This window comes from Homo sapiens, chromosome 2 (assembly GCF_000001405.40).
Source record: "Homo sapiens chromosome 2, GRCh38.p14 Primary Assembly".
Taxonomy (NCBI): domain Eukaryota; kingdom Metazoa; phylum Chordata; class Mammalia; order Primates; family Hominidae; genus Homo; species Homo sapiens.
In genome coordinates, this window is record NC_000002.12 from 155,922,659 (window position 1) to 156,390,634 (window position 467,976).

Here is a 467,976-nt window from a genome sequence, read left to right on the forward strand (position 1 = left end):
CCTTCCCCTATGACTATAGAAATGACATTCATGATATACTGCAACATTTTCTATATTGATAAAATTAAACAAAAAGCAACATGCACATGTATGTTTACTGCAGCACTATTCATAATAGCAGAGACATGGAATCAACCTAAATGTTCATCAATGATATACTGGATTTAAAAATGTAGTACATATACGCCACGGAATATTATGCAGCCATAAAAAAGATCATATCCTTTGCAGGGACATGGAAGGAGCTGGAAGCCATTATCTTAGCAAACTAACACAAGAACAGAAAACCAAATACATGTTCTCACATATAAGCGGGAGCTAAATGATGAGAACACATGGACACATAGAGGGGAACAACACACACTGAGGCCTTTTAGAGGTTGGAATTGCAAAGTATTGTCACCTAGTTGATATTGTAATTATGACTTCAAAAGGCCATCCCACCATTCTATCAACCCAGCTTCTTCAAGATGATGGGGAACATGGTTTAAGACCAGTGAATTCCATGAGCATGAGCCCACTGCTGCACTTCTTTAAGCATTGTGTGCAGGATAGGCAAACCCATATCTGGAGTAAGTATATATTTCAGTGAAGACAAACCTCTGCCCTTTCCACGATGGAAGAAGTCCAATATAATCAAACTGCCATCAGGTAGCTGGCTGATCACTCCAAGGAATGGTGCCATATTGAGCTCTCAGTGTTAGTCTCTGCTGCTGGCAAATTGGTCACTCAGCAGTGGCCATAGCCAGGTCAGCCTTGATGAGTGCAAGTCCATGTTGCTGAGCCCATGCATAACCTCTATGCTTGCCACCATGGCCACTTTGTTTATGCGCCCACTGGGAGATGACAGGGATGCCTGGGGAGAGAGGCTGAATGGTGTCCACAGAATGGGTCATCCTATTCACTTGATTATTAAACCCCTCCTCTGCTCAGGTCACCCATTGGTGGACACTCACATGGGATACAAATATCTTCATGTTTTTTGACCACTCAGAGGACTATCCACATACCTCTTCCCAAAATTTCTTTGTCACCAATTTTCCAATCATGCTTCTTTCAAGTCCCTGACCATCCAGCCAAACCACTGGCTACAGCCCATGAATCAGTATGTAACCTCACATCTGGCCATTTCTCCTTCCATGCAAAGTGCACAACCAGGTGCACTACTTGAAGCTCTGCACACTGGGAAGATTTCTCTTCATTGCTGTCCTTCAGGGATGTCCTAGTAAGGGGCTGTAATGCTGCAGCTGTCCACTTTCGGGTGGTGCCTGCATATCGTGCAGAACCATCCATGAACAAGGCTATAGTCTTCTCTTCCTCTATCAACTGATCATAGGGAACTCCCCATGAGGCCATCAGTGCAGGCTGGGGGAGAGAAGGCAGGGTGGCAGGAGTAGAGACCATGGACATTTGAGCCACTTCCTTATGTAACTTACTTGTGCTCTCAGGACCTGCTCAAGCCTGATCACATATATATCACTTCCATTTGATGACAGAATGCTGCTGTGCATGACCCATTGTATGTCTGGATGGGTCAGAAAGCACCCAGTTCATGATAGGCAGTTCAGGTCGCATGATGACTGGATGATCCATAGTCAAACGTTCAGTTTCCACCAAAGCCCAGTAACAGGCCATGAGCTGTCTCTCTAAAGGAGAGCAGTTATCTGCAGAAGATGGGAGTGTCTTGCTCCCAAATCCTAGAGGCCTCCACTGTGGTTCACCTATGGAGGCCTGCCAAAGGATCCAAACAGCATCCTTATCTGCCAATGACACCTCAAGTGCCATTGTGTCTGCTGGGTCATATGGCCCAAGTGACAGAGCAGCTTGCACAGAAGCCTGGAACTGTTGCAGAGCCTTCTCCTCTTCTGGACCCCACTCAAAACTGGCAGCCTTTTGGGTCACTCGGTAAATGGGCCAGTGTAACACACCCAAAAAAGGAATGTACTGCCTCCAAAATCCAAATTCAGGTCACTCTATAAATGGGCCAGAGTAACACACCCAAATGAGGAATGTATTGCCTCCAAAATCCAAATAGGCGCACTAAGCGTTGTGCCTCTTTCTTGATTGTAGGAGGGGCCAGATGTAGCAACTTGTCCTTCACCTTAAAAGGAATATCTTGACAGGCCCCGCACCATTGGACCCCTAGAAATTTTACTGAGGTAGAAAGTCCCTGAAGTTCAGTCAGATTTATTTCCCATCTTCTGGCTTGCAAATGTCTCACCATTAAGTCCAGTGTGTTTGCTACTTCTTGCTCACTGGATCCAATCAGCATAATGTCATCAATGTAATGGACCAGTGTGATATCTTGTGGAAGCAAAGAGATTAAGGTCTGTCCAAATGAGATTATGACTCAAAGTTGGAGAGTTGATATAACCCTGTGGTAGGACAGTAAAGGTGTATTGCTGGCCTTGCCAGCTGAAGGCAAATTTCTTCTGGTGGACCTTATGGACTGGAATGGACATAAATGTATTTTCCAAGTCAATGGCTGCATATCAGGTACCAGATGTGTTAATTTGCTCAAGCAATGAAACCATATCTGGTACAGCAGCTGCAATTGGAGTAACCACTTGGTTAAGCTGATGATAATCCACTGTCATTCTCTGAGATCCATCTGTCTTCTGCACAGGACAAATGGGAGAGTTGAATGGGGATGTGGTGGGAATCACCACCACTGCATCCTTCAAGTCCTTGCTGGTGGCACTAATCTCCACAATAAGGGATGTGATATTGTTTTTGATTTACTATTTTTCTGGGTAGAGGCAATTCTAATGGCTTCCATATGCCCTTTCCCACCATAACAGCCATCACCCTACCAGTCAGGGAGCAAATATGAGGGTTCTGCCAGCTGCTAAGTATGTCTATGTCAATTATGCATTCTGGCACTGAGGAAATGATCACAGGATGAGTCCAGGGACCCACTGGATCCACTGTAAGTCAGACCTGAGCTACAACTTCATTAATAACCTGACCTCCAGAAGCCCCTACTTTAACTGGAGGACCACATGATGTTTTGAGTTCTCTGGAATTAATGTCAGCTCAGAGTTAGTGTCCAGTAGTCTGCAAAATGTCTGATCATTTACCTTTTCCCAATGCACAGTTACCCTGGTAAAAGGCTGGGGGTCCCCTTGGGAAAGGATGGGAGAAAGATTCTCTGCATAAATTATTGGTAGTGTAGTGGGATCCTTCCTCAAGGCGACCCAGCCTCCCCTTCATTCAAGGAGTTCTGGGTCTGTAAACTGCCTCAATTCTGGAAATTGATTGAGGGGTCATGACTCTGCCTTTGTAATTCAAATTAGTCTTTTGTCCATTCAACCTAGAAGTTTCCTGCTTGTATAAAGTAAGTAGGAATGCAGTAGGCTTTCTATTAATTTCACTGCTGAGATCACCATGATTAATTAGCCAATGCCAGAGCTCTACATGACTCAGACTATTCTGATTGTCGCTTTGCCTCTACTGTCCATTACAGTAGCTACACCCACCTTGCCTTTGGTGGTTGAGTGCCACCACTTGGCCCCTGCCACCTCGGGATCCAGTTATTCCCATTGTATTTAAATTTTGTAATTTAAATTTTGCAGTTGAGTGACTGCTGTTCCCACTGTTAGATCTGGCATAGAGAGAAGATCAATTACAGGCCTCTTCAAAGATGCAGGTGCTGCCCTCACAAATCTATTTCACAAGGATATATATTCTGGACCCTCCCAACTGGGATAAGTAGGTCTAAAGTGACTAATCCACTCCACCATCCCAATCTCCCTAACCCTTTAGATCCCTTCCTCTACATTAAACCAAGGAAGATCAGCCATTTCCAGCTTGCTCACAGTGGGCCATCTTTTAATGCATATTTCAGCTAACCAAGCAAATAAACTATTAGAACCTTTTTTTAACTCCTGAGCTGCAACATTAAATATAGAGCCTCTATTTAGTGACCCTAAATCAATAAATTCAGGCCGATCCAATTCTATGTTTCTTCCACCATTATCCCACACCCTTAATATCCATTCCCATGCCTGTTCTCCAGATTTCTGTTACATAAATTAGAAAACTCAAGCAGTTCTTTTCAAGTTAACACACATCCTCATGGGTCACACTCTCAACCTCACCGCTTTAGCCTAGGGACTGAAGTCTAGTTATAGGTCTAGAAGCAAACAGGGGTGTTGGGGGTGGCTCCTGAGGAGAATCAACATTATCTTGTATGGCAGCTGCCTCAGGGGAAGCCATCACTGTTGCCTCAGGCAGCACAGGATTTATCTCCTCAGACAAAGGTGGAAAGGCTGATGGCAGCATGGGTCGGGAGGGGATGTTGCCACAACTGGGGATGAGGAAGCTGTTTCTTCTAGCACAAAAGGTTCATCAGAGTTTACAAAATCAGTGCCCCTGGCTTCATCAGGGTCCTCCCACACATCCCCATTCCAAGATTCAAGGTCCAATTCTTTTCCAATCAATGCCCTCACATTAACAGTAGACACCTGGCAAGGCTGTGCATGCACCTTTCATTGCAGGTCAGCCGCTCACGTGATAAGAGCTTGTGTCTGTTTTTCCACAATTTCAGCTCCTTCTCTACAGGAGATAAGACTCTCTCTCAGGGTAATCTTAGCAGACTTGAGGCTTAGTATCTACTTTTGAAGCCAGGAGATGGAATCCCTGAGTTCATCATTTTCTTTCGTCTCTTTGTCCACTGAACTTAAGAGCAACCAGCCAGCTTCATTATGCTCCTAGGTTCTCCACATATGGTCAAAGGTATTATGTATAGTCACTAAACTCCTTGCCTCTCATGAGCAGTGAATCAGGAGTGTCAAATGCATTTATTTTGCATAACTCTCTAAACATTTACACCAAGGACTATCAGTGTTCATCATACTATTAGAAGTAGAGTCCTTAGCATTTTTGGGTCTAATCATATTAAGAAACCCACTCCAGAAACCCCAAAACCAATTAAAGAACTCCATCTTAATATTTTGTTTCTCTAGAACCCCTCCTGGTACCAAAATCTGCACTAATCAGGGTTCTCTAGAGGGACAGAGCTAATAGGATATATGTGTGTGTGTGTGTGTGTGTGTGTGTGTATGTATATATATATATATATAGGGGAGTTTATTAAGCATTAACTCACATGATCACAAAGTCCCACAGTAGGCCGTCTGCAGGCTGAGGAGCAAGAAAAGCCAGTCCGAGTCTCAAAACTGAAGAACATGGAGTCAGATGTTTGAGGGAAGGAAGAGTCCAGCATGGGAGAAAGATGCATGCCAGGACGCTAGGCCAGTCAAGCCTTTTTTTTGGTATTCTCCGTGTTGTCTATTTGCACAAGCAAACTTTGTCACCCCAGGTCTTAAATAATTTATGTTCTAAAGGGGTCTACTCTTTCTTGGTATTTCCACTTCTAGAGACTTCCCTTTAAGTTTCCACATGATTTTCAAACCTGAATGCTAATTTCTGGCATATTTTATTAATAAAGCTGTGGTTTTCCTACTGCAATGTCTGATTCCTCAATGCTGTTTCCTTCTGCTATAAGTCAGGGATTAGGCAGCTCACGAGCCAGAAAGCTGCAAAATCTCTTCCAGTTCTGTCATTGGACACTTTCTTGTGTGCTTAAATTTACATTTTTCTCCACTTTTTATAATTTTTTACATATTAAAAGTTCATGGGACCATTTGACACCATTTGTTGAACAATAGCTGAATCTCTGATGCAATTATTGTTTAGCGTTCATGGGCTAGATATAGAATTTCTAGTGGTCTTCTCTGTGCTTACAAAGTTTTATTTGGAAACCAGTGGTGTTCCACAGGTAGTGTTAATATTTTTTCTGATATGAACTAAATAAGGACATATTTGTGATTTTTAAAAATTAGATACACATCTTTGATCATTTTTATAAAGCCTCTTAATTTTGATATGTTTGTTATTGTGCTAATCAGAGTTGTCAGGTGAATGAAACCCTGCAAGAATCAAGAAACTTAAGTCAACTTTCGATTTAGTCACTAACCTATCTGCTCATGCATCGACATTTTAAAAGAATTTATTTTCTGTTAGAATACCTGTAGAACCAAAAACAGAAGGCAATGGAAAATTCAACATTTTGAGAAAAAGCTTCACCACTTATTTTGTGGGATTTTTATATTACAATTCAACATAAAATTTGTTGAAGGAGAACAGTATAACATAATAAGGAACACTGCTATTTTTCTTGCCAGGGAAATGAGACTTACCCTGGAGCACCAATAAGTGGATTGGTTCCTATTTTCCTAATACTTAACCCAATTCCTGTACAATGTAACATGAGTTCCACTGGCAAGATAGAAAGGTCACGTTTAAGGAGCATGTGTAGTTCTATATTATGGAGTTCAGTGTAAAATTTAAAATATATAAATTAGATCTACATTTTAAGTTCAGATGAAAATAATATAAAATGATTTTTGATGCATAAAGAAAAAATGAAAAAGATTTACTTTTTAATCTTCTACGAGAATGAAAAAAATGTTTTAAAACCTTTAAAATATTTTTTCCTAGGTGTCATACTCAGCCAAATTTCTTAAATCTTGGTTATTTACTTCTATAGTCATGAGTAGCAAGTGACCTATTTTTTCAACTGTCGATTTGTTCTCCAGAAGTTTGTTTTACATTCAACACTTCTGATATTTTCACACCATTGTAGCTCCAACTTGGCATACATAGTGATGCTCTCACACCATTCTATCTTAGAACTAGAATTTCACAAAGAAAAAATAAGTAGAAACTTCCTGTTTCTCTAAAGAAGTAAGAAAGAATTGGTGGTGTGGTAAGCAGATGGTAAAACTATGGATAGGGAGAAAAAATATATTCATGGATTTAATAATCCATCAATTTAGGCAAGTTATTAACTTCTCCCTGAGTATGATAATCTCAATTTAGTTCTGTAATGAAGTCCAATGTATCAAGAGGGCAGAGGACTTTGGCAGAGTAGATTTGTAGAATAACAAAATGGCATCACTGTTGGCAAACTAAACCACACATCAGGGTATTTCTTCTGGTCTAGGAAGAGTCTCAGAGTCAGGGAAGAAAAATCACTGTGATTGTAATCAGAGTAATAACAAAATTTGTTATCTAAACCTGGACATTTTTAAGAGAGAAACTCTGTTAAAAATTAGAGTAGGCAATAAATATAGTTTGACTCTACTGTGCAGGGCCCACTTTATGTATAGTCTTCTTAGCAACAGGCAATCAGAGAGAGGAAAAGATGAATGCCAATGCAGAAGAATCAGAAATGCAATTTGCCGATTTAGAGTACTAAAGAAAAGCTCCTAATAGCAATAAACAGTGTTCCTTGAAAGACAATGCTCTATGTTGGTAGCTGACTGAAATCTAAAATATTCTGCAACTCATTCTTGCAAGTTAAATAAGAGCCTGGACAAAATGTGGCATGGTATATCGTGAGGAGCTAGATATATCAAAATTATTTGTAAATAATCAAAATGATTTATGTTTCTAGATCTAAATAAAGAATCGCATATTCTAAGCCAGTTTTTCTCAAAGTAACACTAGAACTGGGAGATATAAAATGTTACTATAGATAAAAATGATTCCATCTTTAAATAAATTTGGAAAAGTATGATTTAAACAAATTAATACTTATGACTACAGACCATCACAGTCTTTAATATGCAAACTTCACTAACTCCAAGAGTGAGTAGTAATAAGCAATATATATTTATCTTAAGTCTGATTCCCCATTAGCAGAGCTGGAGACAGGCATTCTAGTGCAAATGATTTATTGAGGCAATGTTCCCGGAGCAAAATACTGTATCAACTGGAGACTACTTTCAGTTAGCTCCCCTCAGAGAGCACAAATTCCACCACAAAGTTAGTTCTGCTTTGTGGCAAGGTGGCTAGCCTCTACATGACCCTTTGTCAGTCAATCATTGGTTAGGTGTTGCCTGGATTGGGAGTGTAGGACATTCTACCTCCTATGTCAGACAGCTCCTGTTTAAAAAAAGAGGGTAATTCTCCAGGAAAAAAAAAAAAAAAAAGAGAGAGTGGGGAGGGGGAGGGGGATAGTGGTGAACTCTTAGTAACCCACCTTCATAGTAGCTGAAAAATGACTCTATCTGACAGTAAAAGGGACCTAGTCAGGGCAGTCTTCATCTGAGCAGGTAATTGTAGTTTCTTTTGCAACATATTAATAAGAGAAGTATTATTTTAACACACTTGAAAGAACACTGCTCTGAGGACATCATGCATTATACAAAGTTTTTGTATCTACTTTGCACTCTGTTACGCTAAAGTCTAGCATTCTGGCAGGGAAATCCCAAACTCTTCATTGTCAGATAGTTTCCAAGCAAATAAAACCACAAGCTCCTGGGGCAGAAATCTTGACATCTGGGATACTGACAGAAAATTAATATAAAACTAAACTTCAATTCATAAAGTTGAATTTTCAGATAATATAGAATCATCATGGTTGAAATTTTTTATTTTCTTGTTGAAAGGGGCTATGGAAGTCTTAAAAATTCCAGTGCAGTTTTTGGGTTGAAAGCTTCAGGAAGACATAGTATTAAATATAAGTAATTAGAAGTACTGTTTGCAATAAACAAATAAATAAATAATTATCAAAGTGAATTATATGTTGATGACCTACTGAGAGATATTTTTCATTTTAACTTAACCAAAAACCTAATAGTGTTTTTACCACCTGAAATATTCAAAATAGTATTCCAGTTTTTTTTCATTGCATTGAGATTACTTAAAATTTAAAGATCAATATTAAATAATCCAAAATTTCTAGAAAATACAAATGATTAATTGAACCAAAGAATTTTAAAATTTTCAAATGTAATTTGGAATAATATTGTTATCAAGTCAGTTATATAAACAATAATAAAATAATATTCAATATAGACATAATTTTATAATTTTAAAAAATATTATATTTCCCTATACTCACAACCAAATAAATTAACTTGAGAATATCAAAACTTAAGGTTATCAAAGATACTGAATATTTTCTTTGCATACAAAACAGAAAACAATAACTGCAATGTCCTTTGCCTTTTATAAAGTAAGTGGTTAAAAGTAGTGTGCTCCCAATTCATTTAAAAAATCAATAAATTGGGCTTCATCAGAATTAAGTACTTCTGAGTTCCAAAATGGTGCTAAAATCATAAAACAATAAGACACAAACTGAAAGAAAATAAATGGAGAAAAGATTTTAACAGGACCTTTTCAAAGAAGAAATACGTAGAGCAAATAAGCACATGAAAGAAGCTCATCACAGTCAGTCCTTAGGGAAATGGCATTCCAAACTTTTATAATGGCTAAAATTTAAACAATAATAATAAGAATACAAAAATGTCATCAGAATGTGGAGTTGGTGAGAATGTGGAGCAACTGGAACACTCACGCATTGCTGGTGGAAATGCAAAATGGTTCATCACCTTTGGGAAACGAGTAATTCCTTAAGTTATACATTTACTTATCATGTAACTTTGCCATCCCACTCCTAGCAACCCAGGGAAATAAAAACATGTTCACACAAAAACACGAATGCAAATATTTAAAATGATTTTCCTTATAATTATCAAAAACTAGAAAGAAAAACAACTCAAATGGGTACTGAATAAATAATATACAATGGAATATTAGTCAGCAGTGACAAGGTAAAAACTACTGTTACAGCAACAACATCATGGATAAACCTCAAATGTATTATGCTAAGTGAGAAAAGCCAGAATTGAAAGGTCTAGCACTATGATTTCATCTGCATGATATTCTGGAACTGTCCAAACACTCAGGGATAGAAAACATATCAGTGGTTGCCAGGGGCTGGGTTGAGAAAAAAAGTTGACTAAAAGAGACATGTAAGAAGTTTGCAAGATGATTAAACTTTTCTATTTCTTGATATTACAAAACGATATATGATTATCAAAACCCACACAACTGTACACTGAAAGTGGCAAATGTTACTGTATGTAAATTATATCTTTATTTTAAAGATGGGAAAAGGTAATATGTATTTACTTAATAAAGTGGTTTTTCTTATGAGAATATTGTGGCAGTCTAATTAATCTTCTTTTGATGCTTGAGCTTGAAGAAAAACCACATGCTACTTGCCATAGTATCCCATTTGTGAGAAAGCTCTTCACCTCCTTAAGACGAATCAATGAGAAATCTTCCAAACCAATCTTGGTTTAGTTGACCAGTTAGTGAGACTTTAGAAGTTCAGTCAACTATTATGAATGTACTTCAATCTAAATTTTTCTAGTTATATGTAATTTTTTAAAGTGTGATCCAATTGATTCTAATATCTGAAAATCATTGTCACATTAAAATGACTTTCCACTGAAATGGTCCCTTTTAATTAAAAAAATAAGTATTGTTCTTTATGAGACAAATCTGTCTACATTAGAAGACTTCAAAAATTAGTATTTATTCCAAGTATTCCTATACAAATTAGCACTAAATTTTGATAAATAGAAATTATACTTAAAGCCTGAATCTGGTTAATAATGACATTTTCACAGTTTCACAGGTTTCATGGAGCTCATCAAAATTAACTATTTGGACAAAAAAAAAAAAAGATGAGTAAAGGATCCAAGAGGATTACTTATGTAATATTCAGCTTGAACATTCTCCAATTCTTTTTCAATTGGACTCTATGTAAAAGGAAAAATCTGGAAGTGTCCCTGGAGTGTGGCTTGTGGCCCTCTAATAATCTGTCCAGGTTTTATAAATGAGAAATCTTGTCATCTTATCATAGAGTTCCAAAACATTGTAGCAAACTTTATCTGCTAAGTGAACCTAAATAATCCCAACTTTAACTTCAAGGAAATTACCCTTGGAAACATTTCACAGTTCTGCACATTGTTGAGGATATAAAAGTTTTTCCCCTTTCCAAGAGTTATTAACCCTCACAACAGATTCTCTGAAATCTTAACAGTAGCAGTTCAGAAACATTCAATTATAATAATCACATTTTTTATTTCTCTTCTAAAACTGTTTCCTCCAGATTTTACATAGAAAAACAAACTCAGGTCAAAAAGCATTAACAATTTATTCAGTTTGCAGCTGCCTAGTTCTTTATGTGAAATTGCTACTTTATTGACACTGTGGCGTACACATCAACCCTCAGGAAATGTTTTACAAGGCATACTTCAGATTTAAAGAAGTATGATTCTAAAAATATTCTTGGGATACCATATCAAATTCATATAGAAATAATAGAAATAATAGAAGAAATGCCTAACCAAAAGGTTAGCACTGTTCTTTAAAAACAGCTTCCCAAGGTTGGAAGGTTATGTTTTTAAATTTTAAGTTTGAACTTTCGGGAGGCTATTCTGGGAACCTATATACTAAAGAGAAGCAACAGTCAATCTCCACATATACTCCATATAACTTGGAAAGACTATAGTAAATTATCTAGTTTTAGAAAATGCAAGATATCCTCATCTAATATCCACAAGCATAATAAAATCTGGACTGTCACACTGATATCAATTGCACAATTCCAATCTTTGTTTCAATGAATTATTTCCACCCTGTAATTCAGACAACTGAAAAATTTCTCTTTCACACATCTTGATTTATCATCTCTGTGCCTTTGCTCAAATAGTTCATTGACCTTGAATGTCCTTCTTCCCTATCTCACTGTGCCCAAATCCCATTTTTTCTAAAAAGATCATGTGAAATGTACATTCCCCTATGAAGCCTTCCTTGACCACCCAACATTTGAGTAATTAATCAGATTCCTTCTTTGCTAGAATTTCTATAGAACTATATTATACCTAATGACAATTTTTTATGTTATAATAGAACTGCTTATATGCATGTGTTATATCCATTACTTGATTATAATATATTTAAGGAGACAAAATATTCTGATTTAGTTTTAATCCTCTCCCTCCATCAGGCCATACCATGCTTAGCACATGTTGAACTCTCAATAAATATTTGACAAATAGAGAAGGGAAGATGACAGTTCTCAGTTCAAGTAAAAATGAGCTGGAACAGTATGTATGTTCTGCACAATCATTAAAATGAAACAAGTCTCTTTGTTGCAGTTTCAATGAAAAGTTATTGCTGTTCAAGACAACAGAGACACTTAACTGAAAAGGTAGAAAAAAGAAACTATCTTTTCTGGTAATACTGACTCTTTATATTGATACTCATAAACACTTTTATTTATTCTTAATCACTGTAATGCAAAAACTTTATCGTGCCATGCACTGTAGACAAAATATTAAGAACGTAGTTTCTGTTCTCAAGACATGAAAAAATATAGGTTTGTTTAAACCTGGGTGTCAGAAAGGTAAAAATAAAACCTAATTTAATGAGAACTATGCTAAACATAAGTACAGGGTGTTTTGAAAATGCACAGCAAGGCATTACAGCTTTGGGTGACAAGGAAACTCCCTAATGAAGAGGAATTAAGGTATGTCCTCAAAAGTAAGAACAAATTTCCCAAGCAAAAAATAAGAGGGAAGTTGAGGGTGCACAGGGTACAAACACCTGGAAGTAAGATGGAGTATGATTCCTTCAGTCTGCAAGTATTCCTTCCTGGAGTGAGGGGCTAAAGAGAAACTATCCAAAACAGCCTAGCCCAATATGAAACGTGAGAGATCCATGGAGATGATGGAGACAGCTGGCCTGTGAGGCCTTCTCTAACTGCCCTCCCCGTCCAGCGTTTAAGGAGCATTTGTGGGTCATTCTCTGTAGATACTATCCAACAAATGATCTGACACTTGCTTTATGGCCTAGCATGTGGCCTATTTTGGTGAAAATTCTACATGCCCATATATTTTGTAGTGGTTGCACATAATGTTCTATACAAATGTTAATTAGTTCAGTTTTATTAATATTATTCAGATGTTCTATAAACTTCCATAATTGTCCACTTGTTCTAAAAATTACTGAGAGATATGTCTTCAACTATTATTAGGAATTTGTCTACATCTTTTTTGTCTATTTTCCCAATTTGCCTTCATAGACTTTGAAGTTAGGATGTTAATTGCATATACATTTAGAATACTTGGGACTCCATGAATGAATTGACCCATTTGCCACTTTGAAATGTCTTCTGTTATCTTTCATAATTCTCTTTGACTTAAAGTTTACTTGATCCAATATTAACATAGGGCAATATAGGTTTTGCCATGCTTTTACTTTGGAATTATAATACATGTATATTATATTTGGGTTTTATTTTATACTGCGTGACAATTTTTTAAACTGAAACTTTTATTAAAACTTTATGTTGTAATTTGTACAGTTAGGTTTAAATATGTTCTATTTGTTTTCACGTTTGCACACGTTTCACGTGGCTTCTTTATTCTCTCTTTTCTTGTTTTTTTAAGTTAATAAAGAACTTTTTTACAATTCCATTTTAAATCCTCTACTGGCTTTTTAGCTTCAACTTTTTGTATTTTTAATTAGCTACTCTAGAGATTACAATATACATTTTTAACTAATTAGAGTCTACATAAAGAAGTGTTTTACTCCTTTATAAATAAGGTAAGAACATACCAATAGCATACTTCTATTTATTCTCTTCTCTTATAATCTGTGCTGTTGGATGCTATATTTTACCTCTATGTATGTTATATGTCCTAAAATCCATCATCTTTTTTGTTGCATTAAAGAGTAAATTTCTTTAAAAAGGTTTTAAGCATCTTTAATATTTACCCAAATATTTACCGTACTCCTGCAGTCCCATGCTCTTATCTAGAACATTTTTTTTAACCTGAAAATTTTCCTGTAGTATTTCCTATAATATGAGTCTTCTGGCAATGAATTTTCCTAATCTTTCTAAAAATATCTTTATTTGATTCCATTTTTCAGTGGTTTTCAATGAATATAGAATTCTAATCTGACAATTATTTGCCTTACAACTTTAGAGTTAGTATTCCATTATAATTTTGGCTTCCATTGTTTGTATTTAGAAATAAGTCTTTAATCATTGTTGCTCCCCTGTAAATATTATATCTTTTTCCTCTGGCTGCTTGTAAGGTTTTCTCTTTAACTTCTGTTTTTAGCAATTACACTATGATGTACCTAGGTATGAATTTCTTTGGATTGATCTTACTTGGGGTTTGCTAAACTTCTTGAATATGGAGATTGGATTCTTTGTATCAGTTTTAAAGAAATTTTTGGTAATAATTTTATCAAAATTACTTCTGTTCTTTCTCTTCTTTCCTTTTGGGTCTTCAATTATACATGTTAGATGACATGGCAAAGTCTCACATCTCTGACATTCTTTTCTGCTGCTTTTTCTTTCTTTGTTTTCTCTCTCTACTACAGACTAAATCTCTTTCTTTGAGTTAACTGGGCATTTCTTCTGCCGCATTCAGTTGTTGTAAGCTTATCCAATTAACTCATTTCAGGTATTTTATTTTTGTTTCTAGAATGTCCTCAAGTTCTTTTTCCTTCAAGATTCCAATATGCTGTTGAATTTTTTTATCATTCTTTCATTTTCCATTTTTTTCTTTATTTTCTATTACAAATCTATGGTAGCTATTTTGAGTTACGTGTCTGGGATTACAGTGTTTGTATCATTTGTGTTTCTGCTTCTATAAAATAATTTTTCTCTGCATTATATGGTTCACATGATCTCGCATCTTTCCATATATTTCATAGTTTTGATTACATGCCACAGATTCTGTATTTTGAAAATGGTAGGTAATTTGATATATATTTTTCCCCAGGCAAGGCGTGTCCTGTTCTCATAAGGCAGGTAGGGTAAGAGGCTGATCGCCTGGATGTATTTGAGAACTGAGCTGTGTTGAGGCTGGTTTGCAGTATTATTTAGTATCATTTACCTCACGTTAAAATGTTTTGAGGGCATGAACATTCTTGTGTTTTATTGCTGGTCCCCTTTACAAGAAGAACTGTCTCCTAACCATCATTAGTCTGTGGGAGTTTTTTTCTCTGCCTTTCCAGGCTAGCTCCTTAGTCTTTCACACCCAACAAAATCTTTAAGGGAAAACTGATGGTGATGAGTGGGGGCACGATCAGTGAGTTAAGGGGTCCTGAGATTCCAGTGGTCACACTGGTCAGCGTGCTCACTAAAATGTCACTGATTTCTTCTCACATACAATCCCTCAGCCAAAGGGAGCTCCACATTCTGCTCACTTATGTCACTGATGCCCAAAGTGACTAATGCAACCAGCAAAAAACAGTGGCTACTAATATATATTTATCCATCTATCTTCCTCTATGGAATTGAGGTCTTTTAGATTTCTTATAACCACAGTTTTCTATGCCTTTTAACTTACATGATAGTATAGTTTCCTAGTTTTGAAAGTACAGATTTGCTGTAACTTTTCTGTATTCCAACCAGAAACGGATCTAGTTTTACTTGTAATCAAAATATAATGTTAGTAATTCAGAATGAGTTAACATATGAATATGTATAAATGCATGTGTGTATATATATATATACATACACACACACACGCACATATATATACACATATATAATTTCCCCATATATAATTATATTCACATATATAATTTCCCCAAATCTGCCCATACATCTCAGGTATTCCTAAAAGATTAATGTTTCTTAGGAAATAGAAAGAAAAATAGGCACCACCTGCATGGCTATTGCAAAGAAAAGTTTATTCACAAAGTCCTAGATACATTCTTAAAATTGGTAAATATAAATTTAAGAAAGCATTTCTTTACTTGGTTTTAAGAGCTCACTACTTCTGCCTTTTCTGCCCCCGTAAATAATACAAAAAAAAATAAGTGACAAACTCTTAATGAGCTCTAAAAAATAAGAGAGTTTCAAAAAGAGTAACTTTTGAAGTTGTGACCATGAACAATCATGCCCTTCCACACATGGTTACTTGCTACAGTGGTCAGAGCCAAGACACTGGGCTAAACCCCAGCTTGGAATCTGACTGTAACAAGGCAATGCTCCTTTTCCATCTTACGGTACAAATAGTATTTTTATGTCTCTGGGTACATTTTTGGAAAACGGAAATGATCATATTTGCCTCTGGATGATGCTTGCAAAGAAAATAGCTTATCTTAGAGACAGCATTTTTATAAGTACAAAAAAAGACCTCTTTAAAAGTGTTTTTTTTTAAAAAAGCAAACAATAGCAACTGTACAACTTCAACTCAAAGTTTACCAATTTTTTTTGTTAGGTCATTCCAAGTCAAGAGTAATCAGATGCACAAAAGGATAAAGAGAAATAGCTGAATTTACTCCAGTAAGGGAGACTTGAACAGCTATTGATTTACGGATACTGACAGACTAAACTTCAGAATTTTTACGACGTATAACCATGCTTTTCTTTGAAAACTAGAAAAATAGTATTGTATTTACAAATCTTAGAAGTAAGTTTTCTCTAGATGATAGTTGCAGATTAAAATTAAAAGACAAATTTGCCTTCTTTTCTAAGATGTATGTGTGTGTACATAGGTACATATTTTAAAGACAACTTCATTTCTTTAAATAAGTTATTGATAAATTATCACTTTCATTATAGTGCTTCCATGGTATTTCTTTTTTTTTAACTTTTATTTTAGGTTTGGGGGTACACGTGAAGGTTTGTTACACAGGTAAACATGTGTCATAGGGGTATGTGGTACATATTATTTCATCACACAAGTATTAAGACCAGTACCCAATAGTTATCTTTTCTGCTACACTCCCTTCTCCCATGCCCTACCACCCAAAATGAGACTTAGTTTCTGTTGTTTCCTTTTTTGTTTTCATAAGTTCTTAACGTTTAGTTCCCAGTTGAAAGTGAGAACATGCAGTATTTGGTTTTCTGTTCTGTGTTGGTTTGCTCAGAATAATAGCCTCCAGCTCCATCCATGCTCCTACAAAAGATATCATGTCATTCTTTTTTATGGCTGCATAGTATTCCATGGTATATGTGTATCATTTTCTTTATCCAATCTGTCAGATAAATAAATGGGCATTTAGGTTGATTCCATGTATTTGCTCTTGTGAATAATATTGCAATGAAAATTGTGTCTTTATGGTAGATGATTTATATTCATCTGGGTATACACCCAGTAATGGGATTTCAGGGTCAAGTGGAAGTTCTGCTGGGTCAAATCATCATACTGCTTTCCACAATGGTTGAACTAATTTACACTCCCGACAACAGCTTATAAGTGTTTTCTTTTCTCTGCAACCTCACCACTATCTGTGATTTCCTTTATTTTTACTAATAAACATTCTGACTGGTGTGAGATGGTATCACATTGTGGTTTTGATTTACATTTCACTAATGATCAATGATATTGAGCTTTTTTTTCATATGCTTGTTGGCTGCATGATTGTTGTCTTTTGAGAAGTGTCTGTTCATGTCCTTTGCCCACTTTTTAAGAGATTTGTTTTTCTCTTGTAAATTTACTTAAGTTCCTTATAGATGCTGGATATTAGACTTTTTGTCAGATACATAGTTTGCAAATATTTTCTCCCATTCTGTAGGTTTGTCTGTTTACTCAATTGAGTTTCTTTTGCAATGCAGAAGCTCTTAAGCTTAATTAGGTCCCACTTGTCAATTTTTGCTTTTGTTGTGATTGATTGCTTTTGATGTTTTTGTCCAGAAATCTTTGCCTGTTCCTATGTCCAGGATGGTATTTCCTAGGTTGTCTATCAGGATTTTTATATCCAGTTGTGGGTTTTACACTGAAGTATTTAATCAATCCTGAGTTGATTTTTTATATGATGTAAGGAAGTAATCCAGCTTCAATCACCTGCATATGGCTAGCCATTTATCCCAGCACCATTTTACTGACTAGAGAGTCTTTTCTGCATTGCTTGTTCTATCAGCTTTGTCAAAGATAAGATAAAAAAAGACGAAGAAGGACATTACATAATAGTAAAGAGTTCAATTCAACAAGAAGACCTAACTGTCTTAAATATATATGCACTCAACACAGGGGCACCCAGATTCATAAAGCAAGGTCTAGAGAGATCTACAAGCAGACATAGACTCCCACACAATAAAATGGGAGATTTCAACACTCCACTGACAGTGTTAAATAGATAATCGAGACAGAAAATTAACAAGGGTATTCAGGACCTAAACTCAGCACTGGACCAAATGGATCTGATAGACCTTTACATAACTCTCCACACCCCGCCCCCCCAAAAAAACACAACAGAATATACATTCTTCTCATCACCATATGGCACATACTCTAAAACTGACATCATAGTTGGACATAAACCAATTATCAACAATTGTAAAAGAACTGAAATTATACTAAACACACTCTTGGACCACAGCACAATAAAAAAAAAAGTCAAGACTATGAAAATCACTCAAAACCAAGGCACTAAAAATCACTCAAGACTATGAAAACCATGCAATTGCATGGAAATTAAGCAACATGCTCCTGAATGACTTTGGGGTAGATAACAAAATTAAAGGAGAAATAAAGAACCTTTTTGAAAATAATGAGAACAAAAATAAAACATACCAGAATCTCTGGAACCCAGCTATGTCAGTGTTAAGAGGAAATTCATAGTATGAAATGCACACATCAAAAAGTTAGAAGGATCTCAAATGAATGACCTAACTTCACAACTGAAAGAATTGGAGAAGCAAGAACAAATCAACCCCAAAGCTAGCAGAAGCTAAGAAACAACAAAAATCAGAGTGCAACTGAAGAAAATCAAGATGTGAAAAAAAATTCAAAAAATAAAGAATCCAGGAGCTGTTTTTTAAAAAAAAAAATTAATAAAATAGACTAATAAAGACAAAAGAGAGAAGATTCTAATAAATGCAATCAAAAGCGACAAGAGGGATATTAGTTCATTCTCACACTGCTATAAAGAGCTACATGAGACTGGGTAATGTATGAAGAAAAGAGGTTTAATTCACTCACAGTTCTGTAGGCTGTACAGAAAGCATAGCTGGGAAACTTACAATCATGGTAGAAGGTGAAGGGGAAGCAAGCACATCTTACCATGGCGGAGCAGGAGAGAGAGAGAGGGCTAGGGGGGAAGTGCTACACAATTTCAAAAAACAAGATCTCATGAGAACTCACTCACAAGAACAACAAGGGGGAAATCCATTTCCATGATCCAATTGTCTCACACCAGGTCCCTCCCCCAACACTAGGAATTACAATTAGACATAAGATTTGGGTGGGAACACAGAGCCAAACCATGTTAGCAGATATTACCACTGACCTCACAGAAAAACAAAAAACCATCAGAGAATACCATGAACACCTCTACACACACAAACTAGAAAACCTAGAAGAAAAGGAAAAATTCCTGGACACATACACCCTCCCAAAACTGAGCCAAGAAGAAACTGATTCCCTGAACAGACTGATAATGAGCTGCTAAATTAAATCAGTAATAAATAGCCTACCAACCAAAGAAAGCCCAGGACCTGATGGATTCACAGCCAAATTCTACCAGACATACAAGGAAGAGCTGGTAGCATTCCTACAGAAACTATTCCAAAAAATTAAGGAGGGAGGACTCCTCCACAACTCATTGTATAAGGCCAACATCATCTTGATACCAAATCCTCACAGAGGCACAACAACAAAAAGAACTTTAGGCCAATATCCTTGATGAACATTGATGCAAATATCCTCAACAAAATGCAAACCTAATCCAGCAGCACATCAAAAAGCTAATCCACCATGATCAGGTAGGCTTCTTCCCAGGGATGCAAGGTTGGTTCAACATATGGAAATCAATAAATGTGATTCATTGCATAAATAGAACTAAAGACAAAAACCACATGATTATCGCAATAGATGCAGAAAAGGCCTTTGATAAAATTAAACACCCTTCCAGGTTAAAAAACTCTCAATAAACTAGGCATTAAAGGAACATACCTCAAAATAATAAGAGCCATCTATGACAAACCCACAGCCAACATCATTCTAAAGGGGCAAAAGCTGAAAGTCCTAGCCAGAGCAATCAGGCAAAAGAAAGAAATAAAAGACATCCAAAGAGGAAGAGAGGAAGTCAAACTATCCCTGTTTATAGACAACATGATTCTTTATCTAAAAAAACCCATAGTTGTGGCCCCACAGTTCCCCTAGACAATAAATAACTTCAGCAATGTTGCAGGATACAAAATCAATGTACAAAAATCACTAGCATTCCTATACAACAGCAACACCAAATCAAGAGCCAAATCAGAAAGGCAGTGTAATTCACAACTGTCACAAAAGTAATAAAATATCTAAGAATACAGCTAACCAGGGAGGTGAAATATCTCTACAATGAAAATTTTAAAACACTCTTCAAAGAGCTCAGAGAAGACACAAACAAATAAAAAAGCATCCCATGGTCATGGATAGGAAGAATAAATATCATCAAAATGGCCATACTGCCCAAAACAATTTACAGATTCAATGCCATTCCTATCAAGCTACTAATGACATATTTCACAGAATTAGAAAAAAACTATTTTAAAATTCATATAGAACTGAAAAAGAGCCCAATTAGCCAAGGCAATTCTCAGCAAAAAGAACAAAGCTGGAAGCATCATGTTACCTGACTTCAAACTATACTACAAAGCTACACTAACCAAAACAGCATTGTACTGGTACAAAAACAGGCACATATACCAATGGAACAGGATACAGAGCCAATCTACAACCATCTGCTGTTCGACAAAGCTGGCAGGGCACTTGTTTTCTAAGCACAGGATTATAAAATTTCATTCTCCCTCTTCTATACCAAAGAACAAAATAGTTTTCCACATGTCTGTGACAGAGTTTATCCTTTTAATCTTATTTTTAAAGTAAGCTTTTCCTTTGAATTGTCATTGTTAGATTCGGTTTCTAGAAAAGCAGAGACAAAGTTGCAGTCTAAGATTCCCTTTCTTTTCAGAGAATTATAGATTATAAATTGCCTTTTTCATTCACTTTTTAAATAGCCATTTTTACTAAAGTTTTAAAAACTCCTCAGTTTGTATAGAAAATCTGTATAAAATATAGTACAAAAATAACTCACTTCTAAATATGCATATGAAGATATGGCTAGGAAAAAAAGAGATTATTTTATTTAGTTTAATATTCCGAGGAACTGAAAAAACAGATACTTGATTCAAATAACTCTTCTAAACAATATACTTTAAGCTCTCCCTATCCCGCACGAATCATTTTGGGGAATACAAATATTAACTTAGTATTGGAAAGATGGTAAGCAATAATGATTGGTTGCCGAAAACTATTTAAGATAGGTGTGATAAAAGACAATGAAGAGATGGTTGAAAATTTGATCTATCCTCTTTAAACTATATTAAAAATAATATTAAATAATTGCATGCAGAATGTTTACTCTTTGCATTATATTTTTAAGATCAACTATTTAAATTGATTCTATGAAAATTAACAAAAATGTTGACTAATTTACTTAAACAAACAGTACATTCCACTTCTGCTTCTTAATCCAAAGGCTTAAGATTACATTGCAAAAGAAATCTCAAGATATTGCACACTTGCAAAGCCTAAAATATGATTCTCAAAATCTAACTGTAGTCATTTAATGATGATAATATCCACTAAGTAGATACTTTAACTTGGAATTTTAAAGGTAATCTCAGTGATAAATTATTATGTTTCTTTTCCTCATAACTCCTGAAGAAACTTGTCTTTATTATTTAATCCTTCAAAATGTTAACTATATGGTGTAGTTAATGAATATTTTCTCATATCAAGTAATCAAAGTAGCATAAGAATCCAAGAATATTCCACTGGTCAATGCATGCAAAGCATTTGTCTCTGGGAGAGAGATTCAAGGAAATTCTTGTCATAATATCTAACTACTTCCTATGATGTTAGTCATACTTGTTTAAATAAATCCTGAAACTGTGTTGTCCATTATGCATATATAATTTTATGCATGATTTTATCTCTGATCTTCTGGACTATACAGTTTAATTCTGTACTACTTCTCAGCATTAAGAGCCTATAACCACTCTGTGAAAACATGGTAGAGTAGAAATTACACTAACTACAGTAACTAGCGCATAATTAGATGTGCCATTTAATTTCTTAATGTGTTTTTCATTATCTGTAAATTAGAGGGCTTGTTAGACTGAAAAGTATAGATGAGAATGGGTTCCTATAGGAATTTGTGTGTCATCCTGCTGTGGCTGGGAGTTAAATAAAACAATTTATTATTTTGGTTTCAACTCCCAGTTCCATAGATTCTCTCTATTTTAGAATTCCCATATCTGCATAAACTGTTATACCTTTCCTGAAGATAAGCCTTTCACTGATTTCCACCCCAAGATCTTCTCACACCAATCATATGGTGATATTAGAAGGTTTTACTGACCTTGAGAGGAAGGGGAATGGCTCAATCATCAGCAGATCCTCTTTCTATCACATTTTTCTACTATCTCCCTCTCCAAAGAAATAAACACATTTTTCTCCCTCTCCACCTACCCTCAATCTTCAAGTCCAATATCACACTAAATGTTTTTCCACTGATCTGGAGCCCTCTTTGTTTTACTTTCCATTCCAAGGTCTTTGAACAGGTTTCAAAGTATGAAAGCATTCATTTCCATAAAGAATGCAGCTCACTTTCCAGGAGGAGTTATAGTAACACTTTTTTTTTCTATTTTACTATCATTCGATTTGACATAAAACATCCTTGCAAAACGGCCAAGTTTTACTTTTCAGAGATTGTGTAAAAACATAATCTTCTTTGCACTCATGATTTTGTTAAAATTTGATTATGTTCCCCTCAAATTTTACCTTTTCAGCCTCTATTTATATATATGCTATGTATATATATCAGCTTCTCTATATATATATATGTATTTATATATGTATGTGATATACATATTAAGTATATACACACACACATATATGCTTAAGGAAATTCTTTAATTCCTTTTTTCAGTGTTAAAATTTCATTAAATCATTCTGACCTGCTGCCTTGAAAATCTCTTGGTCATTATGGTTCCAGTCGCTTTGAAAAAAATAAACTCCCATGCCCTTCTTTAATAAGATTAATACCAATAAATTAAAACAGGATGTTATCGTCTATCTTAATCAGGACTTGGAAAAAATATGGCCTCATAACCAGTACCTTTGTAAGACATGATTATGAAGCCAATATACTAAAGTATTAAAATCAGGTCACTAATAGTTCAAGATTTGTAAACTTAAACAATTGAAAGATTTTGCAGCCTATTTAACGTACTTTATTTTTGCAAAAGATTTGGAACACCTGTACACTCGTTAGGAAAAATTATTTTATAAAATTAATATTTCAAAATAAAACATGCTATAAACTCTACTTTCAACAGAATATAATCTATAGTGTATACTGAAATAAAAGCCATTGGAAGAGTTTAAAACAACCATAATTTATTGTTTTAGGCAAATATGGGTTAAGATTTGCAACGTACAGCTTCCATGTTACCATATAAATACAAAGGCTTTTTTTGCTCAGAAACAAACCGGTAGAAGTTCACAATATAAAGATTGCATAGGCATCTATAAGAGCTTTTAAACTATCCCTACAAAGCTGCTCTACCAGATATAGATTGAAAGAATCCATTATTAAAAGAGGGATCAAAACAGGCTGCAATTATGCCCAGTTAATCCCCTCAAAACAGTGTGGTATTTCTTCACCAGAGTAATTATTTGCACAGGAGAGAAAATAACAACCATATAGAACAAATTAAAACTTTACCTTCAGATGCTACCTCAATTGTTATGCAGATTTCACTCTGTACATTCAGTGACAAGCAGGGGCATCAAAAAATAAGATTTTTCTTCTCTAATAAAAATATTTTAATATTTATTCCCTACATAGTTGAAAATGTTATAACATTTCACATATTTTCTCTTTTATACTACCATATACATTTTAGCACACTCAAAGAATGTCTTTAAATACCCATGTATTAAAAGGGTGAGCAAATACATCAAGCATCCTCAGAATTTCTGTAGTCTGCACCTGAATGCATGTGCAAACACACATCAAATGACCACTGCCATGTACAAACTGCTTGTTTAGGCTTTTTTAAATACGACGATCACATGTTTAAATGTCATGCTGGGATTTAGTTAACTAAGGTGGCAGGTTCTTAAGATGGAGAATTTATTATGTTGAAATTTTCCAAATGTAAGACTGAAAAGGAAAAAAATATGTCAACTTTTATTTATTTCCCATATAAACACAGGCAATTTAGTTCTTCCCCAAAATACAGGCGGATTAGATGAGTTAGACAGTAGTCAATTCATTTTGCATAGGAATGGCTCATTAAAAAAAAAGGGCCCTGCATTTGTATTAAGCTCTGATTGGACAGAGCACAAAATGAATTTACAGTGTCACTCAGAGATGTAGCAGGACTAATGAGGGAGGAATGGTGCAGCGTAGGGTGGGTAAAGCTGTAGTGTGTTCATTCATTCCTTCAGCTGGTATCGCTTATGAAACTGAGGTGTCCCTCATTATGCATGTGTCCCAGGGGCATTCTTTAATATTTTAATAAATAACAACATCAGCCCAACAAGAAATTAATGAATAGTATCATTAATAATGAGCTGGAGTCTTGTAGTGATAGGACAGATATTAAATTGAACCACTGTGGTGCTATCTCTAGAGACTTGGGATATTTCCAGTGGCAAACAAGGCATCTGAATGAAGCAACCAGCTCTCTGTGCCAACAGCTTTTACAACAGGTTGGGAGTAATAAAAGAGGATTTTCTGCACGATAAAGTTAAGCCCTAGAAAATCTGCTGGTGTAGATCGGTGTGAAAAGTACTGCCAAACGTGATCCTTAATTAAACTTTAATTAAGATAAAGCTTTTATTTTTTTCTCTTCCAAGAAAAGTAGCAGCCAAATGGGCCTTGGCTATTTTCTACCAAAATCTAACCTAAAATCATTTTGTATTATACCATAAAAATTATTCTAGAATGATATTAAGGTGCTGACTTAAATCCGCCAAATGAGAATATTATTAGGAATAGCTGAAATGGCATAATTTCTCACCACAACAGTATGAACGTGTGTGCGTACGTGAAGTTGTATGAACAATGAAGGGGTTCTCTGTCTTAATTTCTCACTTTCTAGTATCCTCATTTTGAAATCACTTTAAAATATTTCAATTTTGCTTTGTAATATCAAGAATTTTTTTTCTTGAAAACAAAGATATGGGTTATACAACTTTTCAATTAATTTTGGGCCTCTGATTATATTCAGATTATATTAAATTGCTTACAACTTGAATAACTTATCATTTTTATAAAACTACTTCAGATGCTGAAAAAATCTTTAGCTTTTCTTCTAATTACATGACATGCTATTGTTAGTTTTATTTAGGTTAATACTTTTCTTTCTGTATTTTTGTAAACTAAGGTGGTATAATTTAGTTCCTGCTTTTCTGTTAAACTGTAAATTATGCAGAGATGTGTTATGCTGATTAATAGATACAAGACTCAAAAGAATTACTAATAACTATTTTATTCACATAGTTTACACAGAGTATTAAATATTATTATTGTGGAGTTTTCACTTTCTACCTACCTAATATTTGCTATATTGAAAAACACTAAAAGATGTTATTTCAAAATTAATTTTAAGAAAATGTGAACATTCCTTTTTAACACAGAAATCTACATTTGATTGTTTTAATGAAATCTATCTCTTTCAAATTTCTCATTCATATCCTGAATTGTTTTTCTAATTTCTTTGTATTGTTTTTCTGCATTCTCTTGTATCTCATGAGATTCTTTAGTATCATTATCTTAAATTCTTTTTGGAGGGATTTCATGCTTTTTCTTTTCATTGGAATCTGTTGCTGGAGAATTATTTGCTCCCTTGGAGGTGTTATATTTCCTTGCTTTTTCATGTTTCTTGTGTCCTTACTTTGATATCTGTGCATCTGGTGTAACAGTTGCTTCTTCCAATTTTTTGGATTTGCTTTCATAGGGGAGTACTTTTTCCTGAAGTTGTATCTGTGGTGTTGGTCGGGTAGGGTACTTTGGCTTTGATTCCAGGTGTGTGTAGTAGTGTAGTCTCTGTATGATTTCTTCAGCCTTTCCCTGCATTAGGGAGCCCCTCCTGGTTCCCAGTTGATCCCAGCAGAGCAGGCTGCCTCCTTCCCTTTCCTTCCTTGCTGTAGGTGTTTGCTGGCACTTCTTTGTTAAACTCCAGTGTTCTCCCTTAGATCATCTATTAGAAGTGTGATTAATATCTACTCATTATTTTGGTTCTTCTTTGTGGAGGAGGTGAGTACCAGGTGCCTCTAGTCAGCCATCTTGAAGCTCTTCTCTCCCTTTCATATTTTAATAGAATAAAAGATGGTTTTAAGGTCTATACATGGCTGCAATGCTCTATGGTTTTTATTCATGTTCAATGCTCTGTGTTTTTTATTCATTTTCAATTACATGCTTTATTACATAGTGTCAAATTTTAAACAGTTTGCTCCTCAATGACAATTTTCAGACATAAGAATTCTGATAATAAATTATTTGAGTATAATCTGTGCAATTTTATTATGTCTTTGTAGTTTGTCACTAATTTTTTACATAATATAAAATTAATGGCTGTCACTTATTTTAGAAATGGTTTTTGTAAGCTTTCAGGCCTCCTTCTGTTAACCAAGAATGAACACTGTCAATAGAAAGTATACAGGATTTTATCCACCATATGGCCTTTGAACAACGGAGGCATGGAGCAATGCAGAACTAATGCTAACCTAAGAAAACAGCATCTTCATTTTCTCCTTCTTCATATAGTTTCCACACCAACTCTAGGACAGTTTAGGAAATAAACATCTCTTCAACTTCTAAATAGCGGCAATTGGATAGGGTGGACTCATCTATAAGGATATATAGATAGAGCTCATCTATAAGGAGAGCTATTATAAATGTTTGTTTTATTGTAAGTACTATGTCATTAAAAAATAGTCAAAAAAAATGATAGAGTAGTTCTTGTCAACTTCTGGCTTAGATAAAGAACAATGGCTAGAAGGCTCAAGGTGTGAAGAAGGAAGTAGAGAACCTTGTTAGTTTTCCCCAATCTGCTTGTAAATAGTGACAAGGTGCTCCTGGGAGGAAGCTGAGTCAATGAGATGAGATCAAGAACAGGACTCTCAAATTTAGCGAAAAGAAAGTTATTCACTGCCCTATGTATCTCATTTTATTTGATCTGAATCAAGTTAATTATGCCTCCTTTTTACAACATGCATACACAGATCTCAAGTCAAATAAACTTTTAAATTAGTTCTACTCTAGAGAGCTTTGAGCCATTTCCAGCTCACAGATTATATTCATTCACACAAGGAAGGTTAGTTTTTCAAATTGAGTTTCATCAAATGTGTGTCAGTAAGATCCTTTTTGACTGCATAACTGAATTAATCTATTGTTTATTGAAAGAAAAAAATTATAGTGCATTATGTTACATGTCTTTATGATCACAATAGCATAGTGTCTCTAGAATAACATAGTGTCAATAGAGTAACAGTTAACAAAGCATATTCTTATTGTGCAGCTGAGGCAAAATAACTCATACAACATTCTCATAATCTTAGCATTTATGTATTATTTGTAATCTCCATCTTGATGCCAGTAATTCATATGGATGATGATTGGACCCTCCCACATGTGAAACACTAAGTACAAAGATGTTCAACACACAATTATTTATAACAGGAAAAATTTAGAACTACCCACAAATTACAACAGTGAGCTGATTAAGTAAAATATGCTGTATTAAATCAATAAATTACTCAGTAACAATTTAATTATAAAAATTACTATTTTAGGACAGGCACAGTGGCTGATGCCTGTAATCCCAACACTTTGGGAGGCTGAGATGGGTAGATCACTGAGGTCAGTAGTTCAAGGCCAGCCTGGCCAACATGGAGAAACCCCACCTCTACTAAAAATATAAAATTAGCCTGGCATGGTGGCGGCACCTGTGGTCCCAACTACTCAGGAGGCTGAGGCACAAGAATTGCTTGAACCTGGGAGGCAGAGGTTGCAGTGAGCCAAGTCTGCGCCACTGCACTCCAGCCTGGGTGACAGAGTCAGACTCTGTCTCTAAAAAAAAAAAAAAATTACTATTTTAAAATTCAGTAAGATCATAAATACTTGTGTTATAAAGTTTCAATATTAAATTCAAAATTATGACAAATAAAGAAAAGACATGTATAAGAATGTTCATGCCCGGCACAGTGGATCACGCTTGTAATCCAAGCACTTTGGGAGGCCAAGACGGATGGATCACGAGTTCAGGAGATCGAGACCATCCTGGCTAACATGGTGAAACCCCGTCTCTAATAAAAATACAAAAAAAAAATTAGCCGGGCATGGTGGTGGGTGCCTGTAGTCCCAGCTACTTGGGAGGCTGAGGCAGGAGAATGGCGTGAACCTGGGAGCAGAGGTTGCAGTGAGCCGAGACTGTGCCAATGCACTCCAACCTGGCGGACAGAGCGAGACTCCATCTTAAAAAAAAAAAAAATGTTCATAGAATTGTTCACAGGAGTAAAATTTGAAAAGGTTCAAATGTTTATCAGAAAAGAATAGATACATAAACTTGTATATACTCATACTGGAATATTACAGAGTAGTCAAAATGATTTTACAGTGACATAGAACAATGTGGTTGAATCTGAACACCTATTAAATAAGAAAAGAAAGTCTAAAATAATTAGTTCAGCATGACACCTTTTGTACAACTTTCTTTGAGACATGGTCTCACTCTCCTCCAGGCTGCAATGCAGTGGCGCTATCATAGCTCACTGTAACCCCAAACTCCTTTGTTCAAGTGATCCTGCCAATTCAGCCTCCCAAGTAGCTGAGACTATAGATGCACGCCACCATACCCAGTTAATTTTCTTATTTTTGGTAGATATGGGGTCTTACCATATTGCCCAGGCTTATCTAGAACTCCTAGTCCCAAGCTATCTTCCTGCCTTGGCCTCCCAAAATTCTGGGATTACAGGCATGAGCCACCATGCCCAGTCCCTTTGTACAATGTTACAAATTGCACACACACACACACACACACACATATCACATAAATGCAACAACAATGTATAAAAATGAAAGCTAAATAATCATAAATATGGCTTCAGGGTGATACAATGTGGGAAAGCTTATAAATAAGGGTTTCAGTTAAATTCCAAGCTGTGTGGTATATTCACAGGTTTTTATTAAATAATGCAGATAAATTGATGATGATGTGATGATGATAAAGATAGGCAGATGATAAAGATAGATATAGATAGATAATAGAGATAGGAAAAAAGATAGGTGATAGACAGATAGATAGATAAGAAAATAGGAGGGCTAATGATCAGGGTAACATCACTGAAGATTATGATTAATCCATTTCTATGTACCTAAATCCTGAGATAGAATATGAAAGTGAAAAGGGCAGTACGTTATATTGGTTAGGAGCATAAAATTTTCAAGCAGGGTGACAGGTTTGAGTCCCAATTTGAGTACATAATAGTTTTTGAATAGAAGAATAATTATTTAAACTCTTCAAGCCTCAGGCTCCTCATATGTAAATGGAAAAATTATCAGTATCCTTCTCACTGTTGTAAAGCATATTATATATAAAGGACTTACAAAAATGCCTAGCATATAATATCTCCTCAAAATAAATGTTAGGGTCATTAACCGTATGCCAAAATAATATTTAAATAAAACAAGCATAGAGAAAGACTAGAATAAAATATTTCAAAATGTCGACATTGGCTATTTTTAAACAGGAAAGTGGTTTTGTTTTCCTTTTCATTATATGCTAATGTTTCTCTAATGAATATTCATTAGATAACCCTAATAACAGAGGCCTTATCCCTGAGAGACTGAGCTTAAGACATGACAATCGAATAGGACATTCCAAGCTAGGTATGCCAAGAACCAAATGAGTGAGGGGAAACAGTCACACTATAGACTCCAGAAGGATGCTCAAACAACCCTGACAGGAGCAGCTTGGAATGTTCACAAAGAAGATGGGTCTTGGAGAAAGAGTATATAATCTAACTAAAACAGAGAAGCAGGCTTAGATTTCAGGCAGACAAAGTGATGTGAAGAAATGGCCTAAAGCCTACCTATTGTACTTTTAAAACAATGAGTAAACCATTTAGTTATAAAAATAGTTTTGTAGTGGATATAGGAAGTGATAGATTGTAGTGAATCTTAATTCCTGAAGCAGAGAGTTTACATTTTGTCTTGTGGCATGGGAGCCATGGAAGATTGTTGAGCTAACTGATAAAGAAGTTTAGAAAGGTGAAACTGCTGTATGGTGTTTTCTTAGATTGACCTTCTCTAAAAGCAAATGTTGAGACTACAGCTTGAGTTTATTTGGTGGAAATCTCAGGACAGAATCGATAGAGAGAGGAAGTGGGACAGGAAGGGAGAAAGGCATGAAAGGTGCATTAGTGAGTGAGCTATCATTGTGAGCAACTTGGGCTCAGCATCACTGGGTAGCCTGTGAGAAACCATGAACACATCTCATAATTATATTACAAATGCTCCAGCCTATCCATGCCCAGGATGATCAGGCTGGGTACTTTTCCATCCACTTCTACCCCTTATTGATTGGAGGTTGGCCCTGAGAGTGTTAACTTCCTGGTATTTTTACATTGCCCTGTTTATGGTCAAACAAGTTCCTGGATGGTACAGAAAGCCCTTAGGCAGAGATGGAGAGAACCACAGGCGCTTGAGCACACCTAGAACGGTCTACCACATGTAAAGGTGAATTTAAGAAGACCAAGAAGAAATGAAACAAGACACCACCAATTAATTGGGAAAGAATGAAATTGGTACAAGAGAACACATTTAACAGGACATTAAGCACTGGGAAATCTGCATCAAAACCCCCTTTAAAATAACTGTGTTCCGTGCCTTATAAGAATGAAACTGTGTTCTGTGCCTTATAAGAATGAAACAAGACACCACCATTCATTGGAAAAGAATGAAATTGGTAGAAGAGAACACATTTAATAGGGCATTAAGCACTGGGAAATCTATATCAAAACCCCCTTTAAAATATCTGTGTTCTGTGCCTTATAATTTCATTTTTAACATCTAGTCTAAGAAAATAAAATATATATAAGGATTGTGCAAAGATATGCTTGTCAAAGAACTATTTATACTGTTGAATTTGGAGGCAATTTCTAACCAAAGAGTTTGGTGAGGATGATGATGATGATGTTGATGATAGTGGTGGTAGATGATGATGATGATAATGGTAGGGAGGGTGGTTGGCAATGGCGATAATATAAAATAATAATACAAATAGTTAACATTTGTTGAATACTAAGAGGACGCCTGGCATGACTCTATGTGTTCCATGACTATTATCTCATTTGTTTTTCATAATAATCCTATGGTATTAGTTTCCCTATTTTATGAGTGAAGAAACTGTGATAGAAAGAATAAGTACCTTCTCCAAAATATTGCATCTTTTGTAATAGTTGAAAGAGGCAGAGCCAAGAATCAAACTCAGACATCCCGGCTCTAAAATACAGAATATTGTAAATCAATGGAAAATGAGATTTACAAAGAATTTGTGGTCATAGGAGAAGTGCTTATAATGCCACATTAAGTTAGACTAAAGCATATAAAATTGCATATACATAGATATGAATTTAGGCTGAATTTAGAATACTAGCAATATTTTGAGCTGAGCCTATATAGATTTCTCTCTAACTACAAGTACATAAGTACATAGAAATGCTAGCTAATAGACAACACTTAGAAGTTAGTAGAAAGAGAAATTCCTGAGTGCCAGAAGAGAAAATCAAGTTTAGAGCAGATTGCTACTATTACAAGTCAATGCTGCAGAAGCCCAGGTGAAATTGCTTCAAGATTTAGGACCTATAAACGAGAGAATGCAGCTTTAATACTCCATAAGGAATTTTTTAAAAATCTACTAGGTCAAGAAAGATTTACGCCTTATCTAGGTAGAAAAATAAAAAGCTATCTATGAGGAGAAATCAAAAGCACAAGCCTGTAATAAACATGGATGTGAATTCAAAATTTTACCAACATTCATCCATTCAACAGACATTTGTAATGTAAAATAAAACAATTATAACAACCGTAACTTGAATTTTCTGTCATTAAAGTTAGGTGAACCTAAAATATGAAACAATAGTATCATGGAAATGAAACTGTAAGGAAGAAATTTCAGTTAAAGTATGCTGACAGTATGGCATGGAGAGGATAGCTATGCTGATGGACTTATTAGGTAAATTATGCATGCTAAAAATTCAAGGGTAACTGCTAAAAGAAAGAAAGAAAGAGAGAGAGAAAATGCTGGTGGGGGGGTAAAAAGTCAATAAACTTAATAAAGGGCAACAGAGGAGAAATAAGAAAGAATATTGTAATCAAAACTCACAAAACAAGATGATAGAACCACCATCTAAATATTATTAGTTATCCTAACAAATGTAAAACAATAACATTTTTAATTTTCTCAGGTTAGATTATAAAAATCTGTCCATATGCTCTTCGTAAGAGACACACCTAAAACCAGGGAAATAATAATCAAAATGAACTGGTATGAAAATATTAGTATCAGACAAATTAGTCTTTAAGTCATATGCAATTTAGGGGGAAAGAAGGTCATTAAATTACACAAAAAGAACAATTAGGAAGGTATAATATTACTAAAACTACATGAACTTAGAAAGATAGTCTCAACATACATAAGAAAAAAACTATTATTAAGAATTTGAAACATACAATCATACTGGGAGATTTTAACTTACCACTTTCAGAAACCAAAGTGAGCAGAAAAAAATTTTTTTAAAGTTTACATATTTGAATGACTAATTTATCATTAAAGAAGATACTGGTAAGATCAACAAAAATTCTGGAAATATCATACATTTCTTGACAAGGAATCATATAGCTCAATCGTTTGTCAGAAAAAAGAATCAATTGCAGTACATTTTATGTAATCACTACTTTCTTATGTTTTCTGAACATATTTGGTAGTCCTAAGCTTAGCTAATGGTTCATGGTATAGTGGTCAGATAACTCTCTATAGACTGGAAGTGCCTCAAGGGGATATTTCATTAATTTTGGTGCAATATATTAAAGATAAGGACAAAGTAATAAAATTTTGTGAATTAATCTAATGCTATCAGATGTATTATTAAAATTCCTTTAAAGCAAGGAAAAAATAGCATTATAGATTACTATTTTGCTGAATACGTGTGTGTATGTATGTACACATTTTAAAAACTACACTTTTTTTTTTTTTTTTTTTTGAGACAGACTCTCACTCTGTCGCCCAGGCTGGAGTGCAGTAGCGTGATCTTGGCTCACTGCAACCTCCGCCTCCTCGGCTCAAATGATTCTCCTGCCTCAGCTTCCCAAGTAGCTGAGATTACAGGCATGCACCACCACACCCGGCTAATTTTTGTATTTTTAGTAGAGATGGGGTTTCACCATGTTGGCCAGTCTGGTCTCGAACTCCTGACCTTAAGTGATCCACCTGCCTCGGCTTCCCAAGGTGCTGGGATTACAGGCATGAGCCACCGCACCTGGCCAAAATACACATATTTTTTAAAGTATGCTGATGTATATAGCAGTAAATCTGATAGTAATTATATGCATTTATACATGTACCAATTATCTCTAGATGAATATACAAAATGTTGGCAGGAGTGATTGCTTCTCAGGAGGGATACTTAGTGGCTGGGAAACAGGCAAGAGGAAAGTTAAGTGTGCACGGCATACTTTCTGTTCATTTGGAACCACATACATGTTTAACTCACTCAAATAATTAAAATGTACAATCAAAATGCACTTATTAGATGAAATTTTAGTGACGGTAAATAATTTGTACAGCTTAATATTTTTGTCTGAAAAATTAATAATAATAGCAATAATGCTATTGCATATACAAATAGGATGCCAATGATGTAAAAATTATGCATAGAAAAAACAAATTTATGCAAATATACTAACAGTAGAACACTCTGGGTGATAAAATATGGAATTTTGTTACTTTTGTATTTTTTCTGAATCTGTATGTGTTTTACATTGAATATGTAATTTATTAAAAATCAAGGAAAAATACTCTTTAAAGGGAATACTATTATAACCATGAGCTTAGATATTAATAATAGAATTGGAAAAGACATTATAAAAAGGTTTTTTCAACTGTTTGGATATTGACAGACAAATTTTAAAAAGGATAATTCTGAAGTTTGGCTTGACCAAATAGCAGTAATTAACAGGAACAGGGAAATTAAGAGGAAAGGAAAAGACATTTGAGTTTAAAGTAATGACAAGACATAAAGTAGAAATGTCCAGCAATTTTTCAGGAGTTTTAAGAATAAATTTTTAAACAGAATCACCAAGAGAGTTAATGAGCTGTTGTTTGGATTTTAAGGCCTTTTATTAACTGGCCCTACTTTACTACTACAAGCTTAAATCCAGGACAGCAATAATAAATCAACAGTAAAAATTCTGAAATACATGATTGGCAAGTTACAAACTGATTTATTACATATTATCTCATTCACACTATGAAGAAGAAAAAACTGTTACATGATCTATTTTACCAATGAAGAAATCGAGGTTCAATGAAGTCATTGAGTACTTTGCCTTAGGGCCTAGAATTCAGGTCTCCAACTCTCTGTAGAGAATTTTGAGTGAAGTTTGTATTAACTCCAGCCAAGTGTATGCAAATAAAATAAGATATTTTCTAAATAATATCTAGATGTGAGTATATTTTAAATCTGAACCTCTGTAAATAATTATTTTTATCCTTAGATTAGTTTTCTATTTCAGCAATTTCATCATTGATTTCTCTCTTTCCTATTTCAAAATATAAATTTAAATGTTACATAATTTCTTATTCTGTTAGCTAATTTGGTTATTCTGAAAATGGTTTACAAACTGTAGAACAACACTATGGGGCATTTTGAAGGGAATAACCTCATAATTTTTATGCTTTATTATCTCATATATTATTGCCATGAGCATAGTGTCAACATTCTTGAAATAGAATTATTAACTTTCATTGGAGCCTATTTCACAATATCATAACTGAATCAATGTGGAATGGTAAGTAAATAATTTTGCACAACCTCTGCCTCCCAGGTTCAAGCAATTCTCCTGCCTTAGCCTCCCAAGTAGCTGGGATTACAGGTGCCCACTACCAGACCTGGCTAAATTTTTTTTTGTCTTTTTAGTAGAGACGGGATTTTGCCATGTTGACCAGGCTGGTCTCGAACTCCTGACCTCAGGTGATCCGCCTGCCACAGCCCCCCAGAGTGCTGGGATTACAGGTGTGAGCCACTGCATGGGCTTTTTCATTCATTTCTGATCTTAGTATTGAAGAATCCTGGTTCCTGTTTATAATACTGCAGAATGCAAACAAAACGAATGCCAATCACCATTATTTCCAGAAAAAAATAAAGATAAAAGTTCATTTTATAAATGGCGACACAGTCTCTCAGCATGTCAATGAACAGGATATCTTGTTATCAGCTCTTCTTATATAAACAGATCAGTTAAGGTGGCAACGTTTGAAATCATCTGATGATTTTGATCACAGTATTGCCATAGTGGTTTCTGAAGATTCCTTGATTATAGATTATGAAAAGGCATCTAAGTACATAAAATAAACACCCATTTGTGGAGCCCATTGACAGATATGACTTCTTTCAATTTTAAATAATAATCCTCTACCTCTCTTTAAAGGGAAGCAGCATTTGGTCTGCGTTCTCTAATTAATTCTTGCAACTAGAAATGAACATTTGTGATTCTTGAACTCACAGACTAGCTAAGGAAGAATTTGTTGACACTGACAGCTAGATTTTGAAAAGAGGTTTCTACTAGGCCTCTAACCAAGGATATAGAAACTGTGAGCACTTATATAGGCATAATTCCTTTTATTGTTTTATTTTGCTTGGCAGATAATGCATTTTTTACAACTTAAAGATATGACAACCTTACATGGAGCAAGTCTATTGAGACCATTTCAACAACATGTACTCATTTTGTGTCTTTGTGTCACATTTTGGCAATTCTCCCAGTATTTCAAACTTTTTCATATCATATCTGTTATGGTGATCTGTGATCAGTGATCTTTGGTGTTACTATCGTAATTGTTTTGGGGTGCCATGAACCACATCCATATAAGACAGCAAACTTAATAAAAGTTGTGTGTGTTCTGATGGCTTCACCAATGGCCAATCTCCGGTCTCTCCCGCCTCAGGCCTCTCTAATTCCCTGAGACACAACAATATTGAAATTAAGCAAATTAGTAACCCTACAATGACCTCTAAGTGTTCAAGTGAAAGGAAGTGTCCTATGTCTCTCACTTTAAATCAAAAGCTAGAAATGATTGAGCTTAGTAAAGAAGGCATGTCAAAAGCCAAGGCAGTCTGAAAGCTAAGCCTCTTACACTGAACAGTTAGACAAGTTGTGAGTGCAAAGAGAAAGCTCTTGAAAGAAATTAAAAGTGCTACTCCAGTGAATTCGTGAATGTTAAGCATGCAGAACAGCTTACTGCTGACATGGAGAAAGTTTGAGTGGTCTGGATAGAAGATCAAACGAGCCACAGCATTTCCTTAAGCCAAAGTTTAATCCAGAGAAAAGCTTTAACTCTCTCCAATTCCATGAAGGCTTTAAGAAGTTAGGAAGCTGCAGAGGAAAAGTTTGAAGCTAGCAGAGATTGGTTCATAAGGTTAAAAAATATAAGCCATCTTTATAACATAAAAGTACAAGGTGAAGCAGCAAGTGTTGTTGTAGAAGCTTCAGCAAGTTATCCAGAAGATCTCGTAAAATTTCAGTGTAAACAAAACAGCTTTATATTGGAAGATGCCATCTAGGACTTTCATAGCTAGAGAGGAGAAGTCAGGTCCTGGCTTCAAAGCTCCAAAGAACAGTCTGATTCTCTTGTTGCAAGCTAATGTACCTAGTGACCTTAAATGGAAACTAATGCTCATTTACTATTCTGAAAATCCTAGACCCTAAGGATTTATGCTGAATTTGTTCTAAAGCTACTCTGTCTGTGCTCTATAAATGAAATAACAAAGCTTAGAATTGGATGACAACACGTGTTTGCAACATGTTTTAGTGAACATTTGAAGCCCCCTGTTGAGACCAACTGCAAAGGAAAAAAAAAAGATTCTGTTAATATTACTGCTCACTGACAATGCACTTGGTCACCCAAGAGCTCTATTTAAAATATACAAGGAGATTAATGTTGTTTTCATGCCTGCTAACACAATGTCCATTCTGTAGCCATGGATCAAGTAATGTCAAATTTTAAGTCTTATTATGTAAGAAATACACTTTGTAAAGCTACCTATCAGACCCCTGATAGGTCTGAACAAAATGAATTGAAAACCTGCTGGAAAGGATTTGCCATTCTAGATATCATTAAGGATATTCATGATTCATGGGAGGAGGTCAAAATATTAACATGAGCAGGAGTTTGGAAGATGTTAGTTCCAACCCTCATGGATAACTCTGTGGGGTTCAAGAATGCAGTGGGGAAAGTAACTGCAGATGTGGTGCAACTAACAAGATAAATCGATTAGAAGTGAAACCTGAAGATGCGACTGAATTGCTGCACTCTCATGATAAAACTTGAGCAGATGAGGAGTTAATTCTTATGGATGAGCAAAGAACGTGGTTTCTTTAGATGATGGAATCTACTGTTAGTGAAGAGGCTATGAACATTGTTGAAATGACAAGAAAGGATTATATTATATAAACCTTGTTGATAAAGCAGCATCAGGGTTTGAGAAGATCAACCCCCATTTTGAAAGAAGTTCTATTGTGAGTAAAATGCTGTCAAGCAGCATCACTTGCACAGAGAAATCTTCCTTGAAAGGAAGTGTCAATGAATGCAGCAAACTTCATTGTCTCATTTTAACAAATTGTCATAGTCACCCTAACCTTCAGCAACCACCACCACGATCAGTTAGTTGCCATCAACATGGAGGCAAGACCCTCTACCAAAAAAAAAACATGACAACTTGCTGAAGGTTCAGAAGATCATTAGCATTTTTAGCAATAAAGTATTTTTATAATTAAGGTCTGTACATTGTTTTTTCCATTAATTGCACACTTAATAGACTGCAGTATAGTGTAAACATAACTTTTATATGCACTGGAAAACAAAAAAAGATTGTGTGTGGCTTACTTGACTGCAATATTTGCATTATTAGGATGGTCTGGAAAAAAATCCATAATGCCTGTACTTCGAAAATGGGGTCAGATGGCTAATGGGGCTGGCGAATGGTAATCTGCTGACATAAATACCTAACTCCAGCACAGTTATTTGTATTTGTGATTTGAGGTCCAAAATAATGAGGCCACAACAGGGACTGAGGAAGTGGGATACTCTTTCTAGATTTGACTCCATACCTCTTCTTCTGTCAATTAAACAGTCCTCCAGACAGGATGCTTATTTTATTCCGGCAATAAGTATTGGGCAAGATGTTCAACATGCTGATAAATTATGTAGTAAATAAATTAATTTTATTGAAGTGTATTATTAATTAAGGCATAATGAAATAGTTAGGTGGCCTTTTCATTTGACAGCTAGGAGTTAAAATTTGAGAGAGCTGTTTATTATATAGCACAAATAGCATCAAGATCCCAAAGTAGAGTACGGGAAAGGTATATGTCTATATGCACTAAATGCTCATATTTCTGTTGACTCTCATGCAATTACAATGCACTAGCTACCAAGTCATTTTTGATAGCATTCTCTTAGCTTTTAATTTCTCGTGTGGGGAAAAGATAATAGAAAATCCTCCATTGCTCCAACTACACTACAGTGTAGTCTGTACAGAGTCTGTCTACACTAGAGTGATATAATAAAACCATAGCAGTGATATATGTAGAAGTCACACTTTGTTTAAATGATAATTGTTTCTTTTATGCTGCCATCCAAAGAAATTGTCTAAAAATGGCGATTGATTCACATACTCTCAAATTATTTTATGAACATATTAAGAGACAGTACATGCCATGATTGTGTCTATACCTATATCCATGTGCATGTAACTTCTATATCTATATCCATTTAAAAATGTGTGTATCAGTGATTCTGTGTGTATATACACAATGGAGAATGCTGTTTAGATCTCTAAATGATTTTTCCCTGCCCTTAATCTGTATTTAATCAGGAAACCATTCTGTAATGAGAAAACTGTTCATTTTAGTCTTTTATGTTTGCGATCCCAAGGTTCCTCCTTAGTGATTACATTTAGTAACTCCCTTTCGCTGTCTGAAAGCACAGGCAGTTTTTCCATAATAAAAACTGGATTAGCACGTATCAGGAAGAGACACCACCAGCTGTCACTTTGAAATCAGACCACTCGGCCCTATTTGAGATGACAATGGATAAACTGATAAATGACAGGCAGTTTTCCTATATTTATCTAGTAAGTGGTTAATATGGGCTAACACTGTCTGTAATAAAGCTATAAACAGGGTCAAAGAAGAAAAAAGCTTCATTTGAATAGGATATACATTATTAAGAGAAAAATCCACTATAGCACACTGTATTATTTATTTCATTCAGTTGCGCTATTACAATTGTCACTAATAGTTCCACTTCTCTTTCCTTATTTCTTTTGCTGTCTTCCCATTTGATAATATTACAGTTATGTTACTTCTGCTGTACAAATTCTGAATACATATGTTTAAGGACAAAATCCAAAATGATTAAAACTTTTTTCTTCTAAGAATTTCTGCAAATCATAGCATTTCAGAGAATTCTCTGTAACTGAAATTAGTGAAATAATTTTATTTCTCACTATATTTAGCAAGTCGTATGCTTCAGGCAGACCTCAAATACTGCCACATTGTTAAACTAATCCAAACTACAGTTGAACTAAAATAAACGATGTATGAGCAATATGTATCAATAATGGTTTAGGGAACACTTATATTGATAGTGGGCTATCAGTAATCATTAGGAAATTAAGGGATTGTGATACTCTGATATTTGTCACTTATAGTAATGGCCTTGGGGGTTTAAATGATGACTGCCGGACTTAGGGCCTTTTAGTTAAATAATTTGTTTTTAAGTTTTTCTTCATTCATTAACTAAATTATAAAAATAATAATTATCTTTTCAAGGGTTGAAAATATATACATCAAGAAAAAGTTAATAGTCCTCTCCATTCCCCCCTTTATTTTTGAGCTAATCAATATTATCAGATTGGTATCTGCCTTTACCTGACTTCCTTCATGTTATACCCATGTTAGAGATGATGAAACCAGCAGAGATAGATTAAGTAACTTGCAAAAGATATGGACCTACCAAGTAACATAGCCGGGATTTAAACAAAGGCAGTCCACTTCCAAAACCTACATCAAAACCATTATACTAAAAGGCTGCTTCTGTTAGATTTTATGACCGAATAAGTGAATGAATGATTTAGGTGACATAAAAGTTACATTGACCCCTATGTTTCATTTTGGGTGAGTATAATCATTAATAGATATTGGGTATGAAGGGGATGGAGATTTGGAGTAGGAGTTACATAAATTCATTTTAATTACTTGAGTTGTATTTTAAAGGACATTTGTGCTTTAAATGCTTATAAAACTTCCAAATTGCATATGTCAAGCTGGCACAATAGCAAACCAGAAATGTCTGGATTGGATATACAGAATTGAGAGCAGCAGCATACAAATAGTGCTTAAAGCCATGTATGATAAAGGAAGAGAGACCAAGTCACTTGATGATGCCACGTAAGATGCAAAGTGGAGAAAACTAGAAAGAAAAGACTGAAAAGAAGTAGCCAGAATGCTGAGGCCAAACAAGAAAAAGAGAAGTCACAGAAGCCAAGGATGTTGAGAGTTCTTAAAAGAGTAGTCAAAAATGTCCATCACTTCAGAGAGGCAAATTAAAGGAAAGCTAAAAGGAGAATATTGGATGTGGCAGTTAGAAAATCATTCTACATTTTTTTTTTTGCCAGAACAATTAGTGAAGAGGTAAATAGAAATCATGAAGGTAGAAGGCGTTTTCATAAGTTAGCTAATAAAGGACAGAGATTGATAGGCCAAGGGATTTCAGGGTCACTGTCATTTTATTTGTATTATTTTTCATGGTTTTGTTTTACTTTAAGTAGGAAAAGTAGTTGAGTATATTTAAAAACTGCAGAAAAAGAATCAAGGTGAGGGTAGAAAGATTTCAGGGGATAAAATCTGACCGTTAACCATTGTATATACCCATAGCATCTTCCACGGAATCTGATATCAAGTGGATGTTTGACCTCCTGAACTCTGATCTGAAGAATAATAATACACAAGTTATTCTAAGAAGGAGAAATTCACTTTCTGGAATTTTTGTTTAATGGTGGATACGTTTTCCTCTGGAAAAAAAAATATTTATATATATACCTGGGAATTTGAGAAAGGATTAGACAGTCACTAACCACACATGTCCTGGTTACTCTCGTCACCTCTTACCTTCCGTTTTCTTATAATAGAATGTCTGGTTCCTACAATTTAAGCCCAGTCCTAAAGGCTCCCTTCAGGGCCCTTGGGCACTGTCATGCCATTTGGACGCAGAAACCCAGGCTTCAACACGCCCCTTTCTTCACCTTGCGGTATATGTGTGATGTCTCCTCAGTTAAAAGATAGGTGATTCAGGGGTCTGTCAGCACACATGTTCCATTAGACAAACATTGCCCCCAAACTCACCCAGTCTCTGCCCTTTGCAGACACTGGGAAGGGCTGTTGAGGCTGTTATCTATCACTGTGCCCTAGCTACCTGTGACCGAATGTTCCTAGAGACTCCCTTAACCTCCAAATTCTCAGAAACTAAAGTACTAAAGTACTTTTACACTCCAGTTTATTTTTCCTAGTACCAGAGTTTATACCCTGCATGCTTGCTGGGGGTTGCAATGTAGTACACCCACATACAAACACAAACACACATACACACACACACACACACACACACACAATCATAATGTGTAGCTATACATAATATTATATATATTATATCAGATAATATGATTTTCTAAAATTACTATTATACAGAAATGTAAGGATTGGCCAGTTGAACACTAAATGACCTAATTTGTTAATAATGCTATTATACCCTTAACTTCCAAATTTAAAGTTTTAACCTTTAAATCTCGAGAGTTATACTAAAGGTTTTTGGACATAAGCTATTTTTAGAAGGGAGGGGGTTCAATGATTAAAATCACATATACCAAAATTACTGTGCTTTTTTAGTAAGAAAATAACTGAAAGAACTGTCTAAACTCTCACTTCTATGCTTATCGTGAATTTACGTTTTTAATTAAGCACTTAATTAAATACTTAATTGTAGGTGTTTTTGGAATCTCAACCCCTTTCACATATGAATGTCTATTTTAAGAGATCAATGAACAATTTTCCAACATTATGCTTTGTTATTTCATATTCTATTCACATGTGTTAGTTGGCCAGTTTCTTTTTGGTTACCTTAATGTCTTTCTTTTTTTAAGATTACAGATATAATCTTAGTCATTTTTGCCATTATTTATAAAACCCAAAAATAACATGCATAAGGTCTTTTCCCTTTGCCATTGTTTTACTCAAATAAGATTAAACTTAAGTTTCTAAATGTGGGAAACCTTAACTAGAATAGCGTCTCAAAGAGAAACAAAGGTTCTTTTTTTCCCCTTAAAATCTGTGTATAATTTTCATAGTTCTGTACTTGATTTGGTGTTTCATTAACTCATCTATTAAGATTTGATTTAGACTATTATGACTGATGTGGATAATATACCAGACCCCTGTCCCATAACAGTAACTCAAGTTCAAAATAACATTTTTTTATTATTCTGTTGCCAGGTAATTAAAAGCATATAAAAGCACCCATAAAATTATCAGATACCTGAAAAACTCTCTCTTTGATTACTCATTGGTCATTCACCTCTATTGTTCTTTGTGCAAAGAACCTGATTTTGTATGGGTATGGGACAGTCATATGCTTAAGATGAGATGGGACACTCTCCACTCTCATCTCATGAAGTTTGCTAGGACCAGTGGCTGAGTTTTGATTAGTGTGAGTCAGTCATCAGGAATCTTGTCTCCTTGACCATGGTTGTTCAAGAACAGGCATGCAATGGAATTCTGACTGACAGGCTGTAGAAAAAGACAGTACTTGATAAATCTCTTATAAAGAGACATCAGAAGAAACATTTTCCCATCTAGTTCTTGAAACTGTATTGTGAGAGAACATGATACTTGGAGCTTTTGTAGCCATTTTATGACTATAACAAAATAAATTCGAGGTCAAAGCCAGCATAATGAGGATGTCAGAACTGAGTTATGAAACATACCTTGGCGGGGAGGAGCCAAGATGGCCGAGTAGGAACAGCTCCGGTCTACAGCTCCCAGCTTGAGCGACGCAGAAGACGGGTGATTTCTGCATTTCCATCTGAGGTACCGGGTTCATCTCACTAGGGAGTGCCAGACAGTGGGCGCAGGTCAGTGAGTGCGTGCACCGTGCGCGAGCCGAAGCAGGGCGAGGCACTGCCTCACTTGGGAAGGGCAAGGGGTCAGGGAGTTCCCTTTCCCAGTCAAAGAAAGGGGTGACGGACAGCACCTGGAAATCGGGTCACTCCAACCGGAATACTGCGCTTTTCCGACGGGCTTAAAAAACGGCGCACCACGAGATTATAACCCCCACCTGGCTCGGAGGGTCCTATGCCCAGGGAGTCTCACTGATTGCTAGCACAGCAGTCAGAGATCAAACTGCAAGGCGGCAGCGAGGCTGGGGGAGGGGCGCCCGCCATTGCCCAGGCTTGCTTAGGTAAACAAAGCAGCCGGGAAGCTCGAACTGGGTGGAGCCCACCACAGCTCACGGAGGCTTGCCTGCCTCTGTAGGCTCCACCTCTGGGGGCAGGGCACAGACAACAAAAAGACAACAGTAACTTCTGCAGACTTAAATGTCCCTGTCTGACAGCTTTGAAGAGAGCAGTGGTTCTCCCAGCACGCAGCTGGAGATCTGAGAACGGGCAGACTGCCTCCTCAAGTGGGTCCCTGACCCCTGACCCCCGAGCAGCCTAACTGGGAGGCAACCCCCAGCAGGGGCACACTGACACCTCACACGGCAGGGTATTCCAACAGACCTGCAGCTGAGGGTCCTGTCTGTTAGAAGGAAAACTAACAAACAGAAAGGACATCCACACCAAAAACCCATCTGTACATCACCATCATCAAAGACCAAAAGTAGATAAAACCACAAAGATGGGGAAAAAACAGAACAGAAAAACTGGAAACTCTAAAACGCAGAGCGCCTCTCCTCCTCCAAAGGAACGCAGTTCCTCACCAGCAACGGAACAAAGCTGGATGCAGAATGACTTTGACGAGCTGAGAGAAGAAGGCTTCAGACGATCAAATTACTCTGAGCTATGGGAGGACATTCAAACCAAAGGCAAAGAAGTTGAAAACTTTGAAAAAAATTTAGAAGAATGTATAACTAGAATAACCAATACAGAGAAGTGCTTAAAGGAGCTGATAGAGCTGAAAACCAAGGCTCGAGAACTACGTGAAGAATGCAGAAGCCTCAGGAGCCAATGCGATCAACTGGAAGAAAGGGTATCAGCAATGGAAGAGGAAATGAATGAAATGAAGCGAGAAGGGAAGTTTAGAGAAAAAAGAATAAAAAGAAATGAACAAAGCCTCCAAGAAATATGGGACTATGTGAAAAGACCAAATTTATGTCTGATTGCTGTACCTGAAAGTGATGGGGAGAATGGAACCAAGTTGGAGAACACACTGCAGGATATTATCCAGGAGAACTTCCCCAATCTAGCAAGGCAGGCCAACGTTCAGATTCAGGAAATACAGAGAATGCCACAAAGATACTCCTCGAGAAGAGCAACTCCAAGACACATAATTGTCAGATTCACCAAAGTTGAAATGAAGGAAAAAATGTTAAGGGCAGCCAGAGAGAAAGGTCGGGTTACCCACAAAGGGAAGCCCATCAGACTAACAGCGGATCTCTCGGCAGAAACCCTACAAGCCAGAAGAGAGTGGGGGCCAATATTCAACATTCTTAAAGAAAAGAATTTTCAACCCAGAATTTCATATCCAGCCAAACTAAGCTTCATAAGCGAAGGAGAAATAAAATACAGACAAGCAAATGCTGAGAGATTTTGTCACCACCAGACCTGCCCTAAAAGAGCTCCTGAAGGAAGCGCTAAATATGGAAAGGAACAACCGGTACCAGCCGCTGCAAAATCATGCCAAAATGTAAAGACCATCGAGACTAGGAAGAAACTGCATCAACTAATGAGCAAAATAACCAGCTAACATCATCATGACAGGATCAAATTCACACATAACAATATTAACTTTAAATGCAAATGGACTAAATGCTCCAATTAAAAGACACAGACTGGCAAATTGGATAAAGAGTCAAGACCCATCAGTGTGCTGTATTCAGGAAACCCATCTCACGGGCAGAGACACACACAGGCTCAAAATAAAAGGATGGAGGAAGATCTACCAAGCAAATGGAAAACAATAAAAGGCAGGGGTTGCAATCCTAGTCTCTGATAAAACAGACTTTAAACCAACAAAGATCAAAAGAGACAAAGAAGGCCACTATATAATGGTAAAAGGATCAATTCTACAAGAGGAGCTAACTATCCTAAATATATATGCACCCAATACAGGAGCACCCAGATTCATAAAGCAAGTCCTGAGTAACCTACAAAGAGACTTAGACTCCCACTCATTAATAATGGGAGACTTTAACACCCCACTGTCAACATTAGACAGATCAACGAGACAGAAAGTCAACAAGGATACCCAGGAATTGAACTCAGCTCTGCACCAAGCGGACCTAATAGACATCTACAGAACTCTCCACCCCAAATCAACAGAATATACATTTTTTTCAGCACCACACCACACCTATTCCAAAATTGACCACATACTGGGAAGTAAAGCTCTCCTCAGCAAATGTAAAAGAACAGAAATTATAACAAACTATGTCTCAGACCACAGTGCAATCAAACTAGAACTCAGGATTAAGAATCTCACTCAAAACTGCTCAACTACATGGAAACTGAACAACCTGCTCCTGAATGACTACTGGGTACATAACGAAATGAAGGCAGAAATAAAGATGTTCTTTGAAACCAATGAGAACAAAGACACAACATACCAGAATCTCTGGGACGCATTCAAAGCAGTGTGTAGAGGGAAATTTATAGCACTAAATGCCCACAAGAGAAAGCAGGAAAGATCCAAAATTGACACCCTAACATCACAATTAAAAGAACTAGAAAAGCAAGAGCAAACACATTCAAAAGCTAGCAGAAGGCAAGAAATAACTAAAATCAGAGCAGAACTGAAGGAAATAGAGACACAAAAAACCCTTCAAAAAATTAATGAATCCAGGAGCTGCTTTTTTGAAAGGATCAACAAAATTGATAGACCACTAGCAAGACTAATAAAGAAAAAAAGAGAGAAGAATCAAATAGACGCAATAAAAAATGATAAAGGGGATATCACCACCAATCCCACAGAAATACAAACTACCATCAGAGAATACTACAAACACCTCTATGCAAATAAACTAGAAAATCTAGAAGAAATGGATAAATTCCTCGACACATACACTCTCCCAAGACTAAACCAGGAAGAAGTTGAATCTCTGAATAGACCAATAACAGGATCTGAAATTGTGGCAATAATCAATAGGTTACCAACCAAAAAGAGTCCAGGACCAGATGGATTCACAGCTGAATTCTACCAGAGGTACAAGGAGGAACTGGTACCGTTCCTTCTGAAACTATTCCAATCAATAGAAAAAGAGGGAATCCTCCCTAACTCATTTTATGAGGCCAGCATCATTCTGATTCCAAAGCCTGCCAGAGACACAACAAAAAAAGAGAATTTTAGACCAATATCCTTGATGAACATTGATGCAAAAATCCTCAATAAAATACTGGCAAAACAAATCCAGCAGCACATCAAAAAGCTTATCCACCATGATCAAGTGGGCTTCATCCCTGGGATGCAAGGCTGGTTCAATATACGCAAATCAATAAATGTAATCCAGCATATAAACAGAGCCAAAGACAAAAACCACAGGATTATCTCAATAGATGCAGAAAAGGCCTTTGACAAAATTCAACAACCTTCATGCTAAAAACCCTCAATAAATTAGGTATTGATGGGACGTATTTCAAAATAATAAGAGCTATCTATGACAAACCGACAGCCAATATCATACTGAATGTGCAAAAACTGGAAGCATTCCCTTTGAAAACTGGCACAAGACAGGGATGCCGTCTCTCACCACTCCTATTCAACATAGTGTTGGAAGTTCTGGCCAGGGCAATTAGGCAGGAGAAGGAAATAAAGGGTATTCATTTAGGAAAAGAGGAAGTCAAATTGTCCCTGTTTGCAGACGACATGATTGTATATCTAGAAAACCCCATTGTCTCAGCCCAAAATCTCCTTAAGCTGATAAGCAACTTCAGCAAAGTCTCAGGATACAAAATCAATGTACAAAAATCACAAGCATTCTTATACACCAAGAACAGACAAACAGAGAGCCAAATCATGAGTGAACTCCCATTCACAATTGCTTCAAAGAGAATAAAATACCTAGGAATCCAACTTACAAGGGACATGAAGGACCTCTTCAAGGAGAACTACAAACCACTGCTCAAGGAAATAAAAGAGGATACAAACAAATGGAAGAACATTCCATGCTCATGGGTAGGAGGAATCAATATCGTGAAAATGGCCATACTGCCCAAGGTAATTTACAGATTCAATGCCATCCCCACCAAGCTACCAATGCCTTTCTTCACAGAATTGGAAAAAACTACTTTAAAGTTCATATGGCACCAAAAAAGAGCCCGCATTGCCAAGTCAATCCTAAGCCAAAAGAACAAAGCTGGAGGCATCACACTACCTGACTTCAAACTATACTACAAGGCTACAGTAACCAAAACAGCATGGTACTGGTACCAAAACAGAGATATAGATCAATGGAACAGAACAGAGCCCTCAGAAATAACGCCGCATATCTACAACTACCTGATCTTTGACAAACCTGAGAAAAACAAGCAATGGGGAAAGGATTCCCTATTTAATAAATGGTGCTGGGAAAACTGGCTAGCCATATGTAGAAAGCTGAAACTGGATCCCTTCCTTAACACCTTACACAAAAATCAATTCAAGATGGATTAAAGACTTAAACGTTAGACCTAAAACCATAAAAACCCTAGAAGAAAACCTAGGCATTACCATTCAGGACATAGGCATGGGCAAGGACTTCATGTCTAAAACACCAAAGCAATGGCAACAAAAGCCAAAATTGACAAATGGGATCTAATTAAACTAAAGAGCTTCTGCACAGCAAAAGAAACTACCATCAGAGTGAACAGGCAACCTACAAAATGGGAGAAAATTTTCGCAACCTACTCATCTGACAAAGGGCTAATATCCAGAATCTACAATGAACTCCAACAAATTTACAAGAAAAAAAACAAACGACCCCATCAAAAAGTGGGCGAAGGACATGAACAGACACTTCTCAAAAGAAGACATTTATGCAGCCAAAAAACACATGAAAAAATGCTCATCATCACTGGCCATCAGAGAAATGCAAATGAAAACCACAATGAGATACCATCTCACAGCAGTTAGAATGGCAATCATTAAAAAGTCAGGAAACAACAGGTGCTGGAGAGGATGTGGAGAAATAGGAACACTTTTACACTGTTGGTGGGACTGTAAACTAGTTCAACCATTGTGGAAGTCAGTGTGGTGATTCCTCAGGGATCTAGAACTGGAAATACCATTTGACCCAGCCATCCCATTACTGGGTATATACCCAAAGGACTATAAATCATGCTGCTATAAAGACACAGGCACACGTATGTTTACTGCAGCATTATTCACAATAGCAAAGACTTGGAACCAACCCAAATGTCCAACAATGATAGACTGGATTAAGAAAATGTGGCGCATATACACCATGGAATACTATGCAGCCATAAAAAATGATGAGTTCATGTCCTTTGTAGGGACATGGATGAAATTGGAAATCATCATTCTCAGTAAACTATCGCAAGAACAAAAAACCAAACACCGCATATTCTCACTCATAGGTGGGAATTGAACAATGAGATCACATGGACACAGGAAGAGGAATATCACACTCTGGGGACTGTTGTGGGGTGGGGTGAGGGGGGAGGGATAGCATCGGGAGATATACCTAATGCTAGATGACGAGTTAGTGGGTGCAGCGCACCAGCATGGCACATGTATACATATGTAACTAACCTGCACAATGTGCACATGTACCCTAAAACTTAAAGTATAATAATTTAAAAAAAAAGAAAAAGAAAAAAGAAAAGCAATGTTCAACTCTGTGAGATGAATGCACACATCACAAAGAAAAAAAAATACCTTGATCCTTGATCATAGCACATAATACTAAATTAATGAATCTTCAAATATTCCTACATCTCTGTTCCTTTTTCACTAAATAAAGTCAGTTTAAGAAGGTCATATAATACAAGGTCAATACAAACAATTAGGAGTATTCCTGTATAATGGCAACATAAAATTGGATTTCTTTAGTGTCACTGGATAAAACATTCAGGATAAAATTAATAAGTTATGTGCAATATTTATACCCTGAAAACTAAAAAAAACTGCTCAAAGAAATGAAAGAGGACCTAGAAAAACTGATTTATAGATTCAATGTAGCTTCAATCAAAATCCAAATAGGCCTTTTGTAGATATTGCAAGATGATTCTAAAATGTATGTGAAATGCAGTGACCTGTGTAATAACCAAAATAATCTTTAAAATGAAGAACAAATCTGGAGAACTTACACTGTCCTATTTCAAGAATTACAACAAAGCTACAGTAATCAAGACATTGTGATACTGACAAAGAATAGACATTCAAATCAACGGAATGGAAATAATTCAGAAATAAAAGTAATACATGTGTCATAAACTGATTTTTGACAAAGGTGTCAGGGTAATTCAACAGAGTAAAATAGTCTTTTCAACAATGGTTCTGGAACAGCTGGATATGTTTATACAAGAAAAAAAATAAACCTTGACCCTTACTACACATCATTTGCAAAAATTAACTCAAAATCAGCCATAGAGCTAAATGTAGCAGTTAAACCTATAAAACTTCTAGAAAAAAAAAAAAAAGAAAAACAGGAGAAATTCTTTGTGACTTTATGATAGTTAAAGTTTTTTTGATATTATTCCAAAACCTAGATTCATATAAGAAAAAAATAAAGGTACATTGTACTTCTCCCAAAATGAAAAACTTTTACTCTGTTAAAAAAAAAAAAAAAGAAAAACTTTGAGAATATGTGACGGATCATCTTCTTACAACTCAATAATTGGAAAACAATCAATCTCATTTAAAAGTTGAGCAAAAATGGGCTAAAGACTTGAGTAAATAGTTTCCTGATGAATTGCAAACAAGCACATTAAAAAAATGTCAACACCATTGTTTATCAGGAAAATGCAAATTCAGATAACAATGAGATACTACTACATGCTCATTTATCTTAGTCATTCCAAGATGCTAAAACAAAATGCCATAAACTGGGTGGTTTAAACAATACGTATTTATTCCTCACAGTTCTAGAGGCTGAGAAGTCCCAGATTAAGATAACAGCAGTTTGTTTCTTGGTGAGGGTCCACTTCCTGGCTTGCAAGCAGCCTCCTCACTGTACCCTCATAAGACAGAGAAAGAAAGCTCTGGAGTCTATTCCTCTTCTTGTAAGAGATATTAATACATCATGGAGCCCCTACCCTCATGATGACATCTAAACCTTATTACCCCACTAAGGCCCTACCAGCCATTTCCATCATATTGGTCATTAGGGCTTCAACAAATGAATTTTGGGGAGGAAGAAACATTCAGTTCATAGTACCACTTGAATGACTAAAATTAAAAAGACTGACCATACCAAGTGTTATTGAGAATGTGATGCCGTTGGAATTCTAATACATTGATTGTGAAAATGCAATGCAAAATTATAACAGCCACTTTAGGAAAGAATTTGTCAACATCTTATACAGTTAAACATAAATTTACTCTAAGGCCCAGCGATATCACTTCTAGGTATTTCCCTAATAGAAATGAAAGTATATTTTCTCACAGAAGCATGAACTCCAATATTTATAAGGCTTTATTAACAACAGACAAAAACTGGAGTACTTATCAATTGGTGAATAAATAATTTGTTGAATATAATGAATATTAAGTCAGCAACGAAACAACTACTGATACACATAACAACATAGAAACATTTCAAAAGTGTTATGTTAAATAAAAACAAGCCAGAAACAAAGACTACATACCTTATGATTCTATTTTTATGAAATTCTGAGAAAGGCAAAGATGGAAATCAGGTCAATTGTTTCCAAGGGCTGATGGGGGAAATAGGGAGGAATTTACTACAAGGAGCACAGGGGACATTTTGGGGTGATGGAAATATTCTACATTATGATTGTGGTTTAAATTTTCAGATACATATATTTTCAAAACTTATTGAATTGTGATTTTATTTTATGTGAATTATATCAATAAACCTGATAAAACTTAAATGTATTTTGCTTGTTACTGCACCCCTTCACTCCTTTCTTTATCCTCTTCAACCAAGAAAAAGAACACCTAGACTATGATCCTTTGATGCTGTGACAATTTTGAGGAATGTAAACACTTTGCAAAATGTTTCCATTTTTTTTCACTAATTCTGACTCTCTGAAAAATAGTATATGTTCCAGGAATTACATTTTTTTAGGATAAAAGCACTGACATTGCAAGTACTATTTTGTTTCTTGAGGCAACAAATGCCAAACGTTGTGGGAATTCAGACCAAAGAATTAGACAAGAGAGAATAATATATGGTCAGTATCATCTTATGCCCCCTGTTATTACCTAAACTAGAGTGCAAAATGTTGAACTAGCAATGATCTTGATCTTTCACATCACTTTCAATCTTTGAATAGATTAGAAAAGGTTACTAACAGTTTTTGAGTCTGTTTTCTCTCTCTCTCTCTAACAAACCACACAGTTTTTCATATATAAATTCCATTTTTACTTCTTACAATTAAGAAAGTTTGCAGTGTTTAAAAGTGAATTAACTACAATCTTATTCTAAAATTCAAATTAAAATGCTTTTGAGATGTGGATATATTTAGTTAACTCTTTATTGCCACTTTTTTGGCAGACTATGAAAAAACAGTATTTGTACAGCATTTATAATTTTACTACAGCCAAGAAAAGTGAACAAATTTCTGACAAGAACTCCATCCTTATGCCTCAACAAAAGAGACTTAAATAAATCTCAGATCTTAATCTGAAATCTGAGATGATTAAACCAACAAAATCACATTTGGTATATTAACTCTTTCTAGCTTTCTTCTACTCTTTCCACTGTTGTTGTGTATTGTAATCATTTTCTTCACAAAATTTTCTTTTCATTTTTTAAATTATTCTTACCATGGGAAACTAAGTGTTCAGGAACAACAGAAAGGTTTGAGAGACACAGGTTATATTTCCATTCTCTTCATACCTCAGGCACTAACTTAAACAATTCTCTATTTTACTTGTTAATTTTCTTAAATATAAAAATATTAAAAATAGCCATAGCAGCTAATGTTCACATGGTAAGGACACGCCTTTTAAACATGATAATCATCAACAGTGTATTTAAAAATACAACAATATTCTCTAAATTTGGGTGCATGTAAGAGCATTTAGGCAATTTTTTATGTATGTTTTCAATTTCTTTGTTTTCTTGGCATACCTTATTTTTACAATAAACCAATCAATATTATCTGTTGTTTTAGAAGAAAAGAGGGCAAAATCCTCTCTTCTGACTGCTGACATTTTTTATTTGTGCATATCAACATCGTTTTTGGAAACTCTACAAGTATCTCCAAAGTATTTTAATTTATTTAATTTAAAAGTAAAAATAAGTAAACTTTAGGAAAGTAATAAGTAGAAACCAAAATACTGGGAGTTACTATATCTTCTCAGATGCATATAATTCTGTGTTGTAATTTCCAATATGCTTTTGAAATGAAAATATACCAAAAATTTAAAGAAAAAGCAAAAATCTAGGAGAAAGTTTGTAGTTTATTTTCTTAAAAACTGGCAACTTTAAGCCTGTTTTTCTTTTTTTTTTCTGTGCTCATGAGAAAAGAAATTCCATATTTTCTGGAACTGTTTTAAGATCATTTAGTAATAAGCTGCAAACACTTTTAGCTGTTAGTAATAAGCTGCAAACACTTTTAGCTGGTGGAAAAGTTGGTCTCATAGTGCAAACAATACTTCTTGGTTTCAGAAGAGGGGGAGCTAAAGGCCAAAGGGTAAATTCCACTTGTAACAGGCTGCATATTTTTGTGGGCAGAATCAATGCCAGAATGGTCAACAGCCTTTACACCACCAAGCTGGCTTGTTGCTAATGGGATCCACTTCCTTTAGATATGATAGAAAACTCATGTTGAAAAACTAAATGTATTGATAAGTTGTGGCAAATTGACCCCTGCCTTATTTTCTTAAATTTATGATTTATGTATTTTCCTCTTGAAGATCTGCTTTGTGAGGTTTTGTCTTTGTTTTATTCAGAGTGTAGGAAGAGAAGGAGGGTGTGATGAAGAAAAAGCCTGTGAAAGAGTTTGTTTATAACATTTGTTCTTATTGTTTAGAAGAATTTTTAAACCATTATGGAAAAGGCCAAAAATAAGGAGAAGGGATAATTATGAAGACAATATTTTTAAGAGTCTTTTTGAGAATAGGGGTAAAAAAAAAAAGCCAGTTATAAAGCATGTCTCCCCAAATCCAAGTTTCCTGTCTAATTAGGTTCTGGCAGAAGTTACATTCTAAAGCACTCTTCAAAACATTTGGGAATTTTAAAAATTCTCTCTACAGGGGACTATATTGGCAAGCACAGGCCCAACAGTGAAGAAAATGAGGGAATCAATAAGACAGCCCAAGTCCAAAGAGTATGCATTCTTGTACTGTACCTGCCCAAGGGAAACGTATTATGCATATTAATTTAAAGAAATAAAACTTTAAGAGAAAGCTTATATTGTACCAAGTGTGGTAATATATATCTTGTTTTGATTCATAGCAATTTTCATACCAATTTTTAATTATTCTACTCAATAGATATTGATGACATTACCTGTGAAGATATAATATTTAGGGGTAGTAATTAAATGCATGCCTTTACTGTGAAACTGTGAACTCAAAGGACATTGGTGGAGATTATTTATGTTCTTTTATTTCTGCATGATTCCAGGCAATAACTGTTACAAATGAAAAAAAAAAAGTTTTTAAAAACTAGCCAATATTTAATAATACCTTGGAAACACAAACCCACCACCCACAAATGTTCATCTAAACTTTGGCTTGGAAGTCATTAGCTACCCATCAGAAATATTGAGCATTCCTAGTGGAAATTTTATGAGTTAAGATAATTTGGGTTCAAGTGCCATCCTTGTTACTATTTTGGTTTCATGAATAAGAACTTTGTAACTCTGGAGTTTAGCTTTCCCATCAGTAAAATAAAGTCTTTCTGATTTGCAAGGTCTTCTCAAATTGTAGGAATAAGTAACTAGTAAGCACCAGTTGTAGGCCACCACTAATTTTCGTTATCTATTCTACATTAATTCTTCTCAGTTCCATTTAATTACAGTTAATCTGAGTAGCAAAATTAACATTCAAGGATTAAAGAACAATAAAAACTAATTTTTACTTCGTTCCATCTTTTAGATAACACTTTTTAAAAAATCCAGAAGCATTAAAGTCACAGAATGTTGAGAAATTTCAGGCAACTTAGCTGGTCCAAGAGGGAAAGTCATGTTGGCAATTCATTATTTTGCTTCTAAAATCTGTCTACACTACTCCCCTTTCCCACCCAGGTTTTTGTATCTTATATGATCATGTCTTAGCTCAGGCTGCCATTTTAAAAATACTATAGACTGCGTAGTTTAAATAACAGAAATTCATTTTCTCATAGTTTTGAGGGCTAGAAATGCACGATCAAGGTTCCTGTAAATTAGGTTTCTGGTGAGAACTCTTTCTGGCTTGCAAACTTCCACCTTCTCACTGTATCCTCACATGGCAAGAGAGAGAGAGTTCTTCTGTCTCTTCTTATAAACACATGAATCCTATCAGATCAGGACCTCATTCTTATGACCTCATTTAACCTTAATTACCTCAAAGACCCTATCTCCAAATACAATTGGAGATTGAGGTTTCAGCATATAAATTTTTGGGGGGACACAAACATTCTGTCCATAACAGATTAACAACTACTCTCTCAACCAGGTTAGAAACTGTCTGACTCCTTCCTTGCCTTACTAGTAGTTAAGTCCAACTCGATTCCTCCTTCCAATGCGTTTTCAATTCTACTTTTTCTTCCCTCCTTTTCAATGCTTCTCATTTCTTGGATTTTTCCAAACAGATACAGTGAACTTCATAAAACAATAATGAATTTCTAGTGACCCAGGTAGTGGTACTCTGTGTGTGTGTGTGTGTGTGTGTGTGTGTGTGTGTGTGTGTGTGGTGGATAAGGAGGTGTGGCTGGGGAGTGGGGGTAGTAATTAGTCAAATTAAAATCACAAGAAAAGCTTTTGTAAAACATATTTTTTCCAAGAAGTTCTCTTGTCTACCTATAAGCTTTCATTTATTTAAAAAAAAAATAGTACTGGTAATCAACCCGCATTCTCCTCTTTTGCCCAACTGCAGTGTCACCCCATGTTCTAAATTACTGAAGTTCAGAATAAGTTTCACAGTCTTTATTCTGATATTTATTCCAGAAAGTAACCATGATGTACCCTTTTAGGCTAAGTATGCTTTACAACAGGGGTCCCTAACCAGTACCAGTTCATGGCCTGTTAGGAAGCAGGGCACACAGCAGTAGGTGAGCAGTGGGCGAGCAAGTGAAGTTTCATCTGTATTTATAGTCACTCCCTATAACTCGCATTACCACCTGAGCTCCACCTCCTGTCAGATCAGTAGTGGGATCAGATTGTGAACTGCTCATGTGAGGGATCTAGGTTGCATGCTTCTTATGAGAATCTAATGCCTGGTGATCTGTTACTGTCTGCCATCACTCACAGATGGGATCGTCTAGTTGCAGGAAAACAAACTCAGGGATCCCACCAATTCTACATTATGGTTAGTTGTATAATTATTTCATTATATACTACAATGTAATACTAATAGAAATAAAGTGCACAATAAATGTAATGCACTTGAATCATCCTGAAACCATCCCCCCTCCCTGGTCCATGGAAAAATTGTCTTCCACAAAAATGGTCCCTGGTGCCAAAAAGCTTGGGGACAGCTGCATTACAACAAACATGTACACACACTCTACTTAACTACTCTAAACTAGTCACAAATACTAAACGTCATCCTAAATCAGTGATTCTTAAACTTTTTGGTATCAGGACTGCTTTATACTTTTAACTAGCATTAAAGAATCCAAAGAATTTTTGTTTGTATGGATTATGCCTATTAATGGATACCATATTGGAAATTAAACCCATAAACTTCTTAAAACACAAGTCTATACAGCATACATTCTGTTAGTGTTCAGAGTGATTATGTAATTGTAAGTCAAATAGCTTCTGGAAAACTGCATGACACTCAAGAGAGAATGAAAGTAAGAAAGCAACTAACATCCTGGAATCATTCATTATAAAAGTTTGAACTTTTGTCTCAAAGAACTCCATGAGTCCCATAAACTATATGTTGTGCATCTGTACTGTAGACTCTTCATAATTACTAAGTATCAGTCTTGAAATTTTTGATCCTAAAATCACTTCATCCCCAATTGTATTTTTTTCTAGAGGCCTAGTTCTCATGTCAAGTTCTCTATGAAGCATTTGTTGACCTAGTTATTACATAATGATGGAGGTGATGACAAAAAAATCAATAAAATCTATATTAAAGTAACTAGATTAAACAAAATATATTTATAATAAAGTAAGTGATAATATATTTATACTAAAATTATATTAAGATAATATTTTATGTAAAGTGGAAACACTTGCTAATGGGTTATAAAAGAAATAGAGAAGAGTTATCAGCAAGGTGGTAGAATATGAGGCAAGCTTCTCATACCATCCCCAACAAAAATAAGAATTCTGCACCTATCCACAAAGTCTCGCTGTGAGATCCTCGAAATTTAGGTAGGAGATTATGAAATCCTGGTGAAGTACAAACCTAGAAAGAGTGTTTTGAGAGTGCAGACCAGCATCCAAGTTGCAGACCCTCTGATTGTGTTCCCAGATTCAAACCTGGCAACAGTGTAATTCCCCAAAGGGCATGGCTACAATGCCATTCAGACTTGAACCTGCAACCAAAACCATTTATCAAGGGACCTGGAAGGAATCATGCACACTAGTCTCTCAGCATAAAGGCTCACCTGCCCACTAACATTGATCTTGGGAGTGGATCTGAAAGTTACCCTGTAAATCACCTCTAGCCACCCTCACCTCTCAGCTTATTACAGCTCACACAATAACCCCGAGGGAAACTAACTTACATCTCAGAGCCTGGGAATTTGCCTGAACCTTTGTAATGGGCCCATTGTCCTACAGCAGTTCCTGAGGGGGCCCAGCTCAGTTCTGGGCCTTCTTGCTAGAACTGGGGAACTCCTCTGTTAGTGCAGGAAACCGCTGGGAAGCACACATGTCTGGGCCACTGAGATGGGCTCACCAGCATCTTTTCACATCAGATTCAGAGGAAGTCCAGAGTCAGTTCCAGCACCCTTGCAGCAGTCATGGCATTGTCCCACCTATACAGGAATCTTCTGGGAGACACACATCCATCTTGGCCACCAGGAATGACTTCTAGACTTAAGTTTCTGGTGAGCTTTTCCATATAGCCTGGGTAACCCCCTTAGGTTTTCCCCAGATCCATATGGACAGAGGTGCCAAGCCAATCTTGGAGCCCTCACTGTGAACCAGGGATTAGGGCAATTGCTAGTGCTGAAATGGTTGCCGTGATCACAGTCTCTGACAACAGTCTGCTTAGACGACTGGATAGGCCCACTGAAGAAAGACAGGCACACACAAAGCCAGAATTAAAAGACTGGAGTGAATACCTAACTTGTTAATGTGCAGACATTAGCATATGTCCACAAGCATCAAGAACAATTAGGGAATTATGACCTCACCTTATAGACAAAACAAGTCACCAGTGATGGATTCTAAAGAGATGAAGATGTGTGATCTGTTAGAAAAGAAATTGGAAATAGCTTGGTTAAAAATGCTCAGTGAACATCAAGAAAACACAAAGAAACAATTCAGAAATTTATCAGAGAAATTTTAAAGAAATATTAAAATAATTTTTTTAAAAAATAATATAATTATCATATTACATAATATAATAATCCACCTTGCTCAGGAGGCATGAAAGATTTGAAGTGAGGAGAGAAGGTGGCAATAGTCATCTAGAAGGGTGAGTGAGTGAAAGGGTTATCGAAATGTAGAATTCTTGGGTGGAACTAAAGGTCTCCTAGGATATAGTAGTCATAGAATTGAAAGTGAAAATAGTGTGATAACAAGAACTGGCAGAGATCTTAACTTGAGATCTGTATTAGTCTGTTCTCACACTGCTACCAAGAATGACCTGAGACTGGGTAATTTATGGAGAAAAGAGGTTTAATAGACTCAAAGTTTCACATGGCTGGGGAGGCCTCAGAAAACTTACAATCATGACAGAAGGCAAAGGGGAAGCAAGGCATGTCTTCACATGGCTGAAGAAGGAGGAAGAGAGCAAAGGGGGAAGTGCTGCACACTTTTAAATAAACAGATCTTGTGAGAACTCACTCACTATCATGAGAACAGCAAGGGAAAAATCCCCCCCCATGATCCAATCACCTCCCACCAGATCCCTCCCCCAACACTCGGAACTACAATTCAACATTAGACTTGAGTGAGACTTGAGTGGGAACACAAACCTAAACCGTATTAGGATTTATCCCCAAGGGATCTGTGGCTGAAAAATATTTCAATATAACTGATTTTGTAAATACTCCTTTGTAGTATGATCATATGTATTCGTGTATATTTGTGTGCATTTAAAAACATTTTACTGAAACGGGTACAAAGAATTTACCAGACTGACAAAGCAGTTCATGCCACAGATAAAGGTAAAAATTTTTGGACTTTAGGGAGTATCTATAAAAGTCACAACTGGAGGTCAGATGAAGGACAAAAACATTGGGGAAAAATCCACTACTTGATGTTTGCTGATAGAGGCAAGCCATTCTGTGAAGGGACTTTCTTACTCTGAACAAGAATCAATCAATATATGTTGAATAAATGAGTATACTCACCCAATAACCTGGGCCATCCACTTTCAGAGGTAGATCCTGAAATACATTTTGATTTTCATTTCTACAAATATTGGTCTTTACAAGCTTTTTAAATCTTACTTCTTGAGTGAATTTTTAATTTGATATTCATCTGTCCATATGCTACATTATCTAGTTCATCCAGACTATGAAATCCATGGCTTGTAAAATTGGGTATTTTTTCCCATAATTATTTCAAACTCTACCTCATTTCTGAAATTTTACCCCTTTCTATTCTTAATGTTTACTTTTGCATTTTATTTATTTTTCTGTGCTATCAGACTTGCTATGGGTTTGGTTTCTTTACTTGATCCTTTCAAAGAACAATCTTTAGAGTGTAATGATGCAATCTAGGCTTTTTGGTGTGTTTTGTGTTTGGTTTGTTTTGTTTTGTCCTGCCTTGTCAATCCTGGGTTTTAATCAATGCCAACTTCATCAGTGTGCTAGCAGGGTGATCTTAGGCAACTTACTTAAGCTTCTTGTGCATCAGTTCCTTATCTATAACGTAGGGATAATATTTTCCTACCTCATACAGTTGTTTTGAAGTCTCAATGAATTTATGATTAGAGTTAGAAGTGTGGCCAGCTCATAGTATGCTGTCAAGAAATATTTTGTTTACGATCACTATTTTCTGTTTTCTCATATATAAAACACACAAGACATTTTCTACTTTTCTTGTTTTCTAATAAATAAATGATGGCTATACATTGCATTTTCTAACTTTGTCTTTAATTCACAAGTGTTGATATATATAAATACTCTGTCATTCATTTCAAAATTTCTTGTCATCACAGTTGTATTTTTCTCTTTATATGCAAGACTTAGAAAGGCTTTAAAATGTTCCACTAGATGGATTATTAGGATCATGGGACATTCTTTTGTGGTTCACTTCAAATTTTACCATCAAATAAATATCTTCTCTTATTTTGGTGTATTAGAATTTTCTAGAGATTTTCTTGTAAGTTGTTCATGGTTTTTATTCAACAATTTCTATGAATGATTCATTGAAATTAGAGGATAATTACTTTCTCTATTTAGTGCAAAACTATATTTGTGTATGCATACATATTTATGTGTGTATGTATATTATAAACAATTCTGCTAAATCTCTTTCATTGTTATTTACTTTTGTTGTTGCCTATTTCTGTGAAAACTAGGAATAATCTGCCAATTGCTGAATGTCCATGTCTTCTTTTATTTACATCATAAATTGCTTTATATCTCGATGCTGTCATGTTGTTGATTGAATAAAGGCACATAATTCTACATCTTCTTGGTAGAGGTATGCAATTTGCCTCAGTAGCATTTAATGCTTTTTGGTTTATTTTTGTCAGAAATTAGTTTATATTGTGTAGATAATAGCCTATGAACATGTTTCCTTCTTCCATTTTCAATTTTCTGCATAATTTTGTTTTCTGGAGGATTCTTACAGATACCATGATTTCTAAAAAGATTTAAAAAAACAAGTAAGCAGTCTCTGTGTTTAAAAGGATTGTTTAATCCATGTTTAATATTGATCACGATTTACTGGTCTATGTGAGACTATTCCTGCTATATATTTTTTAGCTGTTCTGCTTGATATTCTTTTCTATTGTTGTATTTTCTTCCCTTTCCTGCCATTTGGAAAATTATTCAAGTTTTCTTCCTCTATTTTTCCTTTATTTATCTGGGGTTTTGGAATTTATACATCTATTTCTATCCTCCTGCTAAATTGTTAAACAATGTATTTAAACTTAAGATATTTCCAAGAGTTAATCTATATCATATTGTTCTCTTTGATTAGACAAATATAAATAAATAATCAGGCTTTCCATATCCTTTCTCCCCAGCTCTCATATTTTTGGTCGCACAAGAGCAAGTTTTTTTTACATTTCAGACTCATTCTTTTGACTTTCACCATCTTTGAGCTTTAACTTGGATAGGGCATTTAGTATTTGTGCTTCAATTCTCTGTGCAATAGAATTTACAATTAAATAGAGGCATACTGTGTACCATCAGCATTATAATTAACATAGAATAAAGCTATACAAATTCTTAGTGTGAATTTGTTGAAGAAATATACACATAAATCAGTGAAATAGAATAAAGAGTCCAGGGAGATAAATGCCTATGTCAGCACTTAAAAATTTGAATCATTTAGAAAAAATTGACTATTTTATAAACGGCCATATAATAATTGACTATTTGGAAAATATGAAGTTCAATTCCATATATGCATGCAACATACCTAAAAGTATATTTCAGAGAGGTATAAAGACAAATGTAAAAAATTTAAAGATACAACACATTAGAGAAAAAATTGAAATATTTTAATAGTCTTGAAATTAAAAAGCCTTTTTAAATAAATTGCAATCTGAAATCCATAAAGAAAACATTTGACAGATTTGGCTAATTTTTATACTTTGGTATTTTCAAAGATCTTATGGCCAAAGATAAAAAACAAGGCACAAACTAGAAAAAATATTTTCAACATATGTAATAGTAAAAATTTTTATAATCAAAATATATATCTACCTCCTACAAAGCAAAAAGAATAAACAATGTAACAGAAAATGAGAAAAGAATAAGAGAAAGCAACTCAGAGAAGAAATATGATTAGCCAATAAATACACAGAAATGTCATCAACCTCACTAAGATCAGACAAAGATAATCTAAAAATAAGATTTCAATGTTTTGTTTTGTTTTGTTTTCTTTGAGGCAGGTTCTAGGTCTGTCACCCAGGCTGGAGTTCAGTGGTGCGTTCTCAGCTGACTGCAGCCTCTGCCTCTCAGGTTCAAGCGATTCTTGTGTCCCAGCCTCCCGAGTAGCTGGAACTACAGACATGCCACCACACCTGGCTAATTTTTGTATTTTTAGTAGAGAAGGGGTTTCACCATGTTGGTCAGGTTAGTCCTGAACTTCTGACTTCAAGAAATCTGCCCTCCTCGGCCTCCCAAAGTGCTGGGATTACAGGTGTGAGTCACCATGCCCAGCCAGATACCAATGTTTTGTCAAAAAAAGGAGAAATAATTCTTTTAAAAAATATTAATATCTAGTTTGGGTAAAGGTGGAAAAAATGAGCAAATTTCTATATTTTTGGTTAAGCCTTTTCAGAGAGAATTTTTTTAAATGACAAAGTTATTCCACATCTAGAAATGTATTTTAGAGAAATGCAAGCACATGTGAGCAAAAAAGACTATGCAAAAGTATTCATTACAGCAATGATTACTTACCTAAGAAAAAAAAAATTTAAGTCATCTTGATGTCTCTCACTAGAGAATGATTAAATAAATTATGATTCATTCATACAATATCTTACAACTGTTTTAGAAGTATAAGGTAGAACAAAATATACTGACATGTAATGATTTCTATAACATTGGGGGCACAAAGTTATCTGCATATATACAAATATATATTTATATTCCTTTTGTGTAAGATAGTGACAGAGAAAGAGAGAGACACATAAAAAAAAGACAGAGAAGTGAGGGGCAAAAGGAGGAAAGAAGAGGAAAATGAAACATAGTCATGTATTCATACAGGAAATATTTATTGAACATCTGGATATACCAGTCTTTGTTCCATGATCAAGACAGACAGGGTCACTGCTCTTAAAGAGCTCTTCTTCTAGAAGCTGACAATGAAATGTAAGCAAGAACATGAACAAATAAATAACTATGTAAGGAAGTCATCCACACAGTAATTATTCACACATTAAGAAGTATTATAAAGAAAATAATATGGAGGATGCCATAGAGAATAAAGAATGGCTGTGGCAAATAATAGATCAGTCCTCAGAGAAGCCTCATTTGAACTGAAACCTGAATGATGGGAAGGAGCTAACCAGAGAAGGGAAAAGAGAGTTTCCGGCACAGAGCATGGCATCTGCAGTCTCTGAAGCAGAAATGAGTTTAGAGTGCTTAATTTAGGAAAAAAGAGACAACCAATATGACTGGTGAATATCAGTACAGACAGAATTGTGAGAGCCAAGGCCAGAGAGGTAGGCAAGGACCAGGTCACATGGGGTCTTGAGGGTCATAGCAAAAGGTCTGGATTTTATTCATAGTGAATGATTATTGGAGGGTTTCCATCAAGTAACAAAACTTGATTTGTGTTTATATGTATTCACTTTCACCACTACATATAGAATGAATTGCAGGGGCAACAGTTGAACAGAGGGACCATTTAAGAATGTGTTACAGTGGCATAGATGACAGAGTATGATGGTGTGCATTGTCAGTAAAAATGGAGAAAGTTAAATGAGTTTAGCATACACTGAGGAGGGAAAGCAGCAGGGCCTACTAACGTGGAGAACATGAGAAAGAAATCAAAGAAGACTCCAAGGTTTTGGAATTCAGGAATTAGGGTAGATGGTGTAACAACTTATTAAACAGAAAGACAAGGGGAGGAGCAGATGTTGAACTTGCAGGAATCAAAAACTCAGTTTTGGTCATCATAGGCTTGAGTTACTATTAATAATAAAGCTAACTCTACTGTAATACTGTGTATGTTTTAAGCACTTGTTATATATTACCTCACTTAATCTTTATAAAGCCCTATGGCATAATACTTCTATAGAGTTTAAAACTTTTTAATGTTTTGTTTCTTTAAAAAAATTGGTACTCTATAGATAAGATACTCATAAAAATTCTACATTAACTTAAATACATTTGTTTCTTATTTTGTCACTCTAGGTGTGCACTTTTTAAAAACATGAATGTCAACAGTTGCAGATAAAATTTAGAAAATTTTGCGAGAAAGTTGAACATTTTGGTTTATTAAACCTAAAAGAAATGGATTTTAAACATCCCTCATAAATCTGATCCCTGATTCTGAGAGTTCAGGCTCGTTGGAGGGGGGAAAGGAGAAGAGATTACATCACAGTTTTTCCTCAGGTTTCTTTATCGGCTAAGGCAGTGTGACTATTTGTACATCTCATCCTCTGACACTCCATTCCTAACATGAAGACTAGTGAAAAGTTAAACAAATTACTATTTTAACTGAGTTTGAAGAAGTTTATAGCTGTAAACTTAACTGGATAAAAATCTTGACATTCTATGGGTTTCCAGTTTTATTCAGCTCCTAAAAGAGAACTCTTGTCATCCTGTTTCTATATATATTTTAATTGCACTTTGTTCTAAAGAACTACATTCATCCTACAGCAAATTGGAATGGGATGCATATGTTTGCTCATAAAACCTATAACAGCCCTTAAAATGTAATCAATTTTCTCTAAAAAGACTGAATATTCATTCACAGTCCATCAAGCCACTCCCAGGAAAAGCAGTCTAATTTATCTTCTCCTAAGACCTTCATAACAACTACTTTTTTTCTGAACAGAAAGGAGGAAAAACATTTCTTCATTTCCCTAGTGACGTCTGGGACAATGCTTTGTCCAAAGCACCTGACTGCAACTTTCTTCTTCTTCAATCCATTGACAAGTGGTTTGTAAAAGTATTATTCTGTAAAATCACTAGACAATGGACGAATGATGCCCTTCCAAACAACACTTCTTGAAATTTCTAATCAAAATGTTCTATCTGAAGTAGCTTGGGTCTGACAGCAAGCCCCACCATGAAATGCCAATGTTTATTCATTCAGCGCTCCTCTGCCTTTCGAAGACGACTCCGGCTTTGTCCTCCTGCAGGGAAGAGCATGCTCTTACGTTTGCAGACAGCATTTGACAAAGTTCCACATCAGAGATCAAGGTCTTGGTAGAGAGATTGAGGTCTAAAAAAGGAGGAAAACAGAATGGACATAAATGTACATAAAATGGATTGAATGCTGGCTAAAGGGCAGAAGAGGGTATGGTCATAAATAAAAACTTTTCATGGTGACAAAAGGTAACTGGAGATATATTATTGGATCACTGTGAGGATCCCACTTATTTATTAACTGTTAAGGTGAATTTGGCAATCGAACTGAAAGGAAAATATCTTGTCTTTTAAATATAGTCATGTCAGAGAAATGGAGAATAACATTGAAATTCTATTTTCTGCAGGAAAAAGCAACATTAAATTATGGGATATATATTTTATAAATTGATTCAAGCTAATAGGCCTTCAGTTTGAAATGTTAATCTACATTTTTTGATATCTTTTACCTCCACACTATTATTAAAAAGGGCAAGTAAGCAAATTGTAAAGAGAAGGGAAAGAATTGAAAGTAGAGTGTCCATTAAATGAAATTGAAAAGAAGAATCTTTTTTCAAGAGAACAAGAAAATTATGAACTCAGCATGTAGCTATCATTGCTGGGGACCCCTTTGCCCTCTGACTCATCACCCAGAGTGTGTCAGATAAAATACAGGATTCCTAGTTAGACTTGAATGTCAAATAAACAAATAATAAATATTTAGTATAAGTATGTTCCATGCAATATTTATGGGATAGACTGGGCACGGTGGCTCACGCCTGTAATCGCAGTGCTTTGGAAGACAGACGGGGGAGGATCACTTGAGCCCAGGAGTTCCAGGCTCCAGGGAGCTATGATCGTGCTACTGCACTCCAGCCTGGGCGACCCTTCCTCAAAAAATAATAATAATAATAAACAAAAAATAGAAATAAAATTTTTTTAAAAAAATCATGAGATCTAGTCATACTAAAAATTATATGTTGTTTATCTAAATCTAACTTTATTGAGTTCCCTGTTTTTTGCTGCCGCCTATTGTTGTTTTTTAAAGTCTTGCAACCCTAACGCAGGCATAAACTGCCAGCCAACAGTTCTGAACATTTAAAAACTCTCAGCGAAAAAAATGGGATACTTGGGACCATGGTGTGGAAGGAGCACCTTGCCTGTGATTAAAGTGAAATCAAACAGAACTAATTATCATTATTAAATTAGATTTAGAGGGAAATGTCTTTGATTTTATTCTCTTTAACATAATCTTCCTCCCACTTTACTTTTCCTGTTCTCTTCATTAGGAATAAGATAGTTTGTAATAAGTTACATTTTACTGTGCTTAATGCTATAATGCATTTTTTGAGTCTTAAGGACATTTTTGTGTCTTGGTTTCTTTTAATAGAAAAAAATTGTTTTAGATTACATTAAACATATCAAAGTAATTTTAGACAGTTTGAACCTAAAATTAAATTCCTCAAAGCTCCTATCAATACAGGGTAATTTTTAAAAGCGACATGAGAGTGTCAGGAGGGACAGGAAATGTAGTTTGTCTCTTCCACTAAGTCGTATTGTATCTTTGAATAACTCTGTGGCTTCTTTTGGTCTCTGTTTATTCATATATGAAAAAAAACAAAGTTTAAAAATATCACAAGATTATATTAAAATCATCTCCTGTCTCAACACCTTAAAATTGCAAACATTGGAATTAAATAGTTATATTAAACATTGAAACTTTTATAAAAATGTACCTGTTTTTAATTGATGCAATTCTTCTTTTTTTTAATCTATAGTTACAGGGCCTATGCAACTTGAAATTTCTAGAATAGTCCCACTTTAAAATTCATTCCAGGACTTGCATTTCCAGCAATATGACTGGCTATTATGAAAACTCCCTTGCTATGAAAACTGCATAAATATAGCATAAAGCCTTTGATGTGCATAGCTGAGCTCATGAGGCAGTAAAGAGCTATCCCCATGGAAAGAAAATGGAGGAAAATTAAACACCAGAGAAGGAAGCGGACACTGACACTTTATTGTAGCTGTCCTGCTTCTGAGTGTGACTACAGGGGTAGCCTGAAGTTGCTGCTAGCCTCGGCAACCAAGAGTTTGGCCTTTCCTTTTTGTTTCTTTTCCTGAACTTTCATTTTAGGTTTATGGGGTGCATATGCAAGTTTGTTACACTGGTAAATTGTGTATTGCTGGGGTTGGTGTACAAATGATTTGCCACCCAGCTAGCGAGCATACTATCTGATAGGTAGTATTTCAAACCTTCCTCCCCATCCTTTCTCCCCCTCTGTAGTCCCCAGTGTCTATTGTTCTCATCTTTATGTCTATGTGTACCCAATGATTAGCTCCCACTTAAAAGTGAGAACATACAATATTTGGTTTTCTAAACCTGTGTTAATTTGCTTATGATAATGGTCTACAACTGCATCCATGTTGCTGCAAATAACATGATTTTGTTTTTTTAATGGCTGCATAGTATTCCATGGTGTATATGTACCACATTTTCTCTATCCTATCTATCATTGGTGGACATCCAGATTGATTCCATATCTTTGCTGAGATGAACATACACATACGTGTATCTCTTTGACAGAACAATTGATGTTCCTTTGAGTGGGCATCCTTGTCTTATTAGAATTCCTTTGGATATATATATATATATATATATATATATATATATACACAGTAATGGGATTGTTGGGTTGAATGGTAGTTCTGTTTTTAGTTCTTTGAGAAATCTCCAAACTCATTCCACAGTTGCTGAACTAATTTGCATTCCCACCAACAGTGTATAAGCATTTCCTTTTCCCTGCAGTTTTGCCAACATTTGTTTTTATTTTGGACTTTTTAACAATAGCCATTCTGACTTGTGTGAGATGATACTTCAGTGTGGTTTTTATTTGCATTTCTGTAATGATTAGGAATGTTGAGCATTTTTTCATGTTTGTTGGCCACCTGTATATGTTCTTTTGAGAAGTGCCTGTTCAGGTCCTTTGCCTACTTTTAATGGGGTCAGTTGGTTTTTATTGATTTGTTTAAATTCCTTATAGATTCTGAATATTAGACCTTTGTTGGATGCATAGTTTGCAAATATTGACTCCCATTCTGTAGGTTGTCTGCTTACTCTGTTGATAGTTTCTTTTGCTTGGCAGAAGCTGCTTAGTTTAATAGATCCCACTTGTCAATTTTTATTTTTGTTGCAATTGCTTTTGGAGACTCCATCATGAAATTTTTGCCAAGGCAGATATTCAGAAGAGTATTTCCTAGGTTTTCTTCTAGGAATTTTATAGCTTTAGGTCTTACATGTAAGTCTTCAATCCATTTTAAGTAGGTTTTTGTATATGGTGAAAGTAAGGGGTCCAGTTTCAATGTTCTGTATATGGCAAGCCTGATATCCCAGCACCATTTATTGAATAATGAGTCCTTTCCCCATTTTTTTGTTATTGTCAACTTTGTTGACAACTTTGTTATTGTTCAACTTTGTTGAAGATTAGATGGTTTTAGGTGTGTAGCTTTATTTCTGAGTTCTCTAACTTGTTCCATTGGTCTATGTGTCTATTTTTGTACCAGTACCATTCTGTTTTGGTTACTGTAACCTTGTGACATAGTTTGAAGTCCAGTAGTGTATGCCTCTGGCTTTGTTTTTTCTGCTTAGGAATACTTTGACTATTCAGGCTCTTTTTTTGGTTCTGTATAAATTTAAGAATGTGTTTTTCTAATTCTGTGAAAAATAATGTTGGTAGTTTAATAGGAATAGCTTCAAATCTGTAAATTGCTTTGGGCAGTATGACCAGTTTAATAATACTAATTATTCCTATCCACTAACATGGAAAGTTTTTCCATTTGTTTATGTCATCTCTGAATTCTTTCAGCAGAGTTTTGTAATTTTCATTGTAGAGCTCTTTCACCTCCCTCTGTAGCTGTATTCCTAGGTATTTTATTTTTAGTGTGTCTGTTCTGAATTAAACTGTATTATTGACTTGGCTCTTAGCTTGGAAGTCATTGCCGTATAGAAATGCTACTGATTTTTGTACATTGGTTTTGAATCCTAAAACTTTACTGAAGTTGTCTATCAGTACTAGGAGCCTTTCAGCAGAGACTATGGGGTTTTATATGTATAGAATCATATCATCTGCAAAGAGAAATAGTGTGACTTTCTCTCTTCCTGTGTGGATGCCTTTTATTTCTCCTTCTTGCTTAATTTCTCTGGCGAGGACTTCCACTTCCGTATTGAATAGGAGTGGTAAGAGTGGGCATCCTTGTCTTGTTCCAATTCTCAATGGCAATGCTTCCAGTTTTTCCCCATTCAGTATGATGTTGGTTGTGGGAGTTTGTCATAGATGACTCTTGTTATTTTGAGGTATATTCTTTTGATACTTAGTTTGTCAAGGGCTTTTCTCTAAACTTTTGTGGTTACATAGTAAGTGTATATATTTATTGGGTACATGAGATGTTTTGATACAGCATGTAATGTGTAATAATCACATCATGGAAAGTGGGATATCTATCCCCTCAAGCACTGATCTTTTGTGTTACAAATAATCTAATTATACTTTTTAAGTTATTTTTAAATGTACAATTAAGTAATTGTTGCTATAGTCACCATGTTGTGCTATCAAATATTAGGTCTTATTCATTCATTCTACTTTTTTGTACCCATTAACTATTCCCACCACACCTCCACCTCCCTTCTTGACCGTTTTTAACATGAAGGGGTGTTTGAATTTTATCAGATATTTTTCTGCATCTATAGAGATGATCATGTGGTTTATGTTTTTAGCTTTATATGTTTAATCACATTTATTGATTTGTTTATATTAAACCAACCTGAATCCTGGGAATAAAGCCTACTCAATCTTGGTAGATTCACTTTTTGATGTGCTGCTAGATTCGATTTGCTAGTATTTTGTTGAAGAGTTTAGGGTCTGTGTTCATGAAGCACACTGGCCGGAAGTTTTCTTTTTTGTTCTATCTCTGCCAGGTTTTGGTAGTAGAATGATGCTGGCTTCATAGAATGAGTTTGGGAGGAGTCTCTTCCTCCTTGATTTTTTTGGAATAATTTTAGTAGGATTGGTACCAGCCCTTCTTTTATGTCTGGTAGAAGTAGACTGTGAATCCTTCTGGTCCTGGGCTTTTTCTGGTTGGTAGGTTTTTTATTAATTATTCAATTTCAGAACTCATTATTGGTCTGTTTAGAATTTCTATATATTCCTGGTTCAATTTGAAAGGTTCTATGTTTCTAGGAATTTATCTGCTTCTTATAGGCTTTCTAGTTTGTTTGCATAAACGTATTCCTAATAGCCTCTGAGGGTTGTTTGTATTTCTGTGGGTTTGGTGGTGATGTCACATTTGTTATTTCTGATTCTGTTTATTTGGATCTTTCTTTTCTTCTTTATTAATCTAGCTAGTGGCCTATCTTGTTTATTCTTTCAAAGCACCAACTTTTGGTTTCATTTATCATTTGTAGGAGTTTTGCATCTTTTGTTGTTGTTGTTGTTTGTTTGTTTGTTTGTTTTTGTTTTTTTTGAGACAGAGCCTCACTCAGTCTTCCAGGCTGGAGTGCAGTGGGGCAATCTCAGCCTACTGCAAGCTCCGCCTTCCGGGTTCACGCCATTCTCCTGCCTCAGCCTCCCGTGTAGCTGGGACTACAGGTGCCCTCCACCACTCCTGGCTAATTTTTTTGTATTTTTGGTAGAGACGGGGTTTCACCGTGTTAGCCAGGATGGTCTCAATCTCCTGACCTCTTGATCCACCCATCTCGGCTTCCCAAAGTTCTGGGATTACAGGTGTGGGGTTTTGCATCTTAATTTCATTCACATCTGCTCTGATTTTGGTTATTTCTTTTCTCCTACCTGCTTTGGAGTTGGTTACCTCCTATTTTTCTAGTTCCTCAAGGTGTGATGTTAGGTTGTTAACCTGAAATCTTTCTAACTTCTTAAGGTTTAGTGCTGTAAACTTTCCTTAGAAGACTGCTTTAGCTGTATCCCAGAGATTCTGGCACATTGAGTCTTTGTTTTCATTAGCTACAAACAAAAAATTTATGTCTATATTAATTTCATTGTTTACCCAAAAGTCATTCAGGAGCAGGCTGTTTAATTTCCATGTGATTGTATGGTTTTGGTATCAATTTTTATTGCAGTGTGGTCCAAGAGCATGCTTGGTATGATTTTGTTTTTTTTGAATTTGTTGAGAATTGCTTTATGGCTGAGCATGTATTCAATCTTAAAGTATGTGCCATGTACAGATGTGACTAATGTATATTCTGTTGTTTGATGGAGTGTTTTGTAGAAGTCTGTTAGGTCCATTCGGTCAAGTATCAACTTTAGGTCTCATATATCTTTGTTAGGGCTGGGTACAGTGACTCATGCCTATAATCCCTCCACTTTGGGAGGCTGAGGCAGGCAGATCACTTGAGCCCATGAGTTTCAGATCAGCCTGGCCAAAATGGCAAAGCCCCATCTCTATGAAAAAATACAAAAATTAGCCATACATGGTGGCATGTGACTGTAGTCCCAGCCACTCAGTAGGCTGAGGTGGGAGAGTTGCTTGAGCCTGACAGGTGGAGGTTTCAGTGAGCCAAGATCGTACCACTGCACTTCAGCTTGGGCAGCAGACAGAGACTCTGTATTAATGTATTTATATTATATACTATATATTATATATTATATATATATAATATATAATGTATTAGTTTTCTGCTTTGATGATCTGTCCAATACGGTCAGTGGGATATTGAAATTTTTCACTTATTGAAGTGGGATGCGGTTATCTAAGTCTCTTCAAAAGTCTCTAAGCACGTGTTTTATGAATCAACTACATTTTTGAGGGAATTGTATCACCAAAAAAATTCACCAGCCTGTACTTAAAAAGCCTCTTACTGATCATTAGAATAATGCCAAATTCTTCAATATGTACAGGCAGCTTGTAAACACTGTACAGCTCTGAGAAGTGCATATTGTGCAACACCCACCTTGGATATAGCCAAATTAAATAATGGACAGGGCAGAATTTACCAAAGAGTGGAGTCAAGGACCATAAACACCAGTGGGCAAGATTATTTCTCCCAGACAGTCAAATTAGGATAATCAAAGAATTTCCTCTACACCTAGGGAGGGAACCTTCATAATGACTGTCATAGTGATTTTGTAATTGCTATGGACCAGCAACTATTGTGTGTCTCTTGTCCTTTCCAAATGGGGTATTAATTATGATTTTTTAATCCCTGCTCCACAATTCTATATTGGATGGGTAGGGGAGAGGAAAAGTAGAAAACTTGTTGCCCATGAAAAACATCTAGACTTGATGAACAGAACTGTCCATTAGCTAGAGATCCTGGTTGGATTTAGAGTTGAGGAGGGGATGTGTGATCCATATTTGAAAGGAATTATTTAACGGATGTGATAAGAAGATAGACTCTGGCAAGAGTAGCCTATGTGCTCACTAAATAATTTTCCTTTTCCTTCTCATCACACAGTTTAACTGCATTTTCTAACATCATTCACAGTTAGTCATGGACATATCACAGCTTTGGCTATTGAAATTTGGTAGACATGGGTATATATTTCCAGCATCTAATATAGTTTTCAAGATAGTAGATGCTCAACAGAAAATAATGAACACTTTCCTCTCCTCTCACACTTCTTTTCAATTTAGTCATTGTATAAATACTAATTGAGTACTCTCATTCTTTGGCCTGCTAGGACTCTCATGTATAAGGCTGATCCAAGACTTCATAATAACTTACAATCTGCAATATTTCACATACCCTCACCACTATCAGAATTTACTTCTCTTTCCTCTATGCCTTCTAAATTTTCCAAAATGATATCAATTAAACTGTTAAGCCATTATTAAGGGCATTCTCACTTGTTTCTTTTTTACTTCAATGCCCTAACTTTAGAGACACACTTTCATGAAGGATCTCTCAGGATGTGAGTTAGGTTAGTGAGGATTTGCCCTTTCTGATGTAATCTTTCCACAAGGATTACCCTGCCTCCAGAAATTGATAATAAGCCCGTTAGGGAAAGTTTTATAAAAACATATCACTCTAAGTATAATTTCTGGGAATTGCATTACCAGGCTCTTGACATCATTGATAAAAATACAATTGCAGTGGCATGAGTCTCAAACACCTCTTTGGAAAACAAAAATATGCCTGATAGATCACAAAGCCAAATTTAAGTTTTTTAATCTAAGATATCTTCACAACTGCAGTACTATTTGTCTTTCTTTTGTGTGATCCAAAATTAACTGTGAGCAATCTAAAAGAAATTCTAAAATGGTAAATATATGTGTTCTTTGAAAATAAACAAACACTTTTTAGACATGACCAGTTGCTTAAACACACTATTGATCATTATAATGAAAGCCCGAGTCTTTTACTAACACACAAAGTATAATCATTCTGGCTTACGAATTGTCTGTGACAAGGCCCTTCCCTCTCTTTTTTTTATGGTCTTTAAACATCACCTTCCTACACTTTTCTGTATATAGACTAATTAAGAAAATAACATTACATTTGATTTTCCTATTTTTATCCGAAGTGATTATCTTTAACAAATTCTTTAAATTATTCTGCTTTTTCTATCAGTGATTAATGTATTGTGCCTGGTTCCTCTTGCCTGCTAATTGTTTTATACAAGTGGATGCTAATATAAGCAATAAGGTTTTATTAATGTCCCAATCAAATATATTGAAGCATATATGTGTTAAATACACGAGAGCTAAATAGGTGATCTTTCTTAAAAGAACATTAGGTTTTGAACATTGATCCATATGTATTAATTAATGTCTCTTTCATAGCCTTTCTGTAAGATGATTAAAATTGTTTATATTTTATTATGTAAAACAGTACATTTATTAACATACAGATTTATTCACAAAGTATGAGAAACCACACTACCTGAAGACACAAGCTTGAATATAGTTAGACTCATAATTCAAAATTATTTTATATTTATTTCAAAATATATATTTTATTAATAAATACCTTAAAGTTTTGCCCTGCCAATTTTTTAAAGTTCTATTGTTAAATAAAATAGAAACTGGGCCAGGCATGGTGGCTTATATCTATAATCCCAGCACTTTAGGAGACTGAGGTGAGTGGATCACTTGAGACCAGGAGTTGAAGACTAGTTTGGCCAATATAATGAAACCCCATCTCTACTAAAAATGCAAAACAAAATAAAACAAAACAAACCAACCAACAAACAAACAAAAAACTAGCCTGGTGTGGTGGCAGGTGCATGTAATCCCAGCTACTTGGGAGGCTGAGGCAGGAAGATCACTTGAACCCATGAGTTGGAAGTTGCAATGAGCCGAGATCATGACACTGCACTCGAGCCTGAGTGACAGAGCGAGAATCAGTCTAAATAAATAAATAAAACAGAATCTGCTCAAACCTAAAAAGAGAAAAATAATTGTTAAATATGATACTCTTTTACTTCAAAAGTGTAGTTTCCATTATTAATAAACATCTGAAATTAGACTTGGCCGAAGCTTTAGTTACAAAAGCACATAGATACTTCAGGAAAAAAAAAAAAAAGATTTAGCAGAAACAGAATAAAACATTGATGTCACTGTAAATGTGATCATATGAAACAAAATTTAACTCTTTTTTTTCTCAATTTTCTAAGAGTTGTTACCTTGGAACCTTACCATAATGTTTTACTTGCTTAACTTTCGAAATTGAGGTGCTGTCCATGAATAAATTAAATCTGGTCATAGACAGTCTCTGAAATTCAATTTCTTCATTAATTCTTACCTATTTTTTTTAATTTGAAATTTCCAATATCAAAAATAAGTCATGAAGACAGATATCCTATCTGTCTATCTGAAGCCTGGTCAGAACAATTTGTAATAATCATAAGATAGATGCAAATGGTTCACAGCCACAATAAGATAAGCAAGGAGTTAGTAAAATTCAATAGGAAAAAGACAAACCATCTGTGATAGTTTTAAAACGCATAGTTTAAACTCTCTATTCAAAAACACGTTTTACTTCTCTCAGTGAGAAATTAGGTCTATGTATGATCTCTAGGATCTGGGTGCAGCCCTGTGACTGTTTCAACCGATAGAGTATGGCAGAGTAATGCTGTGTGACTTCCAAGGATGCAAGACAGTGCAGCTTCACTAGAACACTCACACTTGGATCACTCAATCTCTGTGTAAAAAGTTCACCTATTCTGAAGAAACTCTGCTATGAGGAAGCCAAGCTACATAGAGAGACCTTAATAAGTGTTCTCCTCAGCAGTCTTGGTCTTTGAGTCATCCCAATCCAGGTGCCAGACATATGAGTAAATGAGTTTGTGTATGTATTAGTATTATGTGTGTGTATTAATACTGGTGTATATTAGTTTCTGCAGTGGACTGATTTGCTGGTCCCCTCCACCAACAATTCATATGGTGAAATCCTAATTCCACTGTGATGGTATTTGGAGGTGGGGCATATGGGAGGTAATTAGTTCATGGGTGTGAAGCTCTCATGAGTGGAATTAGTACCCTTAAAAGAATAGGCCAATACTGCCCAAATAAATCTATGGTTTCAAATCTGTTCCTATCAAACAACCAACATCATTTTTCACAGAATTAGAAAAAACTATTCCAAAATGCATATGGAACCAAAAAACGAGCCTGTATAGCCAAAGCAATCCTAAGCAAAATGAATAAATTCAGAGGCATCACACCACTTGACTTCAAACTATACTACAAGGCTACAGTAACCAAAATAGTGTGATACTGGTATAAAACACATAAACCAATCGAACAGAATAGAGAACCCAGAAATAAAGCTGCATACCTACAACCAACTGATCTTCAACAAAATTGACAAAAATAAGCAATGGGGAAAGGATTCCCTATTCAATAAATGGTGCTGTGGTACCTGGTTATCCATATGCAGAAGAATGATGCTGGACCCCTACTTGTCACCATATACAAAAATTAACCCAAGATGGATTAAATACTTAAATGTAAGACCTAAAACTATAAAATTCCTTAAAAAATAACTAGGAAATACCCTTCTCGACATTGGCCTTGGCAAAGAATTTATGACTAAGTTCTCAAAAGCAGCTGCAACAAAAACAAAGATAGATACGTAGGACCTGATTAAACTAAAGAGCTTCTGACCAGCAAAAGAAACTCTCAACAGAGTAAACAGATAACCTGTGGAATGGGAGAAAATATCCACAAACTATGCATCTGACAGAGATCTAATATTTAGACTCTAAAAGGAACTTAAACAAATCTGCAAGCAAAAAACAAATAACCTCACTGAAAAGTAAGCAAAGGACATGAACGGACACTTCAGAAAAAGAAGACATACAGATGGCCAGCAAACATGAAAAAATGCTCAATATCACAAATCGTTAGAGAAATGCTAATCAAAATCACAATGAAATACCATCTCACACCAGTCAGAATGGCTATTATTAAAGAGGAGAAAAAAATCAGATGTTGGTGAGGCTGCAGAGAAAAGGGAACACTTACACATTGTTGGTGGGAATGTAAATTAGTTCAGCCACTGTGGAAAGCAATTTGGAGATTTCTCAAGGAACTGAAAATATAACTATCATTCAACACAGCAATCCCATTACAGGATATATACCTAAAACAAAATAAAGTATTCTATCAAAAAGACACAGGCACTTGTATTTTCATTGCAGCACTATTCACAATAGCAAAGACATGGAATCAACTTAGGTGGCCATCAGTGGTGAATCGAATAAAGAAAAGGTGGTACAGATACACCATGGAATACTACACAACCATAAAAAAGAATCAAATCATGTCTTCTGCAGCAAAATGGATGCCACTGAAGGTCATTTTCCTAAGTGAATTAATTCAGACACAGAAAATCAAATACTGTATGTTCTCACTTATAAGTGGGAGCTAAACCTTGGGTAAACATGGACATAAACAGAGGAATGATAGACACTTGGGACTATGGTGGAAGGTAGGAAGAGAGCAATGGTTGAAAATTACCTATTGGGTGTCATCCTCACTACCTGTCTGACAGGATCAATCATACCTCAAACTTCAGCATCACACAATATACCCACATGACAAATGTGCACTTGTATACCCCCATGAATCTAAAATAAAAGTTGAAATTTTTAAAAACAGAACAGTCCAGAGATCGAGTTACCTCCTTTCTCACCTTGTAAGGATACAAGAGGTCAGCAATCTGCAGCCTAGAAGGAAGTCTTTACCAGAACTGCACCATGCTTACTTCTAGCCTCCAGACCTGTACATAATAAGTTTTCATTATTTAGAAGCCACCCAGTCTACGATACTTTCTTTTAGTATCCCGAGCTCCCAGTTTCCTGCTATAATAAATGCTGCTATAATAAGTTACTACAATTGGTGACTTGAAACAACACAAATATATTATCTTGGAATCTGGAGATTAGACTTCCAAAGTGGGTTTCTCTGGACTAAAATCAAGGGAATTGACTTGGCAGGATTGTGTTCCTTCTAGAAGCTCTATGGGAGAAAATTTTTTCTTGTTTCTCTGGATTCTAGAGGCTGCTTTCATTCCTTGGCTTGTAACTGCTTCATCTGCAAAACCAGTAATGGCGAATTGAGTCTTTCTCCCATCACATCACTCTGACACTCTCTCTCTCTTACCTTCCTCTTTCTCTTATAAAGACCCTTGTGATTACATTGGGCCCAGCTGGATAATCCAAAATAATATGCCTATCTCAAACTATTTGATTTAATCACACTTGCAAGTTTCCTTTTACATATGTACCACAGTCACATGTTCTGGGGTTTAAGATGTGGGTACTTTTGGGGCATCATTCTGCCTACCATAAGGTGATACAACCAGAACCGGCTTTTTAATTTGCAGAGTCCAGTGTAAAATGAAATGCAGGACTCCATATTAAACAATTGTTAAGAATCTCAAGATAGCCACAGCAGAGCATAAAACGAAACATGGGGCCCTTCTAAGTGCAGATCCACGTGTAGCTGTACAGGCTACACATTCACTCTTTGAACTGGTTCTGGAAACAGCCCAGAGGTACCACATCACTCCCAGGCTTCTGGTACCCCCTAGCTGAAATCCCAGACATCATAGAGTAGAGACACCCTGCTATGCCTTTCCACATTTTCTGACCCATAGAACGCAGTAACACAATAAAATTATTGTTTTAAGTTGCTATGTTTTAGTTAATTCACTGTATAATAATGGTAAATGGAACACTATCTAATAGAAATAATATTATATGATAAAACATATGATTTTAGCAACAGGACTGTCAATAGTCAATAAATATACAAAAAAGCATATCAACTTTATAATTAGTCAAATAAATGCAAATTAAACAGTAACATCAGTTGGACTCTTTCACGTTGTCAAAGGATTGAAAACGTTGTGGAATGAAGAAATCTTGATGTGTTCATAATTTGTGCCAACATATTAGAAGGGCAAATTTTTAATACCCAAAAATATTTAAAGTAAACACGTCTTTGACCCAATAATTCTACTTCTGCAAGTATTCTCAGAGATTTCCTTGAGGTGACTAGTATAAAGATGTTTACTGTAGCATGATTTGAAACTGAAAAAGAGAGACGACCTAAATATATAATGATGAGAAGATGATTGCATAAAATACAGTACAGTACTATGGAATATGAAAGTAAAGAAAGAGTTATCTCAGTAAGAATTAATGTGGAAGTATTTTATAATATAATGTTGAATTAAAAGAATAAAATTTGCACAATAGTTTCCACTTAATCCTGCTTTTGTAAAAATATGTACATGTATGTTTATATGGAAAAATACCTGGAAGTTTATACTACTAAAACTTAATTGTTAATTCTGAGGGATGAGATTATAAAATAGGAAAAGGAATAGGTGAGGTGATCATAAAATTGGTTCTGAGGGGCAGTTCTAATTCACCTGTGTTCCTGAAGTAATTAAGTAAGTTTTAATTACTTTTACTTTTATTCTCAAATATATTCCAATTTGGCTAAAATGATCACACTCTAGGAATAGGAGCTATCACTTTTTATTTTGCGAATTTCTGTGCTGTTTGAATTTTCTAAAATGCGTATTTATTATTTTGTCACACACACACAGATTTTTAAAGAAAAATTTGGCAATTGTTCCAAAATTTTTAAGTGTCTATCTTTTTTATTAAACTTTTTCCCTTCAAGAGAAGAGGAAGGTACAAAGATTTTCATTAAAGTATTTTATTTTTTGTAATAATAAAAAGCTAGAAACAAACTAAATGCTCACCAGCAGGAAAAAGATAAACTATACACAATTGAGTGGAATACTAAGCAACAGTTTTTAAAGAATAGGTAGGTTTACAGGTCAATATATAGAGACATGGGACAATTGAAAGAGAGAAAGACAGACCGGAAGAGGGAAAGATAAAGGAAAAGGGAGGGGGGGTGAAAGGGAAATGGAAGGAAAAGAGGGAAGAAAGAGGGAGAATTGTAATAGTTAAATAATTTTTTAATAAAATAAAATAAATGCACAACAAGAGGAATGATTAAGTATAATTTGATTCAATCCAATAACATAGAATACCATACAACCATTAGCTGTGATCATAGACATTATTTACTACATAGAAATCTATTTATAATAAATTCTTACTATATAATTTTTTTGTTTAATAATAAATGAAAACTAAATTGACATAGAAAAAATTATTAAAATAAATACCTATGGCAAAATTATGAATATTTAATTTCACCTTTGTATATGTGCATTTTATAATTTTTACTCAAATAATATATACTTTACATAAAGGTTTATTTTTACTCTTACAAACAATACAGAAATATTACAGACAATAACGGGTTATTTGCAAATCAATTTGCAGTATTTTAAGCTTTCTATAAGTCTCATAATACACAAACACTGAATGAATTCAAGTCATTTCTAAAAAGATAACATCTCTTTTTCTCTTTCAAATTTTTGATGTTCTTAATAAGATGAAATAAATTAAGTCTAATTTTTCATATAATAATTTATGTATATGTATATATATATAAAGTTTTTTCAAAGTAAAATACATTACACATTAAGATTCAGCAAACTATTTTTTCCAAAACCAAGATCACAGTTCTGTAGCTTAAAATGCCTATAAAATGACCACGACAATTTACAAACCCACTGCAGATTTTTCACCTATTTGTATTTATTCTGTTTACCATTTTCATAATTCAATTTGAGTCTTGTGAGTTTCCATAAAGTCTGGCTTAATGGATTAGTTTCCAGGAAATTGCCTATGGATTAAATTCCCAAACTTAGCATGGCATTCAAGGTTGTTGGCAATCTAGACCCTCCTGACTTTCAAGCCTTATCTCTTGTAAAAGTCAGGAGGCTCTAGATTGCCAGTAATTTTGAATGTCATGCTAAAATTTGGCAATTTAATCTATAGGCAATTTATGCAAATTTATATATGCACTAACCTTACCTAGGCATAAAATATATTTTTTGTCTCCATGCTTCTTTGTTTTCTTCACCTGGAAAGTTTTTCCTCATTCTAATAAACTTGTTTCACAGATTCTCAACAGAGACGGTAAGCTAGAAGCACCAAAGGAATTTTGTAGTTGTTTGGTTGGTTGGTTTTACTTTGTTTTAACATGAATGCCCAAGCTCCATCCAAGGGATCTACTTAATCAGAATCTCCAGAGTTTAGACAAGATAAAGCCATAATTTAAAAAAATATACATGTGATTTTAATAGAACTAAAAGCCACTGACCTGAAACAGAAAGTAATTTCACCATGACAATTGTGCCCTTTCTGCACATCTACCTGGGAGTTATATTCAACTATTTACTTGTATTACCTTAATCTTATGCCCATTTAAGCAATTACAAGGTCTTATTGGTATAATTGTTTCCTGGGATACAATTTTTTCCCTCATTATGTCTGAAGACTCTGCCCCTTTTCATGTTCATCGCCTTCATAATAAGGCCCAACACAACATATTTAGACTATTGCAATAATTATCTAGTTGCCTCTAGTCCTAACTGCCTTTAATCCAGACCTCACAAATCAGAGGGATATTTTTTAAGTGGTTATCTATTGTTACTTGTCTGCATCAACATTTTATTAACTCCCCATGATATAAATGTCCATACAGTAAGGACCAATTCCTTCAGAATCTCTATAGGACATGCCCACCTGACCCATTTTAACTCAGATTCTCACCCTTTTTCCTTGTTTGCCTAATTTATCATTCAGGTTTTGATTTAAATAATTTCCTTAAAAGCCTTCCTTAACACTCACCCACCCCCGATCATAGGCACACATGACCCTAAGTTAGGCCTTCTTGTTATCTATTATCAGAATCTTTGCTTCTTTTTTTTTTTTTTTTTTTTCCTGTCACCCAGGTTGGAGTGTAGTGGCGTGATCATGGCTCAGTGCAGCCTCACCCTCCCAGGCTCAAGTGATCTTCCCCTCTCAGCTTCCTGTGTAGCTATGACTGTAAGCATACACCACCATGCCCAGCTAATTTTTCTATTTTTTGTAGAGATGGGGTTTCCCCATGTTGCCCAAGCTGATCTCGAACTCAGGAGCTCAAGAGATCCACCCACCTCTGCCTCCCAGAGTGCTAGGATTACAGGCATGATCCACTGCACCCGGCCTGGTAATTCTTTCTGTAGCCCTCATCGCATCTCTAATTACTTGCTTTCCCAGGTATTACTGTAAACTTTAAAAGAGCATGCACTGCTTTCCTAGTACATGGAGAGAATTCCGTGTTTAATGAATACATAAATGAATAAATTTGAAAAAATGACTGCAAGCAATTGTTTCCACTTACCAGATGTTTTGTTTTGTTTAAACACAATTTTAAAAATTAGAGAATGCCAAGCTAAATATTTTGTTGATTTTGTCTTAAAAAAACAAAAACTCTTGTTTTCTCTCTACAGATGCATTGAAGCTTTAGATGAAGAAAATGTTAATTATTATAAAACATATATTTTCATACAGGAAGAAACATAGTCACACATATGTGGATAGTGTATTAGTCATGGAGTGAGCCAGAAACAGATGGCACATCACGGAGGAGAGTTCAATAAAGAGATCCTTACCATGGTGTGGTTGAGCGTAGGGCAACCTCCATGCAGTCCTGCGGCACTAGTTAATAGCAAGCCAGCCCTCACTCCTTTCTTTCTTCAGTCTCCTGCTGGGTTTCCATTGGTAAAATCCCACTGGAAGCCAAAAGGGAAGGAGTTTTGATGTATCCCAGGTCAATGTCTCGGGACTGAGAAGAGAGTGGAGAGGAGAATAGAGGAGAGTGTGTCTCCAGGGGCAAACGGAGAACATGCAGCTGAGGGAAGACAGGGCATAGCTATCTGCATAATCCAGGCTCCTTTATCCACCCTCGCCCTTAAGCAGGACTATTAACAAGAATCAGAACACTTTGGTAAACAGAGATCAATAATATTTTTTCTTTTCAGATAAGGCAATAGCAAACAAAAAAAAAAAATGTACAGGCTAAAGCAACTAGCAAGGATAGCAATTTTTCCCTTCATTAGGCAAACAGAAAAATGGAAACAGGCATATAGGTTAACAATAAGAATATGTTTTCATAGGGTAGTCTTAAAAGTAAGCCTGTTGTCCTGTCTTAATTAATAGCACCCCCTTTCACTCTCATGAGTTTCTTAGTTTGAATGTCAAATTATATGGTCATGTTATCAAAATATATGAAGCAAAAGTTTTAAAAATAAAAATAGAAATGAACAAGAACAAAATAGAAGTTTTTATCAGATCATGCTTAATTTTGATCAAGTTAGTGTACAATAGCTAAATTAAAATGTAGCATATAAATAATGTAAATTTTTTTAAAATCTTAATTTTAAGGAAATTGGTTCCTATAGAGTTTATTTCACTTATAAAGATAAAAAATAAATGTATATAAGCTGCACAAAAGAGAACCAATATATTTCAAAACATGATGAAAATTTTGAACATAGTCTTTTACCCATTGTAGGGGCAAAAAGATGTAATAATGCTATGGGATCTTTGGGGTGTCGCTTTTCTGGCTGGAAATTTGTGGCCAGTGGTGCCCTTGCCCCAAGTTTTGCTAGGGCCCACTGGGCTTGTTCCACCCACTCAGACTGGCAGGCTGCGCTCAGCTAGTGACCTGGATCCCACGCCTCCAAGGGAGACTGTCAGTCATACGTGGAGCAGCGAGGGGTGTGTGAGCAAGTGTGGGGCCTGGCCACTGAGCAGTCAGACACACCAGCTGCTGCTGTGGCACGGGCAGCTCCAGGTGCAGCATGGGCACCAGCTCTCTGCAAGGGTGTAGCTGGACCAGGTGCATCACAGCAGCTTCCCTGGCTATCACCAGGGAATGCATTGATGTCCAGGAGCTCGGAGACATCAGGAACCATAGGGCCCCAAAGAGGGAGTCACAGCTCTGGCTCAGGGAGTTCCCAGGTCTAGGCTCCTCAAAGGGCCACAGCTCCTCTCTCCTTCCCTTCACCCACAATGTGGCAAGCAAGGGGCATGTTTCAGCCCTGTTTGTGTTACTGTTCTTTTAGCCTTGCCATTCGGCAGGCCCCAAGTTCTTGTCCTGCAACTAGGAAGAATGAGATATGCAGACAAGTGAAGGGTGAGCAAGATGAAGAGAAGCTTTAGTGAGTCATAGAACAGCTCAGTATCCTGCAGGGGGCAGCTCCTTTCTGCAGCCAGGGTGTCCCATCATGTGTTCAGCTCCTAGCACAGAGAGTAGCTCCTCTCTGCAGCTGGTTGTCCCATGGTCTGTTCTGTTCTGGCTGATCCTGGGGCTTTTATGGGACTCAAAGGGAGGAAACATGTGCTGATTGGTCCATGGGCAGCCATGGGTAGGCCTGGAAAAGGCACCACAAGCTCCCACTTCAGTCAATGGGACTGGAAGCCCAGCCCTCAGCCTTCAGGCCCTCCCTGGCCTGAAGGTGGGGCCTCACCAGGGACCTGCCCCCTTCCACCCAGGATCCTGCAGCAGTCCGTGTAGCAGTCCATGGTACCCAGGCTGCTTGCACCAAGTGGCAACTGCAGGCCAGTGCCAGGCTGTCCTCAGCACCCTCTTTGGCTCCCTCTTGTGCTTCTTGGTGCCCAAAATCCAGAGGGGATCAAGGCGACAGGGGGCTGTTGTGTCAGTGCTGTCCCAAGCATGTGCACCTCTGGCCAGGCTGTGACAGCACCTGGGCTCTGCCCCACATTGCTCCAAGATAGGAGCAGGCACTAACAGTGAGGAGAAACCAGGCAGTGGGAGCAGGCACTTCTGAGCCTGCAGGCCCGGGGTGGGGGCCCTTCCCAGGTCCCAAAGAGTACAGAGATGCCTAGGTCCACAGCACTGACTTGGGCAGTTGCAGCTGTGCCTGGGGATGGGCAGGGCTCCTGCCCGCTCCCAACCCCCAAGAGCAGAGGGAGGCCTGGGTCCACAGCCCCAGCTTGGACTGCTGCCTGCTCCCAGCTCCTGCCGGCTCCATGGAGCATGCAACCCCGGCCGCACACCCTCGCAACCTGGGCCGAGGGCTCCAAGTCCTCGCTGGGCCCAGGCTGGCATCCAGGGCAGGGGCGACATCACTGTGATCTCCATCCTGGGGCTCACCCTCACCTGGCTCAAGGTCCTACCCATGGGGCACCTCCAGGAGTGGATCACGGGCCCCGGGCCCAGCCACTGGGAGTTTCAGGTTCAGCATTACCCTGATGCAGGGTGGAACTGGGGACCCAGCCATGAGTGACCACGTGCAGAGCCACCTCCAGAGGCATAGAAACCCAGAGCCCTCGTGGGGTGGGCACCATGGCTGTACTGCTGGCTGGTTCCCCCAGGTAGGTGCCATTCCCACTTCCCACTCCAGGCCCCCAAAAATGTAACCCTAGCTCCCATCCCAAGCTGAGTCTCCACCCTCCATGTGCAAGTGCAGCACTGTTCCAGGCCCAGCTCTGTCTCAGGGCCCTTCTCTGCCCGACCGCACTGCTGCCTCACCGGTGGGTGACCTGGAGCAGCCCCATCATGGCTGCCCCCAGAGCAGTAGGTTGCAGGGGGCTGTCCACCTCCTCTCCATTCCCTTCCCACAGTGGCAATGTGATGCCAGTGGCCACTCCGGATAGCCTGCCGCTGCCATCAATAAATTTCTTCACCCATCATAAGGGTCCTGACAGACACTCTTATGACAAAGGGCAGGTTAACAAAAGAAAAGCAGCCAAAAATTTACTTAATCAAAGTTTTATATTACACAAGAGCCTTCAGGAATGAAGACCCAAAGACCCAGGGAAAACCGTCTGTGTTTATTCTTAAGTTCAATAAAGAATAGACAGCCATGTAGAAATGTGACTGAGTAAAAGAGTATGAGCTAACACTAGCAGACTGAGGGGGAAAACCCTGTAGGCTTTGTCTGTTCAGATTCTTCATGGCCTCTGTGTGTGGCATTTTTTTCCCAAGGTATAAGGCAGGACACCTATCACATGAAGGTCTTCAAAACAAGGAAGAAGGTCGTAGGATGACCTTTCTAGGTTTTATGACTTGAATTGGGGAAGAATAATTCTGGTGTCTATGACTTGATTTGGGGGGAGACAAGAGGACAGTAGAAGGTGAGAAAAGCCTTACTTCTGAGACCCTTCCAATCTTCTTCAGTTCAAAATAGCACACAAACACAACATATTTTGGGGTGTTGCGTTCTGAACCCTGATACCACAGTACCATAAACTAGAAACAAGTAATAAAACTTAAAGTAATGGTAACAATTACATTCTCAAAACATTGGAAATAAAATTATAATTCTCCTAAATCATTATAGAGTCAAAGAAGAAATTCAAATTGCAGTTAATATACTGGTGTAGAAGGCAAAAATGAAAACCCACAAAACCAGGCCTATGAAATTAGCAAAAATGATGTTCAGCAGTAAATTTATTGTTATAATATTTTTATTTCTAAAGATAGAAATAAAAAAATAAATATGCAGCTCTAGAAGTTAGAAAAAGGGGCAACTTAGCCAAAAAAAAGTAAAGGAAAATAAAAAGTAAAGAGAAAAATCAATGAATTAGTAGAAACATAATTTAATTATTAAATATATTCGATTCCTTATTCTAGTAAAATAGATGTTATTGAAAATATATTTTAAATGCTTGATGTATTAAGTTTTCTCAAAAAAAACATACACCAATTGGAAAATAATTTTAAAAGTTATTTTAAAATTGCTAATGCTTTTATTTTTATTAAATCCATTAAAATATAAATCATATAAATATTAGTTTGAAGAGTTATGAGGAAATTATTTGTCATTGTTTTTGTAATTTTTTTCCTTGCGTTTTTTTCTTTGCACTTTTACTTTCAGCAAAATAACCTCATTTTACTGTGGTTTCTTTCAAATTTTTAAGAAACTGATTTTTACATTGCTCTGTCACACATAAGATGCACTTGCTTTTATTACAGTAGCAAATCTTTCATCTCAAGGCATCAAAAATTTGTTAAAAAAAGGAAAACTAAGCTGCTTTTACTTATAAACACAGACAAATACTGCTGAAAAAAATAATAAAATAATAACAATAAAATTTCAACAGCATTAAAAGAATTCACCACAACCACATAGCATTTTGTGTAATTATTATTCAATATTAAATTGATTAATATATGACATCAATTTATAACAACAAAGCAGATGATTGCTTCAATAAATATTAATAAGGAGCTTAATAAAAATGCAGTATCCCTGATTTAAAATATAAATAAAATCTAGGTAAACTGAGATCTCCACTATATGACAAACCTTTTATTAGTAAAAAGGAGATAACATTATTTGCAGATAGTATGATTATCTTCTTTTAAAACCCGAGATACTTTTTTGACAATAATTAACATGAATAACAGCACAGGCAAGTGGTCAGTTGCACCAGTAAATGCAATCACCCTCTGTGTGTATCTTTGCAAGTTTTTGGTTATATAAGCTATGGACTTAATGCTCAGTTTCACTATTCAAACACTACTTGTACAAGATCAAGTTAACTATTCCTAAACCATGAGGTTTACATCAATTTGAGGTCTGCTGTCATCTATTGTGCTGTATTAGTCCATTTTCACACTGCTGATAAAGACATACCTGAGACTGGGCAATTTACAAAAGAAACAGGTTTAAAAGTTCCATGTGGCGGGGGAGGCCTCACAATCATGGCAGAAGGTGAAAGGCACATCTCACATGGCAGCAGACAAGAGAAGAGAGCTTGTGCAGGGAAACTCCCGTTTATAAATCCATCAGATCTCGTGAGACTTATTCACTATCATGAGAACAGGACGGGAAAGACCCGCCCCTTGATTCAATTACTTCCCACTGGTCCCTCCCACAATGTGTGGGAATTTGGGGAGTTACAATTTAAGATGAGATTTGGATAGGGACACAGCCAAACTACATCATGTACTTACATCAAAATAGAGTTTTTCTCTTTCATAATATTTATCCTTCGTTAGAGTAAAAATGGCTTTCAAATTACCAATAAAATGACAGACACCAATATGTACTTGATTCTTTAAGAATTGTATATCTTGTATTAATTTAATCTAAATGTCAACTCTTTCCTCTTAAATTCCATAGAATTGACACAAACTCCGTCCTCATTCAGGGGGAAATCCAGTGTTCTCTCCAGGATGTCTGCAGATGCTAAGGTCATGATGTAATTTAGTCACGTCTGCCCACTCTGTGTTCCTTGGTCTTCTCTCTTTCCTCTTGCCACTATCTTATTTTTCCTCTTATTTGGCTTTCCCCAAGCCCAATTATCTGTTCATTTCTGATGTTAAAGCATTTGGCAACTCTCAAACAGTCTCTTTCTTCCCTCTTTAAATTTTTACAGCCAAAAAGCTTAACTCTGCTTCTCTAAACAAACAAGCAAACAAGTCCTTTCCCTAAGGAGAATTCCTGTGTCTCCTGCAGTCAGTTTACCCATTACAGTGTGTAATTAAATCTGCATATTATCAATATTACCAGCTTATAAAACAGTTTTGCATAGAGGTTAAAAACCCATTAAATGGCTTTGGGCCTGTCTAGAACTCCTCCCTCATCAGCTGTGCTGACCACTAAAGAGCTGAGTCTCCTCTTCAACCTTCAAGTTCCTCATCTATGAAAGATAAGCCATAGAAGAATCAATTTCATGGGTTATTGTGAAGCTTATGTGAGGTGTTTATTTAAAAATATTTACCAAAGTGCTTGGCTCATATTAGGCCTCAAATTAATTATTTTTATTAATAGTATTTTTGCCAGTTTGGTGCTTAAGCTTAATAGAAACATTACTGTTTTTATAATAATTATAATGCTTAATAGTGACAAGTATACATATAGGAATACATAAGTGTACTTTAAAAATCAATGTTTTTTCTTTATGAGATCAAAAAGCTATCATAAAATTAGAATAAAATACTATACTTGCACCCTTGCAATAACAAAAATATTAACTAAGATAATCCTAGCAACAAAAGTGTAGGGTACGTGAAGGAAGATTCAGGGAAAAAGCCAACTTGGGCTGTTTCTCAATCAGAAAACAACATTGCCTAGATAGCCAATCACCACCCACGATAGATTCATAGTTCTAAAGTAATTCTAATAAAATACCAATAGGTTTCTTTTTTCTTCCCCCTCCCCATGTAATTACTCAATGAGTTTACCTTGCCCACTGCCTAGACAAAGCCAATTTATCAAGACAGGGGAATTGCAATAGAGAAAGGCTAATTCACACAGCACCAGCCATGCAGGAGACCAGAGTTTTACTATTACTCAAATCAGTCTCCCCAGCCATCCAGAGATCAGAAATTTTAAGGATAATTTGGTGTATGTAAGACAGACAGCTGAGAAGGGCTCCAGCTGGCCTGTGCACTGGGAGAAATGCACACTGGGGTGGAGCTACAGAAGTCTGCACCATTTGCAGTGAGGAGGAGCCTGGCCCCTCTTCTTCCTGTATGGAACCTGGGATTCAATCTGTGAGGCAGGAAGCCCATGGGCATGAAGCATACTCTCTCGATTCTCTGAGTCTCTGTTTCCTCCTTTTTTTTCCTTTTCAACCAAGAAATCCCATTTTTTCTCACTCTTCAAATCGTCTGTGAGCCTAAATTTTCATGGCTGTGTGACAAGGACCGCATTTTTAGGTGAACTAAGGAAAAGTCCCACAACAGATGGGGGAAGGCCAGTGAGTCAAGAGTGCTGATCAGTTGGGTCGGAGATAAAATCATAGGGAGTTGAAGCTGTCCTCTTGCGCTGAGTCAGTTCCTGGGTTGGGTGCCACAAGATCAGATGAGCCAGTTTATCCATCTGGGTGGTGCCAGCTGATCCATCAAGTTCAGGGTCTGCACAATATCTCAAGCACTGATCTTAGGAGCAATTTAGGGAGGGTCAGAATCCTGTAGCCTCCAGCTGCATGATTCCTAAATCATACTTTCTCATCTTGAGGCTAATTTGTTAGTCCTACAAAGGCATTCTAGTCCCCAGGCAGGGAGGTTTGTTTTGGGAAAGGGCTGCTATCATCTTTGTTTTAAACTATAAACTAAGTTTCTCCCAAAGTTAGTTCAGCCTACACTCAGGAATGAACAAGGACAGCTTGGAGGTTAGAAGTAAGATGGAGTTAGTTGGTTAGGTCAGATACATTTCACTGTCTCAGTTATAATTTTGCAATGGCAGTTTCACCCACACCCTAGTCTCTCTTTTTTTTTAACTTCAGAAATTTATTCTCAATTTCATCTCAAAGGCTAAAGGTTAATATAACATAAAAACTCTTCAAAATATTGTCTTCTTCCTGAGAATGACTTGTTGACCTTTAGGAGGTATTAGTTTTTCTGTGATACATATTTAGGAAATAAAGATGCTCATAACTAATAACCTTACTTTCCTCTTGTCAGTGAATCCAGAATTTCTAAGTTTGTTGTTGTTTAAGACAGTGAAGAGAAACAAGATAGGATTCTATCAGAGTTCCTGGCACAATTTGTCTACCTAACTTTTTCCCTAAGAGTGTTTTCTTTTTCCTCTCTCACCCTCTTAATAAGAATGTTAAGATCCTGAAGTTTTATAAAAGACAACGTGTCTTAGTATTGGCATCCTTGTATGGTGGAATATCTCTAGGCTGGAGAAATGTATTCTATTCAAATTCCAGCCCTCTTTTATTTTGGCATCAAAAGGCATTTGTGTTTTCTGCAGCAAAAATGAAAAATGATAGGACCACCTTTTTACTGTTTTCTCCTACTAGGCAGAGGGTTCACTCTTGAGGGCACACATATTTTTTTTTTTCCTTCCAATAATGCCATTTTATTTTTTAATAAACACGAAGTGAATGTTTTCTGAGAGGAGAAAGACATGGCCTCAGAGAATTCTAATACTGACTAGGTTGTTTATCTTCTAACCGAAAATGTATTTATTGTTTGCTGCACCTTCACTCAACTTGCAGTCTAAGTTTGAGAGGGGGAGAGAGACAGAGAGAGAGAGAATTGATTAAGGAAGAAGATAGGAAACTACAGGAAGGAAAGTGTTTTAGGTCATCGGTTCTTAACAGCCATCTTTTCTGCCATATAGAAATCATAAAGGAAATAATTTAAAATTGGCAAACAATGTCAATCTTTCTAAAAGCTTATTATGTTATAAAGAAAGTCAACCTATATATGAATAAATGGAGTTAAAGAAGAAAACTCAACCTTAGTTTTCTTCCTCTGTCTTTATCCTCTTTATCATCTCCTAACATTGGACTACTTTAAACTTTCTTGAAAATTCCTTCTCTTTGATTCTCTGACCTAAGTAAAGTTACCTGGGGATGACCTCTGTTTATCCTGCCTTCTTGGAAATGTAGCCATCTCCTAAAGTTTTGTCCTTAAAACTCTTCTCTTCTCTTTCTGCACTCTTCTATTCAAAAAACACAATCATCCCTGTTGGCTCAATTATCACACTTAAGGAAATTTACTCCTAGATCTGTCTCTTCGTTCCTGATTACAATTCCCTAGTTGCAATAACACACTCAACATTTGTGTGTTATTTTATATCTAGACTGTTTTCCAGTTTCTTAATTCGAAAAGTCAGATTCATATTTTTTATCCTTTTTTACCCTCAATTTTATAACCAGTTCCCAAATCTCAATGCTTTTTGCATTGCACGTTCCTCTTCCCATTCTTATTGCCACCACCCGGTTTGAACCTTTTTTACTCCCTACCTTGATTGCCAGGATCACCGGTCATGTCTTGCCCTTCCCCACTAGTATTTATCCATCCTACACACTGTGGTCAGCTTAGTTTACTGAAAGCATTACTGAGATCCACTCCACCTAAAGAAATCACAATCTCCACTTTAAGATCCATTTGAAATTCCACTTCCTCCATGGCATTTTTCCTCTGTATACACACTATAATATCTTTATAATATCTTCCTTCTTTTACATCCCGTAATATTGAGTGTGTTTTATGTCAGTTGCCTTACCCCTATAGCTATTTTTGTGACAAAGCAGATAGAAAAAGAGAAATTCAGAACTTTTCAAAAAACCAGTATCACAAAAATGAATCTATGTCTCTCAATGTTATATTTTGCATCCTTTGCATATGTAAACTTTCAGAGTATTAATTTGATAACTGTTTTTCAGCATTCTTTGAATTCTTCATTCACTTGAATGTTACACATTAAGACTGAACTCTCTTAATTATTCAAAGACTATGATATAAAGTAAGATTGACACCTTCTGGGAAATGGTAATCTGGTACAAAACAAATGTAACTAGAAAGAGTGAGAGACGACATGGAATGCAACCTGTATGTACTATTATAGTTTTGTGAACTTTGAATTGGATTTCTGAAATAAAGCAGCTCACTTTTGCATTATCTGGAACCTGTCCAAAATGAAACCTCAACGACCTGTGATTCCTCAAGGCCACACAAAAGCCCAGCTCTAATGATGAACAATAACCTCCATTCTTCCTGTTTCTTAGCCTACTGTCACTGATGGCTTTTTAAATGGCTGCAAAAGTGACAATTACCCAACTCTCAGAGAAAAAAAAAATGTACTGCCAAATCAAGGGTGTAGCTAGCTCATTTATACAGATTAAAAATATCAATATTCTTTACCACTATTTTTCATCTTGCCCTATAGATATAGAATCACCCAAAAGCTAGCGGCCCAAAAAAAATTACATCATTTTTTAGTATTTTCATGGTACAAAATTGTTCTCATATGGCTGGTAATCTGAAAGATGGCTTATATTTAAAAAGAACTTCAACCAGAAATTAGCACATTTGGAGTCCACGTGACCATGGTCACAATGTTGAACAGCTCTCTTGACCTTATTCCCCACTTTTTGTTTTCCCTAAGGAGAAAGAAGTATGTTAACTTAGTTAAGTATTCAAATTAAATATCTTAAGTGAAAAATACTCAGGTCTGACTGGAAGAAAGAGGAGATTGAGTAGAAGGAAGAGATGACTTATAACTAAATTTTTGTATGCACAGTATGAAAAACAAAATGAAGTAATGTCAAACCCAGTGACTGCATGCTTCATAAAAACAGTGCTATCTCTCTTCACTTCAGTGAAAAGAAGCTTCCTCGAGTTACTTAAATGATTGGAGGCAAACATTTTATGGCAAAGAGAAGCTTTCAGCTGGAGGTTTAAATCCTTTAGATTTTTAGAACACATGAAAGTCTGAAGTAATCTAGAATAAACCAAAGCAGCATCTCTCAAATTCTTTTCTATAGTTTGTTTGTTAATAGGATCTCTTAAACTTTTGGAAATCCCAAATAACGCTGTCAAAAATTTGAATATTTAACTCACCCCACAGATTAATATTTTTGAAAATATTTATAATTAATAGAATGATCAGACTTTTGCTACATGATCCATAAGGTAACATCAGACTTAAGTCCTAGAACATTTACTTAAGTAATAAAGTTGAACTGAACTTCACTCCTAGTAGAATTCTTGCTTAAAAATAAGAAATAGCTCTCCTCCTTTTTGCTGTCTTCTAAAACCCACTCTTAAAGCCACTTTGGTTTGTTAACTTTCATATCATGTATTCTCACTACAGCCTTCAACACCTGAAAAATTAGTGGAAGAATTTGACTGATTATAGAGGCTGTTTTCCTTGTTCCACGGCTTGTTCTAAAAGGGATACTCAGCAGAACTTGCATTTTTTTCTTTCATTTTGTGCTGTCTGCATGAGTAATTACCTCCCTGATTTCTGAGATGCAATTGAGTAGCTTCCACATTAGAAAAATCCAAAGATTGATAGAGCCATCTCTCCTAAAGGATTAGACTGCTGCTGTAATTCCACGGAGTAGGTCATTCAAATAGCAACATGCTACAAAGTTTAATTTATCTGGTTTTTAAAAGCTAGATATTGTTACCAATTCAAGGGAAACTGGAAAGGTCTCATAGGTCTTTTATATAGGTGATGATCTTTTATATTCTCCTGCAGCATTGCTTCCTGTCCTCACGGAATGTGTCATCCCAGGAGATGACCAAGGTTCAGAGCTCACTATTTTGAAAATAAAGCATATGACAATTAATTTATTCATCTGTTAATTATAATTTCTGAATATCTGTGCTGATAACTTCAGAGCAAGCTGAAATCAACAGTGAAAACTTCTTTGCAGTATTTGAATTATGAAGAAGCTTTATAACCTGCTTCAATAATGAAGAATTACTTCTTTTAAACAGGTGTCATCGAGTCAGGTAGCCTGTCATGGCAAAATAGCATAGACTGGTGGCATAAAGAATAGAAATTTATTTCTCACAGTTCTGAGGGCTGGATATCTGAGATCAGGGTGCCAGCATAGTCAAATTCTGGTGAGGGTTCTCTTCCTGGGTTGCAGATGGCTGCCTTCTCACTGTGTCCTCACAAGGTAGGGGGAGAGAAAGCTATCTCTGGTGTGTCTTCCTCTTTTATAAAGACACCACTTCTAGCAAATCAGAGATCCCTGTCTTTATGACCTCATTTAATCTTAATCACTTCCTTAATGGTCTAATCTCCAATACAGTTATACAGGGGGTTAGAGCTTCAATATATGAATTTTGGAGGGACACAATTCAGTCCATAACATAGTTTGAAGAAAAATAAAGAGCCAGTGAGAATTCACACATTTATATGCATAAAATCTGTACAATTCCCAATTCATGTTATGTGTGAAATCTGGGCTTGGGCTCTGGTTCTTTTCTTTCTTTCTTTCTTTTCTTTCCTTTTTAAACTAATCAGTCTGGTGGTCCCCTGTATCAGGCAGGGTATCTGGCATGCATACTACAGAGATTGCAAAAACCATTACAAATAAAATTATTTGAGCTAGCCAAAGAAAACTGAATCAAATTTTGTTTATTCCCTCATAGTTTTCAAGTTAGCTTGTTTATTATGTTTACAAGCTTATGTAATTTGTTGCAGATGTTCAGTGGACAGTTGTGTAAGCATTCACTGTTAGAATACTTTTTCATAAAATCCATTTTCCAAATGTCTCAATAATGACAAAAGACCCCCTAACAGAATATTAAGCCAGGAAATTCATCTAAACATCATAACTGTAATCATAAGTGGTACAAGCTGTAGTTGCTGTCTGATTAATTTTGGCTCAGTGTAATGTTGCTGGAATGATTATTTTTGACTCAATTTTTTTCTCTTTAAATAAAAGTAAACACCAAAGTGAAGAGGATACAGGAAGAAATGGTGGCCTTTTAAACTAAATTATCAATAAAAGCAATGAGTTTAATTCTCAGGTAATCTTACAAAAATGTGCTATTTTCTAGCAGCAATATTGAAAATAGACTCATACTTTCTAGATAAAATGACTGTTTATTCATTTAAATATATTTTTACTCTATTGGCATAGTTGGGTACATTTGTTTAAAAAAGTTTTCTGTTATATCATTTATTCTTGGCTTTTAAAACTAGTTCTGCACCATAGTCAGTTTAACTGAGAAGCAAGATCTTTGTAAGTTCGCTGCACATTTAATTAATAGAAATCCAACCTCCCAAGACAAACCACAGATGCTGTACATATTTAGCAGGGTCTTCTAACCAGCTGCACTAATCTGGGCTGTAACACTACCCTGTAGCTAAACATCTGGACAGAGCTAGAAAACAGAATAATAAATAGTTTTAGATTTCTTTGAGACAGATGCCTACAGGTGACATCACAAAACATAAACATGGAAATAGAAACAGAAATATTTGTTGCCTGATACAGTATTACAACTGGAAAGACAGGTCATGCAAATTTCTCAATACTGCCCTCAACAAATTTGACTTAAAACAACACCATTTTCCATTTTATAACTAGCTGTCAGATTGCATAGTATAAAATCTTAGAGTTCAAACAGAGATGAGGTAGTACAGTTATAAAAATTGCACCACATTCTGAAAAAGCTAAAGCACTGGCTCTCTTATGATTTAGTACTTATGTTAGAAATAAATTTAACTTCCCTAGAGAGCATCATGTCAAAAAAAATGCTCTTATATCCTAACCCTTCCCATTTTATTAGGACACTATTGAATTCACCCTAAGACTGGTGAGAACTGGTTGGTTCTTTTAAAGCTTCTATCAGAGGGGTAGATTTTTCTAACTGTACAGAATTTAATAGGGTAGTTGACATTAATTTTTTTTCATTTTAACACAGTTGGAAGTTGAAAAGACTTCTATACCAGTTGCTTTGAGTATCATGCTTCCAGAGTAGCCAAACAACTTCTCCTTGTTTTCAGGGTAGATTTAAACTTCTTTTGATGATACAGAGAAATAATAAAGAATGTCTTATCCCTAATGGCAAATTTTCATTGTAATAGATAGAAATTCGAACTATAGTTATACAATAGACATATTCCTTCTAGAAAGGGATTAATTGTAAATATCTCTCCCTTTCTCAGATTAGAAATCAAGAGCTATCATACTCAAATAATTTAAGCCTAAAATAAACATAGCCAATGCATACACGATAGGTTATTTGAAAACTTTAGTTTGATTCTGCAGGAACACTATACATTTAGAAAATAGTTCTTATCTCCCTGGGAACTCATAGCTCATTAATTAAGGTCTCCATGTAATCCTAGATAAAATGTGATAAAGTTTTATTTTTTAATTCAGATTTGTCTTTCAGTAATTTGGAATAAACATTCACAGTTCAGAGTTCGTTTTTATCCTTTCAATGTTATTTCAAATATATCTAGAAAGTGAGCCTTAAAGGCTTTCTCAGGAATGCAAACTTAGATATCAACATTCATGGAGGACAATATTGTTCTCTTAGGTTCTTAGACCAAGGGTATTTTTTTTCCTATCATATCTTTTAGAAGATTTATTTGCCTCTATATTCTGATAAAATGGCTGTCTTCATATGAAAAAAAAAAATTTAGAGGTTTTTGAATGTTTATTATCCTTTCTATTGTAGGATAAAATAGTCAAATATATGCTGTTAAGAATTCACAACATCGCTATAGCTGAAAAAAACAGAAGTTTACCATTTGACGATGAGAGAGGAAAGAATACCCTGAAAACTGATAGTTTACTGAGCATCATTTTTACCATAATAAAAAGGTAATTAAGTTTCATAAAGTGTGTTTAGAATGGTATCAAATGAGGAAAAAGGATTTTCTCATTCTAATGTTCAGTATCCTGATTGAAAGACAGCCCAGGGCTTGGGGAATAGAAGAATCCTGGAGAAACTTCATTAGAGGATAAGGTCATATCTAGACAAAAACCAATAAATTAAAATATAATAGGATATAATTGTACAAAAATAGAAGGATAAATAAGCTGAACATAAAGACATGGATTAAGAAACTTGTATTTACTTCATTTATAAACACATTTATGTGTATTTGTATATAACTATATAGCTAGAAAGATGGGTAGATTAATAGTTATATAAATATATCTATCTATATTCACAAATCTATGCATATATTTTTTCCAGGAGCAAAAGTCTAATATTTGATAGAATATTTCCTCCAGATAGCAAGAAACAAATCCTACTTCTACAGTGTAACACCTTGTTATTATTTTACGTTTATTTCAAAATGCCTCATTGTAAGTATATTATGTAGCATACTCCCCAAATTTTTGCTAAGACAGCAATATGTAGGAAAAATTATCTTGTCAGTTTACTCTGTATAACATACTTGACTCAAATTATTATTTGGAAACTATTCAGCCCAGATAACAATGCGTATGGGGTATCCTCAATAATATATTTATATATTTTTAAAACAATTAATTGGAAAAGATTGATATCAAAATTGTGGGGTAAGGGCTATATATAGTACAATCAAAACATTACATATTATATATACACATATATACTATAGGTACATGTATATAATACACATATGTAATATATACACACAACACACATATGTGTACTTACACGTATAATTATGTAATATATATGCCTAAATAATATATTTTAAAATCATATATTGTCTATGTAAAATATAAGTATATATATTGACATGTAACAGGATGGATTAGGCAAACCCAAGAGATCATCAAATGTGGAGAAGTCAAAGGTGAGTATCCCCCACTGAGTTACCTCTCTGATTGCTCTGCTGCTCCGTGAACACATCAGGTATGTTGCCACCTTGAGCCACTGGATTTAGCTGCTCTCTCCCTGTGGAATGTTCTTTCCCCATACAGATGCACATATTTCTCCATTAACTCTTTCAAATCTCATTCAGGTTTCAACTTGTCAGCTTGCCATAAGAACTTCCAGGCCCCCTATTCAGAATTGCTCTTCTACACCCCTAGTGCTTGTACATCTTGTCCCCTTAGTTGCTCTAGGTTTGATTGTTGTGGTGGTGTGGTTGTTTTGTGACGGTGATTGTAAACTACTTATTACTTTTGTTATAAGTAGTTTAAATTAAATATAACAACAATCATTGTAGTAGTATAATAACTATTCATTGTTACTAATAGTTGTAGTTACAACTAATAGTTACTGGGATTCCCCCATGAAAAGAGGACACCTTCCTGGCCTGAGGCTGTGGGGATTTAAGACATAGAGATGGCATATACTACCTTATAAAATGTAAATTCACTGAATTTTTTGGATAAAAAAAACACCTCACATTTTGACAGCACTTTATTCCATTGGATCATCACAAGATGGAGTTAGGACAGATATCATCAGTCTTCATTTTTCAGATGAGGAAACGGGATTTAAACAAATTAAGCTTTTCAAGGTCAAATCTCTAGTAAGCGAAAGAACTAGGACTATAATATGTCTCTGGCTTTTAATCTAATGCTGTTTTTTCTAAATCATTCTGCTACCCTTACATCAAAGCCCAGGTCACAGCAACTCTGATTTACTGAGGGTACTGATACCAAATTGAGGGCAACCTGAAGCAACACTCATTCCAATTCATTTCCAGTTTGTACGATTCTTTTTCCCCCACTAGCTTTAAATTTCATCATTCTCTCCAATAACAGTAATAACCAAGATTTATTGGGGACCTACTCTCGACCATCATTATACTAGTTTTACATTGCACTGTTTCATTTATATCCCATAGTATAGGAACCCAAGAAGAAGAACTGACAGAGAGAAAAAGAAAGAGAATGAGATTGTGTTTACTCAGACTTCTTCCAGGAATTCTAATAAATCAATTGACTGACTAGGTTTCAATCATTCACATTTCTATTCTTTCTAAATGTATCCAAGATGCAAAGATATCTGCTATCTAATAGGAAAGTCGGAAATCATTCCCTCTATTTGCACTCAGAACAGAATTTCTTAAGCCTAACAGAAAAGAAAGTACATCATTTATGTCCCTTATTTCATAGGACCTCTTCAAGTCCCAGGAGAATGTTCTGTTCATTAAGCAGTAAGCCTGGGGTTATTGGCAAAATTTCACTAAATCCTTCCACATCACTTACTGCTGGCACGGATTTCTGTGCAAGAGAGCACATATTCTCCATCCTGGTGAAATGCCTTGTACTGGCTAAAGTGCAAACCAAATTTCCTGCATCTTAACTCCTGAGGGGAGTGCCTCTCCTCATCTTATCACCTATAACCCTACACTCAATTTCCTGGTCCAACCCTCTACTAGATCTGACTCATAAGGGATTAAGGAGAGGATTGAATAGAGGCATGCTGATCTCCAAAGGAACTGAATTTACTTCCTGCATACTAAAATCTTACTGTCATGCTTTATTTTCTGAAGGGATTTTTCCTCCAATAGCCTCAAATGAGATTGGGAACCCTTCTCCAGAAACTGAAAACTAGTTTTTAGCCTGTTAATTCACAAGTCACTGGAAAATCTGGTTACATTACCTGAAACAAGCCAAAGGCTATCACCAGCTTCATCTTAACTAGGTGGAATGATCACCAAAGATACCTGATCCAAGAGGCATTCCAATAATCTCTCCCCAGAGTGTGACACGTGGGAGGGGCAGTGCTTCTCAGAATCTTTGTGCTTATAAAAAGGAACTAGATAAAGAAAAGAAACTAATTAAACAAAGCAAAAACAAACAAGGCAGCAAGGGCAAACACACTGTAATAAAAGATAACAAACAAGTTTTTTTTTTAATGCATGGGTTCAAGGATTTTTAATGCACAGATTTAGAAATTAAGGATAATTGATTCTAAGACACACCTTTTTCAGTTTAACATCTCTAAAATCAGAATCATAGTGGTACAAAAAATAAGGTGCATCTTACAATGAAATAATTTATGTTGCTATGCTCTTATACCTAAGAAAAATAATAGTTATCAAATATCTTACCAAATTGTTTTGAGGTGACTTTCAGCATATAAAGAAAATTTCAAATATCTTACCTATCAGAAACTGCCTCAGAAAAATAAAAACAGAATCTGGTTTAGGAAAAATAGTTTTTATGCTAAAATTGTAATAAGTAAATTGAAGGCATTAGAACAGGAAGCAAAATGCTGGGGAGGTAATTAATGATTTAAAGTTTCTAGTCTGACTGGAAGCATTCATTCCACACACTGAAGCATAAAAATTATGTTTATGATTATGATATTATATCAGAAAATAATAAATGTATGAAAGTTATGTTTTATAAATATTTTAGATAAAATGTAAATATTACAATATAATTTTCCATAGAATTCTTATCTTAGGAAGTTGAATAGAGGTCAGCTTAAACCCCTTTGATGAAAAATCTTAGGGTAAACCAAAATACTTGTTCTATTAAAATGTCACCAATACCAATATTACTAGAGCTTCTACAATACTTACTGTATTATGTGTTCTGACCCAGGCATCCGTCATAAGGAACATGCTTGTGGGGACAATCTCCGCTAGATGCCAGCAAGACAATTTTAAGAGACTCCAACTTACTCTGGGGATGTGGTATATTTGTCAGTAGACTCAGGCTCAGGAATCTGCATAATGAATAAATATGTGGGATTTATTAGCATATTCATTTTTTAATAAAAGTACAGTCAATCCATGTAACAGTAAAGGACTAAAAGTAGAATTAGATGATAGAGGAAATGTGGAGAAGGTATAGCTGGTTGAATAGTGGTCTCCAAAAAAATATGCCCAAGTCCTAACACTGGCACTAAATGTGACCTTACTTGTAAGTCTTTGTAGATGTAATTAAAGATTCGCAAATGAGATCATCCTGGAATTAGGGTAGGCTCTCAACCCAATGCCTGGTTTCCTTAAAAAGAAGGGAGAGATTTAAGAGATAGACATATAAAGAAGTCCATGTGAAGACAGAGGTAGAAAGAGGTTGGAATGGTGCAGCTACAAGTCAAAGAATGCCAAAGATTGCCTGCTGCCACCAGAAGTTAGGAAAGAGGCATGGAACAGACTCTTCTGCGGAGCCTTTAGAAAAAAAAAAAATCTCTAACACTTTGATTTCAAACATCTCACTTCCAAAACTGTGGAAAAAAATTAATTTCTGTTGTGGTAAGACACCAAGTTTGTGGTAATAGGTTACAAAACCTCCAGGAAACAAACACAGGAATTGAGAGTAAAAATGCAGACAGAGGACAAAATAGGGAGTGAAACAAAGTATTGTGCAAATGAGATGAGCTGGTAGACTACGCCATTACTTACCCTAAAAATATTAGAAGTGCTAAAGGTAAGTAGGTAGCTTTAGCACTGGCTGCATTTTTTTATGATAAAATAAGACTTTGTCAGGTGCCATCATATGATCTGCTCTTCAGTTTCCATTTCCAAAACAATAGGAAGTATAGCAGAAAGATTAAGCATATGGATACTGAAGGCTAAACTGCCTAGTTTCACATCCTCCTCCATTGTACAGCTTGTGTTTCATATTTGTGTGTTTGTTTCATCTGTAAAATGGTGATGATCATAAGACATATCTCAGAGGTGTTGAAAGGATTAGATGAATTAATATATATAAAGTGCTTAAAAGAGTAAAAGTTCTATATATGTGTTTACTTTTATTATTCAAGGTATTGTTGCCATCAAAGTTTGTGAATTCTCTAATTTTAACTCAACAATGTTACAGATCTAATGCACAGATTTAATTTTTGAAGTGAGCAAATCATATTACATTACAAAGAGGATGAAAATGAGAGTAGGAACTCCAAAAAGGAGTTTAGGAGATAGTGAGAGAATACAGAATTGAATCGGGGCTCTGTTGAAGATGCTGACTTCTCTGCTCTGCTCTGCTCTACAAAACAAGATACCAGCTAAGGCAGCACTGAGAAGGGCTTCCAGAAGGAAGCTGGGGCAGTCTAGGGCCATATGGTCACTTCACGGGTCCATGGACCCCCTTCTACAAAAAACATTCTCTCCTCCTATACTTTGTCTCTCCGCATCTGTAGTTTGAGATTATATTTATTACTTTTTTCCTATTTAGTTTTCTTATTGCTCCCTTTGTTGAACTCTCATTTTGATCCAGTTTCTTTATCTTCTCATGACTTTTAATTTATTTTGTATTTTCCTTTGCTCATCATCAATATTATTTATATTGTATTCACTTAGAAACTGAATGGTGATTTTTATCCCTTATCCTCTTAAATTGTTTAGAAGTAAATCTTATGTATCACATACACACATCTTATACTCATGCCTTTGCTTGGACCTTATGATGAAAATCTTCCCCGATTTTTTGAAGTATCTTCTTCACTCTTCCCTGATTTTTCCAAGTATCTTCTTCCATCCCTGCATTATGTAAGAAGACCATTCTTATTCACTGAAACAAGAAATATTTTACCACATTTTAAAATATTGCATGGCTTGGTAAATATCCCAAAGGGAGTACCATTTTTCTAGCAGTTTAATTCTTTTGAAAGTATCAACTACAGTATACTGAAGTGTTAATGTTAAAAGAGGCCTTAAAAAAATCTTTTGAAAGCATTTTGAAAAAGTGTAATGGAGTCCAAGTTAATTTTTTTATTAAACATTCATAAAAAAGAAAATGTGGAAGAGCTCAACCTTTTTCATATGAAAATAAGATTTAAGTAATTCAAAGTGATGATTAAATATGGGTATTAAGTAGATTGTAATGTAGTAGCAAATTTTTAAGTAAATTCTAATTTTTTCTGTACCAGATATCCCCCACAATTTCCACCCATCATCTCTTAACTTATGATAATATATAGATAATACTATAATCATTTTCTTAAAAATATTGGGCCATGTTTACAGCTTTAAAGTTAGTCACATGAACTAACACGATCTCTAAGACTCTGATATTTTGTGATGATTTAAATTTTGCATTAAGGCTTTCTCCTTGGTTCAAAATCTAACTATAGGACCAATGCAGGTGTTTAGTAAATCATCATCCAGCTTTTTAATATACTCTAACTTTTCATAAATATCACAGAATATTTGGATTAGGGGAAAGAAGGTAAGAAAAGAATAGGAAGGGGAAAAAACAAAAACCAAGTTGCATTCATTTTTACTTTGTGATCTAGCACAGTAATTATTTTGCCTACCTGTTGGAGGTGGACAGAGCTGAAACAGTTTTTTTTTTTTTTAATTTTGTTGATATTTAAGAAAGTGTATAAATTTAACCTTAGAAGAGGAACTTCTGTATGAGGTCTGGAGGTATGTGCCACATCTGGGTCCCACGGCAAGGGAGCAAGACTACACCACAGTTCTGTTGTCCCTGGGTTTGGAAGAACAACAGCTGCTTCTGTGAACATTCAAACCTGCTGCCATTTTGAGTAGTCTTCTTCCACACCTCCCGGAATTTCAAGCTCCTTAGAAAATGGTGCTTGCCATCTATACCTATGCAACAAACCTGCACATTCTGCACATGTATCCCGGAACTTAAAGTTAAAAATAAAAAAGAAAAGAAAACTGAAAAAAAGAGAAAATGGTGTTTGCTTTATGAGGCATATCAGTTGTGTCTCTATGATCAAAATTCTGTTAAATCTCAAGGGGCAAAAAGCAGTGAGGCTCTGGGAAAGTTAATGTACCTCTTTCTCCTTGTAGAGACTCCTATTTCTTACCTTGCTGATAGGCAACCAGTTTTGTGTGTTCTTGCCTCAGGAATTTTGACTTTTGTAATGGAGTAAAAGACATGAAAGATAATGGCAAGTGTCCAAGAGTGTGAGCTTAGAGGGAGAAAGCTTCTGAAGTCAAGAAGAATCCCTAAGACAGGTAAGAGGACGTGTTTTTAACTTCTGTAATAACAGTAATCATTCAGATATGTGTAAAACATATCTGAAGATAAGTTCCTAGCCATTGAAGTTTCAAGGTTCATAGAATCCCTGTGCCTCAAGAGTAGCAAAGTAGTTGAAGAGCTTGCATATTTAAAAGGGAATCTCTAAAGTTACCAGTGCAAGGCAATGATTGGCTCTTCCCTATATCTCAGTTCTATGAGTGACTGTCATAACCCTTTTAGGGAGGGTCTTATTATTCAGATTAAGTTTCCAAACTGTCTTATAGGAGGAGAATCTCAGTGTTAGAACTGAGTTGATTTTTAAGAAAATAGAGGGAAGCACTGGCTCCTACACACTGAGTTTGTAAGCTAAAACCTGCTAAGCATTAAAGCGACCCTTATTGTGGGAGTTCTGAAGGAAAACGTATCCTGTGGCTGTTGGAATTTTAAGCAGAGATGGCAGGGGAAAAAAAATAGGCCACAGGAATAGAATGACAGACAATGTCCTTGGGTAAGAGAAAACCAAATGGCCAGAAATTGATGAAAGAATAAATTTTCTTGAGATAGAGTTCAGAAAAAGAGCATTGATTTGAGAATGGATGTTGTACACCTCGATTTTATACACAGATCTACCTACAGTTTTACATGTGTGAAATACGAAAAGTCTATTACATTACATGATTCTTTTCAACAAAGCTGCTCATGATAATTGTGATCACATACAGTGAGAAATATTCTGTATGTAATACAATATTAAGTTAGAAAAAGAGAGAGGTTACCTCTAAAATGAAATGTAGATATTTTTATACATAACTATGAAAACAAAGTATTCCTTAATCCTATGTAATCAGTTATCTATTGGGTCAGAATAGCAGGAATAAAAAAAGAGGGAGACTGTTCATAATAGCAAAGACTTGGAACCAACCCAAATGCCCATCAACGATAGGCTGGATAAAGAAAATGTGGCACATATACACCATGGAATACTATGTAGCCATAATAAAGGATGAGTTCATGTCCTTTACAGGGACACTGATGAAGCAGGAAACCATCATTCTCAGCAAACTAACACAAGAACAGAAAACCAAACACCACATGTTCTCACTCATAAGTGGGAGCTAAACAGTGAGAACACATGGACACAGGAAGGGGAACATCACAAACTAGGGCCTGTCGGGGAGTAGGGGGCTATGGGAGAGATAGCATTAGGAGAAATACCTAATGTAGATGATGGGTTGATGGGTGCAGTAAACCACCATGGCACGTGTATACCTATGTAACAAACCTGCACATTCTACACATGTATCCCAGAACTTAAAGTATAATAAACTTTTTTAAAAAAGAGGGAGATATGGTCTTGTCCTTGGAGATCTCACAAAGTGTCTAGAAAAAACAAATCTATGAATGAATAATTTGAAAAAAATATATTTATCCAAATGTTAGCATATTTGGCAGAGAGTATTAAACATCCAGAGAAAGAGAAGACTGACATGACAGGGAATTCTTCCCAAAGGATAGGGAAAGACTCGAGAAGAAATTCAGGCCATAGAAAGATCCTTCTAAACACATATTTTCTGTCAGATTTACTTTAACAATGGACAAGTACTGCCACCATATTCAAAATTAAAGTAAAAATAAAATAACTGAAATAAGAACAATTGATGGGGTCTGTGCATCGATATTTGAAAATTTATATAACATATATGTTTTATCACCAAATTTACATTATCACAGTAAACATGAAAGTCTAACTTTACTAGCGCCCATGGGGAGATAAAATAATCAACTCTCAGCATCCAAAATTTCTCCTCCATTTTACTCCAAATACATCTTATCATTCACTTAAATGTTGGAATTACTCCACATAATAAAACACATCCAAATTTACCCCAACACCAGAGATTCTTCCAAACTCTAAGTTTCAGCTGCGGAAAGGAGCAATTGAACAGACTTGATATTCAGACCATCACAAGTCTCCTAGGTCAGTTCTGAGGGTTTGGTAAAATGATAAAAATCTACTCCCCAGTGGGAAGTCTAGCTGACTACCATAGTTAGACATGGAATTCTAATCATTATTCAGCATGTCTTATAAAAAGGTCTAAAATCATGACAAAACTCTTTGTTTTTTTCTTACTTAAGTGGCACACAAGGAGGTGAAAACCTACAAAAGCCATTCAACATAGTTCTTATTAACCAACATTAACTGCCTGCCCTGGGAATTGAGTCCTGGTTCTCAAAAGCAAATAATAAAAAGTAAATTTCATCACACAGGGATTTTTTTTTTGGTTGAGTTTACAAGTGTAGTAAAGAGATTAAACAAAATGGCCTTAAAGGCCACAAATGTCCAACAGAGAAAGCTTGCTTCCTAGGATTCAAATCTATTGCAAAAATGACCTATTTTTATAAGACAGTTTTCTTTTGATCTCTATAAACTTGCTGAGCTCCCTTATACTCTCATTGCACACAAACCTTTTATGAAGCTCCAATTAATTTCATTGTTTATCTAAGTGAATAAAACTCTACAATTTCATTGCAGTTAAATCAGATAAAGCATTCATGTAATTCTGATAATTGGTGCATGTGATTTTTCAGTATTTATATGTATATGTTAAAGATATTTGGACAAGATTGTTAGTAGATACATTCTGATGGATTCCCTGTGGTGTTAATTCACCAATAAAATATCCATTTGGCATGTAATATAACAAATACAAGATTTAGTTGGCATTGTTAGACCTCAAAAATGGACCACCAGAATAATTATTTTTATTCTTGCTCCACAATTAGCTACTTAATTATTGTGAACGAGTTAATTATGTAAGTCAACTAAGTATTATGAAAGGATAATATATGAAGGCTAGCCCATAAATTCTTTTTTTTTCTTAGATGGAGTCTTGCTCCATTGCCCAGGCTGGAGTGCAGTGGCGTGATCTCAGCTGACTGCAACCTCCGCCTCCTAGACTCAAGCAATTCTCCTGCCTCAGCCTCCCGAGTAGCTGGGATTACACGTGCCTGCCACCACACCTGTAATTTTTTTTTTTTTTTTTGTATTTTTAGTAGAGACGGGGTTTTACCATGTTGACCAGGTTGGTCTTGAACTCCTGACCTCAGGTGATCCACGCACCTTGGCCTCCCAAACTGCTGGGATTACAGGCGTAAGCCACCACGCCCAGCCTAGCCCATATATTCTTAACTTGGTTGTGTGTTATAATTATGCTCAGGGAGTAAACATTTCTAGCCAAACTTTAGCATAATCTAGTTTAAGTATACAAATCAGGTTAATAAATGTATGCGTTGATCTACATTTGGTTTCCATCTTCCCCAGTACCTCCTGGTTTTATTTACCATCTAATTACCAAATCTGATCTTTAACAGAAATTAACTAATACTGTTTTAGAAATAAGTAATTATTAATTTATAAATTAGGGCCGGGTGCAGTGGCTCACGCCTGCAATCCCAGCACTTTTGGAAATCAAGGCGGGTGGATTACCTAGGCCAGGAGTTTGAGACCAGCCTGGCCAACATGATGAAACCCCGTCTCTACTAAAAACACACAAAAAATTAGCTGGGTGTGGTGGCAGGCACCTGTAATCCCAGCTACTCGGGAGGCTGAGGCAGGAGAATCACTTGAAGCCGGGAGGTGGAGGTTGCAGTGAGCTGAGATCATGCCACTGCACTCCAGCCTGGGTGACAGTGCAAGACAAAAAAGAAGAAAGGAAAAGAAAGAAAGAAAAGAAGGAAGGAAGGAAGGAAGGAAGGAAGGGAGGGAGGGAGGGAGGGAGGGAGGGAGGGAGGGAAAGAAAGGGAAAGGAAAGGAAAGGAAAGGAGGTGAAGGAGGGGAAGGAGAAAAAGTAAGGAAGGAAGGAAGGATGGAAGGAAGGGAAAGAAAGAAAGGGAGAAGGAGAGAAAGAAAGAAAGAAAGAAAGAAAGAAAGAAAGAAAGAAAGAAAGAAGGAAGGAAGGAAGGAGGAAGGAAGAAAAAAAAAGAAAGAAAGAAAGAAAGAAAGAAAGAGGGAGGAAGGAAATACAAATTAGAAGACAGACTAACTATCTTTGAGCCCCATTGCTTTCATCTTGTCCTTTCTAGAAAGGCCTCTAATAAGTTGTAGATGTCACTACAGGGAAATGCTTTGTCTTTTCAGAGAATCATCCAGTATTTGTGTTGATTTGAAATTAGTTTTTTTTAGTATGCTCATAAAAATTCAAATAAAGAAAGCTATCACTAATTTTGTCAGGGATTTTAAACCGAAATGTCTACTCAGGCCAGAAAGTTGATTCAAATGAGTAAGATTGCCCAAGCGTGGACTGTTACAAAATGGACAAACCAGACTTACCCATCTGAGGGATGCGGCACCACTCAGCAACAGCTTATCATTTTCAGAATAGCATAGAGCCTAGATCAGACAAATTTTCCAAGAGAACTAGAATTCTGGAATTTTATTTAAAAAAATCTCTTGATATTTAAATGCTAACATCAACTAAACATTTTTTTTAAACACAATGCAAGTCAAAATAAATATATCTGCTGTCTATATTAGGACAATTTGGACCTCAATTAAATAATAATGCACTGCAATCTGGATAAAACATTATATTTTATTCTTAAATGCCATTGTAGATTATGACTGTTCTTATCTCTTTTCCTTATGGAAGGTTATTTTAATTTTATATATCTCACATACCTTTGTATTTTATGTATATTTTTATCATTCAACTCAAAATTAACCATGAGTGAACTAAGGTTAAGGAGAAGGATAATGGTAGGGAATGTTTCTGTGTTCAAAAGCAAGGGTGGTTAAATGCCTTCTGCACATATTATTTTCTATTGCCTAAGTTTAGATTTTCCATCCTGACCCTAAAGTAAACCCACAAGGAAAGTGCAAACTCATACTGGCTCTTGTTAACTGAGCAGAATTAAAAATCAGTGTTCTGTTCCTATGGACTAGAAGGCAATTTAAAACACCCAGGACATCAGCTGGGAAACTTCTTAATTCTTAGCTTTATTCTCATTCAAGACCTATATATGGAAATTCTAATCAATGTGTTCATTAAACAAGACACCCAGATATTAATCAAGCTTCTTGCAAAGCCCTTTCTACTGTCTGACAGTTGGTAGCAAAAAGGAGGGTGCTTCAATAAATGCTCAGAATTATGATTACAAAGAATAAAGATATTTTCCTGATTCTCTCAATAAAGGGTAAGTGAAGCATCACAATGAAAGAATTTATAATTAAGTTGCTTGGGTTGTATTGCGATTTCTCCTTAACACATATGCCCAGACTGATTCACCGAAGGAAATGCTTTGAATGATTCATTTTGGTGGAAGGAATCATTGCTATTATCAAGAGCTAAGAGACACAAGAACTGAAATTATCCACCAGCCAAGAGACAGAATCGATTGTACTTCTGCCAGGTCATCACTCCTTATAATTAAGAGAGAACATACAACATTCTCTAATCAGACCTGGTAAGTGTAAGAACCTAATGAAGAATTGTTGATTTATAAAAAGCAAAAATTACAAACTAATATCCCTCATGAAGACGCAAAAATTCTTGAAAAATTTGTAACAAATTCAATTCAATAATCTATAAAAAGACTAATACATTATGACTAAATACATTTTGTATCAGGAATGTAAAGTTGAATGAATCAATGTCATTTATTATATTAAAAAAGGGATTAAGTAATAATATCTCCGTAGATACAGAAAAGCATTGGATAAAGTTCAGCACAACCTCATTAAGAATTCTCAGCATGCCAAGAAGAGAAGAGACCTTATTTAATTTGATAAAAGTCATCTATTACAATTTAATATTTATAACTAATGTTATAATTTAATACTATTGGGAAAAGCCTAAATGTTCATCCGTGGGGCACTGGTTGAATAAATTATGGTATATCCAACCAAGCAACTACTCTAATAGACATAAAAAGTAAAGAGGACAAAGAATATGATGTAGAGTGCTTTGCAAGATATACTGAAAAGTGGAAAAGCAAGGTGTTACACTCCCTGCAAGAAGTGGAGCTTAACCCTCCACCCCCTTTTTAGCATGAACTGTACATAGTGACTCAATCACTTCCAACGAATAGAATATGGAAAAAGAAAAACAATATTTTTTTAGTGGGAAACTCTAGCAAGTACTACCTTAACCAACTGAGCACAGTTAACATCACTAGTCGTTAAGTCATGTTGATAGCATGTCCCCATATGGCCTGATGAGAAAGGTACTTTATCTCTGTTGTATTCTTCCCCAAAGCCCATAATCCCAACCTCTTCACGAGAAAAACATCACCCCATTTGGTGGGTATTCTACAAAATATCCAACCAATACATCTCATGGCAAGGTCATGAGTAAATTAAAAGCTGACAAACTTTAACAAAGCAGAGAAGACTAAAGATACATGTGACAAAATCCACTGTGAGATCCTTCATGGGATACTGGAACAGAAAAAGAATATTAGTGGAAAAACTCGTAAAATCCAGTTAATAGTCATTTGTAAATGTTGATTTTGTTTGTTTGTTTCACAAATATTCCATAGGAAAACATAATTTTAACTGCAGGAGAAACCATGTGAGGGGCATATGAGAATTCTAATATCTTTGCAACTCTTCTGAAAGCCTAATGTTGTATTAAAAGAAAATTTATTTTAAGAAAAACAATATGGAAAAGAGTGTATGTAATGTCAAATATGTTGTGAGAAATAAAAAATAAGAAAATAAATATGTTTTTCCTATTTTTACAAAAGAAAACACAGGAAAGATAGACTAGAAACTGATGACAGAAGTTTCTTATAAGAAATAAGTAGGATTGGAGTAGATGGGGTACGTGTGAAAAGAAGACTTCCCTGATTATATCACATTCTATAGTTTTGATTTGTTAAATAAAATCTTTAATATTTTGATTGATAATATCTGGAGAGGATGACATCCAACTGGCACAAGGCAACATGATTGTGATGCAGTGAAGAAGGGGGAATCAACATTACATTTCCTTGAATCCCCACAGAAAACAAAGACCACCATAGTTATGACCAATTTACATGTGTGTAGATTATTGTCCCCTGTGACAAAGCTTCACACACTAAAAAGGCACATTGGGAATGAGCTTGAGTCATTGTAGTGCTCTCACAAAGATGCTAGACACACACTTTATGATAGGTAGTGTTAATGTCTAGGTTAAACAGAAGCTTTCCCCCGGCAGTGGAACTTCCTTTCCTTTTCTCATTCATTTTCTTTGGAGGACTCCTTTTTCTCAATCAATTAAACTTTATTATTTCTATTAAGCAATTTGAAAGGACTGGTGTAGCCTGCAGTGTAATAAACCTTTTTATTGAAAACTTTTCCTTCTTCCCTCAAAATGCTTAAATGCTTGCTAATGTCAAAAGTTGTTCTTTTTTTTTTGAGACGGAGTGTCCCTTTGTCGCCCAGGCTGGAGTGCAGTGGCTCCATCTCTGCTCATAGCAACCTCCGCCTCCTGGGTTCAAGCAGTTCTCCTGCCTCAGCCTCCTGATTAGCTGGGATTACAGGCATGCGCCACCACACCCGGCTAATATTTTTGTATTTTTAATAGAAACGGGGTTTCAGCATGTTGGTCAAGCTGGTCTCAAACTCCTGACCTCATGATCCGCCTGCCTTGGCCTCCCAAAGGGAAGTTGCTCTTGATTCTTTGGGGCACTAGAGTATCCACTGAATGAAACACAGCATATCGGCTGTGTCTTCAATAAAGTCATCTGACTCTGAAGGCCTGGGCAGATGGAATTGCTGTTCAGAGGAGATATACAGGGAAATGGTCTTGGTAGACTCACTAAAAGGACATGAACCAACCTTTGGTTGGTCCAGCTTGTGACTGGAGCTGTCACCATTATTTTCATCTCTTTCTCCTTTTGCCTTGAATGTAGATGTTCAGTTTTGTAAAGCCTGTCTGGATGGCTGAACCCCTGTTCATAGACTCAACAGAAGTGCTGACCCACTTAACTGTCCACACTGTCAGATCCCATGACTTCAGAGCTGGGGGCTTCCAACCTCTGGGGCCTTCCAGCCCAGTGTCCACAGCTTGAACCACCATGAAGGGCTGACACCTGGGCCCACCTGCCACCAGGCCAATCAAGCTGTGCCACCAGTTTTGATTTTTGAAGCATGTAAATATTCTACATGTTCAAAATATAAAATTATGCCAAAAATAAAAACATAGAATACAAACAGAAACAAATGAGCCTGAAAGTGTTCTTGCTGGATATTTTTGTACTAAACCCTAAATAAACAGAAGAATCTAGTATATGGGACATCCTTCAGGACAACTGACCTGGCCTATTTAAAGCATTCAAAGTCACAAAGGACAGAGTGAGCCTGCTGAGGGAAAGAGGAGCATTCTAAGGACACTACAGAGACATAACAATTACAATGTGTGAACCTCGGTTGGATCCTATGTGAAAAGGGGGAAAACTCATCTATATAAAACATTTTGGAAAAGCGGGGAAATTTGGTATATAGTATGGACTACATACTGTGTAGTATTACATAAGTAGTATTGATTTCTTAGATAGATGATAGCTCGGTGTTTGTTGGAAGATGTTCCTGTTTTTGCTAGATGCATACTGAAGTTTTCAGAGGTGAGGTTTCACCATGGTTGAAATATACTTTCAGATGATTTGACAAAAAAGAAATATGTGTCTATCTACAAAGAGAGATAAAGGAAACTTGGCAGTTTTTAACAGTAAATCTAGTTGTGGGATACACTGGTGTTCATTGTACTACTCTTTTAACTTTTCTATAGTTTTGAAAATTTTTCAAATAAGAAGAGATTTTAAAGTCAATTTATTCACTTTTCTAATCTTCCTTCTAATGAACATTCTCCATCAGGTTAGGCACTTTGTAGGATTCATTTTTGTCATGTATTTCACTCATTTTGTCTACAGTTACCAGCCTACTTATGTATTATATTTCTCTGATCAATTTTGCTGATTTTTCTTCTTAGATCATCCATGTCATCCATAGTTTCAAATTCTTTAGCACTCTACATATTAAAGAGTACATATATAAAGCATTGTTTAAGTTATGAACTTCCCACCCAAATAAGTTTCCACTTTCTTCCATATTTAAGTCATTTGATTTTTAATTTCTCATATGGAAGCATATAGGATAACTATAGAAACAGCCACAAGCAATATAGGCCAATATATTCAGCCCTTAGAGCCAGTTAACTTGCTAAATGCCCACTGGATTTGAAGGCACCAGTAGCAGATAGCTAGGGAAAAGTGCTGGTCATAGATAAATATGGGATTGATACTAGGAAAAGTGTGGTCCTTTATCATTAACCATTAAATATGCTAATGTATACTATCATTTTAACCTCTTTTGCTCCTACATGCCTTCCTCTGTCTTATTTTTGAAAAGACAAGATACAGTCACAGCCACACAAGTTGGTCCCAGTCCAGTGATGCTGCTGGGATGCCTGGCAGATGCAAAGGGCAGACTCACAGTGGGGCAAGATTTCCTCAAATGCAAGATATTTTCCTATGTACGGGATGGCATTTTGGAAGACTGTTTTCTGATTGTGTTTCTTCTCTCTAAGTGCTTTCTCCATAATGTAAATATCGAAGTCTTGCTATCTGAGTTACAAAGCAATTAAAGAAAATATTTCATACTTCCTAGTCTTAAAATATTAAAATCTAAAACCTGGAAATAACACAAGGAGAGAAATCCAAATACCGCATGTTCTTACTTGTAAGTGGGAGCTAAATTATGAGAACTTACGAACACAAAGGGGGAACAACAGACATTGGGGTCTACTTGAGGGTGGAGTGTGGGAGAGGGGAGAGAAGAAGAAAAGATACATGTTGGGTACCGGGCTTAATTCCTGGGTGATGAAATATGTACAACCAATCCCCATGACATGAGCTCACCTCTGTAACAAACTTTCACATGTACCCCTAAACCTAAAATAAAAGTTAAAAAATAAATAAATAAATAAATAAAACCTGGAAAAATACTAATATATATTTTGAGGACAGCTTATACCTCTGAAGAAAGAAATAAAATATTTCACCCCCAAAATATTCACCTAGAAGTTTAATAACCTAAATATGATTCTCTAAAAATCATATCAATATTATTCAAGAGTTTAGAAGTCTGTATTGTTATAAGAAGTAGATGTTTCTTCTATATTTTCCCTCTTTTTAAATTTTAATAGAAGAGGATGATAATTGAATGAGGTCTAAAAGTAAAATTTAGAAACTAAAATCTCATCCTGGGGTATGTGGGAAAGTGCATGGGCTTTCTGAGTTCAAATTCTAGCTCTGCAACTTCATAGCACATGGTACTGGGATAGTCACATTTCCTCACCTGTAGGTTAGGGTGAGCAAATACCTATCAAAATAAAAAGAAATAATAAAAATAAGTTGAAAGCTGGAAACATTGTTGAATAAATACAAAACAAATTAGTGCTAGATAAAATATAACAAACTTATTTAAAATTTACCTCTTAAGAAAAAAAAAGAAAATACCAGAAGATAGGAATAAAGGGGGAAATTAAGCCATAGCAATAATGCTAAGTCTGATTCTGCAATAGCTCTTGAGTGGGAAAATGGGACTATCAAAGTCAGTTAAGACTAAGAGTTCAGATTATGTTGCCCAAGCATGCAAATATTTTGAAGCCTTAGTACTAAAAATTGCATAAAATTAGAAGTGGCACGCCTTAATTACGAGATGCCTCAAAGGACTGGACTACCAGTAAAAGAAGATCTTGGGGGACGGGGTGGGGGGAGAATATGTTTTCCTACAGAGGAAAAATGAAGAAGTTTGTTTCTGTCTCAGCTGTAAATAAAAAAAGAAAAGAAAGAAAAAAGTCTTCCCTGAGAAATTGAAAACACAGACTGTGCCTCTCCTAGGTTTAGAATCTAACTATATACTATTAGCATAGTATGGTAAAATTCAAGTTGACTAGTTAAAATTAAAAGTTAGTGAGGCAAAATCTAGGAACATAAATTGATACAAAGTACTGACCGATGCTAGTTAGCCTTCAGCAGAGCAGATACAGGATCATAAAGGTGAATGATTGTATTAATCCAATAAGGAGCATGCAAAAAGACATGGAAGAGTAGGTATGAGGGTGTTTAAAAGAAGAAAAATCAGGGCTTAAGTTAAAGAAAATGGTAAGTGAAACTATTTGATGCTGAGAAATAGGTAATGGTAAGACACAAAAGTGCTGGAAATCACAATGATGTCAAAACAGGTGTAGTGAGAGAGAGAGAGATCTGAAAGGTCAGGTCTTCGTATTAAGAAATTAATATGCCACATTTAGTATGTTAAAATTTAAGATTGCTTTGATGGAGTAAGCTCAGTCAGAATTTCTAAACAGGAGAGAATTCCTGAACAGAAAAATTAATAAAGGTTTTTACTGTTAAAGAAGTTAATGTTAGAGTCAGGGTGCCGACCACCCTCTCCCAGAATTCTGGCTGATAGAATGTACACAGGCTGATAGGGCCTAAAATATCAGCTTATTAATAATAGCGCAATGCCCTTCAAATGCACAACTCTGTGACAAAGCTAAATATAATAATGTTGCTGGTATATGAGACCAAGCTGATGGCCTTCAAATACCTGCTCCAGTCTAATCTTAGTGACCCACCTGTTGGGAGTGTTAAGTCCACAAAACAGATTGAACCTTGGTTTAACTACCAAAGTGAGTCATGAGCAAAACAGGAGGTAGAAGAGAGAATGACAATCTTGTGACCTGGTTTGTACTTACACATAGGAAGAAGAAGTAAAGAAGAGCCCAATTCATTTCATGCCAGTTTTTGAGGCAGGTAAAAATGAGAAGGAAGGGAAGACATGAGGGAGGGGAAGGAAGTTTAGAAGGAACGAAAGAGAGAGAGAGGAAAACTGATAGACAGAGAAAGAAACCCATGTCCCATTTTTGAGGCTAAATAAAAGCATCAAAACAAAAAAGAAAAGAGATTTCCGGCCAAGATGGCCAGCTAGAAGCAGCTAGTGTGCATGGCTCTCATCATAGAGAGGAACAAAAGGGGCAAGTAAATACAGCACCTTCAACTGAAACATTCAGCTCCTTGCATTGAGACTGATCAAGGAAACAGCTCAACCCATGGACAATGTACAAAAGCAGGGCAGGACAATGGCCCACCCAGGAGTGGGAGTGAAACACAAAGCCAGGGGAACCTCTCCCCAGCCAGGGAAGTGGTGAGTCAATGTGTGATTCTGGGAAACCACATTTCTTCCACAGATCTTTGCAACCTCCAAGTCAGATGATTCCCTTGTGAACCCACTCCACCAGGGCCTTTGGTCTGACACACAGGGCTGCATGGAGTCTCAGCAGAGCAGCTGCTCAGGCACACACAGAGACATGGGAGCCTTACATGCTGTGGCTCTGCGCTCCCCAGCAAAGTGACTGCAACTCAGGCAAGGCAGGAGTTGGACCTCCATCCATACCCCTGGAAAGAGGGCTGAATCCAGGAGGCCTAGCAGTGACAGTCTGTAGGTCCCACTTCCATGGTGCCTCACAGGATTAGACCCACTGGTTTAGAATTCCAGCCAGCCACCAGCAACAACTGAGACAGATGGGTTTCCCAGGATGAGAGACAGGCCACCATCTTTGCTATTTGGGTGATTCAGCTGTTCCGGCCTGTGGGCTTTGGAGAGTCCAAACTGACTCGGGGTGGAAAGGATCCTGCAGCATAGCACAGCTGCTCTACCAAAATGTGACCAGACTGCTTCTTTAAGTGCGTCCCAGATCCATTCATCTTCACTGGGCAGAACCTCCCAACTGGGGCCTCCAGCCATTCCTGCTGATGTTCTCTTTTGAAAACTTCCTGGGACAGAGCTTCTAGAGGGAATGACAAGTTGCCATCTTTGCTGTTTCCATGACTTAGCTGTTTCAGCCTCCAAGCTTTGGAGCACCCAAGCCAACTGGGGGCAGAAGAAGTACCCCATCACAGCACAGTTGCTCTACAAAAGCATAGCTATATGGCATCTTTAAGCGAATCCCCGATCCTGTTGCTCCAGACTGAGTGAGACCTCCCAACAGGGGTCCCCAGCCAACTCCTGTAAGTGTATTCAGGCTGGCAACATGTTCATATCCCCCTGGGATGAGGAAAGGACAGGCTGCCCTCTTCACGGTTTCACAGCCTTCACTAGTGATACCTCCAAGTACTGGGAAATCTGAGGTGACTAGGGTCTGTAGTGGAGCCCCAGCAAACCACAGCAGCCCTATAGAAAATTGTCCAGACTGTTAAAAGAAAAAATACTAAAGGTAAAGAACCTCAAAGATTTAATGTATATAAGCCCAGAAAGGTGAGAAAGAATCAGCAGGAGAAGGCTGAAAACTCAAAAAGCCAGAGTGCCCTTTTTTCTCCAATGACTACATCACCTCTCCAGTAAGGGATCAGAACTGGGCTGAGGCTGAGATGGCTAAAATGACAGAAATAGAATTCAGAATGTGGATAGAAATGAACTTCACTGAGCTAAAGTAGCACATTGTAACCCAATACATGGAAGCTAAAAACCATGATAAAACATTGTGGGAGCTGACAGACAAAATATCTAGTACAAGGAAGAATGTAACCAATCTGATAAAGCTGAGAAACACACTATAAAAATTTCATAATGCAATCACAAGTATTAATAGCAGAATAGGCCAAGTGGAGAAAAGAATCTCAGAGCTTAAAGACTGTCCTTCTGAAATAAGACAGGCAGGCAAGAATAGAGAAAAAAGAAGGAAATGGAATGAACAAAACCTCATGTGAAGGTCTCTAAGAACTTGCCTTATCAATCTGGGTACTCCTGTGTTGGGTGCATATATATATTTAGGATAGTTAGCTCTTCTTGTTGAACTGAACCCTTTACCATTATGTAATGCCCTTCTTTGTCTTTTTTGATCTTTGTCAGTCTAAAGTCTGCTTTGTCAGAAACTAGGATTGCAAACCCTGCTTTTTTCTGCTATCCATTTAATTGATAAGTTTTCCTCAATCCCTTTATTTTGAGCCTATGTCTGTCATTGCATGTGAAAGGGATCTCTTGAAGACTGCATACCAATGGATCTTGGTTCTTTATCCAGCTTGCTATTCCATGTCTTTTAATCCAGGCAGTTAGCCATTTGCTTTTAAGGTTAGTATTGTTATGTGTCATCATGATGCTAGCTGATTATTTTGCATCCTGTCATCATGATGCTGGCTGATTATTTTGCAGACTTGTTTATGCAGTTGCTTCATAGTGCCATTGGTCTGTGTATTTCAGTGTGTTTTTGTAGTGGCTGGTAACAATTTTTCCTTTGCACATTTAGTGCTTCCTTCAGGAGCTCCTGCAAGGCAGGCATGGTGGTAACAAATTCCCTCAGCATTTGCTTGTCTGAAAAGGATCTTATTTCCCCTTCACTGATAAAGCTTAGTTTGGCTGGATACAAAATTTGGGGTTGTAAATTCTTTTCTTTAAGAATGTTGAATATTGGCCCTCAATCTCTTCTGGCTTATAGGGTTTCTGCTGAGAGGTCTGCTGTTAGTCTGTTGGGCTTCTCCTTGTAGGTGACCTGGTCTTTCTCTCTGGCTGCCCTTAACATTTTTTCATTCACTTTGACCTTGAAGAATGTGAAGATTATGTGTCTTAAAGATGACCTTCTCATAGAGCATCTTTCTGGGGTTCTCTGGATTTCCTGAATTTGAATGTTGGCCTGTCTAGCTAGATTGGGGAAGTTCTCATGGATGATATCCATGAGATCTCTTTCAGGTGCACCAGTCAGTCATAGATTCAGTCTCTTTACATAATCCACCTGAAATACCAAAAATCCAAATATGCCAAATAAAAGACAGAGATTGTCAGTGTGTATCAAAAAAAACAACATCCAACTATATGTTGTCTACAAGAAACCCACATTAAATACAAAGACACATATAGATTAAAAGTAAAGGGATGGAGAAAAATATGCCATGCTAACAAAAATCAAAAGAAAGGCATATTGGCTATATTAATTTCGAGTAGAGCAGACATCAGAGCAATGAAAGTTATCAGGGTTAAACAGAAGCATAACATAATGAAATATCAGTTAATTATCCAAAGAAACATAGCAATTCTTTTTTTTTTTTTTTTTTGAGACGGAGTCTCGCTCTGTCGCCCAGGCTGGAGTGCAGTGGCGGGATCTCGGCTCACTGCAAGCTCCGCCTCCCGGGTTCATGCCATTCTCCTGCCTCAGCCTCCCAAGTAGCTGGGACTACAGGCGCCCGCCACTACACCCGGCTAATTTTTTGTATTTTTAGTAGAGACGGGGTTTCACCGTTTTTTTTTAGCCGGGATGGTCTCGATCTCCTGACCTCGTGATCCGCCCGCCTCGGCCTCCCAAAGTGCTGGGATTACAGGCGTGAGCCACCGCGCCTGGCCGAAACATAGCAATTCTTAATGTGTGTGTGCCTAAAAACAGAATGTCAAAATACATGAGGCAAAAATTAATAGAACTGCAAGGAGAAATAGATTAATCCACTATTGCTCAGAGTCTTCACTACCTATTAGAAATGGGCAGGTTCAGTAAGCAGAAAGTAAGACATAGTTGAACTCAGCAGCAATCAACTAGATGCAATTGACATCTATAGACTACTTCACCCAAAAACAGATTAAACACTAATCTCACCTTACATGGAACATTCACCAAGAGAGACGACATTCTAGGTTATAAAACACAACTTGGCTGGGTGCGTTGGCCCACAACTGTAATCCCAGCACTTCGGGAGGCCGAGGTGGGCAGATCATGAGGTCAGGGGTTCAAGACCAGCCTGGCCAATATGGTGAAACCCCATCTCTACTAAAAATACAAAAATTATCTAGCCTGGTGGCACATGCCTGTAGTCCCAGCTACTTGGGAGGCTGAGGCAGAAGAATCGCTTGAACCTGGGAGGCAGAGGCTGCAGTCAGCCGAGATCATGCCACTGCACTCCAGCCTGGGTGACAGAGCGAGATTCTGTCAAAAAAAAAAACAAAAAAACAGCACAGAACTCAATTCAGTATGAATGATAGCTGAAAAATCTCAAAGTACTTGAACACTAAGCAACACACTTCTTAATAACACATGATCAAAGAAGAAATCTCGAAAGAAATTTTAAAAGATTATTCACTAAATATATATGCAATTTATTAAAATATGTGGGATACAGTAAAGGCAGTGTTTAAAGGGAAATTTATAGCCTTGAATGTGTATAGTAGAAAAGAAGAAAGATCTAAAGTCAACAAGCTAAGCTTCTACCTCAAAAAAACTAGAAAGAAAAAGAGCAAATAAAATCCAAAGTAAACATAAAAAAGAAATAATAAAAATTAGAGCAGAAATACATATAATTTAAAACAGGAAACCAGGAAGTCTTAGCCAGAGCAATTAGGCAAGAGAAAGAAATAAAAGATATCGAAATAGGAAAAAAAGAAGTCAAACTATCTCTCTTCGCTGATAATAGGATTCTATACCTAGAAAACCCTGAAAATTCCACCAAAAGGCTCCTGAGTTAATGAACAACTTCAGTAAAGTTTTGGGAAATAAAGTCAATGTATAAAAATCAATAGCACTTCTGTATAGCAATATCATTCAAGCTCAGAGCCAAATCAAGAATGCAGTTCCATTTACAATAGACACACACACACACACACACACACACACACACACACACACACATATCTAGGAATACATCTAATCAAGGAATTGAAAGCTCTCTACAAGCAGAGCTACAAAACACTCCTGAAAAAAATCATAGATAACTCGACCAAATCTAAAAACATTCCATGCTCATAGATTGTAAGAATCAATATTGTTAAAATAGCCATCCCGTCCAAAGCAATCTACAGATTCAACATTATTCCTATCAAACTACCAATGTCATTTTTCACAGAACTGGAGAAAACACATTCTAAAGTTCATATGGAACCAAAAAAGAGCCCAAAGAGCCAAAGCAATCCTCAGCAAAAAGAACAAAGCTGGAGGAATCACATTACTTGACTTCAAACTGTATTATAAGGCTACAGTAAACAAAACAGCATGATACTGGTTTGAAAAAAGCCCAGACACATAGACCAATGAAACAGGATAGAAAGCCCAGAAATAAAGCTGCACACCTACAACAATTTGAACTTTGGCAGAGTCAACAAAAATAAGCAATAGACAAAGAACTCCTTATTCAAAAAATGGTGCTGAAAAAAAAAAGCTTTAGGCATAATGTCACTTGAATTCATACTACACTACAGGGCTACAGTAACCAAAACAGCATGGTACTGGTACTAAAAAACAGACACATAGACCAGTGCAACAGAATAGAGAGCCCAGAAATAAGGCTGCACACCTACAACCATCTGATCTTTGACAAACCTGACAAAAACAAGCAATAGGGAAGGACTCTTTATTCAATAAATGATGCTCGGATAACTTGTTAGCCATATGCAGAAGATTGAAAGTGGACTCCTTCCTCATACCATGTACAAAAATCAACTCAACATGAATTAAAAACTTAAAAGTAAAACCCAAAACTATAAAAACCCTGGAAGATAACCTAGGCAATACCATCTTGGACATAGGAACTGGCAAAGATTTCATGGCAGGAAGCCAAAAGCCATCACAACTAAAACAAAATTTGACAAACGGGATATAATTAAATTAAAGAGCTTCTGCACAGGAAAAACAATAATCAATCAAGTAAACAGAAAACCTACAGTATAGGAGAAAATTTCTGCAAACTATGCATCTGACAAAGGTCTAATATCCAGCATCTATAAGAAACTGAAACAAATCTGCAAGAAAAGCAAACAAACCCATTAAAAGTGGACAAAAGGCATGAACAGACACTTTTCTTTTCTTTTCTTTTTGATGTGCTTTTTTCTAAAATTTTATTTTAAGTTTTCTGGGATACATGTGCAGGACGTCCAGGTTTGTTACATAGGTAAATGTGTGCCATGGTGGTATGTTGCACCTATCAACCCATCACCTAGGTTTTAAGCCCCACATGCATTAGCTATTTGTCCTGAAGCTTCTCATCCCCCTAGCCCCCCAACAGGCCCCATTGTGTATTGTTCCCCACTTCCCCCATGTCCATGTGTTCTCATTGTTCAGCTCCCACTTATGAGTGAGAACACATGGTGTATGGTTTTCTGTTCCTGTATTAGTTTGCTGAGGATAATGGCTTCCAGCTCTATCCATGTCCCTGCAAAGGACATGAACACATTCCTTTCTATGGCTGCATAGTATTCCATGGTGTATATGTACCACATTTTCTTTATCCAGTCTATCATTGATGGGCATCTGGGTTGATTCCATATCTTTGCCATTGTGAATAGTGCTGCAATAAATATATGTATGCACATATCTTTATAATAGAATGATTTGTATTCCTTTGGGTATATACTCAGTAATGGGATTGCTGGGTCAAATGATATTTCTGGTTCTAGATACTTGAGGAATCGCCACACTGTCTTCTACAATGGCTGAAATAATTTACACTCCCACCAACAATGTAAAAGCATTCCTATTTCTTCCCAGCCTCACCAACATCTGTTATTTCTTGACTTTCAAATAATTGCCATTCTAACTGGTGTGAGATGGTATCTCATTGTGTTTCTGATTTGCTGCTCTCTAATGATCAATGATGTTGAGCTTTTATTCATGTTTGTGGGTTGCATAAATGTCTTCTTTTGAGACATGTCTGTTTACATCCCCACTTTTTGATGGGGTGGTTTTTTTCTTGTAAATTTAAGTTCCTTGTAGATTCTAGATATTAGCTTTTTGTCAGATGGATAGATTGCAAAAATTTTCTCCCATTCCATAGGTTGTCTGTTCACTCTAATGAGAGTTTCTTTTGCTGTGTAGAAGCTCTTTAGGTTAATTATATCCCATTTGTCAATTTTTGCTTTTGTTGCAATTGCTTTTGATATTTTTGTCACAAAATCTTTGCCCATGCCTATGTCCTGAATGTTATTGCCTAGATTTTCTTCTAGGGTTTTTACAGTTTTGGGTTTTACATTTAAGTCTTTAATCCATCTTGAGTTAGTTGTTGTATAATGTGTAAGGAAGGGGTACAGTATCAATTTTCTGCATATGGCTAGCCAGTTTACCCAGAACCATTTATTAAATAGAGAATCTTTACCCAACTGCTTGTTTTCATCAGGTTTGTCGAAGATCAGATGGTTGAAGATGTGTGGTCTTATTTCTGAGATCTCTATTCTGTTCCATTGGTCTATGAAACAGACATTTTTCAAAAGAAGACATAATTGCAGCCAACAAGCATATGAAACAAATTCAATATCACTGATCATTAGAGAAATGCAAATCGAAACCACAATGAGATACCATCTCACACCAGTCAAAATGGCTATTTTTTAAACTTTTATGTTAAATTCAGGGGTACATGTGCAGGATTTGCAGGTTTGTTATATAGGTAAACTTGTGTCATGGGGGTGTGTTATACAGATTATTTCATCACCCAGGTATTAAACCTAGTATCCATTAGTTATTTTTCCTTATCCTCTCCATCCTTTGTTAGGCCCCAGTGTGTGTTTTTCCCTTCTGTATATCAATGTGTTCTCAACATTTAGCTTCCACTTTATATATAAGAACATGTGATATTTGCTTTTCTGTCCTTGCATTAGTTTGCTAAGGATAATGGCCTCCAGCCCTATACAGGTTCCTGCAAAGGATATGATCTCATTCTTTTTTATGGCTACATAGGGTTCCGTGGTGTATATGTATCACATTTTCTTTATCCAGTCTATCATTGATGGGTATTTGGGTTGATACTATGTCTTTGCTATTGTGAATAGTGCTGCAGTGAACATATGTGTGTGTGTGTGTGTCTTTATGATAGAATAATTTATATTCCTTTGGATATATACCCAGGAATGGGATTGCTGGATCGAATGGTATTTCTGTCTTTAGGTTTTTGAGGAATCACCACACTGTCTTCCACAGTGGTTGAACTAATTTACACTCCCACCAACAGTGTATAAATGTTCCTTTTTCTCTACAATCTCACCAGCATCTATTATTTACTTTTTAACAGCCAGAATGGCTATTACACACATGCATGCATATGTTCACTGCAACACTATTCACAATAGCAAAGACATGGAGTCAACCTAAATGCCCAACTATGGTAGACTGGATAAAGAAAATGTGGTACACATACACCATGGAATACTGTGCAGCCATGAAAAAGAACAAGATCATATCCTTTGCAGGAACATGGATGGAGCTGGAGGCCATTATCTTTAGTAAACTAATGCAGGAACAGAAAATGAAATACTGCATGTTCTTACTTATAAGTAGGAGCTAAATGATGAGAACACATGAACACATAGAGGGAAACAACAGATACTGAGGGTTACGTGAGGGTGGAGGGTGGAATGAGGAAGAGGATCAGGAAAAATAACTAAAGAGTACTAGGTTTAATACCTAGACCAAACAATCCATACAACTAACTCCCTTGACACAAGTTTATATAATAAACCTGCACAGATACTTAAAATAAACATTTTTAAAAATGGTGCTTGAACAGCTGGCTATTCATATGCACAAGAATGAAACTAAACCCCTACCTATCACCTTCTATAAAAATTAACTCAAGGTGCATTAAATATTTAAATGTAAGACCTCAAACTATAAAAATCCTAGAAGAAACTCTAAGGAACATCATTCTGGACTTTAGCCTGTGAAAGGAATTATGACTAAGTCCTCGGAAACAATAGCAACAAAAGCAAAAGTTAACAAGTGGGACCTATTACATTATGGAGCTTTTGCACAGTAAAAAAAACTATCAACAGAATAAACAGACAACCTACAGAACGGGAGAAAATATTCACAAACTACACATCCAACAAAGGTCTAACATCCAGATTCTATAAGGAAGTTCAATTCAATAAGGAAAAAAACCAATAATCCCATTAAAGAAAGGGCAAAAGACATGAACAGACACTTCTCAAAAGAAGACACGCAAATGGCTGACAAACATGTGAAATAAGCTCAACATCATTAATCATCAAAGTGCACATCAAAACCACAATGAGATAACATCTCACACCAGTCAGAATGGCTATTATAAAAGGCAAAAAACAACAGATGCTGGCAAGGCTGAGGAAAAAAGGGAATGCTTATGCATTGTTGTTGGGAATGTAAATGAGTTCAGCCACTGTGGAAAGCAGTTTGGTGGTTTCTCAAAGAAATTAAAACAGAACTACTGTTCGACCCAGCAATCCCATTACTGGGTAAATACCCAAAAGAAAATAAATCATTCTACCAAAAGACACATACAATCAAATGTTCATTGTGGTGGCATTATTCACAATTGCAAAGACGTAGAATCAACCTAGGTTCCCATTAATGGTAAAATCAAGAAAGGGAAGCAGAGCCAAGATAGCTGACTAAAAGCAGCAGTGATCGGGGACTCCCATGGAAAAAATCCAAAGCAGTATGTGAATCCTGCACTGGCAACCAAGATATACAGGTTCTGATATTAGGACTGACTAGGCAGCTGGCATAACCCACGGAGAGGAAGGAAGAGCAGAGTGGTGCGGCAGCCCACCTGAAAGCCACGCGGGGGCAGGGGAGCTCCCACCCCCAGCCAAGGGAGGTGGTGAGTGTGTGTGCTACCCAGCCCGGGAAACTGCTTTTTCCACAGAACGGTGCAACCAATGGATCGGAAGATCCCACTCATGAGCCCGTGCCACCAGGGCCTTGGGTCCCTACCATGAAGCCACACAGATTCTCACTCAACTAGAATCAGCCTAAGCCAGCTGGGTGCCCCGGGGGAGGGGCAGCCATCACCACTGCTCTGGTTGTGATGTCTAAGCCATTTGAGCTCCTTGGAGAAGGGCAGCAGCCAACATTGTGGCTGCAGGGCCTCTCTGCAGGATTTCCAACTCCAGCCAGGGGCTCAAGGACAGAACTCTGACCTCCCTGGGCCTGAGCCTCTACGGGGAGGGGTGGCTGTAGTCTCCACAGACCAGCAGACTTAGTCTTTCCTCTGCTAGCTCTGAAGAATCCAGGCATCCAAAACAAGTGGGTTTTCCCTCAGCACTGCGCACCCCCTACACCAAGAGACAGCCAAAGTGCTTCATTAAATGGGTCCTGCTTTCTGTGCCCTCGCCAACTTGGTAAGACTCACCAACAGGGGTTGTCAGACATCCTATACAGGAGTGTCCCTACTGGCATCAGGTCGGTGCCCCTCAAGGTCAGAGATCCCAGAGGAAGGAGCAGGCACCCGTCTTTGCTCTTCTCCAGCCTCCTCGGATGGTATCTCCAGACACAGGAGGGAACCGTATGAATAGGGTTTTAGGTGAGCCCCCAGCAAACCACAATAGCCATACGGAAGAGAGACCTGACTATTGAAAGAAAAACAAATAAACAGAAGGCAGCAACAGTATCAACAAAAAAAGTCCCCACAAAAACCTCATTTAAGGGTCAGCAGCCTCAAAGATTGAAATTAGACAAACTCACAAAGATGAGAAAGAATCAATGAAAACAATGCAAAGACCCAAAAGACCAGAGTGCTTCTTCTCCTCCAAATGATAGCAACACTTCTCTAGCAAGGGTGCAGAACAGGACAGAGGATGAGATGGACAAATTGATGGAAGTAGACTTCAGAAGGTGGGTAATAACAAAGGTCACTGAGGTAAAGGAGCATGTTCTAAACCAATGCAAAGAAGCTAAGAACCTTGTTAAAGTTTAGAGGAGCTGTGAACTAGAATAACCACTTTAGAGAGGAACATAAATGATCTGATGGAGCTGAAAAACACAGCACAAGAACATCATGAAGCATACACAATTGTCAATAGTCAAATTGATCAAGCAGAAGAAAGAATATTGGAGATGGAAGACTATCCTGCTGACATAAGGCAGGCAGAGAAGATTAGAGAAAACAGAATGAAAAGGAATGAAGAAAACCTCCGATAAATATGGGACTATGTAAAAAAGACTGCACCTACAACTGATTGGAGTACCTGAAAGAGACAGGGAGAATGGAACCAAGTTCGAAAACACACTTCAGAATATTAACCAGAAGAACTTCCCCAACCTAGCAAGACAGCCCAATATTCAAATTCAGGAAATACAGAGAACACCACTAAGATCCTCCACAAGAAGATCAACCCAAGACACATCATCATATTCACCAAGGTCAAAATAAAGGAAAAAATGTTAAGTGCAGCCAGAGAGAAAGGTGAGTCACCTACAAAGGGAAGCTCATCAGACTAACAGCAGATCTCTCAGCAGAAACACTAAAGCCAGAAGAGTGTGGGGGCCAATATTCAACATTCTTAAAGAAAAGAATTTTCAACCTAGAATTTCATATCCAGCCAAACTAAGCTTCATAAGCAAAGGAGAAATAAAATCCTTTACAGACAAGAAAATGCTGAGGAAATTCGTCACCACCATGCCTGCCTTGCAAGAGCTCCTGAAGAAAGCACTAAATATGAAAATGAAAAACTGGTACCAGACACTGCAAAACACTCAAAAATATAAAGACCAATGACACTATGAAGAAACAGCATCAACTACTGTGCAAAATAACCAGCTAGCGTCATGATGACAGGATTTAATTCAAACATAAATAACCTCAAATGTAAATGAGACTTAGACTCCCACACAATAATAGTGGGAGACTTTAACACCCCACTGTCAATATTAGACAGATCAATGAGACTGAAAATTAACAAGGATATTTAGGACTTGAACTCAGCTCTGGAACAAGTGGACCTAATAGATATCTACAGAACTCTCCACCCCAAAACAACAGAATATACATTCTTCTCGGTGCCACATGGCACTTTAAAATTGACCACATAAGTGGAAGTAAAACACTCCTTCGCAAATACAAAAGAACTAAAATCATAACAAACAGTCTGTCAGACCACAGTGCAATCAAATTAGAACTCAGGATTAAGAAACTCACTGAAAACCACACAACCACATGGAAATTGAACAACCTGCTCCTCAATGACTCCGGGGTAAATAATGAAATTAAGGCAGAAATCAAGAAATTCTTTAAAACCAATTAGAACAAAAAGACAATGCACCAGAATTTCTGGGACACAGCAAAAGCAGTGTTAAGAGGGAAATTTATAGCACTATGTGCCCACATCAGAAAGCTAGAGAGATCTCAAATCAACACCCTCACATCACAATAAAAAAAACTAGAGAAGCAAGAGCAAACAAATCCAAAAGCTAGCAGAAGACAAGAAATAACTAAGATAAGAGCAGAACTGAAGAAGATAGAGATAAAAAAAAAAATCCTTCAAAAATCAATGAATCCAGGAGCTTGGTTTTTTGAAAAAAATTAATAAAATAGATAGACTACTAGCTAGGCTAATAAATAGGAAAAGAGAGAAGAATCAAATAGACACAATAAAAGATGATAAAGGGGATATCACCACTGACCCTGAAGAAATACAAACTACCATCAGAGAATGCTATAAACACCTCTACACAAATAAACTAGAAAATCTAGAAGAAATTGATAAATTCCTAGATACATACACTCTCCCAAGACTAAACCAGAAAAAAGTTGAATCTCTGAATAGGTCAATGACAAGTTCTGAAATTGAGGCAGTGAAAAAGGGCCTACCAACCAAAGAAAAGCCCAGAAACAGACCAATTCACAGCTGAATTCTACCAGAGATACAAAGAGGAGCTGGTACCATTCCTTCTGAAACTATTCCAAACAATTGAAAGGATGGACTCCTCCCTAACTGATTTTATGAGGCCAGCATCATCTTGATACTAAAACCTGGCAGAGACACAACAAAAAAAGAAAACTTCAGGCCAATATCCCTGATGAACATCAATGAAAAATTCCTCAAGAAAATACTGGCAAACCAAATCCAGCAGCACATCAAAAAGCTTATCCACCACGATCAAGTCAGCCTCATCCCAGGGATGCAAGGCTGGTTCAACATACACAAATCAATAAATGTAATCCATCACATAAACAGAACTAGTGACAAAAACACATGATTATCTCAATAAATGCAGAAAAGGCCTTCAATATAATTCAACATCTTTTCATGTTAAAACTTCTCAATAAACTAGGTATTGATGAAAAATATCTCGAAAAATATCTCAAAATAATAAAAGCTATTTATGACAAACCCACAGCTAATATCATACTGAATAGGCAAAAGCTGGAAGCATTCACTTTGAAAACTGGCACAAGACAAGGGTGCCCCCTCTCACCGCTCCTAATCAACATAGTATTGGAAGTTCTGGGCAGGCCAATGAGGCAAGAGAAAGAAATAAATAGGAAGAGAGGAAGTTGTAATTAGTGTGTTTTCTTGCTTCTGATAAAGACATTCCTGATAAAGAAAAGAGGTTTAATTGGACTTACTGTTCCTCATGGCTGGGGAGGCCTCAGAATCATGGTGGGAGGTGAAAGTCACTTCTTACATGGCAGAGAAAAATGAAGAAGAAGCAAAAGCAGAAACCCCTGATAAGCCCATCAGATCTTGTGAGACTTATTCACTATCACAAGAATAGCATGAGAATGACCAGCCCCCATGATTCAATTACCTCTCCCTGGGTCCCTCCCACAATACGTGAGAACTCTGGGAAATACATTTCAAGTTGAGGTTTGGGTGGGGACACAGCCAAACCATATCAGAAGTTGAATTATCTCTGTTTGCAGATGACATGATTCTATACTTAGAAAACCCCACGTCTCAGCCCAAAAACTCCTTAAGCTGATAAGCAACTTCAGTAAAGTCTCAGGATACAAAATCAATGTGCAAACATCACAAGCATTCTTATACACCAATAACAGACAAACAGAGATCCAAATCATGAGTGAACTCCCATTCACAATTGCTTCAAAGAGAATAAATATTGACTTACTATAAAATAGAGTAATTAAGACAGTGTGGTATGGGTGAAAGAATACAGAAATCAATCAACAGAGCAGAATACAGAACCCAGAAACAGACCTATATGTAAACAAAGTCAACTGATCTTTGACAAAGGAACAAAGGCAATAAAATGGAGCAAAGACAGTTTTTCAGCAATAGTGTGGAAAAACCAACATCCACATGCAAAAAAGAAAAAAAGAATCTAGACACAGACCTTGGATCCTTTACAAAAAAATAATTATAAGTGAACATAGACTCATAGACCTAAATATAAAATGCAAAAACCATAGAAGACAATATTTTTTAAAGTCCTAAATTACCTGGTGTATTTTTTTATATTTTTAATGGACCTGACATTGCAAACATAGGCAAATCACTTTTTAGATACAACACCAAAGGCATGATCCATGAAAGAAAGAATTGATAAACTAGATTTCACTAAAATTAAAACCTCTACTCTGTGAAAGACAATGTTAACAGAATGAGAAAACAAGCCAGATTAGGAAAAAACATTTGCAAAAGAAATGTCTAATAACAGAATATTATTCAAAACATACAAAGAACTCTTAAAACTCAACAATAAGAAAATGGACAACCCAACTATAAAATAGGCCAAAGACCTTAACAGACTTCTCACCAAAGAAGATATACAGATGCCAATTAAACTTATGAAAAGATGTTCAACATCGTATGTCCTTAGGGATTTGCAAATTAAAACAATGAGAGACCACTACACAACTACTAGAATGGTGAAACTTCAGAACACTGGCCACACTAAATGCTGGCTAGGATACGGAGAGCATGAACTCCCATTCTTTACTAGTATATATGCAAAATGGTACAGCCATGTTCAACAAAGACAGTTTTGACAGCTTCCTACAAATCTAAACGTATCCTTACCGCACAATCCAGCAATCTCATTCCTTGTTATTACCCAAAGGAGCTGAAAACTTATGCCTACATGAAAACCCACCCACAATGTTTATAGAAACTTTAATTGTACTTGCCAAAACCTGGAAGCCACCAAGATGTCCTTCAGTAATTGAGTAGATAAATAAACTGATTTATCCAGACCAGAATATTATTCAGTACTAAAAAAGAAATGAATTATCAAGCCATGAAAAACATAGAGGAAACTTAAATGCATGTTACTAAGTGAAAGAAACCAATCCTGAAAAGGCTACATTTCATATATTCCAACTATATCACATTCTGGGAAAGACAAAATTATGGAAACAGTATAAAAATATTAGTGATTGGTAAAAAGATTAGGGAGAAAGAGATAAATAGGCTGAGCACAGAGGATTTTTATGACAGCAAAACTCTTCTGTATGATATTACAATGGTGAATACATGTCACTATACATTTGCCAAACTCCCCGAATGAACAACACCAAAAATAAACCCTAATATAAACTATAGACTTTGGGTAATAATGATGTGTCAATGTAAGTTAATTAATTGTGTATGCCACCCTGTTGAGGAATGCTGATAGGAGGTAGGTTGTACATGCATGGCAACAGGGAGTATGTGGGAACTCTGTATTTTTCCACTCAATTTTGCTGTGAACCTAAAACTGCTCTGGAAATAGAGTTTAATATTATTATTATTATTGTTATTATTATTATTATTATTACTATTTGAGATGGAGTCTTGCTTTGTCATCCAGGCTGGAATGCAGTGGTGTAATCTTGGCTCACTGTAACCTCTGCCTCCTAGGTTCAAGAAATTCTCCTGCCTCAGCCTCTCCAGTAGCTGAGATTACAGGTGTCCACCACCTTGCCTGGCTAATTTTTTTTTTTTTTTTTTGGATTTTTTGGATTTTTAGTAGAGATGGGATTTCACCATGTTGGCCAGGCTGGTTTCAAACTCCTGACCTCAAGTGATCCGCCCCCCTCAGCCTCCGAAAGTGCTGGGATTATAGGCATGCGCCACTGTACCTAGCCCAGTTTATTAATTTTTAAAGAATGCTTGCCCATTTGTACTAAGTCTCCATCTCAGTCTGCTACCTGGCATTTCTTGCACTTACACAAATTTGTCTTTCAACTCTCTGACCCATTTTTGTGGTCCCTATTCAGGCTATCACTTTTCATGAGCAAGCACTTACCTCTTCTATCTATTACCATGCTCTACCCTTCTCTTCCAAACCTGGTACACAGTTTAATGAACTACGATGTGTAGTGGTGGAGAGAGTTTGTATGGGCTTTGATTTAGAGTCAGACAAAACACATTTCACATCCTGGTTCTGCTTAGCCACTAGAAATATAATAATGTATAAACTACTTAGATATTCTGCACTTTAGTATCTTTTTCTATTCAATATGCTTAATAGTACTTGCATCATAGGTTTGTTGTATAGAATAAATGAGATAATGTATGCAAATATTAAAACATCAAACTGTGTCTGGCGTGTAGTAAGCACTCAATAAGTGCTAATTCACTTTTAACAAAATTTGGCTATCATTTTTGAAGCACTGACAATTACTGTCACCATGTCTGAAAATCTCTTAATGCTGGCCATGCCAGTTACTTGCTTTTTGGACCAAAAAAACATATTTCTTACATTTCCACAGCAAGCTACATTTCCCAGGCCACAGTGTCAGCTGGCTGACAGATAAGTCCAGCCATCAGGAGGCAATGGCAATAGATAGGAAGGCAGAAGGAAATGAGAGGCCAAGATATAGCTCATCTTCTCTCTCTTCCTCAGGCAGCCTCTTCCAGCAGCAACATCCGCAAGGGACAGGTTTTCGCTCCCTGGGCCCAGTTTCCCTGGAGATCCTCTGCCATTTAGCTACTTGGGATCAAGCAGGCCTAACTCTGAGGCTCCGGTAACACCACATCTTCCTTTGGTTCCCCAGTCCCATGTATGGTGGTGTTTTCTCCTGTAACAAAGGTCTTCACTTCCTCACCAACTTGTTTTTTTTGCTTTTCAGCTCTCCCAACCCTTGTAACTAGTTCCCAGTACTAATTCCCTCTATTTCAGTACATGCTATGTGCTGTGTTATCCTGAAGAAGCCAAGTCAGAGTTATCCAAATTAACAATGAACTTCTTCTTATATATTGGCCCAATGTGCATGTGATTATTTATGACACAGCCTTTTAATCAAGCTTTATTCCTATAAATCAAATGCCTATGTTTGCAAAGCTCATATTGTTAGCAGAGAGTAGAAAGAATTAAAGCAGTTTATAAGGCTTAGGGGCATTGCTGAGAAGCATGAGGTAATTTCTCTCTTTAACATAAACGAGTCTATTAGTCATGCATATCATCTCTTCTATGGGCAGCCAAAGACAACCATATTTTCAGGTGGCCATAATGAAGTACCCTATACTGAGTCACTTAAACAGCAGATAGTTATTGTCCCACAATTCTATAAGCTAGAAATCTGGGATTAAGATCTCAACAGGGTTGGTTCCTTCTGAGGGCTGTGAAATCATCAGTTCCATGCCTCTGGTGATTCAGTGGGGATTTTAGTGTTTCTTGACGTGTAGAAGCATCACCTAATCTCTGCCTTTACCTTCACATGACATTCTCCCTGTGCTTCTGTGTCCAAACTTTTCCTTTTTATGAGTATACCAGTGATATTGGATTGGGGCCCATCTTACTCCAGTATGACCTCATCTCATCTATTTGTATCTGCAATGACCCTATTTCTAAATAAGATCACTTTCTGAGGTACTAGTGGTTAGGACTTCAGCGCAATAATTTGTGAAGATGCAATTCAATCCACAACACAGGCCAAGGTGCTCATTAGGAGAATTTAATCTTTTAAAGGTTGCTGCAAAATCTAGATGCCTCTTTGAACATAATCTTTATTTTACTAAAATAGAAAATCTGCAAGTGTCTTTATTTTTTCTAGAGCATTTGGAAGAGAAAAGGGAGAAAACTCAAATGTAATCAATTCTTTCCCTCATTCATAACCCTAGGTACCAAGCGATTTATGAAGATATTAGTTTATGTTTCAAACTTGTATATGGTACTGAATGATGTAAATGTATGTAATTTATGGTGGCTCTTCCAATTAGTCCAGTTCCTTAAAAAGTCAGATCACCCAGAGACATTTGGGAGGCATATTAATTAGAATCAAATAAGACAGACTAGCATTATATGCCATCACTATAAAAGGCAAGGTAGAATCAGAAAGGGGTGATTTTCTATAAGCAATTACAGGAAGAGGAGATACTATACTGAAGGAAGGGAAGTGGAAAATAGGACCGAAATAAACTGAAATTGGTGCCCTGTATTCCAAGAAAGAAGGAGACCAAGATATTATTGCTTAAGACAGCCTAGAAAGTAGGAAAGAGATCAAATGTTAATATAGATATATAGCTTAAAGTCAAATAGGAATAAACTCAAATATACACCTCAAAAGCAAAGTTGCTATAACAAACTGTTTTTAACTTGTGTTTCTATTTTGATTAAATCAAGGAGAGCATGGGCATTATATATGGGAAGGGGAAAGTAGGTTGTCTACTACCCTCTCAAGGGTAAGCTCTTATTTATGGTATAGGTGCTTGGGAGAAATTATTTTATGGAGAAGATTGAGCAGAAAAAATATAAATTCCTTAAGTTTTAAGAAAATTTGCCCCAAAAGTCTTTGAATTTTAAAGAGATATGGAAAGTTAAAAATAACTTCACTTTTGAAGGCTCACAGTTGCTGTAGCTTTAAAAGAGTGAAAGGCTTGAATTCACCTTTAGGGTACTAACTTTCTTTGAGATTTAAAACCATCATCGTGAGTTTTTCTAATCATGAAAATGCAAAGCAAGTTCCTCTTCTGAAATTAAGAAGTTTGCTATGCTCTCTATGGTCATATGAGATAGTGGCTTTTTTGTGGTAAATAATGCATTTCTAGGTCCCTGTATCCTTTCAACAAATATTCGAAAAAATTATTTACATGGCAATGCCTCTGGAGATTATTGTTTATTGGAGGGGTGTGTGCCTGTCTGTGTGTGTATGTGTGCGTGTGTGTGTGTGTCCTTGTAGAAGCAATTAACATCTGGAGATTGGAATTGAGACCCTGAAGATTACAAGATCTCATATTCTCCTCAAGCTAGAGGACAACCTATAAAAAATAGATCTGCACTTAATAATGCTTAACTTAACCTTAAGTTTGTGTTTGTGGTCTAATGAATTTTTATGCCAAACAGGATATCTCAGATCTTGGACAATAAACTATGTCAGTCTATGCACCCTAATGTGAGTGCACTGTTGGAGACTAAAGACAAAGACGACTTACTATGGAGAGAGGATGGATAATCCTAAAATGGAAATGATTTGGGGATAGAAACTGAAGACTGAATCTTAGACTGGGGATGAGAAAGAGTTCTCCAACTTTAGATCTGTGCAGAAGGCTGACAATTCTCAAAGCACAGATTTCCTGAAGTCTTCCCAGAATGGTGGGAAAGAATGTTGGTATTTATGATGGACGTATAGCTAGTTTGAAGTTTCCCTGTATCGGGTACTCATGAGGATAATATTCTGTTATCCTCAAGTCTTAAAGAACAATTTGTTAAACATTACAATCTAATCTGTGCTTTGAGGAATTAGGAGCATGTCCATGTTTAGGACACAGTAGTATGGAAGACAGCACTTGTATTCTTCCACTTAAGATTGAATATTGACAACAGCATCTTCCCAATTTTTGATTAATTTTTGAGTGGGCAGCAAAGCAAGCTAGAGATCTGATTGTGTGGTTACCAGTGTAAAATCAGGCAGAGACAGAACATTATTAGAGACTAATGGAGGAAAAATTAAAATAAATAAATAAATAAATAAATAAAACTAAGGGAAAAATGGAGGATCTAATTTAAAACAATCCCAGTCTTCAAAAATGTTCTAGAAGGAAAATACATGTAAGGAGAGTGGGAGTTTTAGAATCAGGTTTCCATTATTACTCATATGGGAGTTACTAAGTGGACAACAGATACTTTCAGTTGTCTGTGTAACTTTTTCTGGTAAAGTTGCCAATTGTGAGGCTTAGAAGTTTCTATGCTTTGTGTCCTGTATTCTATATAGTATTAAGTGATTCACCTTTGGTAAATAAACTAATGTATGCTGTTCTTATGAAACCATTGTTTTTAAAAGTAAAGGCAACAGTACATTATTCATCTTTCCTTTGCACTTGCGATGATGAAGATCCCTGAGTAATAAAAAAATAATCTTATTTCAGCTAAAAATTTACTTTTCCTCTCTTCCCAACCCTCCTTACTCCCACACTTAAAACTTTTAACCAGTTCTGGGAAAAGGTAGAAAATGCTAAGTTCCACCTCCTCTCCCTGCTCATCCTTTGATAAGCCTGCTAATGAGTAGTGAAATAACCAAGAGGTGAGGAGAAGAAGAAAAAAGAAGAGAGGTTAAGGGGCCTGAATAATCAACACACTAATTAATCTCATCTGACTAATCCTTGATTCATAAAGGAACATGAAATATGTCCCCAAATATTAACATCACTCTGGCTAGATAGGCTATTGACATTCTCACAAGGCAAAGAGGGAAAAAAAAAAAAAAACACCTTTCCTGTAATTATCAAGTAAAAATGTTCAGGGAGTGTATTTCAGGCATGAAGGGGAGAAATAGTGTAAAGTTCTCTCAGCCATCTTCTGGTAGTAACCTAAATAGAAATAAATTGGATCTTATAAAGTTGATGAAAATAACAAATAACTATGTTTTTATATATTCCAAAAAAGAAAGAAATTTGGAAAGGGTAGATTGAGGGTCATGTAGCCCATCCTTCTGTCTCCTAACAGAACAACACTTGCATTTTCAGCCTCACAATTGGCAACTTTACCAGAAAAAAGTAGCTATTTTGCTTGGAAATACAGGTGGGTCCCACATTTTTCCCAATAAATATGTTCTGTGAAATATGCACAAATCAGATTTTTTAAAAATATACTCTATGAGATTCCTATCTCAAGACATCATGTAGTGGTTTTTGTTTGTAAATGTCATTTTAGGATTAAATAATTACTTTATGATTTTTTTAATTAAAGCATGTCTGTAGTCTAAAAAATAAGTTAATATATTTGTTCTACCCATGCCTCCCTAAAGAACAGAAACACTAATTAGAAATTGTATGGACTGATAAATTTGTGGTATTTACTAATAATATAGTTTACCCTCCTGGACAGAGAATTTCAGTCTTCCTCAAGCACTTCCTCAAGCTCTGTGCTTTACTGAAAGGAATGTTTTATTTGACTTCAGTGCTCCTCCTTGTCTAAGGTCACAATTAATTAGTGGCAGGGCCAGGTTGAGAACTTGCCCTTTGTTCTTTGTTTAATGTTCTTTCAATTGTACTACATCATTTGTCTTCAACACTGCCCTGTTTCGATCCTGTGTTCTGAGTACTCACTGGATCAAACATTGTCCTCAACTTGTCCATAGCTTCTTGTTCTACCTTCTACACTGGTTCTCTGCGTTTTCCCAACTTGTTATTGTCAATAATACAGCTTCATAATGCCCCTCTCCTAAAGGTAACCTTCAAGAGAATCAGTTTAAGGTTGTTCTAAAAAGAATACCAGTAACCAACTATAATTTCTCTTTTCTTGAGGAAACAATTATAATACCCTTTAAGACCAACCAGTTCAGTTGTTTAGGGGAGACAACACTGTGATTGGTCCCCAAGGTCAGCAATTACAGGAAGGAAAAATTTTTCCTTGAAAACTCAAAATTAACTCAAAAAATTGAGAGAACCAAAAAGAATTTTCTTCATTCTTCTACTTTTTTTGGTTTGTTTTTCATTTTCCTAGACTAAGTGAAGAAATTCAGATTAAATTACGTGCACTAACTAAGATTTGACCTGACTAATTTGTGTACTATAGAAAGAGACCACGTTCAAATGAGTTAAACACCTTCTGCGGCTAATTTGCTGCTCTCATAGGTGGGAGCAGGAGTGAAGAAAGAGAGGGGGAGAAGGCAGTGGGGAGGAGGAAGGAACAAGGAAACGAAGGAAGGAAGGGAGAAAGGCTGATAGATTATAATGAAGAGCTCTCAGAATTCATGGGGATTTTATTATTAAAAAGTGGGGGTTATATTTAGCCTTTATGATCCCCATTATTAGGCTTTCACTGCATTTTGATTTTCTTATGCCCTTAAATGCGTGAAAGAATAAAAAATATTCAGATAGCAGGATATGTTATGAGTACCTGGTCCAGGATAAAACAGATTCCACTTGACTAAACAGAACTAGATCCTCTGGTTCTTTTAGGGAAAATATATGCAACTCCCCCATACCAAGCAGGAAGCCAAATTATTTCTTTGTAAAGAGGAATGGAAGAGCAGAAAGGAATGAGAAAACATTTGTCATGCTAGCCTCACTCTAATGCTTTCTGGGACCTATTTATCTCTTGCTTATTATGTAGTCTATATAAAAGGTGCAGTCTCTAAAAGCTATCCTACAGCTCTGGAGAATAGTGAAAAGCCATATTCCATGGGCCTCACAGAGAGAACGGTTTCCCCCTTAGAATCAGGTGTGGCTCCCCATGGCTGCTCAACCTTAGAAACTTGTAGAGTGTCCACGGTCGAGGAACTACCAAGGTAATTTTGCTCTGGATAGAGCTCAGAGAGGAGCTGTTCTTCACATGCTATTGATCACAGATGGAAATATATCTTCCTTAACTGGGTATGCTGCCCTTTAAAGTCTCCCACTTCAATGTAATGGGACAGATTGAATATTTTTCCATGTTAGTGGGTGGAAGTTTTTCCGATGCCACCCAGTTGCTCTTTTCTTCCAGAAAGCAAAATACAGATTTCCTTTGGGTGCAACAGACATCAAGAAATAAAAAATAGCTGTCTCACATGCAATGCAAAATGACATCCAAAGAAATCACACATCAGAAATCACACATGGCAGAAATAAGCTTCCTTTTGAAATATTTTGGCACCTGACACAAGAGCAAAAGAATTGCACAGACCACCTGAAAAAAAAAAAGATTTCTGTTATAAAAATATTAATTAAATAATATATTTCTTACAGGCTGATCCTGAAAATATAGACTGAGGGCTGCCTATTGAAAAACAATACTTTGTGAAATATATTTTAATATTTAACAAACTAAGAAATAGCAGTTAGACCTGTAAGAACAAATTGAAGCTGGCTTGAGTGCCTACATAATATAGAATCTGTTTTCTTTGCTATAGCCTAAGCAAATCAGGTGCAATGGACTTGGCCCATTATGAACACTTTATGGTAGAGATAGTCAAATAGTCCCCAAGATTTTTTTAAGTCTCCTAAACAGGAAAAGAATCTCTTAAATTCTAATTCAAGTGAGTTCTAATTCATTTTATTAGATATAAATTCCAATATAGAATTTCAAAGGACTAATCATTTTTATTTTGAAAGTCATTGGTTCCTTTTGAAAATTTCTTCATGCTTCTTCTAGAGATAGTGAAATTCTCCCCCAAAATAAGTTAAAAGGTGATGCCCGGAGGCAGATTAAGGAAAAGTGTTTGCTTCATTCCTTGAAATGGCGCGTTTTTATATGTCTGCAAATACTAAAGACCAGAAAGCTTAAGAACTGAACTTCACATAGTACACCTGTGTGAAATATTAATGAGACAAGTTCCCAACCTGCATGTAACTCAATGAAAGAGTTACCTAGGCAGAGAATTGGCTCAGGAACATCTAATATATTGGTTGAAATGTTAGAGGTGATGTTTGAAGTTTGTAGCCTGTCAGAGCAAGTAAGAATATGAGCTAGTTCACTTGCTGCAATGCCTTACATCTTTTTTTTCTGGATTTTTCTTGATAGCTGGACAACTAAAATAATTTTAGCAGATAAAGTTCTCTAAATTATAGACCTGATGTCATTGCATGCTTCCTGGTCTTTCTCCTAAGGTGAGAGAACTCTTTGTTCTATGGATAATCTTACTGTAGGCAGAAAGCAAGTGATGAACAAAATGTTCAAAATGTTTTCCTCATTCTTTAATTTTATACTGATTGTAACATGGCCAGAGCCCTAGGTTTTCTTGTAACCCTTTGCTATGGATATCAATGTGAACTTAAATATTAAACCTAGGAAGAAATGACCTAATTTTGCAGGTCTCTGAAAAGAGGTATTTTGTCATATTTTGGGGGGTCAGGTATTTTGCCAATTTTTTATGTGATTTCATTAGATTTTTGTGCACATCAAGTACAAATGGCTTAACCCTAGAGGGAACACTAGGGACATAATGTCCCTCCAGTGTTCTCAATTTTTTATTCCAAAAACATTTATTGAGCTCTTACTATATGCCAGGAATGGGGTTAGGCTCCAGGGATACATAAAAAGGGCTGTGACAAAAATATAAACTAAATACCATGGCACAGAGGAGACAGCATAATTCTGCCCAAGAGAGACTGAAAACTTCACTAAAAAGATGACATTTGAGCTCTGAAATATGCACAGGAATTTTCCTGGTGGAAAAAAAGAAAAAATAGGAAAAGAACTTCAAATTTAAGGAATAGCATATGCAAAAGCAGGAGGTCCTAAGAGTCTAATGTAATCAAGAAGTGAGAAGCTCTTCCAACCAGGCATAGAATAGAATACATGATGGGAAATAAGTTGTAGCCAGCATAATTACAAGTGAATATGAATTTATTCTCTAAACAGCAGCATTATGAATTCCTAAATCCTCATTTTTAAGGTGATTCTATATATGGCTGGCTCTACCCTGCCTTACGACCTTACTCGGAATTGTAACAAGTACATGCTGTGGAAAACTGCCAGTTGATTTGACAGAGAAAATTGATAGAACATACTTTCTTGAGCAGAGGGACTGTGGGTACCTTAATTAGAATGGAATAGTAAGCAAAATCCTGGAAATGGTGTGTGAAAATAAAACAAATCCTATGTCTACAAAAAGAAAATTATAGAGAAAATTTAGATAAAGGAAGAAACATTATAACCTTGGATACATTGGATGAACTAAATTGAGACCATTAAGCTGTGCACAAAACAGGATGGACACAATAGCAAGTGTTTGAGAAAGGAGAGATAAAAACATAAATAAACATTTTTCTTCTGTACTTGTGCCTAAATATAAAAGCTATTGCAGCCGGGCACAGTGGCTCACGCCTGTAATCCCAGCACTTTGGGAGGCCGAGGCAGGCGGATCACCTGAGGTCGGGAGTTCAAGACCAACCTGACCAACATGGAGAAACCCAGTCTCTATTAAAAATATAAAATTAGCCGGGCATAGGGGTGCATGTCTGTAATTCCAGCTACTTGGGAGGCTGAGGCAGGAGAATCACTGGAACCCGGGAGGCAGAGGTTGTGGTGAGTCAAGATTGTGCTACTGCACTCCAGCCTGGGCTACAGAGCAAGACTCCATCTAAAAACAACAACAACAACAACAACAACAACAAAAGCTATGGGCAATGTTTTACTTCATTGTTTGGGGGGAATGTTATAAAACTATATGATACATATAATAGACTCCAAAGATTTATTCTAAGACTTCCTGATCCATTCACTTAGTATGGCCCAGTCACTGGGTCATTTCTCTACAGATGAGAAATTCCATAATAAATGGGAAAACATGGGAAGCTTTTAAACAGACAAAAAGGGAGTAGTATGAGCAGATTTGTTTCTTAAAAGATAAACACTGGTGACAATATAAAGAAAGGCCTAGAGTTTAGAGAACCACTAGATCCTATGATGCATAGTGAGTAAATGAAAACTGTCATGGCTTAGATGATGATTTGTACAGAGTATAATAATAAATGAAAACCTAATATCTGGTCATTGCTGCTGGTTTTCCAATGAGAAAGGCAAGATGAGCTTGCAACAGCCAATGTGAGCTACTGTATCAGTATGAACCACTCCTTTCCCCGTACCTGCTGGGATATGGCATGGCTTATGCGGTGTGAGAGGACCTAGAGGAAGTCTAGTTAGTCTGGTCAGAAGACAGAGATGTGATCATGCAATCTTGCAGGAAGCATTTGGAGGGAAAGCACAGCAAAGGGTTACTTTTCATAGAAAGCAAGATGGCTTTCAAATAGTCCCAGAAATGTTGGTAGCATTCTGGAATAAATAATTGTAGCCATAATAGAATGTCATTTTAGAAAATCATCATGTGAGTGAAAAACATGGAATGCTTATATATTCTTTCAAGAGTAGAGAACTTATTTGAGGAAACATCACCTTGGCTTGGCCATTAGACTTTCCAGTTTCTTCTGTGGCTGGTAATAATTAATCATTTTAACATAAATCAAGATCATTAAGAAATTCAGAAGTCATCTATTAAGATTTATGCCTTATATAATAGATGTGCTCCTTAGCTATTTCTTCAGCATCAACCATTTAAATCCAGTACTTTTAAATGTCCTAAAAGGAAAGTATTTATTTAAAGATTTCCTGTGATAAATGTTTGGTAAAGGAAGGATCCTTTGGTAACATGAATAATTCTTCCATATTTATAGTTTAGTCACTTTGAATTTTCATATACTGAATTATGCTTTCTTAAAGGGAATATATCCTGACTGGCAATGATTTTTATGTTACAAAGTGTATATCTTATACTTATTTCAATTTTCAGTGCAAAATGAATGCAAACATTATTCCAATCACCTTTTTACCATAAATATGCCAAAATATCTTAGCCAATGAAAAACTCTCCACTGCTAAATACATGTTTTCATGAAAAACAAATTAGATGCATTTTCCTAAGGAAAAGAATTTAAATGCATTCTTTGAATCATGCTCTACAATCTTTTTCCAAAGCAGCTTATGCTGTATCTTACAAAGTCAATGTTTACCAGTATATTTATATAATTTTCTTTCTTTTGTTTTCCCTCCATTTGGCAGAACACAGAGTACTATATAGGCATGTGTCTGAATATTTAGCCATGCTATGCCAGGAGTCCACACAATGCTTAGGACTGTTTAGTTTAACAAAGAATGTGTGGCTTTTGCATGTTCTGGCACGTATGAGTGTCTCCAAATCTCTGCTAATGGCAGAACATACTTGTCACTTGAAATTCACAAAAGTGCAATGAGTTTAAACAAACCACCACCAACCTTATACATACTTCTCTTTTAAAACTTGATGCAAAAAACTGATGAGTATTGGAAGCATAAAAAAGTACATCAAGACGTAGGGAAACAAACTCTAGGGCCACCTCTTTGTAGTTACCTTTTGAATTTGCCCACGTTCTGCTTCTAGCAAGGAGATAACATGAAGCTCAAAATATGATTTATAACCTTCATATAAATCATTTACAAATGCCGGAACAACCAAATATTTAGTAGTCAGCCAATCTGCCTATAGTTTATATCTAATTTGTGATCTTTGGGTTGGAATATTGTGCAGTTAAATTAGGTAAACATTACTTTAAAATTAGGGATTACTGGCTTTAAACATAATAAACTATTTTTCCTTACATAAAGGAGAGCTAATGGGAACCTAATTTTTTGTCTGTGGATTTTTATGGATAACAAGGAGAATTTATAATATCGAAGCAAGTGAAATGAACCATTCACTGGTGGAAGTAATGTTATAAATGCCAAACAAGCTATTTTACCTATACTGAGAAGAAGTTTGCTTTGTCATCTATCCCAGTGCTTCTCAAATTTTAATAAAATGTGTGGGATACTGTCAGAAATACAAATTCTGACTCAGTAGATATGGGTTGGTGGCCTGAGAACAAGTTCTCATGTGATAGTGTTGCTACATTCTACAGACTGTACCTTGAAAGCAAGAATATAGATGGTTTTTAAATTTTTAAGGATCTGTTCTGTATCCTCTCTTTATGATGAATCAGTTAGCTTTTCCTAACTTTATTTTTACCTAGTTTACTCAGTATTCTTTGCAGACTTGCAAGGATAGAGCATAAAGACTCGGTAGTAGTATGGAAATAACATAAAATATATTCCAAAGGCCTGTGTTCGAATTACAGTTCTTCTGTATCTAGATGTATAGCCTTTGCCTAGTTGCATCAACTGAGACATAATTTTCTCTTAAGTAATTTGAGAATATGTAGTTATCTAGTCAATGGAGATGTATAAAAACAAATGAGATTATACATGTGCAAACTTTAGATGAGCACTATAAATATTTTAGTTGTTGAAGTTACTATTATGTCACTGAGTTATTGGGCTACATTAATTATTATTCTGTGTTTTACACAGTGTTGTGATGTATCTTGTATTCTCCTGATCACCATTTGAACCTTCTATCTTTCTTTTGAGTATTATAACTCGCCAGTCTGGAGTTGCAAGGTCTCTAATGTATATTCAATGATTCCTCCCCCACCCACAGAGGGCGGTATTGTGAAGAGGGAAAAAAGAAGCATGAATTCTGAAAACATGCATGCGGAGGTTGAGAATCTGAAAATTTTGTTTCTTTAATGGTGTACATGACTGAGTACCTCCTGTAAATGCTTTATGTACCATCGGAGTACCCAAAGACTTCTGACCTGGATTACCTTTCTTCCTAAATTTATTTTTGCAGGTAATACCCACCCCACTTTCAAGACCCAAGTCCAAAAGTACACTTCCATGAAGTTTTCCTGATCCATGTTCCACCCACCCTTTCCACTACACAAACACACACAGCAGGATGTGACTTTCTGTCTTTTGAAAACTTATAGTAAGATTCTCTATGTAACATCCTTTTTTATAGGACTGGTCTATGATACAGACATGAATTTCATTTTTAAACTCCCCTTTAAATAGTTAACTACATATCTGCCTGCCTTAAAATTTGTGTCCCCTGAAATACTTAGCACATTGCTTTGTAAATGCTGGGTACTCATTTAATTATTAAATTGAACTATATTATAATTTCTTAGATTGGTTGTCTTTACATTTTTAATCATATACTCTCATTGATTGAAAATTTCAAGCTTCTATTCTCAACACATTTATTTATGTATAAATTTTACTTATACATATGCTTACTATATTATATGAATACAATATATGCATATAAAATATGCAAAAATTATAAGTTTAAGAGATATTTTGAAAGTTTTATTATGTAAAATAAAAAACAGAAATGCTAATTTTTCCCAAATCCACTCATCAAAGTTTAGAATTCTCTGTCTTATGAATATAATGAGATAATGACTTCTCTTCTACATTACTACATAACTAGTGTCTGAATAGTTCATTGAAATATTATTCTGTGTGCTTATTCTTCGATTTTACTACTGAGTTTAGAAAACAGAAAAAGGAAAAATAATTCTGAACCAGGAGCTCTTCCTGTTTTCTGTAAAATCTAAGTGCATTGAGAAGATGAAATTAGGTTCCATGGAGGAAGACAGGAGAGAGCAGGGGAGAGGAAAGGAGCAGGGAAAGGAGATGACAGGGAGAGAAAGAGAGAGTACATTGGTAGATCCCTGGTGTAGAAAGAGTGGGAAAGGCAGCTGGTCTCAGGATTACTAAAGAACTGAGTCCCATTCTCACTCTATCAGATAGATGAGTTAGCAGGCTGCGGAAAGGGTGACTGGATAGTGGAACCAGTGTTCCTAAACCTGGCAAAGTTCTTCCTAAAGCTCAGGTGACGTCAAAGCAGATAATTTTTGGAGTTCACGAGATCACCCAGGGTTGGACCTGGGTATATCAGTAGTCTGATAACAGTCTGCCAGTTCTGGACACTAAACAGTGCCCCCAGTTCCAAAGGCTTTGATAGGAAAAAGGAGCTCTAATAATGACTGAGATGAAATTTGATGCCAGCCAGGCTGGATGCAATTGCAAAATCAAAAGAAAGATGATTTAAAACAAGGATGTGATTATTCTTGCACGCCTGAGTATATGTACCCAGGTATTTATACCTGCCACATGTTCTATCTTGAATCTACTACTTCTTTGCATAGCTGTTTTGATATCTCTTTTGATGGTGCTTTTTGATTCTCTCATTTCTAATTGGTAACATTTAGAATAGTTCCTCGTATGTATTATGTTCTCAGTCAATATGTTTAAGAGATGAGTTCATTTATTAGAAACTGTTATTCATCTTATAAATTATAGGTGTTTATATCTGATTTTGTTTTTATAATTAAACTCTTACTTAATTCAGCAAATCACAATTACCAAACACCCAAAATCAAAGGTGTTGAAATTAAGAAGTGGCAACATTCCTAGCAAAAGTTAATTAGATGAAAATTTTAACATCAAAAATTAAAAATGATGGTGAAGGCCAACTCATGGTGACCATGAGTCGCAGGTGCTATCACACAAAGGCTAAATGCCAAGTGGTGAAAGTAATTACTATGTAGGTGATTACCAAGGAAATAGAATTCTTTTTCATTATTACAAGGTAAGCTTTTTTTTCTCGCTAGAGAGGTTTTGATATCCTATCCATGCTACCAAATGTCTTTGCCAATAAGACTAACTGTATTTTTCAGTTTATCACTATGTAAAATTGTCTTTCTAGGTGAGATTATCACTAAAAATAAAAAAACCCTACATTTTAATAAGAAGTGAGGATAGCTACACTATACTTTGAAAATATTTAAAATAAGTTGATTATTGAATAATTATCTTCTATGTGAAGTTTTGCTCATTCACACAAGTACCTCCAATCTAACTCAGTAATTAAATCTTTCACCACAACTTGGATCTGAATCTACTCATTGCGTGCTCTCAATGTATTGTATAATATGTCAGTTTGCTCCAGAGTACTTCACACAATTACATCTTCCCATCTAGAATCTGGTTCTTTTGCTTCAGGGGACAATAGGTTCTACTGAAACATCTTAAGGAGTCTGATACGTTATATCTCTGATGAAACACAATTACTAACTCCTGTTTCCACACACCCACAGTCCTTTAACCCTGCTTACATATTTAATGGAAGTGAAATGGTGCAAACCCCCACCTTGTCTACATCTATTAAATTCTATTGAGTTCTTGAACATCCTATAAGGTAGACCATCTTTTAGAAGTGTCTTATAGGAAAAATAAGTAGAAGGCATATATAAGGAAAAGATGGATACTAGTTATAAGAAAAAAATTAGTTAGAAAAGAATTATTGGATTACAGAGATTAGTAAAAATAATAGAAATGATAATCATCTCTTCCCTTTTCCTATCCTTCTGAAGGTAAGTTGCACTAGATTGGTGCGCTCCCTCTCCTGGCGTTTCCCGCATCTTGTTTACCACATCTTACATTATTAAGGGAAAAGAGAGAAGCATGGACGCGTTCTCTCTAAGAGATCTTTGTTGTTGGTCTCATACATGCTAAGAATATTTGAATTGGTACGAAGTACAATTAATTTTTTATAATTAAGGCAAAAGAAATTAACTAAGCTAAGTCACTCTTATAAGAAGCTTAATAACCCATAATCTTTTACTATGTCTTATAAGGAATGGGGTGATAATTTAATTTTATATTCTAATTTATTAGATTAGCACATCATTTCAAGCCATGAAGTCTCACTGAATAACAAAAACATTCATTTTTTGAGGCTTGGTTACAAACCCAATATATGAAGGGTCTGTTTATTACTAATGTTTTCTAAAGCCAGATATTGTTCAGCCAATTAAATTTTGTTGGAAAACAACTTCTCATGCCCTTAATAACTTTTTTTCTTCAGTGGAGCTCAGTATATTTTACCCAGTAATATATTAACACTATATGTCTATGAATTACAATGAAAAAATTCTAAAAAAGTTTAGAAAAATTGGTCATGTTAAGGTTATATTAGGTCAAAAATAAGCCCCCAGAAGAGCACTGGACTCAAGCGAATAAAAACATTCCATTCATGGACCACTTGAACATGTCCTGCAGAGGTCTATAGCTTAAAGAAAAAATTTAATTTCTTTGCCTTGAAGGAATATGTTAAAACTAGGTCTGTCCTGGTTAGTATGGGTATTGGGATTATGTTCTTGGCTAGATCATGGTTAGTGACGTTAACCGCCATGGTTAGTGGGGTTGTCATTGAGAAAGGCAACATATAAATCTGTTTCAAGGAGTTTAGTTATTTGAGCTTCACATTTGCAGGTTCACTGTGTTTGCAGATTCCTGGAGGAGTAGAACCTAACAGTCTACAACTAAGCTTGCATCAAATAATATGAACAAAATAATGTAAATGATATGAAGAATTAAATAGTTTTAGATGTTAATTTTAAACACTTGTATTACCTGAAATCTACCCCAAGAATTAATCTGAGACCCAACATTGTTAGCCATTTACAATGATTAAAACTACATTGCTCCCCTCCTTTATTACTTGGAACTCTTGTAAACAGCAACTATATCTCTTTTAGGATAGTATACACATCACATGTTTAAAAACATGATATTTTATTCTTATTAAACATTCTAAAGGCATTTTGAGGAATATACAGGACACAACTTCTAGGGACTGTGCGTTCTTGAAAGAATGCTTGCAATTTTCTAAGACTTCATATAGCAATAACACTTTTTATATAAAACAAATACAGCATTATCAGAGAAAATGGTCAGCATAATGTCTTGGTACCTGCCTAAATGAGCTTACAAAGGTAAATAATATTTTAAATGCATAACTCTGTGTAAAAAAGGGTAGATGGCAAAAACTACAAATGACTTTGGGATCCTGGGTAGGGAGGTAAAAGGGAACTGGTGCAGATAAATATTGAAGGAAGAGCAAAAATTTAACCTCAGCCAAGAATAACTGGATAGAATTGAAATGGGTAAAAAATAAAAAATGAAGAACACTCTCAATAAAGGGAAAGATATCTTCACAATTCTTATTTAGTGGCTAGAAGAAAGTAAGAGGCTGAACAAGAAGCCCTAAAGTGTTTAGGAGGGGGTGAAGAAATTACATTCCCTCTACTGAAAACTACAAATTATTTTCTTCCAGGGAGGATGCGTGTCTTTTTATACTCTGCTTAGCAAGAAGGGAAGCATAGATAAATTTCATTAAAAATAAATATAAAAAGATGTGTCTATAGCAAAGGCATAATCAAGCATGGATCCAAAACATATTTGCTCTCTTTGAAACAAATGTTGAACAATTTACTTGTATAGAAAGGTTAAAAATTCTAGTCAACAGGTATCATTATGTGTGTAAAACAGCAGAGAAAACAGCAATACAAAATAACTAATATTTTTAAATGCCAGCAAAGATTAAAGATCTTTAAAAGTTATTTTCTAATAGATCCTCTACTTTCGTCTACAAACAATTCATGTTTCATTAATGTTTATGTGGTTTGGATAAGACTTATGAAAGCCATCACTTAAAATTGGAATATAGATGTTTTTACATTTTTCTGACAAGTCATATATAGTGAATCAGTATCAGTTCTCTCTTTTAGTGTTTGGAGTAAATCCTTAAATAAAGCAAAGGACCTTTAATTTTTATTACTTAAATGCTTAATGCATAGTTTAATTTTTAATGTGGACTTTTAGATGATGCCAATTTTTATTAAGGTTAACACACCCCTACTAGAATTAGCACAAATTAATACAAAAATCAATGAATCCCTTCTCTCAAATTCCTAATGTGAATAAGATGCAGCATCCCCTCACATCAAGAAATGAACAAAAACCATTCAATGAGAATGAGATACAAATAAGCAGTATAGGCTGTTAAAACAGACAGTAGGGGTCTGAAGGTTACAATTTTGTTACATTTTTAGTATAATGTAACATCAAAGCTTGAAAATTTTATTTCTTTTTTTCTTTCTCTTTTTCCTTAGAGTCTTTTAAACCAACAGCATTAATGATAAATGGTATATGTCAAACTCTAATAACTAAAAAATCCCGCACCTTTCTGAAACAGTCTCCTATATCCAATGTCATTTGGGTATATGTGAGGTACATTGTACTCTTCGGATGGACTTTTAAAAAATACATATGCCACATTAAAAGAAAGAGACAAAATTGATGTGATATGTATGTGATAAAATCTGACCAGAAAGACCCTCTCATTGCATTTATAATGGATTGGCTTTAACTTGTATTTCTTTTCATGGTACATTTAAAGAAGTCTAAAGTCTATTCTCTCTCCCTGAGCAATAAGCATTACCTATTTTACTTTTTGTAAGTGAATTACTTTGAGGATTTCAGTTGAGTACTTTACCTAAACCCCACAGATAGATGCCATATAATTGTTGCCACATTCTTGATTATCATCAAGATACATTGCCATGATAACTTGAAATACTTGGCAAATTTACTGGACATTTTATATAGTGCATCTTGGTTTGAAAATGTCAAGCAAAAAAAGTCAGAGCAACACCGTCTTTATAAGCTCTCCACTGAATGTGAAGGGCTGCCTAAGACACACAGCTCTGACTGCCGGGTTCCTAATCACAAAGCTAAATGACTCGGGTGTTATCAAACTTATTTCTTCCAGGTACTCAAGTACCAAAATGACAAATCATAGGGGTGGCTGTTAGCCTGAAGACACTTCTGTTCTATTATTTAAAGTCTGTTTTTTTTTAATGTCTGAGATTTCTATGTGGAAAAAATAATGAACTTTAAGAAATGTCACTTTTACTAACAGAAATTATGGCTTGAACACCTGAATATGAATATTAAATACAAAAAAGTACATTTAAATAATGTTAAGGTTGTGACACAAACTGACAAAAGCAGCAAAATTCAAAGTTAAGGATGACACTCCACCTTAACTCACCCTGTTAAGAGGGGGAAAAGGGCAGCAGAGTGTACAGCTGGGAACGCTATGTTGGCCTTCATTCTCTGTCGCCTGATTGTGTCAGACGGTGTATTACCCTCCATAATATTTAATTGGTTTTTGGCATTTGATTCCCTCTCTTTTGCTTAAGAGAATTTTTGGTGCTCATTTATAAAATGTCATTTGGAAACCTATACATATTGATACTATACTTTTGGGGGTGACTCTTGAGAGGGATATCATTAGAGTTGTTGAGGTGTGTGTGTGTGTGTGTGTGTGTGTGTGTGTGTGTGTGTGTGTGAAGGGAGAGGGATATTTATCAAACAATGTGAGCATCTAAGAATAATAATAAAAACTAACAATTTTCAAGTGTTTGCTCTGTGCCAAGCATTATTTTATGTGTTTACAGGTATTAATTTCTTCAAACTTCATTTTTAAAAAATCTATAAGGAAGTTACCACTGTCATCATCATTATCATTATACTCATTTTACAGATGGGAAATTTAAGCCACAGTGACCTTGGCCAAGATCACAAAGTAAATAACTACCAAAGTCAAGATTCAAATCTGGACTCCAAACAAGTTCTTAACCATCATGGCCAACAAAAATAAAAGTGACCAGGAATGTCACCAAAATTGAGTCAACAGATTCTATTACAATAGCTAGTACATGGCTGTAGCCAATTAATATATTCTAGTATTAATCAAGCAGAAATTATACATTAAGCATCTATTATATGTAAAGCGTCAGAGTATGTGCTTTGGATAAATGGAAGGAAGCAAGAAGAACTAACATTTATAAGAAACCTGATACATGCCGAACACTTCGCTGAGTACCATGCATATATCTCACCTAATTGTTTCAAAATCACACCAATATTTGAATTACAATTATGGTTTTAAAAATGAATAAACTAAAGCTCAAAAAGATTCAATAACTTGACCAAGTCCCCACACAATTCCGGGTGTTGCCCTATATTATCTGTGCAAATTTTTTCAAGATACCTAGCTTCTCTGACCCTTTTTTTTTTTTCACTTAATATAGAGAGAGGAAAACAGACCTCCTAGGGTTATTGTGGTTCAATCAATCTTGATTTTTCCAAAAGAAATCTATTGCCAATCTATAAAACAACAAATATTTGCTTGAAGCCAACAATGTGCCAACTACCTTTTTTGGGGATTGAACCTTTTAAGAATAAATTAATGCTGGTCATAGTATATCATATAAACTGTTGGTAAAAAAAAAAAAAAAAAAAAGATGATTAGTGGAACTTAGCTCTATGTCACTTCCACTTCTATTAATGTCTATCAAACAAGATGGATGTGACATAAAAACATCCTATTATATTACTAAAAAGAATCCTGGAGTTTATCTCAACCAAACTTCTTTGTATTGGTGCATAAACTGAGTTTCTCCCACCATTATGTAGCCTGCCTGAACTAAACCACGGATTAATACAAAGGTCTCTGAAGCCCAGTTGAACACATTTCTATTTCACCATTCTTTACTTTGTCATCAGTTGTAGAAACTATCTTTACTTTAGAAATGCTACACTGTCTCTTGATCATTTTTATCTAAATTGATGATACAGTCATTGATAATTCAAAAGTCATTGATGATAATAATTTATTAGCTGGTAATTCTTTGCCACCACTCCAGATCCAGGTTCCAGCCTTTTCTGCCCTGTTTGGAGCAGTGGACTGACCCACGCAGACACAGGATGGGTGTGGAGGTCTCTATTTCTGTGCCTCTCCTTTAGCAGCACTTTCACCCTCCATGTTTTCTCTCCTACTGAGTACAAGCACAGCTCCTGGCTCTAGGTTGTCCTGGCCTCCAGGAACTTTATTTCCTCCCACGGCTTCTTCTGGCCTAAGAGTGATGGAGTCAATAGTATTATTTTTGACCCATACTCAGGGAACCTCATTGTAGATGAAACTCATATCCTGGCACATTAAACTTAGACACGGCTATGTGACCAATTTGGCCAATGAAGAGCAAAACAATTTGCGTAATTTCTCAAGAGAAATTTTAAAGCCAACCTTTACCATGTTCTTATTTTCTGCTGTCATAACTAGCAGTGTTCTTATAGAAGCTGCATCATCAGCCTGTGTCCTAAGGGAAGACAACAGGGAGCAGAACCACAGCTGACCCACAATAACATGTTCAAAATAGAGCATGAGTTGGAAATAAGTGTTTTTAATTCATTTATTTGGAGTTTTTATTACCATTGCATAACCTACCTCAGTGGTTTTTAATTTTTAGCATCTACCAGAATGAACTAGAATGCTCACTAGTCCCACATGCAGAGTTTCTGATTCAGTGGGTCCAACATAAGAACTGAGAATCTGCATTCCTGACAGATGATATTGATGCTGCTGGTCCAGGGGCCAGAGTCTGAGAATCACTGTCCTAGTTGCTCGTGACTGATACAGATGGGATGATTTCATGCTATTAGTCTCATGTAGACTCCACTGCCTGCTTTTGCTTCTTTAACACTGCCCACGCCTCTCTACAGAATGATTTTTATTAGATTCTCTTCAGTTGAAACCATCCAGGTGGAAATTCTCCTTCAGGCTAGGAACCCAACACCTTGAAATAAAGTTGTTCCTGACATTGTTCAAAAACTATGAACATATGTTATTTCTTATGATCCACACAACCACCTTGAAAGTTGATAGCACAGATATAACTTAGTAAATGAGGAAAAAGAGTTTCAGATAGACTGAGACTGGTCCCTCTGGGTGGCTAATTTGCTTCAAATCTTAGAGTGAATTTAGGTGGCTCCTACTTCATATTCTTTTTATAACACACTATAGACAGTGTTGTAATATAACCTATGAGTTTTTGTGTGTGTGTTTCCTCTTAATAGTGCATTTCTAATTGCATTTTACTTTTAAAATGATAGAGACTAGTTTCAATCCCCAGAGGGAGCAAAAACCATACTCTAAGCTTTCTTAGAAAGGAACAAAATAACATATGTTCTAGGGACAAACTTAACTTGACCAATAGTGAACTCAGCAAAGAATGGCAAGACACTTAGCCATAGGATTTAACAATACCTAAATTAGTTTTTGGTCCCTGATTACCACAAACTAGGCATCAGGAAAATGCAGAAGGGTGCTTGATATTGAATTAGAAATTTTAATTATTAGTACAATAATCCTGAAGTCTTTCCATCAGGACCATTATTCACATATATGAATACAATAAGTTATGCTCTTGAAAAAGAAATCTTGAAACAGTTCACATTTATGAGAAAAAATGTAAAGGTGGATAAGCTTACTGGATGTGCTTTATACTTTATTTTTATTCAAATTTCTTTTTATTCAAGTTTCAGTATCAAATACTAGGGCTTATTATTACAGAAGTGTAAACGTGTTTAAAAAGATTTCCATTGCAATGGAAGATAATCTAAATGTTAGTCAATAATAAATTATGATACTTCCATTTAATGGAATGCATATTATATATTTAAATGAAAGAGTATATTGCAAAACAGCATGTACTACATGAGTTCAGTTTTTCAAATGTGTATGTGTATATGGGTACATACACAATTATACAATAAATATTTGGAAAAAATTCTAGTATATTTAGCAAAAGGTAAATAATGGTCATCTTAGGATGAGTAGTATAGATGGAATTCATTTTCTATATTATAGTTACATATTTTCTGATTTTGCAAATTTCTGGAAAAAAGTAGGTAAATTTCTGAATTTATAAGTTTTCTAAATTTTGGCAATAAACAGACATTGCCTTTAGAATACCTGTATGACAGATGAAATATAATAGTGGTGTTCAAAAAAAAATAATGAAAGAAAGAGGCAGATGTTTTAAGGAGCTAAAAGTAGACACGCAAGAATATACGGTGGTTCACAAGTTTAGAGAGTAGTCTAGAATAATAAAAAATTAAAAATAACAACAAACAGCATAAATAATTTTATATTTATTAGGTTATTTTATGATAAAAATTCTTAACGAACTAGATATAGAAAGAATGTACCTCGACATAATAGAGACCATGCATGACAAACCCACAGTTAATAACATACTCAGTGGTGGAAAACCGAAAGCTTTTTCTCTAAAATCAAGAGAAAGCAAGCATGCCCACTCTCACCACTTCTTTTCAACATGTATTACTTTTTGAATATTTAGGAATTATTTTACAGTGTGGAGATTTTGTAAAATACAAAAAAAGTTAAGTAAAATTAAAATTAAATTACAACTAGGATTGTGTTTTGTGTTTAGGAGTATACTTTTAATTAATATTTATAAATGAATCTACCAGATTAAAAGACATAATTATAGAATTTAGGCATTTACAGTGGAACAAATGTTCTTTAACATGTTGGAAAAAAAGATGCTACCTGCATAATTGATAAACTATAATTAGAAGAAAAGATTAGAAGTATAGAGAATTACATCTCCAGAAAACCAGAGGAAGAGGTGACTTGGATATCTCTTGAACATTCCTCTTAGTTATTGACAAACTATCAGATTAAAAACAAAACAGTAAAATCAAAAGAATTTAGTCAATATGTAAAATCTGTCTTTTACTTAGAGTTTAGGTTTACTGCTTTACCTAATGAGAGCCAAAAGCTGCCATTGCTTAATCAGTGAAAGAGGTAGGAAGTATCAGTCAGGGAACAAAAAGCAAGGAGCAGAGAGCTTCTAAACAAGACTCTGAGCTTTCTATTTTTTGCTGTGTGGTTAAGTTCCCTTCCAGGGTGCTGAATGGAAGCAACCGGCTTGCTTGTGCAGAAGGATTATCAGTAGTAGACACAGCTGTTCAGGTCTGGCACACAGTGGTTTGGTTTGGTTTGGTTTTCTCAATTTGCCAGCTCTCTAACCTCCCTCACCCCACAGCTGTTGCTCAGAGTCCTCTAATCCTCCTCAGAGAACACAAGAACTAAGCCTGGAGCCTACCTCTACCACCCTTACCCCCAAAGGTAAGCTGCCATCACAGATAGTAAGGTTATTTTCTCTTTGCTGTTTTGAAACAATGTTTGGAAAAAATTTGAGAAAGTGTACATAGTAAGAAAAGTTTGATCTCCACTTATATGAAACCCATGTCTACTGCTGCCTTTTGAAATCTTGGCTTTCATTATGATTCATACAAGCAAATGCAATGTTGGAGGAAATATCTTCACCACACCTCAAGAAGGAAGAATGTTGGTTTCAGAGCCCTACAGCATTTATCTAGATGTCAGGTATTAAAAAGCCCAACTAAAAACAAACAATGAATACCAAAATAATTTTTAACTACACAAAGACTTAATTTGTGAAAAATTTCCTATCTCTAGGACTTGACTAAATAGAAAACAATAAAACACCGAGTTAAAGCTAGATTTTTCTAATTTGTAAACCACTCAATTTGTTCATCAATGATAATAATAAAAAATCTAGGTTGGTGAATATTTTTCATCAAATGAGTGGGAAATATTTTTCTTTGATTATCTTATCCACTCATTCATTTGGTTTACAAATATTTGTTAACTACCTGCTATGTGTCAGCAAGGTTCTAGGTACTCAAGACACAATAATAATCAGAAGTTACCAAAACCTAAACAAACAAACATACAAAAACCCTTGGCCTCACTGAATTTAAATTCCAGCATGGGAGGCATATCATAAACAATGGACATAATAAATAAATAAACTATCAGGATTTTAGAAAATGATACATGCTATGAACAAAAATAAAGTGAGATATAGATTAGAAGTTCTTGGGAGATTAGCAATTTGAATAGTTGGTGAAGGCAAGACTTATTGAGGAACTGATAATTTGATCAATGACTTTAAAGAGGTGAGGAAGTTAGCCATGTGCTGTTTTTTTCCATAAGTTATTGGGGTACAAGTGGTATTTGATTACATGAGTAAATTCTTTAGTGGTGATTTGTGAGATCCTGGTGCACCCATCACCCAAGCAGTAAACACTGCACAGTATTTGTTGTCTTTTATCCCTCACCCCTCTCCCACTCTTCCCTGCAAGTCCCCAAAGTCCATTGTATCATTCTTATGCCTTTGCTTCTTCATAGCTTAGCTCCCACATATCAGTGAGAACATATGATGTTTGGTTTTCCATTCCTGAGTTACTTCACTTCGAATAATAGTCTCCAATCTCATTCAGGTCATTGCAAATGCTGTTAATTCATTCTTTTTTATGGCTGAATAGTATTACATCATATATATATATATATATATATATATATATATATATATATATATATATATATATATACACACACACACACACACACACACACACACCACAGTTTCTTTATCCCCTCATGGATTGATGGGCATTTGGGTTGGTTCCATAATTTTGCAATTGCGAATTGTGCTGCTATAAACATATGTGTGCAAGTATCTTTTTTTGAATAATGTCTTCTTTTCCTCTGAGAAGATACCTAGTGGTGGGATTGCTAGATCAAAAGGTAGTTCTACTTTTAGTTCTATAAGGAATCTCCACACTGTTTTCCATAGTGGCTGTACTAGTTTACATTCCCACCAGCAGTGTAGAAGTGTTCCCTGATCACTGCATCCATGCCAACATCTACTGTTTTTTTATTCTTTATTGCCATTCTTGCAAGAGTAAGGTGGTATCACATTGTGATTTTTATTTGCATTTCCCTGATCTTTAGTGATGTTGAGCATTTTTTCATATGTTTGTTGGCCATTTGTATATCTTCTTTTGAGAACTGTCTATTCATGACCTATTTCTCTTTGTTTTTATTGCAATTGCATTTGGGTTTTTGGTCATGAAATCCTTGCCTAAGCCAATGTTTAGAAGGGTTTTTCCCATATTATCTTCTAGAATTTTATAATTTCAGGTTCTAGAGTTTTTTTAGTTTAGGTTTAAGTTCTTAATCTATCTTCAGTTGATTTTTGTATAAGGTGAGAGATGAGGATTCAGTTTCATTCTTCTAAATGTGGCTAGCCGACAGCACCATTTGTTGAAAAGGGTGTCCTTTTGCCACTTTATGTTTTTGTTGGCTTTGTTGAAGATCAGTAGGCTATAAGTATTTGGGTTTATTTCTGGGTTCTCTATTCTATTCCATTGCTCTATGTGCCTATTTTTATACCAGTACCATGCTGTTTGGGCAACGATGGCCTTGTAGTATAGTTTGAAATCAGTTACTGTGATGCCTCCAGTCTTGCACTTTTTGCTTAGTCTTGCTTTGGTTATAAGAGCTCTTTTTTGGTACCATATGAATTTTAGAATTGTTTTTTCTAACTCTGTGTATTTTGATGGGGATCATGTTGAATACATAGATTGCTTTTGGCAGTATGGTCATTTTCACCATATTGATTCTACTCATCCATGAGCATGGGATGTGGTTCCATTTGCTTGTATCATCTACGATTTCTTTCAGCAGGTTTTGTAGTTTTCCTTGTAGAGGTCTTTTGACTCCTTTGTTAGGTATATTCCTAAGTATTTTTTATTTCAGCTATTGTAAAAGGGGTTAAGTTCTTGATTCGATTCCCTGCTTGGTCACCATTGGTGTATAGAAGAGCTACTAATTTGTGTACATTAATCTTGTATCTGGAAACTTTGCTGAATTCTTTCATCAGTTCTAGGAACTTTCTGTAGGAATCCTTAAGGTTTTCAAGGTAAACAATGATGTCATCAGCAAACAGGGACAGTTTGACTTCCTCTTTACTGATTTGGATGCCCTTTATTTCTGTCTCTTGTCTGGTTGCTCTGGCTAGGATGTTCAGTACTATGTCGAAGAGAAGTGGTAAGAGTGGGCATCTTTTTCTCATCCCCATGCTCAGAGAGAATGTTTTCAACTTTTCCCTATTCAGTATAATGTTGGCTGTGGGTTTGTCATAGATGGCTTTTATTACATAAAGGTATGTCCCTTGTATGCCAATTTTGCTGACAGTTTTAATCATAAAGGGATGCTGGATTTTGTCAAATGTTTTTTCTGTATCTATTGAGTTGATCTTGCGATTTTTGTTTTTAATTATGTTTATGTGGTGTATCACATTTATTGACTCGCATATGTTAAACCATCCCTGCATCCCTGGTATGAAACCCATTTGATCATGGTGGATTATCTTTTTGATATGTTGTTTGATTTGGTTAGCTAGTATTTTTTTGAGGATTTTAGCATCTATGTTCATCAAGGATATTGGTCTGTAGTCTTCTTTCTTGGTTGTGTCTTTTCCTGGTTTTGTTACTCGGGTGATGCTGGCTTCATAGAACGAATTAGGGAGGGTTCCTTCCTTCTCTATCTTGTGGAATAGTGTTGAAAGGATTGATACCAATTCTTTGAATGTCTGGTAAAATTCTGCTGTGGATCCATCTAGTCCTGGACTTTTTTTTGTTGGTAATTTTTTAATTACCATTTCAATCTTGCTGCTTGTTATTAGTCTGTTCAGGGTACCTAATTCTTCCTGATTTAAGCTAGAAGGGTTGTATTTTTCCAGGAATTTATCTATCTTTCTAAGTTTTCTAGTTTATGTGCCTAAAGGTCTTCACAGTACCCTTGAATGATCTTTTATATTTCAGTGGTGTCAGTTGTAATAGCTCCTGTTTTATTTCTCAGTGAGGTTATTTGGATTTTTCTCTCTTCTAACTTCTTTCTAACTTCTTGCTAACGGTCTATCAATTTTATTTATCTTTTCAAAGAACCAGCTTGTTGTTTCATTTGTCTTTTGTATTTTTTGGCTTGTTTGTTTCCATTTTGTTTAGTTCTGCTCTGATCTTGGTTATTTCCTTTCTTCTGCTGGGTTTGGGTTTGGTTTGTTCTTGTTTCTCTAGTTCCTTGAGGTGTGACCTTAGACTGTCTGTTTGTGCTCTTTCAGACTTTTTAATGTAGATATTTAAGGCTATGAACTTTCCTCTTAGCACTGCCTTAGCTGTATCCCAGAGGTTTTTGATAGATTGTGTCATTATTATCAGTCAGTTTGAAGAATTTTTAATTTCCATCTTGATTTCGTTTTCGACCCAATGCTCATTCAGGAGCAGGTTATTTAATTTCCATGTATTTCCATGGTTTTGAAGGTTCCTTTTGGAGTTGATTTCCAGTTTTATTCCACTGTGGTCTGAGAAAGTGCTTGATATAATTTCAATTTTCTTAAATTTATTAAGGCATATTTTATGGCCTATTATATCTTGGAGAAAGTTCCATGTGCTGCTGAATAAAATGCGTATTCTGCCTTTGTTGAATGAAATGTTCTGTATATATCTGTTAAGTCCATTTGTTCCAGGGTATAGTTTAAATCCATTGTTTCTTTGTTGACTTTCTGTCTTGATGACCTGTCTAGTGCTATCAGTGGAGTACTGAAGTCACCCACTATTATTGTGTTGCTGTGTGTCTCATTTCTTAGGTCTATTAGTAATTGATTTATAAATTTGGGAGTTCCAGTGTTAAGTGCATATATGTTTAAGATTGTGATTTTTTCTTTTGGACAAGGCCTTTTACCATTATGTAATGACCCTCTTTATCTGTTTTAACTGCTGTTGCATTAAAGTTTGTTTTGCCTGATATAAAAATAGCTATCCCTGCTTGCTTTTGGTGTCCATTTGCATGAAATGCCTTTTTCCACCACTTTACTTTAAGTTTATGTGAGTCCTTATGTGTTAGGTAAGTCTCCTGAAGGCAGTAGATAGTAGGTTGGTGAGTTTTTATCCATTCTGTGATTCTGTATCTTTTAAGTGCCACATTTAGGCCATTTACATTCAATGTTAAAATGGAAATGTGAGGTACCATTGGATTCATTGTGCTTTTTGTTGACTGTGTACTTTGTTTTTGTTTTGTTTTTCTTTGCTTTTTAACATGTATTTTTGTTTTATAGGTCCTGTGATTTATGCTTTAAAGAGGTTCTGTTTTGATGTGTTTCCAGGATTTGTTTCAAGATTTAGAGCTCCTTTTAGCATTTCTTGTAGTGGTGGCTTGGTAATGCTAAATTCTTACAGCATTTGTTTTCTGAAAATGACTGTATCTTTCCTTCATATATGATGCTTAGTTTCTCTGGATACAAAATTCTTGGCTGATAATTGTTTTGTTTGAGGAGGATGAAGATAGGGCCCCAATCCCTTCTAGCTTGTAGGGTTTCTGCTGAGAAATCTTCTATTAATGCGATAGGTTTTCCTTTATAGGTTACCTGGTGCTTCTCTCTCACAGCTCTTAAGATTCTTTCCTTTGTCTTAACTTTGGATAGCCTGATGACACATACCTACATAAGGATCTTTTTTGCAATGAATTTTCCAGGTGTCCTTTGTGCTTCTTGTATTTGGATGTCTATGTCTCTAGCAAGGCTAGGGAAGTTTTCCTCAATTATTCCCTGGAATATGTTTTCCAAGCTTTTAGAATCCTCTTCTTCTTCAGGAACACTGATTATTCTTAGGGTTGGTCGTTTAACATAATCCTAGACTTCTTGGAGGCTTTGTTCATATTTTCTTATTCTTTTTTCTTTGTCTTTCTTGGATTGGGTTAATTTGAAGACCTTGTCTTTGGGCTCTCAATTTGTTTCTTCTACTTATTCTATTCCTGACACTTTTCCAGAGCATTTCACATTTCTAAAAGTGTGTCCAAAGTTTACTGAATTTTGGATTGTTTTTTCTTTAAGCTATTTATTTCTTAGAATATTTCTCCCTTCACTTCTTGTTTCATTTTTTGGATTTCCTTGCATTGGGCTTCTCCTTTATCTGGTCCCTCCCTGATTAGCTTAATAATTAACCTCCTGAATTCATTCTCAGGTAAATCAGGGATTTCTTCTTGGTTTGGATCAATTGGTGGTGAACTAGTGTAATTTTGGTGGGGAGTGTGGATGAGCCTTGTTTTGTCACATTACCAGCATTGGTTTTCTGGTTCCTTCTCATTTGGGTACGCTCTGTCAGAGGGAAGGTCTATGGCTAAAGGCTGTTGTTCAGATTTTTTTGTCTCACAGGGTGTTCCCTTGATGTAGTACTCTCCCCCTTTTCCTATGGATGTGGCTTCCTATGAGCCAAACTGCAGTGATTGTTTCTCTTCTGGGTCTAGCCACCCAGCAAATCTACCTGGCTCTGGGCTGTTACTGGGTGTTGTCTACACAGAGTCCTGTGATGTGAACCATCTATGGGTCTCTCAGCTGTGGATACCAGCGCCTGCTCCAGTGGAGGTGGTGGAGGGTGCGATGGACTCCGTGAAGGTTCTTAGCTTTGGTGGTTTAATGCTCTATTTTTGTGCTGGTTGGCCTTCTGCCAGGAGGTGGTGCTTTCCAGAAAGTATCAGCTGTAGTAGTATGAAGAGGAACCGGCAGTGAGCAGGGCCCTAGAACTCCCAAGATTATATGTCCTTTGTCTTCTGCTACCAGGGTAGGTAGGGAAGGACCATCAGGTGGGGGCAGGGCTAGGCGTGTCTGAGCTCAGACTCTCCTTGGGCAGGTCTTACTGGTACTGCTGAGGCGGATAAGGGTGAGATTCCCAGGTCACTGGAGTTGTTTACTTAGGAGGCTTCTGGCTGCCTCTGCTGAGTCATGCAGGTTGTAAGGGAAGTGGGGGAAAGCTGGCAGTCACAGGCCTCACCCAGCTCCCACACAAACTGAAGGGCCAGTCTCATTCCCACTGTGTCCCCCGCAACAGCCCCAAGTCTGTTTCCAGACAGAGGGCGAGTCAGGCTTGAAAACTTGCCCAAGGCTTTCCACCTCCCAGCTGTGAAAGAAAAGGGCTTTAGTTCTTCCCCCGCCTGTGAAGTCTGCAAGCCAGATTCACACCCTCCCCCAAGTTCTGCCCAGGAGGCTTCTCGCCCCGCTCAAATTGTTATAAAGTTCAGCTAGGGAAGATTTTCTTTCCGTGGAGTTATTCCCCCTGCTCCACTGGCCTCCCTCCTGATGGATCCCTATGGTGTCAGGCAGGAATGGGCTGCTTGAGGATTCAGCGAGATCCCAGGGCCTCCCTGCTGCCTCCTCCACCCCTGTATTTCGCTCGGCTCAGCTCTCTAACTTGACTCAGTTCCAAGTAAAGTTGGGAACTTCGCTGGCAAACAGACTTCAGCTTCTCTAGTCGGGGGGTGTGTTCAGAAGAGGAGGGTCTCCCTTTTCCACGTCCGTAGTTGGGGCACTCACAGTATTTGGAATGTCTACTGGGTACGGCAAGAGCAGTCCGCTTCCTTCAGAGGGTCTGTGGTCCTCTCAGAATTGCTGTTTTGTCCTTGCAGTCGATCTGGAGCTAAAATTCACAATGCAAGCCTCTGCATGCTGCTCTGTCTGGAGCTGCAATCTAGTCCTGCCTCCCATCCACCATGATCCTGAGATCACCTCCATGTGCTATTTTAGAAGACATTTTATTCAGAGATAATAGGAGGCAGGGAGGCCAGTGTCGATAAAGATGAGTAAGAGGAAGAGAGGTAGCAGATGAGAAGGAATGATGATCAGGCTATGTGAGCCTTTGTTGAATACATTGAGGACATGGCCTTTTTTTTCTGAAATGGGAGCAATGTGAAGGTTGTTTCATAAGTGTCCTTTAGCTGTAAAATTCCTTGTGGCATGGGAGTATCAGCAGAAACACGGAGACCAGTTATGAGGCTTTTGCAGTAATTTGGATGACATAATGGATACCCTACTACCAGGATAAAAGTAACTTAAAATATTTTTTGCTGAATGAAAAATTTTTGGTCAAATTTTTAAGTCAGCATTATAAAAAGATTATAATTATAAAATGATTGTCAATTAAAATTCCTACCATGGAAGTCCTCAGAAAAGGGCAAGTTGGAGATGTAGGCCAAGTTGTCAACTGCACATGCATCCTGGTATTGGGGTTCTGAAATGTTTTATCTTCCCCCAAGTGTCCCTCTAATAGTTTGTCATGGTGACATGGTGACCCTACACAGTCATTATAAATATGCTCAGTACCTGGGAGGGAAGATAGGAGCTTACTAACAATTTAGATCCTATGAGTACACTGGATAACATTTTAAATTGTGTAGTCAGGGCCTTCTAAATCAGAAACTGGAGAAAAAGTTATTGCAAACCTAACTATTTTGGTTACGAGGAGGCAATTATAATAAAAGGAAATCTCTACCTGGATCATTTGCTATGGCTGTCCATGTACAACACAGAGTTTCTGCCATGGCGAGCATCTGTAACTCGTACTAAACACAGGAAGTTAGGGTGGGAGAGAGGTCTGAATCAAGATAAAGAGGCTACTGCATTCCCACATTTCTCAGTCTGTTTCATAAAATAGAAATTGTTAGAGAAATAAACAGTCATTTCCAAAAAAAGAGTCCTGGGAAATGATGCCTTCAACAAATTTAAATAAGTTTATTTCCATCAAAGCTTGTCGGAGCCTTTAATATGGTAATTTTCATCACAAAAATTCAAGAGTTTAATATTAATATAATATGCTCAATTTCTCAATGTTATTTGACAGTGTTACTCTACAGTAAATTCTTTTCAATCTTCTTTGTATCTTTCACCATCCTAGCACCTCGCATCGTGCTTTGAGTAGGAAATAAGAGAGTAAATAAATCCATCTTCCTAATTCTACAATTAACTTGTTTTCTAATGAAGACTCCAAAAGTGTATGACTCAACTCTAATATCTAAAATATCACAGAAAAGCAGCATTTTCAAATTTAAAAAAAAAAGGGAAATAGATGTGGCTCTAATTATAATGCTTTCTCTTTCTGTAAAGATCTTGAATCGTGTAATTTACAAAATCATTTTCAGTAGTCTATAAATACTAAATAATAGTTAGATATCCATATATGTATATCTCTACATACATATACACATAGTCTTACAATTGTAACACAGCTTATACAAATGTGAGCTTAACTTCGAGGTATGGTTGCTTTAATATATCATTCTTCTAAATAATAAGTACTTGAAACAATCAGTATACTTGTCTTTTGTCATTTACTATGCAAGGTAAATTGAGTAAGAATTTAACCCAATGTGATCCTAAGTCAAAAATCAATGTTTTGTTTATCTACTCCTAACAAGTATAAAGACAGAATGTGAATTAACTAGATATTAATCTATTTTATAACACACTTGCAATAAGTAACCTGAAACTCTTATTTGTCTACATTCTCAGTCCATTAAGTAGCTTCATTTCAAATAACTAAATAACTATAGATATCATCAAAAGTCTTTGAACCAGTCATTTAGAAGCTTTTGTATGCCAGGAATTCTATTCTTCAAAAACATATATTTGGGATTGTAATGGTAACTAATCAGTTTACATCTGTGAGTGTTGTCTTTGTACACGCACATTCGCACACTATAAATGTAGGGTTTTCTTCCTGAATATCCTGTCTCCACTATGAATTGAAATGAATTGATAGTGAAATTTTATTTTTAAAATTGTAAAAAATTTCCTATGCATAAAATAACAGCAAACATTCTTTCATCTACTCTGTCAGGTTCATTCTATAATGAATAGTAAAACACCTTTTATTATGTAATTGGAAACAGGTTATTTTCAAAAAGAATTTTTAATTAAAAACATCTACCAAAAAATTTGCCTTCTAAAAAGAACAAGAACATTTAAAAGTTTTAGAAGCTCTAGCTAGCCCATCTGGCCAATATAATGGTCACAGGTGGACTCAAGAATGTGTATATAGCTATCCCCAGAAAGGTTCCTGGAAACCTCTCCTCTCAGAGCCTGTCCATCTCTCAGTGGGGCAGGGGCATCTTCCTCTAATACACAGAGGCAGTGCTATATTGCATCAATTGGTGTCTTAGTCTATTCAGTCTGCTATTAAAAAAATCTCATAAATTGGGTGTCTTATAAACAACAGATATTTATTTTTCAGAGTTCTAGAGTCTAGGGGGTCCAAAATCAAGGTGCCAGCAAATTCTGTGTCTGCCGAGGGCCTGTTTTCTGGTTCATAGACAGCACTTTCTTACTGTGTCCTTATATGGTATAAGAGGCCAGGGGTCTCCCTTGGGCATCCCTGTCTCCTAATACCATCACTTTGTGGGGAGGTAGGATTTTGACATCCGAATTTTGGGAGGACACAAACATTCAGACTGTAGCAATAGGAGAGGCACTCAATTAGATATGTTTGCACAAAGAAAAAGCAATGACTATTTTGATATTCATGATACTTATTAATATAGTTGATAGTATTTGGCATATTGTAGGTTTAGATATGGAATTTAATAACTTTATAAGTCACCTATAATCATAATTCCCCAAACTCTTTGAGGTAAAAAGAATTAATGGAAAAAAAGAAAATGAAAGGCTTTCTTTTTTTCTGATTTTGAACAGATGCACTTCAGAAAAATGGTGGTAGTGTCCTTTTGGTAAATCAGAATGTCAGCTGAGTATTTTTAAAAGTAAAAAAAAAAATAAAATCCTGGACTTTCTCCGAAAGGTTAAAATGGTTTAAGTAAATTTAGTCAAAGTAAATGACATCTAGTGAAGAATACAAGGAAACTATATTTATTTATAAATGCTTTCACTTAAATTCTAAACAAGCAATTTACTAAGCTATAATTTCAAGGAATTGTGATGTGATTCTGACAAAGAATATCAAGAATTTTAAATGGTAAAGAAGTGATGGGTGGACAAAGGAACACAGGTTGATAAAAAGATTAATCTACAGTCTCAGGCATCTTAATGTTACAATCTATGGTTATGAGTAATCATTTGGAAACAAAACTCCTCTAAGTGGCTCTTGTCCTTTTCCTGCCCTCACAGTACTTAACCAGCTGTAGCTGACATCAACGCAGGAAGTAGCCACATTTCTGCAAATCAGAGGCAGTTAAGAGAGACATATATTGTCAGCCATTAAACCAGCTTTTGATGTAGTATCAGGGTACAAGCTTTATCACTCAACATGTACATGAGGTTAGTTTAGTCATAGTGTGAAAGAATTATTTCATTTAGCAGATACTGACATTTCACCGAATAAAGTAAAAGTAAAATGAAATGCAATGAGTTAAAATAACAATATAAGTAGGTTATTAAGAATTAACACTGAATGCATCCAAACCTGTTTGTCTCCAAACATGTCTGACATCATGTTTACATGGTTATCAATGCCACAAACAGCAGAGGTCTGGCCTGGTGTGGGTCAAATACTGATAACTATTCAGCATTTGTTTTAAGGTAAGTTTGATTCCTTGGATATATTTCCATATTTATTTAATCCCTAGCAAAACATGCTTTGCCTTTTTATGTCATCTTAACAATAGTCAAGTTCAGATATTCAGGATACTTGGAAACTTCTGTGTACGGTAAAAGATGGATTGTTCTATCTCTCCTTTGTGTAGTCATTTACTAACACCAGAGTCACCCCCTTTCACTCCTTAATCACTTAGACAACAGGCTCATTGCCACTCTCCCTAGCATTACTCTGCTTGGTCTGAGTAACGTAACTGTCCACATCGACGGCTCTGTCAACACTCAGGTCCCTCATTCCTTTACTTCCACTCCTAGGCCTGTCTGCCATTCTCCTCTGCTGACTCAGATTCATGGGCATACCCTAGGGGTTGGCAAACTATCTCCATGGGCCAGCTACTTGTTTGTTTTGTTTGGTTTCGTTTTTTAATAGACATTATTTTTAGAGTAGTTTTAGATTCACAGCAAAATTGAGGGGAAGGTATAGAAATTTCCTACATACTCCCCCACCCCCATCTGTACATTTCTTACAATGATGAGCCTACATTGATACATCATTATCACCCAAATCATAGTTTACATTAAGGTTTATTCTTCCTATTGTAGATTTTATGGGATTGGAAAAATGTATAATGACATGTATTCACCATTATATTATCATACAGAGCAGTTTCATGTCCCTAAAATTGCTTTGTGCTCTGCCCATTCTTCCCTCCCTCCCCACTAACCCCTGGCAACCACTGATCTTTTTACTGTCTCCACAGTTTTGCCTTTCTCAGAATGTCATAGACTTGGAATTATACTGTAGGCAGCCTTTCCAGATTGATTTTTTTTTTTACTTAGTAATATGCAGTTAAGTTTCCTCCATGTCTTTTTAAGGCTTGATAGGTCATTTCTTTTTATTACTAAATAAAAACATTGGATGTATCACAGTTTATTTATCCACTCACCTACTGAACGATATCTTGATTACTTCTAACTTTTGGCAATTATGAATACAACTACGATAAACATCTGTGTGTAGGTTTTTGAATGGACATAAGTTTTTTACTCCTTTGGGTAAATACCAAGAAACGTTCTATGAACTGCATATTGGTGTTCCCCCAAAGCTTATATGATGAAACCGAAACCTCCAAAGTGATGGTTTGGAAGATGCAGCCTTTGGGAGGTGATTAGGTCATGAGGATGGAGCTGTCATGAATGGGATTGATGGCCTTATAAAAGACTCTTCAGAGAACTCCTTTGGCCCTTCTGCCATGTGAGGACATATCAAAAAGATAGTCACCTATGAACCAAGAAGCAGAACCTCACTGGACACAGAATCTGCTAGTGCCTTGATTTTGAGCTTCCCAGCCTCTCAAAGTATAGGAAATTAATTAAGCCACATTGTCCATGGTATTATTATTGTAGTAGCCTGAATGAACTAAGACAGAGTATGATTGCTAGATTGTGTGTTAAGAGTATGTTTAGTTTGGTAGGAAACTGCCAGCCTGTCTTCCAATGTAGCTGTACCATTTTACATTCACACCAGCAATAAAGGGAGTTCCTGTTGCTCTACATTCTTGCCAGCATTTGGTGGTGTTGGTGTTCTGGACTTCAACCATCCTAATAGTTGTGTACGCATATTTCATTGTCATTTTAATTTGCATTCCCATAATGACACATGATATTGAATATGTTCTCATATCTTTATTACTCATCGGTATATCTTCTTTTGTGACGTATCTATTAATGTCTTTGGTCTATTTTTTAACTTATTGTTGAGTTGTAAGGATTTTTATGTATATTTTGCACAACAGTCTTTTATCAGAAATGCCCTTTGAGGATATTTTGTCCCGGTCTGTGGTTTATCTTTTCATTCTCTTGACAGTGACTTTTCCAGAGCAGACATTTTTATTTATAATGAAGTCCAACTTATCAATTTTTTAATGAACCATGCATTTGATGTTGTATCTAAAAAGTCATTACCATGCCCAACGTCATTTAGTTGGTTTTCTATATTACCTTTTAAGAGTTTTGCATTTTCCATGTAGGTCTATGAGACATTTAGATTTATTTGGAGGAAAAGTAAGGTCGGTGTCTACATTTTTTTTTTTTGCATGTGACTGTCCAGTTGTTCCAGCACCATTTCCTGAAAAGACTATCTTCTCTCCATTGTGTCGCCTTTGCTGTTTTATCAAATGTCAATTAACTATATTTATGTGGGTCTATTTCTGGGCTCTCTATTCTGTTCCATTAATCAATCCGTTCTCTGACCAATACCACACTGTCATGATTAATGTCGCTTTATAGTAAGGTTTAAGGTTTGGTGGTGTTCGTCCTCTGACTTTCCTGTTTTCCTTCAATATTCTGTTGACTTTTCTGGGTCTTTTGCCTCTCCATATAAACTTTTGAGTCAGTTTATTGATACCACCATAACATGTTGCTTGGGTTTTGATTGGGATTGCATTGAAACTATAGATCAAGTTGGGAGGAATGGACTTCTTAGCAATGTTGAGTCTTCCTACCCATGAACATGGCATCTCTCTCCATTTGTTTAGTTTTTCTTTGATTTCTTTCATCAGAGTTTTGTAGTTTTTCTCATATAGATCTTATACATTTTTTAAAATTTCTACCTAGGTATTTTATTTGGGGGTGGTGCTAATGTAAATGGCATTGTGTTTTTAATTTCAAATTCCACTCATTCATTGCTGGTATATGGGAAAGTGAGTGCATTTTGTATATTAACCACGTATCTTGAAATCTTGCTTTAATTGCTTAGCTGCTTGTTTTTATAAATAAAATTATACTGGAACACAACCATGTGCACTAGTATTGTCTGTGGCTGCTTTCTAGCTACAACAGCAGAACTGAGTAAATGCAACAGAGCTTCTATGGCCTCCAAGCCTGAAATATTTATGTTACTGATAATAATTTTATTCTTTTTCCATCATCTTAATTGCATGCATCTCACTCTCCTGACTCTACCTTCTATCTTTCCAGCTTAGTCCCTCTAGACTCCTAATTCCAGCAATTTTATCACACCTTTGGGCTTTCAATACATCAATACAACATCCAGCTTCATTTTTAGTGACTTCTTTCTTCCATTTCTTACCCAGCTTCTACTCCATGATTCATCTTTGTAATCATTCCTTTTCATACATTCTCTTTCTTTTCATAATATTTACTTGGAAAAAATTTCAAGCATGGATAAATGTAATTCTCCATCTGCTTTGTGCCTAAAACTCTGCAGTTGACTATAACTGGAGAAAAACACAGAACCATGTTCACTGGTTTCTCTTTCACTTCGTGATAACAGAACTTAAATAAATTTTAAGTTTAAAAAGAAACTATTTTATTTCTCTAACAAATTCATTCTCCTCAATGCCTACTTCATACTTTCTGCATCCTCTTCAAAGTATCATACCTCCCCCCATGTCTCAACAAATGAGTGAAAATAGAAGTAATCAGAAAAGACATTCCACATCCTCCTACCATATCTACCCACTTACCAAAATCTGAGCTCTTATGCTGTTTTTTTTTTTTTTTTTTGCTCAACATATTAAACTGTCTATGCTCCTATGTGAAAACTTATCCACTCAATCCCTTTTCTTTCTAGACACCTCAAGTATGTCATTACAGAAATTGTCCTTTCTCCTTCCCCCACACTATTATTACTCCCTCTCTACTGGATGATCCCCATCAACAACCAAACATGCTGTAATGCTGTAATTCCTCTCATTTTAAAATAAAAACATTCTCTTGGCTACATATTACCTTTCCATTTTTCTGCTTCCCTCTATTAACACTCCCTAAGAGTAGTCTATAATCAATATCTCTACTTCATTGTTTTCTCTGCTTTCTTGAAGGCAATCTAATAAACTTTATCCCAAACACTCTACTGAAACCAGTCTTCTCAAGGCCACTGATGCTAATTCCAATAGTCAAATACAGCCCTCATGTTACTTAACTTTCAGGATAATTAGCTTGGGTTTTTTCCTATGCAGACCGTAAGACAAGAGTTCAAAGGCAGGTAGTTTACTTAGGAATCATAGGGAACACTAATAGGTGAGTGGGAAGTGGTACAGGAAAGAAAAGCCAGACAATGAAGAGTATATTATTAAAACAGCCATCACTGGAATTAAGTTCCATGAGGAAACACATAGAAAGGGTATGAACACTCATCTCAGCATTATTTCCACCTAAGGATCTAGAGAGCTGGGGTACTTATACAGTGGCTCCCTCAAGTCATTGGTTAAGGCCTTCTGAATGGCAGAGTTATATTAATTAACCAGCATTTCTGGCCTGGTTTATGCTTGGGCAGAGTGAATTTCCTTGGTTTTGGAAACAATCCTTAGGTACAAAGATGTGGAAATCCTTAGGTACAAAGAAGCTGAAAGTTGGCAGGAATGCTCTGAATAGCAAGGTCCAAGGATGTGAGTGAAGCACCTATGGCATCTGTTAAAACATGCTCATACTCCCTCTTGAAATATTTTCTTCAGGTGGCTAGAAAGAACACAGACTCCTGGTTTCCCTTTTACTTTTCTGGTCTCTTTTTTTTTCTCCTTTGTTTCTTTCTCCTCTTCTAGCCAACCACTGAATGTTCTCTCTGTTATCTACACACACTCCCAAGGTAATCATATCCAGTTTCTATATGTTGATGTCTTCAAAATGTACAACTTTAACCTAGATCTTTTCTTTATTTGACAAACTGTCTACCTGACATCTTCACTTGGTTGTCCAAGAGTTATCTCAAAGATACCATGTCTGGGACTTGGTCTCCCTATCATCTTCTTTATCTCAATGGCATTCCCATTTTTCAAATTCCTCAAGTCAAAAACCTTGGAAGCTAGATTAACTCATTTCTTTCCCTCATACTCACATGCAATGCATCCATAAATTCTATTAGATAAACATTCCAAATATAACTTAGAATCTAACCACTTCTCACCATCCCCAACATTAACAACCCAGTCCCATATTCTGTCAACTAAATAATTATAATAAGCTTTTAATGTGTTTTCCTCTTTTCATCTTCACTTCTCCCTCCCGACACACACGCACGTATGCACATACAAATACACAATCTATTTTCAATATGGCAGATAGAGTGTGATCTTTTTAAAGCATTAGTTAGATCAAGTAATTACTCTCTTCAAAACTCAATTTTTTTTATCTCATTGAGAGTAAACGTTTGTCTTTATACAATCCAGCTTCTACTACCTTAATGATCTCATCGGCCACCACATCCTTCTCCCTTACTTTGCTCTGGCAATTGTGTCCCTCACTATTACTGAAACACTAGTTACACTCATAAGTCAAGACCTATAAATTTGCTGGTCTCTTTGCTGGTCTCTTTCCCCCCAGTGTTGCCATGGCTCATGCCTCACCTCCTTCAGATTTCTGCACAAATGTTTCTGTAACAGTAACCATCCTATAAAAAACAAAACAAACAAACAAAAAACCCTACCCCCAGCAGTAGTCCCTCTCCTCTTTCCCTGCTTTAATTATTATCTGACATATTATAATGTATATTTTATTTGTTTACTTGTCTCTCCTCACCTGAACATAAGCTCCATAAAGACAAACATTTTTCTCTGTTATTCACCACTGTATCTTCAGACCCTAAAATAGTGCATGTCACAAGGTTGGCATTCAAATAACACTTGGTAAATATGTGAAGGAATGAATGAAGAATAATTGAAATTAGCAATTAGCATTATACAATGGAACATGCTCATATTATATAATTATAAACAAATTCAAATAAGAGGAGCCCTGTCTATAACAGGAAACTTATTCCCAGGGTGAAGAACTGAGAAGGGTCTAAGATTTTACCCTGCTAGAAAGACAAAAAGTTTTCTTGTCATTTTCCTCTATGCTGGGAGAAAGCACAAGGCTCTGGATTCAGAGACAAAGGACTTTATAACTCTCAGCATGGCAGGCAGCATAATCTTCATGTTTGTATTGGTTCCCCTTGGCCTCTAAATCACATGACAATGTTATAGAAGGGAGCCCAGGTAGATTCTGTGCACACAGTGTGTTTGTGTCATAGCTGAGGAATCCTGAGCATAGGAAACCCCATCTTACAAGGGAACTGTTAGCGAACCTGCCCAAAGCTCTGCCCAGAGGGAGACATTTTCTTTTTATTCTGGATAGAAAATCAATCTGCCCTCTGCTATGGTCAAAAACACTCTCTATTTTCCAAGTTTGTTCATTATGCAAACATCTTTGACAAGATATCCTGGAATAAAAATTATCACAGAATGTGCAGAAATGTAAGGGAATTGTCTTCTAAGCAGATGTTTTCATTGTTGTATTCTACCAAACATTTAAAAAAGAAATTATACCAATTCTACATAATTTCTCCAGAAAAATAGAAAAGGATGGATTAAAACCCAACATATTATAAGTGGCCAGAATAACACACAAAACTGACGAGTAGAGAACAAGACATAAAACTACTAGCCAATACCCATTATGAAATTCACCAACAAAAATTATTAACAAAATGTTAACTAATGAAAACCAGCAATAAATTTTAAAAATAACACATTATGACAAAGTGGGATTGACTCAGGAATGCAAGGTTAGTTCAATATTGAATGCCAATTTTGGTAATTTATCATATTAATTGGTACAGTTATTAATTGTACCAATTATTATGATTGCCTAGTTTTTCTTCTTTAGTCTGTTAACGTGATGGAGGTTGACAAAATTTAACATCCATTCAGGACAAAAACTCTTAGCAAATGAGGAATAGAATGAAACTTCCCTAACCAGATAAAGGAAATGTAAAAACAAAAATTTTTAAAAAACGCATACACAGCTAACATCATAAAATCAGTCACAAGGCAAGGATGTCCATCCTCACAGCCCCTATTCAATGTTTTATTGGAAGGCCTAGCCAGTGAAGTAAGAAAAAATTAAGTAAAATGCATACAGTTTAAAAATGAAGAGATAAAGCTATTCCTATACAAACCTGTACTTGACTATTTATAACAATTTTACTAACATCAGCCCGAAACTTAAAAACAAGGTGAATGTCCTTTAAAAAGTAAATGACATTCTTTGATACATACATGCAATAAAATAGTATTCAGCAATAGAAAGGAACAAGGTATAGTTTTACACAACAACATGGATGAATCTCAAAGGCAGTTTTCTGAATGAAAGAAGCCAATCTCAAAAGGTTATAAACAATATGATTCTATTTATATGTTATCTTGATGTGTATGCATATATAAACCCACAGTCTATTTTCAATATAGCAGATAGAGTGATCTTTTTAAAGCAGTAGTTAGATCAAGTAATTCCTCTCTTCAAAACTCTTCAATGGTTTTTTATCTCATCTTGACCCTGAGGATGAAGAACACATCAGTGGTTCCCAAAGGTTAGAAAAGGAGGAAGTGTTTGACTACAAATGGGCATCAAAAAGGAGTATTTCGGAGTAATAAAACCATTCTATATCCTGAATATTGTGTTAAAATTCATAAAACTGCACACCAAAAAATAAAAGTTAACTTACACACATAAATTTTCAAATGAGTTTTTAAAGATTAAGCATACATCTCACCTATGACCCATCAATTGCACTCTTAGCTATTTACCATGATAAGTGAAAATATTATGCCCACAAAAGGCTTGTACTTAATTGCCTTATTCGTAGTAACCAGAAACTGAAAACAGAATGGATAAACAAATTGTGATTTTTGTATAATGAAATACTACTAAGAAATAAAAAAGAACAACACAAATGAATCTTAAAATTCACTTAAAAATATTATTAAGTGAAAGAAGCCAGGCACAGAACATATGCATTTATAATTCATCTTATAAATCATTCTATTTATAAGAAATCCAAAATCAAACAAAACTTTATATACACGTAAAACTAGAAATCAGAACATTGATTGACTTTGTGCACATGAAAAAGGGGGAGGAGTCTGGAATTAATTTCAAAAAGGACATGAAGGAAATTTCAAGGTGATAGGTATGTTCTATATATTGCTTTGGGTAATGATAATGTGGGTATATATCATCAAAACTCATCACACTAAACATGTATACTTAGATATAAAATAAAATAAAGCTAGAGAAAAAAACCTACATAAATTTTGAAATTAAATGGGGGGCACTCTAATAGCTTTAACCTTGTATTGACCACAAACATAAAATTGAGCACATGTGAAGGGGTGGGGATCAAAAAGTCGGCATTCGTCATGAATGCCCTAACAAGTTATTCATTCTTTAAATGAAGTTTATTAAAATTACTCACCTTAATTAATTTCAACTTCTTGGGCTAATAAGAGCTGAATCTTGTTTTTGACATCTAATGGTGCCTTCTAAATTATATGTGAGACAAAGTCACTACATGCATATGCAGTGATTGCTTATAAAACACGTGCTATTTGTTTTGGCTATAAGAGGGAAATCCTGTATGGATTATTTGAAAAATATTTCCTTTTTTTCCTCTCTCTCTCTCCTTGATTTAAGGGTATAAAAATCTTATACCCATAGGCATGAGATTTTAATTTCCTTTATGTTAACTACAGCTTTTCAAGGTACTTCCAGTTCGTTGGGTCAAAAAGGAAATGAGAAGTATTTGGAAATAATTCATCCCTGTAATGCCGGGGCCTCCAGTGAATGGGGTACCTGCCCCAGAGCACCACCAGCCTAGCTTTCCTTGTCAGTGATGTTAAGTTGCCAACACCATTGTTATGTCAGTGGAGACAATACGGCTGCTGCCAACCCAAGTAGTCACACTCACTCAATACTACCTCCCTTTCCCAGCAGAAATTCCCCTTAACTGTGGAAAGTTCTGCTGAGATGAATGTGTGTCAAAGGGAAAATTAAGAGAAGAGCAAAGATAAGAATTATACAATACAAATTTAAACAAACAAAGATGACTTACATCCTTTTGAAAAAAACAAGTAGCTAAAAAATAGCAGCCCATGGGCCATGATTTCCCCCACCTGGACTTGAGGCAGTTATCGCTAAAATCTCATTTGTTCCTGCTATGCCTGGATAGAAACTCTGAATCATCCTCCTCTCACAATGTCGGGAAAACACTACCAACTGGTTAAAATTGGTACGCAAGGAAAAATTTATTTACCATCCTATGAGAGATTTATGCTAACTTTACAGCGAAAATTTCTGAAAGTTATTTGATACCAGTATTGTTTATTGAAATAAACTTTAGGAGGCATTTAAAGAATTGGTTCTCATATATTTGGGTTACATAACATATATCTCCTGCAAAGACCAGATCAGACCCATTTGAAACCTGAGAGTGCTGCCTTAAAAGGAATTCCCAAATTTCCATAAAATAATTAAACTACTCCCTATCTTCCACCCCCAACCACACCACAAAACTCAAACCCCACCCACCACAAACCTCACGCACACTTTTCCAAGATTTCTGTATTTATGTCAGCACACTAAGGTAATGTGAAATATAGTGTGGACTCTAAAGCTCGAAAAGTGTAATGAAACTGTTAATTTAACATCAAACTTCTGCTCATACAAATTGTTCCCGATTGCCTGTGGAGCTACTCCCATTGTCAGTAACGAAAGCTTTATATGTAATCGAAGAGCAATGCACAGCCTAAGAAATTTCAATCGCTTTAAGTGAGCATTTTAAATTATAAGACTCTTTTTCTAGTTCTGCAAACAAAACATCTACTATGGCTTATGTATTTAGGTTTCTCAGGAAAATTCAAATTGATATTATTTGTAAATGTTAAAATATTATAATTTGAAGAAATCATGTAAGGCATCAATTGGATACGATGTAAGAAAGCAAATGTTAGGTTCAATGAAAGATACACAAATTACAGTTTTAACTTCCAAGCTATTACAAATCTATCATGCAGCATTTTCGTCTCAGATATACTATGAAATTAAAGATTATTTTACTTGCTGCAATTACACAAAAGCACAGCCATTATGAAGGTATTGTTTTTCATGCATGTAGTCTAGTTTTAAAGATTTGTTTATTTTGTTTTGTATTTAAAGAAAAGGCATTATCTGCTCAATTGCCTAGCAAGAAGGTTTTACAAATTTCTTTCAAGTTCCCATAGAAATGCATTGATTAGAGAATAATTTCTGTTAATATTTTCTTCTGTTCCAGACTCCTCTGCTTGCTTAAACTAACAGGGCACCTGCCCCTTGCCATCGTTTTCATCTTTTGTTCGGCTCAGTAGGTTACCTAACTGGTGGATTTTATTGAGTTAAATCAAGCTGTCACTTCATCTGCCTGAAGGATGACTCAAATACTACACATAATAATAAAAGAAAAGTAGGATAAAATAATCTTGTCAAGCCAGAAAAACTGATTGCTTGAAGTTGTAGCCTTCAATCAATACACTAATTCCACAATTTATACCTTTTTCAATTGGAGGGGAAAGAAACCCTGATATGGTATTTCTTGGCTCACTGACCAACTTTGACCTTCTATCTATGTGAATGTAGGATTAACAAGGATTTTTGCTTAGTGAAATCACCTATGAAAATAAGAAAACAAACGTGCACATTTGTGGCTCCAAATAACTATTAATTTCAGAAATGCAAGAAATGCCCAGTGTTTATTTACTATGTCTACTAAAATGAAGATTTTCTTTAGCTCCAGGTGAATGGCCTTTACTATTTAAAAATAATTTAAAGCTAGAATCGGTGCAACAAAACACCTTAAAATTTGGCATGGTATAATCTCCTAAAGATTTTTTTTCATTTGATCTATTTATTAATAGCTTATGCAAAAGAATAGATAACTAAGCAATATACCACTCTTTCTTTCAAATTGTATACTTGTTTGGTTTCTTACAAAATCTGTCATCTATGGTAAAATAGTCATACCATTCTACTGAGCTATAGTTATGATTTCATATGGAGTATAATGAACTATTTTTTCACCTGTTATTATTGCTTAAAATAATCTATCATTTTCAAAAGCTTATGTTTGTTTGTAAATTGTAATTAATTTGCATACCTTTAAAATCAATAAAAACACTTCATTTCAAAATTCTGGACTCTCTTTAACTGTCAGGTTTCTGCTTTCCTTTCATAATTTCTCCCCTGCAGGCACCAACCAGGAAATAAAATTCTTTGTTTAGCAAGCCTTTTATATCTCACTAGGCCACCTGCTTACCTTGAATTGTGGCATGCAATCAAACAGGATCCCAAAAACTAGTACTTTTTCTTCTAGCCTACATCTTAAATGTATATGAGTGTGTACACCACAAAGCAACCTATAAGCTGAGCCATTAACATTTTGACCGAAAACATTTTTAATTCCAAAAACTGAGATGTGCTTGCCCAAATACTTTTGGTTTTAAATAAGTTACCTTTTTACATTATCAAGAAGTAATATTTTTATTAAAATGAGAGCAATGAATTATATACGTAGTCTATGTATATTGCATATGTACATATATCTTAAATACACGTATTTCTTGCTGAAATAAGCTCTTTTAAGCCCGGGCTGTTGTGGAAACACAAGACTATCTTTGTCCTTCCAATATGCTTAATCACATCTCACTGCCAGTTTCAGCTTCTTAAGCCCAGATTTGAACTTTTGAAAGAACTGTGTGAGACCGTTCTGTCATGTAAACCATATGAGCAGGATCGTCGAATGCAGTAGAACACAGCAGATCCCCAAATGCTGCTAGCCTTTAAGAGAATAAATCAGAGTTTGAGATGGGTGAACAAAGAGCTATTTTTTTCTTTACAGGAAACATAAAGATACTTGCCTGACCCAGAGCTTATCCCCTCAAACCAGACCATGTCCTCCTACTTCTGTGCCATTTAGATGTGTTAAAAGGGGGAAGAAGAGGAAAAAAGAAGACAAAGAAAAAGACTAGAAATCTGAAGTGCTTCTCCTCCCTGCAGTCACCTACACACACACACACACACACACACACACACACACACACACACACCACTATTTCTTACCTCCAGTGAAAAATAAGCCAAACCACCTCTTTGAAAAGCTTACATTTACACATACGGAAACATATGTTCATTTTCAAATGGTGAAGAAGTGCATTGAAACCAGTACCAAAATTATCTAGCAAGTAAATTCCAGGATGTAATTAAAGGTCACCAATGGCTTCCTGTTTCTGCAATCCAATGGACTTGACTAATTTTTCATTCTCTATGATATTTCAGTAAAATTTCATTCAGTTGGTTAATCTCTTCTTCATTAAAATATTAACTCTCCTGTATACACTTTCACCTCATATGTGTATTTTACTCTCTTTATATTCTCTTTGTTCTTTCCTCTACTTTCAGCATTCCACAAGATTCCACCCAGGAACCTGTACTTATATTAATATATATCCTTCTCCCTTCGATAATTCATTTAACTGTAAAGGGTTCCATATTCTGACTGAACTATGGACAGCGGTCAATCTAGAGTTCAGGCTTTGGTTCCTAAGAGTCACAAAAATGTCAATAATTAAACACAGAGTCAGGCCAAGGAGACAGTGTGGAACCAAGACAAGTACAGGAGTCAGCAGTCAAAGATCAATTGGAAGACCAGGCTGAGTAAAATAAAAAGGAAAGGAGCATGCCTCTGACAAATGTCAAGATAGTAGAGTGGGCTTCAAACCCAAACAAGTAGCAGAGACCAGAAACATGCATAGTCTTATATACCAAATACCTTAAAGAGGAAAATCCTGCTTCTAAGACCCTTCATACCAGGCAGAAACCAGTGACTGGTTTCCTAGAGATGGACACTAAGAATACAGGTGTCCCTACTGTTGCCTTTAAGTCATTCAAAACAATGAAAAGATCCCAAGAATTTTCTCTTCTGTGCAAATATCTACCAAAGCTCCATCTCTAATCAGACCTTTCTATGTTTTCAGATTTTCAAAAGCTAGCTCTCGCTAGAGGCTCTGTTGTCACTTCAATTTGACAGAAGCTAAACATCTCTTCACTTGAATTCTCTATTTCTGTCCATCATTCATTTATTTAACCAAATGTGTTAAGTGACCACAGTGTGATAGGCAGTATTCTGGGCAATAAATGAACAGCAGCAAAAAAGGTGACAGAAATATCTCCCCAGGTAGAGTTTGCATTTTAGGGTGTAAGAAAGACAGACAACAAACAAAATAAATAAGAAAAGTATATAATATGTTCAATTAGAATATAATACATATATAATAAAGTGTGGATATGGCATCAAGATAGACAAATAAATCAGTGAAATATAATAAAAAGTCTAGAAATAGATCTATATGTATATATAACGGCAACTGGTTTTTGACAAAAATGAGAATGCAATTTAGTAAAGAGAGAATTGTGTCTCCAATAGATGGAGCGGGAAGAGTTAAATATTCATATGCAAAAAAGAACTTTAATCCATACCTCACACCATGTATAAAAATTAGCTCAAAATAAACCATCTCAATAGGATTATATTAAGAAATTGAATTAATAATTAGTAACCTTCCCCCAAAAAAACAGCATGAGGCCCTTGTGGGTTCATTAACGAATTCCATGACACATTTAAGGAAGAAAATATACTAATCCTCTACAATCTCTTCCAGAAGAAGAGGCAATACTTCCTAACTCATTCTATGAAGCCAGCATTATCCTAATACCCACACCAGACAAAAGCATCACAAGAAAAGAAAACTACAGACCAAAATTCCCATCAACATAGATGTAAATATCCTCAACTAAAGATTAGAAAATAGAATTTAACGATGTATTTAAGGAGTTATGTACCATGACCAAATAGGATTTATCCCAGGTATGCAGGCTACTTTAATATCCAAAATCAATTAATATAATTTACCACAGTAACAGGTTAAAAAAGAAAAATCACATGATCGCATCAATAAATGCAAAAGAACATTTGACAAAATCCAACACTCACTCATGATAAAAATTCTCATTAAACTGGGAATAGAGAGAAAAGCCCTCAACTTGATAAGGAATTTCTGCAAAAACAAACAGCTAATATACTGAGTGGTGGGAAATTTAAAGTTTCCACTAAGATCAGGAATAAAGCAAGGATGTTCCTTCTCACCATCACTTTTCAACATCATAGTGGAAGTCCTAGTTAATGCTACAGGCGAAGAAAATAAAAAGTATAAATATTGGAGAGAAAAAATTAAAGTTTCTTTGTTACACATGAAATGACTGATGATTGTCTTCGTAGAAAATCTGAAAGAATTGGCACACACACAGAAACTCCTGTTACTAATAAGCTATTATGGCAAGTTTGCAGGATACAAGGTTAATACACAAAAGTCAATTGCTTTCTTATACACCAGCAGTGAACTAGTGTAATTTGAAACTAAAAACACAATAATATTTACATTAGTACCCTCTAAAAATGAAATACTTAGGTATAAATCCGGCAAAATATATACAAGATCTACATGAGGAAAAGTATAAAACTCTGATGAGAGTTTTTTTAACTAAATAAATGGAAAGGGATTTCATATTCATGGTTAGGAAGACTCCATATTGTCAAGGTGTTAGTTCTTCCCAACTTGATCTTCAGATTCAACATATTCCCAATCAAAACTACAGCAAGGCTGGGCACAGTGGCTCATGCTTGTAATCCCAGCACTTTGGGAGGCTGAGGCAAGAGGATGACTGGAGCTCAGGGATTCAAGATCAGCCTGGGCAGCATGGAAATACCCCATCTCTACAAAAATATAAAAATTAGCCAAGTGTGGTGGTGCATGCCTGTGTTCCCAACTACTCGGGAAGCTGAGATGGGAGGATCTCTTGAGCCCAGGAGGTTGAAGCTGAAGTGAGCCATGATCACACCACTGCACTCCAGCCTGGGTGACAGAGTGAGTCCCTGTCAAAAAAAAAAATCCAGAAAGTTATTTTGTGGATATTGTGATTCCACCAATTGTGATTCTAAAGTTCATATGGAAAAGCAAAAGACCCAGAATAGCCAATTCAATATTGAAGAAGAGCAAAGTCAAAGGACATTCCCTACCTGACTTCAAGACTCACTATAAAGTTGCAGTAATTGACATAGTATGGTATTGGCAAAAGAACAGATAAATCGATCAATGAAAGAGATAGAGAGCCCACATAAATAGACCCACATAAATTTGATCAATTGATCTTTAACAAAGGAGCAAAGGCAATATAATGAAGAAAAGATAATCCTTTCAATGAATGATGCTGGAACAACTAGATATCCAGAAGCAAAAAGATGAATCTAGACACAGACCTTATACCCTCAACAAAAATTAACTCAAAATGGATGTAAAATGACTAAATGTAAAATGCAAAACTATAAAATTCCCAGAAGAAAACATGGGAGATAATCTAAATGATCTTGAATTTGACAATGACTTTTTTTTTTTTAAGACTGGTTCTTTCTTGAGTGGCTTTTTTTTTTTATACTTTAAGTTTTAGGGTACATGTGCACAATGTGCAGGTTAGTTACATATGTATACATGTGCCATGCTGGTGTGCTGCACCCATTAACTCGTCATTTAGCATTAGGCATATCTCCTAATGCTAGCCCTCCCCCCTTCCCCCACCCCACAACAGTCCCCAAAGTGTGATGTTCCCCTTCCTGTGTCCATGTGTTCTCATTGTGACTTTTTAGATACAACATGAAGGCACAATTCATGAAAGAAAGAATTGATAAACTAGCTGGACCTCATTAAAACTAAACATGTTGCTGTGCAAAAGACATTACCAAGAGAATAAAAAGACAAGCCACTAACTGTGAAAGAAATATTTGCAAAAGACATATCTGGTTAAGGATTGTTATCCAAAATATACAAAGAGCTCTTAAAACTCAACTATAAGAAAACAAACACCTGATTTTAAAATAGGCAGAAGACATGAATAGACACCTCATCAAAATATACAGACGATAAGTAAGAAAATGAAAAGATGCTCCCCATCATATGTCATCAGGAAAGGACAAATTAATGGGTACAAAATTACAGTTAGACAGGAAGTATAAATTTTAGTGTTCTATTACACAGTAAGGTGACTATAGCAAATAATAATATCACATATATTTGAAGATAGCCAGAAGAGATTTTTAATGTTGTTATCACTAAGAAATGTATCCCAGAACTTTAAATTAAATTAAATTATTGATGTTTGCATTTATGCATAAAATTCTATGCATTTATGCACCTGCCTGTATTAGGTACTCAGCACATATTTTTTCAATGAATGTACGAATAAATAAAGAATATATAATGTTGAGAGAAAAAAATGATAAATGTTTAAAATAATATAAATTATAATTAATCCAATTTGATTATTACACTACAGATACATGTGTCAAAACATCACATTGTACCCCATAAATACGTATTAGGTTGGTGCAAAAATAATTGCAGTTTTTGCCATTGACAGTAATGGTAAAAACTGCAATTACTTTTGCACCTACCTTATACAATTATTACATGTCAATTATAAATTTAAAAATGAAATTTAAAAACTGAGATACCACCATACAGCTATTGGAATGACCAAAATCCCAAACACTGTCAACACCAAATACTGGCGAGGATTTGAAGCAACAAACACTCTCAAACATTGCTGGTGGGAATGTGAAATTGCATAGCTTCTTTGGAATATCGTCTGGTAGTTTGTCACAAAACAAAACATATTCTTTCATACCATATGATCCAAGAATTGTGCTCCTTGGTATTTACCTAAAAGAGTCAAAAATGTACTTCTGCACAAAAACCTAAACATAGATGTTTATAGCAGCTTTATTCATAAGTGCCAAAACTTAAAAGCAACCAAGATGCCTTTTGGTAGGTGAGTGGATAAATAAACTATGATACATCCAGGTAATGGAATATTATTCAGAGTTAAAAATAAATTAGCTATTAAGCCATTAAAAGACATGGAGGAAACTTAAATGCATGTTACTAAGTGAAGAAGGTCAATCTGAAAGATTACAAGCTATATGATTCCAACTCTATAACATCCTGGAAAAGCCAAAACTATAGAGACAGTACCATTGGTTGTGAGGGGATAGAGGGGAGGGAAAGATAGGGAGAGCACAGAGCATTTTTAGAGCAGTGAAACTACTCTGTAGGATAAAATAATTGTGAATATATATCATCATAAATATGTCCAAATCCATAGAATGTACATCAAGTGTAAACCCTAATGTAAACTATGGTTCCATTAATAATAACCTATCAATGTAGGCTTATCAATTGTAACAAATGTCCCACTCTGGTGCAAGTGGTTGACAGTCGAGGAGGCTGTGCATGTATAAAAGCAGATGGCATATGGGTAGTTTCTGTATCTTCCCTTCAATTTTGCTTTGAACCTAAATCTTCTCCAAAAAATAATCTATTAAAAGATTTAACTAATAAAGAAGCATAGACCAAAATATGTCTTCATACTGTAAAATTCTGGAAGAAAGTGTAAGAGAAAATTTTGCGATTAGGTTAGACAAATATTTCATAGATATAATACCTAAAGTAAAATTGCTAATTTCATAAATTTTATTTTATCCAAATTTAATACTTCTGCTTTTCAAAAGATGTTGTTAAAATAATGAAAATACAAGCCACAAACTGGCAGAAAACATTTGCAAATACTGTACCTGATAAATTACTTGTATTTCATATTCACTTGTTTAAAACCCTCAAAATTCATCAAGATGGACTAAAGACTTAAATGTTAGACCTAAAACCATAAAAACCCTAGAAGAAAACCTAGGCAATACCATTCAGGACATAGGCATGGTCAAGGACTTCATGTCTAAAACACCAAAACCAATGACAACAAAAGACAAAATTGACAAATGGGATCTAATTAAACTAAAGAGCTTCTGCACAGCAAAAGAAACTACCATCAGAGTGAACAGGCAACCTACAGAATGGGAGAAAATGTTTGCAATCTACTCATCTGACAAAAGGCTAATAGCCAGAATCTACAAAGAACTCAAACAAATTTACAAGAAAGAAACAACCCCATCAAAAATTGGGCAAAGGATATGAACAGACACTTCTCAAAAGAAGACATTTATGCAGCCAAAAGACACGAAAAAATGCTCATCATCACTGGCCATCAGAGAAATGCAAATCAAAACCACAATGAGATACTACCTCACACCAGTTAGAGTGGCAATCATTAAAGTCAGGAAACAACAGGTGCTGGAGAGGACGTGGAGAAATAGGAACACTTTTACACTGTTGGTGGAACTGTAAACTAGTTCAACCATTGTGGAAGTCAGTGTGGCAATTCCTCAGGGATCTAGAACTAGAAATACCATTTGACCCAGCCATCCCATTACAGGATTATAAATCATGCTGCTATAAAGACACATGCACACATATGTTTACTATGGCACTATTCACAATAGCAAAGACTTGGAACCAACCCAAATGTCCATCAATGATAGACTGGATTAAGAAAATGTGTCACATATACACCATGGAATACTATGCAGACATAAAAAAGGATGAGTTCATGTCCTTTGTAGGGACATGGATGAAGCTGGAAACCATCATTCTCAGCAAACTATTGCAAGGACAAAAAACCAAACACTGCATGTTCTCACTCATAGGTGGGAATTGAACAATGAGAACACTTGGACACAGGAAGGGGAATATCACACACAGGGGCCTGTCATGGGGTGGGAGGAGGAGGGAGGGATAGCATTAGGAGAGATACCTAATGTAAATGACAAGTTAATGGGTGCAGCACACCAACATGGTGCATGTATACATATGTAACAAACCTGTACGTTGTGCACGTGTGCCCTAGAACTTAAAGTATAGTTAAAAAAAAAAAAGAAAAAGAAAAAAAAATAAAACCCTCAAAACTCAACAATAAGAAAACTACCCAATGAGAAAATAAGCAAAAGATTTTAACAACACTTCAGCAACGAGGATACAGGCATGACCAACAAGCAGATAAAATGATATTTGACATCATTAGTAATTTAAGAAATGATTAATAAGTTAAATACGAATGGATTAAAACTACAATATTATATCACCTCAGATATATTAGGACAACTAAGGTTAAATGATCAGCCATACAAAATGTGGATGAGAATATGGAGAAAATGAAACTCTCAAATGCTGCTGGTAGGTATGCAAAGTGATAGAAACACTTTGGAAAACAGTTTGTCAGTTTTATAAAAAGTAAAATATTCAACTACCATATGAGCTAGCCATTCTATCCCTGGGTAATTACTTAAAAGATATGAAAGCCTATAGTCATAGATAGACTTGCACATGAATGTTCATAGCAGCTTTATTTATCATTACCCAAACCTGGAAACAACTCAAATGTCCATCAACAGGAGAATGGAAAAACAAAAACTGGTACATTCATTTAATGGAACAGTACTCAGCAGTAAAAAGAAATGGGCCACTGATGCATACAACAACATGGATGACTTTCAAAATAAGTATGCTGGAGAAAGAAGTAAGACCCAAAACAAATAAATAAATGAGAAAGAGTGCATATTCTGTTGCTCCTTTTATATAAAATTCTAGAAAATCCAAACAACCTATAGTCATAGAAAGCAGATGAGTGGTTGCCTGGGAAATGGGGATGGGTGAAGGAGGAACACGGGGAATGGAGTGCAAGGGACAGGAGGAAACCTTCGGGGTTATGGTTGTCTTCATTACATTGATTGTGGTGATTGTTCCATGGGTGTAGATATGTGTCAAAACTTATCAAATTGCATACTTTAAGTATGTACAGTTTGTTATATATCAATAAAGTTGTTAAAAATAAATATAAGAGAGATGGAGAACAATTAAAATTGATAGTAAGCATGTGAGCAAAAGAAGCCTGACATGATATGACTATTTTTGTCATTCTTTTGAAAACAAACTATGCAGAGATAAAGATAAAAGTAAAGATGTAATTTAAGTGGTTAATGCAATAAACTAGGCATAATATAATCGTTGCTTGTATCCAGATGATAAAAGTGTAGTGGACAGAAGTAATCAAATTCTGGACATATTTCAGAATAGCATCCACAAATTTTGCTCATGGATTAGATGTATAATGTGAGAGAAAAAGATGACTCAAAAATGACCCCAAGGTTTTTGGCCTTAACAATGGAAATAATTTAACTGATAAAACTATGAGAATAAATAAGAAATAAGTCCAAACACTGAATCCTAGGACATATCAACACAAACAGTTTGAAAAGAAGAGGAGAATCAACAAAAAAGACTGAGAAGGATTAGCAAATATGGTGCGAGAAAAAACAGTAGAGTATGGCATTCTGAAAGAAGAGTTGAGTTGAAAATGTGTTTCAAGAAAGGAATAATAAGAAAGGAGTGGCAAGTGATAAGAAGATTAAGAGAAATGAGGACTGAGAATTGACCAATCTAAATATGCAAGCAACTCAAATAGTTTTACCAGATAAATTGTATTTAGCACTTAGATGTCAGGCCTTGTGCTATGTCCTGGAGGATACAAAAAGCATATAACAGGAAAGGCCCCGGAAATTGGAGATTGGCGCTTTCAACAGGTAGAGAAAGGAAGATCAATACAGAGCTATCCTGGACCTCAAATTGTTCAAGAATGCTTAAAATAATAAAAAAGAAATAAGGAAAGACTCAAAGGCAGATAGGTGCAAACCCAAGACATAAATACACACAAAAAATAGCAAATTTAGTGACAGCAATTTATTTATTTATTTTTATTTTTATTTATTTATTTTTTTTGAGGTGGAGTCTCTCTTTGTCGCCCAGGCTCGAGTGCAGTGGCACGAGCTCACTGCAAGCTCCGCCTCCCGGGTTCACGCCATTCTCCTGCCTCAGCCTCCGGCGCAGCTGGGACTACAGCCACCCGCCACCACGCCCAGCTAATTTTTTGTATTTTTAATAGAAACGGGGTTTCACCGTGTTAGCCAGGATGGTCTCAATCTCCTGACCTCGTGATCCCCCTGCCTCGGCCTCCCAAAGTGCTGGGATTACAGGCGTGAGCCACCGCGCCCAGCCATGACAGCAATTTTCATAAAAACTTGAGAACATGGCAGGGATGCACAGAGAAGCAAAGTGGAATTTCATTCATTCATACCCTCAGAAAGCACTTATTAAGCACATAATAGATGCTGAAAACTAAAGATATAAATCTATGCCTGGGCTCTGGCATGTCATATTCACATACTTACCTTTCTTATATTTTCTTATTTTGTTCTTTAAATCAATTCACTTAAAAAAATTACCTTTTTAACTTCTTATATCATTGACAGAAACTAAAACCAGTTACCCTTGCCAGCATACAAAATACAAATTCTAGTAATGTATACCAGAAAATAAATTCCTTAATGGAACTACTTACGATTGATTGATAGTGACTGTTAACCAAAATGTCCCTTATTTGGGGATATGAGTCTATGTCAATAGGATTATTTACTTTTTTAGATTCACTGCTAATAAGTACGAAGAAACATCAAATACTGGGGGTATATGGGAGAAGAAAGTGTAAAAGATACTTGTCTTTCTTCTCTGAATAGTTGAATCCTGAGAATTAATTCCTAAACAAATGCTGTGGCATTGCTCAATAAATTTTGTGTCAAGAAACCATCTAAAGCAATCCCAGAATTGTTCTTCTTCTGAATATGTTAAATAATTTGGAACTATACAAAAAGTAGTGGGAAAGTGTTTCTTATTCATTCACAGCTATATAAAATTTCATTTGAAAAAATATTAAGATGGGTGTTTATCAAGTCTTTCAAGTGTCTTCATGGAATTTAAAATACTTTCAGTGAAGATTCTAGATGGCTATATAGCCAGGATGTTCAGATGACCAAACAGTTTTCAGCATTTGTTGGTTGTCTGAATGGAAAAATAAGGTTTGGGGCCTTATTTCCAGTGCCCTGGCTATGTGATGTCTGAACACAATAATAATAATGGCTATCATTTATTGACTATTAACTATGTATCAGGCACTATTAATGGTGCTTTACATATAACATCTTGTTTAATTCTCACAATAATAATATTATATGAATCTTACTATTAACCCAACTTTACAGTTAGAGCAAATTGCTTTCAGAGGAGTGAAGTGATTTTTCTGAGATCACACAGCTAGTATGTTGTAAAGCCATGACTTGGGCAAAAATCTGCTTCCAGACTCTCTCTTAAGCCCCAGAATGGCTGTCTGGGAATTGGAGGCTGCAGTTCTTCCTGTCTTCCTAGGGCATTTGGTTGCAGATTTTAAGCACCTGATCTTGGATGTGTATCTCACCATTCTCTTTAGGCATTTGGGTATTCTGGCCCTCAGGAACATCCTGAGGATTCTCCTGATCAGAAATCCCAAGTGCAGCCTAAGAGAAGAGAAGTATATAAGAAGAGAGTGATGGGAGAGGTTGCCATCGGCACTGATGGTCTGTAGCAAGAAAAAGAAAATCACCAACATAGTAGTCGCCTCACTCCATCACACACTTATCCCTCTCTCATTCATGTTCTTTCCCTTCCTCTTTCTCCAAAGGGCTCCCCATGTCACGTCTGCTTGTCTTTCTAGCCATGTCTACCTCTTCTCCAGATTTTGTACCAATTTAAGGAATCCTTAGTCCTGCCAGGCCTCAAGTAGTAAAAAAACTGATCATACTCACCTGGGCCCAGTGGAGGCGGCAGTGAGCTATGGTTTTACCATGGCAACTGTAGCCTGGATGACAGAATAAGACTGGTCTCAAAAAAAAAAAAAAAAAAAAAAAAAAAAGAGGAAGAAGAAAAATGACTAAATAAAAATCCCTCTGTAACTAAAAAAAAATAAAAAAAATAAAAAAACTGATCATACTTAGGCAATAATGTACCAAGAGAAGCTGTCTGTCAACATAAAAGAGTTCTATGTGTGGAGTTTAAAAATATGATAGCTGATTGTGGTGTTCATTTCACAATGTATACGTATATCAAAACATCAAGTTGTACACCTTAAATACATAAGTTTTCTATTTGTCAATTATACCTCAATCAAGGTGAAAAAATATATTAAGATATTTTAAATGATACACTTTTAATGAGAAGAATCTAAGAAGCCACATTTTTAAAAGTATTTTAATACTTATTAAAGAACATTTAATAATCCTTAATGATAGATTAACATAGAAGTCAAAGGAAAAGGAAAAAAAAGCCAAAAAGACCTGGCAGAAGTTTTCAGTTAAGTGTCCTGGGGACGGGAAGGTTTGGTGGTGGGTAGAGTTGATGCATTGATATGTGTGCTTTAACATGTTTTATAAAACAACATCATTATTTGTATTTTGAGATTTTATCCACAAAGTTCAGAAATTGCTTTATGTTTTATTTTGAAGGGGAAAAAAACCTCAAATTTGTTAAGATTTGATTTTTTTAGCTACTGATTTTGATTACTCTTGCCTTGTGACTTTATGATGTCTTTGCTTATATGTAAACAGCCAATCTGGGTTGCGTTTGAGCAAAACCTCCTACCTACAGCCTTCCCTGCTTAGCCCAACTCTGTTCTTACATATCTAACAAAACTTTCTTTGGGAAACTTTTTCTTGAAGTTTGAAAGTATGTATACTCTAACATGAATCTAACATAAAATACAAATATGAAAATTAACGCCGATAAGAATCTTTGTATCTACACAATACGCTTTAAGAGTCTGAAAGCATGTTGTCAATATTAGTCAAATTTTTTGGTAACAGTTGCATTGAGTTAAAGTTCATATACCATGCAATTTACACACATAAAGTATATAATTCAGTGGTTTTTAGTATATTCACATAGATTATCATACAATCAATTTTAGAACATTTTTGTCACCTCAAAAAGAAACTCTTGAAAAGATGCTTTTAGCTATCACCTTTCAATCTTCCTATCTACCACCAAGCCCCACCCCAGCCCTAAGCAACCACTAATCTACTTTCTATATTCATATATTTGCCTCTTCTGGACATTTTGTGTAAATGGAGTCATATAATATGAGGTCTTTTGTGTCTGGTTTCTTCAAATTAGTATAACGTTTTCAAGAATTATTCACACTGTAGCATGTATTACTACTTCATTCTTTTTCATGGCCCAATAAAATTCCATTGTATTGATATAACACATTTTGTTTTTTCATCATCAGATGATGTACATTTGGGTTGTTTCTCCCTTTAGGCTATTATGAATCATGCTGCTATGAATATTCATGTACAATTTTTTGCATGAATATATGCTTTCATTTTGCTTTGATATATACCTAGGAGTGGAATTATTGGGTAATATGACAACTCTGTTTAACTTTTTGAAAAACTCCCAGCCTGTTTCCCAAAGTGACTGCATCATTTTACATTTCCACCAGGAGCATATGACGGCTATTTTTCAACATCCTTGCCAACATTTGTTATTAGCAGACATTTTGATTATAGCCATTCTAGTGAATATGAAGTGCTATTTCATTGGGGTTTTGATTTCATGTATAATGCCTTAATTATTTAAGTCAGTAATAATATTATTAATAATAATTTAATTTATTAGTCTCTGATGAGTAATGATGTTACGTGTATCATTGCATATTGTGCATACTGGCCATTTGCATATCTTCTTTGGAGAAACGTCTATCTAAATCCTTTGCACACTTGCAATTGGGCTGTTGTATTTTCATTATTGAGTTGCAAAAGTTCTTTATATATTCTAGATAAAAGTCTCTTATCAGACATATGATTTGCCAACTTTTTTTCTCACTAAATTGGTTGTCTTTTCACTTTCATGATAGTGTCTTTTGATGCACAAAAATTTTTCACATTTTCTTTTTTTGCTTATATTTTCGTATTTTAGTTTTCTGTTGTCGCATGCATACATGTTATAATTGTTCTCTCTTCCTGATAGCTTGACCATTTAATCATTATTAAATGCCCCTCCTTATCATTAGTCACATTTTTAATTTTAAAGCGTATTTTGTCTGACATTTGTATAGCCACTCCAATTTCCCTTTTTTTTTTTTTTCTTTTTTGAGATGGAGTCTCTCTCTGTTGCCCATGCTGGAGTGCAGTGGCATAATCTTGGCTCACTGCAACCTTCACCTCCCCGATCCAAGCAATTCTCCTGCCTCAGCCTCCCAAGTAGCTGGGAATACAGGCATGCGCCACCACATCCAGCTAATTTTTGGTAGTTTAGTAGAGACGGCGTTTTACCATGTTGGCCAGACTGGTCTCGAACTCCTGACCTCAAATGATCTACCCACCTAGGCCTGCCAAAGTGCTGGGATTACAGACGTGACCCACCACGCCCGGCCCCAACTTTTTATTGTTCAGTTTTTGCTACTAAGAAAAGATTCACTTTGGATACTAAATACATTGAGTTTGGCTTACAAGCTTACTCATCATTTATTGTCTCCCTAAACAACAAAAGTTGACCTTTTATGAGATCTTTAATGCTTTTGTGGAACTTGTGAAATAAAAAATGCCGATTCTTTGGCCCACAGAACAATGAAGTTAGAATCTCAAATAATGGAGTTTAGGTACATGAATATCACCAAACTCTTCAAATGATTCTTATTTCTACTGATATTTGATGGCAATTGTGCTGAAGATTTAATTACACAAGTACAAGAGTCTTTATTATGGAAGTTTTGTTTGTGAGGGTTACACTTTGTAATTTTCTGTTTGGGATCAGTTAATTAATCCCCCTTCCAGATTATAAATTCCCTTCAGGAACAAACCTACATTTAGCAATTAAAGAATACGAATATTCTCTGCACACAAGTACTCAAGAGTGATGAACAAGAGGTAAACAGCATTCCAAGCAGAGGCCAATTAGAAATATGAAACAGCTAGCTTGATTGGAGCACTGTAATCAGTTAGATCATAAGAAGTGGGATATGGACAAAATATACTATTGTAGAGATATTTAGGGCCTGGTCACTTTGTAACAAGCAAAAGCATTTAGATGATATACTGTAAATAGTACCTTTTAGAAGGGGTACTTTACTGACGGATTGGAGGCCTAAGTTCCTAAATATTCCATAGAATATTAGACAAGGGTATGAATATAGACAGGACTGAAGTATAGAAAAGAAGATAGATCATAAGAACGTTAAGGCATAAAATTAAACTAATTACATTGAAGATAAAACAAGAGGGAGTTTACTACCATGAATCCAAAGTTTTTTAAAATGACTTGGATATTGACAGATTCATTAACTAAAATTTACAAAGAAAAGAGCTAAGGCACCCAAAGACTAAGCTTAACAATGTGTGTCGTTTCACATTTGGATTCCGAAATAAGGAACTGCAACTAATGTCTCTGATCCAGCTGCTGGCCCAAAATCAGACTGATTGATTTATTATTTTTATTTTTAAAAGTACTATGCAAATTTTGGCATTTTTCTTTTGTGTGTAATAGTTATCCATTGCTGTGAAACAAATTCCCCTAAAACTTGGTAGCTTAAGACAATAATAAATATTTTGAATCTCACGGAATTTCTCTGGGTTAGGAATTGAGAAGCAGCTGAGTTGAGTGGTTCTGCCTTAGAGACTCTAATGATGTTGAATTCAAAATGCTGCCTGGGGCTATAGGTTTTGGACTCGGGCTGGACAATCTTCTTCCAAAGTGGCTCATTCCCATGACCAAAAAGTTGATGCTGGTTGACGATGGGAGGATGTGATTACTTGCTATGTGAGTCTCTCCATAAGACTGCTTAATTGTCCTCACAGGATGTTTGCTGGACTCCTCTAGAATGTGTATGATCTGAGAGAGAGAACCAGGCAGAAGCTCTATCCTTCAATGGCCTAGACTCAGAAGTCACATGGAACCAAGTAATCCCCAGGTGTTGAGGGAAAGACCTGCTGGGCGGTGATTGAATCATGGGGGCAATTTCCCTCATGCTGTTCTCATGACAGCAAGTGAGTTCTCATGAGATCTGATGGTTTAAAAGTATGACACTTCCTTATCCCAGTCCCGCTCTCTCCTGCCACCATGTAAGACATGCCTTGTTTCCCCTCCGCCTTGTGCCATCATCATAAGTTTCCTGAGGTCACCCAGCCATTAGAAATTTTGAGTCAATTAAACCTCTTTCTTTATAAATTACCCAGTCTCAAGTATGTTTTTGTAGCAGCGTGAGAATGGACTAATACAACAGGCATACCTCCAAGACAGTGTGAGTTCAGTTCCAGACCACAACAATAAAGCAAATACTGCAATAATGTGAGTCACACAAATTTTTTTGGTTTCCCAGTGCATACAAAAGTTATGCTCTCGTACTGTAGTCTATTAAGAGGGGAATAGCATTATGACCAAGAAATCAACACACATACCTTAATCTAAAAATTTTCTTTAAAAAAGTCAACAAAGTGAAAAAGTGAGCCCATGCTGTTAGAAAACATGGCACTGGTAGACTTATTCCATGCAAGGTTGCCACAAACCTTCAATTTGTAAAAACTGCAATATCTGTGGAGTGCAATAAAACAAGGTATGCCTGTATATAACTCAGATGACTCTAAGAATACTTATTTGAATTATAGACAAAAAGAGATGGAAGATACATGTGAAGATGCATGTAGTAATCTAAACATAAGTGACCAGGATTTGCAGCTGATTTGGTGACAAAAAAATGAAGCAGAAAAAGATCTCTGCAAAATATTATACACAGAATCACCAAACCCTCACTCTTTTTTGAAGCCTTTCCATACTAACCTCAACTTTGTATGATTTCTTCAATGATTCCATCACATATCATGTCTTAAAGTTGAACTTTACACATTTATTTCATTGTGTATCTATTAGTTTTTGCTGCTGACTTAGTGACTTAAAACAAAAACAGATTTTTATTTCTTACATGTCTGTCGGTGATCTGGCAGTTCTGGTATGGAGTAACTTTGTCAAGGACTTGATGGTCTGGTTTGTACTCACTCTAATGCCTGAGGTTCTGGCCAGGATGGCTGAAGTGTTTCAGCCTGTCTTTACATGTGGAATTTCATCCTCTCGGGTGAAAGCTAGCTTTCAGCTTCCTGAAAGCTCTCACTTGGAGCTCTCAGGGTTCCCAGCAGTGAGAGAGCATGAGTCTCAATGTAAAAAGACTTTTCAAGGCTCTACTTGAGTTATGTTTGCTAATGTCCCATTGGCCAAAGCAAGGTGCATGGACAAGCCCAGAGTCAGTTGGGGTAGAAATAAAGTCCACTACAAGAGAACCAGCAAAGTCACATTGCAAAGAGATGTACATACAGGAATGGGGGGAGTTCTAACAGTCTACCACACCAGTGTTTCTTAATATTGTTTATTTGTGCACATTTTCTTGATGTTTGGCACTCTAGAGTTAAGGAAATGTCTGCAGCAATCAACAATGTGACAGAAACACCGTAGTCAGTGGGAATTCAAGAAATGTTCCTTGATTTGGTAACCCCCGCAAGTTTGCCTTGAGTTTTCTATTAAGATACAAATTTATTCTCTTCTGGCAGCACCCTTTAATATATGTCTCTTCTTCATCATACACCAAGCCAGCAAGAGAGATAATAATGGGCTTTCTTGGTTATTTTCCATCAAGTGATCCACACTTCTTGGATTCATTTACTACTTAAATTAATCAGTCCTCAAGTTTTCTCTCTTGTGGGTTTAATGCATAACATGTATGTCCATTTTTACTTTCTGATGGTATAATAATACTAGCAAGCACACACAGACACTAGTCATTTAAATGTTTTGTAGCTTATTAGTGAGATTGTACTTGGTTCCTTTAAGAATTTTCACTGTTACCTTTTTCCCTTTTGCTTCCAGCTTGTTTTGGCTAACAGAATTACCCACAGCTGCTTCAGGTTGGTCATTCTTTCTGGGAGAAAAACTATATGGAATGCTGACAAAAGGTGCTCATATTTGACCAGGTTTCTTAGGTTAAATGAATTTGACCTGCGGGCACCTGATGTTGGGGCACCAGCCTACAGATGTGTTTGCAAGAACTGGAAAACAGCCTCTCTAATAAGGACTAGTGGGCGATGATGGAAACTTTTACTTCCATATAAGAATCTTCTTGGTGGATGTGAAAGCACAGGTTAGTAAGCCTGGAAACTGCTAGTGTTTAAATTCTCACTTGAGTAGGGTGAAAGCAAGTCTAGGATCCATTAGCCCTCATATTATCACAACATTGGGCATGTTATTCTGTCAACCAATGAGCAAGGGATAGAACTGTTATTGTCCGGAAAGCCGCCAGTAATGAATTTTTGCACTTTTTAAAGAAGCACTTGGAGGAACTGAAGAATATCCAGAGAAAAGCAATTAGGGGGAAAAAAATGGATCCTGGGAGTTTGCAGAGGAGTTAAGGCTACTTAACCTAGAGGGGAAAATAAGTCTGAGAGGTTTCTACATTAATGAATTTAAATTATAAAGAAGGTGTTGAGCTGCCACTCTCCAACTCCATATATCACTGAACTAAAGAAAAAAAATAATCTTGACTGGCAACAAGAGACATATCAGTGAAATGTAACCCCAAAATTCTTGACTCTAAGGATTGCTAAACAGTGAATGGTAGCAAATCTACTTAGTAAGTAATAAAGAATAAAACCACTGGGCTTTTATACCATATAATTCAGCTTCAAGGGTGGTAGCTAGACTCTATTTCTTTATTTATTGGCCACAATTATTGAACCTCTACGATGTGTCACTGTGTGTGTCAGAAAAAAAGACGGCATGGGCCACTTCCTCAGGCTCCTCCCCAGGCCTAGGACATCTTCTGCACCCGTGATTTATTTTTTATTTTTTATTTTTATTTATTTATTTATTTTGAGATGGAGTCTTGCTCTGTCGCCCAGGCTGGAGTGCAGTGGCGCTCGGCTTGCTGCAAGCTCCGCCTCCTGGGTAAGCGCCATTCTCCTGCCTCAGCCTCCCGAGTAGCTGGGACTACAGGCGCCTGCCACCATGCCGGGCTAATTTTTTTGTATTTTTAGTAGAGACGGAGTTTCACCATGTTAGCCAGGATGGTCTCGATCTCCTGACCTCGTGATCTGCCCACCTTGGCCTCCCAAAGTGCTGGGATTATAGGCGTGAGCCACCGCACCCGGCCGCACCCATGATTTCTACTCACCTGTGTTAAACATTTCTCTGACTTCTTGGTTAGAATACAATATTAGGAACATATGCCTACATATTTTTTCTTTCTTTCTTTGTTTTGTGACGGAGTCTCACTCTGTCGCCCAGCTGGAGTGCAGTCGCACAAACTCGGCTCACTGCAACCCCTGCCTCCCGGGTTCTAGCGATTCTCCTGCCTTAGCCTCCCAAGTAGCTGGGACTACTAAGTAATCAAACAAAAACTTGCACATCAATGTTCACAACAGCACTATTGATGAACCAAAAGGTAGAAACAATCTACAGGTCTATCATCTGATGAATGGAAAAACAAAATATGTTATATCAGTACAATGGAATATTATTCATCCATAAAAAAGCAATAAAGTACTGAAACATGCTACAATATGGATGATTCTTGAAAACATTATAAGTGAAAGTAACCAAACACAAAGATCATATATTGTATAGCTCAATTTGTATGAAATATCCAGAATGGGCTATAAAATAGGTGACAGAATTTGACAATGGATAATACGTGCTGTGTCAGCAAAAGAGGAACAAAGAATGACTTCAATTTCTTTGGTCTGAACAACGGGAAAAATTGAGTTGCCATTTGTTAAGATGAGGAAGAGTGTAAGAAGAGTAGGTTTGGGGGAAGCTGAAGAACTCAGTCTTAGAGATGTTAAGTTTGAAAGACTAGCATGCACTCAAGGGCCTATGTAGAGTAGATAGCTGAATACACTAGTTTGATATTCAGGGGAGTGTTCCGTACTCATAGCACTGTTTAAAACTGTGAGACTTGAATGAGATCACCAGGGTGTGGTTAGAAATAAGAAAAACTTCTCTCTTTTTTTTTTTTTTGCATTATAGCCAGCCTAGTGGATATGAAGTAGTATCTCACTGTAATTTTTGATTTGCATTTTTTAATGATTTTGAGCATATTTTCATGTTTGTTGGTCATTTGTATGTCTTCTTTAGAAACATGTTTATTTAAGTCTTTGTTCATTTCTGAACTAGATTTAAGTATTTTGTTTTTGGAAAACAAAAACTTTTTTGAATAAAAAATTATAAGACTTTTTTATTACATTCTGCATACTAGACCCTAATCAGATATATAATTTGCAAATATTTTGTCCCATTCTCTAGATTGTCTTTTCACTTTCTTGATAATGTCCTTTGATTTATGAGATCTTCTAATTTTTATGAAATACAATTTACCTATTTTTATTTTATTGCTTGCATTTTTGGTGTTATATATAATAATTCATTGTCAAATCTAAGGTTATGAAGGTTTACTCCTAGATTTTCCTCCAAGAGTTTTATAGTTTCTCTGATTCCTTTTGGGCTAATTTTTATGTATAGCGTAAGGTAGGAACAAATATAATATATTTTATAAATAAGTAATTTGTGTTTCCCACTAGAATGTAAGCTTCACCAGGACAAAAATGCATTTTGTTCAATCCTCTTGCAAGCCTAACCAAAAGTGAATTGTGCATAATAAAGGCACATTATTTGTGAAATAATAATGAATAAATTAATCATCCAAAGAATGTTCCAAGAGGAAAAGCAGCTAACATGATCTTGGATTAATATATTACTATTTATATTACTATTCATCTCTAATGAACAAAGTTCAATGAATTTCATCATAGTGCTATAACGACATGCCATAAAAACAATAGCTCATTTTGGCTGGGCGCGGTGGCTCACAGCTGTAATCCCAACACTTTGGGAGGCCAAGGCAGGTGGATCATGAGGTCAGGAGATCGAGACCATCCTGGCTAACACGTTGAAACCCTGTCTCTACTAAAAGTACAAAAAAAAAAAAAATTAGCCGGGCATGGTGGTGGGTGCCTGTAGTCCCAGCTACTCGGGAGGCTGAGGCAGGAAAATGGTGTGAACCCAGGAGGCGGAGATTGCAGTGAGCCGAGATTGCGCCACTGCACTCCAGCCTGGGCAACAGAGAGAGACTCCGTCTCAAAAAAAAAAAAAAAAAGAAAAGAAAATAGCTCATTTCATTCTTACTCTATGATAAGTGATATGGTTTGGCTGTGTCCCCACTCAAATCTCATCTTGAATTGTAATTCCCATAATTCCTACATGTCATGAGAGGGACCCTGTGGGAGGTAACTGAATCATGGAGGCAGTTACCCCCATGGTGCTATTCTCATGATAGTGAGTTCTCATGAGAACTGATGGTTTCATAAGGGGCTTTTCCCCCTATTGCTTGGCATTTCTCCTTCCTGCCAGCATTTGAAGAAGAACATGTCTGCTTCCCCTTCTGCCATGATTGTAAGTTTACTGAGGCCTCCCAAGCCATGTGGAACTGTGAGTCAATTAAACCTTTTTCCTTTATAAATTATCCAGTCTTGGCCAGTGCTTTATAGCTGCATGAGAATGGACTAATACAATAAATTGGTACTGGGTAATGGGATGCTGCTGTAAAGATACCTGAAAATGTGGAAGTGACTTTGGAACTGAGTGACAGACAGAGGTTGGAACAATTTGGAGGGCTCAGAAGAAGACAGGAAGGTGTGGGAAAGTTTGGAACTTCCTAGAGACTTGTTTAATGGCTTTGACCAAAATGCTAATAGTGATATGGGCAATGAAGTCCAGGCTCAGGTGGTCTCTGATGGAGATGAGGAACTTGTTGGGAACTGGAATAAAAGTGACTCTTGCTGTGTTTTAGCAAAGATACTGGCAGCATTTTGCCACTGCCCTAGATATCTGTGGAACTTTGAACTTGAGAGAGATGATTTAGAGTACCTGGCAGAAGAAATTTCCAAGCAGCAAGGCATTCAAGACATGACCTGGATTATTCTGAAAGCATTCCATTTTATGTATTCACAAAGTTATGGTTTGGAATTCGAACTTATGTTTAAAAGGGAAGCAGAGCATTAAAGTTCAGAAAATTTGCAGCCTGACGATGTGATAGAAAAGAAAACCCATTTTCTGAAGAGAAATTCAAGCTGGCTGCAGAAATTTGCAAAAGTAACAAGGACCCAAATGTTAATCACCAAGACAATAGGGAAACTGCCTCCAGGGCATGTCAGAGGTCTTCATGGCAGCCCTTCCTATCACAGGCCCAGAGGCCTAGGATAAAAAAAAAATGGCTTCATAGGCTGGACCCAGAGTTGCTTATTGCTTTGTGCAGTCTTGGGACTTGGTGCCCTGTGTCCCAGTGGTGGCTCAAAGGGGCCAAGGTACAGCTCACACCATGGTTTCATGGCATGCTTGGGGTGCAAGCCCCAAGCCTTGGCATCCTCCACATAGTGTTGAGCCTGTGGGTGCACAGAAGTCAAGAATTGACATTTGGGAACCTCCACCTAGATTTCAGAGGATGTATGGAAATGCCCGGATGTCTAAGCAGAAGTTTTCTGCAGGAGTGGAGACTTCATAGAAAACCTCTGCTAGGGCAGTATAGAAAGGAAATGTGGGGTCAGAGCCCCCATACAGAGTCCCTACTGGGGCACTGCCTAGTGGAGCTGTGAGAAGAGGGCCACCATCCTCTGGGCTCCAGAATGGTAGTTCCACCAACAGCTTTCACCTTCCTCCTGGAAAAGCTGCAGACACTCAATGTCAGCCCATGAAGGAAGCTGGGAGGAGGGCTGTACCCTGCAAAGCCACAGGAGCAGAGATACCCAAGGCTGTGGGAGCCCACCTCTTGTATCACTGTGACCTGGATGTGAGACATGGAGTCAAAGGAGATAATTTTGGAGCTTTAAGATTTGACTGCCCCACTGGATTTCAGACTTGTATGAGGCCTGTAGCCCTTTCATTTGGGCCAATTTCTCCCATTTGGAATAGGTGTGTTTACCAATGCCTGCACCCCCATTGTATCTAGGAAGTAACTAACTTGCTTTTGATTGTACACGCTCATAGACAGAAGGGACTTGCCTTGTCTCAGATGAGACTTTGGACTTGAACTTTTGGTTAAAGCTGGAATGAGTTAAGACTTTGGGGGACTGTTGGGAATGCACGATTATGTTTTGAAATGTGAGGAGATGAGACTGGGGAGGGGTCAGGGGCAGAATGATGTGGTTTGGCTGTGTCCCCACCTAATTCTCATCTTGTAGTTTCCATAATCCCTACATGTCATGGGAAGGACCCAGTGGGAGGTAATTGAATCTTGGGGGTGGTTATCACTATGCTGCTGTCCTCAAGATTGTGAGTGAGTTCTCATGAGATCTGATGGTTTTATAAAGGACTTTCCCCTTTGCTCGGCACTCATTCTCTCTCCTGCCACCTTGTCAAGTGGTGCCTTCCACCATGATTGTAAGTTTCCTGAGGCCTCCTCAGCCATGTGGAACTGTGAGTCAATTAAGCCTCTTTCCTTTATAAATTACCCAGTCTTGGGCAGTCCTTTATAGCAGCATGAGAATGGACTAATACAGAAAGCTAAAACAGTTGAAGTTATTTCAAGTTTCTTTTTCTTTAGAATTTAAAGAAAATCTCATTTAACATTTGCAGTTTACTTTTTTTTATTTGTTTTGTTTTGTTTTTTTTGAGACAGAGTCTTGCTCTGTCACCCAGGCTGGAGTGCAGTGGCATGATCTCGGCTCACTGCAACCTCCACCTCCTGGGTTCATGCCATTCTCCTGCATCAGCCTCCCGAGTAGCTGGGACTACAGGCACCTGCCACCATGCCCGGCTAATTTTTTGTATTTTCAGTAGAGACAGGGTTTCTCCATGTTAGCAGAATGGTCTCAATCTCCTGACCTCGTAATCCGCCCACCTCAGACTCCCAAAGTGCTGGGATTACAAGCATGAGCCACTGCAGTTTACTTTTAAAGAGATTTATATCAAATTACATCTTGATTATCTTGAATTTTAAAGTTCCCTAGAAGGACCAAATGGCCAATAACTATAATTCAAATGGTTCAGAGCTATAAAGAACAAATAGGTAATTTTGAAATTTCACCCATTGTAACTTGGTCATTAACGGAGAATGTGTAAATGTGTAGCACAGATATTATGTGAGGTACTGGTGGTAAGGCGACATAATCCTCAAACTAATGGTTTATAGTAAGGAAGAGAGACACACACAAAATATGAAGCTATGCCATTAATATTAGAAAGAGTGAAAATGCACAGTCCATTCCACAAAACACTACTATTGGACAATCAAAAACACAGATTGTCCAAGAGATGGTGCAAGATAGTTATTTCTTCCAGCAGTTGCCCATCGTTCCCAGTGAGTCTGTTTCCTTTGGACATTGAGGAGCTTTTCTTTCTCTGATGTCACCTCTCCTTGTCCTCCTAAATCTCCCTACACTTTATTCCCTCTTTGTTCCACCAGGGTTCTGTGTCTTCCTCCACTACGTTTTGGCCCATGTAGTTTCTCCCGTAGCAAAATGAAGAATGGGGAGAAGACTTAAGGACTCTGGTGAAAGAGATGAAGGAAAAGTGTTCTTCCTAGTCCAGCATCCACTAAAAATAATCTATTTATAACACAAACCAAGCCCTTTACAGCTGAGATTGATTGTCTCTGTTGCATAATTCCTCTGTTATACTATCAAAATGTCTTTTCTCTGCCTTATCAAACTAAACAAAGAATAAATAAATGAAACAACTCTATTATTATCCTAGTTCTGTATAGCCCAAGACCTCAGAAATGGGGCAGATATGTGCACTTTCCTAGAAAAGTGAATTGGGGTATCAGAAAAATCTCATTTTCACAATAAAAGCAATTTTTAATACTGCTAGTGTAACTCCAATAAATGATGTCAAGCTAAAGTTATTTAGCCTAAACCAGGGCTGACAATCTGATGGCATAGGCTGACAGAGCCATATTGGTTGGTCAGCCCATGGTGGCCCTGATTCATTAGTGACGAGACACAGAAGCTGATACACATTTTTAAAATCCTATGTGACTAACCCCAGGAGCACAGTTGTTAGAGGAGATTTTTCTAGAGTCAACAAGAAACAAAAATTGAAACCAAAACCTTACCAGATGGAACTAACTTTTAAAATTATTGCTAAAACTTTAATTTGAGTTTAATGTAGTATACCTATAAAAGATCTCATTTACCTCATTTTCTGTGGAAAACCCCAAAGCAATTTTGTTAGCACTAGGTAACTAACTCACTGAGTCAGTGAAAAACCATCTAGGTCTCTGCTTTCTTTACACAGTGGAGAAATATAATACATTTGGAAAATAAAATGGATTCCAACTCAGAGCAATAAAACTAATCCTTCTTTAATTATTGAAAGCACTATGTATTCAAAATCCAAATGAACCTTGAAAGTAGATCAATAAAATGTAAAGAGCTCCAATTACACAAATTACTGAACTTCCATAGTGGGCAATCCTCTTTCAGAGTTAAGAAAACAAAAACAGCACACAGGTTTGAATAAAATCAGATCACTTTTAGCTAGCTATAAAGAATCTTATTACCACTTTATCTAAACCTCCTAGATAATTGTTTTATATTTAGGTTCATATAGTATATGGAAGTGACTGGTGCACACGCAAACACACACATACACAATTTTAAAACTACAAACTCAGAATTGAGGGGTGGGGGATAAGTATCTTTATTTTTAAAAAAATGGGGAAAAATTAATACCTCCCCCACCCCATCTTACCAAATAATAGCAACTTTGTCTCCTCTGGTTATAATCATCCATTTCCGGTAAATATGCAAACGATTCGAAGTTCAGCTCCCTTTCAAGGCACCTCTTTTCCTTCTCAAGTTGCGAGGAAAAGCTGGCCCCAGCTCATGTCATTGAGAAAGGGGCCTTTCGTCCCGGTGCCCCACTTCCCTTTCAGTTTCTCATCCTGCTAGCCTGTGGGGAGTAAGCAGCCTCTGTCCTCACTGGCTTCAGTGCTGAAGTGGCTGCAGTTTCACTCATGGTCTGATCTCTTTTTAGAGAAGGGAATTGTGATTTATCCCAGAAAGCTTGCTCGCCTCCTGGCTGTTCAGGACCCCTCTTCTTTTCTCATTGTCATTACAAATCTTCTTTGCTTTGCCTGGCTTCTGTTTAACTCAGCAATTAACATCTTCCTTCTGCATTCCCCTACTGAAGGTACGTGGGAAATTTTCAAATTCCTTCCATCATACATGGAAGGAGGGAGACTCATGATAGTTTTATTTGGCCCCTCTTTGCCTAAACATCTCATGCAGCCATTTCTGCTCTATGATGAGCAGATAGCCAAGGATACCACATTCGGACTTTCAGTTGAGCAATGTACAACACCAGGAGCACAGTTGAGATAGGTTAGAATTTAACTAATGCTCCCTAGAGTTGTGTTGTGCTCACAGTACACAGCAACCCATCATGATAGTTTTCCTCTCAGAGTTTCTAGGAGGAAAGGAGGCACAAAACCCCACCACTTTTAGCTTCCATCTCTGTATATTGTTTTCATCTCTTCCATCTTTCTACAACCACCTTCTCGGGCCATGGCCAAAGAGAGCAACTGATATAAGGATTTGCACCACCTTTTAATGTCTTTCTTTCAACTCAGTTCTTCAAGTTTTTTTCTTTAAACGCCATAACAAAAATACTTTTCCCCTGCTACTTGGATAAGAACCTCTCTTACATTAGGACTTATAATCTTTATACATTATAATGTATAATACAACACTAAGGCATCAGGTTTTGCTCCTGCTATATAAAGGCAAACTTTTGGAATTTAGAATGACATTTTCTTTCTCAACAAAGCTTATTTTTTAAAACTCTTATTATCTTACATGACAAAATCACTTTTGCAACTTAGGCCTGAATAATGACTTCTTTGCCTTCTCTGAGTGATCCATGTGCTCCAGGGATAATGGACTCACTGGGCAAAAAGACTGATGGGGTATGAAAAATAAGGTAAATATTTTTACTTTATATACATGCATTTTTAAAATATTCATTATATGGGATTTAAACTTCTTAAGGATAATGTCCATGACAAATTTATTTTGTTATTAGCCAAAATATATATAATAGGCCTTCAATGAACATTTGAGTAAACTTGTGAATTAAATAAAGTTTGGCTTGTTTGTTTTTTAATGAAATCCAGACTCTAACCTTAATAAAGACTGAGTACAGAAGTTGCTTCTTGGTTAAATGGTGTGACCCTTAATGTGTATGCCAATAAGAAATGTATTTGGATGAGAAAGGCTAGAGAAAGAAATTTCATGTGAAATCCAAAAGAAGAGAAGACACTCTGTGATGGTTAATTTTATGTGTCAACTTGATTGGGCTAAAAGATGCCCAGATAGCTGGTAAAACATGATTTCAAGGTGTGTCTGAGAGAGTGTTTCCAGAGAGACTGGCAATTGAATCAGTAGACAGAGTAAAGAAGATCTGCCCTCACCAATGTGAGTGAGTATCATCCAATACATTGAGGACCTAAATAGAACGAAAAAGTGAAGAAAGGACAAACTCTCTCTCTCTTTTCTTGACCGAAACATTCATCTTCTGTATTAATCCATTCTCACCCTGCTAATAAAGACATACCTGAGACTGGGTAATTTATAAAGGACAGAGGTTTAAAGGTTTCACGGTTCCACACAGCTGGAGAGGCCCCACAATCATGGTGGAAGGTAAAGGAGAAGGAAAGTCATGTCTTACGTGGCAGCAGGCAAAGTGCATATGCAGGGAATCTCCTCTTTATAAAACCATCAGATCTCATGAGACTTATTCATTATCATGAGAACAGCATGGGGAAGACTTGTCCCATGATTTAATTACCTCCCACCAGGTCCCTCCCACAATACATGGGAATTATGGGAGCTACAATTCAGGATGAGATTTGGGTGGGGACACAGCCAAACCATATCATCTTCTTTTACCCTTGTACATGGGAGCTCCTAGTTCTTAAACCTAACCAGGACTTATGCTAGCAGTCCCTCAGTTCTTAGGCCATTGACATTGGACTGGGAGTTATACTATTGGCTCTACTGGTTTTCAGGCCTTTGAACTCAGACTGAATTACACTGCCAGCTTTCCTGCTTATTCAGCTTGCAGAGGTTAATTATGGGTCTTCTTGATCTTCATAATCACAGGAGCCAATCCCATAATAAATCCCCTCTTATATGTCTATATCTATATCATCTATATCTAGATCTAGATCTAGATCCTGTTGGTTTTGCTTTTCTGGAGAACGCTGACAATACACACTGTTACATCTAAGACTTGTGATTCCAGAAAACAAGGAAAACTGAAAAACATAACTCAGAAAGACAACTACTTGTTCTTCCTCTAATCTTGATAGATCTCCAAGTGGACAAGGCTTTTGCAGAAGAAGGGCTATACTTACAACATGGCTAACAGGGCTTCCCTGTTCTTCTCATCAAACACATCACACTTCTTTCTGCTTTAGGAGGTTTGTATTATACTTGCAAGTTTTTGCATAGCTTGTTGCTATTTATACTACAGATCTTTCCTCAAATTTTACCTCCTCTCAAATTCTTTCCTGACCACCTGACATATTATAATCCTGTCCTCCTGTATCCTGACCCCATCACTCTGTCATATCACCCATTTTGGTTTTTTGTACATCTACTAGTTTTTCATGTACTACTTACTTTTTCACTGTGCTTCAACCCTCCCCAACTCCCATGTGACCTTGGCAATGTAATATGTCTACATCTTATTGTTTCATTCTGTAAAATGTGATAATAATATCTACCTCAGAGGGTTGTTTAGAAGGTTTAAGTGAGATTACGTATTACATAATTCATGTAATACAATTAGGACAACATTTGGCACATAGTAAACTCAAAAAACATTAGCTATCGGTACATGAAATAATAAACAGATAAAAAAGCAACCATTGGGCTACCTTCCAAAACTATATGTAGTAAATATTACATAAAGTCTTTGTATCTCAAGCCAATTTCTTTTTCATATCTCAGTTTAGAATCTAATCTACACAAAATGATTTTTTATAAAGGCAAAATTGCAGTTATTCCTTTTCTTGCAATTAAACAGGAATTTTCCTCTGCAAAGCACAGGGCGTGAGATTCAGTTCTTCACCCATCCATCCCCTCTCCAGCCCCCATATTTTTGCTGGCATCAAATGTTAATGGCTGTCAATGACTATATGTTATCCTCTTCACAGGGCTTTCTAAGAATAATAAGTTAAGACAAGGTGTCTTACTTTATGGGAATCACAGTGCTTGTTTCAAGAGACTATGTGATGAAGGAAGTTTTAGTAGGACCAGAGGACCTTTTGGCTGCCACTCGACTACAGCACTGAGATGCCTGCTTATAAAGTTGGTCCAGACTAAACTGCTTGGAAAATGTGAAAATAATTCATGATAAACTGAAATGTAATGCCTTATCTAAATCTCAACACAAGCCCTGTGCTATTATTTTAATTCAATATATAAAATGCTCCAGAAATGTATAGATTTTGACCTGAGATTATTTAGAAAATAATTAAAAACTGTAATAGGCTACCTGATTTGGCACAATTTAGTACATCCTGATGATGTGCTGAAGAGAAACATTGTATATTTGTAATGGTAGATAGAGAAGAAGTTATAGAGAATCATTTACAAAACAGATTTATAATCCTGAATCTGTTCAATTGAACCAAGATCACAGAGACTTCAATAATGTTTTGAAGTCTAGAATGTAGAAATTTTGGAACTTAGCTAGAAAAAAAACAGCACTTAAAACTGTGATGAAAGAATGTATTTTGCTGGAAACAATAGGGTATAAATATAAAGAATAATTTCTTCTTTTGGTCATAGCTGCCAAAGGACAGAACAAAGTTTAACAAAACAAAGGTTCTGAACTAAAGTATAAAGGATAAAACAAAGGGTTTTATTAACAAATTATGTTAAATTAATTTATTCTATAGTCCAAACTATCACACACTGTCTTTTACTTAACTTATTAAGTCATTTTAAAAGTCAAGACTAAAATTCTGCTTAACATTATTGATGAGACCTTACATCTGAATATTATTTTAGCTCATCTACTGAAATTCATTAAGGTGATGACTTTTCTCCTTTTTCCATTCTCATTCAGTAACGCAATTTTAATTCTCAACATTAAAAATAACGCCCTCTATGGGCAGTAGAACTCAGTGAAGTGTTAGCAATCAGCAAAGACCCCCAGCTGAATAGTACCCTAGATGGGGAAAATGAGCCATTTCCCCTCTTCCCCAGCTCATACTGTCAGTTGCCTTTCAAAACAAAGAGATTACATTAAAAACAGGAAAGTATATATATGCTTGTTTTTCCCCTAGCCTGACCAACACCAAAAATGCCCATATTGACTACATTTCTAAATTACAGAGTTGAATACATTCCAAAATATTTTGGTAGACCTGGGTCTTTAGTAATGCATTACAGTGTTTGATACAGTAGTTAGACATAGCTTATTTTTTGGAAAACTTCAGTTGTTCAGTAGCTATAATTTTGGAGCTTCTATAGGCTTTCCTCCTTTATAATCCTTTTACTGATACTTTCATTATTTCATTTACACTTCTTACAACATACATCTATTGTTTCTGTCTCTCCAAAATTCATTCATTCTCATTCTTCTGGAAATGTACTTGGATGTTTCCTAGAGAGCTATATTCCTTCATTCCCAGTTCTTGTGATTCAGTTCATAGTGACCCTCCTCCTGAATCCAAACATAGACACAATACCCACAACAGAGCACTACCTCCCAGTGCCAACACAAATTGATGTGGAAAACGACCTGTGATCCAGACATTTACAAACAGGCATATTCTGTCTGCTGGCCAGAACATTTGAGTCAAGGATGGACACAGGACTCAAGTAAGGCAATGAGGCTCAACTCCAGAACTTTTGGTGAGTACACTGGAATGGAGATTCATTTTCCATTTAGCCGAGATTTGTTTTGTTTTGTTTTATTTTGTTTTGTTTTGTTTTGTTTAAAAAAAAAAAAAAAAAGAAAGAAAGGCCGGGCACGGTGGTTCACACCTGTAATCCCAGCACTTTGGGAGGCCAAGACGGGCAGATCATGAGGTCAGAAGATCGAGACCATCCTGGCTAACACAGTGAAACCCCGTCTCTACTAAAAATACAAAAAATTAGCCGGGCATGATAGTGGGTGCCTGTGGTCTCAGCTACTCGGGAGGCTGAGGCAGGAGAATGGAGTGAGCCCGGGAGGCGGAGCTTGTAGTGAGCCGAGATTGTGCCATTGCACTCCAGCCTGGGCAACAGAGCAAGACCCTGCCTCAAAAAAAAAAAAAAAAAAAAAGACAAAGACAAAGAAAGAAAAGAAAAAGGCAGCCTTGATTTCCTGAGAGCCAGCTTAACCTTCTGTAGGAAGAACTGTCTAAGAAGCCAAAACAGAAAATCATAGGCAAGAGATAGTCTGAATTCTGATGACATTATTTGAGCACCTATATCTAGCTATGTCTCAATACATTCTGCCAAATTTTCAGTTACAGATATACACTAATATTTCTTTTTTATGCAGCATATTTCAATTGGGTTTTATAGCACCTGGAACTTAAATATTTCTCTCAATATATGGCTCCATTGCTTCTACAGAATGAACAAAGATCACTGAATTATTTCAATAGAGAGTAGATTGGAAATTTTGCTTGTTAATCAAGAGATCATTCGGGAAAAAAGTATGGCAACCTAGGGTGTGATGGCTCAGGAAGAAAGCTATTATAATTTTTCTGGGTAACGACATATTTTAATAGCATTAATATAAATAAATCAGTGGGCATATGTGATCAAGTCATGAACTGATTCTTCAAAAATAGGTTCCTTGTAAACAGAACCCAAACAATTCAGCAAGTTTCAATTGAGCATTGTGATAACTGCCAGATTTAAAAACTACACAGCTCAGTCAACTCATAACTTGGTTATATTTTCAAATCTCTGTTTATTCATTCATTCATTCATTTAAGAAATATTTATTAGGTACCAATTCTGGGCCAGTCATCTTGCTACTTGCTGAGGGCATAATATCTACATAGACTAATAAGGACTTATTTTGGCTCATGACCCCAATGGGTTATTTTAGTATTCATTGGTACTTATATTACAAGATAGATAAGAGGGGAAAAAAGGAGATGAAAATCTTTTCAGTTAAATGTCATCACTTGTAAATGATTTTACTGGTGGCTGAGTGGAAAAGTACTTTTAAATGAATGAACAATGTGAAATTTGGAGATTATTTTTCATTTCCATTTTCCTTTAATTTTCTTCTCATCTATTCTAATAAATCATTGATAATTGGCCATGTTCCAAGTGAACAGATTTGCCAGAAAACCCAGGTGATGATGTTCATTATAAGTATTTCAAAAATTGTCACCAGTCACATATTTTTGTCTACACAGGAATTGGAAAGTGGACAACTTATAAAATCATCTGCATAATTCAAGACAAGTGTCCTAATTACTTATGCAAAATAGGGTTTTTGATTATCATAACAAGTTTGACTTTGAGAAAGTCAATAAAATCAAGCAGATTTTTGAATATTATATTATTAAACCATGCTTCCAGGAACCCAAAATTTGAATCTTCATAACTTCACCCCCAACCATACGAAGGAGGAAGTTATTTAGTGCTAATGGTTGCAATCATTATGTTTTAAAGGCAAAGAGAAAATACTGTAAACAAAGCAGGAAAATATTTTGGTGTGTAGCATAAACATGCAAACAATTATCTTAAAATGTAATCTTCATGTGACTTATTAAAGTAGATTACATTTTAATGTGCATTGCAATTTGCACATTATAGAGAGCACTCTATATGCAGCGTTAACTGTGTGACCAGCCTGACAACCTGCACAACTGAAGATATAAAAAAAGAAAAAACCCTCTGCTATCTTTCTCTAAATGGATGTATTTGGTGTTGATAGTCAGATACAGTTTTCACCTTTATCCCAGCTTGTTTCTGACCCAGTGGGTTAGTGTTAATCACCACTGTAGGCACCAATAATTTCCCCATATGTGGAATTTGATAAGTTAGAGCACCCACTTCAATTCAAGAAGATTCCAGCTGACTATCCAGTTATCGCTATGGACAGCTTCAAGCACATCTATGGCTGGCCTTGTATTCTTAGCTTTATCAAGCGCTTTGCACTTTTTGTCTTTTATCTCTTAATTGAGACCTGACTGCAAAAAATGCCTATCTCTTCAACTGGGTTGCATTAAGTATTAACTTTAACTGCTTTGGGTACTTGAGGTACAGAAGAGAAAAAAAAAAAGCCTTAAGAAGCTGTGTAGAGTGGAAAATCTTTCCAAATCTGTATTTATTTATAAATTGTATAAATGCTACAGCATTTTTTTAAAAGTAAATAAATCTTTATCTCTTTTACAGATTAAAAACAGTGTTTTTATTACCGACTGGAAGAAAGTTTATGAACCCTCCATCATATTTGGCAGTAATAATAATCCCACAATTCTGGCCAAAATAGATAATATTTAGGAAGAGTAAATAATTCAAAAACAATAGATGAGAAGAAAAACTTTGTGTTTTATGTCTCTGGAATGTCTATGGACTGTCTCTTTTCTATAAGATATGCAAATCGGTTTTTATTTGAGCAAAGGGTGCATGAATCCAAGGATTCGGGAATGCTTGTACAGGTTCTGAGTCTTAAAATTTCCTTTTCTGAATATTTTCCATTTCTAAATATCATCGAATTTGTACTATTTTGTGAACTCATTGAGAGCTCTGTCTGAGCCTTTTTATCTTTCTATCTCAGCTTCCTGCATACAGTAGACATTCAACTAATGCTCCCTGAATGGAATGGCATTCACTCACTGAATGGAGTGGAATGGAATGGGGCCTTGCTGTGACTTCCTATGAAATCTTCCTGTGACTTCCTTATGAGTTCATCTGTGAGAAATGTCAAATTCTGCTGTCACCATGGCACCTATGACATGTTCTTCCATGACAATACAGAAGTAATAATTAGAGAATACATGTCATGAACAAAACAATAGCATTAGACAGTGGCACTGAAAAACCAAAACTCTAGAAAAAAAGTAATTTGCTACTGAGGGGCCTGAATGTCATAATTGAAACGGTGCCATTCAATTTTTATACTGACAGCTAAAAACTCAGAATAAATGTTAGGTATTACTGATTAGATGTCCCCTCAATCAAAATATGTTTAACTAAATCTAAGTCTAGACAAGAAACATCTCCCTAAGAATCAGATTAAAGAAATGGCACATGGACATCATGATAAGCAAAGCTCTAAAATAAATATAAGCCAAGAAGATTCAAGAAATCATAGAAAAACAAATAAGATTGTCATTACAAACAAATCAATATTACTAATATTACTAATATTTAAAGAGAAAGTACCTTTCCACCTATTGTGTGTAATTCCAGTTAAAAATTTAGTGGGGGACCATCAATTGAAGGGTGCATAATAAGAGGTGTCTATACTAGGCAGACTTTGTTTTGAGATTTTGATACGTAGTCATTAGTTCCCAAGTCCATGTCCCAACCAGAAGTATTGTCTGGATCCAGGTAAAGTTACTTGTTACCAAAGAGCTATCTAGACCTGAGAAGGGGATGAAAAGAAAAGCGAATCAAAATTCTAAAGATAAACAAAATGTTAATTCCAAATGAGAAGAAATTTTATCCCCAAACACCTCAGTTGGTACCACAGCACCGCAGGATGGAAAAACTTAATGTTTCACTCACTCATTCATTTCTCAAATTTCTGAGGTCCTTCTGTGTGGAGCAACAGGATAATAAAATGAACATGCTATTTCTGCTGTTCTCCAGGCTTAGTTGGCAGAGAACACTGCTTGTATTTAATATTGGGAATCATTAAAATCTGAACAAGGGAGTTTTATGAATAGTGTTAATTGATAGTGAATAACACAACCTATTCATCACCTATACCACCTACAATGGAATCAAGATTTTCCTCCAAGTTTCCTAATTTGCTCTTGGTCAGATGCATTTATCTTCCCTTGTGCCCACCCACACCAAACCCCAATCTCTACAAGAATTACAGTGCAGCATCACTAATATTCACTAGTAAAACCTACACTTATTATGAGCATCAATGATATTATTAACAAGGGCTTAAAACTTTTTCTGTAGACATGGAGAATATGTGAAAAGAAGTATATTTTTCTTTTTGCTTTTAACTGAAAATTCTAAAATTCCCCCTCCCCGCTTTAAAGGAAAGACCAAATACTCTCATTTTATTGTTTTCTTATAAGCTCATAAAATTTTAGCTTTGTGTTACTTTTTCAAAGACTCTATTAAACTTGATACATGAGACTAGCAGGCTGCCACAAACTCATAAAAATCTGTTCAAAGAATTGCTGCCTAGCGGTGGAAATTGAATGGCAATTTCTAAGAATCAAGCTAATGGCTTAAACTATAGAAAATGTGAAGCCTACTAATAGATAATTTAGGATTTCCCCTCTCCGCCCTCCACCCCCCACCACCACCACCACTGGAGAGAATGAACATGAGCTTGAATAAAATTGCACCAAGATCTTATTAATCTTCTGTCTGTAAAAGCTCAATTTTCCTAAGCAATGGGCTGTGGTACACATACCACATTAAAATCTATGCTTAAAATGTTCTCTATATTTTGGAGCTAAAAGTTCTACACCTTTTGACTATGTGAACACTTGTATTATTGTCAGTTTCAAGAGTTAAATATTCCAGCAGGAATTTGTTACTACACGGCGGTACGTAATGCCTGAAAACCTCCTGCACCAATATTGCTCTCAAATTGGCAGCAAGTGAACAAGGGACATGAAGGATGCTTCAGCACAGTAACCTATCCTTCCTTCTCTCCTGGGAGCCACTTGGCCAGCTTTCATCCTCATAATTATAATAAATTTGACATTTCATAGATAATATTGATTTCTGTATTTTAGCATTTCACCATAGGTGACAGTCTAGCGTCAAGAATGAAATTTCTATTGATCTCCTGCGCATTAATCTCTCATGTGTATGTGATCATTTTTATAAGACCTTTTACTGCACATAAATCAATATTTCATATTTCCAGCTATGCCAGAGGAGATGTCATATTTGTAAACTGTGAGTTGACACCTGCAATTCCTTCCTGTTCAGCTTCAACTATTCAGTAACAGTCGATTCAGGGTTGGAAAAGGATCAAGCTCAAGAAACAAGGTAGATGAAAGGCATAAATGTAGACTAGAGTAATTAGCTTAATGAACAAAGAAGACAAGTAAGTCAAATAAAGTGAAATAATGTTTCTCCTATAAAAATTGCTTCTGTGGACAAAAGCATCTGTAAAACAGCTTTTCATGCTTTCTAGGGAGCTGATACTGGATTTGAATGTCTGTGTTAATAAGGAACTCTAAAATGCTTTTAAATAATTGAGTAAAAAGACCTATTAAATCTTGTTGGATAAGAAACTCATGATAATTTCAAGAATTTTTAACATAAAAGTATATGATCTTCTTATCCACAACACCAATAGAGTACAAATGCAGATTAAACAGTTTTCAGAACTTTGATGTTTCCTAATTTAGCAAGCAATTTACAAAATAAGTAAATTTTCATATTTGATAATTTTTCCATTTAAACAAATAAGATCTTTGAATTTTATGTGACTATAGTGATTAATCAAAATAGAATCATATTATGAACAGAATGTGAGTTCTTCTTGAAATAAACTTTAATGCAGAGTGGGAACTAACAAGTATTTTTAAAGAGTAAATTATTCATTCTAAAGAGACACTACTCATAGGTATTTAAGGATCTACTAAAGTATTTATTTTGCCAATTTCAATGGCATGTAAAAATTATTGTGAACTTGCATATAATCTTGCTGGACTTGGCTATGCTTCATCATTTCCAAAGCTGTTTTCTACTTATTAAATAATTGGAGTTTATCCATTATGTATTTTAAGAGCTTTGGGGATGAATAAAATCACTGGACACAAGCTGATCTATGTGAATGTTTGTTTCCATCTATAAATTTTCCCTCACTATTCTTACTTTTTCTGATAAAGGTCATTAAATGCAAAAGTCAATTTGGACTAGTCTAATATAACTGGAAAGATATGGAGAATAGAATCCTATTTTGTACAGCATTAACATTTATTATTTACAAAATCGCTGTTCCACATATTTAGAGAAATTCAGAACTCCAAACCTTATGCTATAAACATTTTCAGAATCTGACAAAGATGCTTTTAATTCAATATAGTGTTTGCTGGCTTAAAAGGAACTACTTTTTCCCAGATAAAAGTGGACTTGGAAATGTCCACCTTCTAGCAATTTCCTATAGTCACTATTGACACTCTATTATTTCAAATTATATGTCGTTTCACTAGAAGGAAATTCTGCTCTTGCTTATTTTTTAAAGGCCAATCCTTTTTGCTGGTTTCTGAAACATGTTCATGGCCATAAAATATGTCAGCAAATGACTGTTTTAACGTGATGACAGACACATTATGGGAGTGTGACTGACTAGTGTACGAGTGACTATATTTCAAAAGTTGTGTCAGTTTTTGACTGAAGGAGCACAATTAAAAAAAACAACTAGGCTGAATAGTACGGTATTACTAAAGAAAAGTCAGCAAATGAAGTGCATCTTTACAAATACTTCAGTTTTCTCAGGTGTCACAAGAATTAGTAGTGAGCTTTAAGCATTGTACAATTTATTGTGTTTTAGAGCAAATTAACACTCAAAGAGCTGGGCTATGTGTACTCAAAACTTCAGAACTTTGATTATTAATATCTAAGTTGACTAGGACTGGTGCTCTCATTTTGACTTAATTAACTTTCATTCTATAATTTGGCACTTGTTTCTTTAAGGTGAAAATTTCTGAGCTCTGAAATCCCAAACCTGAAATGACCACCTATATTCCTTGCTAATATCTCATCTTTAAGCAAGTTAAATAAAGAACTAGAGATTAATTCTCTTAGGGAAAAAATATTCCCCCAATGATGTGAGCAGAAACTTTCAGCAGTGTTTAGATGAAGTAATGCTTTCAAAATTATGGAGGATATTTTTAAAATAGTGTTTTAATTTGTGCTTGATAATTTTGCTATTTCTTTTAGTCACTTTCTTGCCTCACACTTGTGAGTTGACTTCTATATTCCAGAACCCATAGAGATTTCTACCAGACACAAAACATCATTACATCTACTCTCATTCTTTCCCACTCTATTGCCTACATATAATATTTACTGCTTTTAGTAAGGCTGGTTTGTCATCCACTTGTTTCCCATGCCCTCCATGGACACATTTTGCCATTGCAATTAACTATACTATAATTTTAAGCATTTGTATTTCTTCCTTTTCCACAAATTGAGATATCTTTTTTTCTGTTAATATTCCCAAACACACAGTCTCTAAAACCATTAACCAAATAAGCAAATCTTTATGGAATGAATGAATAGATAACACGATTAGTGGCATATTTATAATACGATGTTTTAAATTAAGAGGGGTCATTAATTAAATGATGTGGATTATACAAAATAATCCATCATTTTATTTTAACAACTGTCAATTTAATCTCCTTAATATCATTTTTTTAAATCAAAAGATACTTGGCCTCTAGAAGGCGCTCAGTAAATCATCCAGACAGTATAGTACAAGAAAGTTTTTAGGTCTTGGTGCAAACAGGGGCAATATTTTTTAAAATTTATGTGTGCTGTATATGTTAGTAATTTTAAAACATACATGCTGTTAGTGTTTCAATATGGAAGAAATAAAGGTTCTGATTATTACATTCAGAGTATATTTCTAAAATCTTATAATTCTAGAATAACAATGTATTTTTTCCAGATAAGATATTAAAAATACATTTTTTCTTCATACTAACTTTCTAAATATAGATATTAACTGAACATTATATACTTTTAGAGAAAATTTGGCTTAATATTTCAAATAAACTTTCCTTTATCTAAAATTTTATAATACATAAGTCAAAATTCCAAGTTCTAACTAAAAAAATTGAGAGAAAAAATGTACAGAAATTATTTGAACTCAGGGAAAATCTTAAAGTGAAATTTAAAAATGTCAAGAAACATCGATCACAGAATTTTACAGCCAGAATCAGTTTGATTATTTAACACCAAATAGTGACCTCCGTATAAATTATATATTTAAATCAATTGGTATTAAACCAAAAGATCCAATTTTTAAAATAAATTTGATGTCCTAAAATTAAGAGACTGACATCAATTTTATCATGAAAAATTCCATTATAATCCCTACTACTTGAGAAATTAGCTGCTCAATATTGACATGGACACTGAGAAGAAAAATACATTTTGGCATAAAATTAGGAAGAATAAAATTATTATTATGGGAGGCTTCATATTCAAAAACAACTAAAGCATTTTAAAATATACCATTTACAATAACAAAAAGAGAGTTAACTGCTCGGATCCCATTGAAGTTCATGAAGTTGATATACTGTAGCAATCAAAATTCTCAAGATTAATATTTCATGACAGAATACCTGGATTTAGGGCCAGGCGAGGTGGCTCACGCCTGTAATCCCAGCACTTTGGGAAGCCAAGGCCGGCCAATCACCTAAGGTTAGGAGTTTGAGACCAGCCTGGCCAACATATAGTAGTAAAACCCTGTCTCTACTGAAAAATGCAAATATTAGCTGGGTGTGGTAGCGCACGCCTGTAGTCCCAGCTACTTGGGAAGCTGAGGCAGGAGAATCACTTGAACCCAGGAGGTGGAGGTTGCAGTGAGCCGAGATCATGCCACTGCACTCCAGCCTGGGCAACACGGCAAGACTCCATCTCTCAAAAAAAAAAAAAAAAGTAAAAAGAAGAGAAAGAATACCTGGAATTTCTTCATTCAAATAAGAAAAAGTATATTGAATAACAGGGACTGAAACGTATATATATATATACTATACAAGTATCTTTACTAAGGATTCTTATGGGGTATATTTATCCAAAAATATCTTCCATTGTTAAGTTATCAATGTCAACCACATGTATTAAGGAAAACATTAGATTCGAATTTCCATGGAATTTTTTTAAGTGTTTTAAAATTAAAATGATAAAGCATGTAAAGACGAAAAAAATTGATCAAGAGATAAATATATAAATTAAAGGGTTCAATGGATATGTTTTTATCGTCGTTTTATCAAGAATAATATGGAAATTTGTATAATGCCTAAAAATGGAGGAAAAGGAAATGATTCACTTGCGTCCGCTGGTTCTTCAGAGCTAAAATTGTAAGTAAAAGAAAGAAGATTGATTTTGATTACAATCAGAGCACAGTACAGAATATTTTGTTCATAGCTTACTCATAGAATCTTTTTAAAATGTTTTTACTTTGGTTCTGATCTCCCAAAATTTAAACGATAAAAAGAAAACTAAAGAACATGGAGAATTTACCCAAGTAAGGCTGAACTTAAAAAATAATTCTAGAGAAAACATGATAAAGTATGTATTACCAGATAAATCTATATGCCAAAATATGATTAAAAGTAGTAGTCAAACCTAAAGAACAGAAGACTATTGAAAAGAAGTATCATTCTTTTTAAGAATGATAAAGACTACTTTCTTCGCTTTAGCTTAGCTCCCTTCTATTCATTGCATTTTCTTAGGAACATGTCTATTCATTCTCCTAATAAAGTCCTCTCTGTGCAACCTTTGAAGAATTTTTTTCCAAACTTTTTTCTGAGATTCAGGGTTATATGTGCAGGTTTGTTACAAGGGTATATTGTGTGATACTGAGGTTTGGGGTACAATTGAACCCATCACCCAAGTAGTGAGCATAGTACCTGACAGATAGCTCTTCAATCCTTGCTCCCCTCTCTTCCTCCCCGTTTTTATAGCCCCCAGTGTCTATTGTGAAGAACATTTTCCATGATGAATTAGGAATATCTTTATTCCATTTTACAGTCCTGCTTAACAAAGTTTCTTATTGTAAGGCCAAAGTTATAACCAAGAAGGTTTTGTAAAAGAAGAACATTAAGAAAAAAAAAGTTAGAGAAATCAAATAAATCAGTAAAAAGAAGAACCTACAACCCAATACAAATGGATAATGGAAATTTACAGTAACAGGAAAATAACTAATAAACTTTTAAGGTGTTCAAACTCATTCACAGTTAAATAGTTAAAATAGGATACTAATTTTTGCCTAACCAATTGGCAATTGATGTTTATTGATAACCATGATGTAGAGAAATTAGACTCCTATACTCTACTGGTAAGCATATACATCAGTATTACTTTTTAGGAGTAATTTGGTAATATCTTTCAAAATGTACCGGTACCATGCTGTTTTGGTTACTGTAGCCTTGTAGTATAGTTTGAAGTCAGGTAGCATGATACCTCCAGCTTTGTTCTTTTGGCTTAGGATTGACTTGGCAATGCAGTCTCTTTTTTGGTTCCATATGAACTTTAAAGTAGTTTTTCCAATTCTGTGAGGAAAGTCATTGGTAGCTTGATGGGGATGGCATTGAATCTATAAACTACCTTGGGCAGTATGGCCATTTTCACAATACTGATTCGTCCTATCCATGAGCATGGAATGTTCTTCCATTTGTTTATGTCCTCTTTTATTTCATTGAGAAGTGATTTGTAGTTCTCCTTGAAAAGGTCCTTCATATCCCTTGTAAGTAGTATTCCTAGGTATTTTATTCTCTTTGAAGCAATTGTGAATGGGAGTTCACTCATGATTTGGCTCTCTGTTTGTCTGTTATTGGTGTACAAGAATGCTTGTGATTTTTGCACACTGATTTTGTATCCTGAGACTTTGCTGAAGTTGCTTATCAGCTTAAGGAGATTTTGGGCTGAGATGATGGGGTTTTCTAGATATAAAATCATGTCATCTGCAAACAGGGACAATTTGACTTCCTCTTTTCCTAACTGAATACCGTTTATTTCTTTCTCCTGCCTGATTGCCCTGGCCAGAACTTCCAACACTATGTTGAATAGGAGTGGTGAGAGAGGGCATCCCTGTCTTCTGCCAGTTTTCAAAGGGAATGCTTCCAGTTTTTGCCCATTCAGTATGATGTTGGCTATGGGTTTGTCATAAATAGCTCTTATTACTTTTAGATACATCCTATCAATACCTAATTCATTGAGAGTTTTTAGCATGAAGGGCTGTTGAATTTTGTTGAAGGCCTTTTCTGCATCTATTGAGATAATCATGTGGTTTTTGTCTTTGGTTCTGTTTATATGCTGGATTACATTTATTGATCAGAGATACAGATGAATGTAACAGAACAGAGCCCTCAGAAATAATACCATACATCTACAACTATCTGATCTTTGACAAACCTGACAAAAACAAGAAATGGGGAAAGGATTCCCTACTTAACAAATGGTGCTGGGAAAACTGGCTAGCCATATGTAGAAAGCTGAAACTGGATCCCTTCCTTACACCTTATACAAAAATTAATTCAAGATGGATTAAAGACTTAAATGTTAGACCTAAAACCATAAAAACCCTAGAAGAAAACCTAGGCATTACCATTCAGGACATAGGCATGGGCAAGGACTTCATGTCTAAAACACGAAAACCAATGGCAACAAAAGCCAAAATTGACAAATGGGATCTAATTAAACAGAAGAGCTTCTGCACAGCAAAAGAAACTACCATCAGAGTGAACAGGCAACCTACAGAATGGGAGAAAATTTTTGCAATCTACTCATCTGACAAAAGGCTAATAGCCAGAATCTACGAAGATCTCAAACAAATTTACAAGAAAAAATCAACCCCATCAACAAGTGGGCGAAGGATATGAACAGACACTTTTCAAAAGAAGACATTTATGCAGCCAAAAGACACATGAAAAAATGCTCATCATCACTGGCCATCAGAGAAATGCAAATCAAAACCACAATGAGATACCATCTCACACCAGTTAGAATGGTGATCATTAAAAAGTCAGGAAACAACAGGTGCTGGAGAGGATGTGGAGAAGTAGGAACACTTTTACACTGTTGGTGGGACTGTAAACTCATTCAACTATTGTGGAAGACAGTGTGGCGATTTCTTACAGATCTAGAACTAGAAATACCATTTGACCCAGCCATCCCATTACTGGGTATATACCCAAAGGAATATAAATCATGCTGCTATAAAGACACATGCACACGTATGTTTATTGTAGCACTATTCACAATAGCAAAGACTTGGAACCAACCCTAATGTCCATCAATGATAGAATGGATTAAGAAAATGTGGCACATATACACCATGGAATACTATGCAGCCATAAAAAATGATGAGTTCATGTCCTTTGTAGGGACATGGATGAAGCTGGAAACCATCACTCTCAGCAAACTATCGCAAGGACAAAAAACCAAACAGCACATGTTCTCACTCATAGGTGGGAATTGAATAATGAGAACACTTGGACACAGGAAGGGGAACATCACACACTGGGGCCTGTTGTGGGGTGGGGAGAGCGGGGAGGGATAGCATTAGGAGATATACCTAATGTAAATGACGAGTTAATGGGTGCAGCACACCAACATGGCACATGTATACATATGTAACAAACCTGCACAGTGTGCCATGTACCCTAGCACTTAAAGTATAATAAAAATATATATATATAAAATTAACTTGTGTATATTTAATATATCTAAAATGTTACCAATTTGGCATGTAATCAATAAAAAATAAAACATATTACACTTTAAAAAATATACCTTTCATAATGAAAAATGTATATACTATTAGACTGAGGAAATCTACAAGAATTTGCAACATGTTTGTACAAAAATGTACACCCACACACACAAAGGTATAGCAGCTAATTTTGTAAAATCAAAAACCAAAGACAACAAAATGTCAATCAATAATAGACTGGTTAACTAATACATGCTATATCCATAAAAACACATATTACGCATGGAAAACACAATTACATTCATGTAAATTTGTATATATTATAGTAATTACTTCCCAATAAATTATAAAATTCATTTGAAGAAAGTATATCTGGTTTACAAAAAATTGAAAATACTTAGTTTAATTCAATAAACATGTCTTCTTGAAGAAGTATAAGTTTGAGGTTTGTGGTGAGAAAGAGGATGTTTTTCAACTTTTAATTTTTCCTTTCTGTACTGTTTTAATTTTCTAAATATATTTGATTATTATTTTTGAATAATTTTGAATACAAAACAATTGATTTTCTAGACAGATTATATTTTTTTCGCCTTTCATTGCTAAAAATGTGTCTACGTATCCTTCGCCCACTTTTTGATGGGGTTGTTTGTTTTTTTCTTGTAAATTTGTTTGAGTTCTTTGTAGATTCTGGATATTAGCCCTTTGTCAGATGAGTAGATTGCAAAAATTTTCTCCCATTCTGTAGGTTGTCTGTTCACTCTGATCTAGTTTCTTTTGCTGTGCAGAAGCTCTTTAGTTTAATTAGATCCCATTTGTCAATTTTGGCTTTTGTTGCCATTGGTTTTCGTGTTTTAGACATGAAGTCCTTGCCCATGCCTATGTCCTGAATGGTATTGCCTAGGTTTTCTTCTAGGGTTTTTATGGTTTCAGGTCTAACATTTAAGTCTTTAATCAATCTTGAATTAATTTTTGTATAAGGTGTAAGGAAGGGATCCAGTTTCAGCTTTCTACATATGGCTAGCCAGTTTTCCCAGCACTATTTATTAAATAGGGAATCGTTTCCCCAGTGTGGCAATTCCTCAGGGATCTAGAACTAGAAATACCATTTGACCCAGCCATCCCATTACTGGGTATATACCCAAAGGATTATAAATCATGCTGCTATAAAGACACATGCACATGTATGTTTATTGCGGCACTATTCACAATAGCAAAGACTTGGAACCAACCCAAATGTCCAACAATGACAGACTGGATTAAGAAAATGTGGCACATATGCACCATGGAATACTATGCAGCCATAAAAAATGATGAGTTAATGTCCTTTGTAGGGACATGGATGAAGCTGGAAACCATCATTCTCAGCAAACTATCGGAAGGACAAAATAACGAACACCGCATGTTCTCACTCATAGGTGGGAATTGAACAATGAGAACACATGGACACAGGAAGGGGAACATCACACACTGGGGCCTATTGTGGGGTGAGGGCGGGGGGAGGGATGGCATTAGGAGATATACCTAATGTTAAATGACGAGTTAATGGGTGCAGCACATGAACATGGCACATGTATACATATGTAACTAACCTGCACGTTGTGCACATGTACCCTAAAACTTAAAGTATAATTAAAAAAAAGTGTCTACAAGCTTTTTGAAATTTAATATGTATTACATACACTTATATATTATATACACATAAAAAACAAAAAGATCATATATAGAGTCAAATATTTAATTAGATAAAATCATATAGACATATATGATTGTGTGTGTGAGTGTGTATCGACATCCCTGAAGAATGTGCTGAGAGATCACGAAATCATAAAATGATGTCATCGCGAAGTTATCTGATTTTCCTAAATGCCTGTAACTTACATGTCCCTCTTTATCCTGGGCCTCAAAATACGCTCATTTCTTTTTTAATATTTAAGTTAATATATTTCCAAGCCCCCATCTCTCACATTGGAGAGGCACCATAGCACAGTGAGTTAAGAATGCAGATTCTAGAGCCAGACTACGTGGGTTTAAATCGGACTTCTGCCCCTTACTAGGTAGAGGACTTTGGGCAAGTCACAAGTTTCTGTATTTTGGGTTCTCTTCTATAAAATGGAAAACATTCCCTACTCTTGTTTCTGGTATTCTAATGATAACACAAGTTAACATAAGTAAAGCCCTTAGAGGAGTAAATTGCTGCACAAACATTAACTAGGATTAGCATTCTCTCTCCAGATGTTCCCAAAAACTCCCATGGCTGCTTATTCAGTCCAGTTCAGACAGCTCTTGCTATTAGCTGTAGAAACTCTGATCAGTCATCCAAAGGAAACCATTTTCTCAGCTTTGCTGCTGTCACCTTACACAGTATCACCAAACAAATATGGGCAGCCTGGGCTATGGAAGAAAAATGCATTCATTGGATAAATATTTGCTGAGTGCCCTCTATGTGCCAAGCATTCTCCTAAGCAGTGAGAATATAATCGTGATCAAAGCCCCTACTCTCATGGAGCTTACATTTTATTGACCAAGGTCATATTCAAAACCCCAAATTTAGCAGTCTAACACTGAATTCCACCAAATAAGTTGATTTTTTCCAAACCACTCTTATTTTTAAATGCTGCTAGAATAAGAGGTGACAGAAAGAAGCCCTGAACGCTTTTCTGACAACTCTCCACGAAAAGAATGCTTCATTTTAACTTGGATTTATATGGAAAGTGCTTCTTGTTACAAAACTAAGAAAAGAATATTACATGTATGACTATGTGTGTATTTGTGTATGTATGCATGACAAAACTGTAGGGTCAGCAATATATGTTAAATTAAATTGCACCTGCAAGCAGCAAAACAAAAGAACTTGACTTTTATTTTATTTAGGATTTACATTTTTATTTTATTTAGGATTAAAATTTAAATCCTCAAACTCTATAATTTTCACTCAAGATGCACTCAGGTATCAATGGAAAACGTTAATAGAGGTAAATATTTTGCAGTCAACACCAAAGCCTTAAACCTGAGCTCAAATGTATACATATATAGGGTTTTCCACCCAGTAAATGTGAATACATTTTACTCTTTGTCCATGGCAGAGATCCTTGAAAAACTGATTCTACATGCCAGTGATGTAATTTCACAGAACTCAAGAAAGGAACAACACTGATCGGCAAAACCCCCGATACCACTCTAGCCCAGCCAAGTTGCTTCATAATTCCATCACCATAAAACAATGAAGAATACAAAACATCAATGCATAGCTCTCTCTAATCAAATTTGCATTCTTTGAAAAGTCCAGTTCCATAATGGAGAAAACCCCAAGTAATGAAATGAGGAATCTACCTACTTGCTAAATTGAAAATTCTTTATGAGCACAACCAAACTGAGATTATTTACATGCTTATAGACTCTCACAATGTTTTCCCAAGAGGGATTACATTTCCCATTCCAAAAGAGAGAAACACAGAACTGCATTTATCTGGAAAATAGTATGCTGTGATTCGGTAAAGCCTACTGTCTCAAATGGGAGTTACTTCAACATGCATTTTTTTTATTACACACATATCAAAACAAGCATTTTTCATACTCCATACCCATTAGTTTAGGATTTGTTCTCATGGTTAAAAAAAAAATAGCAGCTGGAAACTGAAATCATGCAAAAATACTGTTTTTAACCCTAAAGTTACATGTTTGTATAATATATATTCATTCATTCAAAATAATATTGATCATTTACCACATAGCAAACATGGTACTACATACAGCAGTATGTAAAATACATGGGAGTCTTACCCTCATGTAGCTTGAAGTATTATGGAGTAGAAAGTAAACACACTAATAAATACCTAATTACAAATACTGATGGATGCAACACAAATAATAAACAGCCATGAGGAAGAGGTTCGCTTCAGACTGTATGGTCAGGGAAAGTGTCTGGGGAAAGGGTTTCAAAATGAAATGAGAAAAGTATTATCTTCAAACAACATGGCATTTGGTGAACTTTTGGCAGCACTAAGACACTCAAAGCAAGTAACCATTAGAAACGTAGAAGCTTTTTCCAAACCAGTACTCCAGACAACCACACACTGTAGAGTTCAGAGAGTACAAAACAGCAGATTCTTCAGAGATTCTAGCTTCTCATGCATATCATGCAATAGGGAATACCAAATTTTTCAGTGACACCTTGTACAAAAAAGCAAATATCTTTGTGGAAATTGACCATAATTTAAATCAGCAAGGAGTGTTCTTTGGGTAATCATCACCACCCTAAAAACACTCAGCCCTAATAAACTGGCAACCACCTTTTATGAAAACCCTCAAGAGTCCAAATTTCCCCAGCAGGAACTCATATAACTGCTGTGATGGATTATATGTTGTTCTACATTTTCTCTCTTCAGAAAATCTTTGAAATCTTCTTCTCAGCACTTAGAGACAGCACATGATTTCAGAGGGAAGAAGTGGTGTAAATTAAAAGAGACTCATTCTTTGCTTATTTCTGGTGGAGAGAATGATGTCAGGAAAGTAAAGATGTTGTGAGAGCACAGTTAGATAAACAATGATACAGAGATGTATTGGAGTGCCAACTGCAGAAATGTTCTAGTGATGTAGGAAGGAATGGAATACCCAGCTAGATTCTGGGGAAGACAGCCCAGAAAGACCAGTGAATGGAAAAATGAAGAGTAAGTCTGGATGAAGCTGTGACATGTAGTTGAGCTACACACAGTGATTTGGATATCTACCAGGATGTATCCATTAAGAGAACTCTTACTTATAAAACCCAATTTAAACTGACTTAAGCAAAATAATTTATTGGTTCACATGACTGAAAGGTCCAAGGGAGTATACTGAGCTTCAGATATAACAAGAGTTCAGAAGTTCAAATGATGTCATTGAAACCAAAATAGGCAGCTCTGCCTTGACGTTTGCTGGCTTCAATTGCTAAGTACAATGTGTTGACTTCTGACAGTTTCAGGCTTTCTCTTGTGGTAGCAAGATGTCTATTTTTTTTTCTTTTTGAGACAGGGCCTCACTCTGTCACCCAGGCTGGAGTGTGGTGGCATGATTATATCTTACTGTGGTCTTGAGCTCCTGGGTATAAGCTATCCTCCCTCTTCAGCCTCTTGAGTAGCCAGGACTACAGGCACGTGCCACCACATCCTGCTAAATTTTTTTATATTTATATGTATTTTTGTAGAGACATGGTCTTGCTATGTTGACCAGGCTGGTTTCTAACTTCTGGCCTCAAACAATCCTCCTGTCTTGGCCTGCCCAAGTGCTAGGAATTGCAGGAATGAGTCACCACTCCCAGACAAGACGTTTAATTTTGAGTAAGAGACTTTTTCCCAGTATTTTCAGCAAGTGATTTATTTTGTCTCACTGGCTCTGATTGGGTGTCATGTTTAACCTAAAGCAATACTTGTGTCGAGAGTAGAGTGATGCTCAGGTTATAGGTCAGGGTGAAGCTCCACCAAACCAAATGAGCTGAAAATGGGGAGAGAGTGAGGACATCCAAGAAGATGTTCAAAGGGATGCCAGGAAGAATACCACACTGGGCTTCACTAAATATACAACAATTAAACTCTATACTTAGAATGTATACAGAAATAAGAAGGATTAGAAAAAAAGAAATTTGGGGAAAGTGCCCTTTTCCTGCAAAGTTCTGGAATGTCAATGCCCAATAAAACAAAATTGTATAGGTTTACGTCAATGTCAGGGCATCAGCTTTCCTCTTGTATGAGCCCTACAAACATTTTCACAAAAAGACATCCTAACAAGGAAGTATTCCTCTGCAGCTACAATCTGATATTTACTATACTATACCTTGTTCAACAGATTACTAGGCATCATGAGTTCTGAAACAAAACATAAACACTTTAAAAAGTTATATTGAATACCCTTTTAGAATGTTATATTTTCACCTTAAGAATATTGTGGTGGAACCAGAATAGTCTCAAAGACCAGTTAAAGCAGGGGACCCCAACCCCTGGGCAATAGACCAGTACTGGTCCGTGGCCTGTTAGGAACCAAGCTACACAGCAGGAGGTGAGCGGCAGGCAAGTGAGGGAAGCTTCAACTTTATTTACAGCTGCTCCCCAACCCTCGCATTGCCACTTGAGCTCCACTTCCTGTCAGATCAGCGGCAGCATTACATTCTCATAGGAGCATGAACCTATTATGAACTGTGCATGCGAGGGATCTAGGTTGTGCACACTTCATGAGAATCTAATGCCTGATGATCTGTCACTGTCTCCCATCACCCCCAGATGGGACTATCTAGTTGCAGGAAAACAAGCTTAGGGCTCCCACTGATTCTACATTATGGCGAGTTGTATAATTATTTCATTATATATTACAATGTAATAACAGAAATAAAAATGCACACTAAATGTAATGTGCTTGGATCATCCCAAAACCATTTACCCCCACCCCATCCATGCAAAAATTGTCTTCCACAAAACCAGTCCCTGGTGCTGAAAAGGTTGGGGACCACTGAGTTAAAGTACAGACTGAAGTGGGGGGCAAGAAATAAAACTAAAAGCATTATACATTTTTGTTTGGGTAAGTGTTGACTGAAAAAAATGTACCAAAGAAATTTATTAATTAATAAACAATATAAGAGAACAAATATAGATTTAATAGAAACCAGAGGTTTGTTGAAAAATAGTGTATATAGCATAAGAAGGGAGAAGTTAAGAACCACTAATTTTAAAGATTAGCCGATAGTAATGATCTTTGCACAATTCAGAATAAGGTAAAAGATATCCACTGAAATTGGAGCCCATTAAATTTAGAATAAAAAGAAATTTTACTTACCTCAGCTAATAATAAATGTAAGGAACTCATAAGCCTAATAGTGGTAAACCTGAAGACCTAAATAAAGCCCAAAACATATTTCCATTATGAATTACAGAATGATTAAGTGAAAGTGGCGTGCCTAGAACTTTAAGGATTCCATGGACGCTAACTGTGCCCTCTAATTTTGTGCCCATCGATGTCTTTGTCATTATTTCACAAGGCAGCATATAACAACTCTGTTGGTTAGAAAGTCCTTCTTAAATTTCAGCTAAAAACTGGTTACTTCCATCCTACCTTACAAACACACAGGAGAAAATCCGTTTAAAAAATTAAACCGGCCAGATGCAGTGGCTCATGCCTATAATCCCAATGTTGCGGGACTTTCCTTTAGTTCAGCTAAAAACAGGTCCTTGTCCGTCCCATGGCCAAGAAAATTTAGGCTTGCAGACAGTTTGAACGGTGAGTGAGGCAGGGTTTTATTGGGTGTAAAGGAAGAAAAGGGGGAAACAGGAACTCTCGCAAGGACTGAGTCCCTCCGCTAGAGCGCTTCCTACCGAGCAGTTCGAATCCCAGGTTCCACACAGGAAGAGGAGAGGCCAGCCTCCTCCCTGCTGCAAACGTTGTGAACTTCCCGAGGCTCCACCTCAGAGGGAAGGCTGGTTGGAGTTTCTCCAGGGACCTTCTCCCACCTGGCTGTCTCACCAGCATTTTGGGAGGCCAAGTTGGGCGGATTGCTTGAGCCCAGGAGTTGGAGAACAGCCTGGGTGACATAGTGAAACCCCATTTCTACAAAAACTACAAAAATTAGCCAGGCATGGTGGCACCCACCTGTAGTTTCAGTTGCTCAGGAGGCTGAAGTGTGAGGATCACTTGAGCTCAGGAGGCAGAGGTTGCAGTGAGCCAAGATCACGCCACTGCACTCCAGCCTAAACAACAGAACAAGATTCTGTCTCAAAAACAAACAAACAAACAAAAAACAATAATTAAGCCCACTGATCTTTATGTGATCCAACAAATAGAGACTCAAATAGTATGGACCCCTTTGTTCAGGACACATATCTTCTATTAGTGCCCAAAAATCAAAACCCATTAACTTTATTGACAACTTACTCTTACTGAATTCTGTGTTGGATATTAATTTTTATCACCAGCATTCATTTTCACTCCCTTGTATGCCCTCTACTATATTGCTAAGCCAAAATCCAAGAAGGCTTCAAGTTCCAGAATCTTTTTCAGTAGGGTTCGAAATTAGATTATCTCCCCTTGTGGTAGGCTAAATAATATTCATCACTTCCCCCTCCAAGATATCCAGCTCCTGACCCCTGAAACCAGTTAATGTTACCTTATATGACAATAGAGGCTTTCCAGATGTTATTAAGAATATTGAGATGCCAAGATTATTCTGGATTATCCAGGTTGACCCTAGATGTAATCATAAAGGTCCTTATGAAATGGAGTCAGAGGGAGATTTGAGATAGAAGAAGGCAGTGTGATGATGGGAACAGGAAAAGGAAGACGGTGATGTGGTGCAAGACTGTGAGCAAGGAATGGGGATATTTTCTAGAAACTGGAAAAGGTAAGGAAATGGATTTGCCTCTGGAATCTCTGAAGAAGGCATGGCCCTACCAAGACCTTGATTTTAGCCAAGTGAAACCCATTTCAGACTTCTGGCCTCCAGAACTGTGAGGGAATAATGTATATTGTTTGACTCCACCATGTTTGTAGTAGTTTGTTACAGCAGCCACAGGAAACTAATATACCCCCTCTATGTGAGGAGCTTTCACATGAAATTTGGAAGATGGAAGATAATCCAAGCCATTATTATTGTAGCAGTAAAGTGCAGGCACAGGGGACTTAACAGTAGCTTCCATGATTTCTCCCATGACTCAGCTCATTTCATAATGAAGGTAACTGAATGCGTTGGCAGTGGGTATATGTAATTTTTGAAAAATTCTAATTTCCTGAAATCTAGAGACAGCTTTCCATAACTTTTAACACACCTCCAGCTCTTCCAGCTGATTTTAAGCTTCTGAATTTAAACCACTCTTGTTTGAAACATCTAAAGTACTTTCTGTTTTCTGGACTAACCTTGACTAATAACATCCACAATCTAAAAAGCCAGTGGCTTAATTATAATGAATATAAAATATTTCCATTCCAAAAGCTTAGTAAGTTCCTCATTTCTTTAATTAGGAGTCATGGAAGAGTTAAATATTTTCCAAAGCAATATAATTAAATGTGCATCAAGAGAAAAGTGTAACACTTAATATTTACTTACTCCCTCATTCATTCAACAAATATTTATTGAGCACCAATTTTGTGGGAGTTGCAATACACAATATGAGAACTATAATAATAAGAAAGATAAATGTGATTCCCACCAACACAGAGTGATAGTAAGAGGGTAAGAAAGGCAAATACATGGGCAATTAAATCTAGAGTATGACATTCTATGAAAGAGTAAGTAATAGGTGCTAAGGAAGTACACCAACATAGCAGGATCAGGAAATACTTCCTGAAGGAAGTTACATCTACGCTAAATTCAAAGGTATAACAGATTTTATGAAGGATAAAATATAGAGAGAAGAAAAAATTATCATTTTCTCCCCAACTCACCACATCTGCCATTTGTCCATCCACCTATACCTGTGAATTCCAACATGACTCAAGTCATCTCCCTTTTTTTTCTGACTGTACTTATACATAGTAAATTATGCAGCAAGCAAAAGAAAATATTATTGAAATGCAATGAATATTTCCTCCAGTTATGAGTTCCTGAAATAAAGATCCAGAAAGCAGGGACAGTGATTTAAAGGGACAGTCAGGCATAAAGCAGGCTAAAATGTGGAAAATAGTTCTTGCTGCTGCTGCTATTACTGTTGTTGTTTAAAATGTCTTGTTAGTCAGCACAGGATGTTAAATATTTCTGAAACCAAATATCTATTCAGAATTCTGCAATTTACCACAGTCTCTGACCCTCCCTATTGTTTAGACTGAGTACTTTGCACATCTACAGTTATCAGGCCACTCAAAGAATTTCCTTATGAATCTTACCATTAAGGAAAGGGGACACAGACTAAAGTCATAATAACCTGGGTTTCTATCTCAGTTCAACACTTACTGCATGTGTAATCTTGAACAAAGTATTCAAATTACCTGAGTCTTTCTTTAACTGAACATTGAATTGATCTCTGCCTTGCACAGAAATAATGCCTGTGAAATGTCCAGCTTGATAACTGGCCTGCCCTTTCTTTTCTTTTTTTTTCTTTATTTCTTTTCTCCTTCCTTTCACTTTTTTTAAAAGATAATGCAATATGTAATTATTATTATCTAAACATCTTAGATATAGATTAAAACACTTTCTCAACTCGAATATGAACCTATTATTAGCACAGTCTCAAGAGGTTAAAGTTGAAATAATCTGTCAAACGGATCAAATAAGTGGGCACCATCCGGCCCCTATTTCCCCTTCTTCCACCACTATAGAAAAGTCTTCTTATGTAACATTTTCCTCTTTTTCAAATTTCCAGTGATGACTGGAAAAAATTCTTCCTGGTTAGATTAGAAAACCCAATTTTCTAATGTGCTATTGCCCACTTCAAGTATTAAGTGAAGCTCCAAATAATGATAGCATTATATTAAAGTAATAGACAAAATAGTCTATATCATACAAAACAAAAATAAGAATTAATTTTCAAAGAAAAATATTTTAAGTGATATTAGTTCTTTTATTCTTATTGTCTACTGGGAATGAAAAGAACTGCTTTTAAATCATCGGACAGATTGGCCCCAGAGCAAGCAGTAAGAGCTAATTCAATAAAGCCTTGAAAAATTTCAAGGAACTGAGCAAACATGTCTAATAAAAGGAACATAGATCCATAAAGAAAGAGAGAGAGGAGGAGGAGTAATAGAAGGAGAAGGACACTAGATCACACACACCAAGAAAGATTATATGGTGTAGTGAATGAAACACTGCATTGAATACAGGAATCAGTGGGTTCATTTATTGTGTGACATTGAAGGAGCAATGTTCATGCAAATGGTCATGTTCCAGGGTTTAAAAAGTAGAGCTCAGTATGGATGAGTCATCAAGAAATGTGTGGAGTACTCTGTGATTTTATTGATACTATAGAAAAAGGCATAATCTTCATTTTCATAATCTTTCCTACTTCAGAAGCCCTTTTCTTTATCACCCTAGATTATGAGAATCCAGAGGGCAAGAATTACCCCATTTAAAATTTTGTGCCCTGACAGATTTCCTAGAAGAATATTTCAAACAAAACATGTGTATGTAAAATGGATTACAATCAAAACCCAGAGACAACTGAATGACTCCTAGCACACCATCATTGAGTGACATAAAGTTTTATCAATTGTCCATGTATGTAAAGCTTAATTGTATAGTGAAAATAAATAATAAACATCATAGCTCTTCAGTATTATGGTACTTCTTCTATGTGAGGCTGGGGAAAATGGCAACTTGTTGAGTCCTTCAAAAGCAACAATTTCTACTAAGTTAACATGAGACATTCACCTTCTGAAATAGCTAGAAGTCCTGAATGGACAATCAGCACCCTTTTCCCTACATTAGCATCATTAAATCTTTCAGATTCAGGAAATAAGGTATATGTGCCAGATTTGCAGACAATTTTGACACTTCAGTCTACCAAAAAAATATAAACTATTTTTAAAATACATGTGATTTTTAGGTCAGTAAAACTACTTTGTATGATACTGTAATCATGAATATGTCATTATAAATCTGTCCAAACCCACAGAATGTACTACATCTGCAGTGAACCCTAATGTAAACTGTGTATTCTGGATGATAATGATGTATCAATGTAGGTTTATCAGTTGTAACAGATGTACCACTCTAGTGGGGAATATGATAAGGGGAGATGCTATACATGTATAGGAACAGTGAGTACATGGGAAATCTCTATACCTTCGGCTAAATTTTGCTATCTATCTAAAACTACTCTAAAAAATAAAGTCTATTTTAAAAAATACACGGAAACATAACTCTAGTCAAATTGTGTGGTTAGGTTTTTTATTGTTTGTTGTTTTTATTAATGTGACTATTTCTTTCCCTATAGCAAGAATTTCTTGAGAGCAGAGACTTTGATATATTCATCTTTGTTTTTGCAACTCCTGTCATGATGCCTAGCATATAGAAGATATTTGATATACATTAGATGGATGGATGAGTAAGATGAATGGATAAGTAGTTATTCATGGATGAATTGTGGCAATGACAGGATATTTAGAAATATCCTGTAATTAAGAGAAATGGCTTATGTTGTTAAGTTCCCCCAGCAAACTTTCTTGCTTGAAGCATGGAAATTCCTAAGGTATTTTCTTTATTGGAGGATGGAGGGTTTTCTGATGTCCAGACTAACCCACAGAATGCCTTAGAGCCAGTGTATGAACTTAAATACTAGGACCTAAGGCACCAAGAAGAAAGACTAGAATATAGTGAGAGTGTACAGTCTGTGCAGATGAACAGAAAAGTAGAAGAGCAATTTTATCAAGGTTAAGGGCAAAATAATACAAATTAAAAGTCCAAGGCATAAATAAAAACATTCGTACCTCTGAGTTGGGGCACCGCTGCCACCCAAGGCGCCTTTATTAAAACTCTTCAAGACCATTGCATCACATGAAAAAGCACTAGATTACTTAGGTTGACTAATTATCCTTATGTTGGAGATAACATGGTTTAGGTGTCATATGTTAAAAGAGGTAGTCTCATTACAGCTTGGAAAAATTCTTTCTAGAAAAACTAAGTTGGCCAGGCATGGTAGCTCATGCCTGAGATTCCAGCTACTCAGAAGGCTCGAGGTGGAAGGAGTGCTTGAGCCCAGGAGTTTGAGGGTATAGTAACTTACGAACACACCACTGCACTCCAGCCTGGGACAGAGTAAGCCTCCAACTCTTAATAAGTAAATAAATAAATTAGCAGAAAACTAAATGTTAAAAATTTCATGTAAAAAGAGAACATCTATAATTACATTGGCCATTTAGATCTGATTTATCGAAATGGAAACAACATCAAAATTTAGGCTTTTTAAGCATAAAATTAACGAATTTTATTAATACTGAAGGAGTGACTGGAGGTCTTCCCAGAGGTATGTCTAAATATTTACTGTCACATGTTCAAAAGTGTATATGTCACTTAGATCCATCTTGCTTAATATTTCTAACTAATTATGGTTACATACCAGAGATGAAGGAAGAAAATTATTCTAAAGAGCTAATCAAAATATAAAAGCCACATGTCATTAAAAATGCAAAATTAACACATAAATAGCTATTCTTAGAGTTGGAAAAAATTGTTCTAAAGGTAGTGATTTGCTTTACATTTCCAACAAATATTACCATGACCATAGGAAACTCAATAAAGAAATGTCTGTGACTCTTAACAGTAAAAGCAAAACCATGGTTTTCTTCCTCAGTTGTAATGAATTGCAGATTATTCTACAGTTATTGGAATGAATTGTTTTCTTACTAATGCAAAGTGGGGTTTTCTCTCTTGAGAATACTGCTATTCCATCCAGAAACTTTTTCAGGAGCTCATCATTGTTTGTTTGCTTATTTGTTACAAAGACACATTTTTAAGAATTATTTTCTCTTAGAATTGAACATAATCACTTTTCCTTTTATTTCCATGGTTGAAATATGTCTTTCTGTTGGCAAACGTGGCTCAGGAAAATGACTGACCTTTTCAAACAAAATGTATAATTTAAGAAATGTAAAACTTAACATTCTTTAGTAATCCAATATTAAAATACATTTAAGTTGATCTATAAAATGCTATGATTTCAACTATTCTTTTTTGAATCTGCAATAGAAAGACATTAACAATGCGTGTGGTTTAGAAAAATTCATTTATATAGCCGTTTGCCATGTCATGATGTATTTTAAACAAAAGAGGTACAGACAAAGGTATTGATTTTAGGGACTTAACTAAATAAATAGTATGTAAATTGTGTCTGTTTCTATAAAATTAGATCAGAACACACATATTACACTGCCTTTTTCTATAAGAATGACAGCTATTGAATTTGGCAGACATTGGAATTTGGTTAAAGAGTTACAGACCTTTGATCTTTGGTTTACAATTAAATGAAACCATTGTAAAAGGACAGTAGTGGGCCAGCCAATTTCTCAAGCACACTGCAGCAGCCAGGAGGCGTTATCGCTTAGTGCTGTCAAAAAATTCACTCTGCATTTGGTTTTGTTTCTAAGTCTCATGTCTTCTGGTAGATGATGAAGATGGTGATGATGCCCTCATTAAAATACACAGTAACATATCAAGAACACACTTTGCTGTTTTTCTCTGTTAGTTTCAACCATATATCAATGCTGATCTACTCTACTTCTAAGTAATGTTATCATACCATGGGAAGTACTTGGCTCTTTTATATACATTTTTCTCAAGAAAATGTTTTATTTTCTTGAGAATATTTTTATTTTTAGAGGGAGTAGAGAAAAAAACTAAATCTCAGCTTCAAATTTGTTAGAGTTTTAAGGAAAATAAATGCACAGAAACACAGAAGGAACTTACAGTTAATATTGCTCTCATTACTTCCTAATTGTAGGAATTTTTGTTTCAGTTTTGGTTTTTCCTTTTTTTTTTTTTTTTTGGATAACATTTTCTTAATCAACCTGGCCACTAATAAATTGACTTTCACAGCCCTACCCAAGGGAACTATATACCCTTCAAGTCTTTGCTTTTTAAACTAAATTCTGCAAGTTACAAATAATGCTATTATACCATAATGACAACACTTGACCACCATTTTTTAAAAGACATTTATTGATAACCTTTTGAATAAGAAGAATGCTTGATCACCAAGTTTCCTATTAATGCACATTCTTCTCATATAATTTTACTAATTCTAACAAGAAGTGTCCTAATAAACTTACAATAAACAGTGACTTAGCAAGTTTTCTTAATCTAAAATTATATATTCACAGCAACAAATAGGCAAGTTAGATCTTTCTTAGGGCTTTTTATCCAGCCCACTAGATCTGTGTTCTTTTTTTAAAAAAAAACTTCTTTGTTATGTCATTCTGCAGACAGAGCTCAGGCTGTTTCCTGTCACCCACTGGAGCAAACTGCTCAACAGAAAGCACAGTTGGACAGCCCTTAATTAGTGCTACTTGGGATAGTCAGTGTGTGAGCCTGTGTCAGCATCTCACTTAAACAGGAATAGAGCAGTGAGGATCAGCTGACAGTTTGAAATGCAAGACACCAGGTCTTTCACTTCCACCTACAGTCATACAATGCATGCTGCATGCCCACAAATGTTATGAGAAATGTTGGAAATTATGTTCTTTATGTAAATTGAAGTCAAATTATTCCATCACGTTTTACAGGGTGTTTATTTCTTTAAGTTATCCAAGTACATGCTCTCCAATCAAAATCTAATGTGCAAAAGTAAATAAAATGAATCTTGAAATTACTTATCTGACAATTAATTTTTTTAATTCACTAGACCTGGGGTAATTTTTAACATTTTCAAAAGAACAGAGAATAGCACTTTATAATTCACTAAAAAGAGCAATAGAATGTATTTTACTTAAATTCAAATGAACTTGTATTTTGAATTACTAAAATGATCACTGATTATTATGATATTAAAAACACATATGTAACTTTAAAAACAGAAACAAAATTATATCCAGTGGACTACATAACCAGCGTACTTCTTAGCCAAAATCTGAGTTGGGGGAGATGCCTTACACACGTAAACTTTTTATAGCTCATGAACATAAAGAAAGATTTACAACTTGATAAATCTCTTGTAAGGTGAAAACTTGAACATGGAACTCTATCACCTACTTGCCCCCTAAAGTTAAGGCGACTAGCTATTGTGATATCGTATTACAATTCTATCTCTATGGCCAAAAATAAAATTAGATGCAGAGTTTGGTTCAGCTCTGAGAGGGTGGGATTTTCTTTGTTATACAGCAGACACTGTTTAGTCTGGGTGGAAAACGTGATCAATATATTCTAAACCTGTAACTTACTATAAACATAACCTCCCTCCAACGTATTTTAATATTTTTCTAGTAGCTAATAGAGTCCCTTTGGGTTAAATGTGAAAGGAGCCTACAATGTGTATTTTCAGAGAGTAAACAGCCACCACTTTTTTTTTCACCTATCTGGAAAGTAGCTATTGTACTTCATATGGTAGACATTTTTAGAAACAGTTTTTGCTTTTTGTTGTTGCAGTTCAGAGGTAGGATGGCTTTCAGGGCTGGTGGCAGTACAGGCTTCTTTATAAGGATGAATGAAGATGAAAAGCAAGACAAATAGAAGCGAATGAGACACTGCTTTATGTGATTCATGATAGCTTGCCGTAAGCCTGTTAGCCTCTGCCTGGCTCTTCTCTCTGAGAGAATAATGGATAGTTACAATGTGTATAGTGACATTGTCAAACCATCAGGAATTGCTGATTATAGTGCTAAATATTGATCTCTGCTTCATATGTGTCAAAATTCTTTCTTCCCTTAATTAGAACTTCCCTAAGCACCATACAAGAACAAACTGAATATATCAGATCTCTGTGAAAGGGAGTGTGATACTAGAATATAATTGTGACCTCTTGTCTTCTCCTTTTCTCTTGAGTTCTGAGATGACTTCGGCTGTCTCTCCTGCCCTTCCCAGTACATGTGATCATCATGCTCATTTTTCCCAATCTAACCATAGGAAGATTTCTCCAAGCTTCTGCTTTTCATCATTCTGAACCACAAGGGTAGTAGTCAGATGGCAGTGAGACTTAAAGTGCCAGAAGGTGCCTTTTTCTATTTGTTTGTTTCATGGTACACCGCACCAGGCAATGACCTGTGGCAACAATGTCATACAAAACGGAGACAGGTTCACCCAATCAAAGGGAGGTTTAAAATTAATACAGATCCCTTCGTTGCTTCATGCGAGATCTGGGAAGGGCAATTTCAGGGTGCCATAGGCTTCTTGGTTATCAGTCACATTCACTTAAAAGATATTTTTAAGCTACTTTTGTTATGAAAATTATCCCTTTTTTGTTCCAAATTGCACCATCAACTGAAGCAGGGTAAAGCTCCCTACTAACTTGATATTACCATTCAATCAACTTCCATATTCTGTACTCTAGCAGTAATGTAATATAGTGAAAGGTTGTGATATATGGTTTCAATTTGCACCGCAAACTGAGCACTTAACTCATTTATCTTAGTTTACCGTAATATATTGTTATTTTTTAATCATGACACCATGGTACATTTGCCTTTAGTTTGATGTGCTTGATAAAATCAATATTTCATTAAAAGGTTTTTAAAAATTGTTTGTTTCAAACACGGAACCAGACCAATTGGTAGCCAGTTACTTAGCAGCAACCTCTTTCCTGGCTCTTCACGTAAATGTCTCCATGAGCCCCTGCCACCCCCACAAACACCTTCTGTGTGGGATCTTGGTCGGCAGTTACCTCCCTGGCAAATTCACAAGGTCCTTACTCACAATACATGGTTAAGAGGGGCTATAAATAGCAAATTTCAATTTTGACCTTTTCATGATAAATCTGGAAGAGGATGATGAAGGGAGGGTTACTAAGCCTACCCACTTTTTCTTTAAACAATTCAGATAAGATTCTCTGTCCCCATATAGAGAAAGCACCAAGCAACCTGCATGAATGTAGGTTTCTTCCTTTAGCTGCCAAGTAACTGAGTTACATTGCACTACAGGTGATCTGTGTCAGTGGTAATGATTAGGTTAGCAAAGTGCAGAGAACTAAACTTTAAATTGGGCTAAAAAGCCTCAGACTGCAATGGGGAGGAGCCAGCATTTTCAACATTCTGGTGCCCAATCATGAATCTGAATGCTTGTTTTAATGTGGCATAGTTTGCAAGTGGAGCTCCTTACAAGAGAAATGTTAACTAATGGCAACCATCCACTTCTTCTTCCCTAGCTTAGGGATGTAAGAAGAAAAATGATCATTGGGTTGTCTGGTTAAAGCACACATTACCCATTTTCTTGAAGCTGTTCAGCTCACAGAAATAACACTTTTGCGTGTTTTCTCCTCCATGTTACACATAAAATATATATTTATCACTATAAATCAATATCTAGGTATCTTCACAGGCTACATTATGCCCTGTGGAGATAAATATAGAATATGATAACTGAAGCCACTATAATGTCTCTGAATAGATATTTAGCTATTATATAGATACAAGGAATATGATGAAACAGAAATTTATATTTGTAGATTTAAATAAGTTTGTTCTATAAGAATAAAGAAGAAAATAATCATTGATATCACTATAAATATTTAATTATGTTCATTCTACTTTAAGGTAACAAATTTTATAACTATACAAGAATTGATGACTAAGATGAGTACATTGACAACTACGTATAGAGCTTTTCATCAAAAACAATTACAAGTTGAAATGATTAAATCGTTTTTTTTCGGTCATAATTAGATGGAGCAGGATTTATAAGGGCAGGTATACATAATACTTTATTAGCCAATAGCATCTAAAGACCTATAGCTTTTCTTTAATACCATCATATTGTATATTACCTAAAATCTGGAATAAATTAGTCATTCTATCTATAAGAAATATTCATGACAGTTCACAGCTAAGCCAGATAGGATATGATCAATAAAAAGCCTACTAGTCTTTAGTACTTATGTCCTCCCCATGAATCTTAACCAAAAGAAGTAATAAATAAGTGGCACATATGAATAGTACCTTTAAATAAGCAAGTGAGCCTTCTTCAAGCAACAAGCAACATTTTCTGGATATCAAAAATAATAACTGGTTTTGCAGCAATGCAGCATGGAAACACAAGGGTATAAGATATACTGTACTTTAAGCTCTGTTTGATGAATCTGAGCACAGTTCCTGGGGGATAGATTACTTTAAACCATGCTCTTTTACTTTCTAATCCTGACTTGATTTGATTTGTACTTTAATACAGCTGCCTGGCAATTCAACAGCAAATAGAGACTATTTATGTAATCAGATTGTAAGTAGTGGGACAAGAAGAAACTCTCTAGAACCTTTTTGGAAAATAGTTTGTTGTACTTTTTATTTATTGAACAGCAGGGCTCCGGGCTTTCCAGTGCTCATTATAATTGGTTTTCTGCTTGAACTTTCAAAAACTGTCATGTCAATACTCAAACAGAATTTTTTTGCTTACTATATGGCTATGGGCTCTATTTTCTCATGTGCAACTTGACAAAGTTCTTGTAATACCTTAGAGGCAAAGTTCTAGAGTTTCTTTTGCTATTTAAGAACACTGGGAATCAGAGGTCTTTAGTGTATTCCACACTTGTGTTCTCCTTTTGCAATTAAATGCCTTAAACTAAGATATTGTTTCCTTTTATGACTACCCCTGCCTATTCATAAGCCTCTACTATTCTGTGGGAGGAGTTTGCTTCTGTCATACCATCCAACAATATGCTCTTAATTCCACTTATAAGAAAGATGATTTTTCCACCAATATGTTTATAATCATATTTATATTCCAATTGCTATTTGACAAAGAATTCCCCCTTTCTCTAAAGGTTTATTTCCTATACCACTACCAAAAGTACAAATGTGAATTTTATATTCCTCAACCCTTTCCTCTCAGGAACCCTAAAAATCCAACCAACCACTTATGCACAACAAGAACCTCAAATGGATTTAAGACAAAGTAAAACATTTGTCCAAAATGGAAATGAATTACTAAAGTCTAGCCCTAGAATAACCTGTTTTGAGTAATATTAATATTTACATTTTCAAAGAAGTTAGCCCTATCATATTCTATTTTTTAACTAGCTAGAGATCACTTTTGCATTGTATGATTATAATAATTTTCTATGTGGCCAGGACAGAGATAGTTTTAAGGAAAAAGATTTGTGGTAGAAATTATGCTCTATATTTCATTTTATTTCCTATTTTTTATTTCTACCTGTTTAATCATCTCTTAGGAACTATACAAAGTGTGAATATTTTCTCTATACGTTAAAATCACACTACTTAAAATAAATTTTAAAAGACCATTAAATAACTTCAAAATTTTAATAACAACTGTTAAGGTATAACAGCAGCCTTTCCTTCAACTGGACAATAGAGTATATAGATTCTATGGAATTTAGATAAAAGTTGACCTATTTCAATTTTGTTATTGGTTATTTAGTTGTTCTTCTTTAAAGATTATTAAAGGATGACATTGTTCTATTAAACTAAAACCTTGCATTTGATTTAGTTCCATTTCACTACCATCCTAATTTTGTTGTTGTGGTGGTTAAAACTGTAATTATAAAGTTGAAACCATTTTCTCTCAAAACCAACCCAGGTGCTGTATTTTCCAAATCCAAGTGTTCACTGACAAAGCAGCCATCCAGAAGCACAAGCTTGACTTTAAATTCAATCAAAGGAATGCATCTGAAAAAAAAATATGCATCATTGAAATGTTGTAGCTGCTGATCAAATTTACAATCATATTCTCAAGTACGATGCTTATGAAACTGGCTCGATGATACAAGCTGCAAGTTACTTTTAGAGCACATTTGTGCTCTTTTAACACTTGCTTGGAAAAAAAAGTCGGCACCTCCAGGGCTAGGTAGATCCTTATGCAATACGGAATGCAGTATATAGGTTCTGTCTATTACCGTGCATTTAGAACTTTTCATATTCAGCATCCAGAAAATGATTTCCAAAACATTGGTGGGAATGAGGGTGTAACTAAAAATAAAAAGATAGTGCAACATAATGAGAATGTGAATAGAAATGAAAAATATTTTAGATGTTCAAGAAAGAAAAAATATCTGACAATGCTGACTCGAAACAATAATATAAGTGGAGGCTCTTGCTGGACTCTATTATTTATATCAAATATTTAACTGGAGTGGATTTGTACATTTATACAATCATATCTGTGAAGATAGTCATGTTTAACCACAGTATGACTTACAGCTTGATCCTGGAAATATAAGTTTGCCATGCTATAGTACAGGTTTAAGGTGACCATCAGAATCAAATAAAAATATGAAATCCATTAAATTCTTAGAGTAAAACTCATTCTCTGGATCTCAAATAGCTAACTGCTTGTGTTTGGCAGCTTTTTGCTTTCATAATTTTATGTCTATGCTGTTCTTTGTGTGAGTAAATATAAAATTTCTGTTATATGCAAACTAAAAAATCTATCTAAATTTTCTGGAAAAAAATACATTGAAAGATATATGTACATATGTATACATATATATCCATTTATACATACATCAACTAACAAATCTGTTTTGCTGATTAGAAGAAAAAAATCATCTTATGTTTTTCTTATGGAATATGCTTATCTATTTTAAGGAGCTGTATTATGGTATTATCTATTCTATTATCTATTGTGTTATCAGACTGAGGGTACAGACTAGTGTGTTTGTTTCATCACATAAAACAACTGGCTAAAATTTACTGCCCCTGTACACTAAACTCAGAAGACAGATCTGATTCTGTGGCTTTAGCTCCCAAAACTGCATCAAGGCTACTCTTTTAGTCAACTTGAAAATTTATATACTATACGCTAACCCTCCTTTAATATCCTCACTCTCTTTCCTCTGGGCATTTATTGCTGTTCTTTCTAGTTCAGTAACCAGTGAGCAGAAGGTTCATTAAAACTAATTGAATTGGAAACTTGTCTGCCCTGGGAAATGTTAACTCTTTGTTGTTATCTGTAGGAAATTCCTTTTGTTATGTTCCTTTGAATTGAATTATTGGATCTTAATGTTACAAACACTGTGTTAAAAGCAATTTCCATCTTTCTTATGGTCTAGACAGCAAGTTTCAGAAAAATGTCCTTATATCGAATCAAATTTTACCAAAATAAAGCAGTATTTTATTCAATGACGTAAACGGCAATATCGCACAGTGTTCAAAAACCGGAACGATGTTGCCCTGTTAACTCTTATAGTGCTTCTAGTCACTGCTACACTGACTGGAAATTTAAAAAAAGAAGAGATTTCTATTATGGCTCATTTTCACTTGGTAAAACACATAACACAACTGCAGGTTAGCAAGTCAATGTTGGTGAAATATGGTTTATCAAAAAACATTAACCCCACCATTGCAGCCATTCTACCCATTTGAACAAATGTCAAAATGAAAAGATTATAATTATTCTTAATGATGTAGGGACCCTCATTTTAGCTTGTCATTTGTAATCATTTGGAAATTGTGCTGAAAAATACATTTGAAATAAGGATTTAAGAGGCTGTGAGTTTTGGAATTGTTTAGAGCAGGGAAATATTGACAAAATTGGGAACATTTGATAATAGTCACAGTAGTAGTTTTTTGCCAGCTTTAAAAATCAATTGAAAATAACAGGCAACCCACTGTTGCTAATAAAAGTAAATATTTATGACTGATTTGACTGTGCTTCAATACCAGTCAATCACTTTCTAAAGGATCTTTGCAATTCATTAACCTCTTTTTACTGGTCTTGTCCCTGTTGGTATTAGCCATTAAAAAAGAATAAGGGAGAGGGTTTTGATTTTTCTGTTCTCATCATTCACAGCTTATTTGTTCTTTCCCTTCATTCCCATACATCGCCACTAAATTGATTGTCTGTTTAGTCATATGAATGATAAAGTAGCAGTGCCAGCAAGATTGAAAGCCTCCATTAATTTCTGAGGAAGGTGAGTTCCTCCGCTTCAACCACAACCTACAACAAAGATACTTCTCATACTGTCTTCCATCACTAGTAATTCTTCTTGTGATAGAGTCCACATAACTGTGCGACTTCCCTTTTAAACCTCTCCCTGGGTGAACTTTAAGAAAATAGATATTTATTAATATCATCTCAAAATTATCTGCCTTTCCATGCTTCCAGACTGGCCACAATCTTCATGCACAAAAGAACAGCCAAAAGTTTTTATTTAAAAGACATTGAAAACAATGCTTATTATGTTTTTTCATAATATGTTACAAAATTTCACTCATTCAGTAATCAGCCCACTCAAAGGTAAATCTTTCATGCAGTGAGAGACATCATCTTTTATTAAAAGAGCTTTGTAGAGAACTTCTATAACACAGTTTTAGATTTCTGAGACCCGTGTTTAAAAATAAAAGCACTACACCTTACTGGTGTTTCTTTTTTACTTCTTAAAATATTCATAAAATCATAACCATCTAAAATTATCTACAGCAACTGTGTTTCCTTACAGAGGTAGTCTGTGATGTATTACAGTGGTACTTTAAGTTGCTTTAATTGCCGTTGTAAGTACATATTTTGTCACTGAATAACAGACTGAACAGACGTGTAAAACCTGCATAACTTACCAGTGTGTGTAAGTTAAAGCCACCTCTAGGCAGACTTAAATTATAACCCTCTATGGAGATGGATTTTTTTAACTCTTTCAATGGTACATGTGTTTTATTTCTCCCATATTCTCATGTTTATAATAAGAGGTAACATTTATTGAGCTATAAAGGCTTGCTGTATAGTAGGCACTGTGTTTTTAAAAGAAAGAAATTCTAACATAAATTGTCTTATTTAATCATCTCATTGACTCTATGGGAGAAGTCCTATTATAACTGCAATTTCTCAAATGAGGAAACTGAGGCTGCAAGAGGTTAAATAATGTGTCCAAGATCACACTCATGTTAAGCAGTAAAAACTGAATTTGCACAACAGTCTGAAGCCAGAGCCCATGTTCTCAATGCATTACCTCAGCTCTGTTGGCTCATCCAGCACAGTCTACCTTGTGAGAAATACTTGTAAATTGGCCTGTCTATTCCTCACCCCAGATTATAACATCCCACAAGGGCCGAGGCATCATATTCCCCTCCTTTGAACCCCAATTATGCCTTAGCTTGACACTTTGCATACAGTGAGTGTCTTTTTTAATTGCCAGAGCATGCGTACTACACAGGGACAAATTCTAACAATTTAGATTTCTTCAGTTTCTTCCTTTGTAATGGCTCCAGGCACTATCCAAAAAAACAGTAGTACAGAGGCTAGTTTCAAACACAACTCCCCATGTACACACACACAAACACAAAGACGGCACAGGAGGGAAGTGATGAATGTGGCACAGACAACAGTAAAGAAATACCAGCAATTTGAAGCCCTGTCCCTGAATCCTACTCCTGTTGCCTTCATATCGAGAGTTCCAAGTGTTGGCCTGCAGTTAAGTTCTGAGCTAAAGGTACTAGTGTCTCTTCATAAAAAGTAAAAAGTCTAAGATATTGTTTCATCTACACTGGTATCTTGGACTACCATTCAGACCCAGATTCTGAGAGCCTCATTATCAGCCTTTCTATAAAGGGTCAGCGTGTTGAAATGAGTTAGAAATGGGACCATGTCCAGTTTTTCTAATCGTAGGTGGTAGACTTCAGTTCTTGGCAGTCCCAGGTTTGGAAATCTCTTTTCCATGGATCGATATTTAAATTCCCCTTAGTAGAGAAGACTAATCTTCTGTTGTTCTCAACAATGGATGCACATAGGACCTTGTCTTTTTGTGGTTCCAATAGAGTTGCAAGTTCTCACGTGCAGCAGCTTATTCACAGTTTTGGACCTAGCATAGGATCCATACACATTATAAGATACTGGAGAAAAAGATGACCGCAGGGAGAGTAACATGAATATCAGTAACACAAGCATATCCCACTAGTGGGAGCAATGGAAAGAGGGGAGATTCTTTCTTCACAGATAATTGATCTACAGTTCATGGCTTTTGACAGGCTTTCTTTTTTTTCTCATTGTATGCACTTATTTTTTCAAATATTATTTGTTCCATAACAAAGAAATATTACTTCCTTAGAGACAGGTTTTGAAAATGGGTACTGAATTTCTCAAAGGATGAAAATGACGGAGGGAGGCACAGCAAGAAGAAAAAGGTTCTGCCCTTGTAGTTTCATCTTCTAAACCATGGTGCTTGGGAAAGAGAAGAGTGCGCTAAGAGGAATACAACAAAGGCAAGAGATCTGAAAATTCTGGTTCTGAATTAGGGCCTATAATAATAACCAATTGCTTATATGCCATTTTCTTTTTTTAGAAAAAGAGTATCAAAAATGACTGTAAAACAATCATTAAATTATAAAGAATCATATACACTGCTGACAAATTTATTATTTCCTATATAGTTAAATTATTATTTCTCATTAAGAATGTGTTTTTAATTATTTATAGAAAATATTTTGATGTTTATTTTAAGAAAATTAATATTTGACACCTAAAGGAAGGTGTAACAAGCTTACAAAAGCTATACCTACTAATATTTTATTGGGAAATATATTCATAGCTGCACAATTTATCTAAAATGTTAATTTTTTCCAAACTAGAAATCAATCGTAACTCTCTATTTGACAAAGTTCACAAAGTAAACTTGAGGAGAGTAATTCAGCAGGTAGCAAAATCTTTGCATTAGGGACAAAGACAAAGGGAAAGAAAGCCCAAAGCAGTGATGCAAATATATTGGTGACAAAAGATTTCATTAAGGTTGCCTATTCATATGATTTCCTGTGTTAATGGCTATACAGAAAAGCTGGAGTTCCTTGGCAAGTTCAAACACCCTGAGAACAGTTTTGCATCACGTAGGATTACAAAAATTGTTGAGGTCATGGTAACAGCTGCCTTGAGCAAGATTTCTAACACTTCAGGGTTCCTAGGCCAGATGCTTCTGCCTTCTTGACCCCAAGAACACTATCCACATGCTTCTCTCAAGAAGCAAGTAACCTTGATTTTCACACGAGTCCACTTACACTTACCTTCATGCTCTACAGTATTTGAATCACTAAAGTCTCATTAATGTTGGCTTGCAAACTGATTATGTACTTAGCCTTTCTTTTTAGATGCTTTTCCCTTTAAGTGGACGTTGATTATTTTCACAGCTTAAAATTGTTTTCAAAATAGTAGCAAATTACTCTTATATTCCAAAAGCTTTTTGTTAAGAAGTTTAAATAATGAATGATAGGTGATGATTTATATATTCAGAGATATTTAAATTATTTTAAAACACACTTGCATTGACACTTGAATATCTGAAAATGATAGGTGGTACCAAATTGCAATGTTTCTGACCTACATGGGAAACCAATTAATAATGATTCTTCCAACAACAGTAACTCTGAGGTCTTATATTGAAATCACCAAGAGGATTTAACAGCATATCCTTACGGAAGTCATCTAATCTCTTTAGATCTTAGTATTCTGCTCTGGAAATGAAAAGGTTGAATGATTTGATCTCTAAATCCCTAACAATCTCAACCATTTTGACATAAGTTTCCAGGGAGAAGGAAGGAAGACGACTTGAGCTACCAAGTGGGCAGGTAAAAAGGGAAGATTGGAAAGGTCACGGATGACAAAATTCATATTTGGTGCTAAGACTTGGCCTGGTAAGCAGTGCTGAGAACCGGTAAATGTTCTGAGCTTATCTTCAAGATTAGGAGACAGAGTCAATCAAAAGGATTAATTTTTGTAAGTTTGAAGGCCCCTAAAGAGAGGCAGGAAATTCAACTCACTGATCTCGAGACTCCCTGTTGCCCTGTGATGGTATCTGTCTCAAATGAGGGGCCAATTCCGACCTTTTGTAGGGGAATCTTCCCTGCATGCTTCTCTCCTATATCCAGACCTTTGAATTTCAGGAGAAAAGGGGCCTCTGGCCTTAAACGGGCCACCTTGAGAGTCCAGTCACAAATTTCTGCAGCATACAGCAACTTCTCACACAAAGAGTAAGCCCCTCGATTATGCCTCTTTACACATGGCAAAGGCAAACTTAGTTTGAAATTTTTACAAAAAAGTAAATGGAATCTTACTTCTTCTTAATCCCTCTTATCCCTTTCAACTAATAATACAGAAGCAAATAACTTGGAGTTTGTGAAATTCGCTCAGGAAGTAATAGAAATACAATAACTCATCAATCCTTTCATAGACACATTGGAGAAATATGTATGACCTTTGACGCCTGGGAAGATTTTTGTCAAAGGCAAGGTCATCTAGAATTTTTCTCTTAAATGTATTTCATAAAGGTAATCTTGTTCTCCCATCCCTCCCCTTAACCCGTCAGAGACTTTGCTATTTGGATCATCTTTCTCAAGTGTTTATCTCTTCCTTCGAGTTCCTAGAGAGGAAAGTATAGACACTGCAATAAAGATTCATGTTCAAGAGATTACTTCTTTAATAGACTTTGATGGGTTCTAGATTAATTACAAAGTTTTTTTTCATATTCTCTGTTACTGGGAATAATTATCGATATTATTTAAATATGAAGGTTGGAAAAATTCTAAAGCATCATAAATTGTAACCCTCAATTTCACATGAAGAGACTGAAGCTCAGAGAAGTTAACTGACATCCAAGGTTGTTAATGACAAATGATTTAATCTGTTGACTCCCAGTCTAGTGCCATTTCAATACAATAAAATGCCCACTTTAGATAAAATCATGGATTGTGAAAGCTAATTTGGATTTTGCAGGTGAACTATACCATGCTCCTCCTCTCCAGTAAGGAAGCTAAGGACTCGCTAGTGCCCAGTTTCCCTAGGAGCCCTCGTTCTCTTCCCCAGGCAAGACCCACCTAATTGAATGAGGAGATAAAGACCTTGAGTAGAAGAGGACATGTGAACTCAAGATGACCAAAGGAGACTTGCCTCATAATCTATATTAGGCCTAACGTTCCAGAAATGCATCTCCCTTTAGAGTACCTTCACTTTTAAAAGGGAATTTAATTGTGGGAATTCAAGCACAATATGGACCAATGAGGTAAAGATCTTTGAGATAAGTGATGCCTTAAGGTCTTCAAACCAGTTCATTTAAACCAGAACTTGCTCCATCTCTGTGTAAGGCCTCCCTGTGCACAATCACAACCATTTTCCCAACCCTGAGGGATGACAAAAAACAAGTCAGTATTGTCAGTGCTAATACATGAATCATGACTGCCTGCAAGTAAATGGCTAAAGACAAAACAGAATTCTTATTAGGCTATAGTAAATGCTTCCAAAGTGGAAAAATGATCTGTAGTATACAAGTGATTGTTATTCATACTTTCAGTTCAGTTTTCTCATTTTTCCTTTTGTGGCTGGTGTTACTTTCCTTCATTTGTTGAGGCAAGAAATATACATTTATTATCCATACTTCATTAAGTTCAGTGGTAGGTCCTGGAATACAACTTTGAATGAGACAGACATGATTCCTGACATATTTGTTATTATAGAAAGAGGTATTTCAGGGTGATGAGAAAGCATATTACAAGAGGATACAACTACTAAAGATTCAAAGAAGACCTCTCTGAAGAAGTAAAATTTAAACTGAAACTTAGAAAGAATTCATCAGAGTTAGCAAGTCGCCAAGCAGGAGGAAAAGTGTCCTTAGGAAATGGAACAGCATATGCAGGAGACTAGAGGCAAAAGGAAACATGGCATGTTAAAGGAACAAAAAAAGATCAGTATGATTGAAACAGCTAGAGTATTGGCTGTCTGCATGTCTTCTTTTGAAAAGTGTCTGTTCATGTCCTTTGCCCACTTTCAAATATGGTTGTTGTTTTTTTCCTGTACGTTTGTTCAAGTTCCTCATAGATGTTGGATATTAGACCTTTGTTGGATGCATAGTTTGTAAAATTTTTTCCCATTCTGTAGATTGTCTGTTTACTCTGTTGATAGTTTCTTTTGCTTACAGAAGCTCCTTAGTTTAATTATATCCCATTTGTCCATTTTTGCTTTTGCTGCAATTGCTTTTGGTGTCTTTGTCATGAAACCTTTGCCCATGTCTATGTCCTGAATGGTATTAACTACATTGTCTTCCAGGGTTTTTATAGTTTTGGGTTTTATATTTAAGTCTTTAATTCATTTTGAGTTAATTTTTGCATATGGTATAAAGAAGGGATCCAGTTTCAAACTTCTGCATACGGCTAACCAGTTATCCCAGCACCATTTATGGAACACAAAATTGCCAGTTTTTGTCAGATTTGCTGAAGATCAGATAGTTGTAGGTGTGTGGTCTTATTTCTGGGTTCTCTATTCTGTTCCATTGGTCTATGTATCTGTTTTTGTACCAGTACAATGCAGCCAACAATCATATGAAAAAAAGCTCAACATCACTGATTAGAGAAATGCAAATCAAAACCACAATGCAATACCATCTAACACCAGTCAGAATGGCTATTACTAAAAAGTCAAAAAATAACAGATACTGGTGAGGTTATGGAGGAAAAGGAATGCTTACACACTGTTAGTGGCAGTGTAAATTAGTTCGGCCATTGTGGAAGGCAGTGTGGCAATTCCTCAAAGACCTAAAGACAGAAATACCATTCGACCCACAATACCATTACTGGGTATATACCCAAAGAAATATAAATCATTCTACCATAAGGACACATGCATGCATATGTTCATTACAGCACTTCACAATAGCAAAGATATGGAATCAACCTAAATGCCCATCAATTATATGCTGGATAAAGAAAATGTGCTACAGATACACCATGGAATACTATGCAGCCCTAAAATAGAATGAGATCATGTCCTTTGCAGGGACCTGGATGGAGCTGGAGGCCATTATCCTTAGAAAACTAATGCAGGAACAGAAAACCAAATACCTCATGTCCTCACTTATAAGTGAGAGCTAAATGATGAGAACACATGGACACACAGAGGGGAACAACACACACTGGGACCTCTTGGAGGGTGGGAGAAGGGAGAAGATCAGGAAAAATAACTCACGCATACTAGGCTTAATACCTGGATAATGAAATAAACTGTACAATAAACCCCCATGACACAAGTTTACCTACGTAACAAACCTGCACATGTACCCCTGAATTTAAAAGTTAAAAAAAAAACAGTAAGAATGACAATGAAAATACCCATGAATTATAACTACCTAGGATAAATATTTCTAAAAAAGAAAGGAACCCCATTGTACAACTGGAATCAACTCTGTTGATTTTGCTTACATGAAGCTTCTAAAGGGCTTCATGGGCCAGTGTACAAATGCCAGTGCTCTCTGTGGGCACGGGTGAGTGCTCTGATGTAGCAGGGTGCAGCCCATCCCCACTTCAACTGATACCTCCTATGGGGGAGCTTGCACTGGCTCAACTTTTTCTAACCCACTGGGCAAGCTTCCACCTCTCTTCTTGCAATGGGGTCTGCTCCTCTGGTCCTCTAAGGTGGATCTTCAGCAAATTGGATCAAATCTGGCCACTTTGCCCAGACTACAGGGACCCAGAGGCACAAACCATACCTGTGCCACATGAAGCAGTCAGTTTGTGGGTGGTTCTACTTCTCTTCCTTCTGCATAACAGTTCTCTCCACCTCTCTTTTCCTTCTGCCCAAGAAGTCACAGAGGCCAAATTAGCAGAAGTCTAAATAAAGACCAGGATGCCAATTTTTGTTTCTTGCAAGCACTCCAATTTCTACAAGTAATTATATGGAAGGTCCCTCACTTAACTGGCATGAAGAATGTTTCTCTTCCCTCTCCTATGGGGAAAGAGAAAAGAAAAAAATTCCCAACTCTCTGTCTTTCCCAGATGAGATGAATTCCTTTCCACAGATTTCACCTGTCCCCTCGTTCCTGTGCACTCACGTCTCTATCTTCTTGCTTTCCCTAGCCTTTTGCTTATAAAGTAGGAAAGCAGATGAGGAGTTATACATGCACAATCCACAGAAGGGAAAGAAAACTGATTGAAGAAATACATTTCCCACTGGTCTATTACCAAAAGATGAATTTATCAAATATGTATTCTTAAATCCTGAAACTCTGCAGGAGGCAGCGCATGACAATAGGCTGCCCCTTTAAGACTTCTTGCCTCAGGGACCACAGAGATCCATGCCCAGCCATTTTAAAGCAATCTTGATTCCCGAAGATGTTGACCCCTGGAATTAGTTTCCTTTTTAACTTCCCTTTTTCTGCTCCCTCATTTGCCTCTGATGTTTCCTGACTTTGATGTGTCTTCAGGATTCCAATTCTAGTATCCACACCATTACGCTCCTGGTGTCTTCTGTCCTGACACCCTGTAATTGAACTTGGCTTAACCCTCCAACTTCTCTCCTGCCTCTCAGGCTTCATATTGATCTTTTTCCCTGGTACTGGCCCCCAGGATATCTCTGGTTTGTATCTTAGTGTTGCAGATTCCTGATATTAATCTTCGGGATTAGGACACAAGAAATTCTCTGGAATTCCCAAAATCTGTATTTTTTATAAAACTTTATGATAGAAATAAAAATGAGTGACCATAATAATAAAAGGCAAATCAATTTTCTGATAGGATTTCCCACTAGTCATTCAGAGGTTTTTCTATTTAAAAAATAACAACTTAAAAAATAAATAAAATAAAGTAAAAAATAAAAAATAACAACTTAATACGTAAGGATAAGCTCATAATTAGTTACAGTATAAAACAATATATATTATAAAGTTTAATAACATAAATAATCTCAATTTTATAAACATTAAATAATTGAAAACATTAAAAGGAAACAGTACAAAAATACCAATTAAAAATAATTTTAAAAATTAAAAAAAGGCATAAAGATTTAATATTTAGAAGTTTGTACTCCTACAATGAAATTTTAAGTACACAAAGCATTAATTGCCCTATCTGAAAGTCTTGAACCTTGTCTCATGACAAATATCCCCAATGTAAAAAACTTCTTTCATCTTGCATTGACTTGCTAAGATTGCACCCAAAAGTACTTTCAAGCGGGATGTTGGGGTACATGTTACTTCATACAAACTATTCTTTTTTTAATGGTAAAATTATTCTGTTTGCTTGATCTGATTTTGGTTTTGCTATTGAAAGTGATATTGCTTTTGCTAATTTAGATTTTTGATTGATTTTCTACTTTTTGCATGAGTATTGAATTCAATTCTTTTCTTTACATTTTTTTCTGTTAAAGCACTTACAAAGAACTGTAGCCTCTAGCGAATAATCAAATACTGGAAAACTCCACTGAACATTATTGTTTAGGATTCAAATAAGGTAATATTCGGATCTCCTAGTAAAGTTAGCAGCACTCCACAGAATCACATTTCAAAAGTTCCAATTTAAAGGGTTGTTTTTCTTCCACAACTGGCTATTTCCTGGAACACCACTCATAGGACTTGTATGAAATATACTATGAGCATGAACTTATTTGTTTTATTTGCAAGAATGGCTCAGTGTTAGCAATAGACAGGGGCATGCACACACACACACACACACACACACACACAAACACACACAAACACACACACTTACAACCAGACAACAGCTATAACTGGCTGCAAGACGTTGAATACTTCTCTCCTCCTTGCTCCTGTTCCAGCTTCCAGAAATGTTTACTTTAACCTTTGATTCTCCTGTCCGTGTTTCTTGCTCTTCCTTTTGACTTAACATCAGTGGATTCCTTCAAACAGTAACATCTCGATGGTTAAGCTTTCGTTCCCACAGGAGAATTATAATGCCTTTTCCTATTTTCCTGAATTCTCAATGGAATTTTTTTTTTTTTTGCAGAATTCAGGGTTCAGAAAACATAAATTTCCTGAGAAATGTCAAGAAGGAACTCCTGCACGGAAACATTAAGTCTCATTATAGCACAACATATAGTCAATGCATGGTTTCCCAGTAAGTAGAATTTGCTAAGCAGATATAATGTCTTATATATATACATACACACACACACATATTGACATCTACATATATACACATATGTATCTGAAAAAAAAATCCAATTTTGGACATGAAAATATATGCCTCCCAAACTTTTCCATGTCATTGGACATGTAGAAACCACTCAAATTTGTAGCACACACTGGGGCACATGGAGGAGGTGAACCTGTGGCTTCTGTCACTCCAAGCCCTGGGAGCAGAGGAGATCAAAATATCAGCAGAGCAGTCAGCTACTTCTGCAGTCTGACATGGGTGTTCTCCCATAGGGGATGAGATATGACACTGACAGGTTGAAATGAACAGACTGAGCTAGGTAGGCCTCAAACAGAACCAAGCTTGGGTCCCTAAGAAAAGGTTCCACAGCATGGGAAGGGGAAAGAGCAACGATTTCACAGGGAGCGATTCTGACCTAAACTGTCCATCTACTTACTCATCAAAATGCATATTACTCAGACATAATGAATTGCAGGGTTTTCATTTCCTTTTGGTTTTGTGGGGTTGGGGGGATGGGATTATATATAAACTTATGTTTTTGTTAATACTTTATGATGTTGGCATACTGTACCTGTATGCTCAACTGGCCAGTAGATATTGGTCAGACTTAGTTGCTAAATGGGGCAATTGAGAAATAAATGAGTTGCCTGGATCCTGGGGTTATAGAGAGATATCTGCAGATATCTGTGAATGAAGAGAAAGAGCTGAACCATGGATTCTTTGCTCTTGTCTCTCTGTTCTAACTCTCAAGCATGTTGAAGTCCAAACTGATGTCACTGTATTCCTGGGAACCTGAAGCTCAGAAGACACTTCCCTTGAAATAATCACAGACTTCTGTTTGCTGATGAACTGGCTTAACCAACTAGTCAAGTCAGCTCTTGGGCAGTATACACAGAGTCATTTCATATCCCAAGGTATGTTTTGTGGAATTAATGTCCCGGGAGCTCATAAAAATTCCTTGAGAGATGACCTACTAGCAGGGGAACCCAACTATTTAGCACCAACTTACACTCATAAAGAAAACCATTAGAAAGCTGATATTTCACCACGTAGTGGTTCTCACCTCTGGCTGTACATAAGAATTTCTGGAGAGTTTTAATACTAATACCAAGTCCGATATCCCCCCACCCCTCAGTTATTCTGATTTAATTAGTGTAGGTGGGATCACGGCATCACCATTATTTTAGAGCACTCTAAGTGATTCTATTGTAGAGCCAGGAGTAAGAACTGTCATGCTAAGACATAGGGCCTTTACAAAGAAAAGATGCTGGCTTTTCCTATTTCCTAAGTAGCTACATTTATAACAAGAGCATTCAACTTTTTGTTTGGTTCACATCAATATATTTGATAGAAGTACTGATGTGTGTGTCTAATATATCTAACCTACTGGCCGTCATTGCTTAGTTTAGGCTGTTTTAAATATGCTGAGAACACTTACATTTGCCTGTGGTTAAGCAAAATCATCAACCACAAAGCCTATTTTATATTATTAATACAGTACAGTGTTGAATATCTCATAATTTCTTGAATACTTTACCACAAATGAAAAACAGAATGGTTGTATGGGTACTGGAAGTACACAAGTATGGTTTCTACTGAATGTGTATCACTTTTGCGCTATCATGAAGTTAAAAAATCATAAGTCAAACCATCTTTGTTGGGAACACTCTGTACTTATGACATTTAGGCCTATCTGTCGATGGAAGAAAAGTCTGAGGTTTGCAGGTATGAAGCAGAGGGACACTGCAAATTTTAATATGGATAGAAAAGCTTTAGGAAAAGAATGTATAAAAGTTTTGGGTTTTTTTTTTCGTTTTGTTGTTGTTGCTGTTGTTTTGAGACAAGGTCTTGGTCTGTAGCCCAGGCTGGAGTGCAGTGGCATGAGCTCAACTTACTTCAAGCTCCACCTCCCAGGTTCAAGTGATTCTTCCACTTCAGCCTCCCGAGTAGCTGGGACTACAGGCATGCACCACCATACCTGGCTAATTTTTTGTATTTTTAGTAGAGATTAGGGTTTCGCCATGTTGACCAGGCTTGTCTTGAACTCCTGGCCTCAAGTGATCTGCCCACCTCAGCCTTCCAAAGTGCTGGGATTATAGGCACGAGCTGCTGCGCCCAGCCAAGAAGGTACAAAAGTTCTGAAATAACACTATAGGCTTAAGGAATAAGGGACCAGAAGTAGCCTGGTAGCCAGTGTATTTCTGGCTTTATACATTCCTTAGGAAAAAAAAAAACTTTATAGATGTATTTAAGTAGAATTAAGGTTTACACAAATGATTTTTTGAGAGAGAGAGTCCCTAGGACCTAAACATTCGTTCTACGGAGATAGGGTCAACACGCAGATATTTATTTAGCAGCATGGTCTGCAGAAGTAGGAGGAGGTGACCAGATGTGATGGATTATGCCTGTAATTCCAGCATTTTGGGAGGCTGAGGTAGAAGGATTACTTGAGCCCAGGAGTGTGAGACCAGCCTGGACAAAATAGCAAGACATCATCTCTCCAAAAAATAAAAAAATTAGCGAGGTACGGTGGCATGCACCTATAGTCCCAGCTACTGGGGAGGGTCAGGTGGGAAGATTAGTTGAGCCCAGGAGTTCAAGGTCACTATGATCACACCACTGCATTCCAGCCTGGATGACAGAGCAAGACCCTGTCTTTAAATAGAATAGAAAAAAAAAAAAAAAAAGAAAAGAAAAGGAGGAGTTCAGACGTACAAAAATTTAGTATTTAGTGTGAAAAGAGTGTGAGTTTGATCCTGTGAAAGAACTCAAAGAGAATCTGCAAGGGTGGTGAGGACAGAAGCAGGCAGACAGTCCAGGGCCTTGGGTTTAGTGCAGTCTGATAGGGAGGCACATACTGAGGAGGATCAAGTCCCAGATTACACAGTCCTAAGGACTCTCATCACTACAAAAGCACCAAAAATGAACTCAGGTTTTATGCAAAATATTACCTTAGAGTTGCAGAAAAGACAGGCAAGTTATGTAAATTGAAACTTTCTGCCTCAAACATGAATTTACTGAACAGTTTATTTTTGAACTTTGATGCTTAAAAAAAAAAGTCATTGCTCTTATTGAAATAACCGAACTATTTCACCTCATGTGTGATAACTCTCATTAACCCACTCTTTTGGTACATATATTACACAGTCAAGCAATTAATGTATTTTTCTAGTATCTAGCAGAATTGTAATGAAAGGGGAAAACCCAAAATATTTGAACTTGTTAATATAATTTTCCTCAATTACAGGAAATATCTGTAGAGACAAATGGAAATTGAAAAGTAGCATGTGTCTGATCTATTCCTGAGGCTGAAAAATCCTTTTAAATTTGGGTTTCCTAAGATCCTAATCTATAAAACTTTGATGATAACAAATGCTTTTCTCTTACATTGCTATTATATGTCAAAATTAATGACATATAGCTATAGTGTTCTACAAGGCTTTTAAAAATAAAATAAAATAACTAAATGTAAGATATAATCAATGTTTAAAAGTAGTATTCAATGATTCTTTTCTAGCAAACTGAAAAGAAATTTCTCCCCTACTTCCAAAACGACACACACACTCATATCCATGCACACATATACACATATATGCATATCTTTACTTGTTGAGAATTAGTCAGAAGAGGAAGAGGAAAGATAAATTTCTTTTCAGAAATTCCAACCCAAAGTTTAGCAGTGGAGATGGTCAGTCGAGTTACAAAAGCTTTAATAAAATAAAGTGTCTCAGTATTCCAATCATCACTTTATCAATCTATCTGGAAGGATGTGGAACCACTGGACTCGTAAGTTCAGAGAGTATTGAGACTTGTCACTCATCTGGTTCAAACTTACCTTGACAAAAAGAAAAATAAGGACCCTACAAAGTATCAAAGTTATGATAAATGAGAGAAATCTGTTTAATTAAAGCTTCTTTCCATTAGCAACCTGTTCTTAGTTCTTATAGACCTATGATTACCAAAATACATAGCATATTTCAGACTACATTAAGCCCATGTTGTAAACCCTTCTTTGCGTATTTTATTCTCAAACACCTGCCTGAGGAATTATGCTAGAGCAAAGTTACATTACAGAATAGAAATGCACTGGTGCCACATTTCTAAATGACACTATTTTAAAAGATGCCCTTTAATTTTATTTTGTCCATCATTAATTTTTACGGCATCTCTCTTCCAAGGGGCAAAAGTTTTCAATATTATCTCTTTTAGCCTTATGACACCGCTCATGAGTAGGAGGCTCTCACTTATTTGGAATAATAAAATATGTTTAATTCAGCTTTGCATCATGCACTAAGTCAAGAGAGTGCTTTGCACATAATCAGTAATAAACATACTTTTAAAACAACTATCATTAAGGAACATATGTGTTAGTGTAGGTTCTCCAAGAAGCAGACACCAAGAAGCAAGGATTTTATTGGGAGAATTACTTGTGACAGAACATGAAGAGGGAGCCTTCAGATCACAATGCAAGTCTGTAGTCTCCAAGTAAAAGAGAAGGAAGGTGGGGTGAAAGTGTCCTAGACTGCCGTGAAGTATAAGGAAGGTTCAAAAAGGCTGTCAAGGTGTCTTTGAGCCAAAGTGACCACACTGAGAGGCTGTGTTCCAGGAATGAACCTGCCCTAGTATCCCTCTTGCACCCAGTCATTCACTGGCTGGGAGCAGCCTACACACAGCCTCATTGCCTATGTATTGGTGGATTTCAGATCTCAGAAGCCAGTGCTGTTGTTCACTCATGCTTCCTGTAGCTGGAGGTCTGCAAGTTCATTTCTCATGGCCACTGCAATGGTCTGAATGTTTGTGTCACCAGAAAATGCATACACTAAAATCCTAGCTCGCAAGGTGATAGTATTAAGAAGTGGGGCATCTTGGAAGGTGATTAGCTTACAAGGGCAGAAATCTTGTGAATGGAATTAGTGCCCTAATAAAAGATGTCTCAGAGTACTCTGTCTCCTCTTCTCTAGTGAAAAGGCAGTAGTCTTTGAACCAGAAAGCAGGCCATCCAAGACACAGAATCTGCCGGTGTCTTGATTTTGGACTTCCCAGTCTCTGAAACTATGAAAAATAAATTTCTGTTGTTTATAAGTCATTCAGTGTATGGCATTTTGTTATAGCCCAAACTATCTAAAACAGTTACTATAGCACCTATCATGTGGCAGACGTTGTCACACATATACTTCTTCATTACAACAACTTTGTAAGGTAGTATGATCATCCCATTTCACATGAAGAAATTTGCATCTAGTGAGGTTCACTAACTTTCCCAACTGAAAGCCTGTATGAAGTAGAACCAGAATTCAATTTCATGTCCATCTGGATCCAAAGCTTATTTGTTGAATTAATTAATTAATGCACAAATAAATGAAGAGGGGTTCCTTAGATGTACAGGAGGCTTAAAAAGACAAGTAAATTTACAATTTTAAAGCTGATGGGCCAGGTTCAGTGGCTCACACCTGTAATCTCAGCACTGTGGGGGACTGAGGCAGGTGGATCACCTGAGACCAGACTGGCCTGGCCAACATGGCGAAACCCCATCTAATACAAAAATTAACCAGGCATGGTGACACAAGCCTGTAGTCCCAGTTACTGGGGAGGCTGAGGCATGAGAATCTCTTAAACCTGGGAGGCAGAGCTTGCAGTGAGCCGAGATCAGCCCACTGCACTCCAGCCTGTGTGACAGAGTAAGACTCCATCTCAAAAAATAAATAAAAAATAAAGTAATAAAGCTGTTGCACAGAGAAGTAAACCATATAGCGACTTTGCTAGCAGGTAATTAAAACGTGTTTTAAAAACAGATGTCCCATCTGATTTTTCTCTCTACTAAATTACAGTGTTTTTGTGTAGTTTGAATTTTTATTGTATCAATACAGATATATTTTATAAGGGAAAGTGTAAGTCTACTTCACAAAAAGTTCAACTTTGTTCACGGTTTCTGTCCTACATATAAAACTAAATAATTAAAACTATATGCAAATTCACCTGTGTACATCAAGAGAGGAAGAGTCCCTTATAATATGACCTATATTTGTTCAGCTCCATGGAAACCATTTCATTCCATTATCCACATGATTTACATAAAACTAAGGGGGAAAAAGGTAAGAGATGTGAAGAGGCAAAACCTGAAAGGAAACAATAGGGCATCATTCATGACTAAGAAGTTGAGGGGAACCCAGGGCTGTTTCCTGAGCCTGTGCAGGTATACAACACAGCCATCCATAATCGTGCATCTGTCTCTAATAGCATAAGATATAGTGAAAAGGAAAAATCCACACTTCCCCATTCCAAAACAGGCATTTGGACAACTCAGGTCCTCTTTAAGTTGCTGAATCTTGTTTACTCAAAAAAAAAAGCTCTGTCTGACTGCAAAATATAACAATAACAGTAACACACACACACACACACACACACACACACACACACACACACACACAAAGCACATCACTTACTTTTACTTATTCCACCGAAAGAAAATAGAAAAGGAAGAAATAGCCCAAATAACTCAGGCCCCACCTCTATTGCTGCTTGAAATACTGTAAGTAATTGAAGAAAAGTCAGAGAATATTGCTTGAATTATATAGTTATTTGCTTCAATTGTTCCCTTCCGTATGTCTTAGATATCTGGCCATCCCACAAGCATAACAGATTGCCAATCATGCACTCATGAAGGTAAACCAGGGCTACCACCCTCCCCCTAGCTCTCACATATTTGATAATCCCAAAAATACTGATTGCATAACATCTTCTTTTTAAAAAGTGGTTCTTTGAACGTATTTTTTTCATGGAGTTTACTGTTCTGAAGCACAAATGAGTTCTTTGCCTGTTTCTGAACAAGGAAAATGGTTCTTGCTGTGGAATACAAAGAACAGGTATACCTGACCTTGAGAATGTTTGCTCTGTGTGTGTATTCCACTTGAAGTAAAATGGTCCTGGATTTAGGTATCAGTGAGCTGAGAAACACAGGCACACCATGCCCTTAGAGTAAAGCTGATTTAGCTCTGACACTTCCCTATTTGCCAAGCCAAAGCTGTTGCACAAATCACACAGTCTGTAAAAGAGAAAGGGGAAAAACTGCTTCATCCAGTTTTTCTGCCTAAGGGCTGAATCAGATACACCTCAGCTTCAATTGTAAACCTCTCCCAGGAAGTGAACTCCTAACCGTGACATCAGCAACCTTGTCTAGGACACGTACATTTTCAAGGAGTGACAGCTTGAGGCAACTATTCCAACCTATTTACCAAAAAGCATAGTGAATTAAATTCTTCATGTAATTTGATTTAGAAAGGGATTCCTTTCCAGGTTATATTTCTAGTTTCGTCTGGTTAGGAAATTTGGTGGGTAAGAGAATACAAAAGCTGTTGAAGTAATAATGATTGTTGTCTTTCTGGTTGACTTCTATGCCACTTGCTTTTGAATTAAAAAGTGCAATGAAGGCTGCCTCTATAAACATTTTTTAGTATTTGGATTAGTCAGTTTCTAGATGCCAGGAGGACACTTACCAAAACCATAACTCATTCTAACTAGTAGGAAAATTATCTGATTATAAAATTAGTATCATTTATTACTTTTATCATTGTTAATTCTCCTGGAACGATAATGATCATATCAGCTTCAGTTATTATTTCAAATAAAGACAACCATCCTAACTAGAGCCAAGATGTTTTGTTTTTATACATGAAAAGGAGTTTAAATAATATAGCAATAAAATGGAATTGTGGTTGAGGGTAAATTGTTAAAAAAAAACTTAATCTAGGCTGATAAACACTGGAGATCTATATTAAACTGATATCAGTTCCAAAAGAAATTGTATACCCAATGATTTTATAAAGTATTTCAAAGCAAAATTATGACAATGAGAAGGAAAACAAATATTCCCAGTCAACTCAAATTTTGTTTTCCTGATTTCATGATGGGTTAGTTAATCTCCTAAGAACACTTAAGAGGTATTATACTCTCCTCCTGTGGCAAGAAAGGATGACTTCAATGTCAAGCTAAGCGTTTTCGGTTATACCCAGTGTATAGGGAAAGTCCACGGAAAATTTTTGTGTGAAACAATGATTTTAGAAATCTAACTTGGCAATAGTATGAAAATTAAATTGGGAGGAAAAGAAGACAGAAAGATCATTTGGAAAATTAGTAAAATAGGACAAATTTAATTAAGAATATGCCGAGAGAGGTAAGAAGAGTGATGAAAGCAGCATGAAAGTAAGCTTTTGGAAAGTTAGCAAGTGATTGAACGCAGAAGCTGAGGGAATTAGGAACATGAGAAGGTTTAGCGAAATGTGGAAGAAGTTGCATTCTTTTTATTTCTTTTTTTATCTTATTTTTTATTTTTTTATTATACTTTAAGTTCCAGGGTACATGTGCACAACGTGCAGGTTTGTTACATATGTATACATGTGCCATGCTGGTGTGCTGCACCCGTTAACTTGTCATTTACATTAGGTGTATCTCCTAATGCTTCCCTCCCCCCTCCCCCCACCGCAAAAGTTGCATTTTTCTTTGGAGCATGCTGCATTTAGAGATTTGCAGCAGAAAATTCCCAGTGTAGAACAGAATCTCCAGTAAGATATGAAGAGTAGCAATAACATCATCACTAGCCATCCACTTAGAGGTAAGAGTTGAGTGTGCCTGATATTGCCAACATGGAAAAATAGGCTGATGATAATCAGGGACTGAACTTTGGAAAATACCTACATTTGGAAAATTAGAAGAGGAAAAAGAATTAAAGAATGAAACAGAATAGTTGAACAAATGTATGAAAAACCTAAGATGATACCATCTAAAACTTATTTTGCAAAAAACAAAGGAATTTTTGAAAGATGAAATATTGGAGACTAAGAATGTAAAGAAGGAAGAAGAAACAAGACTATGTAGCTTGTAAAAGTTTGCTTACAGGATTTGGAGTATTATTTCACATCCTGTCCTGCAGGCTGGGAGAAGACCATTGAAAACAGAAGTTAAAAGTACCAGGGTCCTGGCAGATGCACTAAATTGCGCTACATATGACATAGAAGGCACAATAACGAAGGATGGGGAACATTTTTTCCTCAAAATGAAGAAAGAAGAAAAAAACCAAGAGATTGTAATGGTGTAAAATCGAGGGAGCTTGAGATAGAATGTCTAAGGTAATCTGCAAAGGAAATGGCGAGGGGCGGGAGCACAGAGCAGAGGATTGGGTTTTGAAATAAGCGAGAAAGGTTGGAACATGCGCTTTGGAAAATAGGATATTATAAACAAGTCACTGTAACCGGGCACTTTCATGTCACTATGTATTTCCACCATAAGCATGGTATTTTTCTCCCATGAATTTTTCTCTTTCACTCAATATCCTAGTTGCTTTCAAAGCCATTGGATAATTAATATCCTTGATAATTAGCTAACCCACTGAAACTTATACTCTGCAACTATGGTCTAACTTGTCACTACTTTTTCTACAAATTAAGAGATTAAAGAGTTTGACCAGTTACTACACTTTCAAATAAACTAAAAAAACTTAAAGTCTTCACTTCTTGCTTTGAACACGGCACTAGAGTATCAGAAAAATTGGTGCTGACTCCTTAGAGAACAAGTGCCTTGGCATTTGGCCCCTTCAACTTGCTTCTATCATGTCAAAGTCTATTGTAGTACAATATATACCATTGTTTTCTTGTCCTAAATTGTCACATCCTGTTGCTCTGCATGAATCTGTAAGTGCCAAGTTACGCCCTAAAAAGAGATGTTTTCCAATGGTGGGTCTATGGCACAGTTTATTAATAAGAATCTTAGTTCCAGATGAAAGAACAGATCTGGGAAGCAGGCTTCTGGAGCATGCATTGCCAAAAGGAACACATGAAGTCAAAAGTGGTGAAAAGGTGGCTTTTAACATTCTAGTACATGATTATATAAGCATGTGTGATATCAAATCTTTCTTTAGAAATTGACAAGGAACCTGCTTGAGCACCAATTTAAGGTTTTACTATTAAGAAGACAACAAATATTTAGTTGAGAGTGTGTCCCATAGCTTACCTGACAAAAATGTCCAGAATGACAATTCCATTAATATCAAAGTTTATATCCAGACAGGAATTCTCTGAAGGCAAATGTTAGCCCCAAATAAACCTAATTGGGAACAAGAATTTCACCAAATCCTACAGGGTGGTCAGGACTATCCAACATCTCTTTACTCAAAGGAATGGACTTCTGGAATAATGTATATATTAGTTAAAATGAGTTTCATCTGAACATATGCATGCCATATTCATACCAGGAAAGCAGAAGAAAACACTGAAGAGTCACCTATCTCACCAGGTCCTCCTTTCATGAATAGCTGAACATACCAGCAAGGAATATCTGTCTCTCTCTCTCTCTCTCTCTCTCCCCCTTCCCCTTTCCATTCTTCCCTATTCCTTCCTCTCCTTCTTCCTCTTTGTCTCTCTTTGTTAGAGATTTCCAGTGCCAAGTAGACAAAATTCTTCTCAGCAGATCTACTCTAATGTTTTATTGCCACAGTGTTGAACTTGTTCATTCACACTGAATTAAAAATTTATCTATTCCAATAGTTGTATAGGTAATATACTTCAGTTTTCCATGGAAAGTAATTTTCTATTTTCTTCTTTTAAAAGGTAAAATTCTATGTAACAAATCTGCACATGTACCCCCCTGAACGTACAATAAAAGTTGAAAGAGAACAAAAAGTTGACATACCTTTTTTCTACCTTGGTGCAGAAGAAAAAAAGGCTTTGGCTTTTACAAAAAAAAACTTATTTAAAAAATAGTCAATGATTCAACTAAAATTATATTTATAAGAGTATCATGTATGAAAAAATAATTTTATTTTATTTTATTTCATTTTTTTGAGACAAAGTCTCACTCTGTCACCCAGGCTGGAGTGCAGTGTCAACGATCTCAGCTTACACAACCCCCACCTCCTGGGTCCAAGCAATTCTCCTGTCTCAGCCCCCTAAGTAACTGGGACCACAGTCACAGGCCACCTCCACTGGCTAATTTTTGTATTTTTAGTAGAGAAGGTGCTTCACCATGTTGATCAGACTGGTCTCCAACTCCTGACCTCAGGTGATCCACCCACTTCAGCCTCCCAAAGTGCTGGGATTACAGGTGTGAGCCACCATGCCCGGCCAAAGAAATTGTTTTTTAAAAAGCCAAAGTGTGGTCAGGCGTGGTGGCTCACGCCTGTAATCCCAGCACTTTGGGAGGCCAATGTGGGTGGATCACCTGAGGTCAGGAGTTCAAGAGCAGCCTGGCCAACATGGCAAAATCCCATCTCTACTAAAAATACAAAAATTAGCCAGGTGTGGTGGTGCATGCCTGTAATCCCAGCTACTTGGGAGGCTGAGACAGGAGAATAGTTTGAACCCGGGAGGCAGAGGTTGCAGTTAGCCGAGGTTGTGCCACTGCACTCCAGCCTGGGCGACAGAGTGAAATTTTGTCTCAAAAAAAAAAGAAAAGAAAAAGCCAAAGTGTGCATATTATTAATAAAGCAATGCAGTGATTTTAGATATTAATTTTGAAAAGAAAAGGAGAAATTCTTTGGGAGGCCAAGGCGGGCAGATCACCTGAGGTCAGGAGTTCCAGACCAGCCTAGCCAACATGGTAAAACCCCGTCTCTACTAAAAATACAAAAATTAGCTGGGCATGGTAGCAGGCCCCTGTAATGCTAGCTACTTAGATGGCTGAGGCAGGAGAATCGCTTGAACCCAGGAGGTGGAGATTGCAGTGAGCTGAGATCATGCCACTGCACTCCAGCCTAGGTGACAGAGTGAGACTCTGTCTCAAGAAAAAAAAGAGAGAGAGAGAGAGAGAGAAAATTAATTTAATTAAACTGAATAAAAAGGAAAACTTTCCTAAACAAGAGATGTTTACTAACTAAATATCCAAAGATCTTTTCATCTCCTTTGGAGAGCCTACTTCCTTTCCTTGTAATGATTTTTGTTGTTTCCCTCTAGGTTGGTATTGGTTTCTCCACCTACCTTTAAAAATGCAGTAGTTAAAACTCGACATATTCAAAGTAAATTTTTATTCAACATGAGACTGCTACGTTTCCCACTTTTGAGAGCTTCCTTGGGATTATGGTGACCTTAACAAAGCTTGTAGCCTATAGGTGACTCTGTCCACTAACATTCAGAAGAAAAAATCTGAGCAGTGAATGATCCAGGGACAAGACTGTTCTTTCACCAAGTATAACTCAAGCATACACAAGCTAGCAGCAAGGGTTCAGAGATTCCCAAGCTATTGGAAAATTATAACTTTTAGTTCCTTAAAATGTGTGTTAGAAGCCACCAGTCATCAAACAAAATATGTTTCCTTTTTCATCCATGATAACAAGATTGTAGCAGGGTATGTGAATAGACCACATTTCCCAGCCCCCTTGAAGTTGGATGTGGCTGTATGGCTTAGTTCTCTCCAAAGGATAATGAGTGGAAGAGCTATCTGCCATTTCTGGATCTGAGCTTGTAAGGGAATCAGTATGCCTCTTCTGCGCTATTGTTCAATTTCCATCTGCTGAAGGCAAATAGCAATGAGGCCCTAGAACAGCAGACATTTTTTCCCTCTAGCAAAGACATCTAGCAAGAATAGCGATATTTTGGGTTGCCATTACTGAGGGATGCTACTGGCATCCAGTGAGTAGAGGCTAAGGATGCTACTAAACCTCCTACAGTGCACAGATTTGTCCTCAAAAACAAACAATGTCAATAGAGCCAAGATGGAGAAACCTTACATCCCTACTGTAAAGGATGACAGGGCTACAATATTGAATTTGCCCAGTTCCCTGGATGACTACAAAGAGCAGAGCTATCCTGCCTGCCTGAACACTTTCCAGGACTATTACCAGAGATGGATAGAAATTTCTACTGTGTTAAACCTAAGAAGTTTTGAGTCCACTCGTTACCACAAACCAGCCTACTGTAACAAGAAGGTCACATAACATGTAATGTTCAATATACAAATTGTTTTAAACAATGACACATATACATCTCCAACAATCTTTTCCTCATTCCTTTTTTGTTCCTTTGTTAAATATATTGGCATTTTAAATTCCTTTCCATGTCTTCACATGCTTATTTCTGCAGGGTAGTCTTACTGTTTGTTTCCAGTTTTCTTTGGGTGCATTGCTTATAGTAAAACATAAGCTTCATAGGGGCAGGAGCCATGTCTGTGCTCCCATGATACATATTGATCTAGTATTGTGTCTTATACAGAAGTAGACTTAGAAATATTTGCTGAATGAGCCAGGCATGGTGGATCACACCTGTAATCCCAGGACTTTGGGAGGCCAAGACAGGAGGATTGCTTAAGCTCAGGAATTTGAGAGCAGCCTGGACAACACAGCAAGACCTTGTCTCTACTAAAAATAAAAAATAAAAATTAGTAGGGTATGGTGGTGTGCACCTGTAGTCCCAGCTACTTGTGAGGTGAAGCAGCAGGATTTCTTGAGACCAGAAGATTGAGGCTGCAGTGAGCCATGATCACACCACTGCTCTCCAGCCTGGGTCACAGAGCAAGACCCTGTCAAAAAAATAAAATTACTAAATGAATTGCAGAAAAGAAGATCTTAATAAAAGAAAACAGTCTATGAGATCAGTCTTGGATAAGCTGTTTCCAGTATATTAGCTAAAATTGATCAAGGGTTCATCTTCGAAACACTCACAAACTACAGTTAAATGAGTCATTCTAGAATTTTTGCTTAAAGTAACTTCATACTCACTAGATTATAATCTGTAGAATCTACCTCCTTGTTTTTGAAAACTCCAATATTATTAAGTAATGAGGCCATCTGGTCCTTGTCATTATAAAAACACTGATTCTTCTATTTTGAGGTGAAATTATAATCTTGAGCAACACCAACAGTTATTGACTTTTTCAAATTAGGAGGTAATTCTTAAAAGAATGTTAATAGTTCAAGTCAGCATCCCTTTCTAGCTCTAAACAAGGACTTTTGCCTGTGAAATAAAGGAGAGAAATAATATATATTTCACTTTCAGAAGACCTTTAAATGGCAATGAAGAGACACACCTATGACTGGTGATTGATAGCAGGTGCAACGTGCAGTTAACTGTGGGCTAAAATAAACACCTCGACCAGCACTATGCACACAAGAGACCTCGGTGAATGGAGTGGTGTGTTTAGACAACGATTGCTGGAGAACAGTGTACCCATAGTTAGCTCATTCCTGTAAAGGATATGCTATCAACCTGTTTTAGATTAGGAAAAATAAATTTCGTTGTTGTTTCTTGCTAGCCTCGAGTCCTACCTTCATTTAACTTAGTGATTTTTGTGCTTTCTCTGGGTCTACATTTCTATACCAAAAGGAGAGAGTGGAATGTGCAAGGTTATCAAAAGAATGTAACCAGGCACAGGGCATTTGAATAATCTTCAGTGGCCCAGAGTCGAACAGAAGCTAAACTGCAAACTCCTTAGCTTGTCATTCAAGGTCTCCTACAGTCAGTATCCAACCTACTTTGGCTGAATTACCTTCGAAACCTTTCACCACGGTTGAACTCTTTCTGTACTGTCTTCCAAGCATATTGTGCAATGTCTTTTGCTCAAGCTCTTCTAATACTAGAAAGGCTACTTTTCTCTACTTCACCTATTTGAGAATCCACACTCTTCAAAAGTGAACTCAAATCCTACCACCCTGCACCAATAGAATTATCTCTACCATAGCTTGAAGCTTTCTCTCTCCCTCTTCTGAAATCCTGTAACAATTAAGCATGTCTAGCTTTGTCACACGTCTTGCATTGTTATCTTAAAGACTGTCATCTTAATTAGCAAACTAAAATGCTTACTTTACTTAGCTTTTCATAGCATATGTTTTGTCTTCCAGTTTATTTTGTAAGAGAGCAAGTTCCACATGCTACCAGTTTCTATGCAGCATATATAGATATATTTTATATATATATATATATATATATATATATATATATATATATATATATATATATATAATAGTCAGCACTCAGTAAATACCTAGAACAGTCATTGAAATTAAAACATTGAAAATAAGAATATTTCTAAAAGGCTTTCCTTAGGCTGAAGTAGTTTAAGAATAATACAGTTTGAAAGAATGTGTTCTAATGAGAACACTTGGACACAGGAAGGGGAACATCACACACTAGGGCCTGTTGTGGGGTGGGGGAGGGGGGAGGGATAGCATTAGGAGATATACCTAATGTAAATGACTAGTTAATGGGTGCAGCACACCAACATGGCACATGTATACATATGTAACAAACCAGCACGTTGTGCACATGTACCCTAGAACTTAAAGTATAATAAAAAAAGAAAGAAAAAGAAGAATGTGTTCTTAAATCAATTTGAACCCCAAATAAGGACTGTGAGTACTATTACTACTGCTGCCACTTAATTATATTCACGGTACTGATATGCTACTTTCACTGATGTAAATTATACGTCAAAGGGGCATGTTCCTGGCCTTAAGTAGATAATTTGGTGTGGTTCCCATTGTGTTTGTTTAACCAACTTGGTGCAATGCCCAGTAGAACGACCAGGATAATGTGGAGCCTTAATACTTTGTTAGTGGATGCTAATGCAGTTATAACCTGAGTTAACCTTTGCTCCCAAGTGCTTCCTCACCTGCAAAAGTTGAACTGAGTTCTCTCCCAAGCTCCAATGTTGTTTTAAGCTAAATAGCTAAAATCACTTTTAAACACAAAAGTCTTCTCACACTTTACATGAGCCATATAGTTTTCTGAACCATGGTCCTTATAAGCAAAGATTTTTTGAAAGATATTAAAATTGAAAAGAAAGATTGCATCCAGGTCTCACCCTAGTGACACATACTTAATTCTCAGTTCCATGTGAGACCATTGAATAATATGGTACTTGGTTTTCCAACATTCTCTGAAAAAATCTAAATAAGGTATTGAGGAAAATATAGCACTATACTAACCCCATCATTTAATATTTATATTTTTCAATTTCTTCACAGATCTAACATTGTAAATCCATAATTTACAATCAGGAACTAATATGAGAGAAAAGTTTCCTGAGTGTAGCACTGAATAAGTATCTCCAATTCACAATGAATATAACTCATAGTAGGATGCATAGTTTGTTTTAACATAAGTTTGCCATCTTTTATTATTCTGATGATCAGAGTTTATCTATATATGAGTCTAGAAACCCTCACTGCATTGTGACAATACAAACTTAAATCACATAATCTTCTCTCAAGGACGTAGAAATGTCGAGGGTAGGAAAATATTATATTAATAACATAGCAGACTCTCTGCCTTGCCCCACCCCCACAGTGGGCAGTCTAGTGAACGTGACTCTTCAAACTACACTAAAATAGAGAGTCAGACACAACTGGCAACTTCTAAAGAAAGGGAAATTGGGGATTAGTACATGTCCAGTTATTGCTCAATTATATCACAGAAGAAAGAAAATTTGCATGTTTCCAAAGTAAACTTTGGGAGCCACTGATGCCCTCCCACTCTGTTCCACACACAGGCTGATGATGTGGAAAGACGGTAGTGCTCCTGGCCACATGAAGCTGGAAGAAGGCCAGCTTTAACCCTTTCAGGAGCATATGAGTGAGCCCAAGGCAACTTTTATAATCAAGACCAGACCAGAATTATCTCATGTAGCAAGAACACATGAAGCTACACTGCACTCTTTTATTATGTATACATTTTTCTTATATTTAATCCCAAACTACACTAAATCTCTCATAAGAAAAATACATATTAATGTAAATGAATTTATTTTCCAGGCTGAAAAATTAGGTGAAGGCAGAGTTGAATGAATCAAAAGAGTTACAATTCATCTTTGGTAACAGAGAAGCAGAGGTCTGGAAGTCACCTGTTAGTGTAGAGATTGAGACCCTCCCGGACCATTTGTATAGAGATAGAATAAAAAGAGCAAAACAAATCTTAGGTTCCAGATATCTCACTCCAGGTCTACAAACAGAGGAGTTGTTGCTTAGTGATTAAGCAGCTCCCTTTTAAACATTCTGCACTTTCTCCTAAAGCCACATAAACTTCCAGGTCCCATTTGCAGTGGAACGTGTGCATTTCCTAAAGAACTGTCTCTTAAATATTGTGTAGTCATGACTCCCTTGAGAATCTGATAAAGCATGAACACCTCACATTGGAATAATTTTTGAATTTCCATACCCACCAAATTTACATATGTTTACAGTGATCCAGAAACCTCCCAAAATTCCATATGAAGACATGTAGGTCCATAAAAAACAGATTAAGGACCAGTGCCTTAAAGGGTGATAGATGTGGAAAATGAAAGGCCACAACAGAACTACTACTGTTCATGAACAAAATAAATTATTCTCTTGAAAGGGACTGAAGTATTGAGAGCCCCTTAAGTTTTCTCTATTTCTCATTTTCCTTCTTAATCTTCCTCATTTCTTCAAGTGAAAGTGAAAGATTCAGATGCCAAACTTTCCAGAAACCACCTACACTGCACCATTCATCTGCCAGAGGGGGTCACTATGCAGCTAATTGTTCACCCACAAAAATAAAGCCTACCTCTATTCTTTTCCCTAACTGTGCCCAGAAGAATTACTTTAAAATGCATTTTCCACACTATAAAGTGTGTCCTAACAAAACACAATAAACTCAACAGCAATGTGATTACTGTACTTGTAAAACAGTTGGTGTTTTAGCAATATGTCCTTAAAAAAAAGTATGCTTGGAAAAATGGATTCTGTTTCAACAGTTAAAAGGACATAATTATTTTTCTGCCACATAACAATTTTTAAATGTTAATGAGTTAAAATACAGTACCAAAACAGCTCCCATGCAATAATACAGCATATCATTTGGCTGCCTGGTTCGTATTCCTTTGTTTTTCTTTCTATGGTCAAATAATATGCGGTAACCTGGGAAGACCACAGGTATCAGGTAACTATAGCATGACAATCACATGGGACAGCTTGCTCTTCCATAAACTTTCTCCAAATTTATATAACTAGGTTTTCTCAACCTCAGACTTAAGGATATTTTGGGCCCAATGAGTCTGTTGTGGGAGCTGCACTGTTCAATGTTGAGTAATTAATAGCACCCCTGGCTTCTATCCACTAGAGAACAGCTCCCACCTCCACTCTGCAGTCATAGCAATCAAAAATTCTCCAAATATTGGCAAAAGTCATCTAGGTGGCAAAATTGTCCCCGGTTGAGAATCACTGATATAAACCATGGTTATAGGAAAAGAGTCATTGGGAAGGCAGTATGCACTGTATCACTGTGCCTAAATAATCTATCCACTAGATGGGGAGTGAGGGGTGGCTAATTTTCTCAATTACATTCATCTAATATTGTGAGCAATGCCATCATCATGACTCTGTCTGTCCAAAGAGTTACTAAGTTCATCAAGAAAAAATAATTTATTTGAAACCTCAATGATTTCATATAGCTAATAAAGGAAACCTTAAAATCTCATGAATTGCTTCTATTCATTTATTTAACAAGAACATATTAAGAAGCTAGACTATGCCAGATACTGTGAGAGAAGCTGGATTCCAGATTTAAAATGGTAAACACATTCCTGCCTTCAGAGGTTCAATGCCAATACAAAAGTCAAGTAAGGAAATAGGCAATTATGGTATATATATATATATAGCAAGTACTATCATGGGGAAAGTAGCTGGGAAACTTTAACTAGACTTAAGGGATTTCAAGAGATTCCTAGAAGACATTATATGTAAGCTGAGAACTAAAACACGAACAGAAATGAGAGGAAGCAAAGAGGATGAGAACATGACTAAGAAGCTGGAACAGCATGAGAGGTGGCCCAGAGACGTGATAAAGAGCGGTCGAGGAAATATAAATATTATGATATGGATAGAGTGTAGCAAATAAGGGAGATTTTTAAAGAAGTAAGAGGGAGAGGAAAGCAGGGGCCAAGTCATGAAAAAAATCACGTTAGGGGGCCTGAGGTTTATTGCAAGACAAAGGAAACTCAGTAAAAAAGTTTCAAGTGGGAAAGTGGAATTATTAGATTTTTGCAGGGAGATCACTCTAGCTATAGTGGGTGTATTAGTCAGGGTTTCTCAGAAAAGTAGAACCAATAGGGTGTGTGTGTGTGTGTGTGTGTGTGTGTGTGTGTGTGTGTGTGTGTGTGTGGAGAGACAGAGAGAGAGAGATTTATTATAAGGAATTGGCTAGTGCAATTATGGCATATCCCAAGATTCGTCTAGTGAGTCAGCAAGCTGGAGACCAAGGTAAGTATTTTCATCTATTCAGACTTTCGACTGATTGGATGAGGACTACCCATGTTAGGAAGGGCAGTCTACCTACTTTACTCAGTCTATCCATGTAAACGGTAATCTCATTGGAAAACACCCTCACAGAGATGCCCAGAAAAAATGTTTGACCAAATACCTGTACACTCTGTGGCCCAGTCAAGTTGGCACATAAAATTAACCATCACAGTGATGAATATGAAGACTGAATCCAGGGGAACGCAAGGAAAGCTGGCACAGTAAACTAGGCAAGATATTATAGTGACCCGTACACCGTGGAAATTTCACCATCGATTATTTTAATAGAGGTCAAAGCCTGTCACGTAGTAGGAACTTATTGACTAGGCAGTTAATATTTGTCAAATTAGTGAATGAATGTGAATGTGTAAAATGGAAGGTTTTTTTGTTTGTTTGTTTTTTGTTTTGTTTTTTTTTGAGACGGAGTCTCGCTCTCTCACCCAGGCTGGACAGCGCAGTGGCACGATCTCGGCTCACTGCAAGCTCCGCCTCCTGGATTCACGCCATTCTCCTGCCTCAGCCTCCCGAGTAGCTGGGACTACAGGCACCCGCCACCACTGCTAATTTTATTTCTTTTTTTTTTTTTTTTTGGTATTTTTTTAGTAGAGACGGAGTTTCACCGTGTTAGCCAGGATGGTCTCAATCTCCTGACCTCGTGATCTGCCCACCTCGGCCTCCCAAAGTGCTGGAATTACAGGCGTGAGCCACCACGCCTGGCCAAATCGAAGACATTTTTAAAGGAATTTTTTAATTTAAAATCTTGGAAAATAATCCCATACATCCATGATAGTATGCCTACTTCTAAATAATTTCATCAGTCCTGTTCAAATCAGAAACCATTTAATGTTATTTCAAACTTTAAGTGCTATACTGTTAACAGTCAACGTTGGTAAGTTACAATGAAAAAGACAGTTTCATACACTTGATGGAATTTCTGGATGGCAATCTGGCAGCATTAAAAATGTTTCTACCCTTTGGCTTAGAAGCTCTCCTACTATGTTTCTATTCTAAGGATTGTTTATTGCAATGAAAAATTGAAAGCAGCTTAATGTCTAACATAGAAGAAAGCACTAATTAGTATCCACCAAGTAAAAATCTTGTTTTCAATGTCATTTTGGTGAAATAGGCAATGCTTAAAAAATATGTTAACAAATTAGAACATAGAACTTTATATATAATATAATAAATCTTCATTTCTCTTCAGTCTTATCAGTAACTGAGATTGAGAGCTAAGCTGTGTACAAAAGAGGGAAATAATCTGAATTTATAAAAAAATGTATATCTACATGTACGAAGTTGCATATACTTTGACATTTTATTCTCTTTTATTCATTGAAATTAGACTCTTATTAGTTAAATATCCACTCAATGAATGTTTAAAAAGAAAATGAATAAATGAGTGGATGCTGCTAATTGCAAATGGCCAGATGTCTGCATATTAACTGTAAACCCTCTACTTGCTTCACTGCAGGAGAAAGTAAGAAGTCTTTGAAGGCTGTCTTTCCAGTGATAATATGCATATCCTGACTGTTTTGAAAGAACTTTAAGAACTTGGGTTTGGAAAGGCAGAATAGTTTACTAGAATTTTTTGTTCATGGAGTCACATAACCCAATTCAGTTAGTTTTCAAATTTCTGTAAAACTGTGAAGGGCCTTAAAAGGTCTTGCAGCCTGGTTTCCAGGCACTGACATTAACAGCTGCCTGTGTATGTGTGTATGAAGGGACGAGTACAGGAGGTCCTTTCATAAGTGTTTCCAGTACTTAAGGACCTCCTTTGTCAATTCTTGCTTCAAGTCCAGTCCATTCCTTCTTGTCTGGCCTTCATAAAGTATAGTAGAACAGCTGGGCTCCATTCTTCTTATATAATTTTTCAAACACTCAGAGAGTTACTTGTTCATCTATTAATTCTCAATCCTCCACAACCCTATTCCCTGTGAAGTTATTTTAGCTTTATATTCTGATAGAGTGTTTTCCCTAACAGTTAGGCATATGTCCTAGGCCTCAATTCTCATCTTCTCCTGGAAGCCTTTCCTAGTTATAAGGCTGGTATAAAATTCACTGCTGCACTAAGCATTGCTTTAAAAAAAAAAAAAAGTCAGTCTTTGGAGCTAGGCTGTGAAATGAGAATAAGTAGATAAACCCATGGTATTTGTTTCTTGAAGTACTCTCCTAAAGGGAAGGAATAAAGCATCTGCAGTGTGCTTGATCATTTGCCTCATACCTTGCTTATAGAGAGTCTCTAGAAGAAGGTGTACTGAAATTGTGTTAATTTTTCCTTAAATTACACCTTCATTACTCTAACAAGGCTTGTTCATAAACAAAAAATTTACCACCGTTTACAGAAGTGCTCACTTTTTTCTTAGGAGTGGGTCATTTGTTAGAAGGATCTAGCGTTTTGAGTGCCCTTATTCAATCAGTAAACTTGTTGAGTGGGAATACCTTACTCCCAGAAGAAATAATCTGATGGCAGACTTTTATTTTATTAATACTTTAAAGCATTCCTAACATTTATGGTGTATGCAGCTATTTAAAAATGAACAAGGAGGCCAGGTGCAGTGGCTCATGCCTATAATCCCAGCACTTTGGGAAGGCAAGATGGGTGGATCACTTGAGATCAAGAGTTCAAGATCAGCCTGGCCAACATAATGAAATCTCATCTCTACTAAAAATACAAAAATTAGTCAGGCATGGTGGCAGGAGCCTGTAATCCCAGCTACTCAGGAGGCTAAGGCAGGAGAATCACTTGAACGCGGGAGGCGGAGGTTGCAGTAAACTGAGATTGCAACATTGCACTCCAGCCTGGGTGATAGAGCGAGACTCCCTCTCAAAAAAAAAAAGATGAACAAGGAGATTCAAGAAATGGGGAGTCCCCATGCTATGGCTATAGTAGTATATATTACTAAAGCACCTTAGTAGTCCTAGAGATATGAAAAAGAAGCTATCTCTCCTAACTACTCAATAATTCTATGTTATTAGAATACTATTCATAAGAATCAAAAATATATTTCTTCCTTTATTAACATTCTATTGTTTGTTGGCTTATTTTTTTAACTCTGTGAGTGCTGATTGCTCAAAAGGCAAATGATAGGAATGGTTCTCTCTCACACACACACTCTAGCTCTCCTTGCACACATACTCTGCTGCACACACACACAAAATTCCGAAATAAAATTACTATGGGGTTGCTCTTTGCACCAAATCAAGACCACTTAAAAAACTTAACCAACATTGCTAATAGAGCTTACCATCAAAACTGCAGCAAAGAATCAAAATAAAACCCTAAATACTTCATATTATTAATGGAAGGTGATTAAAAGAAAAAAGCCTTTGCAGTATAAGTCTAATCTAGCTATGTGATTGACTTATTAGTTAAATATGAATTTATAATCAATTACCAAATATCGGTCCAGATAAGTAGGTCTTTACATATTTTTTAAATGTTAAAAATGTTTAAAAATAGTTATCCACAATTAAGTAGGGTCTGTCTTTGAAATGGATACAAATAATAGATCCTTTTTTGAAATTAGATATTTAAAATTTGATTTTTTTGATGTTACAAAATATTAACTGTAGCTGGTACAAAATACATTTAATTATGGCTAATTGTTAGACTAAATGAGCTAATTGCTTATATGAAAATTTCACATGCATTTTCTCTACCATGGTCAATATCAGTTTGAAAGCATAAAATTTTCTAAAATAAAATATTTTATCTGTGAGAGAACACATCCAAAGGTATTCTGTGAGAAATAGAAAAGTTACAGAGCTAGAAGACTTTCTTAGGCTACCAGGGTAGGGGAACTAACTGTAGATTAGAGATTCAAACAAAGAAGAAGCCAAGAGTTTTTCCATAAAATGTGACTGCCCAAAAGCTCTCAGTCCACAGTACTCACAAGGAGTGATCACTACTGAATTGCTCATCACAGAATTCCTGGTGATTTCTACAGCAATGTATTTTTCTAAATGTGGTTTACTTAAAAGGATGAAGTATTTATAATATTAACCAAGATTATAAAATCTTCTTTCAAACCTAGATTAAATAGATATTTCTATAGTTCTCTTTGGATAATGATTTTCTCTTTTCAACTTTTCTTTTTTTTTTTCCTTTTGACAGCTAGAGTCCCCAAAGGAACAAATGAGAATAGCATTTCATGGATGAGAAATCATATCACCTTCATCACACATCTCACCTCTTGACATTACTTGCAATTGGATAAACATGGGGGACAGTCCTATTGAACTGATTCCAACTTTGGCTGGACAATTACAATTCACCTGCTACGTTTCTGAACCAAAGTGATTCTGCTGTCACTGGAGGCTTTAAAATTCTGAGCATAGTGGAGAGACACTCTTATCAAACAGGACATTAGAGTTCAACAAATAGTTATTAAAACCAACGCTCTTCACAGGGTAATAACTTTTTCTGTGAGTAAATGATTTTAACTTACAGGAGGGTGACACAACATTTTAATCAGCTTAATTGCATTAAGTTTTTTTCCAGTTCTTTTACTCATTCCAAATGAGACATGCACCAACACCTTATTTAATTTTGAATCTATTATCAGGGAGTTGACTGAAATGCAAGCAAAACATCTTTTTCCAAACATTTCTTTGCACATGTTAGTGACTGCTAAACAAATTTCATTATTATTTAAAACTAGAAGGCTAATGCTACTTCAGATATATTTATTTATTGCACATTGCAATGGTTAAAAACTCATATATTTGTTGTGGTTTAATTTAAAAAGATAAATGAACACTGAGTCTTATACAAGGAGTCTTATACAAGGAAGAGAAATGAATGTCTAAACACTGAGTCTTATACAAGCAGTCTAATACAAGGAAGATAAATGAATATCTAATCGTGTTTGTAGCACATTCCAGGCAATGCCGTTAGTCACAGTTCTAACTACATTTCTAACTCAAGAAAATTACCCAAAAAAAAACACATCTTGATTTTTGAAAACATAAAGAAAAGTCCCTACAACATCAGGAGAAGGTGAAGCATGAGAAACAGATCAGGATCAGGTGGTATGGGATGAGCAGAGCTGCTGCCCTACTCCTGCTAACTCAGCAGCTACAGTATGTGAAAGCCACTTTTGCCACAGTTATAACAGCTATAGCAAAAGGTTGGGAGTCCAGCAGAAGTTATTTCAACATTTTAAATCCAAGCCTTTGGATAGAAAAAGTACCACCAGTAAATGGATTCTTCTTCAATGATTCACTAACTCACTTGTTTTCCACTCCATCTGATTTGGGAAGTACTCAAATCACACTCATAAATCAGAGTCATAACATGACACCTTATTAGGTGGAGTTTCAGTGAGGAAAATTGTAAGTAGATTGCAATGATTGGCATGAGGAAGGAAAAAGCCCTCCTAGCTGTTCTTAGAGTAATTTACTCCATATCAACAAGCAAAAGCAAATTCATACTTCCACATGCATAATATAGTATATAGAACCTTGTGCAAGGAACATGGTTAGTACCTTCTTGATCCATTTCTTCTACTTTGACAAGCCATTAGAATGCCATCAACATTATTTTCTTTTCAAAGTTCTTATTTCAAAAAAGTAATTTTATATATCTATCTTTTAAGTGAAAACTAATGGGTAATGTGATAATTCATCAGTCTTTAACTGTTCTTCTCCCAACATTTCCATATTCTAGTTCTAACTTTACCATAGTCCTCTCCCCTAGCAGTACCCTTGAACTTTGAATAAGGTCAACCATATCCAATTGTGCACTGTCTTTAGTGATTACTCATTGTGAATTGAGTGAACTTGTTCAAAACATGTGATAATAATTTCCTGTCCCAAACGCACATACAAAATATCCATGTAAAATACTTGATTATCTTGATTATCCATTTAAAATACTTGATTATCAATCACTTTCTCAACATTGTGAGCTGAGTGCCCAAGAGCATTCAAAGGCAATATGCTGAGAAATAATATAAACAATTCATCTCTAGATAATTCAGTTTGAAACAAGACCAAACCCATCTCATGAAGATGCCTGGTTTCCTGCAACATTACTAAATAACCTGTTCCTTTTTGAATCCCAAACTTGATCCAAAGCCAACAGAGCACTGGTGTCTGAGGAGTTAATTAGTGTAAATGCAAGAGTACACCCTGGGACTTCTCCAGAGTTGGTTTTATGCCGAAAGAAACCAAAATTATACACACCCATTATTCATAAAACATCTCTCTTCTATTCAGTTCAAAAGGTTAACATTTTGAAACTACATGGGATTGACTAATTACATATTTGGGCTTCTCAGATATGCAAGACGAAAGGATTGTTTATGTTCTAAAGAGATTCATTTAGCGAGGTTCATAGTAATCTTACACTCTAACAATTGTGTTTTCTTAAATGACTCTAAGGCCACAAAGAACACTAATATTTTATATTGTACTTTTTCATTACTTTATTACTTTTCATTCTAGTACTGTGGAATTCAAGCAGAGAAGCCAGACTGAAATGGGAAAAAAATAATCATATGGATATATAGAACTTAAGTCACATGAAAACTAAATCAGAAAAGTTATTTCCATTTTTTAAAATAATAATGGACAAATAATAATGGACAGTAATCATTAATAACGCTTGAAAAATAAGCAGATTTCAACATAAATGACTTTCTATACTACATGCCCACAGTCCCTTTTTAGCTGATTGAGTCCAAGAAGGTACCTGTTGAGTTGTACAAAAAGGCAATCTGGGCTCAAGGTCTGTAGTGGAATGTTGTTGCCTCTTTTCTCTTGTAAGAAAGAAAAAAAGGGAATGAAAGGGGGAAAGGATACAGAAAGGGAAGAAGACAGTAAGAGAGAAATGCAGAAAGAAAGAGATAAAAAAAAAAAGAGCGAGAGGAGGAAGAGAGGAAGGAGAAAGAGGAGAGAGAGAATAAAAGCTAAGGAAAGAAGGATGGAAAGAAAAAGAAAAGGACAGCCATTCCATGCTTTTGTATACTTTACTCAAACCAAAAATGATTTGTGGGAAATGTGATTTTTTGACACATGAGAGGGGCATGTGTGTGTTTCTCTGTTCCCTCTTTAGACTTAGCCTACATGAGGGTTCCTTTCAGTCCAAAGGGTACCCTCCACTCTAAAACCCTGGATTCCAAAATCAAGATTTGACTTGACATTACAGAACTCTGCAACTATTGAATCTGTATATGAAAAGACTGTTTATCTGAACTTTTTCATGATAACCTATTAAATAAAATAGCTGATCACTGCTAATAAATTCCAAAAGAGGAAATCTCTGAACATTAATTTAGAAAATTCAAGAGAATAAGAAATATAAAATGTGCTGACCCATATTTTCACTTTCAACATTGTCTCTTCTTCCTTCCTGGGGTTCCAAGGTATCTTCTTGTATTATTTTATGGTTAGAGAAGTTGTTTTAGCCACTATTTTAGGGTTGGTTTGCCGGTAACAAATTCTCTTGGTTTTCTTTCATCCGAAAATGTCTTCATTTCCCTTCATTCCTTGAGGATATTTTCAGTATAGATTTCTGAGTTGACAGTCATTTTCTTTCAGCACTTGAAAAATACTATGGTGCTTCCTTCTGGTCTCCACGGCATCTAATGAGAAATACTCTATCATTCAAATTCTTTTCCCTTATAGGTAAGGTGTCACTGATGTCTTATTGCTTTTGAAGTCCTTCTTTTATCTTTGGTTTTCAGGAGTTTGATCATGACATGATATGACTTAGACAGATGTCTTTGGGTTGTCCTGTTTAGGGTTTGCTTAGCTCCTTTTTTTCAATTTTTTCTTTTTATAGGTTATTGAGGAGCAGGTGCTATTTGGTTGAATCACTAGGTTCATATCTTTTTGCCAAATTTGGGAAATTTCCAGCCATTATTTTTTCTAATACTTTTCCAGGCCCACATTCTTCCTTTTCTTTTTCTGGAACTCTGATGACATAAATGTTAGATTTTTTGTTATAATCTCAAATGTACTTGAGGCTTTTTTTTTCTATTTATTTCATCTCTCATGTTCAAGTCAGGTAACTCCTATTTTTTTTATCTTCAAGGTCACTGGCTCTTTCTTTTGTCTTTTTCATGCTGACCTCATCCAGTAAGGTTTTCTAAGATTTGGGGTTTGGTGTTTTTTGTTTTTTGGTTACTGTACTGTTCAGTCTTAAAATTTCAATTAGTATCTTTTATATATCTTTTATTTCTTTGATGATACTTTCTATTTTTTTCATTTGTACAAAATCTGTTTATGATTGCTCCTTGAAGCATTTTGATAAAGACCATTGAAAAGTTCTCATTAGATAATCTCAATATCTGTATCATCTTGATGTTAGTATCTATTGATTGTCTTTTCTCATTCAAGTTGAGGTTTTCCTGGTTCTTGGTGTGATATGTGACCTTCTCATAGCTAAGAGTTGAAAGTCCTGGATTCCCACTGAGAAAGCACGGGGGTACTCTTTGTGGTTGAGTGGGGGTGCAAGTCTAGGCTTTCACTTAGCCCTCTCTGATCCCAACTTCATCTGCCCCATCTGAGGTATGGTCAGCCATGTTTTTCTTCCTTCCAGATTTTTTCTCTTTCTTTACCTTTAGAACCTGTAGTTTTTCATTAAGGTCTGAGATTTTCAATAAAAGATACTAGAGTCAGATGAGGGAAAGAAAGTGGTAAGCCTAAGTCATCAGTTTTTCTTTGTGCATGTGGAATATTTTTAAGATAAGTTACTTCTCATATACATAAAGTCCCTATAAACCATATTAAGGAAGTCAATCTCTTAGTTATTTTCTTCTTCTTCTTGGAGGCACAGTACCATTAGGAGAAACATAGAAGAAAAATACATTGTTTTTTTCGCTTAATTGAACAGAATTTTCGCTTAAATTGAACAGAAAAAAAAATTTTTTTTAATGAAAAAAAGCAAGAAAACAGCCAAAAAGAAAAGTGGAAATATTTTCTATTATGCTTTTATTCCTTATCTCAAGTTTGTTTTCTGGGTGCATTGGGCTTTCATTAATTTGACTGCTAAACTTTCATCATCCCCACCTATAATTTCTCCAGTGGACTGAACTTATTTAGAGTCCAAAGACACATAAGGAAATTAAATAAGAGGAGAAAATAAACTTGCCTATATAGTAGGAATGCAGAATATTTCATAAATCTAAAGAAATAGCCAAGATGTTTTTTTCTCATGATGTTTTTTGAAATAAGAAACAATCCCTTTTTTGCCAAAATGAATAAAGATGTATCTACTGTAGAAAAATTACAGTATTAACTTGAGTGTGTAAAATCCACACAGTTATTTCACGTCACATTATTGGAAGCAGGGAGAGATAAAATAATTAGCTTTCAAACTCTTTTCTGCAAATGCGCCTCATGAACAGAGTTCCAGAATTAGGAAGACAAAGCAAAAGAGAGTCATTTCTGGTCTTCACTTTTACTCTTCCTCCAAAACCTTTACTTATCTTTTAAACCCTAATTTGAGAGGGAAAAAAATTGGGTAAAGGACAAAATGGAAACAGTATTTGCAAAATCTATGGAAGTACAAGCTGTACTTTGCACAACTCAGTTTATAACCCGTTCTTGGAACATGCAAGAGAACCAATCACACAATTATCAGTATGTTTTTCTAAAGCACATATGCCACGACAAAGTAAATGCCACCACGATAAATGCGTATCATTTCGAGCAACATCATGTGAAGCATGCTATGATGCCCAGACAATTTCAGACAGCCAAACACCCTCTTCTCTCTCAATACACCCTCTTGGATATGCATCCATTTAATATGCCTAATACTTGGAAATGATATAATCCTAATGGAAAGGAATTATACTGAATTACTATGAAAGAAATAAACATCATGTCTTCACATGTTAAAGCAGAAAACGGTTTATAAAAAACTCTTTAAAATGTATCATACAGGGCTTACATTTAAGAAAGATCACACTCTATTATGTTGATTCACCTAATTCTATTTAGAATGTAGCTCTGAGAGATCATGTAGTCCAACCTTTGGTTTTACAGAAGAGGAGGCAGAGGTAATCTTCCACAGCAAATCTTCAGAAGTTTTTCTTTTTGTATTTAATATCAAATATATATACACACACATTCATACATGCTTCCATACACCTAAAGGATAGTGACAAATGAACAGAATCTTCTTTGATGTAGCAAAACTGTATCTCAAGGATAGTCCTTGAGTTGTCTTCTGGCTTCTGCCAACAGATTCACAACCTGATGCTTCAAAAAATAGTGGTTTCTCCTTTGTCTTTAAGAAAAACAGAGACTATGTTGGAAAGTGCTTCTGACTTGGCAGAATCCTATTGTCAATCCTTGGCATGTCGCATGGTTTTATGCAGGTCATGAGCCAGCTCAAGCATCAATTTCTTCATCTTACATTAGCAAGATAGTATATACTCTTTAGAATAGTGGTGAAGATAAAATTACAATAATAATTACAGTGTAATTCTGAATAAGGTCTACATTGCAGGTACTACTGTAAATTGGTATAACTTCTATGGAGAGCAATACAGCGTACTCAACAATTTCATCTCTAGGAATTTATCCTTCCATTATATTTACATATATACAAAATAACATTTGTATATGGCTGTTCACTGCATTATTGTTTGAAATGGCAAAAGTTTCAAAACAAATTAAGTATTCATCGGTAGTAGACTGGTTGAAAAAATCTGACACCATACAATGACGTTTTGGAGCAATTTTAAAAATATATTGCTTTGGAATGTTTTACAAGATGCATAGATTTTGGACAGACAGGAAAGTAGAAAGATGATAGATGAGATAGATAGATATGTCTGCATATACATAGACACTTGAAGAAAAAAAGTAAACTAAAGCACTTGTCCCTCCTGGAAGTGGCGGGGGACAGGAATAGAAGGGAGACTTACCTTTTTACTCTATGCCTTCTAATGCCTTCTGAACTATGTCCTGTGTGGAAGCATTGCCTATGCAAAGAAAAATTTAAAAAATTTTAAAATTTAATTACTGAAGGGACTGATAAAGACTACTTGGTTGTCTTTTTTTCTCTGTATGTTTGCTTTTGTTTGTATTTGCTTGTTGGACTTTCTAACACACATAAAGGCTAGGAGTAGTGAGTTAGAACCATCCTTTCCAAGAATAATTAAAAGCATTGAAGTCAGCACCAAGAATGATGTAATATTTTGCACCGAAATTGCTAAATTCAATCAGTGAACATAATTGTAGAAAAAGTTGACTCAGAGCTAACCACTATGTAAATGGTTGATTATAGTAGTTATTCTCAGTGGAACTGGCAAGTGTGTGTATTAAATTGTGGCTGGTTGGTGCATGGTAGAGAGAAGTTTTTTCTAAACATACACAAGCATAAACTTACACACACACATGCACACACACATGACATATGCACACACATATAGGCCTTGAGAGTCTGAAATTCATCTTACTCAGCCAATGAGAATCACTGATTTACAATAGGTGTGCGCCAAATCTGAATGCCATATAGAAGCTAAATATAAATACTAATTAAATAATTCTATAGTTTATTTACATATAAAATAAAAATCTGATTCAGTGATTTTTAGATTTGGCATTTCGCTGATTATTTTCTATTCCACAATACATTTACAAACACTCTTTTTTACTCTGCTTTTTGGCACTAATAGTTGGTGGAAGACATTATCTTCTAACTGTTGTCAGTCACAGATTAAGAAAGGTTTATGTAAGCAAATTTGTAAATGGAAGAAAAGACTCTGCCTAGTTAAGCAATGGCAGGGTGTCTCACCAGTGAGATCGGTTATCGTGAGAAGGAAATGTCCTCTGAGATATTTTGTGTTCATATATTTGTAACAGGAAGGGGAAAAACAGAATTGACTGAAATCACTTATGCTTCCAAAAAATAAGCATCATTTCTCTCTGGAGTGGATGGCCTTTTGTTTAGTAAGACACCTTGACAGGCCACTTGAGTTTCAATGCTGAAGCCCCCCAGAGCTTAGTTTAAACAAGGAGAGAGAAACAAACACCTATCTGAATTGCTCTACATTACAAAAATGAAAGGAGTGGAGGGAGTGTTTAGGAGCAGCCTGAAACGGGAGGAGAGTCCTGACAGAAACAAACAGGGACTATCAACCTGGAGGTCAGAAAAAGACCTGCGGAAAAGGTGAGGAGCATGAAATTCTTTACAGCCAGATTTTCAGTTAACTCTGTTAACACACACATCCTTGAATAACAATACTTCCAGAAAATAAGGGCTAGATGATCAAGGCCCAGAGAAAAGATGAGGTGAACCTCAAGAAGGCAGCAGAGTATAGGCATCTGAGGGTGTGGACGTAGCTAGCCACCTTTCTCTTTGATTGCACTACAGAAAGTTAACTTTTGGTGGGTTTACAGGGGTATAACAGGAGAATGGAAAAAACTAACATCTGGGTATAATACATGCTATAATTACCAATAATATTTCACTACAGTCACCTACCTAAAAAAAGGCAAATTGCCTCTTCCATTCTCCATCTCTTTGATCATCAGTAAAAACCAATATAAAAAAGTTTTTATGCATATTTGAATGCTCTAGATGCACTAAAGCAAAAATCAGTCTTTGAAGACCCCATCTGGGTAGTAGTTTGATTCTGGAATTTTGTTTTGCATGAATATGTAGATCACAAATGGGTTTCTTTAATTACCACCTGTATCACTTTTTTAATGGTTTTATAAAAATCATCATATTTAAAATTACACCAGGTTATTACTTCTGTTTAGGTAAATAAACCTGGTGTCTAAACCTAACAGTCTTACCTAATATTTTAAATTAATTTTTTTTAATGCCCATTATGCATCTCATATTATTCTCATGAAACATTTCATCAAAAGGGAAGATAAGACCAAGGGCATACCAGTCTAGTGGCAGTGACAGATACTAGATATTAGAGAGGCATATAGAAAATCTCTTTCATTGCAAACATTCTGAATGACATCCAAATCAAGATAAATATCAGATGGATCTGAATTTTTTTAAAAGGGCTGCAATCCATTAAGTGAACAGAAATGTTTTTCTGCAGTAGCTAAAAAGAGAGAGAGAGAAAAAGAAATATAGAACAACAAGGATAAAGAATAATCTAATAAGACAGGTTAGAAATTCTCGAGCTCAATATTTTATTACAAGCAAAATTAGTTTTTCTCCCTACTTAATAGAAATATTAATTGAAAAATCTCTCCAACAACAAACTATAGCTAAACAATTTCCAATTACCCATATTCATAAAGAGAGGCTCAAGGGTGTGATGTAATACAGAGATCGTTTACCTTTGCCTCATTATTAATTTCTAATTAAGATTTTGCATGGCCAGCCTAACCTGTTTATGTTCTTTGAGTATACCTCATCCAAAGGCCAAGAAATTATTAGGAGTATAATTTGTATTGTATATATTTTTGTTTTTGTATATATTTTTAGATTTTTCAAGTACCTTTTATTGAAGTATAACATTAAAAATGCCCAAATCATAATATACAGCTTCAAGAGTATTCACAGACTAAATTAAACTATTAACTTTAAACCAGGTCAAAAATAGAGTATTTCTTGCACCCCATCTTGTCTCCTGAATGTCCCAAGCCCCCACCACAATTCCCTGTTTCTGATGGTCACCTCTATTCTTTCTTTTTTTTGAGAGGGACAGAGTCTCGCTCTGCCACCCAGGTTGGAGGGCAGCGGCGCAATCTCGGGCTTACTAAAACCCCCGCCTCCCGGATTCAAACAATTCTCCTTGCCCCAGCCTCCCAAGTAGCTGGGATTATAGACACCTACAGCCATTCCTGGCTAATTTTTTTTTTTTTTAATTTTTAGTAGAGACAGGGTTTTGCCATGTTGGCCAGCCTGGATCAAACTCCTGATCTCAGGTCATCCGCCTGTCTCAGCCTCCCAAAGTGCTGAGATTACAGGAATGAGCCACTGCACCTTGCCACAAGTTGACCACCATTCTGACTTTAAATACTACATTAGTTTATATATATATATATATATATATATATATATATATATGTTAATCATATATTTCTAATTATTGGCATATATTGGTGTATAGAAATGTACTGATTTTTGTATGTTAATTATATATTTTATACATGTTAATTATATATTTATATATATTTTTATATATATAAATATATATATATTTTTTTGAGACATAGTCTCACTCTGTTGCCCAGCCTGGAGTGCAGCGGTGTGATCTTGGCTCACTGCCACCTCCACCTCCCTGGTTCAAGCGATTCTCCTGCCTCAACCTCCTGAGTAGCTGGGACTACAGGTGTGCACCACCACACCTGGCTAATTTTTGTATTTTTAAGTGGAGATGGGGTTTCACCATATTGGCCAGGCTGGTCTCGAACTCCTGACCTTGTGATCCACCTGCCTCAGCCTCCCAAAGTACTGTGATTACAGACATGAGCCACTGCGACCAGCCAGTTTTTTTATATTTTTGAACTTCATAGAAATGGAACCAGACAGTGTACACTCTTGTGTCTGGTTTTTTTGACTCGGTGGTGTGTTTTTAAGACTTATTCACATTGTTGCATGTAGTTGTTGTGTATTCACTCTCATTATTGTACAATGTTAATATATCATAATTAATTCATCCATTCTATAATTCACAGGTTGTTGGGTAGTTTAACCATTGTGCTATTAGGAAAAATGTTGCCACGAACACTCGTATGTCTTTTTATAAACTGATTTAAACATATCTTTGGCCATACGCCTAGGACTGGAATTATTTGGGTCATATATTCAACTTTAATAGATATTGACACAGAATTTCCCAAAATGGTCAGACCACTTTACATCCTCACCATCAGTGTATGACAGCTCTGGATACATTGCATCCTTTTTGATACTTGTTGTTGGATCTGGATTTTTCTTTCTTTCTTTTTAAATTTGGCTATTCTGCTGGTGCGTTGTGGTATATCACCGCATTTGTTTTTAACTGTTATTTTAGGTTCATGGGTACATGTGCAGGTTTGTTATATAGGTAAATTCATGTCACAAGGATTTGGTGTACAGATTATTTAGTCACCCAGATACTAAGCAGAATGCCTGATAGTTTTTATCAGCATTTTATAGATTCTCTCCTTCCTGTCACCCTCCACCCTCAAGTAGGCCCTGGTATCTGTTGTTCCCTTCTCTGTGTCCATATGTTCCCATTATTTAGCTTCCACTAATAAGTGAGAACATGCAGTATTTGTTTTTCTGTTCCTGCATTAGCTTGCTAAGGATAATGGCCCCCAGCACCATCCATGTTCCTGAAAAGGACATGATCTCTATTTTTTTTAGGGCTGCATCGTATTCCATGGTGTATATGTAAGATGTTTTCTTTATTTCTTTATCCAGTCTACTATTGAGGGGCATTTAGGCTGATTCCATATCTTTGCTATTGTGATAGTGCTGCAATGAACATTTGTGTGCATGTGTCTTTATGGTAGCGTGATCTATGTTCCTTTGGGTATATACTTAGTAATGGGATTGCTGGGTCAAATTGTAGTCCTGTTTTAAGTTCTTTGAGGAATCACTACACTGCTTTCCAAATGGTTGAACTAATTTGCACTCCCACCAATGTATTTAAGCCTTTCCTTTTCCTCAGGACCTCACCGACATCTGTTATTTTTTGACTTTTTAATAATAACCATTCTGACTTGTGTGAGATGGTGTCTCATGGTTTTGATTTGCATTTCTCTAATGATTAGTGATACTGAACATTTTTCATATGCTGTTGGCCATATGTATGTGTTTTTTTGAAGTGTCTTTTCATGTCCTTTGTCCACTTTATAATGGGATTGTTTGGTTTTTGCTTGTAAAATTAAGTTTCTTTTAGATTTATTTTAGATTAGTTATTAGACCTTTGTCAGAGGTATAGTTTGCAAATATTTTCTCCCTTTCTACAGGTTGCCTGTGTACTCTGTTGATAGTTTCCTTTGCTGTGTAGAAGGTCTTTAGTTTAATTAGATCCCATTTGTCAGTTTTAGTTTTGGTTGCAATCACTTTTGGTGTATTCATCATACAGTCTTTGCCAGGACCTATATCCAGAATGGTATTTCCTGGGTTGTCTTCAAGGGTTTTTATAGTTTTACATTTTATATTTAAGTCTTTAATCCATCTTGAGTTGATTTTTGTATATGGTGTAAGGAAGGGGTTCAGTTTCAATCTTCTGCATATGGCTAGCCAGTTTTCCCAGCACCATTTATTAAATATGGAGTCCTTTCCCTATTACTTATTTTTGTCAGCTTTGTGAAAGATCAGAGGGTTGTAGGTGTGCAGCATTATTTCTAGGCTCTCTATTCTGTTGCATAGGTCTTTGTGTCTGTTTTTGTACCAGTATCATGCTGTTTTGGTTACTGTACCCTGTAGTATTGTTTGAAGTCAGGTAGTATGATGCCTCCAGCTGTTCTTTTTACTTAAGATTTTCTTGGCTATGCGGGCTCTTTTGTGGTTCTATATGAATTTTAAACTAGATTTCTCTAGTTCTGTGAAGAATGTCATTGGTAGTTAGATAAAAATAAGATAGAATCTATACATTGCATTGGGCAGTATGTCCATTTTAACAATAATTGATTCTTCCTATACATGCGTATGGAATGTTGTTCCATTTGATTGTGTTATCTCTGATTTCTTTGAGCAGTGCTTTGTAATTCTCATTGTAGAGATCTTTTGCCTTTCTGATTAGCTATATTCCTAGGTTTTATTTTATTTATTTTATTTTATTATTTGTGGTTATTGTGAATGGGACTGTTTTCTTGATTTGGCTCCAGCTTGGACATTGTTGTTGTATAGAAACGTTAATGATTTTTGTATGTTAATTTTGTATCCTGAAACTGCTGAAGTTGTTTATGAAATCTATGAGCTCTTGGGCAGAGATTATGGGGTTTTATAGATACAGAATCATGTCATTTGCCAACAGGGATAGTTTGACATCCCCTCTTCCTATTTGAATGGCTTTTATTTCTTTCTCTTCCCTGATGACTCTGACCAGAATTTCCAGTACTGTGTTGAATAGGAGTGGTGAGAATGGGCATGCTCATACACTGCCAGTTTTTATGGAAATGCTTCCAGCTGTTAGTCATTCAGTATAATATTAGCTGTAGGTTTATCATAGATGGTTATTATTCTCAAATATGTTCCCTGAGGAACATTTTGAGGGTTATTGAGGGTTTAAGGTTTTAAACATGAAGGGATGCTAAATTTTATAGAAAGCCTTTTCAGCATCTATTGAGATGATCATATGGTTTTTGTTTTTAGTTTGTGTATGTGATGAATCACATTTATTGATTTGTGTATGTTGAACCAACTTTGCGTCCCAAGGATGAAGCATACTTCATCAAGATGGATTAGCTTTTTGAGGTATTGCTACGTTCAGCTTGCTAGTATTGTGTTGAGGATTTTTGCATCAATATTCATCAAGAATATTGGCCTGAGGTTTTCTTTTTTTATTGTCTCTGCCAGGTTTTGGTATCAGAATGATGCTGGCCTTATAAGATGAGTTAGGAAGGAGTCCCTCCTCCTCAATTTTTTGGAATAATTTCAGTAGGAATGGTACCAGTTCTCCTTTGAACATGATGAATCCTTCTGGTCCTGGGCTTTTTATGGTTGGTGGGCTACTGATTACAGATTCAATTTCAGAGCTTGTTATCGCTCTTTACAAGGATTCAGTTTCTTCCTGGTGCAGTCTTGGAAGGGTGTATGCATCCCAGGAATTTATCCACTTATTCTAGATTTTCTAGTTTGTGTGCATAGAGGGGTTCACAGTAGCCTCTGATGGTTATGTGTATTTCTGTGAGGTCAATGGTCACGCCCCCTTTGTCATTTCTAATTGTGTTTATTTGGGTCATCTCTCTTTTCCATTTATTAGTCTAGCTAGCAGTCTAGTTATCTTGTTAATTGTTTTTTAAAATACAAAGTCCTGGATTTATTGATTTTTTCTATGGATTTTCATGTCTCTCTCCAGATCTGATTTTGGTTATTTCTTGTCTTCAGCTAGTTTGGGAGTTGGTTTGTTCTTCCTTCTCTAGCTCTTCTCATTGTGATGTTACGTTGTTAATTTGAGATCTTTCTAACTTTTTGATACAGGCATTTAGCACTATAAATTTCCCTCTTAAAATGGCCTTAGCTGTGTCCCAGAGATTATGATATATTGTATCTTTGTCCTCATTACTCCAAAAGAACTTCTTGATTTCTGCCTTAATTTCATTATTTATCCAAAAGTCATTCCGGAGCAGGTTGTCTAATTTCTAAATAATTGTGTGGTTTTGAGCAATTTTCTTAGTCTTGATTTCAATTTGTATTGCTCTATGGTCCAAGAGTGTGGTTAGTATGATTTCATTTTTTGAATTTGCTGAGGATAGTTCTATGTCTGATTGTGTGGTAGATTTTAAAACATGTGCCATGTGGCAATGAGAAGAATATAAATTCCATTGTTTGAGGATGAATAGTTCTGTGGAGGTCTGTTAGGTCCATTTGATCAAGTGTTGAGTACAGGTCCTAATTATCTTTGTTAATTTTCTGCCTCAATAATCTGTCTAACACTGTCAATAGGGTGTTGAATTCTCCCACTATTATTGTGTGGGAAGTCTCCCACTATTATTTCATAGGTCTCTAGGAACTCGCTTTATGAATCTGGCTGCTTCTGTGTTAGGTACACATATATTTAGTATAGGTAGGTCTGGTTGTTGAACTCTTTACCATTATGTAATGCCTTTCTTTGTCTTTTTTGATCATTGTTGGTTTAAAGTCTGTTTTGGGCTGGGTGCAGAGGCTCATACCTGTATTCCCAGCACTTTGGGAGGCCAAGGTGGGTGGACCACTTGAGGTCAGGAGTTCAAGACCATCCTGGCCAACATGGTGAAACTTCATCTATACTAAAAATACAAAAAATAGCTGGATATGGTGGCAGGTGCCTGTAGTCCCAGCTACTCAGGAGGCTGAGGCAGGAGAATTGCTTTAACCTGGGAGGCAGAGGTTTCAGTAAGCTGACATTACATCACTGTTCTCCAACCTGGGCAAAAGAGCAAGACTCCATCTCAAAAAACAAAAATAAAAAAATAAAGTCTGTTTTGTCTGAAATTAGGATGCAACCTGTACTTTTTTCTGATTTCCGTTTACTTGGTAGATTTTTTTCTCCATCTCCTTATTTTGAACCCGTGGGTGTCACTGCATATAAGATGGGTCTCTTGATGACAGCATACAGTTGTGTCTCACTTCCATATCTAGCTTGCCACTCTGTGCCATTTAATTGGGGCATTTAGTCCATGTACATTCAAGGCTACTACAGATATGTGTGGATTTGGTCTGTCATCATGTTTTCAGCTGATTATTATGCAGATTTGTTTGTGTAGTTGCTTTATAGTGTCACTAGTCTGTGTACTTAAGTATGGTTTTGTATTTGCTGATAACATTCATTCCTTTCCATACTTAATGTTCCTTTCAGGAGCTGTTGTAAAGCAGGTTTAGTGGTAAAGAATTCCCTTAGCATTTGCTTGTCTAAAAAGGATCTTATTTCACCTTCACTAGTGAAGTTTAGTTTGACTGGACATGAAATGCTTGGTTGAAGTCTTTGTTTTTAAATAATATTGTATATAGGCCCTCAATCTCTTCTGGCTTACAGGGTTTCTGCTGAAAGGTTCACTGTTAACCTAATGGGGTTCCCTTTGTAGATAACCTACCCTTTCTCTCTACCTGCGTTTAACATATTTTCTTTCATTTTGACTTTGGAAAATCTGATGATTATGCATCTTGGTGATGATCTTCTTATATAGTATCTTGCAACGGTTCTCTGCATTTTCTGATTTGAATGTTGGCCTCTCTAGTGATGTTGGAGAAGTTTTCATGGACAATATTCTAAAATATGTTTTCCAAGTTGCTTACTTTCTCCGTCTCTTTCAAGAACACCAGTGATTCACAGATTTGGCCTCTTTGCAGGATCCTGTATTTCTCAGAAGTTTTGTTTGTTCCTTTTCATTCTTTTTTCTTTATTTCTGCCTACCTTATTTCAGAAAGCCTGCCTTCAAGCTCTGAGACTCTTTCCTCAGCTTGGCCTATTCTGTGGTTAATATTTGCAATTTAACATTGCACTTCTAACCTTTATTTTCCTGAAAGTTATTGAGGTCAAATTTGTCTTTTCGATGTTCTCTTTTGTAAAGTATCTATCTTTTACCCATTTTTCGATTATATTTTTCAATCAATAAATTGAAAAATGTCAAAAGACTGAAGCATCAAATCTTTTACCCATTTTTCCATTATATATTTTATCTTTTACATATTGATTTATAGGAGCTCAGTATATGTCAGACATTGGTCTTCTGTTAGATATATTCATTGCAAACATCTACTTTTAAACCATGGCTTGTTTTCTCAATATTTTCTAGATCTGAGATTTTTAAATTTATATTATAATTCCATATACATAACCAATAGTCAATTTTTCCAAGAAAACAAGTAGATAACACCGAGGAAATATGGCTTAGGCATACTGAGAAGACTGCAATAATATTTCTTAGAAACTGTAATACACCATTTAACCTACTGTTTCTCAGTTTTCTCATCTTCAGAGTGTATTTGTTTTGTATAAAATCTCTCATAATGTTAAACTATCTAGAATAGCAAAAAAAGGTAGTAGGAGAGATTAATAAATGCTAACTAATAACAACAAAATGTATAAAAATGGACTAGGGCTGGCCTTTTGAGCTGATACACCTTGATATATTCTTCTACAGAACACTTTTGTAAACTCTGCACAAAGAGAAATTTTGTTAAAATCTATTGCAGGAAACAATTACCCTCAGCATAGGATGGAGTATATAAAACAAAGAGGAAAGAGCTCAGTGAATTATCCATACAAGTCACCCAAACTTCACATTGATTTAAGAACAAATAGTGTCTGGTGAGTGTTTGATTAACCACACTGTCAGCAACATCAACTTAAATGCAAAATATGTAAAGAAAATATAGTACTGAGATGCTGTGGCTGCCACATGGCTGACTGTTACTTGGGAACTCTGAGAGAAGCTCCACACAGGGCTACCATTACATTCTGAAAAGGCATATCATGTCCTGACCAAAAGAAAAGAAAAATCCAGTGAAGCTTACATTGCTGTCAATAAATTAGGCACTAATTGTCAAGGTCCCTGCCCCTGTTGCCCGACGCTGGGAAGAAAACTTAAATTCTGGGCTCACCCCAGGGATGTGGTATGATTCCCAGGAATGCCAACCTAAGATCTGCAGCCAGAACTCAAATGGGAGAGGAGCCCATTCTCTGAGAACACTGACAGGGAGCATGGCTACAAACACAAGAAAATACAGAGGAGCCATGTGACTCAACAAGCATCTACCTACTGGTGATTACACTTAAGTGCCATCTACTGGATCACAGTCCAAACTCCAAAACCAAAAATACTTTGCTAATATACTCCTTCCCATCTCTCCAACTTGTGAAACCAAGGACAAGAATTCAGTGATAAATAAAGACCCTGCACAAAGCCATCGCCCTCTGAAAACATCCAGAAATGAAGACAACTGACTATACTCAAATCAAACCACAGTTAAAGGAACGTCAGCTCACACAGATAAGAAACAACCAGCATGAGAACTCTGGCAACTTAAAAAGCCAGTGTCTTCTTTCCTCCAAATGACCTCACCATTTCCCCCAGCAATTATTCTTAATCATGCTGAAATGACTGAACTAACAGACATAGAATTCAGAATATGGATAGGAATGAAGATCACTGAGATTCATGAGAAAGTCAAAATCTAATTAAAGAAATGTAAGGATTACAATAAATTATACAGCAGCTGAGAGAAAAAAATAGCTATTTTTACAAAGAACCAAACTGATTCAATAGAGCTGAAAAGCACACTACAAGAATTTCCTAACACAACTGCAAGTATTCATAGCAGAATAGACCAAGCTAAAGACAAATTCTCAGAGCTCAAAGATTTGTTCTCTAAACTAACTCAGATAGACAAAAGTAAAGGGAAAAAAAAAAAAAGAACAAATTCTCCAAGAAATATGGGATTATGCAAAAAAAGAGGAATGAACAAATTCTCCAAGAAATATGGGATTATGCAAAAAAAAGAGGAATGAACAAATTCTCCAAGAAATATGGGATTATGCAGAGACCAAATCTGTGACTCATTGACAGTTCCTGTAAAAAATGAAGAGAAAACAAGTAACTTGGAAAACATATTTGAGGATATTATCCATGAATATTTCCCCAACCTCACTGGAGAGGCCAACATTCAAATTCACAAAATGCACATTACTCCTGTGGGATGCTATACAAGACAATCACCCCCAAAACACATAGTAATCAGATTCTCCAACGTTGACATGAAAGAAAAAATGTTAAAGACTTTAGAGAGAAGGGGCAGATTACCTACAAAGGAAAAGCCATCAGGCTAACAGCAAACATTTTAATGGAAATGTTCCAAGCTACAAAAGATTGGGGGCCTATATCCAGCATTTTTAAAGAAAATAAACTCCAACTGAGAATTTCATATCCAGCCAAACTAAGCTTCATCAGTGAAGCTGAAATAAGATCCCTTCCAGACAAGCAAATGCTCATTTGTCACCACAAGAGCTGCCTTACAAGAGGTCCATAAGGGAGTGCTAAATATGAAAATTAAAGATCATTACTGGCTGCCTCAAAAACACACTTAAGTACAAAGGCCATTGTCATTGATGCTATAAAGCAACTACACAAGATATAGCTCTCTCTCTCTCTCTCTCTCTCTCTCCCCCCCCAATATATACATATATATATAGCTATAAAGCAGGTATTATGTTAGCTGCATAATAATCAGCTAACAACATGATGACAGGCTCAAATTCATGAATATCAGTATCAAACTTCAATGTAAATTAGCTAAATGCTCCAATTAAAAGGCACAGAATGGCAAGTTGGATAAAGCAAAACCCAAACTTATGCTGTCTTCAAGAGACCCATCTCACATGCAATGACATCCCTACCTTCTAAGTAAAGGAATAAAGAAAAATCTACCAAGCAAACAACAACAACAACAAAGCAGATAATGCTATCCTAATTTCAGAAGAAACAGACTTTAAACCAACAAGGATCAAAAAAGACAAAGAAGGGCATAATGGTAAAGGGCCTAATTTAACAACATTTTAACTATCTTAAATATATATTCTCCCAATACAGAAGAACCTGGATTTATAAAACAAGTTCTTAGATGCTTACAAAGAGACTCAGATAAACATTTCCATACCATCATACATTTCTCAAGGGCAAGATACTGTCTGTCCCAAGGCTGTGATTACTGTTCACAATTACTAGTTTCTCTTCCTATGGGAGAATTATATCTCCCTGTCCTGTTGGACTCAGATTTGGCCTTGTGACTTACTCTGGCAAATAAAATGTAAGGGGAAGGGACATATGTCACTTCTGGGATAAGTCTTTGAAGGCATGTTCTCTTTTCCCTGCCCTATATTATGGAAATCTGTGTTGGGTTGGAGCTTCCATTAGCCTGGGTCCCTTCTGTTGAGCTGCCATGCTCCACTGGACACGTTGAATGAGTCAGAAATAAACTCTGTTACTGCAAACTGTTAAGATTTAAGTTGTTTATTTCTATAGCAAAACTTCACCCATCCTGATTGATAGTACCCACATACTTTAGAATAAATGTTTCCATCCCACCAAAATTCACATGTTGAAATCCTAACCCCTAAGACACTGGCATTAGGATGTGGGTCATTTGGGAGATGATTAGGTCATGAGGGTGAGCCCACATGAAAAGGATCATACCCTTATAAAATAAATCCCAAAGAACTCCCTTTTCCTTATACCATGTAAGGACACAGTGAAAGGACAGCCATCTGTGAACCAGGAAGAAGCTGGGACCAGACACACAATATAACCATGCCCTGTTATTGAACTTCTTAGCCTCCAGAACTGTGAGAAACAAATTTCTGTTATTCATAAGCCACCTCATATGTGGCATTCCGTTATAGCAGCCTAAATGGACCAAGACCATACAAAACCAAAGAAAAAATGCATGACACAAAATTGTGCTCTATAAAATATCAGGTTTTGTATGGGAGGTGTTTAAAGACAAGGCAGGCTAGAATTGAGAAACATGCAGAAAGAAAGCAGTATCAGCCATCACTGATATTTTCACTCTCTATTCTCCTAACAATCATTACCTTCCTGATAATGAGTATTCTATCCATTACTGGTGGAAAAATTTCAAAGGAAATTTATATGTAATGTGAAAATATAGAAAATATCTGATTGCCAATTTATCTAAAAAAAAGTTTAGAGAAACACACAAAGTAGTGTTTTGAAACTTAAAAAATAACTTTCTTATGAGTAATAGTAAGATAATAATGATGGACAAAGGAATTAATGTTTACTATACAAAGCAAATATTAAGGACTTTCTATGACTAGAGCAAATAATCATTATTCTTACACTGTTTTTGTAAATGAAAAACAGCCATTTACTATAAACAGTGTAAGAATATTTCTCTAGTGTAGTCTAACCAATGTTCACACCAAAACAAACTATAGAATTGATGTAATTTGCTTTGGAGAATTCTAAATGAAATGTAAGACATTCTTTGGAAAAGCAAGTTCTTCTTACTTCGAAATTACCATGACCAACAGTGATCCACTGAGTACAAATCACTCACCAGAACAATAACAAATCAGCCATTTTAATATTGTAGGAAATAGCTTTGTCAGTTACTGCAGCTGAAAGTAAACCAGGATTATTCAGAGAAAAACTTCTTTTGGTGAATTTTTTCCTGTTTCTGCATAAAATGTTTTCCTTCTCTTCTATCAATTTACTTTAAACATATATATGCTTTATCAAACAAAAAATAGGATAATGAAAATTAAAATAGTAAAACAGAAAGATACAAGAAATGAAAGGTAATCCAGGGGCAGAGCAAGGAGGCAAAATAAAAGCCCACACCATTCATCCACCCTGCAGGAACACCAAATTTTGACAACCATCTGCACACAGAAAAGAACCATCACAAAAAGCAAAAATTAGGTGAGCAATGGCAGTACATGGTTTTAACTTCATATCACTGAAAGAGGTACTGAAGAGGGTAGGAGAGTCAGTCAAATTGTTGACACCACTCTTCCCCCCATCCCTCAAATAATGGCCGTGTCATGCAGAGTCTGTGCACTTGGGGAGGGAGAGAGCAGTGACTGGCATACTTTACATTGAATTCACTGCTGCACAGTCACTGCAGAGATCAAAGAAATGCTGGGCTCAGCCAGCACCCATGCATGGAGCAAGCATTTGGACCAGACCTAGCCAGAGGTGAACACTCATCGCAACAGTGAGAACTTGAGTTTTTCAGAAAGCCTCACTACCATGGGCCAAAATGTTCTGGGGTCCTTGTGAAAAGCAGTCTAGGACACAAGGACTGCAACTCCTAGATAACACCTAGGGCTGGGTTGGGCTCAGAGCCAGTGGACGAATCTTGGAGGAACCTTTCAGGCAGAGAACTCACAATAGCTAGTTTGAGGAAACTCGAAGAAATTCAAGATAATGCAGAGAAGGAATTCAGGATTCTATCAGATAAATTTGACAAAGAGATTGAAATAATTAGAAATAATAAAACAGAAAATTCTGGAACTAAAAATTGCAGTGGCATACAGAAGAATGCATCAGTCTTTTAACACATACTTGATTAAGCAGAAGAAAGAATTAATAAACTTGAAAACAGGCTACTTGGAAATACACACAGGAGACAAAAGAAAAAAATAATAGAAAGAAAGCATGGCTACAAGATCCAAAAAATAGCCTCAAAAGGGCAAATCTAACACTTATTGACTCTAAAGGGGAGGTAGAGAAAGAGATGGGGGTAAAAAGTTTGTTCAAAGGGATACTATCAGAGAACTTCCTAAACCTAGAGAAAGATATCAACATTCAACTACAAGAAAATTATAGCACACCAAGCAGATTTAACTGAAAGACTATCACAAGGCAATCAATAATCAAGTCCCCAACGGTTGAGAATAAAGAAAGGATCCTAAAAGCAGCAACAGAAAAGAAACAACAAACAGTGGAGCTCCAATACATTTGGCAGCAGACCTTTCAGTGGAAACCATATGGGCTAGGAAAGAGTGGCATGAAATATTTTTTTTTTTTTTTTTTTTTTTTTTTTTGAGACGGAGTCTCGCTCTGTCGCCCAGGCTGGAGTGCAGTGGCGGGATCTCGGCTCACTGCAAGCTCCGCCTCCCGGGTTCACGCCATTCTCCTGCCTCAGCCTCCCAAGTAGCTGGGACTACAGGCGCCCGCCACTACGCCCGGCTAATTTTTTGTATTTTTAGTAGAGACGGGGTTTCACCGGCATGAAATATTTAAAGTGCTGAAGGAATAAAAAAAACTTTGACCCTAGAATACTATATCCAGTGAAAATATCCTTCAAGTATGAAGAATATTCCCAGAAAAACAAAAGCTGAGGGATTTCACAAACACTAGACGTCCTGCAAGAACAAGCTCTTCAATCTGAAAGAAAAGATGTAAATGAGCAAGAAGAAATCATGAGAAGATACAAAACTCACTGGTAATAGTAAGCACAAAGAAAAACACAGAATATTATAACATGGTAATTGTGGTATGTAAACCACTCTTATCTGAAATAAGACAGGCAGACAAGAATAGAGAAACAATGAACAAAATATCCAAGAAACATGGAACCATGTAAAGACACCAAACCTATGACTGCTTGGGGTACCTGAAACAGATAGGGAGAATAAAACCAAGTTGAAAAAAATACTTCAGGTTACCATCCAGGAGAACTTCCCCAACCTAGCAAAACAGGCCAACATTCAAATTCAAGAAATGCAGAGAGCCCCAGTAAGATACTCCACAAGAAGATCAACCCCAGAAAACATAATCATCAGATTCTCCAAGGTTTAAATGAAAGAAAATATGTTAAGGGAAGCCAGAGAGAAGAAGGCCAGGTCACGTACAAAGGGAAACTCATCAGGTTTACAGTGGACCTCTTGGCAGAAACCCTACAAGACAGAAGAGATTGAGGGTAAATATTCAACTTTCTTAAAGAAAATAATTTCCAACCCAGAATTTTATATCTGACCAAACTAAGCTTCATAAGCAATGGAGAAATAAAATCCTTTTCAGATAAACAAATGCTGAGGCAATTCATCACCATCAGGCCTGCCTTGTAAGAGCTCCTAAAGGAAGTACTAAATATGGAAAGGAAAAAACATCACCAGCCACTATAAAAACACATTGAAGTACACAGACCAGTCACACTGTAATGCAACCACATAAGTCTGGAAAATAACCAGCTAGCATCATGATGACAGTATCAAATTCACACATAACAATGTTAACCTTCAATGTAAATAAGCTAAATGCGCAGATTAAAAGACACAGAATGGCAAGCTGGATAAAGAGTCAACACCCATTGGTATGCTGTCACCAAGAGATCCATCTCATGTGCAAAGCCATACATAGGCTCAAAATAAAGGGATGAAGGAAAATTTACCAAGCAAATGGGAAGCAGAAAAAAGCAGGGGTGACCATCCTAGTTTTTGACAAAACAGACTTTAAACCAACAAAGATCAAAAGAGACAAAGAAGGGCACTACGTGGTAAAAGGTCAATTCAACAAGAAGAGCTAACTATCCTAAATATATACGCACCCAATACAAGAGCACCCGGATTCATAAAGCAAGTTCTTAGGAACCTACAAAGAGACTTAGACTTCCGCACAATAATAGTGGGGGACTTCAACACCCCATTGACAATATTAAATCATCAGAAGAGAAAATTAACAGATATTCAAGACCTGAACTCAGCTCTAGATCAAGTGGACCTGATAGATATCTATAGAAATCTCCATCAAAAAACAACAGAATATACATTCTTCTCATCCCAAATGGAACTTACTCTAAAATTAATCACATAATCAGAAGTAAAACACTTCTCACCAAATGCAAAGGAATTGAAATCATAACAGTCTCTCAGACCACAGCACAATCAAATTAGAACACAAGATTGAGAAATTCACTCAAAACCACACAATTACATGGAAATTGAACAACCTGCTCCTGAATGACTCTTGGGTGAATAATGAAATTAAGGCAGAAATCAAGACGTTCTTTGAAACTAATGAGAACAAAGAGAAATGTACCAGAATCTCTGGAACACAGGTAAAGCATTGCTAAGAGGGGAACTTATAGCACTAAATGCCCACATCAAAAAGCTAGAAAGCTCTCAGTGTAATCACCTAACACCTCAACTAAAAGAATTAAAGATCCAAGAGCAAACAAATCCCAAAGCTAGCAGAAGACAAAAAATAACCAAGATCAGAGCTGAACTGAAAGAGATAGACACATAAAAAACCCTTCAAAAAATCAACAAATCCAGGAGTTGGTTTTTTGAAAAAAAAATAATAAAATATATAGACTGCTAGCTAGACTAATAAGGAATAAAAAAGAGAAGAATCAGATAGATGCAGTCAGAAATGATAAGAGGAATGTCACCACTGACCCCACAGAAATACAAACAACCATCAGAGAATACTATAAATATCTCTATGCATATAAACTAGAAAATCTGGAAAAAAATAGATAAATTTCTGCATATATGCACCCTCCCAAGACTGAACCAGGAAGAAATTGAATCCCTGAATAGACCAATAATGAGTTCAGAAATTGGCAGTAATAAATTACCTACCAACTAACCAAAAACAACCCCAAGGACCAGACAAAATCACAGCTGAATTCTGCCAGAGTTAAAAAGAAGAGGTGACACCATTTCTACTAAAACCATTCAAAAAAATTAGAAAGGAAGGACTTTCCCTAATTCATTCGATGAGGCCAGCATCATCCTGATAGCAAAACCTGGCAGAGACACAACAACAACAACAAAAAACTTCAGGCCAATATCTCTGATGAACATCGAAGCAAAAATCCTGAACAAAATGCCAAATCTAGCAGCACATCAAAAAGTTTATCCACCATGATTAAGCTGGCTTCATCTTCAGAATGCAAGGTTGGTTCAACATACACAAATCAATAAATGATTCATCACATAAACAGAACTAAAGACAAAACCACAAGATTATTTCAATAGATGCAGAAAATGCTTTTGATAAAATTCAGCATCTCTTCATGCTAAAAACTTTCAATAAACTAGGTATTGAAGGAATATACCTCAAAATAATAACAGCCATATATGACAAACCCACAGCCAATATCATACTGAATGGGCAAAAGCTGAAAGCATTCCCCTTGAAAACCAGCACAAGACAAGGATGCTGTCTCTCACCACTCCTATTCAACATAGTATTGTAAGTTCTGGCCAGGGCAATCAGGCAAGAGAAAGAAATACAGAGTACTCAAATGGGAAGAGAGGAAGTCAAATTATTTTTGTTTGCAGATGACATGATGCTATATCTAGAAAACTCCATAATCTCAGCCCAAAAGCTTCTTAAGCTGATAAGCAACTTCAGCAAAGTCTCAGGATATAAAATCAATATGCAATAATTACTAGCATTCCTATACACCAACAACCATCAAGCCAAGAGCCAAATCATGAATGAACTCCCATTTGGAATTGCTACAGAAAGAATAAAGTGCCTAGGAATACAGCTAACGGAGAAATGAAGGACCACTTCAAGGAGAACTACAAACCACTGCTCAAAGAAATCAGAGAGGACACAAACAAATGGAAAAATATCTCATGCTCATGGAGAGGAATAATTAATATGATGAAAATGGCCATACTGCCCAAAGTAATTTATAGATTCAATGACATACCCATTAAACTACTGTTGACATTCTTCACAGAATTAGAAAAAAGCTATTTTAAAATTCATTTGAAAACAAAAAAGGACCTACGAATAGCCAAGACAATTCTAAGCAAAGAGAACAAAGCTGGAGGCATCACACTACCCAACTTCAAACTATACTACAAGGCTACATTAATCAAAACAGCATGGTACTGGTTCAAGAACAGTCACATAGACCAATGGAACTGAATAGAGAACTCAGAAATAAGACTGACAAATAAAACCATCTGAGCTTTGACAAACCTGACAAACCTGAGAAAAACAAGCATTAGGGAAATGATTCCCTATTCAATAAATGGTTCTGGGATAACTGGCTAGCAATATGCAGAAGATTAAAACTAGACCCTTTCCTTACACCATATATAAAAATCAGCTCAAGATGGATTAAAGACTTAAATGTAAAACTCAAAACTATAAAAAAAAAAAAAACCTAGGAGAAGATCTAGGCAATACCATTCAGGACATAGGCATGGGCAAAGATTTCATGATGAAGACACTAAAAGCAATTGCAACAAAAGCAAAAATTGACATATGGGATCTAATTAAACTAAAGAGCTTCTGAACAACAAAAGAAACTATTATCAGAGTAAACGGACAACCTACAGAATGGGAGAAAATGTTTGCAATCTATCCATCTGACAAACATCTAATATCCAGAGTCTACAATGAACTTGGACAAATTTACAAGAAAAAAAACAATTTCATTAAATAGTGGGCAAAGGACATGAAAATACACTTCTCAAAAGAATATATACCTCCAGCCAACAAACATAAGAAAAAAAGCTCAGCATCACTGATCATTAAAGAAATGTTCATCAAAGCCACAAATCAATACCATCTCATGCCAGTCAGAATACCTTTTTTTTTTTCCCTCAAGACAGAGTCTCACTCTGTCTCCCAGGCTGGAGTGCAGCGGTGCAATCTTGGTTCACTGCAACCTCACCAGAATGGCTATTGTTAAAAAGTCAAAAAACAACAATGCTGGCCAGGTTGTAAAGAAAAACTAATTTACACTTCCACCAATGCTTTTCACTGATGGTAGGATTGTAAATTAGTTCAACCATAGCGGAAGAGAGTGTGTTGATTCCTCAAAGACCTAGAGGCAGAAATACCATTTCACCTAGCAATCCCATTGCTGGGTATATACCTAAAGGAATATAAATCATTCTATTATAAAGATACATGCACGCATATGTTCACTGAAGCACTGTTCACAATAGTAAAGACATGGAATCAACCTAAATGCCCATCAGTGATATACTGGATAAAGAAAATGTGGAACATATACACCATGGAATACTATGTAGCCATAAAAAAGAATGAGATCATGTCCTTTTCAGGGACATGGATAGAGTTGGAAGCCATTATCTTTCAGCAAACTAACACAGAAACAGAAAACCAAACACAACATGTTCTTACTTATAAGAGGAAGCCGAATGATGAGAACACCTGCACAAATGGGGAGGAACAACATACCCTGGAGCCTGCTGGGGGGTGGTGGGATGAAGGAGAGCATCAGGAAGAATAGCTCATGGGTGCTGGGTTTAATACCTAGGTGATGGGAACATCTGTAAAACAAACCACAATGGTATGCATTTACCTATTTAGCAAACCTACACATCCTACACACGCACCCCTGAACGTAAAATAAAAGTTGAAGAAAAAATTTACAAATTAAAATAAAATCAAAGATGTAAAAGGAGATGTTACAACTGATACTGCAGAAATTCAAAGGATCATTAGCAACTACATACTAATAAATTGGAAATCTAGAGGAAATGGGTAAGTTCCTAGACACATACAACCTACCAAGATTATACCATGAAGAAATCCAGAACCTGAACAGAACAATAATAAGTAATGAGATCAAAGCCATAATGACAATTATCTCAGAAAAGAAAAGCCTGGGACCCAATGACTTCACTTCTGATTCTATTAAACGTTTAAAAAAGAACCAAAACCAATCTACTCAAACTATAACAAAAAACAGAGGATAAGGAAGTACTTCCAAACTCATTTATGAGGTCAGTATTACCCTGATACCAAAACCAAAGGCACATCAAAAAAAGAAAACTAAAGGTTAACATCTCTAATGAATATTGATGCAAAAATCCTCAACAAAATGCTGGCAAACAAAATTCAACAATACATTTTAAAAATAATTCATCATAGCCAAGTGAGATTTATTCCAGGGATGCAAGGATGCTTCGACATGTGCACATCAATCAATGTGAATTATCACATCAGAAGAATGAAGAACAAAAACCTTATTATCATTTCAATTCATGCTGAAAAAAGCATTTAATAAACTTTAACACCACTTCATAATAGAAACTCTCGAAAAACTGGGTATAGAAGGGATGTACCTCAACATAATAAAAGCCATTTATAACAGACCCACAGCTAGTATCATATGGCATGGGGAAAAATTGAAAGCTTTTCTCTAAGACCTGGAACATAACAAGGATACTCACTTTCTTCACTATTATTCAACATAGTACTGGAAGTCCCATCTACAGCAATCAGACAAGTGAAAGAAATAAAGGACATCCAAATTGAAAAGGAGAAAGTCAAATTATCTTTGTTTGCAGATGATATGAGCTGGACATTGGGTAATAATAAAAGGGTCAATTGGCCAAGAAGTCATCACAATCTAAATGACAGCTACAAAATATCTGAAGTAAAAACTGATAGAACTGAAAAGAGAAATATTTAAATCCACAATTATAGTCATAGACTTCAACACCCATCTACCAACAATTGATGGACCAACTATGCAGAAAATCAGGAAGGATATAAAAGAACTCAACCAAAGAATCGAATTAACACTTATAGAATATTACACTAAAAAATAGCAGAATACAAATTATTACCAAGCACTCAGAACGTATACCAAGATAGTCTATATCATGGGCCACAAAACAAATTTCATGTAATTTAAGTCACATACAGTGTGTATTATGCCCATGATAGAATCACACTAGAAATCAATAACAGAAAGATAACCAGGAAATCTACAAGTATTGGAAACTAAACATAGTCTTCTAAATAATTTGTAGGTCGAAGTGGAATTCTCAACCAAATTTAAAAATACACTGAAATGAAAGAAAATTAGAATACAGTATATCAAAACTGGGATGTAGTAAAGCAGTGCTAAAGCAGGGCCGTTTATAACATAAATAAATTATTTAAGTTCCAATATCAAAAACCTAGATAAAGAAGATCAAAATAAATCAAAAACAAGCAGAAGGAAGGAAGTAATAAAGATAAAAAACTAATTCCCCCAAAATGTAAACTACCAAAACTCACCATGTGTGAAATATATGAGTTGCCCTATAATTAAGAAAATTCCATTAATAATTTTTTAAAACCTCCTCAAAAAAGATGAGGATTTCAATGGAAAATTCTCCCAAATGTTTAAAGAAGAATTAACACCAATTCTATATAATCTCTTCCAGAAAGTAGAAGAGGAAACACTTCCCAACTCATTCTATAAAACCACTATTAGCATGATAACAAAATCAGACAAATAAAATAAAACATTTTAAAAGAAAACTACAGATCACTATCCTGCATGAATACAGATGCAAAACTTCTTAACAAAACTCTAGCAAATGGATTTCAACAATATATAAAAATAATAATATACCATAACTAAGTGACACTTACCCAGGAATGCAAAGCTGGTTCACTACTCAAAAATCAACCTATATAAAACACAATATTAACAAGTTAAAGAAGAAAAATAACATGATCATATAAATTGATATAGAAAAAAATATTTGGCAAAATCTAATCCCCATTATGATAAAAATTCTCAGAGAATCAGGAGAAAAATGTTCTAAACTTGGTAAAGAATACTAAATAAAAAAATCTATACCTAACATCATATTTATGGTGAAAAACTAAATGCTTTCCCTACAATATTGAGAAGAAAAGAAGGTTCAATTTCAGCACTACTATTTGGCGTAATACTGGAAATTCTAGCAAGGTGAATAGGCAAAGAATATAAGATAAAAACATAATAAAAGCCATATATGTTGAAAATAAGAAATAAAACCGCTTCTATTTGCAAATGACATGCTGTCCATGTAGAAAATCCAAATTATTTTATTTTTTTAAATTATATTATTAGTAAATTAGATCATCAAGGTAGTGGGATATTACATTTATATATATTAGCAATGAACAATGGCAGTATTCTCCAAATTTGTCTACAGATTTAACAGAACCCTTATCAAAATCCCAGCTAGACTTTTCACAAAATTATCCTAAGATTCATATGGAAACTCATGGTTCCCAGATTTACCAAAACAATATTGAAAAAGAAGAACTACGTTGAAGAACTCACACTTACCAATTTCAAAACATAATACAAAACTACAGTAATTATATGGCACTGGCATAAATATAGACATACAAATCAATGGGATAGAACTGAGATTTCAGATATAGACTCTATATTTATGGCCATTTGATTTTTAGCAAAAATGTCAGGACAATTCAATAGGGAAAGAATAGCTTTGCCAACAAATAGTGGAGGGATACCAGGTTATCTGTATCCAAAAGGATAAAATTGGACCTGTACTTCATATGGTACACAAAAAATAATGGGAAATAGGTCAGAAGCTTAAAAATAAGAGATAAATAACTACAAATCTCTTAGCCAAAACATAGGAATAAATCTTCATGACTTTGATTTAGACAATGGTTTCTTAGATGTGACACCAAAGCACAAAAAAAAGAGACAAATTGGACTCCATCAACATTTTAAAACTTTCATGCTGTTAAGGACAATCAGGAAAGTAAAAAGAGGTGGTAACCAGGAAAATGGCAGACAGGAGACAGGACTAACATGCAGCTCCCACTTGGATGGACAGAACAGTGTATGAAGGTTCACATCATGAATTTTTCCTCTAAGAACCACCACAGGAACATATTAGGAAAACCAAAATAATTCACGGACCCTTTGAAATAAGTGGCTTGCCACTGGAAACTCTGAGACAGCCAAAAAACTGTGAGTCCCCGAAGTGTGAGAGGGGAAACAGTCTGCAGAACACATCCCCACTGGGGAACCTGAAAATCCAGATCACAGGAGAAGGACTTAACCTTACCTAGAGGTGAAATGGATTTAGGGAGCCAAGCAAAACACAAAAGTAGAAAAGCCAGCAGAAAGAGCCCATAGGCACTCCCAAGTCCCCAGCTTGAGCCCAGGGAAGCAATCCCAGGCAATATCTCACAGGGGTCCTTGGAGAAGGCAGCCAGAAGAACTGGGGAGGGGTCACAGGGTGAAGGAAGCTTCTAGCTAAACTTTGTAATAATTTTGACTGAGCATGAATTTTCCTGAGCAGAATCTATGGGTGGGGTGCGAAGGAGAAGTGCAAGTATGAGTACAGAAGCAACAGCCAAAGGCACGAACAGGAAGGAAGGGGCAGGGTCTGAGACCCCTGCTTGCTTCCTCAGCAGAGAGGCTTGTAGCCTGGGGCAAGATCTCAGCCCTACACTCCAGCTGCCTGGATATAAATTTGGTGCTGTTGGCAGGGCACAGTGGGAGTGAGACTAGCCTAGCTGGCTACATGAGAGCTGGATGAGACCTGTGACTAATGACTTTCCCTCACTTTCCTGGTGATCTGTATGATGCAGCAGAGGCAGGCATAATCCTCCTTATGACATAACTCCACTGGCCTGAGACCCACCTCCTCATCCCTCACAGAGACTGCAGCAAGCCCTGCCCAAGAAGAATCTGACCTCAAATATGCCTAAACCCGCCCCCATTTGATGTTTTTTCTCTACCCACCAGTAGCCAAAGACAAAAGACAAACTCTTGGGAGCTCTATGGCCCCACCCCATTGCCTGAGAAACCTAAATACTTATCCTAGCCAACACAGGGCAAACTTACAACCCCCTTCTACTACCACAGCTGGTGTTCTCTTGAAAGTCCCACCTCCTGGCTGAGGCCCAACTAACTCAAACCATTATGGCAACTCACAACAGAACAACTGTGCTCCAAAGAAGGAGAAAATAACAGCTAAATCCATGACCTGCAACATCCTGGCTAACCAGAGATCCTGAGTCTGTCCCCATGACAACTTCACTGCTAGCATAACCAGCATTTCAGAAAACCAGTGCCCTAAACAAAACTGCAACCAAGGACTTCCACAGAGTCCATGTCACTTTTCTGCCATATCTATTAGAGCAGGTGCTGGAATCCATAACTGGGAATCCTGAAAATGGGTAACATCACAGGACTCTTTGAAGACATTCCCAGCACCAGCTCAGAGCCCAGTAGCCCCACTGACTGGCTAGACAGAACGGTGAACACAATCACTGCTGTTCAGCTCTCAGGAAGCCCCATCCCCAGGGGAAGAGGAAGAGCACCACATCAAGGGATTGCCACATGGAACAAAAAAATCTGGACAGCAGCCCTTCAGTCCCAGATCTTTCCACTGAAACAGTCTACCCAAAGGGGAAGGAACCAGAAACGGAAGTATGATAATGTGACAAAACAAGATTCTATAACATTCACAAAAGATCACACTAGAGCAATGAATCCAAACCAAGAAGAAATCTCTGAATTGCCAGATAAACAATTCAGAAGGTTGATTATTAAGCTATTCAAGGAGGTACCAGAGAAAGGTGAAAACCAACTTAATACAATTTTTTAAAATACAGGCTATGGATGAAAAAGTCTCCAGAGAAATAGATATCATAAAGAAAAAACAATCACAACTTCTGGAAATGAAAGACACACTTAGAGAAATACAAAATACACTGGAAAGTTTCAACAATAAACTAGAACAAGTAGAAGAAAGAACTTCATAGCTTGAAGACAAGGCTTTCTAATTAACCCAATCCAACAAAGAAAAAAGAATTTTAAAAAATGAATAAAGCCTTCAAGAAATTTGGGATTATGTTAAATGACCACACATAAGAATAATTGATATTCCTGAGGAAGAAGAGAAATCTAAAACTCTGGAAAACTTATTTGAGCAAATAATCTAGGAAAACATCCCCGGTCTTGCTAGAGATCTAAACATCCAAATACAAGAAGTTCAAAAACCACACAGGAAATTAATTGCAAAAAGGTCATCATCTAGATACATAGTCACCAGGTTATCTAAAGTCAAGACAAAGGAAACCATCTTAAGAGCTGTGAGGCAAAAGCATCAGACAACCTATAAAGGAAAACCTATCAGATTAACAGCAGATTTCTCAGCAGAAACCCTACTGAGGCCTGAAGGGAATGGGGTCCTATTGTTAGCCTCCTTAAGCAAAATAATTTTCAGCAAATAATTTTGTACCCAGCAAAACTAAGCTTCATAAATGAAAGAGAGATAAAGTCTTTTTCAGACAAACAAGTGCTGAGAGAATTTGCAACTACCAAGCCATCACTACAAGAAATGCTAAAAGGAGTTCTAAATCTTGAAACACAACCTCAAAGTACACCAAAATAGAACCTCCTTAAAGGATGAATCTCACATGGCCTATAAAACAATAACACAATTAAAAAAAAGATATTCAGGCAACAACTAGCACAATGAATAGAACAGTACCTCACATTTCAATACTAACATTTAATGTCAATGGCCTAATGCTCCACTTAAAAGATACAGAATGGCAGAATAAATAAGAATTCACCAACCAAATATCTGCTGTCTTCAAGAGATTCACCTAACAAATAGGGACTCACATAAACTTAAGGTAAAGGGGTGGAAAACATAGTCCATGCAAATGGACATCAAAAGCAAGCAGGACTACCTATTTTTATAGTAGACAAAACAGACTTTCAAGCAACAGCAGTTAAAAAAGACAAGGAGGGACATTATATAATGATAAAAGGACTAGTTCAACAGGAAAATATCACAATCCTAAATATATATGCACCTAACACTAGAGCATCCAAATTTATAAAACAGTTACTACTAGACCTAAGAAATAAGATAGACAGCAACACAATAATAGTGGGGGACCTCAGTACTCCACTGACAGCACTAGACTGGTCATCAAGACAAAAAGTCAACAAAGAAACAATAGACTCAAACTATACCCTAGAAAAATCAACTTAACAGATATTTATTGAACAGTTTCCCCAACAACTGCAGAACACACATTCTTTTCATCAGCATATAGAACATTCTGCAAGATAGACCATATGATAGACCACAAAACAAATCTCAATAAATTTAAGAAAATTGAAATGATATCAAGTACTCTCTCAGACCACAGTGAGAATAAAATTGGAAATTAACTCCAAAAGGAACCCTCAAAACTATACAGACACATGGAAATTAAATAATCTGCTCCTGAATGATCTTTGGGTCAACAATGAAATCAAGATTGAAATTAAAAAATTATTTTACCTGAACAATAATAGTGACAAAACCTATCAAAACCTTTGAGATACAACCAAAAAAGGTGCTAAGAGGAAAGGTCTTAGCATTAAGTGTCTATATTCAAAACTTTGAAAGAGCACAAACAGACAATCTAAGCTCAAACTCCAATGCACTAGAGAAACAAGAACAAACCAAACCCAAACTCAGCAGAAGAAAAAACATAACAAAAATCAAAACAGAATTAAATAAAATTGAAACAAAAAAATAAATGAAACCAAAAGCTGTTTCTTTGAAAAGATAAACAAAATTTGACAATTAACAAAATTAACCAAGAAAAGAAAAGATCGAAATAAGTTCAATTAGAAATGAAATAGGAGATATTACAACTGATACAACAAAAATACAAAAGATCATTCAAGGCCACTATGAACACCTTTGTGTGTACATACTAGAAAACCTAGAGGAGATGGATAAATTATTGGAAACTTACAACCCTCCTAGATTGAACCAGGAAGAATTAGAAACTCTGAGCAGACCAATAACAAGTAGTGAGATTGAAACCATAATAAAAAATTGCCAACAACAAAAAAAGTACAGAACCAGATGGATTCACAGATGAATTATATCAGACATTCAAAGAAAAATTGGTACCAATCCTGTTGAAACTATTCAAAAGGATAGAGAAAGAGGGAATCCTCCCTAAATCATTCTATAAAACCAGTATCAGCCTAATACCAAAACCAGGAAATGACATAACAAAAAAAGAAAACTACAGACCAATATCTCTGATGAATATAGATGCTAAAATCCTCAACAAAATACTAAATATCCAAATCCAACAGCATATCAAAAAGATAACCCACCACGATCAAGTGGGTTTTATACCAAGGATGCAGGGTTGGTTTAACATACACAAGTCAATAAATGTGATATACCACATAATTTAACATAAGCAAGTCAATAAATGTGATACATCTTGTAAACAAAATTAAAAATCAAAATCACATAATCATCTCAATAGATGCAGTAAAAGCATTTGACAAAATCCAGCATCCCTTTATGCTTAAAACTCTCAGCAAAATTAGCATACAAGGGATATACTTTAAGGTAATAAAAGCCATCTATGACAAACCCTCAGCCAACATTATACTGAATGGGGAAAAGTTGAAAGCATTCCCTCAAAAACTGGAATAAGACAAGGATGCCCACTTTCACCATTTCTATTCAACACACTACTGGAAGTCCTAGCCAGAGCAATCAGACACAAGAAAGACATAAAGGGGATCCAAATCAGTAAAGAGGAATTCAAACTATTGTCAGTAGTACGATTGTATACCTGGAAAACCCTAAAGACTCATCCAAAGAGCTCCTAGATCTGATAAATTGATTCAGTAAAGTTTCAGGATACGAAATCAATGTACAAAAATCAGTAACCCTGCTATACACCAACAATGACCAAGCTGAGAGTCAAATCAAGAACTCAACCACTTTTACAATAGCTGAAAAAAAAAAAAAAAGATAAAATACTTAGGAATATCCCTAACCAAGGAGGTGAAAGAACTCTACAAGGAAAGCTACAAACCACTGCTCAAAGAAATCAAAGATGACATAAACAAATGGAAACACATCCCATGCTCATGGATGGGAAGAATCAATATCATGACAATCACCATAGGGCCAAAAAAATCTACAAATTCAATATAATGCTCATCAAAATACCATCACCATTCTTCACAGAACTAGAAAAAAACAATCCTAAAAGTCATATGAAACAAAAAAAAGAGTCCACATAGCCAAAGAAAGACTAAGCAAAAAGAACAAACCTGGAAGCATCACATTACCCAACTTCAAACTATACTACAAGTCCAGAGTTACCAAAGCAGCACATGACTGGTATAAAAATAGACACATAGACCAATGGAACAGAATAGAGAACTCAGAAATAAACTCACGTACTTACAGCCAAGTGATCTTTGACAAAGCAAACCAAAACAAAAAGTGGGGAAAGGACATCCTATTCAAAAATGGTGCTAGGATAATTGGCAAGCCACATGTAGAAGAATGAAACTGGATCTTCCTCTCTCACCTTATACAAAAACCAACTCAAGATTGATCAAAGACTTAAATCTAAGACCTGAGACTATTAAAATTCTAGAAGATAACATCAGAAGAAACTTTTCTAGACATTGGCTTAGGCAAAGAGTTCACGACCAAGAACCCAAAAGCAAATGCAACAAAATAAAAATAAACAGATGGGACTTAATTAAACTAAAAAGCTTCTGCACAGCAAAAGAAATAATCAACAGAATAAACAGACAACCCACAGAGTGGGAGAAAATATTTGCAAACTATGCATTAAAGAACTAATATCCAGAATCTACAAGAAACTCAAACAATTCAGCAAGAAAAAAAAAATCCTATCAAAAAGTGGGCTAAGGACATGAACAGAAAATTCTCAAAAGAAGATGTACAAATGGCCAATAAACATATGAAAAAATGTTCACCATCACTAATGATCAGGGAAATACAAATCAAAACCACAATGGGATACTACCTTACTCCTGCAAAAATGGTCATAATTTTAAAATTTAAAAAAAATAGATGTTGGTGTGGATGTGGTGAAAAGGGAACACTTTTACACTGCCGGTGGGACACTAGTTGTACACTAGTACAACCACTATGGAAAACAGTATGAAGACTCCTTAAAGAATTAATAGTAGAACACCATTTGATCCAGCAATTCCACCCAGAGGAAATGAAGTCCATACACGAAAAAGACACTTGCACATGCATGTTTATAGCAGCATAATTCGCAATTGCAAAAATATGGAACCAGCCTAAATCCCCCTCAACCAATGAGTGGATAAAGAAGATGTGGTATATATATATATATACCATGGAATACTTCTCAGCCATAAAAAGGAACAAAATCATGGCATTTGCAGCAACCTGGATGGTGTTGAAGACCATTATTCTAAGCGAAGTAACTCAGGAATGGAAAAACAAACATCACTTATAAGTGAGAGCTAAGCTATGAGGATGAAAAGACATAAGAATTATATAATGGACTCTGGGGGAAGGGTAGGAGGGGTGTGAGAGATAAAAATCTAGACATTGGGTACAGTGTACACTGCTCAGGTGATGAATGCACCAAAATCTCAGAAATCACCACTAAAAAACTTATTCATATACCAAACACCACCTGTTACCTAAAACCTATTGAAATAATAATTTTTAAAAAGTAAAAAGACAACCCACAATGGCAGAATATATCGTTAAATAATATTTCTTACAAGGAACTTAATTCCATAATACTAGGTTGGTGCAAAAGTAATTGTGGTTTTTGCCACTGGGAAAAAAAATGGCTAAAACTACAATAACTTTTGCACCAACCCAATATATAAATTACTCTTAGAACTCAACGACATAAAGACAAATAGCTCAATTAAAAATAGGCAAACAACTTGAATAGATGTTTCTCCCAAAAAAGGATACACAAGTGGCCAAGAAGCACATGAAAAGATACTTAATACCAAAGTCATTAAGGAAACGAAAATTAAAACCATGAGAATATATCACTTCAGCCGGGTGCAGTGGCTCATGCCTGTAATCCTAGCACTTTGGAAGGCTGAGGTGGGCAGATCACCTGAAGTCAATAGTTCAAGACCAGCCCAGCCAACATGGTGAAACTCTGTCTCTACTAAAAATACAAAAATTAGCTAGGCGTGGTGGCATGTGCCTGTAGTCCCAGCTTCTCGAGAGGCTGAGGCAGGAGAATTGCCTGAACGTGGGAGGCAGAGGTTGCAGTGAGCCAAGATCATGCCACTGCACTCCAGCCCAGGTGACAGAGCAAGACTCCATCACAAAAATAAAATAAAATAATTTTTTAATATAATAAAAATAAAAATAAAGAATATATCACTTCACACTCACTAGAATGGCTGTAATCAACAAGACAAACAATAACAAGTGTTTGCAAGTATGTGGAGTAATTGGAACCTTTGTGTATTGCTGATGGGAATGTATAATGGTTTAGCCACTTTGGAAAACAGTATGGCAGTTCTTCAGTTAAATGTAAAGTTACCATACGATCCAGGAATTCTACTCCTAGGTATCTATCCAACAGAAAACACATGTTCACACATAAACTTGTGCCTAAGTGTTTATAGCAGTATTATTCACAGTTGCCAAAAAGTATGAGCAACCCAAATTTCCACCAACTGATGAATGGATAAACAAAAGGTAGTATCCATACAGTGGAATATTATTTGGTAATAAAAAAGAATGAAAAATTGGCACATCCTACAATATGGATGAACCTCGAAATATTCTGCTAAATGAAAGAAGCCTGTCACAAAAACATTTTATGATTCTATTCACATGAAATGTCCAGAATAGGAAAATCCATATAAAGAGAAAATAGAGTAGTGGTGGCTAGAGGCTGGGTGGCTAGCAGAAAGAAGAGAGGCTGCTAATAGGTATGGGGTAACAGAAATGTTCTACAGTTAATTGTGATGATGGTTACAAAATTGGATTTTATGGTTTTTTTATATCTCAATAAAGCTGTTATTATTAAAAAACTATTCAACGAAGCTGTTGTTTTTTAGAGTATTGCATTAATGGAACTCCTATTGTTGAATTATCCTGGTGTTACTAAAACAAATCCCTAATGTTTATGACAAATTATTCTCTAAATACAGACCCAAATTAAGTTTGAAAATATTCTATCTAGAAATTTTGCATCTAATTTTGAAAATGAAATAAATCTATGTATTAGTTTCCTGGAGCAGCCATAACAAAATACTGTAGTGGGATACTACATTTATATACTGGCAATGAAAAATGGCAATAGTCTTCAAATTTATCTACAGATTCAACAGAATCCTTATCAAAATCACAGCTAACCTTTTCTCAAAATTGTCCTAAAATTCACATGGAAACTAAAAAACCCAGACTAGACATAACAATTTTGAAAAAGAACAAAGTTAGAGAACTCACACTTACTGATTTCAAAATACTGTAGTATTTTGTTATGGCCACTCCAGAAAACTAATACATAGGCAGCCTACACTAGAGACATTTATTTTCTCAAAGTTCTGGAGGTTGAAAATCCAAGATCTAGGTGTCAGCAGGTTTGGTTTCTTCCCAGGCCTCACCATTTGGCTTCCAAATGGCTGTCTTCTCACTGTGTCCTCGCATAGTCTTTCCTCTGTGTACATCCCCCAGTGTCTCTCTCTCTCTGTGTCCAAATTTCCTTTTCCCATAGCACCAGTCAGATCAAATTAGGGGCCACCCTAATCGGCCTCATTCTAGCTTAATTGCCTTTTTAAAGGTTTTACCTTCAGACAGCCACATTCTGAGTCACTGGGAGTCAGGGCTTCAACATATGAATTTGGAAGGACAGAATTCAACCCATAGCAATCTATAAATTATTTCTTTGCACTGTCCTTTTCCAATTTTGTTCCTCTAGTTATACTGACTTCTTAAAATGATTCAGTAACACCTCTTTTTTTCTGTGACTAGAACAATTCAAATACCATGGACAATATCTATTTCTTGAAGGTTTGATATATTTGAACCAAAAAAATCTCTGGACCTGGCATCTTCTGAGCATTTGATGTCTCCCTTTTCTGTGTTGTAATGTGAATGTATTACTCTTATGTCCTCTATTGTTTTAATGAAATCTAGGACTCAAAAAGAGATACGGTATGTGCTCCGTTAGGTAGATGCTTCTATGTGAATTTGGGGGTATTTTAAATACATGTATATAATCATACTGTAAAATGTTGTGACTTTTTAAATTTTATTATATTATTAAAAATTTTACTAACTATAAATTATTCATAATGACAAATTTAAAGACAACTAATATTTCATCTATTAAATGTACCAGAGGACACTTAACTCACCCTTTATTTTTAACATTTAGGTCAATTCTAATTTATACTAAACCAAGGTATACTTCTCTATGGATGAATCTTTTCTGTATTTGTGATTGTTATCTTAGCCTAGATCCCTAAAAATGGGATTATTAGCTCAAAAATCATAAATATTTTAAAGTATTTATGCATGGTACCACATAATTTTCTAAAAGCATTATATCATTTTATAGAAATTATAAAAATTCACCAGCATTTCGCTTTGCCTTCACCAACATTATAATCATTTTTTTTAATGTTTGTTAATCATAGGTTTTTAAAAAAGCCTACAGTTTTTCTAATTTTCATTTGTTTACTGATAAGGTTAAAGGTTTTTCATGTTTTATTATTTCCATATGTTTATGGTCTCTGTCCATTTATATTTATGATCTTAATGCATTTATTATCTATATATGTGGTAGAGACAGCAAATCTCCATGTATCTTGTTGCTATGAGAATTCCATTGGCTATTTGTAATCTTTTTATTTTGAGACATAATATATTTAAATATAGTGTAACCTATCACTCTTTTCTCTAATTCATATAATTATTTTAACCCAAAACTATTTTACAGTGAGAGATTGGATAAATATATTAACTTTTATTTCTTTTTCATTGTTTAATTATGTATATTGATCCTTTAATTCTATTGAAAATTATTTTACTCACTTTTTAAAAGTTAATTCTGTATTGTTTTCTCATTTGACCCCTCTCTTGGTCAGGGTTCTTAGCTGAAAGCAACAGAATCCTCTTTAACTAACTTCAGCAGAAAAGGAATTTATTGAATGATACTAGGTATTTTATAGAATTGTTGACAGAGCTGGGGAAACAGACTTGAGACTAAACTTCCAAGAATAATAAAGGCCCAAATCATGCCAGACAACTGTAAGAAACTGTACCAACACAACTTCTGTTACTACCACCAAGTACCAGGCCCAGATTTACTTTACAGCCATCATTACTGCCTCCTGCACTGATGCCATGCCTGCATCACAAAATTGATCTGGGAGTCAGTGCCAGATACCAACCAAACAGAAACTCCGTGAAATGTTTATTTTCTCCAAATTAAAGACTCGTGCACATCATGTGCTTACTCTCCAGCAATGACAGAGCCTAAGAATTTGGGTTCTGAGTTTCACATCAGAGGGCACAACTCGTAACACTGGAATTTCTCCCAAATATACAAAGGATGGCAATCACATAGAGAACAAATGCCCACAAGTTATTTTGAGCCAAATATCCATTTTTTTCTACATTTTTCTGCTGGTTTTAAATTAATAATATTGTATTTAGATTAAGAGCCCTTTAGGGCATAGAATTGGAAAATATGTTTCAGATATTGCAATATCACTTGAGCTTAAAGATAAAGAGCATAAATTCTGAAGTCAGGCTGTCCAGACTCGAATTTCAGCTTTGCCTCTTACTAGTTGTGTGACTTGGTCACATTAATTGTCTCATTTAACTTTTGTACAAAATGGAGATAGTTAAATACCTACTTCATAGGATCATCTTGGGCATCAAATAAACAGCACCAGACATCAAACAAACACTATGTGTTTTAGTGATTTTGTTTTAATCTTCTTCCCCAAGGTATTCTTTGTCCTGCTTGAAATGTTTCCATTTACTTCTACCCTTAACTTCTGCCCTTAGCCAGTTTTCAGTCTAAGCTGTCAACTTCTGTTCTATTTCACAACTCTGCACCTTAGATATTTGCTTCTGATGCGGAACTCTGTTAAATGCTATCTAAAATGATTTGTAAACTGTGGGCTGATTTTTCAATAGCATCAGTGCATAGGTTAAAAACTCTCTCTGAGAATAAGATATAATAGAAAGATGTTAAAGGAAGTGATTCTGAACCTCTTTCCAACATGAAGAGCTGCATACCATAATGATACTGACTAAACATTTCATAGTTGTTTAGCCATGTGCTAAATACTTCAAATACATTACATCATATAAGTTTTGCAATCAGATTTTGATATTGTTGTTTAGGAAGTGAGTATTAAGACTCTCTTTTGGATTTGAGAAAAATGAAGCTCACAGAATTTGACTTCCATAGTGTGGTATCCTATGGCTGCTATAACAAATGACCACTGACTTAGTGACTTGACCCAAATGTATTATCTTCTAGTGCTGGAGGTCAGAAGTCTGAAATTGATCCTTTAATTCTACTGAAAATTATTTTACTCACCTTTTAAAAGTTAATTCTGTATTGTTTTCTCATTTGACCCCTCTCTTGATCAGGGTTCTTAGCTGAAAGCAACAGAATCCTCTTTAACTAACTTAAGCAGAAAAGGAATTTATTGAATGATACTAGGTATTTTATAGAATCACTAAATCGTTGGGTTAAAACCAAGGTGATGGCAGGGCTTTGTTCTCCATATTCAGGCTCTTGGGAAGAATCTGTTTCTTCCCTTTTCCAGCTTCTGGAGGCCACCCATATTACTTGGCTGATGAACTTTTTCCATCTTGAAAGCCAGCACACTGCCATTCCTCCAGTTATCTCACTCTGTTTTCCTTTTCCATTTAATCCACATAAGGAGTCTAGTGATTACATTGGACTCACCAGGATAATCTGGGATAATCTTCCTATCTCAAGGTCAACTGATTTGTTATCTCCTCTGCAACCTAAATGTAAGGTAACATATTCACAGATTCCTGGGATTAGGTTGTGGACCTCTACAGGGAGCATTACTCTGCCTGTGACAATTTTTTAAAATTTGTTATTCCCCATCTTTCACAGTCCAACTACATTTCTTTTTTAAAAAATTTAGATTTAGCTTGAATTTATTTATTTATTTTTGTTTTATTATTTGCTTCTTCTATTGATATTTAATAGTTCATATTTTTGGTGTATATGTGATATTTTGATATCTGTATACAATGTATAATGATCAAATCAAGGTAATTGACTTTTTCATCAACTCAAACATTTATCTTTTCTTTGTGTTGGGAATATTACAATTCTTCTACCTATTTTGATATATACAATAAATTATTGTTAGCTATAATTTTCCTACTGTACTGTCAAATACTAGAACTTATTCCTTCTATATAACTGTATTTTTGTACCTTTTAACCAATTTTTTGTCCCTCCTCCTCCCTTGCCTTCCCAGCTCCTGGTAACCACCATTCTACTCTCCACCTCCCATAAGATCCATTTTTTTAGCTCCCAAATATGAGTGAGAAAAATTTGTCCTTCTGTGCCTGGCTTATTTATTTGACATAATGACCTCTAGTTCCATCTATGTCACTGTAAATGACAGTATTTCATTCTTTTTTAATATTGCATTGTGTTTATATAACACATTTTCTTCATCCTTTCATCCATTAAGAGACACTTAGGTTGATTCCATATCTTGGCTATCGTGCATAGTGCTGCAATAAACATGTGTTTGTTACTTATACCAATTTGTTTTCTTTTGGATATATATCCAGCGTAGAATTATTAGATCATATGGTAGTTCTTTTGGTTTTTTAGGAACTCTCATATTGTTTTCCATCATGGCTGCACTACTTTACATTCATACCAATAGTGTATAAACATTCTTCTTTCTCCACATCCTTGTCAGCATATTATTTTTTGTCTTTTTGATATTTAATAATAGCTATTCTAGCTGAGGTGAGATGATATCTCATTGTGATTTTGATTTGCATTTCCCTGAACGTGTGTGATGTTGGGCATTGTTTGAATATACCTGTTGTTCATTTGTATGTCTTCTTTTGAGAAATACCTATTCTGGTCTTTCACCCATTTTTTAATCAGATTATTATTTTTATTATTATTATTATTTTGCTATTGAGTTATGTGAGTTATTATTTATCTATCTACATTTCTATCTCTCTTTCTCCATTTTTTTTTTTTTTTTTTTTGAGACAGAGTCTTGCTTGTCGCCCAGGCTGAAGTGCAGTGGCATGATCTCGGCTCACTGCAACCTCCACCTCCTGGGTTCAAGCGATTCTCGTGCCTCAGCCTCCCACATAGCTGGGATTACTGGTGCATGCCACCACACCTGGCTAATTTTTTATAGTTTTAGTAGGAATGGTGTTTCACCATGTTGGCCAGACTGGTCTCAAACTCCTGGCCTCAAACAATTCACCCGCCTTAGCCTCCCAAAATGCTGGGATTACAGGTGTGAGCCACCATGCCTGGCCTCTCTTCCTCCTTATCCTTGTAGAGACATAGTACTTTCCAGTACTTACACTTATCATCACACACTGGACTATTCCAGGCTATGTAACTAAACCTAGATCTAGCTAGGTACAATGTAAAAATACCCTCAGTAATTCTCTAGATCAGAATAAAATTAGTTCCAATGATAGCCCTACTCTGACTCTGAAAACTGAGTGTTCTAAGAGACTTGTACTTTCCTACGATCCCCCATCTCCTTTCTAGTACCTAAACATTTACCCAATACCTCTGAAAGCAAATCTACCCAATTTGAGACTTCTGTAACTTGACTCATTTCACCATTAGCCTAACCTAAAGATGATCATTCTCACAAAAACAACATTGCAGAAAATACCAGATGATTCATGCAAATATCAAGTTTACTTATCCTTCTACTCCCTTAGCAGTTAGTATAGGGCTTGGCATGGAGTGTGTACTCAAAAGAGTTTATTCAATAGATTATTTTAAATCTTCTTAAAATAAATCAAATTATATTTAATATTTTCTGAGCTCCTTTATTAAGAAAAGCTTAAAATCTTTATTTTTATGCCCAAGTTTTATATAAATTTTATGGTATGTCTAATGCACAAAATAGGAAGAAATTGTTAGCAAATTAATTTAAATATTTTTAAAATATTACATAATGCCTTACAAGACTCCTAATGTGGAATACACATGAAAGTTAAAAAAACTTTTTACGCGCCGGGTGCAGTGGCTCATGACTGTAACCCCAGCACTCTGGGAAGCTGAGGCAGGCAGATCACCTGAGGTCAGAAGTTTGAAACCAGCCTGGCCAACATGGTGAAACCCAATTTCTACTAAAAATACAAAAATTAGCCAGGCGTGGTGGCATGCACCTGTAATCCCAGCTACTCGGGAGGCTGAGGCAGGAGAATCGCTTGAACCCAGGAGGTGGAGTTGCAGTAAGCTGAGATTGCACCACTGCACTCCAGCCTGGACAACAGAGCGAGACTGCATCTCAAAAAAAAAAAAAATTTATGAACTTTGTGATTTTCAAATTTAATTCAAATTTAATACAGGACAAAAGGAATCTTTTTTTTAAAAAAAATCTACCAATAATAGAAAATAAAAACACATCTGAATTTTTAATTATCAGGTTCCTATGTATTACATTTTTGGTTTTCGTGTAATTATAATCCATACTATCTGAGGAATATAGTGTGATTTTTTGGGTTTCTAAGGAAGAGATTTTAACCAAGGATATTTTCTTTGCCAAACCTTAGTGATGCATCCTTCATTGCATCATGAACCTGAGTTGTTTTCCAAACAATACTGAAGTCCCAATTCTACTGACTAACACATAAATTATGTTTTTCTCTACCTTGTGGATTTATTTGGATTTATAAAAGTAAATCTCAATCTGTACAGCTACCCATGGATTTCCTCAGAACATTCCCAAATCTTAAAACCATGATTATTGATATCCTAACTTATAGAAGAAAAACTAGATTATATATAAAAAATAAAGTAAGTCTTTATTACAAAGGAATACTTTTCACTGTATCATATCTAAAACTGCAATAATCTGGACAAGGGCTATCTAAAGGTAGAGCTACTAGTTGATCATTTGTTATCTCCTTTAAGGATACCTTCCCCAATCTTTGATTTGATACTTCTTGCCCTCAAGCAACTAGCTCTTTGTGTTTTTCAAAGCTTCTTTAACTTATATTCTACACTGTCCCTGTTCTCTCTTCCTTGTGTAAAGCTCGCTTGCTTGTTCCTGTGCCTTTTAGCTGGGTGGGTAACCAATGTGATAACTTAATTGGTGCCAGTGTGATAATAGGGATTATGATTAAATGGAGTAGGTTTCACATGTAATGCAATTATACTACTTAAGCATTTAATGTCATAACCCCATATGTTTATTAATTGTGAGATTTTCAAATATTAGGTCAAGTCAATAGTGGATATTTTGAGACAAGCAGGTACTTGTGTCATACCATAATGCAATAAGCTGCTTACTCAAGGCAAGCCATAATTACAAAATTGTTATCCCATTCTTGCATGACTGCTGAAAAGAAACCTTAAAGCATACCAAAACATCACATTTTTTCTTATTATATGGATCCTTAGACAACATATGAGCTAGGACACATGTATTCTCTTATTAATCAATAGCATATGGCTTAATGCTAAATTGCTTCTGTTTCTCACTCTACACTAGAACCTTCCATTTATTGTTTTATAAATCTTTGGATTGAATTTCCTTCCTTCCTTCCTTTCTTTTTTTTTGAAACGAAGTTTCACGTTGTCCAGGCTGGAGAGCAATGGCATGATCTCGGCTCACTGCAACCTCCACCTCCCAGGTTCAAGCAATTCTCCTGCCTCAGCCTCCCAAGTAGCTGGGATTACAGGCACTCGCCACCATGCCCGGATACTTTTTTGTATTTTTCGTGGAGACAGGGTTTCACCATGTTGGCCAACTGGTCTTGAACCCCTGACCTCAGGTGATCCACCAGCCTCGACCTCCCAAAGTACTGGGATTACAGGCATGAGCCACCTCACCCGGCCACATTTTCATTCTTAATTGTATCTTTTGGTGAAAGTTTAAATAATATTCTCCATAATTCATTACTTAACTAAATTCTTACTTTTATTCTGCAACAAAATAATTGATAATTCATAAGACAAATCTATAAAGACACCACCCAGGGATTTACAGCTAAATGAAGATGAGATGACCACAAAGAGTAGACAAAGATAAGTACTCTTTGCTTTATACCAGAAGTTAAAAACTTTAATTTCCAAGGTTATCATAAGTTTATAGTCTTAGAAAACTCATTAAAAACAGTTTGATCCAATTTTATAGAAATCATAATATATTGGAAATATTTAAATGACAGTCTAGTTTTTTAAGAAAAATCAAAGTCCAGCTGAATCTGCAATAAATACCATCAAAAAATATTATCATGTACAAAATAATAGGGTGACAACATTGTAGAAAATGATAGAAAAATAATTTATATGTCATGTGATTAACCACTATTTTTTTAATTCCAAAAGTCCACCATGTCTTTAAGAGACAAGATTAGTAAAATGTTAATAATTGTTAAAACCAGATGGGTTAATAAAGTTCATTAAATTAGTCTCTATTTTTGCACATGTTTAAACTTCTATAATAAAACATTTAAACATAAAGAAAAAGATATATAGATTATAATTACTGAAATACATAGTCTCAAAAGATAGATATTTAGTAGGTGTCAATGATAGTTCATTAACTGTCCTCTGAATCAGTAGGCAAATTTTTATCTGCTTAGGTTATGGTAAATTCATCTTTGGAAAAATAGTGGATTACAAGAGGAAATCTCAACCAAACCTGGGAAAGTAAACTAAAGAGAAATAAGAGCAGAATAATTCAATGAAAATTCTATTGTCATATAATCCTGATGATATATTATCAAGGTTAGTAAAATGGTTGGCCAACATCTATTATTATAGAACTAATATTACAGGTATATTCTATGATAGGAGCAAAGAAGACGGTAAAAGAGAGAAAAGGTCTCAAGACTTAGAAAAGAAATTATAGTTAGGAAGCTAAAAGAATGTAGAGGCTGTGATGCAGGTAGGAAACCCATATCCAATATGGACACAGGAGTTTGAAACGGTGAATCGGTGAATAAAACATAAAAGGCCCAAGGATAAGCACTGGTAACTGAATAACACTTGTGTCTTAATGCACATTCCACCACTACATCTCCAGCACTCCCTTTCCTTCTCCCACTGCAAGTGGGTAAAAATCCATTATCAAGACTATTCAATTCCTTAAACTAAGAACACTGGGGTATTTTGAGAGACATTAGAGAGTGTGGCTAAATGTACATACTCTAGAGCCAGATGTACTCGATAACTATATCACCTTCCTTACCTGTAAGACAGAGATAACAGTAGTATTCACTTATTTCTGTTATTACAGAGTTTGTTGAAATGATAATGTGATGGTTGACCAGTCCTTAGCCATTGGATTGCACAGAAAACTTCAAAGAAAGTAGCCCTCTTCTGTAACCACCTGGAATTTAAAATTTACCCAGAACTTTTAATAGTTTTAAACACAGATAATTATTCCCTACCAAAGAAAAGCTGAGGCATGGAAGTTGTTTACTTTCACAAACACATTTTTCTATATTTTAAACAGGCAAGGAGCTTAAAAGATAATTTTAGAAAATGAGGCATCTGGCCTTACCTCTTGATCTCTAGAAAACCTCAGTATAAAATAGGCTGAAAAAATAAAGGAGACTTTTTTCAAGCAGTTCATATTTGCCACAGTTAAACACTGCTGAGGGTAAAGTTATGGCCTTTCAAAGAAAGAATTCACTTGCTTTCCACAGCTTCAGACTCTGTACAGTGAAATGTCCATCAAAGAAGAAGATAAAGAGGGTGAGTTGACCACTTAGCTGAGAAATAAAGATCAAAAGAGTGATGGTGTAGTAAGTGGTAGAACCATCACTGGATAAGATGTTCAGCAAAACATGTCCTAAATCCATTTTGCCTCTAAGTACAGAATCTTACCAAGTCACCCTACTTTTTCAAACTTTTTGATTATCTGTTTCTTGTGGGGATTGAATTATATTAGCTCCAAAATCCCAGCACTAAAAGTATGTAGCTCAAATCCTCACAATTCTCATCCAGTAACCTAGATGCTTTTGTAAATTTCCTCCACATTTCAAATTTTTTTTTTTTTTTTTTTGCTGCAGACCACACTCTTGATCTAACACTTTAATATTACCTCAGAGGAATGTCACAAGTAGACTAGACTTTAAAGAGACATTTGATGAAGTGTCTCATTATGTTCTTGTGAATGAAAGAGACACATGAGCTGGGTAATACTACAGTATGTGGATTTATATTTTTTCTATCTACTATACCAAAAGAATAATAATTGACTGATGATTGGTTCATTAATTACTTCATTAGTTAATAGATTGCAGTCTTTATAAATAAGTTTATAGTTGTATTCCACAGAATTTCTGATCCTGTCTCTGCCCTACCCAATGTTTTATCATTAAACTTCATTTACATAAGATAGTATGTTCAACAAATATAAAGATTTGCTGGAATGGAAGGCACAGTAAGATATTTCACAGGATAAAATTAAAGTAGATGTCAACAGAGTAAATCAAAGTGAAATTTAATAGAGTTAAACAGTAAGTGTTTTAAATACCAGGATTAAATTCCATGAAGCTGCAGCTTTTAAAAAAAGGCACAAAGTGGAATAAGAAAAAATGACTTTCAGAAAGTTAATGTAAAGAAAGCTCACGGTTTTCATTGGCTGCCTGCTCAGTTTGAGGTGATCTCATGATGTGGTGAATAAGTAGACACCGTCTCTCCGAGCTACCTTGACAGAAGTGTGGTGACCAGAACTAGGTAGAGATGGGCCTATTACATTCTGTGCTACTCATAAGTCACCTATCGTATCACAATTTAGTTCTTGGTACCACACTCTAGTAGGAAAATATATCATCAAAAGATATTCAAAGTAGAGGGCAAAGGTGGAGAAGAATATTTTTAAAAATTAATTACGAAAAACAGCTGGAAGAACTTAAGTTGCTAATTCTATAAAGTATTTAAATATTGATAGGGCATGAAGAAGAAAAGAAGCATAATAACAGAAAGGAAGAGGAGGAAACCTAAGATTTGACAACTACACCAACAATTCATGCATTAATTTAGCAAATATTTACTGAGGACCAATTATGTGCCAGGCCTGATACGAGCTGCTAAAGATTCAGAAAGAATAGTCTCCACCCTTAAAGGCATTTACAATATTACAGAAGAAACAAGCAAAGAAGTGACTGCAATAAGATTGATTAGCGCTATCAGAGCACATAGGACAGATATGTAGCACTGGATGAACTTGACAAGATTTCCCAGATAAGATGTCTGTGTCTGGCACTGAGCCACTTAATGGCATCTCATTTATCCACCTGGCTTCATATGACTATAATAAATATGATTATAAGCCTTCAGTTAGGAGTTATGTGGAGAGATTTTTGGCTAAATGTGAAGAAATATTTTGAAATTTGTAGTTGTCTAAGAATAGAATAGTTGCCATGTAAGTGACGTGTCCCCTGCTATTCGAAGAGTTTGAAAAGAAGATTAACAATCAATTATTACACTGCATTATATTCTATTTCTCCTGGCTCTAAATTTTGAATTCTTTCTATGCTTAAAAATCACTAAACTTGTAGATTGGCAGAATAATAAATTTTGACTATTCCCTACCATATGCTCAAATCCTTGTGGAATGATTTGATGTAGTGATATAAAGGAAATGAATAGTAGAGAGTTGGACTTAATAGTCCAAAATACTTGTCTTCCACATCAGAATCACCTGGAAAGCTCTATTTAAGATATAAATAACAAGAATATCACCTAAAAGAATGATTTGATAAAGCTGAGATGAAATCAGGGCATCTTTACGTTTTAAAATTTCCCCAAAGTTGTTCACGGCCAGGTTAGAGAATTGCTGGACTCAGTGACTTCTAAGGTCTTTTAAAATTCCAAGATTCTACTGTCTCCTCAATTCCCATTCCCATGAAAACTTATTTGATGCAATCCATTTCTTTAATTAATTTAATGTTCTTATCCTGCTATCAAGGCAGCCTGATTTCTGGTAATAAATGTGCCTCAGTTGTATTTTTAAGAAGCTACTTTTCTTACTTCAATTGTGTAACTTGGGTTCTACCACTGATTAATTCTCTGGGTTACAGATAGGACACTTTGCCCAGTAACAAAAATAAACACAGACCTAGATTGGATTGGGATTCCTAAATCAAGCAAGTTGCTCAATTAAAACCAGATTGTGATCTTTTGTTCATACTACTTCTCATTTTTATTTTCTTTTTGTTTGTTATTTATGGAAATGTATCATCCAGAGAACGAAAACTACATCCATATATGTATGTATAAAAAGGCAAACCTGTCCACTATATAGTTTGGGCCACAACAAGATCGTAAATTATGTAGTTGAATGTAATCTCTGGCCTGACAAAAAGCATTAATAGGTGTATTCATCTCCTATTAAGCTAGAACAAATAACTGCAGATTTAATGACATCAAACAACAAAAATTTATCTTACAGTTCTGTAGGTTAGAAATGCACCATGAGAGCCAGGTGCAGTGGCTCACGCCTGTAATCCCAGCACTTTGGGAGGCCGAGGCGAGTGGATCATGAAATCAAGAGTTCAAGACCAGCCTAACCAACACGGTGAAACCCTGTCTCTACTAAAAATACAAAAATTAGCTGGACGTGGTGGCGCTTGACTGTAATCCCAGCTAGTCAGGAGGCTGAGGCAGGAGAATCGCTTGAACCCAGGAGGCAGAGGTTGCAGTGAGTGGAGATTGCACCACTGCACTCCAGCCTAGGCGAGAGTGAGACTCCATCTCAAAAAAAAAAAAAAAAAATTAAAGAAGTGCACCATGAGTTTCATTGGGCCTAAATCAAGGCATCTACAGGACTGCTTTTTTTTTTCTGAAGGCTCTAGAGCAGAATCTGTTTGCTTACTTTTGCCAGCTTTTACAGGCCATCCATTTCTTGGCTCCTGACGCCACCTCTTTCCATTTCCAAAGCCACCAACATTCCACCTCTCTGCCCATTCTTTCATAGTCACATCTCCCTCTGATCACAGTCAGGAAAGGTTTTCTGGCATTAGACACAGGTAGATACATTGGGCCAACCCAGATAAACCAGGATAGTTTCCCATATCAAAATTCTTATCTTAATCACTGCAAAGTACCTTTTGTCATTCAAGGTAACATATACAGAAGTTTCAGGAGTTAAGACATGGACATCTTTTGCAAGCCATAATTTTCCTTACTATAATGTCCAAAGGGGAGAGATCTTCCCATAGGTTTCTCTAAGTCCAGATTGTATCACCAATATCATATATTCTTAGAGGAAACAAATATTTTAGGCCAGCATAAAGTCTATGTAAGCTTCATTGCACAAATTTTCCAGTGTCTAGTTTGGCTGCTCAAAGTCTTTTTTCACTTATTTTTATATTCTGGATCATACTATTAAATGGGTCATTAGCAAACAAGGGAATTGTTACTCTATAAGACACTGCCTAATGTGATTTGGCTATGTCCCATCCAAATCTCATCTTGAATTGTAGCTCCCATAATCCCATGTGTCGTGGGAGGGACCCAGTGGTAGGTAATTGAATCATGGAGGTGGGTTTTCCTATGCCATTCTCATGATAGTGAATAAGTATCACAAGATCTGATGGTTTTATAAGAGGCAGTTCCCCTGCACATGCTGTCTTGCCTGCCACCATGTAAGATGTGCCTTTGCTCTTCCTTCACCTTCCGCCATGACTGTGAGGCCTCCCCAGACATGTGGAACTGTAAATCCATTAAACTTCTTTTTCTTTATAAATTACCCAGTCTTGGGTATTTCCTCATAGCAGTATGAGAACGGACTAATACACTGCCCTACCTTCAATCAGCTTGGTAAATTAGCCTTAAGTATGTGCATACTTAGAGTTGTGCAGACATCATAGAGTGTAAATCACATGGTTATAAGTAGATACATACCATATTTAAAGATTCATACTGATTATACTGTATGTTCCCAAAATTAAATTGGAGTCATTAATTAGTACAATATTACCTAATTTAGTTTAACTACTTGCTCTCTAATTTCTGCTATGAATGCCTATATCAATATGAACTAACTCTGGATTCATTTAAGCCTTCTTGATTTTCTTGCCATACCTCTGAGTTCTGTGATGCTACAAGACACTAATTTCCAATTCATATCATTATAAATTAAGACATTTTAATTTAAAAACTATAACATAAAGCCAGTATAATCTAGTTAAGGGTACAATGAGACGAGATCACACTACTGCACTCCAGCCTGGGCAACAGACTAAAATCCTGTCTCAAAAAAAAAAAAAAAAAAAAAAAAATCTACTTACCACAGAGTGAACTAGGATCTAAATCCAAGTCTGTCCAACTCCAAATCTAGTGAAGAATCCAGGGTTTAGATCCACATCTGATTTTGAAGTTCATGATCTCATATCACCACCTCACTCTATCATTAATCTAAAACTTCTTTATTCATTCTGTCTCCCCAATCAATATCATACACTCTGCTTTATTTATTTCCTGGAATGTGACTATCTGAAGTCGTTTTTTCATTTACTGGTTTACTTATTTATGGACATCCCCCTTCACTTGACTATGATCTCCTTAGGGGGGATTTTGTCTCATTTACCAATGCATCACTAGTTATCAATATCAAATAGTAATCAATAATTATTTATTCAGGGGCCAGGCGCAGTGACTCACCTCTGTAATCTCAGCACTTTGGGAGGCCGAGGTGGGCAGATCACGAGGTCAGGAGATCGAGACCATCCTGGCTAACACGGTGAAACCCCATCTCTACTAAAAAATACAAAAAATTAGCCGGGAGTGGTGGCGGGCACCTGTAGTCCCAGCTACTCGGGAGGCTGAGGCAGGAGAATGGCATGAACCCAGGAGTTGGAGCTTGCAGCGAGCCGAGATTGTGCCACTGAACTCCAGCCTGGGCGACAGAGCGAGACTCCATCTCAAAAAAAAATTATTATTATTATTATTTCTTCAATAGCTAAATGAATATGAACATTTTCTATTTCAGCTCCACAGCCTCTGAAAACTGTTGATGCAAAGCAAAAAGACTTTAGCCAAAATTTTAATATAGGCTTTTTCAAACACACAGTCAAGTGGAAAGAATAACATGATAAAATCCATATAAACTCCAAATGAATTCTGAATTCAGTTACTTTTAGAATTTTCCGTATTTGGCAGAGGTTGGTGGCACATGCCTGTAATCCCAACACTTTGGGAGCAGGCAGATCACCTGAGGTCAGGAGTTTGAGACCAGCCTGGCCAACACGGCGACACCCCATCTCTACTAAAAATACAAAAATTAGCCAGACGTGGTGTCATGCATCTGTAATGCCAGCTACGCAGGTGGCTGAGGCATAGAATTGTTCGAACCTCTGAGGCTGAGGTTGCAGTAAGCCCAGATGGCACTACTACACTCCAGCCTGGGTGACCAAAAAAAGAAGAAGAAGAAGAATTCTTCCATATTCTCTCTCTCTTCTTTAATTTCTATTTTATTTTATAAACATATCAAAAATTGGCAACCATTTAATATTTATAAGATATGAGGGACATATGCCAACAAGTAAAAGATCAAAACCCATGAGTATCCAATGGAAAAACTATTATGTAAAGAGATGATCAACCACACTGATTTTTATGTGGATGCAAATTAAAACATGAGGCACCACTTTATATACATCACTTTGACAAAAACTAGAAATATCACCAAATGTTTGTGAGATTATGGAGAAATAGGAATCTTGTGCATCGTGGCAGGCATGAAGAGCAACAGAGCCCTTTTAGTCTGGCAGTGTGAACTGTGGTATGGAATGTGCATCGCCTAAGACACAGCAATCTTTCTCCTCAGTATATGTCCAGAGAAATATGTGCAGAGATACCAAAGGAGTTGTGTGTCATTATGTTTATCACAGCATTATTTGTGATAGAAGGAAGTTGGAAGCAATTTAGGTGCACTTTGCTAGGGAAATAAAGTAGAATAAATGTGTACTATGGAATACTATGATCAGAGCAAAATGACACATAGGAAAATAGGCATAAATCAAGAAAACATAGTGAAGAATAAGAAAATCAAAAAATGAATGAGATTAAAATACGCTATCACTTATATAAATATAAAGCATACAAATATAAAACAATATTTTATATTTTTCAGATTCCATATATATACATATATATGTGTAATCTGAAAAAATACATATATCCAAATGCAGTTGAGTGGTCAGGGGTGGCTTGAAAATAACAAGAAGATAAAAGGTGAACAAAGAGAAAAGAGGATAGCATACCATGAACAGAGGAATTTGATTGATTTTGTTTTCTGCAGATAATTTTTTAACTTCTCAATAAAATAAAATAAAAGTAATGTAAAACTCTACTTAGTTCATTTGCAAATTTCTGCCTGTCATAAACCTTGTGCCCATCAACAATGCATAATTTCCTAATGGTTGATCATTTCTGTATATAATTACTTTTCTGTTAAGAACTCTTGGGCTTGCAAAATAGACCCCAAATAGCCAATTCAATCCTAAGCAAAAAGAACAAAGCTGGAGGCATCACGTTACCCTACCTCAAACTATACTACAGGGCTACAGTAATCAAAATAGCATGGTACCAGTACAAAAACAGACACACAGACCAATGGAACAGAATAGAGAACCCAGAAATAAGACTGTATACCTGCCACTATCTAATCTTTGACAAATCTGACAAAAACAAGCAATGGATAAATTTATTGAATGGGGAAAAGATTTTCCATTCAATAAATAATGCTGGGATAACCGGCTAGCCATATGCCAAAGTTTAAAACTGGACCCCTTCCTTACACATTATACAAAAATTTACTCAAGATGGATTAAAGGCTTAATTACAAAACCCAAAACTATAAAAACCCAGAAGACAACCTAGACAATATCATTCAGGACATAGGCATGGGCAAAGATTTCATGACAAAGACACCAAAAGCAATTGCAACAAAAGCAAAAATTGACAAATGGGATCTAATTAAAGAGCTTCTGCACATCAAAAGAAACAATCAACAGACTAAACAGACAACTACAGAATGGGAGAAAAATTTTTGCAACCTATGCATCCTACAAAGGGCTAATGTTCAGCATCTACAAGGAACTTTAACAATTTCCAAGAAAAAACAACCCCATTAAAAACTGGTTGAGGAGGAGCCAAGATGGCCGAATAGGAACAGCTCCAGTCTACAGCTCCCAGCGTGAGCGACGCAGAAGACGGGTGATTTCTGCATTTCCATCTGAGGTACCGGGTTCATCTCACTAGGCAGTGCCAGACAGTGGGCGCAGGTCAGTGGGTGCGCGCACCATGTGCAAGCCGAAGCAGGGCGAGGCATTGCCTCACTTGGGAAGCGCAAGTGGTCAGGGAGTTCCCTTTCCGAGTCAAAGAAAGGGGTAAAGGACGCACCTGGAAAATCGGGTCACTCCCACCCGAATACTGCGCTTTTCCGACCGGCTTAAAAAACGGCGCACCACGAGATTATAAGCCGCACCTGGCTCGGAGGGTCCTACTCACAGGGAGTCTCGCTGATTGCTAGCACAGCAGTCTGAGATCAAACTGCAAGGCGGCAGCGAGGCTGGGGGAGGGGCGCCCGCCGTTGCCCAGGCTTGCTTAGGTAAACAAAGCAGCCGGGAAGCTCGAACTGGGTGGAGCCCACCACAGCTCACGGAGGCCTGCCTGCCTCTGTAGGCTCCACCTCTGGGGGCAGGGCACAGACAAACAAAAAGACAGCAGTAACCTCTGCAGACTTAAATGTCCCTGTCTGACAGCTTTGAAGAGAGCAGTGGTTCTCCCAGCACGCAGCTGGAGATCTGAGAACGGGCAGACTGCCTCCTCAAGTGGGTCCCTGACCCCTGACCCCCGAGCAGCCTAACTGGGAGGCACCCCCCAGCAGGGGCACACTGACACCTCACACGGCAGGGTATTCCAACAGACCTGCAGCTGAGGGTCCTGTCTGTTAGAAGGAAAACTAACAAACAGAAAGGACATCCGCACCAAAAACCCATCTGTACATCACCATCATCAAAGACCAAAAGTAGATAAAACCACAAAGATGGGGAAAAAACAGAACAGAAAAACTGGAAACTCTAAAACGCAGAGCACCTCTCCTCCTCCAAAGGAACGCAGTTCCTCACCAGCAACGGAACAAAGCCGGATGGAGAATGACTTTGATGAGCTGAGAGAAGAAGGCTTCAGACGATCAAATTACTCTGAGCTACGGGAGGACATTCAAACCAAAGGCAAAGAACTTGAAAACTTTGAAAAAAATTTAGAAGAATGTATAACTAGAATAACCAATACAGAGAAGTGCTTAAAGGAGCTGATGGAGCTGAAAACCAAGGCTCGAGATCTACGTGAAGAATGCAGAAGCCTCAGGAGCTGATGCGATCAACTGGAAGAAAGGGTATCAGCAATGGAAGATGAAATGAATGAAATGAAGCGAGAAGGGAAGTTTAGAGAAAAAAGAATAAAAAGAAATGAGCAAAGCCTCCAAGAAATATGGGACTATGTGAAAAGACCAAATCTACGTCTGATTGGTGTACCTGAAAGTGATGGGGAGAATGGAACCAAGTTGGAAAACACTCTGCAGGATATTATCCAGGAGAACTTCCCCTATCTAGCAAGGCAGGCCAACGTTCAGATTCAGGAAATACAGAGAACGCCACAAAGATACTCCTCGAGAAGAGCAACTCCAAGACACATTGTCAGATTCACCAAAGTTGAAATGAAGGAAAAAATGTTAAGGGCAGCCAGAGAGAAAGGTCGGGTTACCCTCAAAGGGAAGCCCATCAGACTAACAGTGAATGTCTCGGCAGAAACCCTACAAGCCAGAAGAGAGTGGGGGCCAATATTCAACATTCTTAAAGAAAAGAATTTTCAACCCAGAATTTCATATCCAGCCAAACTAAGCTTCATAAGTGAAGGAGAAATAAAATACTTTACAGACAAGCAAATGCTGAGAGATTTTGTCACCAGCAGGCCTGCCCTAAAAGAGCTCCTGAAGGAAGCGCTAAACATGGAAAGGAACAACCGGTACCAGCCACTGCAAAATCATGCCAAAATGTAAAGACCATCAAGACTAGGAAGAAACTGCATCAACTAACGTGCAAAATAACCAGCTAACATCATAATGACAGGATCAAATTCACACATAACAATATTAACTTTAAATGTAAATGGACTAAATGCTCCAATTAAAAGACACAGACTGGCAAATTGGATAAAGAGTCAAGACCCATCAGTGTGCTGTATTCAGGAAACCCATCTCACGTGCAGAGACACACATAGGCTCAAAATAAAAGGATGGAGGAAGATCTACCAAGCAAATGGAAAACAAAAAAAGGCAGGGGTTGCAATCCTAGTCTCTGATAAAACAGACTTTAAACCAACAAAGATCAAAAGAGACAAAGAAGGCCATTACATAATGGTAAAGGGATCAATTCCACAAGAAGAGCTAACTATCCTGAATATATATGCACCCAATACAGGAGCACCCAGATTCATAAAGCAAGTGCTTAGTGACCTACAAAGAGACTTAGACTCCCACACATTAATAATGGGAGACTTTAACACCCCACTGTCAACATTAGACAGATCAACGAGACAGAAAGTCAACAAGGATACCCAGGACTTGAACTCAGCTCTGCACCAAGCAGACCTAATAGACATCTACAGAACTCTCCACCCCAAATCAACAGAATATACATTTTTTTCAGCACCACACCACACCTATTCCAAAATTGACCACATACTTGGAAGTAAAGCTCTCCTCAGCAAATGTAAAAGAACAGAGATTATAACAAACTATCTCTCAGACCACAGTGCAATCAAACTAGAACTCAGCATTAAGAATCTCACTCAAAACCGCTCAACTACATGGAAACTGAACAACCTGCTCCTGAATGACTACTGGGTACATAACGAAATGAAGGCAGAAATAAAGATGTTCTTTGAAACCAACGAGAACAAAGACACAACATACCAGAATCTCTGGGACACATTCAAAGCAGTGTGTAGACGGAAATTTATAGCACTAAATGCCCACAAGAGAAAGCAGGAAAGATCCAAAATTGACACCCTAACATCACAATTAAAAGAACTAGAAAAGCAAGAGCAAACACATTCAAAAGCTAGCAGAAGGCAAGAAATAACTAAAATCAGAGCCGAACTGAAGGAAATAGAGACACAAAAAACCCTTCAAAAAATTAATGAATCCAGGAGCTGCTTTTTTGAAAGGATCAACAGAATTGATAGACCACTAGCAAGACTAATAAAGAAAAAAAGAGAGAAGAATCAAATAGACACAATAAAAAATGATAGAGGGGATATCACCACCGATCCCACAGAAATACAAACTACCATCATAGAATACTACAAACACCTCTACGCAAATAAACTAGAAAATCTAGAAGAAATGGATAAATTCCTCGACACATACACTCTCCCAAGACTAAACCAGGGAGAAGTTGAATCTCTGAATAGACCAATAACAGGATCTGAAATTGTGGCAATAATCAATAGTTTATCAATCAAAAAGAGTCCAGGACCAGATGGATTCACAGCCGAATTCTACCAGAGGTACAAGGAGGAACTGGTACCATTCCTTCTGAAACTATTCCAATGAATAGAAAAAGAGGGAATCCTCCCTAACTCATTTTATGAGGCCAGCATCATCCTGATACCAAAGCCGGACAAAGACACAATGAACAAAGAGAATTTTAGACCAATATCCTTGATGAACATTGATGCAAAAATCCTCAATAAAATACTGGCAAAATGAATCCAGCAGCACATCAAAAAGCTTGTCCACCATGATCAAGTGGGCTTCATCCCTGGGATGCAAGGCTGGTTCAATATACGCAAATCAATAAAGGTAATCCAGCATATAAACAGAGCCAAGACAAAAACCACATGATTATCTCAATAGAGGCAGAAAAAGCCTTTGACAAAATTCAACAACCCTTCATGCTAAAAACTCTCAATAAATTAGGTGTTGATGGGACGTATCTCAAAATAATAAGAGCTATCTATGACAAACCCACAGCCAATATCATACTGAATGGGCAAAAACTGGAAGCATTCCCTTTGAAAACTGGCACAAGACAGGGATGCCCTCTCTCACCACTCCTATTCAACATAGTGTTGGAAGTTCTGGCCAGGGCAATTAGGCAAGAGAAGGAAATAAAGGGTATTCAATTAGGAAAAGAGGAAGTCAAATTGTCCCTGTTTGCAGATGACATGATTTTATATCTAGAAAACCCCATTGTCTCAGCCCAAAATCTCCTTAAGCTGATAAGCAACTTCAGCAAAGTCTCAGGATACAAAATCAATGTACAAAAATCACAAGCATTCTTATACACCAATAACAGACAAACAGAGAGCCAAATCATGAGTGAACTCCCATTCACAATTGCTTCAAAGAGAATAAAATACCTAGGAATCCAACTTACAAGGGATGTGAAGGACCTCTTCAAGGAGAACTACAAACCACTGCTCAAGGAAATAAAAGAGGATACAAACAAATGGAAGAACATTCCATGCTCATGGGTAGGAAGAATCAATATAGTGAAAATGGCCATACTGCCCAAGGTAATTTACAGATTCAATGCCATCCCCATCAAGCTACCAATCACTTTCTTCACAGAATTGGAAAAAAATACTTTAAAGTTCATATGGAACCAAAAAAGAGCCCGCATTGCCAAGTCAATCCTAAGCCAAAAGAACAAAGCTGGAGGCATCATGCTACCTGACTTCAAACTATACTACAAGGCTGTGGTAACCAAAACAGCATGGTACTGGTACCAAAACAGAGATATTGATCAATGGAACAGAACAGAGCCCTCAGAAATAACGCCACATATCTACAACTATCTGATCTTTGACAAACCTGAGAAAAACAAGCAATGGGGAAAGGATTCCCTATTTAATAAATGGTGCTGGGAAAACTGGCTAGCCATATGTAGAAAGCTGAAACTGGATCCCTTCCTTACACCTTACACAAAAATCAATTCAAGATGGATTAAAGACTTAAACATTAGACCTAAAACCATAAAAACCCTAGAAGAAAACCTAGGCGTTACCATTCAGGACATAGGCATGGGCAAGGACTTCATGTCTAAAACACCAAAAGCAATGGCAACAAAAGCCAAAATTGACAAATGGGATCTAATTAAACTAAAGAGCTTCTGCACAGCAAAAGAAACTACCATCAGAGTGAACAGAAAACCTACAAAATGGGAGAAAATTTTCGCAACCCACTCATCTGACAAAGGGCTAATATCCAGAATCTACAATGAACTCAAACAAATTTACAAGAAAAAAACAAACAACCCCATCAAAAAGTGGGCGAAGGACATGAACAGACACTTGTCAAAAGAAGACATTTATGCAGCCAAAAAACACATGAAAAAATGCTCACCATCACTGGCCATCAGAGAAATGCAAATCAAAACCACAATGAGATACCATCTCACACCAGTTAGAATGGCAATCATTAAAAAGTCAGGAAACAACAGGTGCTGGAGAGGATGTGGAGAAATAGGAACACTTTTACACTATTGGTGGGACTGTAAACTAGTTCAACCATTGTGGAAGTCAGTGTGGCGATTCCTCAGGGATCTAGAACTAGAAATACCATTTGACCCAGCCATCCCATTACTGGGTATATACCCAAAGGACTATAAATCATGCTGCTATAAAGACACATGCACACGTATGTTTATTGCGGCATTATTCACAATAGCAAAGACTTGGAACCAACCCAAATTTCCAACAATGATAGACTGGATTAAGAAAATGTGGCACATATACACCATGGAATACTATGCAGCCATAAAAAATGATGAGTTCATGTCCTTTGTAGGGACATGGATGAAATTGGAAATCATCATTCTCAGTAAACTATCGCAAGAACAAAAAACCAAACACTGCATATTCTCACTCATAGGTGGGAATTGAACAATGAGATCACATGGACACAGGAAGGGGAATATCACACTCTGGGGACTGTGGTTGGGTTGGGGGAGCGGGGAGGGATAGCACTGTGAGATATACCTAATGCCAGATGACGAGTTAGTGGGTGCAGCGCACCAGCATGGCGCATGTATACATATGTAACTAACCTGCACAATGTGCACATGTACCCTAAAACTTAAAGTATAATAATAAATAAATAAATAAATAGATAAATAAATAAATAAAGGAAAAAGAAAAGAAAAAAGGAGAAAAGAAAAAAAAAGTGGTTGAAGGAGCTGGACACAGTGGCTCATGCCTGTAATCCCAGCACTTTGGGAGGCCAAGGCCGGCAGATCACTTGAGGTCAGGAGTTCAAGACCAGCCTAGCCAACAGGCGAAACCCCGTCTCTACTAAAAATACAAAAATTAGCCAGGCAGGGTGGTGCACATCTGTAATCCCAACCACTTGGGAGGCTGAGGCACAAGAATCGCTTGAACCTGGAAGGTGGAGGTTGCAGTGAGCAGAGATCGCACCACTGCACTCCAGCCTGGACACCAAAGCGAGAGACCAACTCAATCAATCCATCAATCAATTAATTAATTAAAGTAAAAATTAAAAGTGGGTAAAGGATATGAACAGACACTTCTCAAAAGAAGACATACATGGGGCCAACAATCATGAAAAAAAGCTCAACATCACTGATCATTAGAGAAATGTAAATCAAATTCACTATGTGATATCATCTCACACCAGTCACATTGACTTTCATTAAAAAGTCAAAAAATAACATATGCTGGCAAGATTGTGGAGAAAAGGATCACTTATACACTGTTTATGGGAGTGTAAATTAGTTCAGCCATTGTAGAAGACGATGTGGTGATTCCTCAAAGACCTAAAAACAGAAATACTATTTGACCCAGCAATCTCATTACTGTGTATAAAGGAATATAAATTGTTCTATTATAAAGACAGATGCATGCATATGTTCATTGCAGCACTATTCATAATAGCAAAGACATGGAATCAACTTAAATGCCCATCAGTGATAGACTGGATGAAGAAAATATGGTACATATACACATTTGTGGTGATTTTCCAAAACAGTCAGTAGACAAAATATACCTGTTATAGCTCCATAGTGGAATATTATGCAGTCATAAAAAAGAAAGAGATCATGTCCTTTGCAGGGACATGGATGGAGCTGGGAGCCGTTATCCTTAGCAAACTAACACAGGAACAGAAAAACAAATACTGCATGTTCTCACTTATAAGTGGGAGCTAAATGATGAAAAAACATGGATGTATAGAGGGAAACAACATACACTGGGGCCCATCAGAGGGTGGAGGGTGGAAGCAGGGAGAGGATCAGGAAACATAACTAATGGGTACTAGGCTTAATACCTGGGTGATGAAATAATCTGTACAACAAATCCCATGACACAAGTTTATCTAGGTAACAAACCTGCACATGTACCCCTGAACTTAAAATGAAAGTTAAAAAAAAATAGAAATAAAATAAAAAATTTAATTTTTGAAAAAACTTAGGTCTTCCACTATAAAACTCATGCTTATGAGAACATGTATGGATATGTTTAGATCAATAAGAAATATTATTCTATACTCACAAAACTGAATTAAAGGATGAGAGCTTCACAAATAATAGGATAAACTGATATCATTTATACCTCTTGACATGCGATGCACTGAGAAAAACACAATACCATTTATGTAGCATTCTTGCCAAAGATCTGAACCTGTATTTAATAGTGAAGAAAAAAATCAGAACATGACCATACGCCTGGACTTTTCAAAAATGCCAATATCATTAAAGACCAAAAAAAAAAAAAAAGAGTGCTGCTCTAGATCAGAGGTTAGCAAACTATAGGCCGTAGGATAAATCCAGTTTGCTGCCTGATTTTATACAGTCAACAAACTAAGAATGATTTTTATATTTAAAATTGTTGGAAAAAATCAAAGGAAGAATAATATTTTGTGAATCATGAATTTTATATGAAATTCAAATCTCAGAGGCCATAAAAAGTTGGCCAGGCGCAGTGGCTTACGCTTGTAATCCCAGCACTTTGGGAGGCCAAGGCGGGTGGATCACCTGAGGTCAGGAGTTTGAGACCAGCCTGGCCAACATGGTGAAACCTCGTCTCTAATAAAAATACAAAAAAAAAAAAAAATTAGCCAGGCATGGTGGCAGGTGCCTGTAATCTCAGCTACTTGGGAGGCTGAGGCAGGAGAATCACTTGAATCCGGGAGACAAAGGTTGCAGTAAGCCAAGGCCACGCCATTGCACTCCAGCCTGGGCAACAACCGTGAAACTCCATCTCAAAAAAAAAAAAAAGTGTATTGGCCACAGCCACACTCATTCATTTACATATTGTCTATGGCTCCTTTTGTGCCACAATAGCAGAGCTGAGTAGCTGCAACAGAAAATATATGGGGTAGCCCACAAAACCCAAAATATTTACTGTCTGAGCCATCACAGAAAGTTTGCCAACCTCTCCCCAGATTAGTAGTGATTAAAAACACATAACTTGATCATCGAATGACTCAAGATAAGAGGAATAAGAACAGTATTTGAACAACTGAGAAAATTTCAATATAGGCTATATATTAGATTAAAAGCATTGTAGCTATGTAAAATTTCTCTGGTCTTGTATTTCTATAAGAAAATCTTCTTGTTCTCAGTAAATATGTGTAAATATATACCAAAATATTAGCAGTGCAGTTTCATGATGTCTGCAACATACTTTCAAATATTTCAGAGAAAAACTGTGTGTGTTTGTGTGTATATGTGAAAAGACAGAGAAAGCAAATGTGGCAAAATGTTAATAATTAGTGAACGTAGGTAAAGGGTATATGGTTGTTCTATTTTTTTCAAATTCTTATTGAAGTTAACATTTTTCAAAATAAAAGGCTGGGAGACAAAAGAACGTTAAGAGAAAACAAAGGATACAATAGATTTTTAAAAAATGATCATTTTCTTTTGAGTTTTCAGGAAGTGATAATATTTTCCCCAAATGCATTAGCTCATTCTCTTCCTGAGGAAACACTAATAGTAAAATGGATTTTCCCAGCTCAGCTGAGGAATCTAGGACCCATTCTTAATTCCTCTCCTTCCCTTACCATATCAAATCCATCTTCAAAGAATATCCAGAACCTGATTCCACTCCACTGCCACCATTCTGGCTCAATCCACCATCATTTGTCACTTGATGCTACAATAGCCTCCTTGCTGGTCTCTTTGCTTTCTCTCTCCACCAAGTAGCTTTTTAATTCATGATTTTATCATCCTAAATAAGATCATGAGACTTTTCCAAACTTTCCCATGCTTTCACATCTCATTTAAATAAAATGAAAATCCTATAGATCAGTGGTCCCTAATATTTTTGGCCCCAGGGACTGGTTTCAAGGAAGACAGTTTTTCCGTGGGAAGGGACAGTGTGGGGATAGTTTGGGGATTAAACTGTTCCACCTCAGATCATCAGGCATTAGATTATCATAAGGAGAGTGCAACCTAGATCCCTTGCATGAGCAGTTCACAATAGGGTTCCTGTCCTATGAGAATCTAATGCCACCACTGATCTGACAGGAGGCGGAGCTCAGGAGGTAATGCTCGCTAGCCCGCTGCTCACCTCCTGCTGTGCCACCCAGTTTTTAATAGGCCACAGACCGGTATTCGTATCCGTCCAAGGCCCAGGGGTTAGGGACCCCCAGGTATAGGTAACCTGTAAGACCTGTACAACATGGCCTTTCCTCATCTCCCTAACATTATCTCCAACCACTCTTTCTCTCACATGCATAAAACATTTTGCCATATCAAGATCTTTATATTCTCTGTTTATTACTCCTGCCTATTCCCAAGTCTTTTTACGTCCAAAATCTTCATTTTGCATCACATCAGTATTCTGCCCAGATTTGCCTCCCCAAGGAGAATTGTCTTCACCAGTCTATCTAAAATAACCAAAATTCTTTCTACCAGTCACTCTCTATTTCCTTAATGTGATTTATTTTCCCCACAGATTAATGAAAGTATGGAATTATATGTGTTTACATGCTTATTGTTTGTTTGTCATAGGCTTCTGGCATTTACACATTAGAATGTAAACTCCATAAGGGAAAATATTATTTTACCCATTCATTGTCATATTGTCATGTAACCATATATTTGCTGAATGTATGCTCATTAAATTCATTTATTCAATGCTTATTTATTGAATACCTAATATATGAGAGGCGCTGCTATGGTTACTTAATCCACATTAGTGAATAAAACAAAAACACATGCCCTCACAGAGCTTACATTTCTATCAAGGAAGAACATTCTAAAGTATATGGAAGGAAAAGGGTCATGGGAAGGATGAGTGCATGTCTATTTGGATAAGTGTCAAAGTGACTTTCCAAAACACTTAGTAGACAACACATACCCATTACAGCTCAATTAATGATTAACCTCAGTATTGAAAATGTGGAAGTTGTTTAAAATTGGATGGGGGTTGCAACTGAAAAGGAGATTTGTGGACAGAGAGGGGGGTTAGGAGGCCCAGAGAAAACACTATTGGGATTGGAAAGCATGAGAGATTACGTTTTCTGGCAATGTCAAGAACGACAAGAATATAAAGGAATTAGCTGATGTTAGGATTCCAGCTGGGCCACTGGTGTGATGTGGGGCCTGACTGGTGAGGGATAGGGGTTGTGGCAGTTCTGAATAAGAAAGGACATAAGCTCTGTCTCCCCGAGATCTCCTGACTTCTTCCTGTCCTGGGGAGATGAATTCAGATTGAAGCTGCTCAAGACTAGTGTACAATAAACTGTTGGCTGTTAAAAGACTCACACTGACTTCTCTGTCCTCATTCAGTTACAAACAATACATCTGGATTTTCTCAGCTTGAGTAAAGCTACCAACCAACCTAACCCTTCCTATTTCAATAATAACACTTCCTCTCTTATATGTGGGCCCCAACATTCTCAGATCTTACTCTGTCTACCTAACCTTCTATCTTCTTTCCATTGCTCTTTCTCCCATTTCCCTGGCCTGCTCAGTAGCGACAATCCCATCAATTTGTATCTTACCCCAAACTTTCACTTCACTCCCATCCCCAAAACAACTGCAATCTCATAGCCCAGAGTTACTTCTGGCCCTAAATCTGCACCACCGCTAGAGGTGAGGAGTTTAGAAAAGCTGAACGAACAGCTAGAGGACTGCTCAATGTTCCATATCTTGTATCAAATGCTTTATGAAAACCTTAATCTATTTGCAACAACCCTACAACACAAGTATATTCACAATTACTATATTCACAATTACCTAGGAAGTAACTAAAATTTATAACAGTTGAACTGGGATTCAAATCCAGAAAGGCCACCTCTAAAAATATTCTCTAGATTTTGGAGAACTTAGAAAAGAAAGCACCAAAAACTAGATTTTATTGTTTAAAGGAAAAATTAATTTTTATTTGTTGAATATCTTACAATTATGGCAAAATCTGACTATATATTTTATCCTTAGTCTTCATAGTTGCTTGCTCACAGGATAAAATATTCTGTTCAACAGTCAAAAACAAAACAGAAAAAACATTAGTGGAGATTTTAAAAGCTCAACATTAAATTCTGAAAATTATAGACCAGCAAAATTATGGAATGCTTGCAGAACTGACACCTTGCGAGCACTTAGAAAATGACAGTCGCTAAATTCCAGCATACATTCACTAATAATACATCATTGTGTATTTTTAGAAGTTATCATTGAGTGAGTAAATGAATGAAGGAATATCTGGCCCAACCAAATATCTATTTTAATAGAATTACTATACTAGTAGATATAGAGAATAGCAAATTACAGTGCATTATGTTTCAGCAAGAGATTGGACGGACACTATCCTTTGGCCCAGATGGAAAAATGTAAAGCAGATGATAACAGTTTCACACATATGCAGCTAATTTCCTGAATAGATCTAGAAAATATGTATTTCTAGGCAATAAAACCTTTACCTTCATCATGACTTTATCTACCTGTGATGCACATAAATCTCTACACTTCTAATAACCCTGAATCCATATTTAATCTGCCACAAATATTAGAATATTTGATAATTGGCCTTTTGGAGAAATCCGTTAATATACTTTGAGGAACAGATATGTTATGAATACAACTGGAAAGCTTGCAATAAACTTTCTAATTCCTTTCAGTAGAGTTGTAAGCACTGTGTAGAATAGCCAAAACAAACATCTGTCAATTAACCCAATAAATTAGCCATAAATATTACAAATTTTTGCTACCAGTAAAGTTTTGGGGTTTTGGTTTGTTTTTTTCCTTTTGAGACAGGGTCTCCTCTGTCTCCCAGGCTGAAGTGCAGTGGTGTGATCATGACTAACTGCAGCCTGGACCTCCCGGGCCCAAGCGATCCACCCACCTCAGCCTTCTGAATAGCTAGGAGTACAGCCGTGCACCACCATGCCCGGATAATTTTTGTATTTTGAGTAGACACGGGGTTTTGCCACATTGCCCAGACTTGTCTCAAACTCCCGGGCTCAAGTAATCTGCTCGCCTAGGCCTCCCAAAGTGCTGGGATTACACGCGTGAGCCGCCGCGCCCAGCCAAAGTTTACTTTAAATAAAGCCAATTTATCAAATTTAAAATCTAATTTTTTTCATATTTAGCTCTTCCTTTGTAGTAGCTGTAGTATGTTTGTCATTCTGTGTCAGTAGTAAAAGCATCTCTAGTAGTATAAGCATTCAATTCCCCAATTCTCATAATATTTTTTTTTTGAGACAGGGTCCCCCTCTGCTACCCAGGCTAGAGTGCGGTGGTGCAATTATAGCTCACTGCAGCCTCAAACTCCTGAGCTTAAGCAATAATTTATTTTAATAATATTCACCTTTATAAAAAATTTACTATATGCCTGGTATTGTGCTAATTGTTTTACATATTTTTCCCTCATTCATACACAATCATATAAGGTAAAGATTTTTATACTCATTTTATAAACAGTGAGACTGCATCTGTGAAGTCCATTCTTGGGATGAAACAAAAAGTTTAAATGTTAAACAATATTATATAGAATTTATGAACTTTTAAATTTCTTTTTAATTACCATTCAAAAATCCAGAATTTGGGTTTATGCTAGGAAAATAATCCTAGCATGTGCACACACACGAATAGATGTATATGTGCATATATGCATATATATTTCTGCACTTTATGTGTATCTTTTTTTTATAAATCAGAAAATTTAAGTGGGCTAACTTTATATTTTATAAATGTAGTCGATGTTTTCCCCAGAATATGAGCACATAATTGGTTTGCACTTGCAATAAACACTACCCTTTCCTTTGCTTTTCTCTGTTAAAAAATAGTGAAATAGGCTTGAGAATATTTTTACAATGAAAAAAATAATTGGTGCGAAATTTATTTAATCAACATACATCGCAATCTTCAACTCTATTTTTTCAAGATGAACTGGTATTTCTTCTATATTATGAACTCTGAGATTTTTCATAAATATTAAAATTTTTCTGTAGTTTTTGGCATAACTCTCAATTCTCTCTTCTCAATAGATCTAATTTTGATTTGTTAAATGTCCATTTTATTGACCTTTATGGTTTTATATTTGATAATTACTATAAAGCCTTTTGTCCTTACCTCTGTGATTCTGAATCTTTCTAAAGCTTTGATTCCTTATCTTTTGTTTTATTCTTAAAATCATGCCTAACTTTAAATAATTTTACATGTTTATAGCTATAAATGAATCTGTGATTAGCTAATAACGCTGTCTCAAAGCCAAAATTGAAAATTGCTATTCTAATTATATCATCTATCAAAAATATTTTGTAAGATCAGCATGATAATTCACCACTTTCCTTTTTTACTGTATTTTAAAGTACCGTTAGCTTGTTGATCTACCTATGCTATTTAATATTTTGAAATCCTAAGAGACTGGATGCCCACAGAGCGACAGTAGATTAAGCTCCCTGGATACAGTTTTTTTGCATTGATGCACCACTGGTGCTATATTAAAATCAATTGTGTATACAATATATTTAATTTGTTTCTTCACTAGTTACCTGCTCATTTTAGGCTCCTCTGATTTACCTAATTCTTTAGTTTTCCACAGTCTTTCTTCTTTATGATCTTCAGGGACAGCATTAATATATTTTTAAGTTATTATATCTTATTAAGTAAAAGAATTACTATGTTCATTTATTTTTAATGATGCATAAGCCTTGTTTCTTTTGGGCTAACTAGGGAAGATTTCCTCCTAAGAATAGCCAGTGAAATAAGAACAAAATAAGAGCAGCCTACCTGTGTGTAAACTCATAGGTATTTGAAAAATCAAAGGTCGAAAGTTAGCAAAAGAAAAGGTGCAAGGTGAAGACACATTTTCTTGTCAATAATATGTGGGTTAAAGAAAACTGACCCCAAAATAATTTCTGTGTGAAGCTGATTTATTTTTATAACATGAAAACTTTACACTGTTTTTTATTATCACATCACTATCTCTGAATTTTTAGGAAGAGGTTTTTTTTTATTATTTGACTATAATCAACTTTCTTCCATTTATTCGACATTGCTCAAAGTCAATTAGACTAAAGACTAATTCTTTCAAGCTACTACCTTTCATATACAATCTCAGGTGATTTCAGATCTGATGATGTGATGACTAGACACTCAATATTCACCAGTTTCCATCTTATTTATCACACTTGGTTCATTTCCAAGGACTAAAGGCCTGAGTCATTAAAAATTATATGCCCCATTTAAGCAGGTTTTCTGCATACTTTACTCAGGGAAAAATGTTGAATACATTTTCCCCCATGTAAAATGACGTCTGTTTTATGATTTATCAACATTTAAACCTGGTATATAACTGGATGCCTCTATGCCTCATACACTAGTAGTGCATAATTTCTGAAAACAGCAAACTTAAGCAATGAAGGCATCCCTGCACAATGCCCCGCACACACCCCCAGGCATTTATTCTTGGGGGAAAATTTTCCAGAGTTGTATATTTCTAGTAACAGTGTATGGATTTTAACCTGCTTTCCTTAAATATCGAAACTAGGACACCCTTCCCTCAGGGGAAATTTACTCCACTGATTGTTTCAAAATAACAGATAATTTGAACTCCATTTTCTGTGTATATTGTTGAAAATTAAACTATATGTTTTCTAATAGGATTTAAGTGAATGTGTATTTTAAAAGTGTCTGAGAGATAACATTATTCAAGAGAAGAAATTATTAACTATATCAACTAATATTCTAGCAAATAAAATCATAGCTATAGAACATAAAAATACAGCTAACATTTATGATAACTTTTAATCCACACAGCTATCCTATAAAGCAAATTAGTATTATTATTATCCTCATTTTACAGGTAAGGAATCCAAGAATCAGAAGACTGATAAATATATCAAAGATTCCTCAGCTGTGCTAGCTTTAATAAGTAGTGAACACAGTGTTCTAAGGATTAGGTGTCAGGACTCCATCACTATGCTATTTTCTCACCCATTCTCTATTGCTCTATTTTGGAAACTTTCATACTTTTATTTCTTCATTACTACGTTAACAACTTCATCTTTTCTTACCTATGGTCTTCAAAATAATCACTTTAAGATTCTCTCCAATAATTGCGCGATTAGCAAAGCTAAGAAATATTTATTCTTACATTTTTACATTTTCACACTTTTATGTTTGATATGAGAATACATTTGGTTTTCAGTAAGAGGAGGAAATATTACCATCTAAGCAATACTGTTTTCAACTTCATGAACACAATATGTCTTTCCATTTACCTAAATTTTCTTTAATTTTGTTCAACAATATTCTGTAGTTCTTGGTATACATGTTTTGTACTTCTTTGTTAAATTTATCTATAAGTGCTTCATTATTTTTGATGCTATTATAAATTAAAAGAAGTATTTCCTAGTATTAATTTTCATAGTTCTGAAAAATAATTTTAAAAAGAATGTTTCTACTTGTTATATTCTGTGTTCTTTGGGGGTAGGGACTTTTCTTTTATTAGAATAGGCAATCTGTGTTTCTTTTTTCTTGAACTGGGATATGTCAAATTGAAAATGTGGATGCTGATACAACCTCTGCCAATACAACCTCTCCTCGGTACCTCCATCTCCCATTCCCATGTGGAGCATATAACGAAGTCTGTGAGCACATATTGATATAGAAATGATGACTCTATTGTTGGGTATGTGTTATAGAAGGCTTCTAGATAGAAAAGAAAATTGCTTATAAAAATCCTTCCTGGCCGGGTGCGGTGGCTCACGCCTGTAATCCCAGCACTTTGGGAGGCCGAGGCAGGTGGATCACGAGGTCAGGAAATCGAGACCATCCTGGCTAACACGGTGAAACCCCATCTCTACTAAAAATACAAAAAGAAATTAGCCGGACGTGGTGGCAGGCGCCTGTAGTCCCAGCTACTCGGGAGGCTGAGGCAGGAGAATGGCGTGAACCTGGGAGGCAGAGCTTTCAGTGAGTCGAGATCGCGCCACTGCACTCCAGCCTGGGCGACAGAGCGAAACTCCGTCTCAAAAAAAAAAAAAAAAAAATCCTTCCCCAAAAGTACCAAACGCAAAAAAAAAAAAAAAAAAAAAAAGTAGAAGAAGAAAGAACAGAAGTAGTGAACAAGATGACATAGATCACCTGCTCTACCACCTGGTCCCAGGGCATGGCACTTGCAGTGTCAGATCTTCTCCCTCTGTGGGGATGTGGCTATTGATATACGGGATGGCTTTGTTAGTTAGATTGACATCTATGAACATCTTCTCAACAAGATATTTCCTCCTACTTCTAGCAAGGGCTTTATCCTCCTATGATGCCTCCATCCTAGAAATCCCCATCATCCTGCAAAATAGGACCCAAGTTGAGTCCTGTTGACTCTTTTCCTCTGGAAAGATTGCCCCAAGGGTATAGGATCCAAAACACAGCCTGTGCTCTTGTTAGCTTGTTTTTCCTTAGAATCCACTCAGAAAAGCAGAGACATTAATCACTGTTGGCCTAACTACTTAAGGCCGAATAGAAGTTTAGTAATACTTAGCAACTGAAATATTTTTACAGCTAAATTTCACTGTCCAATACAATGTTATTTTGGTTAATATGCTCTAGACAATGTACAGTATTTTAAAACAAAACATTAGGTAAAAATTTTACCCTTTTTCCTTCTTAAGGTAATGGGGAGACGGTTATCATAAACAGTGTCTTTTGGAAAATCCTCCACAACACAGTCTAATGACTGCTTGTCTTTCTTTGCAAAAAAAATGTACATAAAGAGAAACCCAAGGAGCCTATTAAATGGCATATTATAGAAAATCAAAGTGAGGAAGAAGACACATGTACAACTATACTCAGAAAACATACACATACACACAGTAAACATACAAATTATGAATTGCTTCTAAGGTTTTTCATCAACATGTACATGCTATTACATCATTTGTTTCTCTCCTATCAATCACTAATAGACACAAGAAATGATGAAAAGAGAGTTAACATTTACTGAATTTCTCCAGGGTGGCACACACTCAACTTCATATACAATATTTCCTTTCACTTTGAAGACAACCTGATGAGGTATGTAAGTGTTGCTCCCATTTCAGATGAGGGAGCTGACCACAAGGCCATACTCCCCCTATTACACAGTGATGATAAAAATCTTAAAATGATGTATCAGTCAAAAACTTAAAATGAAGAGAATAATATTATATGATTTGTTTTCAATGAAGAAGACTTTCATTGTTTCATTTTTGCATATGACTCTTGACTCAGCTTTTATTGCATCAGTTTCCTCAAGAGATGTACCAAATGCTATCCTAAGTATTTTATATATATATAAACTATTTTAATTTTACCAGTAACCCATGAGGTTTATACGCTGTTATGATTACCACCCACATTGAACTGATGAAGAAAACAGGGGACTGGGAAATTAACATGGATGCCTAATGTAAGAAGCTACTGAGTAACAAAACAGGCTTTTGAGCCCAGGGAGTCCAAGGTCTGTGTCATTCTGTCCTATTGCTTCTTAGCACAGATGTTGGAAACCAGAGATTTGAGGATATGTGTGCTCAGCCAGTCATTAGGTGATGTGTATCTAGTCCTGATTTTACCACACATTAGCTGAAGACTTTGCAGAAGTCACTTAACATCTTTGGGCCTTACTTTCTTCTTCTGTAAAAGGAAGGAGTCACAGATACAGATGGCAAGGGTTAGCCAAAAAAATAAAAATAAAGCTGTTAGGAAGGAAAAATAAAGTATATTTTGATAAATCTTCATGTAATACTTGTGTTTAAGGGGCTTTTATAGCTCAACATCATCTCAATTTACCTTTTGGAGAACACAGATTATGGTTTCTAAATAATCATTCTGACTTCAAGGTGTATAATGGTGTCTCAATGGCTATTGAATCAAACCCAGATTTCTTTCATTGGTATACAAGTTCTTCTATAACATGTGTTTATTCAATTTTATTTCTTCCTACCCTCTGACTCAAGTTCTCTACTTTAGTTAGTATCTGTCTTATATATGTGCCTAGTTCATTCTCACCCCTCACTCTCTTGACCTCCTCATGGGAAAAACTTCTCCTCTCTATCCCTTCCAAATCCATGTCTTGTTCAACATACAGCTCAAACCCTTTCTTCCCCCCATTAAGCACTGTATTTTTCTCTCTCACATAGTTTAACCCTGGGACATAAAGAATCTTTTATTGTAAACTAACTAATCAATTTCCACTTGTTTTTCCACCAACTAGATTAAGAACTAAGGCCATATATTTCCTCCACTTATAACTTCTTCCCTCGGTAATCTACTGTGTACATTAATGAATTCAGTAAATGCATGTTGACTTATTCACTGACCTCTGATATGCATACTACACAAATACTTTGTACGTTAAACTATCATTTCCAGAGAATTCAGTAGCAAGTGCCAAAATGAAATTACATGTGGCTGAATCTTGTTTTAGGTTCTGTTTCTGAATATTGGAGATTTCAAATAGGAATAATGTGGAAAAATCATGCTTCCAAATGGATATCTAGGTAATGAGCATTTTAACAAATGACAACGCCTTGATTTGTTGAAGCAGTGCAGAACAGGAGAAATGACTGTAGGTTTACATCTTGGCTCAGCCACCAACCAGAGTGTTATTTGGGGCAAGTTATAGAATATACGTTTGGTGAAATGTGAACAATAGAACCAACAACAAGAAGTTGTGATGTGTTTTAAATGAAAGAACATAAGTGAGTCATTTCATGCCTGGCTCACGGTAAATAGCCAATAAATAAGCAAATGGTCTATATCTTGATTATAAAATGTTATACATTTGTCAAAACTCATCAAACAATATTCTTGAATATTACTATGTGTAAACACCCTAGTAAACCTGACTTTTAAAATAATGATATTAAAAATGAGAGGCTAGGCAGCCAGAATCACAATCAAAATTATATCACAGATCCCATCTGCTGAGGACACCACAACCAATGAGGCTAAGCATGGAACATTAGGTACTCCTGCTGACACTGCTTGACCTGCCACATTACCAGAATAAATTCCCATCTTTCCATGCTTCTCTGCATCCCTAGCTCCAAATTCAGAAGTCCCAGATGGATGGAGATGATTTGTTGAAATAGATCACATGCAACACCACGACTGTGAAGAACCTTAGGAAAAAGCATCCTATCTTGTTGGTTTCTGTAGTAAGAAAGCTGGCCAGAACTCAAATGAAGGAGAATTCTCAAACACAGAAAAAGCATTTTAAAAATCAACTACACTGCAACATTTAGAAATTTTTGCAAATTAATAAGAAAAAGACAGGCACATCAATATAACATTAAAGTATATAAAATGGCAATGCCCTTATCCCAAACATAATAACATTTGAAAATATTTGATATTTAATCTCACATTAATTACTAGTAATGAATGTTAAGTTAAAATTATAACATATTTTAAACATAAACTTGGCAAATCGGCTTTTTATGTGTCCAGGTTTGAAAAGGATTTGGGGAAATGAATACTTTAATAAACCGAGATGGCAGTATACATTGCTATTATAACATTTCTTGAGAGTACTTGGCAATACCTATTAAAACCTTCAAAAATGTTCATGCTCCTTGATCAAGCAATTTCATTTCTATGGATTCAACCTAATAAAATATTTTTAAAACTACACAAAGACAGATACACAAGTTTTGCTTCTAATAGCAAAATTTGGGGAAATTACCAAGGTCCAATTGTAGACAATTGATTACATAAACCATATGACATTCTTCATACTAAAGAATATTAATCACATAAAATTGTGTTGTGAATAATATTTAGTGACATGGAAAAAATAAATGTCCACTTCATCAAGTAAAATAAAGTTTATCAAGATTTGTGTACCTCTGATAAAATATCTTCACTTACATGGAAAGATACTGCAACTATACATACAAAATGTTAAGAGTGGTATTTCTGAATGGTGATAGCCTAAGTGGTTTTTTGTTTTGTTCAACTATTTTTTTTAAAAAACTATTTAACAAATGTGTCTTTTATATTGAGAAAAACAACAAACTTATTTTTTGAAGTTAGAAGTTGTCCTCTCAGCCTCCAAAGACTCATTTCCCTTAACTAATCATTATGTATTTATCATCTCTGGATGTATCCAATTCCATTTTAAAGCTAGTTTCACATTTTCCATCAAAATCACCTCCTTCAGTATCAAATTTCATATGTTTACTACCTGCAGCAAATTACATATTTTTTATTTGTGTTAAGATTTCCTCTTTTAAACTTCAAAAGAAGCTTGCATAAGAAAGGAATTAACATTTATTGAACACCTACTATGTGCCAGGAACTATTTAAATCCCATTCACATATGTTAGTTCATTTGCATTTAAGTCTGGTTCCAATTATACATAACTTTCATAATTTGACAGGCGTCAATCATTTTTCATTTTCGCCTGCATATTGCCAGACAGATGAGAGCACATATTTTTAGATTGTCCTCAGATGGCAGCACTCACATTCCCTTGATTCAGTTCAGGTGCCCTTTTCTGGACCTGCTCTAGCTATTCTTCTGGTTCCAAAATTCCACACATTGTTCTCCTGACTCTAATACTCTTTTTGATAATGCCCCAAAATTGCTGGCATTTGGGGAAGTAGGCTGCTTTCCTGTGGGAGAATCTACTCTTGGAAATCACTCAAGTAACCCCCAGTTCATAAGAATGAAAAGATTAGCAATATATTTCATCAGTATATTTTAAATATAAATTAAACCTACATCTCACACATCTGAGTCCCTGTTAATAACATAACAACAAATGCTTCCACGGCAATATATTTCTCAGTTCCTATTTTTAACGAGGTTCTACCTTCTGGAAGATGATCTTATTCATTCATTCTCTGTGCCTTGTCTGGACAACAAAGTAGATATGTTCTATGCCAAATTGATCTGGAAACCCGAAGAAACATAATTATCATTAAGCAATACTTTGGCTTCTAGGGTCAGGAGAAATCTCAAGGATTGGAAACTGAAGACTAAATCTGTTCATTTGGTTCAGCAATGCAGTCATTCTGTATTAAGAAGCTATGGCTAAAAATGACCCAAAATCACAGAACACCTCTGTTCTTTCTCTATGTCTCTCTCTCCAACAAAACATGTAAAGTAATTACAGTGATTGAGTTAAAAGGTTCTTGAAATTATGGTTATGCAAAGGATGGCAGGGAGTCACAGAATGACCTTGGTAACCCCAGCAAGCTGATCTCTCTACAAGATCATCCTAAAAAACTTTGGTTTCTATTCTTCAGGAGCTAATGAGCTAAGGAAATTTGATAACTAACACATGACTTTATATTTCAGTATTAAAACTTTATTACTGCAATGAATATGGGTACTGGGCCATAGAGCCAAACCCCCAAAAAAATCTCCAAATGGAGCTAATGAAAATTATGAGGCAGACCAAGAGGAAATCAAGCAGAAGTCCTAAAATAAATCAAATACTCCATAAAGCCATACATGAATGCCAATGTCTATGAACAGGATTACCATATGCCTTATAGACCAATCATGTTATATGAGGCTTTTACTATAAAACTCATAGAATCTAATTGATTCTCAAGGCTTTAAAGGAATTAGAATCTGGCCAAAACTCCACCATATTTATAAGAGTCCTCTTCAATATAACCATCAAGGGACCACCCGGCCTCTGCTTAAAACTGCCCAGGGATAGGGAGCTTATTAACTCCTGAAGCAGCCTATTTCAGCTCCAGAAAGCTCAAATCACTAGAAAGTTCTTTTATTACTAAACTGAAATCTGCTGCTGTGATCTTTCTGTATTCATCCTCTAGGAAGACAGTACATCTGAGGGTTTCCTAAAATGAATGCATATGGTTACTAAAAATTTCTAATGTGTATGCATATCGTGAATGTATACATTTTTCTCCATCAAATGTCAAAAGCATTTATCATATTCACAAAAGTTAAGAATCTCCATTGTAGGGTAATACAGAATAAATCTAAACTTCATCCTGCATGAAAGATACCTGAAGACAAAAATCACACACAGTCTTTGTGTGATTATGAGTCCTCCTTTTTCAAACCAACCATATGTAATTCCTCAACCTGTTTCTCACTTCAGCAGCTTATTGAACTCATTACATTTTTCCAACATGTTAAGTGCCACCTGTATAATATAGTCCCCAAATTAAACACAATACTCTGGATATTCTGCAGCACAAATAAAGCAAGTTTGTCACTGCCCTCTTTCCTGGGTGCTCTACATCTGTTAATGAAGCCTAAGCACTGAACTGTTTCTATCAGTTGGGAAGTTGCTAGCTCTGTGGCCAGGCATTGCTCTATACAAAAGTGAATAAGGACCCAGGAAAGTGGGGTGGCAGTCCAGCCAACAGAGCTGTTCACTTCACTAGCCAGGTGCATGGCCAGGGTCGGGGAAGTCCAGAGCTGTTGAGTCATGGGCCAGCTCTCTTCCATAGGTAGGAGGAAAACCTTAACATATGTACAAGCTGCAAAAGGTCTCTAGGCACCTACTTACTACCACCTAATATTATCAAAATGCCAGGTTGCATCTGTCAATAGACCATCTCTACACAACACTTAAGCAATAAGTCAATCAATCAATAAAAGTTCTCTTCTCTATTCCACAGACTTGATGCTTCCTTACCAGAATCTTTGCTAGAGGACAGAAGAAAGATTTGAGTTCATCTTTCTAACTTTTCTGTATTAATAAAGGAAAGAAAATGAGGTGTAAAAGAGGCACCCAGAAAGACATATCATCTGATAAGAAAGTGATTCTTCTGATTCCTCTACCTTGAACCACCTTCTTTATTAGTTCCTCCACTAAAAGTTGCTAACAAAATTGGTCCATGCATGAGACTTACATGACACTATAACTTGCTAATGGGCAGTCTGGCTGTACTTTAAAAGAAAGTTTTCATGACCTATGGATTCTCTTGCCGTCCTGTCTTGGACCAGGCAGCACCTGCCACTGGAAAGAAGGGAGATGGTAATCCATTTCTTTTATTCCATGTAACTGAATAGATAAACAGACTTAACATCCTTCTGGAATGCAACTAGAGTTGCCAATTTTTGCAAATAAAAATACAGAATTGCTAGTTAAATTTTAACATCAGATAAAGAATAAATAATTACTCGTGTAAGTATGCCCTGTGCAATATTTGAGATATACGTCACAGTGAAAATGTATGTATTGTTTATCTGATGTTCAAATTTAACTAGCTATCCTGTATTTTGCCTGACAACTACACACCCAATTATTTCAACCCTTCTTTTCTACTTTCCTTCTCTCTTTCTCTCCCTCTTTCTTTCCTCCTTCATCCCAATATCTTTCTTTTTGTGCCAGCATATACATCAAGGGTTTGGAGGTTCTAAGATCTGAACTAGGACCAAAAAAAAAAGAGTCTAAGAAATTCAAAGTGGACCTCAAGCCCAAGCACATTCTCCAAATCATCTTTAAGCAGAACTCTGCCCTTGGCATGGTGGTAGAAGACTCGTTATTCAGTTATTTTTAAACTTGTACTTTTTTTTTGTTTGAATAATGTTCCTCGACCACTGTAAAACTTCCTGATTAAGAGACAAGAGAGGAGAAGAGAGCAACAAAAAAAGATCCATACTTAGGGAGGCCCTGACTTAATGCCAACAAGTATTATCAAAACTTTATCTTTGAACTGTCATACATGCCTTGTGGAATGCACAATAGTACAGCTAGTCAGGAAAAGTTTGACAGCTTCTTATAAATTTACATATGCATATACTATATGACCCAGCAATCCCACTCCTAGAAAGAAAGTTGAAATGAAATCTCTTGTTCACACAAAAACCTGTGCACAAATATTTGTAGCACCTCTATTCTATTCATAATCACCAGAAACTGCAAACAGCCCAAAACGTTCTTCACCAGATAATGAATAGACTAACTGGTACACCCATGAAACAGAAGACAAGGGCAATAAAAAGAAACAAACTAGATAATGAGCAATAACTTGGACAAATCTCAAAGGCATTGTACCTGGTGAAAGAAACCAATCTCAAAAGGTTACACATTGTACAATGCTACACATATTACATTCTCAAAACAATACAAAACTATAGTGCCACAAAACAGATCAATGGTTACCAGGAGTTACAGGTGGGGACAGAGAAGACTTATAAACGGATAGTGTGAGAAAATGCTTTGGGGTGAGGAAACTGTTCTGTGTGTGTCTTGAGTGTGGTGGTGTTTCCAGTATGTATACGTAAGTCAGAACTGGTAGAACTGCACGCCAAAAAATATGCTATTTTACTTTATGTTAATTTAAAGATTTTCTCTAAGAGTGGGGGCATCTTAACATGAACCCATAACAACAGCTCAAAAAAAAAAGAGAGAACTAGCACCCTTAAATTATACTCTGTGTAACTAGAATTAAATCTGCTTCTTCATGTCCCTGCTTTTTACAGCTCTTCCCCTTCATAAACAATTGAATACGTGGATTTGGTGGAGCTACTTTGAGCCCCTGTACATAAATTGCTATTTTTTACAGATATGGGAATCAAATCTTAACTTAATCCAAAGCGATGCATCTTATGAATCTTTGTGTCACAGATTTCTTGCTGTGGCCTAAAATCAGACCCTAAAGATCCAGTACTGAATTCTAAAGTATAACACTACTACTCCATTGACATTGCAGATACAGCTTTGGGTAGCTAGGGTACCTGTTATGTGACCTCAGTGCAATGCTGTCAATCAGAGTTTGAGCTCCTGCTCCAGATATGATTAACCTGATTGTCATGCTTTTTTCTGAATGATATGATATGATCCTACACAATGTAGGCTGATTCATAAGTCAAGCACAAGGAAATGTAAAATAGATGAGTTGTATGTATGTGAAAGGAAGCAAGCTCTATGAAAAATCCATCAAGTTATCAGTACATGAGGGTGTTTTTTTTTTTAACACAATTTAGAATTAACAGAGAAGAAAATAGGAAAGCAGATTCAACAAAGATTTTTGTCAAAGCAACTGTTCAGTCCTAGGAGGCTCCGCCAGCTGTCTGGTTGTGTAAGGAATCCACAGCCATGGCTCGCTGGTTGCAAAGCTGGGAACGGAATCAGAACTGAAGCCTCATTGCCATAGGAACACTAACGTCTGCATTTTTCTTTTCTTCGTAAAACTGTACATGAGAACTGCTAATAAATTTCACATATCTTGGCTTTATAAGAGAAAAATCTCAAGATGTGCATAACTTGGCAATTTTCTTCAAGTTTGGAAGCTTGATGGAGTTTTCAGAGTATTCCTCAAGGATGTGTCCTAATTTATTTTTTAAAAAGATAGATGATATAAAAAAGTCACATACATTCTAAACTTCAGTGAAAATAAAAATAAAAATAATGCTCTTTAAAAAATATCTTAAAGAAACAGAGGGCTCTGCAGCCACATATATCTATCAGATTCCTTGTCATATGGACTCCTTGCAGATGTTTAATCATGTCATTCCTAGTGATCCATCTTTCTTTCTTTTTCACTTCTAGGTATTACAACAATCTGTTTCTATAAGGATGACCAATGACATTGTTTTTGATTCAACAAATATGTGTTAACACCTACCTTGTACCATGCCAGAAATCGTGCTAGGCATTGAGGGAAAAAAAATAGATGCCTAAGATGGAGTTCTTGTCATCGAAGAGTTCAGTCTGGTAAGGTTAACAGTCTGGTCAAGGAGACATCCAGACGAAAATATAATGAGGCAAATACAACCAGGAAACTGCCAGTCACAAGGCATTGTGCAAAAACTGATTAATTCCATGTTACCAAAAAGACGCCTGCACTCATATGTTTATCACAGCACTATTTACAATAGCAAAGTCATGGAATCAATCCAAGTGCCCATCAATGGTAAATTAAATAAAGAAAATGTGATACATATATATCATGGAATACTAAACAACCATTAAAAAAATAATAAAGTATTGTCCTTTGCAACAACATGGATGCAGCTGAAGGCCATTATTCTACGTGAATTAATGCAAAAATAGAAAGTCAAATGCTGCATTTCTCACTCTGAGTGGGAACTAAACAATGGGTACACATGGACATAAAGATAGAAACAATAGACACTCCCCAGTGTCCAAAAGGAGACAGGGAGGGGGAAAACGGCTATCTATTGGGCATTATGCTTACTCTTTGGGTAATGGGTTCACTAGATGCCCAAACCCCACCATTACAGAATATGCCCGTGTAACAAACCTGCACATGTACCCCCTGAATCTATACTTTTTTAAAAAAATGATAACTATCAGAAAGCAGAAGCTAAAGGCAAGGATGGAAACTTCCCCTGGGACTAACAACTGAATTCTGTATTGACAAAGCAAGAGTTGACCAGTTGAACAATGTAAGAATGAACATTCTTACCAGAGATGAGAATGTACAATGACCAGGTTGAACAAAAACCAATTCAAAGATTTAGTCAAGAACCAAGTTATATATATGCAGTATAGTAACAATATGCACTGTTTCTATCTTCGAAAACATTATTCTCTTGGCAATATGAGAGCATGTCTCATATTATTCTCAGTGATCAGACTCAACAGTGATCAGACTCAAACTTGGTTACATGTACATGTAAGGGAAATAAAATAAGCTTCTTATACGCTCATGATTCTTCTTCTCTATGGTATTTGAAATATGTAGGATATTGATAAAAAGAACAGACATTTCTGAATGTATTTAGCGACATATCATCATAACGAGATTACCAGAGTAATCATCATTTATCCAAAAATTTTTAAAGAATTTTTACAGCACTTATATATCAACTTTTCTATGTTCCCCATTCCTCACTTATATATCAACTTTTCTATGTTCCCCATTCCTCCATTGAATATGATTATCTTTTACAGACACAGTATGGTAAATATATTGTTGATTAAGATGGTATATATGTTATTTTTATAAATTGGGGATTTTTTAACCAAAGCTTTTGTTGTCATCTCACTTTGAATGAATTAACATCAAATATTCCTATTTTTACTAATTTGGAAATTAGGAACGTATAAAGAGATTTATGACAAACTCACCTGTGAATCTTGAAGAAAATGAATTTGCCACAAGCTACAAGAATTACTAGATGACTATGATTAGATGACAAAGGATAAAATAAATATGTTAAAAATAATAAATGTCATATATAATGAAATTTCATAATAAAACAAATGCCCTAATCATTAGTCTAAATTTTTAGAATTCATTAATAAATAAAAAAGGTGTGTTTCATATTAATAAACAGCATGTGGACAGCTGTAAAGCCAACACTGACAATTCTCACTAGCTAATGAAAGTGGGTTTACTTTAAAGAGCTTAATTGTGGCAAGACTCATTCCTAAGAAACCCCTCATACTTAGGCTTCAGAGAAGTTTTAAATATCTGATACCAAAGGGGAAAAAATGTTATGAGTTGGAGATTCAATTACCTAATTACTATTAAATTTGCTGGAAAGAATTAGTACCACTCTTCTCTTATAATGATGAAGCTAAAATGGCAAAAGCTAGAAGTAATTCCAGGATTTTCATTATGTTATCTATTGAACAATCTCTGGTATATCTCTACTCATGAATTAATATCTTGCTTAAGAGTGCCTTCTCTCCTAGCAGGATGAATGTTACCTTAAGTCAAATGCTATATTAAGTTGATATAAATTTGCAAAATCAGAGTTATAAAAAGAATATGTACTATTTTACTCAAATTATGCACCATCATTGAACAGTTCTAACACCTAATTTAGAGTACTTTGTTTTAATATTAGCATTATTTTGATAAAATTGCACACACCTTTTCTACATTATAATGTATGAAAATTCTATTTCTATAATATTTGCTTCTCTAGTTATAAAGTAGCTCCAGAGTCATGGTTAATATATTCATGCCAAGGCTTCTTTCATCATCTGTCTAAAGCGACATTGAAACTGAAGATTTTTTTTAATTTGGCAGTCATTGAATATACTCATTTTATGCAGAGCTCATGCAGTATGATATAGCTGCTCACTTAGTGCCTCAGCCTACCAAGAAAATTATATAATTATATAAAATGCATTGTTGGTCCTTTCCTCTGTGCACTCAGAGAAGAAAGATATTTCAACTTTGACTTTGCACCACCAACAATGGTAAGACTGGCAGAGCTGATATTTTTTTAAGAACTGCCAATTATACCATTACAAATGCAAATCTTCATTAGAAAAAAATAGTAATACCTTTAGCAAACAGACATACCAAAATAACTGTCAAATTGTTCAATTTGGTTAAAATAATCAGTGAAATATTAATAATTTACTAGTAGAGTAAAACAATTTTGGACGTCAAGAAAACTGAACAATATTCACAAGTCTGTAAATGAAACCACACAATATCTTCATGTGGGACATACACCTGTAATGTTGGTCATCAGTCTGTATTAAAATGTTATATAACATGGAAAATTTAATCTTATATGTTTTAAATTAATGATGAGATTTGCAGGCTGATATGACTGCAAAAGTGTGGTCTAGTAATTGTTTCCTAAATTCTTCACTTTTTTTTAATTATACTTTAAGTTCTAGGGTACATGTGCACAACGTGCAGTTTTGTTACATATGTATACATGTCCCATGTTGGTGTGCTGTGCTGCACCCATTAACTCGTCATTTACATTAGGTATATCTCCTAATGCTATCCCTCCCCACTCCCCCAACCCCACAACAGGCCCTGGTGTGTGATGTTCCCCACCCTGTGTCCAAGTGTTCTCATTGTTCAATTCCCACCTATGAGTGAGAATGTGCGGTGTTTGCTTTTCTGTCCTTAGGATAGTTTGCTCAGAATGATGGACTTTTTTATCCAGGCAAACTTGACAAATAGTATTCTGTTTGGTTTGGTTGGTTTGGTTTTACATTTGGCCTCCTCGTAAATTCCGGACCATCCTGTCACCTAATTTAGATGCATTCTCTCTGGGCCCACATAGGTTTTCAGACATGACTCTCATAGTACATTCCCCATCCCCTCACAGTTGGGGTTTATCTACTTCTTTCTCCCCAACTAGGCTGTACCTTCCTTGAGAACAAGAATAAGCAAGTCTTTCTTGACTTTTTATCCCCAGGGCCTAGGACTGTGCCTGGAACACAGTATTTGTTCAATAAATATTTGATAAGTGAATAAAGCAGCCAACTCAAGGGGAAATAAAGTTCAATATAATATGAATTAATATTAACAGCTTGCCCTTTTTCTTTATATTTATCCTTTCCCTCCTCCTCTCGCATTGCTCTCGGCCCCTCCTCTGCTCTTCTCCCTCCCCAAATTCTGTATATAATATTAACAACTATTACTTAAATGGTAAAAATAACATAACCAGTGTCTAGTACAGAGCCTGCAGTATAGCACATTCTCAACAAGTAATTTTTGAATAAAGGAAAGGAAGGAGCCACGAGGGGAAAAAGGAAGGATAATATTCAAAAACTCAGTAGAGATGCTACGTTGCAAGGCTTAATACAGTGTAAAGAAGGTTACTGCCTCACCCTTTCCTCCTTTGCCTTTGATACAAATTTATTATCTGCATATTGAGCTTTTCTCTATAGTTCATTTTGTCTAATTATAATTTTCTAAAAATTAAACATGATTTAAATGAAAGAGATAGAGTTCACATTGCAAAAGATCAACCCTGGTGATCTAGATTGTAGCCCATTTCTCTGACCAAGAAATAAATATGCTCCTTGTCTATCCGACTCTCAGTTTGTAGGGAAATCAATCACACCAAATGATGTTCGAAACCCCAGGAGTGTAGGAAAAGTCAAACCCACACCCACCCATCCACTTCTGGTGGGGACAAAATAAACAGCATATGGAATCTGCATTATGGGTTCAGTTTAATTCAATCAATGTCTGAATATTTGTTTAATTCAATCAATGCCTGAATATTTGTTTCCTGGATGTTTGTTAAATATTTGCATGAGGGAATCGGGTTAATTAATGCATAAAAGTAGTCTGACTTCAGAGTGACTTTTGATATAAGTAGGAAAGAGAAAGCTGGAAATGCTGGCTCTTTATGAAAGTCAATTTCTCTTCTGCGCTGACCAAATAACAGGAAAAATACAAGATTTTGGGTGCAAGGGTTTTTTTTAATTGACAGCAGAAGATATAAGTGGCATTTTCTGTGGGTTGTTAAAACTAATTTGTCAGTGCTAAGCTAGGAATTAATATATTTCTGTGATGGTTTTAGATGCACTTTTTAGTTTTATTTTTAGTTGACAAATAATAATTGTGTATATTTATGGGGTGTAAAATTATATTTTAATACATGTGTACATTGTAAAATTATTGAATCAAGGTAATTAGCATATCTATCACTGCAAATATTTATCCTGTTTGTGGTAACAACATTTACTATCCTCTATTTTAGCTACATTAAAATATACAGTACATTATTATTAACTATAGTCAGGCACTCTTTTTCAATCAATTTTTGCTATTGAAGTTGTCATTGTTCTCATTAAAATGTTTATATAATTGTAAAGAAATAGAGATATAATATTGGCAACTTTGTTTTTATGTACTTTTTAAGATAATTAAGTCCATACAAGCAAAATGCTTCATTTGAGAGGATTTAATTTATTAATGCTAAAACTCACCCAGTCCAGCAAAGTGTTCCAGTAAGTTTCCTCTATGAATTTGGCCACTTGAAGGGTGTTTTTAAGTTGTGACAATGGAGCAATATGTAAGATAGACAACGTGTCTTTTATTTTTCCTATATGCAGGAACTTAGGAGTTTATTCAAACCATTACTATCTCTAAAATTCTAGCCAATGCTTATTCCATAGGATTAGCCCAGGGCTGAGTAGGTCATCCCTGCCCCCTCCATAAAATATCTCCCTTGTCCTCATGTGCCATCATGCTTGAAATTCTCTTTAAAGATTCATTCATTTGGGTTAAACATTATCCTCTGATTAAAAAATGCAAATAAATGAAATAAAACTTGAAGCTACTAACCCATAAAAATCATAAATCACAAGACTGGAAGCAACCCTTGAAATCATCTATTCCCACCTCTGTTCTACAGAGAATCTGTGCCTGATGATAACCCCAGTTAAGCTATTAAAAAATATCAGGGAAGAAAGCAGGGTACAGATAGAGAAGGTAGAGAAGGCCATGAGTGTTGAAGGCAGGGCTCGTCTTAGCCACCATCGTGTGCAGAACTAACTGTTCTACTTAGTTAATGCTACCATATATCTTGTCATCAAAAAGATGGATTTCGAAGACAAAGAGAACCACTATCTTCTGGTGACGTAACTTAGGCAAGATTGTTTTCCCCTTCTCAGCTTTAATTCCTTATTATAAATAAAAATAAAGAAAATATGCCCTTCATGGCTGTTTTAAAGAGAAAATAAAGTAAAATTTTGTGATGTGCTACTTTATTCTTTTATTTTTCTTTTTAAAAAAAGTTATCCTCAAATGCTTGTTAAAAAAAAAAAGGAAAGAAAAAGAAAAAACATCTGGTGCCAGACTTTACCTGAGGGTAGCTTTTATCTAAAGTCAAGTCATTAAACAACCATGTCAGTGGCCACTCACCATAGCACTTCCAAGGGTGTTAATATACTACTCAATTTTATATCAGCTTGGATTTTTAAAAAGAGCTAAACCCACATGATTACACAGAACTACTAGTACGTATGTTCCACAAGGGCAGGGACTTTAGTTTTGTTCATAACTATATACCCAACACCAGCACATAATGGGAGAGCAAAAATAGTCATTGAATAAATGAAGGAATCCTTCTATTTCCCTACAAGATCGAGAGAGGCTTTGTAAGGAAAGAAAAAGAGATCACGACTACAAGTTAAGTTTATTTTATGTAGATATGCAAAGGTTGTAATAATGAAGAAAAATAAGAGAAAAAGAAAAAGCAGCCACCAATGTTTGTAGTGTACCTACTTGTACCAAGTTCTTTTAATCCTCACAAAACTTTCTAAGGTGATATATTTACTTGCCCCCATTCTAAGATAAGGACACTTACGCACAGAGATAGTGACTTCTCTAAAAGATAATACCGTTTGTCGTAACTTTAAAAAAAAAAATTTTTTTTTGAGATGGAGTTTTGCTCTTGTCACCCAGGCTGGATTGCAATGGCACGATCTCGGCTCACCGCAACCTCCACCTCCTGGGTTCAAGTGATTCTCCTGCCTCAGCCTCCCAAGTAGCTGAGAGTACAGGCACCCGCCACCACACCTGGCCAATTTTTCTATTTTTAGTAGAGACGGGGTTTCACCATGTTGGCCAGGCTAGTCTCGAACTCCTGACTTTATGTGATCCGCCTGCCTGAGCCTCCCAAAATGTTGGGATTACAGGCATGAGCCACCGTGCCTGGCGTGTTGTAACTAAAATTTAAACCTAGGATTGTTTGACTGAAAAGTCCATATACTGTTTACCGTATCATGTGTCCTCAAAAATCTAAAATAGAAAAAAAAAAAAAAAACCTGACAAGCCTAAATGCAGAGTGGGAAAATAAGAATAGTAGAATAGCAGAAGACACTTCGACCAAAAAAGAACATATATTCTTCAGTTTTAAAAACCGACATAAGTCTAGCATATATTTCTAGATTTAGAAATACAATAATGAAAACTCATACTATGTCTAAATTTCATTGATTTTAACTTTCAAATTACAATATATTTAACAGGTTATTGATCTGTTCAACGAGTTCACACACATTGATGATCACAACAGAGAAAACCTTGACTAGCAAACTCAATGTTTTCTCTATTAAAATTTTCAGGTGCCTTAGAGTATTCATCTCAATGGTTATAATTAATTTCAGTATCTTCTGCATTAATTCAGTGACTGCAAATTCTGGTAAAGTACAACTGGTGATTCAGTAAATGAATAATTAGGTAAGATAGGAGACTAAACCAGAGACTCTATATTGGCAGCCACTAGTGAAATGTGTGGTTGTGAGAGAAATGTTGGGGAAGTTCATCTAGGTTGCATTGAATGTGTCTGATCAGAGCTTTACCTCAACAGGTTGGGGAAAGTCACACTGTGCCCTGGGGAGAAATAAGCTAAACGGAACTGAATTAAAGTTTATTAGATTGATCAGACAGTATGCTAATAAGCAATCTACTTCCCAAGTTACACTATCTAACTTGATTGAAATGGACATGGCTGACACCTGCAAATGAGTTTTAGACACTTGATGTATAGACATAGAACCTATTTGGGCAAATCCAAACCAAACCAAACTAGGTTAAGCTGATGTGTAAGTCATGTTAATGTTATCTAGACCACATACACAGAATGAAACTCAATGTGATAAATGCAGAACACTGTGATATATGTATCTTGTTAACAAAAAAAAAAAGTATTTAGTTATTTATAAGTCAATAAACATTGTTGAACAATTATCACCAGGTCAAGTTGTAAAGGAAGATTGAACCAATGGAGAATTAAGCAAGATTGCTGAACGTGAAAAATTGGAAATAATAAATGAGCACAATAAAATTGGGCAAGCTTGATCATAAAGTCTAACATCCCTTTCCAACCTAAAATTCTAATACCTCCAGGGTTACACTTACTTTGATCTTTGAAAGATAACTACTTATTATATACCCCTCTGCCTACAAAAAAAAACAACTTGCAAATATTGGCAAAAAAAAGTGAAAAAAGAGAAATTAATAAAAACTTATTTCTGATTTCATAATACAGCTAGGCTTCTGTGGCTAAATTGGAATCTCATTCCCATTTTTGTGTGTACAAGAAGTGTTGTCTAAAAACGATGACCTTCCTCTGTTTTTGAACTAGCCTTACTGACGTATATAATTTGTAGACCACAAATGCAATTGTACAATTCTTTTTTTTTAGTAATGTACAACATTGTGCAATTATCACAACGATCAAGTTTTAGGACATTTCTATTACCCTAAAAAGATCCCTCATGCCCATTCACTGTGAAATCCTGCTCCCACTCTTAGCCCCAGATAACCACTAATTTGCTTTCTGTCTCTATACATTTACCTTTACTGAAAAGTTTATTTAAACAAAGTCAAAGAAGATACAGAAGATGGTAGTCTTTTGTATCTGGCTTCTTTCACCGGGCATAATGTTCTTGAGGTATATCCATACTGTAGCATGTGTCAGTAGTTTGCCCCTTTTGTGGCTGTATAGTATTCCATTGTATGAGTACACCACATTTTGTTTATCCATTTATCACTTGATGGACATTTGAATGGTTTCCAATTTAGGGCTCTTATGAATAATGCTGCTATGAGTATTTGTGCATACAAGTCATGTGGACGTATGTTTGCATTTCTCTGGGGTAGATATTAGGAGTAACATTTCTAGGACATAGAGTAAATTTATGTTTAACTTTTTTTAGAAACTACCAAATTGTTTTCCAAAGTGGCTGTACCACTTTTTATATTCCCACCAGTGATGTGTGAGAGTTTCTTGACACCCTCATCAAAATTTGATATTGTCTTTCTAAGTACACCCACTTTAATGGGTAAATAGTGTGCTGTCATTGTGATTATAATTTGCATTTCCCTAATGAGTCATGATTTTGAGAATCTTTTCACCTGCTTATTAACTTTTGGATATCTTCCTTGGAGAAACATCTATTCAGATATTGCACCCATTTTTTATTTGGGTTGTCTGTCTTATCTTTGAATTGTAGGAGTTATTTATATATTCTGGATGCAAATGCTTTCTTAGACACAAGCTTTCCAAATATTTTCTCCCAGTTATTGTCTTGTCTTTTCATTCTTTTAAAGGTGTCTTTTGAGGAGCTAAAATTTTCTTTTTATAAAGTCCAGTCTATCAATATTTTTTCTTTTATGGATCCTGCTCTTGGCATCACATCTAAGAAATGTTTGTCTAACCCAAGGTTGCACAAAGATTCTCTACTTTTTTGTCTTCTACAAGTTGTATTATGTTATCTTGTACATTACGTTTATGGTTTGTTGTTGTTGTTGTTGTTGTTGTTGTTGTTGTTGTTTTTAGGTGGAGTCTCACTCTGTCAGTCAGGCTGGAGTGCAGTGGTGCCATCTCAACTCACTGCAGGCTCTGCCTCCCGGGTTCAAGCGATTCTCCTGCCTCAGCCTCTTGAGTAGTTGGGATTACAGGTGCACACCACCACACCCATCTAATTTTTGTATTTTTAGCAAAGGTGGGATTTCACCATGTTGGTCAGGCTGGTCTCAAACTCCTGACCTCAGGTGATCTGCCTGCCTCAGCCTCCCAAAGTGCTTGGATTACAAGCGTGAGCCACCATGCCAGCCCATGATTCATTTTTATTTCATTGTGTATGTGAGTTAAGGGTTTATGCTTGCTTTGTACATATGGATATACCATTGTCCCAGCACAATTTGTTGAAAAGGCTATCCTTTCTCCCTTGAATTAGCTTGGCATTTTTGTTAAAAATCAACTGACTATAAATGTAAGGACTTCTAGACTATCCATGCTGCTCCATTGATATATATGTTTATCCTTTCACCAACACCATGCTGTCTTGATTACTGTTGCTTTAGAAAAAGTTTTAAAATTGGGTGCTCTAAGTCCTCCATCTTTTTATTTTTTCAAAATTGTTTTGGTTATTTCAAGTTCTTTGCAGTTCTATATAAATTTGGGGTATTCGTTTTTCAATTTTTACAGAAAAAAACTTTCTGGGATTTTGACAGTGATTGTGTTATATCTATAAACCAATTTGAGGATGATGCCATCTTAACAATACTGAGTCTTACAATCCATTAAATGGTCTTTTTATTTATTTAAACATTCTTTGTTCCCTTTTAGCAAAATTTTACAGTTTTTTTTAATATGTCTTGCATCCCTTGGTTTATTTTTGAATGTTTTTATGCTATCGTGGATGGAACTGATTTCTTAATTTCATTTCTTGTTTTCTAATATATACAAACACAATTTTTTTGTGTCCTGTGACCTTGCTGAACTTGTTTTTAAGTTCCAGGGGGTGTTTTGGGGTGGTTTTGTTTTGTTTTAGTTTTTGTACAATTTTTAGGATTTTCTACATACTAGATCATGTTGCTTTTTGTTTTGTTTTGTTTTTCTTTTTAATAATTTGCCTGGACTCAATCTGGGTAATCTTTCTTCCTCCTGCAGTGTAGGAACTGGTGTCTCTGCTCAATTTTTTTAACCTGGTTTCCCAGGGGTCACCCTGACTTCATAGCAGCCAACCAATACTTGAACTGAGAATGTGTTCAAACATCTTGAGCTAATAAAGTCTTCCACCCTTTGCTGATGGATCAGTGTGTGGGTTATAGAGCACTTTCTAAGGTTCCCCTGGCTTTTACTTTCAACAAAAATCTGGGTTATCGCTCAAGTGAACAGCCTCCCCATCACCCAGGGAGTGTGCAGAGCTTCTCTAGCCCCTGACTTGTCTCATTTCCAGGATCTCCTTATTAAATATTTGGCTTGTCAGCTGGTCTGTTTCTTGCCCTAAACAGGACTATAATATTAGCCTAGGAGAGCTGTGGGCTTTCTTCATTCATTTTCTTCCAAGTTTGTTATTTTTACTGACAACACCACTGGGCTTAAATTTTTTACCCTCCTCTCCATATTAAGCCAGCCTCTCTCACAGTGAAACTGATGTTTTCCACAGTTACTTCTGTCCTGGCTTTACCGCTGCAGCCAGGCTGAGGAAAGAGGGCCAGAGAAGGAAACAGTCCCAGGCAAGAACACCACAAACTCCCACTGTTTTTACCTGATATTCAGCAATTTTTATGAATAAACATTTCTCAATTTGTTGTTTCCCTTTGGTTGATTTCTAGAGGTTATTTTTTACAATTTTATCCAGCTTTACAGTCAGTTTTGAAGAGGACTTGCCAACCTCCTTCTCTCCACCATCAAGGGAAGTGCTGTCTCTAGCTACCTCTGTTTTGTTCCTTCTGTGATGCTCCCTGCTTAACTTGGTTGAATCATCTGAGCCCGTTTAGTGATTTTTATACTTTTTTCTTCACTGTTTTTAGCCATTGATATTATGCTTTTTTTTCCAGAATGCATTTTTTTCATTTTTATACTTGTGGTTTATTATGCATATTTTTCCTTTCTTTCAAGCTACTTAGCATTTGGAAATAATTTGCATCAGAATTTAACTTTGCATACAGGAATATAATGCACAGTTGTTTTCTTCTTTTAAAACAAAGGTAAGGTACCCATGTTTAATCTTTATCAGAATTTTATATATGTTCTTGTCATTTTGAAAAATTATCTGTAACCATCTTATTAGAAAAAAAATGGCAAACTCAAAGGAGCAATTGAAGGGATTTTAGTAAAAGGATCATTTATAAGGTTATAGCATAGTGGTTCTTAACTGGGGGTGGTGTTTTTTCCACTCAGACATGTGGCAAAGTTTGGAGACATTTTTGGTTGTCATGCTGGGAAGTTCCATTGACTTCTAGTGAGTCAGGGCAAAAGACGGTGCTAAACATTTTATACTACACAGCACAGCCCCCACCACAAAGAATTTTCTAACCAAAATATCAATAGTGCCAAGGTTGAGAAGCCATGATTTAAGGAAATCAACAAAAAATTATAAGTCTCTTAGGGCAGGGATCCCCAGGGCAGGGCTCCCCAACCCCAGGTCCGAGGACTGGTACCAGTCCATAGCCTGTTAGGAATCAGGCCGCACAGCAGAAGGGGTGCAGGGTGGGCAAGCTAGCATTACCACCTGAGCTCTGCCTCCTGTCAGATCAAATGGAACAGTTTCATGACAAAACCATCCCTACCCACTTCCCCCGGTCTGTGGAATAATTGTCTTCCACAAAACAAGTCCCTGGTGCCAAACAGGTTGGGAATTGCTGCCTTAGGGAGTCACAAAGGGTGATTATTACCCTTAGGCCCAAAGGATCAAGGTGAGGGGGCTGTTACCAGATCCCAGTTAGAGTCACAGTATGGAGAGGGGCCATAAGACAGGGCTGATGCAGCTTGTATAGGGCTTAAGTTTGTACAGTTTCGAGGATTCTCTTTAAGAAAAAGAATATAAAATTATAAATATGAAATTAGCCCTCTCCCTCTCCCTCTCCCTCTCTTTCCATGGTCTCCCTCTCATGCTGAGCCGAGGCTGGACTGTGCTGCTGCCATCTCGGCTCGCTGCAGCCTCCCTGCCTGATTCTCCTGACTCAGCCTGCCCAGTGCCTGCGATTGCAGGCTCGCGCCGCCACGCCTGACTGGTTTTGGTGGAGACGGGGTTTCGCTGTGTTGGCCAGGCCGGTCTCCAGCCCTTAACCGCAAGTGATCCGCCAGCCTCGGCCTCCCGAGGTGCCGGGATTGCAGATGGAGTCTCGTTCACTCAGTGCTCAATGGTGCCCAGGCTGGAGTGCAGTGGCGTGATCTCGGCTCGCTGCAACCTCCACCTCCCAGCCGCCTGCCTTGGCCTCCCAAAGTGCCGGGAGTGCAGCCTCTGCCCGGCCGCCACCCCGTCTGGGAAGTGAGGAGCGTCTCTGCCTGGCCGCCCATCATCTGGGATGTGAGGAGCCCCTCTGCCTGGCTGCCCAGTCTGGAAAGTGAGGAGCGTCTCCGCCCGGCTGCCATCCCACCTAGGAAGTGAGGAACACCTCTTCTCGGCCGCCATCACATCTAGGAAGTAAGGAGCGTCTCTGCCCGGCCGCCCATCGTCTGAGATGTGGGGAGCGCCTCTGCCCCGCCGCCCCATCTGGGATGTGAGGAGCACCTCTGCCCGGCCCCAACCCCGTCTAGGAGGTGAGGAGCATCTCTGCCCGGCCGCCCCGTCTGAGAAGTGAGGAGCCCCTCCGCCCGGCAGCCGCCCCGTCTGAGAAGTGAGGAGCCTCTCCACCCGGCAGCCACCCCATCCGGGAGGGAGGTTGGGGGGGTCAGCCCCCCGCCCGGCCAGCCGCCCCCGCTGGGAGGTGAGGGGCGCCTCTGCCCGGCCGCCCCTACTGGGAAGTGAGGAGCCCCTCTGCCCGGCCACCACCCCGTCTGGGAGGTGTGCCCAGCAGCTCATTGAGAGCGGGCCAGGATGACAGTGGCGGCTTTGTGGAATGGAGAGGCGGGAGGGGTGGGGAAGGGATTGAGAAATCGGATGGTTGCCGTGTCTGTGTAGAAAGAAGTAGACATGGGAGACTTTTCATTTTGTTCTGTACTAAGAAAACTTCTGCCTTGGGATCCTGTTGATCTGTGACCTTACCCCCAGCCCTGTGCTCTCTGAAACATGTGCTGTGTCCACTCAGGGTTAAATGGATTAAGGGCGGTGCAAGATGTGCTTTGTTAAACAGATGCTTGAAGGCAGCATGCTCGTTAAGAGTCATCACCACTCCCTAATCTCAAGTACCCAGGGACACAAACACTGCGGAAGGCCGCAGGGTCCTCTGCCTAGGAAAACCGGAGACCTTTGTTCACTTGTTTATCTGCTGACCTTCCCTCCACTATTGTCCTATGACCCTGCCAAGTCCCCCTCTGTGAGAAACACCCAAGAATTATCAATAAAAAATAAATAAATTTAAAAAAAAAGAAATTAGCCATGAAGATAAATATTTTAAAGTAAAAAATCACAAATGTTTAAAATCTAACAAATACAAACAAAACAAAATCCAGGAAAATGGCGTAATATTTTATTAACAGACATAGCTTTGGAATACTTTTTTCCTTACATTTTCACCTGTTGGTTGCATATCCTGATTGCTTCTTTAGTTTTCTTTTGGTTTGGTTTGGTTTTTTTGTTATTTTTGTTTTTGAGACAGGGTCTCCTTCTGTCACCCAGGCTGAAGTGCAGTGTTACCATCACGGCTCACTGCAGCCTCTACTTTCCTGAGCCCAGGCAATCCGCCCACCTCAGCCTCCCAAGTAGCTGGGACCACAGACACACACCACCATGCTGGGCTAGTTTTGTATTTTTTGTAGAGACAAGGTTTTAACCATGTTGCCAAGGCTTGTCTTGAACTCCTGGCTCAAGTGATCCATCCATCTTTTGTTTGTCTGTCTGTTTGTTTGTTTGTTTCGAGACGTAGTCTCACTTTGTTGCCAAGCTGGAGTGCTGTGGCACGATCTCGGCTCCCTGGTTTAAGCGATTCTCCTGCCTCGGCCTCCCGAGTAGCTGGGATTACAGGCACACACCACCACGCCCAGCTAATTTTTGTATTTTTAGTAGAGATGGGTTTCACCATGTTGGCCAGAATGTTCTTGATCTCTTGACCTCATGATCGCTCACCTCGGCCTCCCAAAGTGCTGGGATTACAGTCGTGATCCATCGCACCGATCCGCGATCCATCCATCTCTTGCTAAGTCGCCCAGGCTGGAATGCAGCAGCCCAATCATGACTCACTATGACCTCAAACATTATAAATTTAAATGTGTTTTTTGTCATTGATAGTTTAGAAAAGTTTTTTACAGCTTTACAATTTATATTGCTGATTATCATACATTATTGTTTTGTTTTGTAGTCAAATTTAGGAAACCTTTCATTAAATTTTTTTCAAGTATCAGCTGTGAGATTACAGGGCATTTCAAGCTTTCTTGTGTAGTGACTAATGTTAAATACTCTGAATTGAACATTAGTCACTACACAAGAAAACCAGTTTGTTATATAGTATCTTATTGTAGGCTTGTAGTATCTTCATCAATGTCAGTAATTCATGTCAAAGCACTAACAGATTTATGTCTTTCTCCAATGAATCTGTATGATTCATTCCTGTTTGTTAATTTGATTATCAAACAATTAAAGAGCCTATTCATTCTTTTTATTCATAATTTATCTCTTCCTCTTAATGAAATTAAGCTTTTGGTAGGATCTGAAATAAACTTTATTTCTCAATATCAGAATAGTTTATATTAATTTAATTACTCAAATTGTCCCTTTTGCTTTATATTTTATTAATTATTTAATACAAATTATCTCTCAGGTGTTTTGTTTTGTTTTGTTTTGTTTTGTTTTGTTTGAAACAGTCTTGCTCTGTCACACAGGCAGGAGTGCAGAGGCACGATCTCAGCCCATTGCAGCCTCGACTTCCTGGGCTCAAGCAATCTGCCCACCTCAGCCTCCCGAGTAGCTAGGACTACAAGTGTGCTCCATGACACCTAGCTAATTTTTGTATTTTTAGTAGAGACAGGGTTTCACCATGTTGCCCAGGCTGGTCTCAAACTCCTGGGCTCAAGCAAACCACCCACTTCAGTCACCCAAACTGCTAGAATGACAGGCGTGAGCCGCTGTGTCCAGCCTGTCCGTCAGTTTTTAAATAAACATATAGAAAGATAATAAAAGAAAGTATCCTTCATTTATGCCCTAATCAGGAGTCTCAATTTTCTCACATGCTTTATTAAAATGTTCTAAAATGTCTTTTCAAATATACTTCTCAACTTCAGAATATTCTTTTCCTATTAACAAAAACATATGACCATGTGAACACACTGTTGGAACCTCTCTGTGGGCCTTGGATTGGCCTATACATGTGATGGGCTCTGACATGTAAATTTCATTCATTTCATGGAAATTCTCATCTAAATGCTGTCACTCCAAAATCTTGGTACAGATAGGAGAAGTCAGGGAAATAAATACCTCAACCTCTCTCTATTGCTGCTGCCTTCTATTGGCCAAACCCAACCAGAATTCAGAGGGTAAGGAAGATTTAATGATGCAGTTTGTCTAAGGCAGCCTCCTGGGTCATAGAGCAGGGCCAAGGATTAAAGACCAGGTCTGGAGGGCTGAACAGAGAATAAGAAAAGCAGTTAATTGTCTTTGAATAACTACTGTCTTCTAAAACTTCTATTTTGCAGCATTTATGCCTTATTTCGGCCTTCTGTGCTTGTGTTCATAGAGAAGAAAAGCAAAATAAAGAATATGATTGGCACTTACTCACAGAAATCACTTCCTCAAGAAGCACCTGCTAGCCTAAGTATGCCTGTGAATACTGTAAAATCTTGGTTCAGCAAAACATATTCATCCCCTAATACATTCACATATCATAATCATTTTGAAAGCTTCAACACATGTCTTCTAATGGTGTCACTCTATATAATGAGATATGCAAATTAGAATGTTATAGAGAGTCTTAATTGCATTATATCATTCAGAGTTGTAAATGTTCAGCTAGTTAAAGCCCAGGTAGGGCAATAAGAAGAAGAAAAGAAAAAAAGAAATATTCTTTTGGCTGTTTGACCCAAAAATGAAATAGACTTACATTGCTAATGGGCATATTAATATGCTTCTCAGACATCTATTGTAACAGTGGGTTAACAGGGATGGCCTCAAGAGATGTATCAGCGTTTCTTTATAAATGCTTTATGAACCCTGGCTTCAGTGTTTTGGGGCCCCCAGGCACTATTTCATATATTGTTTTAAAGCTTATTATAAACCCAAAGGAATTAAAAAGGAAAACTTAAATCAAATATGGGTTGTCAGGTAGAGTATGGTAAGGTATAAGCATATCTGCTACAAAGAAAATGTGTTCCTTCATATACTTTACATGTAACTAAATTATTTCTAAAATGTGATTTTTCCACAATTCTAAATTCTGATGTGATTTGGGAAGATATGAAATTGATCTTGGGAACCTTTCTCCATGTGAAAATAGGTGGATTCTTTCAGGTATTACCAACTTCTAAGCAAGCAAGGAATCTCTAACAGATTGTCATACAAGACCACAGTCACATGTCAATCCATTTTTATATCTATATCTCTGCCATGCACTACTCTATGTCTGCAAGATCAGATTCTAAGAACAGTAGACTATTGAAATAAATAATATCCCAGATAGCTCTGTTCTTCGTTTAAAAACTACTATCATCCTCTCCAATAACTACTCCCATTTCACTCCACCATCAAACTCCCATCACAATCACCACTATTACTATGCCTATTACTAAGAAGCCACTGTGCCAGGGCCATGTTCTTTCAGATTGCCTTTTTCTTGCTCACTTACTGTAGTCTTTTGGATGCTCTCTGTCTGCAATAACTTGTTTTCAGTCCCACACATGTCTATTCAGTCATGTTGAAATTAGTGAAATTTCCCTTAAGATAATACAACTGTATAATTTGATACTTGAAAAAAAGCATGCATTTGTTCTCTTACCTAATGAGCAGTAACACTTGGTTGTTTCACCATTATTTCACATTGAATGCATTCAAAATGATCTGATTGGCTTTCCAAGACAAGACAACTGAATTGAGTCCTATATTTCTGTCAATAGCATTATTTTCACATTTGTCAAATCTCTTAATTTGTTATTTGTTCTTTTTTCCATCTTATTCATGCTCCATAGCAAATTAATCCATAGGTTACATTGGAGTTTCTCTCTAAATGTTTCTCACATTCCATTCCCTTCCCTGTCATTCCCTATCAAGACCAACATGCGCCATTTCATGCCTAGTTTATTGCATGAGTTTCATAAATCACTTCCATTCAATCTATTCTACAAATTGCTTCCAAATTAGTATTCCAAAAATACAATTTTTTTTGCCACTCCTCTGCTGAAATTCTTTCGTGGATGTCCAATAACTAAAAACAATAGTTCAAACTCCTCAGTTTAGAACATGTTTCACTTTTTCAAAATCTATCCCATGTCAGAATTCTCTCATTCCCCTAACTGTCCCAGGATTGGCATGGGCAATCTGCACCAGAGGCAAGTCAGAGTACAACAAATAATGCACTCAAATTCAGAGGGGCAGGAATCAAAGCCAAAGACACAAAAATTTAGAGTTTAAACCCAGTGGAGAGACACCTACAAGTGGATCAGAATCAAGGAGCAGTTCCTAAGAATGAAAGACCTTATTGATTTACATGATCAAAGCCAAGGAAGATGGCCCTAATCCAACCTTCAAATCTTCACTTTCATATGCTACCCAATATAAGGTTTCCACTGAGGGCAGCAGTGGTTCTCAGACTACCTACAATACTTGATAAAACAGATTTCTTGTTAAAACTACCTATCTACAATACTTGTGTCTCTGAACTACCTACTATACTTGTTAAAACACGTTTCTTCTTAAAATTCCCAGAGTTTCTGATCCAACAGATGTGGGGTCAGAAAATTTGCATTTCATTTCCAAACAAGTTCCTAGGTAAGGCTGATGAAGCTAGTCTGGGGAGCATACTAGCTTCAGTGTGAGAATCACTGCCCTAGGTATACACATTCTCTGCTCTCTCTTAAATGTAAAGACCCATTCTGAACTCCTACAAACTGGCTAGGATGGCCACTCCACTTCAACCAATATACAGCCTACTCAGACTACAATCTTACATGTAACTCTCTTTTCTTCTGGTGCTTACATATTTATTGTTTGTGTCTCTAGCACTGTTTTGTTTTGTTTTGCATTTTAAGAGACACAGAGAGAGAGTTATTGAAAGTACACATGGTAAACTTGGATCCTAATCTTGCCTCCTTGGACTCTTATCCTGTCTCCAATGCTGTGATTTTAACCAAATAATTTAAGCTCTCAAGGTCTCTTTTCTCATTTGTGAAACAAGGATAATAATATACCTTTATTTTGTGCAAAGATACCAAAATTTTGTTAGTTTTTCCACCTCTACTAGTTACTTTCCAGATACATAGTCTTGGTATTATGACTACCATTTGGAGCTTTTCCCTGCCTTCCCAATTCTGGAGGTCAACATAGCCACAAAACATTTGTTTTATGGGACCTTATAAACCCTAGTTATAAAATTTCCAAAGTAAAAATGCTCTGGTGATCGTTAAATGTAACCACTTCGTTTGAACTCATTGTCAGAAATAACAAATTTGGTACATGATATATCAGACTCAATGCACTTTTTCGATCCCACCTTCTCAGGTAAAAGCTTTCATTGAGGTGAAAATGTTGTTGACATGGTGTGAATTGGTGTAGTTAGTGGAGAAGGCGGTAATTTGGCTAAGAAAGTCAGAGAAACACCACACAGGAATTCTTCTTTAAAAATATAAATTCTATCATTACTTAGCCCATTATTATATCTTTGCTTCTCTTAGTCTTAAAATTCAGTGGCCCTGGCAATCTATTGCTCAGTAGGAAACTTCTTAACAATCATTTTATTATGCTTGTGATTCTATGCATCAGGAAATCTGGGCAGGGCACAGCAGGAATGGATCGTCTCTGTTCCATGATGTCTAGGATCTTACCTGGGATGGCTCAAATGGGTGTATTATAGATGGCTGGGATAATTCAATTGGGACTGCATGTCTGGGGCCTCATATTCTTAATGTGGCATCTGCTGGGGCTGGAATGTTTACAATGAGTTTCTTCACTCACATGCCTGGCATTTGTGCTGGGGTCACTAATCAACTGGGGGCTTGTCTGCATCTCTCTCTCTCTCCACACATCTTTCTGCATGACTAACTTAGGCTTCCTTCCAACATGGCTGTCCAGGGTTAACTTCAAACATTTCTGAGCAGTAACAATTCATCTCTTCTTCACTTATGATGCAAAGTTCTCACATGCTCCTATAAACACACGCTTTTCTTTAGTCCATGTTTTATTTTGTGTTATGCCTCTCACTTCTTAACATCATATTAAATCCTACTTATATGGTCTGAATGTTTGCATACCCCTAAAATTCACATATTAAAACTTAATCCCCAATGCAATTGTATTAAGAAGTGGGGCCTTTAGGAGGTGATTAGGTCATGAATGGGATTTGTGCCCTTATACAAGAGAGTTGAGAAAGCTTGTTTGCCCCTTTTGCTGTGTGAGGACACAGCAAGATAGTGTTATCTATGAAGCAAGAGAGTAAGCCCTCACCAAATATTGACCTTGATCCTGGAATTTCCTGCCTCCAGAACTGTAAGCAATAAATCCCTATCGTTTATGGGTTACCCAGCCTAAGGTATTATGTTCTAACAGACTAAGACACACACTGTGCATTGAATCCCAAAACCAGCTCTGATAAATACCACTGTAATATCATAGTAAATATTTGATCAAAATTAGGCAGCACATCTACTATAAGTAATCACAGTACTTTCAGAGGCTCACACCTGTAATCCCAGCACTTTCAGAGGCTGAGGTGGGAGGATCACTTGAGCTGGGAGTTCGAGGCCAGTCTGGACAACAAAGGAAGACCTTATCTCTTCAAAAAATAAAAAATAAAATGTTTAAAAATAAGACAGGCATAGTGGCACACATCTGTATTCTCAGCTATTCAGGAGGCTGAGCGGGGAGGATGGCTTGAGCCTGGGAGGTCAAGGCTATAGGGAAACGAGATCATGCCACTGCACTCTAGCCTGAGTGACAGAGCAAGATCCTGCTTTTTTAATTAATTAATTTTTAAAAACAAACAAACTAAAAAAGGGAGCAATAGCTCTGGTCCCTAACTACCAAGTGTCAGTGTCAAATCCTGGCTTCAACACTTGTTGGCTGGGTGATTTGGGGCAAATTACTTACTCTCACAGTGCTTTAGTTTCCTCACCTCTAAAATGAAGAATATAAACATACCCTCTTTACAGAATTGTTCTGATGATTAAATGAGTAAATGCACATAAAGGATTCATCGTAAGCACTCCATCAATGATAGTTGCAAATAATTACTCATTGATTAATAACTGGCCTGTTCTCAAAAGGTTTAAACAAGCCAACTGAATAATAAGACGTTATACATGTAAACTAATTTCATACTTATGATATTATCTTTCTAGGAATAGTAAACAAAGCAAGTATCTCCTGAACAAGGAAAAACAATGATTCTCATCTGTAACTACTATCAACTAAAATCAAATTTTTTAAAGACTCACTACTGAGAAGTGACAGCTACTGGTGAGAAAAAAAAATTCAACAACTAAAAAAAAACACAACAGTGTGGATTCCCTGTTTAGTTGTCTATATTTCCCACTAGATGAGCAAGCACTATGTCTATCTTTTTCATTTTAATTCCTGCTCTAGCATATTGCCTGGCACATACTAGGTGCTCAATACATTGTAAAATGAAATAACACTAAAGTCTTGAGTAGCAGAGTTGATTGTACAAAATAATAAATTCATATTTGTCTCAGTAATTTCTTTTGTGGAGTGATTTTTCAATATAGTTATTCTACACATCAAATTATATTAAGTTCTGACATATGTTTTAGGCCAACTCAAGACAATGAAAGTAACAAGGCCATGTATGCAATGTTGTTTGCAAGTTGGAAAAGGGTTGTACACCTTGTGAAGATTTCGTACACACATATGCAAAGATTAGAAGTATTTTTAAATAACTTCTATAAGCTTCATTTGTCTGGAAAAAAATTATATATCCAGATTTTTTCATTTTACAACAGTGTGAAATAAATATGCCTCTCCCCTGTGCATACTTCCTTGCAGGCACTGCTCATGATGTAGTGTCTCTGTTGATTTTTTCTGAATGCTTCATTAGACTAAGAGTCTATGTCTTTCATGTTTGTGTCTCCCGGTATCTGGTATACAGAAGAAATCTATACGTTATTTGTTTAATTAATTCACTAATACCTTATTTTCTATATGAATTTCCCCTTTAGGCATATTTCACCACAGAAAAAAATCATATTTATGTAAATCAACATCTTCAAATAAGAATGAAAATGACTCGGTTTTCATTGTCAGTGACCACCCATGGCCCTCCAGATAACGTTAACAATATTTACAGGATCTTGTGTGATTTGACTCCTGCTTCTGTCTCCATACCCATTTTGTGCCATTTTCTACCTCACAATGTCTCTCAGACTCCAAGTGGGATGTGTTTTATAAATTGGCTAACCAGGAATTCCTTGAATTGGATCAAAAAGAAAAACTTTAAGTCTCTAGCTAGCCTATTATTTTACAAAGGAATTTGAGGTAGTAATTTTTTTGTCTGGTAGGGATCAAGAAGAAAGAATGCAGCTTACTCTACAAGGGCTTCAGTGATGGCTCCTTTCTCTGATTTTTGATTGTTCTAAACATGATATTATCTCGTCCTTGAATTATAATTTATTTTGATTAGAGATTGATTCTTTCTTTAGTAAGTTACGTATAACCTTGAAATAGATACATGGGCAGCTACAAATACATGATTTTTAAACAATAGACATTACATTTGTTTTTTACCATAAAATTTCAATGAAATATAAATGGCATGATTTTCATGGACATATTTGCTTTTTTCTAGCCATAGTTGAGTGCTTTACACACCTTCATGCAATAGCAATTTACCTATCCTTGTTTTAAAGGATGAAATCTTCACTTTTGTTCAATCTATTGCATTGTCTAATTCTTTGAAAAACAAATGCTTATTTTTAATATGAGCTAGATTTTCATATGTGCCAGCATTCATTTGCTCTTCCTCTTACATAAAAGATCATAGTTTAAATATATGAATATTTTCATATAGCATTTGTGTTTTTCTTTTCTCTAAGAAAGATTGAGCATTTACATTACGCTGCTTGAAAAAAAATAGCATGAAATGGACACTTTTTGATGTATAAATAAAATAGTTTTTGGAATAACACTGACGTTTCTCTTTCAAAATCCCTTACCCCTGATTTTTTGGTTTACCTTTACAGAAACTTCAAATGAACAATTATGACATGCAAAAATAATAATAATAATAAAGTCACATTCTACAAACATCTGCCTACAGAAAAATTCATAGCCTTCAAGTGGACCATGCAATCTGATGCTCTGAAATGTGACCCAGACACACAAAAGCTGCCTTTAAAACAGAACACATACCGGGCACAGTGGCTCACGCCTGTAATCCCAGCACTTTGGGAGGCCGAGGCAGGTGGATCACGAGGTCAGGAGATCGAGACCATCCTGGCTAACACGATGAAACCGTGTCTCTACTAAAAATACAAAAAATTGGCCGGGAGTGGTGGCACGCACCTGTAGTCCCAGCTACTCGGGAGTCTGAGGCACAAGAATTGCTTGAACTCGGGAGGCGGAAGTTGCAGGTCACACTAAGGCACTCCAGCCTGGGAGACAGAGCAAGACTCTGTCTCAAAAATAAAATAAAATAAAATAAAATAAAATAAAATAAAATAAAATAAAATTGGAACACAGTAACACTTTGTGGCTCCAGGTTATCTTTTGCAAAAGATTTGCCAGCAGCAAAATACATAACGAATCTGAGTCTGAACTTAAGAATCTGAAACTAACAGGTGATACAGAGAAGCCCAAATGGACCTCTTCATAAAGAAACCAGGGAGAAAATTTTTGCAATCTACCCATCTGACAAAGATCTAATACTTAGAATCTACAAGGAACTTAAACAAATTTACAAGAAAAAAAACAAACAACCACATCAAAAAGTAGATGAAGGATATGAACAGAAACTTCTCAAAAAAAGACATTTCTGTGGCCAACAAACATATGAAAAAAAGCTCATCATCACTGGTCATTAGAGAAATGCAAATCAAAATGACAATGAGATACTATCTCATACTAGTTAGAATGGCAATTATTAAAGTCAGGAAACAATAAATGCTGGCGAGGCTGTGGAGAAATAGGAACGCTTTTACACTGTTGGTGGGAGTATAAATTAGTTCAACATTTTGGAAGACAGTGTGGCGATTCTTCAAGTTTCCAGAGCCAGAAATACCATTTAACCCTGCAATCCCATTACTGGGTATATACCCAAAGGATTATAAATCATTCTACTATAAAGACACATGCACACATACGTTTATTGCAGCACTATTTACAATAGCAAAGACTTGGAACCAACCCAAATGTCCATCAATGATAGACTGGATAAAGAAAATGTGGCACAAATACACCATGGAATACTATGCAACCATAAAAAAGGATGAGTTCATGTCCTTTGCAGGGACATGGATGAAGCTGGAAGCCATCATTCTCAGCAAATTAACACAGGAAAAGAAAAGCAAACACCACATGTTCTCACTCATAAGTGGAAGTTAAACAATGACAACACATTGACACAGGGAGGGGAACATCACATACTAGGGCCTGTCGGGGGGTGGGGGACAAGGGGAGGGAGAGCATTAGGGCAAATACCTAATTCATGCAGGGCTTAAAACCTAGATGACAGGTTGATAGGTGCAGCAAACCACCACGGCACATGTATACCTATGTAACAAACCTGCACCCTGCACGCTCTGCACATGTATCCCAGAACTTAAAGTAAAAGAAAGAAAGAAAGAAAGAAACGAGGCAACATAAGGATATTTTCAAAGAACCAAATGTTATCAGCTACCAATTTGTAATGACAGAAAAGAATATCAAAATCCTTTAAAACCCTTGTCTTCTCAACACAGGTCAGTTATGCACAGGTTGTTTGTTTTTTTGTTTTTTGTTTTTTTTTACATGAACCATTATTGAACAAGTTTGCATTCTTTACAGCAGTACATATTTTTAGTTTCAATATAATTCCTCATTATATGAGCAAACTTTTCTCATTTTATAAAGTTTTCAAGGATTTAAAAATTTAAAGTCTTCATACACTATTTATTCTTCCACAATAGCATTTAAAAAAAAACTAAGTCATTCACATGGGAAAAACTGGAACTCTTGATCCTAGGTTGAGTCACATGTGTGGAGCTGATTTATTCCTGCTTCTCTCTTCTCACTAATCAAAACTGATTATTAGTCATTCCTTGAGACTTTCATAGCCAAAGGCTGTTGAACCAATCTTGATAGATTTTCTTTATACTCTGTACTTGATGCATTCTTCAAGAAAGGCAAAACATGTTAGAAAATAGTAAGTGACAAATAGGTTTTCAATTAATACATTATAAAACACTCAGAAATAAAATGCTGCTTGTTGCATGATTATAAAACCAATTCTTAGGATGATCATCATTTTTAAAATATAGATTACAGTGGTAGAAAATATTCAGAAGCCACAGGATTAAAATAAGGGATGAGTATCAAAGCTATCTATAGATTCAATGCAATCCCTATTAAAATCCCAATACCATTTCTTACAGAAATATAAAACATAAGTCTAGGCCAGGCATGGTGGCAGGCGCCTGTAATCCCAGCTACTTGGGAGGCTGAGGCAGGAGAAATTGCTTGAACTCGGGAGCTGGAGGTTGCAGTGAGCCGAGATTGCACCATTTCACTCCAGCCGGGGCGACAGAGCCAGACTCCATCTCAAAAAATAAATAAATAAACAACAAAAAATAACACACATTCTAAAATTCACATGGAACCACAAAAGGCCTTGAATAGCCAAAAAAAAATTTTTTTGAGAAAGGAGAGAAAGAGGAGAAGAGAAGAGAAAGCTGGAGACATCACAATTCCTGATTTCAAAACATATTGTGAAGTTATAGTAATTAAAGTAGTATATGGCCAGAGATGGTGGCTTGGCCAGGCACAGTGGATCACAACTGTAATCCCAGCACTTTGAGAGGCCAAAGCGAGCAAATCACCTGAGGAGGTCAGAAGTTTGAGAGCATCCTGGCCAACATGGGGAAACCCCATCTCTACTAAAAATACAAAAATTAGCTGGGTGTGGTGATGCATGCCTGCAGTCCCAGCTACTCAGGAAGCTGAGGCATGAGAATCGCTTGAACCCGGGAGGCTGAGGTTGCAGTGAGCCGAGATTGCATCACTGAACTCCAACCTGGGCAGCAGAGTAAGACTCCATCTCAAAAATAAAAAATAAACAAAAGTAGCATAGTACTGGCATAAAGACAGACATACAGACCAATGGAACAGAATAGGGATCCCAGAAATAAATCTACACATACATATATACAACTCATCTTCCACAAGGGCACCAAGAATACTCAGTAGTAAAAGGACAGTCTCTTCAACAAATGGTGTTAGGAAAACTAGATCTCCACATGCAAAAATTGGACCCTTATCTTACACTGTACACAAAAATCACTATAAATGGATTAAATATTTCAACATAAGACCTGAAAGTATAAAACTTCTAGGAAAAAATTTAGAGGAAAAGCTTCATGATACTGATCTTGGCAATTTTTTCATGGATATGACCCCAAAACCTCAGGCAACAAAAGTGAAGATAGACAAATGGGACTAAATCAAACTAAAAAGCTTCTATACAGCAAAGCAAAAAACCAACAGAGTGAAAAGGCAACCCACAGAACAAGGGAAAGTATTTGCAAACATATACCTCATATACCTGATACAGGGTTAATTTCCAAAATATATAAGGAACTCTTACAATGCAATAGCAAAAGAAAAAAAAAAGACTGACAACCCAATTAAAAATGAGCTGAAGACTTGAATAGACATTCCAAAGACATACAAATGGCCTACAGAAAAGATATTCAAGGTATTAATCATCAGAGAAATGTAAATGAAAACCACAATGAAATCCAACAGCCTCACACCTATTAGGATAGCTATTATCAAATATAAACAAGAGAAATGTTGGCAAGGATGTGGAGAAATTGAAACCTTGTACACTATAGGTGAGAAATCAAAATGGTGCAGCTGTACCTGGCACAGTGGCACACGACTGTAGTCCCAGCTGCTTGGGAAGCTGGGGCAGAAGGATTACTTGAGCCCAGAAGTTCAAGCCTGCAGTGAGCTATGATGGAAGTACTGTACTCTAGCCTGGGTGGCAAAGCAAAATCATGCTGAAAAGAAAAGAAAAAAAGGAGAGGAGAGGGAGAGGGAGAAGGGAAGAGGAGAAGAGAAGGGAAGGGAAGAGAAGAGAAGAGAAGAGAAGAGAAGAGGAGAGGAGAGGAGAGGAGAGGAGAGGAGAGGAGAGGAGAGGAGAGAAGAGGAGAGAAGAGAGGAGAAGAGAGGAGAAGAGAGGAGAGGAGAGGAGGGGAGGGGAGGGGAGGAAGGGGAGGGGAGGGGAAGGTGAGCTACCTTGAAAGGATGGAGGAAATTGAAATGAAAAGAAGGAGGGGACAGTAGAAATAGCTTGGAAGACAGCCTATTTCTCAACTTTCATAATGAGAAGTAAATAAATAATGTCCAAAATTGAGAAATCAAGAAATAAAAATGTAATCAATATGTTTAGAAAAACCACTGAAAGTGATTCCTTCTAGGAAGAGAGACTAGGAAATGGGGAGAGGTAATGTCAAGAGACTCCTGTACTTATAAGCGTTTACTAATGATTTAATTTATTTAAATCATATAAATATACTGCTTTAATTAAAAATTAATTCATATATTAGGAGAAAAGTATATATTGTATGTATTGTAACAGGAGTAAGGAAAAGTTCTTAGGTTCTTGAAGTTCTTACATTGCCTGGTGTAGCACATAGATGAAAAAAACCAAGATGAGGTATTTAGAGTTTCTAATAATTAGTCTGTCTCCACAGCATCTATTGCCACCATCCTAATGCTCAAACCTGTGTAGCCAGAGTGATTTTTATAAAAATATAATCAGTTTTATTTCCCAATTCAAGGTTCATAAATTGCTTCCTATTGCCTATCTGTCAAAATATAAAATAAACTCCTTTATATGGTGTCTTAGTTTATTTTCTGCTGCTATACCAGAATCTGGGTTATTTATGAAGAATAGAAGTTTATTTTGGCTCATGGTTCTGGAGGTTAGGAAGTCCAAGGGAATGGCACTGGCAAGAGTCATCCTGTAATGGAAGGCATTACATGGTAACCTGTCAAGAGAGGCAGAGAGAGAAAATGGAGCCAAACTCATCCTTTTTATCAGGAACTCACTTCCAAGTTAAATAATTTACTCCTCAGATAACAGCATTAATCCCTTCATGAAGGCAGAATTCTCATGGTCTAATCAACCCTTAAATGTCCCTTCTCTCAACACTGCTGCATTGAATTCAGTTTCCGACACATAGACTTTTGGGGAGCACATTTAATCTGCAACAAATGGCTTGCAGAATCTAGGTTCTTTATATCAGTCCAACTTCATTTTCCATTAACACCTCTTGAGTTTTATATACACCAGTATTTCCCAGAAAAATCCCAGATCTCATATCTTTATGCCTTCAATTTTTCATTTCCTTCTTATCTAAGAAGCAAACTCCTACCTTTACTACATCCAACATATGGCTCATAGGCCCCCATTAGAGTTCTTTACATATTGTGTTGAAAGTGTTTGTTTTCATGTATGTCTCCCTTACAAGGTTGTAAGATGGCTCAGATAAGTGACCATGGATTTTATTTGTCTTCCCAGTATCCCTACCCTCTCACACATAGAGAATTTGCCATCAAAATTGATCAAATAAATGAATCCAAAAGAGGATCTTTACATAGAATAGCAGTACAAACCAAGAAGTACAACGGGAGAATCAATAAGGGGGAAAAGCAGAATTGAAATACAAAGTAATTGTATTCTCAGAGCCCAATAAGATTGCAATAATCAAAGTAATAATAGCTTACCAGGAATTAATCACTAATCAGGCATTGTTCTAAGCATTTTCTACATTTAAACCTCGCAATTACCCTAAGAGAAGATCATATTTTTATTTCATTTACTGATGAAGAAACTGAAGCATAGATAGGATAGGAAAATTGCCCATGGTAACAGTTAGTAAGTGGCAATGCCCAATAAACATAGATGTTTGGTCATTTACCAGTTGTATTAGTCCACTGTCACACTATCTAAGACTGGGTAATTTATGAAGAAAATAGGTTTAAATGACTCACAGTTTCACAGACTGTACAGGAAGCATGGCTGGGGAGGCCCCAGGAAACTTAAAATCATAGCAGAAGGGAGAAGTTAAAGCAAGCACCTTCTTCCCAGGGAGGAGTGGGGAAGGGGGAGAGAAGAGGGAAGTGCTACAACACACTTTCAAACAACCAGATCTCATGAGAATTCTATCATAAGAACAGCAAGGGAGAAGTCCAACCCCATGATTCAATCACCTCCCACCAGGGCCCTCCTCCAACACTGGGTTCAACATAATATTTGGGTTGGGACACGGAGCCAAACCATATCACCAATGATGCCTAGTTTTACTTCAATGCTCATACAAAGTGCCAAAAATCCCAACCTATCTTATAGGTGATACGATGCATTGCATTATTGAGTTATACAGTAACTACTATTTTGCATTTGGTCAACTTTCACATTCATATCCAAATCTTTGGAACTGTTCCCCTAGTACTCCAAAAAGATTCTAAAGCTACCATTCCACTGGAGGCTACTTCTTTCATTCTTTGTAATTAAAATAAAATATGTAATTTTCAGCAAGGTGACTAATTAAATTCCCAAAGTGCTCCTAATATAAACACAAACTAGGCTGACCCTTCCCTTGAAAACTCCAAACTGATCAAGACAAAAGGGAGGAAGATATGTAAACAGAGTCTGGTATACACTTATGGAAAATAAAAAGCTCAAAGACAAGAGTTCGCCCTACTGAACATGCCAATTCCTATTTCCACATGCCTCAAGACCCTGGACCCTCAATGGGAGTTCAAAGTCCTCAGAATGATGCAAAGCTGGGCACTGTGGCTCTGTCTACTTGCTTATGTTTTATCTCTCTGACCTGGCCTGTTTTAAGCAGATGAACCCTGAACCTGCAAATAAAGTTTTAGTTTAATTATGAAACAAATGTTTTGCTTGTCTTTGGTTAGGTATACCATTATTTATGCCCTAATTAGTGTCAGAGCAATTTAGTATCTGTATATATAATAATATATGTTGACTGCCTCAAGCATTTTTTCTGCATTGTGTGCATCCTTAGAACATGTCATTATTTATAAATCCACCAAGAAAGTGTTAAGCAACAAAGCTCACCATTGTCAAAAACTCTCACATTCATATCAACTTAAATATTTCTTATTCCTTGGAAAAAAATCAATGGAAGTTATTCACATATGTTAAAGAATCATCTCAAAAAACTACTTTTTCTATAAATAAATACATTTTGTATAAGTAAGCCAAATGTACATAATGTAATTTAGCTACACTTGGCATCCTAAAAACACTTGGGAGAGTATTCACTAAATCATTCACTAAATGCTATAATATTCTGTCACTGTATCATAATATTTTATATGCAAAATATGCCCTTCCTAAAGTGGGCCTAAAAACAGTCATTTCTGAGACGTTTATCTGGAATATAAATGTGTTAATGCACTACAGGGTAAAACACTGGAGTGCCTAAGAATTTCCACTGAGCCCCAGAAATTTATCAAAAGATAAATCTTTCCTTCCTTTTAATGGGATATTCAAAGTAGTTAGCATCTAAATATTAAAGTGTTCATAAAAATTTTTTCAAATTCCTATCCCTTGACAGGTTACCCTTTGTTTAGTTGGAGTTAAAATGGAACATTGTCTGTGGCATCCAAGGGAAGCAGGACAATATTGGGCAAGAGAAAAAAGATAGCCTTAGTCAACCTGGTGAGATCACTTCAAGCTTTATCATTTTACAATTCAAGAAACAAACAAGTGCTTATCTTTCTAAGAAGATAACAAATGTTAACTGCTTCAAAATGAATAAAATTCACAAAATAGGCATTATAAATATTGTGCAATGATAATAATAATAATAATGTTTTCAATTAAAAAACTGGCAACAAAAATCAACCCCCCTCCTCTCTCCACATTGGAAGTTTTAAATTCGCAAATAGTTACAGCAGAAACGTTTCATGTTAGAAAAGTTTATAATTAGTCTTATAAGAAAAAGTCAATGATTGCAGCTTTCTTTAATTAATTTTTTGTGCAAAAGTAAGGTCATTTTTCTATCGAATCACTAAGACAGTAACACAAGTAAAGCAGTTTAACAAATATAAACGTTTGCTTACAGCATAGTCTACCTGTGTAATCTCTTCTCTATCACTTTTTAAGACAGAAATGATTAAAGTAAATATCTGGGCTGAAGAGTTTGCTAAAATAAAAACAGAAATTATAACCATTTACAAAATGAAGAAAATACATACTGAAATCTTACAGCATCTTCTCCACTTAATAAAACTGTCTAGTAAACATCATTCATTGACTTTTACTAAGACAATGCAGTTTTTAAAACTGATTATTTTTTAATAGATAATAATAATAAATAAAAACACTTGGGATCTCTTACAGCAGAGTAAAAAGGTACCATGTAACATTTTGTCAACTTGAAACTAAAATTATGTGGAAAGTTTTGGTATAACATACACCTAATAGAAATTTAAAGATAGTACAAATAGAACCAGTTAGATATAACTGACCATAAACCGTCACATATGTACTGGCTAACACAACAACAATAATCCTTTAAAAAAAATAAAAACAAACGTTGGGATTTTTTTTCTTTTTTTCTTCCAATCAGTACAGTAAATGCAACAGAATTCAACGTTCACTACCTAACTTAAGAGAAAATATCTATGTGCACCTCCAAAATGATACCTCACTGTTAGAAGCTTAAATTATAAGTACAGGAAGTATCAGTTCAAATAAAGACAGACTATAAGTCAGTACTATCATGGAATCATACGCAGGATCCTATCCAGAAATAATTACACTCAGCCTTCTGCAGCATGCACACCCTGGAAGCCTGCATATGTTGGCTTCTCAGCAGCCTGACAGCAGGCAGTTTCCAATTGCATGGAGAAGTGGAGAGAGCTCATGTTAATGAGATTCTCCTTCTGCATCTCTCTACCTCACATACTGCATCTTCTAGCACAGGAAAATCACTCTCCTACTACGACAGAGAAAGCAGGAGATCCTTATGGGCCTTCAGTTCACTTACATTTTTTCTTTTTCTACCATTAATGTTTTTTAAGGCATTTATGTTCCTCCTTGACACTAGAAGAAATCTTTTCCTTTGCTTGGCTTCTAAGATAGGATGGTTTGTAATATCCTTTCCCTCACTTCTATGCTTATATAACTTAAAGTGGCCACTTCATTTCATTCATTCTTTTTCCTTCCTAGTTGAGCCATGTTTCAGAAGGACAAGACAGGAAAAATAGTAATCAAGGACAAATAAGAACACTTCTCACTTCTTTTATCAATTTGATAGTGAAGATTGTCCCATCAACATCATTATGAGGACAATTGCTTCATGAGAGGAATATTTTATTAAAAGAAAACATTAGAATCCTCTTATTACACTGACCAAGCTAAGATTACCCTACTATAGAATATATGGTTGAGAGTACATGTAATGCTAAGAAGAGCTGGGAAAGCAGGAATGGTCCTATTTTTAGGACAGCTTCATTTAACATTCACTCTGACCTTTATTGGAATGTGTCATATTTAATTTAAACTACATAGGAAGCTCCTCACATTCTAAATTGAAGTAAACTATTGGGTTTTCCTTTCTTTTCCTCCTTCTCATCTGAAAGTTTTCCCAGTAGTGAATAAGCAGTTTCTTTTTGCATTTTGAAAAACAGAATAATAATAAGCCAATGCAGTTTACCAATTCCTCAAAATTGCTTCCATTATTTTTTATAAGTAACATCACTGCAAATTATGTTTTCATAATCTACCAAATTATTCTTTACTTATTTCTTTCCCTGTACCTCAAAGTTATTGCCACTTTGGACCAATCTAAACAATTCATCTCCTACCTTGGTATTTACACTCTTCAAGTGATCATACCTGGTTTTCTTGTCTCTCCTCCCCACTCTGCTGCCCGTCTTGTTTGGGTGAGCAATACATAATTGGTTCTTTTAATCTATCCTCATAAGTCAATTGCACCAGCCCCTTAATCATTTTTGTTGTGCTTCTCTGAAATCTGTCCAATTTGTCAACATCGTTCTGGTGCTGGGACATTCAGAAATGCATGCAAGATTCTGGTACTGCCTCATCAATGCTTTATACAGAAAAAAGATGATCACCTCTCTTTTTCTCTTGGTGAGAAGTCTCTGGGCATGCAGCTTCAAAAGCATATAAGATTTTTTTTGCTATAAGTTTATACAAAATATTTCCAGGTAATTTTTTTCTCTAGCCTTCATTTCAAGCATTATCATTTTACAAATATTTCTCTTGAACTCATACTTTGTATTTCAAATTTGTACTGAGATGTGTATTAGATATATTTGCTTTCGTCTTTCTCAGCTGAGAAATGCTTTATTTTTTCCATGTATGCCTGACCTCTCTTTGTGCCACTGTATTTCTCCAGCACCACCAAGATCTCGATTCAGTTTCATTTATGAGTGTAATTAATATGATCTTTGCCCATTATAAGGGTTATTAATAATACGGTTAAATAAAAACCTTATAACAGCACCCCCACTGAATCACTCCACACAAGTCAGCTTATTGCAGAATAACAGTTCATTTTATTTACGGTCTCTCAACCAATTTTCAGCACATGTGACAGTGGCCATGTTAATATGAATAAGATTTGAAATAAGGTTTTCTGAAACTGTATCACAGGTTTCATATTCCTTTTAGTCACCGGTTTTGATCAAAAGGTTGATAAGTTTGACTGCTGTGGTTCAGTCTTCAATTTTGGAAGTTACTGTTATTAGCTAGAGGAAAAAAAATGATTAGGCTATTCATAGTACCAGAAGATTGATTTCTCTAAGTAAAAGCCATAGGAACACAGACTTTTAAAAATAATAAGCATTCATTGTAAAATCATATACATTTAATAATATGCCTAGTTTCCATATTTATGGTCCTGTTTCACTAAGTTATCATCAAAATTTATGAATATGTCCACGTAATGCAAGTATTTGTATTCAAGTAACAGAAAGGAGGAAAAGTGCTTATTTATAGCTTCTTGTTTATAGTACCTGCCTTTCTCTCATACATTGCTACTTGCAATCTAATGAATGATGCATTTCTCACCCACACCAAACTTTCCTATAATCATCAAATTCTATAACTATTTTACATGATGCTACATTGGAATGCTTATTTTGAATACATGTTAAGGGAAATTAACTCAAGGAAAGACAAGCACTTGATTTTCTTTTTCTTGCTTTTCAGTTAAGTACAGACAAGGAATGTAATGAATGAATCAACAGTACATATTTTGATGAAAGCAATGTTGAGCATACAAAACACTGCACATTCAAGAAAAGCCTTGCATTTTTCCTAACTCATAACATTGAAAATGAGATTCACAATCTTGTTAGTGTCAGACTATAATCATTCACATTGCTCTACAAATCAAAATAATATTTTTAAAAGAGCAGCACTGCACTTTCAATGTTAAAGTTTTATGTTGTTTTGTGTTTTATGAATGAAATTTTACTCAAGAAGATCCTCAAAGGGATGTGAGAGACATTGAGGCTTTGTTAGTCAAGAACAGAACATGAGAAGGTACTCTTAGATAGTGCATGCAAGTTGGTCTCTTGATACCATTTGAATTGTAAGAAGCAATTAAATACTTCTGCTTACTGAAAGTAAACTTATGCTATCCTGGTCAAACCCCAGGCCACAACTGCTACATGTGTCATGGAGGTGATGTGTTAGTCTCCAGGGAAAGGGTACAAAGGAAAGTGCACATAAAACTTCCGCTCCAGAGGAAAAGAGCCCTGACACCCTGGACAAAGAAAGTTGCCCCTCTGTCCTCCCACCTGAAGGTACAGTGCTGTCCTGGCATGTGACAACAAGTGGAGATTAAAAACAGGAGAAATATCTGGGACAAAAAAATGTCAAAGCCTCAGAGTCACTTACAGTCTTAAAGAGAATAACATTTAAAGGGAAGCCACATTATTAGTAACATGGGCTTTAAAGAGGGAAAAGGTAATTAGCAACATCTTAATTCTGAATTATGAAACTTTCAGCCAAATCTATCATTAGTCAAGTTAGGATAGAAATTAGAATAGACTGTATAGCATTCGGTTTTATCACAAAGGAAAAAACGTGATAGTAAAAGCTTTTCAATCAAAATTTTTGCCTTTTCTAATACTCAAAAAAAGTAGTATCGTAGTCATAAATTTGAAAAATGCTTCACCAAGGATTAGTTTTACACTCACTTATTGAATTCTACCTAGAGAATTAATATAGAAGATGATACGAAAGGAGATGACCACAGTATCAAACATATATCCTATTCAGTGAACACTATTGACATCTGATTCTACATATACTTAGGTATGTATTTTTTACATTATATTTACCGTCCACCCAGATTTTCAGTTCAATTGACAATTCTTTACTAGGGACCCTTTTGTCCCTTCCAAATATAAATGGAGGACAAATTTAAATGCTGCTCAGACAGATTTTTAAAATCTATATTCACTACCCAAGATTCAGGTGCACAAATTCCTTGGCTCCAGAGAGCATAATCATTCCATAGAATTGCTTTTCCTTATTTACTAACTGAGGACCACTGCAAGTTGGAGATATGTGGCACTTATCGAATATATTTTATCATATATTGCTTCTTTTAAAATCAAAATTATCTTTTTTATGAATTCCTCTTTTATGCTTATAGTGTAAAAATCAATAGTAACCTAATTCATTAAAACATTATTCGCATAAGTAACAAGCAAATCATTCATCCAATAAGCAGACTTGGAAACCCCAAATATAAACACCAAAAGCTGAATTTTAGTAAGAAAATATGCACTATTGGGGAAAAAATGCAAGACAGACAGAGCAGTGCACCATACATAAAATGTCAAACATGTCAAAACACTCATGAATACCAACATCTCCCACCACACCACGACCAATTTTAAAGGTTATTTAGGGCTCACACATCTACAAGTGCAGATTTTACAGCAGCGGACTTTATTTTTCTCAGATATATTAAAAATAAGTCACTGATGTGTCAAATGTTTTCTATGTCATTTCCACACATGTGGCCCATGTAGAGAATTCTGCCCAGCATTTCTGAGAGCAGGACAATTACACAGAACACAGACTCCTGGCACCGAATAGATTCATTATGGATTTGTTAGAAGCTTGTTTTTAACTGTATCAATTCAGTATGCAGGGAGGATAATTAGTCAAAAGACCAAGAAAGCAAATGTAGCTATCTTCATTCCTCAAAAATAGAAACCCCTGTTAGGGTCTCCATAATTCAACTTTTCAGAACTTCATTTCAGAAAGACACTTTGAGAACATGTCACAAGGCTTCCTTGTCCCTAAATCACTGATTATGAATTATTTCCGGATAACTGCAGACAAGTAAGTCTTATAAAACAAGAAGCATAACACATGCAGAACATACTTATCCTACTTCCAGCCCTCAGATAAGTGAAGCTTAAATTAAATGTCAAAAGACGAACAAAATCTATTGTATAAGCAAACAGCTGATCTAAATCCACTATGTTTTGTCTGTCAAGTATGTATATTCTAATAAATTTTATAATATAATAAGACTATTTTTGCCACCCTTTGACCACACCAAGTTAGATGCAGACAGTCTTCTGAATAAATATTACTCTCTGCTTGACTGTCTAAGCAAAATCTATTTATACCATTTGTTAGACTGTGAGAGTAGCTCTTAAGAAAATGTTAATAACAGCTAAACACTGTCTACCACAAATATAGAAGAAGTAGAAGAAAGAATAAAAGGTTCATGCATAGCCAGCTTTTCATTTTTACAAAGTGGCCTGCTCAGGACTGTGAACTAACTAATATGCAATTTGGTTTTCCTGATAGGAAACCTAGAAGCTTGCTGAAAACTCACATGATTAATATAAGGGAATTCAAACAGCTTGAGGATGAAAAACAGTTTTCTTTTTTACTACTTTTAATATGACTTTCTCAATGGCATAAACACACGCAGCAATCATTCCCACTCTTTTCTTGGGCAGCAAAGCAAGCAACTCAGAACTCCTTCACCCATAAACTACGAAAAGCAATGAAAATAATCCCTTCTTTAAAATTTCAGCGAGAAGAAGATTATGCTATTATCACTTACCCCACTGTGGTTTCAGGTCAATGCTCCCCTCCAGAAGTCTGAACATGCCTGAAGCAACATCCTCAACTCTCAGCAGGTGAGAAAATCTTTAGTTAGTTTCTGGAGAAGCAGAAAGGTACAATCCTTCTGGGACAGGCAGTGCTAAAGCAAGGCACTTGTAAGTTCATATCCTGGCTCTCAGTTCGAATTCCAACTCTTCCATGTACTTATAGGCCAAGATAATAAACGATACCTCTCAACCTCATCTCTTCATTTGTAAAATGGAAATAACAGTGCCAACGTCATATTTGGAGTTGAGATGATTATATGATATGATATCTGGAATTGCAACATGTAGTAGACAGAGTTATTGTAATGGAGGAATGTCAGAAACCATGGAATGTGTCCTCCGTCTGCCACCTGCTTCTGCCCTTCACAATGACCCAAATCTTTGAAGGAGTCCACATCACCCCTGCCTAAAGATTGCAGCACCTCTTAGGAAACAAGCTCTCTGACTAGAATGGAATTATAGGAAATGCAAGTTTCCATGCCAATGATTTTGTTCCTTTTGACTCCTTTATGACACCTTGAAACATCTGTGTGGTCCTCATTAGCCCAGAGCTTCCCATACTTAGAGCCACACTCTCCTAACATAGTCTTGCTATGGCCTCTATATCCAACTTTCACCTTATACCTACCTGCCTGCCCAGCACCCAGCATCCTCCATGTGCCCTTTTTATTCACTTCCATAGATCTCTTCTTACTTTAAACTCATTCACATTATTGTTGGCACCCTGGCCATTTTAGTCCTCTCCTTCTCATCTCTGCCTTCAACTCTAGGACTCTGATTAAATAAATCCTCTAAATTGCCTCCTCCTCTTCCAACTTATCAGTCCCTGCTCACCTGATCATTCACAGTATGGTTCATTATCTTTATCCATCCCTATCTCTACCCATTTCCCCCAAAAGCTTTTGCTTCCTCCTTCTTGTTTGGCAATAGCATATAAATGAGAAGGCCTGTGACATGGACAATGGGACATTCACTACCATCCCTTTTCTCTAGCTTTCCTCTATGCCTTTTTTGCTGTTCACTCTCTTCCCAGGTACCAGGTTGCTGAGGAAGATGAAAAGGGGGTGGCTACATGTGCTTATGTGCTTGTCCCCCTGGCCCTTCCTTATGACACCCACCTGGCTTCAAGCAGATAACAGGCCAGAGGATAAAGAGATACAGAAGTCCATTGGAGTGGTGACCAAAAACGAACAAACCAGAGTGAAGAAAGAGGACTGGCCAGAAAACCACAGTAGTAGGCCAGGCATGGTGGCTCACACCTGTAATCCCAGCACTTTGGGAGGCCAAGGCAGGTGGATCACCTGAGGTCAGGGGTTTGAGACCAGCCTGGCCAACACTGTGAAACCCCATCTCTACTAGAAACACACAAAAAAGAAAAAAAAAAAAGCTGGGTGGGGTGCCCGCACCTGTCAGGGAGACAGAGGCTGCAGTGAGCTGAGAACACACCACTGCACTCCAGCCTGGGCGACAGAGCGAGGACTCCATCTCAATCTCAAAAAAAAAAAAAAAAGAAAAGAAAAGAAAAGAAAGAAAGAAAAAGAAAAGAAAAGAAAACCACAGTGCTGAGATTCCCTTATCAGTATCTCTCAATAAAGGCAGCCCTTTCTCTCACTTCATGTACAATTGGTCCTCAGTAGTGACACTATCAACCTTTTTAACTGAGACCCCCCCATAAATATATTTCATAGTGTCACCCAAGAAAAATTGCAGCAAACAATGCTTAGACGTCTTATATTTTTGCTATCCTGCAAAGCCCTCATAATTTCTATTCTATTATTCTTTCATTTCTTTAGAAGAAAATTCTGATGGCAACCCAATATAATATCTTTGAAAACCACTAATGGGTCAGGACCCTCAGTTTGAAAAACACTGGCCTATTTGCAGCTTATTGATGAGGAGTCCTCTCTCTGTCCTTACCCTTCTCGAAATCCCAATTTAATTTGAGTCTGTCAAAACAATCCTCTTGTCCAAGCTTCCAGAGCCAAGAAATTGTGGTAGACTCAATCCCTCTGGAAGTCCCTCTAGTACCCGATGAAAGACTTCTCACACTCGCAGCAGCCGCCCTCTACTGTACCAGGGACGTCTCTAGCAGAAACTTGGGCATTGTATCTGCTAGAACGGGTGACACATGTCCTGGAAATCCTAGTTTATCTAAACACAGGTTGAGATAGAAATAAGAAAAAATGGGAGTGAGAAAGATTAAGTGTGGGAAGAAGAAATGAGGAGAAAAGCGTTGAAGTTGAGCTCTGCTAGGATCCAGGTGCCGGCTCGGCGCTGTGTCTAGTTAAACTCGGCGCGACAGGGTTCAGCTAAGCCGAGAAGAGGGCAGCGAGCGGCCCGCAGTCAGCATCTTGTAGAGAAGAAGGAGCGCTCCCAGCCGCGGGAAGATAAGCGTACAGGCGGCCCCAAGGCCCCTACAGGCGCAGCCCTGATCTGGCCACTTGACTAGACGCTCGCTCCAGCGCTCGCAGGCCTAGGGCTCATTACATGCGTTGCGAGGAGACCTGAAAGCAGGGCGGGAACGCACAATCTATCTTCAGAGCTTTGGGTCGTGAGCACACGTGTGGAGCATGGTTGTGGCATGGGCGTCTGGGCCCCTCTCCTAGACCTCCACGAGGTGCGGACGCGCCTCTGCCCCGCCCTTTTGTGCGCCCTCACCACTAGAAAAAGAGTTTTCCCCAGTGTCGCGTGGGAGGTCGCCCCAGTCCAGCTCAGCGTTCCAAGAGACCAGAGACTGACCGGAAATCGTTGGGTGCAGGGAGAAGCAGGAGACGCGCTCCGCCTCCTGTGCTCGTGCCCTAGCGCAACAGACGCGACCTAGAGGCGACGGCAGCCTGTTGCAGCCTTCGCCCTGAGGGTGGGGGGCGGGGGGGTGTAGAACAGCTGAGGAAGACGCAGGGAGCAGCTGGGGAGGAAAGGGAGGGACACCGAGGAAACAAAGTTCACCCAAGTGAATGCGTCCTAATTGCTCCAAGGCTCTCTCCGCAAAGTCTACGACTGCAAGCCGCAAAGTCAAACTACGTCTCCAAAACGCAGTGGGCAGAGCAGGAGGGCTTGTGTCTCCATTTTCGCCGCAGGGCGGATCGCGGACACAAGTCCTCTCCAGTAATTCCGAAGCCTCGAAATAAGACTATGCTGGGAGGAGGGGTTGGGGGGTGACTAATAAGAAGGCGTGGGGGTGGGGGTGGGGAGTACGCGGCAAGAACCCTGCTTTCTGGAATTCTCCCGCCACTGTCTGCAGGGCCCAGAGCGCACTTCGCGGCTAGGGAACAAAATTGCCGCTCTCTTCGAGCGCCCCCAGCGTGGGGTGGGGCCCTGCTTTCCCGCGTCAGGACCGCCCCACCAGGCGCCCTCCGACGGAAGCTGGACTTTTCCTAAGGAAAGGCAAAGTCAAAGTCGGAGGAAAGATCTTTCTTGCGGCCCCAGCTGTCGCTCCTAATGGTCTCGGGGAACATACTAAAGGAAAATGACTTTAAATCACAGTCTTGCCATCCTAAATAGTTATGTGCAATATTTTGGTTTCTAGCAAAATTTAAAAGTAAAATGGGGATTTCCATATGTTCATTTTATTATTAAAAACGAATTACTAAAAAGTGATGACCTGTTTGGAATTCATATCTTGCTTTACGAGCAGTCAGCCAGTATCGACTGAACACAATAAATGCAGGGGTGCGAAACGTGATTGCTCGGGTTCGAGTTCTGTCGGATGCACCGATCTAAGCAGAACCTTTCCCGAAGACTTGGAATTGGGTGCGCTTTTTTTTTTAAGTTGTGGCTGAGCCCTATGGGGAAGAAGGGTTAACTGGGCGTCGGCTGAGACCCCAAACCCTCTTCCTCCTCCATGAGACTCCAAAATTGAGTCAGTCCCAGCCCATAGTTGCCTGGGAAGCTTGGAATCCTGAGAAATTCCGGGGTGCGGCCACTATGCAAGCATTCCTATTCTGACAGCGGGGACAAATGGAGAGGGGACCTTACAACCTCCTTTGGAGAAGAATATATGAGAAACTCACTTCCAGACCTCTATTCAATAGTGAAAATAATACTGAGAAAAAGTTTTAAAATCTCCAAGAATAGATACTCTCCTTTCCCCTTCCACCTTGAGGGAAACGGTCTCCATTTTTGACCTGGATTTGAGAGCATCGGGGCTTGAGACAAGCGCGTCTTCCACAGAGAGAGGCGAGGCCCAGGCAGGGAGCCCCCCAGCCTTTACTCTCGGCACCTCGGCGCTGCCGCGCGGCGGATACAAAAGGAAACGGACGAGCGTGCGACGCGAGGCGGGGAACTGGTGGCTCGAAGACGCGCAACACGCGCGATGCCTAGAAGTGCTCTGGTGTCACTCCCCTGTATAGGACCTGGCGAGATGGAATTGTATCCTGTACTGGAAAACTCTGTGATCAAAATATTGCAATGAAATTAAACTTTTCCCTCACAGATCTGTTTGTATCTTGGAAACATTTCTGCAATGCCGACGCCTAGGTTTAAAATACAATTAGATAATTTGATATTCTCGGTGACGCACTGACACCGAGAAAGCCAAGAGATTCTCCAAACAAAGTGAAATTGAACCTTCAAATGACATTCTTAAGTTTGCAAGAATATCTATATCTCCTTGTTGTGCTCCTTGCATGCGGAGAACCAGTGGCCCGTAAGACTTATGACCGGTGTTTTTTAGGGGAGGAGCCACCTAAACTATCTAGGAATGGAGTCCAGTGCCAGAAAGAAATACACAAGGTCGTTGGGTGCCGCTGTCACTGCAGGGCGCCATCGGCTCCCTGGGCCTTACATATCTCTCTTGTGAGAATCAGTACCCCAAATACTCTCTCTCTCTCTCACACACACACACACACACACATCCACCCATCCACAGCGGAAGGCCAGCAGGGCACCGAAAGAAATTGTGGCGGTCGCCTGGACCGCAGAAGGCAGACCTCAGGAAGGAGCAGGCGACAGCGCTGCTCACTGCTCACTCGAGCTTTGAATTAAGGCCATCTTTCCATAAACTCAAAATGGGGCTAGATAGCAAAGACTTAAAATTAGACCTTCCCTCAGAGCTGAGAACTGTATGGTCATGTCTTCGGAACAATGATCATATATTTTCCATTGCTGGAACGATACACAATAACTGAAATGCTTAAGAGGACGCGGGAATACGAGGGCGGTATGAAGCCCTCATTACAAAGTTTAATCTCTTTCTGAAGAAGGTAATGCAACGTCTGGCTTTTGGCAATGCAGCGTGTCTGCTGTTTTTCCTCACTTTACTCCTAGAAACATTAGGACAAGAAAAGTCCTCAGCTGCATCTGGAAAGATGCAGGGGCAATGCATGCGACGCTCTTCACCCGAGCAACTCGGTGCGCGGCCGGCCGGGAGTTTGACAGCGACTCTGTGAAACAGAAAAGGCACTAGCCAATTTGCAACTTAGGAATCACAACTGAATGTTCCGCGAGCCGGTGCAGTCGGCACGCGGACATGGTGGAGGGTCATCTCTGCCTCCTTTGACCCCAAATTCCCGGGAGGCGAACTACCCGACACCCCCTTGGCCTTGGGTGTTGCGCAGCCGCTTCCTTAAGGGAGAACCAGTCACAGAGTTCGTTTCTGGGTTCAACTCTCGGGGATTGTGTGACGGAATGTCATTGTCTCAGGGCTGCAGACACCTGGGAGGGAGATGAGTGCTGAAGGCTCTGCAGATTCCCAGCATTTCTAAAGAGCTTTTCTCTTTCGCTTTACTTACTGCTTTGTGGCTTTACTTGGGCATAAGATGTGAAAACAAAATGATATGGCTAGTCTCATCCTTTCAAGAAAGTCAAGAAATTGAACATTTCGTTATTATTTAATCTCTTATGTGGCCACCCTATTTGTCCCTCAGTTACCCGGAGAAAAACGCATCTCGTAAAAATAACCTTATATTACCACCGACACCTGCATTCTCTCTTTTTGCTGACCCGCAAAACGTGTCTTTTAAAAAGAGGGGAAACAAACAAAAGAAAACCTGAGCGCTCTCGTGGCAATTTACAGTTCTAACTCTGCATTTTAAAAACAATAACACTCTTCATAAATTTCAGTGACCCAAAGGCCATCTGTAATTCACTAGGGTCAGCGAAGGAGACCGTCCCCATCTTATGCTCTCTATGAATTCACAGCTGCCCTAAGGTGAAACTCGTTGGACTTCATTTGCCCAAGGACAAGGGTTCTGAGTGGAAGCAGCTTCTACAGCATCAGTTTCCTTTCTTTTTTGAAAGTTGGTGCTGGGTGGAATCCTAGAGGCCCGGATACAACTTGCTTATACTAGGCCCAAGACCCAACACATAGATATTTTATCATGTACCTGAGAAACTTACACGGGAGAAATTCTATTCTAAAACTACAAATTGCACCTCATCACCATCCACTGAATGAGGAAAATAAAGAGTTGTAAGAACTACCTCTACTGAGTTCTGCTCTGTGCCAAAGTGACCCAAGGCCCAAAGGGCCTGAACTGCTTTGCCCTTTCTCCATGACCCAACAGTTGTAAATTGAGAAATTGGAAAATCGGAGATTACATACAACACTCCTCAAATCCATGTTGACTTCTTGAGTCTTAAAAAGATACTTCCTAATCACTGTGCAAGACAAGTACTTGACTAGACTCTGACCTTGCTCAAGTTCAAAAGCTTTTGGGTCTCCAGAACTTCTCTCCTGAAAGCTACACTTACTTGCAAAGTTAACAGAAGAATTGAGATATTCTAAATTGATCCTAATAAATATTGGTCACCAGACTGGAAAATTCTGGTTAAGAAAAAATATTTTACTGAATTATCTGCATAATTATTCTGGTTCACCTGATTTCTTTTGCCAGAATAGATTTAGGCTGTTTAAAATTCAGATATTGAATAAGTGACCTATCCCAAATTAATCTCCAACTGTGTATGTTATGTTGCTGTTTAGTCATTATTTTTTCTGACCCAAAAAGAAGACAAAATTCTGTTCATTTACATGGTTTATTGTTGTAAACATTAAAATTGTCTTTCTCAAAGAAAGAATTTATCAGAAAAAAAATCAGCATCTCTAACTGTCATACACCATAGAAAAAAAGGCAGTGACTCATATCATGTGCCATACTAGAAATATACAAAGAAAAATACTACAGAATATGGCAATATTAAAATTCTTACTCAAACAAAATAATAAATTAACTGACAATTTTAGACATAAAAAAAATTCAAAGTGCTCAGTTATTTCCAGGGAGTTATGTATATTATAAGCACTCTGGAAACAGTCAAAAGCTGCTGCATGCAAGTTTTGTTTAGCTTTAGACAACAAAATAATCAAGATATAAACTTTCTTTTTATCAACATCAACGGTACATACAACACTTACAAACAAGGAATGTTGGACGGTGTTACAAACACTATGTGTCCCTTTTGTCAGGATTTTCTGATGTGTAATACTTGTGCCCACCTATTTTACAATTGAGAAAATGTTTAAGCTCAGATAACTACCAATCTTTATAAAATCTAACAGACTACATAGTGTCTGAAATACTATTTATATAATATAGACATTACTGAAGTAGCAAGTGCCTATAACATTTTCAACCTAGAATCAACATGCTTGTCCCTTTTTTATGTATTTATTTTCTTTTTTTTTGCAAACACACTTATCTTTTAGAATTTGTAATATTTATTCATAAATAGGCACAAAATAATTTAAAAAGCCAAACTGCATTGGGTAAATTTACAAGCCTTTGCCTTCTTCAACTCATGCCACCCACGCAACATTTAGTTTTACTATATATTACAGCTTTCTTTACAGCAGAAAACTTTGAAGTCTTGTTAAAGGGCAATACTTGTGGGTCCCCTTAAGATGTGTCTCTGTGTGTGTGTGTGTGTGTGTATGTGTGTGTGTGTTACATTTGTCTGAACTGCAACAACCAAGCATGGCCAAACATTTCCCATTATACATTATAGCAATCTTTCTTCTGAACAACAAACTGATTTTTAAACTGAGAATAAAAAGTTTATACCACTGTATTGTGTGTAGTCCATGTTCTAAATCCAGGATGCCCCGGAGCCAAAATGCCCTTTCAGGTTCTGCCTGCAGGTTAGGAAATAGCAACAGTTTTTGTTTGTTTGTTTGTTTTCTTTAGGGATCAAGGGGGCTAGGAGGGTTACAGAAATGGGGGGCAGCTTGAGCTGAGACTGCTCACACGGCTATCTCTGCCCATGTGACTTGCCCCCTCTTGACAGTTTCCATTATCATTCCAGTTCCTTTGAAGTGCTTGGGAGGAGGTCTTAGAAAGGTAAAGTGTCCAGGAAAAGTTTGTCAATTATTGCTGGCGGTGGCACCAAGTCTTCCAATTTCAGGTAGAAAATGCGCTGTAGCCCCTGTGTGCAAAGGGTACGAAGTTCTGGGAGCTTCCCCAACAGTTTGGACAAATAATTGGGGCGGTTCAACCCCCCATTGTTGAAAGTCACGTGGTCTTTGAGACAATTTACAATCTTGTTTTGCAGTTCTTCCACTCTCTTGGGTTCCTTGAGCCCGTGTCTCTCTGCAGAAAACATAATCAGAAACAAAAGAAGAATGTACAAGACAGTTAGCTAGTTGGCAAAACCAAGGAGAATCTGTGACAAGGGAAACTCAGGACAAATCCTGCTAGGCAGTTCTGGAGGGGAAGCGCCCTGCGCCTGCAGTACTGACCTGTGACCATAGCCAGGGCAGCAATGCAGGAGAAGGCAGAAATGTCGATGTTCATATTCTGCAAGTTGGAGGAGAATTCAACAATGGAATCAATCCATTCCCCAAAGCCACGAACGCATTGCAACCTGTGCAAGACCACCCCATTGCAAAAGATGAGTTTACCCTCCACTGGGTTGGACCTGCAATTAATACCAAAGAGAGAGAGGGGAGAAAAAGAGAGAGAGAAAAGCTAAACAACTAATTACTTGAAGAGCAATAAATGAGGGATTTAAGAGTCACCTAATTACTGAAGAGTTAATAAAATGTAGACCAGTGGACCTTGAAAGGGTTTAATTTCATAACAATCAAGAACGCCCCCTATCCCACCTCCATTCCATTCATCCAAGGCTTCTGGGCTCGCTTCTTCTCGTCTTTTTTTGTTTTCTTTCTTTTTCTTCCTTTCTCCGACTTCCATTTCCTATTCTGTCTTTTTCTCTACCCCACCCTCTGGTTTCCCTTCCTCCCTTTCTTTTCCTTTCTTGATTTCTCTCACAGCCTCCCTGGATTGTCTCCCTCCCTCCCTTATTACCTGTATGCTAATCGAAGGACAAACAGTTCTAAGAAAGCTGATTCAAAAAGCAGGTCTTGGTCGGCTTTGGGCAGGTCTGCGAAGCCAGGGATCTTCTCTGCCCAGCCCCGGATGATCTCCATGGAGCCAGTCAGGAGATCATAGAATTGCTGGATATGCTGGGTGTCATCTCCACTCATTTGATAGTCAGGGTTCGCCTGGAACTGGAATTTCATTTTAAAAAGCACTTAATGAGGTTCTCTAAAATATATAACCCGTGAAATTGCTAACCCCGTTTCTAATAGGGGAGCCAGGTTTTTATAACAATTAAACCTCTCTCTGACCAGTAAGGAAATTAGATGTTCCGGGGCAATTAATTCAATTAGGGATGGTGCTACGAGGTCGCTGCTTTAAATATGTAAATTGCCATTTCCATACAGACTAAATACAGTGCCATCCAGCCCTGGGAAACGTTCACTCTTATCTCCACAAAACAATTGACATGTTAGTATTCATGCTAGTCCCAGAGTGGGCCTCGAGCTGAGACGCCCTTTTGCAAATCTTAATAAAATTGCAGTCCCTACCAGGTTTGCTCAACATACTTCCTCCAATTAAAGCCCGCATATTTTTCACAGCTGGAGTAAAAAGGATCTGACCACTTGATCCCCCACCCCACTGGCATTCTTTACACCCTCTCCTTCCCTTCCCTGACCCCCAGACAGGCCCCCACATCCTTCCCCAGCACAGTGCCAGGAAGGATGAGGATTAAAGCATCTATCTCTATGGAGGACTGGGAATAAAGTAGATTGGGAAGGGGGAGAGTTTGCACAGCCCCTGGATTTCATGGTAGAGGCACTGGTGTATATGGAAGAGGAGGGGCGATGGGGTAGTGGGGTAGTGGGAATTCACACAGCTTCAAACCCTGTGGCGTGTCCCTCTCCTCCTTCCTCCATCCTGTCCTCATGTCTATGCCCCCAGCTACATGGATTGTCTGAAGATCTGAATCTTGAGGCCCTGGCCAGAGCTGCGAGGCATATACAGCCTTGCTTGCCTTCTTTACCCCCGTTGAATCTGAGAGTTAATGACGGATGTGGGGAGGGGTCCTGCCCATCTGTCGGTTTGTCCACATGATATCCCCCCCGCCAGCTTCTTACCCTGGAATAGTCCAGGCTGGTCATAGCCGGGTTGGAGTCGACATGGGCCCTGACGAGGGCACTGATCAGACTCACCGGGGGCGAAGGGGGAGAGGGCTCCTGTGGGCTCTTCGGTTTCGAGGGCAAACGACCTCTCCGGCCTTTTAAACTGTCTGTGCGAACCACTGCAAAGGAAGAGCCCTGTTAGCGCCGCTTTTCCGAGCCCAGGCCCAGCTGCTGCCTCGGTCCCTCCCCGGGGAAGGCCGCAGCCGCGGGGCACCAGGCTGAGCGGCTGAGGGCCCCAGTGCTTGTAAAGCCTTCACTGACTAGAAGCATTAAAAAATGCGGGGTTATTTTATGTCTTCCTCCAAATGGGTCGTATAGTTAAAGGAGAGAAGGGCCTGGCGGCTTTCTCTAGGGAAGGCCGGGCAAGCAGGCAGCTGCAGGGTCCTGGAGGCCATACTGAGGGGGAGTCGGAGATCCCCAGCACCGGGAAGTGGAACGTGATGCTGGAGTATGAGCAGTGGTTTCCTAAAGGCGCAAACTGGAGGGTCGGCAGCTCCCCTCAGCCTACCTTCTTTGACCATCCCAACAGCCAGGCACTTCTGAAATCGGCAGTACTGACAGCGATTCCGGCGACGCTTGTCCACTGGGCAGTTTTTATTTGCTAAACACACGTATTTTGCATTTTTTTGCACTGTGCGCTGCAAAAGGAGACAATATAGACCAACATTTTTTTTCTTCTTTTGAAAATCAGGCAACTCGGAGAAAATTTCTGTTATGTGACTGGGGTCTACGATTCCTCCCCACAAACAAACACATACACACAATTCCATTTTATTTTTTTCTCTTCCTTTTCTTTCTTTCTTTTCTTTTTTCCTCCCCCAGGGCATTTAACAGAAGAAAATTGATAGCGTTAACATTTGAGCTAACCTTGCCGCTCCTTGCTGTGTTTTATATGCCAAGAGAAGGAGAAGGAGACGCTCAGTAAATACAAATCCGTGGGCATTCATATTATTTACATTCCTTGGAGACCTTCTCTATTTAAAATGATAAGATTATTCAATCAGGATGGCGAAATAAAGAGATCACTTAATTTGACCATAGGGAATTCTGTTCCACTTGGTTAGCTCAGACACGGTTCTCTGTCCTAACCAATTTCATTCTGAACAGGGAAGACAGCTCCTAGCACATGCAAATGACCCTCTTCCAACTCCGGCTCCAGCAACTTCGGGCGGGGGCCAGCCGGGTCGGCTGAATGCGAGGGGGATGCGACCCTGGCCTCCCAGTCTTTCTGCTTCCCTTTCTCAGACACCCGGAAGTCCCCGCCGCAGCCCATGGTCTCCTGCAGGGCAGCTTCGGCGGACCCCGGAGAGCTGGGCAGTCCCGGGAGAGCTGGGGCTGGGCTACTGGCACCAAGGCAGAGGGCACACTCCGAGGTCCCGGGCACTAGGGGCTCCCTACCTGCCTACTCCGCTCCCGCCATTGCTCACCTTAAAGAAGCCTTTGCAGCCCTCACAGGTGCGCACGCCGTAGTGTTGGCAGGCCGCGTTGTCCCCACACACAGCGCACAGCCCCTCGTTGGAGGGGGAGCCCCGCGACGGCGGTGAGGGCACCTGCGTGTCGAGCAGCTGAGACGCGTGGCCGATCTGCAGGCCCGGGAAGCCCATGGACGCGGGCTTGCGAATGGGGTTGGGCACAGCGAAGGTCTGCCCGTCCACCACGTGGTGGCTGCCGGCGGGCTCCGGGTTCATGGGGACGTGCAGGGGCCCGTCGAAGCGCATCTGGCAACTAGACACCGGGGTGCCAGGGGGCGATTGCTTAAAGGAGAAGAGGGAGAGGCGGGAGACTGGCGTTTTCCTCTGCTCGATCATGTGCGTAGTGGCCACGTAGTTCTGGTGGAAGTTGTGGAGAGATCCCGGGTCGTCCCACATGGGGCTGTGCTGCACCTGGAAGCCCGGGGTGGTGGGCGTCGGGGGCGAGGAGGGCTTGTAGTAAACCGACCCGGAGTGCGGCATCATCTCCTCAGACTGGGGGGGCAGGTGGCTGTGTTGCTGGTAGTTGTGCATCTGAATGTCTTCTACCTTAATGGAGGACTGCTGTCCGGACAGGGGCATTTGGTACAAGCAAGGTGGCTTGACGTCGTAGCCTGTGCTGTAGTTGTCCATAAAGGTACTGAAGCTGGGGAGAGAAGTGGTGGCAGTGATTTCAGTGTTGGTGAGGTCCATGCTAAACTTGACAAACTCTGGAGTTAAGAAATCGGAGCTGTATTCTCCCGAAGAGTGGTAACTGTAGCTCTGAGAAGCGGGGCTGGCTCCTTGAGGCGAGGACCCATACTGCGCCTGAACACAAGGCATGGCTGGAAATGAAACAGGGTGATAACACACTCAGCCTGGTCAACTGAACACTTTCTCCCGGGCTCGGGTACACCTGGAGCTACACCGGCAGCCCGCGGCAGTCAGAGAGCATGTAGGGGCGCGAGAGGAAAGGCAGGAGAGAGAGAATGCTGCAGAACAACAGTTTAGGGCGTGGAAAGACTAACCAAATAAAGACCCAGAGCTAAAAAGCTACTGAGGGTCTACACTCCTGGGTATTTCCAAACATCTCCCTCATACCCCCCCACTCATCCCACTCAGATGAGCCTCTTCTCTGAAGCTCAGATTCAGCAGTCTCTTTCTAGAAATGACCATCTAGAAATGAAGTTGAATTTCACAATGAGAAAGTTGTTCCCGAAGGCGATGGGTCGGGCAAACCTTAAGTTACAGGGTTTGCCTTGTCCTGTTTCTTGATGTTTGGGGAGCTCTGGAGAGTAAAGGAAAGAAATGAAGTTGCACTAACCTTCAGCCGAGTTACAGGCGTTTTCGAGGAAATTAAAGGTGGACAGTGTCGTAATTCAATGAAGGACAAAGTTTCCAAGATTTTTAGAAAAGCAATGGGGAGTCCAGCCTGTCCAATCTCCTCCCTGAAATACAGACACAGGAAGCTTCAGGGTTTCTTCCCGACAGAGATTCAGCTGGGCATATGTAGACTCACCAGGCAGGCCCTTCCATGCCTTCCCTGTTTGTCTCATTGGAAATGAGTGGGAAGCCTTTACCAAACATAGCACTTAAAATGAATGTATAAAAGAAATGACTTGAAACAACAGAAAATACCACCCATTGCACTGTGTAAATCCTTGCAGAGAGAAGATCCTGCAAGAGGAAAGCTAGTCCATGAACTCATTTAACATTTATGATGTAATGAACTGGCCCCTTTGCTACAGTGTAGGTGGAGAGGTCATTTCCATCTTAGGTTAATTCAGGACCTGAGTATGAAGACTAGAGTATGAAAATACAGCATTGGAACCTTCTCTTGCATTTTTTTTTCTTGTGGTGAAATTGCCTTTTCTTTTGGTAGAGGGGAAGAAAGTAGAAGTCAAGAATATAAAATGAGAAAACAATCTTCCCCCTTACAAAATGTTAGAAAGGCCTTGACTGAGAAGGCAAGTTGAGTGGAAGCATCCGCACTTCTAAAGTGCTTTTGACAGAGCACTGGGATTGGAGCTACAGATAAATTGATGTTCACTTTTCCAGAAAACTTGTCTTTCAGCATCTTTAATGGTCACAAGGCTTAATGGTCACAAGGTGGGAAGAGGGGATCTACTTTTCCAGGAGCTTCTTAGGTCAATTGCAGAGGGGGGACATACTGCTTATATGGTATTGGCACCAATATTAGAAGTGTTTCCCAGCACAGCAAGATGAACACCTTCCCCATAATGCCTTCCACAATCTGCCTTTCTGGAACAAGGCATTCTTGTGTCCTAGCAATTTTCAGATGTTCCCACTTGGAAGACATTCTAGAGCACAGACAATCTTATTACTAATGAAAAAAGAAAGCCAGTATCCTCTCTTTTTATTCTTTCCCCTCCCCCACAATCTTGCTTCATAGTGGTGGTGGGGGTGGGGGGAAGATTACCCAGAAAAAGCAGAAAGGAGACTCGAACCCCACAGCCCTTAGAGATATTCCTGTGTTGGATATTAACCCCCTGGTAGCTCCACAGTTTCATAACTGTACTCTTTACATATTCATATTCTCGCTCTGATACATTCGCAAACCCAAGGACAGCATATGTCAAAACCAGAAATTTCAGGCAACTTAGTAACAGGACACGCTACCAACACCACCCTTACTCAACAATACCCGGGAAACATCGCGCGCTGGCCAGCCGCGGAGACACAGTTCCCAAGCAACGCATAAACTGAAGAACTTCCTCTCCCTGTCAGTTTGTGGGCAGCTTCCCTCGTATACATAGGACTTGGAGTCTCCGTGTTCACAGGCCACAATCAATTCCTCACTAACAGCAAACTTTGCGCACATTTCCGCGGGCTAGTCCTCAGCTCCCAAACTGTGGAGTCTCCCTTCCACGTCCACCAATGAGGAGCCTGGAAACCTCTGTCGAGAGCCAACTCCCCACTAGTGCCAAAGCCGGAGTTCGAACAAATGCCCCCCGGTAACTGCGCGCACGCACTCCCCATCCTTCGGTCCCACTCTCACTAGAAGCCTCTGGCTCCCACTTCCAGAGAACCTGTCCCACACAAGTGGAAAGAAGAGACGTGCAAAAGAAGGAAAAAGCATAAAAGAAGGCGAACTGCATGGGCTGCATCTACTCACTTAGGAGTTCTCCGCGTCTGTCTTCATTCATTCAACTCTGCCGAAGTGCAGTTCCCTCTGGGAGCCCGGGCGCCGGGGTCGGGTAGGGGTGGGAGAGCTGGGCGAAGGGAACCCGGACACCTCACGGAGGGAGGGAGCAGGGACAGGCGGCCGGCTGGACAGGCAAAAGGGACCGCGGAGCCGTGCGCGAGCCGCCGGGCGGACTGGCCCTGGCCGCCAATGTGCCTTTGTTTATGTGGCTTGCGCTGCCGCTGCCAACATGCACCTAAAGTCTCCGCGCGTCAGCGCGCGTCAGCGGCCCGCCGCCCAATCGCCGCGCTGCCGCGCTCCCTGGACTCCTGGCCCGCGCTCGCTTTGGTATATTTCCGACCTGACGTCACGAGCAGGGCCGATTTTAAGGTGGGAACCGCTCTGCGTTCACCTTGGTAGCCAGCTTGGGTGGTTTTTGGTGTTTTTTTTCTTTTCTTTTTTTTTTTCCGAAAGAGGTGTGACCTCTCCCAGGTCTGCGCAGCCCGCAGCGTCGCGACACTTCACTTTCCCCGAAGCCCCTGCGCCCGCGCAGCGGCTCGGCCGCTCACATGTGGGGAGGGTGCAACAAAAGCACCGGCGGAAGGCAAGGCCGGCGTGGCCAGGTAGTACGCACCTGGAGCCGCACGGAATGGGATGTGCCTTGCAGCGCCCTAACCTCTCCCACCCACCTTCGTCACCCCCTTAGCGGAAGAGCGTACAGATGTCCCATGACACGAGACGCTCAGAGGGCTCACGCAGTTCGGGTGGGATTTCCCTACCCGGTTCATCCCCTTTTACTCCCTTTTCCTGTCCCAGGCCTCCTCCTCTTCTGGCATATATTCATTCTAATTATCTCTCTCTCTCACTCTCTCTACCCCACCCCCACCCCCCACACTCCCATCTGAAAGGGAATGGGAGTGGGGGTAGGGCTTATTTTTCTATGTTTCCTTATTTCCATGCAGTGCCCACGTTCGATGGAGGACGTGGTGCTTGCGGGGGGGGGGGAGAGGAAGGGGAGAGGGTAGACAGTGACCGTGACCCAGCTCTTTAGAAACCCCAAAAGTCAGAGTGAAGCGTCGCCCCTTTTCCTTTCGCAGACAATGCAGCCGAGCAGCAGGCAACAGGTGCGCCTTCTGCAGAAAGGTACTCTGATTCCCACCTTCTGCAAACTCTAATACTTTCGATACTCCTCTGTGCCCACCAACTCGTACCCCTTCCACGAGTTTTAAGGGAATAAATCGATCTTCGTTTGAAACACAAGGTCTATCACAGCCTCAATCTTAGAGCCCAGAAAGACTGGACAAGAAAAGCGAAGCGGGTGGGGATTGGGGGCAGCGTCTCCGCAAAGCGTAAGGTGTGAGCCTACAGCCCAGCCAGGAGAGGGGCCCGAGCTGGCTCTGGGAGCGTGTCCCACCCCCGCGGCCGTCCAAGTCGCCGCCGCTTCTGCTTTGCAAGTCATTTCCCCTAGCCACGCCGAGAGCGCAGGGAGCTTTCTAGCAAAGGAAACGCCGCAGCTCCGGAGGGCAAGCCCCCTCCCCGTCTCCCGGCCGGAGCTGGGAGGGCTTCCTAGGGCTTCTCCCGCGGGGCTTCCAGCGGCTGGGCCTTGGGAGGGAGAGTTCGGAGCCGCCCCCGCTTTTCTACTCGCGCAGAGCGTCCCAGCCGCCCCTCCTTTCTCGGTGTGGCTCGTTTCCAGGCAGCCGGGACCCTTTTGCAACTTGCCCCCCTACTCGTGTTCTCAGTACCGGCCGATGGCTCCGTGGAACTATTCGGGATCCCGGGCTGCTCAACCCTAATCTGCAGCCCCGCCTTTGCCTACTCCCTGCTGCCCCCAGCTCGCCGGCGGCTGGGGAGGCGTTGCCATCAGATGCCCTGCGGCTGCCCCAGGAAGCCGCGGGCTCTTTTGCGCCGCAGCCTCGGGGAAACCTACGTGACCACCTTAAGTTTCCCCCAGATGTTGCGGCTGCCGCTGCTGCTGCCGCCGCCGCCGCTGCTCGGCGATGCCCTAGCGGGCGCGAGAAAAAAAATAAAACCAGGAAGTGGGTGGGGGGGGCGGGTTGTGGTGGCGGGTGAGGGTGTGTGAGTAGGGGGATGAGGAGGGGAGGGCGAAGAATAGCATATTAGCATGAGCTCGGTAGCGTCAGCGCCCCGTGGGCAGAAGCGATTCCATGCGAACGAAAGGGAAAAAGTGAGAGTTTGGAGAGCTGGGGAGAAGGAAGGGGGTGGGGGTGGCGGTGACGCAGGGGCGCAGGCATTGACGCACCGGCCAGGCTGGGCCCAAAATAGCAGCAACTCCAGCTCAGAGGCGCCCTCCCGGGTTCCCTTCCCCTTCCGCGAGGGAGCAGGGCGCGGCCACGGGAAGCTTTCCTTGATCCCCGCGGTGGGCCAGGCTCCCGGCCGCTATTTTCAGGCAGTCGGAAACTCAAGCACAGGCACGCCGGGGTGGCAGTTATTATTTTTTAATATAGTCCTAGGAAAACGGGGGCCGGGAGAACTTGAAGGTTGTAACCACCAGCCTCCATACACATACTCCCGTCTAAGTAGATACATTCACTCTGCACGCTTCCCCCTCCCTCATTGCCATTAAAAACACATTCAGTTTAGGTTGGGTTGAGCCTGGGACAATTTGAAAATGCCTCCCCAGAGAGCTGAAAAGTGTCCTGGAGTTCTTAAAGTGAGCTCCAAGGAAGCCAAACATTGTAATATGATGCCTTATTCTTTAATAACAACCTGTCGAGTGCGGCTTCCTGATAACAGCCTTTGTCCAAGTCTTAATGCAACCAAGAATGAAGGGTCGTTTTCACAGCAGCTTATTATAACAATTATTATTAACTGGGAATATAATTAAATATAAAATTAAATATAAATTAAAATGAGAGAAAGGGGAGACCTTTCTCATCTATTCCATCATCTGTGTAAGAGTTCTCTCCTCTTCAAAGTCCTATTCTGGTTTCTGGGAAGCTTTTACTGTTTCTTAGGAAGACACGCCGGATGTAAGACTGTTAAACTCGTTTAAACCAATTTTGAATAAGCTACTTCTTAGGCTAGGGTTTCTGTAAGGCCCGGATGAGATGGGTTGGAAAGGATTCAGCATATAGATCAGAAGTGTTTAAAAAAAAAAAAAAGGCCACGCTCAAAACCCCAGACTAGTTTTCCTCACCAGATTCTGATGGGACGATGTCTCAGTAGCACCGCCAATGTGTGTGTAATTGACTGATCCAGTCAGTAGGGGGCCTGACTCCACAACGTTCAAGAGAATCACTCACACACACACACACACACACACACACACACACACACACACACACACACAAGCTATTTACTACCTAAGCTAAACCAAAGAGAATGCTGCAGGCCCAAATATTCATATTGTGCTGGAATTCATAAATAACTAAAAATCTTTGATTCTCTTCTATTTTCTCCAAAAGGGAAACAGTTTTAACACATGGGATTAGGTTCACAAAAGATTTTCTTTATTTCCTCCTGCTCATGCTTAACTCACTGTTAGGTCACAGAAGGAAAAAATCAAACTGGTAATAAAATCTCTCATTTTATCACCAAGAAGTTCAAATTGGCATACAGTTTGGAAAAATGAAAGCATGTTTTAAAATCCTATGATTACATGTTAAATAAATTATAGTTTAGAAGGAGATTCCTGTGGGTATATTTGCTAGTACATAAGAGAATGCTTTTGTGCATAGAGATTTAATTACACATATGGAATCAAAATGTAGAATTGAACAACCTTTCAGAAAATGTTAAAACGATGCTTTAGGCTAAAAGAAACTGAAATTCTGCATTTATATGACTGTAACCCTTCAAGATTCTTGAACATAAATAGTTCAAATAAAGTATTTTATAACTCAATTAAAATGACAATAATGGCTTTTTCAGGCCCCCGCAGCCGATATAACTTTAAACTATTGCCATGTATAAATGTGTAAAGTTACCCCACAATGAAGGTCTATTTTCTTAACAGTTTTTAAAATGAGTGGGAGTAAAAATTGCACCTATCCTCTTTTGAAACCAACTAAAATAAATTAAAAAGCATTACTATTAAGAAACACTATTGGATGACCACAGAAAAACATTTAGGAAAGTAATGTTACTATATTATCTTTTATGACATTAACCAATATTAGGCAGAACATATTGGTACATGTAAACATATTTTCATTAAAAATCAACATAAATAATACATATACTCACATCTAAACCAAAGTAGTTTATTTTATGCATGGCTAGGCAGATTATACTTAATAAAATTGAGCTTTTGGCATAATTTAGAAAGCAAACATGAATGTAATCCCATAGGATTTTCTATTTTAATGCATAGGAAAGAGGCCTTTAGGGATTTATTTCACCATTCTTCCCAAATGAATTCAGAATAGACCTTACAATGCAGATATAGTGAAACAGACATACCTGTTATGCTTTACGAGTTGAGGCAACTTTAAGATTTTTCATAATAAAATTACTTTGTAGAACCTATTTTTAGCATTACAAGATATATATTTTAAATTACATTTGGACAAACTCATTCACAGCATTTGTTGCCATTGGGCAGTAAGTCACATTACTGATACAAGAAATAAATTTTCACTTTGAAAAAAATCTGTTTCTGAAAATACAAAATTAGTTTTTACTTCTGAAAGTGTTTTTATTGTTTTGCTTTTGCCATTTCATTTGCATTGACAGGATAGTAATTGACCAAATTGTTTGTTCCTTTCTCATAGGATGGTTAAAGAACAAGTCAATTGCTTTGTTAATATTCACATTTTGGATAGTTGTAGCTTTTATTCAGTATTTCTCAGCCGATTTTTACCAAAAACCACTTAACACAAATACTTTTAAAATTATTTCTTTCTTTGATACAGAACTCAGTACTAGAAATGTGTAAAGATGTGCAGAAAAAAAACAGCATTCTTTTTTCTGGAAGCATCTTCTTGTAAATTGAAATTATAAAACTGAACATATGGTAAAACCTCATGCCACTCAAAAAGTATTTTGCATAATAAAAATCCTTCATTTTTTGTTAATACTTGACACCCAGTAACCATCTCCTAAATACTTGCTTTTAAATTAACCACTTAATATTTTCTTATTTAAGAACTATTTTTTATTAGGCAAAGAAGAATAACTTTGGTTTTAGATTTCATTGCTAATTTTAGTAAACATAGGCATCACTAAAATGTACAAAGTCCTAAAAGACAGTTTAAAGATTATGAAAATAAGTTGCTACATGCTAAGAAAACATCAAATATCTGCAAATTCTAAAAGTAGTTAATAGCATTATAACACTACCAGTATTAGATAGCATTTATTTAAATTTAGATAAAATACATACATTTTGCAAGTTTTTATATGTAAATCACAAGCTGGCTAGTTTTTGTTCTATCTTTAATGATAAAATAACCACTTTTGATTTTTTCCTCAGACTAATTGGTGGATGGAATGTCTCAATTTAATTTTAAAAATGAAGGTATTGATAATATTGCAACAGAGACATATATGCCCTTTTTCTCATCAGAATTCTGCAATTATCAAGCCTACAATTTTAACACTACAAAAGTAACTTAAAGCAAGGACCCTTATAGTGATAAGTAATAAATCTAATTACCATATCCTTTGAATAGATGTAATATAAATTTCATTGCTCACTTAAAAGTTCTAAAGTTAACAGCATAAACTTGAAGTTGAGTAATTAAGTAATCCTTATATAGACACTTATTAAAGTATTTATACATATTATCTTAAATCTACATCTATCATTTTGCCAATTAAAATTAGGACTTTAATTGCAATTAAGTAATTTAATTGCCAATTGAACAGCAAAATTGCTAAGTGACTAATTTTAATGCCTATTTTAATTACCAATCATGACTGGGGAGGGAGCTAATCAAGTTACATCAAGCAGCACCAGAGTAATGATGTGAAAAAAAAAAAAAGGGTAGAACAAACATTCAAGGCTACATGCTTCAAAAAAAGAAACATAAATTAAATAAATGCAAACACAATCCTATAAATGTATAAAATACTGTATTTCAATATCTCAATACAGAACATGAAAGGAAACAAGATTAATTAAAGAAACCCCTGTCAATCTTCAAAGTAAGGACAACCAAAGTCAAATTTTATATGGTATTTACATGGCACCCATGCTAACCCAGATAAAAACAAAAGCTGTATACAGTCGAGAATAAAAGGCTGTTTCCTGCTTGGCTGGTTAAATATTTACAGACTGGCAGTTAAAAAAAATTCTTAAATGAAATACCATAAAACAGAGAAACAAGTTTCCAAATGCAACAACGTGGATTTTGCATTTGAAAAGCCAACAGGGCAAGTGCAATGGGGCACTATACTCTTTCCTGGTTGTTCCTCTCAGCCACACTCACTTGAATGAAGAGTTCTATGAGAGGCCTAATGCCTATCCATAGCTGTCCCATGTTACCCTGAGAAAAACAGACACCTGGCCAATCTTAAATATTTTAAATTTATTCGGGAGTAAAAATAAGAAAGCGGCTAGGATTACATCACAGTTAAAATTATTTGGCATGGGGAATATACCTAATTCAATAGTCATTCTTCATTCAGTTAGAATAAACATGCCCACTCAAGATAAAGGCTGAAAACCAGCAGGCAACCAGAAACACTGGTGAAATTTTTCTTGGACAACACAAACATATTTTCAAAAGTTTTCATATTCAGACTAATTCTCAGATTAGCAATATGGAGGGGCACTATTGAAAGGAGGAGGTGAAGTTGAGAACTCAAAAAATAGAAAGTGATTCCCTGTAGATAGTAACAATTCTAGTACTTTCTGACTGTAGGGTTTCCCTTGGCAGCCAGCCACCTCATTTAGAGTAACAATGGACATCCATCAAATCTTCATTTAAAATAAAAGTCATGCTGCAAGATACATATTTTATTTTTGTTGCCATATATATATACCAAAAATATACCTACTTATGTCTACAAAAGGGCCCAAGATTATTAATGAAATATATGTAAGCCTATAACTTGAGGAACAGCAAATCGTGCGGCTTGGGATTTTATTTACTAATGGACTTCAATTGTGAAATGAAGCACAGCAGGACTTTCGGCCTGGCTTTTGAAGAAGGAACACTTTAATAATCACTGGGCCTGACAAGACTGCAATATCTGTTCATGACAATAACAGCTTTATAAAGCAAGTTCTGTGTGACTGATTAAAGGACACACTCACCGCCTATTCACAAGTCATGGAGATGGAGTCATTATTGACAAGCTCACCATCACTACTGATCACATTTAAGACACATCGAGTGCTGGTGCTACAAAGAGAAATAAAACCTCAGCCATTAAAAGATTTAAAAAACAGCCCCAGAAGACAAGATTGCCATAACTTATGTATATCTTAATGTGTTCTGTATAAGATTTTCTCCTATATACACACACAAAGGATCTTATTTGATAATAATTATCAAAATTATCGAACTAAAGCACTAGGTAACAAATCAGCCACTACAAAGGAAAAAAAAAAGGAGAAGCATCGTCTTATAATTTCACAATAATTATGAAAGGACATGATATATAGACAAACTTTCAAAATGTTAACACTTTCCGAAACTTGACATGACTGAAAGTAAATACTTTTTCAGACTGTTCATGTCTATCTTAGGCATTCTGCTAGTCATTAGTTTACATGAATTAATGTTTACATAGTGCCAGAAGCAAAAAGTTTTAAAAGTATGTCTCTACCTTTCAGATATCCCTTAGTAGGTAAAAGTAAACATAAAGTTTAGAAATTCTAGTAAGTTATTTTACTTTTTGCCCTTAAAGTATTGTCTTCCCGTGTGATCTATCTGTATTAGTGAATAGAAAATAAAGGATACAGTAAGACAACCACGTTTATAATCTGAAATTAAAGGCAATCAATTAAAACATTTTATTAGTCACCAGGATATTTAAAAATGAGACCTGTGAAATATTGCAGAATCACTCCACTAGGAGAGAAGCAGCAACTTAAGTATGCTGTCACTGACATGTTGGGAGGAAAAAGCAAACTACCAGTACCACCATGTACATGATTCAAATTAAGCTACATAAATAGTGAGTGCATGGGGTTGTGGGTACAGAAACTGGTTCGCTGAGGAGGTGCTACTTACATTTCCTGTATTTCATATTTCTGAGAACTGTCTTCTGTAATTTCCAAAGTGTAGGAATGGTTGAAGTTTGAAAATAAATGGAGAATTTCAAATAGTTAATGAATAGATTTAGGAGCTATACTGAAACAACTAGCAGAAAATACATTTTCTGGAGTTCTTTAATTTTGTACGCTTAAAAGTATGGTGTTCCTAAAGATGGCTAATTCTTGTTGAAGTAAGTAGCTCTGGAAGTCATATTTTCCATTTCTCCATACTTCATCTATTAATCAGTTGACTGGCAATTTCCGACACCAGTTTTGCTAAACTTTATAAATTTTGCTTCCTCCAGAGGTAGGAGGGGGAAGGAGATGGGCAATACAGAAACAGATTTTACAGCCAGAATATGACAGGGCCCCTTAAACTACAAATAGATGTAGAATTTTAAATGTAGCTCTGTAGTTCAATTTATACCACAGAAATTGCGAGATGCTATCTTCCTGTTGTTATAACGTATCAGGTCAAGGGATATAAATTGTACCAGGTAATTCATTTTGCTGTTCAGAGAGTCATTAAGTTCCTCCCAGAATATATGTGATTGATATCCCTGGAGGTGAAAGGCTAAAGGAACCATATGGCAACATGTTGCATTCCGTATGCTATCTGCCCATCCGTGCTTAAGCTGTCATTAGCAACATCTGTACCTTACGGAAATCCAGCTGCGCCGACGACGGCTGACGGAATTGTACTTGGGGGGAAAATCTAGCTTAGCGCCATTAACTTGAGACTTAGAGTCTATCTACCAGGACGGATGGAAGCTTTCACAATTAGACGAGACGACACGAATGCTTTATTAAAGTTTAATTTTGAACTCCCAATTAGCGAAAGTGCATTACAAATCGATTGCAATTTCCTAGAAGGTGCAGCAAGTTCTCTGCCTGCCTGCCACGTGCGAGACGCTCCACAGCGAGCTTCCCCAGCTCCGGGCAGCAGAAAGGGGATGGTTCAGAGCCGATCTCCGCATCCCAGGAAGTCCCTAAAATCCGCGCCAGCCCCTCCTCCCGCAGGGCGGGGGCGTCCACGGCGCGAACCCGCCAGAGGTGTAGGGGGAAGTGTGGGGGGCTGGTCCGCAGCCTTCGAGGGGTGGGGCGACAGGAGCGAGCGGCCGGGGGAGGAGAAAAAGGCGGGCGGCGGGAGAGGGGGCCTCTATTATCTCGGCTTCTCGGGAGGAGCCTCATCTAGTCAGTCACGCAGAAGTTTCTCTTTCGCTCTTCGCGCTACACACCCAGATTGGCTTCCAGCGCGCAGGCGAGTGGGGCGAAGGAGGGGGGACAGGAGTCCCGGAAGGGCCGTCCGGCGTTCACACCCACCCCTGTTCCGCTCCTCCCGCCCCAAACAAAGTCCCCCGACTCTAGGTCCAGGATACGTTACCTGCCCGGCGCTCCCGGCCCCTCGGTCACCGCATCCCCCGCTGGGCGCGCCTGGTACGGGTCCCGCTCCCCGGGGCTCACAAAGTGGTCGCCCCTGGCTGGGCGGCTGGGTAGATGCCCCTCTCTGGACATGTTGGGGCGGTTTTTGGGGTGGAGGGAACGCGGGAAGTGAAAGCGGAGGCTGGGACAAGGGGAACTTACTGATAAAATGGAAAAAAAAAAAGCCCACAGGGCCCAGGTCCTGGCCGGGGGCGAAAGAGGCCTGTTACCTTTCGGGGGGTCGCGGCCGACCAAGAAGGGAGCCGGGGAGTCGCCCGCCCCCCTCCCCCGGCCCCCGGCCCCCGGCCCCCGGCGGCTGCGGCAGCTGCACACAGAAGCCCATTGTCGCCGGCGTCCGGCGCGCAGCCCCGCGGACTCGGCCCCGCGGCCAAGCGCGTCAGCGGCCCCGTCAGCCGGGCCGGGCTCCGTGACGCGCGCGCAGCCCGCGCTATAAATAACCTGCCGCCGGGCGGCTCGGGCGGCTTTCCAGTGACGCTGGGGCGGAGGCGCGGTAGGAGGAGGGCGAAAGGAAACAATAAAACCGCCCGGCAGCCTCCCAAGTCTCCCTCCTCCCTTCCCAGGCCGCCCGCGGCCCTTCGCGTCGAGCTCCTTTTTCCCCGCCCCGGCCCGCCCTGCGGGGAGCGCGGTTCGCGGGTGGGAAGGAGCCCGGCGTGCTGGCGTCCCCGAGTGCTGCCGGGGCCCCGGGGCGGGAGGGGGTTTTTCCCGCACCCTGGGATGGCGAGGAGGGAACTTGGCGACAAGTTTAGTGAGGGGATCGCTGTGTTCCTTTCTAGTCCAGTTAAAATGACCCGAGCTTTTCCCGCTCCCTCACACACCTATTCTAGTACAGGTCGGATGTGTTTTTGGGGTAGTAAGTCCTCAACCGAAAACAAAAGCGAAAAACCTGTCGTCTTCAACGTAAGCATTATCTAGGTTTTTGTGGGGCCAGGCTTGCATTAGTGTTTTCATTCGGGGGGTTGTATTATAGAAAGGGTGCCCCGTAGTAGCAGCGTGAGGAAGGGTTCCAGGACCCAGGCTGTCAGCTCCGGTGCATTTACAGGTCTTTTTGCCGTAGAATTTAGCATAGGCCTGAAACATGGCATAAATGAACTTTCTAAAAGTCTATAATCTCAACGTTAAAGAGCTTACTTTTTAACTCTGGACTTTAATAAAGGCTCCCACTTTAAAAGGGGCTTTCTCTATAGGAAAGTATTAATATTTTTGTGGAGACTCTCACTGCTACCTTCCATACTCAGGCAATTCTGTCACACACCCTGACACTTGTCCTACTCATTAAGGTACCCACATACAACTGGAGGTAATCTGTTTTCTTGGACCAACAATTAATAGACTATAAAACTGTATTTCGTCTTGAGCAAAATGTCTCAGCTATGAACATGTTTTCTGAGGTTCTGATATAGACATAGATAAAAATTTGCAGATGCAAGCAAGGTGTTGCAGTGACTTGGCATGGTTAGAGTGAGTTACTAGTGTTGGGGGAAATGGTTCTTAGTTCACTAGTGAGGCAAAGTGGTATAGTAGAAGGTTCTCTGAGCTGGGGTTTAGAAGATAAAGAAATTTGAGTTTTAATTATGTCTTCACTGTACTTTTCTGTGCCACCTTGCAGAAACCACGGCCTTTCTCTGCCGCACTTTCTTCATTAACATTAAGGACTGATAGTTCCTTTTCTACCCTTACATTCTAGGATGTTAAAGGATATTGTGTCCAGGGATAAAGTTTTATCAAATAAACATAAGCACCCAGTGTCTCATGGGAGACAGGTAACAAATGTAGATTAATTTGGTGTTCTGACATTTTAAAATTTTGTACATCTTAAAATATATTAGGGCCACTTCAGGAAAATAATGAATTAAAATATACCATTAAAACTATTTTAAGAGGAAAAACTAGTCACAGTCTGCCTCATTTACAGGACAGCAGACATATTTACAGTCTAATGATGTCACAGGCCCTTTCCAACACCACGTTTTCTCATGTGAGCAAATGGATTATGGGTAGCAAAATGCAATGAGATCACTTTCTCCAATTTTGCTCCCATTTCTGGTTTGTGTGGTTTTTAAAAGGAATGTTTCCGTTGAAAGACACTGAATTGTTTATCACTAAGTGGTGTTATTGAGACAAGGGAAAGTTTTCTGATTTATCAGTCAGAATATGCTTTATTCTTCTTTCTTCAGGTTGGTGAATCAGAAAACATAAAAGTGGCAAAATAAGTTTAGAGCCAAAACATTTGCTTCATATAGTCACCGCCAAAGTGTGATCACAACTAAAAGTTAACCAATATTTTTCCAGTTCCAAAAGCACATCTGTCTCTCTTTCCCATAAAATGTTTGATATGTCTAATTTAACTTAGCCTTAAGGTTCTTTCTTCTGCTCCTTATAAAGAGGTATTTTTCTTTCACTGCTATTTTCCTGAAACACTGAGCTTCTCTCATAATTTTAAATTAAAGCCCTTTTGCTTACTTCTTATCCCTTTTTAACGTGATGTTCCATTTTCCATTATCCCTGCCCTTAAAAATTTAATAGGATGAGAACTAGCATATATTGGCGAAATTTGAAACATGCCCGATTTTAGAGGGGAGGGAGGAAACAAGATTAGCTTTAGAACCAGTAGAAATACAGTAAAACAACCAGTTTCCTCAAAACTAACAAAAACAAAAAAATCATAACGAAATTCGTGAAATAGGGGACTGAAAATACGGAAAATATTTTATCTGGATCTCATTGATAACATAAAGCTTGTTACAATTTTTCAAACATAGTGAATGTTTTAGAATGTGAACATTTCCCAATCTTCTGAAGTTTCTGTCTACCTGAGGTTAAATCCTTTGAAAGACTCCTCTACAGCAACAGTATTGAAGAATTTATTAGAGAAACTACAGTGAACTCTTGCCTTATTACTCAGTTAATCCTGATCTATATTTAGAGAGTGGTGCCAGCCAGGTTGAGGCTTCAAAGGAATGAGCACAAATATTTACCATATCCTGTGCAGTAGAGTTTTGGTGATTGAAATGAAAATTCATCTTGGAAAATATCACTGAAGTTATAGTATAAGCAAATCTCAGCAACCTTCAAATGAATAAATAGAAGGTTAACAAGAAAAGTGATGAGGGATTCTCAGTATTCCAAATGAAAGAAAAGAGACAACTCAGATTTAGAGGTAGGAGCCTTCTTCATTTAAAAGGCCAAGAAATTCAGGCAGACAGTGTCTTAAAAATAAGGGTGACTAAATTCAGGAAAATTACAGGGCTCCCAACATTAGTTAAAAATGTGGACATATACGCACATAACCGGCCCTTCTGATGAGGCTGTCCTGATTTTAATGGGTAATGCCTCAAGCTGCCCAGACTTTGGTATCCTCCCATTGATGGGAGCCACTGCAAACAACTTTGTTGTTCTAGTATAAATTATCAACCTCCAACTAGGATTTGTTAACTATGAATTTTTTAAAATCCTCTGTGTGGGTTTAGGGTCCTAGACTTGTTTGCCCTCGGTTTCATTCCTGGTTCTTCTTTCCCCTCCTCTGGTCCATATCACAGGGACACTAATCCCTGCAAGCTGCATTTCCAAGCTTCCTTGTGAGCTGGTTGCCAGCTGGGTTTGAATGGGAAGCTGGAGGAGGACAGTGGAGAGCTGGAGGGTAGGAAAAGCTAGGGTGTTCCCCACCACACTGCCACACTCCAGCTCCGGCCAAGTGATCCATGACCTCTGACCCTGTGCCCCGGTATCACAGCCTCTTTCCTTTATTCTTCCATTTTGGAGTCACAGTGCCTTCATCCTTTTGAAAAATAACTGTCCCTTTTTTGGTTTCTTAGCTCTGTTCTCACCTGTTTTACAAATTTATTGAATTAAATTCTCCCTATGTTAAATACTCAGAGCAGTTTCTGTTTTCCTGGTTGGAGCCTGAATCCATATATCCCTTTGACAGGCATTACTGGACCGTATACACGGAAAATTCGATTATTCCTTGAATTTCTTTTGCTAGGAATTCTTTTTTAAAATGTGCTACTTAGAAGTGCTAATAAAGGGTTCAGTCCTCAGAAAAGCAGGATAAAACCTAGTACACTTTAAAAAATCAATTTCCTGTGGGCATAATATTAAAAATTATAAACACAAAATATTACATAACTTCTCGTAAGTCAGAACAGGGCAAATACATAGCTGAGGCTGAGACATAAATTCCATGCCAATAAGAAGGGTGGCATATAATACCTGTCAAGGCTTAATTTACATCACACATTTGTGAGGCCTACTCATTCACTAGCTTGTTTGCCAATGGTCTCCGCCTCCTCAGATCTTAAACGAGAGAAGGAGAGAGAGAAAGAAGAAGACACTTACATTACTAATTTGAAACTTTATTATATATGTGATTCCTTGGAATAATATTTTGAAATCTACATCATGTCTGTATTTTTCTTTTCCCTGTATTTTCTGCTATTGCTTCTCTCCTCCCTCTCCACCCCTGTAAGCAGATCTCCTACTGGGTGTTCATTGTCCCAAGAAGAGGTAAAAGGAAATGCAAACAAAAATGATCTATGAGTATTTATGGCTTTGTTTTATAAAATCCTAAATTCTTAAGAAAAAGAATCCAGAGTATCTGGAAGAAGCTTCAAAGGGGAAAATATTTTTCTGAAACTGTTAAAAGGATTCCCGTGGGCACATACAAGGGGAGAGAGACAGAACGATTAGGTTTCCTGAGGGAGAAACAAGGAACTAGAAGCTGATACTGGGGAAGTAGCCCAAGTAAGAAGAGGCCAGGGTACACTTGGCAAAGGAATCCCAAGAGGTTGTGGTTTTAGCATCCAGGTGTGTCACGGGAGACAAATCATCACACAAATACTACCTAGACCTTACTCATCTGTACTAGAGATTGCACTAGTTCTTCTTTCCATTGACCGGTCTTCACCCTAGGGAGCCAAAGTGACTGGTCAAGACTTGTACAGGAGCCACCAGGAGGGATCTCTGTATTTCTTTGTTCTCTGTACTTGAACAAATGTAAATTGCCACCACAGGGCACAAGCCTGCTGGAGAACAGAGCCAACACAGAGAAAATGGATCCAGGAGATGAAGATGGAGAAACTGGGTGCTGAAGACCTTTGAGCTGTTTTTGGAGCTAGACTGATCACTGGACTTTCAAATCATATGAGTAAATTTGTTCTCTTTTAGGTGAAGTTAGCTTGGATTGAATTTTCTGTCATTTGAAATAGAATCCTAATTGATACACTTGTCTCCAATACCTGTTCAAAGCCTTAGTGAGGCATAGTAAGTACAGAACTTAGCTGTTGACCAATATCAGTGCATACACATATGATACCAATTTATTAACTTACTGCTACTGGGCCAAGGAAAGGGAGTTGTAATATTATCACACGTGTGGCATGTCAGAATCAAATTGGAGTACCTGCTTTTGTTTAAACTTCCAGGGAGGATGGAACTCTTCTTACCACAGACATATTAAACCCTCTTACCACCACTACAGAAAATTCAGCAGTCAAAGCAGGAGGCATTCAACATAATAGCCTTTGTTCCCTGTATATCTTCCACCTTTTTATTGCTGCACCCCCACCTCCAGCTTTTACTCCTAGTTAACTAATAGTTGTCCGTGCTGCTTCATGCATTAGTACCTCTGCACGAGCTCTTTTCTTAGGCTGGAATGTACTTCCTAGTACTGTCTACCCTTCTAGGCCCAGCTCAAGTGCCCCAGCCTCTGAAATGTCTTTTGTTTTTTGTTTGTTTGTTGTTGTTGTTGTTGTTGTTGTTTTGAGGCAGGGTCTGGCTCTGTCACCCAAGTTGGAGTGCAGTAGTGCAATCTAGGCTCACCACAACTTCTGCCTCCCAAGCTGAAGCCATCCTCCCACCTCAGCCTCCTGAGTAACTGGAACTACAAGCACATGCCACCACACCCAGCTAATTTTCGTATATTTTGTAGTGATGGGGGAGCGTCTCACCATGTTGCCCAGGCTGGTCTTGAGCTCCTAGGCTCAAGTGATTCACCCACTTTGGCCTCGCAAAGTGCTGGGATTACAGGCATGAACCACTGTGTCTGGCCCCCTCTTCCGCGAAATTTTTTGTTTTACCTAACAATGACACAATCCTGCACTTCATACCTCCCATGCACATACTCTAAAATGGATCATTTACTTGTGTCACACTCTGTACATCCTTCTATTTCCAATGTTTTTCTGTTTATTTATCTAGCTCTTCTACTACTAGACTGAGCGCCACAAGGGCAGGAATGCTCTCCAATTCATCTTGGAATTTTTTAGGTTCCTGGCCATTAAGCTATAAATAATTATGCCTGGTGGAAATAAATAATCAAATACATTTAATGAATGGCTGTGGAAGCAAAGAGATTCATACATTTTTATAGCTGGGAACTTAGAATTCACCTAATCCTGTGAGGTAAAATATGTTTCGCAGGAATAGCAAAATTATAGATTCTACGAGAATAAATTTTTTAATTTCATCAGAACTCATCACATGATAGCATTCTGTATTTTATACTTGCATAAGTATAGTAATGTATCACAAAGTTTAAGAATCTTTATTCTTTAAATTTGTCTATCTTCTTTTTCTAAGTTAAAGACCTTCTTTCTATTCTCTTTAAGCATTTTATTCATATGTCAGAGTGCTTCTCAGATCTACACACTATTTGTGATTACATAATATTTTATTATCGCCAAGAACCCAAACATTAGTTCAAATAGTAAATAAATTCAGATACCTTAAAGAGCCAAGCTAAATATAACTGAAAAATGACTCTCCACCCATTTTATACAAACACACACACGTACATACACACACGTTCATATCCATGATCTTTAGTAATCCCACAATTTCAACATCTTTGTGTAGGAAGGGAGTTGCTGTCACATGAAAAGGTTACAGATGGATCCTATTTCTTATAGACCTGAAGGAATCTGGGCATGCTTAGAAGCAGGAGAATGAATATTGTGGAAATGGACAATAATCTGCATGAAAATGTATCCAGTTATCTCCATTTAGGATTGACTCAGTACAGACTATGTTATATTTGGGGAGATATTTTTCTTCTTTAATATGAATTGTCTTTGGTGATAATTATTTGCCCTTGAGATATATATGTAAGTAGAATCCCATAGATGATCAAGAAGAATTAGGTGGCAAATCTTCACTGCTACCAATGGGCAAGAATTGGAATGAAAACTCTACAGAGACTGTGCTATGAGAGAGTTTTTCTGTGGCATTATTTTATTTATTTTGTTTATTTTTTATTTATTTTTATTATTTTATTTTATTTATTTATTTTTATTTATTATTTATTTATTTATTTTTCTGTGCCTACCTAAGACTTTGGGAAAGGTATTGCTAAACATAATGTCCTGTGGGTTGTGCTGATTGAGAAAGGGGGCTGGACCCTCCATGAGATAAACTACCATAAAGTTTTAAAGATACATACCATAGAGAAAAGAGGAAAGATGCTTTTGAAGAGGAAGGTACATACACAATAGTGGACCTTGAGACAAGGAAGCCTGACTAGCAATCAGAGTATACTTTTAAGGGCATCTTTGTGAAAATGTTCAGTTTTTTGCTGTTCTTTAACTACTGGGAAAGTTTTATTTAGTGCAAGGGTCCCCAACCCCCAGGCCACAGACCAAGGCCTAACAGTCCATGGCCTATTAGGAACCAGGCTGCACAGCAGGAAGTGAGCAGCAGGGAGAGCCAGCAAAGCTTCATTTGTATTTACAGCCACTCTCCATTGCTGGCAGTAAGGCCTGAGCTTCACCTCCTGTCAGATCAGCAGCAGCATTAGACTCTCATAGAAGCTAGGTTCTGCACTCCTCATGAGAATCTAATGCCTGATGATCTGTCACTGTCTCCCATCATCCCCAGATGAGACTATCTAGTTGCAGAAAAACAAGCTCAGGGCTCCCACTGATTCTGCATTATGGTGAATTGTATAATTATTTCATTATTATATTTATATTATTGAATATATATTATATTCAATATATATTTCATTATATATTACAATGTAATAGTAATAGAAATGAAGTGCATGATAAATGCAATGTGCTTAAATCATACCCCCGACCGCAGGTCCGTGGAAAAATTGTCCATGAAACCAGTCCCTGGTGCCAAAAACGTGGGGGACTGTTGACTTAGTGGACAGTTTTTACCAACATAGGGAAGTGTAATCTTCTGCACAATGTTGTGACCCCAGTGTCCTACTGGGGAGAATTCTGGCAAGTAGCAGGGAAGTGTGCAGCAGCCTGCAGAGGAGCATGGAGGAAAATGCGGACTATAATTGAGCTGTGGATGCTCAGAAAACTCAGGAACAGGCAGGGAAAACAAAACAAGAAAAAAAAAGTTTGTTCTCAAGGGTATCAGAGCTTCCTGTCAATTCTACCTTTAAACACCACCCACAACTGCCACTTCTACCAAAGGGAAAAAAAGTGGCCGTTTCTTTCCTCTTCCTTTAACTTTCATTGTTTCTTACCTGGACTTTGGCAACAATGCCTATGTTGCCTCTTATCATCAGTCTCTCCCTCCTTGCTCTGGCCTGTTCCTGCTGAACACCTTCTTTATGGTTGTCTTTCTAAAGAGCCCTGAGGACAGTTGCAGTGGCTCACACCTATAAATCCCAGCAGTTTGAGGGGCTTAAGAGGGCAGATCGCTTGAGCAAGGAATTCTAGATCAGCCTGGGCAACATGGAGAAACCCCCATCGCTACAAAAAATACAAAAATTAGCTGGGTGTGATGGCGTGTGCCTGTAGTCCCAGCTACATGCTGATGGAGGATTGCTTGAGCCGGGGAGGTCGAGGCTGCAGTCAGCCATGATCTCACCACTGCACTCCAGCCTGAGCAACAGAGCAAGACCTTGTCTCAAAAACAAAACAAAACGAAACAAAAACAAAGAGCCCTGGCTCATTTCCCTTCCCAGTATTCTGCTAATACCACCTGTAAAAACCTTTCTGCCTGTTTATTGGCCTCAGGATTTCCATTGAAAGCTGCTCCTCTCATTTGAAGATTTAGGTATTCAAAGCTAGTGAATTAGGCCTTTTGTAGAACCATTAAAGATGTGTTATTTTGTTCAATTAAGAAGTGCCATTAAAGTATTTGTCATGCTAAGAGGATTCCATTTAAAGATTTACCCATTTAAAGATTACCCAAGTTTTCAGTATTGAGACAGATGGTACCACAGTAAAAGCAGTGATGTCCTTGAAAAGCTGTCAATTTTGTTTGGGAAAGTAAATGTTCATATAGTGATCAATAAGGGTTGTGGGATATGCATCTTTAATAATTCTATAATTCTGTCAGATATTTCTGGTCCTAGATGAATCTGGGTGAGGAGAGATGGTAATATGGCATCTGATAGAGAGCATGGTGAGGTTAATGAATGCAAATTTTGGATACAAATGGATTTGTCCTGACACATTAGTTGTAGAATTCATAGGCAGGACTCTTCGTCTCTACACCATATCATCATAGTTACATCACGGTCTTTATGGCACACACAGCCCACTTAATTTTCTGAAAAGTAGTTATTTACGGCATTTTCAAAAATCTTCTATGAAGTTAAGTTTATGCCTGAATTTCTAATACACATAATGGGCAGAGTTATAAATACATAGAAGAGAAATGAAGAACCTAACAACATCTCCCTGTATCCATGCCATTGTAAAGGGACCCAGATATAGCTTTGAAATCTAATTGGAATTCCTATTACCCCTCTCTTTTCGTATCTCTAGTCTATGTTGATCGAATGGATAGCATAAGGCTGGTATATAGAGTCTTGTCCTCATCTGTATCATAGAGAACTACATGACAGATGTCTTCATAAATATCATTGATATAAGATTTCTCCTATATCAACAATGACTTTTAATACATTCAACTTTGGTATTTAGTTTACATGCCTTACATTCAAGAGCTCTTCACCCACTGATGCCCACATATGCTGACAACTGTTCTGATCCCAGCAGGAGTAACAGATTTTATTTCTTAAGCATTGCAGAACTACGACCAGAGTGTTATTATTAGATGAAAGATCCTCATACTGGCTTTGCAATAGAGAAAAAAGAAAGAATTGAGATGAAAATAATCTAGGCTATTTAAAAATGCCCCACATTTTCAAAATTGTAACTGAATTTGATTTTCAAAGGCAACATATTCAAATGCTCAAAATTCAAATGATAACAAAATTTTATACAGAGTGTAATTTCTATGGTATCTTTGTTCCCCTGCCATCCAGCTCTTTCCAGTCTAAACCAATGTTATAAAATGTTTGTATTTTCTCACAGAGATAGTCTATGTATATAGAAGCACATATATGTTTGAGTATGCATCTTGTCTATTTCGTTTAAACAACTTCTCTTGGGGATAGTATAAGCACATAAAGAGCTTTTAAATTTTTTTCTGGTTACATACTATTCCATTGCAAGAATGTACATAATTTATTTCAGTACCAAGTAGATGGACACTTAAGTTGTTTCCAATCTTTTGCTAGGACAGAGGTATCCTTGCACCTATATCATTTTGCTTATGGGTAGGTATTTCTTTGGAATACCTTCTTAGAAGTAAAGTATTTTTATTAAAGGTATGTATTGTCATTTTTAAGGAATGTAATTTATTCCTTTTTAACTGTGATTTTGAAAATGCAAAGAGAGAAAAGGATAAAATTTGGAAAAATCAGTCTTCCTCATACTCCCTTTGCCCAACCACACTTTTCCTTTCCCCGGGAACAAATATGTTACCACTTCATATATATCCTTTCAGAGATTTTATACACACACATACACAGACAAACACACACACACACACACACACACACAAGCTTACACATATGCCCATGTGCACACATGAAAGTACATATAGGATAATTTAATTTGTTTGTGCAAATTTGTGTTTTCTTCTGTATTGTAGTCTACAAAAATCAGAAGGTTATTCCCAAGTTGCTGGCTGAAATGCTTCATTGTAACCACTTAAGACAGAAATATACTCTTATTGCCTCATGTGTCATCATCATTTAACGTGATAAAATAAATTCCACTAATTTTCTCTATACACATCTGTTCTGTGTGGAGGAAAGGGAGCTGTAGAAAAATAGCCCTGCACTGTACTTAGCCCCAAAATTTCTGACAAGATCCAATCTAGATTTTCTCCTGTATGCCTGTTGAAGAACAGGCACCCTGTAATCCTAACCTTCCTCTAAGGATTCCCTTCCCCTTTCTCTTGTGCGGGATATCTTGTTTCCTCCAACCCATGTAACCCTCTTTTTCTTAATGTTCTTTCCGGCTCTCTGTCTCCCTACACCCCCTTACATGCATTCTCACTCTCAGAATATATCTTCCAATAACCTCAAAGTAAGCAAGAGTGTCTGGGAAGTACATTTTTTGAGATCTTGCATTCTGAAAATCTCTTTATTCTCCCAACCCACCACTCCCTCTTCCCAACTGCCATCTGATTAATAATTTGGCCAATAATAAGAGTTCTAGGTGGGAAATTTATAGGCATTGCTCCCGTCTTACTGTTAAATCCAATGACATCGTGGTCTGTGATCTCCTTCTTTTTTTTTTTTTTTTTTTCAGTTTGTCACTGAGGCTGGAGTGCAGTGGCATGATCATGGCTCACTGCAGTCTTGACCTCCTGGGATCAAGCAATGCTCCTACGTCAGCCTCCTGGGTAGCTGGGACTACAGGCCTGCATCACCAGGCTCGGCAATTTTTTGCATTTTTTGTAAGAGACAAGGTTTCTCCATGTTGCCCAGGCTGGTCTTGAACGCCTGACCTCAAGTGATCCGTCCACCTCAGCCTCCCAGCATGCTGGCATTACAGACGTGAGCCACCCTGCCTGGCCCTCATTGTGATTTCTGACTCAATTTGTTTTCTCTCTGGAAAATTTCATGATCTTCTCTTTGTCCCCAGTGTCTGTATATATATATTTTTCCCTTTCTGAAATTCCTTTTTTTTTTTTTTTTTAAATGATGGACCTCCTGGACTGGGCCTCCAGTTTTTCTATTTCTTCCCTATTCTTTTTCATCTCATTTTGTTTTTGCTGAGAAATTTTCTCAATTTTATTTTCCAACTTACATTCTTATATATTCAAAATTTTATTTATTTTTAATGTGGCAAAATACACATAAAATTTACCATTTTTATCATTTTTGATTCAGTGGCTTATTAAGTACACTCACATTGTTGTGCAACCATCACTACCATGCATCTCCAGAACTTCTTAATCTTCCCAAACTGAAACTCTGTATCAGTTGAACAAAAACTTCAAATTCCCCTCTTCTTCAGCCCCTGGCAACCAACATTTTCTGCCTCTATGAATTTGATTACTACTCTATGTAACTCATGTAAGTGAAATCATACACTTTTTGCCCTCCTGTGACTGGCTCATTTCATTTAGCATAATGTCTTTAAGATGCATCGATGTTGTAGCATGTGTCAGAATTTACTGCCTTTTTAAAGGCTGAATAATATTCCACTGTGTGTACAGTTGGGCTTCCATATCTGTGGGTTCCACATGTAGATTCAACCAACCCCACATAAAAAATATTCAAAGAACAATGACATCTGTACTGAACACGTAAAGACTTTTTTCTTGTCTCTGTTCCCTAAACAATACAGTATAGTAACAAATTACACAGCATTTATATTGTATTAGGTATTATAAGTAATCTAGAAATTGTTTAAAGTTTATTGGAAGATTGTGTAGTTTATATGCAAATACTATGCCATTTTATTTTTTATTTTAATTTTTATTTGTTTATTTATTTAGAAACGAGGTCTCTCTCTGTTGCCCAGGCTGGAGCACAGTGGAACAATCATATTAATAGTTTACTATAGGCCAGGCGCAGTGGCTCAAGCCTGTAATCCCAGCAGTTTGGGGTTTGGGAGGCGGGTGGATTGCCTGAGGTCAGAAGTTCGAGACCAGTCTGGCCAACATGGTGAAACCCCGTCTCTACTAAAAATAAAAAAATAAAGAAGAAATAGCTGGGTGTGGTGGTATGTGCCTGTAATTCCAGCTACTCGGGAGGCTGAGGCAGGGGAATTGCTTGAACCAGAGAAGTGGAGGTTGCAGTGAGCCGAGATCGTACCACTGCACTCCAGCCTGGGAGACAGAATGAGACTCAGTCTCAAAAAAAAAAAAGTTTACTATAGCCTTATCTCTTAGGCTCAAGAGATCCTCCAGCCTCGGCCTCCAGTCCAAGTAGCTGTAGCTCCAGGTGTGTACCACTGCATTTGACTTACACCATTTTATATGAAGAACTTGGGAATCCATGGACTTTGGAATCCTTGAGAGATCCCTGGTAACCAATTCCCCCATGGATACCAAGGGACAACTGTATCACGTTTTTTATTAATTCATTTGTTGATAGACACTTGGGTTGCTTCTGTGTTTTGGCTATTGTAAATAATGCTGCAATTAACATTGATGTATCATAGTTTTATTTGTACTATTGTATATATTTTTATTTTTTGAGAGTTCTCTTGTTCTGTGTTCCATTTTTATACTTTTTTCTCTTATCAAAGCTGTAATATCTTTTCTTAGTTCTCTAAGGATATGAATGGTATGTATGTACATATATGTGTATATTAAAATATGTATGTACACATTTTTAAAATTTATTTTTCTTTGCATGGTAGCCATTTCCTCAAGTTGCATTTGATTGTTTACTTTGGTCTCCCTTTCCATGTTAGAAGTTTTCATCAGATTTCTTGTAATTCTTGATTTTCTGCTCTTCAGAATGAAAACTAAAAATCTAATTGGGAGTTCTGCATGCCTATGAGGCTCAGTAACCTTGAGCTTTACTGCAAGATGAACTGGGACGACTTTTGGGTATCCTTGTTAACAGTATGTTGATGTCTTTCCACAGGCTGTTCGGTTTAACCAAAGAAAAATCTACCTATCTCTTCCCTCAAGGGTAGAGATCCCACGCTAGAGACGGAGTGTCCTGGGTTCTGAGTGTGGAAAGGGGAAATAACAGAATGTTTTCAATAGAATATTCAGGTCTTCAGACATTTGTATCCTTCCTCAGTCCAGAAGCAGTACTGTACACTTCTCCAGAAAATAAAACCACAGACTTATGACCAAACTAGGAGAGTTAATCTCCTACTGGCATGGAGCTGGGAAAGACAATAAGGAGATGACTACATCTGAGTCAGCTTTCACCTACTCCTTCCTGTTTTAGCAGTGGTCATCCTTGCTTCATTTTCAGTTCCAGAATTATCTTGTCTTAGGATTTCTTGAAACTTTTGAGGATTCTTTTGTATTAATGGAGATGCTTCTCAGCTTTCGCCATTACCAACTTGGTTTCCACTCTCTGAGGTCTGCAAGGGCAGTCAGGTTTCATTCATCTCCTTTTCAGTTTTCAAAGCTCTGTTGCTGTTATCTCCTCTTGCTCTCATCTTTTTGTGTCTTCACAAAAAATTTCAAGATTGCTTTAACAGAATTTCTTGAAGTGGTGGTGGTTAATATTGTGCAATCCTCACTCTGAGCTGGTATAGCATAGTTCATGCTTGGTGGGAAAAGAGGTAAGGATCTTCTTGATTCACCAAACTTCCAATAGATTTAAGGATTTAGAATTTAGTTTTATGCCATTAACTTAATGTTGCCTTATTGAAAATTTTCTCATTTCCTCATCTGAAGGCAATATCTAGAAATTGGCTTGTTTCTCTACAAGGAAGACTTTAAAGTTCGGCCTTAAATCATACAAAGTACCATTCTGAAAAGCCAGTTGACATGTCAGAAGTTAAATCTATTTTTTAATGTAAAATTTGCTTATAGATACTCTACTAGAAGGAATCACTGAGAAAATTGTAGTTACTTATGATGGACTTTAAATTATAAAGGAGGGCCATGCAAGGTGATTCATGCCTATAATCCCAACACTTTGGGAGGCCAAGGTGGGAAGATGGCTTGAGGTCAGGAGTTCAAGACTAGTTTGGGCAACCCACAGAAACTCTGTCTCTACAAAAAAAATTTAAAAATTAGCCAAGTGTGGTGGTTTTTGCCTGTAGTCCCAGCTACTCAGGAGGTTGAGGTGGGAGAATTGCTTGAGCCCAGGAGGTCAAGGCTGCAGTGAGCCACAGTGGTGCAGTGAGCACCACTGCACTCCAATATGAGCAATAGAGCAAAACTCTGTCTCAAAAAATTAATTAAAAAAAATAAATGACTTGGATTGTTTGGTCCCCATTTATTAAAAAAGGACTCCTCTAGGAGGTCGTTTTGAAAAATGTATTATTTGAGATCATTACAATTGGTCAAACTCAACTAGTGTTGCAATAATCAAATGAACCTGCAAGAAAAAAATAAAAATAAAATGGCACCTGGTTATTACCCAGATATATCTGTTCTCTGTGCTTCATTTTAGTCATAGCTATTTAATTTCCTGAAACAAAAAACAAACAGATTTTTCACTAATGTCAGTACTGCAGAGCTAGCACAGGACAGAAGAGCCAGCTGTACTCGATTTCGTCTTATGCATCATCAACAAAATTGGCAGCTAAGTTCTGATTTCAGAGTCTTTATGGTTAATGATGATGTACAAGCTGTGCTTGATTTTCAGATACAAGACTGATCTTACTTTGCTGACAGAAAAATCTATTTTTGATATGTAAATTGAACAAATTTCATGCAAAATTATTGATGTAGGATAAACGCAGATCATGAAGATACCATTTTTAAGCTCATCTCTAACCCTAAAACCATTTAGGTTTATTATTATATCTTCATCATTCCTACAATTATTAGCGTTACAATGATGGCAACTAAGCATTTAACTAAAATTACATTTATGTTTTATGAATGAGTCATATATTGATAACTATTATACTCTTAAGAATGTGATTGCAATGAAAAGGAGCAACAGAACTAATTAGTAATTGATTATATTAGCAGCCCTGTTCTGGGTATAATGCTAATTCAGAGCCATGTTACAGGTGATCATGGGTAAAATCTAACATTATATAAAGAATGGTGGAACAAATAGGTGTGAAGGAGAGAAAAAATGCTTCCTTGATTATAAACTCTTTGACAATAGATATTACATCTCAGTCCCTGCTTAGGGAAGCTACTACACTTTTAAATTCATACAAGTTTATTTTATTGTACTTGCTAATGGTATACTATTGGATGTTTTTTAGAGGCAGCAATATTGGCCTTATGCAAAAGTATATAGCTATAAAATCTTGTCTTAGCTTTTTTTCATCTTGTCTCCATTTCGGAGTTCCCACCACAGATACTCAGTTCTTTTGTGCTGCCTGTTTCTTGAAGGTATTACCCGCTACCCACCTCCTGCTCAAGTTTGCCTCTCCCTTATTCCATACCTGTTACTCCTTAACCTTATCAAAACTTCCCTGTTCTTTATCCCATTCTTTTAAGATTTTGCAAGGGCACACAAGTTAAGAGCCTAGAAGTATTTACTTTTTAAAATATGTTTTCCTTTTAGGAATATAGATTTGCATTTTTAAGAAGAACTCTTGAAGACCTATTGTTAGCAGTCAAAATGTCACATCTTTCTGTCTGTCAAGAATGGCAAAAATCCATATTTTACAATAACTGGCTTTTACTTATTGATTCTACCCAGCTTAAAATGTGTTTCTGAAGCATAATGAGATAGAGATTAAGATCAAGGGCTTTGTAGTCAGACAGACCTAGTTTTGAAGCTAAACTCTATCCCTTACTGGCTGTCAGTGATGATTTACTTACCTCTAAGATAGGACAGTGGTACCCACTTCGTTGGGTTGTTGTGAGAAATAAATTCATTAATGTTAAGTAATATGAAGGGTCCAATAATTACGAACTGCTATTATTATTTATGTAATTGAAATTATGTAATTCAAACATTTGTAAAATTGAAACATTGCTTTTTATTGGTCTCAAATATAGGTCACATATATTTGTACTTGCACCCTATACAAAGGAAATGTAAACCTAAGTAAACCAAGGATATGTAAAGCATCAAGCCTTATTCAGCTTTGTTTTCCCAACAGTGTATAGCACAGACATATAATCATTGCTAAATCAATGTAGAGTTTTATTCAATCACCATGAAATGTGTTTAATAGAATATATATGTCCCATAAAGTAGAAATAGCTCCAACAAAGAAAAAAGATTTGCACACTAATGTACTTCAGTTGTATTAAACCATTCTTGTGTTTTTCTTCAGTTAAAATCAAATGAAGTATTCTCTTGAAAGATGGGACCATTTCTTTTGTCATCACTGTAACAGAAATCTCACAAGTTATAAGCAATAAACCAGTATCCTAGGGCCTAATTTACTATCAAGAAGAATATTAGATACCTTCAGATGACTAGAAAAGTGTGCCAAATTGTACCCCAGGGGTCTAAAAGACTTCATGTCTTCCTATAAATTACAACCTTGCTTATTATCGGGAAATAATTTAAACATTTGAAGAAGCTGTTTTAATAATATCAACAAAACAGTATCATTAAACAGCAGTTTTTATAATATCAACAGCTTACTATTAAGCTGTTTTAATAATATCAACAAAATATCAAATTGGACCAGAAGTGTGGACCAATTTGGTAGGGGATAATTAATGATGTCGGAGTTAAAAATCTTTCAGAAATGGGCGTGAATACCTGTTATTTAAGAATCATTAAAAATGGGCATCCAAGAAGCCATCTTCAAGTGCAAAGTTTACTTAGCATTTGAGGTAAATTCAATCCAGGGATCTTTTAAAACTGTTAATACAGGTTGAGTTCAAGCCTCTGTCATAATGACTGACTAGTGACTCTAAGTTTGTCTGGTGCAAAACACCAGTCTCTCAAAGAGACAGTTTGATGTCTCACAAAATCTAAAAGTCTGCTTGATTGAAAGCTGTATAATCATTTTTAGATATTAGAGAAAGCCAAATTAACCTCCTTAGCGACTGCATTTTAGGATATAGACATGGACTGAGTAAGAAAATCTTTCCTGTTTCCATATTTACCAGTGCTTGTGTCTTCCTTCTTTAGAAACTCCAAGTGTTTGTACCTTGCCCTTTCCCTCTTAGTTGTAGTCAACTGATTGGAGTCAACAATACGAGCATCCTGGGAAAGAAATGGTCCCAAGCCTCTAGATGAGAGCCGCATCTTGTGTTACACTGGGGCCTCTCAAAAGCAGATATTCTCACCAAAATTTCTGCTCCTGGTCAAGAAGTCACAGCAGTTCCATGTCAAGATCTTTTTTTTTTATCCCTGGCTACGACATCTGGGAGCAGCAGATGTTTGGTAGCTTCACAACTTCTTTCTTAAATGGGCAATCCTCCTTCTCCAGGAGAGTATCAAATACTCCCATTTTAACCATGTTTCTGCTTTTTACCTCACTGATCATCACAAGCCCAAACTCCATTACCAGCTCTGTTTATTACAGAGTCAAATCAGCCAAATTGAATCCACTGCCCATTTTTGTAAATAAAGTTTTACTGGAACACAACTATATCCACTTCTTTACATATCGTCTACAGCTGCTTTCACTCTAAAAACGCAGAGGGTTGGCTTTAGCTCAAGCAGTTAGACTCTCCTCATGCTAGACTCTCCATCTGTCCAATCTCCCCGCTGGGGTCCAAGACCTACAGATGCTTACTGACTCTTTAAAAACTTAATAAATAAATAAAAATTTGTAAAGTAAAAGGCAGAGTTGAGTACTTGAAACGGAGGCCATATGACCCACAAAGCTTAAAATATTTACTATCTTTCCCTTTATTTAAACAATTTGCTGACCCCTAGCCTAGATATTCGTTCTTGCACTACTATGTATATCTACTCATCTGACCTACTCTTTCACTTCTGCCATCCCAACCCCTTCCTCTCAGCCATCTACAGCTGCCAATCCATCATCAACAAGTGTGACTGCATCCTCAACATCATCTTGAATGTTCCCTTTCCTTTCTTGCTCTAGGTAAAACCTGGCTGTGCCCTGTTGAAATCAATTCTGTTGCAGTCATATGCGGTGGAATCTGTTCTTCTTTTGCATCCTACGTAACCAGACCAAGCTGTGGGGTGAGTGCTTTTCTTGTTCTCCAGTGCCATTTTCAGACCTGTTGTCTTCCTGCATCCTTCCAAACCCCAGGCTCTGTTAAAGTTGTGCCATCAGAGTTTTTTGGGTTTCTGTAAAGATGAGATCTCACTATGTTGTCCAGGCTGGTCTTGAACTCCTGGCCTCAAGCAGTCCTCCTGCCTTGGACTCCCAAAGTGCTGAGATTACAGACATGAGCCATCACACCTGGCCCTGTGCCATCAGACTTTGGCACCTATTCCCCTTCCTTGTTGCTGTCATCTAGAGAATTCAGTTAACTTTATTCTTTGATAAATTTAGCACCTGGCTCATTGGGGCTTTTTTCATTATTATTCTGATGTTATTCTCACTCACTTCCTTCTTTCTGACTTCAATGCCCACTCAAATATTACATCTAATACCTTAGACTCCAGTTTCCAGATCCTCCCACCTTACAATAGAATGATATAATTCTTCACCGACCATCAGCTATCCACTCCTGTCTAAGGTCATACTTCTGACCTTGTAATCATCAATAAGTCCATCATCTCCAGTATCTCTAGTACCAGCATCCCATTCTTTGACTATTGTCTTCTATCCTAAAAGCTCACTAAACCAAGAATATCTATACAAACAATATCTTGCCTTTATTAAGACTCTCTAATCTGGTGAGTTTATGACTGAATCACTATCAATCTGTCCTCTTCAGGTACTCCCTTCCTTATTCACTCACCTTAGACTCTGTAATACATTATTAAGCCACTGTTTGATAACACCCTTCACTCCCTTGCCTCTGCCACCCTCCTTCACCTTAGCCGAGCTGCAACCCTCTTATACCCAATGGTCCCCATGCAACAACACAACTGAACACTGGTGAAGACAAAAACGTATGCTTGCTAGCATCACTTTAAATTCTGGCTATAAATCTCAAGTGGGTAGTCAAGAGCAGTATTATTAAACCTGTAGGACTTTTGCATTCCCACTTTCCAAAATGATAATTTCACCTCATGTCTTAACTCCTTAAATCTCCTGACCCATTTTACTGTTCATAGTCTCAGCTTATAACATTGCTTCATAAATCATTGAGAAAATAGAAGTAGTTTGACAAGAATTCCCTCACCTTTCCAATCAAATATTATCTATCCTCCTCACTCTATACCTATTTTCTGCCTGCTCAATTTATTGTAGAGCAACTGTCTCTGCTGCTGTCACTGGTACACTCTCTGGTTTTACTCTGGAATTCATGCCCCCCTCACCTTATTAAAGGTTTTGTTTCTCAATTCTCTGCTCATTCTTCCCTGAATCATCACTTCTTTCCTCAATCACTCCCATTGTCATATACCAGTTCTAATAATTCCTTTCTTACACACACACAAACACACTGACAACTAAAACAATAATAATAGCAAAAAGAGCAGCAAAAAGACCTTCACTTCACCTTCCATCCTTTTCCAGCGGTCTCCTGTGTCTCAGCTTAAATGTTTTCCCAGGGGGTCTTCCTCGTCCACCCATTTAAAAGTAGCAGCTCAGTTATTTTTTATCATATTATTCAATTTGAAGTCTCTTCATTGCATTTATCACTCTCTTATGTGTGTATATGTTAATGTTTGTTTACTGTTTTTCTCCACCTCCCCCCATATTACATAAGCTCTGGGAGTGCAAGTGTCTTCTGTCTTTTCATGTCTGTAATCTCAGCACACATGATAGGCGAAGAAAGTCCTCAATAATAATCTTTGAGTGAGTGAACGAATGAATGAATGAATGACTCTGTGTGTGTGTGTGTGTGTGTGTGTGTGTGTGTGTGTGTGTGTGTGTCTACAACTAGACCATAGGATTCACCAGGGCAAGGACTTTGTGTCTTATAAGTCTTTGTAGTTGGTGTTTAATAAACACTTGTTGCATGAGTGAGTGAATCATTGCTCTAAATGAGCAATAATCTAAAGATAAAAGTTATTAACATGATGTTCCGCTTTTAAAATTTGCATTGGCATTTTTACTTTAACAAAATCAAAATGATTTCTTTTAGGATTATACTAATTCCTTTTAAACTAGTGCTAATTTGTGTGACTTATCCATATGCATCTAAATTAATTTTTCTAACTTTAACTAGAGCTTATAAATAAATAAGTATACATATATGTATGTAGATGGATGGCTATATATACACCTACCCACACATATATAAAACATATGTTAGTCCTGTTCTAAGGATCTGCCAAACTTTCTTGGTAAGACTTGCCAATTGCAATCATGTGACAGGATGACAGTTCTCTTCTCTGGGAGAAGTCCAGACTTCCAGTGTCTGGGACAGAAATAATGTAGACCAAGAAACATATATAGCTGATGATGGATGATTTTTGGCTCTCATAATGTGAGGTTTGGTCTTCTTATTGGGAGACTATGAAAATCATTAGATCAGAAATTATTTTTATTTCTACTCAGTTGAAAGAAGTTTTCCTTCTAGTATTTCTGTATGCAGGCATACTGCAAAGACAATTTGCTTGGTCAATATGGGTTTATACTAAACTCTACAACTCAAAGATAGGATGAGATCCTTTTGCCAGTGTAGCTGTCTTATTTTTATTGGCATAGTGACTGTGTGTCCAAATATACACCAATTATAGATGTTTTCCTGTTGTCAGTAATATGGTACTGTTTAAGAGTGAAGACGTTTTCACTCTCAGGCAAAACTGATTCTGAGGACATGACAGGGATACTTCAGTGATTGCATTTATGCGCACAGAGGAGGTTAACAGTTAGGAATGCTTTCAGTGGTAAGCAACAAAATAATTAGCAGTGCTTCAACAAATTGGGGCTCAGTGGCTCAATGACATAAAGAGTGCCATCTTTGCAATTCCAATGACCTTCCTGTCAAAGTCGAATGATGGCTGCAGTGCAAAAGTGTCCTAGCACACCTGTCCTAGCAAGTGTGCTTTTGCTAGGTCAGGTGTGCTAGAAGCAGGAGGTGGTGTGGACAGGTGAGTTTCTCTTTTTGCTTATATTCTCTTATCAAGGAGATAAAAACACTTATCCTCCAACAAACTCCTCCAACAAACTTCCCTTTACATCTTATTGCCTCTTAATTTGTCCCATGACAGTTCCTAGACCAGCTGCCGAAGCTACCTTTCCTGAGAACTAAAATCCTTGCCTGATTTCTGAACAAATGGGGCCTCCACTTGAAAGAGTGGATAGAGGAATGGTTTTTGTGATGGCAAGGAATAGAGCCTGCCACAGCGGGCTAACAACCACACTCATGAAGTTTCATGGAGGAGATCTTGCTTATGTTGAATTCAACAGAAGCCGACAGGTAATACAGTTGAGAAAGGTTGAAAAGGCAGAGAGAGAGAGCTGCTTCTGCAAGTGTATTGAACAATCAAAGGCAAATAATTCGTTACAGCTGGGCATTCTGTACATGTAGATTAGTGAGAGATGACTGCAGAGGTCAGCAGACCTCGTGCCATAAAGACAACATGGAAGCAGGGAGTCAAGTTCTCATACCTTTGGGCATTCATTCTGAAATTGCTAAAGAAGCAAATAAATGTCTGTCTGGGCTTTCCCGCCATACATGACTGAGAATATCCAGACATTTCTCTATATTAAAGAAAAAGGAGAGAGCAGTCATTACTTAGAATGTCTTTTTGTGCTTGCGCGCACGTGCTCTCTCTCTCTCTCTCTCCCCCTAGCTAAACCTTGGCTGGGGAGTTTTCTGCATTTTGCTAAGCTAGATTGTACTCAATGGGTTATAGAGCCCCAGAAGATTTTTCAGCTACACTTCGCCCACTAAAACCTTTGGAGAAAAGAGGCTGAATGCTTGCAGTGAAACTAGTCCTGCTACCCTAATCATTGTTGATCAGGCCAAGAAACCAGTACCTGAACCCAAATTTGTCCCAGTAAGAACTCACCATATTGGGTAAAGACAAACCAACAAAATTAGATCTCCTCACCTTGAGAAGGGAAACTGAATGAGAGATGTATGCTAGAAATGTCAGTAGCAGAAGCAACGTGCAGAGGAGGAAGGAGAGAGGGCAGAGGAGGAAGGAGAGAGGGCAGAGGGAAAGAGCTAGAGAGAAAAAGAAAAAGAGGAAAGTGAACAACAGCTGGGCTCTGGAAATTAACATAATAAGTCTCTGGCTATTGGAAACTGAGGAGGAAAAAAGAACACAGAAAGTGTCAATCAACTCTCAGACAATTCTTTAGTGACATGGACCATATTATCATGATTATCTTCAGTTCATAGGAATCATTAAATCTATTCCCAAAATGCAATCTAATATTCTCCCAAGGAATATAATATATTCAAATAAAATTATTGACAAAGGTTACAATCGTAAATTATTTATCAGGTTGAATTACTCCCCACCTTCCAGGGAAGTCTCAGGTTGAGGTCTTTGGAAATAGTCATGCCACTGTTTCCTCTTTGAGTTTATGGTTAATGGCACAGAGAGAAGTCTTTTCTTCCCTGGGTAGTTCTGAGTAAGAAAACAATAGTCAAACTTGAATGTAATCACTGAGGCAACAAGAGAAAGAAAAGTAATGTTTAGTTAACAGAACTGCAGACCGGAAGAGACAGGATTCATGGATCTGCCAAGGTGAGGAATACAGCCTGAAATGCAAATAGAAGCAGATTGGAGAACAGGAAAGAAACTTCTGGAGAAAGCAGGCAAAGGGACCTGTTCCAATGGAAGCACACTTTATGTCTCCCAGAATAGTAGTTCCCCATCCTGGCTTCCTGTCAGAATTACCTGCAGTTCGTTTCAAAAAAAACACATTTCCAGAACTTGCTCAATTCCTGCTGAATCAAAATATGACTTTTTATGCAGCTGGCCTGTCACCTACACATGATGAACTTTTTCCTGTCCAGAGGAAAATATCCATGATGATGGCAAAAGTCCTTTCTTGAGAGCTGTCTTTTATTCTCGGACTAAGGTCATCTTAATTTTTTATTATAATATTCTTCCTTTTATGAAATTGTTATGACAAAACATGATGAGGTTTTTTTTAATGTTCTTACTTAGCAAAATAAAAATTAGCAAAACTATTGCTAGGTCTATGACCTTGGATGGTTCACCAAAATCACCATCACTAGTTCCTGATTTTAAAATCAGAGTAGTAAAACCTGGCTGGGCACGGTGGCTCACACCTGTAATCCAAGCACTTTGGGAAGCCAAGGCAGGTGGATCGCCTAAGGTCAGGAGTTGGGAGACTAGCCTGGCCTAACACGGTGAAACCCTGTCTCTACTAAAAATATAAAAAGTAGCCTGGCGTGGTGGCGAGCACCTGTAATCCCAGCTACTCCGGAGGCTGAGGCAGGAGAATCACTTGAACCCGGGAGGCAGAGGTTGCAGTGAGCCGAGATCGTGCCATTGCACTCCAGCCTGGGTAACAAGAGCGAAACTCCGTCTCAAAAAAAAAAAAAAAAAAAAAAAAAAAAAAGAGTAGTAAAACTTAACAGCATTGTTTTGTGTAGATTATAGGAAATAACATGTATAATACAACTGGTACATAAGAAACACCCAATATGTTCTCTATGTTATCAGGTAAAATACTTTGGTTTGACTCTTGTTACTCAAATGATAGGATGATTTACTGTTTCAGGTAAGTGAAACGTCTTGACATTGTGATTGGCGTCCAGTCTCCTTCAAACAGGACTCTGCTTTTCTATGATTCTTTCTGTTGTCCCTTCCACTATGTTTTGTATTTGCCTCTGGTCTAGCTTCTCAAGGTAGCCTCCAGGATGCACAGAGTGAGAGAGGATGCTTTTCCCTAAACCAGGAACAAAATTCCAGCCCTAAGGAGATTGGACCACTCCCGACCAATGAGTTTGGCCAGGGAGGTCATGCACTGATTGGCTCAGCCCTGGATCAGTCTACTTCTCAACCAATCAAGGTGCTAAGGAAACAGGATTACCCTAAACGATTTAACACACCGGGACTCATTCCTGAAGCTGGAGATGCTGTAACACAATCAAAACTGTAAGGCTTAAAAGAATTAAAGTAGGAATTGCCGCAATTCCCTTCCTAGACTTATTCCCAAATATACTTACTATGGACTACCTGCATACAGCAGCCCCTTCACATATTTTTACTGCCTGTCATAAAGTAGTCTGGGTTACATTTAAAGAAGCTGCCAGCACTTAATGCATAGAAGTACTAAAAATTTGTTACTGATGTTTGAAAAATATAGAAAATTAGAAGCGGAATGGCTGAGTGTAGTGGCTTACACCTGCAGTCCCTACATGTTAGGAGGCCAAGGCAGGAAGACTGCTTGAGGCCAGGAGTTTGAGACTTGGGCAGCATAGCAAGGCTTTGTCTCTACGAAAAATTGAATAAATGGATAAATAATAAAAGAAAAGGAAAGAATAAAGAAAATTAGAAGGGGAAGAAGCCTCTTATCCCACCAGAGAGTGTAAATGATTATTAAAATTTAATGTAGCTCTCCCTCTCCCTCTCCCTCTCCCTCTCCCTCTCCCGCTCCGTCTCCCTCTCCGTCTCCCTCTCCCTCCACGGTCTCCCTCTGATGCTGAGCCAAAGCTGGACGGTACTGCTGCCATCTCGGCTCACTGCAACCTCCCTGCCTGATTCTCCTGCCTCAGCCTGCCGAGTGCCTGCGATTGCAGGCACGCGCCGCCACGCCTGACTGGTTTTCGTTTTTTTTTGGTGGAGACGGGGTTTCGCTGTGTTGGCCGGGCTGGTCTCCAGCTCCTAACCGCGAGTGATCCGCCAGCCTCGGCCTCCCGAGGTGCCGGGATTGCAGATGGAGTCTCGTTCACTCAGTGCTCAATGGTGCCCAGGCTGGAGTGCAGTGGTGTGATCTCAGCTCAGTACAACCTACACCTCCCAGCCGCCTGCCTTGGCCTCCCAAAGAGCCGAGATTGCAGCCTCTGCCCGGCCGCCACCCCGTCTGGAAAGTGAGGAGCGTCTCTGCCTGGCCGCCCATCGTCTGGGATATGAGGAGCCCCTCTGCCTGGCTGCCCAGTCTGGAAAGTGAGGAGCGTCTCTGCCCGGCCGCCATCCCATCTAGGAAGCGAGGAGCGCCTCTTCCCCGCCACCATCCCATCTAGGAAGTGAGGAGCGTCTCTGCCCGGCCGCCCATCGTCTGAGATGTGGGGAGCACCTCTGCCCCACTGCCCTGTCTGGGATGTGAGGAGCGCCTCTGCTGGGCCGCAACCCTGTCTGGGAGGTGAGGAGCGTCTCTGCCCGGCTGCTCCGTCTGAGAAGTGAGGAAACCCTCTGCCTGGCAACCGCCCCGTCTGAGAAGTGAGGAGCCCCTCCGTCCGGCAACCACCCCGGCTGGGAAGTGAGGAGCGTCTCCGCCCGGCAGCCACCCCGTCCGGGAGGGAGGTGGGGGGGGTCAGCCCCCCGCCCGGCCAGCCGCCCCGTCCGGCAGGTGAGGGGCTCCTCTGCCCGGCCGCCCCTACTGGGAAGTGAGGAGCCCCTCTGCCCGGCCAGCCGCCCTGTCCGGGAGGGAGGTGGGGGGGGTCAGCCCCCCGCCAGGCCAGCCGCCCCGTCCGGGAGGGAGGTGGGGGGGTCAGCCCCCCGCCCGGCCAGCCGCCCAGTCCGGGAGGGAGGTGGGGGGTCAGCCCCCCGCCCGGCCAGCCGCCCCGTCCGGGAGGGAGGTGGGGGGGGTCAGCCCCCCGCCCGGCCGGCCGCCCCGTCCGGGAGGTGAGGGGCGCCTCTGCCCGGCCGCCCCTACTGGGAAGTGAGGACCCCTCTGCCCGGCCAGCCGCCCCATCCGGGAGGGAGGTGGGGGGGTCAGCCCCCCGCCCGGCCAGCCGCCCAGTCCGGGAGGGAGGTGGGGGGTCAGCCCCCCGCCCGGCCAGCCGCCCCGTCCGGGAGGGAGGTGGGAGGATCAGCCCCCCGCCTGGCCAGCCGCCCCGTCCGGGAGGTGAGGGGCGCCTCTGCCCGGCCGCCCCTACTGGGAAGTGAGGAGCCCCTCTGCCCGGCCAGCCGCCCCGCCCGGGAGGGAGGTGGGGGGGTCAGCCCCCCGCCTGGCCAGCCGCCCCATCCGGGAGGGAGGTGGGGGGATCAGCCCCCCGCCCGGCCAGCCGCCCCGTCCGGGAGGGGGGAGGGGGGGTCAGCCCCCTGCCCGGCCAGCCGCCCCGTCCGGGAGGGAGGTGGGGGGGTCAGCCCCCCGCCTGGCCAGCCGCCCCGTCCGGGAGGGAGGTGGGGGGGTCAGCCCCCCTTCCGGCCGGCCGCCCCGTCCGGGAGGTGAGGGGCTCCTCTGCCCGGCCGCCCCTACTGGGAAGTGAGGACCCCTCTGCCCGGCCAGCCGCCCTGTCCGGGAGGGAGGTGGGGGGGACAGCCCCCCGCCCGGCCAGCCGCCCTATGCAGGAGGTGAGGGGCGCCTCTGCCCGGCCGCCCCTACTGGGAAGTGAGGAGCCGCTCTGCCTGGCCAGCCGCCCCGTCCGGGAGGGTGGTGGGGGGTCAGCCCCCGCCCGGCCAGCCGCCCCATCCGGGAGGTGAGGGGCGCTTCTGCCCGGCCGCCCCTACTGGGAAGTGAGGAGCCCCTCTGCCCGGCCACGACCCCGTCTGGGAGGTGTGCCCAGCGGCTCATTGGGGATGGGCCATGATGACAATGGCGGTTTTGTGGAATAGAAAGGCGGGAAGGGTGGGGAAAAAATTGAGAAATCGGATGGTTGCCGGGTCTGTGTGGATAGAAGTAGACATGGGAGACTTTTCATTTTGTTCTGTACTAAGAAAAATTCTTCTGCCTTGGGATCCTGTTGATCTGTGACCTTATCCCCAACCCTGTGCTCTCTGAAACATGTGCTGCGTCCACTCAGGGTTAAATGGATTAAGGGCGGTGCAAGATGTGCTTTGTTAAACAGATGCTTGAAGGCAGCATGCTCGTTAAGAGTCATCACCACTCCCTAATCTTAAGTACCCAGGGACACAAACACTGCGGAAGGCCCCAGGGTCCTCTGCCTAGGAAAACCAGAGACCTTTGTTCACTTGTTTATCTGCTGACCTTCCCTCCACTATTGTCCTATGACCCTGCCAAATCCCCCTCTGCGAGAAACACCCAAGAATGATCAATAAAAAAATAAAATAAAATAAAATAAAATAAAATAAAAAAGAAATCCAATTGCTGGAAAAAAAAAAATTTAATGTATTCTTGTCTTCTTTGCATTGTGTGCATGTATATTGTGTTACATATAAAATTGCATATGTTTATATTTTATTTAATTAATTTATTTATTAAGTTCTAGGGTACATGTGCACAACGTGCAGGTTTGTTACATATGTATACATGAGCCATGTTAGTGTGCTGCACCCATTAACTCGTCATTTACATTAGGTGTTTCTCCTAATGCTATCCCTCCTCCCTCCCCCAACCCCATGACAGGCCCCGGAGTGTGATGTTCCCCACCCTGTGTCCAAGTGTTCTCATTGTTCAATTTCCACCAATGAGTGAGAACATGTGGTGTTTGGTTTTCTGTCCTTGTGATAGTTTGCTCAGAATGATGGTTTCCAGCTTCATCCATGTCCCTACAAAGGACATGAACTCATCCTTTTTTTTATGGCTGCATAGTATTCTATGGTGTATATGTGCCACATTTTCTTAATCCAGTCTATCATTGATGGACATTAGGGTTGGTTCCAAGTCTTTGCTATTGTGAATAGTGCCACAGTAAACATACGTGTGCATGTGTCTTTACAGCAGCATGATTTATAATCCTTTGGGTGTATACCCAATAATGGGATAGCTGGGTCAAATGGTATTTCTAGTTCTAGATCCTTGAGGAATCACCACACTGTCTTCCACAATGGTTGAACTAGTTTACAGTCCCACCAACAGTGTAAAAGTGTTGCTATTTCTCCACATCCTCTCCAGCACCTGTTGTTTCCTGACTTCTTAATGATCGCCATTCTAACTGGTGTGAGATGGTATCTCATTGTGGTTTTGATTTGCATTTCTCTGATGGCCAGTGATGATGAGCATTTTTTCATGTGTCTTTTGGCTGCATAAATGTCTTCTTTTGAGAAGTGTCTGTTCATATCCTTCACCCACTTTTTGATGGGGTTGATTTTTTCTTGTAAATTTGTTTAAGTTCTTTATAGATTCTGGATATTAGCCCTTTGTCAGATAGGTAAATTGTAAAAATTTTCTCCCATTCTGTAGGTTGCCTGTTCACTCTGATGGTAGTTTCTTTTGCTGTGCAGAAGCTCTTCTGTTTAATTAGATCCCATTTGTCAATTTTGGCTTCTGTTGCCATTGCTTTTGGTGTTTTAGTCATGAAGTCCTTGCCCATGCCTATGTCCTCAATGATATTTCCTAGGTTTTCTTCTAGGGTTTTTATGGTTTTAGGTCTAACATTTAAGTCTTTAATCCATCTTGAATTAATTTTTGTATAAGATGTAAGGAAGGGATCCAGTTTCAGCTTTCTACATATGGCTAGCCAGTTTTCCCAGCACCATTTATTAAATAGGGAATCCTTTCCCCATTGCTTGTTTTTGTCAGGTTTGTCAAAGATCAGATGGTTGTAGATGTGTGGTATTATTTCTGAGGGCTCTGTTCTGTTCCATTGGTCTATCTCTCTGTTTTGGTACCAGTACCATGCTGTTTTGGTTACTGTAGCCTTGTAGTATAGTTTGAGGTCAGGTGGCGTGATGCCTCCAGCTTTGTTCTTTTGGCTTAGGATTGTCTTGGCAATGCGGGCTCTTTTTTGGTTCTGTATGAACTTTAAAGTAGTTTTTTCCAGTTCTGTGAAGAAAGTCATTGGTAGCTTGACGGGGATAACATTGAATCTACAAATTAACCTTGGGCAGTATGGCCATTTTCACGATATTGGTTCTTCCTATCCATGAGCATGGAATCTTCTTCCATTTTTTTGTGTCTTCTTTTATTTCCTTGAGCAGTGGTTTGTAGTTCTCCTTGAAGAGGTCCTTCACATCCTTTGTAAGTTGGATTCCTAGGTATTTTATTCTCTTTGAAGCAATTGTGAATGGGAGTTCACTCCTGATTTGGCTCTCTCTTTGTCTGTTCTTGGTGTGTAGGAATGCTTGTGTTTTTTGCACATTGATTTTGTATCCTGAGACTTTGCTGAAGTTGCTTATCAGCTTAAGGAGATTTTGGGCTGAGATGCTGGGGTTTTCTAAATATAAAATAACGTCGTCTGGAAACAGGGACAATTTGACTTCCTCTTTTCCTAATTGAATACCCTTTATTTGTTTCTCCTGCCTGATTGCCCTGGCCAGAACTTCCAACACTATGTTGAATAGGAGTGGTGAGAGGTCATCTCTGTCTTGTGCCAGTTTTCAAAGAGAATGCTTCCAATTTTTGCCCATTCAGTATGATATTGGCTGTGGGTTTGTCACAAATAGCTCTTATTATTTTGAGGTACGTCCCATCAATACCTAGTTTATTGAGAGTTTTTAGCAAAAAGGGCTGTTGAATTTTGTTGAAGGCCTTTTTGGCATCTTTTGAGATAATCATGTGGCATTTGTCTTTGGTTCTGTTTATGTGTTGGATTACGTTTATTGATTTGCGTATGTTGAACCAGCCTTGCATCCCAGGGATGAAGCCAAGTTGATCATGGTGGATAAGCTTTTTGATGTGGATGTGCTGCTGGATTCGGTTTGCCAGTATTTTATTGAGGATTTTTGCATCAATGTTCATCAGGGATATTGGTCTAAAATTCTCCTTTTTTGTTGTGTCTCTGCCATGCTTTGGTATCAGGATGATGCTGGCCTCATAAAATGAGTTAGGAAGGATTCCCTCTTTTTCTGTTGATTGGAATAGTTTCAGAAGGAATGGTACCAGCTCCTCCTTGTACCTCTGGTAGAATTCGGCTGTGAATCTGTCTGATCCTGGACTTTTATTGCCTCAGTTTCAGAGCCTGTTATTGGTCTATTCAGAGATTCAACTTCTTCCTGGTTTAGTGTTGGGAAGATGTATGTGTCCAGGAATTTATCCATTTCTTCTAGATTTTCTGGTTTATTTACATAGAAATGTTTATAGTATTCTCTGATGGTAGTTTGTATTTCTGTGGGATCGGTGGTGATATCCCCTTTATCATTTTTTATTGCATCTATATGATTCTTCTCTCTTTTCTTCTTTTTTAGTCTTGCTAGCGGTCTATCAATTTTGTGGATTTTTTCAAAAAACCAGGTCCTGGATTCATTGATTTTTTGAAGGGTTTTTTTTGTGTCTCTATTTCCTTCAGTTCTGCTCTGATCTTAGTTATTTCTTGCCTTCTGCTAGTTTTTGAATGTGTTTGCTCTTGCTTCTCTAGTTCTTTTAATTGTGTTGTTAGGGTGTCAATTTTAGATCTTTCCTGCTTTCTCTTGTGGGCACTTAGTGCTATAAATTTCCCTCTACATACTGCTTTAAATGTGTCCCAGAGATTCCAGTATGTTGTGTCTTTGTTCTCATTGGTTTCAAAGAACATCTTTATTTCTGCCTTCATTTCATTATGTACCCAGTAGTCATTCAGGAGCAGGTTGTTCAGTTTCCATGTAATTGAGCGGTTTTGAGTGAGTTTCTTAATTCTGAATTCTAGTTTGATTGCACTGTGGTCTGAGAGACAAGTTTGTTTACAATTTCTGTTCTTTTACATTTGGTGAGGTGTGCTTTACTTCCAACTATGTGGTCAATTTTGGAATAAGTGTGATGTGGTGCTGAGAAGAATGTATATTCTGTTGATTTGGGGTGGAGAGTTCTGTAGATGTCTATTAGGTCCACATGGTGCAGAGCTGAGTTCAATTCCTGGATATCCTTGTTAACTTTCTGTCTCGTTGATATGTCTAATGTTGACAGTGGGGTGTTAACGTCTCCCATTATTACTGTGTAGGAGTCTAAGTCTCTTTGTATGTCTCTAAGGACTTGCTTTATGAATCTGGATGCTTCTGTATTGGGTGTATATATATTTAGGATAGTTAGCTCTTCTTGTTGAATTGATCCCTTTACCATTATGTAATGACCTTCTTTGTCTCTTCTGATCTTTGTTGGTTTAAAGTTTGTTTTAGCAGAGACTAGGATTGCAACCCCTACTTTTTTTTGTTTTCCATTTGCTTGTTAGATCTTCCTCCATCCCTTTATTTTGAGCCTATCTGTGTTTCTGCACGTGAGATGGGTCTCCCGAATACAGCACACTGATGGGTCTTGACTCTTTATCCAATTTGCTAGTCTGTATCTTTTAATTGGAGCATTTAGCCAATTTACATTTAAGGTTAATATTGTTATGTGTGAGTTTGATTCTGTCATTATGATGTTAGCTGGTTATTTTGCTCATTAGTTGATGCAGCTTCTTCCTAGTATCGATGGTCTTTACAATTTGGCATGTTTTTGCAGTGGCTGGTACCAGTTGTTCCTTTCCATGTTTAGTGCTTCCTTCAGGAACTCTTGTAAGGTAGGCCTGGTGGTGACAAAATCTCTCAGCATTTGCTTGTCTGTAAAGTATTTTATTTCTCCTTCACTTATGAAGCCTAGTTTGGCTGGATATGAAATTCTGGGTTGAAAATTATTTTCTTTAAGTATGTTGAATATTGGCCCCCACTCTCTTCTGGCTTGTAGAGTTTCTGCCGAGAGATCCGCTGTTAGTCTGATGGGCTTCCCTTTTTGGGTAACCCACCTTTCTCTCTGGCTGCCCTTAACATTTTTTGTTGCATTTCAACTTTGATGAATCTGATAATTATGTGTCTTGGAGTTGCTCTTCTTGTGGAGTATCTTTGTGGTGTTCTCTGTATTTCCTGAATTTGAATGTTGGCCTGCCTTGCTAAGTTGGGGAAGTTCTCCTGGATAATATCCTGCAGAGTGTTTTCCAACTTGGGTCCATTCTCCCCGTCACTTTCAGGTACACCAATCAGACATAGATTTGGTCTTTTCACATGGTCCCATATTTCTTGGAGGCTTTGTTCATTTCTTTTTATTCTTTTTTCTCTAAACTTCTATTCTCGCTTCATTTCATTCATTTGATCTTCAATCACTGATACCATTTCTTCCACTTGATCGAATCAGCTACTGAAGCTTGTGCATGCGTCACATAGTTCTTGTGCCATGGTTTTCAGCTCCATCAGGTCATTTAAGGTCTTCTCTACACTGTTTATTATAGTTAGCCATTCGTCTAATCTTTTTTCAAGGTTTTTAGCTTCTTTGCGATGGGTTCGAACATCCTCCTTTAGCTTGGAGAAGTTTGTTGTTACCGATCGTCTGAAGCCTTCTTCTCTCAACTCATCAAAGTCATTCTCCATCCAGCTTTGTTCCATTGCTGGCAAGGAGCTGCATTCCTTTGGAGGAGAAGAGGCAGTCTGATTTTTAGAATTTTCAGCTTTTCTGCTCTGGTTTCTCCCCATCTTTGTGGTTTTATCTACCTTTGGTCTTTGATGATGGTGATGTACAGATGGGTTTTTGGTGTGGATGTCCTTTCTGTTTGTTAGTTTTCCTTCTAACAGTCAGGACCATCAGCTGCATCTCTGTTGGAGTTTGCTGGAGGTCCACTCCAGACCCTGTTTGCCTGGGTTATCACAAGTGGAGGCTACAGAACAGCAAATATTGCAGAATGGCAAATGTTGCTGCCTGATCCTTCCTCTGGAAGCTTTGTCTCAGAGGGGCACCCAGCTGTATGAGGTGTCAGTTGGCCCCTACTGGGAGATGTCTCCCAGTTAGGCTACTCGGGGGTCAGGGATCCACTTGAGGAGGCAGTCTGTCCATTCTCAGATCTCAAACTCCATGCTGGGAGAACCACTACTCTCTTCAAAGCTGTCAGACAGGGACGTTTAAGTCTGCAGAAGTTTCTACTGTCTTTTGTTCAGCTATGCCCTGCCCGCAGAGGTGGAGTCTACAGAGGCAGGCAGGCCTCCTTGAGGTGCGGTGGACTCCACCCAGTTCGAGCTTCCTGGCGGCTTTGTTTACCTACTCAAGCCTCAGCAATGGCAGACGCCCCTACCCCAGCCTCACTGCTGCCTTGCAGTTCAATCTCAGACTGCTGTGCTAGCAGTGAGTGAGGTTCTGTGGACGTGGGACCCTCTGAGTTAGGCACAGGATATAATCTCTTGGTGTGCCATTTGCTAAGACCATTGGAAAAGTGCAGTATTAGGGTGGGGGTGTCCCAATTTGCGAGGTACTGTCTGTCACGGCTTCCCTTGGCTAGGAAAGGGAATTACCTGACCCCTTGTGCTTCTCGGGTGAGGCAATGCCCCGCCCTGCTTCAGCTCACACTCCATGGGCTGCACCCACTGTCCGACAAGCCCCAGTGAGATGAACCCGGTACCTCAGTTGGAAATGCAGAAATCACACATCTTCTGCATCGCTCATGCTGGGAGCTGTAGACTGGAGCTGCTCCTATTCGGCCATCTTGGAACCACTCCCTCCTATATTTTATTTTAAATCGTGTTTTAAACTAATAGATGTTTCTTTATTATAAGGGAAATATCCATTCAAGTTTTAAAAATAGGAAAATTTAGACATGTGAAACAAAAAAGAAAGGAAATGAGAAAGGGAAAGAGGGAGGGAGGAAGAAAAGAAGAAATGAGGGAGGGAAGGAAAATAGAAATCTTGTTGAGATATCTCTGTTTTTTAGTATGCATCAAATATTTGTTTTATGTAGTTGAGGTAAAGTTATTTATACTTGTGTTTTAAGCATAATTAACAAACTTTCATTTGTCTTAGATGACAGGTAGTATCTACCACTGGATGGTTTATTAGTCTTTCCCAATTAAAAAAATGACTCAGTTAATCAATATGAACTTTAAAGATGTGGGAACTTATAATTCAAGTTTCTTAGCAATAAAAAATGATCACTATATTGCTGTATATAGATCTATTTTCTAGAATGGAAGAAAGAGACTATAATAATTCTTTGAGCGTGGCTCACAAATTTGTAAATAGTTTAGCCTTTATTTTAGAATTTTATCAAAGTAGTACATGCATATGTTATGCCCTAAATGTTTGTGTCCTCTAAATTTATATGGTGAAATCCTACCCTACAAGGTGATAATATTAGGGAGTGGAGGCTTTGGAAGGGATTGGGTCATGAGAGTGGAGGTCTCATGGATGATATTAGTCTCCTTATAAAAGAGGCCCTTGGGAGCTCATTGCCCCTTCCACCTATGAGGATACAACTGGTGGTGCTGGTCTGTGAACCAGAAAACAGGCCCTCGCCAGACACTGAATCTGCTGTGGCCTTGATCTTGGACTTCTCAGCCTCCAAAACTATGAGAAATACATTTCTGTCATTTATAAGCCATCCAGTTTATGGTACTCTATTATAGCAGCCCGAATAAACTAAGAGACGATACAATTTTAAAAAACAAATCCAAACACAGAAGTCCTCCATTCTACCTCTCCTAGTAGTTCTTAGTTCATTTTCCCAGAGATAAACACTTTCCATTCTTTTAGCTATCTCTTCTAGACTCTACTGTCTTAGATGGGTGTGATGGCCCATACCTGTAGTCCCAACTACTCAGGAGGCTGAGGTGGAAGGATCACTTGTGCCTGGGAGGTGGAGGCTGCAGTGAGCTATGAATCATGCCACTGTACTTTAGCCTGGGCAAAAGAGTGAGACCCTCTCTCAAAAAAGAAAAAAGACTACTGTCATAGCTCTTGACCATTTTAATGCCATTTATAGAGGTACTGATTTGAGACTTTACTTTTCGCATCCTAAATCTAAAAGATAAAGATCTAGCATTCTTCTACCCCCAATTTTTGGTTAAATGAATACAAATTTGTTTATATTGCTACAACTTACCACATAAATATTATTTATAAATGAATATGTAATTTATTATGATTTACATTTCCTTTCTTCTATGACTTTGATTTCCTGAGCTAATTATTGTTTATTCTTGTGGTTATTATAGTTATGTTTGCTTTACTTTCTTTATATCTAATATTATTCACCCTCCAAAAATCTTTTTTCAAAATAATTTCAACTTTTATTTTAGATTCACAGGGTACATGTGCAAGTTTGCTATCTGGGTATATTGTGTGACATTAAGGTTTGGGGTGTGAATGATCCCATCACCCAGGTACTGAGCATAGTACCCAATAGTTTTTCAACTCTTGCCCCCTTGCCTCCCTCCCTGCTCCAATAGTCCCCCCTGTAGCCATTTTTATGTTCATGAGTATCCAGTGTTTAGCTCCCACTTACAGGTGACAACATGCAGTATTTGGTTTTTTGTTCCTGTGTTAATTCACCTACGATAATCACCTCCAGGGGCATTTATGTTGCTGCAAGGGACATGATTTCATTCTTGTTTATGGCTGTGTAGTATTCCATGGTATATATGTACCCACTTTTTTTTATTCAATCCACTGTCGATGAGCAGCTAAGTTGATTCCATGTCTTTGCTTTTGTGAATAGTGCTTCCATGACCATACAAGTGCATGTGTCTTTTTGGTAGAACAATTTATTTTCTTTTGGATATATACACAGTAAGGGGATTGCTAAGTCAAATGGTAGTTCTCAGTTCTTTGGGAAATCTCCAAACTGCTTTCCACAGTGGCTGAACTAATTCACATTCCCACCAACAGTGTATAAGCATTCCCTTTTATTCACAACCTCAACAGCATCTGCTGTTTCTTTGACATTTTAATAACAACCATTCTGACTGGTATGAGATGGTATCTTACTGTGGGTTTGATTTGCATTTCTCTAATGATTAGGCATGTTGAGCATTTTTTCAAATGTGTGTTGTCCATTTGTATTGTCTTCTTTTGATAAGTGCCTGTTCATATTCTTTGCCCATTTTTTAGTGGGATTATTTGTTTTTTGTTTGTTCAATTAAGTTGCCTATAGATTCTGGATATTAGACCTTTACTGGATGCATAGTTTCTGAATAGTTTCTTCCATTCTGTAGATTGTCTGTTTACTCTGTTGATAGTTTTTTCCTTTTTCTTGCTGTGCAGAAGCTCTTTAATTCAGTTAGGTCCCACTTGTCAATTTTTGTTTCATTGCAATTGCTTTTGAGGACTTAGTCATAAATTAGTTCCCAAAGCTGATGTTCAGAATTCCTACAAAAATCTTTACATTGATAGTTTAAAATCAACTACCCCACTGACAGGAGAAATGTATCAATAGAGTCAAATATATCAAGTTCCTATTTCTTTTTGGTTTGGTTGATTTTTTTTTTTTTTTTTTTTTTTTTTTTTTTAGTGATATCTCTTCAACCCCATCATTGCAGTATCAAAGACCAACTACTTTCTAGACCTTCTGCATAGCTATTGTCTTGGGAATTCCCCTTGCAACACTCTATGTTGACTATTTTCTAGACCTAAGACTTCTCCTTTTGTGGTGTACTCCTTCACTTTTGTAAAACAAATCATACATTGGAGGGCTTTCTTTTTTCTTGAGAAGTTCCTTGTCTGATCAATTTTTCAATTTTTACTTACACTCAGTTGATAGTGTGGGTGGGTAAATAATTCAAGGCTAAACATTATTTTCTCTTGGATCATTAAAAACATTTTTTCACTCTTCTGGCATCCTGAGTTTGGATATATTCTTCGAATATGATGTCTGCTTCCACTTACCTTTATCACAGGTGTTCTAAAATGTTATCATATGCTTTGATGTCGGTCTCTTTTTATCCATTGTACCAAGAACTCGTGAGAATGTGTTCTTTGGTAACAATATTTTCTTATATTATTTCTTTCATCATTTTTCCTATCCATTTTTTCTTCCTCTACTCTGGAAGTCTTATTGATCTGATTTTTAACCTCTTTTGTTAGCATAATTGATTATCTTATTTTTCCTCTCCTGTGGCTGGCCTTTTTGCCTATGCTAGTATTTTTTCTGGGTGATTTCCCCAACGTCATATTCCAAACATTCTATTAATTTTTAAAATTTCTGCTGACATATTTTTTAATTTCTAGAGACTTATTTTTTTCCCTTTTCCTCTCCACTTCTTTTTCTTCAATAGCATATTGTTCTTGATTTACAGATATCTCTCTTAGATTTCTGATTATATTAATTATAGGTTTTTTAAAACACAATTTTCTTTTAAACTAAATTTAACTTAAATTTAACTCCCCCTACCCTGCCATTTTTGTTTCTTCTGCATTCAATCTTATCTCTTTTTAAATCTTTTTTTTCTAGTTTCTATTTTGGAGGTTTCACTCACATTCCTGGGCTATTTGGCAGTCTGTTCACATTCAAGATAGAAGCTCTGGATGCTGATTAGAGGCTATGTGTGCATGAGCACACTCATGGAAAGGGGAGGCGGGGGAGGGAGTTTGAAGTGAGAGGGAGGTTTGCTGACTTGAGGCTTTACTACTGTAGGGTGAAAGGAAAGGCACCTGGTTGTGCAGTCTCAGTATTTGCTGGCCTTTTATTTCAGTCAGTCTTTTTGTACTAGTTTTCTATAACAAATTACCACAAAGTTAGTGGTTTAAACCAACACAACTGTATCTTACAGTTGCATAGTTCAAGTCCAACAATGGGTCTCACTGGGCTAAAATGAAAGTGTGGGCATGACTCTGTTTCCTTTGTAGAGAGTCTACAGGAGAATCTGTTTTCTTGCTTTTCTAGTGGTCAGAGGCTGACCACATTCTTTCACTCATGGCTCCCTCCAGTTTCAAAGCCAGCAATGGCTGTGGAGTCTTTCTCACATCTCATTCCTCTGACACTAACATTTCTGCCTCCTTCTTCCACATTTAAGAGTCTCTATGACTACATTGAGTCACTTAGATAATCCAGGATAATCTTCTTATTTTTACATCAGCTGATTAGCAAACTTAATTTCTTCTACAACCCTGACTGCCCCTTGCCATGTAACATAACGCATTCACAGGTTTGGGGGATTAGGATGTGGACATCTTTAAGGGGTTACCCTTCTGCCTAACACACAGTAAAATCTCCTGTCTGATGATGTCTTCTAGGAGCAGAGCAGGGTATAGAGCTGAGATGTTTCAATATTTTGTGGGAATTTCACACATTCCCTGTTTTCTGTGGGGGCTCACTTCCATTTCTCTGATGTGTGTTGTTTCCCCAAGTGTGGATTCTCTATGGTTTAATTTATCTAGAAAATGAATTTGGCTCTTTCCAGAGATAAAAAGAAATCCAGCCAGAAGCTTGAAATCTGCTTTAGAAGGTGATCTGATAGTTCCCAAGGGTTGGCATGAGGGGTACTCATGCTGTATGGGTAGTTGCTGGGCTGGGTGGTGTGGGATAAGAGGATGCTGGAGGCTAACAGCTCCCTTTTCAGACATTTAGACATTTGAATAATCCTTCCATTTTCAATTCCAGCCAACACTCCCGCCTTTTTAGATTCGTGGTGAGCCTGAACCTTCTAGGATTCATCCATCTGTTTTCCATCTTTCCACAAATTAGACCCCTCCTATAATTTATTCTCACATTATATTTCCCCTTAGTGGTTTTATACTTTATTCCTTTATTTTTATTTTACTGGTATTTCTGGATCAGAGATGAACTAATGTGATCATTAACCAGAAGTTGTTTATCATTTTTTAACAGTGATAAAACCAGAGAACAACAGACATTATTTTCGGTTGTCACTAAACCCGGAGAGAGTTTCCATGTAAATTGAGAGGTACAGATTTGCAAACACCAACATATATGTTTAGCTAATTGCAAAAGTAAACAAGTAAAGTAAAAAATAAGAAAGAAGAGGCTAGGCACAGTGGCTCATGCCTGTAATCCCAGCACTTTGGGAGGTCGAGGCAGGTGGATCACAAGGTCAGGAGATCAAGACCATCAACCATCCTGGCCAACGTGGTGAAACCCCATCTGTACTAAAAATACAAAAAATTAGCTGGGCGCAGTGGCACACGCCTGTAGTCCCAGTTACTCGGGAGGCTGAGGCAGGAGAATTGCTTGAACCCGGAAGGTGGAGGTTGCAGTGTGCTGAGATCGTGCCACTGCACTCCAGCCTGGTGACAGAGCAAGACTCCATCTCAAAAAAAAAAAAAAAAAAAAAAAAAAGAAGAAGAAGAAGAAAGAACAGATTAGGGAAGCATTGCAGATTAAGAATTTTTCAAAGCTGCAGAATTCATCTATCACGTTTTCAACTGGATTAACAAGGGGGTTCAGACTAAATGAGAAATGCTATGCAAGTTCTTTCATATCACTACTTCTGCATTTTTGAATTCTAATTTTTAATCACCTCTGAGTTATCCAGATTATAACTCCAGGATGTACTATTTTCTCAGACAATGCTTATCTAAGAGTGTTTTCTTTTTGCCCTTCTACCTGAAAGAAAGACTGTTTGTCCAACTATACATTTTTTAAAGTTTTTTCTCGAGGTCTTTAGATGTTTCTCCATTGTCTTGGGAAGGTATTGTGTAGAACTGTGAGGCCAGTTTGATTTTTGTTCCTAACAGCCTGTTTTGTATGTTTCTGAGGCTTTTTTTCTTTTATCTTGTAGGTCTTGAAATCATAAATGTAGACAATTTGAGCTCGATGCTATTAATAGTCTAAAAATAACAGCAAAATTGCTCTAACAGATATATGTATTGACACATTTCTGAGATTAGGGTAAAATAAGGAATAATGTTACAATCAAGAGCTCTTGGAATCAAATATAGTGCTGCTTAATAATCTGTCCTAATTAAAAGCTGTCTTAAGTTTTAAGTCAGATTTTCTGTGGATCCACAACTGGGATTATAAATTAAAAGTCTGTAATAAGCAGGATAACTTAATTGTCTGGAAATTTCTTACTTTAAAATCTATGTAAATCTATATAACTACTTTCACCTTCCTATTTCAGAATATCAAAGCCATAAAGGCTAGTGTTTACCCTCTTTGTAGGAGCTGACATATATGTACAGCTTTAGCTTTTATTACAGAGTGTACATTGTTATAGTCTGACTTGGTCATTTTGGAGGCAAAAAAAAAAACTTTCGTAGATTTAATTACCATTTTAATTTTTCACTTTACTTTTTCACTTTAGAGAAAGTCTCTATTCAAATTACAAGCATCGTTTTGTGTATTTCTAACCCTGTTGTCTCAGGGTGTCATTGTTGTAGGGCCAGATATTATTCATTTCTATATTTGAAAAGCCAAGCCCAACAATAAACTTGCAAGGAGCTGAGTGGGGGCAAAATGTGGGTGGTGTGTATTTATAACAAACCTGTATTTAAGAAAGGAGTAACAACAACCCAACCCCCATCACTCTACGCTCCTCTGGGCCTCCTGTATCAGGCAGTTTAACCTCTGGCTCTAATTATGAACTTCCCAGCTGGAGGCAATGGGTTGGAATTGAACATACACAGGATATTTGCCTTTGGGAGACCTGTTGGCCACAGCACCCATGCAGATTAATTGAGGAATGGTACTGTCAACAGCATTATTTGACAAAATCTTGAGAGTTTGAGGTCAGGGAGAGGATCCCTGTTGTGAAGCTGTAGTGCAGTTGAATCAACAGTGAACACAGTGAAAATGTTGCAGGAGATGAGAAAGGAATGCAAGTTCTGAAACCTGCCCAGGAAGAGATTTACCTAGATGGCAGGACTAGATAATAACATAGCACAGCAAACAATTCATTGCTAAATTTTTGCACAGAACATAAGGAATTTGGTCTCATATATAGCCCAAGGGAGTCGCAGTACTGACTGAAATAGGCTCTGAAATTATTAGGGACATCACTATTATCTCCATAGCCTCAGATATATATATACACATATATATATCTGCATAGTAAATTGCACTATAGTTTACTCCCATTTAAATTAAATCTATTTAATCTTCATTCTGCAATGGAGAATTTTAAAATTATGCGCCTGACCATTCCTTTAATGAACAGGTGAAGTCCTGTCAGTAAGTTAAATATTTCAACAACTGTCAAGTGCACTCATAAGCAGAAGCTTCTCTTGTTATTATTGCTGGGTCATGGCCAGTAGAATGGAACTTCTTTACCTCATCACAACAAGGTAAATCAAGAATTCATTATCTTGAGTTTAACTCTGGATGTATGTTTCAGCTTCTGGCCTTGCCACTTGTCTGTGACAGATCTGGTTAGAGTTGATGAATGGTCTTAATGGTGAGTAGAAGCAATACTCTTGCTCTCTCTCACATTGTTCACTGGCAAACTATTCCAGTATTTTCTGGTAGTTTTTTCTGATAGAATTCCAGGATCATGATGGCTCAGATTAGTCAAAATCATTCAGAAAAGTTTTCATTCAAATCCCAAAACCATCATGACATGAATATCAAAACTATATATCATCACAAATATCAGCCACCGAAGAACCTTTAAATACCTCCTACTGTAGAATTATTTCTTTATGATGCAAATTGAAATTCAAGGCAAGAAGTAAAATTCTTCAAGCCAACAAATAAAATAAATAAAACAATAAAATATAGTAAAAATTCAAGGCAATAAGTAAAAAAAAATAAGGCACTTATCTCAAATTCCTTCAAAATTATCCTACCTATTTATCCTGGGGATCTCATGTATGTAAGCTTCTAAGCTCTATGATATCTATATATTCCTGGTAACTGATCTATATAGTCTGTTTAATGCAGTTTAGAAATAGCTAATATTTATTATTTCTATGTATCAGGTACTATTATTCTAAGTGATTTGTATATATTTACTACTCAGTCTCCGTTTACCTTTTGTTATTTCTATTTAAAAACTGAGGCACAAAGAAAAAAATAACTTTCTCAAGGTTGCACAGGTAGGAAGTAGCATAACCAAGATCCAATCCCAGGCAGTCTGATTCCAGCATCGAAGTGCTTAATTACATACAGTAATGTAGCAAATTAAAATTCTTAATTTGCTACACACATTTATCAAATCCTATGATTTTAAATAGAGTTTCCTGACTGGGAGGGGGAAGCAAAGGAGAACTGCTAAAAAAATGCAAGAATCAAATGTTATACTGCTGTGTTCATTTTTTTAAAAATCTTTTACTGTCCTCATGAGTACAAAGAAATGTGTCACCACCCAGATACACACTAAATTGGATGTTCCAGAAATGGATTTGAATTCAAAATTCAAATAAGAGACATGGGAGAACCTAATCTAAACAAAATCATTTGAGCTAAACACAAAGCTCAAATTAATTGTACAACCTAGAAATGCTCTCTGAAAGGCTAAATCTTTGGATTTTCATACTATTTGGAAAAGGAGTAGGTTCTGTTAATAGGACAGACTTCGTGCAACATATGTTAAGAAAAAAAATTGGAAGCACTTAAAAAATACAAGCTTGGAAGCTCAATCTTGCAAAAATGGAAAAAAATTCCTTAAAATATTTTGGAGCTTTTAGGAGAAAGTCAATATTAAAATTAGTACGGAACATAGAGAAAGGGCTTTATGAGTCGAGTGACTGTTGTTTTTCTAAATGTCAGCATGGAAACCCAAACAGAAAGAGGTGAGTTGGGTCCCTGGAAAGACTGACTGGGAAAGCTGAGTGTTAAGTTTGTGACGTGGTTGATGGCAACCAAAAATTGTCAAGTGCATGATGACAAAGTATTTCCTGGAACTAGGGGCTGCTTTAAGACATATAAACAAGGGTAATGTTGTGGGGGCATGTGCTCTAAACCAACATAGGATCTATATGTGGTTATATTACTAGCAGTTTGAACAATGTCAGACAGAGCTCTCTGGAATTTGGAAACCAATAACAGATAGTTTGAGCTGTATACTGAATTGACAATCCTTTTGTACAGCAGGGAAAAATAACCAACTTTAAAACATAACTTATACTGTACTTTTATTTTTGCATCATGGAAAAGAACCGGTTTTAAAATATAAGTTGCACTCTGCTTTCATTTAATGTTATGGTCTTGAAAATATAATCCCTATCCATTAACAAAGGAGTAACTTTGTTGTAGCTTTAGTGTCTCTCCCTGAAAATCATATTTAATTCAGTAATTAATTTTAATCAAAGATAACTTTGTCTAAAGGTGTGACCACGTACTCTAAGTCAGGCAGGGAAGTGTGTTCTATTTTAAGGTTACCAAACCTCTCTGGGCCTTAGTTTTCTCATCTGTAGAAAGGAAGGATTGGTCCAAACTGTCTATAAGAGTTTATGGAGCTTTTTTTTAACCCTCCCTTGTAACCAAACTCAGATGGTGATATTTTCTAGATTGGCTATTAGTTCCAGTAGACGAGGAGCCTAGAGGTGTGTGTGTGTGTGTGTCTGTATCAGACACAACCACAATACTAACATATATACTTATAGAAATTATACTCACAAATGAATACAGTGCTTGAGAAATTTACCACACTGTAAACAAAATAAGAAACCCTCTCTTTGAAAACTAGAAAAGGGCTGGGTGTAGTGGCTCACTCCTGTAATCCCACCACTTTGGGAGGAGCACTTGAGCCCAGGAGTTCAAGACCAGCCTGGACAGCATGGTGAAACCTCATCACTATAAAATAAAAAACTAGAAAAGAAACTTGTCTAGTTTTCCCAACATGCTCTCTCCAAAACATTTTTCTCCCCATGAAAGTAAGAAAAGCACTTTGTAAAATATCTAAAACATCAACCTAAATAGTTGTGACTCTTTCTAAAGCTTTGGCTGTTTCTGGCTCACATCTTACCATTTATGGGGAAAAAAGTAAGTGTTTTTGTTTAAAAGTGTTCCCCCTCTAATTAAACAGAGGTGGAACTTGAGTCAACAATGGATTTCCGGAAGCTGACAAACTAAAATGTCGATAAGCTGTCAAAAGACATGCTCTGTCCAAAGCTATTATGAAATTGCATTGATCCTGAATTCTTAAGAAGAGAAAAAGACCTTTAGATTAAAAAATAGGCCTTAGGAGGAGCAAAGGAACATTAGCCTAATCATGATTCTTTCCTTTTACAAACTCTTTCTGATCCATTGGCTGGCAAGAGAAGGGTAAGCCTTGCCAGATTTTTAGGGAGGAAGAAAATCTCACACTCTTCTGGCCATGTGGCACTTATATTCTCTCTACAGTACTTCCTAACCCTTTTGTAAAATGAAGAAAATTTGTTTAGAAAAAGGCCACCAGTGCTTAGGAAACAGATGAGCTGCATGGCTTGCAAGGTTTTGTCTTCTATCTACATTTATACTTGGGGTTGAGGTAGGAAATTCTTTATGCAGTGATCGTAGAGCAACCTCAGCCTCCATAAAACTTTTACTAAACCAGTAGATTTCAAATGTTATGGTGATGATTGCAGAACTTTGTGGGTATACTAAAAACCACTGAATTTTATACTTTAAATGGGTGAATTGCATAGTATGTGAATTCTATCTCAACAATGTTATAAAATTTTTTTTAGTGTGTGTAGTCAACTAGGATGCTTGTTTAAAATACAGGTTCTTGAGTCTCAGTTCAAAGGACAGAATCTCTAGTCACTGGGTACAGGCAACTATATTTTAAACAAACATCTCTGGTGATTCTAATGAGATTATCCACACTTTTAAGGAAATAAAAAAGAGATGATTTATTTTGGTATGTCCCCTAAAGCAACTAAAGAAACTCCACGAAAGTGTAGAATAATCAATTTTTAAAAAATCCTTCAGAAATCATAATTTGCTCTAATTCTCATTTTTTCCATTATGAATGTGAATATTACCAGGATAATAGGAACCATGATGAAAAAAATTTCACTAGCGCCAGGTCAGGAGTCTCCTCAGATAATAATTAATACGAGCACTTAACCGACTGCAAATAAATTTTGTGAACATTTTCTTACTGAATCTTCACAAAGACCTTGTAGAGTTGTAAGAGCTGTAAAAACCACCCATCTTCTACAGATGGGAAGATGGATTCACCAAGGTTAACTGTTTTGCCTCAAAACACCCAAGTGATAATTGAACAATTGGTTTGGAAACCAGTTCTTCCGACACATAGTTCAGCACTCTTCGCTATAAAAATCTGCCTTTAAAAATGCTTTTTCAGCATGTACCAGCATGGCCTGCCCCTAACCTTTAGAAACTATTGTTTGAGCACTTTGTGAAGTTCTGTCGTTCATGGTGCTAACAAATTGCACATCTTTTTTTTTCTATCTGCAACACAAAAAGAAAAGGCACAATTTGACACATTTACCCCAAATTCTCTGTGACATGCTTGTGTAAAAAACTGGATTCTTGTATGTCAGTAGGGAAGAGCATATGTGAGTGTGTGTGTGTATATATTGAGAGACAGAGAGAGACATATTGTATCTGTATGTGTATGTGAACTGTTAAATAAAACTAACATTTACTGGAAAACTACTGTGCTGTAAATCTACTTTCCTCCTGTCACCAACCTCTTCCCCAATTTCTTGAAGATATAGGCATCTGGCTCACTGCCTGCTCCACTCAGATCTCTCCATTCTCATGAGGTGAATTAAAGGTCCTTCTCAATATCACAGGCCTCTCAATTCCTTGATCTCATCTTTATTAACCTTCACCTCCATTCCACTTTAGGTATCCACTCTGGACCACGTCATCGCCCTGAGCTTCCCCATCTTTGAAATATTTATTCTAAATATTCCACTGGCCGCAGCTCTCTAATATGACTTCAAGGAATTCTCCAAGCATCTGGCCAACCCATTTTTCAAGAAACTCTTAGATTCTATGTTCTTCTCTTAATTAATACTCTTGTCAATTCCCAAACTTCCTGGCACCATTGTCCTTTTTCCACAAACACCTAAAAGAATCTCTGCCCAGGCAACCTGGTGATCTCCTTCCTCTGTGCCTACTTCCAGGGCTGGTGGTTCTCCACAGTCCTCCCTCGAGCCTCATGGAGTCTCAGTGCTGCCTGGAAACCCTTACAGTCTTTAGAGTTTTTCCACTTTCTTGAGGTCTTTCAACACAATAAGCTGACCTTAAGGCCAGTAAGCATTTTTTTTTTTTTGAAACAGAGTCTTGCTCTGTTGCCCAGGCTGGAGTGCAGTGGCACAATCTCAGCTCCCAGCAACCTCCGCCTCCTGGGTTTAAGCAATTCTCCTGCCTCAGCCTCCCAAGTAGGTGGGACTACAGACATGCACCACCACACTTGAGTAACTTTTGTATTTTTAGTAGGGATGGGGTTTCACAATGTTGGCCAGGCTGGTTTCAAACTCCTGACCTCAGGTGATCCACCTGCCTCGGCCTCCCAAAGTGTTGGGATTAAAGGCGTAAGCCACTGTGCCCAGCCAGAAGCCTTTTTTTGGGGGGAAAGTTTCAATTTACTATTTATAAATCTGTAAAATTAACTGTATACCAGAACCCATCTGCTCCTGCTTTTCTTTTTCTACATTGAGATAGGTGTGTCTCCCTCCTGCTTAAGGGAGACAAAGTACTTTTCACATATCTTTATTGTCTTCCTCTCTCTGATTCCTTCATATTTTCTTTTAAACATACTGAATCCTCTTCTGTCTTAAAATAAAAAGAAAACAATAAAAAAAACCTTTCTTTCTTCAAGCTTTCCAGAATCTATTATCCTTTTATTTAGTTGCTCAAGTTAGCGGCTTAGGAATCATTATTTATTCTTCCCTCTTTTTTATCTTTTATATGCAACTGATAAACAAGCTCTATCAAATCCATCGCCTCAGTATCTCTTTATTCATGCATTTTTCTCTATTTTCTAATGCAAAGGCTCTAAATCTGTGCTGTCCAATAAAAATATAATGTGAGGGCCAGGCACAGCGGCTCATGCCTGTAATCCTAGCACTTTGGGAGGCTGAGGTGGGTGGATCACTTGAGGTCAGGAGTTCGAGACCAGCCTGGCCAACGTGGTGAAACTCCATCTGTACTAAAAATACAAAAATTATCTGGGCATGGTGGTGTGTGCCTGTAATCCTAGCTACTTAGGAGGCTGAGGCAGAAGAATCACTCGAACCCAGACGGCAGAGGTTCCAGTGAGCTGAGATCACATCACTGCACTCCAGCCTGGATGATGGAGCAAGACTCTGTCTCAAAAAAATAAAAATCATATATATATATATAGTGAATCACATATGTAAATTGCTTTCTTTTTTAATGGAAAATACCAGAAATACATTTACGTAAAATATTTTAATTTTTTAGGAGCCACAAAAAGTAAAAAGAAACACTAAGATTAATTTTAACAATATATTTTATTTAATCCAATATGTCAAACATATTGTCATTTTACATGCTACAATATGGATGAAATTTGAGGGCATTATGCTAAACGAAATAAGCTAGTCATGAAAAGACAAATACTGTTGATTCCACTTATATGAGGTACCTAGAGTAATCAAATGCATAGACACAGAAAGTAGAATGGTAGTTGTCAGGGGCTGAAGGAAGGGGAAAATTGGGAGTTATTGTGTAATGGGTATAGATTTTCAGTTTTACAAGATGAAAAGAGTTCTGAGTTCTGGAGATGGATGGTGGTGATGGTTGCACAACAATATCAATGTACTTAATATCACTGAACTGCACACTTAAAAATGTTTACAATGATAAATTTTACATTATGTATATTTTACCACAATAAAAATATTTTTAAAATATTGTCATTTTAGGCCAGGCATGGTGGCACATACCTGTAATCCCAGCACTGCAAGAGGCTGAGGTGGGCGGATCACCTGAGGTCAGGAGTTTGAGACTAGCCTGGCCAACATGGTGAAACCCCGTCTCTACTAAAAATAGAAAAATGAGCTGGATATGGTGGTGCACGCCTGTAATCCCAGTTACTCGGGAGGCTGTGGCAGGAGAATCGCTTGAACCCAGGAGACAGAGGT

At 37.1% G+C, this 467,976-nt stretch overlaps 1 protein-coding gene, 3 long non-coding RNA genes and 1 pseudogene across 16 annotated transcripts, besides 18 other annotated features; 1 reads left to right on the forward strand and 4 right to left on the reverse strand.

Moving 5' to 3' along the window:
• Positions 1-97,876: 97,876 nt before the first annotated feature.
• LINC01876 (long intergenic non-protein coding RNA 1876) lies at positions 97,877-332,273 on the reverse strand. Of its 2 annotated transcripts, none has more exons than NR_110249.2 (4): positions 332,120-332,273; positions 101,827-101,918; positions 100,014-100,159; positions 97,877-99,241 (listed from the first exon to the last, which is right to left on the reverse strand). It is a non-coding gene; the product is annotated as a long intergenic non-protein coding RNA 1876 (long non-coding RNA). The 2 variants fall into 2 exon arrangements; NR_110250.2 differs by having other exon boundaries at positions 101,808-101,949.
• Positions 98,765-98,965: a silencer, noted in NCBI's record as "peak3904 fragment used in MPRA reporter construct". NCBI's record gives its function as "represses an SCP1 promoter by STARR-seq MPRAs in K562 erythroleukemia cells {active_cell/tissue: K562}" and the evidence as "EXISTENCE:reporter gene assay evidence [ECO:0000049][PMID:32103011]".
• On the reverse strand, positions 110,391-110,767 carry HEBP2P1 (HEBP2 pseudogene 1; annotated as a pseudogene).
• Positions 124,602-125,102: an enhancer, noted in NCBI's record as "H3K4me1 hESC enhancer chr2:156903772-156904272 (GRCh37/hg19 assembly coordinates)". NCBI's record gives its function as "activates a minimal SCP1, AML or CMV promoter by ChIP-STARR-seq in naive H9 embryonic stem cells {active_cell/tissue: H9 hESC(naive)}" and the evidence as "EXISTENCE:reporter gene assay evidence [ECO:0000049][PMID:30033119]".
• Positions 126,405-126,605: a silencer, noted in NCBI's record as "peak3905 fragment used in MPRA reporter construct". NCBI's record gives its function as "represses an SCP1 promoter by STARR-seq MPRAs in K562 erythroleukemia cells {active_cell/tissue: K562}" and the evidence as "EXISTENCE:reporter gene assay evidence [ECO:0000049][PMID:32103011]".
• Positions 128,855-129,055: a silencer, noted in NCBI's record as "peak3906 fragment used in MPRA reporter construct". NCBI's record gives its function as "represses an SCP1 promoter by STARR-seq MPRAs in K562 erythroleukemia cells {active_cell/tissue: K562}" and the evidence as "EXISTENCE:reporter gene assay evidence [ECO:0000049][PMID:32103011]".
• Positions 160,814-162,013: an enhancer, noted in NCBI's record as "MED14-independent group 3 enhancer chr2:156939984-156941183 (GRCh37/hg19 assembly coordinates)". NCBI's record gives its function as "activates an origin of replication core promoter dependent on BRD2, BRD4, P300/CBP and CDK7 cofactors, and independent of MED14, by STARR-seq in HCT116 cells {active_cell/tissue: HCT116}" and the evidence as "EXISTENCE:reporter gene assay evidence [ECO:0000049][PMID:35650434]".
• Positions 252,746-252,969: a silencer, noted in NCBI's record as "fragment chr2:157031916-157032139 (GRCh37/hg19 assembly coordinates)". NCBI's record gives its function as "represses an EF-1alpha promoter that drives an FKBP-Casp9 reporter gene in an ReSE screen in K562 erythroleukemia cells {active_cell/tissue: K562}" and the evidence as "EXISTENCE:reporter gene assay evidence [ECO:0000049][PMID:32094911]".
• Positions 316,380-316,549: an enhancer, noted in NCBI's record as "experimental_53336 CRE fragment used in MPRA reporter constructs". NCBI's record gives its function as "activates a minimal promoter by MPRAs in K562 erythroleukemia cells, with activity observed for the non-introgressed 2:157095635 variant allele {active_cell/tissue: K562}" and the evidence as "EXISTENCE:reporter gene assay evidence [ECO:0000049][PMID:34662402]".
• Positions 369,914-370,804: an enhancer, noted in NCBI's record as "H3K27ac hESC enhancer chr2:157149084-157149974 (GRCh37/hg19 assembly coordinates)". NCBI's record gives its function as "activates a minimal SCP1, AML or CMV promoter by ChIP-STARR-seq in naive and primed H9 embryonic stem cells {active_cell/tissue: H9 hESC(naive and primed)}" and the evidence as "EXISTENCE:reporter gene assay evidence [ECO:0000049][PMID:30033119]".
• Positions 386,565-386,654: an enhancer, noted in NCBI's record as "active region_16658". NCBI's record gives its function as "activates an Ori minimal core promoter by ATAC-STARR-seq in GM12878 lymphoblastoid cells {active_cell/tissue: GM12878}" and the evidence as "EXISTENCE:reporter gene assay evidence [ECO:0000049][PMID:35858748]".
• NR4A2 (nuclear receptor subfamily 4 group A member 2) lies at positions 401,779-410,063 on the reverse strand. Of its 11 annotated transcripts, none has more exons than XM_011511246.3 (8): positions 409,822-410,063; positions 406,665-407,530; positions 405,746-405,875; positions 405,193-405,356; positions 404,060-404,262; positions 403,654-403,670; positions 403,492-403,549; positions 401,779-403,342 (listed from the first exon to the last, which is right to left on the reverse strand). In XM_011511246.3, the coding sequence occupies exons 1-8, from the start codon at positions 409,850-409,852 to the stop codon at positions 403,117-403,119; spliced, it is 1,695 nt and encodes a 564-aa protein (XP_011509548.1). In that variant the 5' UTR covers positions 409,853-410,063; the 3' UTR covers positions 401,779-403,116. The 11 variants fall into 11 exon arrangements, with proteins under 11 accessions (XP_011509548.1, NP_775265.1, NP_006177.1 ...); NM_173173.3 differs by adding an exon at positions 408,010-408,133 and having other exon boundaries at positions 403,492-403,670; positions 406,665-407,352; NM_006186.4 differs by adding an exon at positions 408,010-408,133 and having other exon boundaries at positions 403,492-403,670.
• Positions 409,815-410,014: a silencer, noted in NCBI's record as "silent region_12016". NCBI's record gives its function as "represses an Ori minimal core promoter by ATAC-STARR-seq in GM12878 lymphoblastoid cells {active_cell/tissue: GM12878}" and the evidence as "EXISTENCE:reporter gene assay evidence [ECO:0000049][PMID:35858748]".
• Positions 410,245-410,324: an enhancer, noted in NCBI's record as "active region_16659". NCBI's record gives its function as "activates an Ori minimal core promoter by ATAC-STARR-seq in GM12878 lymphoblastoid cells {active_cell/tissue: GM12878}" and the evidence as "EXISTENCE:reporter gene assay evidence [ECO:0000049][PMID:35858748]".
• Positions 411,794-412,666: an enhancer, noted in NCBI's record as "H3K27ac hESC enhancer chr2:157190964-157191836 (GRCh37/hg19 assembly coordinates)". NCBI's record gives its function as "activates a minimal SCP1, AML or CMV promoter by ChIP-STARR-seq in primed H9 embryonic stem cells {active_cell/tissue: H9 hESC(primed)}" and the evidence as "EXISTENCE:reporter gene assay evidence [ECO:0000049][PMID:30033119]".
• Positions 412,225-412,324: an enhancer, noted in NCBI's record as "active region_16660". NCBI's record gives its function as "activates an Ori minimal core promoter by ATAC-STARR-seq in GM12878 lymphoblastoid cells {active_cell/tissue: GM12878}" and the evidence as "EXISTENCE:reporter gene assay evidence [ECO:0000049][PMID:35858748]".
• FLJ46875 (uncharacterized LOC440918) lies at positions 413,914-419,462 on the reverse strand. The gene has a single exon (NR_147695.1). It is a non-coding gene; the product is annotated as an uncharacterized LOC440918 (long non-coding RNA).
• Positions 418,367-418,922: an enhancer, noted in NCBI's record as "NANOG-H3K27ac hESC enhancer chr2:157197537-157198092 (GRCh37/hg19 assembly coordinates)". NCBI's record gives its function as "activates a minimal SCP1, AML or CMV promoter by ChIP-STARR-seq in primed H9 embryonic stem cells {active_cell/tissue: H9 hESC(primed)}" and the evidence as "EXISTENCE:reporter gene assay evidence [ECO:0000049][PMID:30033119]".
• Positions 418,923-419,476: an enhancer, noted in NCBI's record as "H3K27ac hESC enhancer chr2:157198093-157198646 (GRCh37/hg19 assembly coordinates)". NCBI's record gives its function as "activates a minimal SCP1, AML or CMV promoter by ChIP-STARR-seq in primed H9 embryonic stem cells {active_cell/tissue: H9 hESC(primed)}" and the evidence as "EXISTENCE:reporter gene assay evidence [ECO:0000049][PMID:30033119]".
• Positions 419,024-419,123: a silencer, noted in NCBI's record as "silent region_12017". NCBI's record gives its function as "represses an Ori minimal core promoter by ATAC-STARR-seq in GM12878 lymphoblastoid cells {active_cell/tissue: GM12878}" and the evidence as "EXISTENCE:reporter gene assay evidence [ECO:0000049][PMID:35858748]".
• Positions 419,664-420,273: a silencer, noted in NCBI's record as "silent region_12018". NCBI's record gives its function as "represses an Ori minimal core promoter by ATAC-STARR-seq in GM12878 lymphoblastoid cells {active_cell/tissue: GM12878}" and the evidence as "EXISTENCE:reporter gene assay evidence [ECO:0000049][PMID:35858748]".
• Positions 420,684-420,743: an enhancer, noted in NCBI's record as "active region_16661". NCBI's record gives its function as "activates an Ori minimal core promoter by ATAC-STARR-seq in GM12878 lymphoblastoid cells {active_cell/tissue: GM12878}" and the evidence as "EXISTENCE:reporter gene assay evidence [ECO:0000049][PMID:35858748]".
• LOC124906082 (uncharacterized) lies at positions 424,450-444,628 on the forward strand. Of its 2 annotated transcripts, XR_007088690.1 has the most exons (3): positions 424,603-424,699; positions 432,599-432,650; positions 438,334-444,628. It is a non-coding gene; the product is annotated as an uncharacterized LOC124906082 (long non-coding RNA). The 2 variants fall into 2 exon arrangements; XR_007088691.1 differs by lacking the exons at positions 424,603-424,699; positions 432,599-432,650 and adding an exon at positions 424,450-424,583.
• The last annotated feature ends 23,348 nt before the right edge of the window (positions 444,629-467,976 follow it).

Bases quoted from the DNA above. Each gene is read 5' to 3' on its own strand.
- NR4A2 (XM_005246621.5), bottom strand. From the start codon at position 409,852: ATGAATGAAGACAGACGCGGAGAACTCCTAA. The intron at 405,876-406,664 runs GTGAGCAATGGC...CTCCTTTTGCAG, and splicing joins GCTGCAAAGGCTTCTTTAAG to CGCACAGTGCAAAAAAATGC. The intron at 405,357-405,745 runs GTAGGCTGAGGG...CTTCCTTTGCAG, and splicing joins TGTTGGGATGGTCAAAGAAG to TGGTTCGCACAGACAGTTTA.